Source organism: Dermochelys coriacea, chromosome 1, assembly GCF_009764565.3.
Source record: "Dermochelys coriacea isolate rDerCor1 chromosome 1, rDerCor1.pri.v4, whole genome shotgun sequence".
NCBI lineage: Eukaryota > Metazoa > Chordata > Testudines > Dermochelyidae > Dermochelys > Dermochelys coriacea.
The window spans coordinates 232,451,823-232,926,365 of NC_050068.2; the positions used below are offsets into that span (position 1 = coordinate 232,451,823).

The 474,543-nt window shown below is 41.2% G+C and overlaps 8 protein-coding genes and 3 long non-coding RNA genes across 33 annotated transcripts; 4 read left to right on the top strand and 7 right to left on the bottom strand.

Annotated features, from left to right (window-relative positions):
• The first annotated feature begins 262 nt into the window (after positions 1–262).
• KRAS (KRAS proto-oncogene, GTPase) lies at positions 263–44,053 on the top strand. Of its 5 annotated transcripts, XM_043516341.1 has the most exons (7): positions 271–419; positions 4,746–4,867; positions 17,561–17,739; positions 24,601–24,760; positions 33,671–33,786; position 35,457; positions 41,016–44,053. In XM_043516341.1, exons 2-7 carry the CDS (start codon positions 4,757–4,759, stop codon positions 41,130–41,132), a joined length of 684 nt encoding a protein of 227 aa, XP_043372276.1. In that variant the 5' UTR covers positions 271–419; positions 4,746–4,756; the 3' UTR covers positions 41,133–44,053. The 5 variants fall into 5 exon arrangements, with proteins under 5 accessions (XP_038255692.1, XP_038255718.1, XP_043372276.1 ...); XM_038399790.2 differs by lacking the exon at position 35,457 and having other exon boundaries at positions 267–415; positions 33,671–33,794; positions 41,016–41,092; XM_038399780.2 differs by lacking the exon at position 35,457 and having other exon boundaries at positions 33,671–33,756.
• A 6,027-nt stretch (positions 44,054–50,080) lies between these two features.
• Positions 50,081–66,774, bottom strand: ETFRF1 (electron transfer flavoprotein regulatory factor 1). Of its 6 annotated transcripts, none has more exons than XM_043516360.1 (4): positions 54,705–54,759; positions 53,143–53,201; positions 50,488–50,582; positions 50,081–50,390 (listed from the first exon to the last, which is right to left on the bottom strand). In XM_043516360.1, exons 3-4 carry the CDS (start codon positions 50,530–50,532, stop codon positions 50,169–50,171), a joined length of 267 nt encoding a protein of 88 aa, XP_043372295.1. In that variant the 5' UTR covers positions 50,533–50,582; positions 53,143–53,201; positions 54,705–54,759; the 3' UTR covers positions 50,081–50,168. The 6 variants fall into 6 exon arrangements, with proteins under 6 accessions (XP_043372295.1, XP_043372292.1, XP_038255633.1 ...); XM_043516357.1 differs by having other exon boundaries at positions 53,076–53,201; positions 54,705–54,751; XM_038399705.2 differs by having other exon boundaries at positions 53,064–53,201; positions 54,705–54,751.
• Positions 57,983–100,028, top strand: DNAI7 (dynein axonemal intermediate chain 7). The gene is given in 20 exon segments (XM_043506275.1): positions 57,983–58,040; positions 58,398–58,417; positions 63,881–63,945; positions 63,947–63,969; positions 65,281–65,372; positions 67,059–67,095; positions 67,098–67,159; positions 69,257–69,341; positions 69,344–69,393; positions 72,850–72,996; positions 85,495–85,598; positions 86,832–87,034; positions 87,037–87,098; positions 90,109–90,214; positions 92,412–92,578; positions 93,537–93,687; positions 95,959–96,173; positions 96,982–97,149; positions 97,413–97,526; positions 99,600–100,028. Coding segments are annotated over 20 exon segments (2,205 nt in total). The 3' UTR covers positions 99,876–100,028.
• Positions 99,598–163,792, bottom strand: IRAG2 (inositol 1,4,5-triphosphate receptor associated 2). Of its 12 annotated transcripts, none has more exons than XM_043516322.1 (39): positions 163,621–163,792; positions 158,413–159,029; positions 157,599–157,709; positions 156,485–156,665; positions 156,032–156,102; positions 155,877–155,955; positions 154,354–154,512; positions 152,188–152,305; positions 150,748–150,798; positions 147,126–147,203; positions 144,671–144,727; positions 141,428–141,487; positions 141,254–141,318; positions 141,049–141,151; positions 138,735–138,848; positions 137,896–137,997; positions 128,677–128,840; positions 126,916–127,030; positions 126,381–126,543; positions 124,081–124,142; positions 121,256–121,364; positions 119,506–119,653; positions 118,591–118,672; positions 114,650–114,696; positions 114,505–114,569; positions 114,270–114,386; positions 111,660–111,745; positions 110,876–110,948; positions 109,497–109,554; positions 109,385–109,412; positions 108,456–108,596; positions 106,504–106,638; positions 104,673–104,820; positions 103,055–103,098; positions 102,312–102,389; positions 102,172–102,236; positions 101,617–101,718; positions 101,329–101,436; positions 99,598–100,631 (listed from the first exon to the last, which is right to left on the bottom strand). In XM_043516322.1, the coding sequence occupies exons 1-39, from the start codon at positions 163,623–163,625 to the stop codon at positions 100,388–100,390; spliced, it is 4,353 nt and encodes a 1,450-aa protein (XP_043372257.1). In that variant the 5' UTR covers positions 163,626–163,792; the 3' UTR covers positions 99,598–100,387. The 12 variants fall into 12 exon arrangements, with proteins under 12 accessions (XP_043372257.1, XP_038255368.1, XP_043372249.1 ...); XM_038399440.1 differs by lacking the exon at positions 163,621–163,792 and adding an exon at positions 162,541–162,689; XM_043516314.1 differs by lacking the exon at positions 163,621–163,792 and adding an exon at positions 162,541–162,678 and having other exon boundaries at positions 137,932–137,997.
• Positions 163,793–165,036: 1,244 nt separating this feature from the next.
• SPX (spexin hormone) lies at positions 165,037–186,301 on the top strand. Of its 2 annotated transcripts, none has more exons than XM_038380276.2 (6): positions 165,037–165,126; positions 176,100–176,180; positions 176,294–176,351; positions 177,779–177,841; positions 178,730–178,813; positions 184,315–186,301. In XM_038380276.2, exons 1-6 carry the CDS (start codon positions 165,085–165,087, stop codon positions 184,371–184,373), a joined length of 387 nt encoding a protein of 128 aa, XP_038236204.1. In that variant the 5' UTR covers positions 165,037–165,084; the 3' UTR covers positions 184,374–186,301. The 2 variants fall into 2 exon arrangements, with proteins under 2 accessions (XP_038236204.1, XP_038236214.1); XM_038380286.2 differs by lacking the exon at positions 165,037–165,126 and adding an exon at positions 174,932–175,170.
• A 2,533-nt stretch (positions 186,302–188,834) lies between these two features.
• On the bottom strand, positions 188,835–261,847 carry GYS2 (glycogen synthase 2). The gene is made up of 16 exons (XM_038387058.1): positions 260,986–261,847; positions 249,388–249,569; positions 245,608–245,799; positions 244,715–244,900; positions 230,634–230,778; positions 216,801–216,918; positions 216,281–216,401; positions 210,998–211,104; positions 204,918–204,977; positions 203,777–203,855; positions 203,095–203,208; positions 199,353–199,479; positions 197,195–197,290; positions 195,656–195,819; positions 194,253–194,333; positions 188,835–189,887 (listed from the first exon to the last, which is right to left on the bottom strand). The coding sequence occupies exons 1-16, from the start codon at positions 261,104–261,106 to the stop codon at positions 189,672–189,674; spliced, it is 2,109 nt and encodes a 702-aa protein (XP_038242986.1). The 5' UTR covers positions 261,107–261,847; the 3' UTR covers positions 188,835–189,671.
• Positions 261,848–304,461: 42,614 nt separating this feature from the next.
• On the bottom strand, positions 304,462–320,525 carry LDHB (lactate dehydrogenase B). 2 transcript variants are annotated; one of them, XM_038378559.2, is made up of 8 exons: positions 320,289–320,525; positions 316,716–316,847; positions 313,820–313,937; positions 313,005–313,178; positions 310,639–310,812; positions 309,138–309,255; positions 305,556–305,679; positions 304,462–304,827 (listed from the first exon to the last, which is right to left on the bottom strand). In XM_038378559.2, exons 2-8 carry the CDS (start codon positions 316,839–316,841, stop codon positions 304,660–304,662), a joined length of 1,002 nt encoding a protein of 333 aa, XP_038234487.1. In that variant the 5' UTR covers positions 316,842–316,847; positions 320,289–320,525; the 3' UTR covers positions 304,462–304,659. The 2 variants fall into 2 exon arrangements, with proteins under 2 accessions (XP_038234487.1, XP_043372328.1); XM_043516393.1 differs by lacking the exon at positions 320,289–320,525 and adding an exon at positions 318,902–319,387.
• A 21,748-nt stretch (positions 320,526–342,273) lies between these two features.
• Positions 342,274–361,350, bottom strand: LOC122460591. The gene is made up of 4 exons (XR_006282001.1): positions 360,971–361,350; positions 350,178–350,182; positions 346,499–346,503; positions 342,274–342,285 (listed from the first exon to the last, which is right to left on the bottom strand). It is a non-coding gene; the product is annotated as an uncharacterized LOC122460591 (long non-coding RNA).
• LOC122460592 lies at positions 357,440–361,061 on the top strand. The gene is made up of 4 exons (XR_006282003.1): positions 357,440–357,451; positions 358,404–358,420; positions 358,658–358,663; positions 360,958–361,061. It is a non-coding gene; the product is annotated as an uncharacterized LOC122460592 (long non-coding RNA).
• Positions 361,351–361,934: 584 nt separating the features above from the next.
• Positions 361,935–379,838, bottom strand: LOC119849787. The gene is made up of 3 exons (XR_005290588.2): positions 379,701–379,838; positions 376,938–376,999; positions 361,935–362,258 (listed from the first exon to the last, which is right to left on the bottom strand). It is a non-coding gene; the product is annotated as an uncharacterized LOC119849787 (long non-coding RNA).
• A 53,209-nt stretch (positions 379,839–433,047) lies between these two features.
• KCNJ8 (potassium inwardly rectifying channel subfamily J member 8) lies at positions 433,048–444,377 on the bottom strand. The gene is made up of 3 exons (XM_038417668.2): positions 443,810–444,377; positions 442,233–442,681; positions 433,048–437,106 (listed from the first exon to the last, which is right to left on the bottom strand). Exons 2-3 carry the CDS (start codon positions 442,595–442,597, stop codon positions 436,206–436,208), a joined length of 1,266 nt encoding a protein of 421 aa, XP_038273596.1. The 5' UTR covers positions 442,598–442,681; positions 443,810–444,377; the 3' UTR covers positions 433,048–436,205.
• Between the last annotated feature and the right edge of the window lie 30,166 nt (positions 444,378–474,543).

Consider the following 474,543-nt stretch of genomic DNA (forward strand, 5'->3'; position numbering starts at 1 on the left):
AAAACTTTTGAAAATGTTAAATACGGACAGAAAGTGTTCATGGAAAGCCCCCTCCCGCAGTGGAGCCTTCCTGGCTTGGGATGGGGCTGCTGTGGAGCTACAGGGCTGGGTAACTGTGCGTGTCTGCGTGTCCCTGTAGGCCTGGGGCTGTAGCTCTGTCTGTGCAGCCCGCTGCTCGCCTGGGACACTGCGGGGCGGCCGCTCTATGGGTGGGGCGCTCCCGCCTCCTGCTCCGCCCCCTCTCTGCGGCCGAGCGCGGAGCGCATCGAGCGCATCCACTCGCTCGGCGCTCGGCTCGGCAGCCCCAGCAGCCCCAGCCCCGTCCCCCGCCATTTCAGCCCGGCACGGAGAGGCAGAGGGACGCGAGCGGCCGCGGCGGGGACGAGCAGCCGCCCCGCAGCCCGGACAGCGCCAGGCAGGTGCGGGGACCGGGGGGAGGGAGGCGGGCGGAGGCCGTGTGGAGCCGGGGCCCCGGACCCTCCAGCGGGACCCGGGGCGGAGAGACTCGCCCCCGCCCTGCCCTGCCCGGCCAGCGCCCCCGCCGCCGCCTGGGGGGAAGCGAGGACTGGGGAGCCCAGACCTGAGGGGCCGGGCCGGAGCCTCCGCCCGTATCGAGATGCCCCAGCCGCTTGTCCCCCCCCCCCGTGTGCCCCTAGCGCCTTGCTTACCTGTGCCCTGGCCCCCCCCGGGTCCCCACCTGCCCCCAGCTTACCTGAGCCCCCGACAGCCCCCGCCCCCCCATATGTCCCCTATATCCCCACCTGCCCCCAGCATCCTGCTTACCTGTGCTCCCGACAGGTCCTGCCCCCTGCCCACTTTTATCCCTTGCTGGCCCCCCCCCCGTGTCCTCTGCCCACCTGTATCTTCACCAACCTCCCGTGTGCCCCTGACAACCCCCTGCCCACCTGTATCCCCACCTGCCCCCAGTGCCCTGCTTACCTGTGCCCGCGACAAGCTCTGCCCCCCCATATGTCCCCTGCACACCTGTATCCCCACCTGCCCCCAGCATCCTGCTCACCTGTGCCCGCGACAGGCTCTGCCCCCCCATATGTCCCCTGCACACCTGTATCCCCACCTGCCCCCAGCATCCTGCTCACCTGTGCCCGCGACAGGCTCTGCCCCCTGTGTGCTCCCTGCCCACTTCTATTCCCTGCTGCCCCCATGTGTTGTCCTGCCCATCTGCCTCCCATGTGCCCCTAATGCTCTGCTTACCTGTGCCCCTGACTGCCGCTGCCCCCCCTTGTGTGTCCTCTGTTCTCTGTATGCCCTAATGTCTGGCTTACATGCCTCCCATGTGCTCCCTGCCCCTTGTGTGGCCCCTGTGCCCTGACAGCCCCTGCCCCCATGTGCTCCCTGCCCACCCTTGTGCCCCCAACACCCTGCTTACCTATGTCAATGACAGTCCCTGCCCCCTTCATCCCCTTCCCCCCCATTTGCCACCAGCTTATCTGTGCCCCTGATAGCTCCCCATGAGCCCCCTGCACACTTGTACCTCCTGCCCCCTGTGAACTCCCAATAGCCCCTGCCCCTGTATACCACCAGCCCCCTGCACACCTATACCCCCGTGCCTCCTGCCCCCTGGTTGTGCCTAGCTGCCTGTATACCTGTGCCCCTGACAGCCCCTACCCCATGTACCTCCAGCCCTCATGCACACCTGTGCCCCCCATATACCCACTGCACACCTATACTCCCAGCAGCTTCCATGTGCCCTTACAGCTTGTGCCCCTGCCCACCTATATTCACTACAGCTAGGGTTGCCAACCCTCCAGGATTGCCCTGGAGTCTTCAGGAATTCTTTAATTGAAAGATTGTCATGTGATGAAACTTCCAGGAATACATCCAACCAGAATTGGCAACCTTACCTACAATCCTTGCTTCCTCCACCTTTGTACACCCCCGTGTGACCTCAGCTGCCTCTGCCCACTACACCCCCAACCGTCCCTGCTCCACATATGCCACCAAGAGCCATTACTCCATATCCCCCCCACCTTCCCCTGCCCCCACAGCAATATAACTTCCAAGAGTCTCTGCTCTGTACGCCCCTAGCCTCACCTGCCCCCTACACCTCCCTACCCTTCCCAAGAGCCCCTATCACTCTCTATATCCCAGCCTTCTCTGCTTCCTGCATCCTCTAGACCACAGTGCTCTCTATACCCCCTGGGTACTCCAGCCTCTTCTGCACCCTATACTGCATGGGAACCCCTACCTTCTGTATATCCCAACTTCTCCTGATCCCTACACCTGATACCCTCTGAGAGCCTTTACTCCATCTATACCCTTATCCTCCTCTGACTCTACATCCCCGTGTCCTCCTGAAAGTCCCCAGCCAGTGGCGGCGAGTTATATGGGACCGTGGTGCCCGTGCCCCAGGAATATTCAGGGCCTGGGGGCCTGGCTTCACCAATGTTTGGGGCCGGGTTTCTTCCCCCAGTGCCGCGTGCCTCCCCTGGAGCATCTCCTGGCCCTCCCTGTCAACCTATGGCGATTTAAAAGGGCCAGGGGGCCCCCAGCTGCTGCTGCCACCACCAGCAGGGCTAAGGTGGCTTCCTGTCCACCCTTGCTCCGCGCCCCTCCTGGAAGCAGCCAGCAAGTCTGTGGGGATGTGTGTCTGTGTGCTGCCCTCGCCCTGAGCGCCGACTCCGCATCTCCCGTTGGCCAGGAACTGTGGCCAATGGGAGCTGCGGGGGCGATCCCTGTGGGTAGTAGCATGTGGAGCCCTCCTGCTTAGGAGCCAGAGGGTGTGCCGGTTGCTTTCGAAATCCGCCTGAGGTAAGTGTCGCACCCCTCACCCTCTCCTGCACCACTGCCCCAGCCCAGCGCCTGCCCACAAACTCCCTCTGAGCCCGCACCTCAACCCCCTCCCCCAACCCAGAGCCTGCATCCCAAACCCCCTGCTACAGCCCAGAGCTTGCACCCCTCCCGCACCCAAACTCCCTCCCAGAGCTTTAGGTAGGGCTGTGGGGGAGGGCGGGGGAATTTGGACCAGTTCTGGGCACCAGAAAAAATTATACAAACCTGCTGCTCCTGGCCCCAGCATCTCTGTATATCCCCTGAGAGCTTCTACACCCATCCTTATCTTTACCTTCCTGCTCCCCTACAGCCCTCTATATTCTAGACCAGGGGTGGGCAAACTTGGCCACATCTGGGTATGGAAATTGTATGGCGGGCCGTGAATGCTCATGGTTCCTGGCCAATGGGAGCTGCGGGGGCAGCGCTTGGGGCAGGGGCAGCGTGCGGAGCCCCTTAGCTGCTCCTACGTGTAGGAGCCAGAGGAGGGACATGCCGCTGCTTCTGGGAGTCGCAGAGAGCCCCAGCATGTGCGGAGCAGGGCAAGCTCCCGACCCTGCTCCCTGGCTGGAGCACAAGGGCCGGATTAAAACGTCTGAAGGGCCAGATGCAGTCCCCTTCCTTTCTCTGCCTCTCTCTCTGTCCCATGGTTATGTCTTCTGACTCTCCTCTCTGCCCCACCTCCCTCTTCAGGCAGATAGTGATTTTGCTGCCTCTGAGAGGAGGAAGAGGTGCTGCTGGAAGGACAGGTGGCCAACGCCCTCTGTCTCTTGAGCGTGAGCCTGACACCAGCCCACACGACTGGATCCCAACAATATTATGCAGTCAAATTCCACCCCTCCCCCACAAAATAATCACTGTATGCACAAATAGTGGGATTCCCAGCTCTAAGTATAAGGAATATAAAGAACCGGAGGAGCAAAGATGTTATAGAAAATTTTGGCTGTCATGCTTTTCTGTCCTAGTCTGTCACTTTCTTCCTGACAGGCTTTGCATCACACTCAAGAATTTACTTGCTACTATATCATTATTAGAATAACAGAATTGGCTATAATGGGCAAAGACTATTCTGGTAATTTATGACAACCATACAATAGTATATTATTGGATGTCCCATATAAAATAATAGTATACTACTCTTGCCCAGAAAAAAAATCTGTGAAGGTGAATCTGACAGGTGAGCCCTGGTGTTCAGTATTTTTGATAGTAAAATGTTTTAAATAATATATTTAATATATATTATATTTATATAATATTTTAATATTAAAACTTTATATTGTTTGCTGCTCTCTTGGTAGTATTTAGCCACTTTGTAACTTCCCAGTGAATAAGTAGTGACCCTCCATTTTTAATAATCAATTTCATTCTGAGGCTTTGCCCTTCTGAGTGCTTCATGGGTTATTTTACATTATTATAGTCATAACTCCTGATATCCAACAACTTGCTGTGTCACTGCTCAAAATGGAGAGGTCTTGAGGGTAGCAGCTTTGCTCTGCAGCATTTGTTTTTTTTTTTTAATGCCTGTTTCTGATCTGACAATGTTTATACCAATTTAGTCTTTAAGATTTGAGGGAATGGCATCCTAAATCTTACATTTTCTGAAAAGAACTGATCAGAATATCAAATAAAATATTGCATATTATAACCTATAAAAACAGATTTTTTTTCAACTTTCCTGAGTTCTATGTAATGGTTTTCACAATTAAAGTTAGTTTCAGTTTGTGTTCAATAAACAATACCTGCACCAAATCTTTTACAACTTTTGACACTCAGAAATAGCATCCCCTTTTCAAAAGCTTTTTTTTTTTTTTTTTGGTGAGTGTGTGCTAGCAAGAGAATGGTTTTCCCTTTCTTTAAACACCTCAGTAAAGGAACTGGGGGATGACTTAACATGTAATTGAAACCTGACTCTCTCTCTCTCTCTCTCTCATGCTTAATCTTGACTTCTTTGTTTCTAGGTCTGCTGAAAATGACAGAATATAAACTTGTCGTTGTTGGAGCTGGTGGTGTAGGCAAGAGTGCCTTGACAATACAGTTAATTCAGAATCATTTTGTGGATGAATATGATCCTACAATAGAGGTAAACAATTTAATTTTAATAACGTATACAAGTTCTTTTGACATGAGAGAGGCAGGTTACTTTCTCCCAAATGCTAATGTTGATTTTGTGGCTTGTATTGCTATATTTTTCTATGAATGTCTTTTCTATAACCTTTTGATTTGTATTTTGTTTAAATGATGCTATAATAGTGACCAATATTTATAGCTTGTTTTAAAGACATTTTAGATATCCGGCAGATATTCGAAGTGCTATTCTAAGCTCAATGGACTGTCATTCAATAGTGGTATTACAAATTCGAAAGGTAATATCCTGAAAATATACTTTGATCACCAGAATATTGGTTCTGGGTACTAGATCTCATTTAAAAAAACCCAGTAAACTAGGGGTGGGGGGGGGGGTGCGCGCACGCCTGTGTGTGTTAAATAGAGAGAGAGAGAGGTGCACAAAATTAGCGTAGCATTTGAGACTTTTCTCATAATTCTTATAAAAGAAACTTACCTATGAAGTTGCAAGTCTCATAACTTGAATTGATAATTAAACCGTCACATGCTTCTACAAAATCAGAGGATTGTTTAGATGCCCAGGACTTAAAATAACAGGGCAGTTCTACATTAAAAGTTATGGTATGTGGCCAGAACTACATGGAGAAGTTTACAGTATCTATTGCTACTATCCATCAATAATAGTGTTAGTACTTCTAGGAATACCAGTCATTCAGAATGTTAACATGTAACGTTCCCCAGAAAAGACGTAAACTTCCTAGAAGATTTGACTAATGAAATTTCTTTGTATTATAGGAAGTTTGCAAACTAGTTGCACAGGATTACCTCAACATTAAGTTGTAGTCCACAGTTGTGAAACCATTGGTGTAATGTTTTGAAGGAAACAACTGCAGTTTTTACCTACATAAACATATTTTCACTTATCACAATATCATTCCTCTAAAGATTACTTTGATAAATACTTGTCTGAATGGATGTCCTAGGTACTGTTTTTGTCTGTTAGTTTGTAAGACCTTTAGGGCAGAGACCTGACAAATGGATTATATGGTCACAGCACCATAAAATAAAAATAAATCATGTAGCTGAGGTTGTAGGCAAGGAATCATTTAGAATGGCAAGTGGCACCCCAAGGAAAGCTCTTACAATTGGATGTTGTACATCTGCTTTCCTGCAACTGGATTTGCAAGGGCAGAGTCCCATTCTAATGAACAGAGCTGCTTAAATGTGCTGTTTGCACAGATCCATTTGTGGGTTCAGGGCCTAAGTCAAAGAGCTCTAGCCATAAAGATATTAGGTGTTTTGTAAACACACAGTGAGAAAGAATATCGGTTATAAATTTGCCTTGCTTTAGTAGATGATACTTGCACAGTGCCAATAGCATTTTTTTCACTGTTATGGTATCATTGTCTCATTGCCACTTTGTGTTAATGTTGTTGCTGTAACAAGAATAAATATTACAGTTGTAAAAAAGTTAAATGTTTGTTTCCATAATTACTCAGACATTTGAAATTATTAGTGTGGCTAAAGGAGGTATCCACAACACCTGTAACATTTATATATTGTGAAAGAAGATAGTGGGGAAGGGGAAAATATTTATTGCCTGTCAGCAGATGCATTATAAATAAGTATCTCTGTAAAATTACTTTTCAATAGCATATGTAAGTATTTTTGTTCTTAGAATGTATGATCTGTGGAAAGGCTCAGGCCCACATAAAATCCACTTCAGGCTGGTCTACTTTCACACTTGTACCTAAACAACTAAAACTCTTTTAGGGAACAGATTTAGTTAAATCAGTGTAAGTGTGTATGTAGACCAACGCCTATAAATAAGGGCTAATATATTGAAGCAGTTTGATTAGTGCCCTCTACTGGTCAAATATTTTATCTTATATCCAGAATGTATTGTGGCTCATTCATTTTCTGACATTTTAATAAAATATTTATGTATTTTTCAAATGTTCTTTAGAAAAAGACCGGCCATCCAAGTGGGCTAGCCCTGAAATATCCAACTAAAGCTTGAAAGTTGTTCAGGGTGGGATTTCAAAAATTTATGTGATTTATGAACTCAAGAAGTCTGAACTACTTTCAAAAAATATACCCTGTGTTTCTAAATCACTTAGGCATTCTTGAAAGTTCCATCCTAATTAAATAACATTTTAGAACGGCTCATATTAACTTGTGTATAGGGTCGTTTCATAAAGGTATAAATAGAGAATTTTTTATCAAGTGTCTAACACAGACAAGGATCAGTTAATAGTGATTTTTTTCCCTTAAATTACATACAGTACACAAATGTTGAAAATTTCAGCATTGTTGCTGAGAACAGTGGAGGTGTTTGCCATTAGCACAATTCAGATTGACTTTAGGGCTTCTGAAAGACCAGTGATAACAAATTAAGTAATTAATGTAATGGAAATAAAGCCTTTTGATATAAATTACAGAATCTACTTTTCAGGAAAAAATTACAACTGACTTCTAGAGTGGTTCCTAGCATAGCAGTAACTGGTGCGTTTTGTTTTTTATTTATTTATTTTAAAGTTATGACTGCTGCTCTGGGTTTCTGTTTCTTACTTGAGTGATGTATTTTAGTGCTGGGTCCTGGGGCATCACTGCTGTCTATTTCCCCTTCATTTGTGTGTTTTCTCTAATCCACAGTGGCACTTCTCTAAATTCCAATCGGTCTCTTCCTGAGAGAGCGAGCATGTAACTCCGCTTTCGTTGCAGGTTGGAGCGTGCACAGTAAAAGGGCACTTTCTGTTTTTGCTATGGTGTTTTGGGGCAATGGTACTAGTCTGATGGACTAGGTGTGGAATTTTCTTTTAGAACACATAGAGGCAGTCATTTGAAGTTCTACATACAAGAGAATATCTGAACTTGCATATGAATCTGTTGTGCCTTTTCTATGATGCATTTTAAATTCTTTTTCAAGAACTTTGTAATTTTTTCAGGTATGGTAATACTTACAATACAATACTTATCTACTGGGTACATATAGACAGCTAGTCCACATTATGTCTAGGCACTCACAAAACTTAATGATCTAAGATTTTTTTATAAAATGGCAAATTATAAATATGAAGACTTATTTATATCAACTTATTAATTTTATTTTTATCTAGGGGCATTTCTTCTTCCCTTCCTCAAATATTTACAGATGGGGGAGAGAGATTTTAAACTATCCTCTAGAAACATCTCTGTCCTTGTTCCCTCTATCACCTCAAATCCTGTTTCTGATCCTGGTAGATGAGGTTTCCTTTCACTTTTGGGAGCAAGAACTTTTGCGTTTGGTTTTCTTGTCTGTTGCTGAAGGACTTAGCTCCTTCAAGCACTTCTTGTTTCTATGGTAAACAAGATGCAGGGTTACACTATAGTGTAGTATCCTGCTTGGGAGGGAGAAAGTTAATTTCTCATAAGGTCCAAGTCTATAGTAGACTGCTCAATGGGAGGAGTGGAGAGCGTGCCTTTTAGACGCGAGAGTGGTCTTCAGAATTGTCCCTGAAGAGTTGATCAGGCCAGGAGCTTAGGGTACCCATTCACCAGACTGGACTCCTTTCCGCATCCTCCTTCACATGGAGTACATATGTAGGTGTGCTGTACATTGGGGACAGAAGGTAGTCTGACACTACTCACTTGCCACAGATCTCCAAGGGGCTAGGCATGGACTGAAAAGCTGAAAGTCCCTTTTGGGCTCCAAGTGAAGAAGTCGTTTGGCCCTACGTGTGTCTTCTGTTTTGGAGGATAAGGGTTTGATCCTAAGCCTATTGAAGTTGATTGGTGGGGAAGGGAACTCCCATTGACTTTAATGGGCTGTGGATGAGGCCCTGAGAGTGGTGGGTTTCCTACACTTGTATATGAAATTGGAAACTGATCTGATTTGAATAAACACTTCTTTTTTTTTTTTTTTCAAACTTTCTACAGAAATCTAGTCAATATTAAGAGTTCTTATAGAAAGAGTACTGTTGGTGTAAAAGTTTTATGATGCAGGTGTATGGAATTCAGAAATCTTAATGAACAGATGAAGTAGAAAACTCTGGCTGAACCATTTGTCAGTATAACTTGTGTTTCTAACTGTCCATGCCTTCATTAGAAACCCCCTATTTCAGGGACTATAAAGTTTACATTAAAATAATAGGTTTTTTTTTTTAACTGGAAAAAAAATGGCTGAGCTATTTTATTTTCCTTGACATTCATTACTTAAAGTAAGAGTGGTGGTGTAGCTATGTTGGTCACAGAATGTAAGAAACACCAGCTTTGCAAAGCTGGTATCTTTTTCTTATTGGACCAACTTCTGTTGGTGGAAGGTACAAGCTTTTGAACTACAAAGTTGTTCAGGTCTGGAAAGTTTTTCCCTTGACCTGAAAAAGAATTCTCTCTAGTTCAAGATCTTGTACCTTCCACCAAAAGTTGGTCCAAAAAAAGATGTTACCTTATCTACCTTCTCTTTGAAATAAGAGTGTTTTTTCTTTTTGTATAGCTCAGCTATGCAGTTTTGCCTCCTTTGGAGAGAGAGGGAGATTTGAAGGACTGACAGATGCACATTTGGTCATCATGAATGATGTTTTCTCATAGTTTCTCAAGTCCAAATGAATAGAGAAAGAACTAAGGATTTTTTTTTCTTTTGATATAGAATCATAGAATATCAGGGTTGGAAGGGACCTCAGGAGGTCATCCAGTCCAACCCCCTGCTCAAAGCAGGACCAATCCCCAATTTTTGCCCCAGATCCCTAAATGGCCCCTTCAAGGATTGAACTCTCAACCCTGGATTTAGCAGGCCAATGCTCAAACCACTGAGCTATCCTTCATGGAGATCAGTAAAGTGCTAAAGGTGGGGCTGGTGCTTTATCAGTAGCTTGGTGATGAAACTAATGGTAGAACGTGGCAGCTCTGCCTTTCAATTTAATGGGAACTGAGCATTGGACTCTGGATGTCGTTTTAACATTCCACAACAGGAAAAAAAGTGTTAACCTTAACTTTACATTTCCTGGGGATTGTAGGTTTGTTGCAACCTTATCAGTATTTAAACAGTGTTTATGTATTTTTTTAAAGTAGATGTACTACTACTTACTTTGGCACTTAACTTTGCACTTAAGCAAAATAAATATTTCCAAAGTGATGTGAGAGGTGAACTTTATCTTAAAGGGACACAGTCAACTTAGTCACATTTGTACCTGAATTATTTTATGTGGTATTGTTACAAATATCTTCTAGGATCAAGATAAGTAAGAGATGAGACTTTTTTTTTTTTCCCCCAGTTTGTTCACTTTGTGTATTTGGGATTTTGTGATTGTGTAGAATACTTACCTGACCTTATACAAACAGTCATTTCCCTCTCATTTGTGTTGGTTTTTCATACATCAATAGGGAAAAGAAAAAAACCACTTTACAATGGGAAAACGTATGTAAAAGTTGGTAGGGGGCACCAGGAGCAGGTTTAATACCTGAAACTAGTTTAAATTATTAGAAATTAAATAATTTGTTAAAAGTTGGCTAGATTTCAAGCTGTCTGTATCACTTGTAACCGGAACTGATGCTCTCTGTTACTTTTTCCCCCTCATTCACAACTAGAACTCAATAGAGCACAATAGCTTAAACTTTCAATTTTGGTTAGTATTAACAAGAACAGAGTGATATGATATTAACTGGAAAATAAAAGGATCTGAAAGGTAATGCTGGGATTTCTTCCTGAAGCATTGTACCCATGACACATTTAGATTTCTGAGAAAAGCATTGTTTGCACTTTCCATGGATATCATGCCTCTGTTTTAGTATTCTGTAGTGATAGATATTGCTGTAAAATGCTGTATGCATGTAATATTTACAGAAACATAGCATTGTATACAAAAGTAATGTGCTCACTTATACTATCACTGAACCTTTAATAAACTCAGAACTGGTAGGTAAGGTGCCCCTGGAAAGGAAATCTTTCAGGGGACAGTTCAGGGGAGCTGGCAGTTTCTCAAGGAGACAATAGTAAAGGCACAGTAGCAAACTATCCCATTGCAATGGAAAGATAGGAAGAGTAGAAGAAACCAATATGGCTCCATTAGGAGCTCTTTAATCTGAAAATCAAAAAGAAATCCTACAAAAAGTGGAAACATGGACAAATTGCTAAGAGAGTACAAAAGTATAGCACAAGTATGTAGGGACAAAATCAAAAAGGTTAAGAACGAAATGAATGACACCTAGCAGTAACATAAAAGGTATTAAGAGGAGGCTCTATATATACATTTAAGAGAGAAGACAAAGGAAAATACAAGTCCTCTACTTAGTGGGGAAGGAGAGCTAATAACTGATGTCAAGAACGTTTAATGCCTATTTTGCTTCTGTCTTCACTAAAAAGGTTAATGGTGACCAGATACTTAAGACAATATTAACAGCAAGGGGGAAGGAACACAGGCCAAAATAGGGAAAGAAGCTGTTAAAGAATATTTACATAAATTAGATGTATTCTGGTTAGCAGGGTCTGATTAAATTCATGGTAGGGTACTTCAGGAACTAGTTGAAGTAATCTCAGAACCATTAGCAATTATCTTCAAGAATTCATGGAGGCGGGTGAGGGCTAGGAGGATTGGAGAAGGGCAAACATGCCACCTATCTTTTAAAGGGGGACCAAAGAGGACCTGGGGAATTCTAGACCAGCCAGTTTAACTTGAATAACTGGAAAGATAATAGAACAAATTATTAAACGCTCAATTTGTAAGTACCTGCAGGATAATAGAGATATAAGGAATAGCCACCATGGATTTGTCAGAACAAATTATGTCAAACCAATCTCATTTCACAGGGTTATTGGCCTAGACTGAGGATGGGGGGGAAAACAGTAGACTTGATATATCTTGATTTTTTTTTTTTTTTTTGGTAAGGCTTTTGACAGTCACACAATCCAGTTTCACATGCAAACTAGAGAAATGTGGTCTAGATGAAATTACTCTAAGATGGGAGCTCAATTGGTTGAGACAGTATTCAGAGTAATCAAGGGTTCTCTGTTAAACTGAAAGGGAGTATCTATTTGGGTCAGCCCTGGGTCCAGTACTAGTCAATGACTTGAATAATGCAGTGGGAAATAGAAAAGGAGTACTTGTGGCACCTTAGAGACTAACAAATTTATTTGAGCATAAGCTTTCGTGAGCTACAGCTCACTTCATCGGATGCATTCAGTGGAAAATACAGCGGGGAGATTTATAAACACAGAGAACATGAAACAATGGGTGTTACCATACACACTGTAAGGAGAGTGATCACTTAAGATGCGCTATTACCAGCAGGAGAGCGGGGGTGGGGAGGAAAACCTTTTGTAGTGATGATCAAGGTGGGCCATACATGGGGAAATAGTTTTACTTTGTGAAATGACCCATCCGCTCCCAGTCTCAATTCAAGCCCAAGTTAATTATATCCAGTTTGCAAATTAATTCCAATTCAGCAGTCTCTCGTTGGAGTCTGTTTTTGAAGCTTTTTTGTTGAAGTATAGCCACTCTTAGGTCTGTAATCGAGTGACCAGAGAGATTGAAGTGTTCTCCGACTGGTTTTTGAATGTTATAATTCTTGACGTCTGATCTGTGTCTATTTATTCTTTTATGTAGAGACTGTCCAGTTTGACCAATGTACATGGCAGAGGGGCATTGCTGGCACATGATGGCATATATCACATTGGTAGATGCGCAGGTGAACGAGCCTCTGATAGTGTGGCTGATGTGATTAGGCCCTATGATGGTGTCCCCTGAATAGATATGTGGACAGAGTTGGCAATGGGCTTTGTTGCAAAGATAGGTTCTTGGGTTAGTGGTTCTGTTGTGTGGTGTGTGGTTGCTGGTGAGTATTTGCTTCAAGTTGGGGGCTGTCTGTAAGCAAGGACTGGCCTGTCTCCCAAGATCTGAGAGAGCGATGGGTCATCCTTCAGGATAGGTTGTAGATCCTTGATGATGCGTTGGAGAGGTTTTAGTTGGGGGCTGAAGGTGATGGCTAGTGGCGTTTCTTTGTTGGGCCTGTCCTGTAGTAGGTGACTTCTGGGTACTCTTCTGGCTCTGTCAGTCTGTTTCTTCACTTCAGCAGGTGGGTATTGTAGTTGTAAGAATGCTTGATAGAGAGCTTGTAGGTGTTTGTCTCTGCCTGAGGGGTTGGAGCAAATGCGGTTGTATCGTAGAGCTTGGCTGTAGACAATGGATCGTGTAGTGTGATCTGGGTGAAAGCTGGAGGCATGTAGGTAGGAACGGTCAGTAGGTTTCTGGTAAGGGTGGTGTTTATGTGACCATCATTTATTAGCACAGTAGTGTCCAGGAAGTGGATCTCTTGTGTGGACTGGTCCAGGCTGAGGTTGATGGTGGGATGGAAATTGTTGAAATCATGGTGGAATTCCTCAAGGGCTTCTTTTCCATGGGTCCAGATGATATCATCAATGTAGCGCACGTAGAGTAGGGGCATTAGGGACGAGAGCTGAGGAAGCGTTGTTCTAAGTCAGCCATAAAAATGTTGGCATACTGTGGGGCCATGCGGGTACCCATAGCAGTGCCGCTGATCTGAAGGTATACATTGTCCCCAAATGTGAAATAGTTATGGGTGAGGACAAAGTCACAAAGTTCAGCTACCAGGTTTGCCGTGACATTATAGGGGATACCGTTCCTGACGGCTTGTAGTCCGTCTTTGTGTGGAATGTTGGTACAGAGGGCTTCTACATCTATAGTGGCCAGGATGGTGTTTTCAGGAAGATCGCCGATGGATTGTAGTTTCCTCAGGAAGTCGGTGGTATCTCGAAGATAGCTGGGAGTGCTGGTAGCGTAGGGCCTGAGGAGGGAGTCTACATAGCCAGACTATCCTGCTGTCAGGGTGCCAGTGCCTGAGATGATGGGGCGTCCAGGATTTCCAGTTTTATGGATCTTGGGTAGCAGATAGAATATCCCAGGTCGGGGTTCCAGGGGTGTGTCTGTGCGGATTTGTTCTTGTGCTTTTTCAGGGAGTTTCTTGATCAAATGTTGTAGTTTCTTTTGGTAACCCTCAGTGGGCTCAGAGGGAATGGCTTTTAGAAAGTGGTGTTGGAGAGCTGCCTAGCAACCTCTTGTTCATATTCTGATCTATTCATGATGACGACAGCACTTTCTTTGTCAGCCTTTTTGATTATGATAGAGTTGTTTCTGAGGCTGTGGATGGCATTGTGTTCTGCACGGCTGAGGTTATGGGGCAAGTGATGCTGCTTTTCCACAATTTTAGCCCGTGCACGTCGGCGGAAGCACTCTATATAGAAGTCCTGTCTGTTGTTTCAACCTTCAGGAGGAGTCCACCCAGAATCCTTCTTTTTGTAGTGTTGGTAGGAAGGTCTCTGTGGGTTCAGAGGTGTGTTGGAAATATTCCTTGAGTCGAAGACGTCGAAAATAGGATTCTAGGTCACCACAGAACTGTATCATGTTCGTGGAGGTGGAGGGGCAGAAGGTAGCCCAGCAGAAGAATCTGTCCTAAGAGTATAATTGGATAGATTAACAATATTGCTGGGTGGGTTAAGGGAACCACTGTTGTGGCCCCTTGTGGCATGTAGTAGTTTAGATAGTTTAGTGTCCTTTTTCTTTTGTAGAGAAGCCAAGTGTGTGTTGTAAATGGCTTGTCTAGTTTTTGTAAAGTCCAGCCACGAGGAAGTTTGTGTGGAAGATTATTTTTTTTATGAGAGTATCCAGTTTTGAGAGCTCATTCTTAATCTTTCCCTGTTTGCTGTAGAGGATGTTGATCAGGTGGTTCTGCAGTTTCTTTGAGAGAGTGTGGCACAAGCTGTCAGCATAGTCTGTGTGGTATGTAGATTGTAATGGATTTTTTACCTTCAGTCCTTTTGGTATGATGTCCATCTGTTTGCATTTGGAAAGGAAGATGTTTGTCTGTATCTGTACGAGTTTTTTCATGAAGTTGATAGATTTCCACTCCATACGGCTAAATTCAGTGCCTTGCATAATGACAGGTTTCAGAGTGGCAACCGTGTTAGTCTATATTCGCAAAAAGAACAGGAGTACTTGTGGCACCTTGGAGACTAACAAATTTATTTGAGCATAAGCTTTCGTGAGCTACAGCTCACTTCATCAGATGCATTCAGTGGAAAATACAGTGGGGGAGACTGCTGAATTGGAATTAATTTGCAAACTGGATACAATTAATTTAGGCTTTAATAGAGACTGGTAGTGGATGGGTCATTACACAAAGTAAAACTATTTCCCCATGTATGGCCCACCTTGATTATCACTACAAAAGGATTTCCTTCCCCCGCCCCCCCCTCGCTCTCCTGCTGGTAATAGCTCATCTTAAGTGATCACTCTCCTTACAGTGTGTATGGTAGCACCCATTGTTTCATGTTCTCTGTGTTTATAAATCTCCCCACTGTATTTTCCACTGAATGCATCCAATGAAGTGAGCTGTAGCTCACGAAAGCTTATGCTCAAATAAATTTGTTAGTCTCTAAGGTGCCACAAGTACTCCTGTTCTTTTTGCGAATACAGACTAACACGGCTGCTACTCTGAAACCTGTCATTATGCAATGGGAACTATGCTTATAAAATTTGCATATGATACCAAACTAGAGGTTGCAAGCACTTTGGAAGATAAGATTAAATTCAAAATCAGAGATTTGGTCTGAAATCAACAAAGTGAAATTCAAGATAAACAAGTGTAAAGTACTACACGTAGGAAGGAAAAATCAAATATGTAACTACAAAATGGGAATAACTAGCTAGGTGATGGCACTGTTGACAAGAATCTAGGGATTATAGTGAATAACAAATTGAATATGAATTAATGTGATGCAGGTGTGAACAAGGCTAATATTCTGGAGTATCGTATGCAAGACACAGGAGTATCATATGTCCCACTCTACTTGGCACTGGTGAGGTCTCAGCTGGAGTACTGTGTCCAGTTCTGGGTGCCACACTTTAGGAAAGGTGTGTATAAATTGAAGAAAGTTCAGAGGAGAGCTACAAAAATGATGAAATGTTTAGAAAACATGACTTATGTGGAAGGGTTTAAAAAAAACCTGAGCATCTTTGGCCTTGAGAAAAGAAAACTGATGGAGGACCTGATGATGATCTTCAGGTATGTTAAGGTCTCTTGTAAAGAGGATGGTGCTCAGGTGTTCTTCATGTCCACTGAAGATAAGACGACAAGTGATGGGTATAATATGTAGCATTGCATAGTATCCCTGCTATAAGAGTAGTTAAATTCTGGAATAGGTTTCCAAGGAAGGCTGTGGAACCCCTGTCACTGAAGGTTTTTAAGAACAAATTGGATAAACACCTGTAATGGATGGCTTAGGTTTACTTGGTCCTGACTTAGCACAGGGGCTTGGACTTGATGAACTCTCAAGGTACCTTCCAGACCTACTTTACTATGATTCTATGAAACTGTTTGAGACCTAGTATCAAAAACAAAGATTTGTTAGTGTATTCCAGCGTCTAGCTGTTACTTTCCAATGCCTGAATTCTGATTGAGTCTTGTGTGCAGACATCAGGTACTGTAAATCCAGATTCTGGAAACTTTGAGTCAGCCATGCTGAAGTAGTTCTTTCTTGCGTGTCATGGTAATTGTCAGAGTTTATATCCGAGTCGCATTTTGTAACGGTTTCTTTGTATTGTGAAAATGTAAAACTATGCACTGACACTAAGACTATGGCTACACTACAGCTTAAGTCGACATAAGTTATGTCACTCAAGGGTGTGAATTAGCCACTCCCCAAGCGATATAACTTATGCCAACCTAAGTGCTGTTGTGGAGAGAACCACGTCAGTGGAAGAGCTTCTCCTGCCGACATAGCTACTGCCGCTTGCGGGGGCTGGAGTAATTAAGTCAACTGGAGAGCTCTCTCCTGTCGGCTTAGAGCAGTTACACTAGAGAGCTTACAGTAGCGCAGCTCTCTTGTGTAAGCTGTAAGCTCTCTCGTGTAGCCATAGCTTATGTTTTTCAAAGTTTAGTATCAAAATGTCTTCAAAATTACTGGTTATGCTAATTTTCATGTTTCAGGCTGCTTAGTGGTAGAAAACAGACTTATTGCCCCCAACACTAAGCGTTAGGCTCTTGCATTCATTCTTAAATTTATTGTTCCTCCTCCATTGGTGTAAATTTAGGAATTGCAAATGTGTTTGCAAACTGTTTATTTACATCTGGCTAGTTTGTGTGCTGCTGTCAACAGTATTGGACATGGTTCATGGATGTTTCCTGAAAATATCCATGGTGTGAAGATGAAATGTCTGATTTGATTGTTCACGAAGTGGCTAGACTTAAGGTAAATTAGACCCAGAAAAACCATGGGTTGCATATTTCTGCAACCCTGGTATTGATGAAAATGCAACCACTGAATTTCTAATCTGGGACTGTATCCAAATTGCAGTTATCTATAGGGCAAAGAAAAGAGGACTGCCACTTGCATCTCATATTCTTTAGAAAACATTGTACTTTATATGTTTAAGACTATGGAGGCAGAGTCTAGCAGCTGGAGCAGGGGAATGAAAATCTACATTCCTTGGTCTATTCTCCACTTTGCTGCTGGCTTGCTGTATAACCTTGATCATGTAATTTATCTTCTCTGTGCCTCAGTTTGCCCATCTGTAAAAAGGGGTGGGTAATACCTGACTCAGGGATATAGAGTCTTGCTTAATTTTGTTAAGCATTTTGAGATCATTGTGAAGTGGAGTTATAGAAGGTCAAAGTCTGCCATGTTTAATTTAAAGACTTTTTTTTCCTCTCTTCTCAGGATTCCTACAGGAAACAAGTAGTAATTGATGGAGAAACCTGTCTCTTGGATATTCTTGATACAGCAGGTCAAGAAGAGTACAGTGCAATGAGGGACCAATACATGAGAACAGGGGAGGGCTTCCTATGTGTATTTGCCATAAATAATACAAAATCATTTGAAGATATTCACCATTATAGGTAAGCTTCTTTTTTTTTTTTTTTAAGTTAAATTATAATCTTGGTGACTCTCAAAAGAGAAATCAGCTTGCTTGTTCTCTTTCGTACCAAAAGATGGATTTGTTTCCTACAGTTTAGTTAGTTGTAGAATAATAATATATTATTACTCCTGGGGAATTCTGCACCAAAAAAAAATAAAAATTCTACCTATTTTATTTTGTCAAAATAACAATAATATAATCATTCCGGTTTCAGTAATTTTGGTAATTTACTTCAAAATACTTGTCAGCAAGTATATCTGTAACAATACAGACAAAAAAAAGATTCTGGTACCTTTTTTTTTTTGACAAATAGATTCCTGACTAGGCATATTAAAACAGAACTTTGAGTAATTCATTTAAACTACAATGCACTGCTTCTGAGGGGTGTGGGAAATTTATGTAAAGTCTTGAGGGAGTCAAGGGTAACGGAGTAGCTGAGAGGGAGGGAAGGAGCCTGAAGTGAACATGGAGGGTTGTTGGGTATGGGTGGGAAAAGTATGGAACAATTTATTTATTTTTTTTAAGGGGAGGGGGTAGGGATTTTTAGGGAGTTGGGGATCCTCTCCCATGCAGACCCTGGTTGATCCCAAGTCTTTCCCATTCAGTCAGGCACATCTGTCTCTGCAGCCCCATCCCCATGGGGCCTTTCACCCCCACTCCCATTCAACCCCTGGCTCAATGCTGTCAATCCACTAGCTCCTGAGCCTGTCCTCCAGTCTGTTTCTCTCTCCCCCCCGCCCCACTCACCATTCTGAATCCCAGTCCGTGACCCCACAACAGCCACATGTGTCCCACTCTATCTGTCCTAACCTAACTCTGTGGGCAGGATGCTGTGATGACCTAGTCCTGGTGGAATTCTGCGCCACTAAATTCTCTTTCTCCCCCCCCCCCCCCCCCCCCCGAAAATACATTCTGCCTGAGAAGAAAATACATTCTGCACCACTGTGCATGTGCAGAATTCATGTCGGGCACAGAATTTTGTTTTGTTTTGTTTTTTTTTTTTTTTTTTTTAAACCACATAGAAAATACATTCTGCCTAAGTGCTGCAGTTCTGCCTTTTGCCCACCAGAGGCCTCTGTGGTGCCAAAACAGCCAATTGTGTTCATGTTGCTGGCTATTCTGGCTCCACAGTGGGCTCTGGTGGGCAAAAGGCAGAACTGCAGCGCTGAGCAGACTGGGGTTCAGAATGGCAACCATGGGGGGGAAGAAACAGAATGTATTTTCTGCAGAGAAAAAATAAATCTGTGCCAGACGTGAATTCTGCACATGTGCAGTGGTGCAAAATTCCATCAGGAGTAAATATTATAAGCAGGGCTTCAAAGCTGCTATTGCAGTTTATAGGCAATTAAATATATACTAATCAATCCTTTAGTCATTTAGCCAGAGTATTTCCAATTTGCCACTTATGCTTGGAGCATTACACAAGGTTTTGAGTAGGTAGAAGCGGGATGGCTGAAACCTCCTGGAAGTTCAAGAAGTAGGGCAATTTTGAAAGGTAAATAAAATGTAAAACAAATCCGGAAATCAGGAGATTTCAACATTTAATATCCTATTGAGATGAATGGAGGTAATTTGTATCTCTTGGGCAAATCCTACCCACTGTGAGGCCATAGCATGCACTCTTGGAGTTAAAGTGGAGTCGTGTTCTGTATGAAAAGATATGGCGATCTTCATGGGCAATGCATGACCATGGCATGAACCAAAAAACCCTCTCTGTGGGCCTTTGTCTGTCACGGTATAGCGGAACATATGGATGAAACCTGGGGATCTGCAACTTACGTTTTTAAAATTTGATAACCAAATTAAAGGTATGTTTTGAAAATCTTGGCCTTAGTTATCTATTATGACTTAATATGATATGTAATATGACTTTCCTGATTATAGTGGCTATTTATGTATTAAAAACTTTAAAAAGTTGCCCATGCCATAAATATATTACAAAAACCAACTTTTCCAATAGGATGTAAACAAAAATACATACTGCTAATATAAGGATAATTAAAATAAACACACATTAGGGTAACTATTGGTCTGTACCCTGAAGAAAAAATTAACAAATTTGGACTTTGGACCAAGAGAAGGGAGCGGAGCACACTTCCAAAGTCAGAACCACTTCCAGAGAACACCCTGTGAGTTGCTCCCTCCCATTTATAGTGAGGATCTTCAGCTGTCGTGCCTCCATCTTCCATTGATCTTAACTGTGGGAATTTGGCAGTCTCAACCAGTGTTCCCTCTAATTTTTCCCATGCATGTGCAGAATGAATTTTATGTGCCCCAATATAGAGGTGATGTGTGTGACACATCACCTCCATATTGGTGCACATAACAAAATTCATGTGGTAGGAGTGGGGCTAAGGGATTTGGTGTGGGGGGGGGGGGGTCAGGGCTGGGGCAGAGGGTTGAGGTGTGTGTGAGAGGGTGAGGGCTCCAGCTGGGAGTTCAGGCACTGGGGTGGGGCTGGAGATGAGGGTTTGGGGTGCAGGCTGCCCAATGGTTATGGTGGGAGAGAGGACTCTCCCCAGCTCTCTCTCCCCGCAGCAGCACCTGGGCTGGGGGGGGAGGGGTGCCTCTCCCCAGGGCACAGCAGGTCCGTGCCGGGGCTGAGTTGGAGCCAGGGGAGGGATGCCTCTCCCCTGGGCACGGCAAGTCCGGGGCAGGTCTGTATTGGGGCTGGGGGAGGGGTGCCTCTCCCCACCACAGCCCTCAGTCCTGTGTGGGGCTTACTAGGCATCTGTGTGGCCACGCAGCTTAGAAGGAACTTAAATCTCAACCCTTTCATGACTTAATACATTATAGTCACCTTGAATTCAACCTAGAAACATATTTGAAGCCGATGCAGATCCCAGAGCGCTAGAGTAGCGTGTTCCCAATGTGAAAAACAGCCATAACATTTTAAGTTCACCTCTTGTACTAGATTCATTTTAAGAATTGTCTCTATTTAGTCCCATGTACAGTGCATTAAGCAACATAATCTTGTGACTTGTATAACTAGCAAGCCCACATTAGGCGAGAGGGGAGGCAAGGCACATGAGAAAAAAAAATAGGGCTGTCAAGCGATTAAAAAAATTAATAGTGCTGTTAAACAGCAATAGAATACCATTTATTTAAATATTTTTGGATGTTTACTGCATTTTCATATATATTAATTTCAGTTATAACACAGAATACAAAGTGTACAGTGCTTACTTTATATTTATTTTTGATTCCAAATATTTTCACTGTAAAAAACAAAAAATGTATTTTTCAGTTCACCTCGTACAAATACTGTAGTGCAGTCTCTTTATTATGAAAGTTGAACTTACAAATGTAGAATTATGTGGAATAAAAAACAAAACCTGCATTCAAAAACAAAACAATGTAAAACTTTAGAGCCCACAAGTCCACTCAGTCCTACTTTTTGTTCAGCCAAAACAAATAAGTTTGGTTACAATTTGCAGGAGATAATGCTGTCTGCTTCTTGTTCACAATCTCACCTGAAAGTGAGAACAGGCATTTGCATGGCACTGTTGTAGCTGGCATTGCAAGATATTTATGTGCCAGATGCACTAAAGATTTGTATGTCCCTTCATGCTTCAACCACCAGCACAGAACACTTCCTGTGTGATTATAGCAAACTTATTTTTATTCTTGCTTTAACAGTAAAAGGAACATAGTGTTGTTTTTGTCCAGGTTTCCGTATTTTGAGTTATACAGTATGGCTTTGAAACCCTTCTTACAGAGATAATGCAGGGAGCACAACTGTAATTATGTAAGAAGGCTTCTTGTTATACAACCTCTCCCCAAAGAACATTAAGGGTTGAATGCTGGCATGAGTACTGTTATGTTCACACATCAGTGAATGAGCTTGTGAACTGAGATTGATGGTTCACAGAACTAAATATCTAGTAAGATAAGAAACCATAGCTATGTTAATTAAGGAGTAAACTTCCAGACTGTCTGGGTGGGAAACAGAAATTAAATTAGTGATTGGCATTATCTGTTGAGAGTCCTTCAGCAACATCATTGTTTTGCCAAATAGTTTTAATCCAGTATTTTAAAGATGAATTCTAACTAGTATTTGAAAGAGGGAGCCACTTACTAAAGAAAGTTTGAGAAAAGTAAACCAGTGATTTAAAGAGACAAATCTTGAAATCTCCCCCTCTAGCATAGATGTCAGCAGTACTGATTTTAATACATGTCAGCTATTGTGGGTTTTTAATAGTATTTTATTGATTAAAAAAGCTGAGATAGTATGTGCAAAAGGATGTCAGGCAGTATAATCAGTCAGCAAAAAAGCTGTACAATAAAACATTGATTGATTGTAAACAATTCTTGAGAACCTTGCATGTTTTCTAAATATGGGAAGACGATAAATTGAGAGCAAGATGGATTTGATTTAAATCACTAGTCAGGAAGACTTGATTTAATCATGGATTTCTACATAAAAGTGCATTCTTGTTGGTTGTTATAACCTTAATGCATATTCTTCACAACTCAGAGATAGATGAGACCCAAACTGGGTCTCTTTTATGGCCTGCTACCATTGTAGGTTTTCCCTTCTAGTGAGAGAATGGTATGATAGCTCTCAAATCAATGAAGGCTACACTCAGAAAGACCTCAAGACTTCTGGAATATGCTGCTCAAACACTTTCACTTTTGTTTCTACTGCCTGTCCCTCCCTTCTCACATTTATCTCCAGATTTCTTCTCCTTGTCCAGATCTATTCCGTCCCCAACAATCTTCTATTCATTGAACTTTTTGAAACTTTGCACTTTTAGAGAGAGGTATGGGACTGACTCTGTGCACACAAATTTGCAGAGGGACAATAGGGTTGAGGTCTGTTGTTTCTCATCTCTATACATTATTATTTAAAAACATTTTTGCTGTTAACAAGCTTTATATCTCTGAAGACACACATCCATTTTGAGAACTGCAAAACAAAGCATCTCTGATGGTATCTTCTAGACTTAGCACTGAGTCCCATTAGGTAGATAGAAAGATTAACCTAAATAATCTATACAGAAGCCCCTGGGAACCCCATAAAATTGGGTCCCTAATCCAGGAACTATTGGAACTCATTTACAAAACTTTTCTTAAACATTATGTGAATATATTGTCTCATACTATAGAATTAGAATTTATAATCCCTATTCCATGATGAGATATCTTTGAACTATAATGTATCTTAATTAAAACTATCTTTAGATGGCTTTTTCCTCAAAAAGCATTTTATCAAAAAAATCCAATTTAAATTAAAAATACGAATTAAATAAAAAAAATTAGATTTTTTTTTAAATCATTGATTTTTATCCACCCTGATCGAGACCCTATCGTTGTGTCTACACTTACGGCGGTATGCAGAGTACAGACTGCATGCACAGCTAGTACAGATATAAATAGCAGTATAGACCGTGGGGCATTGCTCAGGTGAGTGGAGTACAGACGCGCCAGAACATTAGGATCCATATCTTATATGGCTCTTTACATGCCCAAGTAATGCTTCCCACATCTACACTGCTATTGTTAGTGTAGTGTCCCACTGCTGGAGCCTTTTCCTGCCACAGTGAAAGGCTTGGGCAGTGGGGAAAGATTCTGGTGGTGGTGAGCGCTGTGTTGCGCCCGGGGCAGCAGGAAAGTCTTGGTGCGGGGGTGGTGCTGCAGAGAGAGGCTCTGGCGGGTGTGTTGTGATGCAGGGCAGCGGGGAAAGTCTTGGCAGGGGAGTGGGTGGGTGCCACTTACAGGGTGGAGGGAAAAAGCTCTGCCAGGGCAATGGGAAAAGGCTCTGGCAGGGAGGGTGGAGTGGACGCTTTGCCCGGAGCTGCAGGGAAGGGCTCCCCATGCCTCTCCCCACCAGACCCTTTAACTGCCACATGTATCTACATATCAGCATGGATGCAGCCTACTTTTCATGGCAGCATGTAGTTAGGTGTACCCTATGTGTCACCGCAAGTGTAGGTAAGGCCTTAGAAGAGGAGCAAATCAACTATGCCTTGGAAACAAATTACTTGCTCACATTGCCTGGCTAAGAAGAGGGGTGGGAAGGAGGGGACAGTTTCCTCATAAACCCTGCCAATGCTTACAAAAGCCATCACACCTAATTTACAGTTGTTAACCCTAGTAAACAGGACCTTGCAGCATATTTGGAGATCTTTTCCGATCAAATAATCGAGTTTTGATTCTCCTGTTTTGTTAATGTTTTCAGGTAGAGAGTTCAAATATGTAAAATTAAGATAGACTTTTATGGCTTCACTATTGCACTACTCCACCAGACATGAGCAGGAGTTTTGGCTAAATGGGACAAAGTCCCTAGGGAATAAATCAAGAACACTATGTGAGCCTGTGTCTCATCCACACAAAGGCCCTTTATGCTGCTCTGGCAGTGTGAAAGGACACTAAAGTGGGGATAAAAAGAAAACGAGTACTTGTGGCACCTTAGAGACTAACAGATTTATTAGAGCATAAGCTTTTGTGAGCTACAGCTCACTTCATCGGATGCATTTGGTGGAAAAAACAGAGGCTAAAGAATAAAGTAAAGCAGGTGTAGTATAAATGGAATCAGGACTCATGTAATTTTAGCTCTTGGAGTCCCACCAGTATCAATGATAACTACGTGACCAATATTTATGCTCTGCTTTTAAGTTGAAATGCTAAATCTGGGGGGAAAGGCAGTAGTATCTCCTAGTTTAACTGTAACTGAAAAGTTTCAAATAATGTACACACCAAATAAAAGGACACTATGATATAGTGTTGATCCATTTGGAAATAACAGATATGTCTAACTGCATTTTGTTTCCTCCCCTAAAATTCTACTGTATTAACACTACTAAAAGTATTGAAATAAAATCTCTCCGTTTTATTTTAGGGAACAAATAAAAAGAGTTAAAGATTCTGAAGATGTCCCCATGGTGCTAGTAGGAAACAAATGTGACTTACCTTCCAGAACTGTAGATACAAAACAAGCTCAGGACTTAGCACGAAGTTATGGAATTCCTTTCATTGAAACATCAGCAAAAACAAGACAGGTAAAGTTCAAAACAAAGACACACAAGCAGAATTTCAAGAACTGAATCTTGAAAGTACCAGAGCATTCAAAACTCCAGCAACTGCCAAATTTTGGTGTTAATGCGTATTTCTCTAGAGGAAAACTTGTGGTGTTTTGCCATTCTGTGGACTCCCAGACAACTGGTACTCATTCACTGATCAATGATGCATTTCAATAGTTCAGACTTAAGGAATGAGACCTGGGCCTCTGTTGCAGTCAGCTACTAAGCAATAGCATATTTCTTCAAGTTTTACTTGATTTTTAATAGTTTGAGAGTGTGTTTCACTAAACAAAAAAGAAGGTGTGAAGGACATGAATCACTTTCTTAGTGAAGGTATTCAGCAGTCAGACAATTCACCAAAGTTCTGGAGTTCTGAGTTCTCGTTCTTGGCTAGCAAAAAAGTGTAATTTATGCTTAGAATCGGAATAGGGCAATTGAAGGAAGGAAGCTGTCTCAAAGAGGAATGTTGTTGTACACTACCCAGGTGGTGGATTCATCCCCTACACCATGGGTAAAACTCCTTTGGAAATCTATGTATAAATTATGCATTTTACATGTCCACAGAACGTCCAGATTAATGCAAATTATGCTATTTTGCCACTACTACCCAGTTTCCTGACTATCTTTAACCTAATGGACTAACTCGCACAACCTCTAAATAGTAAAATTCACTGAGGAAAAAAATTAAGGAGTTCTAAATTGGATGTGCAGTAATATTTGGAGCATAAACCTATGTCAAGGAAGATTCCAAAGTCATAAAACTTTAGGACTAGAGGGTAAACTAGAAGAAGTTTCTTAAGTAAGCCAAGTGGCATACAAACTGGCTGAATAAATATAGATGTTATAATGTTCCTGTCTGGGAGATCCTGCATGTGTCTCATTCACAAGACACTAGGTAGGATAAAAATGGAAAAATTAGGAAATAAACAGCAAACAAATACTGCTTTGGACTATTAATTCTGTACTATCATTTAGTGTTGTAATTTTTTGTTTTACTTTCTTAAACAATTATCTTTGTTATAGAAATCTACCTCCCCTTTCCAAGATAGCTTTTATAGAACCCATTGCTAACATGTTTGAAATTACTTCTTAGGAATACATTTCAAAACAGACACATAATTAATGTACCTAGTCTTTGATTTCTTTTCGTGCTTACCCGATTTTCTTTTCATGCTTGCCTGGTACAAAATTGCTTGCTCAATCACCATTCAAAAGTCTCTGCAATTTTATCTTTGCTTAAAATTCAGTTTAAGAATTGTCACAAATCTATTTGGTATTTGATTTTTTACTTCTTAATAGGAGACTTTTAAAGAGCTTATGCCCAACGTTCATGTAGATTTTAAAAGGCAGTATACCAGCCTGCTTAAACACAGATGAAGTTGCTTTTCCATTGTCACATTTGAAAATCTTGGTCAGATACTACTGATTTTTAGGTGCTTAAATTTTGAGTATCCATGTGAGATGTTTTAAAGAGGGCATGAGCATACATCCTTGGGGAAATAAGGCCTCTTTAAGATGTCTTGAATTTGAAAAACGGAAATTTAGTATCCAAAATAACTAGTCACTCAAGAAAATCTTGCCTTCTAGGAATTGAATCATTATATTTCTATTTTTGGTAAATCAACAATATCATTATAGATTAAGTACCACCTTATGGAACCACAATGATGTGGTCTCAAACATACAAAATATTGTTAAAAGGGAATTGTATGAAGGACATTGTCTTCAATTTTACCAAGATGCTACCTTTAATGATAGAGTGTGTGTGTGTGATAAAGAGGGAGAGAGAGACATTCTCTCTCTCTCTCTCAAAATAACTCTCTTAAAATGAGGGGTGTAAACATACAGCCTTTGGGCCACATCTAGCCCACATGAAATATTCAGATTGTGTAGAAATTAAGCTTTCATTTAAGAGAAATTTTTAGTCCTCATGGTTCCAAAGACTACCTTTCAAACATGAATAGACCGTAAGTGATGCAGTGATGTCTTTTGAAGGCTGCAGAAAGCCTGAAACAATGGGGTAGAAATTTCCCACCCCCCTCTTAATCTAATTGTTGCATTTGCTCTAAAGGTCCATGATGATGCTTCAACATTAACTATTTAATTGCTGTCTATTTTAGCAGATAGAATGAGGGAAGAGGCTAAATGTGAAGACCCAGGGGAGCTGCGAGTTTCTGAAGGGAAAAAATAGAATGGAGAAGAGAGGGGAGAGACAAAGGGCTTGTCCATACACGGTTTTTGTTGCAGCTGCAAGTCTAAACCTTTATGGTGATATAACATTGTCCATACTGGGGGTTGCATTAATTCCCCTCTTCAGTTTTTGGTGCCAGTTTAGTTTAAGTCAGTACAAATACAATATAGAGAAGGCTAGAGAGAGGAGAGAGATTTTGAAAGGAGGGTGGGGAAGAGCAGGAATAAAAATGGTCGTAAAGGTGTGTTAAGTACCTTAATAAGTACCTTATTGTCACATTCAATATCACTTTTCAAAGTGATATTGAATGTGACAATAAGGTACTTAACAAAAAACTGAAGATTTAGTTAGTGCATAAAGGTCACATTCTCCATTTTTGTGCCAACTTCGCATTAAAATCAGCAGGAGTTCTGCAGTGCGATTGACTCCATAATTTATATCCCTGTTCACAGACCATAATTAAAAAAAATATTGGCCTTCCGCATCAAATAAGTCTGACTTCCATAAATAACATAACATTTTGCCCTCTGTATTTAGTTTTCTGTGTGTTTGACTTAACTCGTAGAATCAATTCAGCCTTGGCATGTGAGAAGCAACTCCCAGTGAAATCTAAAGGAGTTGCACCTCTTTAAACTAGGGATGATTTTTGTTTTTAAGGCTAGATTTTTCAACCATTGCAAGTTTTTTTTACCTTTTATAGGAGATGCACAAAGAGTAACTTCAGGACTAAGCCCAAAATGTGTTTGAACCTAGGGTTGTACGTTTTCCATCTCTGTTACTTAATTTCTCTTCCAACTCCCATAACAGTATTTGATTAAAAGGAGAAAGTGGGTGAGGGTGTATGTGTGGGTGAGAATTCCTTGAATTGTAAAACTTGCCACAAAAGCTTGATTTATTGTAGAGAATGCACATTTTGAAAATGTTTTAATGAAGAGTTGCTATAAATGACTAATCATTTTTTTTTAATTTTATCTGTTTTATGAACACACAAGTCCCACATAGGTGAACCCCTGCTTATACGGGGAGTTCTAGTGAAGTAAGTGGCACTCCATTTACAGCACTCCATTTGTGCAGTTCTCACTGTCAGCTTAAGGCTGTAGAAATAAAAAAAAAAAAAGCAAATATAAAAAATTGTTACTTGAACCAGCCCGCCATTTGCAGGTATCATGCCAAAGATCTATGTAAAATAATGGTACCTTATCTATGTATAGGATGCAGCCATTATGTTTTATTATGTGGGACTGGTGGCATGACCTATTAAGTTTGCCCCACACTTCCCTTAAGGCCCTGTTTTCAGTTGCTTGTAATTTTTCCCAACTTCAGCTATTCAGCTAAAATTTTCCATGCCTGGTGTCTGTCTCAGGCTGGTGTTTTTTGGGGGGGGGGGATTTCAGCCAAAGCAGTTCAGACATTTCTGAGAATAAGGCGAGGGCAAAATACATTGTTTTGCTCATGTTTAAAATAAAAAAAAAATCTAGTGAGCATATATTTGTAAAGCACAAAACATCTCCTCCTCCCCCCCCGCTTTGGAGCGGGGACTTAAAATTTGGGAGATGGTGGTCTTTGTGTCAGTGATATTCGTGGAATGGCACCTAAGACCACCTGAGTCTTGCCATTCCTTTGCTGTCAGCACATATATGTGAAATCTATTGGCAGAAGGGGTATCTCATTCCTCTCTAGTGCTGGTCCACAAAGAAGATGACATCGTACTACTGCTAAATGGCAGAGGTCTGTGTGGTGGATCTAAAGGTTCCAACTTTGCCTACGACCCATATAGGTGCCAGTGTATATATTCCGTATTTTTTTTCAATTTGCTTTTTTTAAAAAAACCTTGGAAATAACACACAAGAAAACATCCACACACTATTAAAAGAATATGATTAAGGCTGCAAAGTCAAACACTCATATGTTAGGAGATTACAGAATTAAGGTTGCCTGTGGAACCTTAATTTGTCCCCCTTGTGTGTATGCATTTTGAGACACTCTTTAATTACATGATCACATTTTTTTTTTTTCTCCCAAAGGCCTCATGCCTTAGTGCACAGGATGGATGGTGGTCACTTAATGAGTAGCTGTTTAATATTTTGTTTTATCTTCATTGTTAAATTTGTGGCCCTGGGCCTTATTTGCTGTACATGTCTGAAGACAGAATTATTCATTTTCTCATGGGCTTCTTATGGCACTCATCACTATACCACCTGAGTGCTTCACAAATATTTATGAATTTTACAATACACCTGTAAGATGAGGGTATATTATTTATCACCATATTACAGATGAGCAGCTGTGGCCTAGAGAGATTAAGGTCAAAAGTTCTCACTAATTCTGGGTGTTCAGTTTGCAGGGTGGGTGATTTAAATTAGTGATTCAAATCACCAATTTTAACCATGATTTAAATCCACAAACAGGAAACCAATTAAGTAGTTGATTTTAATCTTGTTTTGCATTTGTACTTTCTGGTTATTTTTCTAAAGAAAGGTTGATGGTCATCTTTTGGTGACCATTAAAACATGGTCGATTTACAACTACGTAGAGCCTTTACACCAAATTTTTTCTTTTTGTTAACTGGGAGGATACACTATATATGTATGTATTTATTTAAGCAGTTTTTTATAGCTTGACCTACACTTACTCAAATTCTCAATTTTTACATTTTTTTATTATATTGGAAAATGGTGAATGGTTAATTTTTTACTTGTGTTTTGTGTCAAGATCTACTTGGATGGACATTAAACATTTTTAATTAAATAGAACTACCTTAAATGTGCTGAATACATAAACCTTTTCTTAAAGTATTTTGCATTTAACATTGATTTATTAAACAAAAGAGGTATTATCTGTAGTTAATGAATTGAACTGATTGTTTTCAGTCATGTCCTTCAAGATTTTAAAAGTAGCAGTGCTCACACCCTACCATACATTGTTTTTATTCATACAGTGGGAGAGGGAAAACAGGCTTTGTTGCTTTTTCAACTCCGTTGATTTTTTTGAACTAGTAATTGAACTGAATAACTGGCATGATGAAAATAGTCTCTCTTCACCTGCAGAAGAGACTCTGCTGTCAGAAGCTTACTTAGCACTTCAGCAAACTCTGATTCCAAGTGCTTAGCCAGCGACTTCCATCATTTCAGTGGTTTTACTTTCTTTAAAACTTGGCAGCAAACGTACTGTTTTAATATTTTCTGTTTAGTTAAATGATTTTAACAAGTGAAGGCCTTAACCTAGGTTGTCAATTTCAAATTTAATTTTAAATAGGTTTATTTTAAAAAAATAAACTTGTATTTATTTTAAATAAAAAATATCCAGTTTAAATAAAAATCCATTTTTTAGGTTTTTTAAAATTGATTTTTAATCACCCTGTACTAGATGTTCTTTTGCAAATAATGCTTAAAAAGAACAATATATGGATATACTATAGGCATTCTGGCTTATGTTCAAATAGCCTTTTATTTTTATAAACAGTCAGATTTTTAAACTAGCCATCTGACTATGTATGAGAAGTCTTCAACAGCATCTCGAATACACTGTGCTGCAAGGTCTTGTGTGTCATGGGCCTTTCATATGTTTAAAGTAGACTACTACTATACAGACATATGAACTTCTCCATTAAAGAGTATGTAATATATTTAATTTTGTAATTGCTTAAAGAAAAGTGACATACTGAAGGGCTATTTTTTTTTTTTTTTTTACTTTCTGGTGGTGCCACTTTGACCTTGAATTACCATCAACTTATTAACTTTATGAAGTGAGCCTAAAAGAGAAACAGTAATGCAAAGGTTTTTTTAAAGTATTAGTTGCTTTTTTAAATATATCACTGTGGTGACTGACTCTTTAAAAATTGTCCCTTGTGTAGATTGTCACACTAGTTAAACTAGCAAATATCTCTTGTTAAAATATGTTCTTTTTAATATGACTCCTCTTAACTAGAGTCCTAATGTTACATTCTTGGTGGCGGTAGTAGCAACTTCTTTTCTCTCTCTGTGTGTTTCTCTGCATCGCTAATGCAAAATCACACCTTCTGTTATTGGTGATGGGGACGTTGGAATTATGAAGTCAAATGAAGGCGCATTGTCTTATTTCTGATATCACAGCTACAGAATCAAATTTCATATTTGTTCTGCAAAACAGTAAACCCTAAGTATCTTGATTTCTACGCAGCATGTGCTCTGGCACACTGCAGCTGATCACTATTTATTCTCTCTCTGTGAATAAGATCCCCCCCACCTCCCAGGAAAACATGAAAATATGAGCTTTACTTGGCTTACATTTTTTGTAAATGTTCTTCTACAAACTACTAGATTTTAAATATAAGAATTGTCAGGCCATCAGTATTTTGTGGATATGAAGTTAAGCTCCTCCTCTTCTGAAGAGGGTAGATTTTATTTCATGAGCTTAATTTTATTTTATTTATCCATAAACAAACAAACAAAAGTACAGTGTGTTTCATCTTCAGGATCAGATGACTGTTGTTCAGAGAAACCTTCAGATAGCAAACTCCTGACTTTTGAATGATTAATTTTAAATATGATCTCCTGTGGCATCATGTATAGCAAATTAGAGTTAATAGCAGTATCAGTAAAGATTAGATTTATTTTTGTTTCCTGGGATTTTCTGCTGATCTCAGTTGCACAGTGCATAGATATGCTTTTAGACAATTTAATAATTCTTACATAAAGGTTTTAAAAACGTAATTATAAAAATTATAGGGGCAAACTGTGTGCATTAGCCAAAGTAGATTGAGGTTGAGGTAAACTAGTGTAATGTGTTCTCAACTCAAGTTCAACCTGTTTATGGAAAGTAGAGCCCACAATCCTTGTAGCTGAATGAATTGTGCTCAGCACAGGACCTGAAGTAGGTAGGTAGAACTGCAGCTTATTGGCTCTGCCAAATTTAAAGGCTCACCCAAAATGGTTGGCGCCAAGAGAGGGCAAACAAAAAGATGGCATACCTGTTTTTTTAGCCAATCCTGGGGCCAGCCATTTTGGGTTCCAATGCAACTTAAAACAGTCCCATAGATTTCAGTAGATCTTTGTGTGGGCCTTTAAATTTGGCAGAGCCAGTCAACTGCAGTTCCCTGAAGTAGCCATTTGGTAACTTTCGGTTGCTGATACACCTTTCTGTCTTTCAACTGGTTAATTATCTCAAGTTTTTTCCCAGTTTTTCTTTTATTGCTGAAGAGATGGCATATTCTCCCAATGCCCTAAACACAGAGCTGTGTGAGAGAGTGGGTGGGTGCTATAGAGTTGTCTATAGTGGCTGTGCTACTCAGATTGCCCTCATGATAGGGGATTCCTTTTTTTGGCTGGTGTGGCCAGCTTTACAGCCTCTGTACCACCACATTGCAAAGGTACCATAGCAATTGCCTCGATCTGGCTCAGACAGTGTAGACTAGAGCCACTTTTTGTGGTAACTTATGAACTTTCATCCTACAATCTGTAACCGAACTTGCTATTTCTCTACTTTGGAGAAATAACCTATGAGCAATAATATGCATGTTATTTCTGGTGTGGTGTAAATTGTTGACTCATTATTTTAGAAACAGAACATTTAATTCAAGGCACATTATTTTAAAGAGAGACTCTATGTATTTCATCCAGATATATTTTTCTGATAAAATTAGGGCTATCTGTACTGGTACCTTGGCTGGCAAATGAGTTCCAATTTAAAAAAAAAACAAAACCAAAAAAACCCAACCCCACCAAATAAAACCCCAAAACAACCAACCTGTGGTCACTTTTAAAAATTGAAAAATACAGCATTGAGTTAAGTATTGCACATATGAGCAAATGTTTCTTTGTATCTGTTCTTGAAATACGTAGCATAACCTTCCCTGATGTAAAGCTTTCATGTAGAGCTCTACATGAGGGCAAATCTTGCTACTTTAAAGGAGAGTAGACAGTAGCTTACGCACCCACTTGACCAAAGAATGCAAAGACCCCAAATTAGAGGTGTAGATCTGCCTACCTAAATAACTCCAAAAGATTGGAATAGGTGAAGGAGGAACCTTAAATAAAAACATGCTCCCCTCTTAGTTACCAAACTACTGTACTTACATTGTGCATTGAAACATTCACAATCCTAATATGTTATACAACTTTATCTGAGCAATACATAATGTTGATCACTCCCTCATCCCCCCACAAATTGGTGCATATCCTGTTTTGGCAAATTTCTGTCTTCCCACAAAAATGTTGAAGGGCTTTAAGCACAATGCAGCATAGTGGCTTTGCATCGCCCAGATCTTACTCCTTGATTTTAAGTCTGCCTCTAACTTGTTCATGTTCGTTTATAATAACATTTATCAAGTCAAACTTAACTCTCTCTCCTAAAGATGTTTTTAAAAATGCATAAATGCCAAATGTTTTCCCTAGCAAAATTGGGTACAGAAATAAGACTTAAAACTAACCTTTAAAGCAAGATGGGGATAACTCCAGTGGAGAGCATCAGTTAAAGAACACGGAGCCATGGAATCTATCGTGACAGTATAGACATGGCGCTCCTCCTTTCCTCTGATAGGCAGGCTCTCACTTTCTGTCTGCAGACTGAATATGAACACAGCCCTTAGAATTACTTGTGCTCCATATACCTACATTTCTCAAGTAAATCTCATACTTTCAGTGTTTTTTCTGTGATGGGTGTCCCAGTACATCATCTTTGTCAATAAAGCAGATTTTAAGGAGTTGTGTTTTACAATGCAGAGAGTGGAGGATGCTTTTTATACATTGGTGCGAGAGATTCGACAGTACAGAGTGAAAAAAATCAGCAAAGAAGAAAAGACTCCAGGGTGCGTGAAAATTAAAAAATGTCTTGTAATGTAACAGGGTAAGTTTTGTAATAGGGTAAGTTTTGCAAATTAATTTTGGGCAGAAAAGCTGATAATCAGTTTCATGTAAATTAGATATCTTATGGCTTCTCAGTAGTAATTATAGAATTTCAAAATATAATAAGTACAAAATTAATCTAACTTCTATTTTCCTTTATTAACATTTAATTTTGAGCTTTGGTTTTCTAGCAATAGAGTATTTTTTAAACAATACCTTAGCAGTTATTGGTCTGTTCTGTTTTGTGATTTTGACAAATGGGTAGGAGGAGATCCATACTCTGAGTGACGTGGGCAGACTACTTCATCTCCGTGCTTCCATAGTCTGTAAAATGGGTATCATGATATGTGCCAATTTAAGGGGGAGTGTTGTGAGGAAAAATGTATAGATTCCAGAGTAGTTAAGGTCAGGGATAGATCTTCAAATTGCTTTACAAATAGCTGATTCTCTCTTCAACTGTCTACATTTTCAGATAGAAACTGAAGTTAAATGCTTTCTCAGTGTGACAGACGGATAGTATATACATGGGAATTAGAACACAGGAGTTCTTGTGTTCTTGGGTCCCAAGCCTGTCCTCAGAGCGCACCTGTCCTGCCTCATTCCTGAGGTGAAATAATTCACTTTATCACTTCAGGAAATGCATCTGAATTCTTTCCTCCCCTATGCCATCAGATTTCATCAGACAAGTGATTTGGATGGGATGGGGGATGGAGAGCGGGAAATGTCTTTGTTGTAAAAGGAAGAGAAAAAGTTTTGTAAAGAGATAAGAAAAAATACAAATGTAAGTACAATATATAGCTATATTAATTATATCATCAAACAGTTTTTAATATTTTCTGGTTTATGTTATAAGAACTAAGAACCAAAGCAAAATGGGAAGAGAGAAAGATAACATTCAAGACATAGCATATCATCAAGAAGTAATGGATTCAGTCTGTTTCTATAACTCTTTCACCAGACCCTCAAAAGAGCTCTCTGTACACATTGCCGTTCTATAGTTATGTTGCCCTGGGTGCAGATCTTGAGTTATTCCTCCTCACATCACTTGACAGCTGGATGATGACTACTTTCTGTCCACTCTTTAGAACCAACCTTTGTCTTTGCCAGTTTGATTCTTGTCTCACTCGGAGCAGCATGCATGAAGGCAGTGGAGTCTGACTGTTGTTTGTGTCCTAAGCAGTGAAAGCTAAGGAAAAAGAAACTCCACCTCAACTGTGGCTCTTGGCAGTTGTGCTTTGCCATTGGGATCATGAGCATTTTATCTGACTTTTCCGAGGGCGGCGGTGGCGAGACTCCACAATCTCACTGGAATGAGTTAGTGGCTGAAGTGATGGCTATGAAAGACAAAAATCAAGCTGCATAGAAGTTCTCTCTAGAATATTGGCATAATGAGACAGTGGCTGAGGGCAGTTCCTCTGGCTGTGACTGACATTTCATGTACAGGGGAAAGAAGTCTTCCCTCAGATAGCCACGGACTTAAGTGGAAGTAGTACTTGAAGACTTCCTTAGGAAAGGGATATCGGGGAGTTCCCCAGTTCCTTTTCCTCTGGCCTGTAAAGTGTTTGAATGGGCCAATGAGTCATTTCTGGCTACTAAATCTTACTGGGAGGCTTTGAACTCCTCTCAGGAGTTCCTATAAAGGCTTGAAGGAAGTTTCCCTAAGGGTCAATACTGGTCTCTTAGTAAAAGTCTCTTCATTGCTTGGCACTGTCCTTTTCTCAAACATCTATAAAGGCTTTGGTGGGTCACTGTTCAGAGAAGGGAGAGGTATCTTATGACTTAGTGTCTAAGTTGACCCGCAGCCCCTGCTAAGGAGTAAAGTCTTTAAAGAGGATTGAAAACAACATGGTGGTGTGGGTTTTATTCTCTTTGTTCAGGATTCCCTTCTAGTCCATCCATCAATCTAGCAGATCATGCAGAGCACCTACATCACTCCTCACACCTGAATTTTTGCTAAATCTGCACAGGCCATATATGCTCCCAGAAGATTTGAGAGAGAAATGGCTCTCCTCACCTAGATTCTGCAATTATGACTTGCTCAAAAAAGACATGTCATTTATGGAGTATATTGGCTTAAAGGTTTTCTTTGTATTAAATTTGGAGTTTACTGCTAGAAAGTTCCACACAGACTTCTCCCTAGTGGTTCACTGGGCGTTATGGATTTAGCCATGATGTGGGACAATAGCTTATCCAAGCTCTGTATGATAGCTGTTCACTTCAAACTGGTTAGACTTTTTCCTCCCCTTTTTTAAAAGAAACTTATTCCATTATATTTTCTTTAGCCTTTTCTTCAGGGAAAAGTAGTCATGCCTTTGCACTTAGGATATAGGAGAGAGAGAAACTGGAGATTATTTCCTAAATATAAGCTTAGTTCTGGTATTTTGGAAAGGGGCAGCTTTCTTTTGTGCATGTACCTGGAAGTAGACCCAAGCCTTCCTTCTCAGCCCTAAGTAAAGATTTTGGGCTGTGTTGATCTTTTCTGTCTGTGGACTTGTTTGGGAAAGAGGCTAGAATCTCATTTTCTTTGTTTGCTTCCCACTGAGAATCTCCTCAGACTCTTGGATTTCCATTTCCATGTGTCTTGAGGGTATCATTTCTCTCTTCGCTTGCTTCCCAGAATAGTAGGCTTCCCCCAGATCAGGAGAAACCTTTTGACAAATTTCTGGATGCCTAGTTCTATCCTCCCTAATGTTTAGAATATAAATTGCCTGAGAGGCAAGTCTGTTTGGTTTGAGAAGATCCTAGGATGCCAGCTCAGTTCAGGGAAACATGATCATTAGGTGAAAATAACTTCCACGTATATGCCCTTGAGGTGTGATCAGTCATGTTAACAATCTTAGCATTTAGAAGGCTAAGCTGGAGAAAACGTGCTCATAAATCTGATGGCACATCAGTAGCTGAATACCTGAATCATCATGGTGGCACAAATAATCCACCCTGCTAAGATGCTGCCCTTTCTTAGAGTATGTCTGCATGGCAAAATCAACACACACCCCCCACACTGCCCCCCGTGGCAGAGTGTCTCAGAGTCTGGCTCTACAGACTCTTGCTATGGCACTAAAATAGCTGTGTTGACATTTGGGCTCAGGCTTTCAAGCCCAGGTAGGGGTGGTGGGTTTCAGTCTGCACAGCTATTTTTAGTGCTGTAGCCAAAGCCCTGAGAGCCCAAATCTGTAGACCCAGGCTGAGACTTGCTGCTGTGTGAGTTATGTTTTGTTTTTAGCTGGATAGACATACCCATATTCTCCACTCAATAAGACTCCACTTATTCTGGGACAGCTTAACTGTACAGCAGACCGGCTAAGCAAATCCAAGGAGAACGGTCCGCAAAGATTGAAGCCTTTCAGCAGATATCCAGAACCTTGGGAAAACTGTTTGCAACTACATGCAATGTCAAGTGCTTTCTTTGTCAGCCAACCAAGCCCAGCAATGTTGGTCCAGAACACATTTGTTATTTCATGAAACTTGTCCCGGTTTATGTATTTTTTCCCTTCTTGGTCATCATGGGACACTTAAAAAAAAAAAATTAGGATTTTAAAAAAATAGCTTGTGGAAGTTTGATATGCCTACCTGCTGATGCTGACCTGAAGGACAAAATTCCTTTGGTGTTATGCCATAAAGCAGGAGACACCTATGTGCATCTGGCTGACTTTGTCTGTGACAAATGAACAAAACGTTTTAACTAATGTAAAACCTACAAAGGATACCTTACTTGAAAATGTTAATCAGTAGCATTCTTTTACAGTTGATTGCCTATCTGAGCATAAAGTTAAATGTAAATTAGGTAGTGAGATGACAGTGATGGTCTTATTAAAAATGCAAATATAGAAGCTTTGTTTGAACTTAATCTTTTAAGGGGTTCGTTAATTATTTTCAGGCTGTGAACAAAGTTGTTTTATGGCCTTCCCACCCAACTCCAAGATGTGCAAATTTGCAAGCCAATAATGATGATTGCATGGTAATTGTAGTGTATACTTCCAACGTGGAAGGGGGACACAATTAGACCCTTCTTTTTGTACTACAAGTTGATTCAGGGCCTCTTTAAACAAACAAACCAAAACCAAAGTTTAGTGGTAGAATCCAGTTGATAGGAAAAAGGAGCGTTTTGACATTGAGCTACTTAACAGTTAAACTACTTTAAGTCTTAAACAATGTCGAAATATTGTCATTTTCTTAGTATGAATGCAGGATAGAAGCTGATGTATGATCCTACGCTGGGCTCTCTGATTGTGAATTAAGTTCTCTCTTTTGGAGCATGGCCAGTAGGAATCCTTCCAAACACTGACTGTTTTTTTTAATTTTAAAATATGACTTAAGCTGAATAGAGCACTAAATGAATTTTCTCACGGTTGAACTGAATAAGGTGACTGCTGCTTAGTTGTATATCTATCAAAAACACTTCAGGACTAAAACAAGAAGGATGATAATCATACACTGTTGTATTCTGCACATATATTTTTTTAGACCAGGGTCCTGGATGATGCTGTGTGGCAGAATTCTAACAGATTTCTGGATTTATGTACAAATCCTTCCCAGTGTTGAAATCTTTAGAGATGAATTTTTTGTAATACTTGTTTAAAAAATCAATGTTTCATTAAAACAGTAAGCTAAATAAAGTAAAACTATATATTGAAGATGACCTGAAGAAAAGGCAGCAATATCTAATGCCATCTTTTAAGACACAGGTTAGAGCGAGAATTCCAAAACCCAATACACAGAGAGATTTCAGTAGGAGGCCAGATAGGCTGTGTGATTTGTGGAAACAGTTGCATACTCCCATATGCAATATTCTATTAGCCAGACTTAGTACTATCAAATGATTTGAGGCTCCTCCTTAGCTGTTCTTGTAACATTGTCAAGTGTATCCATGTTTCATATGTATAACCTGAAATTCTCAGACATTAAAGGATAGATATATGTGCAAATGCCTGATTTTAATTCATAAATTTGCCAGCACATTTGAGGAGGTCTGCTGAGAAAGTGGCTTACTGTCACTTACTCTTTATTCGAGGAGTCTTGTGTAAAGCAGGACTTTGGATAACTTTCCCCTTCAACTTTAGGACAGTGTGCTGCAACCCAAATTTTGAAATAACGTTCCTTATCTACAGGTAACCAAAGTAAGTGTCTGGGGTTAAATGAAAGGTAAAATAAGGCCTCAAGTTAATTTTGAATTGATGGTTCTTTATTTTATTTTCACCTTTTAAAAGATTCTTGAACTGAGTCTTGATACAGTGTGCCCAATTATCAGCCAGTAGGTGCTTTAAAGAGAATTTACAGCAGAACCAAAATCAGTTTAATGCAAATATTCTCTTAACTGTTTAAGATTTGATCTGCAAAACAAAGGATTCGATACTGTAAGCTGAAATGCCATACTTAAGTCTCCCCCTAGTGTACAAGTTTAGTAATACACGCTCTGTAAAATTATCCTGTTTTGCAGTATCTGCAGAAGGCACAGTAGAATGAATTTCAGCCTTAACTGTGAATCTCCTTACTTTCTTTGAGGTTAAGGTACTTAATATTGTTTGAATATCGCTTTTTTATGGGTTAATTTCTGTGCATTTATTTTAACAATAGCTTAAAAGAAAGTGGTGGAATATTTTTGTGGAAGTTTCAGTGTTTTGTTACACTTTGCATTTAGCACCTTTCATCTGTGAGGATCTTAGACCACTCTACAAATGTTAATGACTTCCTCTGAGGAAGATGGTATTCCTTACGTTTTACTGATGGGGAAACTGAGGCACTGAGTGGTCATCTTGCTCCGGCTCAAGGGTGTAGTCTGTGGGGAAAATGGCATGTAGAGCTCTTGATGCCAATCCAGCACTCTAACCGTGAGATTATCCTTTGGCCCTTTGCAGCGAACTGTAATACATTTTTTGCTCTGTTGGTTAATGGAGACTTAATACTGTAGTATGTACGTTTTAAAATTGCCTATCTAGCTACAGCACCATTATCTTATCTAGATACAGATTATTTCCCTAGATATAGGTTATTATGGATTCATATTGTGCCATTATTCTGACTGTCTTTCAGACTTGTAAATCAGATATTAACATTTGTCTGAGTTTTACAACAGAACTGTACTAATTCTCACTAATTAATGAGAGAGTTTGATTTCTAATTTTTTAAAAAGTGAACAAACATTTAAAAAACTAGGGTACTGCACAACATACTATTCTCACTTTATTTTGACCATTACCGTTTATTTTGTATTTGGAATAGTTCATAGTGTACTAGTAAACGTACTTAAGTATGCCGAAACATCATTGGAGCACTCTGCTGTGAAACCCTGAGGTAGGGAGAAATGGCCAATGTTTGAGTGAATTGGTGAAGTACAGAGTGGCTAGGATTCTATTCTAGTTAACGATCCTCTCATAGAGGTATGCAGGTACTGAAGCTGTTACAATGTATTGTAAATGCACATTTGTTTGAAGGAACTATTTGCTTTTTGATATAGATCTCTTTAAATGGCGTATCCTTCAAACTTTCCCTATAGTTAAATCTACTCAAACATATACACTACTATTTTTGAATAAAACTGTAATTAAGTACAGGTACTATTTTTAAGGGGCCCAGTCTACTCCTATTGGTATCAATGGGAGGGCTTTTAGCTGTTGCCTTCAGTGGGAGGAGGAACTTGCAGTGTGCATGTGTGTTGCCCTTTATTTGCGGTTAGCAATTTAGGATGTAAGGGTCTATAGCTGATGATAAAGAACTTGTTTCAGCTCCAGTGGTGGTAGTCTTTGTTTTAGCTGTACAGCTCGATTTCTGGACCCCCTTTTGCAGATGTGTGGCTTGTTACTCTGGTATAGCAATATGTAAATTCATAAAAAACAATGTAGTGGAGAATTGAGCCTCACTTTCTTGTGTAGCAAATGAAAATGTGTATATTACAAAAACAAACAAAAAAACCTCACACTAACCTGGCAACTTCCAAAAATGAAAAGGTTTCCAAAAATCAATGAAGATTGCTGAGTGACAACATATGTGCCTGTTGTTGTATTTATAGAACCCAAACACCTAAAAGCACAGAAATTAATAATTAAATAAATCTACAGTTTGATTATAAAAATATGCATACTTCATCACAACACCCAATATACATATTCTTACTAAACGGCAACATTAATATGAACCCGCAGTGTTCAGATGAAAACAAACACTACCCAAATGAGTACATAAATCATGTTAATTTGGTCTTATAGCCACATATGTTTCTTTACAGGGTGTCGATGATGCCTTCTATACGTTAGTTCGAGAAATCCGAAAACATAAAGAGAAGATGAGCAAAGATGGTAAAAAGAAGAAAAAGAAGACAAAGACAAAGTGTATAATTATGTAAATACAATTTATCCTTTATTCTTAAGGCATACTTAAGAAAGTGATTTTTTGTACATTACACTAAATTATTAGCATCTGATTTAGCATTACTTAATTTTCTTTCTGCTTCATGAACCTGAATGCTTGTTTTACATGACAGTGGAAGCTTTATTCCTCTTAAGTGCCAGTATTCGTTGAGTGTTGGTTCTTGAACTAGCAATGCCCGTGGAAGAAAAAAAACAAACCCTGAGAATTTTCTTAGGATTTTTTGGTGCATGCAAAGCTGCTAACTTCCTATTTTTCTTACCAATTGTGAACTTTAGTTGTGTGTGCAAACAAAATAATGAATATGCTCCACAGGCTCTTATATCGTTACTGTGGTTTTTTTATCTGGTTGGATAAAAGGACTAGTTAGTGTAAGAAATTTGTATTTCCGACTTGTTTTCTTTTATTCTAGACTGACTGCAATATTGAGAGACCAGAAGCCTTTATAGTCTTCCTATAGATTCTGCTTCTAGGCATCTAGTCTTGTAGCATTTCAGATCAACTTCAATGAATGTAAAGATATAACTTTCACAAAGTTTTTCACTGCAATTTGTCATGGTCACTCCTTAAATACTATATTTTTTCTATAAAAAAGAAAAATTAAAAAAAGACAATAATGCACATCTGGCAATGGAAAAAGTAAAAGTTCTAATTAAATTGATTTGCTATTTTAATGCTTTTCTTAAGACTTTCACTAACTTTTTGTGTCAGGAGACCCAAGGTTAAATCCTGGCTCCTCTGGCAAACTTCAAAGTAGTTTCAGTAGAGTCTGGATTTCACCCTCAGCGTCACTACTAAGAAATACTGGAAAGCCTTAACAAATGAGTAATTCAGACACTTATAAAAGTTAATTCATACGTTGATTCAGAGTTTAATCCTAAGAATGAGGTCAGGACCTCTAGCTTTATAGATGTCAGAACCATTTTTTCAAGAGTGGCATTAAATATTTCCAAATGCCGATTTTGTGTATAATAGGGGAGGCATTTTAAAGTCCAGTAATCTCTTTAGATTCACTAACGGCACTTGAATTCAGCTGCTTCATACAGATTAGTTGGAAACCCACTATGCCATAAATATGGGGATGATGGAGAATTTGCACAAACATTCAGTAGGCATAGCTGATATTATGGTTTCCAGAGCCAATGTTGTTTTGTGTTCTGCTGTGATTCTTGTGAAATACTAATTTTGTTTCACAGATTAAATGGTTGTTTAGTGGCACAAAATGTCAAGATTGTTACATATCGAAACCAGGTTTTCAGTGTTGTTGTTCCCAGAGTAATTAAGTTTTCTTGTGATTTTTCTGATTGGAGTTAATCCGTTATTTTGAAGAAGCTTTCATTTGCAGTATATCAATAGTTTGGTTAATCTGCACCAAAGTGAGAGCCAGTTATCTAGTGTTGCCAACTCTTGTGATTTTTATCATGAATTTAGTAAATTTGATGTTTTTCTTAAGGCCCCCACTCCTGGAGTTGAGTTGAGTTTACATGAGAATCTTAGCTTGCTTTTTTCATGTGTCTAGTCTTCATAGTTGCAGGGAAGAGCTTGAAAATGTGACTCAACTGTATGCTAAATGATTGAACAGCAGAAGGCAAATAATACACAACATGTATTGGTCTTTAAAACCTTGTGATTTGTTGAGGCCTGAAGCATGAGTTTTCAGTGGTCATGATAGGCAAAACTGTTGTTCCCAAGTTATCCTGAAACTTTTAAACAGTTTGCACACTGAGTTTTTCATAGAGTAGGATTTTCATGTAGCAGCGTAATTTAAAACACATGTACAATATCAAAGGTACAACTACATGTGCAAGATGACCTCTTATTTCTACACAGGAAGCAGTAGTGGCCATATTTGAAGGAGAGCTGCAATGGTGGCTAGGGGTGTAATAAACATATTACCTGTATTTCTGCATGACCCAGCCACACCAAATTTAAGGGAAAGCATTTTTTAATTTTTAAAAAAATTCTTTCCTGAGCTGCAGGGTATACTTCATACATATGGCCAAAAAGGGGGGAAAAAATACTGAAAGGTGGTGGTGGGAAAACATTGTTACATCCTAATTTAGGACCAATAGGAAGTGGGAACAAATCTCTGTAGATGTTGTAAACATCAAGTGTTTTATTTGCAACTTCTAAGTTTTTAAAACATCTTGAGGTTGAGATTTTGTTGGTTAATTGCATATTTTTAGACACTACTATCAATGTATTGGAAGAACATAGCAGAAGTGGATAGTGTAACTTGAACAAACAGAAGAAATAAAATCTTAACTCGTGGCTTTTTGTAACTGAGTCACACGGCATGCAAATTTAGGGCTCGTCTAGACACAGTTTTTATCGATTTAACTAAATTGGTAGAAAAACTTATTTAGCTAAAATTGGTGCAGCTTTCAAATGTGGATGAGATTATCAGTATAAAAATATTTATACCAAGATAGCTTATTTTAATAAATTTAATCTGTAAACTACCAATTCATTTGAATAGATATTAAAACTGTTTAGACCAGTCTTTGTGATCTAACTTTCACAAAATACGCTCATCCTTGCCACTGTTGTGCAGTTTTGTCTTAATATTTGTAGAGACTTATTTGTAATATTTGGTGAGGCATGTTGAATTGCAGCTTGCACAAGTTGATCTAATAATTATTCTGTCTTTCCCTATTTGAAATGCTTTCGAAGAACAAATCCAGATGCTATCTTTTTCTGATAGTAACTATTAAATGAACATGTGAATTCACTTACTACATTAATACATTAGATTTCCAATGCCTGATAGTAGCTTTATGTAACTTTTGGTAAACACCTTTTTTTAAAAAAAGGTTATCAGTTAACTTAAAACTGAAATTTTACTGTTTTGATTTTTTTAATCTATACAGTGTCCTAAAATCTTGGTTGGCTGAGATTGTTTAAAAAAAAAAAAACATATAAAATGCTATTACTGTAATAGTATTTCTCTAATAGGTAAGTTGCTACATTAACTTCCATTCTTTTGTCAGTACTATCAAGCAATACAACTATTTCCTTCTAAAGCCATCAAGCTGTGGCTCTTTTTTTGTAAAGTCTACATAAAGCTACATAGGCAGTAATCTTTCCTAATAATTCCACTGTCTTGTGTTTTCATGTTGAAAATACTTCTGCTTTTTCCTCTTGAGTGCCAACTTCTTACTAGAACAATTTCTTAATGTAATATGTTTACCTGGAATGTATTTTAACTATTTTTGTATCGTGTAAACTGAAACATGCACATTTTGTACATTGTGCTTTTTTTGATGTGGAACATATGCAGTGTGATCAAGTTTTCCCATCATTTGGTTGTGTGACCTATGAATATTAGTCAAACAAGACATTAAATTAAAAGAATGACCACTGTTTATACTTTTAATGTTTTATAGGAGTATGTGCTGTGAGGTGATCTGAAATTTGTCATTTTTTTTGTCAAATTGTACTGCTCCTATTTATTGTAATGTAATAAAAATAGTTATTGTGAACTTTTGTTGGTATTTAATTCATTGCTCCTTCCAATAAATGAAATGCTAATCTCTATAAAGTACCCCATGAACTTCATTTATTTGGCAGCCCCTCTCAATTTCTCTTGCTGTTTTGATTGCCCATCAACTTTTGTGAAAACCTCCCCCCCGCCCCATGACTTTCCTTTTTGAAAGCTGTAATGAATAAATTTGGGCAAAACATTCTAGGACACTAGTCCAGGACTTTGTTGCTTGTGTATTACTATAAGACCCTATTTTCAGTTGCTTGTAACTTTGCCAAATAATTTGGGCTGAAATTTTCCATGCTGGGTGTCTGCTGCTGCTTATTATTTATTTAATAACTCTAGCCAAAATGGTTCAGCTGTTTGAGAATGAAGCTAGGGAAAAGTACATTGTTTTGCCCAAGTTTAAACATTTCTGGCAACCTTTTCTCTGAACTATATTAGTGACCCTGTGCTTTTGGAGCAGGGACTAGAAATTTGGCAGAGGTGGCCTCTGCCAGAGGTGCTCGTTTTGCTACTATCCCAGTGAAAATCTTCCCAAATGTGGCCAGATTCTAAGCCTTTGGGGGAAAAAAGTCACAATTCACACATGCACAGACTTGCTAGAGCTTTGTGGCTATATTCCCTGAAGATTCTGTCCACACTTGGTGTGCTCCAACCAGTGGCTGGGCAGGACTTTCCCTATAATTGGATTTCTAGGCTCTTGCTACCTTGGCACCAGAACTGAGAGCATGAAGCCCCTTTTCTGTGCTCTCGATGTTGCCTGATTCAAATGCAGAGGGGCAGAGTAGTTTTGGATTGGGAGTGGGAGAGGGAAGATGGGACAGGGAATTGGAGGGGGAAAGACTGGGCCTGGTTGGACAAGGAGAATGGCGCTGGGGAGTGAAATGAGGGGAAGGAGGCCTGGAAGCCAACAGACGGAGGGTAGAGTTAGCTTAAATGAAGAGCTGAGGAGTGGAGGGAGAGACTGGAACTGAATGACTCTATGGTGATGGCAGCGGTGGTGGGGCATGATGAAGATCCAGGGTGTGTGAGGAGAATTGGGACTTACTGAACAAAGAAAGTAGGGAAAAGGAGCCCCAGGGGAGAAGTGCAGGACACTAAGATTGGACAAGGAACCAGTTGGGACTAGCTGGGCAAGGAAACTGGGACTGAGATAAGAAACTTGAGGGGAGACTGGGAGGAGGAGCCAGAGGTGGGTAAGAGATCAGGCTAGGGCAGGTTGGAGGGGATTGAACAGGAGTCAAGCTTGGGGAGAAAGTGCAGAAGTTTGTGCCCAGTCCCCTTCACAGCATGGAATGGAACTGAAGATTCCTGTCTCACCATTCCTCTATTTTCAGCAGATATCTATGAAAGCCACTCAGTCTCTCACCCCTCTGGTCCCCAGAGAGGGTGATAAGGGATCTAAATGGATCTGACCCTGCTGATGACACATGTAGGTGTCAGTGATGCCAAGTGGTATATTTTTTTTTGCAGTTTTCTAAAAAAAAAAAAAAAAACCCAGCCCCTAGGAAATTACACACAAACTCCTTTATATTAAAAACATTATTAATGTAAAGTCAGGTTTCAGAGTAGCAGCCGTGTTAGTCTGTATTCGCAAAAAGAAAAGGAGTACTTGTGGCACCTTAGAGACTAACAAATTTATTAGAGCATAAGCTTTCGTGAGCTACAGCTCACTTCATCGGATGCATTTGGTGGAACCAAATGCATCCGATGAAGTGAGCTGTAGCTCACGAAAGCTTATGCTCAAATAAATTTGTTAGTCTCTAAGGTAAAGTCAAACGCTCAGAAATGAGGAAGTGATGGTAGTGTTCAGGTTGTATATGTATTCTGATAGTCCTGAATTACATGATCACATACCACAATTTTTCCAGTGGACTCCTAAAGTACGCAGGATGTATCTGCTCTGGGGATGAATTAGAGTTGTGTAGTAAAAGACTATAGGACCTCTGATTCTTTTGTTACAGAAGTCAGAAGGTGTGTAGTGAATGAGACAGGGGATTACAACAAAAGAAAGGATAGCCTCATAGATAAGACAGTTGAATGGTGCCCTTAACTGAATTCTATTTCTGTTTCTGCCACACTCACCATGTGATGCTAGTCAAGTGACTTAAAACACATTTTTCACAGGTGGTCCCTAACACTGTGTTCCTTCATTCCTGGGTGCCTGACTTGGGACCCTGGGGTCTGATCTGTACAAGTGCTAACTCCTGCCAGCTGTAACTAAGTCAATGGGAGCTGTGCTTCAAATACATAATGTGGTTCTTAATGCTTAGTAGTCCAATGAGTTTTAAATCACATCCTACAAGTCTCAAACTGAGCACCTGAAACTAGCAGATAACTAACAATAAGATGCAGGGCCCTTTCTTTCTGTAAGAAGATCACATGCAATGATTTCTTCACTTTCATTTTTCCTTTGTGTATTTTAATCTTGGGACATTGCTGCTTGCTTTTGAAGTTTCTGCAAAGACCTTTCTAAATGATGGGTTGTGAACTAGTAATGTTGAGGAACACAGGAATCTGGAGTAGCTGATGTGAATATTGTTCCATGAGTGTCTGCTTATTGAGGTGCCCTTTTTTTTAGAGGTGGAATGTTTCATGGCATCACTTTCAAACATGCCCTTTCCATGTTAGCTCAACTGAATTGGCTTAACTCCCTTCTACCAAGTGTAACCTGCAAGAAAGTCAGGAATAATTCTGAGATGCAAACTGCCCCATTCAACTTGGTAAGGTATTAACTCAGATGCTCAGTGGTAATGAATTAAATATCAATGTTAATGTCTTTCTTAATGTAAGAAAGAAGAGAACAGAATCACAGATCTGTGCAGCTTACTCTGAGCTATGTCTCATTTTGCTGCCACAAGAGGTGGCCTGGGAGAGAGACTGCTCCTTTCCCCCCAACTCAGGCTCTTCAGCCTTAACAGCTCTTATACAAGTCCTCATGAGACCTTGTCTTCACTAGAGGGGAAAAAATAGATGTTCATAACTCATGTTAGCTAACATGGTAAAATCTTAATGAAGACGAGTCTGGGACAAAATGGTATATTACACTATTTGTTTCAGTAACCCCTAAGCCAATTATGTAAATATTGTGGCTACACCAGCAAAGCCACTGAAGTAGTGCACTTAAATGTAATTTAAAAAGCTAGTTTCACTTTAACTCCTCTTCCTGTGATGTTAAATGGAACCGAAGAACATACCACTATTATATGCAAAGTCAGTTAGGGCACAGGTTTGTATTAGCAATATTGGCACGGTTTCAGGAATAGTGGCCATGAGTTAGGTGCTATACCGCACGGAACATGATTTCTCAGCATTGGAACAGCAAAACTTTACAAAAAACAGAATAGTATTTTTCACAGCAGACTAGTACTAGAGGGGATCACATTCTGAATGTGAATACTTAACCAATGTTTCTCTAAATAATTATCTTCCATACAGTGATTTTTTTTTTTTTTTTTTTTTTTTTAGAACTGAGAGAGGCTAGAGTCTCAGCCAACTTACCAAAAGGACTACTACGCAGCCAATCTCCACTAATAATTTTTTAAAACTAACTGGACTTTTGAAATGGTTTTCATTTGTGGTGAGTAGAAAACTATGTAAGATTTTAATCTCAAAGGACAAGAAAATGATATTTAGAAATTTTGGTCAATGTTAAACACTTAGCTTTTTTCATATGACGTATTAGGGTATCAAACAATTAAAATCACGATTAAAACAATTAATCATGATTAATCACACTTAAGACAATAGAATAACATTTATTTAAATATTTTTGGATGTTTTCTACATTTTCAAATTGATTTCAATTACAATACACACTGTACGGTGCTAACTTGTTTTTTACAGTGCAAGTACTTGTAATTAAAAATAAATAGTATTTTTCAATGCACCTAATACATGTACTGTGGTGCAATCTTTTTATCGTGAAAGTTGAACTTACAAATTTAGACGTACAAAATAAGGCATTCAAAAACAAAACAATGTAAAATTTTAGAGCCCGCAAGTCCACTCAGTCCTACTTCTTGTTCAGCCAGTCATTCAGACAAACAAGTTTACACTTATGGGAGATGCTGCTGCCTGCTTTTTGTTTACAATGTCACCTGAAAGTGAGAACAGGGATTTTCATGGCACTGTTGTAGCCGGTGTCAAAAGACATTTACATGCCAGATGCGCTAAAGATTCATATATCCCTTCATGCTTCAACCACCATTCCTGTGTGTGACTAGTTCGGTCACAGAGACTCCCTTGTGACTGTCACCCGATGTGCTGAGACTACCTCTGAGCTTGTTTTCCCTGTCAGCTTGGGACCCCAGAACCCTGTCTTGTTGAACCAGACACGCTGGCCTGCTGCAACATAGACCCCGGGTCTGAACCATATCCCCAAAGCTGCAGGCTTTAACGGAAAACCACTGAGCAGGTACTCCTGTCTCCAACACTCAGATGCCCAGCTCCCAGTGGGATCCAAACCCCAAATAAATGTTTTACTCTGTTCAGTCACAAATTTAATTAACGCATTATTTTTTTTAACAAGATCATCAGCATGGAAGCATGTCTTCTGGAATGGTGGCTAAAGCATGAAGGGGCATACAAATGTTTAGGATATCTGGCACATAAATACATTGCAATGTCTGATACAAAAGTGCCATGCAAACACCTGTTCTAACTTTCTGGTGACACTGTAAATAAGATGGTAGTATTATCTCCTGTATATGTAAACAAACTTGTTTGCTTAGCGATTGGCTGAATAAGAAGTAGGACTGAGTGGACTTGTAGACTCTGAAGTTTTACACTGTTGTGGTTTTGAGTGCAGTTATGTAACACAAAAAAATCTACATTTGTAAGTTGCACTTTCACCACAGATTGCACTACAGTACTTGTATGAGGTGAATTGAAAAATTACTATTTTTACAGTGCAAATATTTGTAATATACATTATGATTTCAATTACAACACAGACTATATATATATATATATATATATATATATATATATATATATATATATATATATATATGAAAACGTAGAAAAACATCCAAAATACATTTCAATTGCTATTCTATTTTTCACAGTGCAATTAAAAATGTGATTGATCGCGATTAATATGAGTTAATCACCTGAGTTAACTGCGATTAATCGACAGCTTTTTTTCATAGCCCTTATATCTGATCTGCATTCAGTTTTAAATTCATCTGTTCAGTGAAGAAAATGAAGTGAACCAAATTAGGTTAACTTTCTGTCAGAGCATTTTTGTGCATCAAGCTTCAGTTCAGGATAGATCAGAATGGTGGACAAAGCCTCTAAGCTCTCAGTTTCAGATCATATCTGCATGCTACAGAACTTTACATTCAAATAATTAAAACAGCCACTTGAAATGTAGTAATGTAGCCACTGACATGGTGATCAAATATGTCCTTTGGTATGGAAATATTTAAGTCTCATTGCCTTTAACATAACCATTCTTTTTTATTCATTCATCCCAGCCACTAACCTGCATTGTTACAAGCACAGGGTCAATAATATTACACATCACTTATTCTTATTGTCATCCTCATAGTATCGCTGTTTCATAGCCCTGTATTTTCTGAGATAATATAAGGCCTCTACCTCTTTTATAACAAATTCTCCACGACTAATTAGTTGCTTAATTTTTTCTGGATCTTTCACATCCTTATTTTTTAGGAAAGCTGCCTTCAAACGGCTTCTAAAGTAGTCTGCTCCTTTGGGATATTCCCTTCCAAGGTACAGCAGCTTTAAAAACAAAAACAAATATTTTAGAACTTGGCAATATGTGTCAAATGTTTTTATCTAGTTAAGCAAAAGTGCTAATGGCATTCAAGACACTTACATTTTTGTAAAGATTCAGCACTTCACCTCTTAAAGGATTGGCCATTTTTCATATTTCACTGAACATAGCCACTTAATTCTTGTGTGATTATTTACCTGAAGAATAATCAGTTTGATATTAGCCACATACTGAACAAACAAGTGACTGCACTTTAACCACTTATGGTATATGATATTACTTACACTAATGCCCAAAATACCTCTTGAATTGAGTTTTCCTTAACTTTTGCTTTCCTGAATTAGCATAAGTGCACTTACAATTTAATGAAGACAGATCTTCTTGTTTTAAGCAAAGTTGCAATCAATTCTGAAAATAAATAATAATTCAATGTATAGTCCCTAGTTCTAGCTTGCCAGCTTCCAACATTAGCATTTTTTATAATTCCCTGTGTTAATATCTAGTTTATATTGCAAGTAAGCAGTGTATCCTCCACCTCAATTAGATTGTTGGTCTTTCAAGTACCGTGGCCCTGTCAATTCTGAGATGAAGCAAAAGTGGCTTGTTTTGCATCTGGAAGTAAGATATTGTTACTATAAAACCAAGCAATTGAGATTCAAAAGTGGAAACAACTGAGAGAAGTCACTACAGAAAAGTTCTTCTATAAGTTCTTTTATACTCTGCTTTTCTTTAGTTTCTAGTAACAGCTGATCTGGTATTTGTGATTAGAAAGTAGCTGAACATGAGGTCAGCAAGCTCTATGTTCTGAGTTTAACTCTTGTAGCACGACTGCACTTGAATCCTGGAAAGATTTCTATGAAGAGTAGAGACCCAAGGAAAGGACAGTATGACAGGGTTGGGCCAGATGGCTATAGGAGAGTAACAGAAGGCAGATATATTAGTCCCAGGCTAAGTAGGTCCCTTTTCCCTCAGTAAGGCAACAACAGGGAAGGTTCTAGAACAATCGGGAACCTTCTGGAGACTATTAAGACAGGCTGATTAGAACACCTGCAGCCAATCAAGAAGCTGTTAGAATCAATTAAGGCAGGCTAATCAGGGCACCTGGGTTTTAAAAAGGAGCTCACTTCACTTTGTGGTGTGTGTGTAAGGAGCTGAGAGCAAGAGGCACTAGGAGCTGAGAGTGAGAACGCAGACCGTTGGAGGACTGAGGAATACAAGCATTATCAGACACCAGGAGGAAGGTCCTATAGTGAGGATAAAGAAGGTGTTGGGAGGAGGCCATGGGGAAGTAGCCCAGGGAGTTGTAGCTGTCGCACAGCTGTTCCAGGAGGCACTCTAGACAGCTGCATTCCACAGGGCCCTGGGCTGGAACCCGGAGTAGAGTGGGCCCAGATTCCCCCAAATCCTCCCAACTCCTCGTCAGATACAGGAGTCATTGACCTGGACTGTGAATTCAGAAAAATGGCCAAGCTGAGGGCTGCTGTGAAGTTCCAAGGTGAGCAAATCCACCAATAAGCGCAAGACCCACCAAGGTAGAGCAGGAACTTTGTCACAACAGATTTCAAGCAGTCATTTAGCAGCACTCTCATTATTAAACTTTTTCAGCAACTACTGAGCTGTATGGGGGCAGATCCACCACAGCCACCTTATGTGTATTCAAGAAATGAATGATTGCAGGATTCATTTTCCTATGCTTGACTTTATCCTCACACACAGACTCCATGTATCACTTATATTTTATTATGAAGTGGAGGATGGAGAATTTACCTTGTCAGGCTCAAAGTCTGTACAATTACTTTCAACCCAAAGATTTTGGAAAGTTCAGTAAAATGCTTGTGGCTCCTAGGTGCTACAATACTACTACTAATGAAGAGAGTGATTTTCACAGATAAATTTCAGAAGTTTCAAGTAATGCTTCTTTTAAAAAGTTAGTCCTCTGAGCATAAGTACCTTTCACGTGTTTAAGTATAAAAAATATTTCAAAAATATCATACTGCCCTCCAGTACATTGTCTCATTCTGTTTTTTGCACTATGCTCTGAGATGTGGATGTTGAGTTACATGCTGAAACCCAAGCCCCACATTTGGCTTGAAAGACTGTTCAGACTCAACATCCCTTCCCACCAATCAGGGCTTGAGAAAACTAATGTGTGGTTCAGACTTAATTCACATCCCGTAACAATATTGCTAAAGCATTTAAAAAAAAAAAGGTCAGATCATTCAGAATATTTGTAATGTAATAAACAGGGAAAAATGAGAATTGAATCAGTGTACATCCTAAAAGCACTAAGTTGCCTAAACTACTTTTTTTATATAATCTTTAAATGCCAAATCCTAGCACTATAAAGTTATTTATTAAATCTTGCTTCTAAATCTCTGGCTGGTTCTCAAACTGGGGGTGGCAAGGTTATTACATGAGGGGTCATGAGCTATCAACCTCCACCCTAAACCCTGCTTTGCCTCCAGCATTTATAATGGTGTTAAATATATAAAATTTATAAGATGGGGGGTCTCACTTAGAGACTTGCTATGTGGAAGCGGTCACCAGCACAAAAGTTTGAGAACCACTGCCCTAGATAAACTATTTCACATGACATAGAAAAAAATCTTAACTAGCACTATTTGGTCTCTGTGATGGCAGTCTCTGCAGAGGGGCTAACTGACGGGGAAATGAATTACCCTCTTCTCAACTGAGCTAGTGCCTCCATGATGAAGTTGAAGCCCATTGGTGGGGTGTTTGCACTGCTGCTGCCTCTACCTTTTCTGTGGAGAGAGGACTTCAGTCTCCTCAGCTGTCAGGCACCTTTCACAAGCAATCTAATCACCATAAAAAACCATATATTAACACTGGAGAGTGGGGAGGGGATAATATGTTGACAACTTTTATAATTAAATTAGGATATAACAAGTGGGGCATGTGTGAAATATAAACCCACATACTTCAAGGAACCCCAGCAGTTCCACCAATACAGGGGATGACAATACCCCAGTGAGCCCATTCTGAGAGTCTCAGCTCTACCCTTTGTTTTTACTGAGGAGGTAGATAAGCAGAGTTTATGTGACTTACTCTGAGGGCCACTTTGGTATGAAAAGGGAGTCTCTGTCTAGTCCATTGCCCTGCTGGCTTATAAGAAAAGCATGGATAGGTAGAATTGATAACACACATAATAAAAAAATTGAGCCTCTAGCAGATCACATTTTCCAGCTTTTCTTCACAAACAAGGGCTAGAAACTCCCCTCCCCCCAAACGAAGCTGAGATTCTTACATAAGCATATGCTTTCAGGAGCTGGAGCTTTAAGAAATCTCTGAAAGTGTCTGAGACTGAAGATAAAAATCACAGGAGTTGGCAACACCATGCATATCTGTCATGAGAACCTTGGGGTTGGCTATAAACTCTTGAATTGGATTATCAGCATGGGGGTGAGAGCAGCACAGGGCTGCATGTGGGTTTGCACAGAACCCAGCACAATGGTGTTGGATATCCCCATTCTCAGCAGCAATACAGTCATTTAAAGGTATGTCTACACTGCACATTAAGCCCAGGATCTCACTCGAGTTTGAGCCCACACCCCGCTTCTTTCAATGCGCACATCAGTCTGATTTGGGTCAGCAAGTACTCAGGACCTAAACCTAAGATCCTATTCACGGGGGAAAAAGAAAAGCAGTACTTGTGGCACCTAAGAAATTTATTTGAGCATAAGCTTTCGTGAGCTACAGTTCAAATAAATTTGTTAGTTTCTAAGGTGCCACAAGTACTCCTTTTCTTTTTGTGGATACAGACTAACACGGCTGCTACCCTGAAACCTATTCACGGGGAGTGGACTCAAAGCCCAAGTCCTATTAAGCCTCCAGTCCGAGCCCTGTAAGTTTGCAGTGTGGACGCAGGTCAAGCTGCAGATCCAAGTCGGAAGGTCTGTGCAGGGCAGTATGGACGGGTTAGCTGGGGTGGGGGACCCAGACTGAGCAACTGAAACGCCAGCTCCCGCCCCAGCGCTGGCTCGGGAACAGCCCAGACCCCACAGAAAGAGCCAGGTTCTCAGTGCAGCGCAGACCTGCCCCGGTGGCTCACCAGCCCCACCCACTCCCTTGCCTGGCCTAGGGGGCCCCTGGCGATGATGGGGAGGAGGTTGCTCTCAGTGCAGCACCCACGTGCCCCCCTCCCAAGCGTGGGGCAAGGCGCTGCTGCCCTGGCTGCCCTCCCCGGGGGTGCGGGGTTAAGGCACCTGGGGGCCGGGACTCAGCCATAGCGTCAGGGCAGCCCCGCCGCACGGGCTCCACCCGGGTCTCAGAGAGATGGCGCCGAAAGGGGGGATCTGTACCTCTCCACTGGCCCTGACGCAAAGCCAGCCGCGCACGCTTTACGGCACCTCCTACCGGCCGTAAAGCGCCACCGACCCCCCCCCCCCCCCGCCGCCTCGGCGGAGTGAACGAGCGAATCACCTCTCCTGGGGCGCCGGCGTGAGTTAAGCGCGTGGAAGTCTACTGCGGCTGCGCGAGGATGGTGGGGGTGGGAGGATTGAGAGGGTTGTCAGGGAGTCCGGAGCGGCTGCGCGAGAGCTCCGCGTGGGCGGGACTAGTCGTCTAGGTAACGAAGGGGCGGGAGGGGTAAACAGTGCCTCACGCCGGGCTGGCGGACGCGTCGAGATGGTGAGAGCGGAGCGGGGGGGCTACCCCAGGAAGGGCCCGGCCATAGGGTTGTTGGGGGCGGGGGGTAAGTCACTCCCCTCCCCCAGCCCGGGTGGGCAGCCCCCGGCTCCCCGTTCCCATCCGCTCCGAGCCCCGGCGTGCGCGGGAGGCTGGGGCTCGGCCTGTCCCCTCAAGCGCTGCTGAGCGGCCTGGCGCCGCCGTAGTGTCCCTGGGCGGACGGGATTCAGTCAACGCCCCCCCCCCCCACCACCACCACCACGCCAGCCTCTGAGCCTTTAGCATCGCGGCTTCCGCCTCTCGCCCAGCCCGGCGGGGACCCCGGCGCCTGCCCCTGCCACTTGCACACAGGAGATGAACGGTGACAGGGGAGGCGAGCTGGTTGCTTTAATCTCTTGTAGGGGCGCTGGGACAATTTGCATAGTGGGGCTGCTGAGAGTCATTGAACCAAACTGTAACCCCTGTGTATAAGGGAAGCCACTTCAAGCCACCCAAAGCACCCTTAGCTCCAGCACCTACTATCCCTTTCCTTTACGTTGAGGGTAAGGGTTACTGGGCCAGTCGTAGGGTTAAACAGAGTCAATCTGGTAAACAGGAGGGAGGTGAGTGCCCCTAATCACGGAACAGGTAGAAGGCACTAGGCAGAGAGGGCATTCAAACGTCTCCCACAAGAGGAGGTTTCAGCCTTCTGCAGCCCCATCAGTTCTGCTGGGACTACCAGCAAAAGTGCCCATCTAGTACTGATTATGGTGGTGGTTTTTTGCAATGTGGACCTTTATCCTCTGAGTCTAGGAACTGGACTAAGACCATCAAAGCATTTCACCCAGGCCACTAATCTGGAAATCCTATTCAGTCACTGCCAATCTGGGCTTGACTTCAAAAGGTAATCTGAAGGAGACAGGCACTTTGAGCCAGATCCTCAAAAGTATTTAGGCTCCCCAAATCAATTGAAGTTAGGAGCTTATTTATCATTGAGGATCTGAGCCTTTATTCCACCCTGATTAATCCAGTTTTTTATGTTGTAGGAAATCCCTGGGATATTTTAGCATGAAACTCGGTTTGCATTCCTGTAAACTTCACCTTCACACCTTATCAAAACCATTCCACCACAATAGACAGTTTCTTCTATTGCCCTAGAGGAGCCCTTTATTCCTTCCCCATCCATTTCTGACCATGTTTACCTCCTTGTTCTCTGGCGTTTCCACTCAACTAGCCGCCTCTACATTCCACTTCTATTTTCTGTGTAAATTTTCAAAATAATGCATTAAAAATGTAGCCAATCAATGTCCATACACATTAATATTAACTAGCTATGTCTTACACATTGCACTGAAAACGTAACCATTTGGTACATGATGCAGTGTCATGTAGGGATTGAGTGTTGAGATACTTTAGTTTCTATTCTTTGCTCTGACTTCTTCTTAGCGTATGTGCAATGTGTTTCAGATGGCATGTGACCGGGATTCATCACCGAATTTGATCTGGTTGGATCATTAGTTTTCCCGGGCTGGGCTGAGTACTGATGGGGAGTACAACGTGAACGCTGATCCATGTAACTCCTCATGTTACTTTTGGAAAAGTCCCTAAGTGTCTTTATACTTCAGGTTTCAGAGTAGCAGCCGTGTTAGTCTGTATCCTCAAAAAGAGCAGGAATACTTGTGGCACCTTAGAGACAAACAGATTTATTTAAGCATAAGCTTTCATGGGCTACAGCCCACTTCATCAGATGCATAGAATGGAACATAAAGTAAGAGAGTGAGGGATCTCTTTCAGGATAGCTTGCAGATCTTTGATGATGCACTGGAGAGGTTTTAGTTGGGGGCTGAAGGTGACGGCTAATGGCATTCTGTTATTTTCTTTGTTGGGCCGCTCCTGTAGTAGATGACTTCTGGGTACTCTTCTGGCTCTGTCAATCTGTTTTTAATACAGGAGAGGCCCAACAAAGAAAATAACAGAATGCCACTAGCCGTCACCTACAGCCCCCAACTAAAACCTCTCCAGTGCATCATCAAAGATCTACAAGCTATTCTGAAAGAGATCCCTGACTCTCCTGGATCTTGGGAGACAGACCAGTCCTCGCTTACAGACAGCCCCCCAACCTGAAGCAAATACTCACCAGCAACCACACAACAGAACCACTAACCCAGGAACCTATCCTTGCAACAAAGCCCAATGCCAACTCTGTCCACATATCTATTCAAGTGACACCATCATAGGACCTAATCACATCAGCCACGCCATCAGGGGCTCATTCACCTGCACATCTACCAATGTGATATATGCCATCATGTGCCAGCAATGCCTCTCTGCCATGTATATTGGCCAAACTGGACAGTCTCTACGCAAAAGAATAAATCGACACAAATCTGACATCAGGAATCATAACATTCAAAAACCAGTAGAACACTTCAACCTCTCTGGTTATTCAGTAACAGACTTAAAGGTGGCAATTTTGCAACAGAAAAGCTTCAAGAACAGACTCCAACAAGAAACTGCTGAACTAGAATTAATTGCAAACTAGATACCATTAACTTGGGCTTGAATAGAGACAGGGAGTGGCTGGGTCATTACACAAATTGAATCTATTTCCCCATGTTCAGTATCCTCACACCTTCATGTCAACTGTCTGAAATGGGCCATCTTGATTATCGCTACAAAAGTTTTTTTTTCTCTCCTGATAATAGCTCATCTTAATTAATTAGCCTCTTAGAGTTGGTATGGCAACTTCCACCTTTTCATGTTCTCTGTATGTATATATATCTTCTTACTTTATGTTCTATTCTAGGCATCTGATGAAGTGGGCAGTAGCCTATGAAAGCTTATGCTCAAATAAATTTGTTAGTCTCTAAGGTGCCACAAATACTCCTGTTCTTTTTATACTTCAGTTTCTCCATGTATAAAAAAGGATCAATGATACCCACTTCTGTATAGTAATCGATAATAATTGTAAGATATGTACTACAAACCAGTGAAACCAGGAAGCAAGGAGTTCAGACATTTTTATCTAAAACGTACAAGTCTCTGATGATGTGAATTGACTTTTAATGGAGAAATTAGAATGGATGTGCTGCCACAACCTTAACTACGGTATATTGCTATGAAATGTGGCGATGGTCTGTTAATACCAATAAAAGCAATGAATTGTGTAATACTGGTGGTTCTCCCTTTCCCTGGTATTAAAGCTCATTGGTTATTCCCCTGCCCCCATATTATATATCTGTTATCAATGGCTAAGCTTTGAAATGAAATATACTTACCTATCTGATTTTAATTTATTTAGTAGTTGCACTTCTTAATTATTCCTTATAGTTTTGTTTAGGTACTATAATCTCTGACTCTTTTTCTCTTCTTTTTCTCTGAACATTTAGGGTCCAAAAAAGAAAAAAAGGTAGGTAGGTAGATTTATAGATATATCAGATAGATGTAGATATAACAGCAAAGATGCAATCTAGCTCAGACACAGTTGGTTGGACTCAGTATTGTTCATTTACATAGCTGGAAATAACATTCTCCTCTCTTAGGAAATTACAGGGTGAAATTCTATGGCTTGTGTTATAGAATCATAGAAATGGAGATCTTGAGAGGCCATCAAGTCTAGGCCCCTGCACTGAGGCAAGACCAGTTAAATCTAAACAAGTGTTTCTCCAACTTGTTCTTAACCTCCAGTGCTGGGGATTCCACAGCCTCCCTTAGAAGCCTATTTGAGAGCTTAACTACCCTTATAATTAAAAAGTTTTTCCTAATATCTAACTTAAATTTCCCTTGCTGCAGTTTAAGGCCATTACTACTTGTCCTACGTACATTGGACATGGAGAACAATTGAGCACCATCATCTTTATCACCCCACAACATGTTTGAAGACTGTTATCAGTCCCCCCCACCCCCGTCTTTCTTTTCTCAAGACTAAACGTTCACAGGTTTTTTAACCTTTCCTTTGAAGTCAGGATTTTTAAACCTTTTATCATTTTTTTTTAGTTCTCCTCTGGACTCTCTCCAATTTTTCTCATCTTTCTTACAGTGTAGTGCCCAAAACTGGACACAGTACTCCAGCTAAGGTCTCACCAGAGCTGAGTAGAGAGGAACAGTTACCTCCCTTGTCTGACATATAACAACACTTCTGTTAGTACACCCCAAAATATTAGCCTTTTTTTTTTTTTTGCACCTGCACCACACTGTTGACTCATATTCAATTTGTGATCCTCTATAACTCCCAGATCCTTTTCAGCAGTACTAGCCAACTACTCTCTCTTTCGTAGTTATGCATTTGATTTTTCCTTCCTCAGAGAAGGACTTTGCACTTGTCTTTATTGAATTTCACCTTGTTGATTTCAATCTCTATTTTTAGCAAGGTCATTTTGTTTTCTAATCCTGTCTTCTGAAGTGCTTGCAATGACTCCCAGCTTGGTGTCATCTGCAGATTTCATATGCATACTCTCACTCCATTATCCAAATCATTAATGGAAATATTGCTCAGTACTGGGTCTGGTACTAGTCTCCTTTGCAGAAAGTCAGACTAGGTGACTCACAGTCCCTTCTGGAGTTAATCTGCAAAATAGTATTATGGTTTTGCATCTTTTAGCCCGGGGGGGACTGGTGGGTAGGGAGAAAGGAGGAGGTTAAGACATACTGTCGGGTCAAATTTGGTGCAAAAGTTAGATTTTGTAAAAACAAGCTTTTACAAAACCTAAGAGACAAAAAATTCCGTTTTTAAAAATTCCTGTATAGTTTTTAAAATTTACAAAAAAACAAACATGTTTTCCTGTAGCATTTGGTAGGTCACACATTGCATCACTGGACTAAGGCATGAGAATCTGAAAAGAAAATTGATTAGAATATGATTGTAAACAAGTGAAACTGACTGCTCTGTTTTCATCTTCCATGCTGAGAAATAGAGAGAAAAGTCAACAAATGACATATGGTTAAAAAGTAAGTTAGATATATAAAATTATTTCAGCTTTAATATCCTAAGGCCTTCATCCTGCAGTCAAACTCATGAGCATACCTTTCATATCTATATCTACAGATCTCATTGTGGAGTAACACGTGATGGGATTCACTCTTGCCTTAGTAGGTCATAACTAAGGGTACAATTTAGTCACGGGTATTTTTAGTACAAGTCATGGACAGGTCATGGGCAATAAACAAAAATGCACAGCCCGTGACCTGTCCATGACTTATACTAAAAATACCTGTGATTAAATCTTGTGGGGGAGGGCTGTGGTGTGTTGGGGGGGTGCGCTGCCGGGAGGGGACATCTGTGGGGGCCCACTGCTGGGGTGGGTGCACTCGGGGCCAGCGGCACCAGCTGCCCAGGGGGCCACAGACTACGGCTGCTCCGGCCGGCCAGGGAATGCTGCCGGGGGCCATAGACCATGGATGCTCCAGCTGGCTGCCCAGGAACTGCTACTGGGGGCTGCCAGAGCAGCAGCTTGTGTGGCTGTCCCCGGGGCCGCTCCAGCAGTGGCTGGTGTGGCTGTTCTCCCGGGTAACTGGAGCCCCTGGCTCTGAAGCCAGCTGCTTAGGCAGTCCTGGGCTCAGCAACGCTGGCTGCTGCAGAAGTCACAGAGGTTGCGGAAAGTCACGGAATCCGTGACTTTCGCGACCTCCGTCGCAGACATGGAGCCCTAGTCATAACTACATTGTCATCAGTAGAGTTACTGTCTCTTTTTGCAGCAGTAAATTTGGCCTAATGTATTGTTCAAGTTTCATAACAAGTCTTGTAACTAAGTTTCAGTTTATACATTTGATTTAAGTTTTCATTTGTTTTTTTGCCGTACAAGGTTCAAAACATTTTATCATTTTTGGCTGGCAATACAGAACAGAATAGCTTCCCTGATATTTCTGTTAGCTGACAATACGCTAATCACCTTGGAAATAACACAATTCAAACACATCTTTTAATATTGAATGAAAAGAGTCCTCCTGGATAATCTCGAAGCTCTTTATAAAAGTGGTTTGTCTAAGATAATATTTACCAAAAATATCACTACTACCAAAATGGGACAAAAGTACGTAATGAGAAGGCTTCCATTACATCACACTATTTATTTACAAGAGTTTGGCCTTCTGCTCGTCTCTCCCCATCTTCCTTTTGGGTCTCCTGCACCTGATTCTTTATTGCCTTGCATTTCGTGGAGTCATTTACATCTTTGCAAAATAGCTATAAAATTTACTGTTCTGGACTGATAGCATGTTACATGCACTTCCCACTCAGTCTATATAGGTGCAAGTGGCAAGATAGTGGAGAACAGGTTCTCTGTCTCTGCCTTTACATCCTAGCTCTCACTGTTATGCTGGTGATATTCAACTCTGCATGTCACCATGTCTCCTCTGTTTCAAACAACGAACATATGGTTTCATCTCATCTGCCTTTAGCTAAGTGTCTCAAAGACAAAGATGCATCTTTTGGTCAATCAGGAAGTACATCTTCAAATGCAACTCAGACACCGTCCTTGACTTGGATGTTTCTTTTTGTCTGTTGTCCATAACTTTGGATTCAAGCTTAATTCTGAACTCTTCTCCCATATCTTCTGCATCTGCAAATCCATCGCTGTTGGCACAATACTGCCTTATTCTACCTCTGCTGAAATCCTTGTCCATAATAATATCATCTTTTTCTCTGACTACTGGTTTCAGAGTAGCAGCCGTGTTAGTCTGTATTCGCAAAAGAAAAGGAGTACTTGTGGCACCTTAGAGACTAACAAATTTATTAGAGCATAAGTTTTCGTGAGCTACAGCTCACTTCATCGGATGCCTGAGGTGTAGCTCATGAAAGCTTATGATCTAATAAATTTGTTAGTCTCTAAGGTGCCACAAGTACTCCTTTCTTTTCTCTGACTACTGTAATTCTCTCTCTCTTTGGTTTCTCCAAGTCCCAGTACTGCTGATTACAGCATTTGTGGAATACCACTGCTTATCTTCTAACACACACACAAAGAAGAATGTACATGTCACAACAAACAGCTCTGATGGCTCTGTGCTGATTGTGCAATTCAGTACAATATTATCGTCCTTGGATATTTTTTGTATGTCATGGCTCATTCTCATTCTTTCATCTCCCCTCTTGGTCTAATACTAGCCCTCTCTATTTTTCATGTTTCTGGCCATTACTACAGCAAGAACCACTTTCTTCTTTTCAACTTTTGCCATCTAAACAGCCTCCCTTTATACTGCTAACTCATCAGCTCTGTCTACGTTCATATATCACACATCTTCATATATGTGAGTTCAGCAACTAGCACAGCATGGCCTTGATCCTGAGTGAGGACTCTGCTTGTAGCTTGTTTATTCAATATAAATAATAAATTATAATCTTTATGAACATCTCTCTTCTCCTTGTAATACCTCCCCTCCTCTACTATTATTTATCCGTTAACTTTCTGATTATTATTGGATTCTGTAAACTTTTTTGGATACATGTATGAAAAATTTATACAGAACCAAGTTCTGCATAGGGCTGTCATATGATTGCAGTCAATGACACCTTGTCTGAAATAAAACATTGAGTAAAAACTGATGTATTACTAAATTCTTAATTAACTAATACATTAACTAATGTATTGACTCATTATTTATTATTAATTAACTAATGGATTAACCAAAATAGCCTGTGCTCTTGATCTCTTCATATGTATAGTTACTAGATCAAATTCTATCTAGAATTCTATTCTACCTATTCTATTCTAAAGGATAGAATTTGATCTAGTAACTATACCATATGAGGGGATCAAGAGCACAGGCTATTTTAGTTTAATATTTTTTCCTTTTAAATCTATTTATTTTAGATGGTATGTGTGGTGATTTGCTTATTCCTCACAGTAATGGTTAAACGATCCCCTCTGTGGACTCTGACCAAAAAAAAAAGGAAAATGGGGCTCTGGGGAACCTATTTTTTGGAGGGCAGGAGAATACCAGTGGATTCTCAATTAAGTCTTCAGGCTGCTCTCAAGCTCTTAACACAAATATATGTTGCAGAGATCTTGCAGAGACCAGTAGCAGCTGGTCCTTAATATGTAGTTAACTTCCTAATTAATTATTATAATACATAGATTTTTTTCTAATATAGTGTATATAATGGGTCAAATTTTCCATGTTATGTTGGTTCAAGTTGATTAAGGAGAATTTGGCCCAATATGTGTAGCTCTACTTTTCTTACTTATATGAAAATTCTTATGTCAGTTGGGGAAACTGGTGAAAGTTACAACAAATATATAGGTTTCAAAGTGTAGCCGTGTTAGTCTGTAATCAGCAAAAAAATCCAAAAACAGGAGTACTTGGTGGCACCTTAGAGACTAACAAATTTATTTGGACATAAGCTTTCGTGGCTAAACCCACTGTTTATGCCCACAAAAGCTTATGCCCAAATACATTTTAGTCTCTAAGGTGCCACAAGTACTCCTTGTTCTTTTAACAAATATATAAATTCCCTGTTTAATCATCTCTTATTGTGCTGTTATGTTAAAGGGCTGTTCCTGTGACTTTGTCCTTGTCTGTGTATTCTTTAAATCAACATTCTTTCTGCTTGCTTTCAAAAGTGAAAAAATCTTTCTGTCCTGTCATATGAGTGATATTTTAGTTCAAACAAAAATCCAACTTTTAAATGCACTCACTTCATTAGTCTTGCTAACCACATTGCCCTGAGGATAGGGCTGGTTTAAGCATTCAGTTATTTTTGTGGGTTACAAGAAAATTTTGTTTCCTTTACTGACATAATATCCTGTTTTTCTGTTATCTTTTGAACGCAGATGTTGCTACATAAAAGACTGAAATATACTTTGAATGCTACATTAGAGAAATAAATGTGTAAAATTAATGTTGACATTTAGTCTCCTTAATTATTTCCCATGTTAAGTCTGGTGGAAGTGGAGGTAAAAGAAACCTTAGCAAAGCTGAACGACTGAGATACAGAAAGAAGAAGAGATAGAAGATTAATAGAGGAAGGTACAGTGCGTTTCACTTATAGGAATGTGATTACACCAAATCACTAATTAAATAGGCAGAGTGCAAATTATGATCATTAATGTTATCTCAATTCTGTTAATCTCAATAGGATGATTTACTTGTATTTCTCTGCTCTTAAGGCTGGCTTTAATATTTTGGAAGGCCGGAAAACAAGGATTTTTTTGAGCCCCCACATATCCCCCTCACAATGTCAACCTCCTTTTCTACATACTCTTTCCACTAGTTATTCCTCCCCCTGCCCCCCCACAAATGTTTGAAAGTATATGAGGGATGGGGGAGAGGATTACAATTTTTCTTTATCTCCCTTCTGGTACTCTCCCAGCCAAGGTCAAGAACAAGTGGGTAGAGAGGTATGGGAACAGATATTTCCTCTTCTCCACATTTAGTAATCAGGAGGAATGAGAGTTCAATGACTAGGACTTTGCTCAAAGTAGATCAATAGAGTATGCTGACTGAGCTTAACAGAGTACTGATCAGTGCATCGGACAGCAACAGACCGCCATATTAATGTTAGGACAGTCTTTCAAACAGGGATGAATGAAAACTTAGGCGTACAGGCCGTGCCTAGGGCTGCATCTCCTGTAGTCATGTAATCAGAATCTCAGCTATCATTAAAAAAACCTATTTTTTTTGCCCTTATGGCTGAGAGAAAAATAATGAAAATGTGATTGTAGTTTAGCTATGTAATGACACCTGTCTGAACCTACACAGACTTGATACAATAACTTTGAGGCATGCGAACTATCCATGCATCTCATTGGGTTACTAACCTCCAAGAGCTTGGGGAATTTGTCAACATTACCTTAGCAGAGGATGATGTATATGGCAAGAGGAGATGAGCAAGCAGGACCAGACCACCAAATCAGATATATTATAGCTACTGTAATGAGTACTGGGGGGCCTCCAGCTGCCACCTCTTCCTCTTAAAGTGTAGGTGGGGAAAGGGAGGACTCCTGCTACTTCCTCTGCTGTTCCTGAGGGGAAAAGGGACTCGGTCCTCTGCTTCTCTGGAATTGTAAGAGTGGCACATCTGCCCCCACAACTCCGAGAGCGGGTAAGGCCATGGGGAGATCTGTGTGCGTAGGGCTGTGGATTATTTTATCTGGCACTACTTCCAAATGTTAGGATTGAACGCATAATGGACAATGTAGATTGAACTCTTACTATCACAAGTTATTATAGTTATTTGAAATAAAAATTTTGATCTGCTAGTTACTTTTTAAAATAATGTATCTGTTTTTATTAATCAGGATGTACTTGTATTGCTGATAATAGATTTTCATTCTTCAGAGGAAGCCCGTTTACAAGCTGAACAAGAAGAAGCAGAAAGGCTCGAAAAGGAGAGAATTGTGCGAGAGGAGAGGGAAAGACTTGAAGCAAAAGTTAGTTCGCAGACATCATAATAAACAGCTATTGCAAACTGCCAGTCAGTTTCTAAACTTTATGCAAATCATTGTGGATTTGTTATGAAAATGTGGGAGTTTCTCTCCATTTCCTCAGAGTAGAGGAGGGAGTAGGGGGGCCTTCTAGTATTCTTGGATCAAAACTAATAATGAAAACTCTAGCTGTACCACTGCAAAATGTAAGAGCCAAAGTTAAGTACAGTAGGGCAATGAACTGGGTCAGTAGCTAAATGAGTGACTTCCAAGGAAAGCCAAAGGTGCTTAAGAAATCGATGCTAAAGACTTGGTATGTGCCACAGTGTCCTCTAAGCCAGTAGTCACACAGTATGGTACAAAGAAGTGCTTATGTGGTAAAAGAAGATGTAAAAGCTTGGTCTTGCTTACTTCTGATAATTAAAATCCTTATGGTACTCTTTGCATGAGTAAAGATGTAACCTCTGCTCCTGTCCAAATTCCAATCTGAGTAAACATTTCTTGTTTTTTCTACAATTCAACATGCATATTCTATTAAACATACTCATTTTCGCTCCTAAACTGTATGTAGTATTATTTTGGACTGTTATGAATTGTGGTATTTCATTCTAGAAATGGCTGCATTTTAGTGCAAGTGTAAAATTGTTGTATTTATATATGCATGTATGTCATGTTGTAGTGTAAAGTTTTACTGGCAGGAATTTGGGATGACTTGCTGTGAATTGTGAAACTCTAGGTGAATTATGTAAGCCAACCCAAAGTGGTGCCAATAAAAACACACTACTACTATTCTGTGTATAGCACATTTATCAACATTTTTTTTAGAAATGTTTTAGCAAGTTTAACATTTTATAATTGGTCTTTTTTTTTTTTTCATACCCCATCATCTGTAAATCTAGATTGCCTTCATTGTTGTGAACCCAGTTAGCTAGGGTTCTGAGGAAAAAAAAAGCCATGAACCAGTACATTTAAAAACTTCTAAAATTGCCCCAAACAGGTTTTTCATACATTAAATGTCACAGTTTTAAGGTTTGATATCTTGGAACTACCAAAGGCAACTGAAGTGTGTTCCATGGAAGCAGGATGGAGGGGTACCCTTGGATCCAGTAATAATCACAGATCTCTTTAAAGCTGATGGATGTGCCATGCACTCTTCTACTAGGGTTGCCAACATTGTATTTAAAAAATAAGGGTCTGTTTTCTTAGCACCCCTCCTCTCCCTTCCTCCTGATATTATTATTAATCATAATAATCAGTACTCACCTATATTCACCAAGGGTATTTCTTGCAACTGGGGATGTTGGCAGAAACTCTGTGAATGGGGAGGCTACACCCCAGGAGTACGGACCCCTTGCCAGACAGAGCTCCTTCAGTAGAGCCTGTGCCGACAGACAGAGCCTGTACAGGGAAAGCAGATGGGGCGGTGCTCAAGGGCTGGAGTCATTTATTATGTGGCCTCAGCAGTTTCTCACATCACCAGCACATAGAGATTCTCTGATAAAACATGCTAATCTCCTGGTGTAATGTGCCATAAAAATTCAAGATATTATATTATCAATATTTGGATTATTTTAATATTAATAATCTGTCCATTAAAATACCTAATAAAATTGGGTTTCTTTACTATAAAATAATTATAAAAACTAAAATTAAACTGAATAGTAATTCCTGTACCTGATCATATACTAACAGGATCAAGAACGGAGAGGGACTGAACTTGCAGAACTCCATCATTAGAAGAGAACTTGTTAAGTGCAAGGCAATGGAAAGCAGATTATAGAGCACATGCTAAGGTAAACTTGCTTTCCAAAATATCCACATAGTATTATAGAGGTTTGACAAAGAAGAGACTTTTAAAATAATCTTGTGCTTCTCTCTTCTATTACAAGATCATTCTTTATTTTCTAGTGCTTTATTCATTCTAGTTTTAAATGAAAAACACTACATTAATCAAAAAACTTCTAAGGAGTTGACCAGTGAGTAATATCTGCTCAGGTGAGTCAGGGATGACAGAAATCAGGATTTTGAGGTATATTGGCATAATTATAGGCAGGGAACAGCATAACACCTGAGTTATGTACTACTGCCAGATAAAACTACATTAAAATTCAGTTTAGGCTGAGAGTATATATCAGTAATTTAAGGTAAATTACATTACAAAGATGTTGCAAATATCCCTCAGATTCTATAACCAGGAAATTCAGAGTTAATGTTTCAGTTTAAGTCTAATGTGTTAAGGGATGGAAATACGAAGTTAAAGAATCCAAACAGTTCCATCCTATAGGACATCATGCAATGCCAGATGATTATTGTCACGTTGTTTGCATATGTATGTTCCAATTAGGTTAAAGTGAATTTTCAAGATGCATTAGATTTTTCCTTCCCCCTCCCATCCCTTTCTGCCGCCACTATAGGATAGAGTTAAGGTTGTTGTGTGTGCTAACTGTGCATTTTTGTGTCTTGCCATCTTTGGGGTTGTTGTTTTTTCTTTAACAAAATGGCTTTTTTACTGAAGGCAACCTGCTACTTTAGTACCTCTAAGAACAATAGCGTTACCAGTCATTTTGAAAGAGGTGCAATTCTTTGTGGAATTCTCCTAGATTATTCTTCAGCCTGTGCTGAAGGAAGTAACTTTCAATTATGAAAAATGATAATAAAATGTGACAATTAATCTTTAAAAATCATTCAAATGTCACGTATGCCCACAGTTTGTTAGTTTTTAACTTTATAGGAAGTGTGAAGAGTTTGCTTTATTCTGTTATGAAGCATATTCAGACCAAAGAAAAATCTAATGCTAAATGCTAAATTTCTGAAAGGTCCCATTTTTAATTAATTTTAACTTGTAAACAAATTAATGGATTTACTTGTAAATTCTCAGAAAATTCATTCAATGCTCAAAGAAAAAGTGTTTTAATTTTGGAGAGGATATGCTCTCTTTGTTATACATAATAAAAAGTTGAATTCCTGCTTTAAGAGCAAAATTTAGCTCAAGCATATCTACAGAGCCAGAGCTGGCTCCTCTGTAATACCTGGCTCTATTTAGTGTTCTCAATCCTCACACTTTATGATCGATCACATTTATTCAAAATTGTAAAAATAATGGAATTATTTGTGATTGGATGCTGTTGTTAATATTAACACTTATTAAATTTACAGATGGATTTCAAAAGTGCTCAGGATTGGCTATTTTTGCTCCCTCTAAAGTCAGCGGGAATTTGACTGTTGACTTCTGTAGGAGTACAGTTGTGCCAATGCTTAGTGCTTTTAAAAACTCCATTTTAAGTCCTTAAGGTACTTAACAAATATTGTGTGTTGTGAGGATTAATTAGATAATGAGACAGGTTTATTATGATCCTTATTTTACAGATGCGGAAACTGAGATAGAGATGTTGAGGTCACAGAGTGAACCAAGACTGAAGGTCACACAACGAGTGATGGATGAAACCGGGTTTAGGACTCAAGCTCTATCTACACTTGGGATTGGTGGTGTCATTGCCAGCTCAAGGAGACATACTTGCACTAGCTGTTGTTGAGCTAATGTGCTGAAAATAGTAGTGTAGCTGCAGTATCATGGCCAGAATATTGGGCTAGCTGCCCAAGTGTGTAACCATGTGGTCAGAACGGGTTTGTATTCAGGGTGACTAGCTTCTCCTGCTGCTACTGCAGATATGCTACAACTTTTGTGCACTAGCTCTATGAGAACGAGCACAAGTATCCCTCTTTCAGCTACAATTGTAGACATATCCTCAGTTGTGTGTTTATCACTAGACCACACACGTGTCTCTCTCAAATCCTTTACTCTTGTATGGTAATTATGAAGTTTTGAGGTGTTTGTACCTAAAACTTTTGGATTTACTTTTCTTTTTCCTTTTAAAAAAAAATCTCTTTAGTGGGAGCATTACATACAATGTGATGGGAGTCCTGACCCAGCTGTGCCCCAAGAAATTAATACTTTCATGAGCTTGTGGCAAGAAAATAAAATGAGGATATTGAGTTTGTGATCGAGAAAGGAAACCAAGTGCTAAATGTAAGTGTTAAAATGATATTCTTAAGGTTCTTGGTTTCAGAGTGGTAGCCGTGTTAGTCTGTATCAGGAAAAAGAACGAGGAGTACTTGTGGCACCTTAGAGACTAACAAATTTATTGTTATTTATTTATTTATGCTCAAATAAATTTGTTAGTCTCTAAGGTGCCACAAGTACTCCTCGTTCTTTTTAAGGTTCTTGGTTACCAATAGCTTACAAACTGCAAAATGATAGTGTATGCCCCTTCATTTGGTTGTTTGCCTATAATTGGTTATCACCAAAATCATCAGCAATTTTTGTGTGTTGGTCTTCCTCTGATATGCTGTCTTTACTTTCCTTCATTATACATTATTTACTAGGAAACAAGGAACATAAGACCATTGGTTCAATAACTCTAGCATCCTGCCTTTCAGGAGTTCATATATATATAATGCTTGTAGAGATGGATCCAATAAAAATTCTGGATCCATACACCCTGCCAGATTGACGAAAGTTTCATCGAGCTCCAGATCTGAACATTGCTGCTCATGCCATATGTAGAAGCTTCAATGGAAAGGAGCCTCCGTTCCTAGCATTCATCTAGTCAATCTAGTATTGTTTTACAAGGTATTAGCAATTCAAATTCCTTCTTAACCTTTGGAACAAACTGCTTACACTCAGAAGCATGTGATCATCTAGACCTTCATTATATCCACTCACAGTATTTGACTTTAGGGCTTGTCTATATTACCCCCTGGATCGATAAATCGATCCAATGGGTAATATAGACAAGCCCTCTAGTCTAGATGCGATAAATCAACCGCCGAGCACTCTCCCGTTGACTCCGGTACTCCACTGGAGCGAGAGGCGCCGGCGGAGCCGACGGGGGAGTGTCAGCAGTTGACTCACCACAGTGAAGGCACCTCAGTGAGTAGATCTAAGTACGTCAACTTCAGCTACGTTATTCATGTAGCTGAAGTTGTGTAACTTAGATCGATTTCCCCCCCCCCCACCCCGCAGTGTATACCAGTGTGGTCAGATTGAGCTAGTATAGGACTATATGCCATACCAGAAGTTCTCTGATGGCCCCTTCATTTTCTAGAGAGTTTAAGCTTTCATTTAAAAAATTACAAATTTTCTAGCCCTATGGGTAGCAAAGAAAACCGTCCAGAAAGTGGAGCCAATATGGTGTTATCATACTGCATATACAGATTGACTTCCTGAAATGATTGTTCTAAAAGAAGCAAGAACTTCTGTATTTATATCAATGACCAGTTCATGCTGAAGACATGATGACGCTGTGAATGCTAACATTTCACCATTTACTGCTGATCATTTTAGCAAGATCATTCAGCTACTTTGGTATTATGAATGTAGTTTGAAATGGGTGGACTTGAGCTCACCACTTTTTACTTTTATTTTGATGCCTGGACTCCCAACTTCCTTCAGCAATGCATCTTTTAGCTAGCCTGTTGCATTTCAGGATTGGTTTCTGAAGCACTGATACTAGAAGTTTGAATATACAGCAATAGAAAGTGTGGTCTGCAGGCTCTACTGCAGTTACTGACATCTTCGGGTAATCTTAAATTACTGTGGTTATGTGTTAAATAGATTTATTAATATTTCCCCAAGTAGTGACAATTCGTAGAAAGATTGAATAACTGATTGACACAGATGATCATAATAGTACAAACAATGGGATCTAGATGCTTTTCTCCCTGTGTGCATGTAATTTCCGTTGACATTAATGGGTGTAATTTACAGATAGGGAGAGAAGAATATGAAAGATCATATAAAATAGATTTAAATTAGTTTACAGTAAACATCACACTAACAAATAGAGTGTTAATGGATGACTTTGCTAATACAGCAATATCTAATAAACATTTGACATTTAATCTCGGGCAAGCATTGTAGACATCAGGATGGATGAGTGTTACTTTGTTAGATGTACCAAATATCATCATCTTATTGCACGCAACTTTGTGATTGGAGCATTTATCCAAATCTCCAATTTTGGTTTATCCTGGAGATTAAAATTTTGTTGACAAATTTGTTCCTGTTACATTTTTGAAATTCAAATTTGAGATTATTATTAGCAGAAGAGAACTTTCTCCAGAATCAAGGCTATAAGAATAGCTTTCCATTAAAATCCTGATTTTGACCAACCTCCTCCCCACACCACAGACTGTCAAAACCCGGTATGCTTGAAATTTCTCATGTGTGTTCTTCTGTGAGAGGAGAATTTTTCTTTTGAATAGTCTAGAGGGGAAATGGATAAATCATTCTTGAGATATGACAGTTTAAATTAGGGAGGATTCAGATTATAATGGACATCTGTAGGTGCACATTATAGTTAAGGTGACAAATAGATTTGTTATCAGCAAATGGCAGTAAATAAAACACATTCAGTCCACAAGAACAAGGAAAATTCATCTGAAGAAGCCTTATAACTGTCAATGTTCTTCTGATGGCTGGAGTTCAATGGCATCATACTCTCACACATTCAAAACTTTCACTTACAAAAATAGCATAATTTACAAAATCAGCACCAACATCACTAATACAAAATCTGTTATTGGCATGATGAGATCTCTGATGTGAAAACAGGGAACTTGGAGTATATCCCAGTATTCTATTTCCAGGAAACTAAGCAAATACATTTTACTTTGAGTCTCCTCTGGCCTGAGGTGTAAGAGTTTTGGTTCAGGTTCAAAACACAGATCTCCAAAATAGAATTATAGAACTTCCAGAGAAAGATATTGCTTAAATTCATGGCTAGTCACTCCAGTAGACTTAATCAATTAGTGGAGTTGTCCTGCCAGGATCCACACACAAAAATTAAGTCTGGAATTGCTGAGACTCAGACCAGGAACTTTGTTGTCTGTAGACAGCACTGCTTTATGAGCCAACAGGAAGCCTCTTATTAGCACTTGTTTCCGATCTACTGGTTGTCCCTGTTATAGCTGTGACACGTTAGAAAATAATAAAATATTTTTTTATGAAAACCTGGAACAACAGACCAAATAAACAGAAATATAACTCTGTCCTAAAGCAGAGTTTCTGTGCTCTGAAATTTTTCTTGCTCAAATCAGTCCTGCACTGAATGTGGAGGGATCTGTGAAAAAAATAGTATGTGATGACATAATTAAGACTGTATCATCATATGTATGTACAAAGGGGCTAAATTAAGGTTGCACAAGCAGCCTTAATCTGGCATTTCCTAATTTTGAAACCTTAATAATGTTGTTTTCACACAGTTTTTAGATGTATAATAGAGAGAGAATTCCTGTAACCAATATTTGTATATATGCAAAAGAAGCAAGTTAGGCTCATATTTAACAGAGAACAGGATACCTTATATATGATATCTGAAACCAGAAGAAAAGAAATCATTCTCCCACCCTACACCCCCAAAAAGGAAATTAAACTGCTATGATTTGATCGTAAAACTAATGTGAAAAGTTTAATGTCTTTTAGATAATTGAGAAGTTTTATTTTCTGTTATTGGACACACCGCCAAATGAGCTAATGGAAAAGGTCATCATTCAATACCAGGAATCAATTCTGGAATTGCAGAGTCTTCTTCATCAGAAATACAATGAAGCAACAGAACACCTACTTAAAGTAAGTAAACTTTGTATTTTAGTTGTTAGTCTTCAAATGTTGTTCATGAACTATCAAGGGCATTGGGAAAGTAACAGTTTTGTACATTAGGTTAATTTGCAAAAGTGACTTTTTTTATACTATGATACAGACTATTGTGTAAACTTCCACAGCTCAAACATAATCATGTACTGGACTGATGTTTCTGAGGACCTCTCCTTCACAGTGTCTGAGGGTTAGAATTTTTAAATTAACCTAAGGAAGTTCAATTCAGTGGGAACTGGGTATTTCAGTGTGATTTGACATTAAGGGAATTAAGAGGTCTTTGAAAATCCTGGCCTTAACTGTCACCATGATTTAAATTAGCAGTAACCATTGATTACACAAAAATGTAGTGATTAATGCTAAATATTAAGTTTTTAAAAGAATCTTTGGCAGATAAACTTTTACACAAGTTTGTGTGACAGACTTTTTAAATGAGATTTTTATCTGAATTGAAGAATATACATATAGGAAAAACACTATATATTAAATGGTGATCTACTTTGCATGCTAATTTAAACAGTTGATTCTGTAGTGGATTATGTATGTTTAGCAAGAGGATGGTGGTAGGAAAACAAATGTAGAGAGGAGAAAGAGAATAAGAAAAAGTGGAAGGAAGTGGTTGTATGTTTGCAATAATTGTTAGGTAAATAGGAAATTGACTATTTAATAGGCTATGATCTGGAATCAAGCCTCATGAGTTCAGTCTTAAGATATCAAATGTGTTGATATTGAACCAATTTTATTTAATTCTCTTTCTATGGCTGTGACTCAAAGTTCTTTTAAACCATTCGGAGTAACTTAGACATATGCAACCTTATCCAAAACCCTATGTAAAGTAAGTAAATGTAAATCTTTTTGGCCCTTCAGGTAGACAATGTCAACAAGTTTTGTATTCTTCTTAATACAAAAAAAGGACTGTGAAATGGGCACATATTATCCAACAATACTCTCATTCTGCTCACATTGACTAGTGTTTTACTTCATGAGTAGTTCCGTGGAGGTCACTGCGTAAGGGACTATTCAGCTTAAGTAAGGGTGGGACTATTAGGCCCTACATTTGGTAATGCCTCATTGGGTGAATTTTTGCTGATGTGAGAACTTAGTTAAAATTGAAAACTTACAGGAGTACAAAATGCAAAGCTACCTTTGTGTTACTGAAATCTATGATGTTAACTTATGTCTTAACAAATAAATGCAATGTGACCCAGCTGTAATTGCTGTAGTGGTATTCTTTTTTCTGTTATGTGTTTTTTGCTTTATTAAATTGAAAGTTTTTATTAAACTTTAAAAGTTTTTCAGAAGGCCAATTCTCCTGAAGTAAAGATAATTTAAGACACAGGACTTTGGACTCTGTTATATGGCAAACTAGATTCTACTTTTATTCTTTCAGTCAGATAGCAAGAAATCAAATGAGTAAATCAGTAATTTAGCACAGTATGTAAAATCCAATTTAATACATTGCATTGGAGAAAATCAACCCGACTACATTTACTGAGGACATCATGCATTACATTCATGAAGCAACATTAACGAGTTAACTGTGACTCAGTGATAGTCTGGTTTAACTATTCAAGTACTGAAATAAACAGATTTAACCTAGTAAAGGTTTAATTTTGAGCAAGGAAAACACACTACTTAAAATTACTGATACTAGAACGAGTGAATAATTCACAATGAATACTTTTATTTGACTAATTTTACCTTTTTTATTTTTTTTGTTTTGTGCATTGTCAACAAACATAACTAATCAACACAGGGTGAACTGTAATTTTTATAATCAGCTATGCAATTAGAAATTCCCTTTGAGTTAATATGAAGTATTCAATCTAAAATTTCATTTTCAAAAGTATCGTCGCTAGTCATATTCATTTCACCACTGAAATATTTCAGGAAAGAGACCACAAAAATGTTGTAGGCTTGCTCAAATCAAATTTGCTTTCAGATTCAAAGAAATATTTTTTCCATTATTGCTCAGCTCTGCTAACAAATTAGATTAATGATAAGCAATCGCTTATTTACCATAGTTAGTTTTACATCTATCAATCTGGCATAGGAACTGCAGATTATTTAGTCATCTATTAGTTTCAGTGTCAGGGTTCAGAAGTTCAAGATCAGCTATGGAACCTAGGTATTCTTCTTCAAGTGATTGCTTAGATTGATTCCAATTAGGTGTGCTCAGTCATTTGAAAGTTTTTCCCGTAGCAGCACCCATTGGGTCAGCTGTGGACCCCCCCGGAGTGGCGCCTCCATGGCACTCAAGATATGACCTGCCGACCCAGCGCCTCCTCAGTTCTTTCTTACCACCAGTGACAGTCATTGGAACTGTGGTGATTTGCTTAGCAAGCTCTCCTCGTTTTCCCTAGCCTTTCAGTTTAGTGTAGTTCAGAGTTATTCCTAGTCTAGTTAAGTTTAGTTTAAATGGTTTTCTGTTGTTACAGCAGATAGCTGTTGGGAGTGGAGGGTTTCCCATTCACGCTGACAGCATTCCACCTTGAGACTTGAGGTATGCCTAAGTCCCAAGGGTTCAACCCTGCAAGTCCTGCATCAAGCCCATGCCAACGGGCGACCCCACAATGCTTGCTTAAAGTGTGTGGGGGAAGCACAGCAAGCGGACAAGTTCAGGATTTGTAAAGAGTTTCACCCCAGAACAAAAAAGGAGCGGGACTTTCACCTCAAGCAGCTTCTTCTGGAGGTGGCACATAGACTGCAACCCAGATTGGTGCAGCAAGACGTGGCACCAAGCTCATCGATGTGCAGTGCCCCGGCAGCAGTGGTAGAAGCGGCACCACAGAAGGACTTTGGAAGAGACTTGTGGCACCACCACTCCCTGGCACCAAAACTGATGAGATCGACCTGGCACCGGTCCCATTCCCTGGCGCCGAAGCAGCACCAGAAGCAGGGGAGGAGTGGATCTCTGACTCCGAGACCCACCCCTTCGGAGCCGGCCAATAGAGCACGTCAAATGGAAGAGCACCCTGTGCCAAAAACTTTGGAGCTGGCACCGTCGACTTTGGCCCCACAAGGGGGACCATCGAATCCGGTGCCGTTGGACTCCCTGAGCCAGGTCATTGAGGAGGTGGAACTACCATCCACCCCGGACATGTTTGAGGCCACAAGGGACCTCATCGCCATGATGGCGCCATGGTCTCCGGTCCTTCGAACCAAGCCTCCGGTGCCACAACATGTGGCACAGTCTCGAGGCAAACCGGCAATGCTTTGTGTCTCAAGGTCTGCAGGGATGGGGCAAAGATAATTCTGGTGGCACCGGAGTGGCCTCGACAACAATGGTACACCATGCTGCTGGAACTATGGGTGGACACCCCGATCATGTTGCCTTTCCTCCCCGACCTGATCACTCAGGACCATAGTCACCTTCATCACCCCGACCTGTAGTTCCTCCACCTCATGGCCTGGAAGCTTTGGCTAAACTCCATGGAGCTTCTGTGCTCGGAACAGGTAAGGGAGGTCCTACTCAGCAGCAGGAAGCCCTCCACTAGAGCCACATATCTGGCAAAGTGGAAAAGATTTACTTGTTGGTGTGACCAGCATTAGACACCCCCTCTTCAGGCACCTGTGCCTCTCATCTTAGAGTACCTTCTGCACCTGAAACAGTAAGGCCTGGCAGTGTCATCCATAAAGGTACCTCGCTGCTATCTCAGCTTTCCACCTGGGAGTGTCTGGATGCTACATCTTTGACAACCCTATGGTTGGTCAGTTCCTCAAGGGTCTGGAATGGCTTCATCCCCAGATTAGACAGCCTGTTCCCGCGTGAGACCTTAACCTGGTTCTCTCCAGGCTAATGGGGCCCCCATTTGAACCACTGGCGACTTGCTCCCTTCTCTATCTGTCGTGGAAGGTAGCCTTTCTGGTCACCATTACATCAGCAAGGAGGGTGTCTGAGTTAAAGGCCCTTACCCCTGACCCACCCTATACGGTTTTCCACAGGGATATGGTGCAACTCCGTCGTCACCCAGCCTTTCTTCCTAAAGTTGTGTCACACTTCCACGCTAGTCAAGACATTTTCCTGGGTGTTTTTTTTATCCTAAGCCTCATGCCAGTAACTGTGAGCAGAGGCTGCACTCCCTGGATGTTCAGCGGGCACTAGCCTTCCACATCGAGCACACTAAGCCGTTCAGGAAGTTGAACCAGTTGTTTCTAGCAGTGGCAGACCGGATGAAAGGACTCCGGGTCTCATCTCAAAGGATGTCTTTCTGGATCAGGTCATGCATCTGCACGTGCTATGAGTTGGCCAAAATACCAGCCCCGGCTCTTACAGCACACTCCACAAGGGCTCAGGCCTCATCAGTGGTGTTCCTGGCCCAGATCCTGATACAAGAAATCTGCAGAGGAGCAACTTGGTTCTCGGTGCACAGGTTCACCTCTCATTACACCATCATCCAGCATGCCACAGATGATGCAGCTTTTGTCAGAGCGGCGCTCCAATCAGCAATTCCATAACTCCGACCCCACCTCCTAGTAAGGCTTGGGAGTCACCTAATTGGAATCGATATGAGCAATCACTCGAAGAAGAAAAACGGTTACTCACTTTCTTGTAACTGTTCTTTGAGATGTGTTGCTCCTGTTCATTCCAAACCACCCACCTTCCCCTCTGTTGGAGTAACTGGCAAGAAGGAACTGAGGAGGCTCTGGGTCAGCAGGGTCATATATTGAGCGCCATGGAGGTGGCACTTCAGGGGGTTCCACAGCCGACTTGACAGCTGCTGCTAGGGGAAAAACTTTCTGACAACTGTGTATGTGACATGGACACACCTCCCACAAAATAAACTCCTGTTTGCCTTGCTGATCTAAGTAGTTCCATTGACTTCAATGTGACTACTCATCTGAGAAAAAGATTTCACTTTCAAGATTTTGTTACTTTGTATCATCAAGATCCAGTTCAGCTTTCCCTTGATCTGGTCACTGGTACTGGCAGGGATTGATAGGCATCACCCAAAGATGTCTGGATTCTCTAGTTCAAATAGCTTTTTCTGATGCTACAGGGTATTTCTGTCTCACACTGAACTATTGAGAAAGGAATTTTTAGTGAACACAGTTGAAGTTATATTAAGCCTTGCCTTTTTAAGTTTGCCTAACACGTATGCCAAACTATTTTCCACATTCAGCTATCATTTGTGTAAGGTGAACTCTCACCACAATTCTCTGAAATCAATTAAACACATTAAAATCTATCAAATACATTGAGGCTAATATTAATAATTATTCATTACATTAATAAGTAGGCATTAAACTCAATGTTGAATTCATGGTCTTCAGTTTCCACATCTTCTCTGGGACTCATCTTTATAGCCATTCTAGTAGTTCCTTTAATGATGTCAGGGGAAAAATTATATTCTTCATAGCTATTTTTCTGCTTACATTTCTGTCTCTGTCCATTGTGCTGGAATAAGGGTGAAGACTGTGGCTGTTCTCCCCACTCCATTTTCAGTTTGACATGGACATCAATGGTCTCTGCAGCAGAAGTATAGTATGCAAGTGCTAGGACTTCCATACTTTTTGAGTATGGCTTAGTAGACCAGAATCCATTCGCTGTGTGTGTTAGCCTAAACAAATAATGCTTCATATCATCCCTTAAGTTGTAAAGTAAACTCAAAAGCTCCTCTTAAAATCTTTTATCATTAGGATTATGTCTGTTCTGAGCAAGATGCATTTGTCTCAGCTGCTCATAGAAGGTTTTGCTTCTGACACGCTCTCATTTTATCCCCTATAATATTTGTTGCCCTGGTAAGCTCCTCTTCCAGCCTCATTACCTTTCACTTATATATTTTGCTAATGGTTAACTGGAGATGAAGCTGTTTCTGAACTGATATTAATTAATAACCTGAAGAAGAGCTCCGTGTAAGCTCGAAAGCTTGTCTCTGTCGTCAACAGAAGTTGGTCTTTGTCTCTCTACTATCCTGAGACCAACACGGCTACAACACTACAAACGACAATGTTATATATATTTTGAGCTTGGTTTCCTTTCATAGTGGTTCTGAGCATCTCTAGTGATTTTATTTACTCGTTGACCAAGTCTGTCTGTGTAATGAGCTGTGTATTCTTAATCTGCAACACCTCTAGCTGCTTGACTTAACTTTCTACAGTTTCTCAAAAAGAAAAGGAGTACTTGTGGCACCTTAGAGACTAACAAATTTATTAGAGCATAAGCTTTCGTGAGCTACAGCTCACTTCATCGGATGCATTTGGTGGAAAAAACAGAGGAGAGATTTATATACACACACACACACAGAGAACATGAAACAATGGGTTTATCATACACACTGTAAGGAGAGGTTTCAGAGTAGCAGCCGTGTTAGTCTGTATTCGCAAAAAGAAAAGGAGTACTTGTGGCACCTTAGAGACTAACAAATTTATTAGAGCATAAGCTTTCGTGAGCTACGATGAAGTGAGCTGTAGCTCACGAAAGCTTATGCTCTAATAAATTTGTTAGTCTCTAAGGTACCACAAGGTTGATGGTGGGATGGAAATTGTTGAAATCATGGTGGAATTCCTCAAGAGCTTCTTTTCCATGGGTCCAGATGATGAAGATGTCATCAATGTAGCGCAAGTAGAGTAGGGGCATTAGGGGACGAGAGCTGAGGAAGCGTTGTTCTAAGTCAGCCATAAAAATGTTGGCATACTGTGGGGCCATGCGGGTACCCATCGCAGTGCCGCTGAAAACTGGATACTCTCATAAAGAACCAACCTTCCACACAAACTTCCTCGTGGCTGGACTTTACAAAAACTAGACAAGCCATTTACAAAACACACTTTGCTTCTCTACAAAAGAAAAAGGACACTAAGCTATCTAAACTACTATATGCCACAAGGGGCCACAACAATGGTTCCCGTAACCCACCCAGCAATATTGTTAATCTATCCAACTATACTCTTAGCCCAGCAGAAGAATCTGTCCTATCTTGGGGCCTCTCCTTTTGCCCCTCCACCCCCACGAACATGATACAGTTCTGTGGTGACCTAGAATCCTATTTTCGACGTCTCAGACTCAAGGAATATTTCCAACACACCTCTGACCAACATATTAACCCACAGAGACCTTCCTCCCAACACTACAAAAAGAAGGATTCTGGGTGGACTCCTCCTGAAGGTCGAAACAGCAGCCTGGATTTCTACATAGACTGCTTCCGCCGACGTGCACGAGCTGAAATTGTGGAAAAGCAGCATCGCTTACCCCATAACCTCAGTCATGCAGAACACAGTGCCATCCACAGCCTCAGAAACAACTCTGACATCATAATCAAAAAGGCTGACAAAGGAGGTGCTGTCGTCATCATGAATAGGTCGGAGTATGGACAAGAGGCTACTAGGCAGCTCTCCAACACCACTTTCTACAAGCCATTACCCTCTGATCCCACTGAGAGTTACCAAAAGAAACTACAGCATTTGCTCAAGAAACTCCCTGAAAAAGCACAAGAACAAATCCGCACAGACACACCCCTGGAGCCCCGACCTGGGGTATTCTATCTGCTACCCAAGATCCATAAACCTGGAAATCCTGGACGCCCCATCATCTCAGGCATTGGCACCCTGACAGCAGGATTGTCTGGCTATGTAGACTCCCTCCTCACGCCCTTCGTTACCGGCACTCCCAGCTATCTTCGAGACACCACTGACTTCCTGAGGAAACTACAGTCCATTGGTGATCTTCCTAAAAACACCATCCTAGCCATGATGGATGTAGAAGCCCTCTACACCAACATTCCACACAAAGATGGACTACAAGCCGTCAGGAACAGTATCCCCGATACTGTCACGGCTAACCTGGTGGCAGAACTTTGTGACTTTGTCCTGACCCATAACTATTTCACATTTGGTGACAATGTATACCTTCAAATCAGCGGCACTGCGATGGGTACCCGCATGGCCCCACAGTATGCCAACATTTTTATGGCTGACTTAGAACAACGCTTCCTCAGCTCTCGTCCCCTAATGCCCCTACTCTACTTGCGCTACATTGATGACATCTTCATCATCTGGACCCATTGAAAAGAAGCTCTTGAGGAATTCCACCATGATTTCAACAATTTCCATCCCACCATCAACCTCAGCCTGGACCAGTCCACACAAGAGATCCACTTCCTGGACACTACGGTGCTAATAAGCGATGGTCACATAAACACCACCCTATATCGGAAACCTACTGACCGCTATTCCTACCTACATGCCTCTAGCTTTCATCCAGATCATACCACTCGATCCATTGTCTACAGCCAAGCGCTACGATATAACCGCATTTGCTCCAACCCCTCAGACAGAGACAAACACCTACAAGATCTCTATCATGCATTCCTACAACTACAATACCCACCTGCTGAAGTGAAGAAACAGATTGACAGAGCCAGAAGAGTACCCAGAAGTCACCTACTACAGGACAGGCCCAACAAAGAAAACAACAGAACGCCACTAGCCATCACCTTCAGCCCCCAACTAAAACCTCTCCAACGCATCATCAAGGATCTACAACCTATCCTGAAGGACGACCCATCACTCTCACAGATCTTGGGAGACAGACCAGTCCTTGCTTACAGACAGCCCCCCAATCTGAAGCAAATACTCACCAGCAACCTGAACCAGCACACAACAGAACCACTAACCCAGGAACCTATCCTTGCAACAAAGCCCGTTGCCAACTCTGTCCACATATCTATTCAGGGGATACCATCATAGGGCCTAATCACATCAGCCACACTATCAGAGGCTCGTTCACCTGCGCATCCACCAATGTGATATATGCGATCATGTGCCAGCAATGCCCCTCTGCCATGTACATTGGCCAAACTGGACAGTCTCTACGCAAAAGAATGAATGGACACAAATCAGACATCAAGAATTATAACATTCAAAAACCAGTTGGAGAACACTTCAATCTCTCTGGTCACTCGATCACAGACCTAAGAGTGGCTATACTTCAACAAAAAAGCTTCAAAAACAGACTCCAACGAGAGACTGCTGAATTGGAATTAATTTGCAAACTGGATACAATTAACTTAGGCTTGAATAGAGACTGGGAATGGATGAGTCATTACACAAAGTAAAACTATTTCCCCATGGTATTTCTCCCTCCCACCCCACCCCCCACTGTTCCTCTGATATTCTTGTTAACTGCTGGAATTAGCCTACCTTGCTTGTCACCATGAAAGGTTTTCCTCCTTTCCCCCCCCTGCTGCTGGTGATGGCTTATCTTAAGTGATCACTCTCCTTACAGTGTGTATGATAAACCCATTGTTTCATGTTCTCTGTGTGTGTGTATATCAATCTCCCCTCTGTTTTTTCCACCAAATGCATCCGATGAAGTGAGCTGTAGCTCACGAAAGCTTATGCTCTAATAAATTTGTTAGTCTCTAAGGTGCCACAAGTACTCCTTTTCTTTTTGCGAATACAGACTAACACGGCTGCTACTCTGAAATTAGTCTCTAAGGTGCCACAAGTACTCCTTTTCTTTTTGCGAATACAGACTAACACGGCTGCTACTCTGAAATCTACAGTTTCTGTTTGCTTATTTCAGTCAGTAATCTGCTTCTTCTGCCATTTTAATACTTGATTTTCAAACCTGACTTTGAGTATTTGTTTACTTTGAACTGGCTATAATGCTTGTTCTTATCTCTGGAAATTCTGTTCTTTCATACTTTACTAATTCCTCTCACTGCTCTTTCTTCCTGGACACACGCAGGGAACTTCTAAATACGGATGATCTAGTTTCAGAAAGCACTCTTCAAACTTAACCAATTATTACTACACCCTTGGCACAATCTTCCTACAAATGAACAAACTGTTCATACAAACAGGGACGTTTGTATCTAACAATAAGTCACACCTAGATTTACTGTTTTATAGAATCTTGTATCTTATCTTGAATTATAAAAGATCACCACTTTATACTATGCCACAATGAGATACACAGAATCTTGTAGGAGCTAGAGGTTACTTGAAAGTTGAGTTATGCAAAGTCTTAAACTTTTAGTAATTTATTATAAGGCTGATTCTCCTCCAGTAAACCCCCCTTACCCATTAATTAGTACTGTTTAGCCAAAATAATTCAAGGCCAAGGAGTAAGAGCACTGCATATGGTAAACTAGACTCTGGTCATCATTACTGCCATCAAAACAGCAAGAAATCAGAGGAGCAAACGTAAAATACAGTTTAGTGTATAAAAACAGTTCCATATATTTCACTGAGAAAATCAGCCAGATATCATTTACTGGCATTGTCACACTGTGCGTTCAATTAAAAAATCAGTTGTAATTAGTGGTAATTTGGTTTAATAATTTGAAATTACAGACTTAAAAGTTAAAAGTTTCTGTTAACCAACTAAGAAAACTTAAATGGTAAAAAAAAATACTTAAAATGAATCAAATTTGTTAACGAGTATTTTCTTTATAGTTATTATATGAAATTTAATGAATGTCTGTCACCTTGCAATAAGAACAACAGAGGGTGTAGTGTCAGGTTTCATCACCAGTGACAGCATTCAGAAGTTGTCTAAATTTCTCATTTGGAGATTAGATGTGGAAGTTATGTATTTTAATACAGGTAAGTATACTACTTAAAATGAGTGTGAGGATGCAAATACTTAGTCTGTCTTAAGATTCAGCATTTGATGGAAGATGGTTGTCAGGATTCTGTGCTAAAAGATGTAGATGATTTGTGTATATACAGGGAGCTGTCAACTTGTTTACTCCTTTGAACCTCAGTTTGATTCTCTGCCAGGGTCTGGTCCCTGATGCCAGGTCCCTGATGCCATTTGGTCCAATGGTACCAATAGGAATAACTGAACTTCCAAAACTGTCTGTATAATCTTCTGTAAATTCAGATATGGCTTTCTCTAACACTGTAGTAGGATATTTCTGCCTGGCACTGGACTGCTGAACTAGCAATTCCTAGCCTGATGGGAGTTGCTCTTATGAAAGAACTTCTCAGTTCCCATCTTGGTATCCCTCATGTTACTTTCTCTCTACGTGTTGCTCCTTTTGTATCTGAACACAGAATGAATGAAGACAGAACACTTCCTTGATAGTATAGAGGTCATCTTTCAGGTTACAGTTAGCTCTTCCTTTGATCTTCATTTTACAATCTTGATGGCCACAGGTCAGCTTTCACCTTATCCTTGCACTGTCTGAATATACATATCAAAATGTGCTGGTTCTTTCTATTTCTCGCTGATATTTTAATATTAGTGCCTTATTTGTATATTCTGTGATGAACCGTATCTTTAAAAATTGTAGATTTTTATTATGTGTTTGTTTTTGTGAGAGACAGGATGCACAGTAGCTCTTAACAAACAGCCTTGTTATCCTGTTACTGGTTGTAAGGGTGTAATAGAATTTTGTCTTGCTCTGAGATAACTTTATGAAAAGGGGTTTTCAAAAAAATAGCTGCCTCTGACATTCTGTGACTACATCTTTCTTACTCCCACCTCTTGTCTTTGGTGGAGAAAACAGATTTGTAAGCTAACACAGCTGAAGTCAAATTAACCTATCGCTTACCAGTTTGTCCCATTGTCCCTTTACATTTTATAACTTTGGAGAATCTTCAATAAGTATAAAATGCTAGCTCTAAGGTTACTTAAATAGATTTGAAGGAAGGGGATCATTACACATAGGATGTTTTATGCATAAGCAGCAGCATAGAAAAATGTGACGATATCTATGCGAGAAGCTGCCAAAAAGGACAAATTGGCGTCAAAATATACACTCCTCAGTTTTGAGAAGTTGTTGTCGGTACTGATGTGAAGTGCAGCCAAATACCACAATAATGGGTGCCTTATAGATACTGGATTACTATTATTTGATTTATGTAATTCTGATAGATGTGCACAAAACTTTATCACAGCTCAAGTGTACCAGATAAAAGAGAAAAAACAACAAGGAGTCCTTGTGGCACCTTAGAGACTAACAAATTTATTTGGGCATAAGCTTTTGTGGGCTAGAACCCACTGACTACCTGGAATTTACAGACTAAAGGCATTGAGTGGCTGTAATACAATGCCATGCACCTAAACTAAGGATAATGTGTGGCCATTGTAACTAGAGTGTATCACAGAACAAGTGGGTTTTCTGGGCCTTTTTCCAGGAGTGCAAGAACTGACCGTTATAGTGGTAAGTCCCCACTTAGCAAGAACAAAAGGGGAGGACTCCGTCTTTCTAGGGCAGATAAGAAATATGTCATAAATGTGATCAGTTAATCACTGAATTAAATTATACAGTAATCAATAACTTTTTAACATTTAAGGTAGTGATCACACTGAAGAAAGTTTTATAGTTTTAAATTTCGTATAGGCCGTTACAAATTATCACATGTAGATTTTACTTAATTCAGATGTTATCTTAAGAATTTATAATATTTGCTCAACTTTAATTGTTCTGAGTGCAAAGACAATAGCAGTTCTGTCACCAGTTTCAAGTACATCAACTCCATCCTAATTTAATTTTGAGTAATTTGCTGATTTGTTTTTTGTAGAAGGCTAATACTTACGCAGATTCTGACAGTGGAAATATGGAGGTGACCATAAAAGATAAAAATATCACTTTCTGTATTTGGGGAAACCTCAAGAAGAATCCAAGGTACAGTACAAAAGTGACCTTATTTCAAATTAGCTCTATCTTTGTACATCTCTATGGAATAAAGACTCAGGGCCAGTTTCTGACAACCCTTATTCATGTTGAGTAGCACTTTATTCCACAAGTGGCCCTTATCTGCCTGGAGGGAGTGGGGAGTGTGCCAGACACTGGAACTGTGGAAGACAGCTGTAAAACTGCCTTCTGAGGACTCCCTTGCAAGCCCTAGCGTAGGGGGTCTGCTGAGGTAGGATGGCTATGTTGGGGCAGGGCTGCAGCACGCTGGAGTATTAGGACAGCACTACAACCTATAGGGCAGCCTAGGGAGGCTTCTGTAACTTATGCCCCCTAGGGCTTTTTAAATTATTCTGTGTGCAGCAAAGGAGCCTTGAATCAGGAGAGCATAAAAGTGGCTTGATGTTACATTAGCATCCTTCGATTGGGCATAGACTGTGCTGCACCTTTTAAAGCACAGCACAGAATCCCACCCAGTGTTCATAAGCAAAAAATCGAGGCTTATGGGTGGAAGATTTTATAATTCTAGCCAATATCTTCTTGTATTAAAATGGGCAGAAGGAGAGTTCTCATTTGAACAGGTCTCTGTCTGCTTGGTCAGAAATGGGACCTCCAGTCATACTATGGCAGGCCAAAGATCCATGGGGAAAAAAGGCCCAAGTTCTTGGGTACCCCCTGATTTGACACAGAATTGATCTCCTTCTGTATGCCTTCTAGCCCATTTCCTACAGTGGCACAGAGGCAGGTGATGTGCTTGTTCTCCTAGCTTGGCTCCCTTTACCTTAAGTGCCACCTCAGCTTCTTTGTGCTAACTGTGGAGAGGGATTTAATGCAGACAGCAGCTGCAGTAATCTATGCATAAATGTGCCTAATAAGTTAGTCCAATTTACCTATGTGGATGCTATATAGAACAACTGACCCCCCTCTTTCCGCCCCCTCTTCCCCCGCCTGTCCATAATCCTTAACTGCATGCAGAGCTTAATTCCTTTAATTCTGTTATAGCTATCTTGGAGGGGCTTGTGGCAGCTCTCAGTGCTGGGTGAGCATTTGATGACCATCTAACCCATTTCTCCAGTTTTGTTCCCCAGACTGTGGTATACGGTAAAAGGTAACATAGGTGCCTGTATTACTGTGATAAATGTACTGGAATATTGAAGTGTGATGTAAAAATAAATTATATTAACTTTACTAGAGAATTCTTTTGTGTTAATTCTCTGTTTACAGATTCAAAAATCATATGTTTAGTGATGCAGAAAATGGATTTGACCTTCCAAAGACAGTGGCCACAAGTGATGTTGCTGTCCGCATCTTGCACACTCATTATGATCATATTTCCCCACTACAATGCATTCCCAAACTTCATTTAAAAGTGCAAGCCCCAGAAAGCAAACAAGAATTAACTGTGCTTTATGATATGAAAGAAGAAAAGGGGAACAAAAGAGTGGAGAAGATAGCGACTTGGTAATTGAAAAGGAATCTGATGGAAGAAAGGTAAGAAAGATGTAAGAGGTACAGCATGGACAGTGCTGTCAGTTAATGCCCAGCTGCTTAGTATTAGCATCTTAACAGATCTTTACATGTCTCCCTTGTGCCTTAGAAAACAAAAAAAGTCCTTAACATGTTCATTCTCCTTATAAAAGAATTCCTCCTTTTTGGAGAAGGTCTTGCAGTTGAGTTCCTTATAACTAGTAATGGGCCTACTTCAAAAGTACTAGAGGTTCAGTATGGATAAACCCTGAAAAGGTAAGGGAGCAAATCCTGAGATCTTAACTTAAGTTTTATCCAGGTGAAGTTCTTCTTGAAGTTAACGGGAGTTTTCCTCGAGGAGGACAAAGTAAAAACTAAATATCTCAAGATTTGTCCTATAGTGAATTTTTAAAACACTTTTAAATGTAGTATCTAAGCACTTAGATATAAAAACTAAAACCAGATAGAACCAAATTCTGTTATTTGCACCATATAGAATTTAGCTCCATAGGTGACAAAAGCTATCCATAAGCACTGTTGCCACCACCAACTAAACAAAAAACAAGACCAAACTAAATCAGCTACATGCCATATCACATAAAAAGTACATCTTACCCTGAAGGTTACCAACCCAAGCTCAGGCAGGCCACCAAAGCTAGTGATTCTCAACTGGAGAATGCTCTGGGGCAGTCCTGCAGAATTCAAATCAAGGACCTGACAGCAAAAGCATCTCAGTCAATCTTAACTGCTGTGGCAGGATGTAGGGTGAGATACCAAAAACACGGAACCTTTTGAGCCAGTTCCACAGACTTTCGGCTAACCAGTCATCTTCTGCCCACTCCAGTGGCATGGGTTGTTCCTTGCAACTACCTAAAGTATCTTAAGCCTTCTCCCTTCCTTACAGTCACACCCTTCCCTGTAGTCCCTCTCATTTCTGGTTATCTTCTCAACCATCTACCTTTTGAGATTGGTTGGGTTTACCAAGACTGGCAAGCTCTGAAGCTGCACAAGATGTGAGATGAAAAAATTGTAATCTTACAAATTTGGGGGCTATCTAGCTGCACCATCCATTGTAGACCATAAGTGAGGGAAAGTCCAAATTCTTAGGAATTTGAAGTGACAATCCTCAGCTTAGGGCACAGCACACAGATTGCCACACTGGCTGGACTGACATGGATCTTGAGAGACAGGGGAAGGAGAAAAGAAAGAACAGCAATTGGAGAGTAGAAATGACTGTTTTGATGGAACGTTGTAGTAGGAATCAAGATCTGTGACTGGTGTGGATGAGAGTGGGATCAGGGCATGGATAATACCAGATAAATTGTAAGACATCACTGTAAGAGGGTCATTCAAAAATGTTAATACGTATTAGAATGAATTGATTCTGTTTACAGAAAATTCAGTGTCCCACAAACCACACACAAAAGTCCAACAGTGTCAGGACAGTCTGAAGGGGTGCAAAGTAGGTTTTAGAATGGAATGGGTCTTTACTCTGGTGTTGTGGCTGTTTAGTCCCTGTATATTGATGGTTTTGCCACTAGAGGGCTATCAAAATACCATCTCTGTTAATCTGAATCTCTTCCAAGTAATATCCCAAAGGAATACAATGGCTTTTTTACTCTTAGTAGCTTCTGTGACCTGTAGGTTAACAGGCAGTTCTAAATTACTCTTATTCTGCTGCTCAGCTTTCTAGGTAAATAATTGTAAATTACCATTTTGACATCTTATTGACATATATTTACAGCAGTGGTTCCTGGCCTTGTTGTGTCTCCCTCCACCACATTTGCTGCAAAGCAGTGCCTGAGGCAGGTCATCCCCACTCCCTGCTTACTTTACATAAGATTGCCGATTTTGGTTGGACGTATTCCTGGAGGTTTCATCACATGACATAATCTTTAATTAAAGATTAATATTTAATTCCTGGGGAGTCCAGGACGATCCTGGAGGGTTGGCAACCCTGCTTTTACACCATGACGCATCTCACCTGTCTTATTGCCTTTCTCCTATATTTTTCTGGCTTTTGCTTTTCATTCCTCATTAAGCTCCCTATCTTGTTCTTTCTCCCACTCTTCTTCTCTCTCTTCCAAGCCTTGTTCCCTCTCCAGCAGTCCTCTCTCTTTTCCTGTTCCCACCTCAGGGATCTGCTTCTCTCAACCCAGGTCGCTCACCTAGGATATCTCTTATAGTTCCATTTGCCCTGAGATTTTCCCTTCCCGCAATTTTTTTTTCCCTGTCCTTCTTTCTGTTGCTGCATAGTCTCTCTGTTCCCCTGCAGGGCAGGCATTCCATACAAGTCTGCAGGCTGCCTCTTACCACAATTCCATCACACACTGTGTACGGAGAAGCACTTTAATCCACCTAGTGGAGGGGAAACAAACATGCAATAAGTGCCTGGCTACTTTCCAGAAATCTGGCACAACAGGGATGAGGGCACATCTAGGATGGAAATCCAAAACTTAAATAACTTTGTTAAAAGCGGAAACAATGAAAGGAATGAAAAGTCTCATAGCATAGGTACAACCAAAAGTCAAAATATCTGAGTTCTATGTTTTTTTCTATTACAGTTCCTATCTCTGGCCCTGCATTAGCTTTCTCATCAGAAAAGTGAGGCTAGTAATACGTACTTCACATAGTGCTGTGAGGCTGAATTCATTAATATTTGAAAAGTACTTTGGGATTTTTGGAGGGAAGCTGCTATAGACATGCAATTAATTATTACATGTGTTCTCTCTATTTATATATTAATATGTAAAGCTGATTACCTGACTTTGACAAATCCAGACTGCCTGAGACAATGTTTTTGTACCAAAATCTGGTTTTGTCAGCTAGCAAATTAAAAAGTGTCATAATGATGCATTCTGGATATTCCTACACTACAGCCCCATTCCTCCAGTAAGCTTCATGCACATCTCATTGCATGATGAGGACCTTACTCCTTCTCCCGAGGTTCTCATTTTCACAGGGAAGCTACACTATTTTTAATTGCGCCTGTCTCACTGTAATCTAAAAACACGATATTTTGTTTTTTAAATAGAGTGCCATCTCTTTCAAAGACAGCATTAAAATTGATCCTGATGAAAATGAGAAGCTAGAAGAGGAATCTGATAAGAAATCAGAAAATGTTAGCACCGTTTCAGGAGGTACTCAGATTTTACATGGAGTATTGCATAATTATATAAACGTCTGATTTTACTCTAGGCAAACATTGGAACATACAAAGCTAGTGTATATAATGTAGCACCAACCCCTACATGGAGAGAACAAAGATGACGTAAATATTGCTCTCATTTTATATATTTATAAAATATAATGTATTACAGGTGTGTTGAGGTTCTAGCTAGGTATCTGTCTTGGCTGAATAAGGTTCTTCCCTTGTTTTTGAGTTAGGCTAAGATTGTCAGTTATTGAAGCTTATGCATAACTGGGAGCACATGCTTAAGTAAGGTGCTTAAACGCTTAGTTGAATCAGGGCCATAATCCCAGGAAAGAGACCAGTGCTAGTTGTAGTCTTCTTTCTCATATAAATCAGCCATCAGTTTATCCAATACTTTTAGATGCTTTAGTTTAGTAAAATCATTGATTTATTTTTTACACTTTCTTCTAAAACAAGATGTCTGTGTGTTGTGCAGCATTGATTATCTGAGCTATAGAGCCTTTTAAAAGAACTTTCCTGTGGGTACTGCCCCAGCAACCAAACTTTCAGGTTCACATCTACAGACCACATAGGTGGTAGGTATTTCCCTTGGGATTTTTCCAAGGAGTGGATTTTAGGCATTAAGCACCTTTAAAAATCCCAGCCTTAATATTAACTAAGACCTGTGCCCAGAAATGGTATAATTATTTTTATTTTTTCTTCATTGTTTTAGTGTGAAAATGTATGTAAAGAGCAAAATGTCTTCTCTAGAATGTATTTTTACAAGTGTTAAAAAAGATCTCAATGGTTTAGCTTGGGAGAACAAGTATTTAGCTTTGTTTAGAAAAAGTTTAAAATATTTTTTTTATTTAAAAAAAAGGAAAGCCAAAGTTGTAGTTAATAGTACAGTGGATTTACTACATAGATTAGTATACTGTACTATTAATAAGTATACAGAGAGCTTAAATTGTAGTATGCACACAGTATACTACAAAAACTATATATAATATGTGAGCATATATAGTATTCATATAAAACTAGCAACCCTTTCCCATCCCACTCTAAAAAAAGACCTGGAAACACATCACACTGGATATTTTTAGTTTGTTGAGATTATATTTTTTTAAAAATGAGGTAGTCTTTTATTTAGCAAGTTTTATAGTAGTTATTTTATCTTGTGTTATTGAACAGAGTTTAAATGGATCCTCATAATAAATTGTCTTCCTTATATTATGATATCTAACATTTTTCATGCATTTTTGAACATTGCTAGTGACCATCCAGCCACCTACATAATATTATTACAGGGTGAAAATCCTGTATTATTTTCTTTAAGTGCTTAGAACTTTTAAAAAAATTTACCATTGGAAAGTCTCTTACGAATTTTGGTAAGGAATTTCCTCTAATCCACCATTGCGGATTCTCTAAGAAATTTTGTTCCACAGATTGGATCCCTTACTTCCTTTTCTAACTTCAGTTTGTGGCCCCATGTCTGCCTTACATGCACTTTCCATAACCCCTTTAGGATCTTGTATAACATGGGGGCCAAGTTCTCCCTGTTAGTTATGACCAATGCAACCTCACTGACTCCAGACCAGATTCTACTGTCATTTACTGTTGTGAAACTCCATTGCGTTTATTGAAGTTGCACAAATTATAACTAAGACCTTGATTCTCTAGGTGAATCTGCTTGAGCAGACCCGTGAAGTCACTTACAGAATCAGGGCCTAGTAGTAGGAGAAATGCACCCTTCTCTTTAAAATCTCAGTACTAAAAACATGAGAAGATGGTGCAATCATTAGGTATGGATTAGTAAATCCAGTGGTGGTCATAGGTCTATGCAACTACAGAGTGCCTTGGTTATAAAGAACAGGAGTACTTGTGCCACCAAGTGTCCATAGCTAGCACATCAGCCATATGCCGAATTATAATTGGGGGCCCTACAGTTCTTAATTTAAGGCCCCACAAAACCTAGGTCCAGCCCTGCATAAGCCTTCTGTTCATTTTTGTTGTCCGTCTAGTTTTATCCATTCCAATGAATCCTTTAAAAAATCCATAGACCACCAGTAGGTGGCGCTGAGATATTGCAGAGTAGAAAGCCATTTAAATACATTTAGACACTGTATGTGCAAAAAGCATTTGGGATTTGAAATCTTGGTACTTTATTCAGACATTGAATTAATACATGATATTTGGTTGTTTAGTTCAGGTTGCACCACTGCAGGTGGCCACTGATGAAAAAGAAGAAGAGATAATTGGCGAAAATGTAGTTGATTTGCACCAGTTCACACCAGTGGGTGGAGTGTACCTTATTGATGCACTGAAGCTCCCACCTCAAGCCAAACAAATCAAAGGCTGGACCATGGTGGAAGTAGGTCAAGATCTGAAGCAAAATTGCACCCAATGAATCTCTTTTAGTTCTGATCATCCTGGAAAGAGTTGCCACAGTTCTGGAGATTTGTCAATATAGAGTTCACACTGTATAAACAAACAGTTCTATCCTTTGAGTTTCTGTGCACTGAGATTAAAAGCCGAGTTTTCAAATCATGCTCCTCAGCTGCACCTGCAAACTTTCTTATGTACCTGTGGCATCCATATAAAATGGGTATGTGTGCATTCAGACAGTATTCACACAGTCAATTCTGTTAAATGGAGGTAGCACAAACATCCGAAATTACTGCATTTGAAAATTCTCCTAAAGATGTTGGTTAAAGGAAAAGAAAGTCCTTGCTTCATTTTATAAACAGAAGGATGGTTTAAAGCCTATGACTGTGATAACGGAGCTTTGAGTTTCGTTCCAGGCTATGCTGTAGACTTTATGGTCCTTGGGCAGTATGCCTCAGTTTCCCCAATTGTAAAATTTGAGATCACATTTACCTGCATCACAGGATTTTTGCAATGCTGATCTCATTAATAGACATAATTTACATAAACTGCATTTAGCTCAAGTAAATATGTTCATTGACGGACTGAGAGACATAACTCCCCATCCTAACCCAGCACCTTCATATAGAGCTGCAATACAGCCCCAGTGCAGGCAGTACTTGAATATCAGACGTATGGGCTGGGTAATAGCTGCCGCCCCTCTCTGTGCCTGTACAGCGTTTGTAGAAAGCCCTTTGAGAGCCTCAGATGGAAGATGCAGAAAAAGCAAAGTGTAATTTGGAAAGTTTCACAGATGTGTAGAATTATCAAATGATATATAAAGTTTTTAGCTCTTTAGATTGTATTTTAGTGAACTCTGCAGAGGACCAAAGTGGATTACAAAATTTAGTAGTCTATTGCTGTTTCTCATGACATTTTATCTTTTCTTCACCTCTCCATCAAAGTTACTCGATGTAGGATTGGAGACCTATCCCTATCCTCCAGAATCAGAAGAAACTGAAGATGCCACATATCCACGTATAGGGGTGACTCTTAGACTTCTTGACAGTGTGATATTTTTTGAGGAGCCTGTGGTTGCCAGATGGGATTCTGCAGGTACAGTCGGTCTTCATGTAGAAGCTGTTACACACAAATGAATCCAAAAATCTCTCAAGTTCAAGTCCCAGAATTCAGATCTGGATTTTAATTTTTCCAACGTTCGTGGAATATTTGGAACTCAGACTTTGGCAAGTCCCATTATAGAGATGAGATCCAGTTCAGATCCAGAGTTTGGTATGGGCCCTTTGCTGTTCATTATCTTTGATTTTTGAAAGCTTAACATTCAATTGGTGCATAATTTCGATTAGACACACGATCTTGTTGCTCCCTTATTCAAATAGTTTTATTCTGTAAATTATTTAGAAGTAAGGAAAATGTAGAGTGTTTCAGTCCTCATTCAAGTGATATGTCTTGGCAAGTGGCTCCATTAAAAAAATCTTTCTAAAACAGTGATAGGCTATTATCTCTGCTTTACTGTTTGGATTTACATGTTTTAGCTCCCATATAGTGTAAATATTAGAGCAAGGCAGAGAAAGTTATTTCATTTTGTGAAAGATTTCAATAGTTCAGTATTTAATTTCATTCTGATTAGGAACAAAAGCCCAAAATTTCAAAATCCTCTGTGAAAGAGGATAGAATCCTAGCTCTGAGACAGTCTGCTTGGAATGCTGTCCTAGCGCTGCAGATCCTGGCGTCCCTGGAAGTCCTGGTTTCAGAATTTACCTTGTTTCTGGAGAAAATCAAAATTGAACTGCGTCTGAAGAATGTTTTGATTTCAATAAATCAGTAAATTCCCATGAAAAAATGTTTTGACCAAAGTTTTCTGGTCAGTTGTAGTAAATATGTTCTTCTTCCAGTGCTTGCTCATGTCCATTCCATGTTAGGCGTGTGTGCTTGCCACATGCACCTGTGCTAGAAGTTTTTCTCACAGTGGTAGCCTTCCCTCCACCTTCAGTTCCTTCTTACTGCCAGTGATGGTGGTGGAAAATTCTCTTGCTTCGGCAAGCAGTTGTACCAGTGGTGCTGCTTTACTCTGCCGCTGATAGTAACAGCTCATTCAACAAGAGCACAGGCATCGTCAGCACATTCCTGGCTCTCATTCTGACCCAGGACATCTGCAGGACCGCAAACGTAGTCATCTGTCCATACCTTCACCACCCAGCAGGCCTGAGATGACGCTGGCTTCGGTAGAGCGGTTTTGTAATCCATGCACCTAAGAATCCTGGTCCACCTCCAGAGGCACTGTTTGAGAGTCACCTAACATGGAATGGACATGAGCAATCACTCGAAGAAAAAAAAAAAAGCGGTTACTTATCTCAAAGAACAATAGTTATGAGAGGTGTGTTGCTCATGTCCATTCCATGACTTACCCTCCTGACCCTTTGTCGAAGTCATGGAATGGACATGAGCAACACACCTCTCATAACTATTGTTCTTTGAGATAAGTAACCGGTTTTTTTTTTTTTCTTCGAGTGATTGCTCATGTCCATTCCATGACTTACCCTCCTGAACCTTTGTCGGAGTTCTGGCAAGAAGGAATTGAAGGAGGGGAGAGGGACAATAGCACCCCTTAAACCGGCATATACTCGCTCCACTCCAGAGGGTGCCAAAGCCGGCCCTATGGATACCACTGGGGAAAAACTTCTGGCACCGGTGCATGGGGCAAATACACACCTAACGTGGAATGGACATGAGCAACACATCTCGAAGAACAACAGTTATAAGAGATAACTGTTTTTTTTCCTCAATGTGCAAACAACCAAATTACAATAGCCTACTTGAATAAAACTTGCCATCAATAGTGCTGCAGTTCCTCTGTGACATTTATTTTAGTCTCAACAGTGTAACAGTACACCATTGATGGTTATGAGAAAAATTATAGCTAGAAAATTTAATTACAGTACATAAGTTGATCTTGAGCCAAATTCTACTTTCAAATCAAATATATTTAAAAGGCCAAATACTGTTCTCACACCAGTGTTAATCCAAAGTAACCCCACTGGATGTCAGTAAAATTATTCCAGATTTTCATTAAAGTGGAATTTGACTCTTTATGTATGAAAGTTTGAGAGTAGTAGTTAGTATAAATGAGTTCCCAGACTGTTAGCTGCACCATCATCCATGTTTTCATTTATCATTTTTAGGCTAGGGAGAAATTTTGATACCAATTGTAAGACTATCTTTCTCAACATCTATTGTCTGTATTGTCTGCCCAAGATTCTCCAGAGCTCAGCATACCACTTGACCCAAGTTCAGTATTGTGCTAACACCACCAAAAACAGCAGCTCTAACAATTTTTTCCTCTCTTTTTTAATATATATAATATAGGCAAACAATGGAGAACTGATGGTATCAGTGACATAAAGTACAAAATGAAAGAGAAACAAATCTCTTTTGAGATGGATGCTTTTTATACAATCACACTGATTCAGGATGCTCACCTCAATATGCCATACCAGTCATGGGAACTGAGACCTAAAGGCACAGATGAATTACTTTTCACTGTTGTTACAGCTTTTGCAGAAATTCAAATGCAAATTAAGGTACAGTAAATGTCTTGTTACATGCAACTCAAATACAGACCCTTATGGTTATTTAGGCCATTATCAGAGCTAATTTTTGAGTTCAGGCTGCCCTAGTAAGGATGAAAGCATGAGGATATTTGTGTTGACCCCACCCTTCCCATCATGGAATTGGGAAGATGCAGGGTAGGGAATAGAACTGGTGCTTTAGCCTAGGTTTTTGCCCAGAAGGGCCAATAGGCAGCATACTGCAAACAGAGTTCTAATTAACGTATTTTGAAAGCTGCAGCTCCCACCATCCCATGTTAAATTCAGGGCCATCATACAAAGCATAGCTCGCCACAAATTACCCCTCTTTCCTCCTCTAGTTTATGAGTCTTAAAAGGCAGCTCTTCAGTTTTAATGCTACTTGCTTGGTGTAAAAATCTCCTCCTCTGACTTGCATACACAAATCTACCTTCTAGTTACCCTCAAACTCTGACAGGTAACTGCCAGCTGAATTAAGAGCCACGATGGTGGCAATGTACTGACACACTACTTATCTTAAACTCTCTAGGCTGAGAACAGTCTAGAGGCAGGGGTGAACAGAGCAGATTAGGTGCTGGGCAATAGCAGACATGCGTCCTTCCTAGTACAGACAGACATCCATTTGAAGTTTTGGTCCTGGCAGCTATTGGTTGGTAGTGCTGCAAATATGGGGTGCAGGTGAATGTGTATGCATCAGAGGTATTTATAAAGTAGTCATGAGAAAAAAGTAAAAGTATTCTGTACTTCAGGCCTTTAAAAATAATTTAATCAGTAAACTTGTTTTTATTGCTTTATGCAACAGGGTAATCAGTGTATGCTGTTTTCAATAACTGTGGATGGGAATGAAAAACTTTCCCACTTGGCAGGAAAATGGACATCTCCAATTGACCTGACCATTGCTTTGAAAAAGGCTGGAGTGAACATCTTCCCATCAGACAACTCTTACAAGTATGTCTGTGTGAATAAGAAGGTGAGACAGCTATGAACTACTTTTTTAAAAAAAAATCCAATTTGCTACTTGTAGACAACATTTTTTGGCACAAAGGTGGATCTACACCATACAGAACCTTCAGGTACCTGGGTCAGATGGCTTGCAGAGCCACCCAAAGGAGCAGGAACCAGAATCTGGCCCACTATCTTTTGACCAGAGCTTGCCTTCAGTGTGGTAATCTAGCATAAAGTAGTGTGATTTGTTGGATCTTTGGTTTCTGATTTGTACCCTTTATGTTACAGACTCCACTCGCAGAAGTCACAACTTATCAACAGATGGCGCTGGTTGCATCTGCTTTTGCTTTCAGTTGGAGCAAGTGGAATCTGGCATCTGGTCAAGATCAAGTAGTTTTTAAGGTTGCTCTTTTAGACTTATCTAGTCATATATTACATTATTTTGGACTGACTAAGCAACACTGAACTACAGCTAGGTCATGGTTCTGAAATGAAGAGCTTTTTCAGAGCAGGGCTCTGGCTTTGCAGTTTTAATAGCTTTAGAATGTAGACTGACTAAGCAACACTGAACTACAGCTAGGTCATGGTTCTGAAATGAAGAGCTTTCTCAGAGCAGGGCTCTGGCTTTGCAGTTTTAATAGCTTTAGAATGTAGTCTTAGCTGCTCTCTGAAGTTTTACAAAACTTAGTGTCCTTCACGGATTCTCTAAGGCCTGGCCCCTGGTGAACTCACCCATACCTTTGCTAAGTAACAGTCAGTAGGCTATTGAGATTGCATCTTTTTGGGTCTTCAGTTACTCTGCTTAACAGTTCTATATGCCAGGTGACCTGCAAGCTTGGTTATGAAAGTTTAGCACAGTCCAGGGCTACTTGGTCTCTCCAGCTCTATTGCTGGGTACAAAAAAGATTTTCATTCAAAGGTAGGCTGAGTCAGAGTCCTCCATTACCCATTAGATATGTCATGGTTTTATTAGTTGGCCAGCTGTGACCTGAGCTCACCTTCCCTTCAGAGCAGCTCCCAGTGCTCCTCTCTTGCAGGCAGACCTCAGGTGTCAGAGCTTTAACATCCACTTCTTTCAAGGCATAGAGGAGGGAGATCCTTCCTCACTTATTTTCTGTTCCCTGCTAGGACAGAGAGGAGCTCTTTTGGCAGGTATGTAGGGTAGATTGAGTTGCAGCCTCTGACTGCAGGCAAGATAATTAACCCCTTGCTATTATAGTCATACATTTGCTCCCACCCCCATCTGAGAGAGGAAACTACCAGACATACACACACACACAGACATTTTCTACAGGCTAATATACAAAATATCCTTTTGTCAAGGTTGAGTAATTCTGTTCTGTAAGACTCGTGCAGTGCAAGACAACAACTTAACTCATACTTGCTAGATACTAAATGCCATTAGTAAATTTGGAGCTCTAATCAATAATACCGTTAATTATTTGCCTTAAATGAGTCTACAATATTCCCACCCTTTCCTTGCATTTAATGAAAAATAAAATGCTTAATTCATAATGGACAACTTTAACCATTTTTCAACAACTCCTCAACAGGAATTAGTGAATTGCTATGATTAAGGTATCTTCTGGCCAATCACCAGGAACCAAACAGATTAATATTGTAGCAACTATCACATATGAGATGTTAATCCTGGAATCAGAGTTACTGGGCTCAGTGTGTTTAGAGATATTAGATGGGTAAGGACAAATAGTTACATATGCAAGATTGAACAGGACCCTCAAAAGCCAACAAGCTGGATAGGGCGCCACCTAAATTAGACACTAAAAAATGCAGAGGACAGGGGTATGTGCCTCAGGTAGGGACAGTCCAGTCACCACTTATACATTTACAGCCTCTCTTCTGGATTTAGGTGCCTAAACCTAGTTAGCCAGCTCTGACAAAGAATCATGGTGGCCTAACATCTAAAACCACAGTGGTTAGAGCATTCACGCAGGAGGCAGAAGACCCAGGTTTCACATCCATGCTCCTCTTTCTGGGGGTGAGGGAGCAGGGGGAGAAGGAGACTTGAATCCAGGTTTCCCATCTCCTGCTGGAAGTGCTGTAACCCATGCAGTGTTGGATAAAAACACCACCACCTTCTTCTGTTGTGTGCAAGGCCTGATCCCATAAGCACTGTAGAGAGAGGCATCTGAGGACAACTACCATATTGGCCCTCCCTTGACAAGGAAATGTCTAGTCTCAGCTCCTGCATTTGTTCTAAGTCATGTACTCAGCATCAGGACTTAGGTGGTGGTGCATATGCCCACTGACATTTGGCACTGGGGGGATTATGAGGATCTAAATATTGGACTCAGGCACTTTCCTCTTTTGATCAAGACACCTAGGGCAAGATCCAAAGTTACACAAGTCTCTGCTGGAGCAGGAAATTAAGCCCGAGTCTCAGCATCCCAACTGTATATCTATCTAGAAAATGTAGCAATATGTTACAGCATTTATTCTTCCATTCTGCTGTAGGTGAGCGAACACCTTAAAACCGATGCTGTTAAAGATGAAGACTGGTCCCTTTATATGTTTAATGGTCAGCGAGCACAAAGGCTCATAATCAGTGAAACTAGCGAAGCCTTCTCAGAAGATCTAGCAAACAATACTGAATTTCATTCTACTCTCTACCATCTGATCAAAGATTTTGCCAGTGAAGAAGCAATTGAAAAAGTAAAGAAAGGCAGTTGCCTATTTATTGATACTGTATACCAATTGCTCATTGCTACTAGAGTGTTGACATACTCTTAAGCAAATATTTTAAATTAACTTTATTGAGCATCAAGAACTTGGTCAATAAAATTACATTTGATGTCTGTTTCACATGCAAATCAAAACAGCTTTTTAAATGCCTAAAAATGCATTAAAAAAAGTTTGTGAATAAAATTCTTTACTTTCTAGTAACTATACATTTAGACCCATTTATTACAAGCTTCAAAAAGGAGAGACAGCTATTTTTTAAGTTGTTCTAATCTCAAAACAGGATTAAGACATTTGGGAAGATAGTCTTCTATTGTCAGAGAGGGAAGTTGCTTTAAAATGTTTTACCATTGAAAGTTATGATTTGGAAATGCAAGTATAGTCTAAAAAGCTTCAAAATAAGGGATTTTAAATATACTACCTCAACTCATATTAGAAAGTCAAAAGTAATTCTAGACTTGAGAGCTATGTTTACACTAGTTTATATAAACACAAATTGAGTCAAACAGGAAGTCCAGGGGAGGGGAAAAAAAGATTTTACAAATTAAAATACAGATTGTGTGTTATACTGGTGGTGGTCCATTGTGTTGAAGTTTAGTATATGGCCACAGCAGTTGTTGTAGTGATGTCCAGGAACTCCCAGTTCCCACAGGGGCAGCATCTGCAGGTCTTTGGAGAGAGAGACCTGTGAGGAAGCTTGTGAGTGCAGCAAGGAGTACAATGATGGTAAGAGAAATCCAGAGAGTTTTGTTAGCCTTGGAGAAGGATATCTTCAGATGAGATGCCCACGATGACATGATGTTGCAACTGTGGAGAAGCCATAAACATAGGACAACGTGCTTTTCTTCAAGGTTTAAATATCATATGGTCTGACTACTAATCCAGAATATAAAATGTAATGAAGACAGGTTTGCCACTGTACTAATAGCCAGCTACACTGGCATGTTATATTCTGGGTTTACAATGCAGGCTCCAGTCAGCACTAGATGCTAAAGATGTTTTATATAAAACTCTGAAAACAGTTTTTGTGCCTCTTCAAAGCCAAATATGGGATTTCTTCACACATTCCATTCGTGTTAATGGAAAGTGTGTGGCTAAGTCTCCTAGTGGGCATTGCAAATATCAGCCATTTTTTCTGCAACAAAAGGGTTTAATGTATACTCCAATGACTTCCTTTGTAAATTTAGAATGACAGGGCTATCTGGACTAGTTAAGAACTTAGGCTTTGATCTCCAAGGGGCAGTGTTGAGGCAGAGCACCACCCTGCAAGGGGTCACATCTCAAGATGAATTTGTGAGTTTGTAATACCAGAAGTTGTTCTGTTCTTGACTAGTACCAAAAGTAGAGCTTTAACCTGCTAATTCAATTACTTAATGCTGCCTACTTTGAAAAGCTGACATCAATAAAAACAGTCAAGATTACCACTCTGCTTCCTCTTCCAGTATCCTCCACCTGATCACCACTTCCCCTTACAGAAATTCATGTTTGCAATTGAGAAACTTACGCTGATCCTAGACTCCATTTTGATGGATTTTTCCCCCCATCAGTAACACTTAACTTCCTTGCTTTGTCTTCTTGTATTTCTTCAACTGGTGGTTCTGCCTGTTTGGTTCTGCAAGTAAGTTTTAGAACTTAGTTTCCTGGTAAAACACTCATCAATACACATAAACAGGCACATTTTTATAAATAGAGTAAGTATTCTAGTTTATAATAGCTTTGACATGCAATATGGTGTCAAGCACAAGAAGCAAGCCCGCCTTAAAGCCTTGCAGATTAAGTAATCAAGACCTACTTTGTTTCAGACTTTTCTTCCTCAGACTCTGTCCAGGAATATGTGCTAATGAATCGTCGCAGTGAAGGACGCTTCTCATTTTGTTTTGTTCCCAGTCGGCCCCTGCCAAACGTACATACTTGAAAATGAGTACTTCAGCTAAAGCTTTCAGATCACAATAAAGAAAATAACTTCAGTGCAAGAGATAAATGAGCATGCTCTTTTAGTGTTGGAGTAGGCTATGAAGATTTTGGGCAATATTTTTCAAGTTTGACTCCCAGTTTCATATTTAAGCACGAACTATAAGGTGCCAGATTTTCACATGTCCTTGCAGTTGAAGTCCATGGGAGCTCTGAACCTCTTAAATTTGAACTTCAGGCCTCTTGATGTGGACACTTGGGTGTGGCTGTAAAAGCTGAACTTTAAGGTTTACATAGCACAGACATTTACAGCATTACTTCCAAAAGATCCTTAGGAAGCTACTCCAGTGGAACGGTTTACTACAGCCATAATGAAGTTGAAAAAATTAAGGCCCATTTAAAAACAAACAAAAACAAAAAAATCAAGTAGCCTTACCAACTGCTTGATCGTCTGTTGAATTTGTCACTTCTTTCATTTCCATCAGTTCCATATAATTGGGCCTGTAAAGAAAGGTAAAATGCAAACTGACCAGTTTGAGAATGAAAACAATCACCCTTTGACAATCCATTACTTACCAGTGGCAAACCACTACCAGCATTTCCAATATTCCTGGGCAATGCTGCAATACTGACTCTTCGTAAGGATGATGGTGGCTACACAAAGAAGAACAACTATTATGCATTGGTTAGATTAACCACTAGTTTTAAGCACGTTAATTGGAGGCGTAGATTTATAAAAGTTGATGTTTAGTTCGTATAAACACTAAAAAGATACATCTGGGGTTATTACTCGGTAGTACTTGAAGTATACTTTCTTAAAAAAATAATTTTACATATTAATATGCGGGTTATTTTCCAGATTAGAAACAACATGCATGTATATCTGCTACTGCAAATTCTGAAATTTAAAGAGGTCTTAAGTTAACCTACTGCAGCGCAAAAATATAGATCCCATTGCCAACTTGCCACACTGCTTTTAGATATCTCTTGGCTCAGTATGTTAAAGACCACTATTTTGAAGGCTTCATTGTTGAGGACCCCATGAGAGGAATAGTTCTTGAACTCAAGAGGGACAGGCTTCAAAACCATGAGAGATTATGACCCACTTACAGCAGCACACTGAAATTTTAAGTTTTTCCATTGAAATGTTAGCGTATCTAATCAAGTTAGTTTGCTTTTGTGAGTGTAGGGAGTTACAGAGAGCCTAATAGATACAGCTTTCATGTGGATGTCAAGCCCCAGTGGAGTACATGTACAAGGCAGCTCTGAAGAGCACACAGCATTCCATTTACTTTTATAAATTTCAGTGGTACTGGTACCTTGAAGTTGAGAGAACTTGGAAGCTTTTTATTTGTAGATTCATCTGTAAAGAGGAAATGGTATTGTAAGCAGATTTTTAAAGATTGCCATTGTGGAAGGGAGTCAGATGGTCTGACCACCTGCAGGTCCTATTTAAATTTATAGCAGCTAAGCATCTCTGGGGGAAAAAGCCCAAGCAGCAAGTGTCAAAAACAAATCAGTATTGTTGTGTCTCTAATATCCTGGGCCGAACTTGGCTACAAGGTGGGTGAGTGGATCTCTCACCCACTGGTCTCTCTAAAAAGAAATTTAAAAATTGCCAACAAACAAAAATACTGGAAACAGCTAGAGACTTGTAACCATTAGCTCAAACTACCTAAGCTAGTTAACATTGCACATTATTGCATGCCCTGTGCAGGAGGGGTCACTTCTGCTGGGCTCATTAACAAGGTCTAGTTAAGATCTACTTTATCTTTAGCAAGTTAAATCTGTTTTTACAGGATGGAGTACTTCTCTGTGCCAATTTTTACTCCTTCCTTCTTGGCTAAAGAGCCTCTGCAAGAATACACTTCAATCTCTCTGGTCACTCAATTACAGACCTGAGGGTGGCTATCCTTCAACAAAAAGACTTCAAAAAACAGACTCCAACAAGAGACTGCTGAATTGGAATTAATTTGCAAACTGGATACAATTAACTTAGGCTTGAATAGAGACTGGGAGTGGATGGGTCATTACACAAAGTAAAACTATTTCCCCATGGTATTTTCCCCCCCCCTCCACCGTTCCTCAGATGTTCTTGTTAACAGCTGAAAATTAGCCTACCTTGCTTGTCACCATGAAAGGTTTTCCTCCCTCCCCCCCCCCCGCCCCCGCTGCTGGTGATGGCTCATCTTAAGTGATCACTCTCCTTACAGTGTGTATGATAAAACCCATTGTTTCATGTTCTCTGCGTGTGTATATAAGTCTCCCCTCTGTATTTTCCACCAAATGCATCCAATGAAGTGAGCTGTAGCTCACGAAAGCTTATGCTCAAATAAATGTGTTAGTCTCTAAGGTGCCACAAGTACTCCTTTTCTTTTTGCGAATACAGACTAACACAGCTGCTACTCTGAAACCTGTGCTGTGCACGCAAGACTAGGATCTTTTACATTTAAAGAAATGTGCTCCGATTTCCAGAGCACTGACACCTCCAACTCACATCGGAGTCTCAAAAGCTTGGAACTTCTGAACTCAGGCCACTGAAGATTGATCAGATGTACATTAAAATGAGCATCCAATTTGTAATTTACTGCATATAAAAGAGTCAAGTTCACCAGCCTGTGTTGCACCTTCCAAAGAGGCCCACTACTCCATGAGTGAAATGAGAGATCCTTTCAGAGATTCAGGAGCGTCTGCTTAAAAGTCTGAAGTTATAGTTGCCCTTAAATGTTTCCAATAATCATCTAAGTGAGGACTATCAATAAGCTTTTCTGCTGCTATGCATTACAGTTCTGTATCATAACTGTACAGGAGATAAAGTATTTATATAGCACCTCCCATCCAAGGAAATCAAGCAGCTTTATAAATACAAGCTAAAAGGCTCAACTGATGGCAATTACTTAGAAGAGAAATGAAAATATGCTCAGGTTTAACAATTACCTTGATCTCCAAAGGAATTAAAGCATCTTTCATTTTGTAGCAAGACCTGTTTCAACTCCTCAAGTTCTGCATGCTCTTTTGTATACATGCGTTTCAAGTTTTCCACATGTTGAATCATCACTTCTACTGCCTTACTGACACGGCTCTCCTAGCAAAGTAAATGCAATACTGGGTGAAAGACTTTAGCTCTTCAGGACATTGAATTATGCTTGAAGTAAAGCCACCCACATAATCATTCTAACTTACAACCTTTCATATCCATCCACACAACAAACACTCTTGTCCAGGGTCTCATCTCACCTCACATCTTGCCCCACTCATCCATTCAGAATATTGCAGCAAAGATCATTTTCCTAGCAGACCACATCACCCCTCTGAATCCCTCCACTTGCTCCCCCTTTCTCTATCATACATAAGCTGCCTGTCTTCAGTTTCAAGGCCCTTCATGACCTATCATCTCTCATTCACTATTGAGATGTTGACTTCTACCTCTGATTGCCCATGATGCCAGTCTCATGTTGGCCAAGACATAAGTAACATCTGTCAGGGATGATTTAGAGAATGGGTTCTCAAACTGGGGGTTGGGGATCACAAGGTTATCACATGGGGGGTTGCGAGCTGTCAGCCTCCACCCCAGACCCTGCTTTGCCTCCAGCATTTATAATGGTGTTAAATACATTTTAAAAAGCATTTTTAAATGTACTGGGGGGGGGTGTCACACTCACAGGCTAGCTGTGTGAATAGTAGAATAGTTTGAGAACCTCTGGTTTAGATAATAATTAGTCCTGCCTTGGTGCAGGGGACTAGTCTAGATGACCTGTCGAGCTCCCTTCCAGTCCTACATTTTTATGATAAGTAACTTGCCTCATTTCTTAGTGGGTATGATTGGGAAGTTCAATGGATCAATAGACTAGAGATGGAATATCTGTACTAGCTGAGATAACAGGGAAACACCCTGATACCATTTACAATGGACAAAATAAGCCTGGAATGGAAGATGAGGTAAAAAGTAGCTCATGCATGCACACAGTATGAATAGGTACAGGGATTGGTTCCTGAAGCATAACCAAGCCAATCCCAAAGCATATGATACAATGTATAGTTAGGAATGCATGTGTTATAGTGTTGGTAGAAATGTATACCAGGAGAAGTTGTGTGTAACTTTGGATGTACACCCTATACCCATCACTGATGCTTTAGCTTGATCAACTCCACATAGTTTTGCTGTATGCCAAATAAAAGGAACCTAAGTGACGAATACTGGAGTTTTGGAAGCGGTCTTCAGGGAGAACCCCAATATCTCCATCCCCCACTTGTTAAGTTTTCAAGCACCTTCATGCTTTCCCCCATACTGCCCCTCATGCTTGGGAGATGCTTCCTGTAAACATCTGCAAAACACATTTTTGTCCTTCTTAAAACCTCCCCTTTTCCATGATGCCTATAAAAACTTGACAATGGATAGGCCACTGGTGTGCTGAGACCATTGCCTATCTCACCTTTTCCTTGTACTTCCATCTATCTATCCAGCTGTTGCATCTTGTCTTATACTTAAATTGTAGGCTTTTGGGGATAGGGACTGCTTTTGTTTTACTTGCACAGCACCTATCACAATAGGATCCTGGTCCATGAATAGGACTCCTAGATGTGACAGTGATACAAATGAGCATGCAGATCACCAACATAACATGCTTTTAATAATATTGTTCCAGTACATTGTGTACTGTATAAAATACAAGTTCAATTAAAAATACTGAGTGGAATCTGTTAGAGATATCTTTACACTAAAGAAGGCTTCCTTACTTTACATAAAGTAGTAACTGAATCCGATTACCTGATTAATGGCTCCCAACATTTCTGCTCTACTAGCAAGTCTGGCAGCATACTGGCTAAGGAACTGCAAGCTTTCCTGCAGCTTCTTAACGATCTCCTGTGCTTGGTAATCTTCATCACACAAAGGTGCTAGAGACTGAGAAGTTCATGGGTGGAGGGGGAGAAGTGGGGAGGAAAGAAGAAGGAAATGTAACAGCGCTGATGATTAGTAAATAAGTGAGATGCCAGTCTAGCAGCTTGTGGAGTGAATGTTACTCTGCAAAGGAAGCGATCACACCTAAATGGGATTCTGCTTGGGCGTACCTGTTTGCCTGATCAAATATGTTAGGGCCAGATAATCAGTTGGTGTAACTAAATTCAGCACCACTGAAAAATACAAAGGAGTTATGCTGATTTACACCAGCTAAGAACTGTAACCTTGACATTCACCTTATGGTTTTATCAGCTCACTACAAGAGCACACTGAACAGGAGAATGTCCCATTTGTTGCTTTCTAAAAACTCTTCAGTGTCTGTAATATATACATTTAAAAAAAAAAAACGACCAAAAACACCTCAGTGCTAAACTGAGCCATATTTGACTCTATATGATCAAATCCAAAAATAAAATCCAGCAAAAACTTTACATTAAGTAAGGCTGTATGTACACTACCACTTATATTGTTTTAACTTGGGTCGCTCAGCGATGAGAATAAGCCACCCCCAAATGACATAAGTTACACTGACCTAAGTGCCAGAGTGGACAGCGCTACATCAGCAGGAGAGCTGCTACCATCACTCGTTGGGGGTGGATTAATTAAGCCGACGGGAGAGCTCTCTCGGCATCAGTACCGAGGAAAGCTCTCTAGTGTAGCCATAGCTTAAATGAAGTTACTATAAGCTGGGTGTGCAAGTGGTTGAAAGACTGTACTCAAAGATTAGTTATCAGTGGTTTGCAGTCACACTAGGAGGATGTAAAATATTTTCATTAGTTACTTGGATAATGGAGAGGAGAACATGCTTATAAAGTTTGTGGCTGACACCAAGCTGGGAGGGGTTGCAAGTACTTTGGAGAACAGGATTAGAATTCAAAATTACCTTGACAAATAGGAGAATTGGTCCTGAATTTCGTATTGTTGAATTCATAGAGACGTGTAAAGTATTACCCTTGGGATGGAAAAGTCAAATGCACAAAGCCAAAATGGGGAATAACTGGCTAAGCAGTAATAATGCTGAAAAGGAGCTAGATGTTATAGTGGATTAGAAATTGGAGTCAGTGTGATGCAGTTGCAAAAAAGGCAAATATTCTGGACTGTATTAACTGGGGTATTTATGTAAGACAAGGGAGGCTATTGTCCCACTCTACTTGGCACTGGTGAGGCCTCAACAGGTGTATTGTATTCAGTTCCAGGCACCACAATTTAGGAAAGATGGGGACAGACGGAAGAGTCCAGAGGAGAGCAGCAAAAATGATTAAAAAGTTTAAGAAAAACCTGACCTATTAGGAAACATTCAAAGACTGGCCATATTTAGTCTTGGGGGGAAAAGACTGGGGGGGAGGGGAAGGGGTGAGAGAAAGAACCTGATAACGTATTTGAAGGCTTAAGGGCTCTTATGAAGATGACTGATCAATTGTTCGCCAAGTCCTCTCAGGGAACGACAAGTAGTAATGGGCTTAATCTGCAGCAAGGAATATTTAGGTTAGCTATTAGGAAAAAACTTTGTAACTACAGGGATAGGTAAGCACTGAATAGGCTTCCAAGAGAGGTGGTGGAATCCCCATTGCTGGAGGTTTTTAAGAACAGGCTAGACAGACACCGGTCAGGATCGGTCTAGGTACACCTGGTCCTACTTCTGCACAGCCAGCTGGACTTGAAGACCTATTTAGGTTTCTTCCAGCCCCATATTTCTATGATTAAAATTTACTGTCAGGCCACTTGCTCCCTCCCTCCTTCCAATCTCATCCATTGCTAACCTCCAGCAGCTTCAGCCCATTCATGATTTCCTTTTTCAAGTTTTCTTCAGCCAAATCTCGGGACCTTTCTTCAAGCCTCACTCGCTTATCCAAGGTGAACAAATCACATTTAAAGCCCAGAGACAATCTGAGAAACTCTGCCTGTCATAGGGGGGAAAAAAATCATGACAAAGTACTGAATAGATCAGGCAACACAGAAGTAAGAGTTACCTCAGAGAATCAATAGCTAGTGCTAATGATTCCACGAATGGCAGGAGGAGTGTTGTAGGAGACTTCACCAGTTCTGAACCTTCCCCAACAGGCTTTGAATCCAAAAAACTCAACATTTGCAACTCTACCCATATCTAGTGATAGGTAATTAGTTTACCAACAGAATAGCTTCTCTCTCTCTCTCTCTCTCTCTCTCTCTCTCTCCACATCCCCACCAGTTCATCCTGTGGGAAAGGCAGCATTAAACAACTCTGCCTGATAACATGAACTATTGTTAGCACATTCTGTTGGGCTGAAGCTTGCGTCTAGGCCAGAACTCTCCTTCCCCCACAAAATGACACCAGTGGAGAAAATTCAAACCCAAAAGTTTATATAATGACAAGAAAGTCTTCATTTTTATAGCCTTCCTCCTCTTCCCCCTTTTCCTGCATGGCTTGTGAGTATCTGTTGATAAACAGATTTCAGCTTCATCCTCTGAAAGGATCTCCCTTCACTGCCGGCACACAGCGGGCTTCAGCTGGACATGGAAGTCTGATAACACCCCTGGCATGGATATTTACCTAAATCAAGGATTTCATTAATTTAAGGGGAGGCAGAAATTCAATTTTAAAACCTCTCAGAACATTGAAAAATGATTTACCTGAATTTCAGAAAGAAAGGACCATTAGAAAGAGTTCTACTGGCTGAAATATTTCAGGATACAAGTAGTCAAGACTCACCTCCATCTCCTTCTCATTAGGAGAAACACTGTGGGAGGAAAATGAATAACCCATAAGAAGAGCATAGTGTGAAGTAAATGCAAACGGGCATCAGATTACATGAAATACATACTTGTCATTTTGTTTGGTTTTGGTCATGTTAAGGCCAGTCAGAGTGGGAGAAGAATTCCCTGATAATTAAAGAGACAACACACAAAATTTTAGTTGTTAGGTTGAGGAATAAACTCCCCTTAAAAAGAGGAGTTTAGTAAAGACTTAAAAAGTTCAGTCACAAGAGGGAAAAACTTGATTAAGACTCCTTGGGTTGAACTATTGTCTGGTAGTAGCAGCAGCGGCGTGCATTAGAACTAGGTTAAAAGTCAGCAAGGCAGCTCATTAGTGTTACCTTTCAATGGCCAAGACCCCAAAGAGTCAGTCCTTGTTTGATTAGTTTGTGGTCTTAACCACAGAAGTCCAGAGCCAGATCTGAATTTATAGTAGTTGGATCTTCAGTTTTGGTCCCCACTACAACCTCCTCCCCACAACTTCAAGATAAGCATTAGAGAAGCTACCCCAAACCTCACTATTAATAGTTCAATAAGGATCAGCACATGGGCCGGGACAGCCAAGGCTAAAGGTGAGGCACTTCTAAAAAGGGAAAGCCAGCTTGGATTCAGTAGAAACTGCCACCCAGCTTTCAGATTCTTACACTGCCCAAACCTTTGATGGGGTTGAAAGAAGTTGTTTTATGTCCCTGTTGGAGTAGGGGATGCAAGTATCATAGTTTGCATTAGGACATCATTGGGTGTAGTAAAAGCTTGGCCTGTTTGGACACCCCTAAGGGGTGTCCAAGGGAAAATACAGCTGGATTAGACCAGTGCTGGTAGGAGGTGGATGAAGAGCATGTCTTTGTAGGATAAGTTTTGTTCCTCTCCATTTTAATACCTAATGACAAACACACACTTTAAAGTTTACACAACATAAAATTGACAAAGCTGCTTCCCTCTCCAAAACCAGACTATAATAAGCATATCATACAAGGTAAAAAATTCTTCTGTAGCAGTCAGCTCTTTACATGAACACCAATCCTAGGTCTGTGTGTTGGCAACTGCTTGTACCCTGTAGTAGGAACCTGGAACGTTTCTGTCACCATGGTATCAGAATTGACCATCATTCCCGTGATCTGCTCAGTGGTTCATCAGCTCTTCACACCCCGTTGAAAACTACAGACGACGTTACTTTCTCATACTGAAAGTAGTGTCCTCTTCCTCATTTCAGAGAGGGTTTTATTTTGCATTATAGGCACGTTTAAGGAGTTTTCCCATCATAGTTAAGCATTAAGATAATCTGTTCCAAGTACAAGCAATAGTTCGGTTGTATGGCAAACAAAGAAATTAGGGATAAGAATATTCAAGTATTCTGAGGTTTACGACCAACATGTTTTACTGGAACACTAACCAAGCATATGCTGTAATGTGTTAAGTGATGTAAATTTCAGCGAGGACCATTTACCTTTTCTACCAGAAACTGAAGCAGACACTTGTTCACTCTGCTCTTTAATAGCTTCCATTTCCCCATCTGTATCCTAAAAATGGTTTAAGAGAGTAATTATACAAACTTGCCAATAAGTTTGACAATATTTTGACAATAAGATCAGCTGTGATGGAGGTACTCTAGTTCACACAAACCCACTGTAGGACTAATCAAGTACTTTATACTGCTGCCACCATGTGTGGAAACTAGATCTTGAATGGGTTGAAAGGCTTTCACTCCCTAAATCAGTTTGGGTCTTCCTTGGAGAAGACTCAAGTTACCTTGCAAACCACTCATGAAGTGACACTATCTAGAACTTAAGCAGTGAGATTACTATGCTGAAATATGAGATGGAGAGAATTTAAAGTAGCCCAAGATGGGCAAGGGAAAAAACAAACAAACAAACAAACAAACCAACCCACCACCACCAAGCCTATCCCATTTGGCCTGAACCCATGAGGGGAATCACAGAACCAGATCCTCAGCTTGTATAAATCAGCATAGCTCATTTGGCATCCAATTGACACCAGCCAAGGAACTGGTAGTGCAGTCTCTGGGAGGGGAGTCCAACCCATGGTGGTGTTTACCCCTTTCATCCTTAGTAGGTTTTCCAAGTGTGGGACTTTTCAGACATACCAAGCAATCAGTTTCTCAAACCACCGCATCTGTCACTTCAGCATTCCCTGCCTTCGCTTACAGCTAATGCCAATGGGTTGCACATGTCAGCATTCCTAAAACTTTAGCAGTCTAGTCGAGCTCTTACCAGATCTAGCCTTAATTCTTTTTTAGGTGTCGTTTTGTGATTTTCCATGATGGGGCAAAATTCACTTTTAGTCGTTAGATCAGTACCTGAAGAGAGATATTCCAGAAAGTGGATGTAAAGATTTCAAAGATGAACAAATTGTAACCTATTAACTAGATTTCTAAAGCAGAAACCACCAGTGCTCTCTCATAAAAACCCCCATAGTAATTACCAGAAGAAAATGCAAGAAAGAGGCCTTTAAAAGCCAGCAGCACAGAATGCTGTAGAAAGCGGAGACAGTGATGCTATGGCACATTTAACTCAAAGCATCACAACACAAAAGGAGTACAGCTTTATATTGATCAGTCATGCTGGTTGCAGCTGCTCCAAGTTTGCAAGACGGTTTCTATATATTCAATTGTCCAAAACAATTGCTTTGGGCTGAAGTTTTCTATGCTTTGACTATTTGAATTTTTGGGGGACAGGAGGGAAGTTAAATTAAAAAAAATAAAATAAAGTCAGCTTAGAGTTATAAGAAATATTTCTGATCTCACATGAAGAGGCTAAAGGAGGTTTGGAAGTGGTGCTCTGCTTAGCATTATGGAGTGTGTGGGAGCGAGTACAACAGATGTAATTCAGTTACCATCATTTAGACGCTTGAATGTACCTTCATGTTCTGCTACATGCGCTAGGTCTTTATTTGAAAAGCTCGAATAATGTGCAGTAGATACTTTGGTGTCTGACGTGAGCTGTGGTACACAGTACAGGTAGTTATTCAGCTGCAAGAATGCAGAAGTTCAACAACTAGAGCAGATTATTAAACTCCAAAGGGTTGTGAGCTCCAGATCAAAAGAGTAACAAACTGCTCAACTCCAGTCTAAGAAGCACACATCATTCTAAGTGCCACAACCGATCACCTCTGGTTTTTAGGATGTTATATGCTCCTTTGGAGAGGCTGCTGAATTTTTAAACATTCAAAAGAAGTAGTGTACAGGAAGCTAGACCTAATGCAATATTAAAGTTTGCAAAGCCAAGCACTCAGAGGGTTAGGTAATTCCAAGAGTTCACTTCTCCTGCAATGGCAACTCTCGCTACAAAGAATCTTTCTTAGAAAATTAACAAAACACGAGTCTATATTAGTACAAACCAAAGAAACAGGATGTGCAACATGGTCAATAGTGTGATTGAGAACTTGGCTTTAGAATTTTCTCTTTTACAGACTTTACACTGAATTAACACTAGTAAACAAACAAACAACAACAAAAAAAAGTCAGCCCTACAAAGCCTACCTTATTCTTTCAAAAAGCAATAGACATTATGGTTGGCACTATTGAAAGCAACAGTAGAGATCCACCAATAACCTCCTGCCTCTGTTTGTATTAGAAAGACATTCTGTATAAGTATAGTGATGCCTTAGATAGAAGTGGAGTGCTGACAATTAGCACAACATGGAAGATGCAGGAAAACTGGATATTGAGATTTCAAACTAGCACTTGTAGGATCTAAGCCACAGGCAGAGCTCTGATATCCTATCCCATGCTGACTCTGTGCTTAAGATTGTGTGCTTCCACCCAGCAAGTCATTGATAAGCCAAGTGAAATATCTCCAGCAATGCTACTTTCTGAAGCCAGGCTGGTCTGGTTTTCCAAGAAAAAGTTTATGAAGGTAAATTAGAAAGGAAGATTACTAGTGAAGAAACAAATACCTTAAATCTGGTGTCTAAAATTAGAGACTTCAGAACCCAGCCCAAAGGAAGATGAATGTTCAGAAAAAGGGGTTTATTACTGGGGTTTATTACTCTGGGGTTTATTACTAAATTAGCATATTCTAGAAGTGCGTTCCAAATCGATATTTAAAACAAGTGTTCTCTGCTATTCTGTGCAGTGTACTCCAAGTCAGCTTTTATTAAAAATATACTCTGTATATGTATGATTTTCCTTAATTTAGGCTTGTGTGTGCTCAAGGAGAAAAGCAGGGCCATTTGTTTTACTAAGCAAAGGAAATATATTCAGGAACAGAGATGAGACTAGTGTTGCTTGACATCTTAATGTGAGCTCACACTTTTCTACTTCCATATGTTTTGACAGAGCTGGTCAGATGATTAAAGATTTTGAAAAAAAAGTGCATGGGGGGGAAGCGTCTGAACTCTTCCCTCACTCTCCCCCTACCCCCACCTCCCCACAATGTTTTAGGCCGCTCAGGTTTGACATAGCTTGACTGAGGTTTCCCCATTTCCCTTCAACAGATCAACTGGCAGAGTACTTCAGAATTTTCTTCATTTGTTTACATTTTCAGAAGAGCTGAATTAAATGTAATGCTTATGAAAAGTGCCTGATTGCCAGCCCTGGCAAGAGAGGAATCACTTTTACCAACTCATTCTGCGTGCCCCTTTTTGCAGGGTCTTAAGCCCTAATCCTGCAATGGCTTCTGCCCAGGCAAAGCCCTATACTTATGTAGAGCCCCAGTGAAATGTGAAAGCAGTTGCAGGCCAAAAAGTTATTATTCTGAACATAATGTAGACTTAAAATTTGTGCAAAGATCTCTCTCACTCAACTTCCTCACTTCAAAAAGATATGTTGGAAGCAAGCAATTTCCCTATCACATGATAAATCTTCAGAGCAACTACAATACCTGATACATTATCATTCAGATCCTTATCTTTATTTTTCTTCATTGCTATACAGGTTGATGAGTCTTCATCTTTTGCCCATGAAGCCTCAGACAATTGTGTCTCCATGGTGAGCAATTCTATAATAGGAGGCAACAGAAGGCAGAGCCATTACTGGTAAGAAGCTGCATATACTCAAGGGCATCTTATTCTGACCTCTCAGACAAAATTCACTGTGCTTCCACTTTAAGAACATACCAGTTGCTATAGCGCTCTCCAAAGAAGATGCAATAGCTCCTTCTTGGGATGGTGTTGAATGGTCACTGCCAAGACAGGAAAACAGACACTCATGATCTGATCCGTCTGGTTAATTTAAGAATTAAATGTATCCAGAGAGACTGACCTGGGCAAGACTGGAGTATCAGATGTCAAAGGCAAAGCATCGCTCTCCTTAACAAAAGAAATGTTAGGGTTTTAGCATTGATACTTGTAACAGGACATCACTTCTTGTGTAAAGCAAATGTAGAATATTTGTCAGGTCCCAGTCTTAAACAATTCCTTTAGTTGTAGCTAGATCTGGCTGAAATATGTGTTTCAGTAAAGAGGGAGTTATTTAAAAAAGCTGACCCCCATCCCCTGCCCACTTTTTTCAGCCATCTCTAGAGGTATAGTGTATGTATTGATACCTGGGGGGGGGGGTGTATTTATGGTTTTTATAGAAGTAGTACTTTGGGGGGAAATCTGTTCACATCTATATTTTTGTTCCAAAAAGCTGTACTCCTGACCTTTATGCCAAAGAGCGTCACACTTTAAAACCAAAGTGTGTCGTTTCAAAGAAATGTCACTCTGCTAGATTTCCTCCCCTACTTTAAACTGGACTGAGACTGTGATGCAAGTCTTAAAGAGAGAGAAGTGACAATTTAACAAAGCCACTTGGCTTTTTACTGACATTTGTTCCCCCCACCACTTTCAAAGCCATGCTACATGGCTCACCAAGATGATATTGGGACATCCTCCCTTCCAGAGATTCAGAAAACACTAGAAAAAGCTCTGAAGCTGCATCAGTGTTGCTTCTAAGAGACAATGAGCATAAAGCATTTTGCTTGGGTTAAATTCCGTGCTGTTTAATAGATGAACATTTACATTCAAGTCTCCATTTTTGATTCCTACTGATAGCAACATTGTACCACAACCACCAGATCTTATGACAGAAAGACACTTGTTTTTTCATACTAGCTTAATGGTCATAATTTTGTTTCACCATTAAGGGCCAAATTCTTTTCTCAGTTCAATTTGTTGCACCTGAATAACTGACAAATCTGGCCCCAAATCTGTAGCACTTTGCTGATACACAAACTGCCTTTTAAAAAGCTTTAACTTTGAATCCAGTGTGTATTTTACATTTTATTACTATTGTCAATTCCTTGGACCACCACCACAAAGCAAATACACTTGGAGTTACTTTAGTATAGTTCTAAGATTTTGGTCTTGAATCCCAGTTGTCAGTAGTTAATTTGGAATTTTAGGAGGTTTGCATAGCTTTTGTGGCCACTCCTCTCAGTGTGTCTAGGGAGAGGATTTGCTTTAATGTGCATGTGACAAAGACTAATAATGCTATTGTATTGTATATCCAGGTCACTCTGGTGAACATTACGCTTTCCACCAGACCTCATTTTATAATAGTACATATACAACAGCTGTCTTTTTTTTTTAAAAGACAAAAGCCCCACGACAGCAGTAGTGTGTATGTTGTTCAGTTTCCTTTCTTCCCCCCCCCCTCCAACATTAGTGTAAGGATCAGTGAAGAGAGTTCAGCTCGGTCAGCTGGATGTTTCCTCATGCAAATTTCTGCTATTTATATTCTTATTTGAATTCTCTCTTGGGCTTAAGGAAGCTACACAGTCTTATTTTGCTCTAAGGGGGGGGCAGTATACTGGAATGGAAACAAAAAGATTCAAGGGGGTTTATAATGTAGTACTACTGCAAAATCAAGAGGGATTGACCAAAGCAAGAGACACCCCCAGGTATAATGCAGGGATAAATTCAAGCTTTTCAGTGACTGTTACAAACCAAAGGAAAACTGAAAGCCATTCTATACCTTTCATCCACACCTAGTTCTTTTCCTAGACTTTAAAGCGTTAAGAACGGTTGAAACTTTTGGATCACAGAGGAAGGATTTTAAAAAAGCCCACACTGTGGCTTTACTATCACACCTATCAGTGTACGGCAGATACACCTGCCTTTAATAGGTTAACAAAATCATGATTTTACAGAAATTCAGGACACAGTTATTACCTGCTATATGCAATATATCAGTCATTCTAGTGAAGCAAAAAAAGGATTTGCAATAGAGCCCAAACCAGCTCTGTTTACAAGTGTGAAAAATGCATGATCTCTTTATAATATAGATATCCCTTTATCCTCTAGGACTATTTCCTGTAAGGAAATATTTGAGAGTGTTTACTATTTCACTGTCCTCCAGTCTGTGTTGTAGCAGTCTTCTGGTGAAGTACTCTTGCATAAAAGTTTACTGAATCCCAAATGAACCAATAGACATTTCTTTGGTAATGCGTTGCAAAGCTAGTGTTTAGATCTAAGCCCCCAGCATAGAAAGATTAGTTTGACTCACACAAGAGCTAGAGATTTAAAGCAGCCTCAAATCCCTAATCTGTCTATGCTTTGACAACACACACACACACACACACACACACACACACACACAGTAATATAAGCATGGAGTTACTTACATTCTGAAGGACTCACTATAATCAACACAACTGCAGGTAACCCCGGTCTGATAAAATGCTACAGAGACATTCTTCCCATTAAACATGGACATTCAAATTTTGTCCTGTGTCATAATTTTTAGACCAGATATGGGATACCGCCCATTTGTCTTTCCTTCAGTTCAGACCTGGAATCTTGTCCCAGGGAAGAAAGAAGGTTTAAGAATACTACACAAAGGGAATCCAACAGAAATGCAGAGGAACCCTACCCAGAGCTAAAAAGTGCAATTTTGGGTATAAACTGCAATTACAGATCTATACAAATATGGAGTGTTATGTTGCTTTAAATATACACAACTGTGCTGGTCACAAGTGCTGTGTTGACAGCTGTGTGCAACAAAGCCCTCCAGCTAGCCAAACCAGCATCACAATATGGGCAGTAGCAGTGCAAGCAAGGGCTTCCTCACCTAGCCCCCACACCAGTCAGTCAACCAACATATCTCAGCGCCAAGAGCACAGCAACAGGGTAAGAGTCATTGAGTAGCTGTGTCATTTTCTCCTTTGCTTCTCCACCAACAGTGGGTAAGGACTATTGCAGATGGCTGGGCCACTCCACAGTGGGTAGGTCTGAAGTTACTATTTCACCATTAGTCTAGATTAGGTTGCACTTTCATTTGATGCAGCAGTAGGAAAAAAACGTGGCATTGTATTAGTTGGACAGGCCAGATGCAAATCTCGCTCAAGTCCAGGGTTTGAAATCCTGATCCCATTGACACAGCACATTTCCAATTAACATCACAATTAGAAAGCGTATAGTGCGGACTAGAACTAGAAAGTAACACTGGCAACCAGCAATCAAGGGGAAAACCAAGGGATTACTGAAATGTTCATCTGCCTGTTGTAACCTGTCACTTTCTGTGGGACTGAGGACCATCTGGCCTTTTTTCCTTAGCCTTAAGTGCTGAGTGGGCAGACACACTATCCCATTGAAATCTAGATGCAAAGCTGAACTACACTATATTGGGTAAAGTATCAATCACCTTGTTTTTCTTAAGCAAAGATGGATTTTTGGAAGATCATAGTCATAACTTAGCAGTTTTCGCAGAAGGAAGGACGTATACAAAAAGACAATCAAATGGGATTATTAAAATGTAAAGATGCCTGCTGGGTTTTTTTGTTTTTGTCTCTCCTTCCTCCCCCATGTTGTTGGGAACAAATATCATTCATGCTTTACCAAGAGAGGAGTCCCCTGTTACTGAAAAATGAACACTCATTTTAAGATTTGTATATTGAATAAAGAGGACTCTGAGCTAGAGTATGGGATTTAAATACTCCTAAACTTTGATCTGGATTCAAACATCACAGGTCAAGTACATTTTTGGAATGTTTTATTCCAATCACAGTTGCTTTAAAAAAAGGAGATATACCAACTGAGACGGTCTCCCTATAGCCTGCATAAAGAAAAGAAGTCCACTGACTTACCAATGGAGCAATGCTGATTTACCCAAATTGAAAAATCTGGCCCCCTCATTTCTATTTTAAAAAGTCAGTACATTATTGCTAGTAAATGGCTACCAAATTCAAAGGCAAGACTGCTGAAATTAAAGACAGCACTAACCTCAGCAAATAGAGTGTCCATTGTAGTAGGGGAGGCAACAAAATCTGCGTCAGTCTGGTTACCAACAGAGCGTATCTCCCACCTGGTAGCAAAAATTTTATTTGCATATTGCAACAAGATACATTTGGATGTTTTCCTTACATTAATTTTACACAGAAACAAGAGTTGAAGTTCCACTGTGTCTTTGTGGAGATTGCGGCCAATCCCCAACCATGACAGATACATCATTAAACAAAACAAATCTAATGAAAAGGACATTGACAGATAGAGAGTCCCAGGGAGTTGCTGAGACTTGCAGTCACCTGTTTGCAATGCAAAGTTCCGCTTCCTCAGCAACAGCCCAACCACTTTTTTAAAAATCTGTCTCCAAAAAGGGAGACATCAGAGATAGCCTTAAGAGGAGGAAAATGTTGTATCACAACGGCTACAAACGCTCTGGTGCTTTGAGGATCCTGTATATTATCAATTTCTAGTCACACAGTTAGGAAGGGTGGTCTAGTGGATAGCACATTAGCCTGGGAGCTCAAGAACCTAATTTTCAGTTCAAGCTCAGCCATTAGTCTATCCTGCGTCTCAGTTCCCCCATTTGTAGAATGGGAATACCACCTCCATGGCTCACAGGGGCATTGTAAGAATAACACTGGTTCTACAGTGATAAGGGACATACAGATACCATGATAGCCAGTGATACCATTATTTGCTCACTAATTCAGAATATAGCATCTCATTCTCTTGCAGTGATGCTGTAGTATTAAACAAGACCAGATTGTGAACAATAGGTTAACGATAGCAGAAACTATACTAAAACAGGTAGAGAGTGGCAGTCTTCAGCTCCCTTCAAGAGTCTGTAGTAACACTATTTGTCCAGTCTCCCTTTCCCCTGACCCCAGCCCAAACATGGTTGTGCCCTCTTACCTGTGTGCCTCCAGTGTCACGTCCAAAGTAGGCCCATTTTTCAGATCCTCTCTTTCAAATATAGAGTGAGCTCTGGTTTCTGCACATGTGAGATCACAGCTTCTGCACACTCTTGGATTCAGCTGTAGGATTTCCAAGGCCAGAGCATCTGTTAAAGATACAGACATGAAATAATGAGAAGGGTGTCAACATAAAAAGTTACTAGTCAGCTAGGTAGATTTGGTCCTTTTCTATCAACAGATATATCTCACCCTCAGACACAATAAACCTGGACTATAAATTTGCCCTATTTCATTCGCTTGCTACTTTCATAGGTTATTAGTAAAGGTTCAGGGAGCAGTAGAGAAGCATAAGCAGACTACAGATGGATGGACATAAATAAGTAGAGTCCATTTTTAAGGGGAGTATGACCAACAGTCCAGGGTTGGCCAATGATCATTGACACACTCACAGATATTCTTTGCTATAAGTATCTGTTGCCTGCACCTCAGTGTAAATCTGTCCTGACTCGCTATGGTGAAAATTTGCTATTGGCTTTAATTGGTATAAACGATGCCCATGAATTATGAGATGCATTTGCCTGGCTGGATCTAAAGACTAGCTGAGTTCATGAGCCATCTCACAGACAACTGGAAATGGCAACTGAAGAGTTTTTCTTGTGCAAAACAAATGGCCGTACCATCAATCTCCACCACTAATGACGAGGCAGTTTAGCTTATGTTGTTTATGACAGGCATCAAAAACTGAGCTTTTAGCATCCCAATTTTGCCTGCTTCATTTATCCCAAACTTTAGCTTGTACCAGAGAGTCCAGGCCATGCCACGGGTACTCCTTTTCTATTTGAGAAGTGGTGACCATTTGCCACACTAGCAGCCAGTCTCTACCTAACACAAAACTTTCAGATTTGACAACTGTATATGGCATTTTGAACTGAAGCAGTGGTGTCATGGGGAGATGGGAGGATGGTAATGTGTGGGAGGCAAAGCAGCAGCACTTACTGTAGAAAGTAACATTGTACATTGCAGTGGAAATAAAACCTTGGTTAGAGCAACCCTGCGCTCCCATACAACAGGGACCAGTAGGGAAAGGGAGGAATTGCAGACACTGCATAAAATGACATCTCTGTAGAATCAGCATACAGTGGCATTATGGGAAGGTGGTGACCGATTGGTTAGATGGAAGCTTAGTGACCCACATATATGCCATGACATGGCCTGGACTCTCTGGTACAAGCTAAAGCTTGGGATAAATGAAGCAGGCAAAATTGGGATGCTAAAAGCTCAGTTTTTGATGCCTGTCATAAACAACATAAGCTAAACTGCCTCGTCATTAGTGGTGGAGATTGATGGTACGGCCATTTGTTTTGCACAAGAAAAACTCTTCAGTTGCCATTTCCAGTTGTCTGTGAGATGGCTCATGAACTCAGCTAGTCTTTAGATCCAGCCAGGCAAATGCATCTCATAATTCATGGGCATCGTTTATACCAATTAAAGCCAATAGCAAATTTTCACCATAGCGAGTCAGGACAGATTTACACTGAGGTGCAGGCAACAGATACTTATAGCAAAGAATATCTGTGCTTGATAAAAGATGAACAACAATGGAAATTGTTCTAATCCTTTGCTATTTTAGATTTAGTACCATGTTACATTAGACAGTTTTAGGTCATCCACCAACTACTTCTGCGCTTCAAAAAGATCAGAGTACAAAAGAAGGCAAAAACCATAAAAGAGTAGCTAGCAGATCTTACCTAGCAGAGGTGTAGAATACCAGCATGAGTATCTCAAAGAGGGTGTCTGGGGAAGTCCAGTGCTCTGACCCACTTCTTGGCCCCCAAATCTTTTGAAGGAGCAAAGGTGCTAATTGGAGAAGGGAAAGTTTATGGCAGGTTATTATTCATCAGGTTACTTACAGTAAAACCCAAGACCAGCAAGAATATTCCCATTGTGCTAGGCACTATAGAGACAGAATGCTAAGCAATTCCCACCTTGAAGAGCTTACAGTCTAATTGACAAGCCCCACATGGGGTAGGGGAAGGGGTACAATACACAAGCAGCATGGACAATGCGACAGTGGCAGACATATTAGTGCCATGTTTTTTTGAGTAGTGGGTTTAGTTCAGAGGGGATAAGCTAATTAGAAAGTGAAGTAAAAGGAAGGGAACATTGAAGGAGGTGGTGAGCGGGGCAGAATAGGTCAGAAAGAGGGTGAGAGGAGCAGGCGTAGAATGAAGCTGAGCTGAAAAGAGGGTGAGAGCAAAAAACAGCCAGTCAAAGGGCAGAGAAAGTCCAGTGAAGACTGAATGCGTCTGTTTTGGCAGCGTCTCCAATGGCTCCTACAGGTTCTCCTCTGCAGTTCCCCTTCCCCTCCCACCAACAGACCCAGTCCACATGGGGTGGTAAGGGGGAGGAGGAGAAGTACCACCTGCATCCTAGTTCCCCCTCAATTGTATATGCTAACCGTGTTCAAATGAGGCCTTTTACTGCCGAAAACAAATCAAATAATGAGTATTGGAAAGGATTTACCCAGCAGTAGCCATTCATCCACAGTGGGGGAAAGGTGTTATTTTTACATGGTTCTGAAACAAATGAAGTGTCTGTATTTTAATGATGAATTTATGTCTTCTAGCTTCAAGAACTCTAGTTTGAGTTTCCGCTGAGTCTTCAGCTTCTAGTCCTTCTGAAAAGGGTCACCTATGTCTTAGAACAGTAACCTTTCAAAAAAAAGCAACAGAAGACTATCTTCTGCCACATGTGTTTTACAGAAGCCGAAGGCAGGGACAGTCAATGGAAGATGCACACCAAAAAAGTTTAACTTTGCAAAAATAACCAACCCAACCCCCCCCCCAAACCAAACAACTTTGCAGAGAGAAGTCTATCAAGAGATCTGGATTTCAAAATTTCCCAGGTGCAAAATGTTTACAGAGTGACAATATAAAGCAAGGCATAAAAAGAAAAAAGATGAGCCAAGAATAGGATAGCATTTATTCATTGTAAATTCTTGAAGGCTACTCTTAAAGCTGTTAAAAAAAAAAAGTTACCAATTTTTGGCACAGTTCTGATAGAATCAATGTTTTTCCCTCCCCCGTGTGACAGGGGGAAAAGTACAGGACCAACAAGAGTGGTCACAATTTCTCACTATCTTCTCTTTTACTGTTTCTTGGTTTAAACTAGACAGTGGACTGTAGTCACTAGACTCCCCATCTATGCAATTCTATTGCAATAGGAAGATCGTTAGGGCAACTGGACAGGGAGAGAAAAGTATACACCATTACTGCTTGTAGAAGTCATACTGTCAGTTGGATTAATATCCTTCTATTGGAGGGATTCTTACAGTTAAGCAATCAGAATACTACCCAATTTAACCAGTTCTGCTTCTGTTTAATCTTTGCAGACGCTTAATTTTACTGATGCAAATTATCTGTAACTTGACTCAGTTACCTATGTGCGTAAGCTTATGCACATGTGGATGTGTTTGCAGGATTGGGGCCTCAAGTAAAGCATTTACCTTTTTTAAAGTCTTTGGAGGGAGCACAACTTTGTCAAAATAAAGCCTGATCTATTAATACGCGAGTAAATAAGGTTATAGTAATAGGGCTGGTTGGGAATTTTCCAATGGAAAATGTTTTTGCATTGGAAAATGCCTATTTGTTGAAAGTGTCTCCTGGATGTATTGATTTTGACCAATTTCTGTTTACAAAAAAGAGTGAACACGAAGTATTTTGATAATGTTAAAAAAGTTCCATTGCCACATTTTCATAATGAATTATTTTGATTTTTTATTAAAATGTTAAGTGAAAGTCAGAATGGGTACATGAAATTTAGAAATGTTTTTTTCAGATCCAGAACAGATGGAAGTGATTTTGAACTCAGGATTTCCCCACAAAATAGAAAATGTTGTCCTTGCCCAGCTGTTATATAAAGTAGTGCATTTACCTTCCCTATTGCCACTGCTGGAACACAGATGTTCTTTGCTACCAAGCTGGCATAGAGTTGCCACAAACGAAGGGACATTATTAAATTTCCCTCAGACTAAGTTGATGAAAATTGTCAAGATGAAGTGTTGCTGCTGCAATATAAACCCTTTTCTATTATCCTCTTCCTTTTACCAGCCACACATTCAGTGCTCCCATTTGCCTGCATTCTCTGCTATTTTTTAAAATAGCCTTCAGAACAGCGAAGATGCACATTGTTCAGTGTGTGGCAGTCAAACAAAACACAGATTTTAAACAGGGAAGATATGAAGGTAACATCCTTTTAAGCACATGACCACCACCAGTTGTTGACCATGAGTGCTGAACAACATGCTCTGTATTGAACCATGCAGGGACAGTATCTGGCGCGGGGCGCTTGAGGAGGGGAATCTGAGGGATACATGCTGATCTACCTGCACACAGTTCCCTTCAGCAAGTACTTTTACACAAAACAAACACTAGGAAAAAAAAGTAGCACAGTTGTTACAAAAATGGCCCTCAGATTGGACTTTAGACAAAATTGTAGATGGAAATTCACCCTGGTGTCCCCTGTGCCATGAAATGCTCTCCTCCACCACCAGCTGAGATAATAGATTTCATACCTGACACAGCAATCCACAAAGTTTCCCCTTAAACAGTTTCTCTCTCAGTGTGTTAACAGTGGCTATGAAGAGACATTTACATAATCACTGCATGTTAAATTATAAAGAACCATTTTAGGTGCTCTTAGGGTTCTTTTTAACCTTGTTTTTGCTCATCATGGATGGGGTTAAATTTTAACTATCAGCTATTTGTACGTGCAATTTTCATGTATTCCTACGATTTTAAAACAGATGCATATGAGAGACCATATTCACTGTGGGGGAGATATTGAAAACTTCCTAGGTATTGCTCTAATTTTCTTTTCCTTATTTAAATACAGAAAGGGATGTGTTTTGTATCAGAGTGTTGCTGTTTTTAGAATACAACAGCACTCTGAATAACAGCTCTAAACACTGTGTCATAGGCCGCCAGGTTTAGGCCTGCGATTCCAGATCATATTTGAGATTTTTCTGTCCCATGACATAGCATTTTGTTGGTTTTAATTTTAGTTTCCAATATTGCACACAGAGGCCAGAAAGTGCTCTTAAGAGCAAGGATAGTCCTTTTGTTCACTGCCTACAGCACCTAGTGCAATAGCCCCACCCCCAAACACTAGTGCAATACAAATAGAAATTAACTGTATTTTGCTTTGTGCATCATTGCAATAATACTTCGGCAGTGGAAACTTGGTTAATTGCATCTCATTCCTCTTCCACAGATTAGGATCCAGCTCTCAGTAGCAGTATTAGCGCTATCAGCACTAACTGCTCTAGCAATTAAATGTTATCTTAAGGTACCAGAGACTCTAAACATAGGGTCAGTTCTGCCACCCTTACTCAGACCAAGTAGTACCTTCCTCACCAAATTCCACAGATTTTAGTACTGTACTGGTAGCATTGCTAGCAGCAGGACTACTGATGGAGTAGTTTACTCCAGAATGTGAGCAGAGGTATCAAACTGGCCTTAGGGAAGAAAGCAGATATGACTGACCACACAAAGGGAGTATATGTGAAGTGGTACCATTTTTAGCATCAATTCCATGTCCATACCATTGTTAAGAATGGTCTTTAGAGAGTTCCCTGTTCAACAAGAGCCTCCCAAATTTTAAGACAGACTCCTCAAATGGAAAGTCAGTGTAGATCCACTGGCTTCATCTATATTGGCTGGGGAGATATCCCATTTTAAAAACAGAGGGTTTTTTTTGGTGTTTGGAAGGAGTGTAACTCCTAAGAACAAAACAGAGCCTACCAAGGAAAAGAACACACCAAATTTCCATTTTTACACCTCTTCCTTCCAGCTATCGTCATAACTAAAGGGCGAACGTGCAAATGCAGGGTGCGTGCACACATGCCAGGTCAGGTAAAATGCTCACTTGAATATGAAGGAATATCCCTGCAATCTGTAAAACCATCTTGGGGAAGTTTCTGCAATACCGGGGCGTAATATTCTTAAGGGACCAGTTTCAGCCAAGGGCTTAGGAGCATGCCTCTGCCTCAGCTCAGCATAATTTTCCCAGAGTGTGTTCTGGTTTCAAAACTAGTAAATCATTTACAATGTATCCCTGCCACAAGCTTTTTCTTTAGAGTACATTTCCCCCATGGCAGCATGGCTCACATGTATCTGCAGCCAGACCCTGAGTTGGGGCAAGCCACCAGAGCTCCATTGAATCTATGGGAACAGACAGAGACTTTACTTATCAAAGCTTTCTGGGTTATCGCCATTAAGAAGGGGCGAATCCCAGGTAAATGTATGAAGTCTCAGAAGTTTAGGAAAGAGCTTCCTTTATATTTTAAAAGGAATGACACAAAGTGACATCTACCAAAATGTGGCAGCCTCTAGGTGAAACAGTTGTTTAAGACTGCAGAGCAATCCCATACAGAAAGGATGGGCAACGTTGGCTAGAGTATCTACAGCATAGGAAGTTGAGGTAGCAGGGCAAGAGGATCAACTCCCAATACTAAGGTGGTTGCTTAGGCACAAGAACAGCATCTGCAGCTATACTGCTCCTTAACACTTACTCCTGACTCAGAGGGAAAAGCGCCACCTACTGAGTCACCAACCCCAGGTCTTGGGGACCCTGGAATTTTGGTTGGCAGTTTCTTTTTGAAAGGCCAACAGCTCTGGACCTTGTGGAGCTCAAGTCCTGTTTGGACCATCGCACAAGGAGGAATGACTAAAACATTCTTGAAAGAAACAGAACTTCCACAGAGTGAAGTAACACAAAGGTCACCAGCTAGCGTGATCGCATTTAATTCTTCCACTATCTGACTGCAGCTTAACACTTGCCAGTGCTATAAGTGAATACTACACAAGTACTTACTTTTCTGCTCTTTATCTTTTTCCTGAAGTGTCTGGCAAGAGCTCATTAAAGCCGTATTCATAGCCTGAAGGGTTCTCTGCTCAGAAATGGCTTCCTCTAACACACTTCGCAAATATGTGGCTTCTTCCCTGGCAGAATGAAGTACCCCATCTCGATCTGTAACCTAAGCACAGAATATAAAAAGATCACAGCCCTGGCTGACACAAAAAAAAAGGGTCTCTACTGTTCATGCAAATGAAACTGAAATACATCTGTTCTCTCAGGAAGTGATAAGCCCCTACTGAACTTCTGCATTTTTACATTTGGGTGGACTGCGGATGGGAGCTATTTCTGAGTTTTGTTTTTTTAAGCCACCACAAATATGCAAAGTCGTCTCTTTCATCAGCAGGCTGTTGACGCCACCTCCTCTGCTTTTACTTCCTCTGCAAGTCACAGTTTTGCCGTTCATTCCAACAAAGCATAGTTTCCTATTTGCTAGCAGAGGCGTATAAAGCATCGCTTTCTGGTGTGTGGAACACACAAGTCACTCCCCTACCTGTTTGCAGACGTCCTCCAACTGTTTAGTAGCTTCTTGGAGATGCAAGCCAAGAACATCTGCCTGACTGACAGCTTCTTCTTTCAACTGTTTGACAGCTTCTAGCTCGTGTTGTCTGCAGGGGGCAAGAGTGCAGGACACAAGCTGTCCCTCACAGTTCAGAAAAATATGCCTAGAAAGTGTGATACCCAGTCAATAAGAGAGACCACATGCTATTAAAAAGCTTGAATATAGTTTAACTTCCCAAATACAACAAGGGGTTTAGAGATTAACCACCAAATAAACAAGGCTGTTTGTACTCATCTGGCAGATCAGAAGAAGTGTAGGTTTTCAGCAGGTTCCTAGCCACCCAAAGCTGTGCAAATGCTATGCAAGTCCTGTCTAGATGAATTCCAATGTGGAAAAGGAGTACGAGTTTACTGCACCAGTACCAAATAGTTTTAAAAGGTATTTTAAAAAACATATCATAGACAGTCTATTTGGCTATTCTAGGGAAAAAAATGGTAAGAGGATCCAAAGTCAAGAGTATTAGTAAAAATAGCAGAAATTGACCCTGCAGGCAAAGTTAATGATCACTACAGTTATGCAGCTTTGATTTGTTCGTCACTTGGTGCTGTAAAGGGTGCAGTGAGACTTAAGTGACAACTACCAATGGAAAGTCAGCACCACACAAGTCCCTGTGATAGAAAGTGGCCGTTCAGGGACCCTTAGGCTTATTTTGCATTGCAGAACAGTGGGGTTGTATCTAAACAGACCTTGTTCTGAATATCTTCCCTCTGTTACAGTGCCACTGGTGGCATTACCAGACACCCTTTTTATCAGAGTGTCCCGAGCTGGGCACTCCACCAGCAGCTGGCCTACACTAGCACTACACCAATGGTGGGAGATTCAGAAAGACATAGGAATAGATCAGGCCAGGAGAACATTATGCTTGCTCAGCACTAGCAAACGTATGAACTCCAAGCCCTGAGAGATTAAGTGGTGTACCCAAATATGAATGCGTTGTAGGGGGCACATTGTACATGCCAATTCTCCGTGTATGTATGTTGCATTACACTAGACATCTTACACCCACCCACCCGCTCCTGAATAGACAGGCCAGGCATATTCTTTTCCAGAGGATTTGTGCATATGTAGGGAACAGGTTAGACAAACTCATCTGGGTGGGAAACTTGAACAGCTGCTTTCCTGAAAGCCTAATGTGAGTTCACAGTTGTGTGCCCTTTGCTGCTGTATTTATACAATCACTGTTTAAACCCACATGGATATTACAAATATAATGAGGATAGGAGTGTTCTTTCCTAGCCTACATTTACCCATTTCTCCTATAAGAAAATAATCCATTTGGAGTCCAAATTTTCCCCGACTACTAGTAAATCAAGGCAGTGTGCCACCCTGAGCTAGAAATGGTTCAGTCTGGTATGGCAGACCATTTCCAATAAGTAAGGATGTTGACATGCCCATGTTTGACAGACCATCAACTTCAGACACAGCCAACAGTTCTGCTTATTTAGTGGTTGCACCTGCAGAACACGCAGCTTTTTAACTGTTTAGTTTGTGGTCTGCCGGGTGTTTAGAAGAGTCTCTACAATGATGTATTCTTACTTGGTACACAAAGGATAACTCCAAGTAGGATAAAACACCTTTAAACAGATCTGCTCACAAAAGGAGCATGTGATTTGTTTTCAATTTTAGAAAGTCTCGTTCAGAGTTTCATGTGTCATTTACATGGGGAGGGGGGGAGGAGAGAATTAGATGTACCTGGAAGAGAGCTCTTTCCTGAAGTGAAGCTGCTCTGTTCTTATTCTCCTCAGATTTCCTGCCATTCTAACATACTCTTTATCCAAGGATTCTCTGTGTTCTTCTAAGAGATGGAGCTTTTTAATCCAGTGATTTATCTTCTCTTCTAGCACTTGCTTGAGGTCCTATTCATTTTTAAAGTTAAAAATGCCACATGGTTATAATTGTGTAGCGTAAGGTTTACTTAACATGCTACTTAGAACTATAGAGGGTCTCTGGTCAGCAGAGACAGCCTCTCCCTATCTGCCATCCCTTAGCAGCCTAATAAATGTCCATATACTTGACTGCCAGCAGTAAGTAAACAAGGAGGATGGGTTCACACAACATTGAGTTTAACCCCACTCAGTTTTTTGAAGGGGAAAGACAGATAAGGACATGGTATATAATAGCATAATCAGTACAGTTGCTTGAAAAGCAGTTTTCATCTATTTTTCAAAGGAAATAAATATTTTTGCAGAAAAACCATCTCCTTCAAAATCCTCTATTGAAATTAAAGATACTGGAAATAAAAAATTGGGTCAAGACTTCAAAGAACCCAACAAGCTCCCTTCCCGCCCCGCCCCCCCAAACACACATAGTTCTCCCCCTGAGAAAGGGGAGGGAGACAGGAAGAACTACCAAAAATTTCTTTTTGATAAGAAAAAAGTTTTTTCTATTCACAATGAAAAATTCCCATTGCAATGAAAATGTTATTGCAAATGGGGGGGGGATGGTAACAAGTGTTTTTGTTTTCTTTAAAAACTGTGGAAGATACTTATTCTTGTTAGACCAGCCCTAATAATCACCAACACAGATGCTTTCCAGAAGGTTCAGAGCATGGCATTATACACTATTTTACAATTCTTTATTTGTGGCTTCACATTAGGTGAAGAGACAGGCAGAGAGAGCGAAAGACAATGCCTTTTAGTAGCATGGGAGAAAGTAACTTCAGTTACAGCAATTGGAGTCAGAGTAGCAGCCCTGTTAGTCTGTATTCGCAAAAAGAAAAGGAGTACTTGTGGCACCTTAGAGACTAACAAATTTATTTGAGCATAAGCTTTCGTGAGCTACAGCTCACTTCATCGGATGCATCGTTGGAGTCTGTTTTTGAAGCTTTTTTGTTGAAGGATAGCCACTCTCAGGTCTGTAATCGAGTGACCAGAGAGATTGAAGTGTTCTCCAACTGGTTTTTGAATGTGGCTATCCTTCAACAAAAAAGCTTCAAAAACAGACTCCAACGAGAGACTGCTGAATTGGAATTAATTTGCAAACTGGATACAATTAACTTAGGCTTGAATAGAGACTGGGAATGGATGAGTCATTACACAAAGTAAAACTATTTCCCCATGTTATTTCTCCCCCCCACCCCCCACTGTTCCTCAGATATTCTTGTTAACTGCTGGAAATAGCCTACCTTGCTTGTCACCATGAAAGGTTTTCCTCCTCCCCCCCCCCGCTGCTGGTGATGGCTTATCTTAAGTGATCACTCTCCTTACAGTGTGTATGATATACACACACAGAGAACATGAAACAATGGGTTTATCAATCTCCCCTCTGTTTTTTCCACCAAATGCATCCGATGAAGTGAGCTGTAGCTCACGAAAGCTTATGCTCCAATAAATTTGTTAGTCTCTAAGGTGCCACAAGAACTCCTTTTCTTTTTGCGAATACAGATTAACAGGGCTGCTACTCTGAAACCTTAAACAATTTAGACACTAACCCTGGCAATAGACTGTTATATAGTCAGAGAGGTGGTACCATTAAAACCAAACATTCACCTTTTCATTCTTGGTTCAAGGACACAGCCTGGCTAATGGAGAGAGAAGAGCATATAAAGAGGGGCATACTTCTTATACGGTAGTAAGCATTGTCCAGTTTCTCTAGTAGGATTATGAGACAACTTGGGTCCCATTGCAAGATCTTAAAACCACTATGAATAGCAACTCTTGGCTCTATTACCAGATCCATTTTGGAAGAAATATGGTCTTCCTTCTGCAACAGTAAGCACTTGTTTGCAGCAATACCTTGTAGGAGCAACCGTTGCTTATGAGCAACTTTTTTTTTTTTTCCCCCTGGGAAATTTTTCCCTACTATGAATTGTCCACTCGGTAACAGCAACCTAGCTGCCACATAAGAGCAACATTTGAGATATCACATCCCCCACTTACATCATTTTTTGGTGTCAAAAAACACCAGACAAATCCCAAGAAGTCTCACTGAAAGGAAAAAAAAAAAAAGTACAGATTATCCAAGACTGTCAAACTCTGGGGGCTACTCAAAACCAAGTTGCAGTCAAATGGGACCTACACAGGTTGACTGTACGCAGAATGTGGAAGCAGGAGGATAAGCTTTTGGCTAAATATGAAGACTGACAGTTGAATAGCTGTTGTAAGCATGGGCATGAAGGAAAAGCCCCTGATGTCAACTAGGCTCTCTTTATATGGTTCAAGGAGAAGAGGGTGCAGGGAGCACTGCTTGCTGGACTTGCAATCAAGGGAAAAGCCCTTCAGCTGGTCTCTTCACTTGGATTGAATGATTTTAAGGCAAGTGTCAATTGGTTTACCAGATGGAAGAAATATTTCAATGTTGCTTCCAAAAAAGGATCATGGCGAAAAAGAGTCGGCAGACAAACCAGCAGCTGAGCAATAGTAGCATGAAAAAATTCCTCACATTTTTGAAAAAGTTTTCCCCAGCTGGCATCTATAATGCTTACTAAACAGGACTTTATCTGAAAGGGCTCTGTGACAGAGGACCATGTAGAAAAAAATGGAAAGCTAGAAGGAGGGAAAGCTTCAAAGGACTGTGCTTGTCTGTGCCAACCTGGATCAGAGTGACAAATGAGCAGTGTTCATGATTGGGAAGTCAAAACAACCCAGATGCTTTCCACGTAATTTCAGTTAACTTCTCAATTACGTCAGTTCAGTGAATGCCTGGGTTACAGGGGAGTTTTCACCAACTAGCTAAAAATGGGTGATCGCCAGCTTTGCTTGTAAAGCCTTAAGATAGGCCTCATCTTGGATGTGTGTGGAGCAGTTATCCAATGAGTGGTTCTCACTAACATTCAGCTTGAATTCTTACCCCAATACTAAATCTTTGATGCAACCTATGGATCAAGGTGTGATCAAGAACACAAAGGGACATTACCAATCAAAAATTGCAAACCAGATTATTGTTGCTGTTGATGCAGAGCCCACAGATGTTCAGACAGTCCTGAAAACTGTAAATTTGCTAGATTGCGTTCATCTTTCTTGTTGCCGAGGCACAGCAAGATGTAAAGCCGACAATTTCCAATGATTTCAGGAAAGGCAAATTCGTTGTGACAGTGCAAGATGAAGATATTGAACAGTTTGATGACCCCCTGAATGACGCTCCACTTCAAGCAAGCATTGAAAAGGAGGACATAGTAGCAGCTGTGGTTTTGCTCATATTCAGAGAGATAACCGATGAGGAATTACTGAGCGCTGTAGCAAGGCCAGAGAAACGAGCTTGTAGTTGATGAAACATTTCATAATCAAGAGGAAAAAATCGAGAGAGAATGAGGATGATTTAGATGAAGACGCTCCTCTGACAAACTGAGCTGTTGAAGGCTTTGAACACACTCAGCACTTTTCCCAGCTAGAGGTACTTGGTGACAGGGTCTACAGGTCTCTTTGGGACATTGTGACTGAGAAGAAGCAGAGCAAACTAACAGGTTTTTCATCCAAAATGAGTGAGCTTATCCATTTCTAATTAATTTGCAAGTTGATACTCTATAAATAGAATACACGGAGGTGGAATACTACTTTAATTTGGGAAATTACATTATTTGCTCAGCGGATGCCCTTATCCAGGGCAACTTACAGTGCATACAAAGTATTCAGTTAAGTGGGAGTACAAAAGGGTTTACAAATAAGAGCAAGAGGTTGTGTACATTGTGGTTGATGTTTGGTTTTTCTTAACATAAAAATAAAACTAGATACTTTTATAATCACTCGGTACTACTTTCTTGATACAGTATAGTAGTAGACTATGAATGCAGAAAAGAACACAGGTGTAAAATATGCAGTACCTATACTAATGTAATACTGTAGCAATAAATAATAATAAACATACCTCGCATTGTTACAATTCTAGATTGTTAGCATGTACTGTAGCTGTTTGAGGTATCAGAAGAAGCAGGCTGCCTTCAGTCAGATGACACTCCCAAAACAGCAGTAGCTGCTTAGGAGCAACATATGCGAAAGGGCATTGATATGTTGCTACTAATGAGTGTCTACTGTCGTTCCTTTTAGGCTATCTTCCTTTTTCACCAATTGTTCATTGATAATGGATATAGTGGAAATGCTTCAAAAAGAGGATGTAACATGTGCTCTGAGATCTGTACTGGCGGCCTGTTAGTTTCTGGGGTGGAATTTATTGTGTGGAGTCTAACTAGACAGTTTGAGATGATTGCTTGAGACCACTGCTCTTCTGAGATGTCAGTCAGTGAAGCTGACAAGGTGCACTCTCTTAGCTCCCATTTGAACTGGACTGAGGGGAGAGATGGGTGTGTCTATCTTCCAAGAAGTTTAAACTAAACGCTGCAGCTTGGTCTGCCAAAGTCCAATACGTTAGCCTCATCTCCCCCACGTGGACCTGCTTCTCAGGTGGTTTGGGTGAGTGCAGATGGATGCACATGATAGATATCTATAGATTTTTTTTTTTGCATGTTACTACTATAGGTTATAATTTGAGGCTCTCAGGGCTGTCTCATGTTGGCATTCTTGCAACAGTTTTAAAACATACAATACTTAAATAAAGCTAGGAGCAGTGATGGACACTGACAAGTCGAAAACAAACCATCATCTATTACTATATAGACAAGGGAGAGATCTGCTAGATTAGAACCCCTTAATATCAAAGGTGACTCAGAACCAATGGCAGAAGCTGAAGTTATTTAAAAATATATTAAAATCTGAAGTAAGATGCAATTTTTTAAACAGCAATGATAATAAGTCACTAAATAGCTTACTAAGGGATGTAGTAAATTTTCCATCATTTGGGTCTTTAAGTAAACCAGATGCCTTGCTACTTGATATGATCTCGTTCAACCACAAGTTATTGGACTCTATATTGGTCCCTTTCTGTACAAAGAAAAATGCTGCAGTAATTATTGAATTAAATTCTATGGCTTTTGTTATGCAGAAAGCTAGACTAGATGTCCATAAGTTACTCCTGTTCTTCAAGATCTAGGACATTTTACTTTGAAGTAAACATGGCAGCTGTCACCTTTAGAATACAAACTTCTCTGATCAGTTGAGTACTTAGGGGGCTAAAGAGAAGTTTTAGTAGCCTGTATCTGGTATCCTGAATAGAAATAGAAACCTATTCTTAATTCACCACTCTGTTCCTTCTTTGATAGAGGAGTTTAGAAGAGGAAGTTTACAGAAGTTCTTCAGAGATAAGAGAAAAGATTCCTGAACAGAACCTAGGAAGAGAAAAAGTGGTAACCCTGCTTTCTCCTGCTGAAGAGACAGGCTGATACAGAACATCTTCAATAATGAGGTGCTAAAGCAAGGTAATGAATTAGCTGGACCATGGTGGAGGCTACAGAAGAATGACAGCAGCATACCTAGTGCCATTTTAAAGTCTTCCACAACAAGCCCTCCATCACATATATCCAGGAAACAGCAGTAGTTCCGTTTCAAAGAAACTCAGGCCAGGAAACTACTACTGTAAATTAATAAAGAGGAAACTGTATTGGGAGGAGAATTGTGCATAGTTATCTAGCTCTGGACAGCCCTAAAAGGAGTTTAGACAAATACTAGGTTTTTCATGAGTGATCTTCTCTTCAGTATACTTATGTAACTCCATTAGTGTTAATAGGAGTTGCAGTTATGAACATGTACTCTAACAAAATGATAACAAATGAATATATCAGGCAGAAACATGCATCTAGCAAATAAAGACTGCCTGAAGAGTGACCTGATTTGTTCTTTCACTTTTTTAGATTTCAGAAGGAAGGGGCACAGGATTAAAATGGTTAGTAACGTAGCTAACTTAATCTTTGTTCTTTGAATAATGACTTGCAACAATTATTGTGAAAGAGGTAACCACACTTCAATAAGTTTGTTCCTTTCTGAGGTGGCTCTTGAGCAAGTCTCTGTTTCTATATTGCAATAGCTTCAATGTAAGGACCAAACAAAGGAACTAAATGATTGTGTCATATTTCTAGGATGTCTATTCAGAAGAAATAGTATAAAATATAAACATGCGGTCCACTTTAGAAGTTTGACATGAGTCTAAAAGTGTACGTAGTCCCTTGCTTGGAAAGCATCATTTCACACTCTCTTTGTTAAATGCCGAATCATAGCAGAGGTCTGACTAGTTCTTAGTTTGGGTAAATCTCCTATGCAAGTCACAGGAAGTGACCAGCCCTGAATGCCCACATCCTTTAAAAAAAAAAAAAAAAAGCCATCACAGAACAGATGGGCAGTGTCAGTGGAAGTTAGAACAAGAATGGTTTTGAGACCGATGTGGAACATGCTTAGCTTTCTGTAAGAGAAGGATGGCAAGGTCATTATTAGAGTTGGTCAAACAACCACCACCACGTTTTGTTGGAAATTGAAAAATAGTATTCTCATTTTCATTTAAAATTTCCCAAAAAATTGATAAACAAAACCTAAAAAAATTGGGTTTTAGTAAGAACAAGGGTTTTTTTTGTTGAAAAGCCCAGAAAATTTCATAAAAGTGAAATTTTTCCATGATGATTTGTTTAATGAAAAGCTAAATTTTGGATGAAACACAAAAATACAACTCCACCCCCCCGCCCACACACACTGCAGCCAGTTCTAGTCATACTCAGCCACTCATAGGTCTCAAGGGTACAGTTTTCAAAGACTATGTTGTTCTGTCTAGAGACTGTATGGCCAATATGGGGGAAGGGGGAGAGAAACAAACTGGTTTCCTCTCTAGAGTACACATGACTGAAGTTCAGTCATCCTCAGATATTTTTTCCTTTGAACGCTCCATTAACAAGCAGAAAAAAAAAAAAGTAAGTAAGTAGCCTGGATAACCCAATGCACCTGTCTCCAGAAGTAGTGTTGTAAAACTTAGGGTTTGCCTTTACTTAAAATGCAGGTTCTGTCAGCATAGGTATGGCACTCCCTGGTAGGTGGCAGTTGGGTCAATGGGAAAATTCTCCCATCAACCCAAGTGCTGTCTACACCAGGGATTAGGTCAGTTTAACTGTATTGCTCAGGGGGCCTCAGCAGTCCTTTTGAAGGAGTTTTCACTTAAGATTAAAAACATTTACAACTATGCTGAGCTGATAACTCCCCAGATGATGTGAACAGGCACACTCTGGGTGCATTAGCTTTGGAGAGGACCCCTTTCACATGAACGCTAGAGGGACTAGGAGCACAGAAGTGTTGTTCAAGGTCTAGTGTGAGGCTGTCCACTGCAGAACTGGCATGTTTTCATGAGCAAGCAGTAGTGATACAGAAGGGAAGAGACAGCCAACTATTAAGCCTGGTCTAGAGTAGAAAAATTACCTACAGCTGCAGGTTTAAACCTTAGTGTGTCATGGTCTATTTTTGCAGTTAAAATGTCATGTTTATCCCTGCTGTAACTCCATGGATTTTAGGGATCAGTTTGGCCAGCATCAGTTCACTCTTTTGACACCTATTGTGAGCAGCAAGTAATTTTTCTCCTGTACGCAAGGCCTGGTCCACACTAGGAAATTAGGTCAGTATAACTATATTACTCAGGGGTGTGAAAAATCCACAGCCCAGAATAATGCATTTAAATCAACCTAACCCTCAGTATAAACAGCGCTGGGTTGATGGGAGAATTATCCTGTCAACCTAGCGACCACCTCTTGGAGGTGAAGTACTGACGCCGACAGGAGAACCTTTTCTATAGGCATAGATAGAGGCTTCGCAGAAGCGCTATAGCGGTGCAGCTGCAGTGTTTTAAACGTAGACAAGCACTAAGTTTCCAACTGCTACAACATGGATGTGTCTTCAGGAGGAGCAGCTGCTAATAGCATCTTAGAATGAAAGAGTGAACTAACAGACAAGAATTCAAGCCCCATTGGGATGAAGATTTGAGACATTGTTTGGGGGAAATATGTGAGAGAAAGGAAGTGAAAGTGAGGTCTGTACGTACTAATGAGAAAGTCAGGCATGGTAAGGAGAGTCTCATCCTCAGGATGCCACTACCACAAAAACAAAGCAGAAGACTATATGTAGAAGTTTGTCTTTCCAGGTGATGACCCAGATTCAGAGACAACTCAATATCTCACCCAGGAATAGAGATCAGGTCTGATCTAAAGTTTTCCATTCAAAACTTTTGATGCAAAAGTTAGGTTTTCAACAACATGTACACCCCTCCACCTCCCAAAAAGTACCTGATTTCTACAGAACATTGCCTTTAAAAAAAAGGGGGGGGGCGGCTGGAAATCTAAAAATACCCAAAAAGTTTATTTGGAAATGCTGCTGTAGTGCCTCATGCCCCATTTCCCTCTATAGGTTGGTTCCAAGACCAACTACCTCTCATGATACACCACCGTCAGGTACTTTCCATATTTACCACGGCAACATAGCAAGAGGGGAGAATAGTGCATGATGGGATATGTAATGTGACCAAGGAGAACCTAGTCCATAGACAATGGTTGCACGAGATATGTAATCTGTAGTTTGGGTGAGGCACTGTGGGGACATTTCCAAATCAAAAATTTGGTGTTAAGTCAAAAGGTTTTTGGCTAATGAGTCATTTTTCTGCCACAGAAGAACCCTTTCCCCATTTTCCAACCAGCTGAAATTGAGATGTTTAAATTTCACCTGAATACACCTGAATTTTCAGTATGTTATGTGGAGTAGAAGAAGTTCAGGTTTATACGTTACACAGCAAGTATGGAGGAAAACAGTGTTTTCCTCATTAAATCATTTAATCTACCCTTTCATTCAGGCAAGTAAATGCATAACCACAAGGAAATGAGACTTTATAGCAATATACACCAAAGAAGAAAGGACAAAATGAGAAGAAGTAGGTATAAAATTGAGGGGTTCCATTTTTTTTTTAAAACAATCTGCCCATCCTTTAATTAAAAAGCCCTTCATTGTTATCAGTTCTGTCCTCAAGCATCATTTGAAGGTTACACCAAACACCCTCCCTCAGCTTTTTTGCTCTTCAACACCACCACTTCAGAAATAATGTGGCTTGAAGAGCAGGGCTCCTTACCGCAAGCTGTCTTTCACAAGTCTCCCTCAAATTCACCTCAGGATCTGCTACCCATTGCAAAGCGGTCACAAGAAGTTCCTCCACTTCAGAGGCTTCCTTTTGCTGAAAGATACATATTAACACTTCAAATACTAAATGCTACACAGCATCACCCAAGCATGATATCAGACTAGTAACAGTACTAGAGAAGTTTCTCCAATAAGTGATGCATCATAAAAGTAACTGGCTGGAAGCACTGCCTCCAGATAATTGGATTCAAATAGTTGCCCACAACTGCCTCACTTCATACACTTTGGGCATGGGCTATTTATATCTCCAGTTTACTCTTTTTCCTTCACACAGATTCTGCAGAACAATTACACCCCCTCCCATACAGGAGGGTAGGCCGGGACAGAGTCTCAACTGTGCACAGCACTGGATTATGCACTTATCACCACAACTGAGCAGTACAGCAGCAGTAGGAATAATCACTAGGGAAAGGCCGGAACAGATTACTGTAGTAATGGGGAAGCAGGGGACAAATCACAATTTGGTCCAATTCAGTCCCTGAACTGCTGCTGGGACAGCACAAGTATGCATTTCTGTTTACTCAGGTCTTATGGTAACTCCAAGGTTCAGTTCTCAAGTCAGAAAGCAAGTGTGATATGGGGAATCTGTTTGATGCATTTGTTTTAAAACTAGAGAAGCCTTCCACTACAGGAAAGCAGAAGGATGCTCCTAAGAGACCAGTTCTCTATCCATTTATTAATGTGGAAACAGTGACTGTGCGATGGTTTGAAAATGCTAAAAATCTGAAAAAGCCAACATTCCTATAAATATTTACTTATGCAATATCATACCAGTTTTTGGGTGGTAGCCTTAAAGTTTTCTCCCATTTGTTCAGGCCCTTGCAGTAACAACAGCACCTCTCGGTCCAATGTTTCGTCCAAAGCTGCCCATTCAATTCCAGTGATCTATATATTTTTAAAAAAACAGAACAGGTGTCCCTTGATATCTTTGTATTATAAAGACCAGCAGCAGTGACATTTAGAACTTTCAGGAGGAGTACTACCGTGTTGTGTTTACCAGAAGGTCAGAGTTGCTGGGAATTTTAAGCCTAGTCAAGGCTGCAAAAATGCATCATGTCATGGAGATTTAAGAACTAGAAATGTTTTTGGAATGGCCTGAGTGAGGTAGATTCTCCTCCACTCCACACACACAGCAATGGACAGAGTATTAGGACTCCTGGAGAGACAAAAAATAGAAAGGAGTCTAGACCCATTTTGCACTTATTTTAATAGGACCTCACCTCTTGCTATTATCCTTTGACACAAGATGAAAATCTGAGACATAATATGGTGGCTCACGACAATGAAGGATGCTGGTCAAAACTTCTGCATAGGGAAATATTTTGTTTTCCCGTTCGATTACTGCCTATCCAATTATTCCTCATACTTTCAAGAAGGGAAACACAGGACAGAAACACTGCCCACAGAAGGGACAGTGCATTTTAACATTACTTCATAGTTCCCTGCAGTCTCTCTCTGCAAATGCCACTCTCACCCCTCAACTGGTTGGTGCACTCAGAAAATGGTAAAGTGAGCAACAGACTCATCTCACTGACTAAGCTAGAGGCAGCCAGTGCTGCGAGAAAGGCTTTTAATAGCGTAGCTGGACAAAGACTTCATTGCACAAGCTAGTGGGACTATAGGTTATATGCCATGGCAACGATTCCTCTTAACATGGATGTGTACCAGTCATAGAAGTATGAGCTGTTCTTGTCTGTAACAAGACAGTGCTGTAGGTAGCAACGGTATAAGCGAAAGGAGGACAGTACTCTAAAGTCAGTTCTTCTAACGCGTCCAGAGCACCAAGTCATATAGGAATGGAACTAGGACTGCACTACACAGCACAGAAGCTATTTTTCAATAGTTCTTTCAGAGCACCGGAAAGATAAGGGTGTTGGTAGTCAGGTATCAAACTTTTGCCAGTAGGTTGGTTTGACTCCAACCCAGGTTGGCAGGAACCAAAAGTGGCTCCCTTCAGAGAGCTGTTCAGTCTAGTGTGTTGGTGTGCTTAACTGTCATGCATCCAGCAGAGTTGGCGGAAGAGCTGATTTTTCACTTCTCTGGCAACTGAAAAAACTGGATTAAATTAAATTAGAAAACTGCAGAAAAACTTGGTGAATCAAAAAAAATCCATTTGGGGTCAAATGAAACATGTTGCTCATCCAGAAATATTTTGTTTGGGGCATTTTTATAGGATTAGATTTACAAAACAGCTAGAGGAGGAGGAGCTGCCTCCCTCCTTACAGAAACTTCTATCCCAGTGGTTAGGGTGCTCCTCTGGGATGCGAGTTCTTTTGCCTAATGTAGAAAAGGGATTTGAGTTGGGCCTCCCATACTGCAGGAGAGCACCCTAGCCACTGGGCTATGGCGTGTTCTGGTACAAGTCTCCCTCAATCTCGCCTATTGAAGGTTTTCCACTTTTAATAATCAAATAATCATTGAAACAGGGACTTTGATCTCCCTGCTCCTAGGGGATTGCCTCAGTTACCAGGCTATGGAGTCACTTACTTTCCTTGGCCCAATGACTATTCACTGTCATTTACAAAGACAATTCATAGTCATTCAAGCTGAAAAGGAATAGCCAGTGAGCCTCCTTCCCTTCCTCCTGTTTTATGAATGGAATCCAAGTCCTAAGAAGAAATTCCTGGCAAAGCTATTTATTGAATTTGCATCAAGTTTGCAAAACAGTTTTGGGTTGACAAAACTGCATTTTTGGGTAAACAAACTGTGCACATTTGTTTGCCCAGCTCCAGTGTCCACATTACAAAAAACACCACAACTGACACCCACTGACAAGTTTAGCAGAGGCACCAAGATTTAAGTGAACTTAGATGCCGGACAGACTAACCAACCCCTCCCCTTCCTTCACATTCATTCTCTGCCCATGGGTATGATCCTGCTGCATGTGATAAGCTTGTACTGCCAGTGCAGTACTTGTCTAGTGATTTTTGGACTTCAGACTCCAGGTCTCTCTGTTCAGAACCAAGAGTCCCACTGTGCATAACCCACAGTAGTTTTGAGTCACGAGGGTCCTTCCTATATAGGTAATTATTAGTGGTGCATGCCATGTACATAATTTGAAATGTTGGAACTTAAAGTTTCATACCTCTATAGATTGTTGAGCAAGTGCCAATTCACTGTGCAATGAATTTGTCCCTTCAAGGATGTTGCTGTTAAATTTGTATATCAGTGGGAAGTCTATACCATTTCTAGAAGGAAAAGAGAAGAGCAAAAATTTTACATAAAAATCCACCAAGTTTTTTCACCTGAGAAAAAGGAAAGTTACTGGAACTCCCAAATCAGATACTCACGAAATCAGCTCTTGCTGCATTTGTTGCATATCATTCACCAGTTTATTTTTTTCCACCCGTAATGTCTAGAATCACACCCAAAGAAAGTTCATAAGTTTACTTGTTATACAAAATAAGAATATATAAAATCTGCATTTACTCTAATACTCCCACAAGGAAAACCCAGTACTCTACCTCGATTACAGAAGAGTATTCCACAATGGTAGACTTCAGTTCTTGGATGTCCAAGTCTCTCTGCAAAGGTTGGGGAGAAAGAGTTAGTGGCACAGAACCTAGAAGCTAGCATGCTGAAATGAATTAACTGGCATTACTTCAGTTACACACTGTACATGATACTCCCTTGCTTGACAAGTTAGCAAGGTATGCTGTTTGAATTTGAATTGCAACTCATGATCTTTCAGTGCTTTACAAAGAGATCAGAGCACTGTTAGAATAGAGATATGGGTAAACTGAGGAAGGGTTTAATTACAATTTTATACTTTGTATATTTAGTTGATTTTTCAAATATAGACAGTTGCATTTGTGAGGCAATCCTGAATAGAAAGCAAAGTTTGGAGTCCTTCCCCACCCCTTTTAGATTGCTCCCTCTCTTCCCATTACTGAGATTCTTCACAGCTTGTGTATTTTGTCTGTTATTGATTTTTTTACTGCATTTTACAGATGCAAGTAGTAGGAGGTTAAATTAAAAAAAAAACACACATACAAGTGATTAGAACTTTCTGGTGGTTTGATTCTAAAACTTCTGTGCTTACAGATGTGGGTTTTTTTAAGTCTAGACTTTTTAATAAAAGATGTCAAGAAGTAGCAAACACCCCTCCCGCATATTTAGCCTATTCATATACTTTAAGAGCACTGTACAGGAACGCAAAGAGATGGGTCCAAAACTGAAGCTAATTACCAGCTGTAATGGTTTCAGAGTAGCAGTCTTGTTAGTCTGTATCCGTAAAAAGAAAAGGAGTACTTGCGGAACCTTAGAGACTAACATTTATTTGAGCATAAGCTTTCCACAAAAGCTTATGCTCAGATAAATTTGTTAGTCTCTAAGGTGCCACAAGTACTCCTTTTCTTTCAGCTGTAATGGAATGCTAAACTGTATTATAGCGTTTAGCCACTAGGTAGCACTGTGTGCAAGACACCTTATTTTAAACAAACCTCAGCCATACCTGCCAAAGCATTAAAGCATCTTACAATGAACATGTGTATCTGGTACATAAGTGCACGACAGCAGTCACCACTACATTAACTACCCTCCTGAAACTTTGGTGGCTTGGATAAACTGAAACCCCAAATTTATACCGTGGCTGTTTCAGTCTTAAGGCTCTGTATGGAAGAGACAGGTTGCATAAGGTTTGTTTTACTTTGTTCAGATCTCTACAGGTGTAGGCACAGAAAAGAGGGCTGCACAAATGCAAAATACAAATAAAATCAATGAAGGGAAGCACTGATGCAAGTGTTTAACTAATTCTACATTTTAAACCTGAAATGTGAAAGTGGCAACTTACTGCCAGTTTATATAGCTAAGCATGTTTCAAAGATGTATTACAGTTACATTAACAGTTCATATTATCAGAAGCTCAGATTCAGAGCATTCCTTAAAGCAGCAGCAGCAGCAGCATGAAATATTTTGGTACACTATCCCTTTACTATTATTTTAAAACCGCAACAGTACTTGTTAAAAAAAGGTGAGATAACATGCATTGAGAACCTATGCACCAATGAGCAAAGAAAGGGAAGTTGCTGTAAAAACAAAACAAACAAAAAAAAACAAAAAAAAACAAACCCTCATCTATTCTAAGCCTGTAAGATCACCAAAATAAAACAAGATGGAGATCAGCTAAACTTTTATCCTCACATGTTTCTGTGACTGCAGCCTGGGAGAATGGCAACGCTTAGATGTTGCTGTAGTATGTTTAACTGAGAATTGGTCTTACTCCAATACCTTTTATTTTATGTTAGTGGCAATACATGAGTGGTTTACTTTGTGAATAGTAGCTCATCCTGCAAGCGTCAATGTCTCCAAGAAAATCATAATTTTCTCTTATGTATTCTTTATCCAAAATTTACAGAGTCATTTTATGCAAGTTCCTCTGCAGATCAATCACTGCAGGAGTACTCAATCCACTAGACTGCATTCAAAATCCAGTTTCCATTTGGTCAATTGACTGTGTGAACTTAACTCACAAGAAAGACAGATTAAAGAAGGCACAGAGGCTTTGAATCTCTTGAGCTGTAAATCAATATTACAATATTTACAATGAGAATATTTTAGAATTCTAAGTCTTTTTCATTCTAGGCAACATAAGCTTTGCCTGTGGCACCTTTCCTAAGAATTGTCTACTGCAATATTTATTGGGTAAGTTATGTTTAAGTTGGAATCTCTTGTCACATTCAGAATGTATATGCAGTCCTTGTCATAGGAACTTTGGTGGTCAGAATGTTTTTTTCCCCAAAAAGAACAGGAGTACTTGTGGCACCTTAGAGACTAACAAATTTATTTGAGCATAAGCTTTTGTGGGCTAAAACCCACTTCATCGGATGAATGCAGTGGAAAATACAGTAGGAAGACACACACACACACACACACACACCATGAAACACCATTGTTTCATGGTGTGTGTGTGTGTGTGTGTGTGTGTGTGTGTGTGTGTGTGTGTTCCTACTGTATTTTCCACTGCATGCATCCGATGAAGTGGGTTTTATCCCACAAAAGCTTATGCTCAAATAAATTTGTTAGTCTAAGGTGCCACAAGTACTCCTGTTCTTTTTGCAGATACAGACTAACAAGGCTGCTACTCTGAAACCTATCAGAATGTTTTCTGACTCAGTGATGAAATACATACTGACCAAGATTTTTGAAAGGCGCATCGGCTTGATTTGAGAGTTCAAAAGGAGGCCAAGGCCTTAAAACTACTTTTGCATCCCCTATAACTCAAACTGGGTTTTAAAAAGAGATACTTAAGAGAAAATAAACAGACACAGAGATGCAAGTTACCACGTTTTACCCAGTGAGGAATAGCCCATGGAAGATTGTTTAAATTGCAAAGTCATCTCAGCATTTTAGGATTTTTTTTTTTTTTTAAAAATCTTTACATTTGAAGCTCAAGTGTTGGGCATGCATGTTCCTCCCACCTACTTCAAAAGAATAGCCTGTCAAGTTTTTCTTCCTCTTCTGGAGTCTACTGTTTTTGCTGGATATAAACAACATAAACCCCTATGTCTTTAGGGCCAGATTCCAATGCCTTATTTATGTCGAGTAATATCTATTCATAAGTCCAGTGTAGTCATACAGTAAGGTACCATCACACAGAAGGGTATTAAAATATTACAGTAAAATGGTTTCATTAGCTTTTCCCATAAGTTAAAGTGCCCATGTTCAGAAATTTAAATCAATACAGTCATGAAACAAAAGCTACTAACCTTCAATAGACTTGCATCTTTATTCACCACAGTGTTCTCATAAATGTGCACTCGCATCTGAAGGAAGAGATTAGAGAAAGGCCTTTTATTGGCATGCAGTTTCAAGTGCCTGGTATTACAATTTTAGCCTCACCAGCTAGTGGCAAGGGGAAAATGGCATCAGAAGCTTATATTGTGACCCAAAAACATCTTAATGCCAACTAGCAAGGGGGTGTGTGTGTGTGTGTGTGTGTGTGCGCGCATGCGCGCACGCACACACGTGCACGTGGAGGAGTTACAAGAATCTCATGTAAGGCAGGATCAAGTAAACCTAGACCATTCCCGACAGGTGTTCGTACAACTTGTTCTTTTAAACCTCCAATGATGGAGGTTCCACAATCCTCCCTTGGAAGCCTATTCCAGAGTTAAACTATTCATAGAGTTAGAAAGTCCACTCCTCCCACAATATCGAACCAAGATCTCCTTTGCTACAGATTAAGCCTATTTCTTCTTGTCCTACCTTCAGTGGACACCGAGAACAATTGATCACCGTATCCTCTTTCTAAACAGCTCTAAACTATTTCAACACTGTTACCAGGTTCCCCCTCAGTCTTTCACAAGACTAAACATGCCCAGTTTTTTTTAAACCTTTCCTCATAGGTCAGGTTTTCTAAACCTCTCATCATTTGTGTTGCTCTGGAGTCCTCTAGAAAAGATGTGGACAAATTGGAGGGAGTCCAAAGTGTGGTGCCCAGAACTGGACACTGTACTCCAGCTGAGGCCTCGCCAGTACTGAGTAGAATGGGACAGTTATCTGCGGTATCTTACATACAAAACTCCTGTTAATATACCCCAGAATGATATTAGCCTTTCACAACTGCATCACATTGTTGACTCATATTCAATCTGTGATCCACTATAACCTCCCAGATCCTTTTCAGCAGAACTCCCATCTAGACAGTTATACGCCATTATATAGTTGCACATTTGGCCTTTTCTTCCTAAGTGAAGTACTTTGCACATGTCTTTATTGAATTTCATCATGTTGATTTCAGACCAAGTTCTCCCATTTGTCAAGGTAGTTTTGAATTATAATCCTGTCCTCCAAAGCACTAGCAACCCCTCCCAGTTTGGTGTCGTACAAATTTGTATAATACTAGTCTCCACTCCATTATTTAAGTCATTAATGAAAATATTGAGTAGAAGCAGACCCATGACTGACCCTTGGGGGATCCCACTAAGTACTCTCCTCCAGTTTGACAATGAGCCATTGATAACGACTGAGTACACTCTTTCATCCAGTTTTGCACCTACTTTATAGTAATTTAATCTAGACCACATTTCCCTAATTTGGTTTTAAAAATGTCATATGGGACTGTCAAAAGCTTTTCTAAAAATCAAGTTTTTATGTGTGCAGCTTACCCCCATCCACTAGCTCAATAGCCTTGTCAAAGAAGAAAATTAGATTGTTTGGCATGATTTGTTCTCGACAGACCCAGGCTGGCTATTACTTATAACCATATCATCATCTAGGTCAGTGGCTCTCAACCTCTCCAGACTACCATACTCCTTTCAGGAGTCCGATTTGTCTTGCATACCCCCAATTTCCACTTCACTTTAAAAACTACTTGCTTACAAAATCAGACAAAAAACCACAGACATGCCACAGCACACTCTTATTCAAAAATTGCTTACCTTTCTCATTTTTACCATATAATCATCAAATATTTATATTCCAATTGATGTATTGTACTTACGTTTCAATGTATAGTATATAGAGCAGTATAAACAAGTCATTGTCTGTATGAAATTTTAGTTTGTACTGACTTCACTCGTGCTTTTTATGTAGCCTGTTGTAAAACTAGGTAGATCTCTAGAGGAGTTGATATACCCCCCGGAAGACCTCTGCATACCTCCCTGAGGGTATGCATACTCCTGGTTGAGAGCCACTGCTCTAGGTGCTGATCTTGTAGCCAACCTGGAGCATTAAAAGTCTAAGTCATAATCTATATAACTATTTGGCATGAACCAAGAGTCTGCAGTATTCATGTGTAACTTTAGTTGAGACAAGTGCTCAGGATAAGAGGTTCATTCTTTTTCCACAATATTTGTTGTGACATTTGCTTAAGCTTTAAGAGAGCTTTGAAACTCCCACAGACACATTAATTTCCCTTAGCCCATCTACACTCTGTGCTTTACTTTTTTTTAATTTCATTTCTAGCACTATGACCTTAACTTGTCTAGTATAGATAAGAATTCTTCTCAATGAAGTTGCAGTTGGAGAAAGAAATAAAACTGTTCATCAGGAAGACTTCTAGAACCCAGATAACAGCCTGGATTATGGATGATGCTATCAGCACATTACAGCTTGTGATGGCAGACAGCATCAGAGAGCTGTGGAACTCAGAGTAAACAGGGCTAGTTTGGTGAACAGTCTCTTATCAGTGGTGATGAAATTTAAATTTAAAGTGCTTACTTGGAGCTCAGCTGCATTTTTTGACAACTCCACAATCTTCTTCTGAAGGCCATCTGTATCCAAGGTGTTCCTAATATTCTGATCAAAATGCAAATTATTATACATAGCTAATTAGAGAGTTACCAAAGACTATTTTGGATGAGCTGGTTAGAGAGACGGGTAATAAGATTTTCTCCTCTCAAATCACTCCTTACTGACTGGCCTCTCCAAAATACTCCAACGGGGGGGGGGGGGGGAGAGAGATGGTCAATATCCCCACACTATGCAAACCCTGCCTCCCCCTTTCCCCTGACACCTGTGGCCTTAAAATGTGAACATCTATAGTTTCAACTGTATATAAACCAAACCGGCTTGCTCTGTCTGACTGCTGCCCAGCAACAGTGATCTTTCCAATGTGAGGCACTGATGTACTTTTATTGGCACTATCTCTATGCCAACACAATCCTGAGTTTTGCCTTATTCAGGAAATATACTATAAGCTCACCCCATTCAAGGCACTTCGATCAGGTTCCCCACAGTACTACTTCCATCACTCCTCAGAAGCTTTAGGCAGCTCTTGAAACTTTGAAAGACAGTACAGTTTGGAGCAATTCCCAGACTGCAGCCTGTGTAGCGAGCTGTAGCTCACGAAAGCTTATGCTCAAATAAATTTGTTAGTCTCTAAGGTGCCACAAGTACTCCTTTTCTTTTTGCGAATATAGACTAACACGGCTGCTACTCTGAAGCCTGTGTAGGCACACCCAAGCTAGCTTTAATTTACCAACCTACAAATAGCAGTGAAGCCGTGGCTGCATATGCCCACCTGACACCCTAGGTACATACTCAGGTGACTAACCCATGCTGAAGCTTGTGCTGCCATGGTTTTGCTATTGTTAGTACTTGCAGTAGCTACACTGAAGCTACTGTGGGTCTGTCTACACATGCCGCAATCACACATACCCCTGCATGCCATCTTCCCCCACAGTGTTAGCCAACACACATTAACACGCATTATGCATATAATATAATAATATTAGTTCTGGGATATTGTATTAATATATTATGCTCTTCCCACAATTCCCATCACCCATGTCAAGTATCCCACAACACTTTACAAAGTTGACTTTAGCATTAGGAAGCCTGTAAAAGCCAAGGTACATGAATAGCATGTCCTAGCACAGCTTGAGATGTACCTCTACACTCAATGGATTTGGGATGTGGTATTAGAATAGAGATAAGGAAAGGTACAGAGCAACCAAATAAGGAACTGGTCAGTTGGCTCTTCAGTGACAGAGTGCTTTTTAAACTTGAAATAGCTGTAATATAAATGTAAATGGTTTTGGGTTGCATCTTTGAAGCACACCTTCTGCATAAGGTGAACATACTGCAAGAGAAGAATAGCTTCCCAGAAGGATGGTAGTATGTCTTCTTTTTGTATCATTCTCTTTTGTTTTTAAGACAATAAATTTGGCTGAGTTTGCTTATTTGGTCTCTTGAACATTTCTCAGAGTGAGCCACAAATATAGTCAATCAATTGGCTATACTATCAATCAACAGCATGGACATACTCAGAGATTTGCAGTTGATTGAACAACCAACATGTTTTGGAAGTTCTATTGATGGGCCTGGAGAAATAACACAGAAAAGAATTCGCTGGCTCTGAGATATTTCGTCTTGTGGGTCATTATTCCCTACGGCATGTTCCTCTATCCCTTGGTTCTGGTGTGTCGTCGTCGTCGTTTCCTCACACACACACACACACACACACACACACTTTTCAGGAAATAGAATATTTTATAACAATATACTTTAATTATAATGAAATATTATTAACTACCTTGGTCTTGATCTTCATATTTCCCTCCAATCAGATACAATAGCAACCATTTTAAAATGAGAGTGTCACAAACATTGTCACTCTGCTATCCCCTGAACACACTATTAAGCCATGATCAATCCTGGACACTACAGTGCAAATAAGTGATGGTCACATAAACACCACCCTATACCGGAAACCTACTGACCACTATACTTAAACTACATGCCTCCAGCTTCCATCCAGGGCACATCACACGATCCATTGTCTACAGCCAAGCCCTAAGATACAACTGCATTTGCTCCAATCCCTCAGACAGAGGCAAACACCTACAAGATCTTTATCAAATATTCTTAAAACTACAATAGCCACCCGGGGAAATGAGGAGACAGATTGACAGAGCGAGACAGGTACCCAGAAGTCACCTACTACAGGACAGGCCCGGCCCAACATCACATACAGCCCCCAGCTAAAATCTCTCCAGCACATCAGCAATCTACAACCTATCCCTCACTCTCACAGACCATGAGAGACAGGCCAGTCCTCACTTACAGACAGCCCCCCCCAACCTGAAGCAAATACTTGCCAGCAACTAGACCTCACACCCCAGAAACACTAACCCAGGAACCTATCCCTGTAACAAACCTCGTTGCCTTCTCTGTCTCCATATCTAGCGACACCATCAGAGGACCAAACTACATCAGCCCCACCATCAGGGGCTCATTCACCTGTACATCTACTAACGTGATATATGTCATCATGTGCCAGCAATGCCCCTCTGCCATGTACATTGGCCAAACTGGACAGTCTCTACGCAACAGAATAAATGGACACAAATCAGACATCAGGAATGATAACATACAAAAGCCAGTAGAACAACACTTCAATCTCCTTGGACATTCAGTAACAGATTTAAAAGTAGCCATCCTTCAACAACAAAAAAAAAACCCTTCAAAAACAGACTTCAAAGAGAAACTGCGGAGCTATAATTCATTTGTAAACTTAACACCATTAATTTGGGCTTTAATAGGGGCTCACAACAAAAGCAATTTTCCCTCTCTTGGAATTGAGACCTCCTCCTCAATTATTAGGAGTGGACTACATCCACCCCGACTGAATTGGCCTTATCAGCACTGGTTCTCCACTTGTAAACTCCCTTCTCTTCATGTGCCAATATATTTATGCCTGTATCTGTAATTTTCAACTCCATGCATCTGAAGTGGGTTTTTTTTACCCATGAAAGCTTATGCCCAAATAAAGCTGGTAGTCTTTAAGGTGCCACTGGACTCCTCATTGTTTTTGTGGATACAGACTAACATGGCCACCCCTCTGATATCTGGATCAATTATGCAGACTTTTGGGGGTCTTTCAACACAAATAGGTCACAGCCAGTGACAGACATTGATGGACAGAAGTCTGTTACCGCCTTTTAGCTGGGGTAAATGCTTCCACATAAAGCTCTTAATCCAGATCTTAGTTGAGTGATGAAATAGAAGTGCATGTTATTGGCAAAAGGTTAGTTGGACACTATTTCAGTGTTTGGGCTATCTGGAGTGGACATCTTTTGATCCTCCATAGTAGGGCACCACCACCACTCCCTCTCTCCACCATCAAACCAACCCTTGTTCTCCCTCATCTGCCAGATGAATCTGAAATGTAATGCATCTTGGAGACTCGTGATTCATTATTGAGTTTCTGTTGTAGAACATAGCCAGTGAACATTGCTATGCAATAGCTCAGGCTTGAAAGAATAGAAAAATTCAACTCTTCAAATGCTCAGTTTAACTAGATGAATACATGTACCTGTGAAGTTTATATATACTGTACCTCTTCCTGAAGAGAAGAAATCTTGATGATGAGAGATTGATTCTCTTTTTCCTGGGTAAGGAGAATACAGGAAGAGTCAGCTGGCCATGTTTTAAAAGGTAGTATTGTTTACAATAGTCATAGGACATCATCAAATTACTTGGGTGACCTTAGTTTCAAAGCTACTCTGTCTTGGTCTGGTGAACCACTAAGTTAAGGAGCCACAAAAAAGTCGGATGGCTAGAATGACACTAGACGATGTTCGCATTGTTGGAATAGTGCAACATAATAATGAACGCTGTGACTAATATCAGTCTACTAAAGGATGTGGCATATGAAACATTTGCTGTATTTTCCTGTAATAAGGTGAAAAGCGTAGCAGGCATCTTCATATTGTTTTTCCCCCCCATGTCTCCCCACAATTTCAGGGAGTGGAGTCCTTTTTTGGTTGCACAATGAAACTTTAGTAGTTCTAGGTTATATCTGCAGGCATCATGCAGCATGAGGAGAACTTAACTGACCAGTGCTCTGCCCTCAGCATTATGGGGGAATTCATACCAATGTGGAGGTCCAGAACAAGAACTGAGCACTGCTAAAGAAGGACGTAGATCTCATGCTGGCTATCTGCAGAACTCTCTCTCTCGGGGAGCCAGAGAATGCCAGTCTAAATTGCAGATTCCACAAGAGCTGCATAGAGCACTAGAATTACTAGAGGAAAATCAACCGATTTAAAGACGTGTGTACAGATTACAGCACCCAACCTTCTGTAAATTTAGTTGTATGCAAGACCAGAGGATTTTTTAAGTGCAGATAGGGACAGTTGTAAGTATTTCTTAATTATTTACTTCACTATAAGACTTGAAATTATAAAACCTTCCCTTGGAGGATCTCAAAGTGCTTTATAAACATAAATGAATTACACCTCAATGTTTTAGAAAGGTATTACTCAGATTATATAGATGGGATAGTGAAGTTTCTTCTCACACCAGTTTTATACTGGTATAATTCTATTGACTTCAGTGTAAGTTAGAGGAGAATCAGGCCTCAAGTGTTTTGCCCAAGGTCCATATAAAAAATGTCAACAGAGCCAGGAATATGAACACAGGCATTCCTAATAGCCACTGCTGTGCCTTAAAGGGTTAGCCTTCCTCAACAATACCCCTTCCAGCCAGTATTATATAGAGCGTTACGAGGAGCAACAAAGCTGCAAACAGTTTATTTCCATCATTGTGTCCCAAATTGAGAGGTTGTAAAGAGGCAGTTAACATATCAGAGGCAAAGACAGCATGAAAGTTTTATTTCCAAAGCTACATGAAGAACTATATTAAGGAAACAATTTCCTGATTTTATAATGGAAATATAATATAATATAATTTATAATATAATTATTTTTATAATTTTATAAGGCAGCTCATCCCCTCACTACAGCTTCTTACTTTTATATATTATCAGAAGACCTACTAGCTGTTTATGCTGGGTCACAATATTGCATCTCTTCTCTTCTGAGATGTTCAGGCTAATTTTCATTTCTTCCAGTTCCTCCTTTAATGATTTTGCTCTCATAACAGACTGCTGGGCACTGCAGAAAGAAGAATCCAGCAAAGCCACAGGCATTAGATTTTTAAAGCATATTATGTACACAGTATTTTTGGACACAATAAGAGCCCCCAGGGACTCATCCTCGTTGGCATGCTTTAAGGCATATGGCAAGAATCTGCCAGCTGAGTTAGGTTTAAGCTTGCACTTTGGGCTAAGGAATGACCTTTTATGGAATTTTTCATTCCCTTCTATTTCAGCATCCCCTGCCATACCACCAGGGCCTCTGCCGCATCTATTACCTTCATTCAGCCAAGGAATAGTCAATGGACTGCCTCTGAGCACTTACAGGCTTGCTCTTGGATCACATCTAACTTACAACTTATAATCAAGTGTGTAACTAGTTACGAGCAGAGTCTGTTGTGTTTGTTAGTTTCCACAGTCACTAACAATGTTTTGTTCCTTCCAGAGGCCAGAACTGAGTCATTTCCCTGTAACATTATTTTGCTATGATGATGGGATCACCTAGCTGTGCATGTGTTAGAGGTGTGACCACAACCCCTTCCTGCTATCTCCGTGCAAACAGGACATCCCCAAGCACATTACCAATATATGGCAGTTACCACTTTGAAGGTCTTTCAGGCTCTGCTCTCTGTGGAAGTACCAAAGAGAGGACCCAGACCAACAAAAATCCCAGAATTAGGCAAAGTCCCAGTCTGCAGAACGGATAAAAGCCACAAAACCTGCTCTTGGCTGACAACGAACCCTGGAAAAAATTCCCTGAGCTGCCCAAACTTTTACCTCTGGGCACACACACTGCTGCCTCACTCTAGGTGTCCGGATGCCTAAGCCCCGGCCCAGTAGGATCTGCAAACTGAAAAAAAAAAAAAAAAAGATAGGCAGAGGGTATCTTGTGTGTCTGTGGGGTCCAATACATTTGGCATGCGTGGAGCATGCTTTATGGCACACAGAATGGCTGAGAGGGGTGGTGCCTTTAGCCCAACAGTTAGGATTCCCACATCTTGGGTAGGAAACCCCAGTTCAGATTCTCCACACTGCCTGATAATCAGAAGGGATTTGAACAGGGGTTCCCCACCTCTCAGGCCATTAGACTATGGCATATTCTGATGCAAGTCACATTGGAGTTATTCCACTTTAAAAATAATTTAAAATATTAATTGGACCAGAAAGTGAGAATCACTCTCAAGTCCAGTGGTTAGGCACTCACTAAAGAGATGAAATGACCCCTGTTCAAATCCCTTCTTCAGGCAGAGTGGGGAACTGAACCCAGGATCTTCCACATCTCAGCTAAGTATATGAACTACTGAGCTAAAGCGAGGTCCTCTTTTTCCTCCTCCCCCCATGCCCATCTGGTCTGTTTTGTGTTGAGTTAGGCAGCCACCTAATTTTCTTGGGGGAGGAGGGGAGGAAGCTTAGGCGTCTGAGCTGCACGACTCCAGGAAAGGGGTTCTGGATTGCAAACAGAAATCGGTTCCTAACCCTATGAGAAAGGCAGGGCTTAGAACACGCCTCCTTCTGCCAGCTTTTCCCATTAGCTAGCTTAGGCAGCTATCTGCCTCACGGGCTGGCTTTCATTCTTTAGGTGCCTACCTCGCCCTTTTCATTGTATAGGGAGCCAAGGTGCCTAATTCAGGCTTTGTGGCTCTCACTGTTCCAGTGGTTTCCCAGGCACCTAAAAAAAAGTCAGGTGTTATGATGCTTAGCATCACAACACCCATCTCCCTTTGCTGATCTGGGCCAAGCTACCTACATTTCCCCCAAAGGCACGGACAGACAGTGAGGCAGCATGGTAGGGCGGGCATAAACTTCTAGGACGAAGATTTAAACACAGAGCCTTTAACTACAAAGGGTCAAACCAAGTACTGAACTAAGAAAAACTGGAAGGGATCCCCATTTCTTCCTCCTCCTCAGTGGCTTATCAGATCAATTAATGGGAACCACTTTTTCCAAGCTATTTCCAATTTCATAGACTAAACGAGAGGTCTAGCATGGGGAGTTTTTGCCCAGTTGGTCACCACTTCCAGACAACAGGAGTTAAAAATTACTGAACTTGTGATGAAAGCGTTCCACCTTTTTACTTGATTATTTAGATCCTCATTGTCCTCCATTAGCCTATTATTGGTTTCCTCCAATGCTTCAACTGCCATCTTTAGTTTGCTGTTCTCCTCTTGAAGTTTCTGATTCTTGAACTGAAGGTCTGCTACACAGGTAATCAAGTCAGATGTCTCCCTGTATTCAATAAAGAATGAATCATAATTCCTTGTTCTTCTCAGTATGTGTCTTCCAACACGGTAAAATGTGAATAGAAGAATTGTGTTCAGGAAAGTTTTAAGTTGGTAGGCAATTGCTCTATTCTGATGCTATCACAACATTGCCAAATCAAGACCTTGAACCTACAAACACACTTATGAATAACTTTACAGACATAATAATCCTATTAACGGGGCGATATTCATTGTGTAAGTGTTCACAGGATTAAAAGATGCGAGTGTTTGATCACCACTTTCTCACAAGTCATCACTGGCAACTAGTATACAATTTTAAAAGTATCCCCCCTCCCCATTGAAAGCCTGTGGTTAGCACAAGCAATATTTCTAAAAATTGATAGATGTAAAAATTTCAAAGTTTAGTGTGCCTAAACTGGAAGCTCAGAGGAGTACACAATTTTGAACATTTTTTGTTTGGCAAATTAAAAACAAAATTATGATTGATAGAGCACTGTAAGTATCAAGGTGCTGTTCATCAGTGAAACCCAAACATTAGTAAAAAACTCAACAGAACTAAGGGCTGGTTACCCTTTGAAATCAGACCCTAAACAGACTACTTTTTAATATCAGAGACTTTGAAAGAACAAGAACTATATTCCCCACTGTTAGTTCTCATCAGTGAGCACTAGCAAACCAAAGCTGAATTAGCAAAATTTCAGTATAGCAAATGGTATAAGAGGAATCAGCATAAGTTACAAGCAGGCACATGAACATCAGTTGATAAGTTAAGCCAAGTTCTGTATAGAACTTTAACACTGGTTTTATTCTTAACCAGGACTGCGTAAGTGGGTGTTTGTAAGTCCAAAGAGGCTCTACCAACCAGAGGTTCTCAAAGTGGGGGCACAGGATGTATCCAGGAAGGGTAGCATGTGAGAAGTTTTTTTTGGAGGGTGTGGGGAGGTACCAAAAGCTCACTGCATTCAGTGCTGGGTGGCCAGAGAGTAGTGGCTATTGGCTGTGTGCTCAGCTCTGAAGGGAGCACTGCTGCCAGCAGCAGCTGAGAAGTAACGGTAGCGTGGTATGGTATTGCCACCCTTATTTCCACGTGGCTGCTGGCAGCAGCTCTGCTTTCAGAGCTGGGCACCCAGCCAGCAGCCACCACTCTCCTTTCAGAGCTGGGTGGCTGGGCAGCCAGTGGGGCAGGCATAAACTACTACAGACATAAAGAAGGGGGCCTGATCAAACAAGTTTGAGAACAACTGCCAGCAACAGTGCAAAGGAATGCACTTTGATCCCATCATCCATTTTTTTCAGAAGAGAGTTTAGGCCTATTAGAGAAAACAACTGTATTAGGTTTAAGAAAAGCATTGCATGACTAAAACTTACAGGTCTCCTTTGGACACATCTCCACCTAAGGCCTCTAAACTTCCTGATGTAATGTTTATCCTAGCAGGAGTCTTTTTTGCTGAAAGAGATTTTTCCAGTTTTAGTTTAAGAAAAAAAAGTTGAGTATTCCAGCATAAGAATGAAATATTCCACACCTGTTAGAATGCTCTCATGCAATTTAAACACAGAATCTTCTGTATTTGTCGTCTCCTTAGTGGTATCTTCCCTGAAGCAAGTAAACCATGAGGTTAGTCAAAATAGATTCATTCTAGCCTACCTACACAGCCTGTAGTTAACACTCATTCTATTAAAATAGATTTAAGTCCCATACTGTACACACCCCGATAATCTATTCTTACTCCTTAAAATATAGCATGACCTTTAATTTCTTACTGACTTTTTTTTTTTTTTAATATATACATATAACTATGTAGGAAGTTGCGTGGTGAAAAGCCACCTTGTGGTCATTATCAGTTGTATGATTCCCGGATGCTAACATACACCCATCATATTAACACTGCAAACCGGACAAGTTATTTTTACTGTCTTGTTTTTATAGAAGAGATAGATTAGAAGCGAGATTAGAAGACAAAAAGATACACTGTTACCATTTTCTTTTACAGTCTTCAATCCACTCTTTCATGATAGCATGGTATGTTTCCAGGTCCATTGAGATGTCCCTTTTATCAGGATCAAGCATGTTGCACAGCTCTTCAAGACCACTGTCTTCTGACCCCCGGCTAGTTGTATGTCTCAGATAATCAACTATCTTGGAAACGGCTACTTTTCCTTAAAAATATAATCAGTCTTTGTACCAGATTTTAAAAGCCAAGACTATTTTATATAGGCAATAAATTGTAACAATGTGATTGGAATACATTCATAGCATGCCTGAATCTGTGCTGTAGCATGTCTAAGTGACTTGTGGTGCTCTAGACCACTATTGACTAGAAAAATTCTAGTGTGACCTGGAGAGGTAGAAGCCAGGAGAAAATTTAGCATTAAGAGTTCAGAGCTTTAACCCCACCGCCACCCCCCTAAAAAAAATTCTGAGGTGAAACCCTGACTCCACAGCAATAATTCTCTAGACAATAATGTGTTGGGATTTTAACCCACTAACACCAATGCTGCCTCCTTAAGAAAGGAAAGCACTTGATGAAAGTTAGTCTTTTATTCTGTTATGCAATAATATCAAGAGCTAGCAGGAAAATGGCAAGTTACACCCCCCCTCCCCACTACTACTACTAAAATAAACGCATCAAATTTCAACCAAACATGAAGATTTTCCCACAAACATTGTACAAAAAAGTATAAGTAGCTCTAAGTACAATGACAAGAAGGCAAGCGGAGACTTCTAAGAAAAGAATCCTATTACTTCACTGACACCATTATAAGTTGCATTTTCAGGACACCTTTCAGAAGATCTCAAAGTGTTTTGCAAACATTTTTTGCCTCAGGTAGGCAATTGCCCTTGTTTTACAGATGGAAAACAGAGAGAGAGACAGACTCTAGATGACTAAATGTGCCATCCTAGGTGTTTGTGGGAAGGCCAGGATTGTATCAGATCCCCAAATGACCAGTCCTTTGATTTAGCCAGGAGACCATCCTCTCTCTATATACATATCACACACACATTTTCTTAAGAAGAGATTCTAGTAAGATGTAATGCTTGAAATTCACAGAGCAAAAAACAAAGTAAGTGGGGGGGGAAAGTTAAGACACCTCTGCGTTCTGTGTCACATGCATAGAAGATAGTGGTCAACAAGTCTTCTTCGCAGATCAAGCTTACATCATAGGTGTTGTCAGCATTATTCGCCCATGATAGTCTCCATCCTATGGGAGATAAATACATTATACTCCATCTAATTCTCATAAAAGGAAAAGGAGGACTTGTGGCACCTTAGACTCACAAATTTATTTGAGCATAAGCTTTCATGAGCTATAGCTCAATGAAGTGAGCTGTAGCTCACGAAAGCTTATGCCAAATAAATATTAGTCTCTAAGGTGCCACAAGTCCTCCTTTTCCTTTTGCGAATACAGACTAACATAGCTGCTACTCTGAAACCTAATTCTCATAGTTATCATGACCTACTTCCAACTACATTTTTGTTTTTAACGACAGCATAAATTTACATGACATTCCCAGGGGTATTGTAACCTAAACAGCAAGCCTTTGATCATGCAGCTAACATGAGGCAGATCCCTGCATTTGTGCAGAGACCCATTGAAGTCAACAGGGTCTTCCCACGCATTATAATCTACAGCATAGCCATATTTAGTTCCCAAGACTGCAAACTTTATATACATGGACAGAGTGTATGGAAGTAGAAGATTCTATACTAGGTCTTTATAAAAAGAGAAAGAAAAAAAAAGGATCGGTAGGCTTACTTAGACCAAATGCTCCCTCAGTGCGGTGTTTCAGGTGTTTTTAAAGAATTAAGTTCAACCATTTGAGACAGCCATCATTAGGCAACCTAATGTTTGGGGTTGGTGAAAAGAAAGCTGGATACTTTAAGTGTTTATTGGACTTGTTTACCTCTTTCGCTCAAAGATAGTCTCTTCACCACTGGAGATTGGAAGGCAAAACATTCTGCCTTTTGGACCGTCGTTAAGAAAGGCAAGTTTGGACTTGATGTAAGGTAGTTATCCTCACAAGTCAAGTTTTTACATTCGACATTGGAAGCTGCAGATAGTTGACCCATACGGATGTTAGCCTCTCCAGTTTTGAGAAGGGGTGGAGAACTCTCAATTTGGCCCATTGGTAGCCAGGGCTCTCTCATCTTCTCTTTATTTTTACCAATTGAATAGGTTGCATTGCCAGTGTGGAAGTCAGACATCCATTGTCTGTGGCCTGTGGCCTGCGGACATGGAGAGAAAATTTTGTCACTACTGGGGCTTAGGAAATATGGCCCACTAGTCTCATGACTTTTAAAGGTCCTTTTCTTCAATATCTCCTCTAAGTTTTTCTTGATATTAGTCTGTGGGCTGTCAAAGTTCCTAGACTGAAACTTTGGGATCTGTAAAGAAGGATTAGAGACTTGGTCCATCATCTGGATAGTCTTGATCTTTCGGCAAATGCTGTCCACTGGGTTATGATGACGTTTGTTAGTTACATTTTCAGAAGACATCATTGATTTCTGTTTGAAAAAGTATCTAAGAGAGAGAGCGAATGAACACAAAAAATCAGAAATATTGTTTTAAACATTCTTTGCAGCAGTCTGTATCTAATAGGCAGTCTATACAAAACAGGAGATAGTGGTGGTCTGAAACTCTTGGATGACATTTGAGTATTTTCTTGTAAATACTAATTTATCTAATTTGAAAATAATTAAAGAATTCAAGCTGGTTACGGGGGAGCATCAGATTGAACTTCTTTATATCATTCACTAGTCTATTTATTGCTATCCTCTCTTTTCTAGACTAAGCAGTCCTAATCCTCCTAGCTTCTATTTATAGGAAACTCACCTATGCCACTATGGTCTTGCCTGCCCCAGCATCTCTCCCCATTCCCCCCAGCAACTCCCCAGTGGTAGCACCAATAGACATAAGAGTGTGGACAAGGCATCAGCCACCAACTGTGTTTTTAATCATTAAACTATTTAGATCTGAGCCAGGTTAGATGACCAATACCAGCAGTGGTGGGAGTCCTGTTTGTTAGGGTACAGAGCATCAATGAAACTATGGTGGCAACAGCAGGAAACCTGTGTTAACAAAGACTAGCATAGACAGCCTAATGTGCCCTTCTTTGGGCAGTTACTATTTCTTCTCTGGCTGTAGGTCTGTACTTCAAGACGGAGGTTTAAATTCCATCTTGGGGAGACACAACTGTGCTAGCTCTGATGAAGCTAGCAAGCTAACAAAATAGACCGTAGCCAGTGATAAGTGGAGCCAACTGTAACAAACATGAATCCATGAGACGATACGAGGTGTATATTTGGAGCAGCAATCCAAACCGCCAAGGCTACAATTTATTTTAGCATGCTAACTCAATCCAAACTAGTGCTCATAGGTCTGCTTGAGCTGGGAATCATATCTTCAGCTTGAAGCCTACACATACCCTGACTCTCTTCCAATGCCTTCTCAGAAGCCATCCTTGCATACCACCAGCAGGTTTCTCTTATTGATTGCAAAATTCCATTTGCCTCCAAGAATTAAAAATCCTTAGTATAAGTGACAGTAATTTAGACAATTTTAAAATCAATGAGCAGATCCACTGTTTCATAAATCAACCCAGGGTGTTATAATATTGAAGCTGTTTGAAAAGTTTAGGGTAAACCTATTATAAAAGGTTATGTTTAGGGTGAAGTTCTCCAGCATCTAAGAGAGAGGTGCAGGAACAATTTGTATAGGATGGGTGCTCAGACCCATTGAACCAAACTGTAAACCCTGGATAAGGTAGAAATCACTTCAAGCCAGCACCACTAGCTCCATCTCCTCTGATCTAAAAAATTTAGGCTTAAAGGTACTGGCTTGACAATCCTGCAGACAGAAGCCGTCTGCCCACAGAACAGCAGATCTGTTCAACCCTTGCCTCAGAGGGACCATCTCAAAATGCAAGATTTTCAAGGGAGCCTGAACAGGATAGGTTTCAGAGTAGCAGCCGTGTTAGTCTGTATTCGCAAAAAGAAAAGGAGTACCCGTGGCACCTTAGAGACTAACAAATTTATTAGAGTATAAGCTTTCGTGAGCTACAGCTCACTTCATCGGATGCATTTGGTGGAAAAATTTTCCACCAAATGCATCCGATGAAGTGAGCTGTAGCTCACGAAAGCTTATACTCTAATAAATTTGTTAGTCTCTAAGGTGAACAGGTTAGGTGTCAACTCCCATTGAAAGTCATTCTTTACTTGTTAGCTATTTTAAATACTCAAAAATATAGGTGTTGTCTTAAGAGTTACAACAGCTATATAATGTTGAGTGACTTTATCCAAAGATAAGAGGCAGGAATCCTATTAAATGTACAGTAACTCCTCACTTAAAGTCATCCTGGTTAACATCGTCACCTTGCTGATCAATTAGGGAACATGCTCGTTTAAAGTTGCACAATGCTCCCTTCTAACCTTATTTGGCAGCTGCCTGCTTTATTGACTGCTTGCAGGAAGAGCAGCGCGTTGCAGCTAGCTGCTGGTGGCTTGGAACCAGGGTGGACCGGAAGCCCCCCCCCCCATCAGCTCCCCACTCCCCTAAGTTCCCTGTGTGGCAGCTGCCCAGCAGGCTACCAATTGCCAGCAGTTCAGCTGTCCCTCCCCCCACTGCCATGTGCTGCTCCTGCTCTCTGCCTTGGAGCTGTTCCCCCCGGAAGCCTCCTGCTTGCTGCGCAAGGGAGGGTGGAAGAGGTGGGCTAATGTCAGGGTGTCCCCCTGCTTAACCCATCTCCATAGAGCAGGGGGGAGGCGCATAACACAACAGGGCTCAGGATGGAAGTAGCTTGCTGGCAGCAGCTGCTGTCTCAACTTGCGGATCTACTTGAAAAGGTAAGGTACTTAGAGTGGGGTCAGCATACTGAAAGGGGCAATGCACAGCTCTCTGTCTCTCACACGTACGTGTACGCGTGTGTGTGCGCCATGCTGTCTCCCCTCCCTCCATTTGTGCTGCCTTGTAGAGCGTGAGGCTCTATAACTCATTAAAAACAATGTGTTAACCCTTGAGGGCTCAGCAGAGTGCTAGTTCATCATTTAGCAGTAAGACATTCCCTAGGAAACATCCCACCCTCTGACTTCACCACCTCAACCAAGCTTCACAATCATCGCTGTGTACAGTATTAAATTGTTTGTTTAAAAGTGTGTGTGTGCATGGACACCCCCCCCTTTTGTCTGGTGAAAAAAATATCCCTGGAACCTAACACCCCCCCTCCCAGTTACATTAATTCTTATAGGGACATTGGATTTACTTGAAGTCACATTTTTCAGGAACATAACTACAACATTAAGCGAGGAGATACTGTATGTCTTGTACAGGACTGCGATTAGCTAGCTTTACCAACTTCAATTTAGTGATACCCAAAAACTGCTTTAGAGCATATTGAAATAGATCTTATTACCAAGAAGTGACACATTCAGAAGACAAACTATTCCATTTTTGTTATAGTAGCAGATATTTTAGTGGGGAAATAATAAGCTACTGAAGCATTGTTTTCCCACTACCATTAAATGGTTCAGCATTTACTGCATACATATAAACAATCCTTTAGCCTTAAAAGCAATACCACATTTTAAGCCCAAAATGTTTCAGAGCGCTACATAGCCATAACAGTCAAGACATCACTTAAAACATCTTGGGGACATGTTTTCCCCTTCACTAAAGCAGTTTGAAACACCCTCCCCCACCAAAGTTATTTTTTTAAGACTGATTAATATAATTAGTATCTTTTACACTAGCTGATATGCAACCTTTTAGCAGAATATTTCAAAAAGAATCTAAAGCTACCATGGTTTTGATGAAAAGTAATACAAATACAGCTCTTGAATCTATACTTGATTTCAAGATGTTTACTCAAGAGACAGGATTCTGGCATTTTCCTATTGTTTTAACAAGAAGTCTTTAGAAGCTACAAACAAATCTTTCCATCTTCATTCCAAGCATAATTGCCCTATGTTGTCAAATATTGGCAATACACTCTTTTATAAGGAGACAAGATTAAAAACATTAGTTATATCTAAATCACCTATTAATATTGAATTTGCAAGCAGATAAAATAAAACCAGAAGTAAAGGGATCTGACCATCCTACTCTTGACAATGTCCTGTTTAAGTCTAATTTCATAACAGTCCTCACAGAAACCCTTTTGAATCGCTACTACTTACTATTACAGACAAAGGGAAGGAAAAATTCTACTCTGCTTCTTTTAAAACCTGAGCAGGGCACCAGAATCCATTTTAACTATCCCACGAATAAAGGCTAAGTGGGATGATTATGGCTGTTTTCTAGCAATACATTTGAATGGCTAAATACAGCAAACTCATTAGATAGAAATTAGTTTCAAAGACACACCTGCTATTGTCTGCAGTTCACTCTCAGTAGTTAATAAGTTTGATTAAGTTTGTACCATGTGTCAATTGCCCACTCTGTGGCCCTTGCTTTACTTCCAGGTGCTTCATTCCCCTGCTAAATGAATCCATTTGACCTTCTCACTCTTTCCAACGGTTTCAGAGTAGCAGCCGTGTTAGTCTGTATTCGCAAAAAGAAAAGGAGTATTTGTGGCACCTTAGAGACTAACAAATTTATTAGAGCATAAGCTTTTGTGAGCTATAGCTCACTTCATCGGATGCATTTGGTGGAAAAAACAGAAGAGAGATTTATATACACACACACAGAGAACATGAAACAATGGGTTTATCATACACACTGTAAGGAGAGTGATCACTTAAGATAAGCCATCACCAGCAGCAGGGGGGGAAAGGAGGAAAACCTTTCATGGTGACAAGCAAGGTAGGCTAATTCCAGCAGTTAACAAGAATATCAGAAGAACGGTGGGGGGGAGAAATACCATGGGGAAATAGTTTTACTTTGTGTAATGACTCATCCATTCCCAGTCTCTATTCAAGCCTAATGCTCTTTCCAACAGCATTTTACTGCCTTCGGCAGCCTTTAGTTTTGAAACAATGATGAAAAGAACAAAATAACTCACTGTAGCTTGTGATCCTCTGATAATGGGACATTTCTGGTTCCACCTAAGGGTCATTCTGATTCCTATAGCTGTAAGGAACTTGGGCAGAGCATATAATTTCAGATCTGCACAACTCACCCCATAGTTTTCACCTTTCAACCAGGTGACTCTTGTTGGCAGTTTGAATAAGCCTAGAGACTGCTTGAGAAATCCTCTTGTATTTTGAGATGGTCCCTCTGAGGCAAGGGTTGAGGCATATTGGTTAGGCAGCACGGGGGAAGTTTGCTCTATTGCTTTCTATATGGCTGTTCTGTGGGCAGAAAGTTTCAGTCAGCAGGGCTTGTTAAGCCAGCACCTTTTGTGAGCACTAAATGAACAAGCATAACCTAACATGAATGTTATGGCCTTTCAGGTGTTTGCACTGTGACTAAGCTGAAAGGGAGTGCTTTGTCACAGGGGTTCCCAACCTTTTCTTCCCTGATGCTCTGTGCAGCTGCAATAGGCACTGCAGCCCACTATTAACATGGAGTTGTCCAGATGGAAACAGAGAAGCACTGTCAAGTCCTGGTCCTTGGAGGCGGGGGGCTGTGTGGCCAATACTCCAGGGGGCCTGACAGCCCTGGATCGTGGGGGATCGTGTGGCAGCTGAGAGCAGGAATAGTCGTGAGCCCTCCAGCCACCCTGGGAGCTGCCACTTCTCGAGGCTAGCCTCTCCTCACCCACCACCCTGTGGCTCCACTTTGCCCTCTACTGCCTGCCAGGGGTGCTGGGCTCCTCTGGCCCTGGGCAGGGGCCTTCACCAGTAGGGAGAGGAGGCAGAACCTCTGGGTATGTCTACACAACAACTAGACACTCACAGCTGGCTTGTGCTAGTTGACTACAGCTAATGGGGCTCAGGCTGTGGGCCTGTTTCATTGCTGTGTAGACTTCTGGGCTCTGTTTGGGGCCCAGACTCAAGGACTCTGCTGGATGGGAGGTCCCCAGAGCTTGGGCAACCAGCCGGAGTCTGGAAGTCTACACATCAATGAAACAGCCCCACAGCCTGAGCCCTCTGAGACCGAGTCAGTTGGCATGGGCCAGCCACAGGTTTTTCTTTGGTTTCTACACAGACCCTCTATGGTTAGTTCTAGTACTACAACAATTCTGATTGCCTCTTCTAGCCCTTTAGGTTTTTACTTATGAAGATTCACAAATTGATCCCTGGCCAGTAAACCCACATTCAGAGCTAACCAAAATCCAAAACATTCTGACATTTCCAAATTGGGATTAAAAACTAGAAATTTTGAAATTTTTGCAGAATGAAATTTTGAAGCGTTTAGATTTGGAAGCATCAACATCTTTGATCAAAATGACATGTTTTTCACATTTACAAAAGTAAAATGTTTCATATTAGTTTATTGTATTAATTTGAGACAATTCATTTCAAGCCTGTTCAATATTAAACCTGCCTCCCGAAATTGGACTTTGGAAACCTGATCCTCCATTGGGTCAGGCTCCCTGGCTAGAGTACATCACCAGTGACTCCCGCCCCCTAATATCATGTGACTCTGAAGATGGCTCACCCAGCTCAGTCAGAGGGAAATCCACATTATATTTTAAGAGATGGACTCCTCCAGGGAACCCAGCCCACAGCAGTGTGTGCTGGTAGGAAAATACAGTTTAATATTTTATAGAAGTGATTCAAAATGAAAACTTTCAGGTCAGTTTAACACAACTAAATATTCTGATTTGGGTTGAACTAATCCAAAATGAATATTTCATTTCAGTTTTCCTGATGGAAAATCAAAATTCTTTGGCAATATTGAAATGTTCCTGTGTAAAATTTTGATTTTGTAGAAACTGCATCTTCCATTGGAAACTCATTCTGAAGGAAAATGCCTGACCCCCCTCTACCCGCATTCACTCTTCATAATCCAGGCATGTCTTATGGTCTGTCTACACAGCTGATTCAGGCTCATGGGATCTATGGGCTATAAAGTAGCCCTGTAGAAGTTCAGGCTCAGGCTTGAGACAGAGCTCTGAGATCCCATGAAGGAGTGGGTCTCAATGCCTGGGCTCCTCTGCAAACCTAAATATCTACACTACTATTTTTAGGCCCACAGCCCAAGCCCTGTGAGCCCAAGTAATTTGATCTCAGCTCTGAGACTCGGTGCTGCAGGTTTTTTATTGCAGTCTAGACATATCCTTAGTGGCCAGGCATTTGATGGCACACCCAAAATCACTGACCGATTCCTCTTTCTATTGTCTTTGGTGGTTGAAGGCTGCTCAGTTCGACTCAGGGTCTGTGGTTCACTCTAGAGACTGGAGGGCGTGTTTGAAAGAGGCATATCACTAGGGTTACCACCTGGCCGGTATTTGAATGGCCTGGCTGGTTTTTTAATGGATTTGCCAGTTGCCAGAAAAATAATTTAGTTTTTTTTTACATGGGTCAAGTTTTTTTTACATGGGTCTAAAGATTATTATCACAATACACTGGGATAGCTAATGTTATAAGTTTCTGCATCCAGCTAAAGATGCTGCAGTGTTCCCACTTCCGCAGTTTTAGCGGTAACAGATCAAAACTGTTTAAACTACAGGAACTGTCTGCCCATCAACATGCAAGTGCACCACGCCTGAGCGTGAGAGAGGGTTTGAGTCATGTGGGAGCAAGGAGACGTGATATTATCAATCTTATCTCTATGTGTTATCTCTCTAGATACTATAAATGGCTGTTGAAGGGGGGGTGTTGTAGCGTTGCCCTGAGGTTGGCGGTTGCAGTGGGCTTGTGTAGGGGGTGATTGCTGGGTTTTTTTGTATTTCAAAGGTGGTAACCCTACATATTGCCCTTAGATGGGTACCATGGGTCAATCTTCAAACACCTCCTCCGCCCTGCCTTGCAACAGCAAGCAAAGAAAATCCAGCTTGGCTGCCTCATCCCAGCCATTTATTCTAACAGCTCATTCAAAATGGTTGATCCAGTGGTCCAAGCCTTGGCCATCCCCAGAATAGGCTTAAGGTATGAAGTTAGACCTCTGACAGCACTTTCCTCTCTATTTCCCCTCTCAGGATGCAGGAGCAATGTTCCCTCTAATTTTTGACAGGCTGCGTGTGCAAAAAATGTCTTCTGTGCAAACTGTTTTGCTTCTGTGCAAATTTTTGTGTGCACGGTGTTTCGCCGTGTGTGTGGGGTTTAGGATCTGTGTGCGCACGCACATGAGCACAGCTTAGAGGGAACAGTGCTCAGGAGAATGCTTTTGTTATCAGAATGGCTTATTTCAACCCACCAAGTAGTCCTCTGGCATCTGCTTCCTAACCTTTCCAGCCAAATTCACCAATTGGGGTGTGACCAGTGTCATTGTTACAGCTGCTCAGTGCTACAGTACACTAATCCTCGAAGGTACGAATAGTGTGTCAAGTGTACTGCAACTCGGAGGCAAGCACGGACAGCCCTTCTGATGTTAGGCACTATAGGCACGAGGCCAGGTGGTTCCAATAATGACTCAGACATGTAAGTAAATGACGGGGTATTTTACCAGGGCTGGCAGAAAGAGGAAGGTACAGTGGCTTAACCAGTTGCAATTTCAGGTATTATAACAGCAGTTCTTATTTGGGCCTGGGGAGGGATTGGTAAGCAATCCACTAGAGTTTTAGGGTTCCTCTGGCCTAGTACCTGGATGCCTCTTCGGTCCAGTCTCTGCTAGAGTCGAATAGCAGCCAATAGGTGTTGAAGCCAGGATCAGTAGTGGGGTGTCTCACTGGGGCACCTGCTTGGTCTCTGCTGCTTCTCTACAGGTTCTTCACAGACTTGACCCAGTTACAATATCCACCAGTCACAACCTTATCACACATGGTTCTCCAGCTTCCACTGCAGCCTGCTTTGCACACTGTTCCCCAGCAGTCTTCCCACCATTCAGCTTCCCTGGTGCTTCCAGTTTCCACATGGCCACTGTTTCCCTAGAGTGATCTCGCTTCCTAGGTCAAAGTTTTTCCTTATAGAATTTCTGCCTGCTACCCCTACTGACCAGGGAAAGGGACTGTACCTGCATGTCCCCCTGGAGGATCAAAGGTCAGAGGGGAGGGGCAGGAGATTGATGGGAAATGGTACTTTCATGCTTAGCCAATTTCTCATATTTGTAATGAGGCAAATCCTGGAACGAGGATCAAAAAGCCTGACTAAAAAGGCTATGCTATAAGGAAACATGGCAGAAAGAAGGAATCCCTGAGTGCTTTAATAACATTGCTGTCCCACGGGATGTCCGGCACACCTTTCCTCACCTATCACAGCTTTGGAAATATTTTACTGAAATTCCTCTACAGTGCAACACTGTGTCTTGCTTATTCACCAAGGGGCAGTTCAGACAGTGACAGTCAATGCAACAATCAAAGAGCACTATTTTACCAACCAGCTCATTATCCCTGCCCACCCTCCTGCAACAGGGCCTGATCCCAAATCCTCTGAAGTTAAGAGTCTTTCTATTGTTTCCATTGCAAAGCTTCAGTGGGTTTTGGATCAGGTCCTTTGTTAGAAGCAGTATTGTTCCATTAAGGCCTGCTGTCTACAGTTTAACTAGGTTTAAAACTAATTCAGCTAACCAGTTGGAGCCATTAGGTACACCAGGAACTGATTACAGGAGCACAAGGATTTAATTTATACCATAGCTCCAACTGATTTAAAAACTGATTAGAATTTTGGGGGATATTTACTTCATGTACACTGGGAAAGTCTCTGTAGGCTTGCCAATACTAGAGAGCTAAACCATTTGTACAGGAACAGTTTAAGCAAAATGGTACAGTGTGCTCACCATCACACCTATTTGGTTTGAGTTTTGCCCTGAAGCCACACTATCACTTAGATAACCATCTCAGCTGCTGGCTACCCCTCCCGCAAATACCAGTTCAGATCCCAGAATCAAGGCATTCTGGAAGATTTTACCAGGCACTGTGGGAGGACTAGTGGAACTGTTTTAGGACTAGTTGAACTATTTTGTTTATTTCCTTCTGAAGAAAGAAAGGAAAACACCTGGGGAACAAAACGACTAGGTATTAAAATGAGTTTTATTTATCTATACATCTGGTTGTCCAGTACATTGCTTAGGGGTAGACTCCCACCAGACTAAGCAAGACATATGGCTTCTACCTCAAGAACAGAACCAACCTAACAGCACCCCACTTCTGTTTCAAATAGCAGATTTTTAATACTACAGTTACCACTTGAAAGGTATACAAAAGCTTTTTAAAAAGCTTCTGTTTTGGTAGAAATCCTGTAGCCTGCACGATGCGAATCAAATATATGTTTTAAAATAGACTGTGCTCTTCATTTACAAGAGTAAGTGTTAATAATTTTTTTAAGTGTCTAAGTAACTTAGGAGCCTAAGTTCCATTTTCATAAGCAACTTAGGCATTTAAGAGAGTAAGTCTCATTGAAAGTCAATGGAACTTATAGATAGATTCATAGATACTAAGGTCAGAAGGGACCATTCTGATCATCTAGTCCGACCTCCTGCACAGCGCAGGCCACAGAATCTCACCCACCCACTCCTATGAAAAACCTCACCCATGTCTGAGCTATTGAAGTCCTTAAATCATGGTTCAAAGACTTCAAGGAGCAGAGAAGCCTCCCTCAAGTCAACCATGCCCCATGCTACAGAGGAAGGCGAAAAACCTCCAGGGCCTCTCCAATCTGCCCTGGAAGAAATTTCCTTCCCGACCCCAAATATGGCAATCAGCTAAACCCTGAGCATATGGGCAAGATTCACCAGCCAGATACCCAGGAAAGAATTTTCTATAGTAACTCATCCCATCCATCTAATATCCCATCTCAGGGGATTTGGCCTATTTACCCTGAATATTTAAAGATCACTTACTTACCAAAATCCCATTATCCCATCATACCATCTCCTCCAAAAACTTATCGAGTAGAATCTTAAAACCAGATAGATCTTTTGCCCCCACTGCTTCCCTTGGAAGGTTATTCCAAAACTTCACTCCTCTGATGGTTAAAAACCTTCGTCTGATTTCAAGTCTAAACTTCCTGGTGGCCAGTTTATACCCATTTGTTCTTGTGTCCACATTGGTGCTGAGCTGAAATAATTCCTCTCCCTCTCCTGTATTTATCCCTCTGATATATTTATAGAGAGCAATCATATCTCCCCTCAACCTTCTTTTAGTTAGGCTAAACAAGCCAAGCTCCTTAAGTCTCCTTTCATAAGACAAGTTTTCCATTCCTCGGATCATCCTAGTAGCCCTTCTCTGTACCTGCTCCAGTTTGAATTCATCCTTTTTAAACATGGGAGACCAGAACTGCACACAGTATTCTAAGTGAGGTCTCACCAGTGCCTTGTAGAACGGTACTAAAACCTCCTTATCCCTACTGGAAATGCCTCTCCTGATGCATCCCAAAACCGCATTAGCTTTTTTCACAGCCATATCACATTGGCAGCTCATAGTCATCCTATGATCAACCAATACTCCAAGGTCCTTCTCCTCTTCCGTTACTTCTAATGATGTGTCCCCAACTTATAACTAAAATTCTTGTTATTAATCCCTAAATGCATAACCTTACACTTCTCACTATTAAATTTCATCCTATTACTATTACTCCAGTTTACAAGGTCATCCAGATCCTCCTTAGGCTACTAAGGCCCACAACCTCAAAGGTATTTATTTAGCTACCAACTACCATATCTGGGCATAAATGCCTGGGTCACTTTTGAAAATGTACTTAGGCTCCTAAATCACTGAGACACTTTTGAAAATTTTACCCAACATCCATATTCTTGCCTTTTTTAACAAAAATGAGTCTAAAATGAGTTTAGCAGAAAAGCTAAATTGTACCCCAGGGCTGTATGTTTTGTGGACCTCTCTGAATTGATATTGTTCTACAAGAATTTTGGTTAGCCTTTTCAAGATACAATAACAAGACTCAGCTGTCCCATTATCCCTCAGCCCTTCAGTGAAGCTGAGAAGTCTGTGTCATTTGCCTCAGTCCCAGTTTAATCCACTGTTTGCAATCCAATGTCAGCATCAAGCCACTTGACAGCATTTCTTGTTTGGCTCCCTGGGTGAGACTGTGTGACAAATGAACTACTCAGCCAAGAGGGGCTGGCTGCATGACTAACATTTAGCATGGTCAGTATCCATCCAGGTAGTTTCTTGATAAAGACAAAAATCTTTTCTGCCAGGTTCATGGGGGTGGAAGCAAAGGTCAAATGACTCCTGGGGCTTAGGTGCTTCTGTCATTGCGGAAGCGTTTCTTCTCTAGTGTCTGTTCTGTGATGTTATGTGCAATCTTTTATCATTCCTGTTTAAAGAGTTTATTCTGAGCCAATGAATACCACAAAAGCACTTACATATTTCTTAGGATTTGGTGGTCAGCTGCCCTTTTCCAACTTGCAACTTCTTGAAACTAACTTTTTGTAGCATTCTACTTCTTGCAGAGAGAGTTTCCTGTTATTTGGCTTAAACTTTCCCTTTACTTAAAGGAATAATTGTACCCTAGGCATATCACAATATTTCACATGAGTATCACACTGGCACCCTAAACAAAGGGACTATTACCTCCCTGTTCTCGTATGTTGGGCCTTTACATAAGCAATACCAAGTAGCATACTGGCTTTTCTGAAGCTTGCAGTGCTGCTGCTTACACTGTACTTGTTGTACCTCCAGGGTGGTCAGTACAGCCCCTTTCAGAAACCCTCTGGACAAAGGGAAGGATTGTCATGTAGCTAAAGCACTGGACTTGGAATCAGACACTGATACCTCAAACAGTCAAAAAATCACAAGTCAGGCCCCCAGAAATATGGATTTACTCAAAAATCACGAGATTTTTTTAAAAATGACGCATTTTTGGGTGCTTTTCTTAGGCTCTTAGTTTTTGAAACAGGGGGTGCTCTGCAAATTTTCAAGCTTTTCTCCCCAGCCATGAGGGCTAGAAACGAACTTATTTTAAAAGAATCAAAGCTGAGATTCTCCCATAATAACATGACACAGGAGTTGGGGCTTTAAAAAAAAAAAACACTTAAAAATTTCATGAGACTAGTAATAAAATCGTAAGAGTTGGCAACACTGCTTGTATACAGAAAATATGGTGTAGAGTGAAGATTATTATTTATTTGTATACTCTAGCACCCAGGAGCCGCAGTCATGGACCAGACCCCATTGTGCTAGTCACTGTACAAACACAGAGTAAAGAGATGGCCTCTGAGACTGTTTACAGACAGACCGGGGAGCGCAAGGAAACAATGGGACAATACTTGTCAGCATGATAGACAGTGGTCACAGCAATAGGTGACATATGCCCTGAATTTGGCTGTGTGGCTCAGAACCCTATGGTTAACAATCCCTCACAGATGTGTTCCTCCAAGTCTCTCAGAACTCAAGCTCAGTCACAGAGTCTTGGGTTTCATTATTTACAATATCATGGTAGGCAGGTCAATGACCTTTAGAACTTCTTTCAGAATAAGCATATGTTATGCTTCTTTTAATGAGGGGGTCCTGCTGCCACAGGGAGCTTCTCTCCACCAATCAGAGTATTGATTACTTGCCAAAGCCACTTACTCACTGATGTGAATCTGCTAAGAAATGGCAGGACTAATGTCAAGCATTTGATGCGGAACTCATCAACCTGGGATGTCAAAACAAAAAGAAAAGACACGTATCATTTTAAAGTGTTATGATCCATACCCCAATTATAGAATATTTTATTTTTCAAAGATATGTGCATATATTTGCACACACACATCTGTATGTGCCTAAATTATGTATGTAAGCATCCTGAGTGCATGCATATTGTTGTATGTTTCCTATCCTAAAATATTATTTAGTGTTGCTGTGTGCTGTTAAACATATGCTATATATCACTGCAGAGGTGACTGCATTTCTGTGGACAGTATAAATATATACTATGTAAAGCATCGTGACATGAAAGACGCTATAAAGGGAGGAAGGATGGTCTTTAGGTTAAAGCACTAAACTAGGATTTAGGAGTCCGGAGGTCAGTTCCCAGTTCTGCCCACAGACTTTTTGTATGACCTTAGGCAAGTCATTTGAGATAAAATTTTCAAAAGCCCTAATAATTTAGGATTGTAAGACCCATTGAAAGTGAATGGTAAGTAGGCGCCTACTTAGGCACTTTTGAAAATTTTACCCTAAATCTCACTGTGCTTCACTTCCTCATATGTAAAGTGAGGATTATAATATTCCTTACATCAAAGCGGTTCTATGAAGTTTAAAGACTCAGTATTAGATAAGTATTTTGAGATTAAAAATGCTAAGTAGTAATTTATTTTAATGATGATATAGCAACAACAATAATAAACGTTCATTTTGTCTCCCTTTCTCCTTTTGTATGCCAGTTTTACACAAGGACTCCAGATTATACCAGCATGAGTAGGGGAGACTCATGCTCAGCTTTTTATACCAACAATCTTCATTGCTCTTACATCTGTTTTATAAAATCTTAACAGTTTGGCTGTCTGTATCCAGAGATGAAATACTGTAGACATGAGTTTAATTTTCTACTGATTATTGCAGAATTTTAATTTTGTCTCTGCAGTATAAATGGAAGCAAAGACTGTACCGAGCCACTTTTACACCACATAAATGAATGGCTACTGCCTAGCTTTAGCATTTCTGTGTGTGTAATTGTTAAATGATATGCAACCCAGAAAGCCCCTCTTTAAGACCAGGGCTTGAACATCCAGAGGAATGTCCCTGTTCGTCATGGACAAGAAGATGTTGACAAAGACTAGAAACTTCAACTTGTAGAAGATGCAAGTAGAATTCCTTCTGCCAGTTAAAGGTGCATGGTGACTTATCTTTTTTAAAAGATACAGATACTTAGACTGCTGATGCAGTTCCACCACTACCACCTTGGTTGTGTGAGCACATAACCTAAGCTTATTTCTTGCACCCACAACACAACTAGGACCCCAACTCTGTACCACTGTTACCCAACCTTGCCCAGCATCTGTCATGAAGTCTGACTCTTCTACAGCCACATCCTCATCCCCAGAGGACGTAACTGCGCCCCACTTCAGCAAAAGTGTGGCTGCTCTCCACCTACTAGTGGCATTGTGCTTAGGTGTAGTACTGGCATAGGTAGCCCCTGAAGAGGGCAACCACGGCCAAAGAAACCCAAAAGTCAGCAAAGGTAGGGACCTTAACAAAATCCATCTGCACATTGCCCACCCATGTCTCCACATGAGCACATATTTATCACAAGCTAGGAAGATTCTTTTTGCTTTGGCCACAGGCCCATTCACCTAATAGATATGCACAGTAACAACCCTATCCATGAGAACAGCACTATTTTTACTATTATTCTTGCCTCTTCTATTGCTCACCTGCTCAATTGGCTCTCTGGACATTCCCTTCACAAGACCCCTGTTGGGGAAGTATTGATCCCATTTTACCGATGAGGAAATGTAGGCACCGAAGCGAAGACACTTGCCATGCAGGCAGTTGGTACTGAAGCTGGGATTAGAATGTAAGAATATTTACTACCTTCCCTAGAGGGATAGGAATTGCCAGACTAGATCAAACCAGTGGTCCATCTAGTTCAGTATCTTGTCACTGAGAGTGACCAGTATCTGATGTAGTCACTCTTTATATAAAGGGTATATTTATACATTGTTTATTCAGGGTTGATAATGATGAATAGAAGTTTTGACAAATGTTTACTCAAATATTATAGATTGCTATAGAATCCAATAGGCCAATAAGATACTTATAACCATGACTTATATCATTCTATTACATCTACTAGTGTCCTTATCGTAATCTGTAACACACACCTGTCATTATTTAATGTGCTTGTAACATCTATTAATCATTTATACAAGGACCCTTAATATCAGGGTCTGACTCTTAATTCTTCAGATTCCTGTTCTTTCATGGTTGTCTGGGTTGTTCTGTGGCTCTAACTGCTCAAGGAGTTCCATGAACTGAGCTTTTACTCCAGCCCCTCCATGTAGTTGTGACTGTCAAGACTGCAAAGGAAGTAAGGCTTTAATGGTTTAAAAATTCTACTTATCCTTTTGGTTTTGCTTGGCCATGACAAAACAATAGGCAAGAGTGCGACAGAAAAAAAGAAGAGACTTATTCCTATTATGTTAGCCAGCATTAAAACTGGCTACACTGGCCGTACTGGCTTTTTTCAGTCTTTCTTGTCTCATGCCTTGGCAGATTGTGACGCTTGGAAATAATTTACTAACTTTTTGGCAGGGTTGCTTTTTAGTTGTCGCAATCGACGCCAACCTGATACACAATAGATAGGTTACCCAAAGCAAGAGCTCATTATCCTTATTAATATTTGCTGCAGGCTGCAGTTATTGATCATCCTGCATGACAGTGAGGTTTTACTGGGAAGTTTGTGGGAGAAGTTTTGACGGTGATATTGATGTATTCAGAAAGTCGCCTGGCTAATGGGGTGAATCTTCATGTCTGTGGGATCCGCCCTTCAATCATTTCCCTGACTCCCTGCAAGTCTGCAAGTCCCCCTGAGGAGGCATCAGACCTTCTACTTCTCCATCGCCAGGGCTGACAAGAGGTCCCTTTAGACTCCTCCACTCTACTGTAAAGGGGGTGGGGATTTTCACTCAGAAGACTTAAAAAGGGAACCCCAAATTGCAACCAGATCAAATCTCTTAACACACAATCCTAGCTCACCCTATCCAAGACTACTGATTTACAGGGGAACTAAGTATGAAGGTAAGTCAGAAGCTTTTGATACTTGGAAACATTTCGGTAAATAGTAGTTTCTCCTACAGTTTTAGTTGTATGTATTATTTTAGGAACAACAGGAGGTGGTTTGTAAGGTTTTATTTTTAAGTTAGAAAACAAGAAAAAATGTTATAATGATTTTCAGTGTACTGTAAACCAAACAGATTAAGCCTTAATAGCACAACTTCTAAAACAGATAGGATCAAATAAACATCTGTGAGTCATAATAGCAGTATGCTATCATTTACTTGTCACATGCATCAATGCATGAAAAACAAGGCTTGCTTTGTGTATACAAACTAGAGATTCAGCTTGCCTTACATAGGATTTGTGTTTGGTATATTCATTTGCAAGTGCTGGGTCAGTGTGCAAAATCCAAGATTTTAGTATGTGTTTACAATAACATTTGTATGATCAGTCAAGATCCTGGTTAATATAAATCTGAAATTAAGGTTAACAATGTTTATTTACTGAGAAAGCAGTGATCTGCCTTACTGTTTTTAAAATGCCAAGTCCCCTACATTGGAATATAGAAATATTTGCCTATCATCTCATTATCATCCAGGGTTTAATGTAAACTGGTGATTTATATTATCTAACCTCTCTCTCTGGGTTTATAGACCATGTCCATCACCGCAGTGTCTGAGGACCTTGCATATTTGTAAAAGAAAGCACACAAAGTTCTCATGTCAATGGTAATTTACATCCATAAGGGAACTTCACATGGTCTGATATTAATATCCAACCTCTCCTTAAATTTGATGTGGTTTGGCTGTGATGGTGTAATCAGTGGAAGAGAGGGATTTTAGAAGCAAAGGGGGTCTGGAATAACATCAGAAGATGAAGCTGAGCAGAGAGGATGCCTGAGCAGAAAGGATGCAATTTCTCATGTCCTCGTGGTTGCTTGTCCTGTGCAGGGATTACGTAGACTGACAGCTCCTGCCATGGCCCTGTTCCTTGCAGCTTCTTTCATCTCTTACTCCTGGAGTGCTCCTAAGGTAAAGTGCTTTATCTGAATTAATGTACATGCATTAATAACTCTCACAGGTGGTTGTTGTTGTTAGTGACGGGGCTGTGATAACAGATCACTTTTCTCTCCTTTGGTGTGAAGGGTCACTTCCAAAGAAGAAACTGGACTCCTCAGGCTATGCTCTATTTAAAGGGTGCACGTAAGTCCCAAGCTATTTCAACTTTAAGGAATGTAACTTCTCTACCAATGAATTATTCTTTATATGCTTTATTGGACACAAGCAGAAAACTGAAGGGTACTAAATAGCAGGGGAGGGGAGTGGAGATGGAAGCTCAAAGGATCATAGGGATGTGTTAACTGTGATCCCTTCTTACCTTAAAAATATTGCTATTGTTTTTTGTGAAGAAAAACAATTGTAATTTTGGAACAAAAAAAAGGCTTAAACATTTCCAAAGGGAATATAATTACAGGTTGGTTGTTAAATCTACTGGAAAAAATAACTTTCCCCTCTGACACTGATTTTTAAAAGGCTTAACATACCTTCGATATATTTAATTATTCCTTGTTCTCGCCTGTGCTTTATTAAAGCATCTCCACAACAACAGGGTAGCAGAATTTTCTAATGCAAATCTTTTGGCTTGTGCTGGAAATTCATACCACAAGAGACATCTGCTATCAAGGATGGAAAGACAGTGTTACCTATATCTTGTGTGTTGTGTAAATAAATGTACTTTTGTTAGTCCAGCATTAAAGGGATAGTGTTTAATAATCAAATTTTGATCCAAATTGAGATTTTGTCGTTTAAAGAAAAAAAATAAGATCCAATGGAAATTTTACGATTTTTTTAAACAATCCAATGGAAACAGCTTTTTTTTAAAAAAACAACAACAACAAAATAAACATTTTGGATTGTGTTTGCCACCCAAACAATACAGCAATAAGAACCTAACAGTAAAATTTCCTATAGACAAAAAAATATCGATTTCATAGTCTACACTCAAAGAAATGCAAAAGCAAACAGCATAAATAATTTTAAAAAATAAATTAAGGGCCAAAATATTTGCTCATGCAAATTGGAGAAAATTCACCAAAGTCAAGAAAGCTGCCTCCATTTATGCCAGCAGAGAATTTGGCCTCTGGTTTAAAAACAAAGTTATTTTTAATAATGTGTTGTAATTTTGCTAATCTGTTTATTGCTATTATTGACACAGTCAAAGTAATTTGTTTGCAGTATCACATATTTTCTTTTTAAAAAATGACAGTGTTCCTTTAAAAGTAGTTGATTTATAGTGTGTCAGGGATGTAGTGCAGCAAAGGCATGTGAAGGAAGAGGCTGGTAAATTTCACTTGCAACTCCTACAAAAAGTTAATAAAACAATGGAAAAGGCTGAAAATCATCAGTCCTTTGGAACAGAATGTAGCTCAGATAAAACATTCTGTTCTATGATTTAGATTGCGCTGAAATCAATGGATCTCAAACAGATGGAGATATACATCACTAGAAAGTTTGTATGGTTGTGTAAATGTTATTATAAAACAGTTTGAAATTACTATTTTAGGGATCTCTAGTTATGGTTCACATGGGTATGGTGCTTTGTTTTCACCCCCTTTCCATTGATTTATTAGAGGGACGTCGATTCATCTCAGATGAGAGCCAGAGGAAGGACCTCTATGACAGATTGCAGCTAGGTAAGCTCATCTGAAAATTTTTTTTAAAAGGAAAAACTATTATATTATTCCATCTCCATAACCCTCATTCCCTACCAAAAATGATGTGCATCAGAACTGATCAGGTGGATGTGAACAGCAGGTGCATAAGAAATACAGAGAGCTTCAGTTTAACAGTAAACAAAACATTCTGTCACGGGAGGAGGAGAAAATGGAAAAAATTAAACTGAGGGAAGCTACTTTTTAATGTTTTGTTTTGTTAGAATCAAATTCAAAGGAGCAGTGAATATTAAGAGTTGAATAGCTTAATCATTCAAAAATCTCATTGGAGAGACTAACAGCCTAAATCTCCTCTCACTAACGCCAGTTTAAATGCATCATCTTACATTAAATTATTCCTGATTTACTTGGTTTAAGCAAGAGAACAAGCAGTCCCTTTAACTTTCTATCTCTGTTGGCAAAAAGTAAAATAAAATAAAGGTATGTTCTTGATTACTGTAATGTGTCAAACTATGACGGTAGAGAAAACACTCATTTAGACTATATTTATGGTGCAAACTGAACCTTACAATTAGATAACAAATGTATGCAAAACGAGAATGTACCTTTCATGCTGTAAGGGGGCTTTAGGAAGAATTGCATTTGTTTCCTTCTCTTTAAGAAGATTATGAAGTTGTTTTCTCTTAGTGATTTAATGGGCTATTTTCAGGCAGAGAATTGTATAGAAAGTGACTGAAACAGCCTACAAAAATATATATTTTTAAAAGTGTCCCTTTTGTTCTCAACAAAAGTTTAAAAAAAGCAAGGGTAGAATGTGAAATGCACAAATTTTGCAGACACACGTTGGCTAACTGTGCTTCATTGGTATAGGTTTAGATCTGAGAAAGTTTGTTGGCTTTGTCTCTCCAGAAACACGCAGCCAAAATACAAATCCTATATCTCTGTCGGAGGCTGCAGAGCTATTTCTTAACTCCTTACGGAAAGCACAAGAAGGTAAATGCATTGTTTATTTTACTCTCTGCGCTTCTAAGGGGTTTATTAATACCCCATTTATTAATGCTTTAAGATGAATCTGAGAAGATCTCATTTGGCTGATTGCAAGCACAAACTATGCCCTCAAGTATATTGTATTAGAAGTTACAGTAAGAGAAATTGGAACATACATCTGAGAACTGATGGAAGGATAAACGTTGGCTTATCCTGCTTTGCTGTTTGCTTTTCTCATTTCTGTTGGTTAATTTAGCCACCATAATTCTGGACTCACTTCTTGTTATCTTGACACTTGTTTGTTTGGGCTCTAGGGACTGTTTATAGTGACTTGACGTTCCAATAGCAAACTCCTCTTTTGGGTTCCTGTTTCTGAAGAATACAGTTTATGGGTTAGATCTGTACCCCTGCCTCTGCTCCTTTACACTGGGTAAAAGGGTTGGACTGATGTAAAAAAGCCCTAAAAGCCACACCACAGGCACTGTGGATGGCAGCGCTAAGGCTGCCTCCCAAGGACCCACAACAGCCCTGGAGTAGGGGGTATGTTGAGGTCAAGGCTGGGACAGGAGATGGGGCTGCAGCATGCAGAGCTGTGGCAATACCAAGCAGCACGGTGGTCCATATAGGAAGCCCCGGGAGGCTGTGGTAACTTAGACAGGCACCCAGAGCTCTGTAAATTATGTTGGGGGTTTTGCCAGTCCCTGGAACAGCCTAGGATTGAGAAGGCACCAAGGTGGCTTAAAGTCCCCTTAGCCTCTTGTGGGCAGTGAATTCTATGCTCTGCCTCTGAGGCCTTGTCTTCACTATGAAAAAAAAGGTGGGTTCTTAACTAGAGTTAGCTAATCCAAGGGAAAACCCTAGTGAGACAAGGAAGTCTGTATTCAGAGTAGCAGCCGTGTTAGTCTGTATTCGCAAAAAGAAAAGGAGTACTTGTGGCACCTTAGAGACTAACATTTATTAGAGCATAAGCTTTCGTGAGCTACAGCTCACTTCATCGGATGCATTTGGTGGAAAAAACAGAGGGGAGATTGATATACACACACAGAGAACATGAAACAATGGGTTTATCATACACACTGTAAGGAGAGTGATCACTTAAGATAAGCCATCACCAGCAGCGGGGGGGGGGGGGAGGGGGGGAAGGAGGAAAACCTTTCATGGTGACAAGCAAGTAGGCTATTTCCAGCAGTTAACAAGAATATCTGAGGAACAGTCGGGGGTGGGGTGGGGGGGAGAAATAACATGGGGAAATACTTTTACTTTGTGCAATGACTCATCCATTCCCAGTCTCTATTCAAGCCTAAGTTAATTGTATCCAGTTTGCAAATTAATTCCAATTCAGCAGTCTCTCGTTGGAGTCTGTTTTTGAAGCTTTTTTGTTGAGCTTGGCTGTAGACAATGGATCGAGTGGTATGATCTGGATGAAAGCTAGAGGCATGTAGGTAGGAATAGCGGTCAGTAGGTTTTCGATATAGGATGGTGTTTATGTGACCATCGCTTATTAGCACCGTAGTGTCCAGGAAGTGGATCTCTTGTGTGGACTGGTCCAGGCTGAGGTTGATGGTGGGATGGAAATTGTTGAAATCATGGTGGAATTCCTCAAGGGCTTCTTTTCCATGGGTCCAGATGATGAAGATGTCATCAATGTAGCACAAGTAGAGTAGGGGCATTAGGGGACGAGAGCTGAGGAAGCGTTGTTCTAAGTCAGCCATAAAAATGTTGGCATACTGTGGGGCCATGCGGGTACCCATCGCAGTGCCGCTGATTTGAAGGTACCTACATGCCTCTAGCTTTCATCCAGATCATACCACACGATCCATTGTCTACAGCCAAGCTCTACATATAACCGCATTTGCTCCAACCCCTCAGACAGAGACAAACACCTACAAGATCTCTATCATGCATTCCTACAACTACAATACCCATCTGCTGAAGTGAAGAAACAGATTGACAGAGCCAGAAGAGTACCCAGAAGTCACCTACTACAGGACAGGCCTAACAAAGAAAATAACAGAACGCCACTAGCCATCACCTTCAGCCCCCAACTAAAACCTCTCCAACGCATCATCAAGGATCTACAACCTATCCTGAAGGACGACCCATCACTCTCACAGATCTTGGGAGACAGGCCAGTCCTTGCTTACAGACAGCCCCCCAATCTGAAGCAAATATTCACCAGCAACCACACACCACACAACAGAACCACTAACCCAGGAACCTATCCTTGCAACAAAGCCCGTTGCCAACTCTGTCCACATATCTATTCAGGGGATACCATCATAGGGCCTAATCACATCAGCCACACTATCAGAGGCTCGTTCACCTGCACATCTACCAATGTGATATATGCCATCATGTGCCAGCAATGCCCCTCTGCCATGTACATTGGTCAAACTGGACAGTCTCTACGTAAAAGAATGAATGGACACAAATCAGATGTCAAGAATTATAACATTCAAAAACCAGTTGGAGAACACTTCAATCTCTCTGGTCACTCGATTACAGACCTAAGAGTGGCTATCCTTCAACAAAAAAGCTTCAAAAACAGACTCCAACGAGAGACTGCTGAATTGGAATTAATTTGCAAACTGGATACAATTAACTTAGGCTTGAATAGAGACTGGGAATGGATGAGTCATTACACAAAGTAAAACTATTTCCCCATGTTATTTCTCCCCCCCCCCCCCACTGTTCCTTAGATATTCTTGTTAACTGCTGGAAATAGCCTACCTTGCTTGTCACCATGAAAGGTTTTCCTCCTTCCCCCCCTCCCCCCCCCCCCCCCCGCTGCTGGTGATGGCTTATCTTAAGTGATCACTCTCCTTACAGTGTGTATGATAAACCCATTGTTTCATGTTCTCTGTGTGTGTATATCAATCTCCCCTCTGTTTTTTCCACCAAATGCATCCGATGAAGTGAGCTGTAGCTCACGAAAGCTTATGCTCTAATAAATTTGTTAGTCTCTAAGGTGCCACAAGTACTCCTTTTCTTAAGTTTCAGAGTAGCAGCCGTGTTAGTCTGTATTCGCAAAAAGAAAAGGAGTACCAGTGGCACCTTAGAGACTAACAAATTTATTAGAGCATTTTTGTTAGTCTCTAAGGTGCCACCGGTACTCCTTTTCCTTTTCTTAAGGCAGTCTGTAGTTTTTATGTGTTAGCAAGTCAAGGTAAACCCTATAGTCTCCCATAGCCTTTAACTCAACCTGCTAACTGCTAACATTTGAACACTACAAACTGTCTCGTCATCACTAGAATTTTGCCTCAGGTTAGCTAATGTGAGTTAAGAACACACCTTCTTTACGTAGTAAAAGCAAGCCCATCACAGAATCTCACGTTATATGTATGGGCTTGTACTGGGCCCAGTCCTGTCCTTTTCTGGCAAAACTCCCAATATGTTGTGCTTAATATTAAGAAAAGCATTCAGGTCTTCTATTCTGCCTCAGGCAAAACTCCCATCAACTTAAAAAGTCAACGCGGGTTTTGCCTGAGCAAAAATGTCAGAACCGAGTAAAAGGTCTTAATATTAAACATAGTATCTTGTACACACTGTGCAGGCCGAAGGTGGACCTGCTTAACCTAGTGAATTTGGCCTTGTGTGTTAATAATGACAGCAGGAAAACACAAAGTTCAAGCCCTGTAAAAGAAAAAGTTAGCTGTATTTTCCAGTTCGTTATTAGTCACAAGGAAAAAAGGAACCACAGTGTCAGCCTTATAACCAGAAAATAGGAGATATGACAGACCTGATTAAGCATGTGTGGCTGGAAATGTTAATTGCCACAACTCACCAATACCTTATCTTTATTAAGGGCTTGCTCCTCCAAGGTGCTGAGCGCTTTGGTTGCAATCCAGCAAAGTGCTTAAGAATGTCAATGTTAATTAAACCACCGATAGCCTAAACAGGTCAACAGGACTTCCTTTAAGATAAGTGCATGCATATGTGTTGTGCTAGTCTAAGGCCAGAGTGCTCTACCCCCTATAGAATTGAGCTCTAAGCACTTTTCTTCTTTGCAAAGAAATCAGAAAGGAAGATAAGACTTTTATCATCCAATTCCCTCCTTTAACGAGGGCAAATACAAAACCTATTCATCATTTAAGCCCTCAAAATAAAAAGTGGGACTTCACTGGTGAGTAAGTTTTCTGTGGGCCCTTTGCACAAAGGTGAATGTCACCCAACATGGATTTAATTGTGGTAGTCAATATACTTGACCATGGATCTAGTGTCACAAAAGATTGTTACAGAAGTGTAGCTGTCAAATACAGTGCTTATGTAACCATTTAACCTTTCATCCCCCCCCAAGTTTCCCCTTCATTTCAAGGGCCAGTTCAAAATTACTTAATTTTAAATCTTCCCTGAGTTTACACTACTCTACCATACAGACCCTGGGCCAGATCTTTAGTTGGTATAAACTTTAATAACTCAGTTGAAGTGGACAGAGTTCTGATATTTTACAAGTTGAGGATCTGGCTCCTGGTTACTTTCTATTCCTCCCCATGCTCCCCCTTTCCATCTAGCTCCATTCTTCTTCCTGCCCTTCATAATCTTGCTATCAGAGCTAAGTTTTTCACACACACACACACACACACACACACACACAAATTCTTCCCACAAAAACAACCAATTGACTTTATTATAATTTTTCATTGCCATTTGTATCAAATTTACATACTTTTTGTTTTCATTTGGATAAGGAAAAAATTTAAGAAAACAACTGAGGAAAGAATTTCAAGAAAATGAAAAACGGGTCAAATTCTGAAACCTATGAAATAGAAATACTTAGAAATTTTAGAATTTTATGCTTCCCCCCCCCCCATCACACCTGGTGTGAGAACCTTCCCCTGCTAAATGACCCAAATCTCAACAGAAAAAAAATGTATTTTCCCCCTCCTCTATATGCCCAAACTTACTCTTCTGGTTGTTCTGATTTATCATTTAGCTCTGATTACATTAACTCCTGCATGAAGAGTCTGGTTACAGCTTTTATGAAAACCCCGTATAGAAAAACATGATCTTTTAGTGTGCTAGGGGATGACAGAGTCAGAGTACATAGATTTCAGAGTAGCAGCCGTGTTAGTCTGTATTCGCAAAAAGAAAAGGAGTAGTCTCTAAGGTGCCACAAGTACTCCTTTTCTTTTTTCTAGAGTGCATAGAGTAAGGCATGCATTTTCAACCTAGATGATTTTTATTTTTGATTAAAGATTAAGGAGAATGCCCAACGAAAGAACAAATACACTGCTATCTCCTTCCTAGGAATGTTGTCTCTTTTATTGTCTTTAAGATCCTCCATCCTGACATAATATATAGCCCTGGCTTCTAGCAAGCAGGCAATCATCTTGTATTTAAAAGTCCAGTAACACACTACTTACATCATAAAGCCCCCTGTTTTTCCCAGATAGTTACATATAATAGGGCTATGTCTCAGGTTTCTCTGTCACTTTAGCAGCTGAACTTCCTGTGTTTTAAGACTTCTCTTTTCATGCAGCTCATATCTTGTCTTTATTGTCTTGCAGCTGAAGAAGAAACCAGTGATCACCCTGGATACTTAACAGACAATCTATTAAACTGGTGAAAGATTTCAAGTTGCATCAACATGCCTATTCATCTCCCTTGAACCCATGGTCTATGTAAGACAAACATTCTGATTCATCTGACTCCACCTGTGTTCTGAAGGAATAAAGCTTGGAGTCATTTTTGCATTTTGAATGCAAACTGATTAAAGGTTATTGTTCAGTCCGGAAACTATTTTAATTTTTGATTTCCTATCTTAAACCACATTGCGTGCTACCCAAAATTTAAAAACCACTTGAACATCTTAGCTTACAGGACCCAGACATCATACCAGTATTGAATTGGTTTTGATAATTTTTCCAAAACCTTCTCATGGAAAAACTTTCCAACCAACTCTGCATGTAAACACTCTTTAACCTATGACAGCAGCTGACTCTTTCACCACCACATTGCTGGTCCTGAAATCCACCTGCAGTGCTCTTGCAGTCTATTGATGTTCCAGTTAAATCAATGAAATATTAGAATGCGTTTAGTATGGAGCAGCAAAGCAGGTGATTTCTGCTAGAGATATTTCATACTGTAGTGAATAATCAACAGGCTACCTATCTAGACCTTAATCCTGCAAAATTAAAATATATGTTTATCTTTTATGTACTGTGAGTAATCCCATCAAACTATTCACAGTGTATAAAGATATGCACATGTGTAATTCTTACCAGGATTGGGAGCCTTCCTAATGATCATGGGATAAATTCACCACTGTTATCAGTTGAAGTTTGTGGTGTTGTGCCAGCAGTGAATCTAGCCACAAATGGCAATAAGGAAATTGTACAAAAATATATTTAATTACACATTTTTTATGCAATTGATTTACTTATTTGCTTTCTGAGCTGTAATATAGGAATTACACTTGAATTAGCTAATTGCTATTCCACACTGATATGGACATGTTTCACATTGCTGTGTAGTTATACAGTAATTACCAGAAAGTGTTCTGGAGTTATGTAAGTAAAGAATAGCCACAGGATACTTGTGTCCCAGCAACTGTTGCTTTTTTTTTCAAAACCATTTGCCTGTGATCTGTCTCACAATGTCAGCACTGATTAATGCCACTAATTTGCAATCAATGCAATGTTGTTTCCCACATGCCTGAAAATAACACAGCTGAAATAATGGAGGAATTAATTTGTTTGATGTGTTGATTGATACTTCTGGTAATTTAGCTAAATTTTTAATCAGTTTTGGGGGAAATTATTCGATGGACTAGGACCAAATCCTGGTTTTTGAAACCGAGCTAACTCACACAGGCATGGGGTGCCTTAGATCATTCCATTCATTCAAAATCCCACTTATGGGCTTCAGCTATAGCCCAAATTAAGTCAATGGGAATCTTTTTATTTACTTCAAAGGACTTTGGATGAAGTCTAATCTGAATGCCTCAGGTGTTTCTATATTATTTTTTTGGCATGAGCTGGGGTTGTACTGTACCTTGGAGAAAAGTAGAGGAGTTATGTTTCTACTGATCTGTTAGAGTATCCTATCCTTCATATGCCTGAACATTTCAGAGCTACAGAAAAACATTAGCTATATTCAAGATTAATGGACTTTTTTTTTAATGTTTTACTGTAGGTCCTTGCCCACTAGCGTGGACAATTCCTTACAAATGTCATGAAAATAAATAAAAAGTCTGCCTTACTTGGAAATGAGCTGTTCTTGGAGCCTTCATGTTTTCAGTTTGACAGCTAACTACTGCCAAGTTTGTCAGAAGCCAATTAGTGACCCAATAATGAGATTAAATCAATGGGGGTTGACCTTTGGTGAGCAGGTATCTTAGGTGAACACTTATTTTGAGTCCTTACTACCTTCACATGATCAAAAGGCAAAAATGTTTGATAATATTTAAAATACATCATGCTCTTGAAAACCAGCTCTAACATTCAGGGTAGAATTAAAATGAGTAAGCCTAGAGGTGTGAGGCATAGATCACTTTGGCTAACCTCTTAACCTTAACCTAAACCTCCCCCATTGCAACTTGAGACCATTACTCCTTGTTCTGTCATCTGCTGCTACTGCGAACAGTCTAGATCCATCCTCTTTGGAACCCCCTTTCAGGTAGTTGAAAGCAGCTATCAAATCCCCCCTCATTCTTCTCTTTCGCAGAATAAACAATCCCAGTTCCCTCAGCCTCTCCTCATAAGTCACGTGTTCCAGTCCCCTAATCATTTTTGTTGCCCTCCACTGGACTCTTTCCAATTTTTCCACATCCTTCTTTTAGTGTGGGGCCCAAAACTCAACACAGTACTCCAGATGAGGCCTCACCAACGACGAATAGAGGGGAACGATCACGTCCCTCGATCTGCTGGCAATGCCTCTACTTATACATCCCAAAATGCCATTGGCCTTCTTGGCAACAACGGCACACTGTTGACTCATATCCAGCTTCTTGTCCACTGTAACCCTTAGGTCCTTTTCTGCAGAACTGCTGCCGAGCCATTCGGTCCCTAGTCCGTAGCGCTGCATGGGATTCTTCCGTCCTAAGTGCAGGGTATAGGATCTAGGATTTAATCTTGTGGGAATCTGCACATTGGATCATGTATGTTGCTCATTGCAACTCTGTGGGACATATCCAGAAAGAATGAATTAAGTTGTTTTAATGCAGTAGAGCTGGTCAGTAAATTTTTGACTTAACATGTGTTTGTCAGAAAATGTCGATTTGTCAAAACTAAAACAGTTTATGGGAAAAGGTCAATTTTGAAAAATTTCCTGTTTAGAAAAGATTTGGGAAAAAATGTCCCTTTTCAACATTTTCAAAAGGAAAGTTCCATTTTCAGATCACAATGACATTTTTGTTTTGAAATTTAAGTTAACTTGTAATAATAAAAAAAATGTAAAATAAAAAGGTCAAAATCAAAATGAAATGCTGTGAAATTATCAATTGACCCAATATGACATTTTTCAATGTTTTGGTTAGAAAATTCTGTCCAGATTTTGACTTTTCATGCTAGGTCAGTGTGAAAATACTTTTCAAAAATCTTGAAACTTCTTGCAAGATGGGAAACACGTTTTCTGCTCAGCTCTAGACGGTAGTTCCATTAAGTGAACAGCACATTGCCCATTTGTACCTGCTGAGAGTGTGACCTGTTGTATCCTATTGAAGCTGTATGGGTAGTTTAAGTGAGTAAAAAGAAATTACTAGAGCAGGGAAGAATATTCAGTATGAACAGCTTTGTGATGAAATCCAGCTGTTCACTTCTGCCCCACCCCCATTCAGAAAGTTTTCTGAACAAAATGGGTATTTATAATGTATTTGGCTTTCATCATTTTGCAACATAAGTTCTCATGAAAAATGTCATCTTATTGGTTGTTTTAGTTATTTTTCTCTTCTTCATCATCATTTCACATGGCAGTGACTGATGCGATATACACATTTATCTTTGTGTCATACAAACCTGGTGTTTTCTTCTAGGTGTACAATTTTAAAAAACACCTATGAGAGTTAGGAACCTAATCCCATTTTAACAAGTGACTTCAGAAGTAACTCCCAATGGGGCCTATATGCTTTTAAAAATCCCACTGAGGGCCTATCTCCATCTTTAAACACCTAAATACCTTTAAGAATCTGGTCCTTAGGCATTTAGGAGCCCAAGTTTCATTGTAATTCACTCTTAAGTGCCTAAGTCCTAAAGGTATTTAAGCACTTAGTTCCCATTGATTTAATGCCCAAGTACCTTTGAGGATCTGGGCCTAATTCTCTTTTGAAAATAGGACTTAGGCACTTTTGAAAATTTTACTCTCACAACTTATTACTGTAATTCATTTACCTCAGATATACCGGAGCATAGAAACTGAAGAGAACTCCACAGACAATGCTGCCTTAGCTTGCATGCTGAACTCATTAGGGTTCTATGGGACCAGGGTAAGTCAGGGCAGATTTTGACATAGCATTGCACCTTATAGGAAAGCACTCCTCATTATTTCAAGTTCACTCATCTGTTTTTTTTTTTTTTTTTTTTTTTTGGTGTTGCACCTTTCATTTGAGGGGTTTGGTCAGATATTTGAAAGGGCAATCTTCCACATTTAGTACAGAGGGTAGAAGAGCTGGGCCCATTTATTTTCTCTGCATTATAATAAGAAGGGGCAGTCTTGTCTGCTGAATAGAGCTCTGGACTAGGACTCTGGAGACCTGGGTTCTATTCCCCTTTCTGCTGATGAGCTACTGAGTGGTGATTTTGAGTGAGTCATTGCACCACTCTGTGCCTTTGTTTCCCCTCTTTACAGTTTGTCTACTCAGACTGTGAGCTCTTCCAGGCAAGAACTAGCTCTCATTATGTGACTGCACAATGTCTAGCACAAAAGCGCCCTGACCTCAGTTGTCTCTGGTGGTACCACAGCTAACTCATGAGCACTGCTAACTCAGGCAGTTCTATAGGAGGTTATCTTGTCCTGGAAATTTCCCATTAACAGATAGAGCTAAGGTCATCACCTTTTAAATTTAGATTTTTGAGACACTGTTATCCCATCACAATGTGGCATGTGGATTTATTCACAGAGGCAAGGAATCATTTTCAGGAATTTTATAGCTTGCTTGAGCAAAATCACAATTTTTCTCCCCAAACTTCATCAACAAACCTCAACGGAGAGAGTAAAAATGCAATAAAACAGAGCATTCAAAAGAAACCAGAAAAAAGTGGGCTGTTTTTTGTGGCTCTAGACAACTTCATCAGATGACTTCATCTAGAAATGCAAATGCCCAGGGAGTAACATCAGATATTTTTCCACAAGCAGCACCAAGACATTTCTGTGCACTTTAAACAAATTCTGAAAATGATACAGATTTAGAATAGGAGAGACAACAGAAGAAAAAACAAACCATTTTCTTTTCAACATTTTTTTTTAAACCCTGCCAAGGTTTTCCCAGGTAACGATTTCTTCAAAATGTTCCAGTTCAGGGCTCAAAAGTGGTGTCTGTTTGCAAGGGGAGAGGAAGGGATGGGAACAGGTATTCATTTGGAATGACTATAATGGACCTGTCTTCTTGGATTACAACTAAATTCAAATAATTACACAGACAAAAATCTGACCTATGGGATGTGTGATCTAGCTGGAATTATCACACGGAGTTTGTCACATTCTCTAGGTTAAATAAGCTTTGAAAAATCTCTTCTTCTACCTTCAAGGTAGAGAGGAGAATTACCATTTACTTGTACCGTAAAATATTATTAGGTTTTCAAATAGTTTAACCCAAGTAATGTTTAAGATTCCCTAACCACACTGCACTCCCTTAACACGGAGATTAACTAGTCTACACTTGGATGCTCTTTAGTGGATGAAGACCATGTTGCGGTGACAGCAAAGGAATTCAGTTCCTATATTCTCCATGCTGCTTTTTCTTTCCTTGTGGCAGTGCTCCGAGGGAAAAAGGTGACTTTATGTTTTGCCTGTCTCTTTCGGCCTCTTCATCCTCGTCGTATCTTTCATCCTCATCTTCATCCTCGCTATGAGGAGGGCTGGAATGCTGAGAAACAGAAGGTGATGGTGGTACTGATGAAGGCCTGGGGTACCTGAAACCTTCCGTCTGCCAGAGACATAAGCAACAAATAAACATTACACCAGTGCAGCTAGTTTAGTTACACAGAGTGACGATAGGTCAATATATCCAGAGGGCCAAGGCAAAGATGATGTACAAGTAGGGCCCTACCAAATTCACGGTCCATTTTGGTTAATTTCATGGTCATAGGATTTTAAAAAGAGTAAATTTCATGATTTCAGCTATTTAAATCTGATATTTCACGGTGTTGTAATCGTACAGGTCCTGACCCAAAAAAGGAGTTTTGGGGGGGTCACAAGGTTATTGTCGGGGGTACTGCTACCCTTACTTCTGTGCTGCTGCTGGCGATGGTGCTGCCTTCAGAGCTGGGCAGCTGGAGAGCAGCAGCTGCTGGCTGGCAGCCCAGCTCTGAAGGCAGAGCCGCTGCTAGCAGCAGCACAGAAGTAAGGTTGGCAATACCATACTGTGCCACCCTTACGTCTGCGCTGCTGCCTGCAGAGCTGGGCCCTCAGTCAGCAGCTACCACTCTCCCGCCACTCAGCTCTGAAGGCGGGAGCGTAGAAGTAAGGGTGGCATGGCATGGTATGGTGTTGCCACCCTTACTTTTGTGCTGCTGCTGCTGGCGGGGTGCTGCCTTGAGAGCTGAGCACCTGGCCAACAGCCGCCACTCTCTGGACGCTCAGCTCTGAAGGCAGCAAAAAAGTAAGGGTGGCAATAATGTGACCCCCCCCCACAAGGTAATCTTGTGACTGCTGCTGCCTCCCCTCCCCCCCCCCCCGCAACTCCTTTTTGGGTCAGAACCCGCAATTTGAGAAAGGCTAGTCTCCCCCGTGAAATCTGTATAGTATAGGGTAAAAGCACACAAAAAAGACCAGATTTCATGGAGGGAGACCAGATTTCATGGTCTGTGACGTGTTTTTCGTCGCTGCGAGTGTGGTAGGTCCCTGTGTATAAGGTAACGAAGGCTACACCTGCCCCATATGCCAAACAGACTCCCTTCGGTCTATTTACTGCCTGTGTGATAGGGAGTCAAAGCTGAAGTAACTTACATGGAGGAGCCATATGAAAACTAAGTGAAGCGGGACGGAGGTGTTCCCCATCTGCTGTGTAGCCTACATAAGGGCCAGGCAGAATGCAGAAGAGTGCAGGGGCTGTCCTTTTCCTTCCCCTCTGGGGCCATGCACACCCTATCACTCTGAGCCCTGGCCTGCAGAACCATACTGATGCAGCAGGGGGAGTAAGCTGCAGCCCGTAACAAGTACAGCAGCGGGTGTGCTCCCCTTGCTCAACAAGTAGCTCGTGGAGGCATCCTGGGGCTTTCCCTTTGCAGCAGTGCAATTTGTTTTATCCCCAGGCCACGCCTGGCAGGCATGATCTAGCCCAGGCACCTGTGAATTTTAAATAAAATTTTAACAGGAAAAGTCCATATTCTTCATGGCAACACAGAGCTGCAGGTTTTAAAATGGAGTGATGTGGGAAAACAAAAGAAGCATCTATAAATTAAGGGTTCTGCTCATTTTCTATCTGGTAACTCAGAATGGCCAAAACTCCCCCAAATCTACATACAGTTCGTCAAACCCTAAAAAGATAAAATTCAGCTTCAAATGGATTAAAGAACATTCAAAAAGTGAAGCCTTTGTCAGGCCTCTGTTTTCACACTTGGAGTTGTGCCTGTATTTCACTGCAAGTTCACTTTGGTTCATGCAGGTACTTTCAGGCACCCCTAAGGTACTTAGCTGCTCACATAACACTATTTGCACCCCACAAAACAGAGTCCAGATTTTTGAAAAATTAACCCTTGGTGTGAAAAGTTTCGCCCTAAGAGGAATATTTTTAGTAGTTAAAAGTAAGGATTGTATGCAGAATACCCTTCTCAGCTTTAAGTACAGAACTCCTCACTTAAAGTCGTCCTGGTTAACGTTGTCACGTTGCTAATCAATGAGGGAACATGCTCGTTTAAAGTTGCGCAATGCTCCCTTCTGATGTTGTTTGGCAGCCGCCTGCTTTGTCCACTGCTTGCAGGAAGAGCAGTCCCTTGCGGCTAGCTGGTGGGGGCTTGGAACCAGGGTGGACTGGCAGCCCCCCCCCCCCATCAGCTCCCCGCTCCCCTAAGTTCCCTGTGCAGCAGCTGCCCAGAAGGCTACCAATTGCTGGCAGTTCAGCTGTCCCTCCCCCCACTGCCATGTGCTGCTCCTGCTCCTCTGCCTTGGAGCTGCTCCCAGGAGCCCCCTGCTTGCTGTGCGTGGGGTGGGGGGAGAGAAGGGGGGACTAATGTCCTGGTGTCCCCCTCCCCCCTACTCCTGCCCCCCGCTTACCCCATCTCCAAATAAAGCAGGGTGAGGACAGGACAGGGTTCAGGATGGAGAGAGCTTGCTGGCTGCAGCTGCTGTCTCAACTTCCTGATCTTTTTAAAGGCAATGTACTTAGAATGGTGTCAGCGTACTTAAAGGGGCAATGCACAACTCTCTCTCTCTCTCCCACACAAGATGTGTGTCTCTGTCTGCCATGCTGTCTCCCCTCCCTCCATTTGTGCTGCCTTGTAGAGCATGAGGCTCTATATCTCATTAACAACGTGTTAACCCTTGAGGGCTCAGCCAAGTGCTAGTTCATCATTTAGCAGGAAGGCATTCCCTGGGAAATATCCCACCCTCTTACTTCACCACCTCAACCAAGCGTCACAATCATCATTGCTGTGTACAGTATTAAATTGTTTGTTTAAAACTTATACTGTGTATATATATGTTTTTTGTCTGGTGAAAATTTGTTTTCCTGGAACCTAACCTCCCCTATTTACGTTAATTCTTATGGGGAAATTGGATTTGCTTAACATTGTTTTGCTTAAAGTCGCATTTTTCAGGAACATAACTACAACATTAAGTGAAGAGTTAGTGTATTATAATCTGACATCTGAGACCTTATTGCCAATCTACAGAAAACTACCTTTTGAATAAGATGTGGTACAACCTTCAACTCCCTGCATCTTTGGAGGAATTCAAGGCTGGTTTTGCACACCTGGCTAAATTATTATAACACCAAGGCCATATCATAAATCAGCTCTAATATCTTATTGCAAATCTAGGTTTTCAAAGGCTTCTGTCATGCTTAACCCTTAATAGTCTGGAAGGAGTTCTAAAATAGTATTAATCCAGCTCCCTAATATGCATGTTAATTTCAAAACACTGAATTTAACTCCCCCTGCAGCAGCTATAAAATGTAGCAAAATGCAAAACAATGAAGTAGATCAATAATCTAATTTTTTATGAGGTAATTGGTCTCAGAAGGTCTACTTCTACCTTTTCCTTTAAAATTCCCCCGTGTTTCATAAATCTTCATTATTAATAGAGATTGACTGAAATCTAAATTTTGGGTCCAAAACCAAAATATGTGGTCCAAGCCCATCTATTGTGAGATGCCAACACTAACCCTACCCCTACCTCTAACCTTAACCAACTCTCATCAACTTCAAGATTCTCCAAACTTCCAGGATAAATTTTCCATTTACACTAAGTAAACTGATTAGTGGAATTACTGGATTTACATCAGTGCAACAGTTTGAAAAATCCCTCTCAAATATCAAGGGATAGAATCGAACCCCCTAACCTGAATACTCCTGAATGTAGGTGCGTATGAGCTGCAATAAAACTTCAGTCTGAACTTTCCTAAATTTTCGAGTGTTCACAATTGCCAACCCAGATCCAAATCCGAATCATGGGTTTTGGTTTGCGCCCCCATCTCTAGCTGTTATTTTTAAAAAATGAATTGCCATATGAAGTGCCTTGATTAGGTTTTAAATAACCTGGCTCCTAAATTTAGAACTGAGCATACAACCTCCCCAAATGGGGGCCATATATATGCAGTCTGCTACAAAAATAGATTGAATGTGTGGCTTTACTCCATCCTCAACCTTCCCTTCCTGTGAACTATTTAGATTATTCCTGCCAGAGATACAAATAATTTGCATGAGAATACGCAGAGAGGCTGGGTCAGGGCATATATGTGCATTAATTTGCAGACCCTGCCTCCTTGCCCCTAGATCCTTTTCCAGAATGCCCTTTCAAAGCTCCTGTTGCAGAGGGCCTGCAAAGCAGCCTTCCTATGGGTTTTATGGGGACCAAAAATAGAAATTACCGGTTTCTACCCAGCAGGTCAGATCTTCAGATGGCCTAAATTGGCATAGTTCCACCAAAGTTAGTGTACACCACCTGAGAATCTGGCCCCGTATTCTAGTTCATGGGGTTTTCTATTGGGCATCCATACACTCTATCAGAATTTGGTAAAACTTGACTGTAATAAAGTATATTGAGTTCTTTACGCTCTGTTCATCTGTCCTCTTTCTCTCTCTCAAGACAGTAATTAAATGCAGACAAAAATCACCTATAAGGATAGACATACCTTTGGTGGAGCATTTGGTTCCATCTCAAATTTATCTGGGAAAGTTCTGCTCAGAGCCAGGTGCCTGGCATGCATGTAGTACTGCAATAGAAAACAGAGGTCTACATGTGCAAAAACCCAATGAAGACTTGGGCACATTTAGGCAGCGAGAGGGAAAGTAACACTATTGTCTTCTCAAAGACGACACTGAATGAATCTTTAACTGAGGCTAACCCAGTTGGGATGGCCCTCGTGAAACTCTGGACACATTGCACTGAAGTAATGATCAAATCCTGAGAGATTTATACTGGAGTAACTGGGCAGAATCTGCTTCTTTGGCTTCAGTGAAGATACTCCTTAATCTCACAAAAGTAAGAGAGAATAGACTAGCCAGTCTAGTTTTCTGGTGGGGGTGGGGTGATTGTTTTATCCCTAAAAATATAGCACAGGTTTCTCTTTCCTGAGTGGTAATATTTATTTATTTCTGCTCATGAATGTAATATTGTAACACAGTACATACAGTACACATGTTAAAACTGACTCATCCTTCAGAATGAAGACATTGATAGGAGAATAGATTTGTGACTTTGACATGCTTTTGCAAATTCAAAAAACAAGTCTGATGGTTTTGCAATACTTCAAACTCCATGAGGTTTGCACAAGGGCCCACACCGAAATGATAGTTTACTGTGACAGGCTGTGATCCTGTAATAGGATCCACATGGACATAAGGTCCTCCCAGACTGATCCCAATGCAGGATATAGTAATTAAAGCAGTGGTTCATTTTACTCATCTCTTCACCTGTGGACTTCAGAATACTGATATACCTCCCTCTGGCTAATGTGCGGTATTGCATCATTCTCTGTAGTAGGTTAAGGGTGTTATTTGGCTTTCACAGCACAGTCCTGGTTTGGGAATGGTGCAGAATCCCAGTGATATTTTAGGCAGGTAGGCATTAGGTGGGATTTTCAAAAATGCCTAGGTGACTTGGGAGCACAAATCTAATTGAAAGTCAATTACACTTTTGCTCTGAAATCACTTGGGTGCAACGCCCACCCAATGCCTCTCAAGGTCTAGCAATGCTGCTGCACCATCCCTGAAAATGGTATAATGCCCACTCTCCATTGTCCAGTTTGGAGAGGCTCATGCTGCCAGTGGCACTAGCCTTGTGCAGTCTTTGTGCTTGGGAGCATAAGGACCACATTGTGTTTGGCTCCTTCTTGAAACAAGCAGATCAAGGTGATTCCTCAGCTTGGGAATAAGTGGGTACTTGAGCACATGCTTAACTGTAAGCTAATAGGGAGACTTCCCTGAACTGGGGCCTTGGTGCTAATGATGACAGATTTTATCCCCAATAACCATTGTGGTGGATGTGTGTTTGGGCCAACGGCTTGTTATATACCCACTAAACACATTCATATACCCTTCCTAAATATCTCCAATCCAGTAGGTCTGAGAGCCTCTCAGTTCGATTTCTCTGGATGATCCTCTGACGCCGTGACTGCTGGCAAAATCCATACAAGAACTGAGTCAGCTGGTTACATGACTCATCAGGAGAGCGGTACCTCCTATCAACTATGTAAATGCCTGAGGACACAAACAAAGTTGCAGATGAACAGGTATGGAAGCGAGCTTTTGACCTTTTAAATTTCATTTCTATCTTTCTTTACTCATAATATTATAACAGGTTGTTTTTTTTAATAAGTGGAGCAAGGAGTGACAAGTGTTTCCATTCTAACAGGTCATTTCAGCAGCTGGTGAGAAATGCTTTTGATTTTTTACCTTTCAGTCTGAAATTTGGCAGATCTGTTCTCAGCTCAGGAAGGCTTTTATTGTTTTAAAGTCCGTGCAAAAACAGAGCAAGTGCTTTTCCATTATAAAAAAAATTGCTACCTTTCTTGAATACCTGTGGTGGCTCAGTGGTGTGAGGTGGTGGTGTGAAATTTGGCAGATAAGAGACAGCCTGTGTCATAGGGACTATGTCTTCTCTGCAAAAGATGGTGTGTTTTTACATTGAGACAGCTAACTTGAGTTAGCTGTCTCAATGTAAAATCCTAGTGGAGACAAGGCACAGGTAACGATTACCTCAGTGTTGCTAGTCCAGGTCAACACTTTATCCAGCATCTGTGGTTAACATGATTCACAACAATGGGTAAAACTATAATGCTTTGCCACCACTAGGATTTTACAGCCAGACAGCTATCTCCTCTATCTCCAAATAGGTAAATACCTATTTTTGCAGTAAAGCCATAGACATGCATGTACTTTTTGGAAGTTTGGTGAAAATTGGTTGTGATCCATGAGAGTTATAAGGATTTGAAAATAGGCATCAAATTCTGTAATGCAATATCTTTATGATGTGTCAACATCTTGTTCTTTTTCAACCTCCTTCTAAACACCAACTTTTTTGAAGATTCGGGGCTATGGCACAGATCTTAAGGTATTTAGGTACTTATCTCGGATTGATTTCAAGGATGTGGGCCTTGATTCTCATTTATATTAAGGCCCATTACATCAAAAAAGTGCTTTAAAAAGGGGCATTATTGTAAATAAGAATCTCAGTTTGGTTTAGTCAAGTTATCCTCTCTCTTTCATGGACTCCACAAACCGTTGCTGCTATCCCAGTAAATCCATCATGGAGTCTTAAAGCAGAGGCAGATTTCTATCGCTCCCTTAAAAAGACTAATATATAGTCTAATTGGAAGGGATTGAAGGAAGGAGTTAGTTGAGTTGGAAGAAGGGCTAACGAGCTAGCTGGGTTAAAAAGAGACAGAGAGAGACAAGAACTGGAAAGGTTTTGGATAAACACCTAAACTTTTGATTCAAACCAAATAGCTGAACTTTGGGGTTTGTCCATTAATGATCTTTATTGAGCAAGGAGAGAAAGTGCAATATGCACAAAACAACTGATTAGTTGGGTTCCGAAATAGGATGAGTTTTGAAGCACTGTTAACAAGCTCACCATAAGCAGCTGGGTCAGCTACATGCTCCTGCATGAAACAGCCAAATCCAGAGAGGTTTGTGGTCACACTAGGAATGCCCATCACAGTGCATTCAGCTACCAAAAGAGACATAAAAAGAGATTTCACGTCAATGTGCTTGGCTCGGTTTCATCTTGAGTGGATAGAAATAGAAAATAGAATGATGTAAAGCCCTGTCTGTGCCAGAGCTGGTCAGAAGGTTTCAATGAAAAACCATCATGATTTTTGCTGTGTGTTCTCCCCTGCCCCCACCGCCATTCAATCAGAAAAGTTCAAAGAAAGTGACATTTTGATGAAAAATGGAAATTTGTTTCCCATTTTTTTTGCAAGCACTTATTTCTATTTTCCAGCTAGCTCCAATGAATACCCTCTGTGAGCCCAGTGTTCACATGTGGGAGCCTAAATGCAATGTCCAGACCCTTCCTTTGGCTTTGAAATTGGCACCTGCTGTGTGCACATGCTCATTTCATGTACATATTTGCAAATCTAACTGCCCAAATGCAGTACTTCGGCCTCAGAATTAATCTCCCTCATTTGTAAACTGGGTTCTGTATCTTAGGTCACAGGGAGAAAAAAAATCATAAAAATATGATTTCAAAGCCAATCTAATTATTTTTCCAATTATTCAGTAGCTGCAGAGCAAATTGTGCTATAAATCATAAATATGATATCAAATTGTGTTCCCCTTTTATTACTATTAGTGATAATAAATAAATAATAATTTTTATCTATTGAGTACCAACAGGTTCTTCCATAAAGGAAGGCATGTTCCCTGTACAAAGCAGCATACAGTTTAAAATCAGACATGTTAGATCTTTAACCCTTAAAATGCCATTAGAAAAAACCTATATGACAATAGGACTGATATCAGATATAGAATTTAGGATTAGGATGAAACTAAAAATCCATCAAGAAGGGTCTATTTTTATTCTTGGGAGATACATATGGCTAACCCATTAGGATGAGCAGAACCACTCCCTCAAACTGAGTACCAGCCAAACTTTTCTGTGTTAAGCTAATCTAAAGTCTAACATCAAAATCTTCCCCAGCTCTCACAATTTTTCCCCCTGGTATCCTGGTTTGGGCTGGGACAAGAGGAGAAAGTGCTGAAATACAGCCAGATAATTGTGACCCTGTTGGAACAGGAGACAGGAAGTATTAAGCATTGTCAGAGAAAGCTTGAGCTTGTGAGATTTCTACTCAGATTCATTGGCTAACTACAGATATGCTTCAGATAAGCACCCAAACTAAGGGAGATATTTTCAAAGGCACAAATAGAAGTTAGGCATTTAGCCCTAGATCCTCAAAGATATTTGGGCACAATGGGAGTTAGGCACCAAAATATCTTAGAGCATCTGGGCCTTAATTCCTAGCTTGAAAACCTGACTGCCACTGCGCCTTTAATCTTTCACCTTAATCCTATGAGGCTTATCTATTACTACTTGTAAATTATCTTCATTTTTGCCACTTCCCTTTTCGTGGTTGGCCATTTTTATAGCCTTCTTCCAAAACTCTTGATCATATGCCAGGCTGTCATGAAAATTGGTCTTTGTGAGCTCCACCGATGCATGTACTGAGTCCTTGGTCTCTAACGCTACTTCTAAGTATTCATGGTAAATACCAACAGAAATATCCAGCAGACTGAAAATATTATGACCAGATAGTGCAAATGTGCATCACACCATTTAAATCAATGCAGTTATGTCAAATTACACCAGCTGAGGGCATTTTGGGTTGTGTCTATTTTCTTGCCTCATTAGTGCAATATATACATTCCTCCAAATCTCTTTTTTTAAAGGGTGGATGCTTGATGTTACTGCATACAAAATGGATTTGTCTTCTGATGCTACAGCAGACAGAAAGGTTACATGTGATTGTGGGAAAGTCAGGGTCCAAAGCAGGGACAACGCTGAGTGGTTCTCGGTCAATGGAGCAATGCCAATTTACACCAACTAAAAATCTGGTCTAAGAACTCTGCCATCAGCAAAAGCTTTGTAACAGAGAGGAAACACAGTCAAAAGCATTCTTACATCAATATAGTAGAAACTGAATGGCAAGCTACTCCATCTTTTTAAATGCCCCGAGTGGTAAAATGCATATTAAAATTCTGACAACACAGTCAACCTAAAGATTGCTTACCTGGAGTATAACCCCAAGGCTCATAGTATGAAGGAAACACCCCCAAATGGCAGCCTCTAACAAAATCTTCATAGTCCATGGGTAATAATGGACTTGTTGAAGACAGGAACTCTGGGTGTAATATCACCTAGATATTCAAAACTTAAATTAGAGCCGCAAGAAAAATAAAATCAATATTTTTAATTATATAAGAGATCAAGCAGTTAGTGCCTTCAGCTCTAGCCTAAGCCTAGAAATCTGGACATTGCCTTCTGTGTCCCTCCCCAATTCTATTTGTACATAGCCCAGTTTGATAACATTCATAATTTTATTAAACAGTAATAAGTCACCAGGACCAGATGGTATTCACCTAAGAGTTCTGAAGGAACTCGTATGTGAAATTGCAGAACTATTAATAGTAGTCTGTAACGTATTATTTAAATCAGCTTCTGTACCAAATGACTGGAAGATAGCTAATGTGGCACCAATTTTTTAAAAGGGCTTCAGAGGTGATCTCGGCAATTACAGCCAGTAAGCCTGACTTCAGTACTGGTCAAACTGTTTGAAACTATAGTAAAGAACAAAATTTGTCAGACACATAGATGAACATAATATGTTGGAACAGTTAACATGGTTTTTGTAAAGGGAAATCATGCCTCACCAATCTACTAGAATTCTTTGTGGGGGTCAACAAGCATGTGGACAAGGGGGATCCAGTGGATATAGTGTACTTAGATTTTCAGAAAGCCTTTGACAAGGTCCCTCACCACAGGCTCTTAAGCAAAGTAAGCTGTCATGGGATAAGAGGGAAGATCCTCTCATGGATTGGTAACTGGTTAAAAGATAGGAAAAAAAAAAGGGTAGGAATAAATGGTCAGTTTTCAGAATGGAGAGAGGTAAATAGTGGTATCCCCCCAGGGATCTGTACGGGGGCCAGTCCTATTCAACATATTCATAAATGATCTGGAAAAAGGGGTAAACAGTGAGGAGGCAAAATTTGCAGGTGATACAAAATTGCTCAAGATAATTAAGTCCCAAGTAGACCATGAAGAGCTACAAAAGGCTCTCTCAAAACTGGTTGACTGGGCAACAAAATGGCAGATGAAATTCAATGTTGATAAGTGCAAAGCAATGCACATTGGAAAACAATCTCAACTGTACACAAAATGATGGGGTCTAAATTGGCTGTTACCACTCAAGAAAGAGATCTTTGAGTCATTGTGGATAGTTCTCTGAAAATATCCACACAGTATGCAGCGGCAGTCAAAAAAGCAAAAAGAATGTTGGGAATATTAAGAAATGGATAGATAATAAGTAAGGCTAAGATTTTGTCACAGTTATTTTTAGGAAAAGTCATGGACAGGTCATGGGCAATAAATAAAAATTCACAGAGCCTGCAACCTGTCTGTGGCTTTTGCTGCTGTGGCTCCATGGTTTCCCGCCACCACTGTGGTGGCTGGGAGCTGTGGGGTTCATCCTCTGCTTGGGGCAGCTGGAAGCTGCAGGGGACCCCCCTCTGCACACGCAGCTGGAAGATTCAGGGTGACCATATTTCCCACAGAGAAAACGGGACACCTCCAGCCACTCGCCCACAGTGTTCCCCTTTCCCCCCCACCTTGTGTGAGGCTGTCGCCTATCCCTGGAACGCTGAGGAGAGCCCCCTCAGGAGTCAGTCACCTGTCACTGGAACCTTGCAGGGGGCCCCCTGTCGCTGCTGTCGCCTGTTGCTGAAACCCTGGCAGGGCCCCGCTGGCTGCCAGCTGGAGTCCAGCAGTCCCTGGGCTGAAGCAGAGAATGTCAGGGAGGTCTCTGGAAGTGACTTCCCTGACCTCTGAGACATAAATGTAGCCTTAATAATAAGGCAGAAAATATCCTGTTGCCTCTATATAAATCCATGGTACGCCCACATCTTGAATACTGTGTGCAGATGTGGTTGCCGCATCTCAAAAAAGATATATTGGACTTGGAAAAGCTTCAGAAAAGGGCAACAAAAATTATTAGGGGTATGGAATGGCTTTCGTATGAGGAGAGAGATTCATAAGACTGGGACTTTTCAGCTTGAAAAGAGACGACTAAGGGGGGATATGATAGAGGTCTATAAAATCGTGACTGGTGTAGAGAAAGTAAAGAAGGAAGTGTTATTTACTACTTCTCATAACACAAGAACTAGGGGTCACCAAATGAAATTAATAGGTAGCAGGTTTAAAAGAATCAAAAGGAAGTATTTCTTCACACAATGCACAGTCAACCTGTGGAACTCCTTATCAGAGGATGTTATGAAGGCCAAGACTATAAGAGGGTTCAAAAAAGAACTAGATAAGTTCATGGAGAATAGGTCCATCAATGGCTATTAGCCAGAATGAACAGGGATGGTGTCCCTAGACTCTGTTTGCCAGAAGCTGGGAATGGGCGACAGGGAATGGATCATTTGATGATTACCTGTTCTGTTCGTTCCCTCTGGGGCACCTGGCATTGGCCACTGTCAGAAGACAGGATACGTACTAGATGGACCTTTGGTATGACCCAGCATGGCCGCTCTTATTTTCACCCCTCTACATACATGGTATCTTTTCTTTTATAATTTCTTCATATATACCTATTGTGGACATATTGTTGACATCTAAAGCTATTCTTCAGATGGTTCATTGGTGACATTATCCCCTCTTTTTAATAAGAAAAGCAACATAATTGAACATTGGGTTAGGGCAGGGGTGGCCAAACTGTGGCTTGTGAGCCACATGCAGCTCTTTTACCACTAAAATGCAGCTTGTGAAGCCCCCCACATCTCCCCACAATTCTCCACTTACCAGGCTGAGGAGGGAGGGGGAAGGTGGAGAAGCTTGGGACCTCTATCTTGCAGCAGGATGGTGGGGTAGGGGCTTCTGCCCAGCAGGGAGGGGAGTCTTAGGGGTTCAGATCTGTGGAGTGCTCCTGCCAGGGCTCGGGGCTTCAGCAGGAGTGGGCCTGAAGCCCCGAACCCCATCAGGCACCTCCCACAGGGCTGAAGCCCTGAGCCCCAGCCCCAGGTAGGTGTGCCCTGACTCTCGACTTCTGACGATTGTCGTATGCAGCTTGGAGGGCCAGTAAGTTTGGCCACCCCTGAGTTAGGCTACGGCATTTAGCCACAGCCCGCAGTCGGGTATGGTACCTAGGTACACTGCCCCAAAGGAGATCTCACAAGGAGATGTAATCCCTCTCTGAGCCACATAACACTAAAGGTGACTATGTAAGCCACATCACCCACTTTGGGAATTCTGCCCAGAAGTGTGGGTAGAAAGAGACATTTGGAGTACAGGCTCAATCTTTACTGGGCTTGCCTACCACAAATATACAGGGTTCATATTCACTGCAAGGGTTGGAAGGTGCTCTTTTACTCTCTTTACTCATATCTAATAACAGGGCCATATTATAAACAACATATAAAGGTTTACTGGGCTGCAGGCCCATCAGGTGAAATCCCAGCCTCAAAGAAATCAATGGAAATTTAGCCATTGATTTTAATGGGGCCAGGATTTTAAAGATTGTGTCTAGAATGTTTTAACATCAGCTATACCACCCCTAACATTAAATGCCTAACTTGAAATTCTGTGGGTAATAAGCAGGTGACGGTGTCTGTGAAAAGTGACTGGCTGTTGCTATTCAAAGAGGTGTTGGGTATTTTATTCCACACATCTCTAGTTAGAATAACCACACTTCCTCCAACAGTAACTAATTAGGATGAGGTAGTTTAATGAAATTCCATTAGGAAAAAAAGGCATTTTACCTTAACTCTGTCTGTGCGGTTATTGAAGAGTCCAATGCGCCGGATGGTATTGAGGATCGGGTCATTGGAATCATCGATCATGTTGTGGGTGGTCACTGGAGGTAGAGACTGTCGCTACATCAGAATAAAGGCAAACTTTGACCAAGGCATGAAACACTGCTGGCAAAGAATCCATTACCATAGAGTCTTAGGGTGAAATCCCAGCCCCACTGAAGTCAATGGGAGTTTTGCCATTGATTTAATTAGGACTAGGGTTTCACCCTTCGAATTTAAGGCCAGAAAGGATCATTGTGATAATTTAGTCCAACCTATTGCATAACACAGTGCCATAGGATTTTACCTAATAAGTCTTTAATCTAGCCCAATAAATTCTGCTTGTAATAGACAGTATCTTTTACAAAGACATCCATTTTGATTTAAAGATTGTAAGTGATGGAGAATCACCACATCCCAAGGTAAAAAGAAAAGGAGGACTTGTGGTACCTTAGAGACTAAAATTTATTTGAGCATAAGCTTTCATGAGCTACAGCTCACTTCATCGGAGCTGTAGCTCACGAAAGCTTATGCTCAAATAAATGTGTTAGTCTCTAAGGTGCCACAAGTCCTCCTTTTCTTTTTGTGGATACAGACTAACACAGCTGCTACTCTGAAACTTGTGTAAGTAATGACTATTTTCTCTGACCTGAGTTGAAAAGATGGCTCTTTTCATAATGGTTACATCATCCCGGTCAAGGATCTTGTTCAAATCTGGAATTTCTCCCCTGCAAAGGCAATACAGACAGGTATAATGCCAAATGGCTTGTCATCAGTTTTTTCGGAAATTATGATTAAGGGTTCGCGTTAAAGTTACACAGAGAAGATGAAGAAACTCCAATAGAGCTGATCCAAAATTCACTGAAGTCAACAGGCATCTTTCCAGCTTCTTCAATCAGCTTTGAATCAGGTCCTTAGAGTTTTTTTTCCTGTTTTCTCTATATGTATCCACGTGACTATCCTGTCCTCTTTCTCCCTTCACAGCTTTGCTGCAATTCCCCCTTAGATGTATTTGAAATATTTGAAAAAGAAAACAAGTCACAAAACCTGTCATGAACTTTTATTTCTATATTTTTGTTAACATTTCATTTTCATTTAAAAAATAATCCAAACAGCTCTATAGCTGAAACCAAACAGGGCAAAAAAGTGTAAAAAAATTGTGTCCATTTTATTTTTGTTGTTTTTTCCAACCCAATCTTTTACATTTGGGATCATATAGATCTTCCAACTCAGGCTAAGCTCTCTTTGAAATCAATGAGAGTATGGCCTGATAAAAAAGAGTACAGAGACTTTCTTCCTTTTTACTATAAGCAAAGTTTCAGCATATCGGAGTTCCACTGTATTTTATCTACCTAAGCTACTTATTTGGCCCCATTACTATAATACCCCACAATCCTTAATGTATTTATCCTCACAACACCACAGTGAGGTAGGGAAATACTACTATCCCTGTTTTTTAGATGGGGAACTGGGACAGATAGATAAAGGATAACATTTTCATAAGCCCCTAAGTGACTTAGGAGCCTATATCCCATTCATTCTCAATGAGACTTAGGTTCTTAAATGTTTAAGTCACCTTTGAAAATGTTACCCTAAGTTACTTACCCAAGCTCACACAGGAAGTCTATTGTGAAGCAGGGACTTGAACATGGACCTCCCAAATCCCTAATTACACCATTTGTTCCTATCTCTTCCCAATTCTTTTCTTACATCCATAATACACATATATAAACACAGGTGATACAGCTGGCTCCTCTGTAATATCAACACAAAGTGACCTACATACTCACTTCAGTAGTGCATCGTAGAGTTTCTTTCCAAATTTTTCTTTCACACATTGTGCGGTGTCCCTAGTAAATAAACATGAAAAATGGGACATGTCAGGGGGAGGGCCAGAACGCACAGTGCTCCTGCTGGTGCTCTAACTTATGCAGGGGGACCCAGGATCAGGGGAGGCAGAAAGGGAGCTAAGGCACCTTCCCCAGTTCTCAGTCATACTGACTGTGATTTCAGCACAGCTGAGGATATGACCCACAGAGATTTGCCCCAAGGCCAAAAACAAAGTCAGTGGTAAAACCAGGACTAGAAATTGGTAGTGCTTGCTTCCGAATCCCTTGCTCTGACAGAGACATTAGTGATGTCTATTTGATACAGAAAAACAGCACCGCAGTGTCTTGGGTGGAAAAAGCAGTGAAATGTGACGCTTTTCAAGGATGAGAGGTTTTAAGTTTAACCTAACCAGGGGGGGGGGGGAGGAGAAAGAGAGAGGAGAAATAGGTTTGTTTTAAAATTCCCACCCGCAAGAGCCTTCAAAAACAAGGAATAGGACAAACTGTAGATAAGCCACAAGCTGTTCCTCCTGATAAATTGGTTTGAAAACCGGATAACCTCTTGGCAAGCCTAAGCCAAGTTGAAAACTCATAATAAAATCTGCTCCAGACAATATTTACGTCATTTAACATTTTGTTGTAGCCTGTGGCGGATTAATGATTTTGCTGCCCGTAGGCCCTGAAATAATTGCCGCCCGCCCAGGAGCTCCCGGTCCCCCCGCTGCAGCTCGCCTCCGCATCCTCCTGTGAGTGCGCCGCCAGGTCCTGCTTCTCCCGGCTCCCTACCAGTGCTGGTGTGCGAAACAGCTTCGCGAAGGAGTGGGGAAGAGGGGGGAACGCGGCGCGTTCAGGAGAGGAGGCAGGGCCAGGGCGGGGATTTGGGGAAGGGGACCAATGGGGCAGGGAGGGGGCGGGGCACGGGTGGAGTTGGGGCAGGGCCGGCGGTGGAGGCCGCGAACCGGCGTCAGGGGAAGCAGGCTCTGGCTGCTATTATAAAATTTGCCACCCCTGCAAATTTGTTGGCCTAGGCATTAATACGCCGCTGGTTGTAGCCTTTTTGCACACCAGTGAAAAGCTCCTTTAAGGACAAGTTGCAGTTAGCAAATCCAGCCACTAGATGGCATTTCACAGAACATACAGTACAGTTAAATGCACTGCACTCAAAAAACAGCAAACAGTGTAAAGTCATAAAATACTTCAATGGGACTTTTCCTGCCTTTTTGCTTTTTGAGTATTAGCCGATGGGCTTGAGACAAAAAAATATTATTGGAACACCCTGAATCTTGGAAAAATTGGATTCCAGCTCCCAACTGTTGGTTGCCTCCTGGGTTACAGTGGCTAGACTCTATACCCCACCAACACAAATCATAAAATACAAGGCAATAAGCAAGTAAATCATTCACACCTCTTCTAATCCCCACTAAACAGCTCCCCTTGTCAGCCCCAACCACCTCCCTTCCATCACGTACATATTTGCACCTTCACTCTGAATAACCAGCCATTACCTCACAACCCCTTCTATCTTTAATGGTTCTGAGCAAGCTTTTCAAAGGTGTTCATGGGAGTTGGGTGCATAGTGGCCCTTTTCTGCATTTGGAAATTCCCCCCTAGATGTTTGTGTTCTCTGATACTTAGGGTGTAGTGGTAGCTAACTGCAAAACATTAACAGTGACCTCAGAAGCTTTAAGGCAAAATAACTCCCCAAACACATGGAATGTGTGGCAGACAGATGTGCTGATTACAGCTGGGCAAATTATTTTTTGGCACATGGGAAATTAGCTGAAAAATGCATTTTTGGGTCACAAACTATTCATGAATTTGGACTGAATTCGGATCGAATTCAGCAAATAGTTTCATTTCAAAACAAAATTGGATTTTTTTTTTAAAAGAAAAAAATTAAAATTGGTCGGCCATTTCAGAATTAAATGTTTTGACTTTTTGTTTTGAAATATCATTTTGTTTAGCAAATTAAGTTTGTTTTTTTTTTAAACAAAAGGTGAAAACTCCCCCCAAAATGACCCCAAACAAATTAAAAAAAACAAAACCAAAACAGTTTAAGTGAGAACAAAACTTTTTTTTTTTCTAAAAATACAGATTGTTTGTTTAATTCTCCAAACTGAAAAATCAATGATTTACTCAGCTCTAGTGCTTACCTATTGATATAAATGATATAAAAGCATCTGAGATCACTTCAAGTTGTGTGTTAAATGCACGTGTGCTAAGGCTGAGGTACGAAAAAGGAGCACTGGATTGTGTTACAGACAGTGCAGTAGGCAGTATTAAGGTGGAAGGGAATACAGAAGTCTTTTTCCTTAACGTACTTCCCTGCTTTTAAAATTATCGGTGGATGCGGCATACCTTGCCACAATCTTAACTGGCGGTAAATGCAGTTCGTGTGTGCTATTAATATAGAGTTAGGGTGGTTTTAACAAATTACACTGTGCATAGTTCTGTTTGTGCTTTGTATTGGTGTGTACAACTTAGCATTTGCCTCTGCTGGTGATTTATATGGGGTTGGCTACACCAGTGCAAATCTCCAGCATATAGATTCATAGATTCCACGGCCAGAAGGGACCACTGAGATCATCCAGTCTGACTCGCTGTATAGCACAGGCCACAGAACTTCCCCCAACTAATTCCTAGAGCAGATCTTTTAAAAATACATGCACTCTTGATTTAAAAATGGTCAGTGATGGAGAATCCACGGTGACTGTGGGTAAATAGTTCTGATGGTTAATTACTCTCACCATTAAAAAATTTACACCTTTTTTCCAGTCTGAATTTGTCTAACTTCAACTCTCAGCCATTGGATTGTGTTCTATTTTTCTTTGTTAAACTGAAGAGTCCATTATTAAATATTTGTTCCCATGTAGATACTTTTAGACTGTAATCACGTCACCTCTCAACCTTCACTTAACCGACATGGATGTGCTGCACCAGTTTTAAACCAGGGGAAGCTGTATTGGTGCAAGCCTCGTATTACAGCAATGTAATGTGTCTGCAATGAGGATTTGCATCAGTGTAGCTACATCAGTACAAATATCCTCAGTACAGACAGGCTTAGTGTCAGACTGCCCATGCTTACTGTGAGGTACGTTTTTCTTCAGTGCAGTAAATATATAAAATGTATGTTGTTTGTGACCATTCAGAATTATACCATCTTTAGAACAGAGAGTTGAAGTTTGGTTGTTGGATTTAGTGTATGGATGCTGGGTGGCGTTGGTGGTCTGTGCTATACAGGAGGACAGACTCAAGGATCTGGTGAGCCCTTCTGGCCTTAAGCTCTATGACTCTATGAAGTTACAACCTGGTGTTCCTGGTCATCATTATGTTTATGGCAAGAATTAGAATGACTTGTTTTCTCTATTTCATTCATTTTTACCATCACTCATTGTTACTAATGTTTATTTTTTCATGTGTATAAATTAAATCTTCTTAAGAATGAAAACTATTAACCATTTAAACGTGGAATGGGGCTATGGGGTGTACATGGAAGAGTGAGAAGGGCATCAAGCCAGGGAAGCTGCAGGGGCATTGAGGCCAAGGGTGTAGGAAGGGAATCTGTGCCAATCTGAACAGCAGTGGTCAGAGATTCAGCAGAGAGCTCCACTGACCAGTACTGTTCTCCAGCCCCCATGCCAACATCTATTTTCCCCCTTCATGTCCATTCTACCCCTCATCCAGGCCCCACCCCCCATTCCTTGGAATGTCTTGATCCTTCCTAGTGAGACGCCCTGTTAGTCTGCTCACCACTGGTCCATCAAACTGGAGTGACCTTCCGGCAAGCCACACAGGGTTAACCAGAAGCGGCAGTTCTGCTTCTGAGTCAACTCAATCTGTGTGACCCCACCTCTCTGACCCGGTTTCAAAAGCGTCCTAGCCCTGAGCATGTGAGTGTGAGACATTTGGAAGTCATTGTCAATGTGTTCCCTTAGCTAAAGGAAGGCAAAAGAGTAAGTCTGGCAGGAAACATTGCAAAAGGAGAGCTTTGAGCAGTTTTTCTTTTACAAAAGTTAGTAAATTAAAAAAAATTACATTGAAAATCCAATGGCTGCAGAGTTATTGTGCTAAATTTGCAGGCTGGATTAAATCAAAGTGTGAAAAAGAGGGGTTTATTTCTGATTTAAGTGTGAATCTCAATGCAGCCTTGACTATGGAGTTTCTTTTGCTTCCATCCTATCAGTGGGCAGAGCCAAGTCTGATTGCCACTCTTAATGTTCGGAGGAGTCTAGATGTGAAGTTTATTTACTCTATCTGTAAAATGAGCTGAACCAAACCCTTGGATCTGAACCCCACTGAACATTGTGGAACGCTGGATTCTGATCTGAACTTTGAAGTGTGGGGTCATTTCTAATGAATATTTGAGATGAACTGGGAGAAAACAAAGGGAGGTGCATGAGGAAAGCTAAATAAGGCTCCACCTAGATTCATGCCACAAGCTGCCTCAAACTCATTCAAATAGGATAGGCTGATTATTTCACAGCACAGGAAGATGGGGCTTTATATCCCAGATCAGCCAACTTCTATCCCCCGATTACCGCTAACCTCTTTTGGCATTTAATCTCCATGGCATCCATGATATCAGCTAGTGTTACAAGGTAATGCTGATGGCAGGTACTTTTATCCAGCAGCTTAAGATGATGGATTACTACAGTACTGCATACGATTGCTGAAAAGCGGTTTAAAGTATGTGGGAGCAGTGCTCTACATACTCTGATATAGCATGTCTTGAGGAACAATGCACTCCGCAGGGTTTTAGTTTACTGAGCTGAGGTAGATAGGATCAATTTATCCCGAGTTGCACTGGAAAATCAGTGACCACATACTGTAGTTACAACAGGCTCTTCCGTTCATCCCAGCCAAGCCCCAGTGTTTTCCCTTTGTATGTTTCTCTTTAAATTAAACTTTCCCTTTTTATTTTTTCTGAGAAACACAAGAGGTCAAAATGCTTATTGTATATATGGCTGCTTCTCACAGTGCACAAAGTGTCCTACATCTGATCTTGAGAGAAATCCTGGCCTCACTGAAGTCAATGGACAAACTCACTTGGCTTCAAGGGAGCCAGGATTTCACTCTTACAGTGTTTCTAGGCACAGGACTGATGCTTTGGGCAAGCAGTTCTTGTGAAAAACTACAGGTACAGCCCCAGGAAGTTTCATGTATTCTTTTAAGAGGGCAATAACCCTCCACTTATTATGCATGGTGTCTTTCAGACAACTGGTTTTAGAGGGATGACTAGAGAGAATGGAGCGTTGGATGCCCTTGATAAAGGTATTCCTATGTGAAAACTGTGTCAGATGAACAAATCTGATCCGAGTTTTCTCTATGATTTTTCTCTAGTTTTGTACTAGATCAGTTCAGTGATCCCAAGGATACTACTTCTGTTACTACTGTGCATTTCTAGAGTATGAACCATTCAAGGATCTCAAAATAATTTACTAATATTAATCAACTGAGCGACCAAACAACCCTTTGAGACATTTAATAACAATACTAGTACCCATTTCTTATATAGTGCCTTTCTTCCATAGATCTTAAAGTCTTTTAGAAAGGTGGGAAGTATCAACACCATTTTACAAATGGGGAAATTGAGTCAGAGAGGTTAAATGTCCAAGAGTGTTGCTAGAGATCAAAAGCAGGATGCGGTCCAAAGTGAGCATCAGGATCAGACAGAAGACCCAGGGCTTGATTCTCCACTGTCAACACCTGCTGCTGTCATTTACACCCATATCAAGTGAGTGCAAAATGCAAACCTTCTGATTAGAATGTTAGTGTTTAAACATTCACTTTACATGGGGTAAAAATGGTGACAAGGGCAAAGCTATTGAGCATTAGGTTCCTTGTTAATAAACTAGAAAAAGGAAGGGGAAATACTTGCCCTAATTTATTATCCTCATCTCCCTCTTCCCCACAAATGGACTCAGGTTACTTACTATCTTGCATTTAGCCAGAGGAAAAGTAATGAGCCTTATTCTCCACCAAAGCCATTCACTTATCCCTTCAATTCACCATTCAAGAGCAGTAATGAGAATGGGGATTACCATAGTTGCTTTCGTACTGCCTGGCCTTTCAGCGTTTCCACATTGAAATTGTTTGTCTTTGCTGGCATGATGAAGAACACTACGACTGTAACATCACTTCTGTGAACCTAAACAGAGGAAAAATGGAGGGAAAACTTGCAATGTAAACAAGAAACCATTATGCAAAAACTAACAGATTCTAGACAATACAGAAACCTTGTCCACACTGGGAATTAGCCATAGCAGATGGTCAGCAGAACCCATCAAGTTTTAACTAGTTGTTCAAAAAGGCCCTGATCCTGCAATGAGGTCTGTAGGGGTAGACCCTGCCTTCAGTGGGGCTCTGTGCAAGTGAAGGAGTGTGCTCAAACATCGCTCGTTGCAGGACTAGAGCTAAAAGGGGTTACCAGGAAAGTCAAATACATTACTCAAGATCTCTTATTTTTTTACTCTTACACAAAGATTTCAAAAGATGTAGATATAAAGCCAAACTACAAGGATAAAAATCATACACAGTATTTAAAACCATAATATTAAGTTACTGTGATAACAGCTAAGATGATTTAAACTGAAAGAATTGTTTAGATTCATAGATACTAAGGTCAAAAGGGACCATTCTGATCATCTAGTCTGAACTTCCTGCACAGCGCAGGCCACAGAATCTCACCCACCCACTCCTATGAAAAACCTCACCTATGTCTGAGCTATTGAAGTCCTTAAATCATGGTTCAAAGACTTCAAGGAGCAGAGAAGCCTCCCTCAAGTCAACCATGCCCCATGCTACAGAGGAAGGCGAAAAACCTCCAGGGCCTCTCCAATCTGCCCTGGAGGAAAATTCCTTCCTGACCCCAAATATGGCAATCAGTTAAACCCTGAGCATGTGGGCAAGATTCACCAGCCAGATACTACAGAAAATTCTTTCCTGGGTAACTCAGATCCCATCCATCTAATATCCCATCTCAGGGGATTTGGCCTATTTACCCTGAATATTTAAAGATCACTTACTTACCAAAATCCCATTATCCCATCATACCATCTCCTCCATAAACTTATCGAGTAGAATCTTAAAACCAGATAGATCTTTTGCCCCCACTGCTTCCCTTGGAAGGCTATTCCAAAACTTCACTCCTCTGATGGTTAAAAACCTTCGTCTGATTTCAAGTCTAAACTTCCTGGTGGCCAGTTTATACCCATTTGTTCTTGTGTCCACATTGGTGCTGAGGTTAAATAATTCCTCTCCCTCTCCTGTATTTATCCCTCTGATATATTTATAGAGAGCAATCATATCTCCCCTCAACCTTCTTTTAGTTAGGCTAAACAAGCCAAGCTCCTTAAGTCTCCTTTCATAAGACAAGTTTTCCATTCCTCGGATCATCCTAGTAGCCCTTTTCTGTACCTGCTCCAGTTTGAATTCATCCATTTTAAACATGGGAGACCAGAACTGCACACAGTATTCTAGGTGAGGTCTCACCAGTGCCTTGTAGAACGGTACTAAAACCTCCTTATCCCTACTGGAAATGCCTCTCCTGATGCATCCCAAAACCGCATTTGCTTTTTTCACAGCCATATCACATTGGCAGCTCATAGTCATCCTATGATCAACTAATACTCCAAGGTCCTTCTCCTCTTCCGTTACTTCTAATTGATGCGTCCCCAACTTATAACTAAAATTCTTGTCATTAATCCCTAAATGCATAACCTTACACTTCTCACTTGTTTAAAATCAAATGCAGTTTTTATCATTTGTCCCATTTCTTTGCACATTGCGTTTCAATCAGCTTGAAGGATGTATTTCCAGCAGGCATGCAGCTAGCATAATTTTCTCCTACAGATCTCCCAGGGCTTGTTGCACCCAGCAGAAACTGCATGCCGTGGAGAATCTGGGCCTTTGTTTATAGTTTTTTCTTGCTGGTTCTCTCTCCTGCCTTAGCACAATGATGTTTTTGCTTGTTTGTTTGGTTTTTGGCCTGGGGGGTGGGGGACAGGGATGGGGAGAAATGCAAAGCTCCAGGGAAATATTGACATAGAATAGAAACCCATTTTTTAAAATTTTAATTTATAAGCATGTTTATTAACATTAGGAGTTGTAAAAATGTTTCATTTAATTGCAGCACATCTACATTATGAGCCTAATGTATCTGACAGCTCCCTTTATGGAGTTACTGGCACCCTCTAGAAAATTTTGAAAGATGTTTAGAAAGAATATGTATTAGAAAAGGACATGAACCAAAACCTGGAATGCAAGCATCTTGGACTTCAGGAAGTTTGCTTCTGTATTCTGAAGACATAGTCAACAGATGTACATCTCTTGCCACTAGAATGGGCCACAGTGCTTTCTCTTGGTATAGCTGAGCAGGGTTTGTTCCCCTATCCCAATCCATTAGCCACCTAAGAGATGAACTAGGTTACAGCTGCTGGAGTGGTCCCAAATGGGCTGCTCAAACGGCTGGAGCTCTGCACTACCAGCTTTTTCCCCTCTGACCCCCAGCATCCATCCTATCTACCTGTGTACCAGAGAGATTGGGGCTGGCAAGTGATATAAAACAAGCCAGCTTTGTGCCAGATATGGTTTCTCCCATGCAGCGGGAAAAAGGCCTCATCAGCCCAAGGTGCCTTTGTGCCATGATCTTAGCTGTTAATAAAATATACATTGAAATGTTGAAGATAGCAAGTATCTGTCCCAACCAAGCTTTCAAACCATCACCAAAATGGTTCTGTAAAATATTTACAAATATTTTCATCAGATGCCACATATATGTAGAGATCGGACACTCCCTTTGAGAAGCATGTGAAGGGAAGCATTCCTAGATTCACAAATAGCACAGATAGCTTGCTGCTCGCAATTGGATTACCTTCTGCAATAATTGCAGACCAGATGTTCTCCATGATTCTTGTCAGCCACACCTTTTTTGTTAATGTCATCATTAATTAGATACAATAATAGAACTGTGCAATGCATCACCTAAGCAATTCTTTCTTCTCTTCATTATGCAAGACATTAGCTGTAAACAGCATTAGCAAACCTTAGCTGGGTGAATGCCGCTAAAACATGGCTAATGTTATATCGCATTTAACCACCAGCATAAGGTGACCTGTTGTGTTGAACAGATCACGTACTTCCTTTCAGTCCACTGATTTCAATGGCACAGAAACATAGGACTGGCAGGGACCTCCTGGGTCACTGAGTCCAGCCCCAGCTATTGCAGGAAACCTGCCCCGTCAGACGTTAATGGAGGATAGCAATAGAGCAATGGTAGTGGAAAAGATTCTTCTATGATTCCATGACTCTAGAAGCTTGGGCTATAAGAAAAACAGCAAATATCACGAGACTCATGATAAAGTTCTGAGTGTTGGCAACACTGCAATGGAGTAAGATAGCAAGCATGCCTTCCAATATTTCTCTATGGTTCAAAGGAACAAAAATGAAAATCTGGTGGACACTAAGGGCTAATCACTGCACTGCTACTAAATACACTATACAGAACACAGGGCAGCACTGTAGGGGCAAAGAAGCTGCAGGGGATGGAGTGACGCAGGTAGGAGCACTCTACAATAGGCACAAACAGGAGCTGTATACCCCCCATAAAGTCACTGTTGGGTTACAGATGTTTGTCGGTCTCACAAAAGGAATCAATTTAAAAAAAAAGTCAATTGGGTCTTCTATTTTTGCCAGTCTGCTGTACCTAGGGTTTATTGTTTTTCTGGAAGTTTCTTTAGCATCTAGGACTGTAGTGGCCCAGAGATGTGGAAAGTTCTGCTTGAGTTGGTGGCGGGGACCACATTTTGCTGCTGTGCCTGGGTGAATATGCAAAGCCTCCCACAGGCCTTCTAACACCACCACCACCACCGTTTCAATACAAGGGAAAGTCTTTGAGAAGGAACTTATACTTTCCCCCACAAAAAGCCTAATGGAGTGAGGGGGCTAAACTGGAAACGAGATGAAATTCATTCCCCAGTTTGCAGGCAGGCTTAGGGGCTGAAAGAGCAATCTCTGCCCCTTGAACCCTCTCTGCAGGACTTGGTGGCTACTGGATGCAGATAAGATCTCCCTTGGCCTATTCCAACAGCTGTTCCACATGGGTCTATTGGGAGCAAGTGCAGATGGCCACAGTGAACAGAGGGTTACAGATGCTCCCCGATATAACCTTCCCCTGTCACTTCAACACAGGGATTTCATGACGTGGAGATTCTTGCCTATGATCTACACACTTGGGTGAACGTCACACTGATAGACTTGAGAGAGAGAGAGAGAGCGCGCGCGAGCGCGAGCGCACGAGCGCGAGCGCGCGCGCACACGCACATTTAAATTATGTGCAGTCACATTATTGTCTGCCAAGAGCAAAATAGTACATTTGATTTCTATGTGCCCTTGCCCAATAGACACTGAATCAGATACCTGAAGCTAAGCCCTACTTCAAAAATAGTATTAGAGCCTCTGCACCAATTACTATCAAAACTCTTAGGGCCCCAGTCTCTGCTACACTAAGGTCACTTCATGCCACTCTGACAGTGTAGAGGGTCCTTAAAAGCCTCCTGAGAATATCCCCTGGGCAGGGTGCCTCCTCAACTAGACAGAGATGGCATAAAGGATCTATGCTGGCCTTGCTCCCATTCACTGGTGTAGGAGGCATACTGAGGGCAGGTCAAGATAGCAAGGAGTTATAGCCAGAGCACACTGTACGACTGCTTTTCCTTTAGTCGCAAAGCCATGGGAAGTAGCGTTTAATTTACAGCAGTCCTGAGGCTGATCTGACAGACTGTGCCAAGCAGAACTCTGACTGCTCCAAAGTATTTGAAGCTACCTTCGCCCCTTCCTACCTGAAGCACAGAAATGGTAGTACTGAGAAATTGGTCCTTCATGCACAGAACTCCAAGTTCCTGGGATAAACATGGTAGGAAGGAGCCGAGCAGGATGCAGCCAGAGGCACCCTTTGGTTGGGCAAAGTATGGGCACCACTGTTCCCTCTAAGCTGTGCGCGCACACAGATCCTAAACCCCACGCACAAGGCGAAACACCACGTGCACAACAATTTGCACAGAAGCACAATTTGCACTGAAGAAATTTTTTGCACACACGGCCTGTCAAAAATTAGAGGGAACATTGATGGACACCCCAATTGACAGGAAAGTTTATGAAGCTAAGCAAGAAAGCCATCATATTGCTGTGGGATCAAAGACATTACAGTAAACAAAAGCATGGTGAGATTTTTGTATGTGACCTTCACACCTGGGTGAATTTCATCTTCATAGAATTAAGTGTGTGTATAAGATATCTGCTATCTGCATTTCCAAATGCTTTCTTACCCGCAGCAGGAAGTTTAATCTGGATAAAGACTCTAGAAACAAATCAGCTCCTTTGTTTGAATATTCGTATCTCCCAGCGATGAAGAAAAACAAGGTCCTTGCAAGGTTGAAGTCAAGATGGCTGAAACCAAGCAAACACACACAAAATGGTTCAATAGGTGATCAAACAAAGCAGAGAGCAATTCTCTAATCAGTAAAGGTCACTGACATCAGCAGCTGCCTTCCTGACTCACAATCATCAAAAAGTTAAGGATTACCTCCAGTACTTCATATTAAAGTGACAATTGAGTTCCATGTTGGGCAAGTAGCATACCCTTCACCTTCTGCCTGATCCTACAAGGTGCTAAGCGGAGTCAGGAATGAAATCTAGGATTTGTATCATACCTTCCAGTCAGTCACTGGAATCACTAGGGAACATTCCACCTCAGATATAAAGTACTCTTTACAGTCTTCCTACTCTAGGTCCTGCAGGAAAAAGGTTCATACAACCAGATGCTAATTTTGAAAAGTAAAAGCATACCCATAGAAATGGCCTCGAACGAACTCTTGGATCCTAGCCTTGTACATGGCATGCAAATTCTGAAACTCATGCATTGCTGAAAATTTCTTAATGTTCAAGCCATTTGGAGTAACAACATCTGGAAAAGCAAAGAAAAGGCAGAGAGACAGACATCTTCAGAGTTTGAGAAATCTTTAAGGAAAGAACCAAAATATCTTTAGTTGTCAATATGCAGAGATGTACTTAATCTTATTGCTCATGACGGGGAAATGTCATTCTCTAGTGCTACAGCTTTTCATCAGTTCATCTCTATAAAAGCAGCAGAAGACTATAAACCAAATTCTGATCTTAGTTATACTGGTATAATTCCAACATAACTCCACAATGTTCAGTAGATTTACTCCAGCTTTACACCTGTGTAATCAGGGGCTTTTGTCCCTAAGGCCACTAGAGGAGCCACCCTTGTATCTGTAGCATCAAAATTGCTTTGCATTTTTTACCTGCAGAACTGTACCTTAACATGCTGTCAGTGTGGATGATTTGATGCGGGAATATCAGTGTCCCCTCAGTGTTGCAGGTGGAGAGTTCCAGGAGGTAACCTACCCAACTGGGCTGTTGCTAAATGCCAGAATTTAGCCCTCTGCTGGTATGTTACATCCCCTCCTCACTCCCTTGTCTGGTTTGTCTCTATGGACTGTGAGCTCTTCAGGACCAGGACCTCCTTTTACTAGATATTTGTACATTGCATAGCATGATATTAGGATGGGGGCCTAAGGGGGTCTCTGGGAACCACTGGAATACACAGAATTGAACACATTTTTTAAAAAAAATGTACTGTTTCTCAAAATATTTTAGGTTTCTCATGAAAAAAAAGCTATGCAATAGTAGTTTGCACTTCTGTAGTCTCCCTCCCCCCAACTGAGGATCTCAAAGTATTTTACAAATAGAGAATTATAGGTATATATGGTTCACTCCAGTTACCACTGAAATGCAATCTCCACTGTGGAAGAATCCCATTTACTTCATGAGAACTAGATTCAGCCCTCAGAGCACAGATAGTTTAGAACAGGAAGCCAGTCAGCGCTGGCCCTAGACCAAATGGTGAGGAGCGTCTTCAGTGCCCCCCCATTGTTAAACTTTTGAATACCTTATTTTCATTTTATTTGTAGCCCATTTCATGACTTTGATGCACAATTTGCATGCATGATTTCATCTCTATCAGAAAGATTATACATTTGCACGCTAGAATCTGAAAATCTGTATTTATTCATGCCATGTATAAGCAAATAAAAAATAGTTTCCTCAAAGTTTAGAGAAACTTTTTAATTTTAAGAAAACCTGAAATGTGCTAACATCAAGAAATTGAACTGTGCACCAACATTGGGTGGATCAGTATTAAATAGCGTTACAGTAGGTGACAACCTTACAATGTTAACCCTAGTCCTTTAGTTTGAAAGGTCGCTTTTCTCCCCTTTGCCTTGTGAACTGAAGCACAGCATTAGAGAGATCCAAAGACTGGCCAATGGCATTTTCAGCAATAAAATAGCAAGCAATGTCGGTCTCTTGTTGGCCATCATTGACCGAAGATATGTTTTAATGAGCCTGAGCTTTGAAAAGCTGTAATCATCACTTGTGACTGTGACCGGCAGTGTGAGCAGAATCCTCAAAGCTATCTGCATATGAGGAAAAAAAAAAAAAAAAAAAAAAAAGTGTCCTTTGGCTCTGCATCATGAATGAATTGGAGAACCTGGAGTGGAGAGTGCTTCTCATGTAGCAAAATGTGATGGATGTTGTCCAATTTGACAGAGATCTTTATCATTGATGGGGACTATTCAGACATGTGTCAGCGTCCTGTGAAGGTCTGTACAATTGTTGAAGAATGTTTTCCTGTCTGCTGTCAGCTTACTAAGGTCATACAAAAAACCCCAGGTCTTTTTGTCCTTCATTTACTCAAGCCTTTCTTTGATGGACACTTGAGCAGTGTCAACGAGCAAGAAAAAGCCTCCCTCTTGAATTTTTCTTCCAAGCTTCCAGTTACCTCATCTCTGCCAAACGGTCTCCTCTTCCGCTGAATACAAGTTTCCTTAAAGACAGGCTCAACTGCTAAGTTTTCCACCATTTCTTTGGCAGTAGTGATGGCATCTTCAAAGTAAACTAGCCAATGCCGATTCAGTTTCTCGCCATTCTCAAGCACTCTTTCACAGTGTGACTTTGAGAAACGTTGCTTCTGCTCATTTACTGGCAATATCATATCCTCGATTTTGCCCATCCCATTCAGAATTGTACAATCAATATCAGTGGAGTTTAGGATCACTGGCCATAAAGCAGGAGCTGATGTATCAATTTGTAGTGTGCAATTTCTCTCACTGCTGTTTCTGCCATCATGTGAGGCCGATTCTTCTTTATTGTTTTTCTCATTTTCATGTAAACCAGATTTTTCTGTCATTACTTTCTTTTTTCATTTTTGCCACATTCTTCATCACCACCACTCTATTTTACACCGATTCTCCATAACGATTCTCCATAACTTTCCTCATATTTCCATTCCTTGTCTTCAGGTAAATCTGCTAATTCCTTAGTAATAGGACCGCCATAATTTACACTTCACTCCTCAATTTCTTCTGCACTGAGACTATTGCTACTGCCAAAGCCTGGTCTATGTTCTGTTTCAGATAATTTCCCATCAGATTTGTCCCTTGCTGCAAACTAGACTGCAATTGAACTTTTCACTTCCTGTACTGAGCTCCTGAAGGCTTTTTCGAGGGCATCTTTTATTTTCTATGGGGGAAAACAGACAGTATTAGGGAGAGCAAAAGTCTATGTTCTGCAGTCTTAGAAAGCTATCAAACATTATGTGTTAAGCATGACAAAAAAGTAACAGTATTTCTTTTATATTGTTGCATAGATAAAGGCTCAATAGATACCTCTGGTGTCACATTAAATATGTCCTTTATTAGTCGCTACGTACACTCTTCAAATCTTAAAATACAAGTACACTTTCACAATAAAATAAGGTTCACAATATTTCAGCTGGGCTCTCACTTTACTTCAGTTCATTCTTATATCGGGTTGACTGACTGGCGATGCGCCGCCCCTTATATACCCACAAGGGCCTGGCTGATAACATTCTAGGAGGTTTTAGGAAAATATAGCTCTCAAAGTCTGGAAGGATTCATGAGATTCTACAAAGATCCAGAACATTCTAGGAGATTAGTGAAAAACAATGCACATACGGAACACTTGAAACATGTTACTTTAACATTCTATTTTCCCTTTTGTTGTTAACAACTAAAACAGCATCCCGAGCCTGATGACCCCCAAGTCCAGTACCCCAGGTGGTTTCCTGGGTTGCCTACCCCTAGATCCACCCCTGGAGCCAGGACCTCAGGTGGTGTAATTCAGTGTAGCACTATTGACTTTAATAGAATTATGCCAATTTACACTAGCTGAGTATCTGGCCTATCATGTCTAACTACAGGAAGTCTGTAGAGATGCAAGAGGTAATTACCAGATAACCCCTCTGGCACTGGTGTTAATACCCTTTATTCTCATAAGAAGTGTCATGGGATCCCTAGTGATCATAAGTCAGGTCCTCTGTTTAATGTCTCATCTAAAAGACCCCCACCTCCAGAAGCATATCAGCCATAAAATCATGGTAGTTTATTGACTCACACAAATAAAACTGGGTCTATTCTGCTTTCAGTACACATGGCAAACTCCCATTCACATCAATAATAATGATGGAAACCACAGATTCTTTAACAGAAACCCTATCCCCAATATGGAACTTGATGATCACAGCCATTAGGTCTCCAGGAAAAATGTTGATAATTAATTTCCCCCCCGAAATATATATTTATTTATAGCTCCATAACATGTAAAGATACATCCAATAGATTGTAAAAATGTCTCTTATTTACTCAGGAGACCCCAGTGCCTTCTTCAGAACAGCTATGGTTTTTTTGCACCAATACATATTTTTAAAATTGACTAAAGTGCCACTGTGTTCAGGTCCTGGTGCTTGCCTGGCATTTTCAAGATAAATGTCTTGACCATTTTAAATGATTTTCTTCAGAATGACTGTCATGTTCCACTCCAGAGGTGCCTGAATTTCTATGGTGGGTAAGTGATCTCTGTCTACTCTATGTGCAACAGATTCATAGATATTAAGGTCAGAAGGGACCATTCTGATCATCTAGTCTGACCTCCTGCACAACGCAGGCCACAGAATCTCACCCACCCACTCCTGCAAAAAACCTCACCTATGTCTGAGCTACTGAAGTCCTCAAATCGTGGTTTAAAGACTTCAAGGAGCAGAGAATCGTCCCTCAAGTGATCCATGCCCCATGCTACAGAGGAAGGCGAAAAACCTCCAGGGCCTCTTCCAATCTGCCCTGGAGGAAAATTCCTTCCCGACCTCAAATATGGCGATCAGCTAAACCCTGAGCATATGGGCAAGATTCACCAGCCAGATACTACAGAAAATTCTTTCCTGGGTAACTCAGATCCCACCCATCTAATATCCCATCTCAGGGGATTAGGCCTATTTACCCTGAATATTTAAAGATCAATTACTTACCAAAATCACATTATCCCATCATACCATCTCCTCCATAAACTTATCGAGTTTAATCTTAAAGCCAGATAGATCTTTTGCCCCCACTGCTTCCCTTGGAAGGCTATTTTAAAACTTCAATCCTCTGATGATTAGAAACCTTCATCTAATTTCAAGTCTAAACTTTCTGGTGGCCAGTTTATACCTATTTGTTCTTGTGTCCACATTGATACTGAGCTAAATAATTCCTCTCCCTCTCCGGTATTTATCCCTCTGATATATTTATAGAGAACAATCATATCTCCCCTCAACCTTCTTTTAGTTAGGCTAAACAAGCCAAGCTCCTTGAGTCTCCTTTCATAAGACAAGTTTTCCATTCCTCGGATCATCCCAGTAGCCCTTCTCTGTACCTGTTCCAGTTTGAATTCATCCTTTTTAAACATGGGAAACCAGAACTGCACACAGTATTCCAGGTGAGGGCTCAGTAGTGCCTTGTATAATGTTACTAAAGCCTCCTTATCCCTACTGGAAATGCCTCTCCTGATGCATCCCAAAACCGCATTAGCTTTTTTCACAGCCATATCACATTGGCGGCTCATAGTCATCCTATGACCAACCAATACTCCAAGGTCCTTCTCCTCCTCCGTTACTTCTAATTGATGCGTCCCCAACTTATAACTAAAATTCTTGTTATTAATCCCTAAATACATAACCTTACACTTCTCACTATTAAATTTCATCCTATTACTATTACTCCAGTTTACAAGGTCATCCAGATCCTCCTATAATATCCTCCTGTATAATATCCCGATCCTTCTCTGAATTGGCAATACCTCCCAGCTTTGTATCATCTGCAAACTTTATTAGCACACTCCCACTTTTTGTGCCGAGGTCAGTAATAAAAAGATTAAATAAGATTGGTCCCAAAACTGATCCCTGAGCAACACCACTAGTAACCTCCCTCCAGCCTGACAGTTCGCCTTTCAGTAGGACCCGTTGCCGTCTCCCCTTTAACCAATTCCTTATCCACCTTTTGATGTTCATATTGATCCCCATCTTTTCCAATTTAACTAATAATTCCCCATGTGACACGGTATCAAACGCCTTACTGAAATCTAGGTAAATTAGATCCACTGCATTTCCTTCGTCTAAAAAAATCTGTTACTTTCTCAAAAAAGGAGATCAGGTTGGTTTGGCACGATCTACCTTTTGTAAAACCATGTTGTATTTTGTCCCATTTACCATTAACTTCAATGTCCTTAACTATTTTCTCCTTCAAAATTTTTTCCAGGACCTTGCATACTACAGATGTTAAACTAACAGGCCTGTAGTTACCTGGATCACTTTTTTTTTCCTTTCTTAAGAATTGGAACTATATTAGCAATTCTCCAATCATACAGTACAACCCCTGAGTTTACAGATTCATTAAAAATTCTTGCTAATGGGCTTGCAATTTCAGGTGCCAATTCCTTTAATATTCTTGGATGAAGATTATCTGGGCCCTCCGATTTAGTCCCATTAAGCTGTTTGAGTTTCACTTCTACCTCAGATATGGTAATAGCTACCTCCATATCCTCATTCCCATTTGTCATGCTACCATTATCCCTAAGATCCTCTTTAGCCTTATTAAAGACTGAGGCAAAGTATTTGTTTAGATATTGGGCCATGCCTAGATTATCCTTAACCTCCACTCCATCCTCAGTGTTTAGTCGCCCCACTTCTTCTTTCTTAGTTTTCTTCTTATTTATACGGCTATAGAACCTTTTACTATTGGTTTTAATTCCTTTGCAAGGTCCAACTCTACTTGACTTTTAGTCTGTCTCACTTTATCCCTACATATTCTGACCTCAATAAGGTAGCTTTCCTTGCTGATCCCTCCCATCTTCTACTCCCTGTATGCTTTCTGCTTCTTCTTAATCACCTCTCTAAGATGCTTGCTCATCCAGCTTGGTCTACAACTCCTTCCTATGAATTTTTTCCCCTTTCTTGGGATACAGGCTTCCGATAGCTTCTGCAGCTTTGATTTAAAGTAATCCCAGGCCTCCTCTACCTTTAGATCCATAAATTCTTCAGTCCAATCCACTTCCTTAACTAATTTCCTTAATTTTTGAAAGTCAGCCCTTTTGAAGTCAAAAACCCTAGTTGCAGATTTATTTTTGTTAATCCTTCCGTTCAGTTTGAACTGAATTAGCTCATGATCACTTGAACCAAGATTATCTGTAAAGTGCTTGGAGATTCTGTAGGTTGAATAGCAGTACAGTATCTTAGAGTCCTTGTTAGTAGTCATTAAATGCAAATGAGTTGATCCCATAATGAATGGGCCACCCAATAAATTTAAAAGTTTCAAACTGAAGGCCTTCATTTAGCATGGTACCTGCAGGGCCGGATCAAGGCAGGGGCTTTAGGGGCTGCAGCCCAGGGCACCAGCTCAAGGCAGGCCCCGCAAAAATAAATGACAGGCAGCGATTTCCAATTCTGGGCCACTAAAAGTCCCTCTGCATGCTGCCCCCTCCCCCAGTACCATCCCCGCAGCTCCCATTGGCCAGTTTCCGGAGCTAGGGAGCTTGTAGGCAGCATATGGAGACACGCAGTCTCCTGCCCCCCACACCCGCATCCCCAGGGGCCACTGAGATGTGCCAGCAGCCAGCCACTTCCAGGAGCAGTGTGGGGCCGCAGCTTGCAGGCAGCCTGCCTGAGCCCTGCTGTGCTTCTGGCCAGGAGACTCTGTGGTAAGCGCCTCCTGGCCAGAGCCTGCATCTCACACCCCCTCCCACACCCCAACCCCCTGACCCAGGTCAGAATCCCCCTCCTACACCCAAACTCCCTCCCAGACCCTGCACTTCTCCTACACCCCAATCCCCTGCCCCAGCCCCCTCCTACACCAAACTCCCTCCCAGGAAAAAGACTTGTATATAGGGCCCCCACAAAATCTAATAGCCCCAGTCCCACAGGAGAGTTAATCCAGCCCTGGGTACCTTTATTTGGTGAGATTCTAGACCTAGGCATTTAACACAATTCTGCTCCACCTCACCTCCAAATCCTACCCCCAACCTGCCCTCTCCTTCCTCCAATATACCTCCTGTGCTGGGGGTGGAAGTATCCAGTGTTGTTGAATACAGCTGTGCCATATCCATGAGTTCTATGCCAGCAAAGCTTCCCCCACCCCCACCCCCCAAAAAGGGGAGGGAATTCTCAAATGGTTATTTCTGACCAGTTTCCATCCACTCTGAGCTGGAGTGGACTGGACTGGACAATCCGGCTTCTACTTTGTAGCCAATGATTTTAGTTTATTATCCAATTCTTGTGTGATGTTATGATCAATCAATATGTTTTATTACATATATTCATTGTATGTTGATTAGAGAGTTGATTTGTAGACTTATAAAAGTATAAGATTGATCAGTATTTAGAGGAACAGTGTAATAGACATTAGTGAGAGAAGCTGAAGCGTAAGAAACTGGGCTGCGGCCTACAAGACTTTAGCTACTTTAGGCCTTATGATGGCATAAATCAATTACCAGAATATAACCCGAAAGATTATGGGAAAAAGAGGAACCAACTGATAATATTGCAAAAGCCTAGCTGGGAAGATGAAATTTAAATTATAAAATGCTGTAACAAATATGGTCTCCAACATGTGCCTTAACCGCAAGATAAAGGTGGTATATCAATGTTAATGGGAACATACGCAGCCTATAGAATTCGGGGTCCCTTGTGTTTCTAGGCAACACAGACCAATAAGAAAGAGATGGTTTACACTTTCATGTACATGTGCAGAATGTAGGCATAGACAGAATCACAGTATAAAAAAGGGTGCCCAAAGCAGGAAAATTGAGCTTCCTATGGGAAACTCCAGCAGGAACCACTCCCATATTGATGATCAATCCACAAGAGGGCCAACAGACTACACCATCTAGGAGAATTGGAGTATTCTCTACAGGTATAACTGGTACATGGTACTTATCTTTAGAAATTATACATGCTGTGACATTTATAACTTGGTTAGTAATTTTAATAAAGCTACTAAAACATAGATGCTCTTGTAATTGTATGTATTATTTGCCTATGATTTCATGTGTTCCTATGGGATCTAGTTACAGAACAAACGGAGATAACTCTGTTGAACTTGAGTCTGTATTGACCAGAGCTGAACCCACTGAAGTATAATTAACATTAAATAGACTAAAAAGCTACAACTTTTTTGCTAAACATTTAATAATGGCTGAACCAATTATTTTGAAAGTATGTTAAGAAATGTGCCCTTGGATTGGAAAGTAGATTCATTCAACGAATTACGGGTTTTTTTGTTGTTGGGTTTTTTCATTGAATGAATGAATGAATGAATGAATGAATGAATGAACGAACATTTCCTTTCATTATTTAACCATTGTCAAGATTGGGTAAAAATAGATCAGATTAAGAGTTATTAGATTTCTACATGTACAGGAAGGAAACTGGCCTATATTTAGATAACAATCACAAAATATGATATTCCTTAGAGATGTCCACGAGTCACAAAGTTCAGCGACTGAGCAATATTTTTTCCAGTCTGGATCTGTGATTTTGATTCAACGATTCAGAGCTATTGTCAAGATATGAACTTTAGATCTAGACTGACATCTACATTTCCTTGCAGTATGGATCCAGATTTTTGATTCAGATCTTCTCTAATATCCATAAAGAGACAGTTTAATAAAATTATCGACTATGATAAGAACAAAAGACTCAGCAGTAATTTTCAGCTAATGAGAATGCAAATTTGTACAGAGCTGGAACACCATCTTCTCTGTGACTGAAATTTGAGGGAATGTTAACATTTGAGGTTCAAGTTTCTAGAAAATTTGGTTTATTGTAAATTGTTGATTTAATTTAGAGTTCTTGAAAGAGAAACATTAATATTATTAACTAGAACCCACATAATACAAGCAGGCATTGTGTAAACTCCTAAGAGGGCAGTCAATGAATCTCAATCTAGCACCCCTCTGTTGCCAATTCTAGGCCATTCTTAGACAGTGTCAATGTTTTATATTCATTTACATCTTATCTACTGAGCCACTCAGGTCACTTTCCTTCCCCGCCCCACAAAAAAGAATTAATGAAATTTATGATGCAACTTTAATGTTACTGGGGGTAGTAGAAATTGCCATGATTACCACACCTACCTAGCAAGAGACATAAAAGGCAATAAAGAGAGGCTCTTTAAATACATTAGAAGCAAGAGAAAGATGAAGGAAAGCATAGTGCCTCTACTTAGCAGGGAAAAAGAACTAATAACTGATGACATCAAGAAGGCTGAGGTGTTTAATGCCTATTTTGCTTCAGCCTTCACTAAAAAGTTTAATGGTGACCAGATACTCAACACAATGAATATTAACAATGAGGGAGAAGGAACACAAGCAAAAAAAGGAAACAGGATAAAGAATATTTAGATAAGTTAGATGAATTCACGTCAGCAGGGCCTGCTGAAATTCATGCTAGGGTACTTAAGTAACTAGCTGAAGGAATCTTGGATCTGTTAGCAATTGTCTTTGAGAACTCATGTAAGATGAGTGAGGTCCCAGAGGATTGGAGAAGGGCACATACAGTACGTATCCTTAAAAAAAGAGAAACTGGACAATTATAGACCAGTTAGCCCAACTCTGATACCTGGAAAGATACTGGGACAAATTATTAAACAATCAGTTTGTAAGCACCTACAGGATAATAGGGTTATAAGGAATAGCCAGCATGGATTTGACAAGAACAAATCATTCCAAACCAACCTAACTTCCTTCTTTTGACAGCACTACTGGCCTAGTGGATAGGGGAGAAGCAGTAGACATGATATACCCTGATTTTGGTAAGACTTTTGACACAGTCCCGCATGACATTCTTATAAACAAACTAGGGAAGTGCGGCCTAGATTAAATTACCATAGAGTGGGTCCACAGCTGGTTGAAAGAGTAGTTATCAATGGTGTGCTGTCAAACTGAGAAGATGCATCTAGAGGGGTCACTCAGGGGCCTGCTACTATTTAATATTTTCATTAATGACTTGGACAATGTAGTAATTATGGATAATTATAAAATTAGTAGATGACATCAAGCTGGGAGGAATTGCAAGCATTCTGGTGCACTGGATTAGAATTCAATAAGATGAAATTCAATAAAGACAAGAGCAAAATACATCACTTAGGAAGGAAAAATCAAATGCTCAGCTACAAAATGGGGAATAACTGGCTAGGTAGTAGTACTACTGAAAAGGATCTGGGGGTTAAAGTGGATCACAAACTGAATATGATTCACCCATGTGATGCAGTTGTGATCAGGGCAAATATTCTGGCGTGTATTAACAAGAGTGTTGTCTGTAAGACATGGGAGGTAACTGTCCCACTCTACTTGGCACTGGTTAGGCCTCAGCTGGAGTTCTGTGTCCAGTTCTGGGCACCATAAGTTAGGAAAGATGTTGAGGAGAGCTACAAAAATGATAAAAGGTTTAAAATCTAACCTATGAGGACAGGTTAAAATAGCTAGACATGTTTAGTACTGAGAAAAGAGGAGTGAGGGGGACATGTTAACAGTATTAAAATATGTTAAGGGAAGTTATAAAAAGGACAGTGATCAATTATTCTACACGTCCACTGAGAACAGGGTAAGAAGTAATGGACTTGATCTGCTGCAAGGAAGATTTAGGTTAGATATTAGGAAAAAACTAACTATAGGTATAGTTAAGCTCTGGAACAGGCCTCCAAGGGAGGTTGTGGAACCCTGTCATTGGAGGTATTTAAGAACAGGTTGAACAATCACCTGTCAGACATGATCTAGGTTTACTTGGTCCTGCTGCAGTGCAGGGGGCTGGACTTGATGCCTTCTCAAGGTCCCTTCCAATCTTACATTTCTATGATTCTGTAGTTGCTTATAGCTAAAGAGTTTGTTATGGAGTTGCCTTCTCGATAAACTCAGCAGCGAACACAGATTGCTATATTCTTGATGTTCAGTTTGTGGATTCTAATTATTCCTCACTTTTTTTATTTGATTTGCTAGAGTGGATAAAAAAAGCAGACTCACTTCACAGATTATTTTGGCAATAATATCCCAGGGTAGGTTTCAAGCTTAATGATCTACTGAAGGATTATTGACCTTTTGGAGCAACCATTGTCTATGTGGATTTCACAACTTCACTGATCACAAGCCAGCAATTTGTAACATTAATGGGAGGCTGAAATAGATTCAAATGTACTTGCTTACGTTCTAAGATTCAAAAACTACTAAAGTACATATGCCAGTTCACATCAAATCCCATTTATAGCAGTACCCACTGGTGTCCATTTATAATTAAGGGCCTCTGTTAGCCCTTAATTACAAACCCCTAGTTACAAGCCTTGTTACAAGGGCCTATTTAAATTTCATTTAATTTCACTTCAGCATGAAACTTGACGAATCTCAACAGCTTAAAAAAAAAAAACCCCACCACCAAAACTTAAACATAGAAGAAACCAAATCAAAATGTAAGGAGTAAAAATAAGAGTCCCACTCCTGCAAGGAACTCTCCCAGGCTTCAGTGCAAACTCTATTTGTATTCGAATCAGACCAGCACAGTTTTTTTGAGCTTCTGTAATTCAAAAAGCATAGGGCTGGATTTTCAAGAGCGATTATTAGTTTTGGATGCCTCATTTTTTGGGTGCTCAACAGGAGACATCTTAAAGGAATCTGATTTTCAGAGGGTAGGTGCTCTGCTTTTTCTGGAAACTAGGGTCCTTAAGGGGCCCCAGAAATTAGACAACCACAAAATACTCATCATTTTGAAAATCCAGATCTTACATTTAAAATTGACAGTGCCCTTGTTGCAAGTCTCAGTAGTGAGGCAAAGAACTGAACAGGCAATGGACCGTGTACTTCTCTCCTACCCATAGGCATAATCTGTACAGTTTGGGGTTGAGAGATTAAGATAAAATGGTATTGTGGCGGTAATCAGAGGCCACTCCCTAAGGCAGACCTATTTTATGGCCTGACAGGATTTCATATTTCAGGGCTGTCAATCCAAAACCTTCCATGAGCATTCAGTTAAAGTAAAAGTAAACAAAAAGCATGAAATTTTTGAGATAGCTATTCTGTAATGTAGTCCAAAGCAATTTATAATTAGTATATTAGTGTTTAGTATATAAATTGGTACATTTGTGTTTGAAATGGCCAAGTAATTAATATTGGAAAATCATTTGCTACATAGTCTCCAAAACATTTTTGCAGTGTTTTTCTAAAGATGCATATCCATATTTGGAGCAGCATGGCTTGTCCTCACAAAGTATTTTGTTGGTACTTGCAGGACAAATCTAGATAGAAGCATCGGCTTGCTCATCCTCCAAGCACCAGGACATGCAATGAAATGAACTGCCTTGAATCACACTTTGGTTTTTCCTATTCACTCCTTCCTTATTTTAATAAAAGAAAGTGTATTGCCATGGGAAAGAAAATTACATTTAATACCCCCTTCTTACACCAAAGTATCTGTCCACCTATATTGCTAGAGGGTCTATCGCTAGTATCTAAGTGCTGATGTAACATTATGTGGCTGGGCTTCAACCCATCAAAGCAAAGAAGCTCAGAGGTGGTGTGGGTCAACAGTGAACATAAAGAACATAAAACGGCCACACTGAGTCAGACCAAAGGTCCATCTAGCCCAGTATCCTGTCTTCTAACAGTGGCCAATGCCAGGTGCCCCAGAGGGAATGAACAGAACAGGTAATCATCAAGTGATCCATCCCCTGTTGCCCATTCCCAGCTTCTGGCAAACAGAGGCTAGGGACACCATCCCCACCCATTCTGGCTAATCGCCATTGATGGACCTATCCTCCATGAACTTATCTAGTTCTTTTTTGAACCCCATTATAGTCTTGGCCCTCACAACATCCTCTGGCAAAGAGTTCCACAGGTTGACTGTGCGACAGTGGGTAAATGTATTACAAAATTCTCACTGATGCTTTCACTAGCTCAACTGTACATGTGTGGGAGCACTAATATAGACCAAGCTCCTGGGGCTTAGATAAACCTGCTGAAATAAAATTAACAATCCTAGTGATAAACCCGGACTCCCACAAATGCTAACCACAGTTACTCAAATGGTGCTGAATTTAATTTGTCTTTGGTTACATTTGCAGTTAAAGTGTGCTCAGTACTAGTTCAGCTGATAGCCATAGCTGACAATGGGTGTTTTCCTAGGTGTAGCAAGGCCATGGCGTATGCCTCTCTCTGTCTGCCTCATCATATCAAGAGCAATTTAATCACAGTGAGTAGTAAGTATAAGAAGGCAGGTTCAAGTCTTACCAGGTTTTCTCTTAAGCATGTGTTCCGCTTCTATGGCTGTTATCTGAGAAACCGTGGTGAAAACATGGGCACAATGTACAGACGCCCGTTCCATACAGTACCGATGGTAAATCTCTCGTTCTCCTGCTTCTTTGTCTATGTCAAACTGTTGAACAACAAAAACAATACACTTGTATGATATGCTACTTCAAACAGTTCACCATACATTAGATGAAAAAGTAAAGTTCCTCTTCTCTCATTTTGTTCTTTGAGACACCTGAAATGGACATTTTCTGGTACTTTAAAATGCTGTCACACAAATTTCACCATTATTATTTACCGTCACTTGAAAGATGTATTCTTCTCATTCAATTCAATTACAACTCAGGTAATTTCTAGAGATGGGCTCAAATCAAAATCCCAGATGCAAACATCCCAAGCTCTGAAATATGTCCAATTCAGATTCAAACTTTGTAGCTGGCCCTAGCTCTATACTGGATTAAACTAAAATTCCAGGTCTGAACATCCCTAAACTTTGGGGGAAAGTATACAGGTATTGAAGGGTATGTGCTGCTTAGTAGAGACAGGAATAAAAGGTAAAGGTGATGGGGGTTGCACTATACATCAACAAAGCAGTAAACTGTAAAGAAATAGGAAGTGAGAGTATGGACAAAACAGAATCTCTGTTTGAATCAAACACACTTTGGGAGAGGATTGTAAAAGAGGCTCTGTTGGGATAGTGGGAGGACTCTGCTGCTATAGACCCCAGGTCTGACTCAGATATGAATAGTGATTTCTTTAAAATTAATAGAGATGAATACTTTTGGGAACTGTGTCATAATGGGAGACTAACTTCCCAGATATAGATTAGAGAAGAAATGCTACCAATAGTGGTAAGGCCCAGTTATTCTTGGCTGTGATAAAGGACAGTTTTCTTCATCAGACCATCACTGAACCAACAAGAGGCGATGCAATTTTAGACTTGGCTTTAATAAGTAGTGAGGACATCATAGAAGAGCAGGTTGTAAGAAATAACCTTGGATCAAGTGATCACGAATTGAGTCAGTTTAAATTAAATGGAAGGATAATCAAAACCAGGTCATCAGCTATGGTTTTTAAATTTCAAAAGGGCAGGGAAATTAAGGGAATTAGTTAAAGTAAATCAGCTGGACTGAAGAGTTTAAGTATTTAAATGTGGAGGAGGCTTGGAATTTCTTCAAATTAGCTACACAAAAATTATCTGAAATTTGCATCCCAAGAAAGGGGAAAAAACTTGTAGAGAAAGACTCCAGACCTAGCTGGATGAATATCCACCTCAGAAACATTATTAGGGGTAAGCAGAGAGCTTATACAGAACGGAAAAGGTCTTGATCAGCAAAGTAAGCTACATCATGGAGATTAGAAAAGGTAGGCATAAAGTCAGAATTGCTAAAAGTCAAGCTAAATTAGATCTTGCCAAGAAATCAAAAATAAATAATAAATGTTTTTTGAGTTATATAAATAAAAAGAATAAAGGAGGATGAGGTTGGGCCACCAGGCGGCATAGCTGGGAAGGAGGTTACAGAAAATCTAGGTATGGCCCCAAAGCTAAATGAATACTTTGTCTCCATTCTCAATAAATGATTATAATATGGAACATGGGCTTGACAGCTATACGGCAGATGGAAATGGGTGTCTAGAAATGGAAATCACCACATCTGAGTTGGAAGAAAAATTTAAAGAGCTTAATGGGCTCAAATTGGAGGGGGGACCAGATAATTTCCATTCCAGAATACTGAAAGAACTGGCACATGAGATTTCTAGCCCAGTAGCAAGGATTTTTAATAAATCTACCTATTTGGAGGTTGTACCACATGTCGTGCCTATATTTTAAAAAAAAAAAAAAAAAAAAAAAAGCCCACCATGATCCAGGAAGTTACAGACTCATTAGTCTGACCTCGATAGTATGCAAGATTTTAGAGCAAATTGTGAAGGAAAGAATAATTAAACTCCTAGAAGTACATGGTAAAGGGCATGTAATGCAACATGGGTTTACCAAAGGTAGCTCATGCCAGACTAACCTAATTTCCTTCTTTGTGAAAATAACTGATTTTTTTTTTTAAATAAGGGAAGTATAGTAGATCTGATATGGTGCCACATGATAAATTATTAGTTAATTTAGGGAAGATGAGGATCAGTATAAGCATTGTAAAGTGAATTAGGCATTGGCTAAAGGGGAGAAGGCAATGGGTTATGCTAAAAGGGTGAATTATCAGACTGGAGACAGGTTACTAGTCGAGTTCATCAAGGATTGATCTTGGGAGCAACCTTATTTGGATTAATATTTTTATTAATGACCTTGGCACACAAAGTAGGAGCGCGCTAATGAAATCTGCTCATGATACTAAGCTGGGAGGCATCATTAATACAGAGGAGGATTGGAATATTATACAGGCAGAGCTGGATGACCTTGAAGACTGGAAGGACAGAAATGAGATGAAATTCAATAGTCCAAAGTGCAAGGTCACGCACTTGGGGTCGAATAACAAAAATTTCTTCTACAAGATTAGGGCTCAGCAGTTGGAAGTGACCGAGGAAAAGAGAAACCTGGGTGTGTGGCTCTCTCACAGAAGGACTATGAGCCAACACATGATTTGGCTGGGAAAAGAGCAAATAAAATTCTAGGATGTATTAGATGAGGCATTTCCAGTAGAGATAGAGAAATATTAGTGCCATTGTACAAGGCACTGGCAAGACCTCTTTTGGAATACTGTGTACAGTTTTGGTCACCCATGTTCAAGAAAGATTAATTTAAACTGGAATGGGTGCAAAGAAGAGCTACTATGATGATAAAGGGAATGGAAAGCTTATCATGAGGAGACTGGAAGAACATGGCTTGTTTATTCTCACAAAAAGAAGGCTGAGAGGGGGTATGAATGCTCTCTATAAATACATCGGGGGGGGGGGAGGGGGAGAATACCATGCAGGGAGAAGAGCTAGTTAAGCTGAAGGACAATGCTGGCACAAGTACAAATGGATATAAACTGGCCATGAACAAATTCAGGCTGGAAATAAGATAACTAACCATCAGAGGGATGAGGTTCTTAAACAGCCTCTCACTAGGAGATGTGGGGACAAACAACTTAATTGATTTTAAGAGAGCTGAACAAATTTATGAATGCAATTGTATGATGGGGTTGCTTGTGATGGTGGGATGCAAGCAGGGCTCAACAATTCTGGGGCTCACTTCCAATTTATAGCTTATGTTCCTAAAACTCATGCTTCAGGGTTTCAGTCAGGCACTAACAGGGGTCAGGAAGGGATTTTTTTTCCCTAATGTATTCTGGGAAGTTTTATCATCTCCTTCCTCTGAAGCCTCAGAAATGGCCACAGCTGGAGTTGGGATATTGGGTAGGGCTGTAATGTAGTCCTGAGCATTTTCTCTCTCTCAGGTTCTTGCCTGGTTGGTTCTTACACACATGCTCTGGGTCTAACAGATCACCATAATTGGTGTTGGGAAGGAATTTTCCGCATGTCATTTTGGCAGTGACCTTGGGGGTCGTTCACCTTCCTCCTTAGTGAATGCGGGTCACTTGCCAGGATTATCTGGCTCTCTCTCACTGAATCATTTCCCTGCCATTGTGGGAACCTTGAGCACTGGTGCACCTACATCCCTCCTATGCTCTGCCTGGGGCACACAGTAGTCATGTCTAGTGGGCCTTATTTATTTTGTCCTCATTTCTGTTGTTGGATTGAGTGCGCCGGTGCTGGGTGGTTTTGGTGGGCTGTGATATACAGGAGGTCAGACTAGATTATCTTTTTGTCCCTTCTGGCCTTAAACTCTATGACTCTAAATCCAGATACAAGCTATTCAGCTTCTCACCATCTCTAATAATTATGTTCTTTGCACCTAAATTCCCAACTGCAGTTGCAATCAGGTACAGTATTCTTTACTTTCCATCCTGAACAATTTCATCATTTTGCTGTGTACTGTTAAACACCTGAGGATTTCCAGCTAGAGGTGGCTGCATTTCAGTGGTAGATGTTGCAATTCCTGTGGATAGCTTATATGTCAGTCTGTTACATCTACAAAGCTCTTTTAGGTTCCACCGGGATGAGACACACTGTACAACAAACATAGGTTATTTCTCTTGTCCCTAAAATTGCTACTGCAGTTATAAGGGCTGCTGTGAGAACTGGAAAATAGAAGTGGGTGACGTTGGCTCAGTTAGCAGTATGATCTCCACAGTAGGAAACTCAGATCACTATAGAGCCAATGCTTAAGAGTTCAAACAGTCACAACTAATTTCCACTACAAAAGCCAAATCTGTCCAACGTAGTCTAAAAAAGCTTAACTCTACTTAGGTGTCAATGATTACATGGTTTACAGTTAAATTACAATCCTATTAGTCCTAAATTATCTTTCACTGCTGGGAATACCAAGGTAACCCTCTCACGGTTATTGGCAAGGACACTGTGTACGCTGCATTTACATGTAGTTTATTAAGTGCTGAAGGCTGTTACAATGACATTAAGAATCTCACTCATACTTCTGTTATTGCTAGGGCTGACGCTTAGCACATTTTACCTTGTGAGTGCCTTAACAAGACATCCAATGCACATGGGGGTCAAACTAGTCAAGGAGTTGAAGGAGGTTGTGGATGGGGGAGGATTGGACTGGGACCGGGGCAAAAGGCTCTTGGAATGGAATCCAAAATTTCTGAGTTTCAACATCCCTCTGCTTTAAGCAAATATCTTTGAAACCCATTATCATTGGCCAAACTGGACAGTCTCTACGTAAAAGAATAAATGAACACAAATCAGACATCAAGAATTATAACATTCAAAAGCCAGTCGGAGAACACTTCAATCTCTTTGGTCACTCAATTACAGACCTAAAAGTGGCAATTCTTCAACCAAAAAAAACTTCAAAAAACAGACTCCAACGAGAGACTGCTGAATTGGAATTAATTTGCAAACTGGATACAATTAATTTAGGCTTGAATAAAGACTGGGAGTGGATGGGTCATTACACAAAGTAAAACTATTTCCCCTTGTTTAGTGTCCCGTCCCCCACCACTGTTCCTCACACATTCTTGTCAAATGCTGGAAATGGCCCACCTTGATCATCATTACAAAAGGCTCCCCCCCCCCCCCCCGTAATAGCTCACCTTACCTGATCACTCTCATTACAGTGCGTATGGCAACACCCATTGTTTCATGTTCTCTGTGTATATAAATCTCCCCACTGTATTTTCAACTGAATGCATCCGATGAAGTGAGCTGTAGCTCATGAAAGCTTATGCTCAAATAAATTTGTTAGTCTCTAAGGTGCCATAAGTCCTCCTTTTCTTTTTGCAGATACAAACTAACATGGCTGCTACTCTGAAACTTATCAAAGTGAGTGTCCCATCCCCCTCTAGTGGGTGCTCCACATAGCAATAGTAGGTTGTCATCCTCTATCAGTTATTCTGTTAGCTCAAGTAGCGGAAATCTTTGTCCTGGATCTAAAAGTTCCAAACCTGTTGATGACATATATAGGTGTCAATGATTTGACAGAATGGATTAGTAACTGAAGCCAGATCTCCTGAGTCCCAGTCCAGTAACTTAACCACCCAACCAATCTTCGTCTTTCACAATGCCATGATATGGGCCTTTGTCCTTATCACAGTGGTCTCAGTTCCAGCCTCATATATATAGGTGTCATTTATCACATAGTGTTTCTTGAAGAATCTGCAATGAATCTGCATTAAATGACCTGATTCAAAAAGGTGCTGAGCACCAGTAGCTCCCAGTGACTTCAGAAGGAACTCTGGGTCAACGGCACCTCCGGAAAAAAAAAAATGAGGTCTTAAGGGTGGGATTTTCTACTTTGCCTCCACTGATAATGGTCAATTTAGAGTAGGTGGGGAAAAACCATGAGAAAAATGTGCAGGACTTTTTCAAGTAAAAAAAAACAATCATTGACATTTTGTGATTGTCAAAAAATTTCAACCAACCATAGAGCTGGTGAAAAGCCCCAAATATTTTATCAAAAGTGTTTTGGTTCTGCCCATTAAAAATTGAATTGCTAAATATGTTAACTAAAAATGCCAAATTTGGGAAATTTTGACCAGAAGGTAGGTTTTTTTAACTAGACCTGACTCCAGTGACAGAGCCCAAATACTCAAATTCCATAAAAACCCTATCCAGAATATTACGTGTCATTCTTCTTCACTTTTGTTTCTTTATGCAACACTTGAATATTAATTCCCCCTTCCTCGCTGCTATCAAATTCTTCAGCTTCTGGAAATGGGAAAAGTTGTGTTTCTGGATGCTCTTGCATGACTTCTAGACCAAGTTCTTGAGGGGCATCAATATGGTTCTATTAGTGGGGAGGAAAAGGTTCTCATTATTTTTTCATCACATTGTTCCTCCTCCCACAGTTCATCCTCTTTCTGTGGTTCTTCCTGCTGCAGCTTTGCTACTTACAGAGATGTTGGTTCCTGGCTTTTGACCTTACAAGGTGGAGAGAGAAATCTCATTGTCCACCTCTTAGCAGGCTTGACTAATGACTTTAGAAAATAATAGTCTTAGATGAGTTGAAGGCCAGGTTAACTGGTACTTAAGTGATGAGACAACAACAGGATAGAGAGCAAATTGAAGTGTCTACTTGGAAACTGTGGAATGCTTTTGTTCTCCTGCATATATGCCAATGTGAATGCTAGCACAGGGGCAGTCCTGCCACCTACTATTTGATTTCCTCCTCCTAGCTCGATCCATTCTTGACTGCCATGCGAGCCACCGAAGTATCCACAATGGCCTTTGCAGTAGAGGTGGGGTCGTCAGAATATCGCGCCCAGCTCTTTGTAGAACTGGCAGCTCATGGGCACAGCACCAAAGCAGCGGTTTGTCTCCTGCGCCTTGTGTTAGGCGTTCCACAGATCCTTCACTTTGACCCTGCACTGCAGTGTGTCCTGGTCATGGCCCCTTTCTGTCATGCATCATGAAATCTGTCCATAGGTATCTTAATTCCTACGGCTGGAGTGCAGCTGGGACTGGACAGCCTCCTTTCTCCAAATGCTGATGAGATCCAGCAGCTCAGCATTGCTTCAAACGGGGAATCGCCTTGTGCGTGGAGCAGGCATGGCCACCTGGAAAGATGAGCTGAGACCACTGCACGTGTCACCGAGCAAACAGGAAGGGGACTTTCAAAATTCCCAAGGAATTTAAGGGATGAGAATGACAGTTGGTCACCTGAGGGCAGGGCAGTAGAGGTTAAACCGATGACCAGAGAGGCGAGAACAGGCATTGTGGGACACCTCCTGGAGGCCAATCACAGCGCTGTAAATTGACCAGGGTGTCTACATTGGCACCGCGGCTCTGTAGCCCCAGCGCAGAAAGCTGTACACCTCCCGTTGGGGTGGGCTGTTTGGTTTTTTTTTGTTTTTTTGTTTTGTTTTTACACAGTGCTGCAACTGTGCAGTTTCTGCGCACTAAGTGGCTTGGCAGTGTGTACACCTTGTGAGTTACAACGCAGAAAGCTGCTTTACTGCACAGAAACTTGCCAGTGTAGACAAAGCCAAAGATTGCTTTAGGTTTTTTTGCCCTTAAAAATCCATGTGAAGAAGATTTTCCTCTTTAATCCTCTCGTTCTTAACACTAATGTTCTGTTTGGTTTTATTAGTGTTCATCTCGTTCTGCTTGATTTATTAGTATTCAGCTCAATGAGATCTCTACATGCAGAACTATAGAATTAGGAATGAGGGGATTCGAGATTGAAATTTTTGCCCTTAAAATCCATTTCAATTTTAAAATGGAAAGAAGGAAGGGTTACAAATACATAATGTTGTGAAAAACACCCTGGGACTTAGTTTCATGCAGTCCTTTGAACTAACTTCTTCCTTCCACATGTAGTCCTGTGATGGATTTTATTCATGGCTTCATAGTTTACAATCAAAAATCAGTGGTTTCAGATGAGTTCCATTTGGAGTTTTCAGACTCATCAGAACTCCTAACACAGAATGAAGTTCAAAAACATTCAACTCTGATCTGCATCCTTTTCAGACCAAAGCCTCCAACTTTCACGTATCTCCAGTCACAGCAATAACAGAGTTTAAAAAAAAAAAAAAAAAAAAAACCACAACCTTGGAATGCTAAATATACTGTCAGATGAAGGTTGCAAGTAGAACTGGTTAGAAAAACAACACAGATTTTCCATCTCACAGGAAATTCCAAAAATTCCATATTTATTTTGTCTGAAATTGAGATGAAAAATCAAACTATCAAACATTTTTACAAAACCAAAATTGCCCCCAAAACTTTGATTTGGAAATATTGAAATGAAAACTTTCAACATTTTTGATTAAGCCCAAATGTTTCACTTCAAAATGTCAATTCAAAACTAAGTTTTGTTTCAAATTGACATTTGCACATAAAATGACATTAAAAGGCTATTTAAACTCAAAATTTCAATTTGAAATGAAATGTTTTGGTGCGAGTCAACATTTTTTAATGAAATGTTTTGTTTTAAATTAACATTTTGAAATGAAAAAACATTTTCATTTGAATATATAGATCTAGAAATAAAATGTTCTGCTTCGAAATGTCACTTCAGAAAAATCAGACTCATCAAAATTGACATGTTTTTCAATGACAAATATTTGTCAGAAAATTTTCAACCAGCTCTAGTTCACACCAGTCATTATAGATAAAGTGACTATATAAAAAACCTGCTTAAGGCAAATTCATAACCTCATCTCCTCTCAGAGATAGTTTTTTTCATTTCATCTGAATATACTTCTGTTTTACACTCCTACTTCATGGCTATTGAAAGTCCCAAACTCAAAGTCCAGATGTGACCATCCCTGACGTCTGGGGAAGTCGAGTTAAATCTACACATTATGACCAACCTCTGTCTCTATAGTTGGCCAAACAAAAATCCCCCGATCCAAACACTCCCAAACTGTAGGGAAGTTTGGACTGAGATCCAGAATCAAACTTCACAGTTGGACCCCAACGCTACAATGGGCTGAAACAAAACTCTGAATCCAGATACACGAACCTAACTTCTATTTTAGTAACGTCATTCTTTTTGCAACGAGGGGGGTTCAGTGAAAATGGCATTCCCAACTAAGAGCGTTTGTCATGTGTTTGCTGTTCAAAAGCATAGCAAAAAGAGGTCATGCTCCCTAAGTCACCTTGAATTCTTAGGGAAATTGTGCGCTATGCAAAAACATCATGCACTCCGTAGGGTGCCAAGTTGAAAAGTGTATGATTTGAAAAAGTGAACTTGGGTATTTTGAGTCTTTTTACACATGAATGTGAGGTGTGTGAAGAAGAGATAAGTGTGAAACAAAACCCTTAATCTGGACATCCACAGTCTGAGGATTAGGGTTTCAAATGCGTATCAGAATTTTTCAGCACTGGTCAATTGTAGTGTGAATGGCTGTGCCCCCATATCACTATTATGGCTTCCAATCCATCATCTGATACGCTGGTGTAAACGTACATTCCATTGAAGCCGAAAAGAAAAGTTACTCATGTTGCTCAGGCACGGAGCTGGAACTCAGAACATTGGTGTTCGATACCAAGCCCTGGCAAAGAGATCCTGCATGACTTGTAGTAAGTCAGTCTTTTAGTGCCTCTGTTTTCCACCTGTAAAATGGGGATAGTAGTACTTTTCTACTTCATGTGGGTACTGTGAGGCTAAATGGATTATCAATCATTATTAAAACACTAGTCACTGTTTGTGAGCTGCTCAGATAACATCATGATGGGGACCATGTAAGTAGATAGATAGATGAATCATTTCAGTTGTTGGGTTTGGTGGGTGGGTGCTATGTTGTGTTTGTGGACTGTGATATACAGGAGATCAGACTAAATGGTCTACTGGTCCCTTCTGGCCATAAACTCTAGGACTCTGAATCTGCAATGTCTGCCACCACACTGCCTCCAGTGCCAGGCTGTGGGGCTGTTACAATACTTTGTGGGATTTTTGCTTGTAACTACGACTGTTCACATGACCCCTGGATGTGTGAACAAGGGAATATCAAGAAGGAGCAGGGAGGTGGTATCAGCAGCATGGTTTGCAGCATTAGGTGAGACCATTACTGGAATACAAAGATATGTTGTTGCTCAAATAGAAGTTATGGGCTGGATGCAGGAATTACTGGGAGAGGTTCTCTAGACCCGGTTATGCAGAAGATCAGACTAAATGATCATAAGGGTCCCTTCTGGCCTTAAAAATCTGTGAAAGTGACTTGCCTAAGGTCACAGAATAGGTCTGTGGAACAGCTGGGAATAGTCAATGACAGAAGTGGGAATGAAACCCAGGAGTCCTGATCCCCAATCCATTGCTCTAATTACTAGACCCTCATCCCTATGGAGCAGAACCTTCTTCATTTCAAACTCAGGGGAAAAGAACACAGCAGCTCTGGCATGCTGTTGCATAAAGATTAAGAGGAACTAGTTATATATTTAAAACCCAAAATTTAAGAAATTAAATTTCTTTAAATTTATTTAAATTGGTGGCCAGTTACACCAGAGATGAGTTTGGCCCATTCATGGCTTTGCATTCTGAAATAAATTACAAGTTCAGCCATAGCGTGCCTGTGATGAGCAACCCTTGTTCTTTATCTCATTGGGGATATGGTGCATGCTATACAAGGCACCTGTCTGCAGAAAACAGAGAATGAAATAGCCGTTTACATATCTAGAAAGTTCTCCTGAATAATATAGAATCTAAAACAAATAGAATGATTAAGTTAGATTTTTCCATTTCGATTGCGCGCATAAGCAAATGAGAACTGAAACTATACAATCATCTAATTTCATAAAAATATATGAGTCTAATCTACATTAATACAGGCAGATTCTCTCAGACACACCATTGTAATCCAGAGTGGAATTAAATCCAACTTCAGTGGAATTACTTCACATTTACACTAGTGGACCTGAAAGCAGAATCTGGAACTTTAGGGCCACATCATCAGGACTGGCCAATGGTCCTCTGGGGTCATTCTAGCAACCAGGGATTGCTGGAGAGCAAAGAAATGCCCGCTAAGCTCCTTGATCATACCCCATATGCTGATTGGGATCAGCTCAGGGTGGTGTAGTTGTGGTTAGGCTGGCCCTATACTGCAGAATTGCTCACGGGACTGTTACAGTCTCTTTAGTCGTTGCTTTGTTTCAAGCAGCACAAACTCACAATCAGATTTCTGAATCAAAAGGCTCGACAGGGGAGCATCATGCACGAGGTGGGAGGCCCTCACAGTTCTAGCTCCCCTCTGCTTACAACAATGATGGGGAAAATGTCAGTAACTTTACACTTGGGATCACATGTTGCTTTATTAAATTCCTGATGTTAAAGTTTATTCCCAAATATAGGGAACTTGGGCCAAATTCATCTCTAGTATACATCTATTGACGTCAATGGGCTTACATGAGCCTATGCATTTGTCCCCTTTATGTTTGTACTCATTTGTTGTACTTTGTTAAGAATACAGATACAAGGCATTTTCTCCTGCAAAAAGTACATCAGAAAGAAAGAAATGCTTTGCAATCTGTTCCCTTGTATATTCAAATAACCTTGCCCTATCCCCCATGTATTCTGAAACCTGATCCTGTCTCTCTCATCATTTAACACTTCTTCCTCACAGCACACCAGTTCTTTGATAGCACCTCTTGATTAGGGCTAAGCAGGGTTCTCTTTGGAGCTCATTAAAACCAATCCTTGTTTTTCTAAATTGAGTGCTAGTACAGGTAACATGAGGCTCCCTCTCCTTCTGCAGGAGCTGAGCATGCCTACTTGTTCCCAGGCACTGCTAGACTGTTGCTTCACCTCTGCATTATAATATAGTTATCACCTATGGTACAACATTGGTCCTTTCCCACCTGTCTCAGATACTGTGCTTAAAGCTGAAGGAAAATATGTTCCTTCTAAAAAACACTGATCAAAAGTGAGAACTTAAATTCCATTAAAAAAAATCCAATTGGCCTGAAACAGGAAAACTATGTGCTGTACTTTGGAAAAGGAAAAAAAAATGGCATGCCCTTTAAAGGTATATTGTCTCATCCAAAGGCTAAACACTAGAAAGCCCTGGAGAGAGTCTTTATCACTGGACAAATCACTTGTTTGACCTTAATAGTTTGCTACTAAAAGACAGCAGCAAGAATATCCTCTAAAGACCTGCCTATCTGTATCATTTAATGAGTGTGTGCTAGATCAGCCCCTTATGTTTCTCATCTAGCTTTTGGGCCAGGCTGACCTTTTTACAGCCAAAGACACCCTCATTAAGACAGCTCATCTCTTAGTAAATGTTACTGCTTGTCAGGAAGAGCTTTAATGCACAACCGTGTCTGTGAAACAGTCGTGTAACGGCCTCGCACAATTTCCTGCATCAGTACCCTTTAAAATGTCAACCTGCCTGAAGGAATGAGCTGTAGAATTCTATTAGCCTCCACCATTAAAGTATATTTGCAGAGATTAATAAGACTACTTCAGAAAGGTGATATTAATACATAAAAGGTATTCTCAGAGAGTTAAAAACAGACATATTTCTCTACCACCATAGAAATGAATGGGATTTCAGAAGAAATATATATCAATACAAAAATATTTATGTTGCTACTCAGAAATTCTCTGTGATGTAGAGAGCATGGTTTTGATTTGAGAACACAGGAAAGGTAGGGAATTAAAATAAAAGGCTTGCATTTTACTGTTTTCCTTTTATAGATTCATACAGCAGAAGAGCTAAATCTTAAATTTAATTTTTGCAAGAAAGATTATGGTTAAAGATGCACAGTTCTCTGTATCAAGGAAGAACAGACCATAGACTGGGACACGTCATTCATTTTTAGCATGCTATCTAGCTGCTGGCTTATTTTACAGCAATATGACAAGCGACCTGACTTGTATGCACTTTTTTAGTTCATGTTTAACTCCAAGTAGTAGTAAAGATGTTCATACAGAACAGCCACTATTTTGCAGGATACTAAATTCTGAGCTACCAGAGCTAATTAGTCTTTTAGGGTGGGATTTTTAAAAGCGCTCTGGCATGATTCATACAGGATGAATCCGTGATGCATAAACCAATCTCAAAATCAATTTCTCTTTCTATCCACATTTGTAAGGCACAGATCACACCCCATATCTGTGGTTGCTAAACAGCAAGTATATCCGAGGACCATAATAAAATTCTATTTATGTTTTCCATTTTGTGCTGTAATGTGACATTATGAAGTTGACAGAGGGGAACATAAAATAAAAACCATTCGACCCTCTACCAAAGCTTCAAGAAATATTTTGAATAGGTCTTTTAATTAGTCAAAAAATTGAGAAAAAAAATTCTAGCTGCCAATAAGACTGAACCCTAAAAACTTGAGGGCGTACGGATTTCTGTTTGACTTATAAGGGAGCAAGGGCAGGTTGGAGGAAAGCAAAATGAGCCTTATAATAGGAACCCAGTTGTAATGTCAACGACGCAGAGATTACTGTAATATACCATTTTTTCTACACCCTTACCCTGGTAAAAAGTGCTGTAAACCACAGCAGCTTAAGTGTCTGCTCTAAGACTAGCCCCCAGCTACCTGGCTGCTGTAGCCACTACCTACTCAACTGGCCACAGGGGCTCTCAACCAACTTGCTCTATATCTCTCCATCTTAGTTGCTTCATCGGCACATAAAGGGGGAGATTTTCAAAGGCACTGACTTTCAGTGGGAGCTGGGTACCTAACTGATCTTTGCAAATATCCTCAAACTATTAATAATAAGGCCAAGAGCTTCAGATGGCAAGTTCTATGGCAGTGCAATGTATTGTTATTGCCATTTATTTATCAGTCAATGGATTGGATTGAGCTGTTGATCCAACTTATGTCAATGGAAAGGCTCCTGATTTCATTGGGTTTGAAATCAGACCCTATATACCCAAGGACAGGACTAATACAATTTATTATGCTTTGAAATTGTGGCAGAGTACTTCTATGTGGGCCCACCCCATGAAATATTCAAGAGGGAATAACTGTGCATTGGTAGAGTTAACAGGCACCAAAGTCAGAAGCTGCATGGTTTAATGAGACATTTTAGCTTCATTGAAAAGTTAGCTAGAAATGCCATGGGGAGGAAACAGATGACAGACTCTTACCTGGTCAAGTTTGTTGTAGAAATCTATACTTGCTGCACACAGGTACCTCCCGAGCAGTGTGGCATGGGTAGTAAAGACTGTGGCAACAGGAAGTTTCCTAAATCGAGAGAGGATTAGCCCAGCGCCTGCTTGCCATTCATGAAAGTGTGCAATCAAGTTGGGCTTGTCATCAAATTGGCTGGAGAGCTGAAAACAATGTTAAAAGGACACTTGTGAAGCGCACTGCCTCCTGCTTATTACCCCATTCTCAACAGCCCCCCAAGTGTCTGCTTACTTCTGAATGAAAAAATCCTACAGCATTCTACTTGACCACAGCCCTGAACAGTCGGTAGAGTTGGCTGGCTGTGAAGAGAAGTACGTGCTGCACCATGTCCCCCAGTGGCACGCTCCCCCAGGGAGCTCTGAGAGAAAAATCTTTTTTGCTATTTGAACCCCATTTTAAGAAAACCATGAGTGACTCAGTGTTAATTGTTTGAGGGAAGATAGAATCTGGCAACTTCGGGAAGTAAATTGCCCTTGGCTTTCTGTGTGGAGGCAAGGACAGTTTGTGAGTAAACACCTAGTTGCTGGTCATTGGTAGGGAGAGAGTAAGATCACTACAGTAAGAACTCAGAGACCCAAGAAGAAACATAGGGTAGAAATTACATTAAAGTAACACCCCATGCCAGACGTGGCTTTCCATAGAAAGAATGCAGATGAACTGACCAATCTTTGAAATCAGAGATAAGCTAGAGCCATGAATTTGGATCCAGCCCAGGAGTGAAATTTCTTATCGTTGGAGGGGAAGGTTTCAGATCTGTGGTTTTGGGGAGTTACTGAGATTCCAAATTTGATTTGGATCCATATCAGATCCAGGTTTGAAGCCACTATTGTTCTAGATTTTAAACTCCTACCTCTTTAAAGAACCAGGCAGTTAATGATCCAAAGATCAGTGCATCGTTGGCCTCTCTGTCATTAAAAGGGATTCCTATGTTGCATGCATCCCAGAATTCTCCTTTCCATCTGTCCAGATTCCAGGCTGCTGATCCTATGTCAAAGAGCATAACATATGGGCTGCCTTCTATCAGCCATCTTCCAAAAAATACCTGTTAATTAGAGGCAGAGGTGTTAGCAGAAAAGGCCAATTTCTCAAGGAGTGTCCTAAACTGAGCCAGCAAATTTTGCATAGAAACCAAATTTCATGTGCAGAAGCACAAGCATTTGGGAATGATGTGGGCATTCCTGTGTGCACAAAATGGATATTTGGGGTTTCTCTTGGCAATGTGTGGAGGAAAGCTAGACCAAAACCAGGGGGAAAAAAATCCAAGAACAATTTTTCAAGGTTTATTTTTTACTGAAATTTGAAAGATTAAGCCACTCTATAGTTGGTTGAAAAAAAATGGGAAGAGAGATGTGAAAAATCACTTTTTCTATCAAAATATTTGTCATTGATAGTTCAAAAAGTGACAAAAAAAACTTTCAACCAGCACTAGTGATGATCATGTTTACTGACTTAAATGAAAGGTGTAGGCACTTGGCAGGATTGGACCCTGGGAACCGTAACTGCCCACTTCTTACACATAACCCAATGGGCATTTGAGGTGCAGTGTAAGGGTGCAAAATATCTACGTCCAATTTAGAAGGCTTGCTTGCAAATCTGGACCATGGGAGCCTTAGAACCTGATTCTCATTTACTCTAAGGCCTCCTCTATACAATCAAGCTTAAAATTACACTGGGATAGCCAAGGCTTTTGACCCTCACTGAGGACATGGCTACACTAGAAACTTCAAAGCGTTGTTGCGGGAATGCTCCCATGGCAGCGCTTTGAAGTGAGACTGTGATAATCCACCTCCATGAGGTGATTGGCTCCCAGCGCTCGGAGCCTGTCTACACTAGCGCTTTAAAGCACTCAGACTTGCTGCGCTCAGGGAGGTGATTTTTCACACCCTTCATCCAGCAAGTTAGAGCGCTATAAAATGTAAATGTAGACAAGTCCTAAGTGGGCATGCAGTTATATTGATATAAAGATGCATTATACCATCATAGCTATTCCTGTACAGGAAGGGGAATAAGATATACCTGCCTAAGGCATCTTTATACTGGTATAACTGTGTCCATTTTAGTTTAAAAACATTACCCCTCTAACCGAAACAGTTACACCAGTACAAAAACTGTGTAGAGCAGGCCTTAAAGCCTGATCCTCATTAACTCTAAGGGCTTGGCTACACTTGCAAGTTAGAGCTCATTAAATCAGTCCCGGGCGCCCTTACTCCTGAGGTGTCCACACTGGCAAGGTACTTAGAGCGCCTGGACTCTGCAGCTGGAGCGCTCCTGGTAATCCACCTCCATGAGAAGCGTAAAGCTTGCTATGCCCTGGCTGAAACGCATGGGTGTCAGTGTGGACAATGTGTTGCATTACAGCGCTGTGATTGGCCTCAGAAACATCCCATAATCCCCTGAAGTCAAGTGGCCACTCTTGTCATTGTTTTGAACTCAGCTGTAGGAATGCAGATATGCCCTTTCAAAGCTCCGTTTCTGACAGCCGGCTGCTTATCTGCTCCGGGACAAAGCAACCATTACTGTGGAATGGTGCTGCTGTGAGTGTGAGAGAGGGGCCGGGGGGGTTTGAGGGGGGACTACTGCTGTCTGAACTTACAAGACAGCATGCTGATACAATCTCTGCCCCCCCAAAACAGTCTCTCCCCCCACATACACACAACACACTCACTGTCACACTCCATCCCTCCCCCCATTTGAAAAGCACACTGCAGCCACTTGCATGCTGGGATAGCTACCACAATGCACTGCTCTTTGTGGCACTGCAAGAGCTGCTAATGTGGCCACACCAGTGGGCTTGAATCTGGCAGTGTAAACACACTGCAGTGTTTTCCCTACTGTGCTCTCCGTGGGCTGGTTTAACTCCCAGTGCTCTATACCTGCAAGTGTAACCAGGCCCTAAGGCCCCATTACACCACTCGGACAGTGCAAAGGGGCCTCAAAGTAAGTCTAAATGTAAATTTATGCCTACTTTAAGACCTTACTGTAAATGAGGATCAGGCCCTTACAGTGTTATTACATAAATGCTTGAGTGCCCTGATCAGTTTGTAACACAATCGTGGAGCCTAGATGCATACATTAATGGGATACACACAGATACTGGAAACTACAATTTCATTATAAAAGACAAAAACAAAATTTGACGTAACAGGAACACATTCGTCAGTATTGTCTGTTTTGTGCTACTCTAGCAACACAAAGAAGAGGTAAATCTAGCATAACTGGCTGGTTAAACTGGTGGTTATGGACATTTTGCATTTCAAGAACAGGTCAAAGTATCCGACTGGAGCATAGAAGTGAATCTGGCCTAAGAGTCTGTAGTTATTGTCCATTCAAAAGACAGTTTGCTAGATGGCAGAGACGTGTTTGTAATCAGTAGTAGGTTCATATTTATAAACCTTGGTAAAAAGTTTGCTTTATGAAAAGTTAAACTAAAACTTGAAGCAGCCACTAAATTGGGAACATCACTCTGTACTACTGTCCGAGGATTACCAAATCCCTTACAAATATCAATGTGTTATAGCCTGGTTCCACTCTGAAAAATAGGCTTTGCAAAAAAAATGGCATCAAGGGACTGCAAGTCTATTGACTCTTGATGCTTTCCAGGTAGGTGTGCACAGTTTACAAATCAAGAAATTATTTTCCCACAGCAGTTAGGCCTGCAGACTCCACCTGGAATCTGATAGGCAAACTTTCTCTCTTGGGCATCAGCACCAGTAATAAAGATTGTATAGGCCACATTAGACCCTCTCCTATTCTTGTGCAAACCCATTGACAGCAAGGGAGTTGCACAAGTGTAACTGTTTGGAATTTAGTAAACAATTCTGCTGCTGATGCATGGAAGGAAAAGAAACTACACCACCTCTGTGAAAGAAGTGAAGCATTACGGTGTCCATTTTACAGCTAGGGAAACTGAAACACAGACCTACAAGATGTGACAGAGATCACGCAGGACATGTTTGTCTGAACTGGGAATTGAACCCAGATTCACCAGGTCCCAGCTTTGTACATTGATCACAAAATTCTTTTCCCTTCCCTTTTTTGGGAATAAGAATTAATGCAACACCTATGATAAACATGATACAAAAATGAGGGGACCGCACACTATTTCCAGAACTAAATTGGCCTTAGAAAGCAGGTTCTTGGTCAGCAGATAGCTTTTTCAATCCCACTGTGGTTTAGCTATATGTAGCTTTCAAACCTACCGGAGTGCTAGACAAGCAAAACCACAGTATGGTGAAATGCTATTCCCTTTCAGAGTTTATTCAGCACCAAGAGAAGGCCAAATGCAATATAAGAGAATTACACAACAGTTCAGTCAACCTAAGGTCAAAGTAGGTCTACTGAAATCTCACTGTATTTAGGGACTGGCAAAGTAAGTCATTAATCCAATTAAGTAGACTTGCAGATAAATGACTCTTAAAATATGTAATTGGATAAACTGGTTCTCTCTCAAAAATAACCTTTAATGAATTGACTTTGCTATTCTAACGCCGAGTTAATGGTTCTGAGCCTTTCCTATTGGGACATTGACCAGGACTACAGCGTCAAGTGGAACAGCAAGAGCATTAACCAAAATTGTAATCTCCTCAGCATCAGTTTAGTTGCCATAGGGAGCATGGCAGATCTCATTTACCTGACACCCCTGGCTTTTCAATGTGTCCACTGCCTTTTTAATTGCTGGGTTCGGAGGCTCGCACACCTCTACCTGAGTCTTCACATTGTGCTCAAAGTAGGGACCAATCAGAAAATAATTTTCACCCCATTCGTCAATTGTAATTTTGGCTTTTGTCTGTATCACAGTGTAGATGCCACCAACTGTAAAAGAAAATAATAATAATAAAAAAAAAGAGCATCATGTTGAGACAGGCATAAGGTACAAAATTCAGATTCAGGTTCAAACCTGCCTGGTGGTATGGGTCAGGTCCACCTCCAGTTTAGTTACTTTTCATATTCACAATTCTGGGTGAAATCTTGGCCCTAGTGAAGTAAATGGGGGGTTTGCCATTAACTTCAATAGGCTCAGAATTTCATCTCCTGTATTTAAAAATGTGGTGTTCTCACATCCAGTCCTTGTGGTAATTAAATGTTAATCCCATAGCACTTTGCCTAAGAGTAGGAGTGTTAGCTAAATAGCCTAGCTAAATATCAGTTGAGTCATTATATGTCACCTCCCCAAAGTTCTTCTATGTGGAGACAGTATACTTTCCACCCTCAACTATTATTATCTGTTATACAACAACCGCTTACTATTCTATTCTAGTGGGCATGACCTAAACAAAAAAAACCCAGATAATGTGGAATCAGTGCATTGTGTTATTCTCATCCTTACATCTGGCTGTCCCCTATCTGTATAAAGCACACAACAAAAATCTTGGATCTGCACATCCCTGGAAAGTTCAGATTGGGAAATTCAAACACTGGCTCAGGGCCATTCCTCTATTTTCTATTGCCTAATCTAGTGGTTGCATATAGGGTATACTTAAGCTTTTTGCTTTGGCAGTTGGCATTTTTAAAGCTAATTCCTTGCCTACACAGGGGGAATTGGACTGACAAACCCCAATTTATTACACACAAGCCACTATAAAGCATCAGGCAGTAATGACTTTCAGCTGCTATTGACCTGAGCTGGATTTGAAATAATGTCTTTTTCTTTAAAGGCACTGTATTTCATCACTAACACAAAGAGCCATTAATGTTTTAATTTTTATAACATCTTCCACCAATATCAATGTCTACAACATCTTTCACTGGTATGTTATACATTTTATACACAAACAACATACTAAACAAGTAAAACAGAATACCACATTAGCAAGTAAATAACTAAGTTAACAGATAACAGTGAGACAGGAGTGCAGACCATTTATGGGAGGGAATTCCACCAGACCAGGGACCAAGATGAACAGAAGCATAGTGTTTAGATGCAGCAAAAGGAAAGGAAGTTGGAAGTACACATAAATCAAAGTCTAGGTATAAAACTACATGCCAGAGACCGGATTCACTACTGCATCAGTCCAGTTTTACACTGGCTTAGCTCCACCGAGTTAAACTGAAGTAATTCAACAGTGAATAGAGCCCAAGGGGCATATCCAGGAACCATATTTAACATATACAAGGGAGCTGAAGATCACAGAGGTTTAAATAATTGCAACAAAATTAACCTAATAGCCACAATATGATTTGAACTGCCCCAAAGGCAGAAGCCAAACGAGCTACTAGAAATGTATTGTAATGCCCGCACTGTGTCATGAATTATTTGCTAAGGCTATAGATGTTATATAAGGGCCCAATGCTATGATTCTTTCTAGATACTAAGGGCCAGATTTTAAAAGGTATTTTACAAATCTGACCCTTCATTTACAATGAACCCAGTGGAAGCTGAGGTTGCTCAGAACTTTGGAGGATTAGGGCCATGATTAATTAAAATGGATCAGCTGACATCTGCAGCAAACCTCTGGCCAAATCTGATTTCCCTTCAGCACTGTGGAATTTAACGTTTTTAAATTGTGCCCCTATAGAATGCTGATGTACATATAACAGGCCTCTGTGCATGCAAATCAATTAAATGGAAACGTTCAGACTGGAAATAAGGTGTACAGTGAAGGTAATAACAGTTTTTAATCAGTGAAGGTAATTAACCACTGCAACAGTTTACCAAGGGTACAGTGATTCTTTATCACGTGCAAATGTTAAATCAGCATTAGATTTTTTTTTTAAAAGTTATGCTCTAGGAATTATTTTGGGGAAGTTCTGTGGCCTGTTTCAGAGTAGCAGCCATGTTAGTCTGTATTCGCAAAAAGAAAAGGAGTACTTGTGGCACCTTAGAAACTAACAAATTTATTTGAGCATAAGCTTTCATGAGCTAGAGCTGTAGCTCACGAAAGCTTATGCTCAAATGAATTTGTTAGGCTCCAAGGTGACACAAGTACTCCTTTTCTTTCTGTGGCCTATGTTATACAAGAGTTCAGACTAGATGGTCACAGTGATCCCTTCTGCCCTGGGAATCTATGAATGTACGAAAAAGTATAGATACAATTATCTAGTTTGCATTTATAAGTTTTATGTGCATACTTAAAAGTTAGCCCCTACATTAAAATCCTGTTCTTTAAAAATAGCCCACCTTCTGAGGAGATCAAACCAGAAAACATCTGAAAGACTGAAGATCCATAGAGTTAAAAATAAAGCAACAACATGTTATGGTGCTCATCAGCCATAGCATTTAGGTCCAACAATAAAAACAATGCTGCTAAAATTCCATAAAAATAAATATGAACCATTAAAATTGATCATAATGCGACAAAAGAAGAGTCTTTGCTCCATGTTTAAAAATGTCAGTAGCAAATCTATAACTCAGATGGTGAAGCTACAGAAATAAAGATAAAGCCAGCCCCAGTTCTTCCCTTACAGGTCATTACGGCCAGAAACCCAAGAAGCTGGCCTATAGTCAGCAGTCAATATGATGATTGTTTAAATCTGGATCAGGATTTGGGCAGATCCTGTGTGGTGACACTGTGCAGCGCAGGCTGGGTTCCTCAATCTGCAAGCTGAGAGAGAGAGAGAGAGAATCTGAGTAAATTTGTCTAAAACACAGGAGTTGCATCTCTAACTATACTGATATAGTTAAAGCAATACATACCCCAACTGTAGATTCAGTTATACTGTTATAAATGTTCTTATGTTGATACCCTTATTCCTGTAAGGGAATAGGAATAAATTATATTGATCTAAGGCAACTTTATCTGTCCTCTGGCGTCCATGCCTTGTCGTGGTGGGACATCTTGTGTGCTCTAACAATCCCCAGAGTCTGTGTCAGCAGGGGCTTTTTGTTCCTGGCAGGTTCAACCATGGTGGATTGGTCTGTGGGGGAGGGGCAGACAAAACTGATACCCTGGTCCTCCAGGTTGGGGGTTAGGCACAGGACTAACAACGCTGTCCCGTAAAAAAACAAAAATGTGTTAAGGAAACAGCGATGGAGAAAATCGACCATTAGGGTGTTTGATGGCCTTCAGGAGTCAATGACCCATATGACTGCCAGTGGTGAAAGCCGAAAGGAGCACTTCAGTCTTCACGCCAGTGGCTTCAACACCAAGACAAAAACCAAACATAGTTTTTGGAATGTACAAAACAGGGAAGCTAGCTCAGGTCACAGCAGAGATGAGACGCTACAGCTTACATATCCTGGGTGTCAGCAAGAGCAGATGGATGGGATCAGGAAGATTAGCAGCAGCCTCATGAGAAACTTTGCTGTATTCTGGATGGGATGATGGACAACACCATGAGGGTGTTGCCATCTTTTTGCCAACCCCAGAGTAGCAATAAGATGGACACCTGAAGGCAAGTGAAAATGAGGCCGCCTGAAAACAACATTACCAAGAGCTGTGGAAGCCGAGCTGAAAAACCTGGAGCACAGCTAGGGAACCACTGAAAGACTTGCCAGAAACAGACAGGAGTGGAGGAGCTTTGTCGCTGTCCTAAATGCAGGAGTTGCAATGGGAACATCATGATGATGATGATGATGATGAAGGCATCTTTATACCAGTTTAACTGGCTCTATTCTAGGAGTTGTATTGGTATAACTATTTAATTTAAAAGATTGTACACGTAACTGAAATAGTTACACCAGTGCAAAACCTGTGTGTAGACTAGTTCGGAAGGAGTGACCCAACTACCATTGACTTTAGTGGTGCAAGTCCGAGCCCTGATTATCCAGCAGCCTCAACAAAGAAGCCGTTTTCAGTTTACACACCTGAATCCTGTCTTTTCTCAATGGCAAAGGACCCAGTCTTGGGATCAGCAAGATACTTTGGGAAGCAACCACTTAAAGGTCTACAGGGAGACATTTTCAAAGGTAGGAATGGCACTGATGCACCCAATGCACATTGAAAGGGGCTGCCATTTCTGCCTGTCTCCTTAAACTCAAGGAACACAACAATAAGCAGCCAGTTAGGGAATGGAGCCGAGGGTAGATTGCATCCTCTTGCTGCCAACTCCAATCACATTTCTGCTGATGCATTCTGCCTTATGGAGCCCAGTACAGAGTTTGTTGCCATAATCCCTATGCGATGTCACCAAAGTGTGCATCATGGTTACCAGGTCAGCGTGCATCATTCCTAAAATGATAAAACCGGCTTTGACCATATTAGCACATGAAAGACTGAAACAAGGCTGGGAAGATGAACAAAGGGGAAAGAAAGGGGCTGATCACCGTGCACACCTTATTCTGTGCTGTGCTACATCATGTCAGTCTATCTGATTGTAGGGCAAGTACAATTGCAACGCATTGTTTTACTACCTTTGTTACAATAAGGATTGAGAACTTTAAAATCAAAACCTTAATTTTTTTTTTAAAAGAATGCAGAAAACTTGCCACGAAACCTGTGGAGTAACTGGCCCCAGCCATTTCAGTTGTCCCTCTGTTATCATGTGAGCATGTGACTTGTGAGGCACAGATGTCTCTCTGTATACATGTGTAAGAGAACTGGGCATGGGAAGTTGTATGCACGTGGACGGTGAGGGACATGCCTCAAAGAAAAAGACAGGAGGGGAAGAGTTGACCAGAGGCTGGAGTAATTTATTATACGTGGAAATTCCAGTTTATACCCTAAAGAGACATCATATCAAGTTTCTTTCAGAATGCACGGTTAGCTACTTTGAATTCACTGAGACTACTGTGTAAGCAAGCAGCCCATTACTCACTCTGTTGACCGCAGAATCCCGTCCAAAGTGAAAAATGGTTGGGAAAAAAAAAAAAAAAATCAGTCTTTAATTAGTTTCAGCATTCCAATAAGCCTATTGACTGTTCTCCAATATGGAGTTTTAGGGTATCAATTAAAACTCCTTTCCAATCAAATGAAATATAACAGAGCACCCCATGATTTTCTTGAGAAGTTTATACATGCTTCTGGCAGCAACATCGGAAATCCTATTTTCAGGTGCTGGCTTTATAAAAACAATGAAATGAGAGATGGGCACGAATTTTGCAAAATTTGGATCTCAATCTCAAATTCCCCCAAAGTTCAAAGATGTTTAGATCTGACAGTTTTGGTCTGGCCTATTATAGAGATGGCAGGTTAGCTGCAAATGTTGGATACATGTCTGGTTTTGGATTCTGACATCCACTGAAGCTTAGTGTTATTCAGAACTAGATCTGAACTTTGTGATTTGGGGCAGTCTCTAGTTTAAGAGGACACATACTTTAGCCGTAAAGTTACTAGGGCATTTATGCCTACCATACACTAAAATCAGCATCCCACTATTTCCACTGAAAACATTTTGTTATACAAATTGATATTAGTGTAACATTCCTCCCACTGACACTGGCAACTTAGGGCCAAATTTACAAGTCTATTGATGCGATTTGAGTTTTGATATTAACCTTCATCAAATAACAATGGGGCGTAGGCTGGAACTTACTTTCTTCCTTATTTTACTCTCCCTTCTCTTCCTTTTTTCTGTTCCTTCATTTGTTTTCTTTACTTCTTTCTAAAGAACTAGTGTATCATGTCTGTTTCTATGCATGCTTCAGAGCAAGTCAAAAAAAAACATGCCAAGAAAAGTTTCCAAGAAACAAAAATAAAGTTGTTCCATTCAAAATTATTCAGTTTTGACCAAAAATTTTTAAATTTAATTTCAGTGGGGAAAAAAAAAAAAAAAACAAACAAAAACAACCTTTCACTTTTGTTTCTGCTGTTTTAAAAAAAAATTCCCACCTTTTCCAAATAGAGTAATAAGAGGGGAAAATAAATAATTGGGGGAGGGGGAACAACCTCTTTCTCTCTCTCTTATAAAGGGGGGTTCCAACTAAAACAAAAAAGTTGGAAATATTTTGTGTAGAAACTTTAAAAAAAGATGAAAAGGATTTAAAAAGATTTGTGAGAAAATGTTTATTTCATTTGAAAAGACATTTTTGTGTAACAAATTTTGCTGAAAATTTTTGACCAGTTTTAGTTTTTCTCCCTCCAGTCTAAATTTCCCTTCTTTCTCCATGTTGTGCTCTTTCCATTCTATTTTTAAACACCTAGGAATTACTCAGATACTATAGTGGTAGGGCTCATGCATACCTAAATAGGTACATCAATTACACACACATTATGTACCCACAATTCATTCACTTGACTCCCTCACCCCAAAAAACCAATACAACTCCCATCCCCAAAGGTGAGAGGGAAGAAGGAGCTACAGAGGAACAGCTCGTGGAGGGGACGGAGCCAGAGAGATGGGAAGAAATGGTACACAGGGAAATGGAGGTAGAGACTGAAGCTGGTGTGTGGAGGGGGAATGAATTCTTCTCCAGGCAGCTTTGCTTTTTCAGATTAAAAGAACACTGTTCCATGAGCACTGTAATGGGCCTGAACACTGAGCAAAAGGGTTTATATTTAGGTAGTGATAAGAACTGGTCACCTGCCTAGAGTATTTTTTTTTTTGGTTGAGCATTGTACCACTTTAGATCTTTCTTTGTTTAGGAGACGGACTGAATAATACAGACAATATGCAAAAAGAGAGGCTAATATACATATTAATCAAACATCTCAATAAAGTATAGTTATCAACTTCATAAAGTGACTAAAAACTCTCTCATCAAAGCAATGGAAACCTCGCTAATCCAGGCTAATGACTATGGCAAGTAACAAAATTAGTGTGCAAGAGACAAATTCTCATCCTTCCTGAACAGCTTGAGCGAATTGACTTTTGCTGGGGACATACAAGAAAGTTTAAAGGGATGGGGCAAGGACAATGAGGAACTGTGTAGCCTCTCCACGGATGCTGCTGCAGTCTTTATTAGTGGCCTATAACATCCATCTATTACACATTTCCACATGTGTACTACTGTATAAGGTGGGTACAGAACTGGTTGGGAAAGATTCCTCAGAGAGTAGCTATGAATGGTTCACAGTCAAGCTGGAAGAGCATATCAAGTGAGGTCCAACAGGGATCTGTCCTGGGTCTGGTTCTATTCAATAGTTTCATAAATGCTTTGGATAGTGGCTGAGAGAGTAGACTTAAAGTTTGTGGAGGATATCAAGCTGGGAGGGGTTGCAAACTCTTTGGAGGACAGGATTAGAGTTCAAATTGGTCATGACAAACTGGAGAAATGGTCTGAAATAAATAAGGTGAAATTGAATAAGGATAAATGCAAAATAGGACACTTAGGAAGGAATGTCCAACTGGACAAATACAAAATGGGAAATGACTGCCTAGGGAGGAGTACTGCAGAATAGGATCTAGCCAGGGGTTATTGTTGATCAAAACTAAATGAGTCAATGTGATACTGTTGTAAAACAAGCAATCATTCTGGGTTATATTAACAGGAGTGTTGTAAGCAAGTAATTCTTCCATTCTACTCAGCACTGATAAGGCCCAGTTGGAGTACTGTGTCCAGTTCCAAGGCACCGCACTTCTGGAAAGATGTGGACATATTAGAGAAAGTCCAGAGGAGAGCAACAACAAACATGAATGATGAAAGATCTAGACAATGAGACTTATGAGGAAAGATTGAAAAAAACTGGGGTTGTTTAGTCTGGAGAAGAGAAGTCTGAGGGGGGACATGATAGTCTTCAAGTATGTCCAGGTTGTTACAAGGAGGAGAGTAATAAATTGGTCTCCTTAACCACTGAGAACAGGATAAGTAGTAATGGGCTTAAAAAACAGAAAGGGAGATTTAAATTAGAGTTAGGAAAAACTTCCTAACTGTAAGGGTAGCTAAGCATTGAAACAAATTACCTAGGTAGGTTGCAGAATCTCCTTCATTGCAGTTTTTAAAATCAGGTAGACAAACACCTGTAATGGATGACCTAGAAGATAATACTTAGTCCTGCCTCAGTGCAAGGGACTGAACTAAGAGGCCTATCAAGGTCTCTTCCAGTCCTACATTTCTATGGTTCTATTGAGGCTTTAGACAATAGATCCGTGTAGTTTGTGGCCACACTACACAAGGCCCTGTCCTTTCCCTAGCTGGCACCAGAACCCTCCCTCCGTGCTACTGAGGAGCAAGCACAATGTGGAGCATGTGAGATTGTAAATTGGAATTTACAGCATGTAAGATGCATGACTTCCATGGCCTGCCAACCTTGTTTCACTTCCGCAATAGACATGTTCAGTTCTACTGCTTTCCAAGCCAGGCACCTTCTGTAAAAGGGAGTGTTTTGCCTTTAAACAAACAAGCATAATAAAAAAGCAAGGAAGCTCATGCATTACAAGTTACCCATCCAACTTAGTGAGCAAAATGTATCATTCATTTTAAATTATTCAAGATACAACTTCAAAGGACACTAGTATATATTGTGCTTACATTTGGGTGACTAGTTCTTGTTTACATCAATATTTAGAGAAGAGCTTTGCTTGTGCAAATTTGGGCATTAGAGTGCTAGAAATGCTCGCTTGGCCATCCTACATGTAATATCTTTGCTTGTCTGGGAGTGAGGTTGTTAAACGGAGAAGATGAAATACTACCGAGTGATTTCAAATAAATACAAGTGAGCTATAACTCAGCATGAGCAGTAGCAAGGAGAAGGGATATGAAGGGGGAAGGATCAGAAAGCTCTCTTGACTGGAGACACTTTGAACGTGTTCCACACTCAGAATATGGAACAAGATGCCATGCTGAGACAGAAGATAGTAAAAGGCCATATATATTATCCTGTGGATACATGGCTCCATGCCAACTAAATGGAGCCAGCAAGAAGGAACACTAGACAGGGAGGAAGTGAGGCTCCTGAGAAGTAATATACTGCCAGAGTGCTGTAAAGGGGGCTTAGGCCCAAAGTTAGCCTGGCTTGTCTCAGTCTCGCCCTCTGTCAGGAAGGAACCCAGCAATATTTAAAATCTCGGGGAGTGTCAATGTCACCTTGATTGATTGGCCCATCAGCCCTCAGAGAGAGGGCACCGATCACAACACATCATTCGTGTTGTTTTAGCCATTTCTTCAGCCACCCACTGGCCAGGCTGTCAGTGGCACCTGACAGGCATAGTGCGCCGCAGCCCAGAACCCCCTGAGCCCAAGCAATCGCCAGCCTCAGCCTCCCAAGTAGCTGGGATTTCAAGCGTGTGCCACCGTACCCGGTGGGGGTGGGGTCAATGTATTTGCCTTTTCCCCTTTGCCTAAAATTCTATTCTTTCTTGTGCAAAGGAAGACACAATATCTTTTCCTATGTCCTAATATTTCTTTGGCCCTTTTATCCTTTCCTATGTCTCACTTTCCTATGACTCTAAAGTTCTGCCCACCCTCGCCATGGGAGACTTATAGCACCAGAGATTTCTCCAGGAACTACGGCTGTTTATAAAAGTGAGGTCAGGAAACAGTATCAAAGCACATGACTTAGATGGCCCAAACACACAGACAAAATATCCACTACTTGAAGGAGCACAAGCTCCAAAGACTTTGCAAAAAACATTTGCTCAAATATATGTATATACATAACAAATAAATATTTAGAACAAGTACTTCAAACCAGGATGGATTAAGGGACAATTTGTAAGAAGGCTCTGATGCAACGTATAAATTGTTTGCTATGGCTAATTCAATCAGTGCTAAGGTTGAGGTTGACATAAAGTATAAGGTCATTACTTGGTGTAACTGTTAGCACATTCTGTTCAAACTTGTTGAGTTCCAAATAATTTAATTGGACTGGATCAGTAGGGTAAATCTGTGTAGCTTCACTGAGGTCAGCAGAGCTACATCATTGATAATATGGCCCATTGTGTGCTTTGTAAATGCACAGAAAGAATTTACACTGTGGATTTAAACTATACATTATATAGAACCCTTTGATTTAGCCAGATTTCTGCTGCCATCTACCTGCCAATTGCTTTTCATGCACATTGGTAAAAATAAGTGCTATACTTGCAGAATACTCCAGGTAGAATTCAGAGTAGCAGCCGTGTTAGTCTGTATACGCAAAAAGAAAAGGAGTACTTGAGGCAGCTTAGAGACCAACAAATTTATTTTTGCTACAGCTCAGCTCACGAAAGCTTATGCTCAAATAAATTTGTTAGTCTCTAAGGTGCCCCAAGTACTCCTGTTCTTTTTGCAGGTAGAATGTTAACCCTAAGACTATGGGTTCCTCTCACTTACATTTGTCTTTTAAAAAAAGAAAAGGAGTACTTGTGGCACCTTAGAGACTAACAAATTTATTAGAGCATAAGCTTTCGTGAGCTACAGCTCACTTCATATGCTCTAATAAATTTGTTAGTCTCTAAGGTGCCACAAGTACTCCTTTTCTTTTTGCGAATACAGACTAACACGGCTACTACTCTGAAATTTGTCTTTTAAGATTCAGATGTTACAGATTACAATCTATTCCTCAACTAATCTTCTCTTTGTTTATCCCCACAGGCAGCAAGATACACAATGTCAATCATTGACTGGTAGTAACTCATTTATGCTGCAACATTACCGCCTTTTCCCCTTTGCTTAACTCATGCTGCTTTGTTGAAGTAGGACAGCTCTATTAGCACATTAAATCTGAAGTTACTCTGGCAGAGAGGTCGTATTAGCTAGAGCAATGTGCAGAGTTCAGATATGATCAGATGCGCCAACTGTGAAGGCTCTCATGTAATGTCTGCCTTTAGACATGCTTGTAAATATTTGTCTAGATTTTTAACTGGTGTCAACTGATGCAGCCCCACTGACTTCTTGGTTCTACTCCTGATTTCAGTGGGGCTATGTTGATTTACACCAGTTGAGAATATGGCCTTTCATTCTGCAAGGGAAGGCTGAAGAAAATCACTGCACTTGAATGTATTTACTGTCTTACAAATACTTATTTTCATGCTTTGCATTCACAAAGATTTTGCATCAGTTAAAAAAAATCAGTCTCACATACATATACAGCACAGCAATACAAACACAGTAACAGCCATATATATCTACATACACACATATGCACAACACTTATACACTCGCCCATATTTTTGTGACTGGTGCACAAAAATCTGTACATAGACAAATATACATACATGGGTTACATACTTGCATTCTGAATAACCACACAGATATTGCACATATACAATCACATTGGCTTCCATGCTCACACATGTACACAGAATGACACACTTCTTTTGATACAATTTCCTAAACAAAACATCTAGCTGCATTTATGAAACTTTCATTTCCACAGTTCCCACTTAATAACATTTGCATCCATTCCCTCCCCACACACACACTATATATATATACGTACACACACACTACCCCCAAAAACAATCATATTAACACATAAAGTGCTGTACAGACCTTTATTGGTAACTTCCCAAGCAACTTCAAAGAGCAATAAATCCTCCACTGGCAGGTCTTCATCCTCCCACTGAGGAAGCCCATTAAGAGAGGTCACAGACAGTGATCTAACCAGAGGCATTTTGCTTCAGCGTTTAGCTCTTACAATGCAGGCTGCAACCTTTATTAAATTTATAGTTATTTTTGTTTCTCTCTTTGGTTTTGATTGACAAAATCTGCCTGAGAGCTAGGCTTGGCAGAGCCAATTTACTCCACCAGCTAGGAGCTAATGAGTTTAAACTGTCTGACTATGAGTATTAAACTAGCTCAGTGAAATCCCCTGGACTTGCTAGGCAGCTGTTGGCAGAGACTGGAATTCAAAGCTGATCCAAGCAGGTCTTGGCTGTTCTGGGGGCAGGCCTCTCTCTCAGAGGGAGGCAAAAATCAGCATCAGGTTTCTCAGCCACAGCTTTCAATATCCATCAGACTCAGGAATAAGTGAAACTCATCAGCACTTCCCTGAGTAAACTGCCCTAGGGAAGACCTAAATTTGCCACCTGAGTTGAGCCCTGCCCCTTATGGCTCCCATCAAGGCCCACCCCTTCATGTTACACTCACTGATCTCTGTCTATCATGCACCTGACCAACGTGATATCTTTCATAGATTTGGTTTCAGGGCTTTCAAATTTAAATATTTGTCATCACCACTAAGAAAAGTTCTTGGAGATTTAATTAAGTTTACCAACTCCACCTCCTTCTTCTGTTTCTTTGCTAGCCCTAGTTACCCCTAGCCCCCCCCCAGGCTTCTCTCTGGCTCTGCTAGGGTAGGACACAAAGTCCAATGAGGTTAATGAACTGGCTTTGGATCAGACCCCTAAGCCTGATTCTGTAAAGCACTTAAACACATACTTAACTTTAACGACATGCTTGAGTGTTTTCCTGAATACAGGTGATTTCCTGAATCAGGGCCCTAATTCCTCCACAGGAGTTTCACTCTAGTTTTCTTACTTCTCAAGCGTCTCTTTTTCTGGCTTCCTTCTGGCCTGGTTTTATGTAAGTTCTATAGTAATGATCTGGAAGGAGAACTCAATAAAACCTTCATTAAATTTACAGACATTTAAATAGCGTGGTTTAAAAAAACTAGCCTTTGAGTCAAGGTTCAGGGATCTATTTCACCCTCTCCAATGGTTCACTTTGTGTCTTTGAATAAATCATTCAGTTCCTTTCTCACTCACCAGTTTCCCTATCTGCAATATAGGGGCGACAAATAATATCTCTCACGGGAGACAGTGAGACTAACTTCAGAATGTTTGCCCAGTATTTTGGAATATTTGCAAGTATTTAAGGACAAATTACATTCAAATAATAATGTTATTACAACTGTGATTATTTAAATAAACCGGGTGTAATTATTAATGCTTATTGTTTATTTATTTGCTTTAAAAACATGTAGGGACAAAAACTAGTCAAAGTCTCAATAAAAAAAAGGATGTCCACTTTTTCCCCATTTCTCAGCAGGCTATGGAACTGGTCAATGTCTTTAAAAGTGCAAAATGTTGATGAAAGTTTTCATCAAAATTTCATAGTTCAATTAAAACGAAGGAGGAGTAACCATGAAAATTCCCTTTTTTCTGTTTTGCAACAAGCTCTAGTGATCACAGATTTTAAAAAAAATCCCAGAGATGTAGAATGGTTAAAGATATAGGTGTGATATCATGAAATGAGCCTGAATCTGAGAAAGGAAGGAGCATGTTCTCATGGTTACAACAGCAGACTGGGAGTCATGATCTCTGGGTTCTATTCACTACTCTGTAATCACTGAGATCTTGGGTAAGTCACTTAACCTTTCTGGGCCTCAGTTTCTTCAGCTGTATAATTGAGATAATACCTAGCCTGCAAGGATGTTGTGAGCCTTAATTCATTAATATTTGTTAAGCCCTTTCAGATCCTCAGGTGAAAGGTGTTATAAGAAGTGTAAAATATTAATATTTACTATATTTATAATATATGTATTATTCCACCTGGAGGAATAATGGAGAGCAAACCAGTTATCAGTTTGTAATGGACGCAAAACCCCAATGTGATTCTGGGCTGGATACACACTGCAGTACAGACCCTGCAGGGGTCAGTCCCTGTGTGTGTGACAGTGGTGAGACCACACAGCGAAGTTCCAGATCTTTCCATACCAGAAAGATGTTGTGTGACAGTGGCGAGACCACACAGTGAAGTTCCAGATTTTTCCATACCAGAAAGATGTTGGCAGTCTGTAGCAGCATTAGATCCCTTTAAAAGTGACATCAGAAAACAAAAACAAAAGGAGACAATTTGCCTCCCTTACTCATGCCAAGCAGTCCCACTGCAGTCAGTGAGGCTAAGGATACAAGGATGGTCCCTTAAAAACACTCTGCCTGCGTTGGTGATCCAAGTATTATTTCCTGGATAAAATATCCATACCCCATCCCACCTCTCCCCTGCCAAAATCCATTCCTGGAGACTCGCTAGCAAAAAAAAAAATCCCTCAATTCTACGGTCTGACTCCTAACCTCTGATTTAACACCTCCCAGTGCACCTCCCTGTGCTTCCTCCTCCCCCAGGCCCTCATGAAGTCTCCTCTAGCCGACTTCACGCCCTGGCAGCTATTCCCCACAGCAGCTGCGGTTGCAGCTGAACATCCTCTATTGGCAGAAGTGTGGCAGGCGGGTCTTTCTCAGTGGTGCAAATAGGGCGGTACGGTATGGCACGCTGTACCAGTAAGATATTTATAGCCTGTACGCTGTACCAGAAAGACACAGGAGGAGCAGAACGTGGTACTGCCCAGAGGCCCCACACCAGCAGCTCTTCCGGCACAGCTGTACCGCCCCCAGCCCTACCCCCAGCCCTGTCCTCCAGTAGGGCTGCTGTACAGACCCCAGACAGGACTCAGGAGAAGCAGCTGCGTGGAAGGGCTGGGGGCAGGGCTGGGGGTGGTACAGCCTCTTTGGAGGAGCTGCCAGCGTGGAGTCACCCAGCAGCCCCATGTTCTGCTCCTTTCACTGCTGCGGTTCAGGAAAGCCCTGCGGTTCAGAAGTCTTCAGTGAAGCGGGAGGAGGACAGAGGTCCCCCAACTCCCCCCCCCACCCACAGGTAACATGGGATGGATCATGGGGAGGGACAGGGAGAACGTGGGGGTCCCGGGCTGGGGGCAGGGTGGGGAGGGGAGGTCATGTCTGCCCCTCCCGCCCCTGTTGTGTCCTTCCCATAAATGCAACGTACCAATAAAAAATGAATTCTACTTGCACCACTGGTCATCCTGCGGCCTCTGACTGAGGGCCGATTGGTCAGGTGGAAAGGAGTCCCCCTGGAGGTGCACTGGATAGTCAGTTGGGGAATGGATTTCCCTTGGTTTTGGAAGTGGGCGGGTCTCCTCTGGTTGGTGTGTGGGACTGGCTGGAGCAGCAACTACCCAACTGGCTGGTGTGTGCACAGAGGTTGGTTGAGGACTCAGGGTTGGGGAGTGGCTCTCCCTAGACTCAGCGGGTGGGTGTGAATGGGAGTAGGTCTCCCTACCTGGTAAGGAGGGTTGGAGGAGAGCAGCTTTCCCCTCCGTGGTGGTGGCAATGAGGAACTGGCCTCTGGTCTCCAACCTAACAGCAGCTCTTCATATTGTGGCCTGGGCAGGCAAGCAGTGTTAGGAAGAGGGATGGACTGCAGCAACTGCCATACTTGCGCTCAGTGCAGCAGCAACTTGGTCCCTCCTCCCCGGGGAGGTGTGGGGATATGGTACTATATAGCGCATCCCCCATGTGCTCCTAGAGGCTCTGTTGGGGGACAACAGGAGGGGAGTTCCATTTGTAGTAGCTGCTGCAGCAAGAGTGGATATACCCATCAATGCCACCAGCCTGAGTGAACACCAACCATCCAGTCTCCGTGAGGGCTGAAACTCAGCAAAGGCCTCATCTGCTGTAGAAACAAAACTCCTTGTTCATTTCTGCCCTAGCCATTGGTTTATATCAAATCCCATTTTCAAGGCTATCTCTTAAGGAAAAGGGCTAGAATCTCACTTTACAAAATAAAATAAAATCAAAATTACCCTCATGGGGCTCAAAGACTTGGCACAATTAATAAGGAGCTCTTCTGTCAGCTCTTCAGTACAAGGCAATCGAGAAAATGTCTTCATAGTTCATGAGTATATAACTCGTAATAATGGGATGAAACTGAGCAAAAGGAAAATTAGGCTAAAAATTGATATCTACTAAAGTGTGTTAATCTCTCAAAAGGAAGAAGAGAGAAGCTCTTTGCCTGAGGCTTTTAAAACTAGAATGGACAAGGTACTGGAAAATACTAGACTACAAGGTATGGATCCAGATCTCAATATCAAATTCCCCAAAGTTTGGGGAAGTCCAGATCTGTCATTCACCACTGCGTTTCTCCAGTCTGTACCATCAACAGAGTCACATAAGTGCAAAATGGAGTGATGCAGTAGTGAATCAGGCCCATGAACTGGTTTATTATAGAGATGGGGGAAGAGGCAAAAATTTGAACCTTAATCTGATTTTAGATTGTGACCTGTCCCAAGCCTAAAGTTCAGGGCAGTTCAGATCTGAGGGTTAGCTCAGGCTCATCTCTAGCATTAGTAGTGTAGGAAATAATCCTGCACTGACAAGGGGATGGCAGGCAACTGTGTCGGCCTGGCTGATCTCACTTAAACTGGTGCAAATCCAGAGCAACTCCTTTGAAGACAAGAGGATTACCCAACTGTAGCGCTGATAAAAGTGAGAGCAGCAGAATACATATATGTTCCACCTCTCATATATAAGATAGCAAATACCTTAAGGCATATGCACAATTGCATGGACATATGCATTTTTAAAATTCAGGGAATAGTTCTATGGAATAAAGGTAGGACCTCAAAGTACAGTGTCAAAAGTGTGTGCTCTGGGAGCAGATCCACAGTCAAGCACAAACCAGTGCAGGGATGGAAAGGAAGCAGTTTATACTCCCCTAGTCAGGTGCTGCCAGAGGCCAGTTCAATCCCCATTCCAGGCCAAGAAAGCCCTTATTTGTGCCTTTGGTGCAAAGGTTCCTGAGGACCATTGCAGGGGGTATAGAGTCACCAGCACAGCGTTCATGTCCACTTCTCCCCTTCTCTTGCCCATCTCTGACATGACCATGGCCCACCCAAGAAATCCCGCCATGCTGTCATCTGTTGTGGAGGCAGCACACGGCTGACAGATATATGGGGCACATGGGTCTCTTGTGCTAATGCTATTCATCTGAGGGGTGTGGAACCTTACAGCTCCTTTGTGCCAGTGCAGCTATGCTGGAGGGTAAACTTAAATCTAGCACTGGTTTCTCACCATATCACAGTATTGCCAACCCCAAGAGTTTAAATTTCATGAGTCAGCTCCCAGAAAGTCTTGGCATTGTCTTAAAAATAATGAGATTTTTAAAAAGAATAAAAAAATTTGAGATCTTTTTATTTGCCTTCTGAACCTTTGGGTATACTCAGGTCACTTTTCTCCAAAGCTCTGAGAGCAGAAACAGCTGCGATTCTCATGTAATCACATGCCTCCAGGAGCTGGGGATTTTAAAAACACACCAATCCTGAGACTTGCCATAAAATTATAAATTAGCAACACTGATCAGAATATGTAACACAGCCAAACACTGTACAAGGGATGATTATTGCATATTTTGCCACTAATATCCCGGCCAGTGTATATATATACTGTACAACATACAGTCAGCAAATATTTCAAGGAATAGTCTTCACCAGAGAACTAGCAAGAAACTCTGCATAGCTCAACACACACACAACACAGATATAGGTGGTGGTTGGGTGCTTGTCTTTTCTTAAAGAAATTTTGGGCCTCCTTCTCCAGTGCCTTTCACCTTCTATTGTCATTCGCCCCTCTATAGAGGTTGTAGATCACTACTGAATCAGAATGGCAACACCTTACACCAGCTGTGCACAGTGTAAATGACTATGAAAAGTGCAATGCAGTAAAGAAGTAGGCCCTTTGTTTTTATGCTCCATATGTACCAGTAGAGGCCGCCACACACCTCTTTAAATAACTAAGTAAGCAAGCCTGTAAATCAAGAAATAGCTTTATAGTGAGGAATCTGGAGGTCCTTCTCAGAAGGTACCTTTCCTTTTTAACTAAGACAGCACTCTCAGATCAAGCCAGCACATCTGATGTATCACCCACAGATCCTAACGTACTTAGTGGCATGATCCCAGCCAAAGAACTGGCATTGGTCTCATAAGAATAAATATTGTGATTTATTATTTGTATTGTGTTAGCTCTAATCTAGGCTCATGGTCCCTAGTGCCAGGCTCAATACACACACACACAAAGATGATCTTTGACCCAAAGAGCTTACATTTTTTCTCTATTGTTATTAAAGTGAATAATTATTAAGGCGATCTGGAACCCTAATAATATGGAAAGTCACTGGGAATTTGGCGCCTCCCTCCCTTAGGGTCCTTTGCCTAAAGGAATTCAAGTCTCCAACCCTAGACCAATAATTTCCTAAAATGATGACAGACAGACAAGCTGGGTGAGGTAATATCTTTTGTTGGACCAACTTTTGTTGGTTAGAGAGACAAGCTTCAGAAGAGCTCTGTGTACAGACTTGAAATCTTGTCTCTCTCACCACAGAAGTTGGTCTAATAAAAGATATCACCTCATCCACTTTGTCTCTTTAATATCCTGGGACCAACACAGCTACAACTACACTGCATACAACAATCAGACAGTCAATAGTAATACCAGATATGTGCTACTGATTTACTGAAGCCTTGCTAACCCAAACATTCAAGAATCAGGAGATTGGCTTAAAAATCACAAGATTTTAAATAAACAATAATAATAATAATTTGTGGACTCTTTTAAATTGCCTTTTCATTTTCAATCCTATAGGGTTCACATTTTCCAGCTTTCCTCCTCAACCATAAAGGCTAGAACCTTCTTTGTTTTTTAAAGCTGAGTTATGATGTAACCCCCTGACTCCAGGGGCTGGGGCTTTATCATTAGATTAAATCACAAACATTGGAGCACTCTCCTTACATGAGCTTGGGCAAATCATGTAGCCACTCTGTACTTCAGCTTCTTCTTTTTTAAACTGGAAATAATATTCACCCATCTTTTAAAAAGCTTTGATCCTCAGATGAGAAGTGCTATATAAGAGCAAAATGTAATTGTTGTTATTAGCTCATAAACTATGTATATTTTATTTCATCTGTGTCTCTTCCTTTTTTTGAGGATTTGTTTACACAGCGTATTCCCAGATTCTTGCTTTCTGTTCTCAGATATCTATAGAAAAAGAAAATGAGACACTCCACAGTTTCAATGGTGTGGAAAGTTTAAAAAAGAAAACAACACCCAAATAAGAGGCTGCTTCTGTAAACTGGATACAGCCAACTGACTTTCCACTACTATCTTTCTGAATGCTGAATGTAAACATTAGCTCCTGGCAGGCAAGAGATTCTGTTATCAGCCAAAAAGATACATGTACATCTCTGTCAAATCACACAGGAGTCAAGTCCACTTTATAAGCCCACAACCCGCAGAGTCTTTCACAAAGCAGGTAAAAATTGATTTGCATTTAATTGCTTCGGAGAAATTGTATATGTTGCCTTTAAAGCTTTATAATGCCAGCCTGTACATTGTTTTTAACTCTCTCCTCTATGGGTTTGTGTAGTGGGTTGCTTTTTAAACACTCTTCTTTGAAATGCACAGGCATCTGTCTCTTTATCATTGAATAACAGACATTTATACAAATGACAGGGGGGAAAAAAGACAAAAATAAACAACAACAACAAAACCCAAGCCCCAACCATTGCATATATATGATAAAAAAGGATCTGTTGCTAAACATTTAACTTATACTGACAAGTGATGGATTGACAAGTGATGATAAGTGATGACAAGTGATGGATTGACAAGTAACTTATTCTGACAAGTGATGCATATTTATCATTAATGATAAATATGGACTAGACTGTGCAAGAAAAGCTTTAGCTACATTTATTATGAAATAGGCCTTGTTGGAATAATAAGGTATATGTAATTCATCTGTTTATATGGACCAGTTTCAAAAGGTCCATCTTTCTTGGTGAAATCCCAGCTCCATTGAAGTTGCTGGCAAAACTCCCATCAGGTTCAATGGGGCCAAGATCTCTCTCCTTGTTTGCACATGCAATTTGCATGCACAAAATTTGCTCAGGCAAAAAAGGAATTGTAGGCACACTTTGCACCTGTCATTCAATTGCAGGCTTAAAGCTGGTAGTTAGAGGTGCAAGGACTCTGATTTGCACCTTAAACAGAGAAGCTGGAACTCTTGAAGACATTGGCTCTTTCAGAATCTTGCCCTGCATATTAAATTGTACTGGCTTTAATTTTTTTTTTACTGTCTGTATTATAATAATATGACAATCAAAATCTGCAAACTTAAAACAAAAGAAATATTTTAAAAGAGACTTATTGAACCTTTGACCTCTTCAGCATCTGTTGTCCATTATAGAACATGCCCAGTTTTTAAATCAGTTATGTATTTTTCATTATAGATTTGGGTTCCTGTGAAACTATAACAAAAGACCATTGTAACTCTGTATTTATTCTACTTACATTGAGACTAGTTAAAACATAAAGCTACTCTTCAATTACAGCATCATCATTTGTACAGTATTTCTGTATTTAGTACTTGTAATGTGTGTGTAAGGGTTGGAGGATTGAGCCCTAAGAATGTGAGATCTGATTCATCTCTCACAGAGCCAGTTAAACGCCCCTTCTTAGCCACTCACCAGATTGCAGTGAGGGGACCCAATTGCGGGAGCCCATGTGTATTCAGCATCCAGAGTCTGAACCAGTTCAGCCACTGCTTCTTTTGGGGACTAAAGACACACTCTTGAGGTGCGTATCCTCTATCTAATACCTCCTCTTGAGAGCTGAAACCTTTAATTCTTGCTGCCTAGTCCATGATACCAGTGCTGACTCCCTCAGCCTCCATTTTAGCTCAAATACAACCCCTCCCAGAACTGCACACATATGGGTGTTCTGGGTCCATAGGGTAACACTTCAAAGACCACAGGGTAGGTAAAGCACATATCACACACAGGATTACATTGCACAAGATTATAAATACCATTGTTTTTTACTGAAGCATGAGATATACGGGGTATATATATCATATAGAGAAAACATACATCAAATGCCCCCCACACTTGAGCTCACCTTTCCCTTGGGAGTCCTCCATGGATTGTCTGAGTTCAGGTATGCAGGGTTCTCCCTGCCTTGTCATGCTCCTCTAACAGCTTCCCTCTGCTTGGGCTGGTGAAAAAGGCCCAAGACTCCAAACAGGTGAGCTCCTGCCCTTTTTATAACCTTCCAGTCTCTCAATCTGGAATCAGCCTCCTCAGATGATCCCAGATCCCTGTCAGGTCACTTTGTTGCCAGATCCCGACACCAGTTCTACTGGGTAGGAGCCCGTCTATTGTCTAGGAGGACTGTATTTGAATAGAAGACCACCCCTGTTTAATGACCAGGCATTATCAGCTCTGTATCATTGCCACTTGGAATTTCAGTCCAACATGATGGTAAAAGGAAAACAAAGAAGCTACAAGGCCACATCTTCAATATGCAGGTTGGTAAAGATACTTACAGAGAGTTCATAATCTCACACAGAATTCATCCATACATAAGGAGTGAATTAAGTGAAGTCAATAGGCCTGATTCTCAACTGGTATAAAATGACAGAATTCCATTGATTTTAGCTGGCCCAGCAGAGTTATACAGGTGTAAAATGGGTGTAAGTCAGAGGAGAATCAGGCTGATTGATTTAAATCAAACTGATAACATTATTTATACCCATGTTCCAAACTGCAGTACACAATGCACTGAAAATTGACACCGTTCCCCAATTTTTCATCCCTGACTATTTTTTCTCTGTTTTAGGAATATTGTTATTACTACAAGTTATAAGACTTCTTGAGAAAATGCAGGTCTAGCAACCAGTTATTAAAAAACTTTCTCTATTTGGAAGGATCTTCATTACTAGTGGTAGGGGACTTCATTCCATACATTTGTGGAAAGCTAGGATTAAGTGTTCTGCATAGTATCCAATCTCCATAGTGCAGTTGGCGTGATCCCCAAGATACACAGATCTATCCCTGCACTAAACTAGGCCCAACATAGCTAAAAGAAATTGGGAGCAAAAAAAACATGTTTAAAAAATAGGCATTAAAATAAATAATAATAATATCAAAATAATCAAGAAATAAACCAATCCAAAATAACAACAAAAAGAATCATAGTTTATAAATTATACTTCAGAAGGAAACATTTACTAGGTATATGAGCACAGAACAGAAAGCCACAGAGCGTATGCCTACACTGCATGTAAGCCCACTTGAGTCAACTGACCTGTGATAGAAAGCCACGGGCTTGAGTGTCTATATTGTGTTTTAAACCTTGTTTAAGCATTTTCTGACCAGTGTTCGAACCTAGGCTCTGGCTTTCATAGTGTAGTGCACAGACCCAAATCAAATTAACTATATCTCAAGAGTCCCTAGTATTCCTCTCCCTGAAATGTGGCTGCTCTAGCCCTAGGAACGTGGCACACCATGGGGAAACTTTACTGCCAGCCTTGTGCATTACCGGGAAGCAGCTCCTTAGCAAAAGGCTTGATTGGTTCGCTCTCCATTGCAAACCCAGGAGGCTTCTCTGATAGCATGCTTGCAGACAGGAGCGGCAGAAGCTCCCTAAAAGTGCGGGGACCACCGGTGCCCAAACCATGGCCCTGCCCCCGTGTTGCCCCTTCACCCAAGACCCCACTCCCTTCTTGCTTCTCTCCACCTCCCTGACCCCCCGTTCCGGCACCCCTGCTTGCAGATTGGTAAGCAGAACAGAATGGGTTAATGCTGACCTGAACTGCTGCTGTTTGCCAAGGTGGAGGGAAGGGGGCTTCTGTTTTCAGTAGAGCAATAGAGTGGATTGCAGATAGTTGGCATAGAGAGGCATAAAGAAGTTGTCCCATGGAATTGTGGGATACTTCAAGACGACTCCTGGGACCTGAGTCAAGCAGGACTGCGGCTACTTTGCAAAGCAATAAGGCTTGGACCCTGGGTCCCAGCTTGACTCGAGCTTGGACCCTCCAGCCCTGCAGGATCCTGGGACCATGGGTCCAAGCCTGGGTCAGCACAATTCATTGTAGATGCAGGGGGGTTAACTTTCAACCCCGTCTTAAGCACTGGCTCACATTGCAGTGTAGACATATGCAGAGTTATAGTCCAGCCTGTGAGACTGGCTTCTTTTGTGGTCACTGAACCATGTTGCCTCAATTTCCCACCTGCAACATGGGAATAACACTACTTACCTGGATGGTGAATAACAATTAGTTCATGTTTACAGGATCTTTGAAGAGGAATCATATTCCATGTGCACTGAAGCTGTCTGTGTGCTCTAAATGCAATGTCTACACAGCAAAGAAAAACCTGCGGCTGGCCCATGCCAGCCAACTCAGGCTCGTGGAGCTCTGCCTGTGGGGCTGTCTCATTGCTGTGTAGATCTCCGGGCTTGAGCTGGAGCCTGAGCTCTGGAACCCTGCCACCTTGCAGGGCCTTAGAGACCTGCTTCCAGCCCGAGCCCAGACATCACACAGCAGTGAAACAGCCCCACAACCCGAGCCCTGTGAACCTGAGTCGGCTGGCATGGGCCAGCCATGGGTGCTGTGCTGTGTGAACATATCTTTAGGTTACTCCTTTGGTTTGTCTTCAGAGTTTTCAAAATATGGACAATATTTTGCACTGTCTGCCCAGGCAAAACTCTCATTTAAGTCAGTGGGAATTTTGCCTGCCTGTGTCTTATACTAGGCCTTCCTTGTAGACCTTCTGTCCTCCACCTGAATAGCTCAACGTTTCTTATGGACATTAATGAATTCAGGCTTTCAACATTCCAATGGTCATTATTCTCATTTCACAGATGGGGAAACTATAGTACTACTTTGGATCCTATTTTTGTTGGTAAAATTGATCCCAAAGAAATCCACCTCACCACTGAAGGTGAGTAAACGTGTGTTAGGGAAGAAAAACTTTATAGAAACGTGTAACTAGCAATAATGCACAGGTTTTGTTGGTTTGCTGTAAAGGTAAACAATTTCACTATCTTATGCAAGTCCATGGGAAAACAAAATAAACAGGGGTGTTTAAAAGGCTCATACATATTCGGAGCCAAACTTTGCAGCAGGGACTTCTGATGTTTTGTAGCAATTATAGATATACACACAGACACAGAGAGAGAGAGAGCATCGCACTGTGAAAATTAAAAGGAGTACTTGTGGCACCTTCGAGACTAACACAAGTACTCCTTTTCTTTTTGCGAATACAGACTAACATGGCTGCTACTCTGAAAACTGTGAAAATTAGAGCAGTAGGCGGCACTACTGACATTAACATAAGGGCTCCAGATGTTGTATTGTTTTGTTGCAGCAAAAGGATGCTTTATTCCTGTTATTAAACCATGATTCATGAAAACTTCATGCAGCACACAAAACCAGAATCACAACAGAATTAGTTAATTAGGGGCTCTTCATATAGGGGAGTAGCATCTGCTTCAGACAGAGAAGAAACACAGAGAGGAAGAGAGAAAACAAGCAGCAAAGGCAGGACCTTTAACTAAGGTGAGCTGTTAGTACTTGTGGTGTGCGGCGTGCCAAAACTAGAACCATTCTTAAGAAGTAACTGAAGGAACCTCAGAGACAAGAGTAATTCTTGAATTTTATTTGTACGTATATAGTACATTTTCCCAATTCATGTAAAAGGACTTGTTACTTAAATTGCAGATGTGAGTTACTGCTGAAATATTGGTGGTGGGGATTAGGGTTTCTAACTATTAAAAGGTAGGATTATAATGCTATAATTGCATAGAATGTTACAGACTGTAGACATCCATTTATTTATTTTTATTCCCTTTTCTTTTTTTCCCTCTCTTTTTCCTCTCTCCTAACTTCTGTTTCCCTCTCTGTAGCCGTTTAACTTTTAGAAGTGTTCCTTTAATCTGCATGTGGGTTCCCCACCCCCCAAAGAGTGTTTGCTGCTTTATTATTATCCCTGCATATTTTTAGGTGCACATCTACTATTCTGCTCTAGAAACATTAAATAACTGTGGAGAGAAAATGAACAAAGGCAAGATTAATTTTTTTAAAATGAAAAGCAACTTTCCAGATTTAAAATTAACGTCCCTGCTGTGGAGTTGTTTGTTTCATGCGTTTTGTTTTTCAGCCATGCAAATGAAATGAGATGTCAGTTGTGGTATCTTTAATCCTTTCAGAGTGAAGCTGTTGCAAAGTTGCTTGTATTAGAGAGAGAGAGAAGGAGACAAAATCATAATTTTTCTCTACCTTAGAATCTATATTCAAACTGTTGAGCCAATATTTTTGTTGTTGTTGTTGTTGAATCCCAAAATGTTTGACATTAAAATAAAACTTTCAAACATGCATACGTGATTTAGGAGCCTAAAACCTATTTTCTAAAGGTAACTTATTATGTCCCACTTATTAGGAGCCTAAGTCCCACTGACTTTCTGCCAAAGTGTTATGTGTTTTTGAGACATGATTGCAAGACACTTGAATTACAATAGATGAGTTTTTCCTAATAAGACTTAAAGAAATAAACACAGAGCCCTTCTATTCAGGGAGAGCTAGATACTGGCTGTTTTGAATGGATTCCCAATATAGGACCTGATCCTAAAGTCCATTGAAGTTAATAGAAAGACTCCCAATGATATCAGTGAGCTTTGGATCAAGCTCCTAGTGGTTGGCAAGAGCAGGGATGGTTCTAAGGAAATGGGAAACAGTTTTGTACTAAATATCCATTTTTCTCTCTCTCTCTCTCCCTAGCTGTGACATGACTAGGCTTTTGCTCTTTTCATTCATCATTGTGATCATTTACCAAAATGGGACTTTTGGTAAACCTGTTTATGGGGATTTAGCATCCACTCAGCTGGTTGATTTTTCAGGTATGTTTTTTCTGTTTCATCTATCCAGCTAGCTATCATCTCTGCTGCTTCTGTAGATAAAGTATCACATATTGCAAAGACCATCCTCATATTTATTGGAGATATTATGGGCTAGAATCTTGACCCCACTATAGCTACGGACACAGAGAGTATGGTGCAAGGCTGGCACATTACTGGCTTAAACTGGCTAGTGGAGGATTCCTTTTGCAAGAGGGAATCCCCTAATGGTCTAGAGACACCCCCAGATGTGTCCAGGAAGAAGGGAATTTGGATAGGAGGTTGTATGTTCTGGCAATTTCTGGCTGCTGGAACAGGCCCCTGGGTCCACTGACAGGTGGATGTAAATTAGGGGCTGCTCTAATTTATACCAAGTACTGACACTATATATAAAATACTAATTTTAAAAATTCAAATCATCATTACATTTTAGGCTGAAACCAAAGAAATTAATAAATAACAAAAAGACTCTACTCAAAATAATGATTATTTGCAGGGGTGGGGGGGAGAGTGTGAAAAAAATTGGCTGAACAACTGTCTTCCTAATACAAGCTGTAAAAATTAAAGGGAATCCATGCATCAAAAGAAATCACATCAACTCATACGAACATTGATGGCCAGTGTTTTTTGCAATGGATCTTATTCCTTAACGTCCTAGTCAAGCCATAGAGTCTGATTCCCACTAGCTTTCACCTTATGTCTTCATTTACCTGTGCAGAGTAGCCTATAATGCCCTCTTAAATCTATTTTTCATGTTACTCCAGCTGTGCAAAGCAGATTAAAAGCTAGGCTAGCTAAGTGACCAATTGAGGAATCCCTTTACACAGGGGAAACATCCAGTGGCAAGAACCGGTGTAGGGACCATGTCAGGGGACATGAAGGAGAGGACATTTCAGCAACTCCTGGCTATTAGATTGTCCCTTTGGTCTCACTGAATTTGGGTGCAAGTTGGGGAAACCCAGAGGGAAGTGCAAGTTAGGGAAGCCACATTTGCCTCCCTCTTGGGTTCTGCGCCAATCACAGCTCAGCCAAACCCAAGGATTAGGCGCAATAAGTGTAAAATATTACCATTACAGTAGGCTAGCATTTCACACCCACTCTGAACAGGAGCAAATTATGCCAGAAGATCCATGGGAATGGAGAATTGCCCCATACATTTAGTAGATAGTTTCCAAGTACACTATACCTTTTAATTAATGGTTATGTAAAAGAGAGTTTATGAATATGATCTTGCCTGATAACACCGTGGGAAATGAAGGAACAAAGAATTAATTTGCATGATTCTTTATACCTACTTTCTCCTGGTATTTGCTATTGTATTTTGCTTGTAACTTTTGGATTCAGCTGTGTTTGTGGCAGAATTTTAATCCCATTGGCCTGATTCTCCACTGCAATGAATTTTGTGGAATCGTTTATGCCTGTGTAAAGTTGCTATAAAATACTCAACAAATACGAATGCTGGTATTGTATATACACATACTTTGCACAGGTACACATGACTACCCAGAAGCACTAAAGTAGAAACTAAGGCCTTGTATTTTTGTGGGTAGTGTGTTATATTTTTGGTGTTTGTATGTAACTTTTAAATCTCAGTTTACGAATGACTGTGCTGATATCACTATGTTACTAATATATTTAAGCAGAAAGATAAAAAGTAGTCCTTTGGCAACTCTTTTCTTATAATAAACTAGAAAAAGTGTACCTTTCATACTCTTTGTGATTATACATTCATATATTTGCAAAACAGTTTTCCATTCTTTGTTTTGTTATAATAAAATTCCCTTGGAACTATTTTATAAAAGGTCAATAATTATTGTTCTCTGTTGTACTTCCTAGCAGAATATTAACAACTTTTCATCAGGGTCTGATTCCTATTTTGTTTTTGCCATGTTTTAACCCTTCCTGGAAAATTTTACACAAATTAATAACTAGTCAGAATGGGTGAAATTCTCCCCCCTCACCCCCACCCCCCGAAGTCAATGGGAATTTTGCCTCTGACTTCAATAGAACCAGGATTCCACCCAATATTTTAATCAATGATTCTGGAAATTCCAGGTGAATTTTTTTAAATTAGTTCCTGTTCGTTCCAATGGCAACTGGGTTTTGGAACAGAGAAATAGTTCTACAGGATTATTGGCATAGGTGCCAGCTCTGTGGGTGCTCTGGGGCTGGAGCACCCATGAGGAAAAATGTTGGATGCTGAGCACCCTCCAGCAGCCCCCTGATCAACGCCTCCCCCTCCCTCCCTGTGCCTCCTGCCTGTTATGATCAACTGTTTCGTGGCATGCAGGAGGCTTTGGGGGGGAGCGGGAAGTAGCGAGGATGTGGCACGCTCTGGGGAGGGGGTAGAGTGGAGGTGGGAAGAGGTGGGGTGGGATGGGGCCTTGGGGGAAGGGGTGGAGTGGGGCCTGGGGCAGAGTCAGGGGTCGAGTACCCCCCAACTCAATGGAAAGTCAGTGCCTGTGATTCTTGGGGTTAATAGACCTCCCATAGAAACCAATAGAGACCAGTAGAAATCAAGAGAGATCAAAAGAAATCAGCTGAGGAATTCTGACAGAGTCTATTGGAATTTCCAGCAGGATAAACCTACTGCATGAGATTGATAAAGGAGGTGCTTGTAGGGTGTGTGCATGTGCAAGACCTTGAATTTTGCACACTCCTTCAAGGTATTTTGGATTTCTTCTGTGGTGATGGTGGTGTGTGTTTTGCCCTAGATGCTGAATATCCAGGCAGTGACACACAAGCCAAGAGGAACTCCTATCAGACGAGCCAAGATGCCAGTAGTCCCAATTCTGCAGAGCAGTCCAGCCTCTGCTACTTCATCCAGGAGAGCGAGATTGAGAGTCAGATTTCCTGCAGACTGCGATTCACCAGGAGCAAGTTTAATTTTAACCCTTTCGGACTTCGGTTTGGGAAAAGGCAACAGGGCAGCTTGGCCAGCAAAAGGGATCCAATCACTCTGAGCAGCATCAAAAAGTTACCATCCCTATTAAAGTTCAAACTAAACCAAATGATGCCCTGGTGTGGAGACTTTGGGGAGCAGGACTGTTAAATGCACAAAATCTATTCTAAGAATGGTACCCCAGCCTTTTCAAAAGTGGTTAGTGATTTTGTGTGCCTTGAATTGTGCATCACCAAACCTGAGATATCAAAAGGGACCCACTTTTCAGAGGACGGGTGCTCTGTACTTTCTGAAATTCAGGCCCCTATAAGGTGTCTCAAGTTGTGCACACAGAAATTGAGACATAGAAAATCACTCATTACTTTGGAAAACATAGGCCTATATAGGCATATATACATGATTGGTCTTTTAAAATATGATTTTCCAATTGATGTCTGATATTAGTGAAAAAAATACAGTTGCAACTCCAATGCAATACTGTTGTGCCTGTCTTCCCTATTGTACTATGCCACATCCACCTGCAAGACATAACTTACTATTTATTTATTTATTTTGATCAGCAAAACATTTGTATTATGTCTATATGCCACTGAGGAATTTTCAGTGTTGTGACTTCAAATGTTACATCATTCCTTATCTACAAATCGTGACCACAATAAAATGACTGAAATGCTACTGCCCTAATACTGTGTGAGTTTGCCTTTTTTTCAATTATCCCCTCTCAGGGGGATGCTGGCCCTTATTCACTTCTATTTGAACAAAGGGGGCTTTCATTCTTCTATCTGACTGCTGGCAGGAAACTTTGAATGAGCCGCAAGTGCTTTGTGTACCTCTTTTATCTGGCCAAGCCCAGACAGAAATAGTTACTGAGGTATGCAGCCCTGTGAGCATCACAAGCTTATCTTCATCTCTTCCTGTGGGAGTGCATCATTTTATTTCTCTGTCTGAAATAAAAGGTTTGCCCCGGCCTGCATGCCTTGAGAGAATATTCTGAAAACCCAAATGTGTTGTGAGGAAAGAGCTATTTCCACTCACTAAGCATGCCTCCTGGTACTAATTTTAAAGTAAAATAAAATATAATGAGATTGGTATTAAGGTCCCAGTTCAGCAAAACCTTTAAGCACATGTTGACATCCATCCCTATTTAGCAAAGCACTTAAGCATGTGCTTAAACATGCCTTTAAATCACATTCAAAGGAACATAAGAATGTGCTTTAAGTTAATCATGTGCTTACCTGCTTTGCTGAATAGGGATGGACTGCTGAAATGTAGCCTCTAAAGGATGATCTGAAATCAATAAAAATAATTCAAAGGCCTTTGGATCAGGTTCTAACAGAGGTCTTTGTTTATTTTCTTTATGAATTTTATCATATTTGAAACCTTTGAGTAATTAATCTCCTCTCCCCAAAAATTATTTGGCCATTATTAAAGGATAACTGTCATCTTCAACAGAAGACAGTCACTTTCAATATGTTTATTTTGAAATAGGTTAATTAAGAAGGAGAACATTTGCCATGGAACAAACAAAATTAAAAGATATACAACATAACTCTATACTAACTTTTCAATCCTGCAGGCCCAAAGTTAGCACCGTAGATACATATTTAGGCTCTGAAAGAGAGAGGACCTGATTGTCAGAAATGCTGAGTAAACACAACTCCTAGTGAAGCCAATGGGAGGTGCTGAGTATCATGCTGTCTGGAGTGGCTCACAACTGTGAGTGCCTACCTCAGGGCAGACCCTCAGAAAGGGGGCAGATACCCCAAGCTGATGGCGTGTTCTATAATTAGATTTCACCAAGCCAATAACAAATGTGAACTCCTGGATCGCTATATCAGTCTTACCATGGGGTCACAAACAGTCCCCTTCCAGGGGGTCACACAATAAAATTTTTGGTGGCCTCAGCATGTGGCCACCAACTCTTTCTGGTGGCCGCTCTGGCAATTTTTCCTAAAATACTTAATTAACTTTAGGAAAAACAAATACATATGCACATATACATGTCCAAATCATTGTAATTTATTTATATAGCATTTTTTTTGCAGACTAAATAAAAATAATGTACAGTTGTCACTATTCTTTACTGGACCTAAACAGAATAGAAACACAAATAAGGTGATTTGCACATTCTTGTCTTTTTTCTTGTCATTTCTTTTTCGGATGCTTTTTAAAAAAACTTGCTAGCTATTAAGTCCGCTGTGAAAAGTGATATTAACAAACATATAGATATCATTTTTCACAGCAGACTTACACAGCCCTGGCAAGCCTGGGGACAAATTAAATCCTGGATAGGGAGGTGGGTACGGAGGCAGTGGGGGCCAGGGGTGAGGGGGTAGTGAGCTTGGGGCCAGAGCCTGCTACTGTGTGGCCAGGGAATAGAACTTAAAGCCCCGAGGCTGGAGTCTGCCACCCACCACCCCAGGGCTGAAGCCAAGCAGGGAGCTGTGCGGGGTTGGGGACCCTCCACTGGCTGCTCTCAGCCCTCCCCTTGGTGGGGGGGGGCTTGGGGGAAGAGGTGGGGCATGGGTGGGGACCAGGGCCATGGAAGAGGTGGGTCCTCGTGCAACCCCCCACTTTTAGGAAGAATCCGTCACCCCTGGTAACTGCCAACAGTTAAGTTACCATACAATTCTTCTAAGCAAGCATATTTTATTTTTAAGGTAAAAGTGCAACATTGAAAACATATTAAAAACAGCAAAATAACCTGCATGCTTGCTAATAAACTTACCAGAGATTACCTCCTCCCAGAGGGGAAGTCTTTCAAAACTCCACCCAGTAGTGTCCCATTGGTTTTAGGTTTATCAGAAGGAGAACAACCCATGACTCTGTGAGTCACTCATTCATCCAGTCTGGTTCTTTGAATAGATCATAAATAGGGCTATTTAGCCAGACAATAGGTTTCTGCTCAAAATGCAGCTTCAAAAGGATGGATGGGTCGTTTGCATTTCCCTTCCCCGAAGTATTCCTAGGAAATCCACTTCACACATATTATCCCAACAAGTCCTTTGAAATTCCTAGTATCCTCCAAAGAGTGTATTAATCATGTCCTTCCACCTAAATAAGTTCCATACAATCCCACAATAGTACATAACCATTTACATTTTCAATATAACACACTCCCAGAATACTTAAACATAATTCAGTAGGTTTAATTTAATTCCATAATGTTTGTCCCAGGATATTACAGGATATTGTTATATCTAACACAGAATGATCAACAGCTTTGAAGAATAGGCCACTTTTGTTCAGATGCCTAAATATGGGATTTAGAAGCCTAGTTTTAGACACACAGCTTTGAAAATTGTGACAATAAAAATCCATCTATCTGCTTTATCTTCTCATATAGTGCCTGTCACTATTACATAAACACTGAACAGATCATGAATTACAGAACAAGTGAAAGAAAACAATTAGTGCCAATTCAATATTATCTTTCAAAAATCACTGCTGGTGGTGATCCACTTTCATTCTCAGAATAATTCAGCTGACATCATTCAGAAGCTGAATGTAAATAATTCTGCAAAATGTTAAAAGAGGTTTTAGGAGCATAAGGAAGAAAATATTTATGCAATATGTTTATTTTGTATGCCCATTTCCCAAGACAGATTGTTCATTGTTACTTATCTCTCCATGCAAATTGCTCACATCAGACATTGGGTACATCAGGGCTTATTGAGTACTGACCTCTATAATGGGCCACATGTTGGAATATCATCTTAGGTTAATTATTAGCAGGAATTTCATCTACTTGAATAGAATGGCAACTAACACAGTTATGACATCTAAATGAGGAACTTGTGCAGTGTAGTCAGTAATCCATTCAATGACTGCTTAATATGGATTTAGACAGACCCTAAATTAAATTCTATATCTACTGAAGTCAATGGAAATTTTTCATTGATTTCAATAGGGCCAGGATTTCTGCCCCAGTGTAGTACAGAGGGTGCTCCTGAGCTTGAAGGCTTGAAATCCAGGGAGCAATACGTTCCCGTGTGCGTTCTATATCTTTGAATAAAGTCACCTGTATGTTTTCTCAAAAAGAAAAGGAGTACTTGTGGCACCTTAGAGACTAACAAATTTATTAGAGCATAAGCTTTCGTGAGCTACAGCTCACTTCATCGGATGCATTTGGTGGAAAAAACAGAGGAGAGATTTATATACACACACACAGAGAACATGAAACAATGGGTTTATCATACACACTGTAAGGAGAGTGATCACTTAAGATAAGCCATCACCAACAGCGGGGGGGGGGGGGGAGGAGGAAAACCTTTCATGGTGACAAGCAGGTAGGCTAATTCCAGCAGTTAACAAGAATATCAGAGGTTTCAGAGTAGCAGCCGTGTTAGTCTGTATTCGCAAAAAGAAAAGGAGTACTTGTGGCACCTTAGAGACTAACAAATTTATTAGAGCATAAGCTTTCGTGAGCTACAGCTCACTTCATCGGATGCATTTGAGGAACAGTGAGGGGTGGGGTGGGAGGGAGAAATACCATGGGGAAATAGTTTTACTTTGTGTAATGACTCATCCATTCCCAGTCTCTATTCAAGCCTAAGTTAATTGTATCCAGTTTGCAAATTAATTCCAATTCAGCAGTCTCTCGTTGGAGTCTGTTTTTGAAGCTTTTTTGTTGAAGTATAGCCACTCTTAGGTCTGTGATCGAGTGACCAGAGAGATTGAAGTGTTCTCCAACTGGTTTTTGAATGTTATAATTCTTGACGTCTGAAAAAGCACAAGAACAAATCCGCACAGACACACCCCTGGAGCCCCGACCTGGGGTATTCTATCTGCTACCCAAGATCCATAAACCTGGAAATCCTGGACGCCCCATCATCTCAGGCATTGGCACCCTGACAGCAGGATTGTCTGGCTATGTAGACTCCCTCCTCAGGCCCTTCGTTACCAGCACTCCCAGCTATCTTCGAGACACCACCGATTTCCTGAGGAAACTACAGTCCATTGGTGATCTTCCTAAAAACACCATCCTAGCCACTATGGATGTAGAAGCCCTCTACACCAACATTCCACACAAAGATGGACTACAAGCCGTCAGGAACAGTATCCCCGATACTGTCACGGCTAACCTGGTGGCAGAACTTTGTGACTTTGTCCTGACCCATAACTATTTCACATTTGGTGACAATGTATACCTTCAAATCAGCGGCACTGCGATGGGTACCCGCATGGCCCCACAGTATGCCAACATTTTTATGGCTGACTTAGAACAACGCTTCCTCAGCTCTCGTCCCCTAATGCCCCTACTCTACTTGCGCTACATTGATGACATCTTCATCATCTGGACCCATGGAAAAGAAGCTCTTGAGGAATTCCACCATGATTTCAACAATTTCCATCCCACCATCAACCTCAGCCTGGACCAGTCCACACAAGAGATCCACTTCCTGGACACTACGGTGCTAATAAGCGATGGTCACATAAACACCACCCTATATCGGAAACCTACTGACCGCTATTCCTACCTACATGCCTCTAGCTTTCATCCAGATCATACCACTCGATCCATTGTCTACAGCCAAGCGCTACGATATAACCGCATTTGCTCCAACCCCTCAGACAGAGACAAACACCTACAAGATCTCTATCATGCATTCCTACAACTACAGTACCCACCTGCTGAAGTGAAGAAACAGATTGACAGAGCCAGAAGAGTACCCAGAAGTCACCTACTACAGGACAGGCCCAACAAAGAAAACAACAGAACGCCACTAGCCATCACCTTCAGCCCCCAACTAAAACCCCTCCAACGCATCATCAAGGATCTACAACCTATCCTGAAGGACGAGCCATCGCTCTCTCAGATCTTGGGAGACAGACCAGTCCTTGCTTACAGACAGCCCCCCAATCTGAAGCAAATACTCACCAGCAACCACGCACCACACAACAGAACCACTAACCCAGGAACCTATCCTTGCAACAAAGCCCGTTGCCAACTCTGTCCACATATCTATTCAGGGGATACCATCATAGGGCCTAATCACATCAGCCACACTATCAGAGGCTCGTTCACCTGCGCATCTACCAATGTGATATATTCCATCATGTGCCAGCAATGCCCCTCTGCCATGTACATTGGCCAAACTGGACAGTCTCTACGTAAAAGAATGAATGGACACAAATCAGACGTCAAGAATTATAACATTCAAAAACCAGTTGGAGAACACTTCAATCTCTCTGGTCACTCGATCACAGACCTAAGAGTGGCTATACTTCAACAAAAAAGCTTCAAAAACAGACTCCAAGGAGAGACTGCTGAATTGGAATTAATTTGCAAACTGGATACAATTAATTTAGGCTTGAATAGAGACTGGGAATGGATGAGTCATTACACAAAGTAAAACTATTTCCCCATGCTATTTCTCCCTCCCACCCCACCCCCCACTGTTCCTCTGATATTCTTGTTAACTGCTGGAATTAGCCTACCTGCTTGTCACCATGAAAGGTTTTCCTCCTTCCCCCCCCTGCTGTTGGTGATGGCTTATCTTAAGTGATCACTCTCCTTACAGTGTGTATGATAAACCCATTGTTTCATGTTCTCTGTGTGTGTGTATATAAATCTCTCCTCTGTTTTTTCCACCAAATGCATCCGATGAAGTGAGCTGTAGCTCACGAAAGCTTATGCTCTAATAAATTTGTTAGTCTCTAAGGTGCCACAAGTACTCCTTTTCTTTTTGCGAATACAGACTAACACGGCTGCTACTCTGAAACCTGTGTATGTTTTCTGTATCTGAATCCTGTCTTTTCTCCATTACAAGGGACACTACAGTTTTTTGCTATCTGAATACACTTTAACAAAGAAAGGAAGTGATGGAACCCTCATTACATTGGTCATTCAAAGCTGGATTAGACAAAGTAATACATTTGAGAGAACAATCTGCTATTGGCAGTGGGTGATAGCCTACTATGGCCAAGTAGGATTTTTTTCTATTAATGATTTCCCTTCAAGCTACTATATACCTCCATGATTGTCCCTCAGCTGCAACTGGGAACAGGCACAATGATTCTATGAAAAAATATTTCCAGAAACTTATAATTTGGATGTGGATAAAGGCACTGAGACCATGCATAGACCATCTTTTCTCAAAACATGAAGAGCTGCTAAGTATTTTTAGACTATTTACTATTGCCTATTCAGATGAAAACAGGACATTAAAAAAAATAAAACATGTAAAAAAGCCTCCCTCAGTTTCATAGTCCAACATACGTATATTTATCAGCATCTTAAACAGAAAGCCAAAATAAGGTCCCAGGAAGAAAAAGAGCACATTTCAAAAGCAAATCACACATTTAGAAATATGTGGTAAAACCAATAAAAATGGTGGTAACTATATTGTTGCTATATTCATGCAATGCATCAATAAAAGTTTACAACAGCCAAGTGATATTCCTACCATTTGTAAACAGCGTTAACTGCTCAGGCTCATTAGTACAACTGTTAGGGCCAGATGCTGCCAAACTTGCTGAGGTTGCATAGCACATCAGTCCACGAGCCCCACAGATTTCACCTTGAGGAACATCCATCTACCAATCTGTCTTGGCCAACAGCTTGATGCATTAATGTGGTGTAATGATACCTTACTAGAAGTCTGCATTAAAGAGACAAAAAGATTTCTAGCAGGCAACTTAATTGACTAATGAACTGTATGTTTGATTGTTTATACATTGTTTCACTGACCTATTGAAACAATGCCTGCTTGTTCATACTAGTTTTCAAGAGTTAATGAAGGGAAAATAATGAAGGGATCAAAAACTGTTAAACACTGTTCTTCTTTCATCATTTTTTAAAGTATACATGGATTTAATGCTAGTGAAGGTCCTCTCCTTAGCCATTGAAGAGATAAGGCACTGGTAGTTGTTGTCCCAGCTTCCCGGACTGCTCCACCAACATGACTCAACCCTGACTCCAGGAATGAGGGGGTAGTTTATTCCCCACATGCGTATCAGACCTTAATCTCTCTGCTGATCTCTACCAGTTGTGGTGATGGTTTTTGTCATGTGGACTGTAACATAAGCATATGCCATTAATGTAAGGCTGTAGCATGTTTTGTGTGGGTGTAAATATTCAGTGTAACTCTACAGTTAAAACTATCATGCTCTGCTGTTTTAACATTTATTACAGGCACTACTTCATTACATCTCAGTCCCACTCATATCCCTTGACTACTAAAAGGACAGTTGATTTAATATTAAATGTGGGCTCAGAATGAACAGTGGGTGATGAGTAGCTAAGGTACAGCAGGATGGTATTTTACTAAGCCTGCAGATGGTTTCTCATTGTCCAGCCTTATTGTGCTTTTGCAAAATAAGAATTTTGTTTGTTTATCTCAAGGTTCTGGACACACGTGCAGAGAAATCAAACTATGTTCTCCTAGTTTACATTCCCATTGAAAATCCTCATTAAAAACAGAATCTTCCATTATCTACATCTGGGGCTGAGCATACTTTAGGGGGCCAAATCCTAGTCCAGACTCTGGTCCCTTTGTACAGTTATGCTTCTTGTACTTCTCCCTCTGCCTTTATGTATCCATCTATTGACTCTTGTCTTCTACTTAAATTGTGAGCTCTTTAGGGCAGGAGCTGTCCTTTTTTTTCTGTGTATGTACAGCTCTTAGTACAATGGGCTCCAGCTTCATGATTAGGGCTCCTAAGTGCTATGTTAATACAAATAATAAACTGCAGCAAGTTGTCTCCAGCATTTCCTCTGGAGTTTTGCCTGTATTTGCCTTGCACTGTTGTAGCCGTGTTGGTCCCAGGATATCGGAGCTCATCCTCTCAGGCTCTGCAGCACCTCACCACTCTCTAGCACATCAGTGATGAAGAAGGGCACAAACTGGCCCACAGGAATGTCATTAAAATGGTTATTTCTTTCCACTTGAATAAATGGGAGCAAAGTCCATAGAATCATATGACTGGAGGAGACCTCAAGAGGTCATCTAGTCCAGTCCCCTGCACTCATGGTAACTAAGTGAAACTTCACATGGTAAAAATGATTAATACATACAGAAAAGAAAAAAAAAAGACAAAAAGACTTCAGCATTGGTCACTTTCTGATTGTTCACAGGAGAACACAAATCTCAGCTTTTTCTAGAGCTGGTGACCCTCTGCAAAATATGGGAAAGGAGGTGATGGTTGGTGTGGGTTATAAAAAATTCCACAAGCAATCATCTTCCCCCTGAAGTGTGACATTTGATTACAGTTGTTCTATGCAATTTAGCAGTAGACAGAGGCACAAACTGGATCTAGTTCATAACCTCTACTTATGCACAGCTACAAAGATTAATGATCATCTTACATTTTCAGTCCTCCAACCCCTGCTTTAGTCCTTTTTATGAATTGACATACTCCTTCAGGACTTTAAAGCACAGTGTTCAGAATTTCTTTGAAGGGGAGTTGGCCCACTGCGCTAGGAAAGTGCTGTCTGCTACATACCCATAGTAGGCTTTCAAGAGAGTTTGTGGAATCCCCCTCACTGGAGGTTTTCAAGAACAGGTTGGACAAACACCTGTCAGGGATGGTCTAGGTTTACTTGGTCCTGCCTCAGTGCAGGGGCTGGACTTGACCTCTCAAAATCCATTTCAGCCCTATATTTCTATGATTCTGATTGTGAATGCAGTGTAGCTACTAAAGAATGCACGTGACTGACCTAAGTAAGTATGTAACATTGGTAACACCCCAGTAATAGAATTGTGTGATATAAGTACCTGTTTTGTACACTGTCAGTATGTATAACCAGAGTGAATTTATTTTTCAGATACATTGTAACAGCAATGTAACTAGTTACTGTAACTGTAGTTAATGTATAGGATTTTGTCCTAAGTAGCTTTTGTGATATGTAATAATTACAATATAATTAATGACAGGTTTCAGAGTAGCAGCCGTGTTAGTCTGTATTCGCAAAAAGAAAAGGAGTACTTGTGGCACCTTAGAGACTAACAAATTTATTAGAGCATAAGCTTTCGTGAGCTACAGCTCACTTCATCGGATGCATTTGGTGGAAAAAACAGAGGAGAGATTTATATACACACACACAGAGAACATGAAACAATGGGTTTATCATACACACTGTAAGGAGAGTGATCACTTAATAATACCACACAGACTATGCTGACAGCTTGTGCCACACACTCTCAAGGAAACTGCGGAACCACCTGATTAACATCCTCTACAGCAAACAGGGAAAGATTAAGAATGAGCTCTCAAAACTGGATACTCTCATAAAGAACCAACCTTCCACACAAACTTCCTCGTGGCTGGACTTTACAAAAACTAGACAAGCCATTTACAAAACACACTTTGATTCTCTACAAAAGAAAAAGGACACTAAGCTATCTAAACTACTATATGCCACAAGGGGCCACAACAATGGTTCCCGTAACCCACCCAGCAATATTGTTAATCTATCCAACTATACTCTTAGCCCAGCGGAAGAATCTGTCCTATCTCGGGGCCTCTCCTTTTGCCCCTCCACCCCCACGAACATGATACAGTTCTGTGGTGACCTAGAATCCTATTTTCGACGTCTCAGACTCAAGGAATATTTCCAACACACCTCTGACCAACATATTAACCCACAGAGACCTTCCTGCCAACACTACAAAAAGAAGGATTCTGGGTGGACTCCTCCTGAAGGTCGAAACAGCAGCCTGGATTTCTACATAGAGTGCTTCCGCCGACGTGCACGAGCTGAAATTGTGGAAAAGCAGCATCGCTTACCCCATAACCTCAGCCATGCAGAACACAGTGCCATCCACAGCCTCAGAAACAACTCTGACATCATAATCAAAAAGGCTGACAAAGGAGGTGCTGTCGTCATCATGAATAGGTCGGAGTATGAACAAGAGGCTACTAGGCAGCTCTCCAACACCACTTTCTACAAGCCATTACCCTCTGATCCCACTGAGAGTTACCAAAAGAAACTACAGCATTTGCTCAAGAAACTCCCTGAAAAAGCACAAGAACAAATCCGCACAGACACACCCCTGGAGCCCCGACCTGGGGTATTCTATCTGCTACCCAAGATCCATAAACCTGGAAATCCTGGACGCCCCATCATCTCAGGCATTGGCACCCTGACAGCAGGATTGTCTGGCTATGTAGACTCCCTCCTCAGGCCCTTCGTTACCAGCACTCCCAGCTATCTTCGAGACACCACCGATTTCCTGAGGAAACTACAGTCCATTGGTGATCTTCCTAAAAACACCATCCTAGCCACTATGGATGTAGAAGCCCTCTACACCAACATTCCACACAAAGATGGACTACAAGCCGTCAGGAACAGTATCCCCGATACTGTCACGGCTAACCTGGTGGCAGAACTTTGTGACTTTGTCCTGACCCATAACTATTTCACATTTGGTGACAATGTATACCTTCAAATCAGCGGCACTGCGATGGGTACCCGCATGGCCCCACAGTATGCCAACATTTTTATGGCTGACTTAGAACAACGCTTCCTCAGCTCTCGTCCCCTAATGCCCCTACTCTACTTGCGCTACATTGATGACATCTTCATCATCTGGACCCATGGAAAAGAAGCTCTTGAGGAATTCCACCATGATTTCAACAATTTCCATCCCACCATCAACCTCAGCCTGGACCAGTCCACACAAGAGATCCACTTCCTGGACACTACGGTGCTAATAAGCGATGGTCACATAAACACCACCCTATATCGGAAACCTACTGACCGCTATTCCTACCTACATGCCTCTAGCTTTCATCCAGATCATACCACTCGATCCATTGTCTACAGCCAAGCGCTACGATATAACCGCATTTGCTCCAACCCCTCAGACAGAGACAAACACCTACAAGATCTCTATCATGCATTCCTACAACTACAGTACCCACCTGCTGAAGTGAAGAAACAGATTGACAGAGCCAGAAGAGTACCCAGAAGTCACCTACTACAGGACAGGCCCAACAAAGAAAACAACAGAACGCCACTAGCCATCACCTTCAGCCCCCAACTAAAACCTCTCCAACGCATCATCAAGGATCTACAACCTATCCTGAAGGATGAGCCATCGCTCTCTCAGATCTTGGGAGATAGACCAGTCCTTGCTTACAGACAGCCCCCCAATCTGAAGCAAATACTCACCAGCAACCACACACCACACAACAGAACCACTAACCCAGGAACCTATCCTTGCAACAAAGCCCGTTGCCAACTCTGTCCACATATCTATTCAGGGGATACCATCATAGGGCCTAATCACATCAGCCACACTATCAGAGGCTCGTTCACCTGCGCATCTACCAATGTGATATATGCCATCATGTGCCAGCAATGCCCCTCTGCCATGTACATTGGCCAAACTGGACAGTCTCTACGTAAAAGAATGAATGGACACAAATCAGACGTCAAGAATTATAACATTCAAAAACCAGTTGGAGAACACTTCAATCTCTCTGGTCACTCGATCACAGACCTAAGAGTGGCTATACTTCAACAAAAAAGCTTCAAAAACAGACTCCAACGAGAGACTGCTGAATTGGAATTAATTTGCAAACTGGATACAATTAACTTAGGCTTGAATAGAGACTGGGAATGGATGAGTCATTACACAAAGTAAAACTATTTCCCCATGGTATTTCTCCCCCCACCCCACCCCCCACTGTTCCTCTGATATTCTTGTTAACTGCTGGAATTAGCCTACCTGCTTGTCACCATGGAAGGTTTTCCTCCTTTCCCCCCCTGCTGTGGGTGATGGCTTACCTTAAGTGATCACTCTCCTTACAGTGTGTATGATAAACCCATTGTTTCATGTTCTCTGTGTGTGTGTATATAAATCTCTCCTCTGTTTTTTCCACCAAATGCATCCGATGAAGTGAGCTGTAGCTCACGAAAGCTTATGCTCTAATAAATTTGTTAGTCTCTAAGGTGCCACAAGTACTCCTTTTCTTTTTGCGAATATAATTAATGTATGCACATAAGAGTCTCAGACTCTAGTAAATTCCCCCCTTCCCCCCCAAAAAATGGAAAGGCTTTGCAAACATCTCATAATCTATTATGTTAATTCACCCATTTCTCATTAACAAGTATGAGTCATTTCCATACTGACTTGGCCTGAATTTAAGATAGACCCTGATTCTGAAGGAAGGATGGTGTAGTAGATGGATTGGAACTCGGGTGATCTGTATTCAGTTACCAGCTCAGCCATAAACTTCCAGTTCTCTTTTGGGCATGTCACTTAATCTAATCAGTGCCTAAATTTCTCCATCTGTAAAATGGGGATAACACTTCCCTATCTGACAGAAGTGCTGTAAAGAGGAAAAAAAAATCCATGAACAATTGTGATGCTCTCAAGCATTATTGTGATGAAGGCCATATACATACTTAGAGTGTACGAGTGGGATCAAATAGCTAAAGGGAAAAAAGTCTCCAAGGGCTGTTACCAGTCTCATAAGACACCTGATCTTTCCTTATATTCACCAGTTTTAAGCAGCCCACAAAATGAGAATCAAAAATGCCCCAACATAACTTCATCAGGGATGACTGAGAACAATATAAACGAAAGCAAAGCTAGAAAGGTATTGTGCAGAATTAGCTAGTTAAAGTTGCTCAAAAGAAAATTGCTAATGCATGTCTTCTGCAAACAATAACAGATAGCTAATGCAATTTTACAACCCACTTGGTGACAGCTGTTTGTTTATTATTACTTTTTTAGTAGAAGGCAGCAGAAGACAGAGAAAAACATCCCAAGTTGTGATGAAAGAAACTCCACAAAGTTCTCATTATTTGATAAGATGTCACATAAGATAAATTCTTCTGTCTAAATTGACTGTGGAATAGGGGGCTGACAGAATCAGACAATGGGAGGCAAAATTAATCTATGAAGGTGCATGAAATCCTCCATTTACCTCTCTCTTATTGTGTTTTATGAAAGGAGCCTCTACCATTCTTTTCTTTTTGCTTTTTTCTTCTTCACTTTTTTCGCATTTGTAAATGAAGCTGGCTTTTATCTAAGTGATGAGACTTTGAAGTTAAAAAAAATAGCAGTTCTAAATAGATGCAAATTTGTGCTGGGGGAAAACCTCTCACTCTCTCTCTCTCTCTCAAAAAAAAGCCACCAGTATCCAAAAATCCAAAGCTTTCAAAATGGGCCAAACCAAAACCTTCAACACTCTGAACTGTATTTGAAACCCAGTTTGAGATCCAAATTGTGTATACTATTTTTTCCCATACTCACTCCCTAAAACTGACAGCCTGACACGGACACAGAACCATAAAAATGTAATGCTGAAAGGAACCTTGAGAGCATAGTTTGTCTAGCTCCCAGTGTTGAGACTGGACCAAGTAAACCTAGACCATCCCTGACCAAACAATGTCCAATCTGTTCTTAAAAACCTCCAAAGAGGGAAGAATAGACAAAGTCAAAATGAATATTCAGCCAGGGTATCTCTCTGGTTTCAAAATTTGTCTGTGATCATCTCAGATTAAACCCTAGCAGGAATACAGAGGATGATGTTAGAAATTATATGGGAGGGGGAAGGTGGGAGGAGAGAGAGAAAGACCAAGAATGAGAGCAGATACTTTGTACAAACCCATTAAACAGGGTGGGCTAGCTGTCCTAAATATATGGTACTATCAAGCCAGCTGGCTCCAAAGTAAGAGTGAACTGGTAGGTCTAACCCAGGCAACCACTGGGTCTTTATTGGGCAAGAAAATTGTGACAGTGTAAACATTGCGAGGCTACCATGAATTAATTTTCAAAAAAATCATGTCCTTCAGAAATTTACACATAATCTTTAGCAAAGGCTGCTCTATGGGTTTGAGAAAGAACTAGAGAGAAGATCAGTTATTTTACCTCAACAGTGACGCTCCTTGCAGATAATCCAGATCTTAACCAAAATTGCAGACCAGAGAGCCTCCAAGACTGGGAGAGCCATGGAATACACACAATTGGTCAGCTATTCAGTAACAAAATTTTTCTATTTTTTTTTAAATCAAAACTAACAGGCCCACTCTCCCCTGGTATTAGTGCTTTCAATTTAGGCATTATGTTATTCAACTTCCTAGAAGACCTGTTTTGTACAGAAAGCTAACTTTAAGAGAAACAATGATGTCTGGTCAATCAGGAAACAAAAATATATATAATTTATATCAATTTTTGCAGACAACTTTCCTAACAAAAAATGACATGCTGGAAAAATATGTGGATATACAAATTAACTCAGAGGAGTGAGTTTGAGCTGGAAAAGAGGACTGGCAACCTCAATGTACATCACAATAAAAGAAAATTTCCTTAACATACTGTTTCAGGAGTACCTAATACCAGTCAGCTTCAAACTCTCTCTGTGTATATGTGTGTGTGTGTATATACACACATTTTATTTATATAAAAATAAATGTTGGAGAAATTGTGGTGAAACAGGAGATTTCATGCATATATGGTGAACATGTCTAGTCAGAGAATATTGGGATGCGATCCATAACCAAATATCACAAACGGTTGGATATTTATTACCGAATGATCCTTTGGTAATCCTGGGGATATCTAGTGGAAGTGGTCACTCAAAAAGAAATGGAGAATTGATCTCTTATCTGCTAGTGGCTATTCAGAGCTTCTCATTGAAAAAGAAAAATAGTCCAACCATTGAGGAATGGTGCAAAAATGCGGGAGGTTGTTGTTATGGAAAAATTAGCACACCAATTATGTACCCAGCAAAACAGAGGACAGATAAATATTTGGTTATCTTTTATTCACTAATCTAAGTACCTTCACCTGCAAAAAAGCTAGCACACCTGTTCAGTTTTTTGGAATATCAACATTTGATAGACATACCTGATCTGTTAAATGGGTACATAGAGATTTCAATCCATTTAATAAAATCACTAGACATAGGTGTTGCAATAATGGTCACTTTGCATCACCCTGTTAAAGAGAAAGAGCTGATGACTATATTACAGTAAAATGTTTCTTTAAACAAAAACTAACTATAGTGATGATTGTTTTGTTTCTGACATCTACATGGAAAGGATTTGTAAACTTCCCAAATAAATAATTTAAAAAACCAAACCCCTCCAATGATGGGGCTTCTACAATGTCCCTTGGAAGCTTCCCATTGGCATGTAGTAGACGCCACTTTCTTAGTGCCTTGGGCCAACCTCACTACAAAGAAATTCAGAACTCAGCCTTTTAAAGCACAGTGAAGGACTATGTCAATTTCCCCAAAACACTAAAGCAGGAGTTTAAGAAGGACTGAAAATGTAAGTTGATCATAAATCTTTGTGGCTCTGCATAAGTAGAGACTATGCCCAAATTCAAAACTTTAGAAATAGAAATAGAAACTTTTAGAAATAGATACTAACTTTGTGCCTCTGTCTACTGCTAAAGTTGCGCAGAATGAGAGTAATCAAATGTCACGCTTCAGGGGAAGGATGATCGTCTGTGGAATTCTTTAAAACCAAACCACCTCCTCCTTTCCCATATTTAATATTTTGCATTGGGTCATCTGCTTTCTGAGCAGCTCAGATTAGTTTTCTCCTGTGAACCATCAGAGAGTGACCACTGCTAAAGATAGGACTCCAATCTTGATGTGCCAATGGTCTGTTGCAGTTTGACAAATCCTACATTAATTTTTCATTTTAAATTTTGGGGATGGTAGGAAGGCAAGTTTCATGATGAATAACCTTTATTTTGTTTTATGGTGAGGCTCTTTTTAAAATTTATTTAAAGGAGTGGAGCTACAGAAGGGAGGTTGTTTGCTTAGGTACTCACATTCTAATGAATTCTCTTTCATCTCATTAAGGAAAAAAAAATCTGAGCAGTCTCTCTTTAATGCAGAATGGAGAACAGACTTCCTGGTTTCTGAAACATGGAATTGAGGGGAATCAAGATGCTCAGGAAATGTCCAAAAATACATTCACAGAATTCTGAGGGAGCTTGAAAAATCCTCGACTTATTCCATCCAGTACATTCCTCACTCCCACAACAGGATCTTAATTTATAGTAAAGCCTAGGCACTAGACATTTCTGAGTATTAATCAGACACCCACTTTGAGGCCCACATTTTCAAGAGAGTCTACATTGTTAAACATAACCTTCATAAGATAGGATATTAAGCAGTAATTATCCAGTAGGCCCACCAGCTGCAACTTATCTGCCTGTGTGTCTATGAGGGGTGGGGGGGTCAGTGCATACACCATCTCTTCAGCTCTGCACAGGCAGCTGCCCGCACACACACTAACATCTTACCCCATCTATGCCCCCTCTCCGCGCTCCCCCCTGCAGACTTGTCCTCTCTCCAGCACATACCATGAGTACACCCTGGGGTGAACGAATTATGCACAGGGCCAAATGTTGGCCTCAGATGCAAAACATGGCTTTTACTGAAGTCAGTAGGAGCAGTGTGCATGCCCTGAAGGGCAGAAGATAGCTCCTACATTTAGAAAGTATTTAAATAGGAGAAGTTTGAGATGATTGTTTGCTTTTAACAGGCAAAAGTTAGAGAGGACATTCTTTTTGAATCCTGATTCCTGCAGAAAGGAGACTAGGATTGAGGAACAAAGCAAAAGGAGTTAAAAGTTCTGGCTAAAAAAAAAAAAGAAAAAAGTGTTTGGCACACACACACACACACACACACACACACACACACACACACACACACACACACACACACACAGTTTGAAGTGATTACACAAAAGGAAAACTACCAGCTCAGAGCTCAGACCTGTCCAAGACTCAGAGAATGATCTTTCAGCTTTGTCTACATTCAGCTCCCCTCTTCCCTTCTCCCCTCAAATGCCCACCATTACTGCCATCAGTCCAGGTCCACAGTAGCAGCAACAGTTGGGATACTAATACAGGCAGGGCTCTCCCCACTTGCTGATGTTTTTAGACACCATGTTACCTAGCCTTTCTCAGAGCAGGTGAGCATGAGATGGCTAAAATAGCATCATCTGCCAACACCTTGTAGGGCTATAGCAGTTTTGTGAAATAGTGGTAGTGCTAGTATAAACAGATTCTCTACTTTATGCCAGGCAGTCTGGAAGGGCCCAGGATTGGGGAGTGAATAAGATCCACAAAGATGGTTTTAAGATACTTTTGCCCCGACCAACTCTTGGGTTGAGCACCTCTGGCCAAGTTATTCTGGTCCAGACACTATGTAAATCAATTTTTGACAATGCATCAGCTCCTGGTTATTTTATTATTAATAACCAACCAAAAGGAAGTGCAAGAGAGATGGTCAAAAACTAACCTCCCCCTCCAGTTTTCACAGTGCATAGCAACTTCACCTGTATTCCCACTCTGTGGTCCCTCAAGGGCACCCACCTCCCAGCTCCTCAGCAGTCTTCTCTCTTGGGTGGAGACTTGCATCTCTCCCCCTCCTGACCAGGGTTATTCCAGACTGCAATTTCCTGCCTACACTGTAATAGCTCCAGAAAACCAGACTGCCTAAAAAGGCCTGCATCTGCACTTTTCTTTCCCTCCAGAGATCACCCCCACCTCCCACCCCTAACTCCAGCAGAGCTCTCCTAGGAGTCCTTCAAACCTGACAAAGAGGTTTTTCCACAGCTTTAGCTCAGAAACAGAATCCCCCAAGAATAGTGCAGTCTTTCCTTTATACAGGTTGGGCCTTTGATCTTGAGACTCTGGGAAATACATAATCAGCAGACAATAGTTCATTCCTCAGGGCATAACTTAAAAAGGCTGGGTTTTTGCATAACCAGAGGTGGGGAATTTGCATCCACCTCCCGCTAGATGGCTCCAGGAAACTCACTTAACACTGTTTGTCCCAAAAGTCCATTCTTGTCTGGCACATCCTTCAATATTGTCCTCTGAAGTTCAAAACACTTCCCAGAGTTCACATTATATCACCCACCCCCAAAGAGGTGACACATAATACCATCACACAATAATACCTAACCTTTGCATTAATATAAGACTCCAGAGATACTTAAACTTTATTCAACAGTGTCTCAAGGATACTGCAAGAAACTGCATAATCTGTCACACTAATCACTTCTACTTTCTAAATGTACACACTGCTTTGTCCAATACAGCATCTGAAACAGTTTTGCCCACATGATTTTAGCATCCAAAAATCTAATTAAAGATTAAGTGCCCAACTCTGCCTGTTTTATATGTTAAGGGAGAATTTGGTCCCAAATCCTTTATACTTATAGTCTATAAATGCTGGAATTCTGGTTTTCAAAGAGCATAAAACACTGATATTTAGTTTTAGTAATTCTCAAAGATAGAGGCCACTAAACAGCACACAAGATTTAAAGTAGGGATTAAAAGCAAATCAACGGTATCAGAATGTGATTGTTAAGGTTCAACATTTCACAACCAAAAATGTGCAACTGTCTGAGTATATAAAGCACCTGTTTCAAGCCTGATGGTTTGTGGAATATCAGACTGTCATAAATATAAAGGGAAGGGTAAACACCTTTAAAATCCCTCCTGGCCAGAGGAAAAACCCTTTCACCTGTAAAGGGTTAAGAAGCTAGGATAGCCTCGCTGGCACCTGACCAAAATGACCAATGAGAGGACAAGATACTTTCAAAGCTGGAGGGGGGGAGAAACAAAGGTTTGCTCTGTCTGTGTGATGCTTTTGCCGGGAACAGAAAAGGAATGGAGTCTTAGAACTTAGTAAGTAATCTAACTAGATATTGTTAGATTCTGTTTTGTTTAAATGGCTGATAAAATAAGTTGTGCTAAATGGAATGTATATTCCTGTTTTTATGTCTTTTTGTAACTTAAGGTTTTGCCTAGAGGGATTCTCTATGTTTTGAATCTGATTACCCTGTAAGGTATTTACCATCCTGATTTTACAGAGGTGATTCTTTTACTTTTTCTTCCATTAAAATTCTTCTTTTAAGAACCTGATTGCTTTTTCATTGTTCTTAAGATCCAAGGGTTTGGGTCCATGTTCACCTATGCAAATTGGTGAGGATTTTTATCAAGCCTTCTCCAGGAAAGGGGGTGTAAGGTTTGGGAAGAATTTTGGGGGGAAAGACATTTCCAAGCGGGATCTTTCCCTGTTATATATTTGTTAGACGCTTGGAGGTGGCAGCAATAAAATCCAAGGGCAAAAGGTAAAATAGTTTGTACCTTGGGGAAGTTTTAACCTAAGCTAGTAAAAATAAACTTAGGGGGTTTTCATGCAGGTCCCCACATCTGTACCCTAGAGTTCAGAGTGGGGAAGGAACCTTGACATGGTGGCAGAGCAATGGGATTAACTTGAAATCACTTTGAGATCAATTTGAGATTTTATTGAACCAGAAGCACAGATTTTTTAAAAGGAAATATTTGTTTTTCCTTTGGGCTGCTGGAAAGCAGGTTTTAAGCCGAAAGCAGTTAGAGTTTTTTTTGTCTCTGGTTGGGGGCCAGAGCAGAGACAAAAGGGAATTGTCTTTTATGAGCTGGAGTTTTCTCTACCTAAAGGCAGGGTAGTTAACCTCCTGCAGGGAAATTCACAAGTCTTCAAAGACCTGAAGGTGTTTTTTACCTAAGAGCAAATACAGGGGTTTTCTGTCTATTTGCCTGGAGACAAAAGTGTTAGGGTTTTTTTTTTTTAAGGATTTTTCTGTAGGCTGACAATCACTATCAGAGAACATAGGTATCCGGTTACAGCACAGCAAAATTTTACAAACGAAGTTTTTTTGTTTGTTTTATTTCTAACTCTCGGGTGTAAAGTTAGTTAAAAACAGAGAGGCAAACATGACAGAAACCAAGGCACAACACAAATTGGAGTTAACCAGACTGGAGGCAGTGAAAGAGGCAGAAAAAGCCCTAGAGGCTGCCCACAGGAGAGCTATGGAGGCAAAGGACAAAAATGGAGGCAGCGAAAGAGGCAGAAAAAAACCAAGAGGCTGCCCACAAAAGAGCTATAGAGGCAGAAAAAACCAAGAGGCTGCTCACAGGAGAGCTATGGAGGAAAAGGAAAAAGAGAGGAAGCATGAACTGGAGATGGAGAAGGTAAGGGCTGAGTGGAATCTACTGAATAACCCTAACAATCCTACCCCAACAATCCACAAATGGGAGCGACTATGTCCACAGTATGATGAATCCAGTGATATTGCTGAATATTTTCTCACCTTTGAGAGACTGTGCAATCTCCATAAAATTCCTGAAGCTCACAAGATGACCACATTAGTCGCAAAATTGACTGGAAGAGCTCTGGACATATTCAATAAGATGCATATTGATGAGGCTTCTAACTGTAATAAGTTCAAGGATTTGGTTTTAAAGCAATTTCAAACTACATCTGAAACGTACAGAGTAAAATTTTGAACCCTTAAGAGAGGGCCTGGACTAAGTAATGTGGCTTATCTAAACCAGATGAAGGATCTGTTAGATAAATGGGTCAAAGGAAGGGGTGTCACTAGCTTTAAGGAATGTGTGATTTGATAGCTCAGGAGCAATTCGTGAATATGTCCAAGGAGGAAATAAAACAGTGTTTATGGGATAAGGAAATGGACTCAGCAGAAAGTCTTGCTTCTTATGCTGATTGATACGAACAGTCCCAGATCGCCAGAGAGGCGGGGCAAGCTGGAACAAAATGGGTGGAGGAAGGAGAGAGGAACAACCCTCGTCACAGTTGGAGTGGATACCAGAAGGGACACCCTCAGACCACACCCTACTACCTGAGGCAGCCCAAGGCCCCAACTACACACCAAGGAATACTCCAGACACCTTATCGTCCTGCCACACCGTTCTCCAGCAACCCACCTCGACCCCCAGTGACCCAGGGCATGTGAAGGCCAACTGCCCCAAGAACCCCAACAGATTACAGTTCATTGCATCGGAATCACACCAGAGGTCCTCAGGCCCAGATACCTCCCAGATACCCCTGGAGCAGAGGGAAACTGAGTGTGGGTGGGAAAAAGATCACCGCGTGGAGGGACACTGGAGCACAAGTGTCAGCTATCCCTGCTTCCTTAGTGGACCCAAATTTAATTGACCCAGAGATCCAAGTGACAATTCAACCCTTCAAGTCCAACTCTTTCAATTTGCCTACAGCCCAGTTTCCTGTCCAGTACAAGGGCTAGTCAGGAATGTGGACTTTTGCAGTCTATGATGATTATCCCATCCCCATGCTGTTGGGGGAAGACTTGGCCAATCATGTGAAGCTAGCCAAGAGGGAGGGAATGATCACCCGCAGCCAGGCTAAACAAGCCATCATGCCTAGCTCTGTTCCGGAAACTTCTACCAGGACCCGGTCAGATGTGATGGACCCGGACCCCAGGCCAATGTCTGCAACAGCAGTAGTGGATCCAGTCCCAGAGACCCAGACAGAGCCGGAACCGGAACCGGCAGAACAACCAGCATTAGACCCATTGCCAGCACTGAATCCAGTACTTGCAACCCCAACACCAGAGGGCCCCACCGAACCTGCACTGGCAGCAGCCGATAACCCTATACCAGAGGCTCAGCCGGAGGCTGAACCCCAACATAGTGCACCAGCGGAGAGCGGTTCACAGTCAACGGAAACAACCCGATTCCCTACATGGCTTCCAGAGGGACCAAGCCTAGGTCCACAATCCAATGAGGAACTGATATCTCCAGCATCAAAGGAACAGTTCCAGACTGAACAGGAAGCAGATGAAAACCTCCAGAGAGCTTGGACGGTGACCCGAAGCAACCCACCGCCTCTCAGCTCTTCTAATCGATCCAGGTTTGTTGAAGAGGACTTTTATACGAAGAAACTCTTTCTGGTGGACAGAAAGACTGGCATCCTCAGAAACAGTTGGTAGTTTCAACTAAGTACTGGGTCAAGCTCTTGAGCTGGGCCCACGATCATCCTAGTGGCCATGCTGGGGTGAACAGGACCAAAGACTGTTTGGGGAGGTCATTTCACTGGGAGGGAATGGGCAAGAATGTTTCTACCTATGTCTGGTCTTGTGAGGTATGCCAAATAGTGGGAAAACCCCAAGACCAGGTCAAAGCCCCTCTCCAGCCACTCCCCATCATTGAGGTTCCATTTCAGCGAGTAGCTGTGGATATTCTGGGTCCTTTTCTGAAAAAGACACCCAGAGGAAAGCAGTTCATATGGACTTTCATGGATTTTGCCACCCAATGGCCAGAAGCAGTAGCTCTAAGCAACACCAGGGCTAAAAGTGTGTGCCAGGCACTAGCAGACATTTTTGCTAGGGTATGTTGGCCCTCCGACATCCTCACAGATGCAGGAACTAATTTCCTGGCAGGAACTATGGAAAGCCTTTAGGAAGCTCATGGGGTAAATCACTTGGTTGCCACTCCTTACCACCATCAAACAAATGGCATGGTGGAGAAGTTTAATGGAACTTTGGGGGCCATGATGTGTAAATTCATAAATGAGCACTCCAGTGATTGGGACCGAGTGCTGTAGCAGTTGCTCTTTGCCTACAGAGCTGTACCCCATCCCAGTTTAGGGTTTTCACCCTTGTATATGGCTGCGAGGTTAAGGGGCCATTACAGTTGGTGAAGCAGCAATGGGAGGAGTTTACACTTTCTCCAGGAACTAACATTCTGGACTTTGTAACCAACCTACAAAACACCCTCCGAACCTCTTTAGCCCTTGCTAAAGAAAACCTACAGGATGCTCAAAAAGAGCAAAAACCCTGGTATGATAAATATGCCAGAAAGCGTTCCTTCAAAGTAGGGGACCAGGTCATGATCTTAAAGGTGCTCCAGGCCCATAAAATGGAAGCGTCTTGGGAAGGGCCATTCACGGTCCAGGAGCACCTGGGAGCTGTTAATTATCTCATAATATTCCCCACCTCCAACCGAAAGCCTAAGGTGTACCATATTAATTCTCTAAAGCCCTTTTATTCCAGAGAATTAAAGGTTTGTCAGTTTACAGCCCAGGGAGGAGATGACGCTGAGTGGCCTGAAGGGGTCTACTATGAAGGGAAAAGTGCTGGTGGCGTGGAAGAAGTGAACCTCTCCATGACCCTTGGGCGTATGCAGCGACAGCAGATCAAAGGAGCTGTGCACTACCTACGCGCCAACGTTCTCAGCCACCCCAGGGCTGACTGAATGGGTTTATCACTGTATTGACACAGGTAATGCTCACCCAATTAAAGTCCAACCTTACCAGGTGTCTCCTTAAGCTAAAACTGCTATAGAACGGGAGATCCAGGATATGCTACAGATGGGTATAATCCACCCCTCTGGCAGTGCATGGGCATCTCCAGTGGTTCTAATTCCCAAAGCAGATGGGGAGATATGTTTTTGCATAGACTACCTTAAGCTAAATGCTGTAACTCACCCAGACAACTATCCAATGCCACACAGAGATGAACTATTGGAGAAACTGGGACGGGTCAGGTTCATCTCTACCTTGGACTTAACCAAGGGGTACTGGCAGGTACTGCTAGATGAAACCGCGAAGGAAAGGTCATCCTTCACCACACGTCGGGCTGTATGAATTTAATGTACTCCCTTTCCGGCTGCGGAATGCACCTGCCACCTTCCAAAGACTTGTAGATGGTCTCCTAGCAGGATTAGGAGACTATGCAGTCACCTATCTTGACAATGTGGCCATATTTTCGGATTCCTGGGCAGAACACCTGGAACAGCTACAAAAAGTCTTCATGTGCATTAGGGAGGTAGGACTAACTGTTAAGGCTAGGAAGTGTCAAATAGGCCTAAACAGAGGGACTTACCTTGGACAACCGGTGGGTCAAAGAACTATCAACCCCCTACAGGCCAAAGTGGATGCTATCCAAGAGTGGCCTGTCCCAAAGTCAAAGAAACAGGTCCAAACCTTCTTAGGTTTAGCCGGATATTACAGGCGATTTGTACCGCAATACAGCCAAATCGCCACCCCACTGACAGACCTAACCAAAAAGAAACAGCCAAATGCCATTCAGTGGACCGAAGAGTGTCAGATGGCCTTTAACCAGCTTAAAGCGACTCTCATGTCTGACCCTGTGCTAAGGGCCCCAGACTTTGACAAACCATTCCTAGTAATCACAGATGCATCCGAACGTGGTGTGGGAGCAGTTTTAATGCAGGAAGGACCGGATCAAGAATTCCACCCTGTAGTGTTTCTCAGCAAGAAGCTGTCTGAGAGGGAAAGCAACTGGTCAGTCAGTGAAAAAGAATGTTATGCTATTGTCTACGCTCTGGAAAAGCTACGCCCATATGTTTGGGGATGGCGTTTCCACCTGCAAACCAACCATACTGCGTTACAGTGGCTTCATACCGCCACGGGAAATAACAAAAAACTTATTTGGTGGAGTTTAGCTCTCCAAGATTTTGATTTCTACATACAACACATCTCAGGAGCTTCTAACAAAGTGGCTGATGCCCTTTCTCCCGTGAAAGTTTCCCAGAATCAACTGGTTAAAATCGTCCTTGAGATGTGAAAAAGATTGTTAGTCTTTATATAATTGGTAGTATATTTAGAGATGCGTCTTATTAACTCTGTTTTCTCCTAGAGCTCCAGGAAGAAATCACAGGCAGCGTTTCACCCTATCTGTGATTTGGGGGGCATGTCAAATATAAAGGGAAGGGTAAACACCTTTAAAATCCCTCCTGGCCAGAGGAAAAACCCTTTCACCTGTAAAGGGTTAAGAAGCTAGGATAACCTCGCTGGCACCTGACCAAAATGACCAATGAGAGGACAAGATACTTTCAAAGCTGGAGTGGGGGGGAGAAACAAAGGTTCGCTCTGTCTGTGTGATGCTTTTGCCAGGAACAGAAAAGGAATGGAGTCTTAGAACTTAGTAAGTAATCTAACTAGATATGTGTTAGATTCTGTTTTGTTTAAATGGCTGACAAAATAAGTTGTGCTGAATGGAATGTATATTCCTGTTTTTGTGTTTTTTTGTAACTTAAGGTTTTGCCTAGAGGGATTCTCTATGTTTTGAATCTGATTACCCTGTAAGGTATTTACCATCCTGATTTTACAGAAGTGATTCTTTTACTTCCATTAAAATTCTTCTTTTAAGAACCTGATTGCTTTTTCATTGTTCTTAAGATCCAAGGGTTTGGGTCCATGTTCACCTATGCAAATTGGTGAGGATTTTTATCAAGCCTTCTCCAGGAAAGGGGGTGTAGGGTTTGGGAAGAATTTTGGGGGGGAAAGACATTTCCAAGCGGGCTCTTTCCCTGTTATATATTTGTTAGACGCTTGGAGGTGGCAGCAATAAAATCCAAGGGCAAAAGATAAAATAGTTTATACCTTGGGGAAGTTTTAACTTAAGCTGGTAAAAATAAGCTTAGGGAGTTTTCATGCAGGTCTCCACATCTGTACCCTAGAGTTCAGAGTGGGGAAGGAACTCTGACAGACCAAAAATGATATCAAAAGCACCTCTGGATCACAGATTAGTGTTTTCAGGGAAATAAATCTTGAATTGAACACAGACTAATCCAGACCTCATTTTTATGGTTCATTTCTTGGGGAGGGATAGAGAGGGTGCCCTAATGAAAAGAAAATCTGGGAATGAATTTCCCTTATTCAGTTCTTGGATTTAGGAGAATGGATTATACCAAATGTTAACTCCTCCTCCTGTGTGAATTGAATTTCTTAGTATGGATTGCCTCCTTGACACACGCACACGTGAAAAGAAAGATTGGAGAAAGTTTCCATGCATAGCTGGAAAATCATAACCACTGGAAATGAGGATTCCTTAGGAGAATGAAGCATGTTCGAAAGTTAAATTTTATTTGTTCATAAGGTCTGCACATTACAACAAGCATATGTTTAGTTGTTGTGGACAAAAGCTCGTTTCACTTTTGGAAGATCAATGAAATATTAGCTCCAGAGATGGACAGTAACTAGAAAGCCAATATATGCGCACTCTATGCAGTTTTTATACTGCTGGAAGTTAACTTTCATAGATTACAGATCCTTAAGATCTTTCTGGATGCTCCACAATGTATCTGCACTCTTCTTGAGTTGAGCCACCTCCTCATCCTTCAACTTCTGGTTGATTACGCTTGTTAATCCAGAGGCACTTAACACACAAGGAAGGCTCAAGAAGACTTCATTCTCTATGCCATACATGCCCTGCCACAAACAAACAGAAAGTAGATCAAACAGGACACTCAAAACCAAAATCTGCTTTCAGTTACATTGGCATAAACCTAGAGTAAACCCATTGACCTCAGAGTTATTTTAGAGTTGCACAAACGTGACTGAACGTAGCATTTGCCCTTAGCTTGAAAATATAGCTAGTTAGAAACCCTTACAATAAAATGATTGGCATTCCTGAGATTGGCTTTGAGATGAAAGGAGCAACAGTTCAAAGTACCCACAACCTCTGCTCTGTCAGGGGACCTAGAGTTGGCTGGTGCAGCCCCCAAAATGCTGATTCTGTTCCTCTCCCAGACAACCTCTGCCAAGAAGATCCTATGGAGTCCCAGCTGGAATTTTAAGAGTTATTTTCCCTTTGGGGCAAATCCTCCTTCAGATTCAGCTGCACTCCACCAGAGAAAATTTCGCACACAAATTAAAATTTTGCACTGGGTAAAGGCAATACATTCTCTTTACAATTCCCCGTGGGGGGGGGGGGAGGGGGAGGAGGAAGAAAGGTCATTTCAGTTAGTGGACTTCAAACCTACAATAGTAATTTCCATTATAATACTATTTCTAGTTCTTTTCAAGTTCATAGAGTAGTATCATTTTACAAGGATTCCTTCACAAAGAATTTAGCAAATTCAGTAGCGTCCAAGCACATATAACACAGTCATCATACCAGAATAAACTACAGCAGTTGACTTAACAGTCTCTCTTACCTTCACCATGGTTGACACTGGGTGAACCCGGCACAGATTTTTCAGCATAGACTCAATTAGATCAGCAACACTAAAGCCAATGGCCCAGTTAGTGTATCCTTTAAGTTTTATCACTTCATAGGCACTAAGAGAAAGATGAAGAAGACACAATTATATATATTAAGGTGGCTTTCAAGACATTTTCTGAATACTACATCAGTCTTCAGGTAACGTTTTAAAATGACTGAAGTACTGCAATACATTTAGTTATAGAACTTAATATCCTTACTCAATAATATTTTAGCACGGGGAGATGAGTGGAGTCTGCATAATCCGTATTTTCAATATGTTAATCCAATTATACTAGTGCTAGGTATTACACAGTACGTATTCTAATAATGGTAAGAACAGGGTACTGCTTTGTGATGGTAAGCAGAAAATATAAAACACAGATTCTTTACTTTAGTCAATTAAATCATTGAAGCAAAGAATTAGAATGACACTGTCTAGCTAATAAATTTTATACATTTTATATACACATACACACAAAAACTCCTAAGAAGTCAACATCACACACTGAGTATGAACATATCAAACACACCAATATTTAATACTTTTAACCTTGGCATTTCTGGATACTTTACAAAAGCATTCTCCTGATTTTATAAATGGGGCAAGTAAAGCAGAGAAGGAGTAAGTGACTTGCCCAACTTTATAAAAGAAAGTCAAAGAGAGCCAGACACGGAATCCAAATTTTCTGACTCCAATTCTTCTACTCTTCCCACAGAACCATATTGTCTTCTGATAAACACACAAAAAGAAAAACAGTATTGTGGCACCTTAGAAACTAACAAATTTATTAAAGCATAGGCTTTCGTGAGCTACAGCTCACTTCATCAGATGCATACAGTGGAAAATACAGTGGGGAGATTTTATATACACAGAGAACATGAAACAATGGGTGTTACCATACACCCTGTAATAAGAGTTATCAGGTAAGGTGAGCTATTACCAGCAGAAGAGTGGGGGGGGGGGGGAGAACCTTTTGTAGTGATAATCAAGGTGGGCCATTTTCAGCAGTTTATAAGGACAGTAGGAGGGGAAAAACAAGGGGAAAGGCTGACAAACGAGGTGCTGTCGTCATCATGAATAGGTCAGAATATGAACAAGAGGCTGCTAGGCAGCTCTTCAACACCTCTTTCTACAAGCCATTACCCTCTGATCCCACTGAGGGTTATCAAAAGAAACTACACCATCTGCTCAAGAAACTCCCTGAAAAAGCACAAGAACAAATCCGCACAGACATACCCCTGGAACCCCGACCTGGGATATTCTATCTGCTACCCAAGATCTGTAAACCTGGAAATCCTGGACACCCCATCATCTCAGGCATCGGCACCCTGACAGCAGGATTGTCTGGCTATGTAGACTCCCTCCTCAGGCCCTACACTACCAGCACTCCCAGCAATCTTCGAGACACCACTGACTTCCTGAGGAAACTACAATCCATCAGTGATCTTCCTGAAAACACCATCCTAGCCACTATGGATGTAGAAGCCCTCTACACCAACATTCCACACAAAGATGGACTACAAGCCGTCAGGAACAGTATCCCTGATATGTCACGGCAAACCTGGTGGCTGAACTTTGTGACTTTGTCCTCACCATAACTATTTCACATTTGGGGACAATATATACCTTCAAATCAGCGGCACTGCGATGGGTACCTGCATGGCCCCACGGTATACCAACATTTTTACGGCTGACTTAGAACAACGCTTCCTCCGCTCTCATCCCCTAATGCCCCTACTCTACTTGCACTACATTGATGACATCTTCATCATCTGGACCCATGGAAAAGAAGCCCTTGAGGAATTCCACTATGATTTCAACAATTTCCATCCCACCATCAACCCCAGCCTGGACCAGTCCACACAAGAGATCAACTTCCTGGACACTACGGTGCTAATAAGCGATGGTCACATAAACACCACCCTATATCGGAAACCTACTGACCGCTATTCCTACCTACATGCCTCTAGCTTTCATCCAGATCATACCACACGATCCATTGTCTACAGCCAAGCTCTACGATATAACCGCATTTGCTCCAACCCCTCAGACAAACACCTACAAGATCTCTATCAAGCATTCTTACAACTACAATACCCACCTGCTGAAGTGAAGAAAAAGACTGACAAAGCCAGAAGTTACCTACTACAGGATAGGCCCAACAAAGAAAATAACAGAACGCCACTAGCCATCACCCTCAGCCCCCGACTAAAACCGCTCCAACGCATCATCAAGGATCTACAACCTATCCTGAAGGATGACCCATCACTCTCACAGATCTTGGGAGACAGGCCAGTCCTTGCTTACAGACAGCCCCCCAACCTGAAGCAAATACACACCAGCAACCACACACCACATAACAAAAATACTAAACCAGGAATCTATCCTTGCAACAAAGCCCATTGCCAACTGTGTCCACATATCTATTCAGGGCACACCATCATAGGGCCTAATCACATCAGCCATACTATTAGAGGCTCGTTCACCTGAGCATCTACCAATGTGATATATGCCATCATGTGCCAGCAATGCCCCTCTGCCATGTACATTGGCCAAACTGGACAGTCTCTATGTAAAAGAATAAATGGATACAAATCAGACGTCAAGAAATAGAACATTCAAAAACCAGTCGGAGAACACAGTCTCTTTGGTCACTCGATTACAGACCTAAAAGTGGCAATTCTTCAACAAAAAAACTTCAAAAACAGACTCCAAGGAGAGACTGCTGAATTGGAATTAATTGAATCCAGTTTGCAAATTAACTTAGGCTTGAATGAAGACTGGGAGTGGATGGGTCATTACACAAAGTAAAACTATTTCCCCTTGTTTATTTCCTCTCCTACTGTCCTTGTCAACTACTGGAAATGGCCCACCTTGATTATCGCTACAAATGGTCCCACTCCCCCCTGCTCCCCTGTTGGCAATAGCTCACCTTTCCTGATCACTTGTGTTACAGTCTGTTTGGTAACTCCCATTGTTTCATGTTATCTGTGTATATAAAAATCTTCCCACTATATTTTCCACTGTATGCATCCGATGAAGTGAGCTGTAGCTCATGAAAGCTTATGCTCAAATAAATTTGTTAGTGTCTAAGGTGCCACAAGTACTCCTTTTCTTTTTATGGATATAGACTAACACGGCTGCTACTCTGAAACCTGATAAACACACACACACTGATCCTGTAAATCCTGCATTAGTCTTTACTCATATAGTTAGCTGTCCCATTTACGTCAATGGGGCTAATTCAGTGAGTAAGGACTATTCGTAGGAGAAAGCACATGCTGGATGTGGCCCTGTAAGAGTTGGGGATCATCTTCATACAGATGTTACCCTGGTTTAACTGAAGGCATGATGTTAAACCATCTACTTAAACCAGTGTAACTTTGTGTTTAGGTCAGGTCTTCTTACATTTGCAAATGTAAATACCCAAATGAATGTGCAGTCAAGATCTATTCAAAGTGATTAAGGTGGAAAAGAAGTGCTTTAGACACTTGTAACATCATGCTCCACCTTATTCCCCATTCACTGTACCTGTCAACCACCAGTTTGTGGACTTCCTTCCAATTCTCACTGTCTCTGTCAGTACCCATGGTCGGATTAAGCTCCTGGAGGGAAACGCCTGCCACATTCACTCCACTCCAAACAGCCACTGTAATACATGTCAGAGAGAGTATGTAAGTTTCAGTTACGATTACAATTCCTCCCCACTCCACTTTGTTCAGGTTTTGCCTTTTATTTGTTAGGCAAAGTAGCAGCTAAGATGGTATTGTATCTGTTATTATTTCACTGTACTGGGTTCCAAGAGCTCTGGTAGGTGAGAGGGGAGAATGCTATAAAATGATTAGCATCATATCTGTCAATATTTTAATTACAAAGCTCTCTGCCCTTTGAAGGGTTAACAACTTGCTCTTAATATTTGTTTTGGCTTGAAATCTGGAAGACAGTTTATAACTCTAGGAAATTGATATCTGCCCCACGTCAACTGTCTAACTCCTAAAATTGTATTTATTTTAGAAACTGCTTTGGGAGGCATTGGCAAGGCAAAAATAGAGAGAAATTAGTGCTTGTTGATCCACACAGAGGCACTGGGGTCTGCCTCCATGAACACTGCTCACTCATCCTCCTGTCTTGAGCATAGAGAGTGGAACACATCTATCTACAAAGGAAGAGGATTCATGCGAGCCCCAGAATGGCAATTCCCTCATATAACACAAACTTCAGTGGCGAGGGAGAACTCATCCTCTGATCCATTAAGGTCCAGTGAATACTGATAAATGCGGGAAAGGGAGAAGCAGCCATACACAGAAGCAGTAAGTATGATCACAAAGCGTTTACATACAATCAGCCAAATTCTGCCCTTCGTTATGGAACTGCACACTGGTGTCCGTAAACCCAGATGTGGGTCTTCTGTTTGTTATCATCTTTTATTATTCTCGTTAAATAGTATTGAGAAATATACACCAAAATACTGTTTGTATTTGACTTAAATCAGAACTTCTCAGCATTTTTGTGATTTACAGTAACAAAAACTCTGCTGGTAACCTGCCGAGAAGAAATATTGCAGTCTCAAAAGTGTGTTATTGAAATCACATGCTGTAATACACAAGTAACTACTGAGTGACCAATAACTCTTAAGGTTCAGCTTCAGACGGAAGAAAGAGTTGGTATTTTCAAAACAAGATTTAACTACATATCTTCCATTATTCTTTGAAAATCTCAACCACAGTCATTGTTATGAGACACAGAGGTTTTTTTATTTATATATTTATAAAGGCTGGAATTAGTGGTTAGTGATCCATAATTTTACATAGACCACCATAAAAGAATATGAGAGGGGGAGTGGGTATGACATTAAAAAAATAAGACAACTGTTCAACCATTTGAGAAATTAGATCTGGTACTCCCACATACACAGAAAACAGCTGACCAAGTATCAGCACATACCAGCTCTTTCAGGACTTTCCACCACTTTCAAGGCATTAGCTATTTATCTGTGTCTCTCATTCCAAAAGACAGCAGACGTGTTCCTTACCACTAGAATCACCATGTTCTCCTAAGATCCAGCCATGGCAGCTGGTGGGGTGGATGCCAAGTTTTTCAGCCATCAGATGGCGAAATCTAGCTGAATCTAGATTGCAGCCACTTCCAATCACACGATGTTTGGGCAGCCCACTTAGCTTCCAGGTGACATAAGTCAATATATCCACTGGAAAAGAGAATAAAGACAGTGAGGTGATTAACTTAGCCATATACAGATTTACTTAAATTACTGCCTTAGTGCGTGTGACAGGGTAGCCTCTTACGAGTCAGAGAAAAAGAGTGTGCAGCTTGGTTCACTTGTATAAAGCATCTTGGGCCTAACCAGAGCAGAGGATAGGATAGCTTATCTCACTTGTGGAATCTTGGGGCTCTGTTTGCAATTAAAAAAGCCATTTTTTAGGAGTTCACTGGAGGGTATGTCCTAGAGGCTAAAACCAGGAGAGGTTTCTCCTCAGTATGGCTGGAAAGAAATTGGGCCCCGGGGGCACAGGAACTGAGTTAGGCTAGTTAAATATTCCAGGGAGTTGTTGTGTTTGGAGATCTTACCATCCACTTGAGAATCTAACTTAAATGTGACTCAAGTAAATGGATTTATAGTAAAACATATCTGAATTTTCAAAGGCACATTTCTTGTTTCAAATAATTTGCAATATATTTTGTATATGAAAAACAAGATACTTCTGCACAGAACTGTCTTTGGACGAGGACTGCCTAATTTACATCATGGCACTAAGTGACTTCTATGCATTAGACGGTATGGTGCTATTTTCAGGCAGCTCAAATTAATAAGCTATTTGGGAATGGTCCAAAAAAACCTAAATACATAAAAAACTAAAGGGGTAAAGAAACTAGAATAGTTTCTGAGAAAGACAGGCAATAGTAATGACAAGTCATGCCTTAGAACCAAATGACTGGACTTCGAAGGCCAATAATTTGTTTTGGGAGTTACATAACTTGCAAAACTCAGGTCCCAAGGGCCCGTAGTGGAGACATGGTGCAAGTTATTGCTGCGCAAATGACGGCCCATCTCCTGATTAGTCATGGCTGCACAAACAGCCACCAGGCAGATTACTCCTGATCCCGTCAGACTCATCTACGCAAAACAGGGGGCAGAATGTCAGGGATATGCATTCTAACCCATGTGGGCCAGACACCCAGATCCACTGTACTAAATCATCTATAGTTCCAACCACAGAAGACGGGGAAAGCAGGAGCTCTACAAGTTTGGTGAAAGCATAGGGCACAGTAAAAAAAACAAACAAAAAACGCAACACATAGTTCTCCTCTCCCAGCACTTTTTGGTGAGCGACAGCCAATTTAATCTTTAAATAACTTTTATAAATAGGAATGTGAAACTTTAATCTATATTAAACTGTTATAGTTGGGTTTCACTTACTGAGGCAGCAGCTTAAAAAACATCAGCACTTGTGAAATGGTGCACCTCTGGCTCTAGAGAATATCTAACCTTATTGTAAGAATGCTATTATTACACCCTACTCCCATGCTTCCTAACTGATGGCACATTCTGGAGTAATGTCTTGCTCAGCTTGGGTCTAAAGGAACCAGAGCAGAATACCAGGCATAGCTTGTCATTTCTCTCTCTCAGGTATTTCTGGTGTCTATAAATGTGGTATTAATGGCCAGTCTGGATCCTCCAGTGCAAAAGCTATAGTGTGAACATGTACAATTTTTTGTATCCTAATGCAATCTCTAGTACATATTTACTCAAATGTTTCTATTCTAACTTTACCTCCCCAGGCGATCTCAGTAAAAGCGAAGTTAAGGAGTGTGCGGAACAGAATTCCAGGATGTCTGAAGTTTGTCCTCAACACACAAACTTTTCCTAAAACTATATTCAAGGAAATTTTTAATTTTACATTTCAGTCTTGTGTTTGTGATCAGTCAATGATGTTAATACATTCTCGAGCTGGATTTGTCATTCAGACAGATAGCCATGTCTTTGCATCTGGATCCTTAGGTGCTCATAAAAGCTATAATTAAACTAGTTCAAAAAATGAATTATTGAAATCGCACCTTCTTTCACACTCATGGGGTTCTGAGCCAGGCTCCTTAAACTACTAGCAGCTTTTAAGCCAATATATGTAGAGCTTTGAAACATAATAAATGTCAAGCAGGGATTTTAAACACAGTTCAAAGTCCTGCATACACAGGGCGGCCACAGTAAATGTAAATCATGTTTGCATTTCACCACTAGTTGCGGTCACCACAGAACTCTCTCTGTACAGAAGACACACACATTTCTACATACTTACTACTGTAACTAGGCAGAACTTCAAATTAAAGGCCAGTTCTACAAAACTCATGAATTCCACTTTGTAAATTAAAATACTGTTTTACCTGGGTTGGAAACCACAAGGATGGTGCAATTGGGACTATACTTGATAATCTGAGGAATAATAAATTTGAAGACATTCACATTCCTCTGGACCAGGTTCAGGCGACTCTCCCCTTCTTGCTGACGAACTCCTGCAGTTACTACCACAATCTTAGAATTAGCTGTGACAGCATAATCTATAGAGGAGAAGGGGAGAAAAATATAGAACACAGTTGAATAAAGTCATCGTCAAGAGCAATGTGCAACTACAGACAGCTCTAAATAGCTCCACCTGTGTGTAAAATAGAACATTTTTCATTTCTGGCCAGACTCTCTCAATAGGTCCACACAATTTCTTAGGAGATGGTGCTGTTATCTAGTGATCAAATCAGGACATAGAGATTTAGGATTTTGGTCTCAACTTTGCAGTTCTGTAGTTTTGGATAAGTCATTTAGCGCCTCTGGGCCTCAGCTTTCTTACCTATAAAATAAGGTTAGTATTTTCTCCACCTCTCAGGGATTCTGAAGTTTCTTTAATATCTGTTTTATGATTCTTGGTTGAAATCCACTACAGATACACAGTTCAGTGTTAATTAGGGATGGGAAAAGGAGAAACGATTTAGATTTTGAAAAATCAAAGTGGTTCCAGTTTTAGCGGAATGCCCCTCATTTGTTTAAATATGTTATCTGCTCTTTTCCCCAAAGTCTTAACCTAAGCCTCAACTTTCACAGGTAACATCAAGCCCTGAGTTTGTTGCCAGAATGCAAGACACTGAATGCGTTCCCATTTGTAAATTTACAGTATATCTGTATTTTAAAAGCAAGATCCCAAGTTTACCTTTGTCTGCCACAATCTTATGAGTTTGGAGGAACAAGCTCCCATGTTGCAGATCCATCATTTCTCCTTTTAGTTTGTCTTCCAAAACATCAACCAGAGCAAGCTCATCACAAAGACTCTGTGTGGGGAGTGAACGGGATACAATATTGATATCACACAAAGGACTCACTGTGTATTATTTTTCGAAGCTTCCTTTGTTGAGTTAAACTACATCATTACTTTTTATATGGAGCTCTTTAGGCTACATCTACACTAGAGTCCTTACAGTGGCACAGCTGTACTGAGGCAGCTGCGCCACTGTAAGCTTTCTCGTGTAGCTGCTCTATGCCAACAGGAGAGTTCTCCCATTGACATAATTAAACCACCGCCAATGAGGAGCAGTAGCTCTATCAGTGGGAGAAGCTCTCCTGCTGACATAGCACCATGCACACTCCCATTTATGTCAGCAAAACTTGCGTTGCTCAAGGATGTGTTTTTTTAGCATATTTTTCTGAGTAAATAGCTGAACTCTCTATACTAGTTGTAAGAATTACATTCTGCTCTATATCCAAGCAAGACAGTATTTCAAGTATTTGCCCCAGATTTTTGATGGAAAACTCACATTGCTATCAGTTACCTCAAATTAACATTCAGTGACAGAATACTGCTTCAACCAGCTTAATTAAAGTTTTAATTAAAATTGCACATGGTCAAAAGTTTTCACAAAAATATTCACCATATTTTGACCAGCTCTAAATCAGAACCATTCCTAATTCTCCCCACCTGGACGGCTAAAACAGCATCAATTTGTTAAACTTAAGTTCAGCCACATTTGGTTGTTGTCCAGCAGGGGCAGATTGGGAGATCGTCTCCAAAGTTCTCCCACTCCCCAAACTTTCAGAGATTTTGGAGGGGTGATAGACACTTTCTACTTCAATGACTAAAATATGAGATGCTTTTAGGATTAATCTCCCTCTGGCAGATACACTTGGTTGTGGCAGTGGTGGTTTGGATTTTCTGTGGCTGTTTTTTTTGTTGTTGTAGAAACTTTGGCATCACTTGTATAGCTTGTCATGCCAATAAAAGTATACTGAAACTCTGTTCAGGACTTCTCTCTACTACTGCTCTATGTGCCTAAGTCCATTTGAAAATGGGCATCTTAAGTCACCTGTGTGCTTCTGAAAACTTTACCCTCAAGCAAGCATCTCTGTCTTGTCTGCTCCTCTGTAAAATTGATAATAGGTTCCTGTATCATTATGAGGCTTGACTGGTTAGTGTTTGCAAAGTGCTTTGAAAATAGAAAGACTTGAAGCAAACATAACATGACACAATCTATATTTTTAAAAGGCACCTCAAATTCAGTAACACAGAATATGTGTATTAAAATTTAAAAGTACGTATTTTAAAACCATGTTAGTTACAAATCACTTTATTTTATTGCACTCAGAGCAACTTCTTTCCACAGCCAATACCACCAACTATTGCAGGAAAATTCCAAGGGCTTGTACTTGAGTCTTGCTTTATTTTAAAAATCATTTGCAGGGCCAAACTTTGATCTCAGTTATATGAATGTAAATCAAGAATAACTCCAGTGAAGTAGGTTAATTACACAGGTGTAAAACTGATAAAAGTGAGTGAAATCAGAATTAGGCCTATAAAATCTACATCTACGTTCTTTTAAAGATCTAGGACATTTAGATACTTGATCTTGTGACTCTTATTTATCTAAGTAGACCCAATGAAGTTAGGAGCCAAATTCTGCTCTCCTGAAACCAGAGTATATCTGGAATAGCTCCAATGGCTTTGCTGCATGGATATTGGTGTATTCTAGAGAGGAATTTGGCTCAATGGTAGCACTCACATGAATAAAGCCTACAAGATAAGATACAGATACTGCTTAAATGCTTTTACAAAAAGATATAGTTCACCTTTAAAGATGTGTCAAAAGTATTTCAAGTTCTTCTGAAAGAGCACACAGGTCTCAATGACATCTTATTGCTAACTAGAAGCAGAGGTGAAAAACACAACCCCCTTCAAGAATAAAATTAACACCACTCGTGTATATTAAATGAGATGCTATACCAGAAAAAATGAACTCCGAACGATAATTTTAATAATGTCACATGGATGGTGATGAATTTGATGTGCTAAAAGAATCAAACTCATTGCACGTACACCTGATTTTAAGATAATATTGGGTAAGTGCAAAATTTAGGCTACGGCTTAATTGAAGGCAGCATCCATTTTGTGGAGTCCAACAGTCTGAGAGTTCATAAAGCAAGGCACAATTATCAAGATTGCTCAACGCCCACAAACAGTTTGTTCCAAACATGTTTTTAAAGTCCAACTGGAATTTTTAAGGAAGTGATGCCAATTCTGAGCCAAAATGATGAATCAGGCCCTGGATGAATGAAGAAGGTAGTAAGTTGAGTGTGTATAGTTTTGGTGTCCACAGCACATTTCACAATGATCTCTGGTCTGTCTCTATTTAAGTTCTTTCCCCACTCCGTCAGTCCTGCTATCAAGTAGCGGACTCTGGACTCATTTCCCAAAGGCCTGGAAGGTTGGAAGAATCAACAGCAAAAAAAGTTTGGCAAGTGGTTGCAGACCCATTGTACACAAAGCCACCCTGGCGGCCTGCAACGTACGCAGCTTTGGAAAAGGACAATCAGACCTTTTTCTGAACACGAGACACCTATAAGAGTCAGAGAGGAGAGAAAGTGGGAACAAACACAATGAGAAGATGAGCCTAACATGGAGCAGAGGGTTTCATTTAGGAGGAATGCACAGAATTAATCAGACCATTCTCACATTAGTCTGTCATATTTATCTCCATTTTCACACAAAAAAGTCAATCAGGTTTTGTAGCACAATAAAATTCTGATTACTTTCACTCCATATTGTTCTTGAACTATACCTTTCCAAGAATGCTGATGGCACAGGCCATTCCAACTTGGCCAACCCCCACTACAGTGATCTTATTGTTAGGGAGGGTGGATTCTGCTGCAATTGGTGTAATCAGTTTCTCTTGTAAAGTAGCCATTGTATTCTGCAAGAAAAGAGAGACACATACAAAACCCTATAGATTAAACCCAATCACATTTCCCAAGTTCTTCATATTAAAAATAGACAGCTACTTTAGCTTCCAACGCTGAAATTTACAAATAAAAGTGCTATATATAGATATACATCTCCAAGTTACTGAAAACAGTCGTTTATATAACCAACTAGGCAGATGCATGAGCATTGTTGACATTGTCCAATTCCATTTCAATAATTACACTCTACCCACCTAAAATTGTCACTTTAATTTCATTTGGATACAATGTACTTTTTCCTCTCTATATGTACTGTTGCTGTGAGGTGTTAAGACAGCTGCTTTGTGATAGCTGCATTTCAGTGGTGGGTTAAGAACTACTTATAAGTTTGTAAGAGCAGCAAAGAGTCCTTGTGGCACCTTATAGACTAACAGACATATTGGAGCATAAGCTTTTGTGGGTGAATACCCACTTCGTCGGATGCATGTTTATAAGTTTGTAAATCTTTTGAAACCTTCTAGATGGAAGGCACTGAATAAATACAGTGTCACTTAAATGGCTCCCCACTGCTCCCTTCATTCCAAATACATGGCGAGTCTTTTTTGCCTTTGTGGCTTGATGTAGAAATGTTAATATTTCAATCCATTTGCAAATAATAAACTGTGCTAGAACTGAGCTAACATGGCATTCATTTTTATTTAGCATCAGAGACCGCCTTTGCTCAACCTGTAAGTTAGCACCACTAAGACTTGTCTTTTATCCTCTGATTCTCTCCCATCGCTTCCTTTCCCACACCAAATATTTAAAGACAGCCTCTATATTAGGTCCCTATGTTTTGTAATCACATACACACACTCCAATATATATTTGCAAACAGTGACCCTGGTCCTACAAGCTGCTCCATGAGGGCTGACTCCTGCCTGTGCATGAAGCTCCAGTGATGACAACAGGGGATTGGAGCCAGAATTTGTAATTGTGGTTGAGCAACTAGATATCTAGGTGACTTGTGTATCAATCTGTGCCAATCCATGGAGGTAAGTCAAAATTTGTGATTGCCTAAAAGATTTTGGGAGCCAAAAATTAGCGATTGCTTTGGAAAATTTGTCCCAATGCTCATGTATTTCTCTTGATCCACATGCAAGTCAAGGGCAAAACAATCTTAAAATCAGCTAGTATACTAGAGGCAAGAACTCTTGCATCATTTCAATACTCAATGTACAATGTTCAAGAAAGTATTTCCTACGGCATACTGGGAATCAGAGGGGGGAAATGAAACCAGACGAAAATATTCATTATACAGAAACAGTGTTGTTTCATTCTCCCTCATATCTTGCGGCAATTGAATGAGTCAGAGGTCTACTGGAAGAGAAAGGACAGTTTCCTGGTTAAGGCATCTGAAGGCTGCCCTGGAGAACTAAATTCTATCCCAGCCTCTGCCACAGAGCTTCTGTGTGATACTGGGCAAGTTGCTTAAACTAACATTCTCACAGGTGGTCACTCACTATATGCATGTCCCTCATTTTCTGCATGTCCAACATGTGACATGTGGTCCCAAGTTTGCAGAAGCGCTGAACACTCAAAACCGCAAGTAAACGTGACTGGAGCTTTTTTGAACATTATCAATTGCAATAAAAATGTCAAGTACTCTGAAAAAAATCCAGCCCTATGTATCTCAAAATGGATACCTAAAATTAGTGAGCATTTTTGACAATTTTGGCCTTAACCTATCCGTGCCTCAGTTCCCCATCTGTAAAATGGGGGGAATAATACCAGCAAATCTCACAGGGGCGTTGTGAAGATAAAGTCATAAGCGTTTGTAAATCACTCTGATTCTACGATGAGAGCACCACAGAAACACCTGGCAGGAAATTAATAATGTTGTATTCAGTGCAGAATTTGGAGGGAAGGCAGTAAATAAGGCCTGAGGCCCAGCTACCCAGTCCCTGAATGAGGCCTGGGGGAAAATAGTATGTGATCATGTAACTAAAGACCATCTTCATAAGGCACTGGGACAAGGGGGCTGGATTGCACCGGCAATTTTAATATTGCCCTTTTCTAACTTTACCAAAGGGGTGTCCTGTTGGTTTTTGATCCTTTTTTTTTCCTCCCCCCCCCTCCCCCCAACAGCATAGGACCCGAGAGCTCTTCGGGGCAGGATCCGTGTGCTCAGAAAGGACCTAAATGCCCCAAATGTGCCACCTCAGTGATACTGGAGGGGGGAGGCGAGGTGGCAGCAGGCAGTCAGGGTGGGAGCGGGGGCCACAGGCGTTTCAGGGGCTGGGACAGTCAGGTCCGGAAGGGTGGAGACGGCTGCTGGCCTCCTGAGTCATGCAAGCCGGGGCGTGAAGCAGGGCAGGATGCGGTTGGCTTCTGCGCCCCGCAGGGAGCCCGGCTCTCGCCAGACCCACAGCCCCTGCTTCGGCTACCGGACCACGGCTCCTCTTTGGTGTGGCGTCCCCGGGCTGCTGCCGCCCCCCCGGCCCCAGGGCAGCGCCGCGCGGGCCCGGCCACGCACCAGGAGGCGGCCGCGGCAGGAGCGGATCCGCCCCGCGCGCGCGCGCGCGCAAACGCCTGCCCATCTCTCGCTCCTTCCACCCGCTCCCCTCCCCCCCACCCCCACCCCCGCGCCGTGCGCGCGCCCGCCAGGGGGCTGTGGGGGAGAAGCAGCAGCTCGGGCGGCTCAAGGGCACGCGGCTGGTCCCCAGGTCGGCCCGCTGGCTGCACGCGCCGCGCTGCTGCCGAGCGCCCTCCGCTCCGCACCGCCCTCCTTCCCCGGCCGCAGGTGGGGTGGGGAGGCGCCTGCGTGTTAGGCGGCTGCAGCGGGGTCTAAAGGAGAGACACCCCGCCCGTAGCCAGGCGCTGGGGGGCCCTCACGCGGGGCTCCCTGCTCCGGCCTCTAGGCCAGAAGAAAGGGGCGCCGGGAGGGTATTTTCTCTGCCATGCCCTTCCGCACCCCCATCCTGGGAGGGAGACGCTGCAATGCGATGAGAAAAGCGACCCGTCGTCACCTCCATGATCCATCCTCTCGGGGGGCAAGGAATTTGGCAAAGAAGCAGCACCCTTCCCGAAAGGCTCAGTGTTAACCGGGCCTTGTGCAATGGGGGAGTCTGTTGCCTGCATCCCATTGCTCTTTAAATAGCAGCAGCGCTACACTGCAAAGGAGAGGCGACCCCCCCCCTCCCCAAAGTGGGATCCCCTCCTGCTGCCATCCCATCAAGCGGGCCCTGCGGCTACAAAGGGGCAGCGGAGGGACACTGCAGCAATGCACCAGGCAGAGGAGAGCCTGACCCTCACGAGCTGGGGGTTGGGGGGGGCGGGGGCTGTACCCCGCCTAGAGGCCCACAAACCAGGCCCGATAAAAGAGAAAGGGGGGGGGGGGAGATGCGTCCCTACTGGTAAAGCCCCTGCCCCCATGAGCAGGGGCCAGCGCCGCCGTACAGCGCGATACCCACCGGTGTGGGGATGGCTCAGCCGGGCTGGGACGGATGGTGCAGGAAGGAGCCGGAGGAGCAGCAGCCTGCGTCGTGCGGAGCTAAGACAATGTCAGCCCCGGCCGCCGGGGAAGAAAGAGGCGGACCCTGCCCAGCTGCTCGGCGTCATCTCCTCGGGTTACGCTATTGTGATTGGAAACCCGAGCGCTGCCCGCCCCCCAGCCTCACTCAATCCCCTTCAAGGACACGGGCGCACGGCTGCCAACCCCAAATGGGCCAGCCACTATTTGTGTCACTTTCAGGGAGGGGAAAGCAGGACCTGTGGCACCTTAGGGACTAATAAATTTATCTGAGCAGAAGCTTTCCTGAGCTACAGCTCACTTCATCGGATGCATGAAACCTTTCATGAAGGGGGTTTGGTCGCCGCCCGCAAGGCTGCACAGTGCGGCTCTCTCAAGCCAAAATTTTCAGCTGCAGAGCGGACCTCTAACCTCTCTGCCTCTCAGCTGCATGAATGAGTCTTTATAAACCCAGTCCCTACCGCACACCTATTAGAGCGCATCCACAAAACCAGCTTGTATGACCTCCAACGTCAAACCCGCCCTTCCTTCCCCCTCCTCCTGCAGTTCTGGCTCCTTCATTCTGGCTTAACCTTCACCTGGCTTTTTAAAAAGCCTCTTTCTCTTGTGACAAGTAACTTCACAGGGTAGCAAGGAACTGCGACAGCAACAGGGCTTGCCTGCAAAATCTAGCTACTAACAGGGTCCCTATCCCTGCACTATCAGTGCCTTAAGCACTAATGAATGGATCCTTAGGACAACCGGCTGCCCTAGAGGGAAGTATTACCATCCCCATTTTACTGATGGTGAAGGCAGGCACAGATTGATTAAGTGATTTGCTCAAGGTCACCCAGAATGGTTGTGGCAGAGGCAGAAACTAGATCTAAGTCCCAGCCCAATGCCTCAAACAGTATCTATTAGTATTTGTATTCCTGTAGTGCCTAGGGGATTCCAGCTGAAATGTGGACCCTGTTATACTAGGCACTGTACCACCATTAAGAGACAGTGCCTGCCCTATCCAGGTACGTCTGATGGCCCCCTGCACATAGTTTCTGATTGCCTCACAAGTATTACTGAATTTCTCCTCCCAGCATGCTGGTGAAGTGAAGTATTATCCCTATTTTCAGAGGGAGATCTTAGATTGTGTGACTTGCCTAAATTCACACAGGATGGCTTTGGCAGAGTAGGGAATTTAACTACTGCAGTGCCTAAACTCTAAGACTATCCCCTGGTTCTCCTATTGCTTTTCCTGCTGCAATAGGTTAGCCTGTCCACACCTCAGCTCTGTTTCTGACAAATGTTACAGCATGTCCCAGCACAGTTTACAACTGTGGCCTGACCATTATATCAGAGGAATGTGTTAATTTGTGTTTTGTGGTGTGCATCTGTCCAACTTGCTATATAAGCTTCTTGGGCAGGGAATCTGGTCATCCTCTATATCTTGTAAAGAATTAAGCACATCAGCAGCTCTCATTGAATAATAAAAAAGTAAATCACTGTAGTAATATGAGATGCCTTGCCACTGGGTTACATTTTTGTTCCCACATAGGAACAAATGCAGTTGTATTTTTCATGCTAATAGATACCTGTTTTTACCACTACTGGTCAAAAGAGGAGAGGAAGGAAGTGTTGCACTGAAAACTCAGCAATATCACTGTATTGGAACCAGAAGGATCCAATAGATACAAACATTTGCATTCTTCTCCAAACACTATTTTCTCTCATGTTCTTTACTTGGTGGAGTAGCTTCTCCTTTCTATGCTTTGAGAGGAGGACGGGAGGGGAGGTCACAGCACTTAATAACATACATTGCCTGTGCCTAGAGGAGATGAGACCTTGGATTCCTATTCAGGCATAACTACTTGTGAGTGAGTAATGAGCAGGGGCTTTCAGACTTCTCCTCCTATTAAATAAGACACCAGAGTAAAAGTAGAAGAATTTAGTCTTCTGTGTAAATATGTTGGTTGGCACAGCAAATGATTCCACTGAGCAAAGGAAAAACATTGTGCCTTTCCAAGTGGTATATGTGGTGGTTTAGATGAAAAAATAATCAGACCATTCAGTATTCAGTCCCTGAGCTGCTGCTTCTGGCTTTCTGAAATAAAGCTATGAATGAGTTACGTCAGACAAAAAATAATAGTGGGAAAGGCAGTGAAATTCCAGGCAAAGAAAAGGATATTTTAGATAAGCACAAGTGAGAAATGGATAATTGAACTTTAAGGAAGTTGGATATAAGAGGAATAGGAAGGAGGAGAGATCGGACCAAGATGGCTCTGGATCAAACCCAGTTTGCTGGTGCACATCAAGTCTCTGTATTTCTACTGTCACCCTATGAATATTCACCACTAGATTGTAAATTCTTTGGATCAGGGTCTCTTCTTATTCTAAGCACAGCAGTCGGCAGTCAATAAAAAAATAGTAATTAAACAGAAGAAAAATATGTCACATGCCAGTCAACCATTGGCAAGACCTTAATGATTTTGGAGGTGAAAAAGATTTATTATAGATATTTATTATAATGGTACTTAAAGGTTCCAAAAGAGATTAGATGCTCTATTGTGCTCAGCACTGTACATACACATAGAATAGACAGTCCATGCCCTGAAGAACTTATAACTAAATAGGCAAAAATAGAGTCAGAGAAATTTTTACAGATGGAGAACTGAGGTACAGAGAGATCAAATGTGACTTGCCCAAGGTCAAATACGGAGTCTATGACTGATCATAGTTTCAAAGTCCAGATCTGGGTTTGGCAGTCTGTTCATTTTTGATGGAGTACCGTTTTTAAGAAAAACACTCCAAGGTTCAGGGGATTCAGTTCAAATAAATTTGACTGCTAGCCTTCAGACAATTAGAACATTTGCAGGGTGGGGGAAGTATGTGAAATACTTGATTTTGCCTCTACATCAGCTTAATGTTTCTTTTGTATATAAAGCCCTTAGTAATCTAGGCCTGAGATACTTCAATAACTGTATTTTCCCCTTGACCTTCTAAGGCAACTGAAGGCAAATGGCATTTTATTGCTCTTTTCCTCACCTGAGGCTACATTTAAATCTGGTGGGAGGGAACTCTCCTCCTGATTTCAGCAACCTTGGCTATGGAACTCCTTCCCTCAGCATATTAGCCAGAATCCCTCTGTCCTGAAGGCTTGTTTCAAGATCTCTTAGGGTGTTTTTGTTCTACACATTATATTTTGAATTTTGTGTGTTAAAAATTGTCAATCGGGGCATAGCCACAGGTAGGCCTGGGTGGGCTGTGGTCTACTCACTTAACATCCTGATTCCAAGCCCACCCAAATCTGAGCAGGTGTGTAGTGCTGCCACAGCGGCCTGGAGCGTCACTCTGGCACCTGAAATCCAGGATGGAGTTATGCGCCCACCCTTCAGAAAGCTATGATCCAGCAGCTCTGCTTTGTCATTTTCTGAGCCGTCCCATGCACGTGCCCAGCTCAGCAGTTGAAGTTCTGTGTCTGGGGGCACTGGGGGAGAAACTGAGCTAGCACAGTCTGTCATTACCTGTCCACCCGAAAGTCGGGGTTCACCCAAATTTCCACTCCTAGCTACGCCACTGCTGTTAATGTAAGTTTTGTGAATATTCTCTTTTGTTAGTTTTGCAAAGCATAGTAAAATTAACTAACTAAGCCTCATTACACCCAAATGAAATAGGTGGGTAAGAATTTTTAACCACCCTATTTTACAAATGGGGAGCGCTAAAGTGACTTGCCCAAAGAGACACACACACACGGTTGATCATAGAGCCAGGATTAGAACTGAGGACCTCAGTTCTTACCTAACCCTGTGCTTACTCCTCCCGACCACACTTCATTCAAATTAAAGGGGGAAAAAAGATCATATTACATCATAAAGAAAAATTCTCTCTTCATGAAAACCCTGGTGGTTTTCTTTTGTCTAGTATTATTTGAAGGAGTGGCTATTTATTCTTGGCACAGGGCACAGCTTTTTTTTTTCTTTCTTAGTTTTTGTTTAAAGATTATACAGCATTCCAGATAGTGCCTCCAGAGCTTATAAGTCAATTAATCAATAAAACAAACATATAGCACATGTACAAAAGTACATAGTGATCACTGACACTTGAAGCAGGTCCAAGTGGAAGAGTCAGCAGGATGGATGCCTTTACCTGACTTGATTTCATATGATGGTTTAAATGAGACCTTTTACTTTATCATAATGGGCCAAAGTGGTCTCAATTCAGTTTCTAATTTTGGATGCCCATCTGTAGGCACTTGTATGTTTAGGAACCCCCAAAATATCTGATTTGTGCTTGTGCAAATTGAGCATGTGTATGTCTAAAAACCCATTTTAGATACACAAAAGGGGCTTGCTTATGCAGATCAGAGTTCTGGTAGAGATGGATCTGTGCCTCAAAGTTTGGGTTCAAAGTGTGCAGATATCGTGATCTCATTGAATGCAATTTTTTGACATCAAAGGAAATTGAATTGAATGGTTATAAAAAGTGGCAGATTCAGAGGTAGCAATCAGCTTGTAAAATATAGGCCTAGCTGACAGCCCTGGCTCATTAAATGTTCATAAAAAACCCCAGCAGCTGCCAAACATAAAGAACAGTGAGACAAGTGCAGCAATATGCAGCACTGTGTTTACATTACACACATAGCTTTTATTTTAAAAAGTCTTTAGTATTCATGACCATGACAAACTACCATATTGATGAGTGACTGACAATAAAAATCATATATTAAATAAAATAGATTTATATAGAGTTTTTCACTTAGTGCTTTCAAAGCAAACGGAAAACTCCAGTGAAGTAGGTAATTATTGTTCCCATGCTACAAGTGAATAAATGTAGACTTGGCCAAAGGTACACAGTGAATCAAGGCAGAATGAGGGGTTCCGATTTCCATGTCCCTGGCCTAGCAAGTGGATGCTTTCCTTACAAGCCTTCTTGACTTATCCTGATTTTAAGCACTGATAAAGCACTGGTGGGCAGCATGAAAACACTAAGATTCATACCTTTAAGAGTGCAGTCCGATTTAAATGTTGGCATGTGGGATTATTTTCAGTCCTTCAGCTGTTCACAAAATACATGACTTTTTAGATCCTCTTGCTAGTTCAGGATTTTGTGTGTGTGTGTGTGTGTGTGTGTGTGTGTGTGTATTTTGCAATGCTTTGTGCAGCCTAGTACTAGATGTTGAAAACAAATCGGTCTACACACTTTTATCTCCACTTCCATTTACGCACATGAATTAAGTCTATGTTTAAATTAGCTTTCACGTTCAAAAACAAAATGAAGGTCATACTCAGGTCAGTAAAACCAAAAGTCACTACCCTCTGATAGATTTTTGGCCAGCCATAGTTCAGGATTCTCTCTTTGCAGTTCCCAAAGGACAAGAGATAACATCATAAAAACATCACCATAATTTGCATTATAGTCAATTCAGCAGCCTCCAGCTTGATGAGGAAGTGTTTGGAAGCCTGCTTTGTTGCAACCCATCTTATATCTTTTCTGTGGCCAAATAAAGTACAGTACTTCTTTCTCCAGCATGGTCATGTCAGCACATTTCAAGTGCAGACAAAAAGATAGATTTAAAACGTGAATGTGACTGGTCATACATATGGTTAATTATTTTTATTTGTAGAGTTTAAGTTCCATATGATAAATAGGGTTTTTCTTCTTTGCACATATTTTTGCAAGCCTGTTGGAATCTTTTAGTTATCCTGAGATTTTTGTATGGATCCGTTCTTCAACATGTATATGATAAATCAGTACTACTATCGCTACGTAACCTGCACATAAATCCCTTTTCTATACTAGGAGTTTTTTTGCACAAGTGTATCTAAACTGATGCAAACCCCTAGTCTAGATGTGTTGGACTAGTGTACAAAGTGACTTACACCAGTGCAATTTACTTTGGTGCCAATCACTTGTTAATATATCAGTGCAGTGTGCTTACACTACAGCTACATCGGTGTAGCTAAACTGTGCAGGCCCCTCTCCTACAGCATTGACACCAGCCCAGTGTTTAAATGTCAGAGAGAATAAAGGAAGAAGGAAATGTTCCAAAACCACAGTCATTCTGGCTATGAGGAAGTGTAATGCAAAGCTTTTTGCTGCTAATGATAGTCCCCTTTGTTTCTTCCCTTACTGTTTTATACCTAGGAATTTACATATAAATGGGGTGCCCTGTTGGAATTCAGATAAAGTTGGGTGAGGGTCTAATAAGTTGATGGTCCATTTATGGTCACATCTAGCCTTTGTCTAGAGGCCAGTTCAGCAAACCCACCAAAAGCAAACAATCTCTGTCCACACATGGCAAAAATTCAAACCATTCGTCAGAAACCGCACAAAGACGTGTCTTAAAACACACAAAGACAAATCCATATTAAGTTAAACCATTTCCACAATTGTCTGAGTACATGCCAATCAAGGTGGGCCATTTCCAGCAGTTGACAAGAACCTCTGAGGAACAGTGTGGGGGGGGGGGGGGTAGGGGAGGGAATAAACATGGGGAAATACTTTTACTTTGTGTAATGACCCATCCACTGCCAGTCTTTATTCAAGCCGAAGTTAATTGTATCCAGTTTGCAAATTAATTCCAATTCAGCAGTCTCTCGTTGGAGTCTGTTTTTGAAGTTTTTTTGTTGAAGAATAGCCACTCTTAGGTCTGTAATCGAGTGACCAGAGAGATTGAAGTGTTCTCCGACTGGTTTTTGAATGTTATAATTCTTGACGTCTGATTTGTGTCCATTTATTCTTTTACATATAGACTGTCCAGTTTGGCCAATGTACATGGCAGAGGGGCATTGCTGACACATGATGGCATATATCACATTGGTAGATGTGCAGGTGAACGAGCCTCTGATAGTGTGGCTGATGTGATTAGGCCCTATGATGGTGTCCCCTGAATAGATATGAGGACACAGTTGGCAACGGGCTGTCTGTAAGCAAGGAAGCGTTGTTCTAAGTCAGCCATAAAAAAGTTTGGCATACTGAGGGGCCATGCGGGTACCCATCACAGTGCCGCTGATTTGTCCCCAAATGTGAGAATATTTCCAACACACCATTGAACAACATACTAACCCACAGAGACCTTCCTACCAACACTACAAAAAGAAGGATTCTGGGTGGACTCCTCCTGAAGGTCAAAACAACAGACTGGACTTCTGCATAGAGTGCTTCCGCTGACGTGCATGGGCTTAAATTGTGGAAAAGCAGCATCACCTGCCCAATAACCTCAGCCATGCAGAACACAATGCCATCCACAGCCTCATGGCCCCACAGTATGCCAACATTTTTATGGCTGACTTAGAACAACGCTTCCTCAGCTCTCGTCCCCTAATGCCCCTACTCTACTTGTGCTACAACTGTGTCCACATATCTATTCAGGGGACACCATCATAGGGCCTAATCACATCAGCCACACTATCAGAGGCTCGTTCACCTGCACATCTACCAATGTGATATATGCCATCATGTGCCAGCAATGCCCCTCTGCCATGTACATTGGCCAAACTGGACAGTCTATACGTAAAAGAATAAATGGACACAAATCAGACGTCAAGAATTATAACATTCAAAAACCAGTCGGAGAACACTTCAATCTCTCTGGTCACTCAATTACAGACCTAAGAGTGGCTATTCTTCAACAAAAAAACTTCAAAAACAGACTCCAAGGAGAGACAGCTGAATTGGAATTAATTTGCAAACTGGATACAATTAACTTCGGCTTGAATAAAGACTGGCAGTGGATGGGTCATTACACAAAGTAAAAGTATTTTCCCATGTTTATTCCCCCCCCCACACTGTTCCTCAGAGGTTCTTGTCAACTGCTGGAAATGGCCCACCTTGATTATCACTACAAAAGGTTTTCTTCTCCCTCCCTCCCCCCCGCTCTCTTGCTGGTAATAGCTCATCTTAAGTGATCACTCTCCTTACAGTGTGTATGGTAACACCCATTGTTTCGTGTTCTCTGTGTATAGAAATCTCCCCACTGTATTTTTCACTGAATGCATCTGATGAAGTGAGCTGTAGCTCACGAAAGCTTATGCTCAAATAAATTTGTTAGTCTCTAAGGTGCCACAAGTACTCCTTTTCTTATAGCTATGGTGCTGGTGCTCAGATGTGTGAAAAAGTCACACCCTACAGCACCATAGCTATAGCTTAGCTATGCTTCCAGCAGCCTAGTACTGTTGCTCAGGCAGATGAAGTTTCCACAGTGATGCAAAAAAACCTTCTGTCACTGTAGTCTGCCTCTGCACTACGGGGTCATAGTGGAATAGCTATGGCACCATAGCTATGCCATTTTAGTCCCTGTAGTGTAGAAAAGCCCTAAGCCTGTTGGCATCCCACTAATGTGTATGGTGTGATTACCTGGCATGGCCGATCAACATGTGGCCATATAGCCAGAGATTCCAGCTGAAGTTTCCAACCATTGTTTTGAAATAGATCCCTGACATTGAGGATTAAGGCTCAGTGTCCTGCCTCCTTTACAGTATTAACCTGCAGTTTGTAAAGTTATCCTTAGTTCAGTTATTAGGATGCTTTCTTTAATCAGATTTCCAGTATTTGGGAGATTTTGACTCTCTTTAATAGTTACTACAAGCCAAGTCCTATGTCACTGACAAAGCAAAGTACAGTGGCCAAGATTCACTCCAGGTTCTGTTGTTGCATAGAACCTGCAGGAGAGTCCTAGCAACAGAAAAATCTACTGGGGGAAGTTGTCTTGGCAGAAAGTGATTTTCCCTTTTACCAGGGGACCTAAAGGAGCAATCACATAATTAAAGTCTATGGTCTTGGCCTCAAAAGGGGGCTAGGCAGGCTAGCCGGGGCATGTATTCAATTAACACATATCCTGAGCGACCTATCCCAGAGGAAATCCTATAGCGTCCCCAATGACAACATTGTACACTGGGGGAGGGGAGGGCAATGCAATGAGGATCATAGGGGCAGCAAAGGTATAATTTATTCCTCCATGTCAGCCTGGGTGTTGCTCGACCTGTCTCCATGTCAACAGATAGATACATATAGCCCAAACATGATCCTTCTAACACACTTTCTGCATTGTATTTACTCAAACATAAGTACATCAAATTATTTTTAAAAGCAGAAAATAAAAATCACTTTGCCTTTAAAAACATAGTGGGTGGTACATCAAGAACTACCTACCCCATATGGCCAGAGCGCCTGTTAACTACGTTACCCCATTCATATGGGCAGACCATTATGCAGAAAATCAGGGAAAGGGAAGAGATATGTACACTGCACTCAAAGTGAATGGGGTTACATTTTGCAATGATGCTAGAGTGCAGTATGCAAAAGGTTATTCAAGATAGACAAATTTCGAATGTCTACTCTGAACTTTAGACTTTAGCCCCACACCATTCCTTTTCTTCTTCTTTAATGTTACTTTGTTTTAGAATCAGTATACATTTTCCTCATTTTAGAACTTAGGGAGCAAAACATCTATTTTGATAAATAATCATTATAAAAACACTCCTCATTCATAGCTCTCAAAGTGCTGTACAATGATGGGTAAGTGCCTTTGTCCCCATTTTCAGATGGTGAAACTAATGGAAGAGCTAGATGTTCAGTGACTTTACCAATGTTACGCAAGTCTTTGGCAGAGCTAAGAACAGAACCCAGAGCTCCTAAAAGGCACCTCTCCTAGTAAATGTAGGTACTCATTTGAAGAGTGAGCTCCAATTGTCCATTTTTCTAGTTCACCAGTTCTCAAACTGAGAGTCGGGCCCCCAAAGTGGGTCACAACCCCATTTTAATGGGGTCACCGGGGCTGGCTTAGACTCGATGGGGGCCAAAGCCCAAACCCCACCACCTGGGGTCGAAGCCAAAGCCTGAGGGCTTCAGCCCCGGGTGGTGGGGGCTCAGGTTACCAGCCCCCTGCCTGGGGCTGAAGCCTTTTGGCTTTGGCCCCCCAGCTCAGGGCGGTCTGGCTCAGGCTTTGGCCCCTCCTGCTGGGGTCATGTAGTAATTTTTGTTGTCAGAAGGGGGATGCGGTGCAATGGAGTTTGAGAACCCCTGTTCTCAATTGCGGATTGCTGCTATCAGTTTTCAGGGTCACAACTTTCTTTATGGCTGGATGGGATTGGGTCTTGCAATTTACGCTTTATGACAGCATTCTGTTGCTTAAAGCTATACTTCAGCAATTTCTTCCCTTGAAAATTGTTATTTGACATAATATTTTTTCTGATTTATGACCAGAGAGCAACATGTGTTATAGGGTATTAGAAAGTTAAGCCTTCAAATTAGCTTTTTCTTCAGTACCCATAGAGCAGCGGTTCTCAACCTTTTTCTTTATGAGGTCCCCTCCAACATATTATAAAAGCTCCATGGCCCACCTGTGCCACAACAACTTTTTTCTGCATATAAAATCCAGGGCCAGCATTAGGGGGTAGCAAGCAGGGCAATTGCCTAAGGCCCTACAGCACAGGGGGCCCTGCAAAGCTAAGTTGCTCAGGCTTCGACTTCAGTGGCAGGGTTCAGGGCCCGGGGCTTCACTTTCTGTCCTGGGCCCCAGCGAGTCTAACACTGGCTCTCTTCACAGTCCCCCAGTGGACCCCAGAACCACTGCCATAGAGTGTGTATTTGGAGGCCATACATCTTCTGCAGTGCTTATTGTGTTGCTATGTGAAATTTTCAGTTGGACCTTAATATGTTCATTCTGTATCCACAGAGCCATGAAAATACCACTTTTCTGCAAATAGCCATTGGGATGTGACTTGGATGAACTGGTTTAAGATTGAACAGAAGCCCACAAGTTGCAGGGCACTGTTGAATTATTTTGAGGAAAAAAATTCAAAATACATAGCATTACTGTGTAATGAAGTTACAAGAAGAGAAGGGCAGAATGGCTGGGGATTTGGTTATGGGATATGGATTCTATCCACTCAAGGTCGCTGTTGCTAAACTGGGCTAGGTTAGTAGGAACTGAAAGCTGTTATTCTCTGAAATTGGTGGGCTCAGTCTAGTTCTTAGTGGACAAATGTCCACATTACTTTTGTCACTAATTTGCCCCCTGGTTGACAAAGAGCAAAGAGACTAAGGGTTGAATAAGGCCTGAAGTGTGAACCATCTTCTCGGATGTAGGAGTGATTCCCTCCAAGACAGATTTAAGGGACAGCATGAGGGAGCTCATACTCCCACTACCCTTGTGGTGACTATTTTGTAGTTAAATGGGGACTTCTGTCTCCAGTATTGTAAATCAAGAGCCTCTTAGGAGTATTTGGTTCACATGTAAAAAGAAAAATCATAAAGTACTGAGGAGAATGATCAATTGTTATTGTCATTATGATTCCCAGTACTCCATTAGGAACGTTCGCTACACTGCAGGAAATGAACAGAGAGAAAAACATTATATTTTCCTAAAAGAAAAGGAGTACCTGTGGCACCTTAGAGACTAACAAATTTATTTGAGCATAAGCTTTCGTGAGCTACAGCTCACTGTATCCGATGAAGTGAGCTGTAGCTCATGAAAGCTTATGCTCAAATAAATTTGTTAGTCTCTAAGGTGCCAAAAGTACTCCTTTTCTTTTTGCGAATACAGACTAACACGGCTGCTACTCTGAAACCTGTCATATTTTCCTATTAGTATGTGCTAGAGCTATGCATGTCTTTAGAGTATACTACTGCAATCACTATGAACATTGAAAGACAAATATGCAGCTGAGCTGTAGCAGGGGTGTGTATGTGTGTAGGACAGCGCTAAATGTAACTCACGTTCCCAGTTGATTTGCCTATGAAAATGGTGGGAAGAGCAGATCAAAATCCAGTCAGAGGATTTCTCTTTTACAGATTGCCACTTGTAACAATAATTGAATTCAGTAGATTAAAGGGGACGGTTACTGGGGGCTTTTGGTTGTAAGGATGATGTTGAAAGTGATTTCTCCAATGTTTTCAATGGCAGGAAGGAGTTTTGCATGTTTCTTTGAAAGTCACTCTGAAAGCAGGTAAAGACTGTAACATGCATGTTTGCTCCATCTATAACTTGATTGTCCTACTTCGCACTAAAATACCTGTTAGGATAGGATGGGAAATGGAGATGTGGTCTACACTTAAAATTTATGTGGACATGGCTCATTATGTGAAAAATCCACACCCCTGCGTGCTGTGGCTATGCCCTCCTAACCCTCCAGTGTAGATGCAACTGCGTGGAAAGAACACCACTTCCATTGACCTAGCTACTGTTGTTCAGTAAAATCCCTTCCATTGGCCTAGGCTGCACCTATACTATAGAGTTATGCCATCATAGCTGTCCTGCTGTAGTCTGTGTAGTGTAGACATGGCTAGAGATGTGTGGGCCTGTAGCTCAGGAAGCCCACTGTATCAATGGCTAAGTATAATGACTCATGTGCTGCAGGAATCAAAAGAAATGTTTTGCTTGAATCAATCCTTAAACTTTCACTGTACCTGAAAATGATCTTTAGTGAGGGATGTGTTTTTTGGTGTTTTGTTAATACATCTATCAAGAGTTTAAAGAAACACCAAAAGATATGCAGGAGGAAAGACCACAAAAGGTGTTGTTTACATTATGTTAAGTGCAGCAGGCACCCCTTCCACTACTTCCTTCAGTTAACTTTGCAAAATGGTTTCTCTCATAAACTCCTATTTTCATACACCTCAAGTGACATTCAACTTTAAATATTTATAACTTAAAAACTACGAAATCAATATTCTTCAATCTTGGCTTGTTTTGTAAATCTCATTAAGACTTAAAAATTAAGCCAATCTGGTGCCTGTGGGCCTGAAACTCCACTCACATCAGTTTAAGTTAGGAGTAAACTTCTTGACCATTAATGGAGTTACCCTAAATCAAAGGAGAATCAGGGCCTATGTGTACTGTAAGTTACTGTATATACACAGTGTGCCCAGCCACATGATAACATCAGCAGCAGCCAGGTGAAGCCTGCCAAAGTCAGTCAGCGGGCACTTATCAAGGATACAAGACAGTGAAGTTGACCCATTTAAAGAGATGGGCCACCCAGTTGCCCTGTCCTGTTCAAAACCAGATCAAGGATTACCACAGGTACCTTGGCAGGTCGAAACCTGGTGGGCAGATGGTTGGGTCAGTGATGAGAGGTTGATTAATGACTATCGTCGCTGACCACTTGTTATGCTAAGCAGATTCCACCGTCATGTCCTGTGGTGGCATAAGAGACCATAGAAAGTGTCTAAAAGACAGGCAAACTGGTGGGTGGTTAAAGAGGTCAGACTACACAGGCAAGTCGCTGTTCTCAAGGATCTTGGCCAGGAGCATGATGGAGGCCCCCTCATGGCAAATATGGGGCAGTGCTATGTTACTAAGTATTGGCAGCCACAACACCGGAGTTGCACCTAAAGTCCTGGTAACAATGTGCATAGCTTTGTTAAGCTCTACATCAACCATCCTTGTGTGAAATGAGCGACGCCAGTCAGGAGCACAGTATTCTCCTGTTGAATAGCAGAGGGTAAGGCTTGATATTCTAAGCACCTAGGCACTTAGAACATCAGCAATAACATTAGTTCATACAGTAACATTAGTTTAAGAAATCGCAGTTTGCATTATATTTTGATATATTTGACAGATGATGTATAATGATATAAGACTATTTTAAGTACATTTGCACAAGGATGCAAAGTTCAGGTTCAGCTTTGAGATAAACTGTTTCCACAAAAATTGATTATATATCATAGAATCATAGAATCATAGAATATCAGGGTTGGAAGGGACCCCAGAAGGTCATCTAGTCCAACCCCCTGCTCAAAGCAGGACCAAGTCCCAGTTAAATCATCCCAGCTAGGGCTTTGTCAAGCCTGACCTTAAAAACCTCTAAGGAAGGAGATTCTACCACCTCCCTAGGTAACGCATTCCAGTGTTTCACCACCCTCTTAGTGAAAAAGTTTTTCCTAATATCCAATCTAAACCTCCCCCATTGCAACTTGAGACCATTACTCCTCGTTCTGTCATCTGCTACCATTGAGAACAGTCTAGAGCCATCCTCTTTGAAACCCCCTTTCAGGTAGTTGAAAGCAGCTATCAAATCCCCCCTCATTCTTCTCTTCTGCAGACTAAACAATCCCAGCTCCCTCAGCCTCTCCTCATAAGTCATGTGCTCTAGACCCCTAATCATTTTCGTTGCCCTTCGTTGTACTCTTTCCAATTTATCCACATCCTTCCTGTAGTGTGGGGCCCAAAACTGGACACAGTACTCCAGATGAGGCCTCACCAGTGTCGAATAGAGGGGAACGATCACGTCCCTCGATCTGCTCGCTATGCCCCTACTTATACAACCCAAAATGCCATTGGCCTTCTTGGCAACAAGGGCACACTGCTGACTCATATCCAGCTTCTCGTCCACTGTCACCCCTAGGTCCTTTTCCGCAGAACTGCTGCCGAGCCATTCGGTCCCTAGTCTGTAGCGGTGCATTGGATTCTTCCATCCTAAGTGCAGGACCCTGCATTTATCCTTATTGAACCTCATTAGATTTCTTTTGGCCCAATCCTCCAATTTGTCTAGGTCCTTCTGTATCCTATCCCTCCCCTCCAGCGTATCTACCACTCCTCCCAGTTTGGTATTATCCTTTTGGATGATTCTTGGACACTTCTTCCGTATTTTTACATTTATCCATTTCATCACCATAGAAGAAATTAAATTTGCCTTGTCAAATACATTTTGCAACGAAAAATGTATCAGTATGACATTTACAAGTGTTAATCCATGATAATTGTTTTACATAATAAAGGAAACAACATGTCTGTTTGCATTATATTAGTCCTAATTTGTACAGGCAATTATCTGTCACAAAATTTAAACAGCTACCCCCAGAGGTGAGTAAACAAGGATATAGATTAGTTCCCTACAGTTGTCACTAATTACTGTGGTTTTGGAATAACTCTTCCCTAGGCTCTGCCACTTCTGTAGTTAGATTGTTGGTGTGGTAAGTGAGGCTAAATGAAATTGTAACTTTTGTACAGAATTTCTTATCTTGTGAAGACAGGTTTCAGAGTAGCAGCCGTGTTAGTCTGTATTCGCAAAAAGAAAAGAAGTACTTGTGGCACCTTAGAGACTAATAAGTTTATTAGAGCATAAGCTTTCGTGAGCTACAGCTCACTGCATCGGATCCAGTGAGCTGTAGCTCACGAAAGCTTATGCTCTAATAAATTTGTTAGTCTCTAAGGTGCCACAAGTACTCCTTTTCTTTTTATCTTGTGATATGCAATTTATAATCTGATAACTAAGGTATTAACTTAATACACAGTGTCTTGACGTTTTGGTGGTATTGAAATGCTAGGTCCATATCTAACTGCTTTTCATTGCTAAAGTGAATAGTAGAATAGGTATGATCTAAAGATAGGCTCAAATGACTGCTTTTAATGTTCAGCTCTGAATCTTGATTTAAATCCAGATTTCCATAAAGTTCAGAATAGGGGGAGGAGAAATCATACTTTCTACTGTAGCTCAGGTCAGTTGTGGAGATGGGTTCAAGCAACAGAGTTCAGATACAGATTTGACTCTGAATCTGAACTCAAATCCAGAGAATTATAGGGTAGGTCCAAGCTGGAACACCTGACCAGACTCTAACATCATAAACAATGAGAATTTGTAATAAATCCCTCTTCCACAGTCGAAGACACTGTATCTATGTATGTACGATGTGTTGTAAGTCACTATAAGCATAGAATGCATAAGCCATTCTGCCATTGTTAAGACAGAGGAAGGGTAAAGTAGGCACTCAGATAACACAGTGATGAACATGGTATCAGAAAACAAGAGATGGATATAATAAGGCTATTGACATTGGAATGGGAGAAAGAGGATCCTAACACATTCTTTCCTATTTCATTTTAGGCCCTAGTCAATGCTGGGTGGATTACAGCTGGTTGAGAATTTTTTGATGAAACATTTTTCAATTGGAAAATGCCCATTTGTCAAAACTGAACCTTGTCATGGAAAAGGGTTGGCTTTGGTGAATTTTTTATTTTGAAAAATTAAAAGAGAAAAGAAAAAATCCCAAGTTTCTGGTTTTAAATGCCTCTGTTGCAACATTTAAGCTAATTATAGTCAGGGCTGGCCTTACCATGACTGAGGTGCCAGACTGTAGAGGGGCGCCCCTAGAACCCAGAGTGTAGAAAATTGTGTCTGCTGCTGGTGCATATGAATTCTCCCTGCTCTAGATGCACAGAGACGGTGGAGTGCTGTGCTGGAGGAAGGAGGGCACGAGAGACATAACAGGCAGGCAGGAGAAAAGGTGAGAGGGAATAACAGAAAGCAGCAGGAGCTGCAGGGAGAGAGAGGAGGAGAAGCCTCTTATGTACCTCTCTAGCATCTCCAGGAGCCTGGACTGATTAACACCAGCTTCTCAGGGAGCTTCCTGTTTCCTGCTGCTTCCCTGAACCCACTTGAGGAGAACAGGCAGTCAACTAAAATAGTAGAAGCCAGTTAGGCCCTTAAGACGCCAATATCTTCTCTCACTCAGGCCCTCCTACCAGCCTGTTTATTTGTCCCTTCAATTGAGTGTTGAGAGCCACAATAGCTGGCACAGAAAAGCAGTCATGAGTGAAAGAAGAAAACACCCCTCTGTGGCAGCATTCAGAAAAAGAAAGCAAGCAAGCAAAGGAAGCTTTTCTATCTAGGCAGGAAGGAGCTCTCGAGATACACAGACACAAATTTCAGAGTAGCAGCCGTGTTAGTCTGTATTCACCAAAAGAAAAGGAGTACTTTTGGCTCCGTAAAAGACTAAACACATTTATTTGAGCATAAGCTTTCCGATGAAGTGAGCTGTAGCTCACGAAAGCTTATGCTCAAATAAATTTGTTAGTCTTTAAGGTGCCATAAGTACTCCTTTTCTTTTTACAGACACAAATGTTCACGGTGAGCCTTCCGGCCCCAGTGAGGATGCGAGTGGTGAGGAGATGCCTGATCTTCCAGTTAGTCAGAGTACAGGTGACCTGGCAGCTACTGCAGCATCCATATCTCCATCTCAAATGGATGTAACCATGCACATTCCTGAAGAAAAGTTTAGACCAGAGGAGAGTGTGGTGGAGGCGCAAGAAACCGCTGCTGCTGAGTTCAGTTTCTTAAATCTAGATGATCCAGGACTGTGGACCCACTTGAGCAGTAGCCTGAAGGACTTCCTTGTACTGCATGGGCCACAGCAAATGAAAAACTTCATGTTCCTCAAAGACAATGAAATAGAAGTTTCCATCCAACACATTACTGGCGTGAAATCCCCAATGGTGACAAAGTGAAGAGGCCATGGCTTATGTACTCAAAACCCCAGAATGCTGCATACTGTTTTTGTTGCAAACTCTTCCAGTCTAATGTTCCAGCCACATTGGGTTCTACAGGAACAAAGGACTGGAAAAATCTGGCTAGAAACCTGCATGCCATGAGAAGGCAGCAAATCACCAGAGAGCAATCCATAGATGGAAAGAACTTGAGATGAGACTAAGGTTAAAGGCCACCACAGATTATCAATATCAAGAGAAGATTGCATCAGAGTCTCTTTACTGGCAAAATGTTCTGAAAAGGCTCATTGCATTGTGAGAATGCTTGCTACCCAAAACCTAGCACTGCATGGCACTTCAGATCAGCAGTATGTGCCAAACAATGGAAACATCTTTAAAATTGTGGAGCTGATGGCTGAGTTTGATGCTGTACTCCAGGAGCATCTAAGTAGAGTCACCACCCAAGAAATGTACATACACCACTACCTTGAAAAAACAATTCAAAATGAGATCATATAGTTACTGGCAACAAAAGTCAAACAGAAGATTGTGGCAGATCTGAAGTCAGCAAGATATTACTCCGTTATTCTGGACTACACACCTGACATTGGCCATATGGAACAAATGACTTTAATGGTGCGTTTTGTAACAGAACCTAGTGAAAATGTCCCTGCAATGGTGACTGTCAGAGAGGATTTTCTAGAATTTATTGACACTGATGATACTATAGGAGCTGGTATGACAAAATGTGCTTCTTAAAAAGCTGGAAGATATGGGAATTGCAATAGCTGGCATGAGAGGTTAGGGCTACGATAATGGTGCAACATGAGAGGAAAAAACAGACGAGTGCAGACATAGATCCAAGAGTTAAACCCTCGAGCTTTTTTTGTCCCCTGAAGTTCTCATTCATTGAACTTGGTGGTCAGTGATGCAGCATCAGCTTCTAGTGAGGCTGCTGAATTTTGTAATGTAATTCAAAGCATCTATGTATTTTTCTCTGTATCAACTCATCGATGGCAAATTTTGAAGCAACATCTGGGAACATCCTCTCTGACACTGAAACCACTGAGTGCCACATGATGGGACAGTTGAGTGGAGATGATAAAGCCTATCAAACACCAAATTGGGAAGATAGATGATGCCATGGTTGCCATTATGGAGAATAATGCTATGACAGGAACTGTTCATGGGAGAACAGTGGCAGAGGGAAATGGAATCACCAGAAACATACATAACTTCAAATTTCTGTGTGGCTTAGTGTTATGGCATGACATACTATTTGAAATAAATGTTGTAAGCAAGAGACTCCAAGGTTGACCTTGATATATCTGGAGCAATGGAACAACTGGACAAAGCAAAGTCAAACCTACAGTCTTGCTGGTCAGATGAGGGATTTCAAAACATTCTGAAGAGTGCACAGAAGTTGGCAGAGGAACTTCACACTACAGCTATTTTCCCACCCATTCAAGAATACAAGAGTCACTGAAGAAGATGACATTTTGATTACAAGGCATAGGATAATCCTATAAGAGTCCCCAAACAACAATTCAAAGTTGAATTCTTTAACCAGGTACTAAATTGTGCAATAGAGTCAGTTGAAGAAGATTTCATGCAGCTCAAGGAAAACAGCAGTATATTTGGGATGTTGTATGATATTCCTAAACTCCTCACTACACCTGAAGAAGACCTACATCAGCAATGCAGGGCACTAGAGACAGTTTTGACACATGATGACATGCGCGATATTGATATGAACGATTTAGGTGATGAACTAAAAGCCCTTTCAAGATACATTTCAGCAGGATCAACTCCAAAGACTGTTCTGGAATATATGTTCACAAATAAGATGATCACACTCTTTCCAAATGCTTTTGTTGCTCTGCGCATACTTCTAATACTTCCAGTAACAGTTGCTAGTGGAGAACGCAGCTTCTCGAAGCTGAAGTTAATAAAATCACATCTATGCTCCACAATGACACAGGAGAAGCTGGTCGGCCTTGCAGCCATCTTAATACAGCATGAGTTGGCCCAGACTGTGGACCTTCAGGAAGCAGTTCAAATCTTTGCAACCAAGAAGGCAAGGAAAGCACCACTTTGATTATTCAAACAGATACAAATGCCAGTGTTTACTATGCAGACAAGAAAAGTTATATTTGCTGTTCAGGCATTTGAAAATTGTGTTACTTAACATTTTTGAACAAGGCATTTAAAGTTGTTAGTTCTCCTTTATTGGGCTAGGTAGCAGAGCAGTACCACGAGAGGAGTAGAACAGGAAGAAGGCAGAACTGAGACCTTTCAAAGTTTTGGCCCAAGCGAAGGGGCATGGGGGCATCATTTGAGCTCCCTGCCTCAGGTGCCAAAATGTTGTGGGCCAGGCCTGATTATAGTAAAATATATATTTATGAAATGTTTTGAAATTGACACTAAACATTCCTATTGACCTGAATCAATCTTTTCCATTTTCTTTTTCAAGATTTTCAGATTGTGAAAATTCTAGAGATTTTGACTTTTCATCCCAATTTGGGATGGGAAATTTTTTAGTGTCTTAAGATTTTTCACAGGACAGGGAAACTTTCCCACTCAGATGATACACACATGATAAATGAACCTCACAGTTCTGATTTACTGTTTAAGAGTGCCAGTAACTTGGGACCTAATAAGCCATTCCTACTTTGCAGAATAATATGAAGGTCATCCATTCCTGCTGAGCAGTGTACTGCAGAGAGCTTGAGGTGCATATTCAGATTATGCTCCATACCAGTTTCAAAAGGGTATTATTGTGTGAGCCATACCCACTGTCAAGGTCACATACCTCCCACTATATTTATAGCAGTGGTTCAGTGTCACTGAGCAGTGGTATGTTAAGTACCTAAAACAGTAGCAATGGAAAATATATCAGTTCTAAGAATGCATCCCCTTTCCATTTACTCTTGTGGCTCCCATCCCCTACGTTGCTCATATACTAGCACTCCACTCTGCAGTTGTAACACCTTACATCGTTTAACTAAGAGCTAAGGAGCTCATAGTGTCAGAATGGATTAGTCTGTGAATGGGAGACATTCCAGGAACACTTGCAAAGAATGCTCAATGAACTGTTTGGGGAGTCATTACCTAACCAATGCCCCTGCATCATGCAAAGGGAAACAGTGCTGTCTTTCCAAGTTGTCAATACTAAACTTCTAGCCAGTGTTGGTTATTAATGATCTTTTTATAAAACAGCCAGTTTCACACACTTATATTCTGGAAGTCCCAAGGAAGCTGCAGGTTATCTGTAATTTAGACTGATGTGCTTCTTGGCTGGTAAAATTTTGCATGGAGATGTTGCATTCATTATTGCACAAGACTGTAAGTGTTTCTTTGCAGAAGGGAAAAGTAACAGCATCTCTTAAAGAAGTGGTTGTTAGGTCCATGTTTCAGGAAACATCTCTTAACACTAATAATCTCACTACTTATTGCCCTTTCTCTAATATTCCTTTTTTGTGTGTGGAAGATTATTAGAACAGCAGTCATTAACTTGATGGGTCAGTAATTACTACATTCTTGCACATATCATTTATGTCTGAAGATGGGGACCAATGTGTTTTTCCTCCGCTCATGGGGCATTTTTCCAGTGCAGAGAATTAAGCTGAAAAAGCTCATCATTATCTCCACTCCCTCATGGCCTAATGGTTTAAATGCCCAATTGGTACACTGTCCAATTCCACTACCTTCCCCCGTTTCATCATCTTTACCAGTGTCTGGGTCTCCACCATTGTGCTAGGTTTTGTGGGAGTGTTGCTTGTTCCTACTTCCCTCAACAGTTTCTTTGTATTCTCTTCATTGAGCAGTTTCTCAAAGAACTGCTGCCACCTCCTAATGATTTCGCCATCTTCCATTGGTGCTTTCCTGTTTTCATTTTTGACATACTTCACAGCTCTCAAGTCCTCTGTGCTTCTTTGCCTAATTGTGGCTAGTCTACATATTCCTTTTTCTCCTTTCTTCGCTAGTACTCCAGCATATAGGGCTTTAACTGCCTGACCTTTAGCTTTCACATCTTCTCTTTTGGCTGTTTCTTTACCAGCTTGTATTCCTCAGCTTTCCACTGTTCTTACTTTCCGCTATCGCTTAAACCTTTCCTCTTCCTTTACTGCCTCCTGCACATTGCTGGACCACTACCACATCTCCTTGCCATGAAATTTCCCTCCTTTCATTTGGCCACAGGCAGCTATGGTTAGACATTTCCCCCTAAACCTTATTGGTATCCTCATGATTGGTTTGGTCATTGTCCTATCTCCAGAGAACCTCATTCTTAAATCTCAGACTAATCCCTCCTATCTACACTGTGTGCTGGTTGGAGAATGTTTTTTTACCCCCAAGGAAAATGTCAACAAAAATTACAAGTGTCCATTTTACAAAGTTTTTCACTGGAAAATGTTGACTGTTGAAAAAATGAATGATATGTGTTATGTTTGGCAAGAAAAAATGATTTTTTTTTGCTAAAAACTCAAAATCTAAATAAATTTTAGCTGAAAACAGAAAAATTTCTGGCCCAAATTTTCTGGCTTTTTGATTTTCTAATGAAGAAATCAAAAAATGTTGAGGCAAACAGACAGTCAGTGAAGACTTTCAGTTTGTCAAAAACCAATTTTCAGTTAAATAAGTTTGGACAGAAAATTTTCAACCTGCCTACCTCAGCTGCCTCGCCATTGATTTTTATCCACAAAGTCTTGTATAATCATAATTAGCAATTCTCCCCATCTTTTCGTGGTGGTGGAGGTCAGACCTAGGAATATTAACAGTCTGTTTTTCCATGTCCAGTGGTTTCTTCCCTCAGGTCAGTGAGGTCGCTTCATGCATCCGATGAAGTGAGCTGTAGCTCATGAAAGCTTATGCTCAAATAAATTTGTTAGTCTCTAAGGTGCCACAAACACTCCTGTACTTTTTACTATCAAACAGTCTCTCTCCCCTGCATTTGAGAGGATTTCTGGTACTGTTGTGCCACCATTTGACTGTCCTTGTTTTCCTCCGGTAGGGACTCAGCTCCTGTAGTATCATCAATGTCAATAAATTCTAGAAAATGATCTCTCCAAGGGCTTAGCTTCAACCCAACCCAGCAGGTCACAGGATCAGGTTTATGCATAAACTTGTAGCTGACTAAATCTGGTGACACCAGCAGAGTTACTCTAGATTTACACTCTTTTTAAAAGAGTGGAATCTTACCCATAACCCTTTCCTCTCCTGGTATTCCCAAAATGTGAATCCTTCAAATTTGGGCATTATTTCCTAAGGTTTTTAAGAGGACAACTTGCCTAAAAAATAGTTAGTGAACATTACTGCGTCTCTTGTCATTTGCCCTTCAATTTCACCTGGTCCTCCATGCTAATGAGGTACGTATCCTTCAGATCCAATCTGCTATTGAGATTTTTAGGTTCTGATTCAGGGAAGCATCACTAGTCAGGACAGAATTTACACATGTTCTTGAATTCAACAGGACTTAAGCATATGCTTTAAATTAAGCACATCGTTTAAATCTTATCCCAAATAGGGACAGATTTAAGCAAAAGTCTAAATGGTTTCCTGAATTGGGGCCTTAATATTTTTGTCCACAGAAGAAATAAAATCTAAATTCTAAGTAGAATGTGGCAAGAAAACACTGAATTGAGATTGAAAATAAGAACTACTGAATCAAAATCTAATTTGCAGGGTTCAAATGTCAGTTAGCAAAAATCCAGATGAGATTATTGCTTATTCCAGTGCAAACAAGCAGGAAAGCATTATCAAAAGGATCCTGAAAAAGAAAAGGAGGACTTGTGGCACCTTAGAGACTAACAAATTTATTTGAGCATAAGCTTTCGTGAGCTACAGCTCACTTCATCCGATGCATCGGATGCATCGGATGAAGTGAGCTGTAGCTCACGAAAGCTTATGCTCAAATAAATTTGTTAGTCTCTAAGGTGCCACAAGTCCTCCTTTTCTTTTTGCGAATACAGACTTACATGGCCGCTACTCTGAAACCTGTCAAAAGGATCCTGGTGATTTTAGCATTGTGTAATCTTAGTTTTGATTTTCCCACCCACCCTTATAAAAAGTGTATACAAAATCGTTAAGGACACTCCAGCCTGGATTCTGGCGTCCAGTGTGGCAGCATACAAGGTCTGTGCAGTCGCTGCAATGGCCCCAGGGAAAACTGTCCCAGCACAGAGGCAGTGCAGAGACAACATACATGAATCTGATGCCACCCCTCTTTGGAGACTCCATGTAGGGGCATGTTGAGGATGAGAGAAGGAATGTCTGGAGCACGCTCAACTCCAGCTACTCCGGACTGCAGATTAGGGTGACAAGATAAGTGTGAAAAATCAGGACACATTTTTTTGGGTGGAGGGGAGGAGGCGGCGAGAATATAGTTGCATATACAAGACAAAGCCCCTAATATTGGGATGGTCCCGATAATATTGGGACATCTGGTCACCATACTGCAGCTCAGCCCATGAGCAGCCCAAACAAGACTGGTTTCCATAAATTAGAGCAATCCCAGGCTAGACTCAGAGGCACTAAGGTCTATGGTTTGCCTCCCTATCTCCCGTGCTGCCCCTTTTCTGCTGTGCTTCCTGAGAGGTGCAGCACAGAACTGGGCCCATAGGCAGGAAGTTATATGGGTCTGTGGTGCCTGGGCACAAGGAATATTCCTGGCCCGGTTCCCAGCTCCAGCAATGTTTGAGGCCGGGTCTCTCCCTCAGCCCCACCTTCTGCCCCCCGGGCACTCCCCCCTGCCACCAGTAGCGCAGCGGAGCTGAGCAGCTTCCTGCCTGTTTGCTCCACATGGCTGCTGGCCCCGCCCTGTCAGCCCTGGGCAGGGTGGGTCTGTGTCTACACATGCTGTTCCCACCCCAAGCACCCCTGTGGCCAATAAGAAGCTGCAGCGGCAGAGGGGGGGGAGGGGGCAGTGGGCGGAGGTCCCCCAGCCCACCTTGCAGAGGAGCCCCAGGTAAGTGCCGCACGCCCCCCACCCCTTCCCAGAGCCTGCACCCTGACCCCTTTCCTACACATCCCCTCCCACCCACAAACTCCATCCCAGAGCCTGCACCCTATTTCCACACACCCCCTCCTGTCCCCAAACTCCCTCCCAAAGCCTGCACCAGCGCCCCCTCCCTTCACACCCCCTCGTCCCCAAACTCCCTCTCAGAGCTTGCGCCCCCTTCCCCAGCCCAGATCCTGCACCTCCACCCCCTTCCCACACACCCCCCTCCTGCCCCAAACTCCCTCCCAGAGCCTGCACCCCAGCCCTCCAAACCCCTCCCATCCTTGTCCCAGAGCTTGCACCCCTGTGGGGGCGCTGTAAGCTTCAGAATTTCCCTGAAACACGCTTTTGGCTGACTTACACCCACAGTCCCTGACCAGGCCAAACATCATTTCTCCCCCATCAAACCCATCCCCCGCACCTTTTCATCCCCTACTGGGTCAGCTAACTCATTCCAATGTGCAACTGCAGAAACAAAAGGTTCTAAGAATGGCAAGTCCACAGTCCTTTGTAAAATACCCAACCAACCTATGTACCTCAGTAATGGCCATCATGGTGAGAGTTATTACATATAAAGTTAAGCAAAAGGAACACCGAGACCAGCTTGCTGAACACATGGCTGGTCAAATAAATGGGGAATTTGGTTAGGCAGAAAGTAATTACTGGATGTGCATGAGACATGTTAGTTTCAGTTTACACAAGTTTCACTTTGCATGGTTTCCACATCCTGTGTGTCTCTCTTTAATTCCCCCTCCTCCCATTCATTCAAACCCAATATAGGAGTGACAAATCTCAAAACCAGAAAATGTCACACCTGGGGTATGAGTTAGCAAGAATTTGCAAGGGAGGATTCAACCCACAGTCCTACCCTGGGACAAACTGTCACAAGTTTCATTATTAAACGATCAAAAAAAAAAAAAGCAAACTGCAAAATTTGTGCTCATCCAGAAACAGGAAAAATTTCCACTTTGAATTTCAATGAAGGGTCTGAAGTCCCCCACTCCCACATTGTTTCCTATGCAACTCAATCGCTCTCACTTCCTTGTTCAGCCAGCTAAGTTTTTCCTTTCATGGCAAGAGCAGCATAGTGTCATAAATGTGATTGAGGTTAAGGGGTCTGATAAATCGGAGAATGTAATGCCAACACCTCACTGCTGCATGGAGAAAGCAACGGAAAAGATGGTCCTTGTAGTATTATGGAGGCAGGAGACTTAAACATATTTTGACTTAATAAAGGGCCCGGGTCCTAGAACAACCTGCCCTGTGAGACAGCATGCCAGCAAATGAGATAATAAGCACGAGTGCAATCAGAATGAATGTGTATTAATTAAGGGTTAAAAACGATTTCCAGCCAACAAGGTTGAATCATCTGTGCACGCTAATCTTGCGTGCCTGTACAAGCTCTGGATAAATAGATTTGCTGTCACTAATCCACCTCTGAGCTAGATTGACTTTCAGAAGTAAAAAATAGCTTCCGTGATAATACAAAGCAAGAGGTTATTGAGCTTGAACCAGGCACAGTATTATTTGTGGGAGGAGGGACTGAGAACAGGTATAAAAACTGTTTCTCAGCTTTTCTCTCGCCCCATAACATGGCATGGGCCAGGATAGGCTACTTGGAAGCAGGGGCCCAGTGAGTCTGCAGGAAAGTGGGACTCCCTCTAAGTCTGTCTCTAAGATAGTGGCCGTGATCATGATCAAGTGGTCTTTAACACCTGGGTGGCTAATTTGCACGTACTAAACCAAAATTCTCTGCTGCATCCAGCTTCTGCAGTAGACAAGAAGTAGAAGGGTGAAGATATCAGGGAGCTGTTTACAGCTCCCTGATTCTCTGCCCCAGCCATGGATGAAGGTAGAGCATCTTGTAGACTGGTCAAATGTATGGTAGCTGGCAGTGGTACCCAATGTACCATCCACTGCCAGGAAACTGTCAGAGTTGAGCATTGCCACACCACCTCCCCACTCCTCTACCTCCAACATGTGCTTTGTATGACAATGGTGGGGAGAGTGGCTTAGGAGCTGGATCCACCAACTGTATGTCTGCCAGGGTTTTTCCCCATGTTGGGAGAATCCCCAGTTAGGGGGATATGGCCAGTCTCTGCTCTTTTTTGTGCCACCTGGGCAAAGCAGAGCTGAACATAAATCTGCTGTACTAATCCTACGTATGAGACACCCAAAACATGCAACTGCATATCTAAGCACTCTGTGATGCTGGCAGACCAGATGCCAGCTCACGCCAAGGCCCCGGGCTTCACCGAACACTGGCAAATGTATAGCTAGAAACCAGCCTGTCTTACCTGTGGGTTAGTATAATTAAAATAAATATTAGCATTATAAGACTGTGTTAAGACTTGATACTTGGAGAATTCTTATAGGATGCTGAATGTATTATTCCTGCTTGTAATGTCTGTATCCCATGCTATAAGATAATACTTAAGTGTTTTCTCTATTACTGTAAAATGTTTATTCTGTAACTCAAACTCACCAAACAGGAGAAAAAAAAACAACTTCACCTAATGCAAAATGCTGGATTCCTACTGAAGGTGTTATTTGCTGCATCTGCATCAGGAAGGACTATTGAATCCAAATGAACCATTGTGGAACAAAGTCTTTTTTGATTGCTCCCCCCATCCATCTATGAAGAAGTTGCATGCAGAAGCACTTATCCCATCACCTTAGACTCTAGGGAGGTGAGGGAATAAAAATCCCTGAGCAGAGGGAATTGGGGTGTTTTATGCTGTTTAGTCTCTAAAAGACAAATTCCTAAACATAAACAAGAGATTTCCAGGACTAACCTGGGTTAGTCAGAGCCGTCCCTAGGGGACAGGGAATCAGGGTGACCGCTCTGGGCCCTGTGCTTTGTGGGGCCCTGCGGGCCGGTGCTGCATCGGTGGCGGGTGAACTGCTGGCTGGGGGAGGCTACCCTCAGCCCTGCCCCTTCCACCCGAGAGAGAGCATCCGGTGCCACTGCTGCAGGATCACCAGGAGGGAGAGCGTGCGGCAGTGCTAGTGCAGCCTCCCCAGTCCTGGGAAGGTGGGTGGCCTGGCCCCAGCCCCCTGGAGCCCAGTGGAGCCCTGGGGGAGGGGAGGGCAGAGTGTGGGCAGGGCCACGCCTGGCTGTTTGGGGAGGCACCGCACCCCCCTATGGACCACCCTGGCCCTAATAGACATATAGAGTTGGCATATTTCAGCAGCTCTATCACCATCTGAAATCTAAGACTGCAAGTTATTTGTGTGTGTAGTTTATCTGTTTTAACCTTGTAAATAATCATTTATTTTTCCTAGTTAATAACCTTTAGTTAATTACAGGATTGGCTACAAGCATTGGCTCTGGGTTTAAGATGTAAATTGACCTGGGGTAAGTGACTGAAAGGGGCGCTAGAACAATTTGTATAGTGGGGGTGCTAAGAGTCATTGACCCAAACTGTAACCCCTGTATATAATGGAAACCACTTCAAACCAGGGGGTGCAGCAGCACCTATGGTGACTGGTGCTTTGGGACTGGGAGTAACCTGAATATTTTGTGATCTTTGGGGTAAAGGGACCATCTATCACAGAGTCAAGCTTGCCTGGAGGGCAAGATAGATCAGAAGGCCCAAGAGGACTGTCTGTGATTCCATGTTAAGGCTGGATAGTGCCTGAGGGGTTCACATTTATTACTTTGTTGGTGAAATCCAATGATAGAACTCACAACCAGTTTGCGCCCTACTTCTTACCAGTCTGTCCTGAGGTTGGTATTCTTGCTTGTGAGCAATTCCAGAGAGTGTGACACCCCCATTTGTGCATGTAACATTTTCATATTGAATAAGTGTGTTTACAAAAGGCACTCATGATTTTACAAGGTGGCCTTTGGTATTTAAAATATTCTAGTAAGCCCTGATGCAATAAAATACAATATGGGATTACCTATGGTTAAGAGCCATCTTAACTAAAGCCATGTGAATAATAATTTTTAAAAAACTTTTTTGGTCAAAGTGAATTTTTTGAAAACTTTGGCAAATTTAAAATTAAAAAAATGGTTTCAGGTCAAACAAAATGTTTTGCTTCAGCAAAATTGAAACATTTTGTTTTAATTGTGCTCATTTTTAAAAACATTGATGATTTAGGCTTTTTAAATAAAATAAATGGAAATTTTGAAACAAAAAAATTGCCAAGCTCTAATCTTAGCATTTCCAAGATAAAGGCTATTTGCTGAAGTTTATAACTTGCTGGAAGTACTTTCTCTCAGATTAGACTTCTGACTAGGAACTTTATATCATATGTTTGTAAAATATGAAGAAAATATGTTTTGTTCTATGTTAAATGCAAATAATACGAACATGGAGTCAGAAATGTTGGGCTGGAAAGGACCTTAAGAGATCATCTAATTCCTTCCCTGGTGCTGCGGCAGGACCAAGTAAACCTAGACCATCCCTGACAGGTGTTTCTCTAACCAGTTCTTAAAAATCTCCAATGATGGGCATTCCACAACCTTTGCTGGTAACCTATTTCAGTATACTTAACTATCCTTATAGTTAGAAAGTTTTTCCTAATATCTCATCTAAGTCAATCTTGCTCCCATGTCTTATAAACAACACTCCTGTTAATACAACCTAAAATATTAGCCTTTTTCACAACTGCAACACGATTGACTCATTCAATTTGTGATCTGCTATAATTTCCAAACTCTTCTCACCAGTCCTACTGCCTCATCATTTATTCCCCATTTTGTATTTGTGCAGCTGATTTTTCCTTCCTAAGTGAAGTACTTTCCACTTGTCTTTACTGAATTTCATCTTGTTGATTTCAGACTAATTCTCCAATTTATCAAAGTAATTTTGAATTCTAATTCTGTCCTCCAAAATGCTTGCAACACCCTTCACCCCCAGTTTGGTGTCATCCACAAATTTTATCAGCATACTCCCCACTCCATTATGGAAGTCATTAATGAAAATATTGGGCAGTACCAGACCCAGGTCTGATCCCTGCAGGACCCAACTAGATACATCTCCCCAGTCTGATAGTAAACAATTGAGAACTATCATTTTCTACAATTGTGCACACACTTTATAGTAATATCATCTAGACCACATTTCTCTAGTTTGCTTATGAGCATCTCATGGGGGACTAAGTCAAAAGTTTTACTATAAACAATGTCAATCAGACTAATAAAACAAAGTGCTACTACTGTAGGATGCTTTATTAGCAAGCCAGATGGTGCTGGAGATATTAGTAATATGATACCAAGCCTTTCACCTTTAAATCTGTCTGAATCCAGTTCAGGGTGGAAGTGGCTGAAAGCAGTTACCCATGTGAAACCTGTGTGGCAGCTTTTAGAATAGGACTTGTGATCTCTGCATGCTAGTGCCCACATGCTAGCATAGTAGTTCTAGGTCTTGTGCTGTACCAATCTTATGCCTCTGAGGAGGGAGTGGAAGGCATCTCTAACACACAACCAGAATTTTCTTAAGGGAGGGACCCAGGAGGCATATGGAATTCCCATACGATTGTGTATGGGGTTTCCCTACTTCACTTTGCCACAACCTCTCATTCTCTCAGAGAAACCAGGACTGGATGGGACCTCTCCCCCACTCCCCTACCATTGGACAGTGTGGATCCAAGCCATGCCCTTCCCCCCTCCTGTCCTCTCCCCCCAAGAGACTGGGACAGGCTGGGACCTCTTCTCCCCCAGCCCATCTATAGGCAAAAGGTGGGCCTGGGCCTCTCCCCACAAACTAGCTGTCTCTAAGCCACCCGTCTGCTCCCCTGGATCCTGGGACTGCCACATGAGTTAATTCCTGTGGGACTATTCATACCTAGCCACGCAAACAGTAAATCTTGTCCTGATTTGAACTGTGAATTGGGCAGATAGGAGAAGGAAGCCAATAAGGGAGTATAAAATAGTATCAAAGTAGTAAGAGTTAGAGTACAGCTATAGCTCAAGTCCCTCCTCCTGCCATGGCAGCAGGTATTCACCAATAATGTCTTATAGACAATCGACTACAGTATTAAACACTTAGGAAGGAGAAAACCTTTGGGCCTACTGGGGTCAGGCACCTGGAGCACTGTGTGGCTGCCTTTGCCTGAGGGGGACTGGGGAAAATACTAGCCTGGTTTTGAAAGTGGTTTTCCTGTGACAGCTAAAGCATATTAAGAAAAAACTGTTTTCAAAACCAGTGTTGCCTTCAGCCAACGTGGACAGCGCCTCAAGAAATTAAAATGAAAAGACTCCTCAGCAGGAGTTAAGGCTGGAGCATTCAATGGGAGTTTTAAGACTTAATTCTCCATTGCATCATTATTCCCATTTCACGTTAGTGTTGTGTCATAAATATAAAGGGAAGGGTAACCACCTTTCTGTGCTATAAATATATACAGTGCTATAAAATCCCTCCTGGCCAGAGGCAAAACCCTTTCACCCATAAAGGGTTAAGACGCTAAGGTAACCCAGCTGGCACCTGACCCAAATGACCAATGAGAGGACAAGATACTTTCAAGTCTGGAGCGGGGGGGGGGGGCCCAAAGGGTTTTTCTGTCTGTGTGATGCTTTTCCCGGGAACAGATCAGGACGCCAGCCTCAGAACTTCTGTTAAATTAGTAAGTAATCTAGCTAGAAATGCATTAGATTTCCCTTTGTTTAATGACTGGTAAAATAAGCTATGCTGGATGGAATGTATATTCCTGTTTTTATGTCTTTTTGTAACTTAAGGTTTTGTGTAGAGGGATTCTCTTTGTCTTGAATCTGATTATCCTGTGAGGTATTTACCATCCTGATTTTACAGAGGTGATTCTTTTACTTTTTCTTTAATTAAAATTCTTCTTTTAAGAGCCTGATGAATCTTAAGAACTATGAAAAATCAAAGGGCTTGGATCTGTGTTCACCTGTACAAATTGGTGAGGATTCTTATCAAGCCTTCCCCAGGAAAGGGGATGTAGGGCTTGGGGGATATTTTAGGGGAAGGCGTCTCCAAGTGGGCTCTTTCCCTGTTCTTTGTTTAAAATGCTTGGTAGTGGCAGCATATGGTTCAAGGACAAGGCAAAGTTTGTACCTTGGGAAAGTTTTAACCTAAGCTGTAAGAATAAGCTTAGTGGGTCTTGCATGCAGGTCCCCACATCTGTACCCTAGAGTTCAGAGTGGGGAAGGAACCTTGACATGGTGGCAGAGCAGTGGGATCATTTTGAACCAGAAGCACAGCAGGATTTTAAAAGCCAGTTTTGTAAAAGGTGATTGCAGCTGTAGATGCTGTGTCTCTGCCTGGGGGACAGAGCAGCAGCCCTAACAAAAGGATATTTCTGTAGGCTGAGAACAGCTATCAGAGGGGGGAAAAAAGTATCAGGTTACGGCACAGCAAAATTTTACAAGCCAGTTTTTTGTTTTGTTTTCTTTCTAACTCTCGGGTGTAAAGTTAGTTAAAAACAACGGTTAGGATGACAGACTGCACTGTTCAACAGAAGTTGGAATTAGCCAGATTTGAGGCTGAGGAAAAACAAAAGTAACATGAAAGACTGGTAGAATTCGGAAAGATGGAAATGGAGGCAAAAGAAAAAGAAATGGAGGCTGCCCACAGGAGAGAAATGGAGGCAAAGGAAAAAGAAAAGGAAGAGAAGGAAAAAAAGATAGGAAGCATGCACTGGAGTTGGAGAAGGCAAAGGCTCAGCAGAATATACCAAATAACCCTAACAATCCACAAATGGGAGTGACTATGTCCATAGTATGATGGATCCAGTGATATTGCTGAATATTTTCTCACCTTTGAGAGACTGTGCACTTTCCATCAAATTCCTGAAGCTCACAAGATGACCACATTGGTCGCAAAATTGACTGGAAGAGCTCTGGACATATTCAATAAGATGCATATTGATGAGGCTTCTAACTGTAATAAGTTCAAGGATTTGGTTTTAAAGCAATTTCAAATTACATCTGAAACGTACAGAGTAAAATTTAGAGCCTTTAAGAGAGGACCTAGACAAAGTAACGTGGCTTATCTAAACCAGATGAAGGATCTGTTAGATAAACGGGTCAAAGGAAGGGGTGTAACTAGCTTTGAAGGAATGTGTGATTTGATGACTCAGGAGCAATTCCTGAATATGTTCAAGGAGGATATAAAACAGTGTTTATGGTATAAGAAAATGGACTCAGCAGAAAGTCTTGCTTCTTATGCTGATCAATACGAGCAGTCCCAGACTGCCAGAGAGGTGGGGCAAGCCAGAACAAAATGGGTAGAGGGAAAAGAGAGGAACAACCCTGGTCGCAGTTGGAGCGGATACCAGAAGGGACACCCTCAGACCACACCCTACTGCCGGGGCAGCCCAAGGGCCCAACTACACTCCAACGAATACTCCGGACACCTTATCCCGCCACACCATTCTCCAGCAATGCACCCCGCCCCAGTGACCCGTCAGCTGGACGATGTTTTAAATGTAATGAACTGGGGCATGTAAAGGCCAACTGCCCCAAGATCCCCAATAGATTACAGTTCATTGCACTGGAATCACACCAGAGGTCCTCAGGCCCAGATACCTCCCTGATACCCTCAGAGCAGAGGGAAACTGTGAGTATGGGCAGGAAGAAGGTCACAGCGTAGAGGGACACCAGAGCACAAGTGTCGGCTCTCCATGCTTCCTTAGTGGACCCCAATGTAATCGACCCAGAGGTCGAAGTGACAATTCAACCCTTCAAGTCAAACTCTTAACTTGCCTACAGCCAAGTTGCTAGTCTAGTAAAAGGGCTAGTCAGGAACGTGGACTTTTGCAGTCTATGATGATTATCCCATCCCCATGCTGTTGGGAGAAGACTTGTCCAATCATGTGAAGCTAGCCAAGAGGGTGGGAATGGTCACCCACAGCCAGGCTAAGCAAGCTGTCACATCTAGCTCTATTCTGGAAACTTCTACCAGGACCCGGTCAGAGGTGATGGAACCAGACCCCATGCCAACGTCTGCAACAGCAGTAGTGTATCCAGTCATAGAGACCAAGACAGAGCCAGTCTCAGAACCGGAACCGGCAGAACAACCAGCATTAGACCCATTGCCAGCACTGAATCCAGTACTTGCAACCCCAACACCAGAGGGCCCCACCGAACCTGCACTGGCAGCAGCCGATAACCCTACACCAGAGGCTTAGCCGGAGCCTGAACCCCAACATAGTGCACCAGCGGAGAACGGTTTACAGTCCACGTAACAGCCCCATCACCTGCATCGCTTCCAGAGGGACCAAGCCCAGGTCCACAATCCAATGAGGAACTGATGTCTCCAGCATCAAGGGAACAGTTCCAGACCAAACAGGAAGCAGATGAAAACCTCCAGAGAGCTTGGATGGCAGCACGGAGCAACCCACCGCCTCTCAGCTCTTCTAATCGATCCAGGTTTGTTGTAGAAAGAGGACTCTTATACAAGGAAACTCTTTCTGGTGGACACCAGGAAGACTGGCATCCTCAGAGACAGTTGCTAGTTCCAACTAAGTACCAAGTAAAGCTATTAAGCTTAGCCCACGATCATCCTAGTGGCCATGCTGGGATGAACAGAACCAAAGACCATTTGGGAAAGTCATTCCACTAGGAAGGAATGGACAAGGATGTTTCTACCTATGTCCGGTCTTGTGAGGTGTGCCAAAGAGTGGGAAGACCAGGTCAAAGCCCCTCTCCAGCCACTCCCCATCATTGAGATGCCATTTCAGCAAGTAGCTGTGGATATTCTGGGTCCTTTTCTGAAAGATACCCAGAGGAAAACAGTACATATGACTTTCATGGATTTTACCACCCAATGGCCGGAAGCAGTAGCTCTAAGCAACACCAGGGCTAAAAGTGTGTGCCAGGCCCTAACAGACATTTTTGCCAGGGTAGGTTGGCCCTCTGACATCCTTACAGATGCAGGAACTAATTTCCTGGCAGGAACTATGGAAAACCTTTGGGAAGCTCATGGGGTAAATCACTTGGTTGCCACCCCTTACTATCATCAAACAAATGGCCTGGTGGAGAAGTTTAATGGAACTTTGGGGGCCATGATACATAAATTCATAAATGAGCACTCCAATGATTGGGACCTAGTGTTGCAACAGTTGCTCTTTGCCAACAGAGCTGTACCCCATCCCAGTTTAGGGTTTTCACCATTTGAACTTGTATATGGCTGCGAGGTTAAGGGGCCATTACAGTTGGTGAAGCAGCAATGGGAGGGGTTTACACCTTCTCCAGGAACTAATATTCTGGACTTTGTAACCTACAAACCACCTTCTGACCCTCTTTAGCCCTTGCTAAAGAAAACCCAAAAGATGCTCAAAAAGAGCAAAAACCTGGTATGATAAACATGCCAGAGAGCGTTCCTTCAAAGTAGGGGACCAGGTCATGGTCTTAAAGGTGCTCTAGGCTCATAAAATGGAAGCGTCGTGGGATGGGCCATTCACAGTCCAGGAGCGCCAGGGTGCTGTTAATTATCTCATTGCATTCCCCACCTCCAACCGAAAGCTTAAGGTGTACCATATTAATTCTCTAAAGCCCTTTTATTCCAGAGAATTAAAGGTTTGTCAGACCAGGGAGAATATGACGCTGAGTGGCCTGAAGGTGTCTACTATGAAGGAAAAAGTGCTGGTGGCGTGGAAGAGGTGAACCTCTCCATGACCCTTGTGCATATGCAGCGACAGCAGGTCAAGGAGTTGTGCACTAGCTACACGCAGATGTTCTCAGCCACCCCAGGGCTGACTGAACAGGCATATCACTGTATTGACACAAGTAATGCTCACTCAATTAGATCCCAACCTTACTGGGTGTCTCCTCAAGCTAAAACTGCTATAGAACGGGAGATCCAGGATATGCTACAGATGGGTATAATCCGCCCCTCCCACAGTGCCTGGGTATCCCAGAATCAGCGGTTCTAGTTCATGCAAAAACATATCTCCCCATCTGGTTTGGGGACTGCCTTAAGCTAAATGCTGTAACTCACCCAGACAACTATCCAATGCCACACACAGATGAACTATTGGAGAAACTGGGATGGACCCGGTTCATCTCTACCTTGGACTTAACCAAGGGGTACTGGCAGCTACTGCTAGATGAATCTGCCAAGGAAAGGTCAGCCTTCACCACACGTCGGGCTGTATGAATTTAATGTACTCCCTTTCCGGCTGCAGAATGCACCCGCCACCTTGCAAAAACTTGTAGATGGTCTCCTAGCAGGATTGAGAGAATATGCAGTCGCCTACCTTGACGATGTGGCCATATCTTCGGATTCCTGTTCAGAACACCTGGAACATCTACAAAAAGTCTTCACGTGCATAAGGGAGGCAGGACTAACTGTTAAAGCTAGGAAGTGTCAAATAGGCCTAAACAGAGCGTCTTACCTTGGACACCAGGTGGGTCAAGGAACTATCAACCCCCTAACAGGCCAAAGTGGATGCTATCCAAAAGTTGCCTGTCTCAAAGAAAAGAAACAGGTCCAATCCTTCTTAGGTTTGGACAGCTATTATAAACTATTTGTACCGCAATACAGCCAAATCGCCGCCCCACTGACAGACCTAACCAAAAAGAAATAGCCAAATGCAGTTCAGTGGACTGAAGAGTGTCAGAAGCCTAACCAGCTTAAAGCGACTCTCATGTCTGACCTTGTGCCAAGGGTCACAGACTTTGACAAATCAGTCCTAGTAATCACAGATGCATCAGAGCATGGTTTGGGAGCAGTCTTAATGCAGGAAGGACCGAACCAAGAGTTCCATCCTGTCGTGTTTCTCAGCAAGAAGCTGTCAGAGGGAAAGCCACTGGTCAATCAGTGAAAAGGAATGTTATGCTATTGTCTAAGTTCTGGAAAAGCTAGGCCCATACGTTTGGGGACGGCGTTTCCACCTGCAAACCGACTATGCTGCGCTACAGTGGCTTCATACCACCACAGGAAATAAACTTATTTGGTGGAGTTTAGCTCTCCAAGGTTTTGATTTCGACATAACACATTTCAGTAGCTTCTAACAAAGTGGCTGATGCTCTCTCCCATGAAAGTTTCCCAGAGTCAACTGGTTAAAATTGTCCTTGAGATGTGGAAAATATTGTTAATCTTTGTACAGTTAGTAGTATATTTAGAGGTGCATGTGTCTTATTAACTCTGTTTTCTCCTAGAGCTCCAGAAAGAAATCACAGCCAGCATTTCACCTCATCTGTGATTTGGAGGGTGTGTCAAATATAAAGGGAAGGGAAACCACCTTTCTGTATACAGTGCTAAAAAATCCCTCCTGGCCAGAGGCACACCCCTTTCACCTGTAAAGAGTTAAGAAGCTAAGGTAACCTAGCTGGCACCTGACCCAAATGACCAATGAGAGGACAAGATACTTTCAAGTCTGGAGCGGGGGGGGGGGGGGGAGAGGGGGCAAAGGGTTTTTCTGTCTGTGTGGTGCTTTTGCAGAGAACAGATCAGGATGGCAACCTCAGAACTTCTGTTAAATTAGTAAGTAATCTAGCTAGAAATGCATTAGATTTCCTTTTGTTTAATGGCTGGTAAAATAAGCTGTGCTGGATGGAATGCATATTCCTGTTTTTGTATCTTTTTATAAGTTAAGGTTTTGCGTAGCAGGATTCTCTAGGTCTTAAATCTGATTACCCTGTGAGGTATTTACCATCCTGATTTTAGAGAGGTGATTTCTTTTACCTTTTCTTTAATTAAAATTTTTAAGAGCCTGATGGATCTTAACAATGAAAAAAATCAAAGGGCTTGGATCTGTGTTCACCTGTACAAATTGGTGAGGATTCTTATCAAGCCTTCCCCAGGAAAGGGGGTGTAGGGTTTGGGGGATATTTTAGGGGAAGGCATCTCCAAGTGGGCTCTTTCCCTGTTCTTTGTTTAAAATGCTTGGTGGTGGCAGCATACGGTTCAAGGACAAGGCAAAGTTTGTACCTTGGGAAAGTTTTAACCTAAGCTGGTAAGAATAAGCTTAGTGGGTCTTGCATGCAGGCTCCCACATCTGTACCCTAGAGTTCAGAGTGGGGAAGGAACCTTAACATGTTGCATCACTGATTCTGATGAAGGACCGCTAGTGTAAAACTGGAGTAATGCAGAGGTGAATCAGACCTTTTAACATTCCCTTGGAGTTGTCTCAATCTGGCCTCTACATTTTGCCCACCCCATTTTCAACATTCATCAAACTTCACTGTGCATATTTGTACATTTCTCACACAAATTTGTAAAGCTAGGAGGACAAATTCTCAAAGAACTTATTTCAGATTTATATCACCGTAAGTGAGGAGAATTTGGCCCCCTTTTATATGTAACCCCTATGTGTAAAATGGGCTAATGTAACCCCTATGTCAGTGGTTCTCAACCAGGGGTACATGTACCCCAAGGGGTATATCAGTTCATCTTGATACTTGCCTAGTTTTACAACAGACTACATAAAAAGCATTAGCAAAGTCAGTACAAACTACAATTTCATATGACTTGTTTATACTTCTCTTTATATTGTACACTGAAATGTAAGTACAATATTTATATTCCAATTGTATTATTTTATAATTATATGGTAAACATGAGCAAGTAAGCAATTTTTCAATAGTGTGCTTGACACTTCTGCATTTTTATGTCTGATTTTGTAAACAAGTAATTTTTAAGTGAGGTGATTTGCAAGACAAATCAGACTCCTGAAAGGGGTACAGTAGTCTGGAAAAGTTGAGAGCCACTGTCTTATGTTACTTTAATATTGTTTTTGTAAAAATAAACAAAACAAAACAAAAAATCCTTCTCTTGTGTGGCAAGAGCAACATTTACAAGTTAATAGAAAGGTTTGAAATCCATTTGAAGGCTTCCAGAGGCAGAGTGCACCTTTGCTATACCGCCTGGCAATGGAAAGATGGGGCATTTGTTCCCAAGGTGTTTGATGGTTTGGAGGATGCCACATTTGCATTGTGGTGACTCCTTGATTCTCCATTCGTGCATCAGCTGTGTGCATCTTCCATGTAAAGTCCTAATATGATTGATTGCCAAAGACCGTGAGTGACAGAGTGAACAACCAGGCAGTTCAATGATGGGATCATCTCTGAGGTGCTTGTTGTTTACGTTGGAGCCTACCCTCTGCATCCACCAGGTGCTTTCTGGGTTGAAGTTGGATGACAGAAGAGTTTCTCCAGCTGCCCAGAATGGTTGGCAGCATCTAAGGCAAATGCAGGGTGGGGGCAAACAACATTGTCATGGAGCTTTTGGTTAGTGAGAGCTTTCTCGTACTCATGCAATGTAGCCATGTCTCGCTGATGGTAGGAGGAAGGATGTTTGCAAGGACAGAAGACCCTGGCAGGATCCTGGACTTCAGGATTCCAGTTACATTTAGCGGTCTATCCACAAGGCTGGTGTGTGGTATTTTGGCTGTGGAATAAACTAAAGCGAGTATTGCTGTTTGTATCACAACAGCTGTATTGTCACAATCAATGATAATAAGGTGATTAAGGTGCATTGTATGTGAGCTGCTAAGTGATTGTTGGTATGGTGATATAATTTCAGCTGTTCTCCTACAGTTAGTTTAACTAATGCTCTCCTTCTCCTTCAAATGTATTGGTGTTACTGACAGTATTAATGGATGAAGTTATACAGTAATTTAAATTTGTTGCCTAGTAGACTCCTTTTTACTACCTTGGATTTTGATGTTACTTTGCCATTTCCAGCCATATAATTAGACAAAATGCCTGACAAGTTTTTAAAAAAAAAATACATCTAAAGGATCAACACCATAGCAACCCAATTTGCATCACAGCAGTGAAAGATAATACCTGTAACCAGCTTAACATTTTTAGGACTAAGACTTGCTTTTCAGAATGCAAGTACATCTTAGATACTAGTCTAGTACCAAAATTGATCAAATTTTGCAGCAGAAGGAATGAATATAAGCCTGAAAAGCTTGCAGTTTTACCTAATATATCCAAGACAAAGGAGGGCTAGGATGAACAACAAAGTCCTAAATCCAATTTGTACACAGCTGGAGAATGTATGGATCCAAGGTTTCAGTTTGGGTCATCATAGAGGCACATTTGATTCAGACAGGTTCAAAATTTGAATCCAAAACTGGGTTCACATTCCGAACTCTCTCCCTGAAAAGTTTGAGTGTATTCAGATCTGGAGTTCTGGCTCAGCCTATTATAGGCACAGAGGTTAGCCATAAAGGCCCTGATTCAGCAAAGCACTTACACATGTTTAGTTTTAACCATGTGAGTTGTCCTCGTGAAGTCTACGGATCCACTCATGTACTTACAGTTAACCATATCCATTAGTGCTTTGCTCAGTCAGAGCCAACATGCAGCATCTGGACATGTCACATCATTGACCAAAGATGTAAAAGGAAACCGTCGTAAGCGTCACATGAAATACAAGAAGAAGAAATTGGGGAATGGAAACTAGAGCTATGTCTACACTACCACGGTAAGTCGACCTATGCTATGCAACTCTAGCTATGTCAATAACGTAGCTGGAGTCGACATACCTTAGGCAGAGTTACCACGGGGTCTACACCATGGGAGGTAGATGGGAGAAACTCTCCAGTCGACTTCCCCCGACAAGAAGAGTAAGGTAAGAGTACAGGGGTTGACTGGAGAGCGATCTGCTGTCGATTTGGCAGGTCTTCACTAGACCCGCTAAATCGACTGCCAGTGGAGCTATCTCAGAGCATTGATCCCGGCTGTAGTGTAGATGTAGTCTAAATTCTGTTCAAATAGAAGAGTTCATGAATAATTGGCAAGAGAGGATGTTACAATGATGGTGAGTGAAAACTACTTCAACAAATCTGTGGCTACCTATGATGTTTATGGTAGTGAAAGCCTGTTTGTGTATTCTAGTGGGATGTCTGTCTCTTTTGCAGATTGACCCCTCTGATCTTTGTGTGGCCTCCCTGTAGTTCTGGGAAAGTACAAGCTGCCCAGAAGGAACTGTCTGGGGTTAGGCAGTGAGCCTCCTCCTTAAGGACTGTTATATCTGAATAGCAGGTCCCTAGTTCTAAATCAATACTTGGGTTCATTTGCAAAGGAGACAGAGGGTTTGCCATTCTAGATCAAATCATTATTCCAGCTAAATTGGTGTTCTTCATTCCTTGTAGTTTGAACCCAACGTTTCAGAGGAAGAGAAAGAATCATCAAGCCCTAGCTTTTGGCTTCAGAATCTCCGGTGCCTGCTATTGGTACACGAGGCAGCCCACTTTTCCCCCAATGCTGTCTGTCCAGAACAAAATGATGATGTTTAGATATGCAAATCTGTGAGATACAGAAACAACTCAGAGACAAGCTGAGTAACGGAAAGCATTTTTAAATGGATAGGTGGTTAGCCTCACTCACAACCCCCTGCCAGGAGGATAAGTGGACTGCCTTTAATCTGGCTTCTACCCTTTCACCTATCTGGCTTGGATGGCCCTAACAGGAGCCTCCTGCCAGCATTGCTTCAGTGACCCTGAGAGCTCACAAACCTTCCCACCATGTCAAGCTGATCCCAGACAGCATTGGCAAAGACATGGAAAAAGTCAATCCATCTACCCGCTTCATTATGTGTATGTCCGCAAAGTGAAGATGCTTAAGAAGCCAAGTTTGAATTGGGCAAACTGATGGAACTGCACGGTGAAGGTGGCAGCACTGGAAAACCCTCTGGGGCTGAGACTCGCTAAAGTAGAGCGAGCCGATGGAGATGAGCCCCCCATGCAAGAGTCTGTCTAGAATCAAAAATGGATGCAAAAAATAAAAATATAAAAAGAGTCACAGTACAATTCTTGGGGAAAGCTAGGTAATTATTCAATGACATATTGGCCCAGTTTTTAGTGGTGGAGATTCTTCCCTGGTCCTCTGCAGGCAATCAATTGATACTCTGAAGCATAGGCTGTGACTACTATATTGTTCTCTTTGTTTGCATAGTTACAGTTGTTGTTTCAGAGTAGCAGTTGTTGTTGTTGTTATTGTTATTGTTGTCAGGAAGTCATCCAGCCCTTGTTTACATCCAGCCACAGGGTCTGACTGCTTCTGAGACAGTGATTAAACACTGCATAAAGGATCTTACTTTCACATATTCCAGATGTACTGCCCTTTAATTTCACTGCATGCCCGTTCTCATACTATCCTCACATTTCAGAGTAGCAGCCGTGTTAGTCTGTATTCACAAAAAGAAAAGGAGTACTTGTGGCACCTTAGAGACTAAAATTTATTTGAGCATAAGCTTTCGTGAGCTACATGCATCTGATGAAGTGAGCTGTAGCTCACGAAAGCTTATGCTCAAATAAATTTGTTAGTCTCTAAGGTGCCACAAGTACTCCTTTTCTTTCTATCCTCACATTCGGCACTTTGAGACTAGCTTTTCACTTAAAATGCATTTCACTATATCTTCTCTGTTTTAACCTCACACTGAAACGTTGGATAATTGTGACAATGGAAAAGATGAACATCGAAATCATGATCAGTTCTACTGCAGGTACAGATAGCATTTCAGTCACAGAAAAAACTTTGGTTTTGCTTCATTTAATTAAACATGTATATTTTCTTAAAGTTATTGCTTCAGTTTCACCAATATTAGTTATTTGTATTGCAATAACACCTAGGGCCCCAGTCATGGACCTAGCCCCTTTGTGTTAGGTGTTGTACAAATACAGAACAAAAAGATGGTCCCTGCAGATTTCTCCTGTCTCCACTGTGCCACTTGGTCCCAGTGGCTCTTGCCAACTTGCCCACAAAAGGGATTAGAGTTTCGTACAGCATGCAAGAGAGCTGCATGGATTAAGACAGTCTCACTGTCCCAATGGTTCCAGCCATAATCAGAAGAAAAAGTGGTATTTTCAGCCTGTAAGGAAAAAAACAGTAGTGGAAATCTTACAAGACAAAACTTTTTTCAATGTGTTTCCACCACCATTCAGGAGATCTGGATGTTTCAGGTAAGTATTCAAGCTTTCAGATGAATCTCCAAAGTAACCTTGTGAAACTAGCTAGTCACTAGTTTTAATTCAATTTTCTAGCTAGGTTAAAAGATACACCACAAGTTGAGAGATAAAGGTTCAGTGGGCCATATTCATGGCTTTCATAAGCAGGTGCATTTCCATTCCTGCTGTATAGTATACATGCAATGACTCCCAGCATGGGTCATCAGCAGGATTTGAATCTGGGATGTCCTGCACCAAAACACAAATGTCTTCCACTTGATCTAAAAAGTAATGCCATTAGCTGACAGCAGTATCAGGTTGTTGTCCTCTATGTGGACTAGCCATTAGTGGGAGATATAGAACATGCATTTTATAAACATGGTGCAATAAGCGAAACATTCAATATTAAAACATGAACAAAATAAGAAACCAAAATGGAACAAACATTTTTACAATAAATACTCATGCTTTGAAAAAATAGGTTCTATAGTAATGGAAGCTTAGAAATTGTAATGACATCGCTAGGAGTTACAAAAGTACGTAGTACTTTATTAAGCAAACTGAGCTATGTGCATCATTTTTGATACTCCTTTCAGTACCCTAAATCTTAAATGTACACCTAGTTCTCAGTGTAAGGGCCCTATTTTCCTGATAAGTTTGATACATAATTTACGTAGAAAAAGTGTGTTGTTTTGGATAGACCATCCTTCACATGAATGTTCTGAACACAAACAATTAATGTAGCATTCCATTTTGTTTCCTATTCATCAGTCATGAAAGCCTGATATTCAGATGGCACAATACAAAACCATACTTAGATTATAAATGGCTCTAAATAGTTGTTGAATACTCAGCCTAGTTATTTCAGTAACAACTAAATTTTATAGAGTGTTATTAAGTGCTAACTTTAAAAACAAACAAACAAACACACACACACCTTACTTTCAGGTTTGTAAGATGAAAGTCCTATTCTTTCCCATCTTAGCCATTGATTGGCCGTAATAATGTTTTGCATTTGAATAGCTATTATTTTAGGACTTAGTTCTGTCACCTGTATCTACATTAATTACCACCTTATTCTATGGTTAAGGCTTGATCAATGACCAGGTGAATCAATGGAAGCCTTTACTTAAACTTCATTGGGTTACGGCTCAAGCCCCAAGGACTACTTGAATAGTAAGGTACATAGTGTGAGCAGATATAGCAGAATCAGACCTTTATTAAGAAGTAGGTCAGCATTATATTCTGCTTTTCTAGATGGGGAAACCTTGGCTCAGAAAAGGTAAGTGACATGGATGTGGTGAGATGGCAGTTTAATGTCAGAACTAGAATCGGAGGGAAAAGTTAAAGCTAGGGCTTGTAACAGCCAAATATTTCTGGACTTTCTGGTGCTGAGGTTTCTCGGACAACGTAGAAATTCCTAACCGTTGAACTTTAATCTAAAGTTAATCTTATTTATGAAATTTTAATTCTCAAAACAAAGTTATGTTAGGAAATTTACACAATTTTTTGAAAAACCTTTTCTATTCTTGATGTTTAAAAACTTAATGTAGATGGACTTGTAGTTTTGAAGAGTGAGATTGGGTTATAAGGATCCCCTTGGTAGGTTATAAGATCAAGAGAAAGTAATTAGTGTTCTAAATCTCCACTGCTCACTCTAGTGCCATTATCGGACCTCAGAGACTTATAATATGCACATGAGGCCTTCTAGAGTTCATAAGTTGACAAAAATTGATTCTAATAACTGAAAAATTAGCCACCAAACCGTCCCCAAAAGGCTCAAATGCACCAGCTATCCTTGAGAAAAGAGTAAATCAGATGTGAAGCTTCTATGCCAAGCTATTTTTAGGACCTGGTGTTACAAAGAAGTTAGGAAAGTTTACAAAAATGACACCTAATTTTTCAAAATGTTTTGTCTCATTAATAGGGCCCTACCAAATTCACGGCCATGAAAAATGCATCAGACCATGAAATCTGGTAGTCTTCCATGAAATCTGGTCTTTTGTGCTTTTACCCTATACTATACAGCAGTGGTTTCCAAACTTGTTCTGCCTCTTGTGCAGGGAAAGCCCCTGGCGGGCCGGGCCAGTTAGTTTACCTGCCGCATCCTCAGGTTCGGCTGATCACGGCTCCCTCTGGCTGCGGTTTCGCTGCTCCAGGCCAACGGGGGCTGCTGGAAGTGGTGATCAGTATGTCCCTCAGCCCACGCCGCTTCCAGCAGCTCCGCGATCGGCCGAACCTGCGGACATGGCAGGTAAACAAACTGGCCTGGCCCCACAGGGGCTTTCCCTGCACAAGCAGTGGAACAAGTTTGAGAACCACTGCTATACAGATTTCACAAGGGAGAACAGCATTTCTCAAATTGGGGGTCCTGACCCAAAAGGGGTTGTAAGTGGGTGCAAAGTTATTTTAGAGAGATCATGGCATTGCTTCTGTGCTGCCCCAGTTCTGAAGGCAGCTCCCTGTCAGCAGCAGTGCAGAAGTAAGGTTGGCAACACTATACCATGCCACCCTTAGTTCTGCACAGCTGCTTCAGAGCTGTGTGGTCAGAGAGTGGCGCTGCTGACTGAGGTCCCAGCTCTGCAGGCAGTAGAGTAATGCATCCGATGAAGTGAGCTGTAGCTCACGAAAGCTTATGCTCTAATAAATTTGTTAGTCTCTAAGGTGCCACAAGTACTCCTTTTCTTTTTGCGAATACAGACTAACACGGCTGCTACTCTGAATACCATACCAGGTCATCCTTATTTCTGTGCTGCTGCTGGTGGTGGCTCTGCCTTCAGAGCTTGGTTCCTGGCCAGCAGCTGCCGCTCTCCAACTGCCCAGCTCTGAAGGCAGCGCTGTTGCCAGCAGCTGTGCAGAAGGGTAGCAGTACTGCAACCACCCCTTCAATAACCTTGCAACCCCGCACCCTCCTTTTTGGATCGGGACCCCTACAGTTACAATACTGTGAAATTTTAGATTTAAATAGCTGAAATCATTAAATTAATTATTTTTAAAATCCTATGACCATGAAATTGAGCAAAATGGACCATGAATTTGGTAGGGCCTTACTCATTAATATCTTGTTGCAACATCCCTCACCACTTACCTCCCACCCTCCAGCTTCCTCCCACAAGTTATCCTCTGGAAGAGAACATGTGAGAACTAGCAGACAGTTTGGAATAGTTCTGGCCAAGTTAGGAGTGTAAAGAGTTTATAATGGAAAGTTAGTCAAAACTTTAAAAAATAGAGAAAATATAGCCTCCTTCCGTATTCATTCAAGGACGTTATAGTGACTTTCAGTGTTAGAGGTGCTTTAGTTTGTGTTAGTCAATGCCTAAATCTCTTCCTCTAGTCAACAGGTAACATTTCGATGCAATTTATAAGAATATATTTCACCAAAAATTGTTGCTTTTCTTGACCAATTTGTATAGGGTTTTCTTTAATGCAATTCTTTAATCCAACACAAATCTCTGCATTTTTCGACCAGTAATATAAATCTCTAGTAGGGGGTGAAGAAACCAGCTTGAAGATTCACTCAAAACGGAAGCTGCAGAACATTTTGTTGAGCCTAGAAAAAAAAGTTAGGTTAATCTTTTAATTGGCTATCGTTCTCTTTTCATGCATTTCTGCACTTCCTGGTTCTAGTCAAAACCAGCAAAGAAAGTGCCAACATGAAGTTGTTCTCATGTTATTTACAGCCTTCTAAGAGACAAGCAGTATTAGAAAGCTCACAGAGAAGCTTGTTTTCATGACATTCCAGCCCAGTTTTGTGCACCCACCAAGTTCAGAAATCACTAATCTCTAAATCAGATAGTCTTACTGAGTGAGGGACTCTGGTTGAGTGAAGATATCTGTGCACCTTCCACAGGTATTGCAGAGGTTTCAGGAAAGACACATGATCTTGTTGTAATGCAGTTTTACAGACACCTTGACCATGTTCAAATGTCTTGCAAGGCAAGTGAGAGGGTACAGAAATGGCATCGTAAATTGAGACAGTCATGCTGTAACATTTTTTAGATTTTAAATAAAGTCCTTCTCCTTAAAAATAAGATAAAGCCACATAAAGGAGCTCAGTAGATGGCTGTAAGCCTGTACTAGCTTCAATTAATGTTGGTCATCATTTATCACATTAGTGTTGAATGGTCCCTTTCCTGTTTTCCAAGTAAATATAATATTAGCATAGTAGGGGGGAACACTAATCTCAGAATAAACTGAGACATTTAAATGAAATGGATAATTTTCTTCCAATAATAATTCAAGCATGAGCCTAAATGTTTCTGCTTGTCATGCTGCAAAGGCTAGATAGCAGGGAAGCAGGCTGTCATTATCAAGCACTGTGGATGTTCAATGGCATATTAGTCATAGGGAGATGTCTGTTTATTAGGCAGAGCATTTTGCTAATGAACGTAGCTACCCCTGGAAACGCTTGGTGTCCCTGACTGCCTAGGTGTTGTAAGAGATGATCCAGACAGCTTGCAATGAACACACCAAATGTATTCAGACTGCAACCTTAGAATGGGGGTTCAGGAAGGGAAGATGATCAGAGAAAATTCTCTATCTTTGGGAAGACAAACTTGTCCAGCCTTATAATTAAACAGAAATTCTTATAAGAAGAATCGGGTCTATTTAGTCAACTGTTTATAGTTAAGTAAGTTAGAGATGGAAAATAACTATTTAGCACAGTGGTTCTCAATCTTTCTGGGTCCATGATCCATAAAATGACCAAACATTTTCCCAAAGACCCACTATATCCCACAATCCTTTGTGGCCTGTCCTAGTCAAGGAAAGAAACCCTGGGAAGATTGGTGTGCTGAGGCATGAAGCTGCTGTGAAGTGGGGAGTGTGGGTGGGCTCCTGGGTTTGGAGGGGTGTTTGGCTGTGAGATGGGGGAGGATGCTTCTGTGGCATGTAAGGAAGCTTTTGGTGGAGGCTGGAATAAATGCATAATACACACAAGAGTGCTGGTGACAGACTGATTTTTGTTTCTTTGCTTCAGTCACATGACACTGGGTTAACACAGGTTATAGCCCTGTCACATGACAGTGGTCAGTATCCACTAACTCCAGTGGTTACTATCTCTTCCCTCCTTTTTTGGGGGTGGGGGGAAGGCACAAAATCAAATGCAAATAAACCACAATATCATCCATAAATAACTATCACCACAAACCAATACAGCTAATCAATAAAACTCACCCAGAGATGTTTGGAATGGAGGTCAGAAAAGACTACTTGCATATCCCAGGCTGGAGAGAGGATTGATCTGCCTCTTATTGGACATCTGTCAGTGACTACTGACTCAGAAGCTAAGTGACTTTCTAATCACATGGCCACTTATTCTCAAAACAATGCCATCTGCAGCTCCTACTGTTCGTCCTTGTCAGAGGATGGTTGGGTCTATGTTACCTTCTTTTTAGGGAGACAAGGTTGGGGAGGTAACATCTTTTATTGGACCAACTTCTGTTGGTGAGAGAGGCAAGCTTTCAATCTTATGTCGTTTACCAGATCTGAAGAAGAGCTCAAAACCTTGTCTCTCTCTCTCTCTCCAACAGAAGTTGGTCCATAAAAGATATTACCTGACCCACCTTGTCTCTAATATCCTGGAACCAACATGTCTACAGTAACACTGTATATGTTACCTTCTGTCAGGCCAGCAGTCTCAGCATTATTCTGGATGTCCTCAAGAAAGACAGCCAATGTCCCCTATGTGTTTGCTTAGAGGTCTTCTGTTCCTCCTAATGATATATTACATTACTACTCTCAGTGTGCTGTACAACAGGTCAGTTTAAAATAAAATGAGTACTAGTTCACTAACTAGAGGTAGTCTTTCCCAGTAAATTCAAATAGCTCTGCACCAGGTTTAGACTAAGGATTTAGGAATATCATGGAGTTTCAGAATCTTTCCCCCTCCCCACAAATTCTGTTTCCTTTATTTACTATGGATTCCATACTTGTATTTCTTATCTTCAATGCCAGCATTCACATTGTCCTCAGTCCTTACCATTCCCTGTGCTCTGATTGCACTGTAGATTACAGTTAGTATTTCTGATCTCATGTTGCATGGTGTGACACAATGTCCTCTACACAGAATCCTATCATGTGTAGAAATTTCACTTCAAAAGCCCTACAAAGATTTTATACTTAGAGAGGCCTTTGCTTTTTCCCCTTGGCCATACATCTAGAGTTAATATTTCAAGCTACCATAAGGTGGGTTATTATGCATTTCTCATTTAAGATAATCATTTCTGCCCACAGTAGTGGGTAGTACATGCAACATTTACTTCAAACGCCTCTTCTTGCACGCATTTTCTTTCATTATTGATATAGGCACCCCCTGAAAGAATGACCTCTATGTGAACTCTTTTCTAGGTGCATATTTCACACTGAACGAGTACCTTTACAGTTTCCCGAGTTCTAGTCAGTGCTTTGCACATTGGTTTCTGAAATATGGCTTCCAAAGGTGTATGGTCTTTCTACCGTCACCCTTTTTGCCCAGAAGAACATTAATGAAGTAGCTCAGAACCAAAGATAAATGATAGCATTTATTTTTCAAATATGGATATGAGAGTCAGGAGTCCTGGGTTTTGTTCCTGGCTCTGACCTGCTTTGGGACCTTGAGCAATCACTTTATCTTTGGTGTGTCTGTGTCCCCTCTCACTCTTTTGTCTTGTCTGTTTAGATTGCACATTCTTTGAGGAAGTGATGTTCTCCGACTATGTTTGTGCAGAGCCTCTTCCACTCAATAGGTGGAATGGGCAGGTACAAGCTCGTTGTTAACATACCCAGACTTTCAGCTTCATTTAGGAGAATTTTTATTCTCTTTCAAACAAAAGCTTAAATTTTGCAGAAGCTTTAGCAGCCCCCAGCAAAATACTGACAAAGGGGCAGGTCCTCAGCTGGTGCAAATTGACATTGAAGTTGAAGGAATGATGAAAGTTACACTAGCTGAAGATCTGCCGCAAGGTGTCTGACCGAATACGAGCAAAGCCTGATACTTGTCAAAGAAGCAAAATCAGTCTATTAATGTCAAATTAAGATCAAAGAGAAGAACAGATTTATTACAATTTGAAACTAAGGCCTGGTCTACTATGTACCCTAGTTAGATGCAGCTCCTACTTGAACAAGAATAAATTAGAACAAGCAAGAATAAGAATAAGCTATACCATATAAGCATATTCATAAACTGTGAACCCAATTATGTCCACACTAGTTGAGTTGTACAGCTTAGTTTAACCAGTAGTTAAGGCAGTACAACTTGTGTGTAGACAAGGCCTTACACAAAGTCCATACACTGAGCAACGGAAGGTAGAGGATAAGTATTTATAATTTCAGAGGCCTCTGTGCCCAAAACTATTTCCTGAGTCAATTATGCAGCAAAATTTCCCTTGCCACAATCTGCCAGCAACAAGGTGCCCTCTAGCTCCTCCTAGTGGGCCACTACATTCTCTTAAGTGGCAAATATTGGGAATTCTTTTGTTTTTAATTATTTTCTTCAAATATACTGCATTTCTGAAGTATTTTTCATGATAATTTCTTTAGAGTTTGCCTGTAACAGCTTATATGACTCATTTAAGACATTGTGGCTGTTTTTTTTTTAATCAGCTTTTCTACTGTTTCTAATAACAGTTGTGAAATAAAAGTTAGGTTAGTGTTTTTATTACGCTGTCAGCACAAGGTATGTGATGTCTGATAGCAGGTGACCAGACTGTTAACTTGGATATCTCCAGTGGTGAGATATGGACCGATCCATCATGTCCTCCAACCACAGAACTTGAACTAAAAAGGAGCCCAGCACAAAGGGCAGCTGCTAGATCAAGTCTCTGGAAACTATAGGCCAGATCCTCAGCTGAGGTGAACTGGTATAACTCCATTAAAGCTACATGATAAACTGAACATCAATAGAGCTAGGCTGATTACAGCTGGGTAAAATTTTTGCAGACAAAGGTTTTTTTACTGAAAAAAATGCACATTCATATCAACCAAAATATTCTGCAAATTTGTGTCAGTTTTAAAAATTGTTTAGGTAAAAAAAAATCGTGTTTTGTTAGCTTCTAAAAACCCTTTTTGATTCAAAACAGATTTTTGTTATGAAATTTACCTCCATTTTAGAAAAAAACAAGGTGGAAAACTTCAGACAAAACAAAATATTTCATTTTGGGTTGAACAACAAATTGTGAGACCTCAACAGTATTTTTGTTTTGACTTTTACATTTTGTCAAAAAAAAAAAAAAATCAATTCAGGTCAACTCAAACAAAATTTAAAAAAAATTTTTTTTTTTTTATATTCAGCCACTGAACCAAAGTTTTCTTTTAAAAAAAATCCACTCCCACGTGAGTTCATTTTACATGACACAAGTAGATAGTGTTTATGCATGGGAACAAATTCAAAGATGGCCTATTTAAATCTTTTTCTACACTATAAAGAGTAACTGATCACAAGATCAGGTATTTCAGGACTCTGGTTTAATCATGAATCTAATGATATTTGGCATTTTTCTCAAATGCCCCAATTCCTGGAATTATGTGAGCACATGAGAATCTCAAGTTCTCTAAAGAAAGCTTTTAACTCTCACAGTTGGGGCCTGATGTACATTCAAATTAGAGCAACCTAACTATATCACTCAGTGCTGTGAAAAATTTTACATCTGAAGCACCAAAGTTATGTTGACCTAACCCCCATTCTAGACACAGTGAGGTGGATGGAAGAATTTTCTATCAGTCTAGTTACAGCCTCTCAGAGAGCTGGATTAACTAGAGACAGAAAAACCGCTTCCATTGATGTAGGAAGCGTCTATACCACAGCAGCATATCTGTAGCGTAGACATATGGGAAAAAAAGCTCAAAAACATGACAAGTGTACTCTAAAGCCCACCCCTCCCCTCTCCCCAACCAGAAGGTAAATAAAAAGAACCCAAAAGGTGGGGGGGAGGAGGGGAATTGTACATTTTAAAATCTCATAATTTTGGGGGTCTGACTCACATTTTTGAACGTTGTGGGTTTGCAGCACTATTACAGAAACTCTGCTTTTTGAGCAAAGAGCAAGCTGTGATCATCCGTCTTGACCTTCATTTTGGAAAAGTGGTGGGAATTACCACTTTGTTATAGTTTTTACCTATTCTTTCACATTGTCCTTTGGCTAGTGCATGTGCACTGCATTGTGGCAACCTGCACTGGTTGACTCACACCTTTTAAACTAGCAACTATGTAATTCTCTAGTGACTTCAATAATTTTTATTCCCCAGATTTCAAGCAGAGCTATCTAGTTTGCCTGTCAAAGCTTCCTGGTCCATCCCTCTTCGGGTTATTGTACAGGAATTAGATCTGTTAATAAGTCTCTTTCTCTGTTGCGTGTTTCTTGGGGTAAAACCAAACATGGTAGCAGATAGTGGACAAAGTGGGGCATGGGGGGAGAGGGGGATGAGTGGGGGAAGAAGGAAGGAAGGAACAGAGACAGAGCACAAACATACAGAAGAGAACCAAGCTGCAAAGTGAGCTGGAGAGCAGATAGTGGGAATGACAGGCAAAGAGAATGAGTTATGAGTATCAGTAAGGAAAAGGGAGTAAAATTTTCAAAAGTGCCTACATGATTTAGGCATCCTTTGGGTGTGTAAGCTTTCCCCAGGGGTCTCACTAAGGGGAGCTCATGGAGTGAGACAGGGGTGCTGAAGGCTCAGAAGTATGGTCCCAGAAGACTGTGAACCAAGGAGTTTACCCCAGTGAGTGTGACTCTAGTGGGGTTAGCACTGCCAGGGACCATTACAGAGCCATGCGGGAGCACTGGACCTGTGAATCCATGACACTGTTAAAGGATGAAATTCCCTCCACCCCACGAAGGGGTTTAGCACAAGACCTATGCATCAATAAAGTCCCCCTTAGCACAGTTTTATGACTATGCTTTAAGGTATGCTCCTTATCTTAAAATATTGATAAATATATAATTAAAATTAACAACAAACACAAAGTAGGTATTGCAATGAATTTAAACACCTTTTCCAACTTGGAAAACAAATGATTTCTACGTATTCATCAGAGAACTATTTTTCCTAGATAACTTCCCATTGCTAAATACAACAAGTTGTTCAAGTTCAAGGCTTTCACTGTAATTACCCAACTTATCAAGCAGAATTACATTCTATTGTTTTATTAATTTCTATATTCTAATCTTCATAATAGTGCTATTTTGTTAAACAGCATCCTAGGTGGTGAATGACTATTTGCAGTTTTACTAAAAAAGGACACTCCATAGAGCTAATCGGTATCCCTCCTACCCCTAAAGCAAGTACACTGAAAATAAAGGCTACAGGCATTATTAGTGGGCAAAAATTCAGATTTGTTGCTGGTCCTAATTATAGATTATCACCTCTTCTTTCTTCTGTCTTATGGGATTTTTCACACTCAAGGCTCGTTGCCCTATACCTAAAATTACCAGGAGAAACCTAAGTCTTGATTGTTTAATTGTAATAGTTTTTACTATTTCGCGAGTTTACAAAAACACCTTCACACAGGAAAAGAAAAAAGGTCAAAAAGGAAGCTTCCAATCACACATCCTACTATTATAACCTGTTGGCATTAGATTTTGTGAATGAGGCCCTTTCCATTAGCTGCTTGCTCATAGTAGAACGGAAATTTCTGCCAACAGTTGCAGTTATAAACTCAATTATGTTGGGAAATGATGCAAGCAATTTGTTTGGTTAACATAAAGGAGACAAATTATCCAGAAATGCCCTGCACTAAAAAACTGAAATTGTGTCACCCACTAAAACAAAGAATCCATATATCTACTGTTTTAGTCAACTGTGCCTTGAGCCATCAGGTCCCATAGCCGGTCATTACTCCACAGGAAATCTATTGCACTTTGACTCTTTGGCCTCCAGTTCTGCAATGAGCCCTGCACGGGAATATCCTACGCTGCCTGGAATTTACAGCAGGATCGGCACTTTATGGATTAAAGGCCTAGTTTTCACAGATGCTGAACATCCACAACTCAGTGGGAGCTGTGGGTATTCAGGACCACTGAGAAACAGGCCCTAAACTCTTTGTCTGACCCACATATTGTGCTGATGACCAGTCAAAGTGTCATGAACACCATGGCCACTTTACACCACTCCAACAGTAAAGAGACTTAAAGTGAGTATAGATCCAGTTTATGCTATGTAGTAGATTAGACTACGCCTCTCTAGCACCCCCTTGCAGAAAGGATAGGCATTGCTCCTGACTTGAAAGCCACAGCACTGCCCTCCAGCTATGCTATTCAAGACATCAGCCCCCTTGCGGGGGAAAGTTAAAGTAGTCCAACCAAAACATCAGTCTGATCCCACAGCCCACAATGACAGAGTTTGGGAAGCCAAAGAAGAAAAAGGGAAAGTTCTGAGTGGAACTGGGGGGTGGCCAAGGACCCCCAGCCAGCAACTCCTGCCTCCAGGGGTCAAGGATGATTGAGTTGCAGTCCTAACTCCTTCACAGCACCACCCTGCACCGAGCAGCGATCCTCCTTTTTAAGGATCTGCCCATCTCCAGGCACACTGGGTTGAGGCTGATTGTGCCCAGAAGAGCTCTAACCCTTTCCTGACTGCAGTGGGGTTGGGTGTGGATCTGCCCTCCCCCTCCCCCCCATGCCCACTTTAAGTTCTCTTTACTGGAATAGAGTAAATTGGCCATAGTGTAAATTGGAGTCAGGCCCATGGAGTGTAAGTCCAAAGATGCACCATGCAATGCCTCATTTTATTCAGTGATTTGGGCAGCAAGGAATTCAACATTTGCTACACTTTAATGGGATTCAGACCGTTACACTTTAAAGTTACTTGGTTCAAAACTGCTCTCAACGCAAAACTAGTTCAACTCATTTTGCTTCAGCTTTCTAGGCTCAGCAATTACAAGACAGGATACTTGCCCCCCTCACTAAAATGTATGTGCAACTAAAGGGCATGAGTTATATTGCAACTGCAATTCTCAGGCTAAGGGAGAACATAACAGGTGCTCCCTGTCCCTACTGTAATAATACAGTGAGAAACATACCAAAGGCCTGATTCAAAACCCATTGAGAACAATGGGAATCTTTCCATTGATTTCAGTGGACATCAAGCTGGAGAAACGCTGTGTACTTGTTGCTCCACATTGACTTGAAGCTGGAATTTTGGGTGCTCAGCACTTCTAAAAATTAATTAATGCTTTATTCACTTTGCCTGAGTTGGGACTGCAGGTCGCAACTTGTTGATGCTTTAGGATCAGCCCTCCAGTACATCAGTCAATTTGTACCAATGTTTCAAATACCCAACAAATTGCTGCTTCTCACATTTACAAATAACAAATTATAGGTCTTTATACTCTTTTCCAGGGAGAACTATCCAAGAATAGCAGATACTGCTAGTATGCTGCATTACCACTGATAAAGGCTCATTACTCCAACATGATTTCCATTGCCACTACAAAGCTGGCATACAGAGCTTGCTGGTCTGAGCTATAATAAATGTTTTCTTAGCCTATTATACCGTGATTAATGCCTCTTGAGGGAAACCGTTTTAAAGCCTAATGCTGTGGATATAGTCATCATTCGTGCTTTCATGATGGGTTGTCACCCAAGGCCCTCAGAGTGCTGTACAAACATTGCTTACTTATGCCTCACTACCCTTCACCAGGTAAATAGCAGTACATATCCACAACCATACTAGAGCTGGATAAATGGCAGAAAAGGAGGATAATGCCAACATTTTCAAAAGTGGCTATTAGTTCTGCATTCCCAGTTAGACACACAGGTTCTGATTTGGAGATGTGCTGAATTCAACTTGAGTTGTGGGTGCTTAGCGTCTCTAAAATCAGTGCTTGATATCTCAAGCTGGGCTTCCCCTAAATGAGGAACTCAAAATTAGCCACTTCTGATAATTTTGGTCTTTGTAGCTTGTCCTAGTTCACATAGCACATTGGGACGTGCTACGAACAGAACCAATGGAGCCTGGTTTCCCAGTCCACGGTTCTAATTTATGTTTGGACAAAACCAGAAGATGGTACTAGGCCTGTTGCAAATTGGTGGTAATTAATAATGAGGTTAGGGAATATGACTACTTCCATGTGAGTTTCAGTGAGTTACATTTACACATCCATTGATCTATGAAACTACCCAAGTGTTATACTTGAAAGAGTGGTGTAATGTTTGTCTCATAGTAATTATGAAGAGTCTGACCCCAGAACTTTTCCCATCCATGTATCTCCCCACTGACACCAGCTGGGCACTGTGCAGGTGTAGGGGTCACTCATCTGGAACAAGCTACGTGATCAAGGTCTAATCAAGGACATACTACTGAAGGGCACTCCTTGTAATGAATACTTTATTAGATATTTAGATCTAAATTTGCCTAACTCTTTACTGGCTGCCAAAGAGAATAAAGGCTCACCACTTTCTTGCATAGCCACATTAGAGCTAACCCCACATTACAGTTAACTCCAATGCAACTCTTGGTACTCAAAGGAACACAGTGACTGTGCTGGTGGGTCTTCTCCCACAAGCAAGTGGGCAGGGACAGGTGGAAATATAGTTCTGTTGCCCCCATACACCTTCCAGCAAAGCTGGATGAATGTATAGAGGGGAACATGTTACACCCCCATGAAGGATGTAGCAATTTTCTCCCCAATCCCTTCCCACCAGCAAAAGAGGGGATCCCTGGGACTAGCTCAGAGCCGTGTCTGAGGCACATTGCTTCTCACTGCTCCCCCAGAGCATTTGTACATTGCACTCTGTTCAGAGCCATATTTAAAGGCACTAAGCCAGGTCCTCCTTTGAAGTCAATGGAGACACACCAGCAGAGAATCTAGCCAAAAAAGTCACTAACTTAGAACCTATCCCTGCAAACTCCATTGACTTTAAAGTTCTAATCATGGAAGAAAAGTTATGCCTTGTAATAAAAATTTACAGGATGAGGCCTACGGAGAAAAGTAACACAGTATTTGTCATTCTTCAGGCTTTGCTGTGCTCTTTCTACAACAATTCCAGTTCCATCAGTCTCACAGCCAGTGAGACATTTGTCACCTCTGAAGAAGGGATAAGCTGCCAGATGGCATTGTTTTATATTTTGGAAGCTGTTATCTATTTCATTGCTCATTATCTGGATCTTTGAACAACACAGAAAAATCATAGGGAAAATAAGAAAAGTTCCCGAAATTCTTAATCCTTTTTGCATTTGCCAATGTTCATACCTCTTTTTCTGTATTACTTGTTCAGAGACACTTTCACAAATGGGTGGTTGCTCAGACAATTGTGGAGAAGGGCCATTCTTGATCTATAGTCATGTGTGAGCAAGGGCATTCACATGCAAATGTGGGCATTCATTCTGGAAGTGCTTGCCCTGGTTTTTAAAAGAATCCGTCACCCAAACCCAGAGATGAAAAATTACCATATTACTCAAATGACTGAGCCACCACACACCATGAATAGCAAATGGTCTTAAAACCTAATCAAAGAAAATCTAGAGGCTGTAATTTGTTTGCCTGGAGTGTTTGCTCAGCCATTATGAACATATAGATTCTTCCAAAGTTGGATAATTTGTGAACCGAGTGGAAGGCTAAATTAGTTGGATAAATTGTTGCTACTAATAGCTAGTATTTACACATGCATATGTAGACTAAATACATACCATGAAATGATAACATTATCCCCCTTAAACTCACATCTGTCCAGATGCCTGAGACAATTACACTGCAAACAAAATATAAAATAGTTAACAGTGGCTACACAGTGAGCCCGCTGCTGATTACACTAGTCGTGACAATCACTTAATTTGTTCTCCCCTGTAGTTACTTATACTGAAAGTCATTGGAGCAGGGATATACATATAGCATCTAGCACAAATGGGTCCTAATTCCTTGTTGGGCCTCTAATTGCTTCCATGGTACCTATGATATGTGTAACAATACTTGCTAAACAAAGGAGACATTATTATAGTATGAGAGTGGTTTCCAAAGGAAAATACACAAGTATACGTTTTAGTTCAATCTGCTTTGTATATGTGTTTTCTCTTTTCTCAATTGTACCCCAGTTATTCAGGAACAAAAGAAGTGGACAGAAAAACAATGCTCCATTAAAGCTGCAGTTAGTTTATTATAACAGATACTGAAAAAGTCAAGTGCAATGTTACTTAGATCCCATCTCTGTTTATAACCTCTGTTTATAGTCATATTTGCCTGCCACTGTATTTTTTAAAAAGCTTATCAGTGTGGGTTAATTTCAACAGTTTAGTTTTGTTGAAGAGCACTGTGCTATTCCCTGAAAACAGCCACCCAACAGCCCTTCAGGAAACTAATTACACTCTGATTAAAGATGAACAATATTGAAAGCCAAAATATAGAACATTGTCCTGGTAAATAAAACGTATACAATCATAAAGGCTAATAAAAGGCACACAGGTCTCAGCACCAACCTTAGTTTATCCCCTTTTCCTGCCACTTGTTTCTCTTTAGCAATAAGTGATACAACAGAACAAGCATCCTGCTACCACGTAATGGGCTTTGTAGGTTCACACAGTACTTCAAAGGCTAATAAAAATGGCAGACCCTTATTCTGAGTAGCTTTACAAACTAAGGGTGAGGAGCTAAAATAAACCGGAGCTGGGCATCTAAATGCACTGGAGAATTTAGGCCTAGATTCACAAAGGGACTTGGGTGGTACAGCAGTCAGTGGTGCAAAGACTAACTTTTAGGTACCCTATCATGGTGTGGAAGCTTCAGCCACAAGTTAGGTGCCGAGACTCTTTGTACAACGCGTGGGGAAAGTTAGATGCCTAAGAATGGCATTCTTAGAAGCCAGGAAGCTGAGCAGAAAGCCACCTAAGCGAGCTACTCTCTACCAAGGTGAGCCAGAGAGAGAGACAGAGATAAAAAAAATCAAGTATGAGGTTGCCTCTATAGCCTAGTGGTTAGGGCACACCTCATAAGTATTGGGGGAAATCAGGTTCTATTCCCTGCCTCTATAAATATTTAATTATGCATTCAAACTTGGAACAGTTTCAACAGGAGAGTTTGAAAGACACTTATGGTAAAATACCCAAAAGCCTGCTGGTCAGGGCACTCACCTGGGATAGGTAAGACCTGGGTTCAAATCAGCCAAACCTGATTGCTTCATCGAGGCACATTCTTTCACCATAATAGTAGGACACACCCTACCAGCCAACCCCCAAAATTGCTAATCTACTTGCCCTTGGCTGTCCTTTGTGGGGGGCCTAATTTGATGCTCAGAGAACACCTACCAGATCATGCCCCACAGGTGTGAGAGCCAGGGGAATGCCTAATTTGAGAATCTCAACAGACGTTAGGCAAGATCAAGGGCTTTGAGCAGTTTGGGTGTTTTGCACACCTGCATCAGAAATGTAGGCCCCTATGGGACTTTCCCAGTAGAAGATTTACCACTTACAGAGTTAGTTGGCAGCTGAGTATGGGTTTTAAGGATCTCAGTGATTCCTAAACATTGGACTTAGGCACCCAAGTCCATTTGTAGATCTAACTCTTAAGTCCCTAGTTCCTCAAGGAGTTCTGCATGCACAGACCTCTGCACTCATGCAGCGTTCCATTAAAGTCAGGAGGCCAAGATCTGCTCCTATGGAACTCCCTAAATGATCTGGGCCTCCATTAGACATAGCACAGCAAAGAGTGATGGTAAACAAGATGTGGCAGACATGGTAGCCTGTTGTAGAGAGCTTATCTTATCTCGGATGCCTAATATGGTCTTCTCACCAAGCTAGAAAAACATGGTTTTGTTGTTTTTTTTAAATTGCCTTACTTTTAAAAACACAAAGAAAGATGGATTTATAATACAGCAAAGCCAGGTTTGTAAATTCAGATTGGTTTTGTGACACCATCCCTTCCCAGATAGCTTGAGAGTTTTCCCCACCTTTAAGTGAATGTGAATGGATTGATGAGCCTGTTCATAGAAGAGATACAGGCATTCTGTAGAAGCACAAACACAGGGGAAATAGAATGTTCCTAAACAGGATTTCCAACTCACATAATTTCATGGTGGCCCTCACAATATTTGGAGTAAAATCTTGACCCCCCCCGAAGTCAATGGATGTTTTGTCATTGACTTCAATACAAACTGAATTTTATCTAAGAATTTGCTTGAATCATATAATTATTCAAGAATCTCAGCTCTCATTAAAAAAAAAAGCCACTTTGTAGCCATCATAATTGCAGAGGAAAGCTTGAAAAGTGACCCAAGTATAGCCTAAAGATCCAAACAACAGAAAGCAAAGAAAAAGCCAAAATGGATTTAAAAATCATACTTTTTTAGGCTTTAGATGTTTGTACACCTGGGGTTGGTCATACTACTATCGCTATTAAAAAAGACACTAAGTGTCAAGGGTGGTGTTAATTAGATTCTAGGTTGTGACATAATTCATACTTACCTTCTTCTAAGAGAACCACCAAAAACTGTTCTTTTAAGCAACAGATGGCCCTCTGTGAACTCCTTTTATAACAAGCCTGCACTGCAGTCACAAAGCAAGGGATGACTCAGCTGTTTGGGGTTTTGCATGATTCCTTGTGATGGGTGTGGAGGACAGTAATGGAGAGAGCCCTTTTAAGAAAGTTATGAGTGAAATGGGAGAGGTTATAAAAGCTTGACTCATTAGCATATCATGGGGGGGGGGGGTACTAAGAAGTACTGAGGGAAAAAGGCAGGAAGTGGGATTGTTGAGAGGGGTGTTAGTCTATTGCTCTTTAAGAATAACAGAAAAAGTAGCCCCGAGCCTTATCTTAAAGACTTGTCTCTTGCATTTTGTATTAGAACAATGCTTTTTCATTGCAAAGGACTTGAAGTAATTCTCTCAAAATGTCTCTGCTGTGAGCTCTGTTGTTCTCAGCCCATGTATATTCTTGTCACAGTTTAACACATTTTATTCTTTGAAGAAGAATTGGAAAAAAATACAATGAAGCACACAAACAAATTACAAATAATCAAATTTAAAGCTAATAAAAGGACATTTCCTTTTTGTACTATGCACAATCAACAAGTAGAACTCCATGCTCCAATATTTCCATGATGCCAGAGGGTAGGTGGGGTCAAAAGAGGTTTGACATGCATGACTAATAATATCCAGTTATATTGCATAGGGCAAGCAATTATGAGTGATACAATCTCTTATTCTTAAGGATGTGAGTCAATCACTAACTGCCTGAGGTTAGGAAGAAATTTCCTAGACGAGTAGATTATTTCATAATGCTCTGTTATAGGGATTTTACACTTTCCTCTGAAGCATCTGGTATTGACCACTGTTAGAGACAGGATACTATGATAGGAACACCATTTGTCTTATCCAATATGCCATTTTCTACTGTTTTATATGTTGAGTCCTTTCAACAGAGATTCCTAACATAAGATTTCAGAGAGGTAGCACACTCAGTAACACATTTCATATGGAGAAACAAGTTACCTAGGGTCAGTGAGAAACCTCTGTATAGAGCCATGTTAGAGGGGAGCTAGTTGAGTTTAAGCTAAAGCAAGTATCACTGGGGAGCACTGTTATGTTACCTAATGGCATGAAGATTCGCAGAGATATTCAGTCAAGATTGAAAAAGAGGAGTTTAATGCCCTTTTGTATTCATTAATTTTCCTATCCAGGCAGCTGACTCCTCCAGAGAAAAGCAGTTGCCCATCTGTGGGGTTGTCAATTAATATCTGAAACAGATTAAGCATTAGAGCCATCTTGTTTCTTCCATATAACACCAATTTAGAATAAGCTGTACCTCCCAGGGGGAAAGGCTGAGATTGTTTAGTGGCTGTGGGAAGGGGCTGCGTTGGGTGTGATAGAGCAGTTAAAAAAGAATCAGGAAGGATATTGCAGCCATTAAAATTCAGTCAAATTATCTCTTCTAAAGTTATATTCCAAGATGGCAGGAATCTTTGGGTGAGGATTTTGAACAAGCCCATCTATTCATTGTTCAGAATTATTTGGCAAATATGTAGTGTGTAGGAATTGGGTAGTATCCCTTTAAATAGTTAGGAGCCCTCTGATACGTCTCCCTGTGATCTACTGCAGAAGTCACAAGAACTTGAGAGAGCAGCAGTGTGTATATGTAGCTAGTATAGTAAATGTGGTTAATTGGAACCCAGATGTGTCCTTGTGATTTTCTTATATTCTTAGTGTTGTATAAAGAGAAAAGATGGAACAAAACAGTTTCTTGCAAACAAATTTCAGATTATAGTGTTGTTAGTGCACTGTTCACTTCCACTCTTCTCCGTTCATGGTGTGGGACTGGTAATCTGAGGCATTATTTCCTCTCTTTGATTGGATGATGGCAACACTTTTTTTTAACAAGATAACTATGACTATTAAAAAGCAAGCAAGGAATGAGGAACAACATATTTTCTTGCTTTGACATAAATACCTTTGGTCGCACAGGAATACAAGTGTTCGTACAAAGAACAGCCATTTCCCAAACATTTATGTGAAAAACAAACCCATTTATAGTGAATGGTAAATAACAAGGGATGCAGACATGGTTGAATCAATGAACCAATCAGAACAGGAATGTTTGCCTACACCATTCTGCAATATTCAACTCTGTTCCAGTCTTGTGCCTAGATTCACAGAGCAGGTGATACTCTCAAAGGATGGATAGATAGATATAGGCACATACATCCTCAGCCCACAACAGGAACTGAATTAGCCTTCCTGTAAATCTCTCAAACTGCCTGACTTGACTGAAGTGCATCAACACAGGAATTTACAAAGGAGCTACGTGCAATGAAATGCAGCATGGCAACAAGATATTACTATACATAAACTGCCCTGATCTCCTTGTAATAGGTATGGAGTAGCCACATTTAATGCATTGTCATGCTAGGCATCCTGCTGTACTCTGGTCATATTAGTCACGCTGCTTCATTATGGCTGCGGTAGTGATGCCCCTGCATTAACTTTGGATAAATTGGTATGTAACTTGTGTCTCCACTATGCAAGATGTCTTTAATTAGACATGGCCAGAGGCAGGACTCATTTGTGCATCAAAATTAGGTTTAGGACTAGAGTTTTGGTCTTAGGCCAAGCAGGGCTTAGATGGCATGGAAATCTCACAATTTGTTCTCAAACAATAGCAGCCAGAAACAGCAGAAATCTTGCTTAGATTGACTGAATGGTGGAAATCTCACCAATCTTGTGTGATTTCCTCCATCTTGGTCCAAAATCTCTTGAGAGAAGCTCTTCCCATGAGATTTTGACTAAGAGTGGAAAATTGTCCCCTTCCAGTGTAAGAGCTGACTCAGAATCATTCTCATGGGGCAGGTTTGAATTCATGGACTCTGACACCCTCCTTGTGAAAATTGAAGCGGGTTGGGTCTGACGTTCCAGTTTTGTTTTAGCTCTCCATTTCACTATTGAGTATCATGGCCTTTATTTAAGAATCTCTGGGTCCAATTCCTGCTCAGATCACAATTTAATCTAATAATGGTTTAATAAAGAAAAAAATCACTTATTCAAATGCGCATTTCCCCCCCATCATCGTTTGGTAACCACCTACCTTACTTTTCAGTCTGGGATAGGCTGTGTGTGTGTTTGTTTCACTGCTGTGCAAGAAAGCACTTCAGTCTGACATCATTCCATAGGAATACAAAGGAAGATGAGAGAGCCATGTCTGTGGAAGAAATTCAGGTGTTGATGGGTCTCCAGCACAGGGCAGGTGACAGCTAATGAATTCTGGTGATCTGTAAAGATGCTGCCCTTTAGAATTTGATATCTGTCCATTGTCCCCTTGTGTTTCCCTCTGCACAAAAAAAGGTCTGAAATGATTCACCCAGGATTGTTTGGGGTTGCCTGCCGATTTTTATAACTTGCTTTCCTGGAACCAGTGGATGATTGATGTGTACATGCAGAGATAGGTGCAAGTGGTTCAGCATTATGTGACAATCCAGTGGGCTGTGAAACAATGAGGAGATACAGGGCTCAAATGATCACTTTTTATTTGACGCTGAATGAGATGCTGCATTTTTACTTGAGTGATAGCTTACCATAATCCATTGTCTTGGTAAGGGGGAAACTGAAAATGCTCAGGCACTATGGTATCAAAATTAACTATACTAATAATTGAAGACTAGAACTTAAATGAGTTAATTGGTTCCTTTAAATAGCTTTAAGTCTTAGGTGAGGTGAAGGGGAAATTAGGGATTGTTTTAATAATCTTAACAGTGATAAAAAATGAGTGTACAAGTAGGGTGGCATGTAGCAGTCTGCAAAGGGGGAAAGTCATGACTGGGGACTTATGCAGAGTGATAGTTCCTCAATTACAGCTTTGTTAAAGGAGGAACATGATCTGACAATCACTTAAATTTACACTTACCAGTTTTCAGTTCCATATTATTCATGAGTGGGATAAAGGCTAATTCAGGTGATACATCTATGAATGGGGTTATGTGAAGGCAGAGCCCTGTGATAGCAGGGGACTGGGTGTGATGACTCAGGAGGTCTCTTCCAGTCCCACGCACTTTGCTGCTATGTATGTTCCTATACATAGTACAGTAAGAAACCTGTGTCCATTCAAAGCTATTTAGGAAAATGTTGTTTCCCTCTCAATTTTCTCAGCACCAGCACAACTCACTGCAATTTGGGTCTTTGAGGGGAAAGAGAGCAGTACATCTGTGCTTTTATTTACAGATTTTCTGCGGACACAGGCAGGCCTAATATTGACCTCAACATTTCTTTTTCTGTGGGCCTACCACTGACACCTGCTGGCCAGATAGTGAAGGTACAGGCTTGCAAGAAAGGAGTTATACCTTTTAGAGGTTAACTTCAATGCTAAACACAGTCAGCAAAAAAAAGTTCTGAGAAGGTTCTGAACTTTCTTACAGGCTAACCTGTCCAGATCCAGGAACCATTTCAGGTTAAAATATGTTATTAGGGCTGTATTGATGCTTCCAGGAAAGCAGCTCAGAAGCCCAGCTGACAAAGTGAGCTCTGCTTGGCTTGTCCCCTTTATGACGTTCACCACAGTCAATCCACAAATTATCTTCCAGAACTTTAATCCCATACACCTCTGCTAAGGGGCTGAGCATCATTCTAGGAGTGAAAGCTTCTGCTGTACAGGGACAAGGACTCAATGATTGGAGGAGTGTGTCTCTACAGAGCTATTCTTGGAAGCCAAAGATTTTGTGTGAGCCAACATGACCTATTGGAAAATTCTATTCCACAGCCAAATGAACAGTCAGATCAGCCATGTACATGTGAGCAAAAAATCGCCATTAAATATCTAATCCAAGTATCTGCAGGTACTATTCATATCCAAGCCACTGACATTATTGTTTCATGTCTATTAGTAAATAAAATACATTCTATTAGTGAAAGGAGAAGAAGAATATACAGGTAAACAACTTCTCTTCAGTGTTCCTAAATTAAACAACTTTAACAATCATCTATATTTTCCCTTACTGCAGAAAAAAATACCTATTTAATTTGATATCATATTTCCACTTCCTCATGAGAATGCTATAATTGATTTGATTATGTCCAGGGCAGAATTCATCAAAACTGCACTAGCAGTAGGCAAACAGAATTCCTGAGCTAGGCTGAGGGACAAGGTTGGGATTTTGTAGAAAGAAATTCTTGGGATCCTGAGGCAGGGCTCGAGCAGCTTGAGGTCTGATTTCCAGACCGAGGTCAATACCAGAGGTCAGAATTGTGTCAAAGTTTCTCCATTCAGAGCAAGGGTCAAAATACAAGTCAGAGCCAGAGCCAGAGCCAAAGCCAATGCTGGGAGATCTGGAGTAGTTCCATTTGTCATGGAAGCTCAGTCACTGGTAATCCATATTGTTGCCTGAACACTTCCCGGTATGCCCTGTGTGCTTTTGTGGAGTCAAGGGGCCAATCAGGAGCCTGCAAGGCAGCTGCCAATCATGTCTCTGGGATGGGATGTCCCACTCTAGGTTGCAGGTTGTGGGGGGTGACAGCTGCAACTGAGTGGTAGTATCTGGTGGCTCTGCCAACTCGGGTTCAAGTACTGCAAGTCCTTACTGAAAAAAAGTACCTCCAAATATTCCCCAAAGTACTTGATAGGACAGCATTATGTTGAAATTTGTATGTATGGTGGGGGGTGAGTACGTGTAAGGCATTGAGGTAGAACAAAAGGCAGAGCCAAGCAAAGGGAATCAAGGAAGAAGCAGTGTAGATCTGCAAATGGGTTAGTAACAGTTTCTGAAGAGTAATGTGTAACATAACTGGGAATCGCCAGACAATTACAAATTGTCTTACCAGGTTCTTTAAAGGTTTCAGAGTAGCAGCCGTGTTAGTCTGTATTCGCAAAAAGAAAAGGAGTACTTGTGGCACCTTAGAGACTAACAAATTTATTAGAGCATAAGCTTTCGTGAGCTACAGCTCACATCATCGGATGAAGTGAGCTGTAGCTCACAAAAGCTTATGCTCAAATAAATTTGTTAGTCTCTAAGGTGCCACAAGTACTCCTTTTCTTTTTGCGAATACAGACTAACACGGCTGCTACTCTGAAACCTGTCATTATGCAAGGCACTGAATTTAGCCGTATAGAGTGGAAATCTGTCAACTTCAGGTTCTTTAAACTTACTGATAACTAGGCAGTTAGATCTTGGAGAAATATTTACTGTTTGTTGTGATGCAATTCATGGTAGAAACTGTGCATATCAACAGTGAAGTCTGTTAAATATAATGTCTCTCTGACTTAGGCTATGTCTACACTACACTCCTTTTAGTGACACCGCTGTGCTGCTACAGCCATGCTGCTAAAAGGCATGTAGTGTAGCTGCTCTTTATCAGAAGAAGAGAGCTCTCCTGCTGACAAAGTACTGATCACACTGGCTCTTTTCATCTTAAAATGTTTGTTGTTTGGTGTGTGTGTGTGTGTGTTTTTCACACCCCTGAATGACAAAAGTTTTACTAACAAAAATCCAGTCTTCTCATAGTGACTCCTGGGCCACTGCCAGGTGTTCCCTGCCACAGGTTCTTCTCACACGCTCCTTCCTGTAACAGTCTTGCAGTTTCTTTGATTTGCCTCTCCTCAGACACCAGACACCCTATGTAGGAATGGGCCTGGCAAGAGCTATTGAGGGAGAGTAGTCAGGACCCGACAGGAAGAAGACATCTCTTGTCAGTGAGCTTTAGAGATTACAAGCTTCACTATAACAAACAGAATAAAAATCCTTGCAGAATTTTCAAGATTTAATTCTTAAAGGGTTTTATATTAGAAACGAGAACACAGGAACTGCATGCTGGATCAGACCACTGTCCATCAGTTATCCTCTCTCTGACAGTGAGCAGTACCAGATGTGTCAGAGGAAGGCACAGAAAAGCCCGTAATAGACAATTGATCCTAAAAGGGAAACTTCTTCCTAATCCCCATCAATTAGAGGATATTTTATGGCCCAAATCATGAAACTTTGTGTCCTTTTAAAAATCCTAGTGTGTGCAACTGTTGCCGTTTTTGCTCCCTGTACAAATGCCTAATCTTTTTGGAAGCTCTCAGCCTCAAAGATATCTCATGGCGTGTTAATGGTGTGGTATGTAAAAATGTCTTTCCTTTTATCAGTTTAAAACTTGTTGCCCTTTGACTTCATTAAATGACCCCATGGTTTTGTATTATGAGAAACAAGGAATGAGAGCCCTGTCCACCTGCTCTGTACCAGCCATTCTTTTGTTTACCTTTCTCATGTCCCCTCTGCCTCCTCCTCTCAATACTGACAGTCTTTCTGATTGCTTTGCATACAGAAGACTTTCCATTTATTTAATTCTTCTCCAGGCCTCCAGTTATGCTAAAAGGTGCTAACGGCTGCCTTCAAAAGACAATCACAGCCCTCCTGAAAGTGAATGGGTGTGCCAAGCATTCTTTCAGACTCAGCTGAATGAACAGCTAAGCCCCTCCATAAAGAAATCAGCTGCTGCAAACAATGGAGGAACCACCTAAAACACAGGGCAGCTCAGAGCTAAACTGGGTGAGGTGTGGAGTTGTAGATTAGGGGCTGCTAGGGTATGGATTTTGCAGCCGGTGTATGGGAGAGACAGGCAGCGTTCAGAAGAGTGGTTACTATGACCCTAAAAGGCAGCAGAGGCAGAGCTTCTGGGGATTTCTGAGCAAGAAAACTGCCTGTTGGTGCTTGTTTCTACAGTGGCCAAGGAAACAAGACTTTGTCCACGAACAATATTGCACCAAAGAATACAACTGGCGCATATTCCTCATTTCTCATCCTTAACAGGAACAAACTCTGCAAGGCCCTGAATAGAGTCTAATTGCTTGGACCCAAGGGGCAAAACTCACAACGTCCTTGTTGTTGATCTCCGGACACTCCCCCCCATTTCTGTTATATCCTTTTTGAGATGGGTGACCAGAAGTGCACCCAGTATCTCAGCTGAAGGTATGCCATGGATTTACATCGTGGCATTATGATATTTTCAGTACTATTTCCTAACCCAGTCTTTATAGATTGTAACTTTTTGTTTGCTTTTTTGAGCACAATGAACAGAAGTTTTCCTTGAGGACATCATCTTGGCTGCTTTCTAACTATGCTGTATCTGAGGGGGAAGTAAATACCGTCAGGCTTCTCTCAGGAATATGGCTGTAAATAGAGGGGAGCCATTTTGGGGTCCAGGATCCGGTGGGCCCTGGATAGGGTCCTATGTGGAAGGATTGCAGTTTCAGGCTGATATTTATAGCTGGATAATCTACAGGGATTTGAGTATCCTCTGAATATTAAGATTCTGAATCTGAATGTGATCTGAATCCAGGTATGAGCCTTCATTCTTATTGACACAGGTTGGAATTTGGTCAAATAGTGGTGGCACTTTCTGGAATAACAGAGAATAATTGTAAAGCCTAGAGATCTGTTTCTTAATTAATGTGTACAATACAGTGTAATTTTATATCTGCCCTGTCATGCTGTAGCAGAGAAAGAAAGAGATTCCTCCATGTAGGGATGAGAGACAATTCTAACTCCAGACTGACATGTAGTGCATGAGAAATCCGGTTCACCCATATAGACTGTAAGGCAGATGCACAACTGGTTGAAAGATCATGCTCAAAGAGGATTTATCAATTATTGGCTGTCAAACTGGGAGGGGTATCTAGTGGGATCCTGCAGGAGTCAGTTCTGGTCTAGTACTACTCAATATTTTCATTAATTGGATAATGGAGTGGAGAGCTGGCTTATAAAATTTGCAGATGACCCCAATCTGGAAGGGCTTGCAGGCACTTCAGAGGACAGGGTTCAGATTCAAAACAACCTTGACATTTCAACAAGATGAAATTCAAAAAGACAAGTGCAAAGTACCACAGGAAGAAAAAATCAAATGCACAACTACAAAATGGGGACTGGTTTCAGAGTAGCAGCCGTGTTAGTCTGTATTCGCAAAAAGAAAAGGAGTACTTGTGGCACCTTAGAGACTAACAAATTTATTTGAGCATAAGCTTTCGTGAGCTACAACTCACTTCATCAGATGCATTCAGTGGAAAATACAGACTAACTCGCTAGGTGTTCGCTCTGCTGTAAAGGATCTTGGGGCTTTGGGGGATCTCAAATTGAATAGAAGTTAACGGTGTGATGTAGTTGCAAAAACGGCAAATCTCATTCCAGGCTGTATTAACAGGACTGTCATAGGTAAGACATGGGAGTTAATTGTCCGAGTCCACTCAGTGCTGGAGAGGCCTCAGCTGGAGTTCTGTGTCCAGTTCTGGGTACCACAGTAAGAAAGATGTGAATAAATTGGAAGAGCAACAAAAAACCTGACCTGCGAGGAAAGATTAAAACCTGGGCGTGTGTAGTCGTGAGAAAAGATGATTGAGCAGGGACCTGATGAGGCTTCAGGCCTGTTCCGGGCTGTTGGAAAGAGGACGGGGATCAATTGTTCTCCATGGCCACTGAGAGTCAGATAAGAAGTGATGGGCTTGATCTGCAGCAAAGGAGACTGTGGTTAGGTATCAGGAAAAACTTTCTAATGCTCAGGGTAGTTAAGTCAGGCTCCCAAGGGAGGTGGTGGAATCCCCGTGATTGGAGGATTTTAGGAACAGGTTGGACAAACCCCCTTGGGGTCCAGGTTTACTTGGTCTTGCCTCGGTGCAGGGGACTGAACTTGATGACCTCTCCAGAGCACTTCTCGCCCAATGTTTTGATGATTGTATGGTTTCCCAAGTGGGAGATGGCCCTGGAGGGAACCTGTTCATGGTATCCAGTCGGAGCAGATGATCCATACTGATCCCTCACTCCAGTGCACAAAGGTTGCAGGAATGTGCTGTGTGACACAGTAGTCATGTCTACGTGAGGTAATTTAAGATTCAGTACCCCACAGGCCTTGTTAAGTTCAGCTTCTCTGTTGCTAGCAGCATTGTAGACAGGACAGTGACTGCAGACATCTTGTCAGCTAGCACTGAGGGTCTCTGCACTGAGGCTGCTGCTTTTGCTAGCATTGGTTCAGCACCCCCACTCCTAGTTATCATGTAAATACTAGTGTGGATGGGACACAAGGATCTCTACCACTGTCTAGCCATGATCTGAGCAGATTTTCTTGCCATGGTGGGGAAATGCCTGAGCCCTGTCTGTACCAGGAGCTTAACACCAATGCACCTGAGCTGGTGCTGCCTAACTACAGGTATTAACTCTTCTAGCATAGACATACCCTAGAGATGAGAGAAGAGCTCCATCTGCAAGGCCCCTGCAGTCTCTGGCCTCTCCGCTGAGACAAGCCAACAGTACCGTCTGGGCTGTGACTATCTGCTCCAGGGATCTAGATCAAGAGCCCCTGCTTCCTTCAGGTATCAAACAGCTGTTCACGGTTAATGCCACTAGCGTAGATTACAGCCATAACAGCATCCATATCCCAGTCCCCAAAATGAGGACTTAAACAAGAGCGTGCCTTTCAGAAATGCACTGAATGTTGCTTCAGGTCTTCTCTCCGCATCTCAGGAAAAAGGGTACAGCAGAAATGGGAAGAGTTGAGAGAAGGGCAACGAAAACACGTAGCAACCTGGGAACACTTCAGACAAGGCCTGGGATTGCTTAGGTCAGCGAGGAGATAATAGGGGATGGCCTGATGGATGTGTATGAAATGTTGAACCATATAGTGAAGGCAAGGGAAGTTTTCCTACGTATATGCCCTTTCTCATGCTATCTGGAGATCTAAATCAAAGCAAAGGATCACCCAATGAAATTAAAAGGCAACTAATTTAAAGCCAGTAAAAGGAAATACTGCTTTACCTGCTGTGTGACCTGTGAGACTCCTTGCCACAAGGTGTTGCTGAAGCAAAGAGCTTAGTAGGATTCAAATAAGGTGAAAAATAAGAATAGTGACAGCTAACATCATGTCGAAGGAATCTAAAGCCGCATGTTTCATGACACATAAGCTACCTGCCAGGGCTAGGAAGAAATTCTCCTAGGAAGATGTTATGCCACCCCAGCCCACGGCAGGATTTTTGTGTCTTCCTCTGGAATAGCTGGTCTGACCATTGCTGGAGTTGGGATACGAGGCTGGAGAGACCGTTGGGTCAGGCACTTCATTCCTTTGTCCTTGTTGGATAGAGGAGAAAAGCTCCTCCTTCCTTGCTGGTTCCCACATGTCTCTTCTGTGTAAGCGGGAGCCACCTCATAACTTCCAGGGCTCTGTGCCCCCTGCCGTGGCCATGGGTCTGTTGGGGGTATCCAAGGGAACAGGCCTGCAGTCCTTAAAGGGCCTGGCCTCCCCTGCACGTGTTCTCAGGGAATGTGAGGGAGCAGCCCAGCTCCCCTGGGCAGCAGGAGGCATGGGGATGGCATGTGTGCAGTACAGCATGGGGTGAGCAGCTCGGCATGTGCTGTGGTTTAGAACATCCCTAATGAATCCATTTATGTAAAGAAGATTCATTAGGCACAAACATGAAGAGGAAGTTGGGTTTAATCCTAAAGAAGTGGCACCAAAGACTGATGGCTACAGTTCCCATGCAGGGGTCTGGTCTATGCCCTGCCCCCACAGACAGCCCCTATGAAAATCCTCCCATGGGCTCTGCCGCTCCCAGACAAATCCTTGTTGAGTTTCCACTGGAGATACAGATACTGTGGGAGAGACTTTCTGGATTTTCTCTCTGTAGCACGTTTTCACTGGACCTCTTTCTCCTTCACCCTATTGGGTTTAATCAACTACAGTAGTTGTCTGGGCAGCTGCTTTAGAGTTGCAAAGTCTGAGCTGGGAGGGGAGAGCAGAGGGAAGTCACCCCTGCTGCCCCACGCAGGAGAGAGAAGCTGGATCTTTCCACCAGGGGGACTTCTGGAGCTTGCTGCCCTCAGCCCTTTCTGCCTTTGGAAATGCAGCACCTGTGGCACCATCTTTGTGTCACAAAAACACCCTCCTTCACGCATGAATGCTCCATGATCACCACAGGACAGCACTGCCCCGGGCTACAAGCAGAGGATGGTGGGAGGAATAGGTCAGTGGTTTGAGCATTGGCCTGCCAAACCCAGGATTGTGAGTTCAATCCTTGAGGGGCCCATTTAGGGATCTGGGGCAGAAATTGGGGATTGGTCCTGCTTTGAGCAGGGGGTTGGACTAGATGACCTCCTGAGGTCCCCTCCAACCCTGGTATTCTATGATTCTATATAACCTGTCTTTAAAAAAGGACAAATTGTGAGTCAAATTGTAAAACCCTAAAACCAGCACAACTTCTTCTCTAGCTTCCTAGCTGGCTGCTTGCTCACACACAAATGAAAAACAAAACCAAAAACTGGGGGACTCAACTTGTAGTTCCAATACTAGTATCTCCTGTGAATTTATTTCTAACATCCGCAAATGTTTGCTATTTAATGAGGTGTATAGTGCCCTCTAGTGGTGGATGGGTGTATATACATTAAGATGTCATACTTTTTGTAAGGGGTAAAAATGTATTTAATTTCCCCTTAAACTAACTGGAAATTGAACTGAGAAAGGCAGAATGAGTGGAGGTGTAGCTGGACTGAAATACTTAATTCAAATGAGAACCAAGGAGTGGACCTGAGTCCTTCATATAAAGGATGTGGTAGGAGACAGCAAGTAAGCCTCCCTCCCCACACAACACAAAAATGTGTGTTTATATTCCATGCAACGTCAGTCACATTTACACACCTTGAACATTATCTGCTACTGCTAAATTTCTTAATTTTCTTCCTTTATAGTCATTTTGATCTTGATAGCCACGTATTATAATATCTTGAAAACTAGACCAAAATGTGTAGCATCAGCCTGGGAATGAAACTGTTGTGGAAACGGAGCTATTATCAGACAGATGTCATGGTCCTGCTTCCTCTATGTACCTAGTATATGGTTTCTGGGTCACAACCCCTTTGATTTCCTGCTAACTGGCTGGTTTGACAAGTGTTTGGAGATGAGGGGGTGGGATATTTTACACTCTGTTTGCAGTGCACCTGCAGCTTTGTTTTGCACATTCTCAGATGCAGTACCACAGTAATAGCATTTGAATGAAGAAAGTTTTGAATCCACCTGACCTTCACCTTTCCCAGCAGCTCAAACCCTCTTCAGTTTCAGGGCAGGTCTACACTACAAATGTACATTGGTGCAGCTGCGCTGCTGCAGCGTGTCAGATGACAATGCTCTAAACCAACAGGAGCTGAATAACTCCTCCTGCATGAGAGGGGGAGAAGTTATGTTGGTGGGAGAAGTTATTCCACCAACATAGCATTGTCTACACAAGGGGGGGCTAAGGACAGTATAATTATGTCTCTCAGGGGTGTAGATTTTTCACATCCCTAAGCAACGTGGTTTTATCAAAATAAGTATGTAGTGTAGACCAAGCCTCAGTTTCCATCCCCTATTACTCACCTCCAGTGCTCTGCTGCTCCATCATATATGCACCACCGGCCAGAGTGAATTCTGACCTTGACACCATTTTTCTAGTGATCAAGATTACAGGCACTTTCCATCAGCAGCACAAACAAAATTTGGGATTTATGCAATGTTCCCAAAGCCCGCATCCACCTTAGCCACAATGAAGCTCCATTAAGGAGTATGTTTAGTTTACTGAAAACCAAATTTAGGTAGCCATTTCATTAACTTTCCAATTAAAAAAAATTAAATCAGAAAAAGTTGTAAAAATTCACCATAAAAGGTCTGTTTTGAGGTTTTTGACCTGAAAACAATTTCAACTTTCTTATATATATTTTGTAAAAATACTTTTTCATGTTTCAACTAACTCTAACAGTCAGTGCGCAAGATATGATGTCTGCAGTCCGAAACCCTGGATTGCATTCATCTTTTTTTACTGCTATATCCCACTGTAAACACACATGTAACTTGCTGCCTGTTCCCTTGCTATTGTTAGCATGACTATTTCCCATGCTTTTTCCAGTGCAAATAAATATTCTGGGTTTGGTTAATCTCTAATTAAAATCCCATCCTTTTGAAATATGGAAGAAAAAACCCATTTCAAAGATAATTCAGTAAAGGTGCATCTCTGGGATGTTCTGAGTCTTGCAACTGAACACCAGGACTTTCAATACTTGAATGATTTCATTATATTTTTCATTATAATTTATTTGTTTTTGAGTAGTGCCCCAGTGTGCTGCAAACAATACAAACATGTAAGAAAGACAGTGTCTGCCCCAGGGAGCTCACAGTTAGAGTGAGGCAAATGGTTTTCCTACCCAGTGAACATTTTATATATATATATATACATACACACAAATTTTCATCCTGAATTTGGATGAATATGGAATGCAACATTTTTTGCAAACCAAAAATTTGAAAAAAAAATCATTTTGGGTCAATGGAAACATGTTGTTTTGATAATTTCAGGACAGTTAGTTTCAATATTGGCCATTTTTTGGTTGTATAATTAATTTAAATTTTAAAACTAAAATTTGTTTTGACCTGGAAAATTGGGATTTTTCATTTGGGAAATGTCAACATATTTTGTTTCAACAATTTTGAAACTTTTTTCTCAAAATTTTTGATCAGGAAAATTAGTCAAAATGGACCCTTTCCCACAAAAAAATTCGGTTTCAGTGAATTACCGTTTTCTGATGAAAAAATGTTTTATTCAAAAATTCCCAAGCATCTTTACTCACATATTATATTATGTCAGTTTCTTTCTGTTGGATTATTGATGTCATTGCTTTTCTAAATGTGATTTTTTTTCCATTTAGTTGTTTTGTAAAACTTTCCTTCCATAGCTGCTATGCACTTGTGTTTGTGCTGTGTTTGTAACTTTAGCAGCTTTGCTTTCATTCCTAGAGGGGGCAAAGTTTGCAGATGATACAAAATTACTCAAGATAGTTAAATCCAAATCTGATTGTGATCAGTTACAAAGGGATTTCCAAAACTGGGTGACTGGGCAACAAAATGGCAGATGAAATTCAATGTTGATAAATGCAAAGTAATGCACATTGGAAAACATAATCCTAACTATACATACAAAATGAAGGGGTCTATATTAGCCATTACCACTCAAAAAGAAATCTTGGAATCATTATGGATAGTTCCCTGAAAACATTCACTCAATGTGCACCAGCAGGCAAAAAAGCGAACAGAATGTTAGGAACCATTAGGAAAGTGATAGATAAGAAGACAGTAAATATCATAATGCCACTATATAAATCCATAGTACACCCACAACCTGTATACTGCTTGCAGTTCTGGTCATTTCATCTCAAAAAAGATAGAATCTGAAAAAGTACAGAGAAGGGCAACAAAAATGATTAGGAGTATGGAACAGCTTCCATATGATGAGAGATTAAAAAGACAGCACTGTTCATCTTGGGAAAAAGGACAACTAAGGAGGTATATAATAGAGGTATATAAAAGAATGAATGATGTGGAGAAAGTGAATAAGGAAGTATTCTTTACTCCTTCACATAACACCAGAACCAGGAGTCATCTGAATAAATTAATAGGCAGCAAGTTTAAAACAAACAAAAGGAAGTATTTCTTCACACAATGCACAGTTAACCTGTGGAAATCATTGGCAGGGGATGTTATGAAGGCCACAACTATAACTGGGTTCAGAAAAGAATTAGATAAGTTCATGGAGGATAGGTCCATCAGTTGCTATTAGCCAAGATGGTCAGGGTTGCTATGCTCTGGCTGTCCCTAAGCCAGATGCTGGGACTGGACAACAGGGGATGAATCACTTAATAATTGCCCTGTTCTAGTCTTTTCCTCTGAAGCATATGGTGTTGGCCACTGTGAAAAGACAGGATAGATGGGCCATTGGCCTGATCCAGTATGGCCATTCTTATGTTCTTATGACTGAATAGTTCAGGGTATTGTTAGCATTACAGAGCTTCCCACTTTATGGGTTATTGGCTCAAATTTAGCCTAGTTTGGAAGTAAATGAAAAAGTTTTTCCTTTTAGATAGTAGTTTGCTGGCCTGTATAAAATTTGGTACTTGATTTCACTCCAGTTGCTTTTAGAAAAGTGTCCACATCACAAAATTACCATTGCAAATGGAACTAATTGGCATCAGCAGACCAAATTTTGGATGGACCCTCTCACCATTAGATGTAATTCTTCCAGGCTGAGGTGGAGGCACATTGACATTGCAGTGTGCAGAGTGTCAAATGGGTCTTGCCTATGCTGCTCTGTACATAAATAAAGGAGCTTCGTTCTCCAGAAATGTAGACTGGGAGACAGACTTTAAGGTCAGAAGGGACCATCATGATCATCTAGTCTGACCTCCTGCACATGACAGGCCACAGAACCTCACCCACCCTCTTCTGTAATAGACCCATAACCTCTAGCTGAGTTACTGAAGTCTTCAAAGCAGGGTTTAAAAACTTAAAGTTACAGAAAATCCACCATTTACACTAGTTTAAACCTGCAAGTGACCTGTGCCGCATGCTGCAGAGGAAGGCAAAAAAACCCTAGGGTCTCTTCCAATTTGACCCAGGGGAAAATTCCTCCCTGATTCCAAAGATGGTGATCAGTTAGATCCTGAGCTTATGGGCAAGACCCACCAGCCAGACACCTGAGAAAGAATTTTCTGTAGTAACTCAGAGCACTCCCCATCTAGTGCCCCATTGAACTTGTAGACACCACTTTAAATAAATGTTTCAGCTCTGGCTCTGGGATGCCCTCCTCAGGAGAAGGAAATCCAAGGTGCCAGCAGCAGGTACACATATGTGATCTACTTTTTGTCACTGTATTGCTCTGTTCTTCATATCAGCATGATTAGCAATGACAGCCTTCAGCAGGCCAAACCCTTTTGATAGATGCAAACTACACCTGATCCCAAAGCCTCATCTCACATGAGTAGCACTGTTGATTTCTCATCACTGTCAGTGCTAGATCCTTCTCCTCCACCAGTCTTACCAACTGGTACAGCCTTCCTGTATCCTGCTGATTTTGTTAAGGCTACTCATGTGAGTATTCTGGCCTTAATAAATACAAAAGTGCTGAGCACTATTCATTTATCATAACGGAGTCAGAAAAACATATGAAGCAGGGTAGAGGTGGAATCATGACCCAGTTCATAGGGCTAAGAGAGTAAAGAATGGAGCTATGTAAACCATCCATAGCAGAATATGATCCAAATCAAACCACCTTTCCTAAAATAGTTGGGTGGATGGTAGAAATACTTGCATCCAACTCACTTTTCTGCACCCCTAGATGGCAGTAACAACATTTTATTTCCTGGTTTTGAACGTTACTATTAAAGTGACAGGAGTGTGTGATTCTGGGTGAGTGACACAAAAGCTGTTAGATGCTGATGAAATGCCCACCAAACTTTGGTTGTCAATCACAAATCCCAAACACAGTCCCACAGTGGGAAAGAATGTGGCTTCTACCCTAACTACAGCTACAAACTATCGTTACAAAAAAACAGAAGAAAAAAGAGCCTGTGTGAATTAAGGCAAAACAGTGGGGCTTGGCAGGGGGAGGAGTTAATGCCAACAACATAAAACACATAGATTTTAAATATGTTTAGGTTCCAAAAAATTAAAATGTTAATAATCTAGTTTAATTTTCTTGTTCTCGAGCACTAGCACAGGACTGTTGTGTTTGGGGTAAAACCACATAATGGGTATGTTTAAATCCTAAAAATATAACCAAAAACTAAAACTCTTTTTACTGAAGAAGAAATAATAATAAAATAATAATGTATAAAGGAATTATGAAAGCATTTCTGTTCATGATAAGCTTGGTAACTCCCTTCATAAGCTTGTCAGCTGCTCTGACTCAGCACAGCTCTCCTGAAGCCAAGTTACACCTGCTGAGGAGCTGACCCTCAGCTATACCCCCAGCCAAATAAAATTGTTGCCTTAATGCTAAGTTTGTTCAAGTGACAACTTCACCAACACAATCACTAAAAATCAAGAAAATAAACCTTCATTCACATAAATTAACTCCCAGACATCGCAGTACGCAAACACAGTTACAGACTCACTGCCTCCCTAACAAACTTCCTTGCGTGCCCAGCATACAAACAACCACATTGGCCAAAGCAAACTCCTGTGAATCACATTCAAATGCAGAACTCTGATTACAGCTAAGTTAACATAGACAGCTGGATCATCAGCTGGTGTAAATTGGTATTACTCCAGTATAATTAATGGTGTCTCCGGTGGTACAATGTATAATATATCGGGGTCTACCAAATTTGCAGCTATGAAAATCTGGTCACGGACGGTGAAATATGGTCTCTTCTGTGAAATATGGTCTCCGGCCACACAACTTTGAAGGCAGAATGGAGAGTGGCGGCTGCCATGCTTACTTCTGCACTGCTCTTGGCGGGGTGGCGCTGCTGCCAGTCTCCGGCCACCCATCTCTGAAGGCAGAGCAGAGAACTGCAGCTGCTGCCTAGGTGCCTAGCTCTGAACGTAGTGCTGCAGCCAGCAGCTGCAGAGAAGGAAGAGTGGTATAATATTGCCACCTTTGCTTCTGTGCTGTAGCTGGCGGCGGTGCTGCCTTCAGAGTTGGGCACCCAGCCAGCAGCCAGTGCTCTGCTGCCACCTAGATTCAGGCAGCACGGCTGCCAGCAGCAGCACAGAAGAGTGGCAATACTGCAAACCCCGAATAGGCTTGTGACCCCCTTTTGGGTCCAGGCCCCTAGTTTGAGAAACACTGCAGAGAAATCACATATTTTTCATGAATAGCCATGAAATTTGGTATTTATGCTGTGACCAACCTACAAAAAGCGTTTGATTTCTCTGTGATTTAAGTAGACCCCTATATAGAAGTCAGTGGAGCCCAGTGGCGTCAAACTAGTTTATTCTAGCTGAAGATGTAGCCCATAATCTCTGTAGGAATACATGGTTTCAGAGTAGCAGCCGTGTTAGTCTGTATTCACAAAAAGAAGAGGAGGACTTGTGGCACCTTAGAGACTAACAAATTTATTTGAGCATAAGCTTTCCTGAGCTACAGCTCACTTCAATGCATCCGATGAAGTGAGCTGTAGCTCACGAAAGCTTATGCTCAAATAAATTTGTTAGTCTCTAAGGTGCCACAAGTACTCCTTTTCTTTTTGTAGGAATACATGTGATGGTAAAATGTATTATTTTGTTATTTTGTTTTATTTTCACATGAAAAATACGGTAATGTGCGCATTCAAATTGTGCGTCGGTGCTACGGGGAGCCTTTGGTGTATCAATGTCTCAGGAAATACATATTATCCTTCTTGGACTACATTTCATAATTTCCCTCTCATTTGAATATTGCTCTTATTGCTATTATTTCTACTGTCCTTTGATTTTTAATTGGCAAAGTCTGTAGGGGCTCAGTTTGGAAGAGACGCTATATAAGATAATGTTGTATTATATCATATGGTATCACATGAAATACCGTTCATAGAGGAAAGTATTTTGTACTCTGAATAAGTCTTTAAAATTAAGGTTTTTTTCAATTTGTGGTCATAATTGTGCTGTATCCTGTACATTTATAGCCAGAGTCCAGATGCAATTAATTATCTTAATTGTGTGTATTTTATATTCCTGTGTGAGCAGTGATTGTCCAATTTTGAAATTTATCAGGTGCAGCTGGTCTGCGATAAAGACTAACTATCAAGTAAACATAGCTCATGGGTTAGAAGCATGCTTATCTACTCAAATGTTTGTTCCCTGATCATGTGCCTGACTCCCCACTAATTTCCTGCAGTTTTCCTCCAGTGTAATTCAAATGAAATCAATGGAGGTACAATAAAACTGGACCAATGCAGTGCTAAGCAAGGTTCATAGGTGAGACATGAAAATCTGAGCCACTGGTGTAAAGCTGAAAAAGGCACTGATAAATCAGGACCTGGATTTTCAAAGAACCTTATTTAGTGCACTTACAAATACAATGGAGGAGGTGGCATAATTAAGGCCTAGTCTACACTTAAAACTTAAGTCAGCATAACTACAGCGCTCAGACTAGGTATGAAAAATACACACTCCTGAGTGCCATAGCAATCCTGACCTAAACCTCCGTGTAGACGCAGCTATGTCAACCGAAGAATGCTGCTGTCAACCTAGCTACTGTCATTTGGGTAGACGGAGTTCCTAGAGTGATGGAAAAACTGCTTCTATTGCTGAAGGCTGCATCTACACCTTGGGGTTATGCCGGCAGAGTTACAGTGCCATAGCTATGTCACTATAGTCCCTGTAGTGTAGGCATGGCCTAAGAGTCATGACTAAGAACAGCTGTGCAAATCAATCACTGCTTTGCACAGAGAAACCATAATACAGTATATAATTTAATCCTTATTATTAATAAATCCATCCCAAAGAAAGTCAAGAAACTGTAAATGATGTGAAGATTATCTTGAAACTAGTCTCCAATGCATTCTTTGTGATCTATTTTTACAGAAATCTCTGAAGCAGCCCTCAAAGTTAAAGCTCTGTTGAGAGTAAGGGCTCAGCAAGGATGTCGAGCCAGCCTTCCAAATAATGGAAATGTAATTGCACTATGCAGCCATCACAAAAAAATTGATAAAGTGTCTGTACAAAGTGCTCTTTCGTTGTTTGGCAGCCGGGGCTGAAATACAGTGTCAAATGCATTTAGAGGATGCTGCAGGAATTCAACCCAGTGTAAATATCGGCTGTAAAATAGCTCCTAATAACGTCAAAGCAGACTTACTGGAAGGTCTCATTCCTTTGCATAAACAGTCACTTCAGGAAAAAAAATGTTATTAGTTGACGGTTGTATTAAACATTTTCCCCCGCAAACGTTTGCACCACAGCTAATAAAAAAATGTGAGGAAGTTTGCTGATTTTTCATCCCTTTCACCTGCAAAATATCATTCATTTTGTCTTTGCTCAACAAGAATTGAGTTATGACAAGAGAGTGATTAATAGATGTAACATTTTAGGCAAGTAAATACCATCTCCACAAGCTGAACAGTAGAAGGGCTGAGGAGATGCAATAGGGAGCCTCTCCCCACACTTCTTATTCTAGGGACACATTTTAAAAGGTATTTAGGTGCCTAAAAGTGCAGATAGATGCCCACTGGGATTTTTCAAAAGTCCCTAGGTGCCTAACTCCCATTGATTTGGGACAGAGGTACCTAGGTGCTTTTGAAAATCCATTAAGTGCCTTTCTTAATCTTTAGGCACCTAAACATATTTAAAAAAAATCTGACCCTTGATGACATAAAAGGAGCTCAGAACAGTGGACTCAGGTCTTTGCAGGGAAACAACAAGAAGAAAAATATTTCAATTCACCTTTAATGAATGCTTTTAGCTGACACTTAGTTTGGTGAGGAAACTGATTACCCTATATTGTGACTTGTGAGATCTGGACCAAATAGTTATGTTTTACCTGAATTCCCAGAGTTACTATATGATACTCTCCTAAGGCATCATCTTCAGATGCCAGAGGTGTGCGTTGAACTCAGGGGGAGTTCTGCATGCAGAAAGACAGCAAAGAGCTAGCAGCCCATAGAGACTGGCTATGTGCTGCATGTAGTAAAATAATTGTTCTTTTTTCCCATTGTTAAAATCGCTACTAATGCATGTGATCATCAGTTAAACAAACAATAATGGCTCCCTCTCCTTTTATCCCCTTTATTATTCTATTTCAAAGTGTATTATTAATTATTATTATTATTTTATTTGTCAGAGTTTTGGTCAAAAAATTTTCATGGGAAAAAGTAGAGTTTCACCAATTTTTTTTGTCAAAAAATTGCTTTTGACTTTTCCCTCCCCTTTCTTTCTTTGACAAAAAAACAAAATTTTTCATGGGATGTGAGAAAATTAATGACTGGCTCTATATATCATTGCTTTAAGGAAATCATCAGCTTTACATGAGAATATTATTATTATTTATTTTTATTGCTGTTGTACTCAAAGATCTGAACCGGAATCATTACGTAGTACATTATGCTAGGCTCAATATGTCGTAAGAATACTCACTGCCTCAAATAGTTTACATTCAGAAGAAGACAAAAAGAAATGAATGGAAGGGGAAATGGGATACAACATACAATCAATATAGTAAGGGTGGTGATTTTAAGCATTAGTCTTCAATGTTTTTTCACCTCAGGACACCCAATATATGAAGGAAGGGGTGGTGTTAGAGGAATACTATCAAACTACATGAATGAGCTAGATCCTTAGCTGGTGTAATTTGGTGTCACTCCATTGACTTCAATGGAGTTAAGCCAATTTACACTAGCTGAGGATCTGGACCAATAACATTGTACATTAAATATCTTTTAAAAAATAAAAAATCATTATACCTCAACTTTACCCACTTGTATATAATGTACCCATTATCAAGTGGCTGGTTTACTGTAGGCATCACAGAAGAAATTAGTAGTTTAGCTATTATTTTATCCCCAATAATGATGTAGCTTGTGGCTACTCTTGAGTAATGTACTGAGGTGGCATTAATACGGCAATATTGACCTGTTATAAAAAAAAAATCTAAACAAATCTTAGCTTGTGAGATTTTGGGTTGTTGTTTTCTTATAATCCCATTGGAAGATGGTTAATTAACACTGCATAGCTTAGACCTTCCTTTTAAATTTGCTGACCTTTTTGTAATCATGAATATATGAACAAGATACCAAACATATATCATAGAATCATATCATAGAATATCAGGGTTGGAAGGGACCCCAGAAGGTCATCTAGTCCAAACCCCCTGCTCAAAGCAGGACCAAGTCCCAGTTAAATCATCCTAGCCAGGGCTTTGTCAAGCCTGACCTTAAAAACCTCTAAGGAAGGAGATTCTACCACCTCCCTAGGTAACGCATTCCAGTGTTTCACCACCCTCTTAGTGAAAAAGTTTTTCCTAATATCCAATCTAAACCTCCCCCATTGCAACTTGAGACCATTACTCCTCGTTCTGTCATCTGCTACCATTGAGAACAGTCTAGAGCCATCCTCTTTGAAACCCCCTTTCAGGTAGTTGAAAGCAGCTATCAAATCCCCCCTCATTCTTCTCTTCTGCAGACTAAACAATCCCAGCTCCCTCAGCCTCTCCTCATAAGTCATGTGCTCTAGACCCCTAATCATTTTTGTTGCCCTTCGCTGTACTCTTTCCAATTTATCCACATCCTTCTTGTAGTGTGGGGCCCAAAACTGGACACAGTACTCCAGATGAGGCCTCACCAGTGTCGAATAGAGGGGAACGATCACGTCCCTCGATCTGCTCGCTATGCCCCTACTTATACATCCCAAAATGCCATTGGCCTTCTTGGCAACAAGGGCACACTGCTGACTCATATCCAGCTTCTCGTCCACTGTCACCCCTAGGTCCTTTTCCGCAGAACTGCTGCCGAGCCATTCGGTCCCTAGTCTGTAGCGGTGCATTGGATTCTTCCATCCTAAGTGCAGGACCCTGCACTTATCCTTATTGAACCTCATTAGATTTCTTTTGGCCCAATCTTCCAATTTGTCTAGGTCCTTCTGTATCCTATCCCTCCCCTCCAGAGTATCTACCACTCCTCCCAGTTTAGTATCATCCGCAAATTTGCTGAGAGTGCAATCCACACCATCCTCCAGATCATTTATGAAGATATTGAACAAAACGGGCCCCAGGACCGACCCCTGGGGCACTCCACTTGACACCGGCTGCCAACTAGACATGGAGCCATTGATCACTACCCGTTGAGCCCGACAATCTAGCCAGCTTTCTACCCACCTTATAGTGCATTCATCCAGCCCATACTTCCTTAACTTGCTGACAAGAATGCTGTGTAGAATATAACTAAATCTGCATGGGGAAATCAAAAATAAGGACCTTTTCAGGACCTTTGTCTCCACTTTTCCTCTCAGCTGTCTAAGGACCTTCCTCTCACTCATTGCAGCTTTATATTCCTATCCTCCTGCAGTTTAAGAACTCCATAGTAGCATTTCATCTGGAATCCAAGTATTATTACTATAGACTGTTAACTTTCTTTTTACTATTTTTAATATTATAATGTATTGACAGTGGTGTTGGGGAGATGCTACTTCCCCCTAGTGGACAAAACCAGATCTCTTCAAATGTATTTCCTACATGGCAAACAGCTACCAGAGATTCTCCTTTGGTCAAGTGGCAGGGTCCTTTGCATTTTTAGGTAGCCCCAAAAAGTCTTAGATGACTAGGGATTTATTTAAAAATATATTATCTCCCCTTATTTTTTTTACTCAAGTCTCATGACTTTCACCAGGCAATGGTGAAACTCACAGCAAGTAAATGATAAAAAAAACCAAAACCAAAACAAAACAAAAAACAACAACAACAAACAGGGCAATTTCTTGGAGTCTTCAGATCAAGCCTGGATGCCTTTCTGGAAGAAATGCTTTACTCAGACACAAGTTATTGGGCTCAGGGAAGATTATTTAGTGGTCTCTTCTGGCCTTAAAATCTATGATAAATAGCAGGTCATGGTCATTTTCCATCAACACATTCTAACACACTTTCCTGAAATAACTACAGCTCTTTCAAAGAATTATCAATAGGTGTGTGCACTGAGGCTGATGTTTATTTGTATATTTAGAATCTGATACTTATATCTAAAGAAACAGGAATTTAATGGATGAGAACTTGTCCTGCAACTCAAGGCCCCAGTCCTGCAACTTATTGTGTGCAGGTAGGCTGCTGTGCCTGCATGGATCCACACTGATTTCAAGTTACGGGATCGAAGCCTACCGTTGAAACTAGCCTTCCATTTCTCCCATTACATCTTTTCCCCTGAAATTTCACTTGCCACATCTTACCCTACCATACATTTCCCCCCTTCCTCCCTCCCCAAGTAGTTTGGAAGCGATCACACAAGGAATTCTAAAGACATGCTGCTTCCAAAATATTCTTGACCTTCACTTTTTTAAAGGTTTTTTTCCCAACATTTGTTCTTTAAGTATTGTGTTTCTCAAAAATGGCTTGGTCAAAACATGCTAAATGAGTCTAAATTGTTGACCTTCTCAAGAGGAGAAATACCTTTTAGTGGATTCATTCAAGTTTTATAGGTTTCAGAGTAGCAGCCATGTTAGTCTGTATTCACAAAAAGAAAAGGAGTACTTGTGGCACCTTAGAGACTAACAAATTTATTAGAGCATAAGCTTTCGTGAGCTACAGCTCACTTCATCGGATGCATTTGGTGGAAAAAACAGAGGAGAGATTTATATACACACACACAGAGAACATGAAACAATGGGTTTATCATACACACTGTAAGGAGAGTGATCACTTAAGATAAGCCATCACCAACAGCAGGGGGGGAAGGAGGAAAACCTTTCATGGTGACAAGCAGGTAGGCTAATTCCAGCAGTTAACAAGAATATCAGAGGTTTCAGAGTAGCAGCCGTGTTAGTCTGTATTCGCAAAAAGAAAAGGAGTACTTGTGGCACCTTAGAGACTAACAAATTTATTAGAGCATAAGCTTTCGTGAGCTACAGCTCACTTCAAAATGCATCCGATGAAGTGAGCTGTAGCTCACGAAAGCTTATGCTCTAATAAATTTGTTAGTCTCTAAGGTGCCACAAGTACTCCTTTTCTTTTTAAGAATATCAGAGGAACAGTGGGGGGTGGGGTGGGAGGGAGAAATACCATGGGGAAATAGTTTTACTTTGTGTAATGACTCATCCATTCCCAGTCTCTATTCAAGCCTAAGTTAATTGTATCCAGTTTGCAAATTAATTCCAATTCAGCAGTCTCTTATTGGAGTCTGTTTTTGAAGCTTTTTTGTTGAAGTATAGCCACTCTTAGGTCTGTGATCGAGTGACCAGAGAGATTGAAGTGTTCTCCAACTGGTTTTTGAATGTTATAATTCTTGACATCTGATTTGTGTCCATTCATTCTTTTACGTAGAGACTGTCCAGTTTGGCCAATGTACATGGCAGAGGGGCAGCCACACTATCAGAGGCTCGTTCACCTGCGCATCTACCAATGTGATATATGCCATCATGTGCCAGCAATGCCCCTCTGCCATGTACATTGGCCAAACTGGACAGTCTCTACGTAAAAGAATGAATGGACACAAATCAGACGTCAAGAATTATAACATTCAAAAACCAGTTGGAGAACACTTCAATCTCTCTGGTCACTCGATCACAGACCTAAGAGTGGCTATACTTCAACAAAAAAGCTTCAAAAACAGACTCCAACGAGAGACTGCTGAATTGGAATTAATTTGCAAACTGGATACAATTAACTTAGGCTTGAATAGAGACTGGGAATGGATGAGTCATTACACAAAGTAAAACTATTTCCCCAGGGTATTTCTCCCTCCCACCCAACCCCCCACTGTTCCTCTGATATTCTTGTTAACTGCTGGAATTAGCCTACCTGCTTGTCACCATGAAAGGTTTTCCTCCTTCCCCCCCCTGCTGTTGGTGATGGCTTATCTTAAGTGATCACTCTCCTTACAGTGTGTATGATAAACCCATTGTTTCATGTTCTCTGTGTGTGTGTATATAAATCTCTCCTCTGTTTTTTCCACCAAATGCATCCGATGAAGTGAGCTGTAGCTCACGAAAGCTTATGCTCTAATAAATTTGTTAGTCTCTAAGGTGCCACAAGTACTCCTTTTTATTCAAGTTTTATGTGCATACAGAAAAACCTTTTTTTATGGAGATGCAGACTGTGACACTATGGATATATTTGCAACTGATTTTCCTTGATAGGGCTTATGTTGACCCTCACTTCAGACTTTTTAGATGGAAGAATTATTGATCCATGTCTTCTGATGTTTTAGGGCAGCTTTGTTTTTATTCTACCACCACAAAAGAATGAGATCACTTCTCTGGCTCCTTTATGCTTGGTAAAAGGGCTGGAGTAGCATAAAGGGGTCTTAAAAGCCTGAGATCCAGTTGTGGGAAGATTCTTCTGATTCAGGAACTATGGAAGACAAAGCCTCTTACAGAAGCCTCTTTCCTCCACTGGGCTGCTCCAAAGAGGCTACCTCTGACTCCCCAGCCCACCAGTTTCTGTCCAAGCAATGCCCCTGATACTGAGCAAGATCCCAGCTCACATTCCTGCTCTCCTCGTCTCCCTGTTCTTCAAGTCAGTGGAAATTTTTCTGACTAAAGACAATGTCAAAACTTGGGATTTGGCTCATTGTCAACACATCTTACCAGTAATTCCCCAGTACTGCCTGGAACATCCCACAGGAATCCTTCAAGCAATAACACTCCATAACTCAACACCTAGACAACCCCAGGAAATAGTCTTACCCACAACAAACATTCACTGACACACTGTCCAAAGTACCCCAAGCAGTCCTCCTGGCACTCGCTGCGAGAACTGTTCCTGATTAAAACAATAAGGAGCCCTTGTAGCACCTTAGAGCAGGGGTGAGCAAACTACAGTCCATGGGCTAGATCCAGCCTGTCAGGGCTTTGTATCTGGCCTGCGGGATTACCACTCCCATGGCACCGCAGGGCTAAGGCAGGCTCCCTGCCTTCCCGGCCCCCGTGCTCCTCCCGGAAGCGGCCAGCACCATGTCCCTGTGGCCCCGAGGTGAGGTGGGGACAGAAGGCTCATGTGCTGCCCTTGCCTGCAGGCACCACCCCCCGCAGCTCCCATTGGCCATGAATGGGGAACCACGGCCAACTGGAGCTTTGCGGGAGATACCCGCAGGTGAGGGCAGCGCCTGAAGCCTTCTGCCTCCCACTCCCCCAGGGACATGGTGCTGGCCGCTTCCTGGAGCGGCACGGGGCCAGGGCAGGCAGGGAGCCTACCTTAGCTCCGCTAAGTCCTGCTGCCACCCCAGAGCCACTCAAGGTAAGCAGCGCTGGGCCAGAGACTGCACCCCGAACCCCTCCTGCACTCTGCATCCCAACCCACTGCCCTGAGCCCCCTGCCACATCCCACACCCCTCCTGCACCCCAGCCCCCTGCCCTAAACCCCCAACCCCCTGCCCTGAGCCCCCCCCCACACCCCTCCTGCACCCCAACCCCCTGCTCCAGCCCTACATTCATGGCCCTGCATGCAATTTCCCCGTCCAGATGTGGCCCTCGGGCCAAAAACTTTGCCCACCCCTGCCTTAGAGTCTAACAAATTTATTTGGGCATAAGCTTTCATGAGCTAAAATCCACTTTATCAGATACATGACTCCACGTTGTTTTTGCTGATACAGACCAACACAGCTACCACTCAAATCTGTTCCTGATTTATGGGCTGTGTGTGTACGAATTGGGTGTTAAGGGTTAGTATCGGAACTATTTATGTAACCTTAACTTGTGAGTCCATGAGTTTTTAAAGTTTGGGGTTTTTTTTACGGCTTTGTTTTAATAGCACGCCTTCTTTTGAACGGCACTTAGCAACCTTATCTCTTTTTGTTTGGGAATAATTAGCCCTACTCCTAAAAAGACTGAGAACTGTGTTTTCTTTTAAGTTCTCTATGTCTTTGCAGCTCTTTAAACAAATGGGGGAACGAAAGATTGTGCAATGCTTTGTAATGCAAAATACAGCAAGATGGCCTTTCACACGATGTAGGGTATTTCTAGTATGACTGCATGTAAGAAGTTGTTTCTCTCAAACCCTTTCTGCTGAATTATGTTTGTCTTGTACGCAAAACAGATTCCATTCTAAATACCAATTAGCTTTATACAGTTAGTACCATGAGTAGTTATTAAAAATGACCCAGATTTGGACTGATAATCCTCTGAGCGGAATACAACAAAGAATCCTAGTTCTCAGCCCATTATTTGTTCTTTTTTTAAAAATGATCATTGGCTTCCAGCTAAGATGGAGCAATTAAAGAACCCAGCTTAGAAATTCAAAAGGCCAAAACAAGCAAACAAAAAAGGAAACAAACAAACGAAGAGAGAGGTTTAAGGGCCGAACTGCAATTGTATCATAGTTAAACTGTCCTGATCCAACCACAGCATTGTGATATATTCCCATTAGGATCATAATAAAGAAACAACAGTAATTTATTGTTATGTTTTGATGACAGAATGATGTAATTATATCTGGTCACTTTAACCAGTTGCCTTAAAAATGACCCAGCCACTGTGGGTTCATTTTCTTCTTACAGTTGGTATACAGAGATAGGTTCACCTCAAAGACTCAAACAATCAGTTCAGTTGGGATAAGAATTAGAGCTGCATGAAACATATCTGTTTGGTTCACCTGGGCTGCAACTAGATCTGGGCCTCAGATTGGAATGTGAGATTTGAATCCCAGACTCATATCTGAACATTGTGGTTTGGATGTATCTCTGTAATGGGCTCAAACTAGGGCATTATGTCCTATTGTACCAACTTCAGAGAGGTCTGGATTCAAATCTGGATCTGAACTCTGTGTTGCAAGTCCATCTTTCCTTCTGACAAACATTTCCAATGGCTTTAGTTCACATAGATTTTCAACTTTTGTGTTTCACTTTACGTTTTAGGTACATTTGAGTCCAACATGTCCAACATGAAGTTCAAAACTAAGGGGTTGGCTACACTTGTGAGTTAGAGCACATTAAAACAGCCCCTGGCGCCCTAACTCATGATACGTCCACAGTGGCAAGGCACAGAGAGTGCCCGGACTCCACGGCTGGAGCGCTCCTGGTAATCCACCTTGACGAGAAATATAACGCTTGCTGCACCCCAGCTGGAGCGCTGCGGCATCAGTGTGGACGCCCTGGTCTGTTAGTGCACTCTGATCAGCCTCCAGAAGTGTCCCACAATGCCTGTTCTAGCCACTCTGGTCATCACTTTGAACATTACTGCCCTACCCTCAGGTGACCAACCGTCAGACCCGCCCTTTAAATACTCTGGGAATTTTGAAAATCCCCTTTCTGTTTGCTCAGCCAGGCGTGGAGTGCTCTCATCGAATCTTTCCAGGTGACCTTGCCTCCACATGCCAGGCGATTCCCCAGTATGGAGCAATGGTGAGGTGCTGGACCTCATCAGTGTTTGGGGGGAGCAAGCTATCCAGCCCCAGCTGCGCTCCAGCCATAGGAATTATGAAACCTTTGGGCAGATATCAAGAGACACAATGGAAAGGGGCCATGACCGGGACACACTGCAGTGCAGGATTAAAGTGAAGGAGTTGCAGAATGCCCACCACAAAGCCCATGAGGCAAACAGCCGCTCCGGTGCTGACCCCACGACCTGCCATTTCCACAAAGAGCTGGACACGATAGTTGGGGGCGACCCCACTTCCACTCCGAGGACAACCATGGACACTTCAGAGCCCAGTTCAATAAGGCAGGAAGAGGAGGAGGAAAGTGGGAGCGAGGTTGCTGCGGAGGAGAGGAGACAGCCTGGCATCCCGAGATGCATGCAGCCAGGAGCTGTTTTCAAGCCAGGAGGAAGGTAGCCAGTCGCAGCAGATGGTGCTTGGGGAAGGACAAACACCAGAGAAGGTGCCTGGTAAGTGGCTTTTATTTTGGGAAGTTGTTCGGTGCGGGCTTTTGGGGCAAGGAGGGTTAGGGCTGCATGCATGCCTAGATGCGGAATAGGGCGTTGATGTGCTCTCTCACATTGCGGTAATCGGCCTCAGTGATCTCTTCAAAGGTCTCATGCAGAAGCTGGGCAATACGCTTGTGCAGGTTCCTTGAAAGAGCTACTGTTCTCCTTGTCCCAATCAGGCTAACATGTCTGCGCCACTGTGCCGTGATGGGTGGGGGGACCATTGCTGCACATAGGCAAGCTGCATATGGGCCAGGGCGAAAGCTGCATTGTAGTAGAAGACCCTCCCTTGCTTCCCAGGTCACCCTCAGCAGTGAGATATCTTCCAGGACGAACTCCTGTGGAAAATGTGGGGTCAGTGTTCAGTATAGGGGCCCCCTGCAGCTATTAGCTCTCAAGGACAGAAACCCAGAGGACAGTATGGCCATGAAACAATCAGTCCCCCTTGTCCTGTGCTTACTCACCATTTTGGGGCTGCTGTGGGTTATATGCACTCACTTTGGGATGGTTAAATTCTGCTATTGTGTAGACTGTCTTTAAGTACTGCCGAATCATTGCTCTGTCTGGTGTGAACAATGCTACCTCTGTTAAGTGTTGCATTTTGGCTTTAGAGATGCAACCTTGAGATCTCAGCCGTCCTTGTTATCACCGACCGAAAGACTCCAAAGAATTAGGAAGCGGCCATGTAGAAGCAAAGAGGACATGCTGCATGAAGTAATGCATCAGTCCCTTAATGAAGATCAAAAAAGCGCAGGAGTGCTGGGAGAGTGAAAGGAGGGTCCTCCAGCAGAATGCAGATCGCCGGCATCAAAGCACAGAGCAGCTGCTAAGCATTCTGGAGCCCCAAGTGGACTTGATACAGGCACTCATAGCAATGCAGGCAGAGCACTACTGCGCCCAACCCCCCGCCACCTCTGCAGCCCTTGTCTCTTTCCCTTGTGCCCCCATGTCACCTCCAACCCACTTTCCCCCACATCCGGGTTCTTATTGCCACCAGCTGCCTCCAACACCTGTAGCTTCATCACCCAGACCTGCAAACTATGACCCTTACTTACTGCACTCAACCCTCATCACCATGCATTTTAGCCAGCCTGAAGTGCAGCACTCATTGCACAGCACTCCAGACGGGAAGGCTGAGTTTGAGAACAGGACATACGCAATCTGTGATTGGACCATTCCCCCTCCTCCCCTTACCCTTTCTGTTTCCCAAGCAGTTGTGTTTCTTTTCAATAAATGAATTTTCTTTTCAATAAATGGATTTTTTGGCTTTGAAAACATTCTTTATTATTGCATTAAGTAAAAGATACCTTAGTCCAGGAAAGCAAAAGGCACTGCAAGTCAGTGTAGCAAACCCAGATTCCTACTAACATTGGAACCACTGCTCTTCACTCCTGTGGAGGGCACCAAACATTACTGTTGGCTTTCAGCCTCAAATTGCTCCCTCAGGTTTGAATAACCCAGATCAGGGGAGTTGGCGTTACCTATGGATCTTTCTGTTGGTGTTTTGACCCCATGGAAGAAACCAAGATTTCTACTTTCTTAGCTCAAAGATTCCCTGACATCTGCCGGAGACAGGGGTCATGTCTGTAGACACCAGATATCTCTCCTCTACTGCAAGGCCCACAGACTTCTGCTGGCTCCAGGACAGTATGGCTCCAATGGAGTCATGCTTCTAAGCATTCCACCAATGATGACTGCTCTTTGAGCATCCACTATATAGGGTTTCATGGCGTGGTGGGGGAAGCAGGCAAGGAAATGCAGCCTCGGGCTGTGTTAATTTTTGCCAGCCACTCTGTGGGCTGCCAAAAGGGTAATCCAGAGGAGCCCAGCTGCCAAAGCCCAAACACGGAGGACTCCCTATGGCATATTACTACTGGGATGGAAGGAAGTATGTCCAAAGCATAGGCTCCCCTCTCTGTGGAGTTGCACTGAGTGTGTTTCTGGATCCTCTCAAGTTATGTGACTTTGATGTAGTGGTTAACTTGACTGAAAGAGATGAACAATCATAGTGAGGGAAGTGGGGAGACAGTTAGTGCAGATGTCCTGGTCTTAAAGAGCCTTGGTCCCTCAGCAATTCATCAGCAGGTCTGTGCTTGTGTGTATATTCATTGCAACACGGTGGAGTCTGAATAGTGCAGCAACGGGTCTGACTGCCAGTGCAGAGAAGAGCCAGCAGGTAGTGATGACATGATCATGCGACACTCCCTTTTGCAATGTGAGAACAAAGCAGCAGAGCCAAGTCATGAATACTGGCAGTAAGGAGATGTCTTCAGAATCTAGTATGAAGCAGCACCACACCTTACTTGAGCCATCATTCATCTCCATCTTCCTGACACCTCGAAAGGAGGGGATTAAAAATGCCAAAGTGGGGACAGAAAACACCAGCTGGTGGGGGAGCAGAGACAAGAACGGAAGTATGTAAAAGCACCAAGTGGGGAAGAAGAAACAAGAGGAATGAACAACCTCCACATTCCCCTGTCTCACTCTACTGTTCCCCTGTCTCACTCTACTGTTCTCTTCAAGGACTGCAGTCACCTCAGACACTTTGCTTCGTACCAGAACAAAAAACTTTCTTTGCCTGTTTACATTGTAAGTTCTTCAGGGACAGAACTGTCTCTTCCTACATATGTCTATTGCACCTAGCACATTTTGGGTGCTACTACAGTATAAATAGTATTAATAATAGTAGAGATGGGTTCAAACCAAAACCCTGAAATCTAAACACTTGAGGAAGTTTGGATCCAGATATAGCATCTGACCCTAATCTGTACAATCAGCTACAATGAAAAGTCTGGGTCTGAACACCCCAGAACTTTAGGATATGAACTTTGTGGCTCTGGCCCAACTTTAATAATTGGCTGTTCTCATGGTTAATGTGTCCAACTTTAATTTATTGAAAGCAGGACTTTCCCCCCTTCTCTGCTGTAAAGGACAAGTAGCTTTTTAACCAATTCATTCATGCAGCTGCCATTGTTTTGTCATTTAGTGAACTCTTCCCACTCACACATCTAGATTGCTTCCTTCAACACATGGAGCACTAGGAATAAAACAAGTTCATTGTCTGCCAAGTTATAATTTGTCCCTTTGGAAAAGCAATGTTGGTGTTAATGGGTTAGCCTGAATCTCAGTAAGTTTTAAAGCTCTCAAGGAACCAGCTGTTAAAATGCATGTTAGTTTAGCTTAAAAAAAAAAGTAGCAAAGACATGTGGGAAACAGACCTACAGTATTCACTGTGAACACAACAGATTACAGGATACACATCTTTTCCTTCTGGCTCCATTTGTGAGTCAGATTTTTACCCATGAACTGGAAAGAAATATTTGATCTTGATCTGGCTCTGGGATAGGTAACCCACTGTTTGGTGAACACACATATGTAGAGATGATATGTCTGTGCTTAGGGTCAAGAACTTCTGGCTAAGGAGCAGCAGATAGGAAAGCCTATGCAATAAATAAAATAAATATATTTGTCCCCATTTGTGCTGAAATGGTCTTCCATGATCTACAGGGACAGCTGAGAACTTGGAAAGAATGACTCCACTGTGAAAATAACATATTCCTTTGTAAAAAGAAAAGGAGTACTTGTGGCACCTTAGAGACTAACAAATTTATTTGAGCATAAGCTTTCGTGAGCTACAGCTCACTTCATCGGATGCATTCAGTGGAAAATACAGTGGGGATGAATGCATCCGATGAAGTGAGTTGTAGCTCACGAAAGCTTATGCTCAAATAAATTTGTTAGTCTCTAAGGTGCCACAAGTACTCCTTTTCTTTTTGTGAATACAGACTAATACTCTGAAACATATTCTTTTGTGTTACTCAGACTTAGAATCTTAATCCAGAAGAAGAAAAAAGACATTGCGCTTCTGTTGGGTCCTAAACCTGCACTTATGACACCGTAAAACATTGTCTGATGTGGATAGCATCAGATCTGGGAGTAGTGGTGGAAACATGGCTGGTAGTTTCAAGGAGAATGAAGTGCACTGGTGCACAAGAAGAGAGATGGTGCTGCACGTGTAGGAAGTGGCAATAAAAGAAAAAACCCAAAGCAAAGAGAGTTACAGTGAATACATATGTTTATCTAGGTGCTTACACTGGTGTCCGTCATTGTAGTGTCAGAGTGCCTGAGGAGATGGAGGTGTGGATGAAGATTTCAGCCCAGGTGGAGTTAAGGCACTGGGATTCACAGTTTCCATTAAAGAGGAGATGAGCGACAGTTTATAGACAGGAATTGTGAAAGAGAAGAAAAGTTCAGAACCGATATTTCTGGGCGCAAATAAGAGCTGAGAGTCAAAAAGGAAATCAGAATGTTTGAGGATTCTCCTCTTCCCTAAGAGAAGTACTTTTATCTCTTAGAGAATTTGCTGAAGGATGGATATAACTTGCTTGGCCATGATGAGCAGAGCGTAGACAAGTAGGGTCCAAGGAATAATAAAATAATACTTATCTACTATAATGCTCACAGTGCTGATAATTGGCTCCATTAATGAGTGTTTATAATGTGAAACTCAAATGAGAGGTGTTATAGACGTGCAAAGCATCTGATTTTGCACCATCAAGGCAAGTAGCAGATGAGAATAGATCCCATTTCACTTTCCTTTGTGGGGTCCCTGTCAAAAATCAAGGGGCCAAATTCTCAGTTGGCATAAATCAGTGTAGCTTCATTGATGTCAATGAAACAACACCAATTTACTCCAGATGAGGGTTTGTGGGAACTGCTCAAGCTCTCATAGGCTTTAGGGATAAAGATGCTCAAAGTATTCTGTTTCTTGCCAGCTATAATTGTAAAAATCTTGGATAAGAAGTTGAAGTGTAGGTTACAAGGAAGTGGTCCTGTAAAATGGCATCATGTAGTTTATTGTCTCTGTGTCAAAGAGGCTCAAAGGATGCTGTTCTTTAATAACTGCCATCTCTGCAAACTTAGCCTGGCCTCTGAGAATCATGCTGCATTCTTTACATCTCACCTATAGGAAGAGAAAAAATGGTTAAAAAAATTAAATATTTGTCATTAATTTTGGTGGTCAAAATTCAATTTTTAAAGAAATTTCAGCAAGCTCTGTCACTTTTGTTTTCCCCTCTGTCACCTTCCCCAGGCTTGGGAGAAATAGGATATCTGCTCTCTCTCTCTCTCCATCACGGCTTTTAGGGGTCTGCCTGGGAGGAACTCTGTTGCCTTCTGCCATCCTTAGTGCCTTTTACAGTCCTGAATCCTTACAGGGTCTTGTAGGTGCAGGAAATTCCAGAAACCTGCAATGGTGCAGCAGGAATGCTTGATAGCACTCGTGAATTGTGACCAAGAAAAGTCCCTGAAGTGCCTGCGATGTGCAGGAGGTCAAACTAGATGATTATGATGGTCCCTTCTGACCTTAAAAGTCTATGAATTTATGCGAATCCTTAAATACCTGTAACTGTTCCATACCAAAATTGCACTAGGGAGAAATGTCTCCTCATTCCAGGTGATTTCTGGTCCCCACTCTACGGATTATAGGCTTCTTTCAATCCTAGCTTAATAGAACCAATTGGTGGAAGAAACAGGAATATTTTCCAGTTTTCTGCTCCATGACTGAGAGGGCTGGCATATTTTGAAATCAGAATACCCTTTAAAAACTGGAGGAAGTGGGGTCCATACCAGGTGGCTTCCTGAAGACCCTACTGGGAGGCAGTCATCCAGCACCTCCAGAGAAACTAGAGTAGACAGGAAATGGGTCCAAATGGCCCCATGAAGGAGTGGGAGGGAGGAAGACAATTAGGCCTTCCACAAAGATATGTGAGATAACAGAGAGGTCCCAGGCCGTGCTGCAGGAAAGGAGTGCTGTTGAGAGATTGAGGGAGGCCAGCTAGATAGAAACTGGTTGTTTGGTGGGTTTGCAGCTGTGCAAACAATCTCAGACTATGTTCACAGACTTTCACAAGCCTGGGTTGAGGTTCTAGGATATATCAAATGTCTCATCCAAGGCTTAGTTCAACTGGGTTTGAGAACTGGTACAAAGTATTAAACTAGAATGAATTTAATTTTAATGTCACAATCTGCATGCGCTTTGAAGTCAGATCCTGTAAACTGGCATAGACCATTGACTTAAGTGGACCTACACCATTTTATACCAGCTGAGGATCTGGTGGTAATACTCTGAAACATATTCTTTTGATAAATAGAGATAAAATCTGGTATCATTGTACTTTTGGATAACTTTTCCTGGTGTGCTGCTACTTCTGCATTGGGTTAAAAAAATAATGTCAATTATGCAGCAGAACAGAGTTTGATTGTTTATAATGACAGCTATAGAGCCTTTTCTCCTACCTTTGTGTGGAATGGAATGAGGATGGGAAGAATGAACATAATTTCCCATTAGCATTAATAGGAGTTACCTTTATAAATCTCACTGTACCACATGGGAGAATAAACTGCACTGTGTTGATCATCTTGAATACCGGAAATGGATGATTAGAAGGTTAGTGACATGGATTCTCCTCTGAGTTATGCTGATATAAATCTTGACTAACTCTGTTAACTTTACTGGAGTTATTCAGGATACACGCTAATATAATTGAGGCCGGAATTTGTTCTCCTATTTTTTAAAAAAAAAAATTAAACAGGAGAGTAGAAAATTTAAACGTAAATATCCTGACAAATCCATTTTCCAGAGATCTTAACTTTGTCTTTGCTGGCGACCCCTTTATTTATTTACTTACTTATTTTCAAACTGAGGTTTTCATGGTCATTGACATAAATTTTCCAGCTTTTCTAATACAGAACATCTGTGGTCACTATGCAGAGTCCCCTATAGGTCATGGGAAAGCTTTATCTTCCTAATATACGCCAACCCTCCATATGTTCTAACCCAATTGACAGAGGCCAAGTGTGTTTATAAATAAATATTGTCTTATAATGACCATTTCCATTTGCCCCAGAGGAATGGATATTTAGTCCTTACAAGTTGGCAGATTGCCTCTTTTGTAGCAATGAGAACAGTTTTACCATGTCTATTTGACATTTGATTTGTGTGAAAATGAACTCTTCAAAATGACACAGGCTAGTGATACTGAAAAATAAAATGCTTCAACCCACACCAGTTTGTTCATTCATGCCTCACTTTCCTCATTGTCCAAGAAAAGGATGGAGCATATTTAGTAAATATATATAATGTACCTGCTGATATGGATTTGTCACAGACCAAAGCAGAAATGGAGAGAGTTAATTATGCATGTGAGTCTAATTTAAACCCCATCAGCTAATATTTCAGTCAGCCACATGTTTTTTGAATGAAATATCCTACAGCTGATGGGATGTCTGGGAGGGAGCACTTGGCTTTTCTTTTGCTCTGAAGCAACTAGATCTCCATTAGCTGGTTCTAATCACTTAAGGTTGACACACCCTTTAGCTGACATGCTTTGCCTGCTTGGAGAAGTGTGGCCAGCATAAGAAAGAGATCATGCTCTGCTCCTGACATGACTTTTGATGACTTCTGTTTTCTCAGTGCAGCAGAGGACAGGACCCATCCTTTAAACGGTGCACATTCTGAAAGAGATTAATTGCGGTCTTTAAATGTCAACACTCAGTCCAGGTCTAATGTAATAAATTTTATCTACCTATCTAAATTTAATCTTTTCTATCACATATTCTTTCTCCCAAACTGCATGTGTAACAATATGTATGCAGCATTATTGTAGCCTGACACCTGAAGAAAGCTGACACCTGAAGAAGAGTTCTGTATGAGCTCAAAAGTTTGTCTTTCTCACCAACAGAAGTTGGTCCAATAAAAGATATTACCTTGCCCACCTTGTCTCTCTATGTAACAATACAGAATCCTTATTTTAGTCCTCTGGTCACCAAAAATTCTGCAGTTTGGGCCAAACGGAACTTGTGCGTTTTTCCATGGCTTGATTTATTGTAAAATCAGCTCTGATAAATAGCCCCCAGTCCCGACCACCAGCAGCAATGGAGCCCTACCTTTGGCTATATTCACTTTGCAGCACGTCTATCACACTCCCGACTGGACTGCACAAGTGATGGACCAACTGCTTCGGATATCATGAGAACCATCTCAAATTTTCAACCAAGACTCAAACATGAATTCAAACATATTCAGAGGTAAAGAAAAAGTTAATCTCCACACCAACTCTCCCCCCACATCTCTGATTCTTGATTTTGGATGGAAGCAAAAATTCTAGAAATTTATGAGAGAACCTGCTCATATTTATGAGATTCCTGTTCAATTTCTAGATAAAAAAAATTCTGTGAAAACTTGCTTGTGAGCATGATCAGGCAGTCCCGTCCCATCTTGGGATAAGCACAGCAAACCCAACCCTAAAAGCCTGTATAGAAAGAGAGGAAAAGTGGACATGAAACCTGAGTTGCAATATGTTCCTGTGAGATTTGGATTCTTAATTGGAACCAAATTGTTGAACGTTTATTGGAACTAAACTGCATCTTTGGATATTTTTAGCTTTGCTAATTTCTAATTGACAGTGCCTTTGCTGGATCCCCATGTATACTCTTTTCTACTCTTCTTCCAGTACAAGAGCTGGCCTAAGCCAGACACTCCCTCTGAATTGCAAATACAGTGTCACCATAATGTCACTTATTTGGGAATGGAGAGCATAGACAGATGCAGGGAGAAAACAGAGTAGATAGTCCTCAGAGAAAGGGAGAGAAGTTTTGTGTGTGTGAATAGAATGTGGCTGGGTTAAGGTGAAGAGAAAGGACTTACTTGGGGAAGTATTCTTTTCTCTAGTACTTGAGCACAGATAGCTGAGGAGGAGTGTACTGTACGTATCCTCAGCACTTCAAGGGCTAATCATTCACTTAGTAAGCGAACAATAAATTAAAATAAGACATCTGTTTTGGATCCCAGATGAATCCTCACTTATGTGACAGCCACCAGTTTAGCTGACACACCAAAGACTGAACTGAGGATCTCAGTTCTGGATCTCAGGACATCTGCTGTATAGCAAAATTCATCACTATCCAAAGACACCATTTCATTCACCACCTGTTCATTATATCTACACCCTCATCTCTAGTCACACGCTTGCACTGGGATCATATAAAGAGCAAGCTGATGCATGAACTTTGTTCCTGTTTTATACTGGACAAGGTTCTATGCTGAAGTTATAAGACAAGCCCATCTTGTTTTAAAAGACAAATGGAAAAACATGACATATGGGAAACAGCATCAAAATACATTTTATTATTTTTTTTCTTTTAAGGCCTGTGAACTAGATAACAAGGGGAAAAAAACATCCACACACAGAAAGTCCTCATTCATCTATTATTTTTGGGCTCAGTTCAGTTTTCTGTTATGTAAAATGTGTGATGTCCTTGTTTTCTGCTGCTGGGAATTTGTCTGAAGAGAAATGTGTCTCTTTCTTCTTTTGGGAATTGTCAGAGCTCTGGAGCCAATTTTCATCAAAAGCTCTGCTTCTCAAATGACACTTTTGATTCTTAGATACACACTGTGGGTGGACCAACTTCTGCTGGGTGAAACAGACAAGCTTTTGAGCTTACTCAGAGCTCTTCTTTGGGTCATTTGATTCCTGTGTACTCTCTTGTGTCATACAAATCTTTTTTTTTTCTTTCACATTTTGTGGTCTGTGTAGCTACATAACTATAAGGCTCTTTCCTCCATCCTCTAGGATAAATTGGGTAGACAGCTTATCTACAGAGCTTATCTACACGCCTTGTTTGATACCAAGATGGGTGCTGTTACAGAAGGAGACACACACACTGCGCTCTTATAATTCCCTGGTCAGGGTATGCCTCCCCCAATGTGTACAATCTACAAAGGTTGTGAGTCTGGTAAAGCCTCCTAAGTCCAGAGCTACCCCAAGCTATAGCTGATCATGCTTCTTACTCTGGAAGTACTTACGTTTCAATCTCTGGTACATCCTCTAAGATGGTGGCCATCATGTATGTGAGGGGCTGGCCTGAGATTAGAACTGCTATGGGCCTCAGAATCTTGGGGTAAGTGTCCTCTGTCCAGACGAAGTATGTAACCCACTGATGAGTGTGTGTTTTGTGTCCCCCTCTGTGCCCAATCCACAGATGACATAGGTTTGTTACAGCTTTCCTCTCAAGAGCCTGAATCTTCAGCTCACACTGTGTGAGAGACTCATATTTTTAGCTTTGGAGGTCCCCAATTCAGTCCTGGATATTGGCCACTTGGCAGCTGTCACACTTTCTCCTGGAGAGTCTGGCCCAGATCCTCAGCTGGTCTAAGTCAGGGTAGCAAAGCCAACATCAGTGGAGCTAAGCTGATTTATACCTAAAGGTCTGGCTTCATTTGTTGTTTCTTTGAATCTGAAATAAAAGCTATCAGGACTGAAAATACATATCTGTTCCTTATCTATGGAAAATATACCATATTTTTAGTGAATTAGGCTCATTAAAAGTGTCAGAACTATAGCTCTACAGACTGAAGTCCTTTGTTCACAGAGGGGCAAATTGTGCCAGTTCGGGCTTGGATTAGAAAAAAGGTTGTGATTAGTTCAGGGTTAGCTCACACATTTTAGCTCACATGGATCTCTTTCCTAATCTAGACAAACCTATCTTCTCCTCTGTGTTATATGTGAAAAGAGACTCACTAATTAATTGACAGGTTTCAGAGTAGCAGCCTTGTTAGTCTGTATTCGCAAAAAGAAGTACTTGTGGCACCTTAGAGACTAACAAATTTATTTGAGCATAAGCTTTCGTGAGCTACAGCTCACTTCATCGGATGCATTTGATGGAAAATACAGTGGAGAGATTTATATACACACACAGAGAACATGAAACAATGGGTTTTATCATACACACTGTAAGGAGAGTGATCACTTAAGATGAGCCATCAACAGCAGCGGGGAGGGGGGAGGGAAGGAGGAAAACCTTTCATGGTGATAATCAAGGTGGGCCATTTCCAGCAGTTAACAAGAACGTCTGAGGAATGGTGGGGGATGGAGTGGGGGGAGAAATAACATGGGGAAATAGTTTTACTTTGTGTAATGACCCATCCGCTCCCAGTCTCTATTCAAGCCTAAGTTAATTATATCCAGTTTGCAAATTAATTCCAATTCAGCAGTCTCTCCTTGGAGTCTGTTTTTGAAGCTTTTTTGTTGAAGGATAGCCACTCTCAGGTCTGTAATCGAGTGACCAGAGAGATTGAAGTGTTCTCCGACTGGTTTTTGAATGTTATAATTCTTGACGTCTGATTTGTGTCCATTTATTCTTTTACATAGAGACTGTCCAGTTTGACCAATGTACATGGCAGAGGGGCATTGCTGGCACATGATGGCATATATCACATTGGTAGATGTGCAGGTGAACGAGCCTCTGATAGTGAGGCTGATGTGATTAGGCCCTATGATGATGTCCCCTGAATAGATATGTGGACAGAATTGGCAACGGGCTTTGTTGCAAGGATAGGTTCCTGGGTTAGTGGTTCTGTTGTGTGGTGTGTGGTTGCTGGTGAGTATTTGCTTCAGGTTGGGGGGCTGTTTGTAAGCAAGGACTGGCCTGTCTCCCAAGATCTGTGAGAGTGATGGGTCGTCCTTCAGGATAGGTTGTAGATCCTTGACGATGCGTTGGAGAGGTTTTAGTTGGGGGCTGAAGGTGATGGCTAGTGGGGTTCTGTTATTTTCTTTGTTGGGCCTGTCCTGTATTAGGTGACTTCTGGGTACTCTTCTGGCTCTGTCAATCTGTTTCTTCACTTCAGCAGGTGGGTATTGTAGTTGTAAGAATGCATGCTAGAGATCTTGTAGGTGTTTGTCTCTGTCTGAGGGGTTGGAGCAAATGCGGTTACATCGTAGAGCTTGGCTGTAGACAATGGATCGTGTGGTATGATCTGGATGAAAGCTAGAGGCATGTAGGTAGGAATAGCGGTCAGTAGGTTTCCGATATAGGGTGGTGTTTATGTGACCATCGCTTATTAGCACCGTAGTGTCCATTAAATGAATTGCTAATTAATTGCTAATTAATTGCTTCTCAAGAGAAGCTGCCTGCACTCACGGAGCTAGAAGGAGGCACATAGGAAGGTCACAGAGAAACGGGGTTCTGAAAAAACAGACACTCCAAACAGTAGATACAAATGCTCTTTCATTGCACTTAGCAAGCTGTAGGAAAAGCCCCCCTGTAAGAAACAGCTGCATGCTAGTAATGATAAAGGCTAACTCAGCATTGAGTCACTGGTGTGATTTTCCAACAAGCCAAGCATTAAAGTAATCACAGATTCAGCATTAAAAGGGATGTAATAAACCAACACCTCAGTAAATGTAAACTTTTCCATGACTAGTCCATCAATGGTATAATCTTACAGAAAGGGAATAATTTAAAATACGTTTTTAATGGTGCTGTTTTAGAAATCTCTCATTTACCTTTTCAACCTGCTGGCAATTTTTCCTTTTCCTTGACATGATTCTTTTAAATATTATTAAATGGAATTATACATTCCCCTTTTAATTTACTTTGATTCCTTCCAAGTCATTAATAACTCTCCTTATTTTCTTTTTTTAAAGGAAGCAGAGGCTTTTGTTAAAAGGTATCCAGCTGCATCAGTGGAGTAGCACATCTATTATGTTATTTCAAACTGTTCCAACCTGTCCCGCAGTGGCCAAAGCACTCTCATTACCAGACGGGAGACTTTATAGCATGATTTCAAAACCAGCATTGAATCTGGATGTAAAAGGTAGGAAAAAAAGCTCATTTACTTGATTACTCAAAGACTTTTCTAGTGCTAAATTAGCTCCCATATCTAAATGAGTTTCCTACCTTTTTTCATAGCCTAACTTCTATGGAGGGGAAAAAAATTCCACAGCTTCAAACAACATGGTACTTTCAAATTTGGTAATGATTTGCTTGGAAGTTTTGAATGTAATGTTCTATTTTTTTATTTAATACTTTTTTCTTTTGTCAGCATCTGGGTTGTTTTTCTAGATAAGTCCTAGATCTCACAATGAAGTTCGCAGAAACATTCTTTTCCTAAATACGGCCAGATTCTACAAATGCTCCAAGATTGATCCAAAGCCCATTGATATCTCCCGATCACTTCAGTGAGCTTTGGATCATGCTTCTACCGCTTACTACCAAGAATATTTATGTTGAGTTATAACAAATACACAAGAGGGCAGAGGGCCTTTCCTGGACACAAGCATTCCATTGACTTGAAAGGAACAGCTCAGGTTCTGTGCCTACTCCACATTCCATATAGCACTGAGGGCACTGGCATATAATAAATATTAAGTAATATAACTGCTAAAGATGGTCTTGCAATTAAGGCATGGGGCTGAATCTAAGGAAATTCCAATTCAGTTTTCTGCTTTGCCACACCTTCCTTGAACAAACAATTTAATCATTCATTTTTAAAAATTCCAATCAAAGAATGCTCATCAGGGTGCCCTTGGCATACATCTAAAAATACATGCTACAAAGAATTACAAACAAAAATCAATCTCAAAAGCAGCCCTTCTCTCACCCCCAACCTCCCATTATAATAATCATTGGTAGGTTGGCCTAATTATTAAAAGTCCCCCTTCATAGCATGTTCCTCCAAACAAAAATCTAGCTATCCAATTCATTAGCCTCCTCCAATGTCCACTGGAACACATGGGCATTGTAGCCTTCCTAGAAGGTAAACAGGTTTGGGCTGTTTCAGACCAAAGGTGGGAGAGCATTCCAAAGGTATGGATAGTTAAAATGGGTATATTTCCTCTCTAAAGGAATTGAGAGGCTGTGTGGGACAAGACAGTTCTTGTTACGTTTATTTTACATGGAATACATAGAAACTTATTTGTGGCTGGAGATCAGAATGTTCCCTCTAGCTTTTAATGAAATCTATTGGCCACAGACCCAAAATGAAGTATTAACTGGAGAATCCCTACCACCAAATCTTGTAGTGCAATGACTTATCTCTTTTATTTACATGAATGTGAAGTTAAATCAGCTTTTCCTCATTGATTTGAAAATATACACAAGGGTTAGTTAAGAGTAAGGAATTTACAGAGGTATTAATAGTCCTCTGCTGAAAGTGGAATAGGAAAGAATGCAATAATATATACAACTGTATTATGTTTGAAAGAACCACAGAGAGCTATCACTAGCTTGTAGCTGTGTGATTTTTGGTGAAGTGAAACTAGTTTGTTGGGCACATCTAATCACTTAATGTGCAGAAAATAATAAATAAAAAAAGATTGTATTAGCTATGTCTAAGTAAATAGAAACATAGAGGTTAACGTTAGAAATGGGAAAGATCTGTTAAAATACCTAACCCATCTCCTTGCCAAATCAGGATTATTGATATCTCTTGTACTTTTACACTTAATTGCTTTGTCCAGTCTAATCTTCAACATCCCCAGCAATGAGGCTTCTACCAGTCCCACTTTGAAGATTATTCTACAGTTCAGTAGAAATCACTGCCAGAAAGTTTTGATGATATTCATCTTAACTTTGCCTTTTCTTAGTTTCATCTCATTACTCCTAGGAATTGATAATCCTGAATAGCATCCGATGAAGTGAGGGGTAGCTCACAAAAGCTTATGCTCAAATAAATTTGTTAGTCGCTAAGGTGCCACAAGTACTCCTGTTCTTTTTGCAGATACAGACTAACACGGCTGCTACTCTGAAACCTGTCATTAATCATGGACCTGATCCAAAGCCCATTGAAGTCAATAGGTAGCAGAACATTTGGTTGCTGAACATATACCATTTCAATCTGCTCTTTTCAGTTACTTAGAACTTTGACAAGGTTAAATTTGGGGGGATGTAATTTTGCAATGCTTTATGTTTAACTGAGGTTACGAGTTTAGAAAGCCTAATCTAAAGGGCCTCGGCCATTTTCATGGATGAGGACAATAAGAAGTCACTGAACACTGTTCATTCTAGTCTGAATGAGAGACTATTTTTCCTGGGGAAAAAATATGTGTTCAGGTAATTAAAGAGTCTATCAAAATGCATTCATACAAGAGGGCAACCTCAATTCTGGCATCTGCTTTGCAACTTTAATAATGTTCTTCTTACTTTGTTTTTGTATGGATATATTATATAATTTTAATGTACCACATAATTAGTTTTTCTCCATCAACTTTGCATTCATGATTCAGCAAAGCACTTAAGCATGGCCAATGGCAGATTTAGAGTTAGTGGGGCCCTGTGCTCAGCTTCATTTTTGCCCCCCCTCCCCCCCAGGACCCAGCCAAGAAAAAAAACATTCTCTCTTATCTCCTCTCCCCCATTTTTCATTCTTTTTTCTTCATCCTCCTTCTATATTATAAATAATAGGAAGTATATGAAAATAAAGTGAGGTACCTTGATTGTTTTTGTAGTCTGACTTTTTTTTCACAGACCACTTGAAAATTGCTAAGGGTCTCGGCAGACCACTTAATGATCTTTCCAAATATTGTTTGTACTGTTAGCTAACTATTGTAAAGTGCTTTGGATAAGAGCGCTTTATAAAAAAACATTGCGGTGTGGGGTCTGGCCAGGAGTTAGGATGTGGGAGGGGGCTCAGGGTTGGGGGTGTGGGTCTGGGAGGGAATTAGGGTGCAGGAGCAGGCTGAGGTGTGGAGTCTGGCCAGGAGTTAGGATGTGAAAGGGGACTCAGGGCTGGGGCAAAGGGTTGGGGTGTGGACTGCTTACCCGGGGCAGCCTCTGTTTGGTGCAAGGTGGGGATGGGGGCATGCAGGAGCTCCTGTTTGGTGCTCAGGGTGAGGGTGGAGATGGGAGGGTGCAGGAGTCAGGGCAGGTGGTGTGGGTGGGGGTGGAGTCAGGGAGGGCAGGGGGTGTGTGGGGGCCACCCCAGCTCCCTGTCCTGAGCAGCTCAGGGCAGGGGGCTAGGGTGTATGTGTGTAGGGGGCAGTGCGCAAGGGTTGGGGGGGAGCTTGGGGCTGGGGCACTCCCAGTCGCGGCCGCTGGGTTATCTTAGCTGGCTGGCTGGTGGATGTGTCCCTGCCCCGCCACTGCTCCTGTTTGCTGCCAAAGGGAGCTCTGGCGGCAGCAGCATGTGAGAGCTGAGACCCCCTGGCCTGCCTGCTGCCGCTCCCTTACCATGGCTTTTTTCCAGGGGCCGCCAGCAGCAGTGCACACCAGCGACTGCACCTGTGCTGCCCGGCGTCCAGAGGAGCAGGCAGCAGGATAGGTGCGGACGGACGCACCACCAGCGGTGCTTCCCCTACAGCGTGCCCGCAGCCCTCCCCTCACGTGTCCTGCAGCAGGAGCCCCGGGAGCCAGCAGGAACCCAGCTCACTGGCAGGGAGAGCGCACTCCACGCTGCACCTCCATCACGGCTCTTAAACGGCTCCCTTCTGCTCTTCTCCACAGCTTCTGCCCCCGCACGGGGTGGTGGACGGTGCTGGACTGCCCGGCCCTGGGGCCCCGTGTAGTTGGGGAGGCCCCGTGCCAGGGCACTGTGTGTTTCATTGTAAATCTGCCTCTGAGCATGGCTTAAAGTCCCATGAGATGTAAATCTTTTCTACACACAACATTTAGCTAAACCAGTGTAAGAATGGCCTCACAAAAGTATTGCACTAATTTAACTCAATTGGGATGAATTGACTTCCATGGGCCTAGGATTTCACCCTTGGTTTCTAAACTGATTTACTTAAACTGTTGCAACTTTTTGTCTGCAGACAGGGCCTTAAGCCTGACCTTGAAGTTAAGCACATTCTTAAATACTTTGTAAATAGGGTTGGGATTACTCACTGCTTAAAGTTAAGCATGTGCTTAAGTGTTTTGCTGAATCAGAGCCTCAGTAGTGAAAAGTGGCCCTGGCCACCAATGCAGATATTTGGGGCCACCAGTCACTACCAACCAACCAACAACGGGCATTTCATGATCTAATTTATCTATGGAGAATCGACATTTTGGAAAAAAATGTCCATAAAAAGGTTGTGTATTACAAAACTCCAAAGAACCACAGGGGTATTTCACAAGCAATGGCACTGTAATCACGTAATTCTTGAAAATGTGAACTTATTATTTGTTGATTGCTTTTCTGTATTATCTTTAATCACAATATCTGAATTAATATTTGAGCAGACTTGTGGTATTATTCTCATGGGAAAAAATGACTGCCATGAAATATTTAGAACCACACTTGAAAACATAAATGCTCAGAAAAAAAATCTGTCATTTGAAAGCTGCTGAGTGTAAAACTTTTTGGTGGTATTTTTGCAGCCATTTTGGTCCCAGGATATATGAGAGACAAAGTAGGTGAGGTAATATCTTTTATTGGACCAACTTTTGTTGGTGGAAGGTACAATCTTTCAAGCTACACAGAGTTTAAAACTAGTTTTCTGGCCAAACATTTTCAAAAGGCAGGTTCAGTTTTACATTATTTTTTCTGGGTGTACAAGTGGTGTAAAGAAGCTGGAGTGCAGGAAGGATCTATCTCAGAGCTCTTATTATTCTCTTCTCTTTCATTGCTTCCATTAATCTAAAATAAAAATAATTTAGACTGAGAGAATATAGTTACTCTTTGTGTATGGAAAAAAATAACACTTATAAGAAACAATTTAATCTGATCTGCCATGACTACTCTCTGTTTATAACATTTAGAAATACTGGCTACGGCTGAGCATAGAATGTGTCTTATAATTCTGGAAATATTGTGAAATCTAAAACTGGCCACCCAGACAACTAGCAATTATCAAATGCTCTCAATACAAATAAAAAAAGTTTCATTTATTAAGATGATATAGCAGACCCTGAGTTTTCCTTGGCGTTCTGGAGTTGAATGTTCCTAAAAACTCAAAGCATGGAAATAGACATATTTTCCAGGTTGTTGATCAGACCAAAACCAAAGATCTAAAACCAATGAGATCATCCCCCAAATCATGCATTGAACAAGAAATACTTAAAATTTGGTGAAGGAGGGCCAAGTTTGGGGGTTATAACGAATGTTTATTATTATTACAGTTTAACGCAACTATAGCAATGGTACTTAGGTAAGGTGACTATATTTCCCTAAACCGAAAATGAGACACTGCCTGACATCACCTCTTGCTTGAGCCCTGCCACATGGGGCTGGCCAAAGCCCCACCAGCCCCTGGGGCTGGCCTGAGCCCCACCAGCCTACGGGGCTGGCCTGAGTCCTGCCAAGCTCAAGGCTGGCCCGAGTCGCCTGGCGTTGCTACTCACCCAAGCTGACGTCATGGATGTCACAACATTTTTGTCAAAACTGGGCATTTGTCCTGTTCGTTCTTGCCCTAGGGGGACATGGAGGAATATTTGGGCAAACGGGACAAATGCCCAGTTTTGACAAAAAAAGTCGTTCTGTCCGGAATAGAGCTTAAAAAGAATACTGTCCTGGCCAAAGTGGGACATATAGTTACCCTATCTTTAAGGAGAGATTTGTAGTCTCTTAGGTAGCTAAGATTCTATGACCTAAACCATGACAAGACTTTACAAATCAATTCAGTGTCATTCCTTGCCTACAGTCTGCACAGGTTATTAATAATACAATTCAGGTACTGTCAAATTATAAACACAGTACAGTGGCACCTCATTTATCCTCACTCTGCTGATCCATATAAAACTTGAATCTCTTCCCCACACGGCTAAGCAAAGATTTCATAGTAGAGGCTGGAGAGAGTTCCCATATTGCTAAGGTGTCCTTATTTTTATAAACTATACTACATGATGTTTAAAAGTACATTATGAAGTTTCCATAATTAATACTGGACTAAATGTATCAATATAAATCAACAATTTGGTGATGCATAATCCTGGGATTATTTTAATTGTATTTATTAAATTACTAATTCAGTAACAGACTGATCCAAAACTCATTAAAGTCAATGTTTTTTTTCCATTGGGTCAGGATCAAAAGTCATCAATTCACAATGAGTCTCCCTATAGATAGATTTTAAGACCGGAAGGAACCATTAGATCATCTAGTCTGACCTCTTGTATAACACAGGTTGTATAATTTCACTTTGTTACCCTTTTATTCAATCCAGTAATTTGTGTTTGGCTAAAGCATAGCATCCCATCTTGATTTGAAGACTCAAAAGACACAGAATCTACTATTTCCCTTGATAATTTGTTCCAATGGTTAATCACGCTTCCTGTTAAAACTATTATTAGTGTGAATTAAAATGTAGGGGGGAAAGAGGTTGTTACAAAACCTATTTATGTGATTTTTGTCTTCCCTTAGCACTTATTATGGTCCCCAATTATTTGACCATAATCTCCTCCACTATTAACTGGCAATCCTTCAGTGCTTTAAAAAGGAGCTTCTTCGTTAGGAAACCACTTGAAGACCTCACAAATTTAAAGCTCAATAATCTCTTCTGAAAGCCAGGGAATAAATTTTATCAGTCAGAGGCCCCACTAAGGTATGTTCTAATTACATGTGCCTAAATCTCTATGGTTATTTCTCAAGAGCAGCATTAATCTTATATCAGTAGAATTAAGTTCTCTGAGAAAATGGACAAAGGAATATGGAAATTCATCTGATGTTTACAGAGGTCACCTGAGCAGTTGTCATGTGAGATATCTTCCTCTTCAAGCTCAAAGACTAATTAAAGGGAAGTGGGAAAACATTATTCTCTCAAGACAGTTTAAAGACATAGGTAGGAGACAGATCATAAGCAGGTTGGGATGGGAGAGACTATTGCCTATCACGCTGATTAGTCTGGGAGTGCCATGAATGTACCTCCTTATTAAAACCATGCACAACTGAAGTGAGGGGGAAATTGGGAAGAAAAAGGGTTTAACCCTTATTGTGGCTATGCAAACACCATTGACAAAAGGAAACCATCTTTACATACAGGACCATTTTACGCTGGCAGTCGATTCAGCCTTTACACAGAGACAAAATTTCTAGTAACTGCTATGTATGATTAATGTCAAATTATCAAGATAGGAACTTACTAGACTTCAGATATAAATCCTTCCCAATTTGCTTCCTGAAACAATATCTACACTACACTCTCATAAGGTTCCTGGTAATATTGTTAATTACAGGTCCTGGGCTGACACATCTGCAATCCAAGTCTCCAGCTAAATTGCTCTGGCACTAGTTCCTCCCATTCTCCCCAGGAACTCTGAGACACCCCAATCTGCTTGCAGCTCTTCTTAGGTGAACCTCAGTGCGGCCTGGCCTTCCTGGGCCCTGTCAGGACCATTTGTGGTCCTGTATGTCTTCTCCTTATTGGGTGACCCTGGTCTGTTCTAGCTTGTCTCACTTAGAAAAGCTCTGGTCTAGATTTGGCCAATGTCAAGATTTCTTCACCACTCTAAACGCTAGGGTACAGATGTGGGGACCTGCATGAAAACCTCCTAAGCTTACTTTTACCAGCTTAGGTTAAAACTTCCCCAAGGTACAAACTATTTTACCCTTTGCCCTTGGACTTTTGCTGCCACCACTAAACGTCTCACACCGGTATTATTATTATTAGGAAAGAGTTCGTTTGGAAACGTCTTTCTCCCCAAAATCCTCCCAAATCTTACCCCCTTTTTTCTGGGGAAGGTTTGATAAAAATCCTCACCAATTTGCATAGGTGACCACAGACCCAAACCCTTGTACGTTAAGAACAATGAAAAAAGCATTCAGTTTCTTAAAAGAAGAATTTTAATAGAAGAAAAAGTAAAAAAGAATCACCTCTGTAAAATCAGGATGGTAAATACCTTACAGGGTAATTAGATTCAAAACATAGAGAATCCCTCTAGGCAAAACCCAAAAGACACAAAACCAGGAATATCCATTCCATTCAGCACAGCTTATTTTCTCAGCCATTTAAAGAAATCATAATCTAACGCATATCTAGCTAGATTACTTACTAAATTCTAAGACTCCATTCCTTTTCTGTCCCCGGCAAAAGCATCACACAGATAGACAGAGAGACTTTGTTTCTCCCTCCCCCAAGCTTTTGAAAATATCTTCTCTCCTCATTGGTCATTTTGGTCAGGTGCCAGCGAGGTTATCCTAGCTTCTTAACCTTTTACAGGTGAAAGGGTTTTTCCTCTGGGCCAGGAGAGATTTTAAAGGTGTTTACCCTTCCCTTTATATTTATGACAGCCATGAATACATAACAAGTCAGTAACCAAGTCAGGATTAAAATTTAGAGGTTCCTGACTCTCAGTTTCATTTTCATGACCCTATACATCATTTTCATTAGAGATTAACAATTTTGTCTCCATTCATACTGACCTGGGTTGGATATAAGTCAAAATTCTAGAAGTGAACCGCTTCCTAACTCATTATGAATCCCCGAGCCAAGCATTCTGTCATCACAAAGGTTTTTAAAAATTCTGATAAAGCATGTGAGCCTTTTTGGAGTTGGTCCACCCTTACCACAGTGCTGCTTTTCAAAACGTGTCCTGTTATGAAACTGGTACACAACGATAGCCCAGAACAAAATCAGAACCTAGTTGGATAGGATTTATTGCTTGAAGTTTCCTTCCAAACCTGCTTCAACTCTCTGGAAACACCAGACATTCCTCAGAGAATAGTAGAGAACATAAGTTGTCAAAAATAATGAAAGTTTTGTTCCTTTGTCATTTATTAAAAAGTTCTGGTCCAGCAAAAGCTCCACTCTGGTCTCATGCCAATAGCTTTTTCAGTAATCATTTGCTAATAATAATCACTTAAGAATTTGGAAGCTGGTTTCACAAGATGTCTTATTTTCTCAAGGAAGAAAAGATATCCAAAATTGGTGATAGTTTGTGAATACCACTGTCCTGATTAAAAACATGAAGGAAAACATAATGTTCTGCATGAATCAGCTACGATAATAGAATGAAGTGATTGTGTTCCTCTGAAGTAAGTTAAGACAGGTGTGAGGTGCATGCTGTCCCATGCCTTGGAAAGGATTTAACTGATATATTAAGATTTTGTGTTAAAGTAAAGGCTTATTGAACAAATAAAACTTTGCCTGGAACCAAATATAATTTGTGTCCTAAGATGCATTAGGTGTCATATAAAACCCAGAATGGATTATTCAGGGGTGGAGTGGGGCCACTACACTAGAGAGAGTGCTCTGCTCTAGAATAAGGGGCTGGTGCACTGAATGTATATTCCCACTTCCCCTCAGACCCTGTGCACACAAAGCAGTACTAAGAAGATTAGCTCACACATACAAAGCTATTTAGGCACCTAAATATACAGATTGGTGTCTAACCTGCTTAGGTGCTTTTGAAAATCCCACTAAGTGCCTGTCTGCATCTTCAGGTACCTAAACAGCCTTGTAAATCTGGCCCATTCTGTCTGCCTGAGGCACAATCTCCATTTTGCTTTTCCTGAAGAGGTTCAGCTCCACCACCACCCTCTGCTCAGGGCAGTGGCACCAAAGCTACCACCTAGCCCTAAGAGTTTTATTTGTAAAGATATGCCGCTTTAAATGATAATGCCTCCCTCTCAAAATCTATGCAGCATTCAAAGTGTTCTTTTAACTGCCTTGTTGAGTCTATGGTAATCATTACACTACTCTGGCATTGCTCCTTAATAGTCCAGACAGTATTGTTGTTGATGTTTGAAGAAAATATTCAATGAGAAGAGGTGAAGGCGGCAGATGAGTAGACGCATTTCCAAAACATTTTTATTTCACCATACGTTTCTACCACAGGAGGATCATAGCTTTTGCCAGACTGGCTGAGACCGAAGGTCCATCTAGAGTAGTATCCTGCCTCCAACAGTGGCCAGCACCAAATAGTTGAGAGAAAAGTGCAGGAAACCCTGCATCATGCAGTTATGGAATAACCAGCCATCAGGAAAAATTTCCTCCTGACCATATTACTCAGAGATTGGTTTATGCCCTGATGCATGAGGCTTTAGAGCCCTTCCAAACACTTGAGTGGTTTTTTTTTAAATCCTTACTTTTGTAATCTTGGATGTTTTTGTTTTCCATGCAGATAATAGACATTCTTCCTTTACATTTCTATTAAAAGGGTCAGAGTCAACTTGTAATCTAGTCTATTTTATTGGAGAGAAAAAGTTTAAAGATACTACATCTGCCATTGAATCCCCTGGTCAATATTTTTGGATTTGCAATCACATTTCCCTCTTCTAAAATATTTCCCTCGCCCGCTGCTTGTTGTGTGAAAGACTAAACGATAAACATGGAAATTTGACTGACCATTCAGAGTACACTAGATTTTATTATACACAAAGTGCTGTCAAATGAATAAAATAAATGAGGTGGGAAAGGGAGAGAAATATAGTATTCCTTTAATGCCTTTCACTTATAATAACTCTAGGTATTATGGGTAATAATACTAGGCACAAAGAATTCAGAGAGCTATGTGCACATAGTTAGGTAACTCTATAAATGGCCAAACTTTCAAAAGCACTGATTTCAATGGGAGCTGCTGGTTGCTCCACACTTTTCAAAATCAGGCTGCTTACTTAGGTCCCTACACGGAATCGGAAGCTAACTTTAAACAGCCATATTTGAAAAATGTCTCTCTGATTTTTAAGCTGATAGTGTCCTTTGAATGTATATAACCTCAAACAGGGCCAAACAACCCCTCTCAGTTGGAAAACCTGTGGCAGGAGGAAAAAGAGCTTCAGAAACTCTGGTGTATAGAGTGGCCAACTCAATCCCACTCAGCATCTTCTGGTTTGTAAAGAAGTGCTTGAATCTGTGTGGAGCCCCTATGTTCTGCGGAGAATGCTGCTCCTAACCTCATGGATCTCTGGTGATGTCCTGAACACTGTGTGTGCTATGCCAGCATCTCCGCAATGCCCCCTAATGCCCCCTCATCCAAGACTGCATTGCTCAGTCAGGAACAGTGCTGTCATCAGTTCACCCTGCTGAGCTGAGGGCTCAGGTCACCTGGATTGAGATGGTGACACATGCAAAGTCACCAGCTGTCACCCAACTCACCCTCCCAAATATACTCTCCATCTACCCATGGAGTGGGAGCTGGACCTGGCTGTGGCTCTCATTCCAGAGAGGGCAGAGCACCCAAGGGGACTGGGTGCTAGAAGTGGAAGAGGAAGAGGATCCAGTCAGGATTGAAATGAGACAGTCTTTTTGTTCTGCATTTGTACAATGCCTTGTACAAGGGGGTCCTGGTCCGTGAGTGGGACTCCTTGGTGCTACCACGATACAAAAAATAGATAATAACAATAAGAAATGGTAGTGGTAGAATGATTGGGATGGATGGGAAAGGAGAAGGAGAGAGAATATATTGGTGTTGAGAGGGAGAGAGAGAGACCAAATTGGGGGACAAAATGAGACAGAGCATTATGAAGAAAAAAAAATCTCAGCAGACATATTTAGAGAGTGAAATATAAAAACATTAAACTAAGGGACCCTGGAAAAGGCTGAAGAAAGGAAGTATCAAGACAAACAGTGAAGAGTTGAGAATAGAATGATACAAGGGAAAGAAGGGTGAAAAAAACCCTCAAGGGAGGCAGAGTAAGTCATTATTGCTATTTTTTTATTTTATGGAGAATGGTGCCTTACCTGTTTCAAACAAATGGGCAAACAAACATCTCGGAACAATTTGATAGCCGTGGCCATGGATGCAAGGTGGTGAGATACAGATCCCCAGATCTGACCATTCTGAATACTATTGATCACCCTTCTAACACATGGCCAGGCTCAATATCTGCACCAGCTCACTAGTCACACTCCAAGAGGGTTAGCAGGCAGGGGTAGAAGCATTGGCACCAATTAGGGGGTCTAGGGGTAGCGAACATCATCCCTTACCCCCAGGTTTTGGAACTTGCTCAAACTTCCATAGGCCATAGAGCTGGTAGGTTGGGGTCAAGGCATGACCACTTTTAAGCCGTAGTCTCGTGCTCAATCAGCTGTGGTCTCGTGCTCAAACTGATGCTGCCAACAGTGGTGCTAAAGAATGCGGTTTTCATTGCTTTAATTTAGTTAGGCTGGCCTTCTGTCACCAATGACATTTTCATAAACCAGTGGAACCAAGATTTTAAAAACTGGGAGTGAAATTCTGGCCCCACTGAAATCAGTGGGTGTTTTGTCATTGATTTCTGTGGAGTCAGGATGTTACCCCCCCGCACCGCAACAGACTTTATAATGTGCAAACAGAACTATACTTGTTTACACACACACACACACACACACACACACACACACACACACATGGTGCTTTAAAAGGGCCAATTTCACAAAGCTGAAAACAATTCTGAGGCAAATCAGCTGGGATAAAGAATTTAATGAGAATAAATTGAAAGATAATAGGAAATTGTTTATGAACACTTTACTTGATTTCCAAAAAACGATGCTGTGACTAATAGGTTAACGTGATGCTTGGATGCACAAACAGGGTATCTTGCGTAGGAGTAGAGAGGTTATTTTATCTCTGTTTTTGGCACTGCTGAGACTACTGCTGGAATACTGTGTCCAGTTCTGGTGACCACAATTTAAGAAGGATGTTGATAAATTGGTTCAGAGAGGAGCCACAAGAATGATTAAAGGATTAGAAAACATGTCTTGTGGTGATAGACTCAAGGAGCTCAATCTATTTAGCTTATCAAGGAGAAAATTAAGGGGTGATTTGATTAAAATTTATAATTACCTACAAGGGGAACAAATATATGATAATGGGCTCTTCAATTTAGCTGCCAAAGGTATAACGAGATCCAAAGACTGGAGGTTGAAGCTAGACAAATTCAGATGGGAAATAAGGCATATTTTTTTTAACAGTCAGGGTAATTAATCATTGGGACAATTTACCAAAGGTCATGGTAGATGCTGCAGGAGTGGCAATTTTTAAATTAAGTTCTGATGTACACTAGGAAATATTTTAGAGATGTTCTATGGTCTATGTTATATAGGAGGACAGACTAGATGATCAGAGAAGTCCCTTCTGGCCTTTGGAATCAATGAATCTACTAACCTTAAATCCATGCATTCCACATAAATAACTGGAAGCTACTGGGTGCACAGTGCTATTGAAAATCAGCCCACTGTCTGACAGTGCGTAATCCAGAAGTAAAAAGTAAAACACATTTTATGACAGTCTGTAGAAAAGTATCAGATAGATTTCCTTGAAAGGAAAAAAATCTAACATGCCACTAAAACATATATTAATACAAAATACATTACATGAGTGAACCATGCTTCCTTTATTCTGAGTGCCATTATTCATTCATTAATATGCCTAGTGCTATAGTGTTTCCTACTGCTGTTATGTGATGCTTTCACTAAGTAACAGAATAAATAGCTCCAGTACAGTTCTATTTTGTCTCTGTTTCTTTAGAAACATTTTTGGCCTCTCAACCTTTATTGGAGACTCAGCCTCATGTGAGGTTGTATATCATGTTTCACACACACTCTGATTCCCCTCAGGTGTTATAAACTGTACTTTGGGCACAATGAGGGAAGAGTTGTTCCTCCTCATGGAGTTGTTCCGCCTCATGGAGTTGTTCCGCCTCATGGAGTTGCGTTTCCGCAGAGAGTTTTGATGAGACAGCTCACTTTTCTGAAGAGTCTGGATGAGAATGGAAGGCTTTTCATCCAGCTCCCTAGCGCTGCACCGCGGAGCTGCTACCTTGATCGTGTTGCCAAACTTGGAGTAATCAACCGCGTACACGCCTTCCTCTTCCGTTACAATGGGCACAAAGCGGTGACCCCAAAGGATCTCCTCTGCTATGTAAGATGTTCTTGCTTGCGTGGTGATGCCAGTGGTTTCTACTACTCCTTCAAGTACCACTATAAGTTCTAAATCTTGGTTGACAAGGTCACTAGCAGAGATATCATAGAGAGGACTCCGCTTGTCTATGACATGGCAAATGATCAACGGAGCCACCAGGAAAATGTTATTGCTCTCAATAGGGTTATCCACTGGGATGTCTTGCTGATGTATAGGGATGATCTCCCCTTCGGGCGTAGTCGTCTTCCTCACTACCTGTATTCTCACCGAGGCACTGATGATCATGCTTTTCCTCAGGTCTCCCACTCTGAACATGAAGCAAAGTCTGCCATTCCGAATGGCAATCACCGCATGCCGGCTGAAAATCAAGGTCTCTGCCCTTCTGTGAGCTTGGGCAGTTTTCATAAATATGCAGCCCAGCATGACAGCATTGATAATCAAACCTACGATGTTCTGCAGAATCAGGACAGTGATGGCCATGGGACATTCTTCTGTCATCATTCTGCCCCCAAAACCAATGGTCACTTGAACTTCAATGGAGAAGAGGAAAGCAGAAGTGAAAGACCTACAGAGAAAGTTGCATACAATTAGTTATCTAAATACCTCAAGTAGAAAAGTTAACAGTGTACACTGAATAGGAAGCAACAAGAGGCCTCATTCTTGCAATTGTTGCACACTTAAAACTCCCATTAACTTCCATGGCAGTTTTGCATGCTCAACATTTGCAGGAACAAGAGCCATTGTTTAACGGTCAAAGGACAGACCTGAGAGCCTGGAAATACTGAATACTACCATTTACTCTCTCTCTGGCCTCAGACAATTCACCTATCCTCCCTGCCTAACGGTCTGTATTCTTCTCCATGTCAGCAGGCAGAGAGCTCTAACTCTTGGACTGTTCTTTTCTTTCTCTCCACCCAATGAAACCTCTGAGTCAGGAGCACCACACCTTCCACTTCCACAGCATTGGAGGGGGGTGTAGAGGAGGGAGTGTGGAGGATATATTTGACTTTTCTAGATTCTCCCACTCTCCAAACCAGTGAGGGGAAGCTGTGCAGTGAGTACAACCTGAGTTAACTTACACTACTTTCCCCTCTGCACTTTTTAGCCCCATCAGTGGGCTTTGGGGATAGTCACACTAGGGGAACCCCTAGAAGCATGGCTCCTGCAGCAACCATGCTGTTCATGAGTGAGAGTAAGTCAGTGGGGCTAGGCAGCTGAATGAATACAATGGGCCTCTACACTCATTCCCTTCATCTCCCAAAGGTTGGGGGTAGTTTGACATAGTGTTTTGGTTCAAGTCACTGTCAAGATAAGGCCAGCTGCAAAATTTAAATCTGGATCTAGGTTTGTAACCTATATGTGAATGCTACATAAGTAGCATGTGGATTATTTATTGGACATGCCATACATGGAATCTTATATTGATGCATATTTACACATACAATGGCCCTTTTCATATATTACAGTCCACCCAGATGTAACACCTACATATATAATAGAGTTATGTTAATGAAATATATATGTCCTTTCCACAAAGGTAAATCTGAATCATACTTTGTTTCAGGTTTGGTTTTGCAAGAACAAAACCTGATCAACTCTTAACTAACTCTTTGGGCAGGTCTACACTACAGCCAGGATCAAGGCTCTGAGATCGATCCACCAGCGGTCGACTTAGCGGGTCTAGTGAAGACCCACCAAATCAACAGCAGATCCCTCTCCAGTCGACCCCTGTACTCTACCACTGATGAGAAGAGTCATCAATGGGAGAGTTTCTCCCGTCGACCCCCTGTGGTGTAGACCGCACGGTAACTCGACCTCAGGTACGTCAACTCCAGCTACGTTATTCATGTAGCTGGAGTTGCATAGCATAGGTCGACTTACTGCAGTAGTGTAGACATAGTCTTTGACTATGTCTTCAGGATAAGTTGGAACAGTCCTTCAAACTACTAGAGGATCAGGAGTCATGAAAAGAATTCAAAATGTTTTATAGCACATGCAAAATCAGGGAGATTTTTTCTATGGAAAGAGAAAACTCATCTTAAAGGAAGTGACTCCCAGTAATGAGACTGCTGAGTTCTCACTGGCTCTAATCCAAATTTGATAAGCATGTTTAAAAACCAGGGGCTTTTAAAAGATTTTCATTCTTAGGAGTCACCACTAATGTGGTGTGTTTTTGTGGGTTTTTTGTTTTTGTTTTTGGCACGTGGTTCTAAAGAATTCAAGAATGAAGGGGTTAATATGGCATTTAATGGAACTAGTGAAAGGGTGACGAATATTCAGCTGCATGCAGAGCGAAGTGAATGGCTGCAACTTCAAATACTCCAATTTCCTTTAAAAATGATTTATTTGAAAAAGAATCCACATTTTTATAGTGTAAACTCAGTCCTTGAGGAAACTACGGTCTTAGAATCATAGAATCATAGAATATCAGGGTTGGAAGGGACCTCAGGAGATCATCTAGTCCAACCCCTGCTCGCAAGCTGAGCATGTGAACACAGAAGTAAAAGCCAGTGAGCTCCTAATTGTAATAATCCCAAGTCTGTCACTGATTCCCATTTCAGCTTTGGCAACAATTTGCCTGTCTGGAATATGGGCAGGATACCAATATTTACCTACCATGGAGGGGTGTGGTTAAAAGTTATGTAGCACTTGGAAAACATAAAGTGCTCTATGAGTTCTAAGTGTTGGTTACAAATTTCAAACCCAGTTGTCTCTTAAAGCCACATTTTAGCACCTACATGGAAAGATTTTAGTTTAATGTCTAATATGGGTTTAAGAGCCTAACTTTAGGCACACAGGCTTTAAAATTGTGGCTATTATTAATTTTTATTTTTACTGTATATAGTGACAATATCAAATATTCATTTTAGATCAGATAATCAGTTTTTCTTTATTCTTAAAAATATTAGTGACAATATTTTTGTTCCATAACTTTGTTGGAATAGGTAGCCAGTTTTAACAGAACAGAATCATTTACTGCCAATGAAAAATTACTTTTCATGATTAGAAGATAGATGGTTGTCTACCTTTTGGCCTGAAACACTCCAGATACTAATACCATATAACAACATGTGCGCTTTGTCATGTGCTAAAGCAAAAAGTTATGTTAATCCTTCATTCACTTCAGTTCAGTGGCGCTGGAACATTTTTAATAGTGGGGGTGCTGAAAGCCAGCCCCCTAACCCTGTCCAACTCCCCCTCCCCAGCTGAGGCTGGGAGCAAAGCCCCAGGCACAGAGTGGCAGCAGACCCTGGGGTGGCAGCAGAGCTGGGCATGGGGCGGCAGCCGAGACCCCGGGTGCGGGGCGGGGAGCCAGGACCCCAGGCAAGCGGCTAGCAGCTGAGACCTCTGGGGTGCTGCAGCACCCCTCGCACCCATAGTTCCCATGCGTACGTTTCAGTTATTTATAATAACCTTCACATTTCCCTTGCAGTAAAACGTAGTGACCTCACTGGAATTGTTTGAATAGGGATTTTGAATTTTAAATCCTGCATGGATTGGTGGAGGCTTATCAGTGGTAATGCCAGTGGATGGAATAGAGAGAAGACCAGAACCTTGGTCTGGATACAGCCCCTTTGCACCACATTGGCAGCCAACAGCAGCCATAAACCTGCCTGAAGCAGACACTTAAGCAGTCTTCTAGTGTGTGGGATGACTAGGGACATGCCTGGAGGCATGGTTTAAAAGCTGTTGTGCTCATGTGACCCCCAGCTGGCATAAGGCCGAGTATCATGCGGATTCCTCACAAAACATGAATCAGTGCGAACTTTAGTGCAAGTGTGTTCCATTGCCATGAAATGTCCTCTGGGAAGGGGATGTCCGGGGTAGCAGCCAGCAAGAAAGTCCCATAAGAGAGGCTCCATTGGAGCGGTGCTGCTGCTTTGAAACTGAAAGGCCAAGGCAGGGAGTCCCAGACCAAATGTGGAAAGCTCAGTGCCCAATGGCCCTTCCTTCCAGCAGATCCCCTGAGAGCAGCAGGTTTGTGGGATGGAGCCCTTTCTGCTGCTGCAAACCCTGCCACGCCTTTCCTTGAACAATAGAGAGGAGATGCCATGAAAAAGGAGCCTGACAGAGTTCCCTCACAGAGGTGATCTGAGCCATAATTGCTCATTTCAGAAGCTCTGGCTTGCAGCTAGTTCCTAAGAATGAACAAATGAAAAATCAATCAATGTAATGAAGTTTAGTCCAGCTTGGAAGGGGAATAGCACCACTTAGGAAAGCAGCATAAAAACAAGGGAAAGGGTGAAGAATGTTGTCCTTTTTAAGCCAGAAATAATACCACTTGGAATTTTGTACATGCTACCATGGTGTTTGCATCACCGAGACAGAGAGGAAGATAAAAGTGGACACTCAGATATTATGAGTCTACTTCTATACCACCTTGCCCCTTGTGTGGTCCCAACAACAATGCAAAGTGTATGCAAAATGCAGCCATTCTGATTCAGTAGCATTGTACACCCACCTTGCACTGGCATAAATGACAGGGCAATGGTTAATCAGGCTCTTTTTGTTCAAAGAACAAGTACTATAAATAAGGATCTTATTGCACATATCGCAGAATGGTCTCATTGCTTGCTCCTATTAATGTTTGCTCTTTGGAGTCTGTAAACATACTGCATATATATGGAATTCCCTCCTGATCAGTCATTTGGCTGATGCTCTGGAAAATGCTCTGGGAGTTGTGTTGGTAGTAAAAGGAAAAGAACACACTCCTGTGACACCTATCATAGCACTCTGGTAGTGTTTTTCACACCAGTTCTTGTTGTCTGAGATAAATACTGATGCAGTGTGTCACAGCACTTGTCCCGTAATTAAAATTGATAGTCTAAATCTTCATAAGTGACTAATGATTTTGGGTACTTCCATTTTTGGCTTCCCAACTAGAGACATCTAAAAGAGGCCTAATATTCAGATGCTTTCCATTCTCTAGAACTCAAGCCTCATTAAGGTGTCATAAGTTGGACAAGCCAGAAAATGAAGCACTCAAATTCAGTAAAAAGAACAGGAGTACTTGTGGCACCTTAGAGACTAACAAATTTATTTGAGCATAAGCTTTCGTGAGCTACAGCTCACTTCACTTTTCTTTTTGCGAATACAGACGAACACGTCTGCTACTCTGAAACCAAATTCGGTAATCATCTTTGAAAGTTTGGACTGATTTTCCAAAGCCAAAATATAGTTCTCAAGATAAGCCATTTCTTGTTGTGCCATGGTGTGAAATTCACTATGGACCACACTGTGTTCAAGATAGTGTTATTGATGTAGACAGGACTAAACAATTTACAACACACACCTCAGGGCCACTTTGTTGAAGCAGGCTCTATCTTTACAGGTACGGAAAGTTATCAACATACTGTAGAGATATTTGAAAAGCAGCAGGGTCTCTGTCACTATCAGCTTTTGGGAGATCTGGTAAGGCATCAAAGAATTCTGAGGTATGATATTTCCCAAGCCTGGGGGGCTTGCAGGATTTGGTGGAACCTAGTGGAGAACACTCAACTTTTCAGTTGTCTATACTGAAAAGAACAGTTCAAGTTTCAGAGTAGCAGCCGTGTTAGCCTGTATTCGCAAAAAGAAAAGGAGAACTTGTGGCACCTTAGAGACTAACAAATAAACCAAAGCCTAGTTTTAGGCTTGGGCAGCGTGGCATTTACATCATTGCTATTCCTTACACCTCCTACTGTACTTTACCTGACACATGTCACACATGGTGTCCATTTAGTACTGCCTGTACAGTTCTCGGTGCTAGCATCCATGTCTCCATGGGCAAAAGCCACCAGCCACCACATCATGGCAAAGAGCAACCAGCTGCACAGGAAGGACATGGTAAAGATCACCAGCGTGTGGCGCCACTTCAGGTCCACCAGGGTGGTGAAGATATCTTGCAAGAAGCGGCCCTGCTCGCGGATGTTCTTGTGAGCCAAATTGCACGCCCCACTCTTAGCGATGAAACGAGCTTTGCGGGGCTGGTCCCGGATGCGTGGCTTGCGAAGATTCTCAGCAGCAATCCGTGCCAGCACATATTCTTCAGGGATGATACTCTTCCTGGCCAACATCTTCCTGCCACCATAGTCCACCTAGCAGGACACAAGTGCTTTTCCACTGGTCTCCCTTTTGTCCCTTATCTGTCCTCCTACATCCTGAGGAAAGAAAGAACAAGATCTAGTTTGCCATCTATTTCCCATTTTTCCCAGACAATAAAAGTGATAGGCATGTGGAGTAGATGGCCCTCATGGGAACAGCTGTTAAGTTAAATGTCTCTGTAAGCTTATTCTACAGTGCTATTACATGCTCATTTTAGACTGTGATTGTTATAAAGGCAGTTAGGGACAAATCGTAAAACGAATAAAAACAGTGATTTATTTGGGACACTGGTAGAGTGAGGAAAGCCACAGAAAGGACCTATAACTGTGGACCAAAGTAAATAATGACCCATGTTCTAAGGCCAGATCCTATCGAGACACTTAACCATGCAAGCAACTGCACACCAGTGATTACTCTGCTCACTGGAAGTACTCATGTGAGTAAGTGTTACTTGCATGCTAAGGAATTTGCAGACTGTGACCTTTATTTAACAAGGGCCAGATAGTAGAGCTCACCTAGGTGGCCCTTTCCAAATAGCCCTACTGAAGTCAGTAAGACAGCAGGTATGTTATTCACTCACATGAATAAGGGCTGCACAGTCTGATCCCAAAGCATCATGTATTTCACATTAAAATAGAGATGTGTGGGGAAATATTACATTACCTGGCTGGGAAGTGGTTGAGCTAGGCCGGGGGGATTTATCTCCCTCCAAATCAAGCAAATAATAATAATGAAAATTAAAATAAATATTGTATTTTGTATAATAAGACAGGCGTGCGATTAAAATCATAAAAAGCCGCTCTGGCACTGAACATCTGCGCGGTGCTTTGCGCACACACCCAGCCATCATCATAATGCACCTCAGCTTCAGCCGATCTCCAGCTTTTTCTGGTTTTTGCTCAAATGTTGCTAATGAATACGATGCAAGAGTGACGACACAGAATATGTGTAAATTAACCAAAACGACCCCCCCCCCCGTACCCTCTCCCAAGCCGACCTAAGCGAGGGGGCGGGGGGGGGGGGATCGGTTCCTGGAGACCTCACGCTGCAAGTCCAGACCCTCTCCGCTTCCAAGGAGAGAAAACGCCCCGCGGCGGATCCGTCCGTTTCAAAGGGAGATCGGCGCCCGCAGGCGCCCGGAGCGGAGGAAGGGCAAAGACCCCACAAGCGAAGCTGAAACTTACGAAAAGCCCGAGCAGGAGCCGGAGCGCGGGCTCAGAGCCCCGGAGCGCCCACCCCGCCGGGGCCGGCGCGGTAGCCAGGCGCGGAGCTCCTTTGCCGGGCGGCTGAGTGCTGCGGGGCGGGACTCGGTCTCCCCAGGGCGGCTTCCTTCCCCGCGGGGCTCCAGGGGGAGGTGATGCTCAGCAAGGCAGCCGGCTGGAGCCAGGATCGGTTTTGTGAGGGGTTGTCCCGCAGCGGCGGGGCGGCAAGCGGCCCCCGGCGGAAGTGCGGCGGCAGAGGGGAGTGTGCTGAAGCGGGGTGTGGAACAGGGTGGGAGAGAGACAGAGGGGGACAGGTCCCAGCCCCGCACCCCGAACACGGAAACAGCGCCCAACTCTTTTTTTTTTTTTTTTTTTCCTTTTGGAAGGAGGTTGCTCTGGCCCCCAAAACGCCATCGATGCGCCGGGGGACTTGATTTCCTTCTTCAACTGAAAAGGTCAGGGTGACAGGGCACTGATCCTGCAGTCCCTCCTCAGGCAAAACTCCATTCTGCTCAGCGGCCGACCTGCCGGCGTGAAGACTCTAGGGGCTGACCCGAAATGCTCTGCCCCAAGTCATACAATAAGGCAGGGTAACGTTGTCAGAAGCACCCACTCAGGAGACTAAATACCATGAAAAGCTGAACTCTTCTCTGCCTTCACGCTGAAAAATCTCCCTCCCAATAACCCTATCGAGACCTCAGTTTCAATTGAAAGTCAATGGGACGCAGGTTGTTAAGTGCAAAAAGAAAAGGAGGACTTGTGGCACCTTAGAGACTAACACATTTATTAGACAGGTTTCAGAGTAGCAGCCGTGTTAGTCTGTATTCGCAAAAAGAAAAGCAGGACTTGTGGCACCTTAGAGACTAACACATTTATTAGAGCATAAGCTTTCGTGAGCTACAGCTCACTTCATCCGATGATGTGAGCTGTAGCTCACGAAAGCTTATGCTCTAATAAATGTGTTAGTCTCTAAGGTGCCACAAGTACTGCTTTTCTTTTTTTGAAATTTATTAGAGCACAAGCTTTCGTGAGCTACAGCTCACTTCATCGGATGCATTTGGTGGCAAAAACCAAATGCATCCGATGGAGTGAGCTGTAGCTCACGAAAGCTTGTGCTCTAATAAATGTGTTAGTCTCTAAGGTGCCACAAGTCCTCCTTTTCTTTTTTGCAAATACAGACTAACCCGGCTGCTACTCTGAAACCTGTTTTTAAGTGCCTACGTCATTTTTGAAAATGAAACTAGGGAACTTTGGCACTAAACCTTTCAAACCTGACATGAAAAAGTTGAATAGGGATGTTAAAGCTCTGGCAAATAATTTTAAATATAAAAGAATTAAAGAGCAGAATTAGATTTTAGATTACTATTATTGTTTTCATTTTCTAATTGAAAGACTTCTATTAAAACCAGCTAATCAGCCAAAAACCGGATAAAATGAAACCCTTTCTCTAGCCTATATTTTTGTAATCTCATTTACATGGATTATGTTATAGTTCTAATAATGTCTTACGTCTTTAAAGACCCTGTCAGGTATTTTTGTTTCTGTGGCAAAACCCTTCAAATATAATTGAATAGTAGATTTAGTTTTTCAGGCTTGATCCAAAGCCCACTGAATTCAATCGGAGTCTTCTCTGTGCTCTGCAGAACTCTCCTGGAAGCCAGGATTAGCTTGAAGGATCAGGCTTTTTAACAGTAGCTCACATTTACTTGCTTCTCAAAAGAGTTAGACTTGCCTACAGTCTCACTGCCTGGAGATATACGACAACTTCCTGATTGCAGCAAAACTGTGAAATGTGTTTTATTTCTCTCGCTAGTTGGCAGGGGGGTTTTGCTCTTTATAAACGGATGTACTCTTTGTTCTTCCCACTACAAACCAGGCTACTGAATTTGAAGAGATAACTGACATGCCTAACATTAAGCATGTGCATAAGTGTTTGCAGGAGCAAGGTCGAAATCTGTCATAGTTTTTGCTGCCCCTTTGCCACTGACTTCATTACTTTGCCTGCTGCTGCAATGGGAGACTTTTTTATAGCACCAAACTCCCATTAATTTGAATGGGTGCAGAATAGGCTGATTCTCATGGTTAGCTAGTGCAACAGGTACTGAAAAATGTGAGATGGACACAGGAGAAAGCGTGCATGGACAGGGACTTAAAAAAACATAAATAATGAAATAAAGCATCCCTCTCACACACAAGTTAAAGGTTATAATTTTGGCAATTTCTCAGCTTCTCATGTTTAATTGAAATTTACTTTCTAGGAAAACTGAGATTTTCCCCCCATGTAGGAAGAATAAACAGAACCCCAACTTCATAAAAGGATCTAAATTTAGATTTTAATGAAGCAAAGTGTACCCCTGCTACTCTGCATTGTGTCTGATTAACTCCTTTGTACCCATAGGGCTTGCAGCTCTGTGTGTGTGATTCCTTGAATCAGCAAAACTTATGCACATGCTTAAGTTTAAGCAGACCCAGTTAGGTATTGCTCATCTGCTTAAAATTAAGCACATGCATTATTCTTTGCAGCATCAGGGGCTACTGAAAATGAGGTACTTCAGAGTTCTAATCCCAGTTCTGCCACCGACACATTATATGACTGTGGGCAAGTCTCTTAACCTCTTTGATCCCTTTATGTAGAATGGGAATATCATATTGCCTCTATATAAATCCATGGTATGTCCACATCTTGAATATTGAGTGCAGATCTGGTCGCCCCATCTCAAAAAAGATATATCGGAATTGGAAAAGGTATAGAAAAGGGCAACAAAAATGATTAGGGGTATGAAACTGCTTCTAAGGGTATATCTACATTACCCGCCGGATCAGTGGGCAGCGATCGATCCAGCGGGGATCGATTTATTGCATCTAGTCTAGATGTGATAAATCGACCCCCGAGCGCTCTCCCATCGACTTCTGTACTTCACCACCGCGAGAGGTCCAGGCAGAGTCGATGGGGGAAAGGCAGCAGTCAATTCACCATAGTGAAGACACCGCGGTGAGTAGATCTAAGTATGTTGACTTCAGCTACGTTATTCACGTAGCTGAAGTTGCGTAACTTAGATCGACCTCACCCCCCCCCAGTGTAGACCAGGCCTATATGAGGATAGATTAATAAAACTGGAACTTTTCAGCTTGGAAAAGTCTAAGGGGGGATATGATAGAGGTCTATAAAATGATGACTGGTGGGTAGAAAATAAATAAGGAAGTATTATTTATTCCTTCTTATAACACAAGAACTAGGGATCACCAAATGAAATTAATAGGCAGCAGGTTTAAAACAAACAAAAGGAAGTATTTCTTCACACAACACACAATCAACCTGTGGAACTCTTTGACTGAGGATGTTGTGATGGCCAAGACTATAACAGGGTTCTAAAAAAATCTAGATAAGTTCATGGAGGATAGGTCCATCAATGGCTATTAGCCAGGATGCGCAGGATGGATTCCCTAGCCTCTGTTTGCCAGAAGCTGGGAATGGGTGACAGGAAATGAATTACTTGATGATTACCTGTTCTCTTCATTCCCTGTGAAGCATCTGGCATTGACCACTGTCAGAAGACAGGATACTGGGCTAGATAAACATTTGGTCTGACCCAGTATGGCCGTTCTTATATTCTTATGGGGCTAGTAGAACACACCTAACTGGGGTTTTGATGAGGATTAGTAAATTACTATTCATGGTGGTTATTTATTTTTTAGGGGCTGACTATGTGCACAGGAGTTGCTGCAGAGTGTTCAAGCACATAAAGCTACTTGTGTGTGTAATTAAGTGCTTGCAGGAGCAAGGTCATAGTTTGGAGTCTTGAATTGTTCAACTTCCTGTAGTTGCACAGGACTTTGAGACTCCAACAACAGGAGAGGTAGGTGAGGCTGGGGCTGGCCGTTTTGGTGGGTTGCTCGCTTGGTATGCTCTTTGTAAAGAGTCCTCAATTGTGCAGCTCTGGAACTCACTTGTGTGTAATCAGTGCTATAAGATCACAAGTTAAACAATATATTTTAAACTAGCTGGTAATTTTTTTAAGCTTCCGTGAAATGTTTGCACCAGATTGGGGTGGAAGCAGGCCATTATGGTGGCCACTGTCTTTTCCAAGACATAAAGAACTATATGAAAACTACAAGACAAAATCCTTTATGACTAAGGGATAGGACTCCACAGTATTTTATTTATGTCACAAGATCAGCACTTTTCCCAGGGTATAATTATCTGCAAGATTATTGCTGACATACAAGATTTAATATATGGGATGTGGGAAATTACACACCAAGGACCATATCTTTTCCTCAGTTCAGATCTCTAAACCAATCTGACACAAGAGGAAGGACAGGATATGGGACTACCTCAAACATCTCCTCATTTTTGCTGATAGTGATAATGCCAGTGCTGCAGGCCATGTGGTACTAACTTCAAGCGCAAAGCTCCCCTGAAGGTAAAAGTGACAGAATGATTGTCCATGGACTATTCCAGCTGAAGCAGAAATGGCTTTCGATCTTTCTGTACAAGCTGTGCTCAGTTTTCACTTCTCAGCCTGATTTTCTATAGTTGCTGCAGTATATGTAGGGATCTTATAACCCCAAGCCAATCAAACATGATAAGTTTTCAGATAACTTATTATGGCCAGAAGGTGTGGATGCTGTGAGGGAAATTACTGATGTACAGAGCCTATAGCTTTTTTTCTCTCCTCCCCCCCACTCCCAGTGGAAGGAAAGTCTGCAAGCGCAGAAGCACTTCTATCCATTCCCACCTATATGATATTTCCTCATAATACAAAGAGGTGCCTTGCTCTCTGTCATACTTGAGATTAGCACTTTGGTTAAAGGCCACCTCCAGTAAGTCCCCAGGCAAATCTTCCAAGGTTCTTAATTCACTGCTGCCACTATAAACACCTCAGTAGCTTTATGTGGTGTTTGTATATTGCTTGTAATTATTAGAATTGGGAGCACTGGCTGTTGGGAGTCTGAAAGGACAGGAAACAGGAAGGAATGGGGAGGAGTTGAGAGGCTGGGAGAGAGCTACAGAGGGTGCATCAGCAGCTTGGTAGAGAGGTTTCCACTTTGAAAATAAAGTTCTGTTGAAGCTTGTTAGTACCTTGCATGGTTGATACAACATTTTGGTGACAAGGATGGATCTTCTGCCTCTGAACCCACCTGCACCCTTTCTACAAAGCCCAGGTGTGCCTCCAATTACTTTTACTGCCTGGATCCATATGTTTGAGACTTATCTGCTTGCAATCAATGCTATAGATATTTCAGAAATAAGAAAGTGTGCTCTGCTAATCTACTGCCTTGGAGCAGAAGGGCAGCGTATATTTTACGCTTTTCCCCTTGCAGACAATAAATATGAGACTGCACTCACTGCATTACAGAACTTTTTTGTACCAAAAGTGAATGTAGTAGCTAATTGCTACAGATTTCGCCAGTGTGAGCAGAAACCAGGGGAGACTATAATGCAGTATATTGCTTCCCTGAGGAGTCTCATTGTAACTTGTGACTTTGGGAATATGGCAGATGAGATGATTAGAGACCGGCTCATTGAGAAAACAACCATGCTTCGTGTAAGAGAACGTTTACTTCTAGAACCACAACTTACACTAGAAAAAGCAATAACCATTGCTACCCAGATTGAGTCAGCTACAGCTGAAGCCAAAATAATGAGCATGGATACAGGAGGCACAGTTCAGGCTGTGACTCCTTTGCAGAAAAGTTCACTATTGCTGCAGACAAACAATTACAAGAGGAAAACTAATGAAAAACCACCAAATCAGCAAATTCAAAATACAGTAAAAGCTTGCTTTTGCTGTGGATCCCCACAACACCTTGCAAGCTACACAGAATGTCCGGCAAAAGTAGCTCAGTGCAATCATTGCAAAAAGATTGGGCATTTTGCTAAAGTATGTTGCAACAGCCAGTTCAATCAACAGGTACATGCAGTTACAATACCAGATGTTACTGTGCTGAGCGTGGACAAAATCACTACTGCACATATTCCAGAACAAATAAAGTGCACGGTAAACATTTCCGGCCTACCCTCAGGCAAATCACACTCTATTCAGCTAATGTTGAACACTGGCTCAGCAGTATCTATACTACCTGATTCCATCTGTCTGCATTACTTTAAAGATGTGCCTCTTACTGAACCCAAGATTCACTTGGTGTGCTAGTTGAAAAACCATATTCCAATATGTGGCTGCCTGCCAGCAATAGTTACTTTTGGTGATTGCTGTGTAACTGCAGAGTTCTACATTGTCCACAAAGGCACTCCTATCGATGGCAGAGATTTATTGGCTGCTTTAAATCTCAGGGTAGTTAATGGACGAATTGATCTTCCTCAGCAAAGCACTCTTGTGGTACACACACCAGTTTCAGCTGGGACCCAACACCAGGTTGAGGAGAAACTCAGCTGTGCTTATGGATTTCTGCATAAAGTTAAAATGCAGAATAATTTGATGCCTGTACGACAGAAATTATGGTGCTTAGCATTTTCGGTCAGGGAAGCTGTTTCAGAGGAACTTAGAAAACTTTTTCAAGAGGACATTATTGAAGAGTAACTCCTCGGAATGGGTTTCACCTATAGTAGTGATGCAGAAGAAGGGTGGAGGCATTCGCCTTTGTGTGGACTTAAGGGAGCCAAATAAAGCTATTGTGATTGACAGCCATCCTCTTCCTCACATAGAAGAAGTATTTGCAGAACTCCATGGAGCAAAGATGTTTTCTACTCTTGATTTGCAGAGTGCATTCCACCAGGTTATGTTGAAGATAGCAGAGACCTCACAGCATTTATCACACATGAGGGACTATTCCATTTTAAACGTGTTCCCTTTGGTCTCGCATCAGCCCCAAGTGCCTTCCAAAAAATGATGTAATTGATTTTGAAGAATCAAGAAGGAGTTCAGTGCTATTTGGATAATATTATCACGTTTGGAAATATTTCAGAGGAGCATGACAATAACCTGAAGTCTGTACTAAACTGCATCAGCAAAGCAGGCCTCAAGCTCAATAGGTCCAAATGCAAATTTAGACAAACGGAACTCTCCTTTCTGGGGCATACAATGTCACAGGCTGGACTAAAACCTGATCCAACTCATATCCTGGCAATTTCAAATGCTCCTCCTCCAACAGATTTGCAAACCTTACGCTCCTTCTTGGGTCTTACCTCCTGGTATGCAAAATTCATTCCCAACTATGCTTCTGTCATTGAACTGTTATGAGAATTACTATGGGGAAGTTCAACCTTAGTGTGGACAGTGGATGCACAAGCTAGTTTTGAAACGGCGAAAGACTTGATTGTACATAGTCCAATACTTGCACTATTCAGTCCTGCATTGCCCACAATTGTAACTACTGATGCTTCTGATTATGGACTTGGGGCTGTCCTCACACAACTTCATAAGGACAACACAGAGAGGACTGTTGCATTTGCTTCAAGGAACTAAGTAATGCTGAGAGAAAATATTCAACAGTCAAAAAAGAAGCACTTGCTTGTGTCTGGGCTACTGAAAAATGGAGAACTTACCTGTGGGGCTGCACGTTCAAGTTGTGCACAGACCACAGCTCTTTGACGACGTTGCTCACCATGAAAGGACTGGGAAGAGCAGGATATTGTATTGCTAGATGGTCTGCAAGACTACTCTGTTTCAATTATGAACTGAAATATAAGCCTGGAAACCAAAATGTGGTAGCTGATTGCCTTTCTCGCCTGCCTTTGCCTTCACCAGATGATCCACCGGAGGATGAGGATGTAGTGGTTGCACTTATTACAAGCACTCTTACTGCAGTTACAAGAGAACAATTTCAAGCTGCTTGTTCAGCATGTTCAATTCAACAAAAACTATGGGTATTTCTGACAAAGAGATGGCCCAGTAACCCTAAAAACCTTGACCCAGTTTTGCTGCCTTATTTTAGAGTTCGGGATGAACTTTCTTTGCTTGATGGCTGTGTGCTACAAGATACACACTGGCTATTTGTGCCAGAAGAATTACAGTGAAAACTCATACACCTGGCACATGATACTCATCAAGGAATTGTCAGAACCAAACAATGACTCTGGGATCTGAATTGGTGGTCAGGGATGGACTTTCAAACTGAAGCACTCATAAAATCCTGTGTCATTTGCCAAATGCATGATAAGACAGCAGTGACATGTACCCCTCCATTACAGCCTGTTCCTCTTCCTGACTCTGCATGGGAAAAAGTGGTGATTGACATTGTAGGACCTTTTGATACTGCTCCAGTTGACTGTCATTATGCCATCACCTTAATAGACTATTTCAGTAAATGGCCTGAGGTAGCGTTTACAACGCAAATCTCTTCTGCTACAGTAATTAAGTTCCTCTCTTCAGTTTTTAGCAGGGAAGGTAACCCCAAAGAACTGGATTCAGATAATGGTAGTCAATTTACTTCCCTGGAGTTTGAAACTTTTCTAGCAGAGAGGAACATTTTACACAGAAGGTTATCCCTATACTACCCTCAAGCCAATGGGGAAATCGAATGGTTTAACAGAAGTTTGAAAGACAGTTTGCAAACAGCTAAACTGGAAGAGCGATTGTGGATAACCTTCACTACTGATTTCTTGCAAGCATACCGGGCTACACAACATACCACAATGCAAAGATCACCCACAGAGTTACTGCATGGGAAACAGATGAATACTAAACTGAACATTGCTGGATTGTTAAAGGCACAACCTGAGGCCCCAACTGAGGATGATGTGAGAAAAACAGTTGAGCAGAACCAAGTAAAGTCTAAGGCTTTCACAGACAAGCGGCGGGGTACTAAGGAACCAAAGTTTGAGTGTGGTTCCTTCATTAGAATACGAAAACCTGGAATTTTATGCAAAGGGGACCATGAATTCAAAGCTCCTCTTAAAATCATAGAGAAGAAGGGACCTTACACCAATCGACTTTCTGATGGGTGGGTATAGAATGCTTCTTATCTTGCACCTGCATATGCACTAAGAGGAGATTATGCCAACACCCAGTCTGCATTGGATGACTTCACCATAGTATCAACACAACAAGACACTGCACTGGAACTGGGGCTTGAGAGACAGCCTATCAGACCCAGACAACCACCTGTCTGGACTAGAGACTATGTTATGTAGTATCTATAGTGTTTTTAGTGTAATATTTCCGTCAACAGTACAGTGCCTTGTTTCCTATTTGTTCCTGTGGTTAGAACAATAATGTTTACTTTAATTGGGAGAGTTTCTTAAGAGAGGAGGCAATGTGGTGTTTAGATGTTTCTTGTAATTATTAGAATTGGGAGTACTGGCTGTTGGGAGTCTGAAAGGCCAGGAAACAGGAAGGAGGGGGGAGGAGTTGAAGAGTCTGAGGGAGAGCTAATGAGGGTGCAGCAGCAGCTTGGAAAAGAGGTTTCCACTTTAAAAAATAAAGCCCTGTTGAAGTTTGTTAGTACCTTGCCTGGCTACTACAACACTTTATTAACAAAAAATACCTCCCTCTTGCAAAGTAAATGAAAGTCAGACCTATTTTCAGGCACATCATGCTGTTCAATATCAGTGAAGGAACATTTTATGGAGAAGAACAGCTACCAAAAACTTTACTCTTTCTTCTTTTAAATATTTGCTTAGTTGCCACACATGGTTCAAAATCACCTAGCTAAATCTCCCAGAAATGTCTCCTTATGCTTTCTATAAATAAAGTAGCTCCTTAGTACCATGACTACAACCCCCCGAAGGAAGAAATGCCCTCCTCCCCCCACAAAAAGACCAGAGACATGTCTTTTCCAAATGATATGTAATTTTATTTATAATTTTAAAGAGATATTTGTATTTTATTTAGAGATGGTTGCAGACCAGCTTTGCCTGGATGAGAATATCCCTGAATTCTGAGTGTTTGAAATATGGATTTGCATCCACATTTTTATGGCCCATCCTACTCCCTCCACTAAAAACTCAAACTTGTATTGATGATTTTATGGTAAATATGCCAGTTGAAATAGCAGCGAGCTGGCAGCCTTTACAATTGCACCAACCCTAATCTAACTCAAACACTTGATGTTAGATGCTCAGTAAGAATTTCAAATCTCAGCATAATTAATAGCAGTTTTATAATAGGATGAGCGCAAACATGGTACCTCCACTCTTCAACTACGTGGAAACATAGTTATCACAATCAATTATAAGAATTTTGTGGAAGGGCGATCACAGTTCATGTTTCAGGGCATTAGCCAATCTCAAGCTATTAGAGATCAGGATGAGAGCTTATGTGCGGGTTTTACACCTTCTTCTGAAGCATTTGGCACTGGCATGTCTGAGACAAGATATTGGACTAGGTGGACCTTGGATCTGATCCCGTATTGCAATTCCTTTGTTCCTAATCCTGTACGGTGCGGAGCACTCTTAAATACCACTGATGGCAATGGGAATTGAGGATGCCTTAGCACCTTGCAAGATTGAACCCTCAAAAACTTTTCCTGTAAAAGTCAATGTAGGGCTTAATCCGCCTCCCATTGAAGTCAATGGGAATTGGATTGTGCCCTTAGGGAAGTGCATACAAGTATTCCCACAAAAGACAGCTGCCGTTCATGCCACACAGTCTGCCTGCCACCCCTTACTGCACTACAGAAAGTGTAATTGGTCTTGTGATAAATTACACGGGAAATGCTAACCTTCACTCAGAAGTACACTCACTTTGCAGGTTTTCAGAGATGTCATGTGTGCAGCACTAGTCTTCCATGAGGACACACTGCTGATAAAAAAACATATTCTGATCTCATGAAGTCTCCCACAACTGAATGTGCAGTAGATTAATCACACATGAAAGAATAGAACCTACAAACTAAGTGCCTGAATTATCCTGAACCAGCTTCCCTCAGTCTTATTCAGCAGCAGCAGTTGGACAAAAATAGTTCTTATCATTAAGATCATGTGACTAGTATCAAGGCTCTTTTTTCGAGCCAATGTAGGCTGCCAAACAAAGTGTGTAAGTGGATTGCTGTGTTTTGGCAACTCGAAGATTGTTTCTCATTAAAATGATCACAGAGTTTGTTTGAGAATTATGCAAGCTGTGCAGTGCTATCATAGAATCATAGAAGATTAGGGTTGGAAGAGACCTCAGGAGGTCATCTAATCCAACCCCCTGCTCAAAGTAGAACCAATCCCAACTAAATCATCCCAGCCAGGGCTTTGTCAAGCCGGACCTTAAAAACCTCTAAAGATGGAGATTCCACCACCTTCCTAGGTAACCCATTCCAGTGCTTCACCACCCTCCTAGTGAAATAGTTTTTCCTAATATCCAACCTAGACCTCCCCCACTGCAACTTGACACTATTGCTCCTTGTTATGTCATCTGCAACCACCGAGAACAGACTAGCTCCATCCTCTTTGGAACCCCCCTTCAAGTAGTTGAAGGCTTCTATCAAATTCCCCCTCACTCTTCTCTTCTGCAGACTAAATAAGCCCAGTTCCCTCAGCCTCTCATCATAAGTCATGTGCCCCAGGCCCCTAATCATTTTTGTTGTACTCCACTGGACTCTCTACAATTTGTCCACATCCTTTCTGTAGTGGGGAGGGGAGCAAAAGTGGATGCAATACTCCAGATGTGACCTCACCAGTGCTGAATAGAGGGGAATAATCACTTCCCTTGATCTGCTGGCAATGCTCCTACTAATGCAGCCCAATATGCTGTTAGCCTGCTTGGCTGTTGACTCATATCCAGCTTCTCATCCACTGTAATCCCCAGGTCCTTTTCTATAGAACTGCTGCTAAGCCAGTCAGTCCCCAGCCTGTATCAGTGCATGGGAGTCTTCCGTCCTCAGAGCAGGACTCTGCACTTGTCCTTGTTGAACCTCATCGTATTTCTTTTGGCCCAATCCTCCAATTTGTCTAGGTCACTCTGGACCCTATTCCTTCCCTCCAGTGTATCTACCTCTCCCCACAGCTTAGTGTTATCCAAAAGCTTGCTGAGGGTGCAATCCATCCCATCATCCAGATCATTAATGAAGATGTTGAACAAAACTGGCCCCAGGACCGACCCCTGGGGCACTCCATTTGATACCGGCTGCCAACTAGACATTGAGCTGTTGATCACTACTTGTTGAGCCCAATGATTTAGCCAGCTTTCTATCCACCTTATAGTCCATTTATCCAATCCATACTTTTTTAACTTGCTGGCAAGAATACTGTGGGATACCGTATCAAAAGCTTTGCTAAAGTCAAGGTATATCATGTCCATCACTTTCCCCATATCCACAGAGCCAGTTATCTCATCATAGAAGGCAATCAGGTTGGTCAGGCATGACTTGCCTTTGGTGAATCCATGTTGACTGTTCCTGATCACCTTCCTCTCCTCCAGGTGCTTCAAAATGGATTCCTTGAGGACCTGCTCCATGTTTTTTCCTGGGACTGAGGTGAGGCTGACTGGTCTGTAGTTTCCCGGATTCTCCTTCTTCCCTTTTTAAAAGATGGGCACTATATTTGCCTTTTTCCAATTGTCCGGGACCTCCCCTGATCGCCACGGGTTTTCAAAGATAATGGTCACCTCCTCCCCATACTGTGCCACCCAGTGCAGCAGTCTGGGAGCTGACCTTGTCTGTGAAGACTGAAGCAAAAAAAGCATGGAGTACTTCAGCTTTTTCCACATCATCTGTCACTAGGTTGCCTCCCCCATTCAGTAAGGGTCCCACACTTTCCCTGATCTTCTTCTTGTTGCTAACGTACCTGTAGAAACCCTTATTGTTACCCTTCACATCCCTTGCTAGCTGCAACCTCAGTTGTCACATACTTTATTTGCAGGAAGAGCTACTTACTCCAGCTATCTCTGTCTTTTATAGTTGTCTTGAGAGGGTTTTGTGAAATATCTACACCGGCACATACATACATATATATAGTGTTTGTGTGTGAGTCTGAGTGCACACTCACTTAATGGTCTTGGGATTGAATACAAAGAGTCATCACTGCTACTGCAGAAATCTCCCCCGGAGTACAAAGTATTCTTATTGGCACATCTTAAGGAGTTGGAACTCCTTGTTCTAAGGCAAAATGCTCTAGGTCTCTGTCACTGTCTAGCTTCCACTAGTGTTTCTTTGATAAATAGCAAATACAGCTGGCCCTATTCTACAATACAGCACCACAAAAGGGAAGTTCCTTCCTAACTCCACTGAAGGATCAGTTTATGCTCTGAAACATGGGGATTTGAGAGGATTTGTAAAGTAATTTGTAATGCTAGTGTTATTGCTGCTCCTGCAAATCTGCCTCCCTCTGTACTGCTGAAATGCTGCAAATTTACCAGGGTGGGACCAGGAATTGAACTCTATGTCTAATATACAATGTGTATGAACTTCTAATTAATCTAGCAGGAGCAGCAGCAACTGCTGTAGATACAAATCACAAACCAGTTTCCATTTTAACCCCTTATTTTCACTCACAGCTTTCTGAAATTCTCATCTTTCAGGCTGAAATTTTCCATGTCCAAAGGTGAATTTTAGTTTGAGTTTAAGCAAAAGAAGTTCAGATATTGTCAAATGGGAAGATAACCGGGGTGTGTGTGTGTGTGTGTGTGCAAGGAATCTTTTCCCATTATTAAAAACTTCTTGTAGCCATTATTTGAACAGCTCTATGGTTGAAAAGGTTGGAATTTGAAAGCTGAAACCTAGCAAGAAAATAGCCCTTATTGAGGAAAAATGTCTTTGCCCTGGAGCAAATATGTTTGATTCAGCTCTGAAGCTTTGAAGATCATGTACAGAACATGCGGGATGGAATGCATTTTAGATTTTAAATGGATTTTGAAATGGCTTGTGCTTCATTATTTAATCCGGAGAGCCCCTCTATGATCAGGGTCAGACCATTCATAATGCTATAGGCCCCAACTGCAACTATGCTTGTGCTGTACAAACACATAGAGTTTACAATCAAAATTATAAAAACAAAAACTATGTTTAGTGACAATTGAGGTTGCATCAGAACTCATACCACTCACTCAAAGCCTTGAAATCATGGAAATAGCATGTTAAGAGAAAAAATTTCAGCATTCAGCATGTCATGGTCATAATGTCTACATACTTCCATCTCCAGTACACATCCCCCATCTTCATCCAACTTGCCCGGTAACATAATACCTTGATGATGATTTCTTACTCTGTTGTTTTAACAGATCTACATGTCTCACTGTCCCACAGTCCATTCATTTGGAAACCTGTGTGGTGGTAACATTGCTAAGGTCACTTGCAATGTTTTGAAAATCAGAGCTAGTTGGCTCACGTCAAGGGTATGCTGCTTTTTGGTATGAGTTGGAGAGGGAAGGAAATCCTTCTTGGATGGATTTATTGACAGCCTTGTAGTGATGGGAAGGATCAAAAAACCATTTTCCACTGAAAAAAGTTTTGATGTGAAATTTTCAACTAATTCTACTCAAAATATAGCTTTCTATAGACTTTAATCAGCCCTATTAACATGGAAATCCTGGTGCAATCTTAACTATCTTGGTTCTATTGCCCCACTGTAATAAACAAGAAAAAGGGTGGGAGGGGAAACAGAGAATGACTTACCCAAGTCACACAGATTGGTGGTAGAGCTAGGAACAGAATGCCAGTCTCCTATTCTGGAGCCCAGTCTCCTGAGCTATATGGAAAAATTTGCTAGTTGGTCTTACAATGTGCATACTGTTTGAGGTATTCTGAGCCTTTTTTCCTACAGCATTTACTTCTTGCAGTTGGTCTTACTAAATGCTCATCATAATCCTTGCACTGGATCACATGGTTTTTCACAGGAGGTGGTACAATGGTTTTTAGACTCACCTGGTACCTGAAAAGGATCCTCAAGTGGATAACCAAATCCACTTCAGTGAAAGATGAGAGAGACAAAAAATAAGAGCAGACTCATGATTCTCTCCCTCCACACCGGAAAACTGCCAATGCCTTTTTTAGTTGCAACAGCCTGATCTTTGGCTATTATGTAAGCCAGAGATTCTCTGTCTGTAAGAAAAAAAGATTAATGCACCCAATCATATAAATTCTAGAGTTATCTGATTTATGAAATCCAGATTCTTTAGATTCTCATTCCCTGACTCCACCTCTGCTCCAGGGACTTGGATGAGCCAGAAAAGGCGGTAGTTCAAAACTAGAAAGCCCTGTGTTCCAAAAAATACCTCTGCATAAACTCGCATTTAATTTCCCTACAGAGATGACCGCATCACACTACGCCCATGACACTCACTCATATGCACACCAGACTCTGACATTTTTTAATATCCCACACCCTGTTTGTCCCTTCAGTCTTTGTCTTACTGTTTGTTTATTTGTTTGTTCCTAGATCCCCAGTTTGTAATGTGGATTGGAAAGCAAGGCATCAACTTTAATTTCCCAAAGAGCTTGTCACAACAACTTCATAATAGGTCCATTGGTACTTCTTTTACGCAGCCTGATTTTTCTGTCAAGATATTATCTTCCAATAAGGTAGTGTAACCCACTGCTCTGTATGTCTGAGGTGTCCCCTTCTGTGTCCAGTTCACAGAAGATGTGAACCTGTTACCGCTCTCCGGCTGAAAGCCTGGTTCTTTAGGTCAAGCAGTAGTGACTCACACACTTAGCTCTGGATGTATCCACTTCAGTCTATGGTATTGGCCAAGATGGTGGACATCACAGTGGCACCATCTTCTTATTCTGCCTTGGAAAAAAGGGTGTCAGTGATCTCAGTCTTACATGTCTGGGATGTTACATACTACTCTCTGCTGCAGAGTAGGGTTCCTTCCAAGGTCCTGGGAAGTGGCCAGCTGCAGTTTTGCTCTCCATGTCATCGCTTTCCCATATAGGAAGGATCTATATACAATTTCTAGGTAGTGCCATTATGGCGAGAATTTTTGCCAGTTAGAGTTATGCTCAGCTAGAATAATTATTTTTTGCCTTTGGTTTCTTTTCCTCTTTGGCTGGCCATGGTGTTCAATGTTTTTGTTTATTAACATGGGTATACTGCAGTCCCTGCTTCTTATGGTCACCCACACTGCTGAGTTTGTAGCGGGCTATACACAAGGAGAAGGGCATTGAGCTCTCTGAGTCACAATTGATTCTCAATTTTCTTCCCAGGTTGATGCTGCTAAGTGCTACCCCTTGCTCAGTTCCTCAGGTAATCCTTGTGCTTGTGTGCATTTCCTCAATAAGCCATTAACATTGTTTGGCTTTTTTACTGTTGTACCTGAAAGGCTGCTTGTGGTGTTTTCAACCTCACAACATGTTTCAATAACACACACATAGCTAAACTTCATAACTTCACATACAATGACAGCACATACAATCCAATGAGATATTACTGTCTAGCAGATCAAGACAGATACCTTGAATGATACCTCACAAGGAATATTTTGTTCAAAACATATCCTAACGACATGATAGTGGTTAATATTCAGGTGCCAGGATGTTACACTAATGAAAAAACCTGTTCTCCTGAGGTTTACAATCCAATTTCACTTGTGATATTCAGATAGTTTGGCTAAACATCAGAGATGAAATTCTGGCTTCATTGAGGTCATAGCAAAGCTCCCATTGACTTCAATGGAGCCAGTATTTCATCCTTGAACTCTTAGAAGCTTATCCAAAGTGAACGCAATTCTGAACTTTTTGAGATTTGCCAGTCAGTTAACTCTATTTTAGTCATACATTCATTCCAGTTACCTAATCATTTTATTCATCATGAATGTATTGCATGATGGATTCAGTCCTTTTTTTCTCTGATCCTGATTTCTCGATGCTCTTGTTATTCATACGAGTTGACCAAATAGTTTGGACTAAGGATTTTCAACCAAACAGTTATTAATGAACAGTTCAAATTGTGTATGTGTATTCCTTCTTTATGATATAGGATTCATTGTTTAAGTCACATAGTATTATTTCTGTTCCCTGATATGATGACTGAAACTTTTAAAACAGGAGAACAATAAATAAAGAATGACCACAATTGAATAACGTCCATCAGGGACGTTCAGCATTAAAATCTGGCCAGGGCTGTGTAAGAGCTTCACTACTGGAGGTTGCTGAAAGGAGAGGTCATCACTCAGGTCAACCCCACCCTGCAATTTTTTAGACTCCCTTGTGGAACAGATGTTGCAGGCCAGAGGTCCAAAGTCCGGGCTGTGCCATCCTGTGCAGGAGGAATCCCTGCAGTGAAACTAGCCCATCATCTCTAAGTCAGTAATAGGCATAGGCATGGAATTTGGGAAGAATGGAATTTAGACTCCACCCTCCCAATCATACTTGTTGAACTACTGTGTGCTGTTTAATTTCCATCTCCATCTGCCATTGACTGTGTGACTGAATCTTTGAATGTATTCATTGTACAGTGACTTCCCACCCCTGTTTCCTAGAATGTAGACAATATGCTGCCCACTGTTGTGTATCAAAGTTCCACTGTATTGCCTTTGTTTAAAGTGCTCTATAGATGATGTCCTTGCTCCTGATTCCTCAGTTTTAAATGAATCTTGATAGAAAACACTATTTTGCCTTTTTCAAAAACAATGTAAGAAGCAAACACTCTGATGACACTTGTATAGCTTGTCATGCCAACAAAGACTCATTGATCTTGAACTGACTTGGGTTCTAATCTATCCCAAATAATAAATAACAATAAAAACAACAACGGAATGAAGGGCAAAAGATCCTACAATCAGGGTCAATGTTACAAAAGAAAGTTAAAAAAAATCCTACAGCAGCCATAATACAACCCCAAATAAAATAGGACATAAAAACATCTCCAGCCTGTTCCAAGAAGATGCAGCAGAGTAACTCTAATTTATATTGGTGGTGAGTTTTTCAAAGACACAGTGCAATATGCTGAATTTTTGAGTGATGCTGCTTTCAAGTGGCTACCCCACTGAGAGGACAAGAGACTTTTCATTAGCTGAAGGAGTTTTTCTTTAGCTGCAGTGGTGGAGACATGGATTTCTGCATCGCTGAGAACCTTGTTTCTAGTCCCAGCTCCCCATGTATGTGGGTGATTTATATAGCAATTAAGTCTGCAGTCTGCTGAATAAGAGTTAGTTACAACATGCCTTTGAAAGGAGAGGATGCTGCCTCCTGTTTTCTCCAGATAATATCATGGAACAGCCAGCAATTCAAAACCCCCTAATCTCAAGTGCGGTGATGGGAAATAGGGAAGCAGATGGCCCCTAAACAGAATGATTCACATGTGAAAATCCATTGTGTTCAAGAATCCTCAAAATGACGTATTCCCCCTCTCTGATAGAGGGCTCTGGGGGTCACACACGGAGCTGCAGTAAAATGATGGGCCAAATTCAGTCAGGTACAATAAAGGCACCCATAACCTTTAATCATAGGAGTGTGTAGCTGTCAAAAAACATGCACCATTTGAGCAAGTGTAAGTAGGATAGTGAAGGGGAGGATGATGGTTCCTGACCATGTTGTTTACACTAAACTGCAGTAGTTCATTAGTTGCATAGTTAAATATTTTTCTCTCAGTTTAAGCAATATTTACGAGTATAAGCTGGTACATTCAGAAAACCATCAATTAAATTAATACAGGACTAACAACTTCCATAGGAATAATGATGAGATGTACTTCTAGCATACTCTGACTGGCAATACTGATTATTTAATTTTAGGGCTGTCGATTAATCGCAGTTAACTCGTGATTAACTTAATTTTTTTTAAATTACGATTAAGCGCAGTTTTAATTGCACTCTTAAACAATAGAATACCAATTGAAATATATTAAATATTTTTGATGTTTTTCTACATTTTCATATATATCGTATTCTATGTTGTATCAAAGTGTTTATTATTTTTTATTACAAATATTTTCACTGTAAAAATGATAAACAAAAGAAATAGTATTTTTCAATTCACCTCATACAAGTACTGTAATGCAGTCTCTTTGTTGTGAAAGTGAAGACAAATGTAGATTTTTTTTGTTACATAACTGCACTGAAAAACAAAACAATGTAAAACTTCAGAGCCTACAAGTCCACTCAGTCCCACTTCTTGTTCAGCCAATCACTAATACAAACAAGTTTGTTTGCATTTTCAAGAGATAATGCGGCACTCTTCTTAGTTATGATGTCACCAGAAAGTGAGAACAGGCATTTGCATGGCATTTTTGTAGCTGGCATTGCAAGGTATTTATGTACCAGATATGCTAAACATTCATATGCCCTTTCATGTTTCAGCCACCATTCCAGAGGACATGCTTCCATGCTGATGATGCTCATTAAAAAAATGTGTTAATTAAATTTGTGACTGAACTCCTTGGGAGAGAATTGTATGTCCCCAGCTCTGTTTTACCCACATTCTGCCATATATTTTATGTTATAGCAATCTCGGATGAGGACCCAGCATATGTTGTTCATTTTAAGAATACTTTCACAAAACGCAAAGAAAGTACTAATGTGAGATTTCTAAAGATAGCTACAGCACTCAACCCAAGGTTTAAGAATCTGAAGTGCCTTCCAAAATCTGAGAGGGATGAGGTGTGGAGCATGCTTTCAGAAGTCTTAAAAGATCAACACTCAGATGCGGAAACTACAGAACCTGAACCACCAAAAAGAAAATCAGCCTTCTGCTGGTGGCATCTGTCTCAGATAATGAAAATGAACATGTGTCAGTCAGCACTGTTTTGGATTGTTATTGAGCAGAGCCCGTCATCAGCATGGACACATGTACCCTGGAATGGTGGTTGAATCATGAAGGGACATATGAATCTTTAGTGCATCTGGTACGTAAATCTTTTGCGACACCAGCTACAACAGTGCCATGTGAATGCCTGTTCTCACTTTCAGATGACATTGTAAACAAGAAGTGGGCAGTATTATCTCCTGTAAATGTAAACAAACTTGTTTGTCTGAGCGACTGGCTGAACAAGACGTAGGACTGAGTGGACTTGCAGGCGCTAAAATTTTACATTGTTTTATTTTTGAATGCAGTTGTTTTACATAATTTTACATTTGTAAGTTCAACTTTCATGATAAAGAGCTTGTGCTACAATACTTGTATTAGGTGAATTGAAAAATACTATTTCTTTTGAGTTTTTACAGTGAAAATACTTGTAATCAAAAATAAATATAAAATGAGCACTATACACTTTCTATTCTGATATTCTATTATTATTTAACAGTGTGATTAATCTCAATTAATTTTTTTAATTGCATGATTAATCATGATAAATTTTTTTAATCGCTTGACAGCTCTATTTGATTTACAAAATATCTTTCCTGCCTAAGATTTCCAAACTATATAACATGCTTAGATACATAAAGTGATTTCATATACACACATAGAAATTACTTTACTGTCATGGGCTGGCTGGCCTGTTGAGGCAAGCTGGGCTCAGCCTTGCCCGTGACTGAGCAGCTATCCCTCAGCCTTCCGGTGAGCTGATAATTTAAGGTCTAATTAGTGACCCCAGCTGCGTGTAAAAAGGATTAATTAGAAAGACTGTCCTGAGCTGTGATAGTGAAGCAGGGAGAGCACTACTTAAGTTGTATGAAGTGCCACCTGGTAGAGCTGATGGAAGAGAAGATCCGAGGTTTGGAGATGCAGGTGGAAACTAGGGTTGAGTTTCAAAGGGGATTCGAGCAGATGATGGAGGGAAGGAGAGAGGAGGCTGAAGGGAAAACTCAAGACTCACAGATGCAAGCTGGACTGAAGAACTTGGAGGGGAGGCTGCTGGGTGAGGGAAGTGGCCAGTGGCCAGTGGTTATGTAGCATGTGACTATGAGAGCCAGGCAGAGAAAAAGACCAGCTAGTTAAGGTGAAACAGCTCAGGATCAGCTTTGCTGAGCTGGAAAATGAAGAAGGGGCACAGCCGTCTGTAATTAAAGGAGGATGAGGAAGAAGAGGGGAAGAGCCAGTGGAGATACCCAGAGTTCAGAGCTTCAGGAGGATACAGGATGACTCGCAGAAGATTGCAAGGGAAAATAAAAGACAAGAGGACTTTCAGCCAGAAGGAAAGGATGAGGGGGTGGAGAATTGTACCAAAATGAGGAAGAGGCACATCTACGTGATTGGTGTCTCCCTACTAAGAAGAACAGACAGGCCAGAGCTGATCTGTAGAATAGGTGGGTGTGTGTGCTGTCTGACAGGAGCTAAGATACATGAGGACCTGAGGCTGAAGAGGATCCTAATGGGAGCAGGAAAGAATCTACTGATTCTCCTTCACGTGGGAACAAATGATAGTCAGATTTTCACTGCAACATATCAAGGGAGACAATGCCAGGCTGGGGAAGATGCCAAAGGAAATGAAGGCTCAGGTGATCTTCAGTGGGATTCTACCAGTCCCTAGAGGAGGAGAATGAAGGCAGGACAGGATTATGATGATCAACAGATGGCTCAGGCAGTGGTGCTGTATGGAGCACTTTGGGATGTCTGATCACTGGGAGGCATTCATGGACAGAGGACTGTTCTCATGGGATGGACTCCACCTGAGTAGGGAGGAAAATAGACTTCTGGGATGGAGGTTGGTACAACTGATTAAAAGAGCTTTAAACTAGGAACTTAGAGGAGATGTTTGGGAGATGCTCATGTAATCTCCAGGCCTGATTCTACCATTGAGTGGAAGGAAAATCAATCAAGAAAGTACACAGCAATCAAGAAAGAAACAGCAGTGGGTAGGAGAATGGACATTAAGAGGAAAGACTGCTTCATTGGTATCAGCACTAACAGTCAGGTAGGTGATACTGGCAGCAGAATGACTGTACCCAATTGGATGAGGAATGTGGGTGAAGCCAAGTAGAAACAACGAAGATGTTTATACACCAATATAAGGAGCCTGGGTGACAAAATGGAGGAATTAGAACTACTGTTGCAGGAAGTGAAACCAGATATAGAGATAATAGAAACATGGTGGAATAGTAGTCATTACTGGAGTAGAGGTATTGAAAGGTATGTGCTGTTCAGGAAAAACAGAAATAAAGGCACAGGTAGTGAAGTAGCATTGTATGTTAATGATGAGGTAGACTATAAAGAAATTAGAAGTTTTAGAATGGATAAGACAGAATCTGTTTGGGCCAAAGTCATTTTAGTGAAGAAAGCTACTAGAGGTTCACATGGTGGACAGTGCTTGGGGTATAGTACAAACCCCCAGGATCTGACCTGGATATGGATAGAGACCTTTTAAATGTATTTAATTAAATAAATACTACTGGGAATTGTGTGCTTATGGGAGACTTTAACTTCCCAGATATAGCTTGGAGGACAAGTGCTACTAATAGTAATAGGGTCCAGATTTTTCTGGATGTGATAGCTAGCAGATTTCATTACCAAATAGTCTCTGAACCAACAAGAGGTGATGCCATTTTAGATTTGGTATTTGTGAGTAGTCAGGACATCATAGAAGAACTGGTTGTAGGGGACAACCTTGGTTCGAGTGATCATGATCTAATTCAGTTTACACAAAATGGAAGGATAAACAAAACTAGATCTGCAACTAATGTGTAAACTTTAAAAAATCAAGTGAATTAGGGAAGTGGACTGGACTGAGGAACTCAAGGATCTAAATGTGGAGGAGGCTTGGAATTACTTTAAATCAAAGTTGCAGAAACTATCTGAAGCCTGCATCCCAAGCAAGAGGAAAAAATTCATAGGGAAGGGTTGCAGACCAAGATGGATGAGAAAATATTTCAAACAGATGATTAAGAGAAAGCAGAAAGCCTACAAGGAATGGAAGATGGGGTGGATCACCAAGGAAAACTACCTCTTAAAGGTCAGAAAGTGTGGGGACAAAATGAGAACTGCCAAAAGCCAAGCAGAGCTAGACCTTGCAAAGGGAATTAAAACCAGTAGTAAAGGTTCTATAGTCATATAATAAAAAGAAAACAAGGAAAGAAGAAATGGGACCGCTAAGCATTGAGGATGGGCTGGAGATTAAAGATAATCTAGGAATGGCCCAACACATAAACAAACACTTCGCCTCAGTGTTTAGTAAGGGTAATGACGAGATTAAGGGTACTGGCAGGGTGGCTAATGGAAATGAGGATGTGGAAATAGAAATTACCACAGACAAGGTGAAAGTCAAACTCAAATAGCTTAATGGAACAAAATTGGGGGGCCCAGATAATTTTCATCCAAGAATATTAAAGGAACTGGCCCATAACATTGCAAGACCAATAGCAAGAATTATTTCCCAGGTGTCTGGCTGATGGGTCTTGCCCACATTCTCAGGGTTTAACTGGTCATCATATTTGGGTCCAGGAAAGAATTTTCCCCCAGGTCAGATTGGCAGAGACCCTGGGTTTTTTTTTGTCTTTCTCTGCAGTATAAGGCGCTTGTGACTTGCTGGTTTAAAGTAGTCTGAATGGTGGATTCTCTGTAACTTGAAGTTCTTAAATCATGATTTGAGGATTTCAGTAACTCAGCCAGAGGTTAGTGGTCCATTACAGGAGTGGGTGGGTGAGGTTCTGTGGCCTGTAATGTGCAGGAGGTCCGACTAGATGATCATGATGTTCCCTTGTGGCCTAAAGTCTATGAATCTATGAGCTGGGAACTCAGTAGATGAAGGAGGAAGTCCCTGGAGGGAAGAACAAGGAGAGTTCTCCTCTGGGAAGAAACTAAGGAGGAAGTTAGACTGAAGGAGTTGAAGTCAAGCCCAGGAATGGCAAATGTCTTTTTGTTTGTGGAGTCAAGCTCAGAAGGGGCAAAGGACTCTTTGAACTCTGGAAGAGGACTAAACTGTTGGGTGACCTGTCCAGAGGACTGAGCCACAGTAGGCCCAGTGAGAGAGACCAGGGAAGAAACCAGCTGGGAGTGATCACTGTGGCCAAGACAGTGGCCACCAGAGGGGGTGTGATAGGTAAATTCTCCTGCAACACTGTGTCCATGCCCTAGAGGTGAGGATGCATGTTTACATTTACCTATCACTGAAATGCAGCCACCTCTGGGATGATACATGGCAACTGTTTAATTGCATGCTGAATTATTATATAACAATCCATGGCAGGAAGTGAGGGAAAAACACTATCTAACTGAAATTATGGAGGCACATTTAGGCAAGCTAAATGTAATTACTCCAAAATGAAACCCAGTGTTTTAAAATAATTTCTAATGACAAGTGATTAACAGTTCAGTTTTGTAATCCATTCAAAAGATGGATGAACACTCTAGATACATAATAAGCTTCCTTTGGAAAGGGTCCATTACATTTGCATATATATTGTTTAGCATGATGGGACTCCAATACCACAAATATTACTACTACTACTTCTAATAAATAAACAAAAAATAACAATGCAGTAAATAGATTAAGACTTTTCTAAAAGTCTCTCTTCTTTTGGAGGATTATGTATGGAAAGATATCTGAAGCTGACAACTTTATACAGGCCAATACCCTGAGCTTTAACCATGTTTGCCAAAACAGATTTGGCCTATTGCCAATTTGTAAGAGTCAAAGTCCTTTTGTCTCAGAAATTGGTGATATTAATCAGCAATGCTTTATAGAGCTCAGTCCTGGCAAGGAAAACTCAGACTAATAAAATCACAATGGGGTAGTTAATCATGGCTTTTGGATGACATTGAGAAATTTGATTTGAAATTTTTTTTTAAAAGATTTTTTACTAGGCTTTTAGCACTGTAATGATATTGGTGCACTTCCAAAATTCCACGTCTTCCTTTAATTTGGATTAGAGAATTTACATTATATACAGAAGTTTGACTTCCAATGAAATTTTCCAAAGGTTCTGATTCAGAATGTAAAGCAGCAAATAGAGTTAGCTCATATGTTTCACACACATCCTGGGAGGATTATTGCTCCAGAGAAAGTTGGTAGCAAGGTTACTTCATTAAATATTTTAGGTCCAATTTTTATTATTAATGTGTTTAAGGCTCAGGTTTATAGCCCTTGCTCAGGGAAAACTATTGACTTCAATTACCCAGTTATGTGTTTGCACAGTTGATTTCAATTTGTCAATTCCATTGTAGATTTCCATTTCCAGTTAAACATGGCAGGTATCCTGAACTTTGTCATTAAGAAAGCTATTTTCTTCATATGTATAATTTCTCCATATGTGGTGGTATGAAAATTGTATCCCACATACATGTATCCCGCATGTATCTCATCATGTCTGTACCACCGCTATCATCATCTAGTCTAAACTCTTGTACAACACAGGGCATAGAACTTCCTCAAAATAATTCCTAGACTATATCTCTTGAGATGTTTTTCTGTCTTGATTTAAAAATTGCCAGTGATGAGTTCGACCCCGACCAATAATAAGTTGTTTCAATAGTTAATGACTTTCTCTGTTAAAAATGTATGCCTTATTTCCGATCTGAAATGTCTAGCTTCAACTTCCAGCCATTGCACCTTGTTGTACCTGTAGAACCCATTATTAAATGTTTGTTCCCCATATAGATACTTATAGACTGTAATCAAGTCAGCCCATAACCTTTTCTTTGTTAAGATAAATAAATTTAGCTTTTTGAGTTTGTCACTATAGGGCATGGTTTTTAGTCCTTTAATCATTCTCATGTTTCTTCTCCTACCATCTCCAATCTATTAACCCCTTCTTGAATTGTACGCACCAAAACTGGACACAGTATTCCACCAGCAGTCACACCAGTACCAAGTACAGAGGTACAATAACTTCTCTACTCCAACTCGCAATTCCCCTGTTCATCCATCCAAGATTGGATTTGCTCTTTTGGGCACAGCACCACACTGAAGTTGTGTTCAGCTGGCCATCCACCAAGACCTCAAATCTTTTTCAGTCATTGCTTCCCAGAATAGAGTCCTCCACTGTGTAAGTATGGCCTATGTGTTCCTAGGTGTTCACATTTACTCTTAGCCATATTAAAACACATATTGTTTGCGTGTGTCCAGTTTACCAAGTGATCCATATCTATCTGAATCAGTGATCTGTCCCCTTTATTATTTACCACCCCCTAACTTTTGTGTCATTTGCAAACTTTTTCAATGATGGTTTTATGTGTTAAAAATGTTAAATAATGTAGAGCCAAGAACCAGTCCCTGTGGGACCCTATAGGAAACACACCCGCTTGACGACTATTCCCCATTTATAATTGCATTTTGAGACCTATCAGTTAGCCAGCTTTTAATTCATTTGGTGTGTGCCATATTAATTTTATATTGTTCTAGTTTTTTAATCAAAATGTAGTGTGGTACCAATTCAAATGCCTTATAGAAATTGAAGTATATTATGTCATCACTATTACCTTTATCAACTAAACTTGTAATCACATCAAAAAACATATCAAGTTAGTTTAATGGGATCTATTGTCCATAAACCTATGTTGATTTGTATTAATTACATTATCTTCATTTAATTCTTTATTAGTTGAATCCTGTAACAGGCATTCCATTATTTTGCCCAGGATTGATGTCAGGCTGACAGGCCTATAACTGTGCAGGTTATCCCTTGTTCATCATTTTTTTTTAATTCCCTTTTTTCCAGTCTTCTGGAACTTCCCAGTACTCCTAGACTTATAAAAATTAACATTAAAAGCCCAGCAAGCTCCTCAGCCAGCTCTTTTAAAACTCTCGAAAGCAAGTTTCTAGACCTGCTAATTTAATAATGTCTTTAGTAGCTTCTGTTTAACATCCTTGGTAAAATGTAAACAGTGTTATTGCCATGTGATGAAACTATATCATCAGTTCCCTCCTCCCCCACCAACAGTAACACCATACTTCCGCCTATATTTTGTCATGACACAGTAGGAGTGTAGTGTGTGAGTTTATCATTCAGTCACTTCACAACAAAGTTTTAGAGCAAATTGCTTTAGAAATAAAAAGCATTCTCTGAAATCAAGCAAGTGAGAAATTGATTGCATCTAAAGAATGCAAAGGCCTGGCTATATGTAGCCAGTTGGTAACTGTCAAATAATTACATATATACAGTAAGATAGCATGATTCACTAGGCTAAAGAACATAAGAACAGCCATATTGGGTCAGACCAAAGGTCCATCTAGCTCAGTATCCTGTCTTCTGACCGTGGCCAATGCCAGGTGCCCCAGAGGGAATGAACAGAACAGGCAATCATCAAGTGATCCATCCCCCATCTCCCATTCCTAGCTTCTGGCAAACAGAGGCTAGGGACACTATCCCTGCCTATCCTGGCTAATAACCATTGATGGGCCTATCCTTCATGAATGTATCTAGTTCTTTTTTTAACTCTGTTATAGTCTTGGCCTTCACAACATCCTCTGGCAAGGAGTTCCACAGGTTGACTGTGTGTTGTGTGAAAAAAGGCTTCCTTTTGTTTGTTTTAAACCTGCTGCCTATTATTTTCATTTGGTGGCCCCTAGTTCTTGTGTTATGAGAAGGAGTAAATAACACTTTCTTATTTACTTTCTCCACACCAGTCATAATTTTATAGACCTCTATGATATTCCCCCTTAGTCGTCTCTTTTCCAAGTCTTATTAATCTCTCCTCATATGTCAGCCATTCCATATGCCTAATAATTTTTGTTGCCCTTTTCTGAACCTTTTCCAAGTCCAATATATCTTTTTTGAGATGGGGTGACTACATCTGCACACAGTATTCAAGTATTCAAATTCATGGGCATACCATGGATTTATATAGAGGCAGTATGATATTTTCTGTCTTATTATCCATCCCTTTCTTAACGATTCCCAACATTCTGTTCGCTTTTTTGACTGCCGCTGTACATTAAGTGGATGGTTTCAGAGAACTATTCACAATGACTCCAAGATCTCTTTCTTGAGTGGTAACAGCTAATTTAGACCCCATCATTTTATATGTATAGTTGGGATTATGTTTTCCAATGTGCATTACTTTGCATTTATCAACATTGAATTTCATCTGCCATTTTGTTGCCCAGTCATCCAGTTCTGAGAGATCCTTTCGTAGCTCTTTGTAATCAGCTTTGGACTTAACTATCTTGAGGACTTTTGTATCATCTGCAAATGTTGCCACCTCACTGTTTACACCTTTTTCCAGATCGTTTATGAATATGGTGAATAGGATTAGTCCCAGAACAGACCCCTGGCGGACACCACTATTTACCTCTCTCCATTCTGAAAACTGACCATTTATTCCTACTCTTTGTTTCCTATTTTTTAACCAGTTACCAATCCATAAGAGAATCTTCCCTCTTATCCCATGATAGCTTACTTTGCTTAAGAGTCTTTGGTGAGGGACCTTGTCAAAGACTTTCTGAAAATCTAAATACACTATATCCACTGGATCTACCTTGTCCACATGCTTGTTGACCCACTCAAAGAATTATAGTAGATTGGTGAGGCATGATTTCCCTTTTCAAAAAACATGTTGACTATTCCCCAACAAATTATGTTCATCTATGTGTCTGACAATTTTGTTCTTTACTATAGTTTCAACCAGTTTGCCCTGTACTCAAGTTAGGCTTACTGGCCTGTAATTGCTGGGGTCACCTCTAGCGCCCTTTTAAAAATATTTTAAGAAATATTTATTTTATTATTTTAAGAAAGCCAGTGGCAGTTTTGAAAGTATTGAGACTCCTTTAGGTCAAACTCTCTGCTGGTGTTAATAGATTTAAATTGGTGCAGAGAACCATTGAAATCAGCTGTGCTTTGCCAACCTACACTAGCATAAATTTGTTCTTTTAAGTGACCAAAAAGCCCTTGGCAAAAGATTTAGGTAGACCAATGCCCATCTAGTGCCTCATACTTTAGACATTTTTGTGGTAATTAATGTATGGTATTACATTAAATACAGTTCAATATAGCATTCATATATTTATTCCTACTAGGATTGAAAAAAAGATTTAATAGTGTTTTTCCCTTTCAAACTCTTCTCTTTTTCTATTTTCAGAAGATAATCATTCCTTTCTGGGGTATAAAATGAGATTAGTACAGTCACACTAAAACTTATTTACTGACGACCAGATCCTGAGAGTTTTGCCTGAGTAAGAGTTAAGGATTTGGCTCACTTTGAAAAAAAAATAAAACCATCTGCTAATCAGAAATCAATATATAATAAAATTGTATAAACAAATCTGGCTTCTTATTGGCTGTACCCACACTTCAAAAATTCCATTCTATAAGCACATCAGAATAGTTAACTTTAATAAAATCACTTCACCGGGAGAGAATTTTAGCAGATGATACTCGTCGCTTATTTCCAAATGAAACTTACCTTGACTTCACACAGTAATTTTATTGCAGTTGGCATTTACTTAGGATAGGAATCTCCATGTCTAGTATGTCTAGAAGTATTAAAATGCCAGTTTTTTATAATTATTATTTTTCTGAGTGTTACAAATTGGAATGCCTCCTTGTTCAAAAACATCATCATCATCATATATGGAATAGCAAATCCAGGACAAGGTCCACTAAATTACAATGACAGATAAATGAATTTATATTGATGTGACATGATTCTTAAAGTGAAAGCTCTAGTTCTGGAAGCAGTTTCAGAAGTAGGTAAACTCTCTGGAGTTGCAATGGAAGCCATGTAAACAACTTTATGGCTTTATTTTCAGAATAGAAGTCAACAAAATGTGATTGCATGCACAAACATATACTTGGACATGCAGTCCCCTGTTTTGTTCATGCAGCTACCTATCTGCACATGCCATTTATCAGCCTGTCTCATAAAAACTGACTTCCACTATTTTCTCCTTTCAGTAGGCCATTTTTGATAAATTTCTTCTGGGATAAAAGGTAATGGTGAAAAAATATTTGATCACATTTTATAACTAAGGCTAAGATTTAGTCACAGATATTTTTGGTAAAAGTCATGGACAGGTCACGGGCAATAAATAAAAATTCACAGCCCGTGACCTGTCCATGACTTTTACCAAAAATACCCCTGATTAAATCTCTACTTCTGGGACCCTGCTGCTCCGGGGGGACCCTGCTGGGGAGGGCCCTGATCCAGTGTTAGGGGTTGACTCCTGCCAAGCAACTGCTCCCAGGGACTAGTCTCTGTATGGCCTCCAGGCACCCCTGGGGCCGCTGCTCCAGCCACCCCAGGACCGCTGCTGCTTGGCAGTCCCCAGTGCATCCCCAGGACTGCTGCTTGGGTGGTCCCTGGAGCCAGCCACACCGGCCACTGTTCTGGGGGTCTCCAGAGCCAGCTGCCCAGGGCCACCCGAGTAGCAGCTGGTGTGGCTGGCCCCAGGGCCGCCTCCAGGACCAATGCTTTGGTGGTCCCCAGGACCAGCCACAGCAGCCGCTTTTGAGCGATCCCTAGAGCCAGCTGGAACAGCTGGCCCTGGGTCATTCGAGCAGCAGTTGGTGCAGCTGGCCCTGGGGCTACCTGCTCAGGCAGCCCTGAAGTCAGCTGCACCAGTCTCTGTGGAAGTCACAGAGATCGCAGAAACTCATGGAATCCTTGACTTCCACGACCTCTGTGAAAGAATCGCAGCCTTTAGAATATACTCCTAATGTGAAGCTTTCATCAGTAGATCTCACCGCATTTTACAAAGGAGGTCAGTATCAAAATTTCCATTTACAAATGGTTTATAAAGCAATAATAAGCAGTTAACAGATGCTATACACAAGTTAGAGATAGTAGTAGAATGGGTTATAGATAAGCACATCAGTAGAAGGTGTGTTAGATAGTTATAAATCATGGTTATATAAGCAACCTGTTGGATCCTATAACTATTGATTCACACTTTATTAAAACATCTGTTAAACATTTCATAACCTTGTATTTATTAAATGAAGTCTTACTATGCAGTGTGAAATATTCATTTTCTCAGGGCCAGACGGTGAACCCCTAATACTTGGCACTAGTAGCCTCATTGTATTCAGTTGGGTACTTCTGTGAGTTGCTGCTCACCAGTAGGTATAAGGGATTTGCAA

Coding starts and splice junctions, on each gene's coding strand:
- KRAS (XM_043516341.1), top strand. CDS start 4,757: ATGACAGAATATAAACTTGTCGTTGTTGGAGCTGGTGGTGTAGGCAAG. Junction 4,868..17,560: donor AATATGATCCTACAATAGAG/GTAAACAATTTA, acceptor CTCTCTTCTCAG/GATTCCTACAGGAAACAAGT. Junction 24,761..33,670: donor CATCAGCAAAAACAAGACAG/GTAAAGTTCAAA, acceptor TTTACAATGCAG/AGAGTGGAGGATGCTTTTTA.
- ETFRF1 (XM_038399512.2), bottom strand. CDS start 50,532: ATGGCCAATCCTTTAAGAGGTGAAGTGCTGAATCTTTACAAAAAT. Junction 50,391..50,487: donor TGCTGAATCTTTACAAAAAT/GTAAGTGTCTTG, acceptor TTGTTTTTAAAG/CTGCTGTACCTTGGAAGGGA.
- IRAG2 (XM_043516278.1), bottom strand. CDS start 162,638: ATGAAATTAGACTTAAACAGGACATTGTCAAGAGTAGGATGGTCAGAT. Junction 152,306..154,353: donor CTAAATAATCAAGTAAAAAG/GTGGAACGCTTT, acceptor TTCTTTCTGCAG/TGCCCAGCAGTCTGTTATGA. Junction 121,365..124,080: donor TTTGTGGATTGCTGTGTCAG/GTATGAAATCTA, acceptor TTCTCCAATTAG/CACCTTTGCTCCTTCAAAAG.
- SPX (XM_038380276.2), top strand. CDS start 165,085: ATGGACTCCTCCAGGGAACCCAGCCCACAGCAGTGTGTGCTG. Junction 176,352..177,778: donor GCTCTATTTAAAGGGTGCAC/GTAAGTCCCAAG, acceptor TTGATTTATTAG/AGGGACGTCGATTCATCTCA. Junction 178,814..184,314: donor CTTACGGAAAGCACAAGAAG/GTAAATGCATTG, acceptor ATTGTCTTGCAG/CTGAAGAAGAAACCAGTGAT.
- GYS2 (XM_038387058.1), bottom strand. CDS start 261,106: ATGCCTCTGGTTAGATCACTGTCTGTGACCTCTCTTAATGGGCTTCCT. Junction 216,919..230,633: donor CATGCTTAAGAGAAAACCTG/GTAAGACTTGAA, acceptor TTGCTTTTCCAG/ATGTTGTTACTCCAAATGGC. Junction 211,105..216,280: donor GATTAAACTTCCTGCTGCGG/GTAAGAAAGCAT, acceptor TCCTCTGTTTAG/GTTCACAGAAGTGATGTTAC.
- LDHB (XM_038378559.2), bottom strand. CDS start 316,841: ATGGCTACTTTACAAGAGAAACTGATTACACCAATTGCAGCAGAATCC. Junction 309,256..310,638: donor AGAACATGGTGATTCTAGTG/GTAAGGAACACG, acceptor CATGTATTACAG/TGGCTGTTTGGAGTGGAGTG. Junction 304,828..305,555: donor CAGTGTCAACCATGGTGAAG/GTAAGAGAGACT, acceptor TGTTTGTGGCAG/GGCATGTATGGCATAGAGAA.
- KCNJ8 (XM_038417668.2), bottom strand. CDS start 442,597: ATGTTGGCCAGGAAGAGTATCATCCCTGAAGAATATGTGCTGGCACGG. Junction 437,107..442,232: donor CCATGTGTGACATGTGTCAG/GTAAAGTACAGT, acceptor CTTTCTCTGTAG/GTCTTTCACTTCTGCTTTCC.